Below are 567,393 nucleotides of genomic sequence, written 5' to 3' on the forward strand. Positions count from 1 at the left end.
CTGCCAATCCATCTCTGACCTGTCACTCCCATTGTCCTTGCTGGAGGGGCTGCGGCCAGGCCTTCTTGGGAGGGGGCTGAGGGCACTCGCTGTGTGCCCATCCCTCTGGCCCCAGGGTGTGCACCGAGGTGGGGCTGAGGCTGCATAGGGGCATCCCATGAGTGGCTGCTCGGGGCTTCTCACACCAGGGCCTCCTGGCCTTGCTTCGAGGCTGCCCATCCCCGTGGACCCTGGGCCACTGTTGGCCTCCCTCCACTGTTCTGGGAGAACCGGATGGAGACTCGTGAGGCCTTTGTCCTTCGAGCCACCTGTGCTGGGCCAGACACTGCCCAGCAGCTATCCCATTCAACATGGATTTGCTATGGAGCCTTCTAGCTCAGGGACGGTTTTGTGTTACAGCTGTATCTAAGGACATATTGCTGGGCTGGAGAGAACAATTAACATATACATCCCTCTCTGAGCTCAGTGAGCTCCCTCACTGGCACTCTGTCATGACGTTGCTGTGGCTTTTGTTCCGTCTTCTCTTATGCTTAGTGCCCTGTTGGCAGCTCTGTGAATTTGGGGCTGCAATGACCAACTGAAGCTCAGAGAGGTTAGAGGCTCTGTCCAAGGACACACAGCAAGAGCGTGGCTGAGCCAGAATGGGAACAAGGGGATTCTTCTAGCTTCAGTTTCATCTACACCCCGACTGGCTTCTCTTACATTCCCAGTGGAGGCTATTCGTGCACCATGCGTGCGTGTGTGCATGCATGTGAGTGTAAGGGGTAGCAGTGGGGAGGGATAAAACTGAGAATCAACCAAAAGGAATTCAGTGGGGTTTGGTGAGCTGAATCAGTGCTCAGGCTTGAAACAGAGTTTCTTGAAGATCCAACAGGGAGTTTAGAATTTTCCTGTGTGGCAGGTGCAATGGCAGCCTGTTTGGAACCAGTGGGCATGTCTTGATGGACCATCTGGCACTCGGCTGCATTAGGCACGCATAGTGCTTCCTGGCTTCTCGGCCCACACGGACCAGCAGAGGAGCTGTGTCCACACCACCTCGGAATTTTCTGCATCTTTTCCTTGGCTCTGGCCTCTCTGGCCCTGTGATCTGACCCAAGAAGGCCAGCTCTTTGTTTTAGCCGGTCTATACCTCTCTGCCCTCCAGCTTCTTGGCCCAGCAACACTGGAAGTTTGGTTTTATTCTCTGAGGCTTTTCCAGTGCAAATTCACACAAACAGGTGCTGTGTCGGGCTGGCCCTGCCCTAGGCCTCGGTTTCCCCATCTGCACCAGGTGGGGAGGACCCATGTGCCCTGAGCCCTCTCTGCTCTAAGGTCTCCCTCCCCTCAGTACAACCTGTGCAACCCACGGACGCCCAATGACCGCCCCCCCCCCCCCCCCGCCCCGTGCGTTTCACCACTGCTGCGGCTTCCTGGGGCTGCAGGCTGGGCAGGAAGACGCGGCGGCCGGCACGATTGATCCGGCGGCCCGCGCCTCCTGCTTTGATGTTTCTCGGAAAGATCACACGCTTCCTACGGGCTGGAAACCCAGCGAGAATTTGACTGAGCCGAGAGTGGAGGGGGCTGGGTGGGAGAGGAGGAGGGAGGAGGTGTCCAGAGTCGTGGACAGGTGGGAGTCACTGCTTTCAACTCGGTCTCGACACTTCCCACCCCTGCCACTTGGGTCCACACCCAGGAAGCAGAGGCGCTGGGTGTGCCAGGCCCACAATGGGCACCAGGAAGGACCCTGTTGCTCAGCCTGTCCTGGGCCGGCTCTGGGTCTTCTCAGGCGGTGGGGTCACTACCTGGACGTGTCTGAAACCTAAGCTGGGGAACAGGTGAGGGGTGGGATGGGGGTGGCTCTGGGAACAAACGGCAGATTTGCCTCTCGGTGCCACAGGGGCAGGCTCTGGGATGAAGGCTTGGGGTGGGAGTCTGAAGGGCAGGGGGAGGGGAGAGGGGGTCTGAGCATTCCCTGGTGTCCAGTAGGTCTGCCCCGGGCTGAGCTCTCCCCCTCTTCCACTTTCCACCTCACTAAGGTGCCTTGGGTGCTGGGGGCTGTGGGAGGTGGTGGGGATACACAGAGGCACCATGGATCCCCCTGCCACCCCCGGTGCCTCACAGGGGTGCTGAGGGAGAGCCAAATGACAGTATCAGGCCCAGGAGGTCACAGAAGGACCAGCTGAGAGAAAAGGATCTGGGGCTCAGAGTGGACCCCCACCGCCTGCCACAGAGCTAGCGCCTGAAGTCTGGGCAGGAAGGGGCTGGGTGCCCTGGCCTCAGAGGCCTTGGGATGGGCAGGGTGGTGGCCATGACCCCATCTTTAGAGAAGACCCTCTTCAGGCCAATGTCTCTGGCCAGTGCTGAGAGCCCACACCCCACCCTCTGCCCAAGTCTGGCCTGCTGGAGCTGAAGGCAGTGCCCCCCTGGAGCAGGTGACAAAGCAGCAGCTGGTCGGCGAGGTCGGAGGTCACCTGCCATGGGCTCTTGTGTCGTCTGGCCGCAGGCCTGCTCAGCCCGCCAGCCCAGGCTCCAATGCACAATTGGGCTGGAAAGAGCCCGGGGTGGGGGGTCAGCTTCCAGAGGGCCCCAGCCCCCGGCTCTTGAAGGTCAGTGGAAACTGATTCTGTGTGTCCAGCTCTGGCTGCCCTGAGCACACTCCTGGCCATGCTGCCCTGGACCCCGGCTGACCCAGGTTGGGCCCACCTCCTCCGCTCACTGGCCCTCTGGGGCCACAGGACAGGGCCAGAGACACGAGGTGGGTGCCACTGGGGGCTGCGAATGGTGAAGCAGAGACACCCTTTCAGAACCCCCAACAAGCCACCGGGGTCCAGGGCCCAGAGGGTGGTCTTTGGCTACAAACGGGGCAGGGGGGAAGGCAGGTTTTGGGAGCTGGGAAGGGCCCCCCCAAACCGGGGACTGGCTGCATGCTGGGAAGGGAGGTCTCTGTCCCTGCAGATGACCCAGTAGATCCCCATGGGGTGGACGCTGGCTCGGGGCCGTGTGTCCCAGGAGCCCTGGCCCACGTCTGCCTTTCGCCACCCCCACCTCCCTCTCCAGCTGTCTGCCCTCCCCAGTCAAAATGCCCTCCTACGGGGCACAGGGTGGCAGCCCCCCTCCCCTGAGCATCCATTGGATGGCACCGTCCACTGGCGCCCTGCCCGGGTCTGCAGCCCCGCGGTGTGGTGGCCTCTTCTCAAAACCCTCCTGTTAGCCCTTAATTTAGCTGGCGCTTCCTGGGTACCCGGGGGGCCAGGCCCTGGGCCAGGTGCTGCTGGGATCCAGCCCCCCTTGGGGCCCTAAAGTCCCAGTAGAGACCCCTGCCTGGTGGGGGACCTGCTTGCACAAACAGGCCTGAGCAGGGAGGGGCTGTGCTGACGGGCAGCTGGGGCCAATACGATGCAGGGAGCAGCCGTGAGGAGGAAAGCTGCAGCCGTGGGGGCCCAAGGTGAGAGGTGGCTGCAGCTCGCAGGGCCTCACAGGCTGGGCCTGGGCCGGGCAGTGGGGGGGCCAGAGCTGGCCTGGGTGCAGGACGGTGAGCAGCCAGCTGGGGATGTGGACAGCTGGCGCTGGCTGCAAGGGAGCCTGGGGGGTGAGACTGGACGCAGGAGGGGCCGGGAAGTCTCTCTTGGGGTCACGGGGGCCAGGCAGGGGGTGTAGAGTGAGGAGATAGAGCCCAGAACCTAGGCATCTCCCAGGCTGTCTGGTTGCCTTTATTAAGCACCTACTGTGCGCCAGACCTGGGCCCGGAGTTTGCGTGTATTAGCTCCATCAGCCCCGGCCCGCCCCCACCCCCTCCGCGGGCACTTTCGCTGTTCCTCATTTCACAGATGGGAGGGGGCGGGCGGTGCAGGTCTGCCCTGCCCTTCCTCCCCCGGCCTCTGGCCCAAAGACTGGGAAAACCTCAGGTTGGGCTGACAGTGGCCTCAGAGACTGGCCCCAGTGCCCGCGAGGTGCCATCATCCGCCGGCTCAGACGGGCGCTGACGGGGGCGGGGGACAGGGCAGAGGAGGTGGGTGCCCAAGAAAGCGGGCAGCAGGACTGCCCCCGAGCCGCCCCCACCCTGTGCCCCCAGCAGATGCTCCCAGCACCCATTGGACACCGAGGACCTCAATAAGGGAGCCCAATTTGGAGACAAAGACCGGGCGCTGTGGACAAACACTCACGGACGTTGTCAGCGCGAGCAGCCAGGCAGCCGCGGCGAGGCCACAAAGGGGCCGGGGGAGGGGCGTGAATGGGCCTGGGCTGCACATGCCACCGTTGCCCAGGCGACGGCCCTCTCCCGGAGAGGTCTGCTGGGCCATTGTCCGGGGCACACAGGACGTGTCATACACCAGATGGCCGTGTGCTGTCTAAGTCAGTTATCGGGGGACAGAGTGAAGGAATGCGGCCGGCGAGGCAGGCCGGGGCGCCATCTGTTCCCTCAGACCGCGGGCACCGGGCAGGCATTGAGCGCCCGGCCGGCCAGGCCCAGCCTCCACTGAGGGCTTTAATTAGCTAATTCCATAATTGGGCTTTATTTCAGGTAAATTGCATTTCACACCCGAGAGGGCTGCAACGGCCCATCCAGGAGCGAGGCACCGGGCACTTTGTGCGTGGCCGCGAGCGCGGGGAGCAGAGCAGGCTGGGTGCAGGGGCCGCGCCTGGCCCAGATGGGCGGCCCGCCGAGCGCCGCGGGCTGGGGGCCGGGGCTGGCCCGGCCGGGCCGGGGGCGCCGTGGAGGGCCCTGCTCTCCAGCCAGCCGCTTCCTGGGGTTTCCGCAAATATTTACCCAACAAGGAAACAACAGCTTTTGCCTTTCCAGTAATTGTTGCTCCCGCCCCTCCCCCGGTGGGTGCAGGCCCTGCGAGGCCCCTCCTCCCCTCCCTGCACTGGGGCAGACGCCAAGTCCCCACGGTGGGAGTCAGGGCTGGGCTCCGGGGAGCCCCTGGGAGGCTCAGCAAAGTGGGACCCAGGGCCCTCCCCTCCTACAGGGCCCCAAGCTGCCACGCCGCGTGGAAACCTGGATCCTCTGTCCTGACGCTGGCCCCTGCTGCTTCTGGTGGCCTCGGGACAGCCCCATCCTCAGAAATCTCAAATGCCCTGGCCCTGAGGGCCTGGGAATTTGGGGTGAGCTCCAGAAGGAGGACAGGAGGGGAAGCAGTCCTAGAGGGTAGAGAAACAGTCAAGAAGTAGGTACAGCGGACCCACCCCCCAGCGGACCCGTGTCTATACCTGTGGACTGGAGGGCAGGGGCCATATGGAGAGTGTGGGTGGAGTGAGGGTGCCCATGTGGCAGGGTGAAGGACGAGTGGCCCCCACCTGGCATATACCTCCAGCCTGCTTGGAGCCAGACAGGCCCGAGGAAGCACTGTGTTACTGATGGGGAAATTGATGACTAGAGGGAGGCAGACATGTCTGTGTGAGGGCTCCGGAACCCCGGCCCTTCCCTGCACCCCACCCCAGTCAGGATCCAGTCTGTGTGCCTCGATGTCCCTAGGGATCCTGGAGGGTGGGCCTGGATGGGGCCCACTACCGTGGTGGGGTTCGTGGGTCCTTGGACAAGGGCCAGCTGGGCCTGGGAGGGGCAGAGGGAGAGGCCTGAGTGTGTCCCCTAAGGTGGATGCCCAGGGGGATGGACTGTAGCCCCAGCTCCAACAGCCCCAACCAGGCCAGGCCCTGGACAGAGGGCCGGGCCCCGGAGTGGTACCGGCCTGCCCCAGAGGCTCAGGGTCTGCTGGGAGACAACAGTGACATCTTGACTACACCAGGTGGCCAGGGCCACCCTAGGGGGAAGTCACAGGGCCACCAAAGCCCTGATCAGGAAGGATGCTGAGCTGGGCTGGAGCCTTTGCCTAGCTCCCACAGCCTTTCTGAGCTCTTCAAACCCTGGACCTCTCCTCTGTGGAAAGAATCATGAGTTCTGTTTAGCAGCCACCTGGGCACCCGTCTCCAAGGGGCCTGCAGGGGTCCTGTCCCTGAGTGAGGTCCACGAGGGTTCCAGGCAGGGCCTGTGGGGAAGGGAGCTGGGCCTGGGAGGAGGCGGGGGCTCAGCTGCCCATGGGCAGCAGTGGGAGGTAGGCAGGGGAGGGCAGGGCGCTGTCCTGTCCACAAGGAGCCCTGTGGCCTGGGAAATGAGAGTGGGGCCTGGAGTGCAGCTGGCATGTGGGATGTGGGCACTGAGGACAGGGTCCCTGAGCCCTGTCTCCATTGCTTATCCGGGGTGACGACCCCACCGGCTCACCCCGCCCCCTTGAGGGGTCACAAGGCCTGGAGTGGGCTGCTTCTCATGAGGGGCTATTAGGGAGAGCGTGTTGCAGGAGGGGACTTTGAGCCAGGCTGTAGACCAAGGGAGCGATTTCATCAGATGGAGAGGAGCTGGGAAGAACATTCAGCAAGAGCAAAGGCTGGGGGGCGGGGGGGCGTGTTTCTGGTCTGTCCCAAGGTCCGAGTACATTCTTTCCTTCTGCTCAGTTCACGTGGACAGAGCCTGACCTCGGTGCTGGCTGCGGGGACAGGAATGGCCTGGGCTCAGCTGCCCGGCTCCCTGGGGGACCCTGCTTCCAGAACCCCAGGCCAGTGGGCGGGGGGCTCCTGGGCCTCCTCTCGCCTGGGCAGGTGGGGGTGGTGACTCCACGGGGGAACAGGGTTGTCCCAAAGGTGGGTGGCTCCCTAGGAATCAAGGTGAGAGGAAGTCATCAACCCCGTGACTCTCCATGTTTATTAGGAAAAGCCGGCACAATTAAGAGTCAAAATCACACGGTGAAACTCATTAAAACAGATTCCAAATCACAACAAATTATTCTGATTTCTGTGAGACGTAACGCCCAGCAGCCCCATCCTGTGTAGAGACTGTGACACCCTTAGGCTCCCTCACGGTTTGGCAGCCGGCTCAGGGAGGGGACAGTTCTGTGCATCTGTCTGTCCAGCCGCTCAGACCGGGCAGGGAGCTGAAGGCGGGGGCCGCGCACAGAGTGGGGTTGGGGGGACCCTCCTCTTCTCTCCAGAATGGGTAGGAGAAGCTGCCAGTCCAATGTGGGGGACCTGCCCGCCCCCATTCCACTGGTGGACATTCCACCTCCAGTGAGGCAGTCGGGGGACAGCGGTGGGCCTGCCCCTCCTGCTGGAAGCTGTGGCCTCGGGATCAGCTCCCCTCATAGCGCCCCGTCAATCGAGGCGTCATCTCTGGGGACTGAGGGAGCAGGCCTGGGCCCCCCGAGTGGGGCTTGTGGGCCTGGGTCACGGGCGTCCTTATTCGGCATGGGCTGGGCCTGCCCTGCCCTGCGTGCCTTCTCCCCGGGTCCACCTGCGTCCTGGATGTGAGGTTGGGGGTGGGGCACCCACAGACCCTGTCCAGGCTGTCCCTCTGTCTCCCCTTAGGAAGCCCCCTGGGGCCTACCAGGGTGGGCTTTCGCGCAACTGTGCTGCTTCCTGGTCATACATGGGACGGACCAAGTGCCTGGGATGTCCAGCCCGATGGGGGCCAGCCTGACCCCCTGCTACTGTGTCCCAACCACGCAAGTGATGTGGGGGGCCACAGTGTCAGAGCTGAGAGGGGGCCCCTACCCAGCCAAGTTCTAGTACCCGCTGGCCGGGCAGAGGTGGCCTTGGTGAACCCCAAGCCCAGGCCCGAGGGGCGGCATGGCCCACCAGGTGGCCGGGGCCTGGGAGAGAGGGGCTGCTCTCTCGGGCCTTTGAGGAGGTGGCTGCAGCCCGGTGGGTGCCCCTGCCGAGTGGGAGGTGGGGTGGGCCTCCCCTCTCAGGCCCCGGGCCCCCATCAGGACCCATCGTCAGGGCCCCTGCGGGGCACGGTCAGCTGTTCGTAGGTGGGCAGGGCGTTGCTGGGCAGGAAGAGCTCGGGGTTGATGGAGCCACTGCTGCAGGGCTGGACCACTCGGGCCCCGTCCCCGCTGGGGGGGCGGCCGCCTGGGGGGCTGCCATGGTGCAGGGAGAGCAGCTGCTGCAGCATGTCCGTGATGAGCACCAGCCTCTGGTCCAGCTGTGTCACCTGTGGGGACAAGAACAGAGCTGAGTTGGGTGACGTGGGCAGCCCAGGTGTGCGGCGGCCTCAGGGCCTGGGCGTGGCGAGGAGTGTGGGGGGAGGTGTGTGGCCTGCATGTCCACGTGTCCAAGTGTCCCTGCAAATGCAAGCCGTGCACGGGCCTCGGTCGTGCCTGCGAGTGAGGAATGTGCATGCAGGTATCCGAGTGTGCACATGTGTAGACACGTGGTTGGAAGGAGTCCGCGCTCTGCAGCCCTCACCTGAGACCTGGAGGCCAGAGCAGGTTATTCCTCCTGGGAAGGGCTCATGAGTCCCAGGGCGGGGCCTCCCCCCTGTCCCCCGCACACCAACAGGGCTCGTGCTCCTGTCACCCCACGGGCACCCTTTCCCTAGCTCAGCACGGGCACCACCATCTTCCCAGCAAGCCAGTAAACGAGGACTCTGTCTGCAGCCACCCCCAGGGGTCCAGCCAGGGCCCCAAGGCGCTTGCTCCACCACACGACCCCGCCACGCGGTTACCGAAAGCCTGTCTGGCGCTGAGCACTGGGTTTGCCCATGGTGAACAAGATGGGGCCACTGGGTGAAGCTGGTGGGTAGGTGGAGGCAGGACGGCCCAGGGACAGCAGAGGTTCACAGAGGCCTCTGGGTGGCCAGGAGGGGCAGGGGCTGAAGGCAGTCCAGGGTGGGCGGAGGCCTGCGGAGCCCTCAGAGCCGGGCAGGGGGGAAGCAGAGCTAGGCCAGGGCACGGGAGGGAGCCCAGGTGGGCTGAGGGTCTAGCGCTGTCTGAGGGGCCCCCTCTCCTGGGAGGTTGGCCAGGAGGAAGTGCCGAGCCAGAGAGCGGTGGGCCTGCGGTCCAGCATGAGCCAGGGTCTGCGGGGACCCAGCTCAGACTGCGGCTTGTAGAGTGCTCGGTCAGAGAATAAAGCAGACCCTCCCCCACTGGGTACCTGGAACACCAGAGAGACTGGAAATGGTGGTGGAGGGAGTGGAGGGGGCCAATCGTCGCTTGACGGGCCAAGCCACAAGAATGCAGAGCGGCTTCAGGGGAGAGCGTGGCTTGGGGGCAAGAGTCACAAGGATGACTCTCCCACGTGTCAACTGCTGGGGCTGAGGACAGCAGCAGGCAGAACTGGCTGCCACTGTCCACCCACCTGGACACACACACGTGGGCGTGGTGTCTGTGCCCCTAGGCCCCACCTCCCTGGACCCACCCAGGCCCCACTCCCCGAGGACCAGGCGGAGCTAGGGTGCTGGCCAGGCAGGATGGCCCCGAGGAAGATGCTGTTGCGTGAAGTGGCCACAAACCCTGTGTGGGCTAGAGGCGGGGTAGCCAGGTCCCCAGGCGGGCCCAGGCCTGCTTCAGAAGTGGGTATGGCAGTCACCAACCCTCTCTCCCAGGGACACTGAGCCACAGGGGTGGGGAGATGAGAGGAGGGTCTCTCTTGAGGAGCCAGGGGAGCCTCTTCACCAGAGACCCTGTGGCAGGTGGGGCAGGATGAGGCCGTGCCCTTCCTGGAGGCAGAGACCCAGCTTTGCAGCGTGGAGGCTGGGCGCAGTCTGAGACCCACCTGTCTCAGGTCCCATCACCCAGGCCAGAGGGGCCTTATCTTCAATTTTCCCAGACAAATGCAATGCGGGAGCCCAGGTTATAAGGGGAAGAGGTGAAGGACTTCTCTGGTTCTGGCAGGGTGGGGCCTGGGCCACTCACTCAGCTCCCCATGCCACGGTACCTGCCGGTCACCCCAGTTCTCTGCAGAGCTGTTTGGAGACCACTGAACAAACCCTAAGTCCACCCCACACATGCAGACCCTAAGGCCCCAGGAGGAGAAGGGCCTTGCTCGGGGTCACCTGCTGGTTCCCCTGCAGCCCCCACCTGCGGGTTCCATGCTGAGAAGACACGGCATCAGGAAGGGAGGGGGACCCATCAGGGGCTGAAGCAGGGGTCGGGGCTGAGCTCAGAGGCTGGGTGAACGCTCTCAGTGAGCAAGGTGGGAGGGGATGTGGGGAGGGGGACTTGCTCCCCATCACACCCAAACCCATCCGTTGCTCTGGCCCCTGGGTGTCCCACTGCAGCAGGCCTGACCCCCTCAGTCCCACTGCCCACTCGCACCCCAGGAAGCCTGTGGGGAGTCACCTGGGCTCCCTGGGCCCCCATACTGTAGCCTTGAGCAAGGCTGGTCCAGGCGTGGCTTCATGTTGCTTAACTGTGCAGGCCCCGGCTTGGGCATCCATTGGTTTGGCATCAATTAAAGCATCAAATACGTTACAGAAGAAAATCTGTGGTTTCATAAATTTTCACTTTACGGCACTTGAACATCTGTGGAAGGCCTCAGATGTGCAAGTGGGTATGGAAGCCTTTATAGGGTGTTCTTGGGACAAAAGGAAACGGAAGGGTGGTTGGAGCAGGAAGCGGTGGGGGCTGCTGGGCGTGGCTGGAGAAGGGGCTCAGTCCTGGGCCACCTCCGGTGACAGTGGGCCAGACCTGTGTAGCCCTCCCAGCCCCCGACCCCCTGAGCTAGGCCCCCTCCTGGAGCTGGGTGGCTGGCCTTGGTGCCACACACCGCCCGAGGGCTGCCTGCTGCTCCTCTGCTGGCTCTGGGCTCCGTGCCCAGCCCCCAGGGCCCTGTGGTGGCCTCTGCCCAGCACACGTGGGCCTCTGTCCCCCTCACTGGCTGATGGCATTGCCCCATTGGTGGTGTGGGCTGAGCCGTGGTCAGGTTGACCTGGGAGGCCGAGTCTGCTCCCCAGCGCTGAGGCCTGGCCCCTGCACTCTCCTCTCTGGAAAGCGAGGGAACCTGCTCCTCCCTCAGTGGGTCGTCTTGAGGATGGAGCAAGACAGTACGGGCTGGGTGAGCACGACATGCACGGGACCCTCCTCTCCTCTGGGGCGGGGCACTGGGGTGGTCCCAGGGCTTGGGGGGCTCCTTCACTCAGGCCTATGAGCGGCCCTGCTGGTCCCTCTGCTGGGAGGGCCCTGGGCCGGGACGGCTCCTCCTCAGCCTCAGGGCTCAGCTCCATCGCGTCTCAGAGAGACGGTCCCTGAGCTGCCACACGCCATGTCCTCCCTCCTTGGCCCTGGACATGGAGTGCCTTTATCTCGTGCACACATTTGACCGCTATGCCCGAGGAGCCCCTCGATGGGCCAAGGGAGCAGCCTTGGCCACACCCCATCTGCGGGGTGGGGGTCCTTCCAGGCAGGTGCCCAGGGGAGGCGCCGCCACCCTCAGGGGAAGGCAGTGCCCGCTCCGGCCGGGCGCGTTCCCCAGGAGCCGTGGGGGCAGATCAGTTTGGGGATCTGGAATCTCGTCATTATTTGCAATTTGATAGTGACTGAAAGTACAAGCCAACAAAAGCTGCCTTGTGCCCTGCCTCGATTCACCAAATTCATAACCCTAGGACGGCTTCTGCGGCCCTCGGAAGAGAAAAAAGCAATTAGAATAACAGCTAGTTAGAGCCAGGGCGGCCGGGGAGCGAGGCGACGGGGTTCCTGTTTGATGTGGTTCTGAATTTGTTTTCAAAAGAAAATCTTGAAAAAGAGTCTTTCAAGGGAAATTTTTGCAGAACCTGCTCGGCCTGGATCCCAGCTCTGGACCCGCTGACGGCCCTGGCCGCGGGCGCGCCTCGGCTGTCTCGCCACCCTGGCTGGAGTCGGCTGGAGAGGGGACACAAGGCCTGGGACCCCAGGGGAGGGAGCCCTCGGCCCTGGGGCGCAGCTTGTGGTGTCCTCCGGGGTCCCTGGGGATCAGGATCTAAAGGCGGGTGGGGCCTCCTCTCAGTACAGCCCTGGGCCCTCTGTAGGGTCACAGGGTGAAGGTCACCTGGGCCCTCCTCTTGTTTGCAGACTGTCCTGGACCAATAGTCATGGGGCCATACTCAAAATATTCAATACCAGGCACTAAGCTGGGCTGCAGGGAGTTAGGGGGTCCAGGTGCGGGGCAGGACATGCAGGAGCCCCAGCTAGCTCCACCCTGGCACACGCCGGGGACACGCACACCGGGGACATGCACGGGACACGGCTGTGATTACTCGGCATGTCCCAGCCCTGGCTCTGCACTCCGTCCTCCATTGTGCCGCATGCTGGGCTGCGTGGCTGCCAAGCAGGTTTTGGGTGGTGGTCCTGGGCCCCTGGGGACTACTGGGTTCTCCATCTCAGAATGCCAAGTTCTTGTACCACCCCTCACTCTGCAAGCTGCTGCCTGGTCAGGGAGGGGAGTGGAGGGTGGCAGTGACCTATGACCTTTGCCCCCGTGCCCCCCAGCACATGCAAGTGATACTGAACAGCCACTTCTAGGGCAATGGATGTCATTGAGAGAAACCACCAAGGGGAGAGGCGCTGGCTGCTTCTAGGTATTTGCCAGCCCAGAACCCTTCTCCACTGACCGTGGCAGAGGAGGGCCAGCCTGATGTGACAGCTGTGGTCTGCCATCCTCTGGACCCAGAGGACCTCAGGGTCAGGCCAGGGACACACCCAGGACCTGCATGCTCGACCCTGCTGGGCCTTGGGCCTGAACTCAGACCACAAAACCACGGTTTTCCTGCACCTCCCTTGAGGCCTCTCTCTCTCTGACCACCCTGTTCCTTCCGCAATTTCCCTCATCTCAGAAAAAGGCTCCACATCCCAGCATCACGCTCCACATTCTATACGTCAGCAGACCTGGGAGACCCCTGCCTGCCCCTCCATGGCCCCAGCCTGGGCCAGAAGCCCATCCTCTTTCTGGGACTGGTGCAGTAGGCTGGCAGCTGGCCTTCCCCCACCACATGCTTCCACACGGTGTTTTTTCCAAAACACAAACCAGGTCATGTCACTGCCCTGCCGACACCCTCCCCAGCTCCCATCTCACTTGTAGGAGAAGCCTGAGTCCCTCTGGTGGCCCCTGGACCTGTCCCCTTTGCTCTCTGGCCTCTGCTCCTTCTTCCCTCCTAGTTCGCTCTGCTCCAGGTCTCTCTGCTGGTCCTCAAACATGGCAGCGTGCGCTGGCCTCAGGACCTTTGTCCTGCCGCCTCCACCAGTCACCCTCCACCATTAGGTCTCACCAACGTCACTGATCTGAGGCTACCTCCCTCCCTCTGCTGCTACCCCCCAGTCTCCCTGAGCAGCCCATATTTTCTCTAAGGCAGCTGGTGTGTGATTGTGTCTGCTCGCTCCTTCACTGTTTCTCCCACTAGAATTAGGCTCCACGAGCCGTTCCCTCCGCCTGTCCTGGCCAGCACTGAAGGGGCCCAGTTTTTGGAACTCATGCGGTGGGCACTGCATTGCCCAGCGCCTGGACTCCAGAGCCCCCGGGGACCCTCCAGCGGAGGGGGGAGGGTGGTGCAGGGTCCTGTCTGCCAGGGGCGAGTTGTCCTGGGAGGTCCCTGCCCAGCGGGCAGCCTGGGCCCGGGCTCTGGGCTCTGCCCCTAGTGCCCAGCCTCCTCGACGCCTCGGGGCTTGGGAACGGCCCTCCCCCATGGCGAGGAGGCAGGAATCGCACCCATAAATCACCCTCTCGTTAGGGCCGTGGGCTGGCCGGTCTTTCCGAGCTGGGCATGAGTAGAAATAGATCACAGAGCTTCATAAGGGCGTAATTTATGGCAGGAGACGGTGTAATTGTGTTTATGACTTTCTTTTAGTGCTTCAGCTCTTGGAGAAAAATCAACCGTGTTTCTAGCTGCTGAAGTTTTATGGCCAGTCCCCAGGGCAGCCGCTCTGCGGAGCCCTCTGTCCCGTGGCAAGCTGGCGCGCACCTGGCGACGGGCATGCACGAGGCGTGTGTGTGGGAGGGCAGGGCCCCAGCGGGAGGACACGTCGTGGATGTGCGAGTGGCACACAGTGGGGCTGGGTCTGCGGGGAGGGCTTGGGCACACGGGCAGGCTGCCGGGGTTCACATCCTGCCTCTGCCGCTTCCTGGCTGGGTGACCTTGGGCAAGTCACGTGGCCTCCCGGAACCTCAGTTCCCCGTCTGTGAAATGGGGACGATGGTAGACCCTCCCTCAGTAGAATGTGCAAGGAGCGAATGAATTAATGCACGAAACACCAGAAACAGTGCTTGACACTCAGCAAATGCTGATTAAGTCTCCTGGCGACCGTTATTGTCAGTAATTACTGTGAGTATGTGTACGATTGTGCATGTGTGCACTGTGGCCTGCGGCTGAACGAGGATTCCTATGCAGGGTCGGTTGGCATGTGCGTGTGTACATGTGTGTGCACACGTGTACCTGGGCTATATAAGGGCACGGAGACTGTGTGTGGAATGCAGAAGCTGCCCCTGCCTTGGCTGTGATTTGCACAATTCCCCTCACTTTCTACCAAATTGTTGCCCGAGCTGCCAAAGACTGTGGGGGTCATCTGCCTGGACCTCTAGGCCCCTGGGCCTTTGCATGTGCCAAGGAGGTGAGCACCCCTCTGCCAGTTGGCCATGCTGCTGGGACGGGGCAATTCAGAGGTGAGTGGAGGGAGCCCCACCAAGCACGGGGGTCTGTCGGGTACCAGTTGTCCTCTACTGAGAGGCAGACAGACGCCACCATCTCCAGGACCCGCGGTCACCAACACACCAGCTGTTCCGCCTGTCTCCCGGGGCCCTCTGCCTGCAGAGTCCAAGCTGGGTGAGCCCTGGCCTGGAGACACAGTGACGCGAAGCCACTTATGCCCTGGCCCCAGGACTGGCGTCACGGTGGGGTTGATGAGCGATGTTTTGCCAAGCTGGGCATTTCAGAGGCTGCAGAACAAGGCCCCCGTCCTAGCCACTGTGCCTCAAGTCTCCTGCTGCTCCTGCTGGGTGGCCAGAGGGGGTCATGCTACGGAAGGTGATCTAAGCCACTGCCAAGGTGAGCCACGTCTCAGCTGAGTCCTTGGTACAGCACGGCCAAGCGGCTGAGGGCCTGGTCACTGCCACCCCCAAGACCCTTCTGGGGGCCTGCCGGTGCCTGGCTGGGGTTTGCTGACCGCCCCTCAGGAGCACAGGGTGTTTCCTCTGAGAGGGCACCATGATGGGGAGCAGACCCTTCTACCGGCCCCACAGACACACGCTCGACCAGGGGCAGCCCCATGGATGCCTGGGGCCCACCAGGACCCTTAGCAGCGCCTTGTTCCAGCTGACGGCTGAGGGGGGTCTCGGGATCATCATCACACCAATGCCCACCTCTCCTGAGCTCAGTGGGCCAGCACAACCTCGCCTGCCCCCCACACCTGGCCCTAGACCCCGGACTCTAGGCCCCAGCTCTGGGTTCTCCCTGGGGTCCCAGTACACTGTCTCCGCTGGCCTGCAGGTCTCCCAGCGTCTCAGCGCAGCAGGTCCCAAACACAGCTCGGACCCGCCCCCGGCCTGCCCCCAGCCCCATTCTCCCGTCTCAGAAAGCGGCGCCGACACCCACGCAGTGCACCGACCATCGGAGTCCCCTGGCGCTCACGCCATCCCCCGGCTGGCGGGTCCTGCGGCTCTCTAGAGCAAACACCCTGAATCCGGCCCCCTCTCCCGCCTCCTCCGACACCCCCGGCCCAGGCCTCACCCCTTGCCTGCGCTGTCGCAACTGCCTCTAATCGATGCGCTCGTCTCCCTCCCCTCTGCCCTGGGCAGCAGCGGGGCTGGGCTCAATCTGCTGACCTGAGCTATCTCCCACCGAGGAGCTCCCAGCGCACCTGGAGCGAATCTCACCTCCTCCCGCAGCCCCGAGGCTGTGCGTCCCCCTCCCTCAGTCCTCCCTGACCCCGGCTTTCAGGCCCTGAGCACGTCTCCCTTGATCCCACCCCTGGGCCTCTGTACTTGCCGTTCCCTCCGCCCAGAAAACAGTTGTCCACCACGTTGTGTAACCTCAGCACAAACGCTGAGAGCGGCCTCCTGACCTCATCGCCTCCAGTTCTGTCTGCAGCCCTCACCGCTCCCTGAAATGTCCTGGTGTGTTGATTTACTTGCTGTGGTCCCTTCCGCCAACTGAAGGCCCCTGAGGCTGGGCCTTAGACCATGCCATCACTGCTGCATCACAGAGGGTCTCCCAGAACCCGGCACATAGTAGGTGTGCAGTAAATACACGTGGGATAAGTGGAGTTGATGTTCCACAAATATTTCCTGGATGAATAAATGAGGCCCCCTGACTTTCTCTGAGGCCCCAGTGCTGGGGTGGGAGAGGCAGAGGTCCTCCAAGCCCAGTGCTCACTCCCTCCCTGGAGCAGGTGCTGGGCAGAGAAGCAGGGGCCGGCACTGCTGGCCAGGCCTTTTCCTTGTCATTGATTTGTAAGGGCTCTTTGTATATTAAGGAAATTTGTCTTTTGACAAGTACATGACAAATGTTTTCCCCTCATGTGCTATTTGTCTTGTGACTTGGTTTATGGTAATGATGGATTATTATTTTTTATCTTGCCATACAGAAGTTTTATTTTTATTTTTGTGCATTTTCATGTAGTCAGAGTTATCCATCTTTCCCTTCATGGCTTCTAGATTCTGTGCGTGCTTTGGGGTGGCCTTCTCCATTACAACGTTGAAACATTTTTTTCTAGTTCTTTTTGGATTTGTATTTTGCCCTTAAACCTTTGACTCGCGTGGGACTGATTCTGAGCCACAGATCCGTTTTCAGTGATGACCCTGTTGATACCCCACACTGGACTGAGTGACCTACCTTTCCCCACAGACCTGCAACGTCCTTTTCATACACCAGTTCCTGCTATGTCCTGATCTGCTTTGCAGTCTGCACTAAACCGCAGGGTCCAGCAGAGTGGGTGGTGAGGGGAGTGCAGACCAGCTCCCCTGGATAACCTCAGCAGCCACCGTCCGCGGCCTCGCAGTCTGCAAGATCCCAACCCTCCGCTCGGAATTGGAGAAGACCCCCCTTTCAGCGCTGGGCAAAGATGAAATCCTCACCACGGGCAGCCATGGGACACCGTGTGACCGACCCCCGTCACCCCTCCCCCAGGAGCTGCGGCCATGGGGCCTCCTCTCTGCCCCTGGCCCGCTGGACATCTTTGCTGGCTCTCATGTGTCTCTCGACCTCACCTCGTCCATGTTTCCGCTCAAGTCTCACTTCCCCAGGGGCCTCCAGGGCTGCGCACTGACGACACGACCTGCCACCAGAGCCCTGCCCTCCTTGACCTCCCCTTCCCTCCAAGACTCACGCTGATGTCACTGGCTTCTTTATTATTTTCTGTCTCTTGGTGCCAGCCCCCTGCCCCCACTAGGATGCAGTCCCACGGTGGTCTGTGTGTGCTCACCCATGTGCTCTGTCCACACTCGTAGACATGTAGCCACCTCCTCCCTCCCCTGCACCCGTCGGAGCCGACATTTGAGCCCAGAGTCGTTCACGTTCACAGCCTCACTGTGCCCGCCGAGGCTGCCCTGTGGGGGCTTCCACATGGACCTCCGGGAGGACAAGGCTCACGGGATAAGGCTGCGGAGGGTCAGGGGCAGAGCCAGGGGGCCCTGGGTGGCACAGGAGCCCTTCACGCACCCTCCGCTGGAAGGGGGCCTGGGCGGTGGGGCCAGGAGGCTGCCCACTTGGCGGGCGGGCGAGGGCGACCCTGGCCGAGGATGAGTGGGGCTCGGGCCTCCCCGATGGGCTGGCTGGCTCCTAGCCGGGGCCTCAGGGGGTCCTGCCCAGAGGCCAAGGTGGGGTGCTCCCCCCACCACCCGCGGCGGGCAGCCCCAGGCCGGGCAGGCGAGTGGGAATGTAGGGCAGGCTGGCAAAAGGCGCTGGGAGCCACGAGGCCGTGTTTGTGTTGGCAGCGGGCGGAGACCCCACCTGCATCTGACTCTCCCGCCTCCCCACCCGCTTGTGGCCCCTCTGCGGAGCCCCAAGTCCCGGAAGCCGGGGGGGCGCCGGGCAGAATGCTCTGTACCTGGAGCCAGGAGCAACTGGCCGCTGCAGCCAAACCCCAGCCCAGGTGGGCAGGTGGGCAGGGGTCGCCCAGCGGCTCTGTCAGCATCGTCCATCTGCCACTGGTTGCTTCTAGCCAGGCCCAGGCCTGGCCGCCCCCACACCCCCCAGGGCCCTTGGCCAGGGCATGGGCAGTTCAGGATCCCCAAGCCCACCAGCCCCCAGCACTGCCCCCGAGGCTCGGCTGGCCCTCCTTGCCGCTCTCCACGGCCCACAGACCCCCCCTCTGTCCTCACACCCTGCCCTTGGCCTGCGTGAACCCCCCACAGGACTCCCTACTGCCATTAGGATAAAGACACAGCCCCGCCTTGGCCAGAGTGCCCCTCACGGTCTGGCCCTGTGCTCCAGCTCGGCCACTGTCCCTTCATGCCCCACACTGGATTTTTCCAGCTCCTCGGATGTGCCACAGCCTCCTTGCCTCAGGGCCTTTGCATCAGCTGGCCCCACTTCCTGGAACAATACACCCCTCTCCTGAGCCAGTGAACCCTTCTCATCCTCCAGGCCCCAAGGTGAGGGTCTCTTCCCCAGAAGGCCTCCCTCCTTCTCCTCCCTCCTGGTTTGCCTCCATCACCTCCCTGCTCTCATCCTTCCAGGCACTTCAGTCTGCCCAGGTACCACTTGTATTGTTTGCTTCTTAAACATCTGCCTCCCTGAAAGCAGGGACACTGCCAGGCCATCCATGACCCCTCACTGGCTGGGTGACCCTGCGCTGCCATCACCTCCTAGCAGGGAGGGGACAGTGAGCCTGTCTTGCAGTGTATGGCAGCTGTGGGGGTCCTGTCTGAGAACGGGTCCGTGTGTAGGTGGTTGGGGTCTCCTGGGAGCAAGGCCCAGCTCCCCCGGCCTGTGGGGGCTCAGGGGAAGAAGGAGCCAGTGTGTCCTCCGGTTCCCCAACACCCCACAGCTGCCCCTGACCACGTCCCTGTCCCCCAACATTGGCTGCACCCACAGCCTGCTATGTTTTCTCTCCATGCCTCTCTCAGGACACCCTTAGTTGTCCCAGCTCAGCCCAGGACCATGTCCTCTCTCTGGACACTCGCAACAGCTTCCCAGGCTGCTCCCTGACTGCATGCGCCCCGGGAGCCTCTTCCCTGGATGGCTGGAGCCTGTGGACCCCAACCCATCTGCCTGCACCCTGCTGTCTCCAGGAAACCACCCGCAGTGCCCCCTCCCTGGTCAACACGCCAGGCCAGCTGGAGTTCTTGTTTTTAAATTAGCCTGTTTACAAGGTTTTGCACGATAAAAGTACTCTTTGAAAACATTCTCCCTAAAAAGTAAAAACATTTCAAGGAAACACCCCCTCTGACCCAGCCTGTCTCTCCCTGGGTCCTCTCCTCTCCCAGGTAACCATCCTCACGACCTGGTGTTTATCCTTGCAGCTATTTCAAAACGGGCTGGCGCATGCGGTCCAGTCTCCCTCCGCGGCGGGTTTTAGCATAAATGGTAACATGAGATGCTGTGGCACTCTACCTGCTTGTTTGCACTCAACACAGGTTCCGAGGCTGCCCATGTTGAAACACGTCCACGGAGTTTGCTCCCCGGGGCGGCCGCACAGCGAGCCTTTCCATGGGGCTGGGAAATGTCACGTGGCCAGTGTCCGTCGGGGGACGGGGAGGCTGAGGACTCCGCAGGCAACACCCCTGTGCACCTCCAGGGGACCCAGGGAGGGGACCGCTGCTCCAGGAAGAGGTCTTCTGGGTGCCGGTGGCCAAGGCCGTGCCTGCAGTGGCCCTTCCACATGGCTCTCCAGAGCCCCGTGCCCCCTCCTCCACTCCACTCCCCACCGACCCGGAGGAGAGGAGCCCCAGGCCAAAGGAGACCCCGCCCCGGCCTGTCCTCCTGTCCTGCGGGGCTGTCTGGCTGCCGTGGAAGGCCATGCCCCCCTCCCCCCGCCGAGTGCAGGCAGGCAGCTCAGCCTTCTCCCCTCTCCCCAGATCACCAGCGCGCCCCCCTGCCGGACCGTTCCACCTGTAGACACGCTCACGCTGACTCTCCTGTCCCCAACAAGACAGACAGAACCAGCTCTTGGATTCGCCACCTGTGGCCACTGCCGCCCGCCTCTCCTTGGAGGGGTCGTCCACTGTTCTCTTGGCCCAGGCCAGCAGCACCCTTGTCCAGCGACTGCAGAGACCCCGGATGGCCTCCCCGGGCTGGGGTCTGCGGCCTGGCAGCAGACACTGCCCAGCTGCCTCACTGCTATCTCCGTCAACCACCACCTGTCCTCTCCCTGCTGGTGACAGGGCGCCTCGGGCTCAGCTCTTGGTCCCTCTCTGCTACGCTCCCCTTGGTGACCTCGTCCAGCTTGTAGCCTCATGTTCGGCCACATTCCGATGATCCCGCATGTACATCTCAGACCCAGACCCCAGAATTCTGTCACCCCACCCACTGGCCGCCTCTCCAGGTGTCTGAGGCATCTGGAACCCAGCGCCACCCTCGGGCGCTGGTCTGCTCCCCTCACGGTTTCCCCGCTCAGTTAAGCGGTCAGGCCAGAACCCCTGGGGTCACCCCGACTCCTTTTTTCTCCCACTTCTCATCTGATCCAGCTGCAAAGGCACCAACACGGTCAAGGTGGAGACCTTCAGAGCCCAGCAAATGCACGTGGACTCTGAGGCTCCTCCTGCCCCCGCGGCCGCCGCCCCGGGCCAAGCCACCAGCATCTCCAAGGCTGCAGCAGCCTCCCACTGCTCTGCCACGGCCACTCTTAGGCCCCAGGAGAGGGACGTTAAAACGGGGGTTCCCCATGCCCTCAGAGCCCAGGCCAGATCCTGAGGCCCATCACCATCTGGCCATGTTCTCCCCATGGCCCCCCCTCGCTCCGTTCTAGCCCCACAGGCCTTGGGTCCAGGCCTAGATCTGTGGCAGGGCTTTTGCGTCTGCTGCCTCCGGGAGGTGGGCTCCTCCTCTGGAGCTGTGGGCCGCCTCTGCCCTCCTTGAAGTGTTTGCTCAGATGCCCTCTCAGGCCCGCCCGGCATGCCCACGACTCCTGGCTCCTCGAGGCCGGGGCTACAGCTCTGTCACGTCGCAGCCACTAGCCCGCTGCCTGGCTCAGTCTGTGCTCAGTGAGGATGTGCAGAGTGAGTGGGAGACCGCTACCAGAGGCTGGAGTGTCCAGGTCAGTCTCAGGTCAGGCGACCAGCGGAGAGGCTGAGGGGCTTGGCCTGTGTGTGTGCACAGGTGTGTGTGCACACACACAGGCTTCCATCAGAGCTGTGCTGGGCCCTACGCTGGGAGCGGGTGAGAGCTGGGAGCTGGCCCACGAAACAGAATCCAGGGCTGGTGGCGAGGACTGGGAGGCTGTAAGAGCTGGGGTACAGACTGGCCACCTCCAGTCCCGGGGGGCCCTGCCTGCCCCCCAGGTGCTGGGGTGTCCAGCCTTGCTGCCTCTCCCGGCTTGGTCCTAGCCTGGAGACAGCAGTCCCATGACTCGGCGGCCAGGGCTGGGCTGCAGCTGTGGCTGACCCAGACAGGTAGGCAGCTCCCGGCCCCCGGGCACCCCAGGCTCCTAGGCCTATACCCAGGACAGAGCCACCCCCTACCCCTCCGCTTACGGCTCTGGATTCTAGGACAGGATTCCCTGAATTAGCCACTTAAGGCTAGAACTGGGTTGGAGGCTGGGCCCAGGAGCTCTGGGCTGGGTCCCAAGTGGGGGCTGGGTGGCCAGGCTTAGAATCTGGAATCCAGCCCCTTTCCTGGCACCTGGAAGAGTCTGGTGGGGCAGGAGACACAGGACGTGCCCCCAAGCCAAGGTCGGAGCCTCCTTCTGGAGCCTGCCTTCCTGGGGAAGTCCCAGGGATTTCCCCCACTGCAGGCCCCAGCCCAGCACCCTGCCTGGCACTCGAGGCCCAGCTGGGGGCTTGGGAGCACCTTACCCACCTTGTGGACATGACGACACCTTCCCAAGCCTGTTCCCTCCTGGCTTGTGAGGCCCAGAACCCTGAGCCAGAAGCCCCTCAACTCTACCCTTCCTCCATGCAACACCAGGCTCCCCTCCCACCTCTGCTTGCACAGTCTGTGGGACAGGGAACTCAGTACCTCACCGGGAGCCGTCTCTGTGTTGGGGAGCCAGAGCAGCCCGCCGGGGGCAGATCTCTCCGTGGAGTGGCAGTGCCAGCAGAGCCGGGAGACAGGCCCCCAGAGATGGGCTGGGATGGGAGTGGACAGCAGCTCTTCGAGGCCTTGAAGGCAGGATGAGCTGGCAAGACCTGGCACATCTCTTTCTGGTCCTCCGGCTACTGAGAACAAGGGACCTTCCAGGGTCCCCTGTCCTTTTCGCCCCCGTCGCCCCCTCCGTGGTGCTTTCCCCCACGGCGGCTCTAGCACCACGCTCAGCACCACCCCTCGCGAGTCCCTCACCCCCCACGGCTCAGCTTGGGGTGGCTCCCATATCACCTCCCCACGACCTGCCCCACGTGGATGTGTGGCCCTGGGGGACTGTGCTGTCACCAGCCTTGCTGGGCAGAGCAAGTGCTCAGTGTCATGCGGGGGGACCGAGGCTTCGGGTGCCCAGCCCCTGGCGGCACTGGTGTGGTTAAGTGGGTGCTGCTGCACCCCGACCCCACCCTGCGACCGGCTGTCCGGGAAGGACGTGAGGAGATGGGGGCAGGGTGCGTGGGCAGGAAGTCGCTGGGGCTCCAGGCCAGGCCCCCGAGTGCTCTGGCCCCATCTGGACATATTTGGCAGGGCCTGCACCCCTCCTTCCCAGGCCAGCCTACATTCCCAGCGCTCCCCTGGCTCCTGGGCCCACCTTCCCCTCTGTGGCCTGTGGTCCTGCCCCGGGGCCTTTGCCCTTGCAGTTCACACTCGCCCCCCATCCTGCTGGCGAGCACAGGGGACTGCCTTGTCCCCATCCCAGGCCCAGCCACGTGCAAACACAGGACCTGGTACTCAGTCACCCCCTGAGCCTTCGTTCCTGCCTCTGTGAGACCGTGTCTTGAAGGGACGCTCCAGGAGGTGATGAAGGGTCAGAGCTGCCCACCCTGTGACCCGGCCAGTCCTTTGTCCCCCCTGCACTGCAGCCTCCTCCCATCACAGGGGGTGGGGGGGTGGTTCTCAGTCATTTGCGGCCACTGACAGACTACGGGTGCTGTGACCACGGCAGGCAGGTGCCCAGGGCACACCGGGAGCATGGCAGCCATGGCCAGGTGCCCACCCTGGGGCTCAGACGACCTGCTGATCTAGGTGGCTCTCAGAGAGGTCCTGTGGGATGTGGGGCACCAGTCCCGAGGGATCCAGGTTCCTGGTCATGGCGGTGTCCTGGGGGGGAGGAGCCCAGGGGGCTGGGCCTGTGGGCAGTTGGGGGGACCTCACTCTCAGCTTCTGCCCATGCCCCCTGGCCTGGGTGGAGAATAGGAGGGCTGTAGGTGACAGTGGGGGCCACCTGGACTGAGAGGGACAGTCTCTGGACACAGGGGCCTCCCTCAGCCCAGTTCCCTGGGGCTCCAGGGTCCACCCCAGCCCCTTAGCGCTGGGCACTGCAGGGTGCTGGCCCGGCTTGGTAGCCCTAGGGCCTCTAATCTGCAGGCTTCTCCGGAAGCCCATAGGCCTCCCCGGCATCTGGGGAGGTGAGGAGGGCCGTGTCCTCTGTCCCACTGTGTGGCCTCCTCTGGGGGTTCATGCAGCGGTCTCTGCTGCCTCGGTCCTCCGGGGGACGGCACACACATCCCCCACCCTGCGCTTCCTCCTAACCATGGAGGCGGAGGCTGCCCCACAAGCCTCCTGACTCCTGGATGGTCTTGTCCCCTGGTCTGGCGGGCAGGGAACAGAGGCCTGTGCTCCCCAGGAGCATCTAACCTCCCCAGCAGGAGTGTGCATGGGGATGCTTGGGGCGGGGGAGGGTATAGGCCTTGAAAAGCAAAGAGAGAGGCTCCCCAGCAGGGCGTCTATCCGCCACCCCATCTCCAAACTCACAGGCCCCCAGCCAGGCCACCTGTGGCTCCTGTGCAGGCGATAGCACCGCCCCTCACTGTCCCCACACCACACTCGCATCCCCACACCAGTCCAGCCTCCACACCCAGCCTTGACCCCTAGGCGTGTGGCTCTGTGGCCAGGGCGCTGGAGGCGACTGTCATGAGGTGTCTTTGTGGGGGGTCAGATGACTGAGAGCCACCGAGCAGCAGGGGTTCCCAGGAAGGCCCACAATGCTCGGAAGGTGAGCGGAAAGGTGGGGGGCCTCTACCCGGGAAGAAGGCCCTGGGCTGGCCCGCGGCCTGCCTGGCCTGGGCTGACCTTAGGGCTGATGAGAGATTCAGGCCCTGTCCTGTGGCTCCCAGCCCGCCCTTCCTGCTCCTGGGGCTGGAGGAAGAGCTCCTTGGGACACTAGGCCTGGGTGGGGGCACCCAAGCTGACCAGCCCGGGTATGGTCTGCAGGCCACCCGGAGGACCTGGATGGCTCATTGTCACAGCCTGTAGCATCCCCTTTAGTGCCTGGATCTGGGGCCCTCGGAAATCTTTGGTACCACTGGGGTCACAGGTCCGGGAGGCCCGCCCCGGCAGAAGCCCAGGTCTCTCTGTCAACCTGAGTTAAAGATGCGGAAGGGGGGACCCACCAGTGAACCCTCCTCTCTCACCACAGCCCCGTCCCGCACAGACCCAGTCCCCCCGCCCCGCAGCCGGCTCCTGTCCAGGACCAGCCAGGCTCGAGTCTGCACATGTGGCGCGAAGGGCCCGCCTGTCCCGCGTCCTCGCCCACTCTCCTGCTCTTCCCAAACTGGGGGGCACGCCTCACCTTTCCAGCTCAGAGCCCCTGCTCCTCTGCTGACCATCTCTTCCTCCTCCTCACCACCAGGGCACCGTCAGCCCTCCTTACCCTCCTGCACCTTCGCCGTCTCCCTCCATTCTAGAGTTTTCTCACCACCGGCAAGCACAGCCGCTTGAAGAGCTCCCACAGGGAGCTCTGTATGCTCTGTCCTCTGTTCCTGACCCCAGAGGCAACCCCTCGACACTCCCAGCTGTCTCTTGGCTTCACCTCGCTATTTCTAAACCACAGGCCTATATTGTACTCCTTGCTCTTGCAGCTTTAGACATTATCTAGTGACTGCCTGACACGGAAGATGAGAGGGCAAGATTTCATTTTCACAACCCCTGTCCCCTCCACGCCCCTATCCTCCCAATATAGTTATATTGCAATTCTAGGCTAAATAAATATTTACTGTTTGCATTTTACGTAAGCATTATGCACCTTTATATTACTATGTAAGTGCTGTTTTCAGCTGAGTCACGTGGTCTTCTGTGGTTACAACTTTTTGTTTTCCCTGGGGTTAAGAATTGCCTTTATGTTTTGCTTAGCTTTTAATGCATCTGTCACGAATTCATTCTTGGACTCTCTGCCAGAATTGTAAAACTTTTATTCATCTCATTGAGAACACCAGCAATCTACCAGCTTCATTATTTTTCTTCCTGGAAGTTTCCTCCTGGAGTCCTAGAAGGACTAGCTGTTCTTCAGGCCTGCTGAACAGTTGTAATGCTACAATTTCCTTCCCCCATCATCCTGGGAATTTCCTTGGCCTGTTTTTTGTTTTTTGTTTTTTTTTTTGGTGTTGGATTTCCCTGGTTCGTGGATCCTATGTTTCTCTTTCTTGGTTTTCCCCTAATTTTGCTGGAATATATCCTCAAGTAACTTCCTGAGAAAAGGCATGTCGTAGGTAAAACTTTTAACTGTGCATGTCTGAAAATGTCTTTAATCTACTCCCATACCTAAGAGTTTGACTGGGTATAGAATCTAGATTGAAAATAATTTTTTCCCTTAGAAGTTGGAAGGCATGTCTCCATTATGTGCTAGCTTCCTGCATTGCTGTTGAAACGTCTGATGTAATTTGATCTACTACCCTGTGTGTGTGAACTGGTGTTTTATTTCTGGTGTTCTGAAATCACGATGCTGTGCCCTGACTGGGGCATCTGGGAACTGAGGAGGGAAGGGGTATGGGTCTTACTTTCTAGCATGAAAGCACTCACTGACTCGCTCGTTTTCATCGCGATGCCTCACTCTCCACCCACAGCTGCTCCTAACGTCTCCAAGCTCAGAACTTCTCAGGTTCAGCTTCTCTGGGGACCAAGCCTCCTGTCTTTGGCTAGGCTGGGGGACGGGCAGTACCTGGCTTCCTGGGCTGGGGGATACCTGGGGGCATCTGCTGCTCAGACTGGTCTTTAATAAATACCCTCCCGTCTGCAGTCTTCCTTGTCCCAGCGGCAAGGATACCTGGGGCTCCGTCCTTGGACCTGCCCAGGGTTCTGGGCCGGGAGTGGCCTCCTTCTTGGTGCCTCTCCCTCCTGCAGGGCCCGGGGTCTACATTCCCCGGTCTCCTGTCATCCTTCTGCTTCCCAATTTCCAAACTTGGGTTGACATTCTTTGGTGCCTCTCTTATCTTCTCGCCTGATCACTCTAGCCTTGTTGATCTATACCTTAAATTTTTTTAATGCCTCCACTGTCATTTTAGTGGGATTTGGAGGGAGTAGAAAGAAACACGTGTTAATGTGCCATATTGGACCAGAGGTTGTACATTAACTTTTCAGCCCTCTTCATCTGGGCCTTCAGCCCTAGCACCCACTGCTCTGGTCACCAGTGACTTCCCTGTGGCCACTCCACGCTGCCTTCTGTCCTGACTTCCCGGGTTTTCCTCCAAGGGGGCAGGTCCCGCCCCACTGAAGCCCTCCAGCTCCCAGGACCCACGTTCCCCTGGGTTTCTCTCCTCCAAGTCACCCCCGTGTCCCCTCTTCTCTACTGGCCGTCGTGTGGTGGCCACCCCTGCCCTCACTGCTCTGCAGACAGGCACTCCCTCGGTCGCAGACCTCACCACATCCACCTGCGGGTGGTTCCTGGTTTGGACTCTCAGGGCCAACCGCGCCACAGAGCCCCCGGGCCTTGGCCTCCCCACTTCAGTGCCTCAGAGGCATCTTGAATCCACACGTCCATCCTCCCCATCCTCTTCATCCCCAGAAATGGCTGCTCACAGCTGGGGGCTGCTCCATGGCAGCGTCCTCCTCTTTCCTCGCCTCCAACATCCGGTTTCTACCTGAGTTCTCTCTATCTGGCCTCCAAACAACATGTGGAATTTGCCCTGTGGCAAAGACAGTTAATCGTACCCATAGCCATTCTCTACTTTTTTATCAACAGATCCTGGAATTAAGTGGGGCTTTGGCTGCCTGGAGTAGAAATTTGGTTTCTCAGGTGCCCTTGCAGTGACTCCCAGGACGTGTTACATTGCGGTCAATGGAAAGGAGAAGAACGGACACAAGCAGCCTTTACGCAGGTCTTTTCCCTCTTTCCTGCTGCTGGAATGCAGACGTGATGGCGACTGCAGGAGCAGCTACTGGGGGCTGTGCGACAGAAGCCCTGTGTTGCAGACAGTCAAGTAAAGAGAGAGAGAAGGGGCCTGGGTCCTGTTGCAGTGCTGTACACACTTCAGCTCTTGCTTGGCTGGGACCCTGCGGGTGGCAAAATTCTCTCTTGATTAGGCTACCATCACTGCTATTGTCTCAGCAACAGCTGGGACCAACCCCCCGCCCTGAATCTAGTCCATCATCTCTTTGCCAACTGCTCTCTCTGACCCCCACCCTATTCGACACAGAGCTCAAAAACATGTAAATCAGAGCAAGCCATCTCTGGGCTTAGAGCTTACAACCTTCCTACAGTTTCTGATCAACTAAAAATAAGTCCAAACTTTTTACGGGGGCTGCCAGGCCCCAATCTGGCCCCTGCTGGCACCCCACCCTCACCTTGTCCCGCTCACCCGAGTCCCATAGGCCTGGGTGCCATTGTCCCCTGAACACTGCAGGCTCTCCCACCCAGGACCCCAGGACTGACGCTCCTGGCCCACAGTAGGCACTTAGTAAAGGTTTGTCAAACAACTTAGTGAGCAGGCGAGCGAGTGAGCCAATGTACACTTTAGCACCAGAAAGCACAGGAACCTTCTAAGGCCCAAGGCAGGGGGGCCAGAGCCTGGTCGTCAGCCCCACGAGGCATCAGGAGGGGCCGGGGCAGCTTGGCAGCCCCTCCTCTGCTCCTGGATGTCTGTCCAGCTCACGCCCCCCTCATCGATTTCTGCTCCAATGTCACCGACTTGGAGAGCCCCCGCCACTGACCCCCCTGCTCACTCGCCGCCCGCCCTGCCTTCTCCCTCGTCCTTGCTGCTCTGGAACCTGGCGCTCCGCCCCCGCCCCCAGCAGCAGCTGGCTTCTTGCCTGTCTCCCCCTGGACGGAGCTTCCTGAGGAAGAGGTCACGTGGCCGCCCCAGCACTTGGCACTACTCCTGGCACCCAGTAGGTGCTCGAGTCACTGAGACAACAGATCCGGGGTGGAGGCAGGGCTGGGGCCCCGCGATGCGGGGTGTCCCAGGGAGCCCCAGTGCCCAGCACCCCTCTCTGTTCCCCTGGACCCACTGGGGGAGGGCTAGGTGGGCTAGACAAGCCCCCGCAGGCCCTGGAGCCATTTTCACTCTGTGGGCTCTGGGCTGCAGACCCGCGGGAAAGCAGCAGCAGTGGGGGTGGGGAGGGGACGGGGGGGACTCGGGGGCCGGCCTGGCGCACACCCTCCAACACCGCCGTCCTCCCGAGTTTCCGGGACTGTCTGTGCGGAACCGCACGGCGGTTTCCATCGGCGCTGCCAAGTGGCGGCTGCCGGGCCTGGCCACGGGTTCTGATCCCCGACCAGCCTGCTCCCTGTCAGGCAGCCCCGGGAAGCTGGGAGCACTGGGGGCCCAAAGGGTTAAGCTGCCCTCCACCAGCCTGGGCTCAATTTCTTCATTTCTCAAAGGCCGGGCCCTCACTCCTTCCAAGTCACAGCTGACGTGAAATGCAGCCTTAAAATGCAGCTGACATGACAAACAATAGCACTCCCTCGGAGAGGCTCTGCTGCGGGCGGGACGGCCCCCCGCCCCCCAATAATTACTCAAGACATTGGCATGAGCCGGGCCTGGTTAGGTAACAGGCTGCTTGCTCCGGAGACTTATAACTCACAGGCAGTTACACATGATCTCCGCAGACAACAAAATCGTTTCCAGGATGGCGGGGAGGGCGCGGCCTCGGGGAGAGGGTACAGGGCAGGAGGGGCCGAGACCGGCCGGGTGGGGGCGGGTCCGAAGGAGGGCCTCCCGGGGGCCCCGGGGATGCAGCCTGGGAACTTGGGAGCCAGGAAGCATTTCTGGGAAGTGGTTGTGCTAGCTCCTCTCTGCTCTGACCCCCACCCTCGCCCCGGTCCCTGGAACGTGAGGCCACCCTGGTCTAGTCCGTTACCCAGCAAAGCACAGGAGAAAGTCATTCAGACCGAAGTGTGAATGACTAACCGTGTCAGGCGCTTCCCCCCTTTCTCTGCGGAAGATAATTAATTGTCTGTTTGCTGTCCGTGGCCCCGTTGTACATGACTCCCTCAAGGGCAGGTCCACATACTTTCCCCCGTGTTCCCAGCGCCTAGTACATAGCAGACATTCAGAAAATATTTGTTGAAGAAGATGACATGTAACCAAAAGAAGGAAGCATCAATGTTGTAACTTTAGGCACATAGGCTGGGGCCCCCTGGCAACGAATGCCAAAGGGATGCTGGCAAGTGGACGGCTGTGGACACTCCTGCTCCCCTCAGAGCCTGCTTTCTGACACCCTGGGCCCCTGGAGCCCTCCCACAGGAAACGCCCATTTCCCTGGAAGGACGCTGAGCCGAGGCGGGCCCAGGACTCCGGACATGTGGGGTGGGAGGGCCTTCGCCTCTCTCTCTCAGCCACCCCCGTTGGTCTGGGTCTGCATCCTGGGAGCCCAGCAGCCTGCCCATGCCCAGGGAGCTTGACGTCCGGGGCTGTGGCAGGAGGGAGGGTCCAGTACACGCCTGACCTTGGCCACATCTCGGGGAAGCGGCGCCTCCCACCCTCTCTGGGCCCTTTTTCCTCTCTGACTGCCTCTGGGCACAAAGCTAGCCCTCTCCACTTCCATCTGAACTCAGTCTGGGGCCCCAGGCTGAGGTCAAGCACACTACTCCTCCTTCCCTGTACCCATGAACAGACCAACACACACGCAGCCCGAGGTGTGGATGGCGGAGCTCCCTGGCCGGCCCCTCTGCTGGGCAGAGCCAGCTTCTATAGACACCTGGCTGACCCCACCACAAATGTCCACTTCCTCATCTAGTCATTCAGGCCACAAGAATTTTTGGGCACTTACTGTGAGCTGGCACAGGAGGCCTGGTGACCCAAGCAGTGTGATTCGTGTCCCTGATCAGCACAGTGTCTAGTGGGGTCAGAGTGGACACAGTGGTCGCGCTGAGGCAGACCAAGTATGGAATTCTGTGGCTCTGCTCGGCCGCACCCACTGGGACATCCCAGTCCTCATTTGCTGTCCTCTGGATGGCACAGCTCACCCCTTCTTGAAACCACCTCCCTGAGCTTCTGGGGCGCCCGGGCTCCCGGCTGTCTTCCTGCCCCGGCTGCTGCCCTATGCTGCCTGCCTGCACCAGCTCGTCTCTCCGCAGCCCTCAAGTGGCCGGGCCCAGCTCTCTCTCCTCCCGCTGCAATCTCTCGCCGGGTGACCTCATCCACACCCCTTCCTCAGGTGCCAGCTCCACGCTGACCGCTTTCCACATCTGTTTTCAGCTCTGACCTCCTCTCTGAGCCCCACACCCTAACTGCAGTGGGCACCCTCATACAGACCCCTCAGACACGCCACGTCATCCTCTGCCGTGTCCCCACCTGGGAATCACTGCAGCCTCTCCTCCCTCACTGCGTGGCCAAGCCAGAGCCCGGGGGGGGGGGTGGTCTTTCATGATGACCTCCATCCCTCACCCTCAGATCCCCTCCCCTCGAGTCTGTGGATTTCGCCCCCTAAACATCTCTTGCATTGCCCCTCTTTCCACCCTCTGGTCCTCCCTCTCTCCTCCCTCTGAGGACGTTGGCCGTGGCCCCTTACCCGTGGCCTCTCCCCATCTCTTCTGGCCCCCCACAGTCACCTCACGTTCCAGCCAGAGAGTGGCTTTTGCGGGAAGAATTAATTATGTGCACGGGTGTACTTGTGTGTGGGTGTGTGTGCGCGTGAGTGTGCATGCGTGTGTGAATGTGTGTGTGAGTGTAATCCAAAGGATGTACTCACAGTACAGCTTATAATAAAAAAGAACCCCCCTGGCCTCAGTCCGCACCCCAGTTCCCACTGCTAAGGCTTCCCTTTGGCAGTTCCCTCACGGGCCCTGAGGAGCACGCGGCCACGTCATCTTGATTTATAAGCTTGGACATCTTTAGAGACTTCCTTCTACGGAGGGCGAGGCCTGAGAGCTCTCATACCCCCATGCCTCCCCTCCCTCTGACTTCCCAGGACAGCTTCACCAGTATTTCTGGCCAGCCCACCGTGAGACCCGTGCCCAGAAATTAGTTCCCTTAGAGCCACGGGGTCCAGGTTCTCACCCCGTTTTCCAGCAAGGCCTTCCTCACGGCGATCCTCTGTGGTTTCAGAAGCCCCGTGGTACCAGGTCTGCTTCTGAGCCCGCGCTGTTCATTTTCCTGGAGCCGGCCTGGAGCTGGGCCTCCCCAACTCCTCCCTGTGCTGCATCCACCGTGGCCTGCTTCTGCACTCCCCCTGCCCTCATTCGCTCCCGCCTTCTGCTGGAGCACATTCTCCACAACTTTCTAAGTGAAGGTGCAGAAAGTAACCTTTAGGAACTCTCGAGTGTCTGAAAATGTCTTTCTGGTATCCTCGCTCTCGGTAGACACTTTGGCTGGGTATAGAATTGTACTTTCCTTCAGAATTTTGCAGCCATCTTTGTAAATCCTCTCTGCTGCAGACCAACCCACTCAGAGGCCCACGGTTTGGTAGGTTACGTCTTAGTTCTTTAAGAAGATTCCAGGGTGTTCTGGAAGGACATGAGGACGTGGTGGCTGTTCTTTTTGGTTCCAGGTTCTTGGCAGGTCCTCTCTCTCATTTACATTTCCTCCCCACCGCCGTCTCCCCTCTCCCTTTCTGGAACGTCTAGCAGCTGGATGTTGGATCTCCTTGGATCGAATCTCCATGCTTCTTGGCTGTTCTTAGTTTCCATCTCTCTGTCTTTAGTCTACTTTCTGGGAGATTTACTTCAATCTTTCACTGAGATTTTTTTTTTTTATTCAGCACCATATTTTACATTTCCAAGAGCCTTTTCTTTCTCTAATTGTGTCTTTTCCATACCATCCTGTTCTGGATTAATGATTATCTTATCTTCTTGAATTTCAGAGGGATCTTACAAAAGCAGGTTTTTCATATTGCTCCATTTCCTCCTGCCCTTTGGGGTGCCCCTTGTCCACACTCTCAGAGCCCCCTCCATGGTCTAGCTCTGCTCAGCACTTCACCCTCCCTTACCCTCCTCTCTCCCTTGGCCATCTACTTCCTCTCAGATCCACAAGCCAGGCATGTTCCTTCCTGCCTCAGGGCCTTTGCATGTGCTGCCCCTGTCTGGAAGGCTCTCTCCATCCCTCTCCTTAGTCTAGCTAATTTCTGCTTATGCTGTGTATCCAGATCACAGGGTACTTCCTCGGGCTGCCTTTGCTAACCTCCTAGATGGAGTCACAACCCCGTTATGTGTCCCCTCAGCTCTCTTTACAGCACTCAGCATGACTCTAACTAAACACCTATCCCCACTCCCCACCCCACCTCCTACAGGGTAACCCCCACAAGGGAGGTCTGGTCCATTTTGTCCGCTGCTGCACCCCAGGGCCCAGCACCAAGGGGGGGGTTTGTATCAGTGTTCCGTTGCTGCCACAACAAGCTACCACAACCTTCGTACTGTTTTATAGTGAGAACTTAGTCTCTTATAGTTCGGGAGGTCAGGAGCCTCACGGGGCTATCCTCCAGGTGTCACGGGGCTGGTTCCCTCTGGAGGCTCCAGGGGAGACTATCTCCTGGCCTTTCCAGCTTCTCGAGGCGCCCACATGCTCGGCTCATGGCACCTTCTTCTACCCTCAGAGCCGGCAGTATGGCGTCTTCTCTCCTCCCTGACCTCTGCTCCGTCGTCACATCCCCGCCTCTGACCCTGACCCTCCTGTGTCCCTCTTATAAGGACCCCTGTGATGACCTTGGGCCCACCTGGGTAATCCAGGGTAGTCTCCTCACCACAAGAACCTTAACTTAATCGCATCTGCAAAGTCCCCTTTGCTGTATGAGGTCACCCGTTCACAGGGGCCAGGCAGTAGGACAGGACATCTTTGGGGTCATTGTGTGACCACGGGGCTCATATGTGCTTGCAGAGCAGGGATGTGGTTCCAGTGGAGGTTAATTGGGATTTCCTGGAGAAAGCGCCCTTTAATGGGATGCCTCAAGGACTAGCCAGGTCCCAGGGGGAGAGATTAAGGTGAGCAAGAGGGCTGCCTCCCAGCACCTGCAAGGACTTCCAGGGGACAAGGCCAGGGAGGGTGGCAGGGCCCACCTCAAAGCCCCAGGAGCCACCGTGAATGGTCTAGAACTACAGTAGGGGCTGGGGACACTGGTGGTGAATATGGGGGGGTGGGGGTCAGTGTGATTCTGCCCTCACAGGGCTCTTCCACAGGCCTCTCCTCCTCGGTGTCCCCTGGGCTCTCCACCCACCTCCTTTGCTCTGGCTCAGGCCTGGGGACCTCCCATCCCATCTGAGCCCATCCAGCCAGCCCCCACGGGTCCCCAGACCCCTGTAGCCAGAGCAATGATTCAGAACACACAGCGGCCCTGCACGAAACCTTCCCAGAGCTTCCATTTGGGCTGGCGTGAAGACCCACATTGCAGGATTCTCATCACGCTCCCCAGCCTCACCTGCCAGGCCGTCGGTCACCTTTCTGTCCTCACTCACCACACTCCTGCCCTGCACGGGGCCTTTGCACGTACTTTGTTCTTTGCACCTAGAGTCACACAGCTGAGAAGCAGAGGAAGCACCGAGCTCCAACACTCACCTCGTAACCACTTCCTGAGATACAGGATCTTGCTCCCTGAGACGAAGAGTCACTAGACACTGAGGAGTTGCCCCCACCCCCATGGGACAGGGGTGAGCTCACCACTGAAGAGGCAGCTTTGGGGAGCAAGCCCAATCGGGCTTTAGATTAGATCCAACGTGCTCAGAGAGACGCAAAGAGGAAGAGAGCTCAAAGACCCGACCGATTGCTGTGGAGCCGGGCCAAGGAGCAAGACGAGCCAGTGGAGGGGTGAGAAGAGAGTGGAGGCTGAGCGGAGGGGCTCCCCCACAATACAGCACAGCTGGAGAGTGCAAAGTTAGGATGAAGGACAAGCAAGGGAACTTGGGGGCTGGAGGGACCAGAACCAATGGAGAGGCATTCTAGAAGGAGAGAAGAAAGAGAGAGAGAGAGAGGAGCAGACTCGAACCATGAGCAGAGCCCATCGCACAGATCTGAGGGAAGTATGCGTGTGTGCCCAGACTTGAAGGGCCCAGAGTGCAGAGCAGAAAAAGTCAAACAAAACCAATAAAGCAAGGAATCCACATTATCATTGGTAATTATAGCACCCCTCTCTCAGAAGCTAACACGTCGCAGTGGAAAAACAACCAAACAAACAAACTAAGGATGTAGAAAAGCCGAACAACTCAACTACCAAGATTAAGCCAATTAACAGAAAAGGCTCTGCTGCCTCCACACATACCTGGAAAGGTCACAAAATGACCTTATGAGGCCCCAAAGGAAAAGCCAATACATTTCAAAAAGTCTATAGCTTGAAATAAAATGAGAAATTAGTATCAAAAAGGGAGTGACAAAATTGATACACTTGGAACTGGGACAAATACAGTTCTACATAATTCTTTGATTAAGGAGAAAACAGATGGAAACTAAATTTATTTAGAACAGATTCACGATGAGAGTATAACATGCAAAAATCTGTGGGATGCTGCCAAAAGTGTATTCTGAGGAATATTTATAGCAGTTTTGAAACATCAGAAAAGCTGAACATAAATGGGATAAGCTTTTAACTCAAGAAGCTAGAAAAAGAACACCAAAATAAATACAAAGAAAGAATAAGAAATGACAAAGGACATTAACAAAATGGAAATATTTTTATGAAAATAGAATTGATTAGTAAAACCAAATGCTAATTGTTTGAAGAGCCAATAAAATAGATAAACTTTAAGCAAGTAAAGAAACAAATAAAGAGTTAGGAATGAAAGGAGAGAAATAACTAAAGACGCAGAGTGAATTGAATAAATCTGTTATTAAGATACATAATTTTACGTCCATAAAATTAAAAACTTGATGTGATGGATCATTTTCAAGGAAAAAATGACCCTAAGTGGATTACGAAGTAGAAAATCCTAATAAACAAAAACCCATTGGAGAAATTGATATCATAGTCACTGATCCTCCTCCAGAAGGTTCTAAGCCCAGTTTTTTGAGTGATTTCTACAATATTTTCAAGAAGCAGATAACATTGATCCCACACAAAGTGTCCTGGTGCCCAGGCAAAGATGAGACATAGCCCAACTTATCTTATGAGATGAAACCAGACACCAAAACAAGGTGAGGAAATACAAGAAAACTCTAGGCCAAAGCCAGTTATACACACAGATGCCCAAATCCTAAATTGTATAGTAGAGGTGGAATCCAGCAGCCCAAGAGAGTAAAGATCATTTATAATCTAGGAATGTAAGGACAGTTTGACCTTAGGAAGCCAAGCAATGCTCTAGCTCACATGATCTGGTGTTTGGCCCCTGTTTTAGGTCTGTTTTCAACTTGACTTCTAGTCCCATTTGTGGGCTGATGGTTTCTGGTGTATGTCTCCCATCCCTGAGTTCTAGCCTGCCCAGGTGGAACTCGGTGGGCTCATGCCAGCCTTGCCACCCTCACTTGTACTTTGGTTTGCTCTGTTTTGTCTCCGTCCTCTGACCCCCCAGCCCACAGCCAGGCACATAGTTGGCACTCGGGGAACTGGTCTGATGTTTACTGTAACTCAACACAGCCAGGCGGATCCTTCCTGACCCAACCACGTTTCTTGCACCAATGAGGGGTGATCCTGGGATAGAAGGGATGGAGAGACAGGTGCAGAGCGTGGGCAGAGGGGATGGGAGGCAGCCAGTGGTGATGCCAGAAACCCCAGCCTCCTCTCTCCAGAAGCTAAGGTTGATGGGAGCTGGGGAGCCCCTGGATCTGGAGGCGCAAGGGTTCAAGTGTTTCTGAGCTGAACCAACCCATGGATACAGGTTGATGTTCAGATGAGTCCTTGGGTCTCTCAGTGGACAGAGAACCAGGGCTTTGGCAAAAGAAGGCTGAGGGGCTTCACTGGGAGCCCCTGTCAAGTGTGTTCACTGTGTACTCAGTCCCAAGCATCTGCTGGTCCAACGGGACCTGCACCACTGAGCACCCCTGGGCCATGCACCCCACAGTAGCAGCCCCATGTGGGGCACCCGGCTGGCGCTCAGGAAAGATGAGCAGAGCTGGGCTGGAGAGAAGTGCGTTCTAAAAGGAGCCAGGTGGACAGGGTCTGGGGCCTCTCCGAGAAAGGCCCGGGGCACAGCTCCTTCCCACCCCAGGGCTTTGCACCTTCCATGTCCTCTGCCTCATCTTTGCCGGGCTGGCTCTTTCTTGCCATTTGGGTCTCAGCTCCTCAGAGACGCCCTCCCGGCCCCTTCCAGGCCCTTCTATCACAGTCCCCATGTTCTTTCTTTCACGGGACTTACTATCACTGTGAAATTCACTTGCTTCTCTTTTGTCTCCTTGATTACTGTCTGTCATCCTCAGCAGATCACTGCCCCTTTAGCAGCAGGGCCCTCTGCCCACACAGCTTGTTGAGTGACGGAATGAGAGAACGAATGAGGACCAGCGAGTACACTCCCAGGTCCTGCCGGGCAGAACCTCCCCCAGGGATTCTGGCTGGTCTTTTCAAAGGGTGGGGGAGGCCTGACGCAGTCCAGGCTGGAGCTGGGAGCATAAGGATGTGGAGGTCCTGCAGGGCTTGGGCAGGGGCTGGGCGATTGTGCTGGAGGCTGGGCCGGACCCCTCGTGCCACCCGCCTTCTGTAGTGGCAAGTGGTGCTCTCCCCACCCCCACTGGCACAGCTCTGCCGGGCATCTCCAGCAGTCGTGGGACACCTGTTGGGGGGGGGTGTGGTGGGGGCCGTGCTGGCAGCTGTGAGTGGGGCCTGGCCAGGGGAAGGGCCTGGGTCATCAGACTGGGGCTGGGGGCTGGGGGCTCTGGACAGCTGGCGCGAGGACCCGTGGGCCTGACAGGTGGGCCGGGGTCGGGGGCTCAGCAGCTGGGCTGGCGACAACTGGTGGCAGGGCGGGCCGCATCCTGGGGGCAGATCCGACCCCTGAGCTGTGTGTGCATGTGTATTGCGGGGGCAGAAGGGATCTGGTGCGGGAGAAGGACAATGGGGGCACTTTCTGGGCCCCTCACCCACAGTGGCGACAGCCCCTAGCTTTTGGCTCACACGTGCCACAGGCTTTTCCATCTGAGAAAGGCCTCTCTTTGCTTTTGTGAGGACTCTGGGAGGCCCTGGGATGCACCCACTGAGGGGGTCTTGGGTGGAAAAAGGGGGTCAGGACAGGCTTTCCCTGCTCTGGGGGCCAGGACAGAGTGTGGGACGTGGGGTGGAGAGGGGGTGCCCATGTGTTTTTTGGATAGTCCTGCAGCTTCCCTGCCAAGAAGATGGGTTTAGATGTTAATGCATATTCTGCCAGAGAAAAAGAAAAAAGGTTTTGTAGATAGTAGTAGTTTGGGAACTGCTGGGTTAAACAAAATTAGGTTCTTTTACCGTGGACCTTCTCAGGGCCTTTAATATGCAAACGAGCATCATCTGCACAAAACTAGGGGAGTGGGTGCTGAGTGGGGAAGGGATAGTGTCTGTGGGAGGTTTCTAAAACTTCTGGATCCTGGATTCCTGGTTGGAATTCTGAGCAGCATCCTAAGGACTCGAGGTTTCCTTAAGTCCGATGTTCTGCCTTTGCCCCAGAGGAGAGGGAGTGGGCTCTGAGTGAGAATGGCGCCCTGAGCGTGTCTGTGCCACCTGCCCCTCGGCCCGGGGTGGCTCACACGGGCTTTGTGGAGCTGGGACAGCCCCGTGCTCTGCTCAGTGCCCGCCCTCCGAGCCTTCCTGGCTGTGGACCCCTGGCTGAGCCTTCTTGAAGGCACCAGGAACAGAAATCGGGGAGCTGTGCTTCCACAGGCCGGGCGGATGGAGCACAGGGCGGGCCTGTGGTGATCACCTGAGCCACCTCTGCACCTCCCAGAAGGGGCCCCGCCTGCCAGGGTGGCTGCTGCCATCGGGGTCAACTTCACAAAGCTGGGGGGCCGAGGGAATCGACACGGCCCTTGTCCTGGGGTATGACAGGGGTTCAAGGTAGCGCCCAGAAACTGGCTGAAGCCACGGAAAGAGCCGTCGTGGGTTCTGTCCAACGTAGTTAAAAACATCTGACCGCGACCACAAAAATGCTGGCATCCGGGCCTGCTGCAAAAACATTTTCCTGTGAAATGCAAACGCGCCGGTACCGTGAGGAGCTCGTGTGTTAACCCTTGGGAGGGAGCGTGGCGAGGCCCCGCGGGGGTGAGCCAGGCGCCGTCTCCTGGGCGGGCGCGGGGCCTCCAGGAGCTGCCGGGCTTTGCCAGCCTCGGGCCTCGACGTGCTGGCAGGATGCGGACATCAAGGTTTGGGGGGGACCTCTAGAGGCAAAGGGCAGCCACCTCCCGGGGTGGGACTGTGGCTCCCAGACACACGTTTGCTCATTAAGGACCCTGAGTGGGCACCAGTGGGGTCAGGCACCGGGCACGCGCACCAAGCAGGCCGAGCCATCCTGGCGGCACTCAGGCAGTATCTGGGAGTTGGGGGAGAGACGGGATCAACAAGCAAGAAGTAAGACATGGAGAAGGTTGTCTGGAGATGCGGGCAGGCCTGGAGGGCCATCGTGAGCCGGGGATGGCAGATAGAGGAGCTGGAGGGACACCGGGAGGTGTCCCCCAGAGTCAGTCCAGGGCAGTGGCCCCGCGTGGGAGTGTGCAGCACGTTCCAGGAACAGCAATGATGCTGCTGTCGCTTATTAAACCTCATGGCCACCCTCCCGTCACACGGTTCCCCCACTCCCCTCCCCCTGCCACCAGCATGCTGGCACGTTTCGCAGGATGGTTGTACCGGGCAAGGTTGCCTGTCTCCCTCCATGATGCCAGGGTGAGTTCAGCTTTTTAGCCCTACAAAGTCACTCCAGCGCACAGCCCAGAGGCCTAGCCCAACACCCGGGCCCTGGGGCTGTGGGCAGAGTCTCGGAGGGGGAATCGCTGGCCAAAGGGCGAGCATAACCTCCATTTTGATGGTTGGCCCTTTTTGCAAAAGGCTGGAAATTCTCCCCAGACAGGTAGGAGAGCCCCGTCTCCCCCACTGTCACCAATACTGAGTGTGACTCTCCTTTTTAATTCTTGCCCATCTGCCTTTTGGAGCCTGCCTTCTGCAACCTGAATCTGTGTGCTCTCGGCCCACCGGAGCCTTTGGAGCCGTGGGACTTTTCCATGCCATGTGGGAGCTCTCCCACCCCCACCCCGTGCACCACGGCTGTTAACCCTTTCCCTGCAATACGCATCAGCCCGTTTCCCCAGACCAGGGCGATTCAGCCTTATTCACAGAAGGAGGACATGCTGAGAGGGACCGTGCTGAAGGCCTTTGGCCCAGCTGCCATCCACTGCCTTGAGGGCTTGTCGCTCTCCCCAGCCCAGGCCTCCAGCTGTCTGTGTTCGTCTGGCACGGGCAGCCCTGGCTCAGGGCTGTGTGCATACTTGGGCCCCCAGTGCCCGGGGCCCGCCTGCCAGGGAACGCATCCAGCTGGCCCCCCCGCCCCGACAGGTGTGTGGTGACTCAGCGGTGTTTAATTTTTCGGCAAAGGCAGCTGTTGGAGACAGCCTGGAGACCCCTTGAGCAGCCTGCCTCGGGCTGAGGGGGAGGCCTCAGAGCCGGGAGCTCTGGGGAGTCTGGCAGGAAGGGATGGCGGGCTCCACCCAGTGCCTCTGGGGCCCCCTCTCCCCCCACCCCTGCCTGAGTGGGGGCTCCAGCACCTTCCACCCACCTCTCTGCCTGCACGGCGGGTCTCGGTCCTCCTATGTGTCTGTGCCAGCCTAGGACTGGGGCGGTGACAGTGCTAGTGCCCTATGACTACACCGTCAAGCCAGGGTGTCCTGGGTGTCCCTGTCTGTCTTGGGGTTGTCAAGTGGAACAGGACAGCCTGTCCCCACTCCTACAGGCTCTGGAAGGGGTACCAGGATGGGGATGCTGAGCTGCACCAGGAGTTTGGATCTACAGAGGGAAGAGCTCTAGGACCTCCTCCGACTCCCCAGGGCCAGGAGAGAGGCCCTGAATTCAGAACCACCCGAGGGACCCCAGCACGTCTCTTCAGCACCCAGAGATGCCCCAGAGCCTCCTCCCTGAGCCCACAGTCCACGCGCCCCTACATGGGCCTCCAGAGAAGAATGTGGGTGTAGCTGGATGCTCTGCACACACGCTTTCTCACCAGCTCCCAGGCCAGCTCCAGGGGCAGGGGAGCCAGGCAGGCCAGGAAGCAGAGGGGGAGCACCTTCCCATGAGCAGGGAAGAGTCCTGAAGGGAAGTGGCTCAAGCTCTAGGCCCTGGCAGGATGGCAGAGTGGTCTGCTCAGCGGCCAGAAGCAGATGAGACAGGAAGGGGTGCTGGCCTCAAAGGCTCGGGGCCGTGTGTTCCCCACTGAGGAATCCCCGCTTGAGGTCCTTTATCCACACATCCAAGAGTTCTTTGCTCGCTTGCTGCCTTCCTTCCACCCATCCATTTAACATTCCACCCACCCATCCGCCCATCCAGCCACCCACCCACTCATCCATCCATCCAGCCACCCAGCTACCATTCCATCCCATCCACCCATCCATTCGTCCATCTGTGCATCTATCCATCCTTCCTTCTACCCATCCATCCACCCATCCACCCATCTATCCATCCACCATCCCATCCCATCCATCCATCTATTCGTCCATCTGTGCATCTATCCATCCTTCCTTCTACCCACCCATCCACCCATCCACCCATCTATCCATCCACCATCCCATCCCATCCATCCGTCCATTTGTCCATCTGTCCATCTATCCATCCTTCCTTCTACCCATCCACCCACCCATCTATCCATCCACCATTCCATCCCATCCACCCATCCATTCGTCCATCTGTCCATCTATCCATCCTTCCTTCTACCCATCCATCCACCCATCTATTCATCCACCATTGCATTCCATCCATCCATTCATCCATCTGTCCACCTGTTCAGCCACCCATCCATTCATCGTTCACTCTCTTTTCCTTCTTTTCTTCCTTCCTTTCACCCACCCGTCCAGCCAGCCCTCCCTCCATCTCCTCACACACCCATCTATCCATTCATCTACCGCCCACCCATATTTATTCACAACCTCCGCCCCCTGCCCCCGCCTGTGTGCCTGCCTTCATTCTTTCCACAAGCAGTTAGCAGCTGCCTCCTGTGTATCTTGCGGCAACAACAAGAAGATCAAAAGGCATCGATGACGCAGCCACTGGCCTCTGGAGTGACAGCCTGCCACCAACTAAAAATAGACCAGGATCAAGATGCTGGCCCTCCCTCCATTCCTTCCCTCGTCTCTTGAGTCCCTGCCCCTCTCAACAGGGGACACACTCCATGTGGCCGAGTGGTTCCAGATCAAAGAGGGCTCATGGGGCCAGGCACTGGGGGTGTTGTGAGGGCTTGGTGACCAGGCACGGGGTGACTCGCAGGGTCTTGGCTGACGTGGATGGGGGCCATTTGCTGAGCGCGCGCCCAGGGCAGGCGGGTGTGGGGGAGGAGTGGGGGCACGGGCCTTAGCCCCGGTAAGCGTGGGGAGCCTGGGCGCCCTGAGAGCAGATGCGCAAGGACGCACGGTGTGGGCTGGGCTGGACTCGCGTTCCTGGGACCACACGGCCTTGGGACGGGCCCGGGGCACTTGTGAGGCCATCGAGCTGCCCCGGGGAACTTGGGAGCTGGAACGGACACCCTCTGACTCCCGCCTGCCACCTTGACACGTGCTGAGAGGGAGACGGGGGCTCGGCCTGGCCTGTTCCAGGCCATGGCGCCGGACCTGCCTGCCGTGGAGGAGCCTCCCTCCCCGTGGGGGAGCCAGACCCTAGCACCCCAGCCCAGGTTTAGGGTCACACGTTGATGACGGACTGGGGGTGGGGGGCAGAGACCTGAAGGCAGCGAGGGGAACAGCGTGCCAGGCAGGGGAAGAGCAAGCGCAAGCCGGGTCCCCAGGTGTGGCCGTGCGGGCTGGCCATGGCGCACCCCCAGGGCACCTATCACGCAGGCCCAGAGGCCTTGAGGAGGGAACCCCACAAAGGCCAGGGGGCCGAGCAGGAGCTTCAGGCAGGTGAGGCTGGGAGGTAGGCACCAGGCCGGGGGCCCTGGCCATGGAAAGGCGCCTGGACTACATTCCAGGGAGAAGCGAGGCCGTCGGGGTTTGAGCAGAGAGCGCATGGTCTGGTTTATGTTTGAAACGTCCCTCTGGCCGCTGCATGGAGACAGGAATGCAGGGGGGAGACTGAAACCCAGGCGCCCCTTGGGACGGGGCCGGCCCTCATCTTTGGGAAGGAATATTGCACTTGTACATGCTGTTCCCATCTGCCGGAAATGCCCTTCCGCCCCTGGCAGAGGCTGCAGAGGAGGGAAGCTGTGATTCAAATCCATCTCCCATCGCTTACGACCTGTGCCTGTGAGCACGTGGCTCCCCTTTCTCTCCTCCCCTCAGTTTCCTCAGATGCAAATGACCTTAGTAACACCCACCCCACAGGGCTGTGGGCTGTGGCGAACCTGGCTGGCCTCAGGGCCCACCTCCTCCAGGCAGCCCTCCCTGAGTGCCCATGGCTCAGGTGGCTTCCCCGTCCTGGGAGTCTCTCTGCCCTTTGGACACTACTGGGATTCTGGGCACACAGCAGCCCCTCACCTGCATGGCCAGCGTGCCCACCAGACAAGGAGAAGGAGCTCCTGTGTGGGGGATGGGCCTTGACTCCTGCTGTGTCCCCCAAGGTGCGCTGAGGGCCAGATGCCCGTGGACAGCTCCACATGACGTGCACAGTGGTGAGTCCATCACTGTGGCCCAGGACACAGCCCTCCAGCGCCCCGGCCTCTGTGGTCAGGGACCAGGACTCCTCTGAGTGTGTGTGGGGTCTTAGCTCTGACAGGCTGACCCCATGAGGGAGCAGGGCCTGCTCCTGCTGATAGGATGGTGGTGTGTGCCCCACGGTGGCACCCAGGCAGGCAGGCAATGAGGAGCAGGGCCCTGGTCCTGCTGTCAGGGTGGGCCTGGGAATAGAACCCTCCTCCCTGTTCCAGATCACGGGAAGGAAGGAGGGAGGGAGAGGGTGGAGGAAGGAGGGAGGGAAGGAAGGAGGGAGGGAGTGGATGGAGGAAGGAGGGAGGGAAGGAAGGAAGGGAGGGAGGAAGAGGGAAGGGAGGAAGGAGGGAGAGGAGGCAAGAAGGAGGGAGGGATGGAGGGAGGGGGGAGGGAGGAAGGAGGGAGGGGGGAGGGAAGGAGGGAGGCGGAGGGATGGAGGGAGGGGGGAGGAAGGGAGGAAGGAGGGAGGGAGGGAGGAAGAGGAGGGAGGGAGTCAGTTCACACTGCCTCAGCACAGGTGTCAGCCCGGCGGACGGCTCCCACACCAGCCTCTCGTCCTGTCCTCTGCGCTCTGGCTGTGGGAGGTGGCAGCCTACACCAGAGGCAGGGACGAGGCTAAGAGGGGTTTGGAGACCCTCCAGAGTAAGAGTGCTGGATGGACTACAGGATGCCCAGCTAAATTTGAATTTTAGATAAACAATGAATGTTTTCAGTGTGAATATGTCACATGAAATATTTGGGTACACTTATACTAAAAAAAGTCTTCATCCTAGGCATCCTGTATTTTTATTTGCTAAATCTGGCCACTTTCTGGAGGCCCTGCAGCTTGGAGTGGCTTCCAGACTCCAGAGCCCCGACTCTCCCTGGGATGCGAGGCCTGCTTCTGGGTGGGGCCGTCTCCCAGCCGTGGGAATCATAGGCCCCCAGTCAGAGCAGCCTCAGCATGGCCATCCTGGGGAAGCTGTTCCAGGCGGGGTGAGCCCACATCCCTGCGCTTCCAATAGGCCTCTCCCGCTGCCCTCTGCTGTCCTCAGGCCCCACAGGGCCCAGTGAGTCAGCAGGTTTCACCCCTCGGCCCCTGCCATTGGCCGGCTGAGTGAGCCTTCTGTTCCTCCTCCAGCAGGTGAGGCCTAGGGAGGCATTCTCACTGCGCTCGGGGGTATCATTCCCTCCGCCTAGAAATGACCCACAACCTCGGTCAGAAAGCAGCCCGACTGGAATGGATGGGCCTGCCACCAAAGCTGGTCCATGAGAGTCAGCCAATGGGACTGTGGCTGGAAGTACTGGGAAGCGGAAAGTCGTGACCTGTGGGGATGGAAGTGTGGGGCTGTTGAGAGCTATCTGCCGTCTTGTGGAGAGCACCCAAACCAGAGAGACAGGCTGCTGCTACAGTGGTTTCCACCCCTGGATCTAGCTGTACCTGAAGCTGCTTACCCTCAGACTTTTCAGGTATGAAGTCAACACATTTCCTTCTTTGCTCAGGCAAGTTTCAGGGGAGTTTCTATTCCTTGAAATGGAAAGTAGGCGCTAGCATCAGATTTCTGGGTGCACGGTGGGCAACGTTGGGGGGGGGAGATCAATGCAGGGGCGTGGCTGCCCAAGAGGCTGCCTAAAGGAGGGAATGACTTAGAGGGGCCACAAGGGGCAGGCTGAGGGGCAGCAGGGAAGGCAATGCCGGGGAAGGAGTGTGGGGTGGGTGTGTGGTGCTGGGCGGGGCCCTGGGATGGTTTGCTGGGTATGGGGTTTGCCTGGGTGCTGAGCAGCGAGGGCTTGGAGGGGCCCTGCCCGTGTACCCGTTTATTTCCCAGAACCACCATCAGGAGAGACTCGAGAACCATTCTACCCCCGCTCCACACATAAAGAGACTGAGGCTTAGACAGCTCAGGCCGCCTGAGGTCTCACCAAACGTCAGGACAGGCTGGGCTCCAACCCACGTGTCCTGGAGGCTGAGTGGGGTGACGAGCTCTGAGAGGCGGGAGGAGCAGGGAGCTGGCAGAGTGACCCTGAGCCCCGGGGGGACAGAGGTCAGGGCGCCTCTGCCCTAGTCGTCAGAAGAATGCACCCCGGCCTGCCCACTGGCCCATAGACCCTGACAGGGGGCACTTTCGTGCTGCCTGCCGACCCCCAGCTGACCAGTAGGTGCCCGAGTGACCCTCAGGGTGAGACGTTGATTTGGTGGATGTTTGTTACACAGCCTACCTGACTACATTCACAGAACTTTTATGACCCTCTCTTCCCCCAATTACGGTAAAAATAGGATTAAATTCTCAGTAATGCAGCTTCTCTGCTCTGATGACCCACTGCCTGTCCCCTGCACTGCCCCCTTGCTGGGCAGGGATCCACTTTGTGTGCAGAAAGGCACCCCTGCACCCCTTTAATCCCACTCCACCTGCCAGGGCCGGAGGAAGCAGGGGGCCGTGTGACAGCTGTCAGTCCTGTGGCAGGAAGTTCTGTCATCCATTCTGCTGGCCCCAGAGCAGGCTCATCCAGCATGAGGCAGGAAGCTGGTCCTTGCACCCGGCCCACAGGGAGGGAGGGGACACGAGGTGCCCCTTCTGGTACTCTAAGCAGCTCTGCTGGCCCAGTCAGCAGATGAGAAAACAGACTGAGGGAGGTCACACAGCCGCTGGTGTCCTCTGAATCTGTCTGACTTAAGGTCTCTGATCTGTCCTTACAGTGCGCTGACCAAATGCATGCGGGATGTGGGTGGGTTATCACCCCAGGCCATGTGTGAGCCACAGACCCCCCAGTCACCCGGGGTCTGGAGCTTGGTCCAGGGGAGCTGGAGGTCACCCTGAAGGGAGTCCTGGGGACAGCAGGGAACGTGCCACAGGCTGACTCCCCTTGAGGGGCTGGGAACTTACCACCTGCCTCCCCAGGCACCTTTCTGGCCCTGGTGGCTTGTCCTGCGCTCAGGCAGCTACCACCTCTGCAGGGAGGGGCCTGCAGCCCTTGGAGGGGAGGGCCACGGGGATGGGGGAGGGCAATCGAGCTTGGGTCCCTGCCCCGTCCCACAGAAATCGAGGCCCCAGGTGGGGCCTGAATGTGAGTCCATGCTCTGATCTCTGCTGGGAATGACAGGATTGGCGGAAGACCCCCCCCCACACACCAACACCTTGAGAAACCGTGGAATGGGAATGCACTGCTCGCTGGGGTCCATTTTCTGGACCAGAGCCTGCAGGAAGTGGGGCTCTCTCTGGGCCCCCTCTTTGCTGGCCTCTGCCCCTCCCACCTGGGCTCACTCACGTCCTAGGCTCACCACCATGCCCACCACCACCTGCTCTCCTCCGACAGTGGTCTGCCAACCCCTTGGCACTGCATTTGTCCAGGACACCCCCCACGCCACAACCTCAGCCCAGGAGCAGGATGACCACCCAGTGGGCACATGGCCACCCCTCTGCTCAGCGGGCAGGATCGCCTGGGCATTTCTGCCCACCCTCTCCCCAGATCCCTGCTCACCCCCTGGCTCCACCAGAGGCCATAAACCTCAAAGTAGTGTTCGGAACCGTAGGCGGGGCCTCACGCTTCCCTTTTCCAGGCCTTACGAAAATTGTAGTCATGGCTTGACTAACCCACACACTGGCTCAGGAGAATATTCGGCTGCCTGCATGAAGCAGTGACAAGCGCCAAGGAGCTGTGCTTGGGGACATGCGGAGGGACTCAGATGATTCCCAACCTTGAGAGTGTCTGGCTCAGGGGCTGAAACTGGATGAAATGTGGGAAATCTGGGTTATGCCATAGACAGGGAGCTGGGGCAGCACGACCGGGCAGACGGCTGATTCCACCCGGGGGGCTTCAGGAGGGATGGCTCTGTGCTGGGCTGTGGTAGCCGTGCAGGAGGATGGCTGGCTCTGATGGTGAGAGGGCACCCCCGATGAGGACATGGCACAGTCACAGTGTGCGGCATGGGAGTGGAGATGTGCTGGGGACCATGTCTGCCCTGGTCACCTGGGGCTGTGATGGTGCCGAGGCCAGGCTGCCTGAAGGCCATGCCGAGAAGTTGTCCACAGCATCAAAACGGCAGGTGTGGGCAGAAGGTAAGGCGTGAGGTCCTTGCCCTGTCCTCTGCCACACTAGAGTGTGCTACCTGGTGGACCCCCAGCCGCCAGCCCTGGGACGCTAGGAGAGCTCTCAGATGCATGGGTCCCTCAGTGCTCTGACGTATGGGGTCCCTCAGTGTAATGACATACGGGGCCCCTCAGTGCAATGACTGGCGCCACCTGATCGCTGTCAGCACAACCTGAATGCCAGCAGGGCCATCCATGCTTGGTGCCCAAGCAAACACTTGAAAATGCTTGGGACATGAAAGAGAGAGGCCAGGCTGACCCAACAGAATCAGAACACCAGCAGGTGAGCAGGTCTCAAGACATAAAGACGTATCTGGAATTCCAGGAGCTGTTACACCATCAAGGAAGGGCAGAACGCCACAACAGATGTCAGAGGACAGAAAGCTATGGGACATTAAAAAGAGGGCTGCTCATAAAATTTCATAGAACTTGGAAGAGGTAAAGTCGAGGATATAACCCTATAAATAGAGAAGAGAGAAAAGTTAAGAGACATTGAAGTTTCATTAAAAACATCTTCAATCTAATTAAAAAGAATTCTAGAAAAAGAAAACAGAGGGGCCGGCCCGGTGGCACAGTGGTTAAGTTCACATGCTCTGCTTCGGCAGCCCAGGGTTTGCAGGTTCGGACCCCGGGTGCAGACCGACGCACTGGTTGTCAAGCCATGCTGTGGTGGCATCCCATATAAAGTAGAGGAAGATGGGCATGGATGTTAGCCCAGGGCCAGTCTTCCTCAGCAAAAAGAGGAGGATTGGCAACAGATGTTAGCTCAGGGCTAATCTTCCCCACTAAAGAAAAAAAAAAAAGAAAACAGAGAAGAGAGCGTGAAGGAAATTATCAGAAATAAAGAAAACATCCCAGAGCTCAAGGACTCAAGTCTCCAAAGGGCCCGCCCAGTGCCCAGCACAAGCAATGAGCCAAGTCACCCATGGAGGAACTGCACTGGGCAGTTCAGGCCTGAGGCTAGAATGTAGATGCTGAAAACTTCCAGGAAGGAAACAGAAAAGACCCCCTACTAAGGCATAAGCACAAAGCAAGTGTGAGACTGCTCAACAGCAAGTCTGGATGCTAGAAGACCACGGGATAAGGTCTTCAAAATTCTGAAACAAAATTAGTTCCAACTTGAAATTGTATACCCAGGTGAACTATCAATAGGGCGTAATGGCTGCATAGAGACACTTTCAGATATGTGAGGACTGGAATGTCCACCTTCCACACACTTCTTATTAGGAAGGCACTTGAGGTTTTCCCAGAAAACTGAGGAAATGACAAAGAAGAAGACACGAGATCCAGGGAAGAGTAAATCCAACCTAGGATAGTCATAAAGGTGAGTTCTAGAAGGATGCTAGGCAGGAGGCCTCATAAAACACGCCCAGATTGGAGCAGGAGAGGGGGAGGGCTCCAGGGGGAAGGTGTCCAGGACAAAAGGGGATTTGAGAGACCTGGAAATGTGGGCAGTGGAGGAGATGATGAAGCCAGACAATGTCAACGAGGAAGGTCAGCAGTGAAGCAGGCAAGAACTGTGGGGCCTTCTAGAATCAGTTACTTGAGGAAGAAATCCAACCAATCAGGAGATCAATCAAAACAGAGAACTGAGGACCGAGCAGCTCGGTGAAGGGGTCATGGTGAGCCCGACCCCACCTTAATATGGAAGCAAGATAAGCCAGCAGTGGGAAGTAGGGCCTCAGAACCGCACACACACATCAGAGACCTGACTAACGTGCTGGGGGCTGGGAAGTGGGGGGCAGGACTGCAGCATCATTCACTACCACATAAAGCTGAGAGAAGACCGCGAAACCCACAATGACTCCAACTTCCCACATTTTATAGCATTTTTTATCTTAACCTGAAAGTGACATTTAGAAATTAACTTCCCCTTTGGTGAAGAAACACTTTTCTGCATTCAGTAATTTTTTTCTTTTACTTGGGCTTTTTCTTTTCTTTGTTAATAAAAATTAATAAATCAAAGGTAGCAGTACCATATTCATATAGTTTCTGCTGGCGTGTCTGTTTATTTGTCCATCCATCCACCCATCTGTACACTCACCTATCCATCCATCCCCTAACCACACATCCATCCATCCATCCACATATTCATTCACCCATCCATCCATCCTTCCACCCATCCACCCATCCCCCAACCACACATCCATCCATCCATCCACATATTCATTCATCCATCCATCCATCCATCCATGTATCCATCATCCACCCATCCACCCATCCCCCAACCACACATCCATCCATCCATCCACATATTCATTCATCCATCCATTCATCCATCCACATATTCATTCACCCATCCATCCATCCTTCCACCCATCCACCCATCCCCCAACCACACATCCATCCATCCATCCACATATTCATTCATCCATCCATCCATCCATCCATGTATCCATCATCCACCCATCCACCCATCCCCCAACCACACATCCATCCATCCATCCACATATTCATTCATCCATCCATTCATCCATCCACATATTCATTCACCCATCCATCCATCCTTCCACCCATCCACCCATCCCCCAACCACACATCCATCCATCCATCCACATATTCATTCATCCATCCATCCATCCATCCATGTATCCATCATCCACCCATCCACCCATCCCCCAACCACACATCCATCCATCCACCCATCCACGTATCCATCCATATATCCAGCCACCCATCCATCTATCCCCTAACCACACATCCATCCATCCATCCATCCATCCACATATCCACCCGCCCACCCATACCACAACCACATAGCCATCTGTCTGTTTATCCATTCACCCTTTTCCTATGCAACATGCAGAGCAATGTCCGGGATGTTGCTCCCCTCCCACTAATGATGGGTATTTCTGGGATAACAGGGGGATATCCTTAGGAAGAAGGAGGGAGGTCCTGGAGGTTTTCACTTTTCTTTCTTGACCTTTCTGTACTGTTTGAATTTTCTAGAAGTTCAAATAGAACTAAAATATGTATCAATTTATCTAAACACTTCCATTGAAAAAAATTAATGATAGTCATCGACGGAGAAATTATGTCTTCTTTTTGTTTTCTCCTCTGGACAGCTCTGCCCTGAAGCCCTATTAATAGCAACGCTGAGCGCTATTTTCAGACTCCCCTCCCGTGGCGGTCTTCCCTGACCACCCCGCTGCCCTCCGTCACAGTGCCCTGCTCTGTTCCTGCACGGTAATTATCCAGGTCTGTAATTACGTGGTGTATTTTTGACCGGGGGCAGCTGCATAACGCCAGGAACGCCGTCCCGTCCCTGCAGAACCTCCAGCGCCCGTCCACCATCCAGGACCCGGTAGGGGCGGGGGCTGCGGGGGTGGGTGGATGCTGGGTCAGCCTGGATGCATTGACTTTGAGCTGCGTCCCACCAGGCTCTTGATGCCCCAAGCAGACTGCATCAAATCTCAGTCTGGTGCTTGGCAGCGGGCGGGGAAGACGAACCCACAGCCGTGCCCACAGCGGTGCCCACAAGAGGGGGCGGGAAGCAGGAGCTTCCACCTTGCCACGTGCCGGGCGCCAGGCCAGGTGCTCAACAGACAGGTCTCCGGGTAATCCTGGCCACGGGCCCGGAGTGAGCGTCCCTGTCTCCTTGTGGATGCAGAATCCAAGGCTCAGAGGGGCCACGTGGGGTGGCCTGGGTCACACAGCTGGGAAGTGGGAGGGAAAGGGCTTGAACTCAGCTTTCTCTGCTGTAACCTCAGTACGCCATTGCTAGGAGAGATCACAGGGGCTGCGAGGGGGCTTGTGGGACAAACGAAGAGGGGACTTCTTGCTGGGGACCCAGGGAGGCGCCAGAGGCCCTGTGGCCTGCGGCAGAAGCGAGAGTGGGGAGGTACTGATTTGCCTGTGCTGGAAGAGAGCAGTGGTGGTGGGCAGGCAGAGAGTCAGGGTTGAGGGATTGGGGCAGAGGGACAAAGAGGGGGTGACGAGAGGGCCCAGGGGTGCCATACCAGCTGCCTGCTGCTGCGCGTGGGCCCTGTACTTCTCCTGGCTGCTGGCTCCCCAGGGTTGGCCCGAGGTGGGCAGGGGGCCTGTCTCCGTCCCCCATCCTGGCTGAGAAGGCTCAGGAGCTCTGTTGGTCCCTTCTCCACAGAGCGGGACCCTGTGGCCCTGGGCAGGCCAGGCTGAGCTGCCTTCTGTGCTCTGGACAGCAGGGCAACCCTCCCCCAGGCCTTGGGACAGTAGGGAGTTGCACCGAGACAGCTAGGCAAGGCCATGAGGGGAGCCTGTTCAAAACGCTGAGAGGTTACCATCCTGGTCTGCCCCCACTCCAGGCTGGGTGCTCCCTGAGGACCAAGATCGGGATGGGGGCAAGGGGCAGAGAGAGGTGGCTGAGGCCAGTATGCGGAGGAAGTGAGGGAGGAGAGAGCGGGAAGGTGAGGGGAGTGGGGTGGGGAGGAGGAGGGGAGCAGGGGAGGCCGGGGCGGGAGGGAGGGCGCTTGCCGGCGCTTGCCAGCGCTGTGCCTGCGCTATGCCCGCCGTGTCCGGGTCTGGAGTGGGTCCTGTGCACGCGTGGGGCAGGGAGGCCCAACGAGGTGGCGGCAGGGAGCCCGCGGGAGCGTTCCCAGAAGAGATTTATTAGTGAAACAAAAGCACAGTTTTCAGGCAGGACTGTGTGTGTGTGCGTGTTGCTTCCTGACATCGCCTTGGCCCAGGGCCCGGAGGGGGGGGGGGGGGGGGGCAGGGGGCCGGCCCAGCCTCTCTCCCCTCCCAGCCTTATCTGGTCCCGGACATCAAAGTGGCTCTCTCCTCAGCGCACCCAGCCGGCACACAAACAGCCCAGGACGGGCCAGGGATTGGCCCCACGAGGGCGGGAGGCCCTGCGAGTGCGAAGCCCCTTTCTCGGGAGTCAGCTTGTCAAACTCCATGAAATATTTTGCCCAAAGCTCATTAGAATAATGAACCTGCATTTCTCCCCCCAAGAGGACAATTAGCAGACTTCTAAATGGTTTAAAATGGCAATTTAAAAACTACCCCCTCCATTGTCCCATTTACTGCATTTTGTGACAAGGAAACTGTGGCGCCTACGGAGGGAGCCCAGGCTCCCCTCACGGGCAGCGTGCCAGGGCCGGGGCTGCACAGGGGGCTCGGCTCGCCACCCTCGCCGGGCCACCATGGGCACCGGCCCTCCGCCCCGGGCCTCTCGCTTGTCTCTAAACGGCCGGCTGGTGCCAAGACTGGAGGAGCGGAAGGCCTTGGAGAGGCTGAGCGGCTGGGCCCCGATCGCATTTCCGGGAGGGCGTCAGCCTCCTGGGGCGCAGAAGAGGGAGGGAAAGGTAGGTCCTGCTGCACGCAGACCACCGACCTGGGGAGACTGGGTGTACTCATGACAGTGACCTGACAAGGCCCACGGGGGGAATGGATGGGGGCGTCAGGCAGGGTGAGGAGGAGGGTGAGATTTAAGGTGAGCAAGTCAGGGCGGGAGGAGCCTGGGAGATGCGGGGCGATCTAAGGCCCCCGCCCCACCCCAGCCAGGGCCTTGCAGCCCCCATAGAGAGCCCCAAGTGACCGGATGGCTCCCAGTAAGCAGACACTGCTCACAGCTCAGCAGGCAGAGCAGACAGGTCACCGGATGCCTGGCCACTTGGCCCAGCCGGGGTGAGGGACAGGAGGGTCCCAGGTCTCATGGCGCAGCGTGGAGTCACCCACCCTTCCCAGATGACGCAGCCAGGCTTTGCTGTGCACAGTGGTGGGGTGTGGCCACAGACAGCTTGGGAAGAGCAGAGATTAGTCCATGTGGAGGCTAGGCTGGACGGGTCAGAGTCCTTCTGCAAGGGGAAGCCCCTCAAAGTCTCCTCCCTCCCTCCACATTTATTGTTTATTCTTTCTGATTGTAAAAACAACAACCATCGTGACAGAAAATTTTGGAAACTACAGGGAAATCTCTGCAAAAAGGCATCTCTAAGTCTACCCTCCAGCAACTGACAGCAGCAAGGTTTTGGTGTACTTTCTGCAAGGTGATATTCTGCACGGACACATGCGCCCCAGGCTGGGATGGCACCGTGCCCTGTCCATCTCCGAGTCACCTTGTACACTGGGCATTTTCCTGGGTCACTGAAAACCGCATAATTGTCCCAATGTGCGTGACCAGAACTAGTCATCTCGCAAACGCTGGCTATGGAGCCTGTTCCAGTTTCTCACTGTTATAAATCCGGCTGTGAGGAACACATTCATGCTAACTCTTCGCGTCAACTCTGATTTCTTCTTTAGGGATAGATTCCTGGAGGGAGGCTGACAGGGTCATAGGGAGAGGAACAGGTTTTAACACTCTTGATACATTTCATCAGAGTGCTTTCCGGAAGGGTGAGCTGGTTTACAGACCCATTTCACCTCTGCTTCACCGGCCTGGAATGTCATACATTTACACTTATTTTTGCCAACCTTGCATCTCTCGATTTAAGGTTTTTTTTTTGGTGATGAAGATTAGCCCTGAGCTAACACCCATGCCAATCCTCCTTTTTTTTGCTGAGGAAAACTGGCCCTGAGCTAACATCCATGCACATCTTCCTCTACTTTATCTGGGATGCTGCCACAGCATGGCCTGACAAGTGGTGCGACGGTGCACGCCGGGATCTGAACCCAGGGCCACCAGCAGCAGAGCGCGCGCACTCAACCACCACGCTACGGGGCCAGCCCCTCCATTTAAGTTCTTAGATTGAGGGTCTGCAAACCTTTCTGTTAAGGGGTAGGTGGTAAGTATTTTAAGCGTTGACTGTCACGTGGTCTCTGTTGTAACTCCTGGACTCTGCCAATGCAGTGTGAGAGCAGCCCGAGATACATCATAGGTGAGTGGGTGTGGCTGTGTTCTAATAAAGCTTTATTTATACAAACAGGCCGAGGGCTGGATTAGACCTGCAGGCTGTGATTGACCAGCCCTGTCTTAGAGGACAGGAGTCTTCGGTTCTTCTTTTGTGAACTGTCTTTCTAGATCTTTGCCCACCCCTACTGCTCCTCTCTTAGATTTGAGTCTTTACATATTAAAAACTGTCTCTCTCCATCGTTGGCCGCAGTTTTCTCCCTGGCCTGCTGCCGGGTGGGCAGGCGCGGGCAGGCAGGGAGGGCCCCGTGGGGCCGCAGCCTTTGCTCCTCGCTTCCGTCTCTCAGCCCCGTCTCAGAGCCTGGCTCAGCCTGAGCCCCTGAGGCCAGACGGCTTCTCTGTCTGCTGCCCAAGGACGGCTGGCTACTCACACACTCTTTCCGGCTTTGCTTTGTAAATGGTTTCAATTTGACATCCCTCGCCTTGTCACAGGTTGTGTGCTGGCAGTGACACGCTGCCTTAATTTCTTCCCCGAACAGCTGGTGTCGTCAACATCCTACCTGGTTTGCTATGCTGTTGCCTCTCCCCCATCAGAAGTGTTGTCCCGTGTTCTGGGGGAGCCAGGTGGCCTGGGGACAAACCCATTCCTGCCACACAGCAGCTGCGTGACCGTGGGCCGTGCCTCCGTCTCCTCGAACGTATGATGGGAACAACAGCAGCGCCATTTCCTGGGAGGCCACATGTGCTTAGCTGCTCCGGGCGCCTGGCACAGGGTGAGCCACGTCGGCCTCAGTCTTCGGGGCTGGTCTTTCATGGTCTAAGAGCCGTGGAAATGTCAAAGATAGTGGCTTGTTCTGCAGCATCGGGCAGAGCAACCCCATTCATGAGTTATTTTTTTTTTCCCAGAAATATCATAGCTATTTTCATCTCTTTATTCTTCTGCATGAGCTCTGGAACCATTTTGTCAAGTTAAAAATATCCCTGATGCTTTGGTTAGGGGTTGCCATGAACTAAAAGTGAACCTGAGGGGAGCGGGCGTCTTTCCGATGCCCAGTCCTCGGGTCAGGAGCACGCCCGCTCTGCTTTGGCCTCGCTCATGTCGCCTAGCGCCATTGGTGCAACTGTCCCTTCGCTCTGGGCGGTCGGTGTCCTGGTTAAAGATGGGCTTCACCAGACGGCCTGGGTTCAAACCTCAGCTCCACCACTAATGAGCTGTACAACCCGGCAGCACAGGAGTGCTCTGAGCCTCAGTTTCCCTCCTGTAAGTGACGTCACGGGAGGCTATGTGCTGAGATGAGGGGAACAGGGTATCCTACACCCCTGTATCTTCTAACTGGCGACTGGCTATCGTGGAGAACTGAGTGACCCTATAACGCTTCACATTTAAGATACAGAAGCAGCTCCTGGTTCTTTCCACACCCAATGGTATACATGCCTCCTCAGTGGGCAGGACGCCAGCTTCCTTTGCCCTCCCCTGCACTAGGGGCTACTGCCATGCACTGGCCCGGGGCTCAGTGGGACTGGGACCTGCCAGGTGGCTGGAGCAGGTGACCTGAGGTATCCCTGACCCCCAGGCTGGGCTGAACTCCCTGACCTTGGAGCTGTGGAACGGGCGGCCTGAGCCAGTGGCCAGCATGTGGCACCCTGAGCACCCGGAGAGCGCATGAGTCTGTAGGGGCAGCAGGGCGGGAGCTGTGGGGCCGAGAGTGTAGGAGAGAGGATGGGAGAGGAGCAGTGAGAGTGGCTGAGGACAGGAGAAAGTGTGGGCTCCAGGAGCTCCCTGGGCGAGTTGGGGCACGCGGTAGCCCCGGGCATTTGGGGGGCAGGCTGCGGGCGGGCACCAGCCCCCGAGCCGTGCGGCGGGCAGGCCAGGGCAGGCAGGCAGGAAAGGGGCCGGCGGCAGGGCTGTGGAGGACGCATGCCCAGGCTTGTGTGCCAGGTCCTGGCGGCTGCTCTGAACCCCCCTCCCCAAGCCCAGCACACAGACCCTTCCCCACATTCTCATCCCCTCCTCAGCCCTGCCCAGGATCAGCACTGCCTGCAGGGGTGGAGTGGGGGTACGCCAGCTCCAGTTCCCAGCCATAGCACAAGGGCACGAGAGTTCCTGGGGACGTAGGTGCATTCTTCAGGGTACAGGGACACCGCAACCCCATCTGGCTTGAGAACAGCATTTTATATGTACCGCAAGACCTCTGCAGACAGCCCCCAAACACACAGTGGGCTCCCCTCTCCTGGGCCCACCCTAAGGGCTTCCAGGCCGGGCCCCCAGCCCTGCTCATGCCCACTGTGGCTCAGGCTGACCCTCGGCCAGGGGTGTCCTTCCCTAGCCAAGCTCTGGCCGTGGCGGACACCGTTTATTCCTCTGTGATCGACGCAGGCTGCGTCCCAGGAGCACGCTCAGACAACCCCAGAATCCTCCTGCAAGGCAACACTGGTCCCCAGGTGTGCCTGGGGTGGGGCCCCCACTAGGGTCCAGGGCCACCTGAGCCCCTGCTGGCTGTGTCCCTTCTCAGCCTTTAGGCTCACGGGTGCCACAATGGCAAGCGTTCCTATGCCCAGCTCACACCAGGATTGTGCTGCCCAGCCCACCCTCCAGCCAGGTGCATGGGCAGCCTGGCCCCCATGGGCAATGCCAAGGGTCTGCAGGGAGGGCTGGGACATCCTGGGCCTGCCGCTAGGGGCCTGATGTGGTGGGCTTGGGGTGATGGTGGCTCCCCGGCCTGCAGGGTGAGGGGCTGGGGAGCCAGCAGTGGCTTCACCCCTCCTAGTCCACGGTCCTGAGGAGACGACCCTCCTTCTCCCCTCCCCTGCGATCTCTGACTCTCTGGACCTAAAGCCTCCAATGTGGCCATGGAGGAGGCACCCGGTGCCCCTCTGTACCCCACATGTGCCACCCTGCGGCGTGGTCGGGGGAGTTAGCTTCTGACGGGCCTGTTACCACCTGTGCCTTGGGGTTTGTCCCCACTTCTCGGGGATCCCGGAGACACTGGGCTGGCACTGAGAGGCAGGGTGGCTGGTAAAGCCGCCATCCCCAAAGAGCAGACCTTAATGAGAGGGTGCCACATGGAGGCCCTGAGCCCTGCAGGAGTGGCACAGCCACGGTAGAACGCGACCCCACGGTAGCATGGTCGTTGTCTCTGGCAGGTTTAATGAATAGACCATAGGCAGGCCCATAAAGTGGCCACCTGTGCCCGAAGATGGCACATGCCAGGGCCGGCCCCTCGGGATGACAGTTAATATTGACAAGGTCTGGGAGGCTGTGCTGGCGTCCTCAGCCCCACTGGTCAGGAACAGGGAAAGGGACAGGGCCCGGGGCCAGGGGCTGAGTCCACCATCCTGCTGCCCTCCTCCCCAGCAGACTAGGCAGCCTGGAAGATTCCACACAGCCCTCCCATGGCCAGAGAACAGTTGAGCTGACCTCTTGGGTCCCTGGTCATAGGGCCACTCCCCACCCCCAGCTGAACCTCCCTTGTGGCAATAACGGCAAGAAGCCCCTCCCCTGAGTGACTCATCCTACAGCTGAACATGGACCGTCTCACGGACCCCTGCTCCTTCCTAGTTGGGGTCTCTCCTCGTCCCCCCTGTACAGACGGGAAAACAGAGGCTCAGAGGGGAAACGTGAGCTGCCTATGTCCCAAGGCCAGTGAGTGGGAGACAAAGGGGCCGAGCTGCTCCTGGACCTGTCCAGGGGGTCAGGAGGCCACAGGGAGGAGGAGCTGAGAGCTGCAATCGATCCCCACCCACCAGGTTCCCGGAGTCCGGCAGGCCGCCCCCCAGACTCAGCTCCCCCACTGAGAGGGGCGGAGGTCAGGCCCATGGTGGAGTCCAAAGTAGGACACTGGGCATGTGGCCGTCCGGGGAGGCCTCGCCCACATTCTTCCTTTGCCAGCAAAGCCTGAGCTTCCTCTGTAACGGAAAGGACCCTGGAGGGAGGCGCGGACGACAGGCTTCTCTGGTGGCAGGAGGGCAGCTGGGAGGGTCAGCAGAGCACCTCCAGGCTCTGAGGCAGCGGCTTCCAGGAGGGCAGGCAGCTCTGGCCGGCCGAAGGCCTGGAGCGGGGTGGGCAGGGCCACGCTCACCTTCACGTCCAAGTTGACACAGCCTTCTGGGGGCTGAGGCCAGGCCCCATGTTCAGGCTCTGAGACAGGCTTTGTGTATCCAGCACTTTCCCAGTGGACACCCTGGTCACTGGATGGTCAGCACTCAGACCGCAGGCTCTTGCATGTGGGGTAGCTTGCCCAGGGCCAGCAGCCCTGTTTCTGCGTGCCTACGAGGTCCCAGGCTGGGCAGAGGCCCTCTGTCCCCCTCAGAGCAGCGGGGCTGGGAGACCGTCCGGATTTCCAGTGAAGACAGATGGGCTCAAGGGGGCCAGCCAGGTCCAGGGTCCTGCAGCTGGTGAGCGTCGGGCCTGGGTCTGACGCCTGACCCCCATGGGGCACGGCCCAGGCGGCGGGCTCGGCGACAGTCAGAACACGGGTGTACTCGGGCTGGGAGGGACAGGGCCTCAAGATCTCCAGGTGGCGGGACGACAAGACCAAGATGATAGCACACCATGCCCTGCCCCAAGGCAGTATATTGACAAATTCAAAGACCCCCGTTCCGTACCACTGATGCTAAACGAACACCCAGACCCTGCCGCGGGCTCCCTCCGTGCCCCAGCCTACCCGAGGCTCGGGCCTCCTGAGGTCAGTGTGCTGCCTGGGGAGGCGGCGGAGCCCAGGTGCTGCGTGGACCTGGGTCCCCTCACAGGTGGAGAAGCTGGGCTCCCCTGACTCGGCCAGCTGGTGTGGCCCTGAGGGACAGCATGCTCCCTGGCCCTACCCTGCTGCTTCCTAGCCCTGGTGCCTCACACGGGGCGGAGGGAGAAGAAGGAGCCTGCAGTGACACTGGGCTCCACGCTCGGGTGCCCTGATGGAGGACAGGTGTTATGGACTGAACTGTGTCCCCCAAAATTCATACCTTGAAGCCCTAACTCCCAGTGTGATTGTATTTGGAGATGGAGCCATCAGGGAGGTGACTAAGGCTAAATGATGTCATAAGGGTGGGGCCCCGATCCCACAGGATTAGTGTCCTTGCAAGAAGAGAGAAGACGTCAGAGCTCGCTCTCTCCTCTGCGCACAGAGGAGAGGCCACGAGAAGACATAGGGAGACGGCGGCCATCTGGTTAGAGCCCTTGCCAGAAACCAAACCTGTCGCTGCTGTGATCTCGGACCGCCAGCCTCCAGAACAGTGAGAAAGGAATATCTGTTGTGTAAGCTGCCTCGTCTGTGATATTTTGTTACAGCAGCCTGAGCTGACTGAGACAACAGGCCCGCCAGCAAGAAGGCAGGAGCTGCAGACACGCAGTGCAGAGGGGAGGTGGGCGTGGGGCACCCAGGGGGAGAAGCGGAGTGTACCACCTGAGATGTGAAGGAGCTCATGCCTCCAGAGTGCTGGACGGTGCCCAGACCTGACCTGTTCCAAACTCGCCTCCTGACCTCCAGCTAACTCCGCCCCATCTCTGCCACTGGCGTGGTTGTCGAGCCACCACCTGACACTGTCCCTACCCTTCACCAAACACCATTGTTTCTACCTCTTACCAGCTCTGGCACCACCTGCGCCTTCCCATGGCCAGCACTCACCCTGGGCACCTCGCTGACCCTTGCCTCCCCTGTCCCTTCCAGAACATTCTCCAGAGTGGGCAGCCAGAGTGGGCTCTGCAATTCTGTCCTCCACCCCTTGGGCCTGGTGCTGTGGTCAGAGCCTTGTGAGCACCCGCCAAGGGAAACCTTCCCCTCCCACTCTGGCTCCACTCTGTTCTCTGCTGCCCGCCATGGCTGAATTATCCCATAACTTGCAAAACCATGGTAGCCAAACGTTCCCGGGGGGATGCCATGTGCCAGCTCTGGGCGTGCAACCCGGTGCGTCCCCAACCTTCAAACAGCCCTGCAGATGCCCTCCCACTCTCGTGTCAGGGCTGGGGAAACTGATGCACAGAGAGGCCGTGTAATGCTCCCCAAGTTGCACCGATGCTACGCTGGGTGTCAGCTCCAGAAGTTCTTGCCCTGCTCCCGCCTGTCCCACCCACCTTTCACCAGTGGGCATGTCCCCTCTGGCTGTGGGTCCTGGGGACTCTATCTCAACAGTGTGCCTGACACCAGCCACTTCACACCACTCCCTGGGCCGTGTATGACATCAGAGGGGACAAAGCAGAGAGGGGCCGCTGGGCTGGGAGTGTCCAGGTTCAGGCTGAGGGCAGCGAGGAGGAAAGGGGCTGCATGGGGGGATGTGTGGGGAGTGGGACGCCTGGACCTCAGAATGGAGGGGTGGAAGACACACCCTTCAGCAGCTATACCCCTCCACACAGCCACTGGGACCCTCCACACAGCCTGCCAAGTGGTTGGCTGGCCTCTGCCTGGCCGTGTCCTGTGACAGGGACCTCCTGCTCCGTACAACTCTGACTACTGAGAAATTCTTGTAAATGTTCCTGACATTGACCCAGAAATTCCACTCCTGGAAAATAAAACACAACATGAGGGGAAAACGTATGGGAGGAGGTTTGCCATAACAGGATAGATAATGGTGAAAAACTTCCAACAGCTCAAATTCAGGGCCCTCCATACTGCGTGCACTAGTCCCTCTGAACTTGCCCTTTGGCTGTCTTGGGCACAACACACACACACATCACACTCATTCAACATTTACACACAATGCTCACACGCACACAGACTGGGAGTGACCTTCCAGCCCACAACGGACCACCACCCAGAATCCCAGACCTGCCGCCCTGGTGGTGCGGCCCCCGTCTGCCTCTGAGAGCTCCTCTCCTGCACTGCCCCATTGCTCACTCTGCTGCAGACACACTGGCCTTCTTTCTGTCCCAGACTCATTCCTGCCCCAGGGCCTTTGCTCTTGCTGTTCCCTTTGCCTGGAACCCTCCTCCCAGGAAGGCTTCCTCATCTGCCAGGGAAGCTGACCCTGATCATCATGTCCTGGTCTCACGTCCCTCCTCTATCATCTGTTCCTTCGTGTGGATTCCCTCATCTCCCCCTCCTCTCCTCCTCCCTGCACTGCGCTCGGCTCCTCTGGCCCCTTCCCCCTCCCGCTACCCTGATAATCGACCCAAACCAGCCCCAAATTAGGCAAACGCGCACGCACAAACCAACTCGTCCCCAGCCACGGAGGCGAGAGTTCAAACAACGCGACCAATTTATAAACAATTTTCTCTGTGACGATTAAGTTACATTTTCCCCAATAGCTGCTTAATTTTCTTGTCAAAAATACACAGTTTTCACATTTGTCTCGCTGTAAGGGTAATTAATTTCCAGACCATAAGTAAGAACTTAATTTGATACCTGCAAGGATTATAAACTATTTCAAGCTGTTGTTTACATGAAATCAAGAAAGATTCGTTCTGTTTGCAATTATGTTAATGAGGAAATAGAGCAGGTATTTTTTTTTACGGAACTTGGCATCATTTCGCCGTTACCAATGAATTAGTCTAAAGGGTGGGCCGCTGCTGCAAACCCTCCACACCTACTTTTAAGGTGACCCTGGCTGGTGAGGGGGCCCCGCGGTTCGGCCAAGTATCCCAAGGAAGGCTCTTGTGGGAACGGCTCTGGGGATCAGGGCCGGTGAACTCTGGGGACTGGCGTGTCCCCAGGTTGTCGGCAGTGAGCCGGGCCTGGAGGTAGGACCGAGGAACCTTCTGATGGTGAGATGCAAGACGGAGGGTGATCAGGGCGGCCCTTTTGGAAGGAGGCATCCCAGGAGAGGTGCTCAGCACAGGCAACGGCTCGGGGGCGTGGAAGGTCCCGTGTGCCCGAGAACGGGGCCAGAGCAGAGGAAGTGTGGAGGCGGCGGCGGAGGGAGGGGAGCTGGGCCACGCCGTGATGGCCACGTGTGCCCCACCACACCGAGAAGGCAAGGAGCCTTCAAGACGTACAAGGGGGTGGCCAGACGTGCATGGAGGCAGGACCCTCAGACTCCGGGCTGGCTGTCGCTGGGGAGGTGGGGGCCAGCATGCTTCCCAGCCCTCTCCTTGTCCGCGCAGGGCCTACCCCCGAGCCTGCCTGGAGCGGCCGGCCTGAGGCTGTGGGCAGAGTCCTCGTGAATCCCGGCATGCTGGAGACAGCCCAGGGGAGGCCAGAACAATGTCCCACTGTGGCCCCATGGGGATGGTGTGCCACCACTTGCCACTGGCCCTACGTTGTAAAGTCTCTCCCCATGGATCCAGTTTCGCCCTGCTGGCCCTCGAGGGGTTAGGCCTGGGACAGGCACCGGCTCACTCGACACAGGAACCGTTTACGGTCGGGATAAAGGCCGCTTGTGCTGGCACCGAAAGGCGAGCATTGCCCTGCCTGGTCGTCTGTCACCATTGCATCTGTCAGGTGGTGTGAGCGGGGGCAGCGCAGCAAGGGGGCTTGTGTGGGGACAAGGGCAGGCCCGTCGCAAGGAAGAACAGCCCACAATCTCCAGCTTCCTGGGAAACCTGTGAGGATCTCCCTCTGCCCTGGGCCTCAGTGGGCCCATCATCTGGGGGAGGAGGGCAGCTCTGAGGCAGGGGGACTCACGGGCCCGAGGGGCTGGAGGGGGAGCAGGCACTGCAGGAGGCCCACGACCCAGACACAGGCCCGTCCAGGGGACGTTTCCTTCACGACAGGGAGGGTGTGTGATAGGAAACAGGCCACCGAGAAGGCCGGAAACAGGAACGTTCCTCAGGCCCTGCGCCTGGCCCCGCTGGAGTCGAGGCCTCGCCCAGCTCGGGCGGGAATGCTGGGTGAAGACGGGAGGTGCAGGGAAGACCCGGGAAGGGGAGGAGAGCAGAGGGCGTTTCTGCCACCTCGTCAGCAAAGCTCCGAGTGACCGGCCTGGCCTGTGTTCCCGACGTCAGTGCCCTGTCTCCCGCCGCCTGGGAGCCGTGAGGACAGCTGGGCCGCCCTGGCCTTGGGCGTTAATCTCAAATCGAGCCCTATCAGGACTGTGGCCACCACGGGCAGGGACGCCAGGGGGACACAGGGGCTGTGCTGGCCTCTGGCAGGAGACAGACAATTCCAGGTGGTGTTTAAACAGTCACTTTGTATTTTAACATTTCCGTGAGTGATCACACGTGTGTTAACGTGCGTAGAACAGGGCACATGAGCCCTCACACAGCGGTGTCACAGGGGCATCTCTTAGGGCGAGGCTGCCACAGGGCAAGCACTTAACGTTTACAAAAGTGGGTGGGCATCCAGAGGACCGTTATGTAAAACGCCACGTGGGGAGATGTAGAGGGACCCCGTGAGACCCTGGGCAGGAGAGGGGAGCCGGGCAGCGCTCCCCTCACTCGGGGCCTCACCAGGCGATGACCCTGTGAGGTGGGAGCGGCAGCCACACCTGACCCCGCCTGGAGGCACCTGTCCACGGAAAAGACAGGCTCCTGCCAGGTTTACGGAGCCGCAAAATAAGTGGGTTTTCCTCGTAAAAGGGCAGGGAGGATTCGGCTGGCTCTGTGGCTGGGGGCTTGGTGTCACTGCAGCAATTGCAAGCCTTGGGGGGCGTGGTGTGCACAGTGGCCAGGTTGGAGCAGGGGTCTGCTCGAGCCAGGGAGGAGGCTGGGCTGGGTCGGGAAGCGGCCCTCCTGTGCCCAAGTGTCACCGTCCCTTTTAGCTCTTGCTCTGTCTCTGGGGGTCGGATCTGAAGGTGTTCAGGCTGGTCTTGCTGCAGAGCTCCAATTTTAGGAATAGAGGGAAACGGAGTGGGACAGACAAGCCAGTTCACCTCACCCCTGAGGCCATGTTGGTGGCCTCTCCATAAAGCGGCACAGCCCCTAACCGCAGGCCCAGGAGCTGCAGCTCTGCGAACCCCGTTTCGCCTCTTCCCTCGGCAGGGAGAGGCCCCAGGAAGGAGGTCGAGCGTCCCCATCTGCGCAAGGTGCTTTTGCCTAATCCACGAAGCACCCACGAGGCAGGGAGGAGAGACGGGAAACTGAGGCAGAGAGCAGCAAGGTGACTGGCCCCTCAGCTGGTGTCTGACGGAACTGAGCAGATGGGGGAGCAGGAGGAGAGTGAGAGGACGTGAGCCCCTGGGCACCCGAACACCACGGGCTTAGGACTCTGGGAGTGGTGTCTTGACGAGGCGCCTGCCCTCCCTCCCTCTGCACCTTCGCAGGGCGTGATGACCTGCGCCCTCCCAGGCCTGCTGCCCGCACAGTCATCCCCACAGGCGCCTTCTTGCCTTCCAGGACAGGCATTCGTGGGCTTCACGACCTTCCACCCACTGGGGAGTGAACTCGGGAGGGACAAGGGGGCGGCGGTGCCGTGAGGGGCCCTCTCGTGTCCAGCAGATACAGGGCTCGTAGCCGCCCCCGTCTGCCCTGCCTTTGTCACCTGTCCCTGGGAATGGCCAGTCCCTGGCCTCCTCACCTAGGAAGCCCTCCTGCATGTTGGTGGTGCCGTGCTGCCGCCTCGAATCCACAGACACGATGGCTTCACCCTCTTGTGTCTTTCCGGTCCCACGATCTCAGAGGCCCAGCCGAGCCCAGGGCTGGGGCAGTGCTAGCCCCAGTCAGAGCAAACCCCGTCCCCTCCCCTGCCCAGCCCCCGCTCCAGCCTCCCTCCTGGGCTCTGGTGAGGCCCAGTCTCGACATCTCGACATCTCTCCTCCCGTCTCTGTCACCCCTCCCTCTCTACCGCCATCCTTCATTCTTTTCCCCTCCATTTCTAAGCATTGGGGTTCCAAGTGCCCAGTGAACATGTCCAGGCTTGCCCCGACTTGCCTCACCGTGTATCCCTCCAAGCAAATACCCCATCCAGGTGCTCCCGTCAGAAACCCAGGGTCCATCTGGACATCCTGTCCCCTCAGTCTGCCTGTCCAGTCCAGCGGACTGTGGGCTGTGACCCCACAGGTGTCCACCTGGGTGCAAGGCACCGACATTGGATCCAAATCCCACTGCAGCCCCTCTCTGCTCTTGGGGTACCCACCATCCCCTATCTCTAATCCTCCTCCTCCCCCAAGTTCTTAGGGGGATTTCTAAAGTCCCTAATTCGGCTGGCAGGGCCAGGCCCATGCCTCACTCACCGGCTCTGCCTCGCCTGCTCTCTCAGTCTCAAGATGGCTGTGCCCGCTGGTCCCCCGGGCCTTTGCACAGGCTGCACACGCTGGGGCCTCTTCCACCCCCTGTCGTCCTCTGCCTCATTCACTCCTGGTTGGCTCTAGGCCCCTGGCCCCCGACTAGGGGAGCCCCTGCCTGCCTGCCTGCGTGGTGCCGTCCCCTTTTCACACGGGGAAATAGGTAATTACAGGTCATTCTGTGCATCCCCTCCTCTGCCTGCTGGACTGTGTGTTCCAAGGGGCAGGGACCAGCCCGCCCCACTCACAGTGGCAACCCCTGCATGTGGCTGGTGCCCAGTGGACAGAGGATGGATGCGCGCACGTATGCAGCGTTCCAGGAGTCCTTCCTGGCTTCTTTACTTTCTGCTCCCGTGACCGCCGGTCCCTCTGTCCAGACCAGACGGCATTATTTTTTAGGACACCGTGGGTTCTGGGGAAGGCGCAGGGTTGAGGGGACACTGTCACGGGACCCCACCAGCGCAGTTCCCACTTGGCTATTGGATGTGGCCCCTCTTGTTGAAAGGTGACGTCATAAAGCCTTAACAAGACTCGTGCGTCTGCCAAGTGCACCCAGGTGGCCCCACACGGGTGCTGGGAAGACTAGATTCCATCACCGCTGTGGGGCTCCCACCACCAGACGCGCTCTGCCCGGGACTCACGGGATCCCATCCCAAGCATTTCTCTGGTTCTTGGGGCTGAGAGTGGCCAGGGGACATGGGTCACCCGGGCATTGGCACCTTGGACCAGGGCCTTACACTACCCTGAGGAGCCCCTGCCCAGGGGTGGGTGCTAGTGGTCCAATGGGGTGTCCGCAGGCCCCTCCGGGGAGGAGGTGAGTGGGCCCTGCTGGATAGAGTGTCCCTGTGCGGGCGGCAGGCTGGCCGGCCACCTCACTGCCCACACAGATGGCTCTTTATGTGTGAGACCTGACCTGCGGCTCCCGGCCGGCAGGGAGTAGAGGGGAGCTGTGCACCAACCTGCACCCCAGGGCAGGGGTGGTGGTGGTGGGCAGGGAGCAGGGGGGATGGGAGGGGGCATGCACGGCCCCACAGGTCCCCCTCAAGGCACACTTGCCCTTCTTCAGTCTATTCTCAATGTACCAGAGCAACGTAGCTAAAAACGTGAGTCTCATGGTGGCCCTCCTTGGCCCCAAAGCCCCCACCTCCCTTCAAGTGAAGCCTCAAATCCTTCCAAGGGCTCACAGGGCCAGGTGTCTGCCCACTCTCTTGCCTGTCTGCTCCCACCTCCAGGATTCCCCTCACCCTGTGGCTCCAGCCACATTGCTGTCCTGCTATTGCTCAAAACAAGCCAGGCACGGTCCTACCTCAGGGCCTTTGCACTTGCTGTGCCCTCTGCCTGGAACACTGTCCCCCTAGATAGCCACATGCCTTGCCCCTGCGCCCCCTAGATATCTTTCCTGCAGATTGGCATACCCTCCAGTCTTCTTTTAAAGGGCCCAGATCCTGCCTAGACACAGTTTCTTTTTTTTTTCCTTTTTTTGTTGAGGAAGATTCACCCTGAGCTAACATCTGCGCCAATCTTCCTCTATTTTGTATGTGGGTTGCTGCCATACATGGCCACTGAGGAGTGGTGTAGGTCTGCCCAGGGAAACCAAACGCTGCGGAAGAAGCAGAGTACGCTGAACTTAACCGTTAGGTCAGGAGCCAGCCCCCAGAGGGTTTCTTTTGAGCGAAAGCAGGGTGTAAGGCCTCACCTCTCAGGCTATCCTGGTGCTATTTTGCCTTTCTGAGAGCAGGACCTGTGACAGGGCCTGTGTACAGGGCATTTTCTGGATGCTGGACACACAGGCACGTGCCATACCCTGCTTGTCTGGTCCACACACTGACTCCCATTGCACAGACAAGGATCTGGAGGTCAGAGGTGCCCCCAGTTTGATAAGGGCCCCGGAAGAGTAGGCTTTTCTGGTCAGCCCTCCCTCATCCTACAGCCTCTTCCAAACTTGGGGAGGGGTCCAAGGCGCCCCTGCTCTGGGCCAGCACGGGCACCCCCTCAAGGCCACGGGCGTGAGGGCGGGGGTGGTGGAGCGGAGGCATGAATGGATGCTCCGGTGACGAGGGCGGGAGCAGCGGATGAGGAACGGGGTGGGGAGGGAGCGCGCTGCCAACCCAAACAGCCCGGCGCGCCTCAGCCCCGTGTTTAATCCACAAAAATTTCCATCTGCCTCTGGAGCCCTCGGAACCCGGGCAACGAGAGGCGTGCGCTCTGCAAAACAAACACGCTCGGCCGGTGGCTCCGTGTCCTCGCGGCCCGGCTCCAAGCGCAGCGTCAGCCATTTTGTGGACACGGCGTCCACAGGGGAGCGAAGCCCCACGCCGGTGGATTCGGGGGGCCCCGGGCACGGGGAGGTGGCCCGCCACTTGCTCGATGTGGCTTGCGGCTGGGGACCTGCTAGCGTCCACCTGCCACGCTGCCCCGGGCGCCGAGGGCGCGCTCCGACCCCATCGGGCCCGTGGCCCACTGTGGCAGCCACCCAGTTCCCACCCTTGGATGTCCGGACACTCACACCCTGACCCTGGCCTGGCAGGGTAGACCCTGAGGGGGAGGTGGCCAAACGTGCCAGGCGCGGGCTCCCTGCTGCCTGCCTGCACGGCCTGGGCCACTGCCCCCTTCCGGGCTGGTCCCCTCCCGGGCGGGCGGGACAGCCCTGCGCCTGGGCTGGGACATCTATTTTTGGTAGTGACCAAGCCACTGCTTAATATGCAGGACTGGCTGGGGGCAGGCTGTGCCCTGACCCGCAGGGTGACAAGTTTAAAAAAGGGCCCATTTTGATCAAAATACATGTTTTTCTGAGGTCGGCCAAGGCGGCCGGGCAGGGTTTGCCACAAAGACAAGGATCGGGGCCGCCCTCACGTGGGTCCCCACAAATGGCCGGCCCAGCCCGATGCCCCCAATTGATGCCATTGATTATACGTCACCAAATAGCACGCACGCAGGGCTCTCCGCCACCAGGCTGCATGCCACTGCCGGATACGCATGTCTCTGTCTGCCACCCAACCCCGTCCCCTGCCTTCCTCAGAAGCAGTCAACCCACAGAAGCTGACACAGGCTTGAGTTAAAGTTTTTACAAATGTAAATTTCCTTTCTGGCCAATATTTGAGCCTATAAATAGAGTCATTCAGGAGAGGCTGAGCTGGAGGGGTATCGTTCCGGGCAGACGGGGAGAGAGACACCCAGGAAGAGGAGGGCAGGGCAGAGGGAAAGCCAGATTCTTCGGGGCTGCTGAGGATGTGAAAAGCAGGAGGCCACAGGGGAGCAGGGGAAACTGAGGCTCAGACTCAAGAGGCTTGTCCAGGGCCACCCAGTGGGGTCAGGGCAGAGCTGGAGCTCTCGGATTGGCCCCTGACCCCAGCTCTCCCGCCAGTGGCCAGCCCACCCTCATGCCCATTCTCTCTGAGCTCTGCACTCAGACACCAGGTCTTTCAGCTCTGGAACTTGCCACAGGGCCTTTGCGCATGAGGCTCCCCTAGCCTGGATGTGAATCAGCTCATGACTCCTCCCCACCGTGCTGGGTATAGAGCATTAATGTCATCTTCTCCACTCACAGTAAGGAGACCAAAGCGCTGAGAGCCATTGTGACCTGCCCGGGTCTCATGGCCAGTGAGCAGAGGGGGCAGGGCTTGAACCCGGCCTTTGGCTAGAAAAGTGCAATGGGGGGCTCGAGTTTTGCCCTCTGAGAAGGGGGCGAGGGGATGGCAGGGCCCCTTGGGGCTCACATGCACGCGAGCAGCCTCGTCCCTTTGGCCAGCGGCGAACACGCGGAATCTGAGAACACACTGGCGTGAGAGCCAGGCTGCCCAGGCCCAAATCCTGGCTCTGCCCCCTGGCAGGACCACAGGGAGGGACGGAGGCTCTGGGGTCCGTAAGATGGGCATAGTGATCAGGGTGCCCACCCTGCCCCAAGGGGTAGGTGAAAACAGCTGGCCCTGGATACACCCAGTTCACAGAAGGCTCTGGGCCTCTGGGGCATCGGGCGTGTGGGCAGCAGCCGTAAGGGACCAGGCCACAGTAAGTGCCCTGAGCATGACACTTCTCTCCTCTTTCCTCCAAACTATAGTGACCAAACCAGACTTGTCCTCCCAGACTTGGACAGAGGGGGAAACTGAGGCTCAGAGAGGCCGGTGGGCATTGCCCGGGTCACCCAGGAGGGTATCCCCGGGAGGCACGGGGCACCTCCCTGTGGGCCTCCTCCTCCAGGCCATGCCCTGTCGCAACGGCTCCACTTTCTCGGAGATGGGGACCTCCTGCTGGGGGCCAGTCATCAGGGTCACTGCTTTTCCCTGAATAGGCCCCCCGCCAGGCCCCACCCCAGGATATAAGCAGGCCAGAAACAGGCTTCAAAAGCCAGCACTCACATTCCTTCCTGGAAAGCCAAGCATCTGATGCCAGTAACAGGCGAGGCCACCCACCATGGGGGGATCTGCTCCTGCTGGCCAGGAGGGAGTGGACGGGGGGGCAGTGAGGGGCGAGCCACGAGGCCAGCCTTCCCGCCTCCTGCCTCAACATTGGGAGGCCCCGGACGACAGCCCAGCAGGCACACTGCCCTGAGCGTCAGTCCTGATGCCAGCTCCAGGTTTTAGCTCTGGGCCAGCCTTAGCTCTGACCCCCCTCCCACAGCCATGGCCTTTTGGTGGCAAACCCCTCAGACACCATAGGGGCCTGCGGGCCTCATGCTTGATGGGATGGAAAGGTCTGGAATGCCTGCAGATCCCTCAAAGACCCCCTGACCGATGCCCTCATTTCAATGACAGGGAAACCGAGTCCCTGAAAGGGGAGGGATGTGATTTTTCAGTCTCCTGATTTTTCAGACCCATAGGCGTGATTGGGGCCCCTGATGCCCCCAGCTGTGATGGGTCACCCACTTCTCTGACCTCAGTGAGGGGCTCCCTGCAGATGAGGCTTGGCCCCTCAGACGGAGAATCCTGCTGCGGCCCTGTCACCTGGACCATGGGGACGAGGGTGGAGAAAGGAGGGCTCACGGGGGTACGTACCCCGTGGCTGACCATGGCCCACCTCCACTGTCCCTGTTTGTCCCTTTGGTGCCAGCCCGGCTGCTGCTGACCACTGGGTGCCAGCCCACGCTGGGGGACAGACGGCTAGACAGGAGTGCCTCCCAGGCCTCTCTCCCTGGTGCCTCCTAACCCTGGTGGGGGTTTGACCCACAAAACCAAGCCCAGCATGTGGGCCCCTTGGGTGCCGGGTTGTCCCAGGGGTCTTGCTGGGGGCAGAGGGCTGAACTGCTGGCCATGCTGTCATCCCCCTGAGTGGCTGGCCGCTGACATGGGTCCCTGGAAAGGGCTGTTGAGGTGAGCTGTATGTGGACAAGAACAGGCTGGCAGCAGAGACCACCTTACACTCAGGTGGGCGAGCCCAAGTCCTGGAGTGGCTGCTGCCTCTGGTGGGTGGACAGACGAAGGTCCCTGTCAACGGATGACTCCAGAGGTTCCTGCTCCTCCCATCACATTGCTGGAAAACAGCTGTCCTGCCGGGTCTATGTTCCCCAAATCCTCTGGGTGGGGCCACGTGACTCGCTCTCTCCAATGGGATCAAGCAGACGTGATGTGTGTGTTACTTCTGGGCTGAAGTAGTTAAGAGCTGGGGCCATTCTTCAGGCCTGGGAGGGGCCTGGCCCCAGTGGACATCTTGGCAGGGAGAGGGCCTGAGGGGAAGGAGGCTCAGACCAATGACCAACACCAGACAGCAGGTGCTGAGTGTAGCTGGAGCCCCGGGAGGAGGCTCTCAGGGGAGTGACTCAGGATGGCAAGACTGGGTGACAGTCCTTCAGGTGGGAGAGCAGCCCTGGCTGACAGAGGACCAAGGACCAGAGCAGGAGGCTGGACGGGAATTGGCAGACCTTGTGTCTGATGCACCTCCCATGAAACACCTAGGAATACGCACCCTGACTGTGAAAATCATCTCGACCTCAGACAAGATGAGAACCTAGCGTCTCAGAATAGCGCACAGGCATCTACTGCCAGGACGGCCCCAGCGCCCTGGAGCCAGGCTCTGCTCTCACTGCCCTCCTCAGTGCCATCTCGGGCAGCATGGTTTCATGAAACTGGCATGCCTGTTCCTGGCATCTTAGGTTACTTTCTTAGCCATCATCGGGGTGTCTCTCCAGAGCACCTGACAGACATGGGCTCACCGGCATCGTGCATTAAGGCTGCCTAACCTCCCCCAGCTGGAGGCATCTCGGTTTATCCAGCTCTGCTCTCTCTACAATCAAGCCGCTCCTGGTGTCTCGCTATTACAAACCGGAGTGTGACAAACACCCTCACATGTAAATCCACAGCCCTGGGGCTCCCTCTCCTAGGAGTGGAGATGTTAGCTCACAGGGCATGGGTATTTTTAATGCTAACAGAGGTTGCTAGATTCCTTTCCAGAAGCCCCGTTACTACAGTAACTCACGTCCCCACCAGCAATGTGTAAGAATGCCTGTTTCCCCACGTCCGTGCCAGCATGGGCTATTATTATTTTCTTAAATTTTGACGTCACTGTGCATTCCCCTGGCTGCTGGTGAGGGTGGTCAACTTCCAGCAGAAGACTGCTGGCCAAAGCTGGGCCGTCTATTGAAAGACGCCTCCTGAGCCACACTTTGGGCAAGGCCTGTGGGCGCTGCCCTGGTCAGGATGCCCAGTGCAGCTTCCCAGAGGCCCCAAGCGGCCCAGGCCCAAAGGGCTCTGACCTCGGGCTCCCTCCAGGGGCGCAGCAGCCCCGTCCCAGGGGCCGTCAAGTCTCCCTGGCACTCGCAGGGCACGGGGACTCCCTGGCAAGCCCGCCCACCTCTGCCCAGGAATGGGGGTGGTGGTGCTCAGCGTCAACTGACGCTTTCATTATAGGTTTATCTTTGAAACCCTAGACAAAACAGGGCTTGTGTGGTTTGACTGAAGAGCCAGCACCTCAGGACCTCGCCATCCACTAAGACGGCTCCTCAGGAAAGAAAAAATACACTAACCTTAAAATAACCAGTTCCCAGAATAGCAACTAATGACGGCTTCTGAAGGGAGCCCTTTGATCAGCCAGAGCCCCACGCCTTCGCCTATTTACGGCCATGTCACTCAAGAGCAGCTCACCAGCAAAGGGAGAAGTGTTGGGGGGGCAGGGGAAAGTGGGGGGCTGGGTGGGCAGGGCCCTCGGTGCCCGTTTGAGGCCACCCGACTTTCTGATGCAAGCAGCCCAGGCTGGTGGTGAGGTGCTCCATGGAGTCTCAGGCGGCTTGGTGCGCCAGGGGCAGCCTGGAAAGGCAGCCTCATGCAGTGGACACTGCTCCTGACAGCCCCCTGAGAGCCCAAGTGGTGGAAGCCAAGGCTGGTGGGAGGCAGATGTGGTTATAAGCACCAGAATCCCAGGCAGATTCTGGTGTCCTCAGGGACCTCGGCGAGGCGTGGGTCATGGGCTCTGGGGGCTCAAGGGGGGGAATTCCAGGGAGATTCTGTGGAATGGGAGCCCAGAGGGGTCTGCAAGGATGTGCCCCTGTTGGGAGATGGGGATGCCAGAGTTGTAAGATGCTGCTCTCCCGCCAGCTGCCTCATGTCTGCCCTGTGTCAGGCACCCACTCACCCTATTGGTGTTCACCCAGCACCTCCCTGGCCCTGGCCCGGGTCAGGGGCCAATGGGGGACCACACTCACCCCTGCCAGCAGAGACATGGCAGTCTAAAGCTGCCCTGTCCAAAAGCCCAGTCACCAGGCCTGTTTGGCTACGGAGCACCTGAAATGTGGCTTGTGAAACCGAGGAAGTGAATTTTAATTTGATTTAATTTTAATTCAAATTTAAATGCAGATTCTCAATTCAGTTATTGGAAAATGTTGAAGTATGTTTGGAATGACTGAGGTACGAGAATCTCCTTCAACCGTAAATTTTTTGGAATCTAAATGCAGACCAAGTTGTTCTGATGGAAACGTAACATCTGAACTGGACGTGCTGTGAGAGTAAAACACACACTGGCTTTGAAGAAAGAATGTCGACCATCCCAACAGTTTTTTTCTATTGATTATATATTGAAATGATAATATTTTCATCTATTGGGTTAAATGAATTTAATCTGTTTCTTTTTACTTTTTTAAATGCAGATATTGGAATTTAAAATTATACCTATGGCTTGTACTTTATTTCTGTTGGACAACAGTGGCCTAGATCAAGGATCAGCAAACTTTTCCATAAAGGGCCAGATAGTAAATATCGTAGGCATTGTGGATCACATACAGTCTCTGTCACACATTCTGTTTTTTTTGTTTTAAATGCATGAACAGGTCGGGAGCCCAATTTGGTCCACAGGCCACAGTTGGCCGGCCCCTGGTCCAGAGGCTCCCAGCTGAATCAGGCCAGCTGGCCTCAGTACAACAGCACTCAGTTAGTGGGGGATCCCTTCCTCTCTGAGGTATAGAGGGCCTGGAGAAGAGTGTCCTTCTCAGTCCAGCCTGCTGAGGGCTGGTGGCCCAACTGGACCCCCTGGAGTCCCAGCATGTGACCTACTTATGATTAAGACCCTAGGGACCAGCATGAACCAGACATGTTATACCAACCCATAGCTCCCAGTGTCCTGGGGAGACGAAACACAGCAGGTACCAGTACAGGGAGCTGGGGACATAGCAGCCATGAGACACAGGCTGCCCAGAAAAAAATCCCATCTTCAAAATCCTGATTCTGTCCCTGCAAGTGGACAAGAGCTTGTCTGACCACACGTTGGAGGGACAGACTCACCAGCACTGATGCGCTAACCAGGAAGGAAGGGAGGGTACGAGGAGGAACACGCAGTGAGAGTGGAACCCACAGACGGGAGAGGCGCCTTTGATGAACTGTCACCTGGAGCTTTGGTTCTCATAGTCTCACAGGTGATGGATGGCTGGGTATCCAGGCCCAGGCTTGCTCTAGGTGGGCAGTCTCACAGCAGAGCCTGCCATAAAGCTGGGACCTTCAAAGGGCTCCATGTTCAGTATGCGGGTCAGTGAGAAATAAGCCACTCCCTGAAAAGACTGTCAAGAAGACTGCCTTGCCACTAAGAGCAGTGGAACAATACTTGCCCTGAGAAGTCACAGCCACAAGCTGGTCCACTCTTAGCTTGGAAGCCTAAATGCATACCACCCGGGTGGTCTGGAAAACTTGGAGCCTAGGATTCAAGTCCAGGCTGGTGGTATTCCCACACGTATAGTAAAGGAAGAGGTCACCATGCATCCTCCCTCAGGGCCTCAACTTTGCCCTAGGCTCAAAAATTCCCACAGATAAATTTTAAGATATATGAAATTACTATTTTAAAAAAGAACCCTTAAAGGGAATGAAACATCATGAATGAGAGCCAGCAGAAAAAACAAAACAAAACAAAAAACAAAAAAACCCCAGAGAAACAGACTCACAAAGACTTTAGATACCAGAATTATCGAAAACTAAATATAAAATAGCCATATTTAACCCACTTCAAGAAATGTTTTTAAAGTTTAAATATGCAAGTAAATAGAAAGATACTATAAAAATGATTTATCAAGAATGCATAAAAACCAAATAGAATTTCCATAAATAGAAAAATAATAATTGAAATTTAAAATTCATTGGGCAGGCTTAACAGCAGGTTAGATATAGTTGAAGAAATAATTAGTGAATTGGAAGATGGATCAGAAGACATTATCCAGAATACAGTACAGAAAAACAAAGTGAATAAAAAAAAAAAGAGAGAAGGATTAGGAGACACGGAGGGGAGTGAGATGGTCCACCACACGTCTAATAAAAATTCCGGAAGGAGATAATGAGCTTAAGCAAAATATGAAGAGGTAATGGCTGAGGGTAGTCCAGAACGGATACAAAACACCAAACCACAGATTAAGAAAATTTACTGAATTCCAAGCAGAACAAACAAAAGAAACTCTCTATTGACACATCATAGTGAAAATGCGGAACACTCGAGTCAAAGGAAAGATCTTAAAAGCGGCTAGAGAGAAGAGATACATTGCCTTCCAAAGACCAACAATTCATCCTCATGCTTGTTTTCCACAGTAACAGTGGAAACCAAAGAAGTGTTGGATGATATTTCCAATGTGCAAAAGAACATCATTTTGGTAACCTAGGGCCTAGAATTTTATACCCAGTGGAAATATCTTTTAAAAACAGCAATAAAACATTCATTTTAAAACAAAATCTGAGAGATTTTGATTTTCAGTGAAGGAAATTCTAATGAATATTGTAGCCAGAAAAAAAGTGATCCTAGATGTGAGATCTGAGATGAAAAAGAAACGATGAGTGACCAAAGAGGCAAATAGTTGGGTAAATTTTAACACATAACAATTGTATAAAAATTCTAATTATGAATTGTTGGGTTAAAAAATACACACAATTTAACTAAAATGTATAACCACAAAGCATATAAGTCAGCAGGAGAGTGACTGAAGCTTAAGTGTCCTAAGGTCCTTATGTTATTACAAATACAGGTAAAGATAGCAATTAACTTGCTATATATCCATTTAAAACGTTCTAGGTTAACCTCTACGAGAATGGCAATAGGGGGCTGGCCTGGTGGTGCAGGTGTTAAGTGCACGCCCTCCGCTGTGGTGGCCCAGGGTTTTGCCGGTTTGGATCCCTGGCGTGCACTGATGCACTGCTTGGCAAGCCATGCTGTGGCGCCATCCCATATAAAGTGGAGGAAGATGGGCACGGATGTTAGCCCGGGGCCAGTCTTCCTTGGCAAAAAAAGGGGAGGATTGGCAGATGTTAGCACAGGGCTGATGTCCTCACAAAAAAAAAAAAAAAAAAAAGAAAGAAAAGAAAAAGAATGGCAATAGAATACGTAACTTCAAAACCAGTAGAAGGAAAAATGGAATGAGAAATAATCATCGATCCAACAGGAGGCAAAAACGAGGAGCAAAATAAACACTAAAAAATTTAGTACAAATGGAAAGTACAAAATTCATTGCTAGAAATCAACCCAAATATATTAGAAATTACATTAAGTGTAAATGTATTAAATAATTTTTAAAAACACAGCCATATAGTGTTTACAAAAGACATCTAAAATACGTATATAGGATGAAACAATTTAAAAACTTAACACCAAAATCAGAAAAATAAATCACAAGAAAACTACAGGTCAATATCCTTTAGGAATACAGATCCAAATATTCTTAACAAAATATTAGCAAAGCAACTCCAGCAACATATAAAAGAGATTACATACCATGACTAAGTGGGAAATGCAAAGTTGGTTTGACAGCCCCAAAATCAATTAATGTGTTACACCATATTAAAAGAATAAGGGATAAGAACTATGTAACAGTCTCGAAAGATGCAGAATGGGCATTTGAGAAAATCTAACATCCATTCGTGATAAGAGCTCTGAACACACTAGAAATAGAAAGAAACATCCTTTATCCTGATAAAGAGCATCTACAGAAAACTTACAGCTAACATCACACTTAATAGCAAATGACTGAATGATTTTCCTAGCCACTTCTAGTTAACATTTTACTGGAAGTTCAAGCCAGTATAATTAGGCAAAAAAAAGAAATTAAATGCATCCAGATTGGAAGGAAGAAGTTAAACCGTCCTTATTCACACATGACATGATCTTATATATAGAAAATCCTAAAGAATCAACAACAGTAACAACAAACTTTACTAAAATTAATAACAGTGAAGTCACAGTTTACAAGCTTGATATAAAAAATTAATTGTATCTCTATATACTAATAAGAAACCATTCAAAAATGAAATTAAGAAAAAAATTCCATTGACAACAGCATTGAAAATAATAAAATATTTAGGAGTAAATTTAACAAAAGATGTGTAAGATTTGCACACTGAAAACTAGAAAACATCACTTGAAGAAATTAAAGTAGACCAAATAAATGGCAGGATATACCATGTTCATGAATTAGAAGACTTAATATTGTTAAGATGTCAGTTTTTCCCAAGAGGATGTATAGATTCCACACAATCCCTATCAAAATCCCACCAGGCTCTTTTTTTTTTTTTTTTTTTTTTGGTAGAAATTGACAAGCTGATTCTAAAATTCATACAAAAGGACTTAGGACTTAGAATGGGCAAAATAATTTGAAAAAGAAGAACAAAATTGGAAGATTTACACTACCTGATTTCAAAACTTACTATAAAGGTACAATAATCAAGACAGTGTAACATGGTTTTAAGGAACAACAGAACGGCAATGAGAATCCAGAAACAAACCCATTTATTTATGCTCAACTGATTTTTGACAAAGGTGCCATGACAATTCAGTGGGGGAAAAATAGTCTTTTCAATAAATGGTGCAGAGGCAACTGGCTATCCATAAGCAAAACCAAACCAAAACAAAACTTAACTTAGATTTTACTTCAAACCACACCCCAAAATGAACTCAAAATAAATCACAGACCTAAATATAAGAGTGAAATCTATAAAACTTCTAGAAGAAAAAATAGAAGAAAATGTTCATGACCTTGGAGTAGGCAAAGAGGTCTTAGATACAACATCAAAAGCACAAGCCATACAAGAAAAGATAAATTGGACTTTATTGAAATTTAAAACTTTTGTGTTTTGAAAGACATGATTAAGAAAATGAAAAGAGAGCCACAGAATGGGAGAAAATATTTGCAAGTCATATATCTGACAAAGGACTTGTATCCAGAACATACAAACAATTCTGACAACTCAATAACAGAACAAACTACTTAATTGGAAAATGGGCAAGAGAGTTGAATAAACATTTCACCAAAGAAGACTATGAATGGCTAATAAGCACATGAAAGGTCGCTCAACATCATTAGTGATTAGGGAAATGCAAATCAAACCCACAATGAGATACCATTACACACTCACTCGAATGGCTAAAACAAAAAAGACCAACCATACCATTTATTTGCAAGGATATGGAGAAAGTGGGACCTTTGTGCATTACTGGTGGGAAATCAAAATGGTACAGACCGTTTGGAAAACAACTTAGACGTTTTTCAGAAAGTTAAACAGAAACTCACCATATGACCCACCAATTCCACTCTGAGGAACCTAACCAAGAGAAATGAAAACATATGTCCACACAAAGACTTGTAGATAAAAGTTCACAGCAGCGTTACCCATAATAGCCAAAACTGGAAACAATCCAAGTGTCCGTCAACTGGGAAATGGATAAACACAATGTGGTCTATCCACACAACAGAGAACTATTCACCATGAGAAAGGAAAGAAACGCAGGGTGGAGCGTAGATGAGCCTCAAGAACATTACACTGTGTGAAAAAAGCTAAACACAAAACACCACATATTGTTTGATTCCATTTACATGAAACGTCCAGAAAAGGCAAATGTCTAGCCTTAGAGAAATTTAAGGATACGGAGACAGAAAGCAGATCAGTGACTGACTGGCTGGGGGTAGGAGCTGGCAATGATTGCAAATGAGACTGAGGGAATTTGAGGGGTGTTGAGAATGTTCTAAAACTTAGTTTGGATGATGGTTGCACTTCAAACTAGAAGTTTACTAAAATTTGTCTAGAATTTAGTAAAACTAGAATTTTACTAAAATACATTTATATTGTGTGAATTTTTTTTTTTAAACTTTATTTATTTATTTTTCCCCCCAAAGCCCCAGTAGATAGTTGTATGTCATAGCTGCACATCCTTCTAGTTGCTGTATGTGGGACGCTGCCTCAGCATGGCCTGACAAGTGGTGGCGTAGGTGCGTGCCCGGGATCCGAACCTGGGCCGCCAGCAACAGAGCGCACGCACTTAACCGCTAAGCCACGGGGCCGGCCTATATTGTGTGAATTTTATGGCATATAAATAAAGCTTTGAAAAAAAAGATGTACATGGGCTGGCCCGGTGGCATAGTGGTTAAGTTTGTGCGCTCTGCTTCGGTGGCCCGGGGTTCGCGAGTCTGGATCCCGGGCGTGGACCTACGCACCGTTCATCAAGCCATGCTGTGGCAGCATCCCATGTATAAAATGGAGGAAGATGGGTGTGTATGTTAGCTCAGGGCCAATCTTCCTCACCATGGAAAAAACAAAAGATGTACAAGCAAAATCAAGTTTGCATAGCAATGATAATAGACTTTAAGGGGAAAAGCACTACTTGAGATAAAGAAGGTGCTATGTAATTTATAAAATACTGAAATCCAGCAGTGAATATATAAAAATCTGAATATGATTTGTACCTAATCATAAGATCTAAAAATATATAATGTAAAAATTGACAGAAATATAAGGAAAACTAGACAAATACTCCACAACAGTTGGAATTTCAACACATTTCTCAGTAATGATAGATCAAGTAGATAAAAATATTCCAATGAGGATATAGATCTAAACAAAACAATTAACAAGATTGTTCTAAGGGACATAAAGACAAAACTGCACCAACAGCATCAGAATGCACACAGTATTCAAATACAGAAGGTAAATTTATAAAAATTGACCACAAATCATGCCATAAAACGTATTTCAAAATGTTTCAAAGGATTGATAGCACGCAATTGCTTTCTCTGATAACAGAGCGACAACATTAAAAAGCTCTCACAACGATAAAAATCATATTGCTATATAGCTCCTGAGATAAACGAGAGGTTATAATGGAGACTAGAAAAATATATAAGTGAATGAACATTAAAATTAAATGCTATATATCGAAACTTGGCAGATGCAGTTTGAGTGGTATTTAGAGAAAAAATATATAGCCTTAAAGGCACACCTTAGAAATTGAGCAAGTCTGAAAATTAACAACTATCCAACCTAAGGAGTTAAAGAAAGAACAATATATTAAATCCAAGTAAATAAAAGGAAAAAAATGAAGAGAAGTGAATGAAACAAAACCAAACGTACCATAGAGAGGATCAACCAAGTCAAAAATTTCTTGAAAATGTTAATAAAATTGGCAAATAGCTGGCAAGCTTGACTAATGGAAAAAAAGGGAAGGCACAAATAAACAATATTGGCTGATGATACAGATGTTAAAATATCATAAATGCTGATAGATTTGAAAACTAAGACGGAATGTACAAATTCTTAGAACATGTAACTTATCAAAACTGACACAAGAAGAAATAGAAAACCCACACAGTCTCATAACCAGGAAAGTCATTGAATCGGAATTAAACATCTTCCCACAAAGAAAACACCAAGCCTAGACATCTTTCAGGGCCACTAAACATTCAAGAGAAAAAAAGAATCCTAATCTGATACAAAAGATTCCAGAATATAGAAACAGAGGGAACACTTCTCAATTCATTCTGTGAGGCTCACATAAATTTGATACCAAAACCTGATGAGGACAGTATAAGAAAGGAAAATCGTGTTACGTACGTATCTCACACGTGAACACCAACACAAAAATTCTAAACAAAACAATAGCAAGGGGATTTCAGCAGTGTTTAGGAAATAATATACAATGTGAAGGATTGGGGGTGATGGGGAGGCTGGAGACCACATAGGTGGCTGGAAAAATAAGCTAAGCGCAAGACGATGAAGGCCTGAGTGCTGAACTCAGCACGGAGGGAGAGGGGCTGAGAGCAAGGATGAGCTGCATCCAGGTGGCTCTGGGGTTGAGGGGGCGGGGAGTTTTCCAGGATGACAAGACCCCAGGGTCCCACCTGTAGGCCTGGGTGGATGGAAGATTCCCTCTGGGATGAGGGACAGAGCACCAAGAGCAGGGTCTGGGGCAGATGCCAAGTCCTGGGTAACTGGGCCTTCCTGGTCCAAGGTGTGTGCTCAGCAAAGGGGAGGTGTTGGGGGGTGTCCTGGGCTGGGGGGCATTGCTATCCAGGAGAAAGGTGTGTCTGGCAGGGTTCTGGGACAGGAGGCAGTGGAAGGAGTGTCAGGTGGTAAGGGCCGCTTCCCACCCACACCCTCTGGACTGGGGCCTGGAAACCCAGGACTTCTCTGGGTCCGGCTCGGAGCCATGAATATTTCCGGCCAAAACGGAGAAGAAAGCAACTCTCCCAGCTCACTGTGTGCCTCATATCAGCAAAAGCAGTATGAGCTGAGTTTGCAAAATAAACAGGGCTCAGCGTAAACACTGAGCAGGTCCTGGGCACTGAGCTAAGAATACACATGGGGGAGGGGGGCTGGAGAGCCTCCCCCCGATCGGGGCCTGGAGAGCCACTGGGATGCCTGCCTTCCCAGCAGCCCCGACTCCAGTGGGCCAGAGAAACCCGCGCGGGGGGCTGGGGGCTGGGCAGGGGCCGGTGTCCACAGGACTCCTGTCCCAGGGCCTGACGAGGCCCCTCCACTGTCAGAATCAACCCTGCTCCCCGACCACCACAGCCCCCGGCCCTCACTGCTTGCCCTCCTGCCTGGCCCTCCGTGTTCACGCTGGTGTCCCTTTTGAACAGACCCCTTATGTTTATGAAATCCTTCCTGGTTTCCTCCGTCTCTCTCCACCTCGTCTCCCCCGCCTCCTTGGGGTCTCCGCGGGGACCAGCTCTTCACCTAACTAGCTGTGTGACCTTAGGCAACCACTCAACCTCTCTGGGCCTGTTTCCCCACCTGTAAAAGAATTTATTTGGGCAAACAAAAGTCCTTTCCAGAGTAAGGACAACGTGAAAGAGCATGTGGCAGCTCTGGTGATCTTTGCACGGAAGCAAAGAGCAGTTCACACCTCCCCTTTCACAACCAAAGGGAGGCCAGTGGGGAGCGGGTCCCAGATGTGGGGCCGTTCCAGGTGTCTGCGGGTGAGGCCGGCGGGGCACAGGCTGCAGGTTGGGAATGCTCTTTCTGCTCTCTGCACCCCTGGAGCGAGGAGGGCCTGCACAGCCAGGCCAGGCTGCGGACAGGGGTACGAGGTTCCCCAGGGATGGGGAGGCATCCTGAAGGGCAGGTAGGGGGCTCTCAGTTGGAGTAAAGGCGCGCTGCTGCCAAGCCAGAGTTGCGACAAGGCCACCGGACTCCAGGGAGAAGGAAGTGCCTGGGGTCCTTCTCCGCAACGTGGCCCCCAGCCTGGACATAAGGAGAGGGTGGCTCCCTGCAGGGAAACCGAGACAAGTTGAGCTGGTCTTCCCTGGGAACTCCCTGCAAGTGGACACCCCAGGCCCCTGACCCTCAGAATGATCTGCTCCTGAGAGAGGGGGCCAGTCAGCGCTCATCCCAAAGGCTCCTCTCCCAGCCCCTCCTCTTGCGCGGGGCAAGCTGGCCTGGGATGGGACCCCTGTCACAGCTGAGGGCCTGAGCTGAGATGAGGAAGCAGCTGGGGGCCAGAGCCTCGACTCCCACTGCCAGGGCCAGGCTCCCTTCCGGCCTGAGGCCAGCCTGGCGGGGTTGGGAAGGCCCAGGGGCTCTGGCTGGGGTTGGCGGGCAGTGGCTCTGCCACTGCGTGGGCCTGCCGGGCCTCCAAGGGCTGGGCGGCTGCTCGATTTCCTGCCCCCAACTTCCCGCAGTCAGCAGGATTGCTCTGGGGTTGTTTATGGTCCTGATGGCTGCAGCGATAAGGTGGGGCCCAGGACGTGCCACTGTGCCCAGCGAGGCCCTTTCCCAGGGTCTGTCCCCCAGGGGGGCATCGGTTAGTGGCTGGGGAGGGGCTGGGCAGGCTGCCACTGACTGAGCCGGATGCCGCCCCACGGCAGCCTCTGTTTGGGTCCAGCACATCTCCACCAATGCCTTGACAGACAGCGGGGCGCTGCGATTCAGCGTGGAGCATGGGCCTGCTCGCTATCTCAGAGACCCTACGTGGGGGACTCCAGCTCTCAGACTGAACCGGCTCCCCTGCAGGACAGCGGGGTGAAGACAGCACAGAATCAGCTTCCCTAAGTTCTGTGCGGGCGGAAGCCCCTAGAATCCTCGCAACCCAGAAATGGCCCCTCTCGTGGGTGCAGAGCCTGATGGCCGAGGCCATCAGGGGCTTTGTTCCCAAACCTTGCCCCCAGGGATCAGGGACTCCGGAACCCGCTTCCTTTGTTGTTCAGATCTGAAGAAACGTGGGCACGTAATTGTGCACCCCAAGGCCAGCGCTGGCCCCACCTCAGCCCACCACACTGACCTCGGCCGACTGCCTCCTGGTTCTCGGACCCCCGCAGGCTGCCGGGCGGCTGCTGCCCCAGCCTGGGGAGGGGGCACTGCTCCAGGGAGCCCTGTCTCCTACCCATTGTCACCCCAGAGGACACTGGGCTCCGGTCTGGGCTTAAAGGGGTGGGCTGTCCTGAGAAGCATAAGGAAGGCCTGGTACAGCGGGGTGGGGGATAGAACGGGGCCTGGACGGGGAAGTGAGGGGCCGAGAGCGCATCTGGACGATGGGACAGCGCAGTGGCTCCCAGGGCTGCTGGGGTAGGCATGCTCATGGGCCCAGGGGCTGCCACGATTCCTGCCAGTGGTGGGGGCCAGTCAGCAAAAGCAGCCTTCGCCAAGGATGTTCCAGGGCTGGGCGAGGATGTCAGCATGGGTGCCTGTTTCCATTCCCTGGCTCTACCTCTGTTTCCTTTGAGGCCGGGAAGCCCCCACGCAGGGTGCCCGGCCTGCCGTACTGCCGCGTCTTGAAGGGTGTGCCAGCCCTGAGTCCCTGGTCCCACAGGCGAGAAAGAGCAAAAGCCAAGGACACATCTTGTTCACCAAAGCGGCAGAGTCTAGGGCCCCCGAGCCTCTGATCCTAACCGGCCTGGTGCGCTGACCTCTCCTGGTCTCAGTTCCCATCCTGCCAGGCAGGGACATGTCCTGCGGGGCCATCTACCTGAGAAAAGGCGAGGCATCAGCCCTGCTCAGGCCTTTGCTGGCAGAGGTGGGCCAGGCCCTCCGGCACGGTCAGGGTATTGGTGTCACACTGTCCCAGCAGGTCAGGCCTGAAGTGAGGGCCCCAGTGGGCACCTGGACAGCGACCCTCCCTCCCCCTGCCTGAGCCCACTTACTAGTTTCCTGGACTCCTTCAGCCCAGGCTAGGAGCAGACTGTACAGGAGGGAGGGGGTGATGCTGCAGGCCCCAGGGCCCAGGTGTGGCTGGGCAGGAATGGGGAGCCGTGCCCCTGCCCGGTCTACCCAGCTGCAGCCAAGAAGGAAGTGGGCCAGAGCCAGGCGTTGCCGGGGCAACCGAGCAGCAGACGCCCTCCCTGCCTGACCGAAATTCTCTATTTTTAGCCTCCCAGCTACTTTCAGATAAAGTCCATGTAGATGGAGGAGCTGTGCGGCAAGATAACAGCCAGCTCCAAACCACAGAGACTTCAAAGGGCAGCGCCAGCCATGGGCCTGAGAAAGGCCCTCCCACTCCCCAGAACCTCCCCTGGCTCCCTGGATGCCCTGGGAAGAGGTTCCCGCGCTGAGAGGCTGGGCAATGGGCACAGAGCCTGGCGGGGAGCAGGGGCATCCCAGAGGCCAAGGCTGCACGGGCTGAGGGACCGGCGCCCCGCAGCAGAGGGAGCATGGGCATCGCGGCAGCAGAGGAACCACAGGCCCCGAATTCCACGTGGATGCCCAACAGGGCCTCGGCAGACACTCCACACCCCCAGCGTGGTCAGGACCCTACAGCGGAGGGTCCTGGAGGCCACAGCCCCTCCTGGCCACTTGACACACCCCTGTGCCACTGTCAGCGCCTCTGATGTCCCCAAGCGCACATGGGCTGGGGGCCGAGGAGCCACATGCACTGTGGACGGCACTGCCCACCCTGGCATGCTCTGGAAGGTTCTCAGCTACTCCAGGGAGGGGCCTGCGGGCACTTGGTGCCACTTGCTAGTAAATACGCCACTTGTCAGAGGTCGAGAAACCAGCCTGGCCTCGACTCAGGCCGTCCTCCTCCCATGGGACCAACACCCAGCTGGGTGGGGAGGAGCGGACACAAGCCCTGTCTCAGGGAGACCCTGGCGTCATGTGGGCAACACTGCACTGGGGAAGGAAGGGAGGAAAGAGAGTGGGAAGGAAGGAGGGAAGGAGAGAGACCCACAGTGGCCTAGGTTACCATCCAATTCCCAGTACATGGTGGGACAGAGCCAGGAGAATGAAACGTCACTGTGGGTGGTGCTGTACTGGCCCCAAAGACTACGCCCACCAGGAGCAATGCCACACTGTCCCCCAGCCGACGTGGGCTGGGACCCTGGTGCCTACCTTGTCTTCCACGCGATTCAGGCGGGCGCCGATGCTGTTACTGCCACGGTCCTTGCTCTTTTCTGGGGGCAAAGCACAGAAATCAGGGATGCACGTGTGGGCAGGGGGGAGGGGCAGGGCAGGGCAGGGTTGGAAGGCCTGAACCTCTGAGGACATCTTTTAGAAGTGCATCTGTGGCGAGAACTTCAGGAGATGGTGGGGTGGGCAGGGCACTGGCCGGGCTCCAGCCTTCCTAGCTCCGCCACCTCGGAGAGCCCGTCAGGGGAGGACAGGGACACGTCCTGCCCAGGGGGGCTGCCTGAGGTACAAATCCTACATCCTGCCCTCCGGGGAGGCAGTGGCCTCGCTCAGGCCCGGGAGTGCCTGCTACCCCAGCTGCCCCCCCCCAACCCGGCCCCCACATGAGCTGCAGTGCCCACTTAAACTTGGGCTAGGGCAACCCCAAGGAAGCTGCCTGGCCCCGTCCTCCCCTGGTGCGCCCACAGCCCTGGTCCAGAGGACACGAGGACTCAGAGCTGGAGAATGCACCTGTTGTGCTGCCACCAATGGCCCCTCGAGCTCTGGGCTGGCGACTCATCCCCAATGCCACTCCCCGTCCCTCCCTGCACAGGATCCGGTCATGTCTCCATACCCAGGTCTTCAATGGCCTGGAAGAGTCTGCCATTTAAAGGGACCCACATGGGTCCTTGTACTAGCTGAAATTCGTTTGTAAAACATGTTCTAAGCCACCTTGCTTAGGGTGGGGTCTACCTGCCCCTTCTGTCTGGCTTTTGCTGCATGTCAGGTACTTTGGAGGCCCCAACAGCTGTTCTGATGGTGGGGAGAGGCAGGTGTGGGTGGAGGGTGGGAAAAAGGTCCAACACGGGCCATCATGCCCAGGATGCCTCGATGTGGAAACCCACCTGAGCCGGAGATGAAGAGGGAGGGCTTTCCGATGGACTGGTCCAGCCTGGGAGGGAGGGAGACAGAGACCAGCTTATGCTCGGCCCAGGCACCACATGGACACCCAGCCTGTTGGCGGGCAGATGGGCTGATGCGCCCAGCAAGACAAGCTGCCCACCCCCTCTGGGGGTCACCCACCACTGCCACCCACACACCAGCCAGGTGCCTCCCAGGCCCGTGCTTCTGAGGGGGCTGGGCAGGGGGCTGAGAGATGAGGGCCAGTGGTTGGGCTGCTCCTTAGAATTCCTCCCGGGGCAGGGCGGAGGGCCCAGGATCTCCCAGTGTCCTGTGGCCACTTCATGAATGCCCCAGGCCAGGCGCCTTGGTCACGCTCAGAGAAGCAGGCCTGTGGGTGGGCCCTTCCAGGGCGAGGCCAGGTTGCTGAGCAGGGTGTACTTCACGTCTCATTGGTGGGTCAGTGACGGGGGGCAGCCTGAGCCCCCAGCCGTGGTCAGGATGGGCACATTCCCCTGCCACACTCTGTGACACCCGGAACTAGGTTCCCAGGCTAGCCCACCGAAGAGGTACAGCTGGTCTGGGCCTGCACAGACTCCCAAGAACCACGCCGCTTACATGCAGACAAGCTTCCCAGGCTTCAAGCCAGAAGCCAGGACATGTTGGCTCCCAATGGTTAGGATCCTCAGCTCCAGTGGTGGAGACCCCAGGGGTAGGCTGATGGTGGGGAGGGGCCTTGTGCCAGGCAGGGTCTCCCCTGGTGGTGGGTGTCTCCTGGGCAGGGCCTGGCCCTTGCACGGAGCTGGTGCAGCAGGAGGCGGGTGGGTGGATAGGGCTGCGAAGTGACCTGCAGCTCTCAGAGGCGGGACAATATGGAGTTGGGGGGCAGGGGAGGCGACGTTGTCCTTCCCACCTGCCCGCCACCCCCCACCTGACCTACTTGTCCTCTCAGATGGCCAGCGGTTGCGGCCCCTCCCCGGTGGCCCCTGCCCGGGCCCACCTTCTCTGCAGCTCTTTGATGCGCACCATGAGGTTGAGGTGGCCCTGGGAGTACTGCTCGATGACGTCCCGCACATCGTAGGGCTTCCGCGCTTGCTGCAGCCAGAGAGACACGCGTCAGTCCCCTCCCTGTGCCCGCTGGCTCTGAGTGAAACGCAGACAGCGACAGCGCCTGCCTTGGGGGGTCTTTTGGGGAGCTCGCTTGAGTGGCACGATGGGGCAGGCCTGGCCCAGGGCACACGAAGTAGCTGGGCTCACCCCACTGGCTTGGCCACTCCATGCTTGGCAACTCCATGCTTGGCCACCAGGTTTGGGTGACCCTGGGCTGGTGGCTCAGCCTCTCTGGGCCTCAGCTTCTTGCCACTCTCCCTGTCCAGGCTACCAGTCCCTGTTTTCAAACAGCCTTGGAAGAGTTGGCCCAGCTGAGGGGCCCGGAGGGGCAGCACGGCCGCCGGGAGGCAGCCGGGAGGGCGCAGCTCTGTGCAGCACGGCCTGCCTGGGTCCCAAGCTGACCCTTGACACGCTCGCTGGCATGCACACCCACTGTTCTCAGGGTGGGAAGGTGGCCCACCAGGCACACTTCCCAGGCAGTCCCCAGTACTGGGCCGAGGTGGCCCCAGGTGACAGGCCTCCTGCTGGGGCTACCGGGAAAGAGGGATGCTCCCGCAGCAGGCCTGGGGCCAGGCGGGCAGGGTAGGCGACCCCGGGCACCCAGGCCTGGCGCCAGCTCTGAGCCCTTAAATGCATCCGGGGCTCAAGCGAAATCACCAGAAACCACAACAGAGAGAACAAGGCTTCTCATGACGTCACAAAACCCCAAGCCGCATTTATGGCCTTGTGCCCAGGAGCTGCAGACCAAGGGTCTTGCCCAGGTGGCAGCAGGTCGGCAGAGTGGGGGTTGGATGGCCTGGGAAGCTCCTCGCCCACACGAGCAGGCTGGAGTCACATGGGAAGACAGACCACCACTCTTGTAGGGACCTCAGAGAGACAGGGCTGGTGGGGCCCAGGAGTGTCCTCACCAGCACTGAAGAGCCCACATGAGTGATGAGCGGGGGTTACTGCCTCTTGCTGGGGAGTGCAAAGGGCCTGAGACACATGCCAGACAGCCCGGGGATCGGGGGGGAGGTAGGGCCAGCCCAGGTCAGAGGATGAGGTGGGACAAGGGGCAGATGCCCATTGAGGGTCAGGGCCGGGTCTCAGCCCTGGGGTCCCAGGGGATATGTCCTTCCTGCCCACCTGAGGCCTACTTCTCCTTGGGGTGCCACCCCAGAGACTGGGGCGACCTTAGTCTGAGGGCATGGCCATCTTTGCCTCCCCAGAAAGACTGTATGCCCCCGAGGGCAGGGTCCTGCCTCAGGTCTCTGCATACCCTTCTGACATTCCTGGGGGCTCTGCCATCAACACTGGCAGCTTGGCAAAGTTCTTGTAACTCCCTAACATTGTCCCGGGCCCCAGGAATCCCAAGGCAGGGCAGAGACCTCCTCCCTACCAGGGGATAGGCCCCAGAAGTCTGGGGGTTTCCTGCCCTCCACAAGATCCACCAGGCAGGGCCCTCATGGGTAACACACAGCCCCTCTCTGGGCCCTAAATACAGGACCTTGATTTGGAGGGGCTGGGAAGTAGCCTGCCTTCCCCATACCACAACTGTGCCCCCAACAGAAGAACTTGCTGCTTCTGGGGGCCATGCTGGGCACCAGGACCACCTATGTCACCTTGTGGCCTACATTCCTAGACTGTCATGGTATCATGGAGTGGGAGTCTAGGCAGATCCTCTGGCTCCCCACACACTCAGCTTAATGGCAGTCATAAAATCGGCACTTAGGTTCAGGCCAGTGTTAATATCTCCAGGTCTTAGTTTTTACTTCTGTAAAATGGGGTATACTGAACCCTGCTGCTCCCTTTTGTAAGATGCGGATGCTGAGCCTTGTCCCTCCCTTCTGCAAGATAGGGATGCTAAGCCCTGCTCCCCCCTTCCGTAAGATAGAGATGCTGAGCCTTGTCCCTCCCTTCTGTAAGATGAGGATGCTGAGCCTTGTCCCTCCCTTCCGTAAGATGAGGATGCTGAGCTCTGCTCCTCCCTTCTGTAAGATGGGGATGCTGAGCCCTGTTCCTCCCTTCTGTAAGATGGGGATGCTGAGCCCTGTTCCTCCCTTCTGTAAGATAGAGATGCTAAGCCTTGTCCCTCCCTTCTGCAAGATGAGGATGTTGAGCCCTGTTCCTCCCTTCTGTAAGATGGGGATGCTGAGCCCTGCCCTTCCCTTCTATAAGATGGGGATGCTGAGCCTTGTCCCTCCCTTCTGTAAGACAGGGATGCTGAGCCCTGCTCCTCCCTTCTGTAAAATGAGGATGCTGAGCCTTGTCCCTCCCTTCTGTAAGATGGGGATGCTGAGCCCTGTTCCCCCCTTCTGTAAAATGAGGATGCTGAACCTTGTCCTCTTCTGTAAGATGAGGATGCTGAGCCCTGCTCCTCCCTTCTGTAAGATGGGAATGCTGAGCCCTATTCCTCCCTTCTGTAACATGGGGATGTTGAGCCCTGCCTCACTCTGGCTGACAGGGAGGGAGTGAGGATAAAATAAGATGGTGAGTGAGGAAGGTCAGGGAGTTCTGAGCTGCCTCATGCCAGGAGAGCCAGAACTGGTTGTGCTGGTGGCTGTGGCTGAGCCAGAGTCTGAGCTGTTCCTCAGCACACACTAAAGGCAGCCCTAAGTCGAGGCAGTCAGCCTCCCGCGGACCAAAGGGCTTTGTGAGGCAGGTAGCACCTCCAGGCAGGCTGGTGAGGCCTGGGGCAGGCTGGAGAACTGGCTGGGTTCAGAGGTCTGGCCTAGGGTGGAGTGGGGTCCTTGTGCTGGTCTCCCAGACAGCCTGGGAGGTCATGGGCCACTGTGTGCACCTAAGTGTGTTAGGATCCTCTGCATGCACAAACGTATACAAATGTGACCGTGGGAAGGTGTGAGAGTGTGAGCCACAACTGTGGGTAGGCATGTGAGGGTGACAGTGTGTGTGTGCCTGAGTGTGTGCACGTCTGCAAGAGTGGGGGTGGGGTGACACCCAGGCGCTGTGGCCCAGCGGGGTCCCAAGCCTCTGAGACTTGTCTTGGAGCTGATGGCTCCCCCGGGGTCTGGTCAGTGCTCCCGGGGGCCTCTGTCGAGTGGCCGCCTGGGGCTGGCTGGAGAGATCATCCTGGCTTTCTCTCTAGAGCTAATTTCCTCTGGCGGCAGCAGCAGGAGCCTGAGATGAGCCGAGATAATGCTGGGCTGTCCAGACTGACGGACGGTGGACATGGGAGTTCAAGGCAAACTTGAAGAGCTGAGAGGCTCTGGCTCCTCTGGCTAGACACAGGGGCGGCCAGCCGGGCACTTATCGGCCCGCGGGGCCGGCAGGGGGGCCACCCGCCACGTCCGCGGCCCCTGAGGCCAGACGGGGGTGGGGGTGCAGGCAGGCAGACAGACAGGCTGCTGCGGGGGAAGCAAAGGCATCCACGACAGCTGGGCCCAGGGTGGGGGCCGCCCCTGGAGCCCCACATTGCTCCTCACTCCAGGGGCTCCCTCCACTGCCCCTACTTGGTGGGTGCCTCCTCCTAGGAGGCCTCCTGCTCCCCATCCCTCCATGTGCCGCCAGCAATGAGGGCCAGCTGTGAAGCGGGAGGCAGCATCAGACCCTGGCTTTGCTCGAGAGCCTCTGTCCTCCAGAAGGGCCCCATCCAGTTTATTCAAGGGCCCCCGGGGGTCCTGTGCACAGGGGAGGGCAGAGAGCAGGAGAGGTGGGGGTTGTCCAGGCTGCTTTCCAGACTTGAGGGACACTTGCAGGACCCTGGCCTGTGTCCTGAGGCAGAAATGGGGACCCTCAGCCTGGAAGGGAGTGCAGGGCCCCCACCGATGCCAGCAGCCTGTTTTCTTGCCTGCACTCCACTGACGGGTGCTCACCAGAGCTCAGGCCGGCTCCAGCCGCTGTGGGCGCCCGCCTGCCAAGGACAATCTGTGGTCCTGAGCTGGAAGCTGCGCGTGTCACCCCTGAGCCAGGCCTGCCAGGAGCCCTAAGTTTCCGCCTGCTCTGCTGGGGGCCCCCAGACCTTGGAAGCAGCTCCAGGCAAGCCTGGCATCCACCCTGGCACGGCCCCCCCCACCCCTACTCAAGCAGTGGTTACGAGCTCTGCCCTGAGGGGGCCTGCTCTGGAGCCTCTGTGGCCCAGCTCCTCAGGCTGGGGACTGTCCCCGTCCTGGAGGAGCCCCCACTGCTTCCTTTGCTCCAGCAGGTTGACATATGTGGCTTTAGCTGTCACCACCAGGCTGCTCTCAGCCAAGGTCACACATCCCGGCCCTTGGGGGACCGTCCTGCCCAGACCTGACCTCTGAGAGGGGTTCCTGCAGCCCTCTCCCTGCCTGACTCCAGCCCCTCCTCTCCAGTGCCCCATCAGCTCCCCGCCCTACACACTGCCCCTCTGCGGGGCACCGCCAGTGCCACCGGGGCCCTCTGGGAAGGAGAGGCCAGAGAATCCAGACGCCCTCCATCTGGGGCCATCACATCTCACCCAGGACTTGCCGGGCAGACCTCCCGGTGCCGGCCGAGGACGGCGTTGACCGAGACTCTTTTGTTTCAGCAATGGGAAGGCCCAGGCCCGGGTGGGAGCCTTAGCATAATTTGCCCCAGGTTGGTGGTGAAAGGCCTGCCTCCGGGGTGCGGGCAGACAGACGGACAGGCAGCAGAATGCCACCGAGGGGCTGTGTCTGCAAGCCATCCCGGCCAAGGGGGCCCTACGCTGCTCTTGGTAGCAGGAGAGGCAGGTGGCTGGAGAGGCGCCCCGCTGCCCAGGGGCTGCTCCTGGGCCTGGACCAGCGGTGGTCAGGGTCAGGGTGACTGCTGCCCAAGGGCAGCCATGGGCGAGGCCCATGTGAGACACGTGTGGACGTGGTCCTGTGCCGACCCCTCAGGCTCTTGTTCCCATTACAGACAGGAGAAGAACTGGCCCAGGGCTGCTGGGGGTGGGGGTCTGACCCCGTGGACGGCTGGGTGGGGGCTCTGCTGAGGGGGGTGTACATGAGCCCAGGTCAGTCCTGCAGCCTGGCATGGAAGGTGTGGCCTGGAGAACGATGCAGGGGCACTGATTCCCCACTCTGAGGGGTGTGAACAAGTCGCCCCCACCCCACCCATGTGGTAAAATGAGCCCTAGGGGATCTAGACGCTGCTGCTAGCTCCCGGGGACCCCCAGCCCTGGCTCCATCAGGTGCTCACTTTTTAAAGGGAACCTGGCCAAGCCTTCTGGAAAGAATGACCACCCACCAGAGAATTCCTCTTTCCTAAGTCTACGTGTTCTCAGAGCGAAGGCAGCTCCAGGAGCGCCCCCTCAGACTGTCCCCACAGCAGAGGGAAGGGGGCCGAGCCTGCCACCAACTGGCCTTCTCTGGGGCCTTGGGCTTTGGGGGCTCCAAGCAGCTGCTGTAGGAGACCCAGCCCTGGAACAGTGCCGATGGGTATGGCAGCCATGGGCTCCAGGTCCACTTAGCCAAGGTGCCCCTACCTCTCCCTGTCAAGGCGGGCCACCCCCAGGCACGGAGGAGGGCCAGGTTTCCCCTCTGTTCCCCTGACTCACACGGTGTCGGGGTAGGGGTGACAAGAGCACTGAGGCCACGTGAGACAGGGCTCTGTGGTCTGAGGGACCCCACTTTCCGCCCAAGTGACGCAGGGCAGGCTCTGCACTCTCTCTGAGTCACTGCCACATCACCTGCTGTTGATCAGGGGAGGGGTGCAGAGGAAGAGGAAGGCTGGACGTGTCCTTGGCTCTGGGCTGGGCCTCAGGGCCAGGACCCATCAGGGAAGGGTCCCTGTAGGGGCCTGCTCTCTGGGGGATGGATAACGGAATCATTGCAGGGAGTCTGCCAGGTGACGGGTCAGATCTTCAATGGCCCTGCCTGTGTGGCAGGGGATGGAGACCTTGCGCCTCCACCCGGGCGGGAGAGGGGCTTCTGGAGCAGGCCAAGGGCAGGAGGGCTCAGCGCAGGACTCACCTGGAATTTCTTCTTGGCCACAAAGTACTGCATGCGCCGGATGACCTTGATGGTGGCCCGATGGTGCTCCCGCAACCTGCAGTGGAGAACGGAGAGGAGGCCGTGAGTGGGCACCCTGCGACAGTCATCCTGTGCCCGGTGTCTCCCCAGGTGCCCCCTGCTGCACGTGGGCTGGGCCCTTCCAGAAACAAGGAAAAGTTTCAACCCATGGGACAGAGACCTTCAAGGCCATGTCCTGGTAGAGGGAGGAGGAGAGGCCAGGGCAGAAGGCTTTTAATGGGCGGGGTGTTCCCAGAGGGGCCTTTATTTCGCTTGTCGCTCAGAAGTGGGATGGAAGTCTGGGTCCTGGGTTTGCAATAGCTATTCCCCTAACTCATGGTAGAGTCACAGAAGCTTCTATCTATCCCTGAGCCTTCAGCGTCCTCCTCAGTATAATAGGGAGGGGATACAAACAGATGACCCCTAAGGCCCCTTTCAGCTGGAATGTTCTGTGGCCCCACTCACAGACACACACTTGGAAAATGTAGGGTCTGCAGGACAAGTTAGCTAGAGACAGTTACGACTGAGCCACTCTGTTAAGGGGACTGCATTGTCTCCCCTCTAAAGTTCCTTCTAGCGACATAGATCCTTCTAGAAATATCATCAACAAAGGAAACACAATCGATGAAATATATGTGCATAGAAATAAGACTGGAAGGAAATACATCCAGATGGAAACACCATGGTTTTTGCTTTTGGCTACAAAGCTCGCATCGGACTAAACTTTCTGCCGAGAGCACCCGTAACAACCAGAGGAAGCACCCCCACCCAGCTGTGTGCTGGCTTTGGGGAGCAACGAAGATTTGAAGGCCAAGGGTTCAGAAGAGAGCAAACCGGGGGAGCCCACACATGCAGCTGATCTCCCTCCTTGAACATTTGTATGTCCATTGAGGACTTGAGGGGACAACATCCTGGTGAACAGGGGACCAGAGAGAAGTGAGCCCTTCTTCAGGCAATTTTCCCTTGAAGCATTTGTGCATTAAGCTGTACAGGCATGGGGTGAGATTCTGAGTAACTGAGCAAAAAGTAGCCCCTAGGAGGGCTAGAATCTAAGCAGAGGACTCCACAGACTCACTGGGGAGAGGACAATTGGGGTTCAGAATCTACCAAGGAGGTGGGGCCCCAGTAAACACCCCAAGCTTTCAGTTGAGACCTCTGTGGCCTCAAATTATCTCAACCCCCACCTGGAGCAAGGTGCTCTGCTCTGCACCTTTTGTATGCCAGAGTAGGGAGACAATATCGTCGAGACTCTACTTTTTTTTTATGTAGTCAAAAGACTGAAAACCAAGAGGAAAGATAGACCATAGAAACAGACCTACAGATGTGGTAGATTCAATGCCTTAAGTGCTTATAGCTCCTCCACCAAGAGATAGTTGGTTTTCCCACTACTTGAATTTGGGCTGACCTTGACACTTCCTGTGACAGAAAGAATACTGGGGAAGTCACATTGTGTGTCACTCATATGCTCTTGGAATGTGGCCACACGAACCAGCCAGAGCTGGCCGGCTGGAGAGGCCACATGGAGGAGAATGGAGGCATCCTATCCAACAGCCGGCACCAGGCAGCAGACGTGAGTGAGGCCATCTTCCACCATCCAGCCCTGATCAGCCACCAGGTGAGTGTGGCTGCACGAGTTGCCCCACACAAAGCCAGCACAACAGCCTTCCTGCTGAGCTGAGACCTAATCACTGACCCACAGAATTCTGAGCAAGGAAATGAGTTGTGGTGTGGAGCCACTAAATTTAGGTGTGGTTTGCTATGCAGCAATAGATTACAGACAGAGAAATTAGGACTCAACAGTGGGGTACTGTCAGATCAAAATCCTAAAACACATGGTGCTGGGCTTGGGACCAGGCATTGAACAGTGGCTGGAAAAAGAGGCAGGTCATAAGATATTGAACTTTGAGCATGATGCTGTCTCTAATTGGATGAGACTTTGAGGTGTCTTGGAGAGGTGAGTGAATTTTGCATTGAGGGGAATGTGAAAATTAATAGCAGGTGGGCAGACTGTGGTGGATACAGATGGGTACAAATCCTTTGCAATTTCCCCCATCAAAAGGTAGAGTCTATTGCTACCATGGTGGAAGTGGACTGCATGTTCCGAGCTGTGGCTTCAAGTTTCCTTGTAGCTTCAACTCTCACCCTCTTAGAATGCTGCTGCTGTGTAGACACGGGCTGAGCCGGGCTGCTAGAACAGTCACATGGAGGAGAGCTGAGGCACCGGGGCTGATAGCTCCAGACAGCTCCAGACATGTGAAGCTGGCTGAGACCACCCAGTCACCATGAAGCTGCCACTTGGATGAACCCAAGTGAGATGACCCAGAGGAGCAGCCCCAAATGCTGACCCACAGATTCCTGAGCAGATAGATGATTGTGGTTTGCTTTTGAGTTTTTAGGTGAAGACTTTAACATAACCATATTAAATAGGTTCAAGGAAACAGATGAAAAGATGGAGAATTTCACTAGAGAAATAAAATCTGTTAAAAATAATAAAATGGAAATTCTAGAACAGAAAGGACAATAACGGAAATTAAGAATGCAATAGGTGAATTTAATAGCAGAGGAGACATAGAAGAAAAGAATACTTGTGAACTGGGAAAAAAGAGCCAGTTGGAGTATGGAGAGAAAGTACAATTAAACATAAAGAAAAAAATGTAAGATGCGAGATGGTTAAAGTTCTAATACATGTGAAATCTCAGAATGAGAGGAGACAAAATAGAGAACAAAATAGAGATTAAAAACAACACTCAGTGGCTGAGAATTTTCCAAAAATGATGGAAGACATCAGGTCACAGACTCAAGCAGCTGTTTGGACCCATGTTGGAGAGATACAATGTACACCAGACCCATCAGAAGAACACTGATGAAGACCAAAGGCACAGAGAATGTCACAGAAGCAGTGAAGGAGGGAGGGGATGATGTCACATTAACCTGATGGCTGGCTTATCAACAGAAAGGATGAAAGCCAGATGACATCATCTCAAGGAAAATTACTAACAACTCAGCATTCTATACTCATCAAATACATCCTTAAAAATGGAGGTGAAAGTGAAATAAGCCAGACACAAAAGGACAAATACTGCATGATTCCACTCACATGAAGCACCAGAGTCATCAAATTCAGAGAGACAGAGAGTAGAAGGGTGGGTGCCAGGGGCTGGGGGCAGGGGATGAGGACTCACTATTGTTTAATGGGGACAGAGTCTCAGTTTGAGAAGATGAAAAAGGTCTGGAGATGGAGGGAGGTGACGGTTGCCCAACAATGTGAATGTACCTAATGCCACTGAACTACATACTTAAAAATGATTAAGGTGGTACATGTTATGTTATGTATATTTTACCATAATTAAAAAAAAGGAGGGGCTGGACCCGTGGGGTAGTGGTTGGGTTCAGTGCACTCCACTTTGGCGGCCCAGGTTCACAGCTTCAGAACCCAGGCGTGGACCTACACCACTCATCAGCCATGCTGTGGCAGTGACCCACATATAAAGTGGAGGAGGATTGGCACAGATGTTAGCTCAGGGCTAATCTTCCTCAGCAAAAAAAAAAAAAAAAAAAGAGTGAAACCAAAGCCAAGAGAATTCTCTGCCAGGAGATCTGCATTGAAAGAACAACTCAGGGGCAGAGAGAAATGATCCTAGGAGGACACAGGGAGATACAGGAAGGAATTAAGAACCCAGAAAAGAACAGATATTTGAAAAGTTTGAAACTAGTATTGACTGAAATGATACTGATGATGTTTCATGAGGTTTTAGGTATACCTGTAGCTAAAACGCATGATAAAAATAGCATAAAAGGTGGAGGGCATCAATGGAGTTGCACAGTTATAAGCACCGTGTGTTGTCAGGGAAACGGTGAGGGTGCTAACCTGAGGTGGACTACACCGAGTTAAGGACGTGTGCTGTAATCGCTAGGCAACCACTGACAGAATAATAAAAGAATAGAAATAACATGCTAACACAGGATAAAATTTAATTAGTAACAATATTTGATTAATCCAAGAGAAGCAAGAAAGGAGATGGCGTGCACTGCAAAGGGTCTAAATATTCCAATTAAAAGACCAAGATTGTCAGACAGGATTAAAAAAACAGCTTGATGCTGCTTATAAATCTACTTTAAAATATAACAATATAGGGGGGCTGGCCCAGTGGTGCAAGCAGTTAAGTGCACGCACTCCACTGCGGCAGCCCGGCGTCCTGGGTGTACGTTGATGTACCACTTGTCAAGCCATGCTGTGGCGGCGTCCCATAAAAAGGGGAGGAAGATGGGCATGGATGTTAGCCCAGGGCCAGTCTTCCTCAGCAAAAAGAGGAGGATTGGCAGATGTTAGCTCAGGGCCGATCTTCCTCACACACACACACACAAAAAAATATATATATATATATATAACAATATAGAAAGGCTGACAGTAACTAAGGGATATATCATGATGTAGCCAAAGAAAGCTAGTACAGGTAAACTAATAGCAGACAGAGTAGACTTTAAGTATTACTAGAGATAAAGAGGGATATTTCATAATTTAAAAACTGGTCAAAATTTAGTAGGAAGATATCAATTCCAAATCTGTATGCACCTACAAATATAATCTTAAAACATAAAAAGCAAAAACTGGCAGAACTAAAAGGTAAAAGAGAAAATCCACAATCATGGTGGGAGATTTGAATATACCTCTGTGGGTAACCGATAGAAAAGCTGTCAAAACATCAGTAGAGAGACAAATTTGAACAATATGAGTTGCAACTTGACCTAATCAACATTTATAGAACACTGCTATCAATAACTCTGAATAAGCTTTCCAAGTGCACATGGTACATTTACCAGAAAAGACCATAGGCAGGGCTTTAAAAGCAAGTTCCAACAAATTTCAAAGAAATTAAATCATACACGTATGTTCTCTGACCACAGTGAAATTAAGCAAGAAATCAATAAGAAAAAGATAACTAGAAAACCCCTAAATGTTTTGGAAATTAATCTAAATAGCTCAAGAGTCAAAGAAGAAATATAATAAGAATTGGAAAATATTTTAATTGAATAATAATAATGTCACATATCAAAACTTACAGCTAAGTAAGTGCTTGAGGTACCACGAAACAAGTACTTAGAGCAAAATTTGTGATCTTAAATGTATATATTAGAGAAGAGGAGAGGCTGAAATCTGTCTCAACAAGTTAAAGCAATAGCAGATTAAACCCGAATATAGTAGATGGAAAGAGACGACAAAAGTACAACTCAGTGAAATAAAAACTGAACATTACATTAAGGAAAACCAACAAAGCCAAAATTTGATTCTCTGAAGAGACTAACAAAATTGATAAACTTTTTCGGGTCAGCCCCAGCAGCCTTGTGGTTAAGTTCAGCGGGCTCTGCTTTGGCGGCCTGGGCCCAGTTCCGGGGCGCGGACCTATACCACTCGTCTGTCAGTGGCCATGCTGTGGCAGCAGCTCACATACAAAAAGAGGAAGATTGGCAGCAGATGTCGGCTCAGGGTGAATCTTCCTCACCAAAAAAAAAAAAAAGTAAACATTTAGCAAGCTTGACTAGAGGGGAGGGACACAAATTACCAATGTCAAGAATTAGAAATTGAACATCATTATAGACGTAGAGACATTAAATATTCTATTCAGAGGATACTATGTACAAAAGTAATTTTGATAGTTTAGATAAAATAGATCAATTCTTTAAAAAAACATAATATATAAAAGCAGATACAAGAAGACAAAAAAATCCAAGTTGTCCAAAATTAATTAAATAAATTAAATTTGAAATTTTAACACTCTTCCCACAAAAACCCTTTAACTCTAGATGACTTCCCCAGTAGATTCTTCTAAACATTTAAGGAAGAAATAATATCGACTTTATACAAATCTTTTTAGAGGATTTTTTATGAGTCAACATAACCTTCATAACCTATTTCAAGAAAGAAAATTCACAGGCCAATCTCTCTTAGGAACATAGATGCAAACATCCTACCCACAATACCAACAAACTGAACCCAAAGCCATATATAAAGACATATGATCGAGTGTAGTGTAATCCAGTTACGCAAGGTTAGTTTAACATCTGAAAATCAATCAACATAATTCACCACATCAACAGAAAAAGAAAGAAAAAACATATAATCAACTCAAAAGATGCAGAAAAACATTTGATAAAACTCAAGACCGATTCATAATTAAAAACACAACTCTTAGAGACCTAGAAATAGACGGAAACTCCATTATGCAGGAAACAAACATAAAAATAACAGAAACCAAACTCCAAGCAAACGTCATACTTGAAATATTATACACCTTCCTCCTTAGACAGGTAGCCAGACAAGGATGTCCACCGTCACCATCTCTATTTGACACTGTCCCCAAAGTCTCAGCCTGTGCATTGCGGTAAGAAAAGGGAAGTAAAAGTTAAAGGGATTGGACAGGAAGAGGCAAAACTGTCATTATTTGCAAATGACATAATCATAGATGTAAAAAAAATCCTTACAAGGGGGCCAGCCCAGTGGTGCAGCGGTTAAGCACGCACGGCCCGGGGTTTGCAGGTCGGATCCGGGGCACGCACCGACGCACCGCTCGTCAAGCCACGCTGTGGCAGCATCCCATATAAAAAGTAGAGGAAGATGGGCACGGATATTAGCCCAGGGCCAATCTTCCTCAGCAAAAAAGAGGAGGATTGGCATCAGATGTTAGCTCAGGGCTGATCTTCCTCACAAAAAAAAAAAAATCCTTAAGAACCTCCAGATAAACTATTCTATTGCTAAACGCCTTCAGCAAGAATGCTGGTTTTAAAGATGATATACAAAAATCACTTGTATTTCTATATGCTAGTAACAGCTAGAAAATGATACAAAAAGATACCAATTACAACAGCATCAAAAACCACAAAACACCTCAAAATTAACTTACTGAAGATGAGCAAGACCTTCACACAGAAAAGTACTAAACATTAGTGAGAGACATGAAAGGAGCCCTAAATTAATTGATGTTCATGAATTGGAAGACTCAGCATTTGTAAGACACTAATTTTGAGGTCTGGATTAAATGTGATTCCAATCAGTATCTGAGTGGTTTTACCGTTTTATTTTTGTTTTTGGAAAATTTCAAGCTGATTCAAAATATTTATGAATAAGCAAAGGGCCAAGAAAAGACAAGACAATATTCAAGAACCAAAAAGTTGGAGGACTTACACTACCCGAGTTCAAGAGGCATTGCAAAGCTGCAGTGATGGATACAGTGTATTAGAGAAGTGTAGTATTAGGTTACATTGTTAAGACAGTACAGATACAGTTAATACAGAAACATTGTTAACACAGCAGTATCAGATTAGATAGACGGATAGATCAGTGGGACAGAACAGAGCGTCCGGAAGCATGAAAACACATATGTGGTCACTTGGTTTATCACCAAGGTGCTGTTTCAATCAAGCGGGGGAAGGCCGTTCTTTTCAATAAACAGTACTGGAACAATTTGGATATCCATATGAAAAAATATGAACCACGATCCCTGCTACACATCAGTCACAAAATTAATTCAAGTTATCTCAGAACTCAAATACAAAGGCAGAGATGATCAAACCTGGAGAAGAGAACAGCAGAATATCTTCATGACCTTGGGAGAGGCCAAGATTTAACAGAACACAAACAGTACTAACTATAAGAGGAAAATATTTGACAAATTGGACTTCCTTAAAATTAAGAACTTCTATACAACAAAAGACATCATTAAGAGAATGAATAGACACTCTACAGTCTGGGAAAGGATATTTTCTGGTAAAGGATTTGTATCTGGAATATATCAAGAACTCCTATGTCTATAAGGAAAAGATGAATGATTTTAAAAACCAGACAAAAGATATGAACAGGCGCGTCACCAGGATGTCCAAATAAGCACATGAAAATGGTACTCAACACCATTACTCACTCGAGAAATGCAGATTGAAACCAAAAGGAGGGACCTGTACACACTTACCAAAATGGCCCAAATTAAAAAGACCGACAACATTAAGTGTTGGCAACAGTGTGGAGCGACAGTCTCCTGTGCCCTACTGGTGGGAATGGAGGTTGGTTCAACCACTCTGGAAAGCTGTTTGGCAGTAGCCACGGGCTCACATCATGACCTAGCATTTCTACTTCCAGATACATACGCTGGAGAAATTCACACACGCGTCCACCAAAAGACATCTATCAGAGTGTCTATAGCAGTTTTATTCAAAAGAAATAAAACTCAAAGTGACACACATCTAACTACAGGAGCAGGGATAAGCAGAGAATGGTGTATTCCTACAATGGAACATCATACAGCAATGTAAAAGAACATGCTGTTGAAATCCACACAACAGAATACTATACAGCAACGGGAGAGAACAAACTAACGATCCGTGCAACGATACGGATGAATCTCAAAATTGTTCTGTTGCCTGCAAGAAGCCAGCAACAAAGGTGCACATATGTATGAGTCCACGCAGGCTCAAGAACAGGCAAAACTGATCCATGGCAAGAGAAATCAGAGAAGTGGTTCCCTCTGGGGGGGTGACAGGCTTCCCTGGGGAAGGGTGGGAGGAAACTTCTGGTGTGATGGAAATGTTCTATGTCTTGATCTGGCTGTTTTTATGTAGTATATACGTATGTAAAAATAAGCTGATCTGTTTATTTAAAATTTGTGCACTTTACAATAAATAAATCATACCACAGTTGGTTTTTTTCTTAAAGGCTTTCAAGATGAGCAGCTTTTAAAATTCTCAGAGAGAGGTGGTTTCTCTTTAGCTCGGAGTTGGCCACTTTTGAACACGGAATGTATGAAAGAACAAGATCCACTAAGCCACTGGACGGTGGGGGCCCATCTGCTGAAGGGATTCAGGCCTGTTTCCCCACATCTGCTCCTCAGCACGTCCACTCGCGTGGGCGCCTGGTGCCCTCTGCGTGCAGCACGGGCCTGGTGACACCTGAGCTGTCTGCACAGTGCTTACCCCACACACCTGTGCACGCCTCTGCTCCGACCTGCATGCCCAGGCACTCAACGAAGGCCGTCCGCCCACACTCTGAGCCCAGCAGTGGCCCTCTCCCCAGTGCTCACTCATTCCTGGACCCTGCCAGACACGCAGAACCCCACCCTGGCCACCTGGACTCCTGGGCTGTCCTGTAAGCGCCTGGGGGGTGGATGCCTGGAGATGACCAAGGCACATGTCACTAAGGAAGGACTCTTTGTGCCACCATGGGCTCCAGCTGGGAAAGGAGCCCCAGTAATGTCCAGGCAGTTCTCATGCCCATAGGCAGGAGAGGATACCCAGGTGAGGGCTATGGGGCTCTGAAGTCACGGCTGCCAGGCCCAGCTAGCCCCTAGCTGTCAGCCAGGCCCGCAGATGGCTCCAGTTCTCATATCTAGGGCAATACAGGGCACTAGAAGGCCTCATTCCAACAGGGAGGATGGGGAGACTCACAGATGAGGTTGATGAACCTTCCTGGAGGCACTGGAGAAGGACGGGCCATTTTCCTGGAATAGTTCAGGGCCTATGTGAAGACTGGGGCTGGCTGAGACGCATGCGGGGCCTTCTTCCCTCCTTCTCTTCCACCTCTAATGTCTTCCAACCCCCACAGAGTGCAGGGGCCATGCTCAGGCCCACCCAAAGCATCTAAGTTCAGGCCAGAGGGCTGCAGGGAGCCAGGCTCTCCAGCCGGCAGATGGAGGGAAGGCGGCAGACTGGGCATGTGGGACCAGAGAACAAGGGCACCAGGTCAGTGGGCCGTGTCTCCTCCTCGGTGGTGCTGACAGCACAGCAGAAACAGGATGGGGGCGGGCAGCTCTGTGGGACCCTCAGGACCCGGGCATGCGGCTCTCCTTCCAGAGTGTGGGCAGCCTGGGTGGGGATGGGCGAGGCCAGAGGGAGGTGCTGCCAGCAGTCGGCTACTCCCGGGTACAGTGTGGCCACTGATCTACAGGTGACATTGGCTCTTGTGCGGTCCTGGCCAGAGGCTGGGCTGCGATTCGGCCCAGATACAGACGGCTGGCCTGACACCCCAGCCTTCCCCAGCTCGTAGCCCCAGTCTCTGCCTGAGGCACCGTAGGTGCCCCCAGGACAGCAGGAGTGAGCCCAGGGGCAGGGGGACAGGGAGAGGGGGATGCAGGGCCAGCTCTGGCTTCTGCTTAGATTCTAGTGCCAAGGTGCCAGGTATTAAAAGTACACTTCTACACGGGCGGAGGGTCGTAACTCACACACATCAGGACACACACACGCTCGCACATACAAACTCTCAATGTGCACTCCCCACTCACACACACCAGTACACGCGTACACACACCCACGCTCATAAATACACTCACACAATCCCAGACACACACACAGGCTTGGAGGTGGGGGCTAAGCAGGCTTGGGGAGGCTCCCGAGCCCCCACCCCAGGCCTGAGCCATGGGAGGGGCTATTGCCCTGGCCTCATGTCCCTGATGGTGTGGGAGCAGGCGAAGGGGTGGGGGTTCCACTGGCCTCACCATGAAGGGCCCCTTATGGGCCGTGGCTGAGGCCTGGATGCGGCCCCAGGCCCAGTGAGAATGCTCAGGGCTTCTCAGATGCAGCTTCGCTCAAACCAAGGACCACACCCAGTGACCGCTCCAGCGGCCTCCAGAAGCTGCCGCCGCCCTCATCTCTGCCAGCTCTGCAGAGCAGAATCGTGGCCTTTGCAATCAGGTAGCCCAGGCCAGGCTGACTGAAAGCTCTGCTCAGGCCTGGTGTGGGCTGGCCACTGTGCTGGTGACAGCCCTGCCTGCCTTCCTCCCTGCTGGATGCAAACGACTCCGCGGTCTGCAGGGGAAGGGACCACCACAAATGCTGGAGACGACTTGGCTCTTGCTTGTCTCATGGCATCATGGTCACCCAGGTGCACAAACACACACGTGGGCACACGCACACTCACATGCCTGTCACGGGCCTCCAGGAGGCACAGGCACCCCCTACCCGAGTCTGCTCCCAGAATGTGCCTGGGTGCCCTCCTTGGCTCCCTGAGTGAGGGCAGGCCACTGGGGGGGGCACGTGAAGCTGGCGGGACCTGGCTGGCCAGCCCCAGGTGGCCTTCCTGCTCACCCAGCAGCCAGGCCTGCCCTGGTCAGAGCCTCCTGTGGGCTCACCCAAGGCCCTGGTGCCTGGCAGGCCAGACCCCAGTGACTGTCCACTCCCTGCATGGAAGACAAAAGAACAAGGTGCTTTTGGCAGATCTGGGCATGACTAGGGAGCTGCACATCCCCTGCTCTCAGTGCCCTGAGAAAGGAGAAGCCCCGACCCCTACAAAGAGAAGGACTGGATGGATGCTGGCTTTTGTCCGATGCTTTTCCTGCATCACCTGATAGGACCGTGTGATTCTTCCTCTTTAGCCTGTTGATGTGTTGGATTACGTTAATTGATTTTTGAATATTGAACCAGCCTGGTTTATCTGGAATAAACCTCACTTGGTTGTGGTGCTGAATTTTTTGATACCTTTTTGTATAATTAGTTGTAATTGTTTTTCAATAAGGTAGAGAACCCCCAGGAACCCACTGCTCAATATAAAAGCTGGACCTGGTAGCCCGCACTCGACCACCCAGCCTCCCTGCCGCCGGGTGACCATCCAAGTCCCTGCCCCTCACAGCTTGCTTTCCTATTTATATAATTTTATCGAATCTATATGTATCCCCCAAAAGGCATGTATTTTTTATTTTGGTGATTTAAACTCTATAAAAATGTATCATGCTTTTCCTTGATATCATGATGCCAAGACCTGCCCGCATGGTTGGGTGTTACTCTGGTTCATTTGTTTTAATTGGTGGAAAATGCCCCTTTGTGTAGACATTCCAAGCTCATTCGCTCTCCTCCTGCAATGGGTGCGCGGCTGGTGACCAGGCTTTTGGCTTGTGAAGAGCGCTGTGACATGCACTCCGGGCTACCTTCTCAGATTGGGCATGGATGAGAGTGTTCCCTGGGTGTACACCCAAGAACGCCACTGCTGGGTCATTGGCATGTGAATCTGAACCTTGCAGGTGATCCTGCAGTGTCCTTCAAAGTGGTGGCCCCACTGTGCACTCCCACTGGCAGTGCAGGAGAGACTCTGGGCCCCATATCCGTGTGTGCACCCCCAATGATCAGACTTCATGATTTCTGCCAATGAAATGAGTATAAACGGTGCCTTCTCACACCCACTGGCCACGTGTGCTTCCTCTGCTGCGAAAGGCTGAGGACGTATCTGGGTCATTTTTCTGTTCTCTTATTTGTGTACTTATTGATAAATTGTCTATATAATTTATATCTATCTATCGCTCTATCTCCCTATCTATCTCCCTATCTATCTCCCTATCTATCTATCTATCTATCTAGTTATCATCTACCAATATCTTTGTCAATTCACGTATTGGGAACACCCACTCCTGTGGTAGGCAGGAAAAGGCTCCCTCAAAGATGTCCTAATCCCCAGAACCTGTGAACATGTGACCTCACACAGCAAAAGGGGCTTTGTCAATGTGATTAAGGTTATGCCCCCTGAGATGGGGAGATTATCCTGGACTATCCCAAAGGGCCCAACTAGACGCTAGAGTCCTTAAAAGTGGAGATCCTTTCCCAGCTGCGGTTAGAGCCATGACTGTGGAAAAAAGACCAGAGAGTGGCAATGTGATGGCTTTAAAGATGGAGGAAGGGGCCACAAGCCAAGGGATGCAGGAAAAGGCAAAGCAAGATTCCCTCCTTGGGCCTTTGGAAGGAGCCAGCCCTGCAACACCTTTCAGACCAGTCAGACTGTGTCAGACTTCTAACCTACAGAAACGGAAGATAATAAACATGTGTAGTCTCAAGCCACCAGGTTTGAGGTGATTTGTCATAGCAACGATAGAAAACTAACGCAAATCCCAGTTTGCAAATTTTCTTTCTTTGGGGTGCCTTTTGATGAACAAGAGTTATTATTTTATATAAACAAATTTATCACTATTTTTTCTTTCATAGTCAATGCTTTTGTGTCTTGTATAAGAAATATTTCCCTACACTCAGGTTTGAAAGATACCAACTAACCCATATTTTCTAAGAGTTGTTAGGTTTGTATTTGACATTTAATTCCTAGGCCCACCGGGAGTCAATTTTTGTATATGTATTTTTTTGTGGATAATCACCTATTCCGGTGGTCTGCAACACCATCTCAGTCTCACACCAAAGTCTCACACTTGTGCGGGTCTTTTCTGGGCCTTCTGTTCTACTCCACTGGGCTAATTGCCAATCCCTGCAGCATCCTAATTGCTCTAGCCTCATACCAAGTCCGATATCTGGAAGGAAAGGCCTTTCCTTGACCTTCTTAAGAAGGTTATTCTTGGCTCTTTATTATCCACAGAAGTTTTAGAAGCATCATATTAAGTTTCATGAAAAAAACCCGTTGTAGTTTTTATTGGCATGATACTGAATCTGTGAATCAAGCAGGAAAAAATGAATTGACATCTTTATAATATTAAGTGCCTTATCTATGATATGATATGATATGATATGGTGTATCTTTCCCTTTATGTAAGTCTTTAAAATGTCTAAATAAAGCAAAAATTTGGTTCTTTTAAAAAACAAACAAAATAGACAAAGCTCTGGCAAGACTGATTCAGAAGAGAGAAGATAAAATAAAGATTAAAATATCATATAAGAAAATACTACAAATAGGGATTAAAAAGATAAAAGAATATTCTCAACAACTATATGCCAAAAACTTTGGAAAACCTAGGCAGAAATAGGCATATTCTTAGGAAAAAAAATCTAACTCACTAGAACTGACTCAAAATGGAATAAAATTTTTGAATAAGCCTACAACTATTGAAGGTATCGAAGTCGTGGTTAAAAATCTTTCCACAAGAAAATACCAGGCCCAGATGTCTTTATCCCAAATTCTAACAAACTTTTCAGATCATTCCAATTTTATGCAAACATCTTAAATTGAATGAAAAATCAAAACATAATATATCAAAATTTGAGAGATGCAGCCAAAGCAGTGCTCAGAGGGAAATTTATAGCATTCAGTAATTATATTAAAATAAAAGAAAGGTCTCAAATCAATGACCTAAGTTTCTATCTTAAGAAACCAGAAAAATAAGACCAAATTAAATCCAAAGCAAGCAGAAGGGAAGAAGTAATAATTGAGCAGAAATGACTGAAATAGAGCAGAGCGTTGCCCTTGTCTGAGATGTACCTGAGGCCCAGCTGAAGTCACAGAGGACCAGCCCCTGTGCCAACTTTGTCCCTGAAGGCCCACGCCCAGGAAGCCTCACCAGGATTGCAGGAACATCTCCATTAACCAGCCTTCTGCTCTCCCAGAGCCCTCGCTCTCCTGCCCCTGAAAGTGGCTGACTTTGGGGACTCTCTCTTTTAGGACTCTCTGAAGGAAGGGGTTTAGGCAGGGTGTGCAGAGGCAGCAGGCTGCTGTCACCTTCCCTTCAGAGTCCCAAGGGGTCTGGGAGGTGGGGACCCCTCAGTTCAAGCTCTGAGACCACCTGCCTCATTTATCAGTAATTGTCTGGTGATGTGTGTTCACTGCCCCATGTTGGCTCTGACAGGAAGGCAAGGTGTCCCCTGCTCAGTCCCGGGGAAGTGGAGCCTTGTGCCCCAGCCTCCGGCTGACTGAGGGCAGGACTGCTGTGTGAGCTCTGTCCACGTGACAGCCAGGTCACACTCCTGCCCTGGCTCGGGTTCCCGTCTGTGGAGTGGGCGGGTGCCCAGGCCTCCCCCAGCCCAGGCTGGGCTCTGTGTCCACATCCTGCCTGCCTGGGCTGCCTGAGGGCTCACTGCCCCACAGTCTTCCCCCCACCACCCTTGACCCATCCTCCTGGGCAGCTCTGGCCTCAGCTCTGGGTATGCGAAAGGGAAAGAGTCTGTGGTCGAGTCAGGTGACTTCTTCAGACAGAAATAGCACCCTGCAGGGCAAGGTTTGTGCAATCCTGATCTTTCAAACCTGGCTACCTGCCTGCACAGCCCACCAGCTTCTGGAAAAAGCAGCTCAGGACGGGCTATGAAGTCCCCTGGGCCTGGTCATGCCTGGGCCTGAGAAGCCACTGTACTCCCAGGACAGGTGGAGCAAGGGGCAGCCCTGCCACCGTGCCTGTCTTCTGCTGACCCCGAGCTGTGCCTAGAGTGGCTCCACAGCCCGCCAGCTGTGGCTACCTCCAGGGGCGGGCCAGACCGGAACTGCTGGTGGACAGGGCCCAGTCCAGGCGACATGGGGGCTGGCTGCTGCGGCTCTCTCTGTAGCTTGCCCCCCACCACGGCCTCCGTGTCCACAAACCCCTGCCATGCCAAGGGGCCCCTGAGCAGGCTGCAGTCCTCCCTCACCTCCTTTTCTGGCCAGAGCGCACACCCCATTCACATGCAGCCACATTCCCTCCACGGCCTGGCTTCCCTGCTGTCATGGCACCCTGGAGCAGTGAATGCCGACCATAATCAAATGACTGTCACTCGTAATTCACGGTCAACGCTAGGGCTGAGGCTGTGTGGCCCATGCCATTCCCCATGTCCAGGTGTGGGCTCAGAGGCGGAGCTTGGAGGCTGGAGCAGATGATGACCCTTGGCCCGAGAGCCCCCAGAGCTCCCATGGGCCGGGGTGGGAAGTCTTGAAGTCTCTCCTCCCCTCTCCACGGGTGGAGGAAGCCCCAAGACAGGGCTTGGCCTGAGCTGGGCTGGTGGCCCTTAGAAACTCAAGTCGAATCAGGAATGGGGACCAAAGGCAGTCGGGACCTTCCCCCTCACACATTCCAACCGACTGGAAATTCTAGTTCTGTGCCCAGGAGACGTGAACACCTATGTCCACATACGAACTTGCATATGATTGCTCACAGCAGCTTTGTTTGCAATGGTCTGAAGGTAGAAACAACACAAACGTTCATCAGCCGACGAACAGAGACACAAAATGTGGCACATCCATTCAACAGAATGTTAGTCAGTCATAAAAAGGAATAAAGTACTGATTCACGCCACAGCACGGGGGAAACTTGAAAACATGATGCTCAGTGCAAGAAGCCAGACACAGAAGGCCACGTAGTGTAGGATTCCATTTATGTGAAATGATCTGAAGAGGCAAATCCACAGACAAGGAGAATAGATTAGTGTTTGCCTAGGGCTGGGGTGGGGGGGGTAGGGAGGCAGTGGGGAAGGGGAGTAACTGCTAATGAGTGCAGGGTTGCTTTTGGGGGTAACGGAAAATGTTCTAAAATTAGGTAGTGGTTAGGGTTGTGCAACTCAGTGAATACACTAAAACCACTGAGGTGTGCACTTTTAAAGGCGTGGCTGATCCTCCCAGATCACTCTTGATTTCAGGGGCTGCTGGGGAAGGCTCATGAGGGTGCCAGATGCTTCTCTGGGGAGACAGGGCAGGCTGGGAAGGGGAGGGGACGGAGAGGGGAAAGCAGTTTTTGGGACGCCCCCAGCACTCCCAGCTCTGCCCAGGGCACGTGCTTCTTTGGGGAAGGACCCTTTCCTCAGGGTGGTTCAGCTCCCTGGGCAGCCTGCCTCAGGAGTGCGACGTGGTTGGCCTTCCTCTCTCCTGCCCTCCCTCCCTCCCTGGGCAGGTACGGAAGCCTCCTAACTCCCCCCTTCCAACCCACCCCCACAGTGTGGCTGCCAGAGGGGGCTTTCCAATCCAAGGGACAAATCACAGATCTTGTGATCACCGCTCCCACCTACCCCACCCCCGCCTCAAATCCTGCCAAGTCTCCCTGTTGCCTGCCTGATGACATTGGCCCTTCACGACCCGGTCCAAACAAAATAAAATGGGAGCTTTAGGCGGGTCTTGAGTCGGCGCACCTTCCCTTCCCCCTAAGTGGTCACACACATGGAACACTAAACACGTGAGGTTCTTACAAGATTTGTAAGACTGTTTTCATATCAATGATCCATCAGTCAGAGCAATCCCGTGCTGGTCCCCAAGCCTGGATCAGCCAGACCAGACCTCCCTGGTTGGCAGTGAAATTCTTAGAGGACCTTGGGACAGGTTACCAAAAAGGATTCAGCAAAAATAACGCAATTCAACTCACCAAGTCAACTCAGTTCAGTTTGGTTTGTATCACCTCCATTTAACGCACTCAGCTTGGCACAGACGACCTCAATTAAGTAAACTTAACTCAGGCAACTCAACTGCATTCAATTCAGCACAGTTCAAGTCAACCCAAGTCAACTTCCTGCGGAGCTGAAACCAGCTGGGCAAGAGAGTGACCACGCTAGGGACAACTGACCCAGAACAGCCCTGCCCCCAGGCCTGGTCCAGGCCATCTTTGCCAGACAAGCCATAGGGATGGAAAAGCCAAAATGCAGAGACCCCGAGACAGTTAGGAGTGGCCCAGGCTCCAGAAAACACCACCCCAATCACTAATCCTGGATAGGGTCAGGGAAGACAGTGGTGGGCGAGCTGCTGGTCTGGCCGGCGAGGGGAACACTCACCCATCCCTTCCACTAAGAATCTCCTAATGACAGTTTTGGGGAGCACTGTAAAGGACTACAGGGTATGGGGGACAGTGCCTGTCTGAGGAGCCTGACACCATCTCGGGGAACAGGAAGCCTTCCCCGGGGAAGAGAAGTTAAGTGGAGATGGGAAGGAGGTGGGAGTTGGCGGTCAGCAAGGAGGATGGCACGTGTGAGGCCTGGGGAGGGAAGAAGGAAGAGAAAGAAGGCCAGGGTAGCTGGTGGCCCGAGTGAGGGCAGGAGGGGACAGAGAGGCGGAGGCCAGGGAAGTGGGCAGCACTGTCCACAGTCCCCACCTGAAAAGATCACCACGCAGCTTCAAAAATGACTACAGAAATGACGATGACCGCAACTGCACCCAGCAGCGATTGCGCCGGCCTTGCGGGAAGTCTCCTGAGGGTCATTTCCTCTTCTGGCTCTGCTGCGGGCACTGTGAGAGCTCTGGTCTGCAGGGCAGGCGGCAGGCCCCGGGGGTGTGACCTCTCTCTTGCCCACCTCACCAGATCCGTGCTCCCGCTCACCTACGCAGGGTACAGCACATAGGGACGGATTTTACTTAAAACCTGCTGGTCACCCCGGCTGAGGGTTGCCAGAAGAGCCGCGTTCTCAGTGCAATGGCCTGTGAGGTGTGCAAGGGGCAGAACGAGGGCAGATGGACGCCGGGAAGGGGCTGACCCAGCTGTGACCCTGGAAGACAGTTCCGGAACCTGTGTTCTCAGGCCCTCCCCCACTGCCCCCAAGACAACAGGCGAGACTCAAGTCCTTACATCAGGGATAGGGTTTCTTGGGAGTGGGATGTGCAACTGCTGCCCACTTGGGACATTTGGCTCAATCCTCCCTTTGCCCATGGAGACCCCTGCCCCTTGACCCGGGTTGTCTCCCAAGTGTCGGTGTCTATTTCCTCCTGTGAACCTGGGGGTCGGGGGTGGCCGGAGATAGGGCCTTGGACAAGACCGTGAGAAAACCCCAAACCGATTCCCAAGCTGGGCCTCGGCTGGTTCCAGCAAATTCCTTGGGCTTTGGAGGCCTCAGGAGCGAGAGAGCCCACAAAGGATGGTGCGGATGAGGTCTGAGGTTTCCTCATAACAAGGACGTGGCCTCGGACGGACGCAGAGCCCGGGAGAGCTGCCACAGCTGTGCAGCTCGAGCTTTGGAGATTACGAGCTCTTGAGAAATCACCGTGGCCGGGCTCTGGCCCCTCTGCGGTGTGGGGAGAGTAGCCCTCGAGCTCCCAGGCTGGGGTGCTCCAAATTGGGCGGACGGCCCCCAAGCCTGAGGCTGCCCGGGCAGAGCTACTGACGAGCCAGCAAAGAAACGCATCTTTGTCCCAGCTTTGTCCCCAGGAGGGGCTGGGCGAGCAGACGGAGGGAAAGAGCTGGCGAGGTTGGGATGTGAGCAGGCGGCTGGGGAGGACCCCGTTTAAATCCTGGGGAGATTATGAGGACGTTTGTTGCAGGCTGTCAGCCCTCATTAAGTTAATGGAACTGGCGAGTTGGCCTCCTTCCAGTGCGCCAGAGAAAGAAAACAAGAAAAGTGTTTTCAGCGAAAGAGCCAGGGGGTCCCATTTCGCTCGGAGCCCCGGGAGATTATGAGCCATCAGTAATGGTCTCCCTGAAATGACTTATTGGGAACTTGTTGATTAAAACAAGAGAGCGAAAACCCCTAATGTCCAAGAAGAATTACATGGGCTTCTTATTGATTTTCGTCTAGAAAAGCAATTTGTGAGCATTTCCTTCCAAAAGCCTTGTGAATTACCAACCAACCCAGGTCCCCTGGCAGCACCTCTGCTGCCACTCGGGCAGGAGGGGGAAAGACTTAGAATTAAAACCAGTGCAATTCCACGCAGGCTTGAGTAGGAAGCAGGGATTTGGGGCTGGGTGACCCCTGGGGTCAGGAGCCAGGGATTCTGCCAGGCTCCCTGGGGCACCTTAGGAGGGCTGAGCAGACCCCTGCAGGGGTGGAGGGCCCCACCCTGCCCCCGGGGCCCTTCCTTTCTGCTCTCAGGGACAGAGCTGGCAAGTCATCCCCTGAGGTTGTGTGGGACGTACAAAGGCACTGATGCCCTTCCTCACCGTGACATAAAGCTCATGGGGGGCTCTCACGGGGCACTGATGGTGGGATTCCTGCACCAGCATCTGGGACCCTGTGTTGAGTATCCCACTGTTCCCCACCGCTAACCTGCCAGGACACCCTCAAGCCCAACGGCTGCCCCCCAATCTCCTGTGACCACGGCTCCTGGGCCCAGAGCCCCATCTTCCCCAGAACACATGGCGTGCCTCAACTTCCCCAGAGACCCTGCCTCTGGCTGCTCTCACACCGACCTGGACTCTGGACCCACCAGACCTCGGGCGGGGGCCTGGCCTCACCACTGTTCCCTCCTCTCATTCCACTTGCACAACCAGCCGGGCCTGTGTCTTCACACGCATGTTTTAACTGCTCTGTGATCCCCGCTGCACAGATAAGGAAGCTGAGACCCGGGAGGAGAGCAACCGGCCCCGCTTACACAGCTCGGGGAGGCAGGGCCCCGCCTGCAGACTCCCATCCCGGACCCGGACCCGGGCTGGAAGACACAGAGCTGATTTCTGGGGGCCCCGCCTCCAGGTGCCTCCCATCCTTGTCTTCGCCTGTCCCCGGCTGGGCCCGCTCAAGCTCGTCCTCACTCTCTAGGTCTCTCCTTTCTTGAACCTGGAGCCCCTGGGGCTTCAGGCTGAGTTTCGGGGCAGTTTTGCCATTATAGAGCCAGCAGCCCCCACAAATCGTGGCCTCCACCCATCCTTCCTGCAGGGGTGCTGAGGGAGCAGGCCCCCAAATCAGGGGTGAAGGAGATGAGCTGGAGATCTTGGTGACATCCAGCAGGCACTGAGCCTCCTTCCTCGCAGAACCCCACTCACATCAACTGAGGGGCCATCAGGCTGCTTTTGACCCCAAGAGTGGCAGCAGAGACTTACTCGGCACGGCCCGCACCCCCTCCCCTTGCTCTGGAGGCCTTGCCACCCCTCCCCTCACAAATAGCTCATATCGGACTCAGGCAGCACAGAGGGCTGAGAGCTGGCGCCTCCCCCCACAGTTTAACTCAAGGACAAGGTGACGACTGCAAAGAGGAGAGGTGAGCGCTCCCGGGTGGGTGCCCCCGCACACCCAGCCACCAGACAAGAGGTGGGGACCCTGGCCCACCGGGGCACCGCTCACCTGTTCAGATCACAACCTGCAGCTCACAGCGCAGGTGAGCAAGGCCTCCCATGTCTCCTTCTTTCACATGACAGATGACCCTGAGGCCCAGAGAGGGAGGGACAGCCTGGGTCCCCTGATGACTCAGAAACAGCAGCAGGAGCCAGCCGGGCCCTGTGTGCTGTGCCCGAGCCAGGCCTGGTGTGGGCAGTCAGGGCCCTCAGTGGGCCCTGGGCGGCCTCTGAGGCCTCATCTGCACTCGCTGGGCCTCAGTTTCCCCAGCTACAGCTAGGGGAGGAGGGGTCAGAGACCCACATTCCAGGGTGCCTGGGGGCTCCCATAGCTCTAGTTCGGAGCTGGGCCCGGACCCCTGACTGCCTTTCATTGTCAGGCTGGTCCCACCCGGGACCCAGGCCAGCTCTTAGCCTGGCCCCCAACTCAACTGGAGAGAGGGTCGTGCAGGGCATTCCCTCCAGGATACTGAGGGCCCGCCTGGGGGAGGTGTCTGGGGGGGCCCAAAGCCATGTAGCCCCATGACTGCCTTCAGCTCTGTTCCCCTCCTACTATGTTCCTCCAACACACGCACAACCCCTCTCCCTGGATAAGCCAGGCAGGTATATCCCTGGGATCCACATGGGGAACAGCTGCCTGGGCCCTGCCAGGGTGAGCCGTGGGGTAGGGGCACTTTCTTCTCCTTCTACCCTGATCTGGGGACACGAGGAGACTCTGCCCATCCCCACCTTATTCGGGGAGCTGGGGGTCCGGGTGGGGTGTCTTTCCTGTCTGGGCTGGGCCTCCCGTGGGCCGGGCTGAGGACAACGCTGGGTGTTCAGGAGGGAAGAGCTGGCCTCTCACTCAGCCCCGAGGGCCAAGTGTGCATGTTAATGCAGACTGTGGACCAGATATGTTTTCAGCCCCCAGCCTGAGCCGTCTTCCTGGAGAATCCTCCTGTGGGGGTGGGGAAGCTGCCGACTAAGCTCTGTTTCTGACATGGCTTGCTCCAAGCTGGAGGGACTGTTTGGAAATGCAAACGTTATCACTCCTATCTGCTGAAGTCTGGAAGGCCGCTCCCCAGGCCCGGCTGCCTCCTCTGCCTCCAGCCCAGCCTGCCATGCACACCCTGTTCCTGGGCCTCCAGATCCCCAGCCGGCCCTGGATATTCTGCTCCCTCTGCCCCCCACCCCCACTTCTCCAGGCGTCCTTCTGCCCCTCTTGCCCTCTCGGGCCTCAGGCCCTTCCGTAGGAAGCCCACCCTGCCGTGCCCACACCTCCCCTGAGCCGTGTTCCCTTCTGCTGGGGCACACGCGTGGGGCCACAGCTTGTCTCTGAGGGCCCTGTTTTTCTCACAGCTGCATTCCCAGTGCCTGACACACAGCAAGTGCCCAGCAAACCAACGGGTGCCAGGCTGCTCCAGGCCAGGCCAGCAGGGACAGGGCGCCGGCTGCCTGGGGTGGGGGCCGGGCTGCTGCAGGCTGGGCATGCGAGGTGGAGGGGCAGAGTGCTGAGGAAGGTTCTCCCGAGGCCACCACCCAGCCTCTGCCTCTCCCTCCCCCAAAGGAAAGGAGAGGTTAATAAACCAATTACTTTGGGCAACGAAGCAGAATAAGTCCCATTAAAGTAATTAACGTCCTTTGCACAGCCCCCATTGGAGAAGACTAATAAATTGGGGCTTTGTCACCATCCGGTAATTTCTTTCTAAGGCGTTTCTTCATCCTCATCCAACAGCACAGTTTAAGGCTCTGTTAATACTTTTAAGACGGGCTCAATGCCAGACTAATTAGATTTGCATTTCCACCATGGGCCAGGCTAGGCTCGGATGTGCCCAATGAAAGAGGCCCGAGGACCCTGCAGGGGCCCCGGGGACAGCACCCCCCTTTGAGAAGGGGCCATGTGTGGATTCCCATGTCTGGCCTGACACTCTGTCTGCCTGCCCAGCTTCCCGCCCCCACAACCAGGGGCACAGCTCTGATCTGGGCGGAGGTCAGACCTTATTCTCCAGAGGGTCCCTTCCTGAATCTGCCCACCCTGGGGCTCACAGAGTCGACTGGGTGATCCAGGGCTCCAGAGACAAACCCTGGGGCCTCCAAGGAGACAATATGGAAAGGAGGAGGAGTCGTTGGACAGTGGAGAAACCTGACAGATGCTGCCTGGGCCAGGTGATCAAGGTCAACCTCACGTGATAGGTCATGTTGATAGCGTGTGCCCCTGATGTGACGGATGAGATGGGCACTACACCTCTGTGGTCTTCCTCCCAAGAGCCCACAAGCCCAGTCCAACCATGAGAAAAACAGCAGACAAATCCCAATAGAGGGGCATCCTACAAAATACCCGACAAGTCCTCCTCAAAACTGCCAAGGTCATCAAAAACAAGGAAAGTCTGAGAAACTGTCACAGCCAAGAGGAGCCTAAGGAGACCTGACGACTAACTGTCACGTGGGATCCTGGGACAGTAGGGAAAAACAGGAAATCTGAATGAAATATGGACTCTAGTTAACAATAGTGTACCACTGATGGTTTGTTACTTCTGACAAATGTACCGTCCTAATGTGAGATGTTAACAATAGGGGACGCTGAGCGAGGGGGTATATGGGAGCTCTCCGTATGACCTTCATAATAATTCTGTAATTCTACAACTGTTTTAAAATCTCCCCCAGCCTCCAGCTCCCCCTCTGTGTGATGGGCACCATCACCCAGGCCTGGCTTCTACCACAGGACCATCATGAGCTCAGGGGGCACCCTGACCCGGCAAGGCTTGGAGGAGTAAGCGCCTGGAGAGATGACGAGAACCACCAAGTCAACTTCAGTTATGGAATGCTGAATGTGAGCATGGGGAGCAACGAGCTCAGAGACAAATGAGGTTGGGACCTTGATCAAGTCAGCTGGGTCAGGTTTGGGTGCCACACAAATGAATGCCCTCCAGGTGGGGCATGGTCCAAGGTGGGAGGACTGGGAGGTGACAGGTTGGGGGGCGGGTTAGGTGGGGTGAGAAATGCCAACGACAAGGCTAGACCAGATTGGCGCTTGAGTGCCAGGATGTGGAATTTGAACCAGAGTGTGCACTCACTCAGGTCTGCCACTGTAATTTGAAAGCAGCTGTAGACAGTGAGCAAATGAATGAGAGTGGCTGAGTGCCAATAAAACTTACCTTCTGGATGTTAAAATTTGGATTTTATGTAAGTTTTGTGCATCAGAACTATTATTCTTCTTTTGATTTATTTTCAATCATTTGAAAATTTAAAGACCATTCTTAGCTCATGGGCCATACAAAAATAGGTTGTGGGTCATGGTTTACAACCCTGTGGCAAAGGTTAATAAGGTAGACAGACCACTGCAAGATTGCTTTATAAAAAAGTTGCAATACAGACACCTTTGATGGAGGTGTTTAGATTGACCAAAGATGTCAATGTATGTATTAATAAAGAGATGAAAGATGTAACAGAAATTGCAAAAATAATAAAAATAAAATTATTATGGATGACTATGAGTTAATAAACTTGAAAACCCAGAGGAAATGGATAAATTTCTAGAACTAGATAAAATGTCAAAATCGGTGCTAGAAGAAATAGAGGACTTGAATGTGTATTTACGAAATTAAAAAGTAATCAGAGTCGTCTCCAAAAAACTCATGCCTGAATGGCTTTGTAGGTGACCTCTCCCAAAGTTTTATAAAACACCTAAGATAGCGATTCCTACCTTCTACAAGTTGTTCCAGAAAAAGGAAAAAGAATAACATTTTCCAGTTCTTTTTAACAGGCTAGTAAACTTGACTCTGAATCCATGCAAGGAAAATATAAGAAAATAGAACTATAGGCCCATTTCACTTATGAATATAGATGCAAAAAGTCTTAAACAAAATACTAGCTAACCAAACCCAACACTGTATTAAAAAAAGAAATACAAATCAGGATTTATGCCAGGAATGCAAGGATGGTTCAACACATGAAATCAATCATGTGATTCTTCCCCCAAGGAAAAATTACATGATCATCCTCGTTAGTACAGAAAGCATTTGATAAGGTTCAAACCTTCTTATAGTAAAAAATTAAATCTTTAAAGAATAGGAATAGAAAGGAACTTCTTTAACTTGGCAGTTTATAGACCAAAAACCTAGAACAAACCATCCAATTAATGGAGAAACTTTAAATGCATTTCCATTAAGCCATGGAATAAGACAAAGATGCTCACGACGCCACACTATCTAAGGTAGTCCTAGAGGTCCCACTTAATACAAAAGAAAAGAAAGAAATTGCTGTGAGGATTGGGAGAGAAAAGATAAAACTGTCATTATTTGCAGCTAATAAGATCACCTACTTAGAAAATCAGCAAAGTCAACAGATCAATTATTAGAACTGATTAAAAAAAGTCCAGCACGGTTGCCAGACAGATGATCAACCTGCTCAAATCAATGGCATTTCTTTACTTCAGCAATAAAGTTGTAGGAAAAATAAGCCCCCACACAGCACTAGAGAGGATGTGTTATCTGGGAAAAACTGAAGCAAACCCCCATGGGAGGAGCCCTCCAGGAACACTGTCAGACTCGCATGGAAGACAAAGAAGATAACCCGAGTCGATGCAGAGACGTTCCTTTTTCTTGGGTGGGATGGTATGAGATAGAGATTACAACTTTTCCTAAATTTAATCTGTAAATTCAATGCAATCCCAAGCAAACATCCCATTGAATTTCAGAAACTCAATAAACTCACTCTGAAGCTGACATGAAGGAATAAACGTTCCAAAGAGATAAGTCAAACGTAAAAAGGGGTTAAATGTGGGGAGGAGGGATTAGGCGCTGGGCTGGCATTAGCACCTATTTGCAAACCAGAGAAGCAAGTGTGCAGGGCACTGGCACGTCCTCCAGACGGCAGACCACTGGTGCAGAGAAGGAGCCGGATCGCACCCCTCATACACTTGGGAACGTAGCTGACCACTAAGATGACAACGCCAACCACAAGGGACAGGCTGGAGAGACTGGGGGGTGGAGTGGGAAAACAGTCACTCCACAGAGGAAAATGAAGCTCGATCTCACTCAGCACCCAAAGGTGTACCCAGAAGTGATTAAAGACTTAAATGACAAAAGGCGAATTATAACGCTAATGGGAGAAATTGCAGGAAAATACCTCCTAACAGGGCACTTGATAAAGTCCAAGGTGGATGCAGTTGGTATGTCACAGGTTATGATTTCCGTTCAAGAGGGGACTCTGCCTGGCTGGGCTGTTCATTTCCTCTCTGAGGCCTCATTCTCTCCCGCCATCGGACTGCCAGAACCTCATTTCTCTTTACGGAAGTTCTTTGTTTCTGTCATCTTCCCTGCAAAATCCTAAGTTCCGTGGATGGGGGTTTTGTCTTTTTTGTCCACTTTTGTATCTTTGGGGGCTAGGATGGTGCGTGGCACACAGGGGCTCAGGCAACAGTGGTGACTGAATGAAGCACATACACATGTGTACACACTAGCTCTGGGACAAGGAGCGACCTCAGAGCAGTCTCAACTCTGCCTGGCCTCAGGTTAGGGCGCTGAAACAGGTGTATCTCATACTCCTACAGGTAAGATGCTCGCGGGGACTGGAGTGGGTGAGAAACGCATCCTCCGCTCCCAGAGGCCCAGAAGAAGCTAACGGAACTCAGATACCCCAAGAAACCGCCAGCTGATGAGTGCATTTGGTGCCTGCCCAGCCCAGAACGTTTTCTCTTCTGAGTCCCACACTCCTGTTCACGATGGGGTGTTGCCCCCTGTTCTGGAGGAAACACCAGAGTGGACCAGGGTGTCCTAAGCAGGCAGGATGCAAGCCACAGCTTTTGGCTGAGTCCCCAGTGGCAGCCTGGAAAGGCTCCTTACTGGTTGCATGAAGCGCCATGGAAATGCATGGGTGACGAATCCTTCCCCTACAATTCCTCGAGCAAAGAACCTGGATCTTGGGTCCCCCAGCTTCCCAGTCCTAGTCTCCAACCCCCGCCGCCTCAGGCGCCAGAGAGAAGCCTTTCAGTGGGTGGGGCAAGGGCAAGGCAGATGGATACACCCAACAGTCACAGGCTCCCCTGCAGGCCAGGGAAGGGCTGGGGAAGGTGGTGGCCCCTCGAGGCCCCAGAAGTTCCCACCAAACACCAGCCACACTTCCGGAGCCCCTGCTGGCCCAGGCCCCAGGGCTCACGGTTTAGGGGAGTGAGAGTGTGTTGAGGAGGGACTAATCAGTTGATTTTCAACGCAACGACTGTGGCCAAGAGGCGGCGAAGGTGCAGTGGGGGCCAGCAACAGGGCGGCTGCTGTTCCAAGCCACACAGAGGGCAGGCACTGGGGCTCGGAGCCCAGACTGGGGTCAGGGGATGCCGGCAGGTGAGAACACGCAGGAGCAGGCCCTCAGGCCGGCACCCCCACACCCGCAAGCCCACCAGCACAGGCCTGCGGCTGGTGTCCTGTGAGGACACCTGTGCAATCTCCCTGAAACATCCTGCCCCACCAGAAGGACCGCGCGTGTAACATTCCTTTCCTGAGGCGGTCTGTGGCCTGAACTGCCAGCTGACGCCATTGCCGGGGGGCACCGGCCCATGAGGCCGTGCGCTTGGGCAGTAGGTGGTGGATCATCGGACAGGTGGGTGAAAAAGTGGAAACTGCGAATCTGAGACACAGGCACCTTCGCCACGTTGTCTTAACCTAAAAAGTAGTGCCATGTATCTACTGGCTGACCCTGCAACGCAGGCCCGGGCCCTGTCTGCACCCCACACCCTGAGAGCACCTAGAGGCGCTTGGCTTTTACCCTGTAGGCAGAAAGAGAACTTACAGGTGCTTACGGGCAATCTGAGAACGAAGATCTTGTCGGATCCCTCGCAACACTTTTCCCGGGCTTTTTAGCTATTTGACCCCAACACACCTTAACTGAATCTTCCCGAAGTTGCCAATTAAGTTTTCACAGAAATCTGAAAGTCTGTGCACACTCACCTGGGTACACGAACTTTAACCATTTACGACCACTCACCCACCTGGCTGAACCAGCAGGGTCCCGGGGAGCAGGTGCTCTGACGGGGGACGGGTGGGCTAGAGCAGGGCATCCAAACCACAGACCATACTAATTTTTAAAACTAGTTAAAATAATAATAATAATATTATTATATTACATATTTTATTTATGATACATTTTCTCTATATTAAAAATAAGAATTATTTAATAATCAATAAAATAAGAATAAAATTATTTAGAGCAGAATAGAACCTATTAGAATGGTAAACATGACAGTACGAGTGTGTGCGTACACGCATGTGTACATTGTGTGTGTCTAGGCCACCAGGAAGATGAGCCTTGCATCTGAGTTGTGGTCAGAGCGTGCCAGGCACTTCCTGGAACGCATCAGGGAGAGGGCCTTTGGGTGGACACGGTGGGCAGTGGGATGTCAGTTAGGAGCCCTCCAACTCTGTCCCTCTTGGGCACTGTTGGCAGACGCAGAGCCCTGCGGCCCAGCTGCGTAGACTCAAGGAGTTGGACAAAAGAGGGCCGGGCAGGGCTGTTCTCCTCCAGGGCACACAGCCCAGGCAGGGCCAGAGAGGGGCCCTCCCTGCTCACACTCCTTCTTTGGGAGCCAAGATAAGAGAGTTGGAGGGAGGTCGGGGCAGAATGACAACAAGCCCCGGGCTCTGACATCTCGGGCCCCAAGTGCTGGGCAAGGGCCATGGTTATTTCTAACCCTGAGGTCAGCCCACGAGAGAGGGGTTGGGAGGCCCTTCTCTGAAGCCTGTGCCAGGTCCTGGAGGAAAAGGGGCTTGAATAATGCTTCAAAAGCAGTGAAGAAAGGCACTGTATGGAACCACAGGCCTCCCTCGCTTGAGGAGCATATCATTCTGGGGCTGGGAGACACCCAGAGACAAAAATCAGTCTCCACGTGGCGAGGGAGGCCCAAGGGGACAGTTTTAGTGGAAGTACAGGCTATCGCTTGGGTGCCTGCTCATCCCAGGCACCCTGGGTCACACCGGTTGTCCCCAAGTGACTGTTAAGAATGTCCCCTTCCCTCTCAAACGTCATTACCGGGGTCTCCTGGCTCAAGTTTGCCTGACAGTGACCTGCCTCTGTTTCGATGTTATCGAAGGCTGTGTGGGTCAGCGGTCTTAACAAAGAACTTGCTGAAATTCGAGAACTCCTCCTTGGGGTTTGAGCAAGGAGCTCTCTCCTGGGTCAGAGGGAAGAACAAACCAGCCCTGGAACTCCTAACGGCCGGCCTGCAACAGTGGACCTTCGCATGGCTGCTGTCCAGTCTCGCTGTGTTGCCTCTGCACCCAAACCCAGAGGCCGGGAAGCGCTGGGCTTCCTGCACCCGCTCACTCGGGGCCCCCCGGGCTGTGGGTTTGCTTTGCTTGGCCAGCATTTACTCAGCAGCCGTGCACAGGAGGCCCCCGCTGGCCCCCAGCCCCACTGTCAGCCCGCGGGGGAACTCAGAGCACTTGGGGGAGGGGAGGCCTCCTTCGCTCCGGGCGCTTTTGTTTGCAAAGCTCCTGGAGGACCTGGCAGGACAGAGCCTGGACAAACACGGAACATCCTCAGCCCCCAAAAAGCCACATCAGTAAACACTCGCCGCCACGGCATTTTTGCCTCTCATTGATTCAGCTGCAAAGTGCAAACTGCTCTAAGAAAGGGCGGCGGGGGCCCTGGGCCCCCTGGACCAGCATTCAAACGAATCCTTCATGTGAGGCAGCACAGCTGGGTGGGCAGACGCCCTGCTGGAGAGAGGCCCCTCCGCTGCAGCACTGGGGTGCAGGGGCCAGGTGGCCGGAGGCACCATGACAGGCTGCAAATGGGCATGCCGGGCCCAGCTCCTCAGCTGGGACCGCCAGAGCCCGAGGCCACGGGCCACCTCCCGTGGTATCTGAGCTCCAGGCACCGGGCAGCCCCTGCCCCAGACCATTCTACCCATCTCCTGGGGGTTGATTCCAGCCAGCACAGCCTGGAGTCCAAGCCACCCACTGCTGGGAGGGCAAAGAGGGGACGGCCATTCTGTGCAAAACCTCCTCCAGCCTCAAGAGCAGGCCAGGGCAGGAAAACCTGTTTTGTGTTCAGAAGTTATTTTTCCTCCTTTTAATGTAGAAAAATCTGATGATGTCACAGCACCCAGAAGAATGTCTTGCAACGGTCAGTGCTGACTGACAAACTCGAGGACCAAGAGTTCTGGGAGATGATAAAATGGCCAGGAGCAGCTGGCCCTGGGGCAGGGGTAGGAGAGTCATTGCTGGGGTCCTCTCGGGGTTCCTGCAGGTAGTGACCCACCCTGGCCCTGCCTGGGGAGCCAGAGAGAGGGGCTCAGCTGGGAGAAGGGATGGGCTCTTCTGAGAAGGGCCAAGGGTCTCTGGAAGAGGCCCCCAGCCGCAGCTGTCTAGCTGCCCCTTTGAGGAGCCCAGCATGTTCTACAGCCTGGTGCCTCCAATCAGTGACAGCGTGATAACTGCAGGTAAGTGTCGGCAGACTGTTCTGGAACATTCCATCAGTAACACAGGGGGCTAAAGGGAGGAGGACAGAAACCCAGATGGTGGTTAGGCCTGGGGCCAGAGGAGGGCAAGTTGGGAGTGCCAGGACCTGGCAGAGGGCAGGCCACCCCCACACTCCCCCCAGTTCACAGGGACCTGTCCTGTCTCTGAAACCCACCCTTCCACTCCCTGGTCTGCAGCTGCCCAAGGGACCCTTCAATTCCCATCTGAGGCAGTACAGCCTGAGGTGGCCCGCGAGGGGATGCTGGACGATGCAGGGGACCTGACCCCATAGAAGGCACCATGGTGAGCAGAATAATGGCCCCCAAAGATGTCCATGTCGCGGTCCCTGGAACCCAGGAATATATTCAGTTATGCAGCAAAGGGGCATAAAGGCTGCAGATGGAATGAAGGTTGCTGCGAGGTAACCTTGAGATGGGAGTTCACCGTGGATTATCCGAGTAGGCCCAACTCGATCACAAGGTCCTTATAGGGAGAGAGACAGGAGGGTCAGAATCACAGAAGGAGCTGCGACTGTGCAGAAGGTCAGAGAGATGCCATGTGAGGAGGTTTCCACTGGTCATGGGTACCCTGAAAATGGAGGAAGGGGCCACGAGTCAGGGCACACAGGTGGTTTTCAGAAGCTGGGAGAGGCTAGGGACAGACTCTCCCTGGAGCCCCCAGAAGGAGCCCAGCCTGCCAACACCTTGATTTTAGTCCAGTGAGATTGTTCTGACCTCCAGGACCATAAGATGACAAGTTTGTGTTGTTTCAAGCCACCAAACTTTGGTCATTTGTCATAGCAGCCACAGGAAACTACCATGGGCACCCACTGCGTGGCGTCCAGTCCCCGGGGTACTGCCCACCCAGGTTCAGGGCCTGCTGTGAGGACTTCGAAGTCGGCATGTGCTGTCCCCTGGGCGTGGCCACACCAGGGTCCCTTGCCACATCTGTCACTCACTCTGTATCTGTGAACACCTGTACCATTGTTTGCTTAATGTTTTTCCCTTAAGTAAACTCTGTTTCCTTATCTGAGTATATTTGAAAGCCAGAATAAGTGACCCTAAGTAGACGATAGTTGTCAAAACACATACAATAAAGAGTAAGATTCATTGAATTTGTTCAAGTTCCCCCGCCCCCGTCCAGGCCGATGGGCAGCTGCATGCTTCCACCATGTCCCAACCTCCTTCCTGCCATTCTTGGGGGCTCTCCCAGGCACCCTTCCCAAGAGGCCCTGGCTAGCTCATCTCACAGAAGGGGACAGAAACAAGTCCTGGGGCTTCTCCTGGTTTTAAAACAAATCAGAGTCCTGCCAGCCCCACTGGGCACTTCTCCTGGCCACCCTCCCAGCTGCTTAGACCGAGGCATCAGTGGGCACAGAGTGGCAGGCCCTGGATGCCTGGGTGGCTTCGTGCTGCCTGCCTGGTGTCCCCATGGGGTCCTGGTGCATGCCTGCATACCAGGCCCCTCAGGCTCAGTGGCCAGATCCCACCTCAGGGAGGCCTCTGGTCCCAGCCCAGAGAGGCTGGCCTCCCTCAGGACCCTCCTCCAAGCCACATCCCCAGGAGGGCTCCCAACAGCCCTCCTCTCTCTGTTCCCCTGGACACAATCAACTGGGTCAGCATCAACCCAGCTAAGGCACGATGCTAACGGAGCCAGTGTCCTCGGAGTATCCTCTCCCCAGACCTCTGTGGGACTTGCTGTTCTCAAGGGGCACAAGGGGCTGGGCTGGCAGTGGGCCTAGGAGGAGCAAGATCTTACCAGAAAACTTAGGACTCTTTTCTCTGGTCAGAGATAATGTCCTCAGACTTCCTAGAATGAATGGTGGTATTTAATTAGAGCAAAGTTGTCTTCTAAAATGTCCTTTTTTCTCACAATTAAGAAGTTAGCCACTTTGTGCCATTCCACTTCTTCTTGGGGGTGGCACAGGGGTGGATAATGGATTTTGATGGGGCCTTGAAATCCAAATAGCCCTAAGCCACCAATAGGGCAGAGATAGCCCCCTGTTGGGAGCCAGATTGCCTGGGTTTAAATCCTTGTGTTACCACGTAACCTTGGGTGACCTTGCACTTGCCACCCACCTTCTGGAGCCTCGGCTGGTACACCTGTGGGATGGGCTCCCAGCACCTCACACCATGGGCATTGGGTCAGCCCATCCAGCCTGGGGAGGGGCCCTGCTGCACCCGTGGCCTGTCCCTACACACCAGGCATGCATGATGCCAGCCTGTCATCCCCCCTCACTGTCACCCCAGGAGGCTGGGCCAGTGTCATCCCACTTCACGGGGAGATCGAGGCTGCAGGGATGTCCTCACTGAAGTACACATGGTGGGCAGCAGCAGGGCTCGGACCATCCTCTGCTGCTCCCGGCCTCCGCTCCTCTCAGGGGTCCCCAGCCGCCCCGCCCGGGCTGGTGAGTGACAGCCAGCGCTGTGCCCGCCCACCTGGCTGAGGGCACCCACACTGCACCTGCAACAACAGGGGCGGCCCAGCCTGGCGTCCGATTACAGTCCACTCAGCGGCCTGCTCCGAATTCCTGCGGAAGGCCGGTGTGCAGAGGCCGGGGCGGGGGGGACAATCCCCCCCAGTGTCTCTGCGGCTGGTGCCCAGCACGTGGTCTGCTGAGAGGACAGCCTGGCCTGGCTGGGGGCCCCCAGGAAAATCAAACCCACCCCCCACACCCAGAGGCCACACAAGCCCTTTCCACGCTAAGCCCCACATTCTCCCAGCGACCCGAGGACCCCACTGGGATGGGGAGGACATAGGTTGGCCTCCTCTGGCCTTCAAGGACGCTCAGCTTCAGGTCCAGCCGGAGGGGTGAACATCCACGGCCCTGGCCCATCCCATAGCTGGGCCGGGGTCTCTGCCCGCCCCGGGGAGGTAAGCAGAGGCCAGGGAATGCCCAGGGCAGACACGCTGGGTGTAGCTGGCAGGGCCAGTGTGTTTCCTCACTCTGGCCCTTAGCCTAGAGCAGGGGACTTTTCGTCTCTCTTTTCACGCTCAGTGCAAACGTCGCCTCCTCAGGGAACCCTCCCTGATCACCCTAGCCTCGTGACAATGCTGCTGCCCACCCCCTGGGCCAAGGAGGGGGCCCCCCTCCTTGAAGGCCCCACTCCTCCCCCTCCCCCTGGGGGGGCTCACTCCTGCTGCCCCCTCTTCCTTGCATCTCTTTCCATCCCTACTATCTGAAGCTTTCCTTGTTCACCTTCTTCATTTCGAGGTACATTTCCTGTACTGACTGCAGGCCATGGGTCAAGGTCAGGCTAGGACATTCTGTCCTGCCATTGCAGGGTGACGTGGTTCTCCCCTGACCTCGAGAGGGCCAGCATCCGTTCTCTGCCCCGGAATGTCCCTCCCCTGGGCCCACCCTCCATGCAGCTCCCACGACCACAACGACAGGCTCTACCCATGAAGGCCTGAGATGGGGCTCAGACAGTCCTTGCTCCCCCACATCCTGGGGCTCCCTGACATCCTCTGATGCAGAGCGACAGAGACTTCCCAGTGACCCCGAGTCCCGCAGTGTGGATCCACTAGCCGCGTTTTACGGTCTACAAGGGCTGAGTCCAGATGATGGCTCCCGCATTCTACACAAAGTTTCTTCGCCACGAACGGAGTCAAATGGATTCACATTGGGATCATAAATATAATTAGGAGATTTTTATTTTCAAGTAGCACTTCTGAAATCTATAAAATTAAGCTAATATACCGATTTTTAAAACACAAGAATTTTATTGCTCCATGAGTCAGAGTTTGCCAGCCCACGAGGCTGGGAGTTAACTCCGTCCAGGTCTTAGGCAGCCAGAGGCCCCTGGGGCCACCTTGGTGGGCCTGGGCCTGCTGCCCCACAGCAAGGTGGACATGCCCGGGAGAGCGGTGACAGGGCAGGAATGACTAGCACAGGTGACCAGCCACTCCCCTTCACCCCCACCTCGACTCACACCCTGCACCCCTCCCGGTGACCTGAGAGGCAGGATCCTTCCTTTGCTCCTTTGCTGCCCCCACTGGACTCGCCCTTCCGGCCCCACCACTCCCGGGGGCTCCTGCCTAATCCGAAAGCCCTGGCCCAAACGCCTTCCTGCCAGGATCCTTTCTGGACCCTACTAATGGCATGTGGTACTCTCGGCTCCTCCTCCCGGGTGCTGGCGTCCCAGGGTGTGGCGATCTACCAGGGGACTCAGGAAGCCCTGGGAAGGGCAGGCAGGACAGTGCTTCCTCCCCACCCTCGGCCAGCACCTCAGAGGTGGCCTGAGGTTGAGCTGGGCTCGTCCCTGGCTCCCAACACACGCTGTGGCATCCCTGAGCCTTGAGTGTCTTATGCTGAGTTCCTATCTTACGGCCCCACCGCACCTGGAGCACACAGTGCTGGCCCCAGGAGCCCCCCAGGGCAGCCACACGCAGGTGACAGATGCACAAGCAGTGGGAAGCTGCCCTTCGCTCCTGGCCACGCCTGTGTCAGTCGGCAGGTCCTGCCCCCCGCGTTTGCACTGGCGGGAGATCACAGAGGGACGCCTGGAAGGGGCATAGGTCGGGGTTTGCAGGCTGTGTAGCTGGGGGGCCAGGGACAGCCTGAGAAGCCCACCATGTTGAGGACTTCACACTGACCCCTTCCCTGCAGGATCCAAGCCAAGGCTTCTTCCCCAGGCAACTGGCACCCAGCGCCCCCCACCCTGGAGCCCACCCTGCCCCTGCTCTCCAAGTATGGCAGCCACCTCCTGCGCCTCGCAGCTCCCCAGGCTCCTCACACTCAGGCCCCAGGGCCTCCACAGGCCCCTCAGGCTCCCCAGGCTCCTCACGCTCAGGCCCCTCAGGCTCCCCAGGCCCCTCACACTCAGGCCCCAGGGCCTCCACAGGCCCCTCAGGCTCCCCAGGCTCCTCACGCTCAGGCCCCAGGGCCTCCACAGGCCCCTCAGGCTCCCCAGGCTCCTCACGCTCAGGCCCCTCAGGCTCCCCAGGCCCCTCACGCTCAGGCCCCAGGGCCTCCACAGGCCCCTCAGGCTCCCCAGGCTCCTCACGCTCAGGCCCCTCAGGCTCCCCAGGCCCCTCACGCTCAGGCCCCAGGGCCTCCACAGGCCCCTCAGGCTCCCCAGGCTCCTCACGCTCAGGCCCCTCAGGCTCCCCAGGCCCCTCACGCTCAGGCCCCAGGGCCTCCACAGGCCCCTCAGGCTCCCCAGGCTCCTCACGCTCAGGCCCCTCAGGCTCCCCAGGCCCCTCAGGCTCCCCAGGCTCCTCACGCTCAGGCCCCAGGGCCTCCACAGGCCCCTCAGGCTCCCCAGGCTCCTCACGCTCAGGCCCCAGGGCCTCCACAGGCCCCTCAGGCTCCCCAGGCTCCTCACGCTCAGGCCCCAGGGCCTCCACAGGCCCCTCAGGCTCCCCAGGCTCCTCACGCTCAGGCCCCTCAGGCTCCCCAGGCCCCTCAGGCTCCCCAGGCTCCTCACGCTCAGGCCCCAGGGCCTCCACAGGCCCCTCAGGCTCCCCAGGCTCCTCACGCTCAGGCCCCTCAGGCTCCCCAGGCCCCTCAGGCTCCCCAGGCTCCTCACGCTCAGGCCCCAGGGCCTCCACAGGCCCCTCAGGCTCCCCAGGCTCCTCACGCTCAGGCCCCTCAGGCTCCCCAGGCTCCTCACGCTCAGGCCCCAGGGCCTCCACAGGCCCCTCAGGCTCCCCAGGCTCCTCACGCTCAGGCCCCTCAGGCTCCCCAGGCCCCTCAGGCTCCCCAGGCTCCTCACGCTCAGGCCCCAGGGCCTCCACAGGCCCCTCAGGCTCCCCAGGCTCCTCACGCTCAGGCCCCAGGGCCTCCACAGGCCCCTCAGGCTCCCCAGGCTCCTCACGCTCAGGCCCCAGGGCCTCCACAGGCCCCTCAGGCTCCCCAGGCTCCTCACGCTCAGGCCCCAGGGCCTCCACAGGCCCCTCAGGCTCCCCAGGCTCCTCACACTCAGGCCCCTCAGGCTCCCCAGGCTCCTCACACTCAGGCCCCAGGGCCTCCACAGGCCCCTCAGGCTCCCCAGGCTCCTCACACTCAGGCCCCTCAGGCTCCCCAGGCTCCTCACACTCAGGCCCCTCAGGCTCCCCAGGCTCCTCACACTCAGGCCCCTCAGGCTCCCCAGGCTCCTCACACTCAGGCCCCTCAGGCTCCCCAGGCTCCTCACACTCAGGCCCCAGGGCCTCCACAGGCCCCTCAGGCTCCCCAGGCTCCTCACGCTCAGGCCCCTCAGGCTCCCCAGGCTCCTCACACTCAGGCCCCAGGGCCTCCACAGGCCCCTCAGGCTCCCCAGGCTCCTCACACTCAGGCCCCTCAGGCTCCCCAGGCTCCTCACACTCAGGCCCCTCAGGCTCCCCAGGCTCCTCACACTCAGGCCCCTCAGGCTCCCCAGGCTCCTCACACTCAGGCCCCTCAGGCTCCCCAGGCTCCTCACACTCAGGCCCCAGGGCCTCCACAGGCCCCTCAGGCTCCCCAGGCTCCTCACGCTCAGGCCCCAGGGCCTCCACAGGCCCCTCAGGCTCCCCAGGCTCCTCACGCTCACAGGCCCTGGATCTGGGCTCTCTAGGCTCCAGATGCTCGGGGACTTTGAAACTCAAGGGCCCAGATACTGTCCATGTTCCCAATATTCATGGGCCCCGATACTCCCAGGCCCCTGGTACCTCTCAGACTCACTCACCCTCAATCCCACCTCAGTCCCAAGCCCTAGACTGGAGTCTAGACTGGTCCCCTTCCTGGTGCTCCCCAGGATGGTGGCCAGAGGAGATTTCCTTCAGATGTGGGGGACTGGGGAGCCCTGAGGACAGGCAGGAGGGCTGGGCCCTGCCAGTGAGGTGCTCTTTGGCCCCTCAGGCACCCACAGGACCACCCCCCTCCCTGCCTCACCTCAAGGCAGCTCACAGGGCCTCCTGCACCCACATCCCAAGAAGCCCTCTTACCCTGGGGGCAGAGGTCACCTCCTTGCCTCTGCCCCTCCTCCAGATATGGAGAAATGGGGTGGGCTCATCCCATCCACCCCCATCCTGCCTCAGAGTGTGACTGCGTTTGGAGATGGGGCCTTTAAAGAGGTAATTAAGGTAAAATGAGGTCACTAGGGTGGGCCTGATCCAGTGTGACTGGGTCCTTATAAGAGGTGATCAGGACACAGACATGCACAGAGGGACGACCACGTGAGGACACAGGGAGAAGACAGCCGTCCACATGCCCAGGAGAGAGGCCTCAGGAGGAACTAGCCCTGCCCACAGCTGGATCTCGGTCGTCCAGCCTCAGGACTGGAGACAGCAGACATCCGTGGTTGAGCTGCCCGGGCTGCGGTGTTTGTTCCAGCAGCTCTGGGTGAATGGTACATCCTCTACCTCAGAGAGGCGCCCGACATGCACACACACGTCAATCGGAAGATCTCGAGGGATGGGAGGGCTGGGCCTTGGAACACGGGAGGAGCCGTGACCCCAGCGGACAGGTGGTGTTGGGCCCCCCTGGCCCAAGAGGCAGGGGGTCTGGGGTGGGGGGAGGAGTGAATGAGGCGGGAGGGGCTCTGACCACCTCCCCTGGGCCACACCACTCCTCACTGCTGCCCCAGAGGCCTCCGTGGGGACTTTGCATCTCGGTGGCCCCAGCCCAGGGCGGGGGAAGCCATAGCTTGCCCACGGCCCAGTGGTCCCTCCTCCTGGAGCTCGAGCCCCGACTCTGTTCACACAGGACAGCGTGGGCAGTCCCGGGCAGGGAGCACACTCTCTATTTCACAGTGGGGGAAACTGAGGCTAGAAGAGGCAGGTGGCTTGACCAGAACACACAGTTCATGGCAGAGAAGTGGGGTTCTGGGCCCCAGGTTCTCTTCTCGCCCTGTCTACAGAGTAGCTTCCACAGTCACCAGCTCCTTATGCTTGGCCGAAAATGCCTGGGACCTGGCTGGACTCCTCAGGAAGCCCCCAACTCTGAGGTCTGCTCCTTCTCTCAAGGTCTTTGCCTCGCAGGTGGCACTGCTGTCCCCCCAACCCAGCGAGCGGCCTGGGCAAGCGGCCTGACGTCAGCCTTGATATCTCCACCTCCCCATCACGCCCACTGCCAAGCCCGCCTCCAACCCTTCCCTCACGCACACCCTGCGCCTGGCCCCTTCTCCCTTCACTCAACCAAGTGCACAGCCTGCTGAGGACCCTTGGACTCCAGGCCCACCCTCCACCTCGTCTGCAGTGGCCAGCGGGGCTCCTTAAGCTCACTCGCCTGACCCCTTGCTCCCCAGCCCTCCGAGCTCTGCGCTGTCAGGCCCTTCTCGGCCACCCCCACCCCTATGCCATGGTGCGCCCCCAGTTCCAGCCTGATTCAGCTTCTTTCAGATTCTGAAACCCACCAGCTCTCTTGCCTCCAGGCTACGTGATTTCTCATTCAGTCATTGGTTTGTGCGTTCATTCATTCTTCCAGCATCTATCAGGCACCCTGTAATGCACAGATCCCCAGCCCCTGGTGCCAGAGCAGTGACCTCCCCTGCTGGACCCGCTGTCCAAGCTCTCGGAGAGAGACAAGTGTAAGACAAGCACCGCCCCCCCCCACACACCGACATGTGCCATCAGAGGCCAGGACCTCCATAAGGCAAGGCTAGGTTGGGTGAAGAACCACGAGGGGTCCTGATTTAGAACATGGGCTGGTGCATGGAGGATTCACAGGGGAAGTGGTAGTTGAGGGCTGAAGACTAAACAGGATGTAGCCAGGGAGGAAGAGGGTATGTGCGTGTACATGCATGTGTGCTGGGAGTACCACACAGGGCAGGGCAGAAGGAACAGCATGTGCAAAGGCCCTGATATAGGAAAGAGAGTGGTAGGGCTGGTGGGCAGAGAGGAACAAGGCAGCACAGGGCTGCCTCTGCCCAGTAATGTCCCTTCTCCAATGGTCCTTCCCTTCAAGGTCTCCCCAACTCTCCTTTCCAGATGTGCTGCTGAGAAGCTTGGGGGTACTGCTCTATCCTTTGGGGTCCCAACTGCCTGCCCACAACAGGACGAGTCCCCTGAACTGGGGGTGGCATTCACTGCCACTGGCACATAAGGAGAGGGCATATGGGAGGGTCTAGACCAGCCTGCCAGGTGGGGAAGAGGCTGAGCAAGGAGATAGGGGGGCCATGCGAGAGTGAGGATCGGGGGTCACAGTGGGGAGGGCACCAGGGAAGGCCCATACACTGACTGCAGCCGAGAGCCCCACGTGGGGCTGACCCCACCATTCAGGATGTCCCCGGGGAGGGGGCCAGAAGCCACAGGGGCCCAGGAGCCCTCTGCCTCCTGACACGTAGTGGGATTGAGGAAAAGCAGCCCCAGAACAGCCCGAGGAGCAGAGGCTGGGACGGGGCAGGGGGGCTCGGTGGAAGGGAGTGATCTCCAGCCCCCGGCTGTGGGGCAGGGCTGGGTTGGGTGATGCTTCCTATCTTACGGAGGAGGAAACTGAGGCCGAGGAGGTGAGGACTGGCTCAGGTGTGACGGTCTCCGAGGTCCCTCCTGCCACGTGCCTGTGGCTCAGCAGCTGGCTTGCTGCCTGTGGGTGGTCAGGGGCTCCCAGCGGGAGCACCAGCAGCCGTCCAGCCGGGGGGCCTGGAGCCACCCCGCCTCGGGCATGATGGGGGGCTGGGCCTGCAGGGCAGGGGTCTCCTCCCCAGGCCCCGGTGGGTGGGACAGAGGCCCCCGGGCTCCGGCTGTGAGGCGAGGCCCTTGGTGGCGGCCACAATAAATATGTTTGTTCAAGGGAAGCCAGGCTGGGAGCTGTGCGCGCTGGCCTGGTGAGGAAGAAAAGGCTGCTTGTGCCTTGCACACTGGGGCGATTGTTCGTGCTCACGCAACTGCTGCCCCATGGCCGGAAAGGTCAGACGCCCCTCGGGCCCCGTCGGAAGCAACCGGTGCCTCAGGCCCTTCACTTGCTCCCAGCTGTAATGCTCGTCCGTCCACATCACCTCTGGGCCTTGGCAAAGGGAGAGAAGGTGCCAGGCAAGGTCTGCGAGGCGGCCCCGGCAAGGGCAAGAGGAAAGTGAAGCCAGGAGCTGACCGCCTGGCCAGGGCAGGCATCGCAAGTGAGTGGAGAGCAGGCCCCTAGGCCCCAGCGCCCGAGAGGGAGGAAGCGGGGATTGGGGCAGGGGGCACCTCTGGGCTCAGGGGCTTCACTGCGAGGCGATTGGCTCACTGGTCGAATCGAGTAGTGCTGACTGTGGTGTTGGGCTATCAGGGGATGCCAGCGTGAGGGCTGCGGGGAGACCCGGAGTGTGCGAAGGCCAGCAGGCCACCCCCTTGAAGCAAGACCTCGCCATCACCCCCGCCCCAGTGGCAGAGAGGTGTCAGGGGGCAACTTGCTCACACTGCAGCCCGGCTTTTAGAACAGGCCTGGCACTCTGCAGGCACTCGTCAACACCCGCGGAGCGAGCCCAGCACAGACGGAAGCATTGTCTCAGGTGCTCCCAGCTCTCCCTCATCCCAACACCGTCAAAGGCAGATCCGGAGCCCAAGCCTAGTCTTCTGCTCCCCTGATGGGCAAGGAGGGAGCACCGGAGCCCAGGACGGGCCAAACTCAGAGGGGGTGTCCCTGAGTCCCCCACAATCTGGCCTCCTCTTGGCCCTGGCACTGTCTTGTCTTCTCTCCTGAGGGACAGACGGGGCTGTGCTGGGGATAGTGCCTCAGCCACGGCCTGGAGGAGGGACGGGGGCCTGCTCACCTCCGCACACACACACCCAGGGCAACCAGGATGGCTGAGGAAGGGGACGCCTGAGGGAAGGTGCTGTTGGCTAAGCTCCCAGCTCTGGCGCCCAGGGATCCAGCCGAACTGCAGTCCTGGTAGTGACGTCCGTGAGAGGCTGCTGTGGTCCAGTGACCTACTTTGGCTAAGTGAGTCCCCCCAAAACTGTCTTTCAACTAGAAGACCTGGTACTGAGAGGCAGACAAAGAGGGCCCAAGGGAAGAGCTTCTAGCAGCTTCCAAAGGGATGGTTCCACAGGAGGCCTCCTGGACAGCTGACTGTCAGGGTAGCTGGATGGGAGAGGGTCGGGTGCCCAGGCTTGGGACCAGCCCTGCCCTGACTTGCTCCTGGCACACTCCTTCCCCTGGCTGGCCTCCACCCCTCCCCTGTGCACCGCGGAGGTGGTTCCAGGGTCCTGACCCCCAGGACCGCAGGGTTCCCAGGAAGATGGGCTGTGCGGAGCCACAGTGAGGTCTTATTGGGGACATGAGGCAAAAACCAGAAGAGCTTGCCTGGAGATGAGAAGGGGTCACCAGATGACGGAGGGAGGTCCACTGGCCGGGTGAGCATGGGAAGCCGCACGTCCTGCCTGGGGAGAGCCTCGCTTGATGACCTCGCTCCCCCATGCCCAGTGCTGAGGTGGCCAGGTGGTGGGTGGCCTGCAGCCTTGGCTCCTTGTCCTGGGACTCTCCCACTGACACATGGCTGGAATGTGCCAGACTCACCAGGGCCTGAATTCCCGAGGGGCCCGGCATTCCGACCGTGGGCCGAGGGCATTCCAGTATTGTTCTCTCCACGCAACAATGGGGAGCGTGGGGTGATGCCCTGTAGGACCGATTCAGGCCTTGGGGGGTTCAGCAGCCCTCCAGTTGGGGAGCTGTGGGCTGCCCCTTGGGGAGGCCCCCTCCCGTGCCGAGGTTCCCTTTGGGGAGTCCAGGGACGGTGGGGCGGCTCCTTACCCAGCAGGCCCCGGGACCTGCAGGTTCTGCGTTAGCTGTCAGGCCAGAGGCAGGTGCTTGCTCACAATACAAGGCAACAAGGCCTCTTCCCTTTCGTGTTAGCGAAGCTGAGCTCCCAGAGACACAAGGTGCCTGGGCCAGGGCTCTGGTCCCTGCGGTGTGTCCTGCCAGGACAATCTCTGGTCCATCCAGCCGAGAGCCCAGCCTAGCTCCTATCCACTGCCTCCTGGGCCTGGCCCCAAACAGCCCTGGAACCTGGCCCTGGTCCCCTTTCCCTCTCCACCTCTGCCTGTTTGAGCTGCCCTGGCTGTACCCCCTGCAGCAGCCCCCACTCTAATCTGCCTCCACTGGGACTGAGGCAGGAGCCGGGAGACTCTGTGGCCCCACAACCCTGATGTCAGCACTTGTTGCTGGGGACAAAGTCAACCTCCCTCCTGGGGCCTCCCAGGCCCTGTGTGGTCTGCCCCAGCCAGTGCAACCCATGCTCCTTATAAGGGAAAGAGGGAGGCAGGAGACAGAGAGGAGGAAACAACGGAAGCAAAGGTCGGAGTGCTGCAGGGAAGGGGCTGCAAGCCAAGGATTTGGGTGCCTCCAGAAGCCGGGAAAGGTCGGGAATGGAGTCTCCAGAGGAGCCAGCCCTGCCCACACCCTGATTTTAGCCCAATGAGACCCATTTTGGACTTCTGACCTCCAGAACTATTAGATAATAAATTTGTCTTGTTTAAAGCTACTAAGTTTGTGGGAATTTATTACGGCAGCTAAAGGAAATTAAAACAGTTTCCCTTTCAAATGCCCTGGAATCCGACATTGCCCTCCTCGCTTGCCTCGGCCCTGGTCTCCCAGGTCCGCCCCAGCCCCTCCACTGTCCATCTTTTGCTCTGCAGCTGGAGTGACCCTGTTACCATCTGGGCCGGGTCACACCCCTCTCAGTGTGAAAGCCAGTGTTGTCGTGTGACTCCCAGGGTCCTGGCACATCGGCTTCCTCCCATGCGCCCTTGTCCAGAGCATTCTCCACCCTGATACCACGAAACTCACCTTCCCCAGGGTTTGGTCCAATCATCTTCCCTGTAAGACTTACCCTGACAGGCCCCTTCCTAGCACCAGCCCTGCCTGCCTTGCGTTTTCCTCCCAAGTACTTATCAATAAGTAATGATGAGTTAGGCACATTTCCTTACGCATCTTGTGCCCGTCCATGCTTCCCCCTGTGGAGTTTTAGTTCCTCCAGGTGTGTGTCGATTTTATGTCCATTTGTGTCAATTTTGTATCCATTTGTGTTGATGTGTAACAATTTTGTGTTGATTTTGTGTCAATTTGTGTCAATTTTTTATCTAAATCGTCACTGCTGCCCCCGCGCACCCGGAGCAGGTGTTCTTGTTTGTCATAAACACACGCATGCTCTAAAGACTTTTCTATTTGATCTAATTTAATCTGCCACCAGCCCCACGGGGTGGGGACGTCACTATCCCATTCTACAGGTGTGGCTACTGAGGCATGGGGATTTTTGTCACCCCCAGTATGACTCCACCCCGGGGAGCTCTGGAGGAGGAGCACAAGGGGTGGGCTCAGCACCTTTCTCCACCCGAATCCAGTCTGGGACAGTACTTGTCCCGTGGCACCTGGGGCCCTGTCCCCAGGGAGAGCCGGGCTCCAGGGTTCCTGGCCCGAGTGCCCTTTGTGCCCATCCGGGCCGGCGGGTGGCAGGCGGGGCAGTGGATAAACGGGCTATTGTTCTGGCAAGCACAGTTGCCAGCCCGGCGCTCACAACAGCCCCTGTGTCTGCAGCGGCTCCCAAGACCAATCAACACCTTATCACCGGCATTAATCACCCCGCTATCGGCCCCAAATCAGGCAAACACTTCTGGGGAGTTCAAACCCCTGACTTCACAGAAGTTTCTGTGTAATAATAGATTAAGTTTCTGGCGGTTCAACAGCATCCACAGAGGCCGGCCCTCTGGGGTGGTGAGGGGCTGCCAAGGGTAGGTGGATGCTCTGCCCCTAGCTCTTGGCAGGCCTGTGACCTGCCCCAGCAGGGCCCTCCCGGGATGCTCCTCCCCAGTCCGAACCCTTGGGACCAGACAGACTGTCTCCCCTGAGCCAGGCTCTGCTCGGACCTGGACCCCCTGCTCCCGCTCTCATCCTCCCCGAGGCCCGGCTCTGCCGCCGGGCTGCCTCAGGGTGATTTTAGACTCTCCAGGAGGAAGTGGCCTGGATCCTGGTAAGCCCTGGCCTCAGAGTGCTTCTTTCTGGGGTTGAGGAGACAACATAGCCTGTAGGGCACAGGAAGGGCTGTGAGGAGTCACAGTCAGAGTCCAAGCAGAAGGGAGGAGCAGAGGGGACCAGAGAGGTGAGACCTGCATGGGGAAAGGGCAGGGCCATCGTAAGACCTGGAGGGGGACACAGGCAGAGGCCCTAGGGCAGGAACGAGCTGGAAGAGGGTGAGGGACAGGAGAAGGCTGGAGCGCCTGGGCGCAGTGGAGGGGCGTGGGGAGGCCGGGAGGTGAGCAGGAACTAGCAGCCGCGTGGGCCTGGCGCTGAGTGAGCGGTTTGGATTCTGTGCCGCGAGAAATGGGAACGTAACAGCATGACTACAGCAGGGGTCCCGGGGAACGTGGGGTGCCCTCTGCCTGCACTGCAGAGCCCTGCAGTACCCACAGAGGGAGGAGCGCCACCCACGTCCCCGCCCCTTCGTCGTGTGAATGAGGCATGTGCCGGGCTCGTTTCCCATTGATGTTGTCTTTGAACCCTGGACGCCGTCCAGCCACCCTCCCAGACCACACAGCTCTTTTCCGCCAGCTTGCTCTGCCCCAGGAGGCTGGGCGCTGCAGGTTACGTGCCAGGATCCTGGCCTGGGACTTCCAGTTTGGGTCTGGGTCTCCCTGCTGTGGAGCCTGGGGGCTGGCTGTGACCCCCCATCTTGGGTCCCTGCTCCAGCCCTCAAGGTGAACTGTTCACATGACCTTCCCTCTCCAGGGCTCGGGTACCTCTCCCTTCCCTCCATCCTCCGAGTCCAGGTAGGATCCACTGCAAGGATACTAGCCCTGGATCCCTATGGGAGCCCCAGGGGTTCCAGACACCCCGCCCACATGTGGATCATCCCAAGGTGCCATCTGCTTTCCCTACAGTCCTGCCCCACAAATGCGGCGGCCCTTTAGTATCTCCATTTTACAGAGGAGGAAATGAACCTCGGAGAGGCTGAGCTGCCCCAGGTCTTGGCGAGCCAGCATTTGGATCCGGTGTGTCTGCCCCCAGAGCCCTGCACATCCCCCAAGATGCCTTCTTGCCCCCACATCTGCAGACGCTGAGCTTTTGAGGCCTCTGCTGTTCTAGAACCCCACTGTCCTGGGGGCTGGTCCTTCCCGGAGTCTAGCGTACATAGTCTTACTCCAACTTGGGCAGACATGTTACTGAACCTCAGAAGTTGAAGCAAACTCAACAGAGCAGAAGGCAGGCACAGGCTCTTCTGCCAGGGTGTTTTAAAGACAATGCAGGGTTTTGTCAGGACCCCCTTGGGGATGCGGAGGTGGGAGTGCAGAGCTTGAGTCCCTAACCAAGTGGTTCAAATGTCCTCTGCACCCTGTTGACCTCCACGCCCAGGGCCATCCCTTCACCTGGGGGGCAGAGCTAGGGGAGCCCAGTGAGTGGAGGTAAATGCCTTCCATCTCTCTGTAAGGAGCACGGATGTCTGTTGGGAGCTGCTGCAGAGGGACCTAGGTGTTCTTCCTGAGCCTCTGGAAGGGCAGATCTGGCCCTGGTGCCAGGGGAAGGGGAGGCACCCCTCTGCCCAGCTTGGGCACAGCCGCCCACCGAGTCGGGGGAGAGGCAGATTCCAGGGGAAGGCAGGCACGCCCTCCCGTGCTTTAACATTCCTGCTTCTCCCGTAGTGGAGTCAGCTCCTATTCAGGCCAACACAGAAATAACGTTATTTGGGGAAGAAATATCAAATAATGTTCCTCCCTGCTGGAAATGGGCCTTCCCATCTCTCTGGCCTCAGTCCACCAGCTAGTCACCGCAGTCCCACCCAGAGCCCCTCTGGGCTCCTGGCCGCCACCCTGTCACATGGGCCACAGTGGGGCGGGGGTGGAGAGAGCTGGGACCTGGAGCAGGACACTTCTCTGCCCCAGGCCTCAGTTTCCCCAGCTCTGAGAGTAGTGATCGTCTCCCGCCTTATGTCTGGGCCCTTGGAAAACCTATCGTCAGCCTGGGGCTTGCCTCCAGGAAGACCCCTGTCCCTTGCTCAAACGCACCCCTGCCCTTTATTTGAGGGCACCTGGCAGATCCCACAGGATCTATCCAGGGACCCTGGGGTCCTCAGGTCAGGAGTCTGGGTGGGCAAGCCTCCACACGCACCCCCGCCTGAGCCAGCCACGTCCACACACACGTCACGTGAGCGAGCGCAGCCCTGGCTGAGCCACCGCCTGGGACCCACCCTCGGCCTTGGCTGCTCCAGCCAGCTGGAAGCAATCTCCCCGGAGCGGGCAGGTGGTCCTCCTTAGCCGGCTCCCTCTAGGCCGTCCCCAGCCCCACACCCACGCAGAGGTGGCTCTGCACGCTCGGCCGCCTCGGGCCCCTTCCCTGCCGGAATGAACCAAGCGCTCTGGAATTCGTGAAGAAACCAGGGGTCTTTCGCCTGCTGTTTTTCTTGGCGCGTCCTTATCACGCATTAACGGGGAAGCCCGAGGGTCAGGGTTTCAGTGAGTTCAGCAGAATCTGAGAAGCAGGGAGTTGGCCTCCCGCCTCTCCTTGACCTGCAGGGCCCCAGGGAGCTCTCGGGGCCCAGCATGATTAACTGGGAGGCTGACCTGCACTTCAGGCAGGGGGGAGACAGTGTTTGCATGAGCTGAGGGGTTTCAGCAAGCCTAGCACACCCCTGCCCTCCCAGGGCCCACTCAGCTGGCGTGTAAATAGGGCATCGGAGCCCAGGGCTGGGGACCCTGGGCACTGAAGGCAGGCAGGGCCACCCAGCCTTGTGTGGCGTGTGCGGCCAGGAAGAGATGAAGGCAAGCTGACTGGGGTTCTAAGGGCACGCCCTTTGAACTTGGCGACCTTCAAGCTAAGGGGTGTCTTCAACCACAGGTAAACATGCTGGCTCTATGTCAGTGACTCAGAAGATCAGGGACTTCAGACACAAATGGCAGGGCGTCTCTACCATAAAAGCCGCTCTTCTGATGTAGAAGACGGGCCGAGCTGCCTCTCCCACTCTGAGAGCAGGGCGGCGTGTGTGCTGACAGTCAAACCACCACGTGGCCAAAGCACTTCTCACATGGCTGGCCCTGCAGTGTGTCCCCCATGGCTGATGGTCCCCCAGTCCGCCATGGGTCTGGGAAGGGGAGACCAACTCAGAGCTTCTCCGAGTCTCGCCCCTCTCCGCCATGGACGGCCTTCACCCCAAAACACTTGACTCCTGTCTCCATTTCATGAATTCGTGCCCGCCCTGCCCTGACGCCCTGTGAGCTGAAACAGGGCAGTGAACAGGGCTAGAAACGTGCGCATTTAGGAGACGCGTCTGACGGTTTTCAGCAAATCATATGCTAGACTGTTGGGCTCGCTGGCCAGGTACCCTGGTGACACAATGGATTCCAGTGGATGGTTTCTGATGGACCATCCTTTTCTGAGTACTGGCTGTGCCAGGCACTGCCCTCGGCACCTGGTACAGGTTACTGGATCAGTCATCTACTCCCTGTGAGAGAGACCACTGTGTCCCCACTTTATAGCTGAGAACACTGAGGCTTGGGCCTTTAAATTTATTCAAGATTGCACAGCTGGTAAACAACAGGACAGGATGAAGCCAGCTATGCGCTGAGGCCAAAAGCTTGATCCTAGAGACCCTGCTACACGTGGGGGCAGGTGACCCCTATCCCTATTCTGAGTCCTGGCTCTACCGGCCCCCCTATCTCCTCGGGCAAGTCCCCACGTCCTCATCTGTGAGCCCACGATAATCACAGCATCATCTCAGGGGGTGTGACAAGGGGGGGAATGTAGGCAGGGGGCCAAGCATGAGGCTGGCGCTCAGCTGGAGCCATGCTCAGGGCACCCCCAGACTCCTCCCGCCCTTCTCCTTGAGGGACTAAAAAGGGGGTACCGTGTTCAGGTGGAGAGGGGCTCTTGAGGGGCCCTGCCTAGGTGACAAGGCTCCAGCCCTGCAGGGCGTCCTGACCTCTCTCCTCTTTGCTGTTCTTCATTCTCCGCCGTCCCCCCTCCGAGGGCAGCATCAGCTTCCCAGGGAGACACCGCAGCCCAGTTCCCAGCCCTCGATGCATGCCTGGCAGCTCACAGGTGGGAGGGATGGGGACCCCGGCTGCGGGCCCCATTCCATTTTGCAGAAACCCAATCCAGGCAGGAGGACGGCTGTCGTTTCCGAGGATTTAGGGCTGTCACCTGGTGGAGCGGGAGAGCTCTCCGCCCTGACAGAATAAGTGGCTACATGCCGAAAGGTGACACCGTAAAGCGATACTGAGCCGGCGGGAGGACCGTATATTATCTGAGCCTGCATGTGTGCGTGTTTTTCTTTGTCTTTCCTTCCTGGACTCCTTGTCCATAGCTCCCCGATGATTTTATTGGAGCGTCCAGATCCAGATGTGGTTTTCTATCAGGAGGACGGGGCCCCCGGGTCCTGCCCAGGGGCCGTATGTGGAGGTGTGGGGGGCTGGCGCGTGGATGGAGGGCAGGGCTCTGTGGCAGACACAGAGAGCCGGGTTTAAATTTCTGCTCCGCCTGGTAAAAAGAGTAAATTCTTTCACACCTGTGGCAGATCACGAAGGTGCCAGCCCCTCCCGTGTGTGTCGCATGCTCCTCTGTCCTGTGACTTCATTTTTCCCACCCAGGGGAGGAAGCCCTCTCTTCACCGTCTTGAATCTGGGTTTGGCCATGTGACTCATTCTGTCCACCGGCTCATGAGCACAAGTGGAGGCTGGCAGTACTTGTGCCCTGGTCTGTCGTCTGTTGCCACGAGAACTCTGTGGCCACCACCATGTGAACCAGCCCTATCTAGCCAGTTGGAGGAGAGGCCCCAGCCACCAGCTAAGGGCCTGAGCTATGAGTGAGGCCATTCTAGACCCAGTCCCCACTCACACAAGTCAACCCGCTCAGCCAACCCACAGAAGTGTGAGCAACGAGAAACACTTGCTATTTGGAGCTGCTGGGTCTGGGGACGGCTTGTTTCACAGCAAAGCTAACTGACACACAGCCTCTCTGAGCCCAGTATTGTCTTTAAGTACACGTCTCTGCTTCCAGGCACAACTGCCACATCAGAGACAGAACCGTGAACTGGACCAGGACTGGGGCCATCTCATGGGGCCTCCAGCTGTGCCAGGCATATAGAAAGTGCCCCCTTGTCACACCTATGCCTGTTCCCCGAATTCAGCAAGGAGGGTGTTGTCATATTCCACTTGACAGATGAGGACCCCAAGGCTCAGGGAGGGAGGGACTTGCTGGGGGTCTCGAGGGCCGGAGCTGGGATTGAGCCTGGTCTGGGTGGGCTGACGCACCTCTAGTGTCCCCACTAAGAGGCAAGCATGCCCAGTGTCCCTTGAGAGGCTACTAAGACTCCGTGACCTCTCACTTGTCCCAGCAGTAAGTGGGGACAGCACTGACTGTGCCCTCACCTGGGGCGGTGGGAAGTCCAGTCAGTGGGAGCTCCATGGATGGACACCATGCTCAGTCAGCAGCCACACCCGCCCCTCGCATGACAGGAGGTGTGGTGCACCCAGAGCCTGGGTCTGCCTGTGGTCACTCCCTTGGTCACAGTACTCCAGGGTCCCCATAGCCCACAGGACCCAGACTCAGCCTCTCAGCCCATTCCATCCCTCTCTCAGGGCCCTGTGCCCAACCCAGGCACTGGTACTGCTACAGCCCACACTCACAGCCTCCGAGGTGGCCAGCCTCCCTCAGTCCTGCCCAGCTGTCACCTCCACGGAGAGGCTGACCCCCGGGGTTGAGCAGTCTAGCCTAGCACCCCTAGCCACCTCTCTACCCTCCCCCAGCCTGCTTCTCTTCACCTGTCAATCTGGTGTGATGTCCTGTCACCTGTGAGCTCTGAGGGGCAGGGCATGTCAGCTTTGTGGCTGCCCCGTCCCCACGCCCTGACTTGCCCAGGTCAGCCCACGCTGGGACCTCAGGATCCAGCCCTGCTCCAAGGTCCGTGTGGGGCTTCTTACAACCTGTGCTGCGCAGGACCCCAGAGGATGACTGTGTGTTCTCTGTTCACAGTGGCCCTTCATGCAAGACACCTCGCCACAAAACTCCATGGAGGCTGCGGTGGCCACCAAAAGTGGGACAGGAAGCTCTCCATGCACGTCTCCTGGGAGAGACATGGATGGAACTGGGCCTCTTGGGCTTATAGTGAAGGTGTCCCCAGAGGCCCTGGGCCTGTGCTGGGTACAGGGCAGTATAGCCACGTCTTACGGACCACCCCAAGCCCACCATGGGCCCTCCCTGAGCTGGAGGAGGGGACAAAGTTCTCAGAAGGGGCTGGGGGACAGATGGAGGGATGGATGGATGGATGACTCCGGGCAAGCTCGGGACCTCCTCAGATCCTTGGCCAGTGTCTGGTCAGCGCTGCTGCAGTCCGGGCTGGGGCGGCCGCCCCAGGAGCTGTCGGGGAAACAACTAGCCCAGTAGAAGGACCACCTCACATTGTCACCACATCTCAAGTTGCAGAGTGGTGGAGCCCTCATAAAGGCCCCTGGGGGCAAGGACGGGTGACCCCCCAGGCCAGCCCCTGCCTATCCCAGGCCAACTCTGTAGGGCACCTCCCACCCCTTCACGCAGGAGAAAAGCCTCGAGGAGACTCTTGACCGCCGGAATGTAAATCCCTAGAAATATTTCTTGATGCAATCTGCTAATTCCACTCACACCCTAGAAGGACACTGGGCACAGCCTCGGCTGGCGGGCTGGAGACAGAGATCCGCCAGCGCTCTGAGGCGGGGCCGCCGAGCCGGGACGGGAATCTCGGGCCCTCAAAGCACCCAGCGGGAGTCGGCTTATTAGCGGCCCCGAACAAAGGCTGTGAAGGCTCGGGGTCCCCTTGCGCGCAGACCCCTGCGGGGAGCCTTTCAGCCCCCAAAGCACTGCCTTTTAACTCAGCCTCCACGGCAGGACAAACCGGGGAAGAAATTAGTCGTGGATGCTGCTGGATGTTTTGTAACTTGTCGCATTGTCTCCCTGGAGTTGGTCTGGCCCCGCAGCTTGTCCCCTTGACATTCAGAATGGATAACCTGGAGCAGGGCCCCGCCACTGGCTGCCCCCTTGCCTTTTTAACTCTTTACAAGCTTCAAAAGACAGAACTCCTTTCTTGCATCTGTGCCTGGCCTTGGAAGGGGCCAGGGGCCGTCTGTGGCTCTGAGCCAGAAAGCTGTGCCTGCCATGTCCCTGGGAGGCTGGAGAGGGTGGGGTGGAAGAGGAGCCAGGAGAACCGCCTCATCTCCCTCGGTACCAACCCTGGGGCCCTGGGGTCTACGTCTGTCTCCAACTCCCAGCAATGCCTGCTCCCCAACCTAACCCCACTTACTGAGGAAAACAAGGGGCAATTGCCCAAATGCTCCAAGGGCACACTCCCCACAGGCTGCGAGAGAGAGACGACGCTCTCCCCAGAAGGCAAGGGGCCCTGGGTTCTGGAAGCCAGGCCTGCCAAGGGAGAAAGTGGCTGTGGCTGCTTATGCTTTAGCTGCCATTTTTGGCAGCCGATGAGAAGCCCCTCTTGGGCCCCTGGCACCTAGGGAGAGGTCTCCGACGTAGGACGCTCAGAAAAGGCGCCAGCAGGAGCTCAGAGCTCTGGGCAGGCAGGGGTTAACTCGGACTGCCGGTGCTGGCCAGCCCCGGTCCCACTCCCCTTGCAGAGAGCAGCCAGGTGACCTTCCAGGGGCTGCCTCTGCTTTGGGAGGCTTTCCCAAGGCCAGGGGCCTCCTCCTGGCCTTCAGCTGTCCCCGCACAAGGCCAGCGTGGGCTTGGCCTGAAGGAGGCCTGACCTCAGCCTGGCCCCGGAAGGCAGCCGAGCCAGGGAGTGTATGCCTGCGTGTGCAAATCTGCCGGACGTGGAGAGCTGCCGACACACTCGAGCCTTCGAGATATGCCGATACTTTCTAAAGACAATAAACGACAGGGACGTTTTGTCTTGAGTCTTTAAACTTCACTTATGTGATCAATTTGGGGGCCTCCTGTGCTGTCTAACGTACTTGGAGGGTCTCCTTGCAGGCCTCCAGTGAGGTCGGGATTGAACTCTACTGCTCTCAGCAGGAGCCTCTCATGTCAGCCGCCCCAAACACGGAGGGGAAGGGGGAGTTGGCGAGCCAGTTTTGGGAGATTGTGAGGTTTGGCACATTTGTACCCATGATGCAGCGGATCCACCTCTGCAGGGCGTGTGCGGGGTCAGGCACCAGTGTATCTGGCACGTGATGTGCGTGACCTGGTCATACATCTGTGATAAGAGCTTTTGGTCAGTGTTCATTCCTGTCTTTCCATAACTGAAGGTTATGGAAAATTAGGATGCCCCTAGAGGTCATGGCCAAACTGCGGCTGTTTGTTTCTCTGAAATCACAAAGTGTATGGCCTGAACCTCTGCCCCTGGCCATCCTAGTTGTAGTTGCTACCAACAGGCCTCAGGCCCTGGGGCCACCAGACAAGGTTTGCTCCCCAGCAGGCAGCAGAGTGGCTGAGGGGTAACAAAACGATGAGGGTTTTTAGGCAGAGACAATTCTCCCAACTTCTTATATCCGTCTGCATTCTCCACGCTCTAGGGACCTGTATGCCTCGTGTGACAATGGTGTTAACCACCATTACCTCTTGCAGTGGCTAAATACGTGTATTCATAATCTCCCACTCACGACTGAGATGTGTGGGTGTGCTTATCACCCCTGCTTGACAAACGCAGAAGTCGAGGCTTGGGAGGTCAGCTCTGTATCCAAGAGCACATGGCTCAGAGGTGGTCCAGTGGGGGCTTCAGAGCTCGGCAGCCACAGGGCCTCCTACTCCCAGCGTGCACTCAAGGTGGGGTGCCAGGGCAGACAACACCTACGTGGGGGCTGGGGCTTGGTCAACACCAGGATGGACAGCAACACCTTAATGTGGTCCTAACTGCAACTGCCCTTCCCACGACAAATGCAAGTGGCACTGGCCGGGCCACAAGCCTACGCAAAGCCATGTGAGGGGTCCCGGACAGCCCATGCTGTGCACGTGCTCTAAGAAGCTGTGGCCTGGATGTCCTAGCTTTCCTCGGCAACTTACAGCCGACCTCGCAGCCACCGCAAGCCAACTCCTGGAGCGGATCGACCCCTGCCTTTCTTCTTTCTGCTCAGCCACATCCTAGGAGCTGCACCCCATAAAGCTCGTGGGGGGGGGGGGTGTCGGGAATGGGGAGGCTCCCGTGAGTAAAGGAGAATGACATGGAACCTGAGATGAGGAGGGGGCTTAGCCAGGCAGCAGGGAGGCCCAGCCGGGCTGGGGCTCCGGCACCTGGTGCCCAGCGCGAGGGCTGGGGTGTGAGGGTGTCGGTAGGTGAAGGCAACGCAGAGGAAGGTGGTGGTCTGGAGGGGCTCGGGGGCTGAAGCGCTGTTCTAAGCTCCACCCTGAGGGCTGGGGCAGTCCTCAAGGGTTTTAAACCAGGCCAGGCATGTCCGCCTGTCAACCCAGAGCTCACCTTGAGAAGGATCAACTCCACAGACTTGGAGCTGCTGGGGGCACTGAGGCGACGCCCTTTCAACAAAACAAAACAAGTGCTTCTACAGCACACCGTTCCCAGCCTTCTGGAGCCAAGTTTAGTCCTTTCCCCCGATCCTAGAAGTACCCTGACGCTGAGTTACTAAACTGGGGTACTCAGACCTTGAGGTCCTGGGCCGAGCAGTGCGGGGAGGGGTCCTCCGGCCGTGAGGCTGCAGACAAGCTGTGCCTCCTCTTCCCTCTCCCTTAGAGCAGTTTTCCTGTCTCTTCTCCCATGCCCAAGTCTGAGTCCCTCTGCTTCTGCACTTCAAGAGCTTATGTTTAGAACAAAATAAGAAGCCAGTCAGTACCAGCCAGTCAGTGAGGCCTGAGGAACTTTCCTGAATCTGGGGGACAGAGGGCAGGAGGCAGGGCCTGTGACTTCCTGGAGCCCCACCACCACCGGTGTTCTTCCTAGCCTGGGGCCTGGTGGGGCCTATGGGGCCTCACAGCCGGTGGGGCCCGGTGGGGCCTGGTCGGGGGAGGCCCAGTTAATGGCTCTGGATGAAGGGCAGGAAGAAGGGCAGAAAGTCGGGAAGGAGGGAGGGAGGGAAGCACTCTCCCACAGCCACCTCAAAGTCTCCTTTCTGCTGGCTTTCTAATGTTGAGCTTTTTGGAGAAATTGCGTATACTGCAAATGGAAGGGCAGGCTGCAATTAAATGTGCCTCGTGGGTCCAGCGGTTAATGCTCTCATTTTGGGGTGACCCATGAGCTGACTTCCAACTCCTGCCCTCTCCCCCCACAGCCTTAAATGTTGCTGAGGGGACCCACCCTAGCCCCAGAGTCCAAGTGACACTATGCTGGGAATAGCCCCACTACCTCACCCCCACAGGGGCTGGTGTAACTCTTTGCACCACTGGCTGTGAGAAGGAAGAGAGGGGCAATCTGCCCAGGTACCTCCTCCTCCTCCCAACCCGGTCCATCCTCCCAGACCCCCCCGGGCAGCTTGGTTTCCACCTCATCAGCTATCAGGACTCTTTCTGCACATGGAGGGTAGGGGCTCTGGCTGATCATTAACTCTTCCAGGCCCAGGTGCTGGAGTCTGCAGACCTGCAGGGTACAGAAAGGCCCCACGGAAGGTCTAGCAGGCTTGGCATGTCGATCATAAAATAACCCCCAGACGACTGTGTATTTATTACGTGCTGGGAACCGTGCTCACACTTCATATTCATGAATCTCATTTAAGCTCATACATAACCCTGCAAGGAAAATCTTATGCTCCCTGAGTTGACCCTCGGAAAACTAAACACCAAGCCCCAGAACACATGCCCTGTAGCTGATGGAGGAGGATGTGGACTGAACTCAGGGCGCTCCACGGTCAGCTGCCTGCGAAGGAGACGGGGCCTAGAAACCAGCCACAGTTTCACAGCATCAGCTTGACGGTCAAGGACACAGCCCTTCTAGAAAGCCGGCCTAAGTCCTGACAAGGGGCCTGACAGAGGAGACCTGTGTGTGCTGCTTCCTGATCCCCAAGCTGTGATGTTTTCTCCCACGTGGAGGAGACACCCCAATCTCCTCACCTCATCCTTCCAGGCTCTCTTTTCCCACTGGCACAGTGACCAGGGTTGCTGGCGAGAGCAGCGTGGGTTCCTGTACAGACCCCCGGCTGGCCCGCGCTGGATGAGCAGCACCAGTGCCGATGAAACCTGCGGGGCTGTTTGTTACTCAGCAGGACTTTGGCCATCCCGACCAGCCCAGGGCCCATTGACTGTTCTGAACCTGACATCAAGACCCATGAACTCATTCAGTAGCTATCTGCTGAGTTCCTACTGTGCGCCCAGCCTTAGGCCGGGCGTGATCTCTGTAAATCGCTCACTATTCATGACCCAGTTATCTCAGGCTCCTAGCTGCCCATGGCTCCCTCCAAACGCGGCAACAGAAACATTGCTTGGAGCTAGAACACCAGTGCCCTGCCCCATTCGATGTGGGCCACTGGTGCCACCCTGTCCAGGAGTGCCACACTGCCTGTGCCTTCCACAGCTCCCCTTCTTAGCAGGAGTCCTGCGCCTTGGGCCAGCCAGGGTCTGGCCATTGCTGGGAAGGCCTCAAGATAAGATGTTCTGGGAGGCAGGGAGTGGAAATCCACCAGGCTCCACAGAACTGAGGCTGTTTGTGCTGATGCTACTTGGCAGGCAAACCCTGGACGCTGGGCGGGCAGCCACGTGACCTGGAAACCAGGGGCCACCCCGGAGGCCAAAGAAAAGGCTGTCGATGGAGGAGGGACACCCAGCGATTCCTAGATAGCTACCATGTGCGTGGCACTGCTGAGGCCACGTATCTGACCACCGGCCTGCCCTTTCCCACTATCTCCTGCTGGCCAACCACGTAGCTCCACCACCCAAAACCGTCTCCCCCAGGGGGGACCCCAGATGAGCCATGACATGTCTGAAGAAGCTGAAGGGGCCCTCAGCTTCGCATTTATTTCCTGGCTTCTTTCCCTGGGAAGAGAACCGCCTGAGCCTGGCCCCGAGAGGGTGCACACTGCTTTGGGGTTATTTACAACTACCCCAAATGTGAAAAATTGTAAGTGATACAAATAGCAATTAACGTGGGCCTAGCAACTAAGACAAACGAGGTGGGTGAGAAATAGGGGGACTGACCTCCCCGGGCGGGGTCAGAGCTGTGACAATGAGCTTGTCCCATCAGTCCCAGTGCAGAGAGGTCAAAGGCAGGGCGCGGCCCAAAGGTGGCTTAAACCCTCTGAAATTTGCTTTTACAGGAGGGAATTAATCCAAAGCTGCAGGCCTGAGGTTGTCAGGGAAGCCCTGTTTTATCTCAGGTAGTCAAGTCTGAAATCTGTGCCCCGGGTGGAGGGTGGCTTCTCCTCACCATCCCTCACAGTTGGCCGGCCAGAGGGGTTTTGGTGGAGACTCAGGGGGGGATGGTTTTACAGTTTGCATCAGTGGGGTTTCCCACCTGGCTGCCTCCTGCCCACTCTATCACCGGAACTTGGGCCCACGTGGTGGCTCCCCCACCCCAGGAGGCTGGGTGGCATCCAGGTCAACATGGGGCTCTGGCGGAGCATGGGGCTGCCCCCACCAGTCAGCCCTCACAGGCAGGGCCGGCTGGAATGTGGCCGGAGGGACAGAGTATGATATGGGGTGCCCCAGGGGGGCTCCCCCTACCTCCTGAGCCAGCACCCACTCTCTCCCAAGAGAGGTCTTCCTGGATCTGACTGCCCTGGGTGGGGCATGGGCTCTGAAGGCTGGCAGGGGCCAGGGAGGGATGGGAGTCTCCTCCAAGAGACCTCGGGAGGCATGGGACGGAGGAGGCAGGCTAGGGCCCCGGGTCATTCTCAGGGTGCGGTAGCCCCCATCCAACCCTACAGCGGGAAGCCGAGGCCCCTGGCTGCCCTCCTCTCCCGGGGCCCTCAAACACAGCAGGCACCAGGTCCTGGAGCTCTTGCCTGGCTCCCGCCTCACCCTCCCTCCTTTCCATCCCAGAAGCCCTACCTGGGCCTGGCCACAGCATCTTCTGCCTGGGTGGCTGCAGGCACGTCTTCCCTGGTCTCCCCTCCATCCCCACCTTGGTAACGTGCAAAGCCTGCCCTTCCCCTTCTCTCTTGCTCCCCCAGGATAAGGCCTCTAAGTTGTGGACTCCCCTGAGCTCTCCAGAGAGCAGAGACCCCTGAGAGAGGCACAGGACCAAACCCCGCTGACCACTTTCCAGCTGTGGGGCTCAGGGTGGGTGGGTGAAAGTCTCTGCGTGGGGCTCCTGGTCTGTAAATCGGGCTGGTGCCATTGAATGCCCTTGTTGAGAACTTCCCGGGATATGCATGAGTGCTGGGCCCAGCGGGCTGGCCATTACCTCTTGCCAAGTACCACTCAGCATCATTACTGCTGGCAAACCCACCCTTCTACTCCTCACCTGTACCAACAGCGGGAGCCCTCAGGGTCCACACTCAGGGCTCTGCGTGTACAGCACCTGCCCGGCCCAGCGTCCTCCAGTGTCCAGCCAAGACGCAGACAAGCTGAAGAACACGGGTCGCGAGGGAACCAGAAATCAGGTCCCAAGATCTGGATTCTGGGAGAGGCACAGCCGTCTGCATCACTTCCTTGCTCGAGGAAGGGATGCCACCATTGGAACGATGACGGCGGGACTCCTTGGCTGGCCTTCGAGGCCCTCTGCCATCTGACTCTGCCCAGTCTCAAGATCCTCGTGTCATCCAGTGCCCAGGCATGCTGGCTACGGCTGGCCTCTTTACCCTCCACGCCTTTACCCGTGCTGTGCCCTCTGCCTGATGTGCCTCGTCCTCTGTTGAGAATCCATCTCTGTGAAGTCTTGGCCAACCCTCCAACTTCCACCTGTCTGCCTAACACTTGCCGCCACCTCCAGCTTCTCTGTCCATCCCAAGCGCGCACAGTGTCAGAGCCCTGTGCCCAGGCTGGAGACACAGGGGTGAGTGGGAGAAGCAGAGAGCGGGGCTTTATCCCCACGGATGACAGAATGGCCGTCCGGGGCCCTGACCCTACCCAAAGCTCATTCAGACCTCCCAGCTGGGTGGGGATGGCCTTCCGCCTGACCTTGGGGCTCAGGCTGTGTGAGGGGAGTGGGCTGCAAGGGAGATGAGGCCTAAGCCAACTGGTCAGGTGCAGAATGCTAGAATGCTCCCGCCTGACTTATCCCCGGGGTGGGGGTGGACAAGCAGGACTGCTCCAGCCCCAGGCCTGTGGGACCAGGACCGTGCCCCGCCCCTAACAGGCCCCAATGACAGGAAAGAGGCCTCAGCCCCCAGCTCAGGCCTGGAGACGCTCCAGCACCATGTTGTTCTCTCTGCAGAGACTCCCTCGGGGCCGGGGGCCACAGGCCTGGCGCCCCCACACTCTTGAGGGCAGACGCATGGGAGCCCTGAGTGAGCGGGGACAGAGGGGGACCCAGAGAACAAAGACGTGGTGGTGAACGGCAGGCTGGGCCGTCGCATCTGCAGGGCCGGCTCCGAGTGGGTGTTTGCCCATCTGGAAGCAATATTGCAGTAATGTAAGACGGCCAGAGTACGGGATATTCTCTGAATACGTGAACTCCACAGTGAGGAATATGGATTTAATGGATAATCTCACCAGCAGCCAAGGAACCCAGATTCCTCCCCAGGCCTTCACCCTGCACTTGGCTCCCACTGCAGCCCAGCCCAGCCAGGGGCCAGCAGCGCCTGTGGCCATGGCCTCCAGGAACGGGGCTGACCCAGGATCTGAGCTCACTTTTTTCTCTCATGGGTGGGAGTGGGGGGAACGGAGATCTGCTCCAGGAGCAACAACGGCCTGTCCTTGAGAGCCCCACTTACAGTGAGGAGAACGAAGCTGGAGAAAGTAAAACATGGGGGGGGGTGGCGGGTGGTGATTAATCAAAATCTACAATGGCTACGACTTGTTCTGGAATCTGGGGGAGAAGAAACCATTTCTGTAGTTCTTCCCAACTTAATATAGCTGGAATAATAAAATAAAACAATAAAAACCACAGCGGAAAAGATGACTGGAGCGTTTTTATGGCGAGCAGCAGAGGAAGAGCCCAGAAGGCCCGATGGAGCGCAGCGAACAATGTGATTCAGGGAACGTTTCCAGAAGGCGGGAGGAGGAGTGGAATGCAGGTCCGGCTGGCCCGGGGCGCCTGGAGGAGTAGGGGCTCCCCACACTCAATCCACGGAAGCCGCATCTCAGGCCGGGTCCTGGCTGCTCTCTGGGATCTCGTTTCAGAGGCTCGTTAATCCCTCCCTAACGTAAAATCCCCAAATACCAAATGCTTCGTGAGTGCTTAATAGCACAGGGAGTCTTTTGCCTGCTGCCTCCTGGGTGCCCCTGTGCCAGGGTGGGCCCACACAGCTGGGGTCTCTGGTTCCTCATCTCTACCAGGACTCCCCACCCCTACCCCATTTACGACTGGGGGTCTTCCAGGGAGCTGACCTTGCTCTGACACAGCCTCGCAGGAAGGGAGAGGCAGGACCCCTCTGTTTCTCCCATAGCCTCCTCCCCGGGTCCAGCCAAAGAGTCTCCAGGAGGCAGTGTGCTCGCCCCATGCCGGGAGGCTGTGAGAAAGTCATCAGCAGAAAAGAAAGGCACAGGAGCCCAGCGCTCTGGCTTTCCAGCCGGGCACACAGAAAGCGCTCAATAAGTGCACAGTGCATGGACAAATGAGGGGAGTGAGCAATATTCATGACTTAAATGAGACATGCACACGAAGCCCCTCCCCAGTTTCCCAAAGGACTCGTAAACTATCACCTCCTTGGACTTGGTCCCCTCCCTGGCTTTCTGGGGGGGCAGGGAATATAGGGAGTGTGTCCCCCTTTTACAGATGGGGAGAGAGACCCAGTGCAGCTGGGGCACACCAGCTGGCAGTGATCCAATTTGGTCCAAACGGCTCAGCCCAGCCCTGTCCAAGGGGACAGACACAGGCGAGCAGGTGAGCAGCCCCAGCCACCTGTCACCTGCCACCAGCTCCAGGCAGGCTCGCCATGGGCCGACTCGGCCTCCCCTCAAAGGTACCCTCCTCAGAAGCAGTGCCAGGACCCTCCCCTCCAGGGCTGCAGACTGGATTTGAGCCCCTTGAGTTGAAAGGAAATTTGAAAAATCAAACTCCTTTTGTAAACTGCCAAAGTCCTTTTTCTCTGGCAGCGAGGCCCCAAGATGCCTCACTTGGTATTTAAGGAGTATTTATCAATCATGGGACCCAGGGTAAAACTACCAGCTCAGGAAACAGTTCAGTTATTCCTGCAGACCCTCCCGGGGTTTCCACGTCCTGTGCCCAGTCTTGAGGTGCAGAGGGGCCAAGACGGTAGAGCTGCAGCCTGGGTGTGGCACTCACATTTGGCAGAGGATGACCAAGGCATGTGAAGAGGCCCTACAAGAGGCCTGAGAGCACTGAGATGTGAGGGTAGCTCAGGGAACCTGCCAGGACATGAGGAAGCTCCCAGAGAGGGAAGGAGAGCGTGTGCCCCAGGCAGGGATGCAGGATGTGCAAAGATTGGGCCGGAGCAATAGTCTGTGCACTACAACAAGACAAGACTGCGAAGAAGCATCGGTGGAGCCCAGAGCGAGGGGCCTTAGGGCCTGGAGGCTGGGCAGGACCAGTGGGTGAGACGGTCACTATTATACAAAACTCCACAGGATCAACAAAGAAGTGTAAAAGTTATACTCTGAAAACTATAAGACATTCTTGAAAGAAATGAAAGATCTAAACAAGTGGAAAGCCATCCCATGTTCATGGACTGGAAGACTTAACATTGTTGAGGTGCCAGTATACCCCTAAATTGATCTATAGATTTAATGCAATCTCTCCCAGAATCCCAGCTGGCTTCTTTGCAGAAATTAACAAGCTGATCCTAAAATTCATATGGAAATTCAAGGGACCCGGAACAGCCAAAACAATCTTGAAAAAGAACAAAGTTGTTGGATTCACATTTCCTGATTTCAACTTACTACAAAGCTGCAGTCATCAAGACAGTGTGGGGCTGGTATAAGGAGAGACATACAGATCAGTGGAATAGAATTGAGAGTCTAGAAATAAACCCTCACATTTATGGTCAATTGATTTTGACATTGGTGCCAAGACCATTCAATGGGGAAAGAACAGGCTTTTCAACAAATGGTACTGGGATAACTAAAGATCTATATGTGAAGAATAAAGCTAGACTCCTACCTCACACCATATATAAAAATTAACTAAAATAGATAAAAAACCTAGATGTAAAAGCTAAAACTATAAAACTCTTAGAAGAAAACGCAGGAGTAAATCTTTATGACCCTGGATTTGCACATTGTTATTTAGTTACAAGATTAAAAACACACGTAACAAAAGAAAAACATAAATAAATTGGACTTCATCAAAATTAAAAATTATGTGAGTCAAAGGACACCAACAAGAAAGTGAAAAGACAACCCACAAAGTGGGAGAAAATTTGTCTGATAAGGGACTTGTATCTAGAACATACGAAGAACTCTAATGACTCAACAACAAAAAGATAAATAACCCAATAAAAAATTGGGCAAAGGACCTAAATAGGCATTTCATAAAAGAAGATATACAAATAGCCAATGAATACATAAAAAGATGTTCAACATCATTAGCCAGCAGGGAAATACAAAACCACAATGAGATATTATTTCACACCCACTACAATGGCTAAAAAGAAAACGATAGACAGTAACAAGTGTTGGCGAGGATGTGGAGAAATCAGACCCCTCATAAATCACAGTACCTCACCAGAGCTGGTGGGAATGTAGGATGGTGCAGACACTTTGGAAAACAGTTTGGTAGTTCCTCACCAGGTTAAACATCAAGTTTCCGTATGACCTAGCAATTATATCCTTTGGTGTATACCTAAGATAAATGAAAATATATGTCCATAAAGAAGCACGTACTGAATGTTCATGGCAACGTTACTCATAATAGCCAAAAAGTGGAAACAGCCCAAATGTCCATCAATGGATGAATGGATAAAGAAAATGTGGGCTATCCATACAATGGAATATTATTTGGCCACAAAAAGAAATGAAGCACTGACACAGGCTACAACATGGATGAACCTTGAAAACACGATGCTCAGTGAAAGAAGCCAGTCACAAAAGACCACGTATTGTGTGATTCCATTTATATGAAATGTCCAGAATAGGCAAATCCATGCAGACAGAAAGTAGATGGGTGTCTGCCTGAGGCTGGGAGTGGGAGTGGGATTGGGAGTGGGGAGTGGGGAGCGATGGCTGAAGGAGGCAGGGCTTCTTTCTGCGGTGCTGAAAACATACTGGAACTAGATAGTGGTGATGGCTGCACAACTCTGAACATACGAAAGAGCACTGAATCATACACTTTAAATGGGTGAATTGTATGGTACATGAATGATGTCTGTATAAAGCTGTTACAGAAGCACAAATAAAAACCAAAAAACACAAAGCAAACAACCCCACAGCACCCTAGCAGGCCCCGAGAGCGGCCTCCACCTCCCGGCTGCCCCTGAATGTGGGGGCCCAGGAAGCCCCCAGAGGCCCCGGGGGCCCAGCTCCTACCCACATCTTGCTGTACGGCTCCCAGGTTGGATATTTCTCATGGTGAAGGCCCAGGAACAGAGAGCCAGAAGTCCTCTGCAGCTGGGGTGGGGGGGTGGGGGGGCCTGGAAGCCGTGCAGCAGAGATGGAGGCTCCCACGCTCCAGGGCCAAGCTGACGTGACTAAAGCTAAACAGACCCCACGCCACAACGGGGTTACAGCTAATTCTGTGCAGTGCGCTGAGCCCCTCGCCAGCGATGGCAGCCGTGGGGAGGGGCGGGGGAGCAGGCAGCCCCAAAGGTAATTTGCACACGGAGTTTATAAGGCCCCTCAGCTCTTTTAAACATATGCTTCTCTGATTATAAACAGCTGATGGCTCACAAGATTCAGATTTTCCAGCAAGGCTTCCAAAAAAAGATTACACTCCAAGCAGAGAAAGGTGACCGGGTGCTCTGCTGTGGATGTAGATCCAGCCATGCTCTCCAGCAGCTGAGCCGCCCCTGCTGCCAGGCTCTGAGCACGTCACATCTGTAAAATGTTCGCTGCCATCGACATGTCCCGCGGTGGGGGGGCCTTCAGCCCTGGCCGTGGGCCTGGGGAGGGAAGGGGGTGAAGGAGACCCAGGCCCGCATTTCAGACTGGATCCCCTGCCTCCTCGGAGCTGAGGCTGCGTGGAGCCTTCACCTCTTGCATTTAGATCTGGGCCCAGGGCCCAAGCCCTGGGGCGAGGCTTCAGGCCACTGCCCACCCTGTGCTACCCCAGAGGCCTCCGTACTGACCCCCTTGGGGGGATGCGCCTCTGCCTGTGCCGACTCCATTTTCCACCACCCCACCCTCCTCGAGGATTCGGGGTATACCAAAGGGAAGCTAAAAAGAAAGAAAAGGAGCACGGAGCAAGCTAGAAATGCCAGCAGGACTGAGCGCCCAAATGAGACCCCGATTCATCACCTCTCTTGGTTCTGCTCAGCCGTGCCAGCGGGCGGTGTTTGGGCTGCAGACCCCAGAAAGGAAAGGATTCTGCAGAGAAGAGCGTCCAAGTCTGTTAAGCGGCTGCTGCCGAAGTGAGTTTGGGCCAGGGGAGTCCTCTCTCTACTGAGCAGAGTCTCCGAGGCCTCCCCAACCACGTAAAAAACGACGTCACCGTCAGGTGGCACAATTAATGAGCAGGGGTTCTCGGGGTCCCCAATCTGTCCATCTGTTGTGGGAGTTTTATGGAGCCTGGTACCTCTGGGGGCTCCGCTGCCCACACCACCTCCCCCGCTGGGCACACCTGCTGGCACACACGGTAGCTCCAGGAAGAGGGGGCAGCACACGTGAGTTCAGCGCCTAGGAGGCCAAATGTGGGCGAAGGCACCCCTACCCTTAGGCCCAGTAAGCGCCGTGTCCACGACGGGACTGCCTGACTGGGCCACATGGCTGCTGTGCAAGCAGGGGCCACATCCCTCACACTGAGGCCATGGGGCAAGGAGGGAAGGACAGACAGACAGAGAGAGCCTGGTCCCAGGACACCTGGGTGCAAAGCCCAGCTCCAGCATCCACTACCTGTGTGATGCCTGGCGGCCCCTTGACCTTGCTGTGCCTCTGTTTCCCTACCTCCATGGTGGGCTGTGATAGAATTAAATGAGTGACTGTCTTAAAGCCCTTAGGACTGGACCTGATACAGTGACCTCTAGGAACTGTTGGTTAGGTCAAATAGACCAAGCATCCCCCCTTGGAGGTGCCTCGGCTGCACCCATTCATTGCTCTCCTACTTCCAGGCTGCTCTGACAGCCTCGCAGGGACTTTGAGTTGGACGTGCTGTTGGACAGCCCAGAACACCAGCTGATACGTGAGGCCTTGGAGGCAGGGGCTGCCCAGTGAGGTGGCGGCTCAGCCCCCAGGTGGGGTCTGTGCCCAGTCAGGCACATAATTGGCCTCCGGGGGCCTAAAGGAATCTTGCCAATACACACCACTTCTGCCTTTTGTTTTAGTGGATGCTTACGGAGCAGAAACAATCCCGCCGGAAAGCGCCGGCCTTTCCCAAAGGGGCAGGGAGGGCAGAAAAACGGGAGGGGGCTTTGGTGCCACTTCCCACCCACAAAGGGCATTGTACCATCACCCCAACGTGCCTGCTCCCTTTTCACTGTGGCTGACTGACGTGAGGGCTCATCGATGTTCTTGGGCATAGAAAACACCTTGGGAACAGAGCTGGCTTCAAGGCCCCTTCTCTGGGGCTCTGGTCATGTGAGAACCGTCAGGGTGGGGCAGGCATGAAGGAGTTCAGTGTCCATCCTTGGGCCCACAGGCCGTAGGCCACCACTGAGGAAAAGGAAGTTACACCCTTGGGAAGCAAAAGGACCAACTGCCAGCTTCCCTAGGGCAGGGCGCTGGGAAAGGAGGAGGATGGGAGAGTCGCCACTATAGCATGGGGTTACCTCCATGGTGAGCTGGGGGACAGAGCACTGGGGACCCACTCAGAGACCGATGAGAAGGCACCCTAGCAACCCGGCCCCCTCAATGCCCGGGTACCCTGGATGCTGCCTGGGGAGGTGGGGGTCCCTGGCCACCGGCCTCAAGAAAGGCAGGCCCTACCCTTAGTCCTATCCATATCCTAAAGAACTGGATTTGGATGTTCTCTGGGGAAGAAAAGTCACCTGTTGTAGTTGCCAGATTACACTCCAGCTGTCAGTTTCTCCCAATCATAAGCACATTGTCACAAAGTCACCCCGGTTCAAACCCCAACAGCTCTCTGCTGCCCGCAGACCACCCACTGAGTTGAAATCGCTCATCTCTGGGGATAGGACCTGCACAGCCATGTGGGTCTCATGGGCTCCCCAGGTTAAGAGCCTCTGGCCTGATGTGACTTGCATGCCAGGGGCAGATGCTGCTGTCAGGTCACAGTACCCTTTCTCTCGGTTCCCCAGATGCCATCAACCATTGGAGAAAGCTGAGAGGCAGGCTGAGCTCTTTGCTGCCCCTGTCAAGGGTCAGACTGAACCTGGCAAGGGTGGCTGTATCAGCTAGCTATTGCCAAGTAACAAACTACCCTCCAACTTCACAGCTTGAAGCAATGAACATTTACTATTTCGCATGGTTTCTGAGAGTCTGGAATCCAGGAGCAGCTGGGCGGTTCTGGCTCAGAGTCTTTTATGAGGCTGAAGTCAGCATGCTGGCCAGGATTGCAGTCATCTGATGGCTTGACTGGGGCTGGAGGATCCACTTCCAAGATGGCTCAGTTCCTCACAGTGAGGTCTCAGTTCCTCACCAACTAGACCTCACCACAGGGCTGCTTGAGCATCCTCACAACATGGCAGTCGGCTTCTTCCAGAGTTGGCGGCCCCAGCGAGAGCAAGCAAGGAGGAAGCTGCAGTGCCTTTTATGATCTAGTCTCAGAAGTCACACTTTGTCACTTCCAGCATATTCTACTTGTCAGAAACAAATCTCTAAGTCTAGGCTGAAATCAAGGGGAGGGAATTAAACTCCACCTCTTGAAGGGAGGAGTCTCAAAGACCACGGGGACAGACCTTAAAACCACATGGCCACATGGTACTCAGACTGCTCAGTCAGATTGCTCTTTCTTTCAGTCCTGTCTTTTTCCCCCAAATTACATCCATCCTCTGAGCCAGCGCGGCTCAATTAGAACATTCTCATTCAGTTCTCTGAGGTTCCTCACAACCAATCACTTTGTACCCACTGCTCACCAGAGGCCTGCCATTTCAGTCGCCTCGCCCTCTACAAGCACAGAGCCAAGCGACATACGGGCTCTCTGCAAATATCTGTCCACACCACAAGTATCAATTGAGGGTGCTTCAATGTTTAAAAACAACCTATAACCACCAGAGCGACAGGGATGGGCTTCCTGTTAACACCTTTCCAGGAACTTGAGAGATAATCGGAAACACTTTCCAGGTTGGCCCTGGTAATGCCAATGTCCTCAAAGGTCTGGACCCACCCAACCTGGAGGGCTCGGGAGACTGTGGCTGGCTGAGTGATGGCTGTGGAAACGATGGACCTGGGCAGGAAGTGGGGGGGCACATATGCCTTGGGACAGGACGCATCGTGGGAAGAAATTGCCTCTGGAAAGTAGTGGTAGGAAAGGCTGTTTAGGCGATGGGTCTGGCAGGGTCCAGTCATTTTTCTTTCCCACCCGCCATGCCTGGCACCTAACCAGGCCCCAAGCAGGTGCTCAGGAGACAGCTGCTGAGTTAACCCGCATCGAAGTGGGGGCTCTGGGAGAACTGGGGTTGGCTAATCAAGGCTTGACTGTGCAATGCCCAAACATACACACACACGGCACAGCTGCCCTCTGGATGGGAAGTGGTCCACACCCCGCACTGCCACTCATCGGGACCGCCAGCACTCAAGACCCCCACCCGTCTGGCCTCTCGTTATCGCTGACCCCAAACATAGGAAAGCAAGTCTGCCAGTGACGAAAGGCTAGGACCGACCTAACGCAGCATCATCGTCTAATGGCATTCCCCCATAACTCCCTTCCCACGTTGCTCTTGGAGAGGGGTGCTGTGGGGGTCCAACATTGTCCTGGAATGGGGACCAGCACAGCGGGGCACAGGACCCACTTCTGTCACACTTGGTCACCCTGAGCCTGTGCCCTGTTCCAGGCTCTGGGCAGCTAAGACAGGGAAGGGAACCACAGACAGGCCCGGTTTGTGGAGTGACAATGCTCCAGATCCACGGAGCCATCACCGCAGCTGGGTGGAGGGGTGGGGGCTGACACACATACATGGGTTTCTGAAGACTTGGCTTGTCTGCCTGACTTTTAACCTTCCCTCCAAATCCACCCTAGGGGCTACCCAGAGCTCCTCCTTGCCCTCATCCATGGGGTCCCACCAAAGCTGCCTCCCACAGGAGCCCTGGCCTGGCCATTTCTCAGACCTCCTTGGCCACCACCTTCCTCCAAGCCTCCTGCCTCTCTCACTGGGCAATGGTGAGTCTCCTCACAGGCCTCCTGTGCCCTCTCACCTCCTCTGCCCTCTCTAGCTCTCTCTCCATTCAGCAGCCAGGGTGATCTTTCTAGAATGGAGACCTGATCCTCACCACCACTCTCCCCAAAACCTCCTAGAGAAGCCCCACTGTGCCTCATCCCTACCATGGTCTGCAAGGCCCAGAATGACCCAGAGCCTGCCCATCCTCACTGGGGGTGCCAAGCTCCGAAGTGGGGAACACAAGGCAGGGAGATTTGGGGGACTACAGCTTCGGGTGGGGACATGAGGGTATGCTACCTGCGGGCGCAAGAGAGACATGAATATAAGACAAGGTGAGTACAAACGTGTCAGGGGCCAAGCAAGAGTGGGGAGTCATCAACAGGTCAACATACCTGAAGCCATTGGGACAGAGGGGAGGCCCACGTGGAACGCAGGTAGAGGAGCCCACAGGAGGAGGAAGATTTCGGAATGAGGACATGGGCAGCAGGGTCAGCAGAGACCTGAGACCAGCCAAGCAGCCACTGGACAGACGGTCTTGGGGGTCACAGAGATCTCACCCAGGACAGCCACAGTGGTATGTGTGAGTGCGTGTGCAAAAAGCTGTTGAGGACGGAGTGGCCGCTGGGTGCTGGGGACATGGAGACGGGGGTGTTGACTGCAGGGGCTGACCTGAAGAGTAGGCTTCTTGGCAACTGCCTTGGTCAGGCAGGGGTACCCTGGGGTCCTCATCCCCCTCTGCATTCCTGTGCACTTCAGAGAGCAGCATGGGGCAAGGGCCCTCCCTGGGAAGATGCAGCTGAGGCAGCCATGTGGCCCTGGGCCTCTTGGCTTTGGAGGGAAGCAGCTCTCTGGGAACCTGGCTGAGCCCAAAGCTGGTTCCACCCTTAGACTCTGGGGGGTGGGGGAGCAGTGGGGGGTGAACTGCAGCCCAGAGAACCTCTCAGCCAGGACCTGCCACGTCCCGTCACTCGGGAGAGGGGCTCCCACCCCGTCCTTTCCTCCTGCCTTGCCCCGTGCGGAGGAGGGCTGGTGTTTCCCCCAGGACACGGTGGGGCTCTGGGCCCCATCTGCACTTCTGTGCTGGCAAACGCAGGAGAATTAGCTCAGCAACTTCCTCCCCTAATCCCCCACCCCCATTCTAAATACCTTGGAATCAAGAGAAAAGCCGAGTGGACGTTTTGAGCCTAATTCTCTTCAGCTGTGTGTGCGTGTGTGTGTGCGTGCACTCGGGTGCAGAGGCCTGCTAGGAAACCTTTTGAACCCCGAATATTAGTGCTGGAGGGAGCACAAGGAACGTTAGGTCAGCCCCTATCACGTACAGATGAGATAAACCAGATGCCCTCTGTCACACGGGGAGCCAGGGTAGAGGCCACCAGGTGCCCCACACCAGCCCCCCAGTCCTAAGACCAAGAAGGTGACAAGGGCCAGGCACCACATCCCAGGGCTTCCAGGACCCGAGAACCCCCAGGCTGGCCTGGGCTTGGGAGGGACCCCAGCAAAACCCAGAGAGGAACTGGCCGTGCCTGCACCCCCTCCCCGATTTCTGCTGTTGTGCCCAAGGCCAGCTCCAGGCTCCCCCTCCCAGCCCTCCTGGCAGCCCCCAGTTGGCCCTGGGCTGGCGTGGAGTCCTCCCAGCCCCACATGCTTCTCCAGCCAATTCCCACGTGTCTCTTGTCTCCCGACGAGACAACAATCCCCGTTCAGTCTTGGACTGTTTTCCTGTCTCCCCCAAGGACTAGAGAAGAGGAGGGGCAGAACACAACAGGTGCGCTGGGCTGGCGGGCAGTGCTAGCTGATTGACGGCACCCCATGTGCCATGAGGGGGTGAGGGGTGAGGACTCAGCCTGCATGTGACTCGGAACCATCCTTCTCGACCACTGTGTCAAAATCGACAGCAGCAGGCTCCTTGGCCCGGCTCGAAGCACGGCCCCAAGGAGATGGTCGCACAAGCTGCAAAGATGTGGTGCCCACACGGTTTCACTGTGAGGGAGTCTGTTAGGGGAAAGCCTGAGTGTGTCCAGGATCTCAAGTTCTGAGGTTAGAGGGTTCGGTGGAGCAAGTGCCAGCACACGAACACATGCGCGAACGAATTGGCCACTTGAAAGACGTGCCTCCATCCAGGTACACAATTAGAACCGAAATTTTGTTAAGTATAAGATCAATGCAACTCAATTTTCATGATTTTAAAAATCAGTTTTCAAGATGAAATCCCAATTGACTCCCTTTGCCACTCTTTCCTCAGAAGGTAGTCACCATTTTAAGTGGACTTGCTTTAGATGGCTTTTTATCCCACGCTCAACATCCTTGGATTAAAAACAACACCAAAACCAAAATCAAAAGTTTGGGGAAAAGCTGGTGTTCATGAGTAAGGACTAGAGGGGCCAGCCGTGGTACAGCCATAGGGTGCAGCTAACAAAAGCAACCTAGGCATCTACAGGTTCTGACAAAGAACTTCCAGAACACTTTGAACACTTCTTGTCGGTCTCTCCTACAGGAACGCAAACCCCACAGACGCAGGGATTTTGCTTTGTTGAAATCTGTGAAATTGTTCTGATGACCTGTGGCTCCCACTCCCGATGGCCCTGGGGAGGCGAAAAAGACATGCCTGGAGGGTATCCAGGGAGGGATGCCGGAGGCCACAGGAGGCGGTGGTCTGAGCTGCTCCCACTTGCTCACAGCAGCAAAAACCAGGGCGGTGCCTGAGGCTGCATTCCACCTCATGTTCCAGCACTATCTTCCTGTTCTTGTCTCATCAGCTCCAGGAGGCTGGCAGTGTCATCTCCATCTTCTAGGTAGGGGTCCTGGTGTTGCAGAGCGTGGGCCAGGACTCCAGTCCCTCTCTGCCCTTCTGGGCCAGAGGATCATAGCGGTCGCCTGGTGGGAGTAGGGAGAGGAACCCCCGCCAGGCAGAGGGGGCGGGAGAGTGGGCCGCTAAGAACCTGTCCCCAGGAGGCAGGGAGGTGGTGGGACCACATGCCAGCCGAGGCTCCAAGCCCCTGGAGCACCCGCCATTATCCTGTTCAACTTCACTTACAAAACACAAGTTCATAAATGAAATTGTTAAGAATTCTAAGATGACAGCAGAGTATTAAACCCTGAACGCGGTGCCCCCCTGAGCACAGAACCATGTGATGATACTGGTTACAACTTGCCTCCAGGACAGGCGACGCCAAACAACACCCCGCCAGGTGGGGAGGGCAGGAGGACCCTCTGGATCAAACGCACCAACCCCGGCTGGTCCCCTGGCCTCCCCGTTGATGCCTGACAAGACGACACCACTTTCCCTCCTCCTCAGGCTGAACCAGGAACGACACGCCGCCTGGTCCCCCCCGCAGAGACTCTGGTCTTCTCGCAGACACACATTTCAGGAGGGCTGCTGGCCCTGCTGCTCCGGCCCCGTTCCTCCGTGTCTGAGGTCGGGCCTGGGCGGGCTGGTGACGCCTCCGAGAACGCGCGAGAGGTCCGCGGGCCACAGCCGTCTTGCAACTTTAGGTCCAGGCTGCCCGGACTTGCTGCTGAGACCCCGGGGGGCGAGAGCCCCCAAGGACAAGCGTCCTGACCGCGTCCGCGCCGACGCCAGTGTGGACCGGGGCGGGAGAGGGGAGGCGGCGGGCGCACGCAGAGCTGTCGGTCCGGGCGGGAGGCTGATCCCCTGGTCCCTGCGGGGTGACCGGGCGGTCACGGCCCCTCCCTCAGCGCACAGTCCGCAGGGAGGTGGGAGCGCCACCCCTGAGCCTGTCCAGCCGCGGACAGGGAGGAAAGGGCTCTCCGGTCGCGTGCGGCAAACAGCCCGCGGGGTCACCCTGGGGCGCCGTGCGTCTCGCCGAGGAGAAGGGCGGCCCCCTCAGCGCGGACGCGGACCCGCCCGGGGACCACGGGGACGCCCGGACCGCGGGTGGGGGCGGCGCGCCTCCTGGCCCGCGCGGGAGGGGCGGGGCGCGGCACGTGGTGCTAGACTCGCCGGCCAATCCGAGCCCGGGGGGGCATCGGCGCCGGCCCCTCTCAGCCAATGGCAGAGCGCGGCACGCCACCCTCCGCGCCCAGCCAATCCACGCGGCCGCACGCGGCAAGCCCGCCCTCGCGGGCCCGGCCAATCAGCAGCAGGGCGGCCGCCACCTCAAAAGGGGTCGCAGCAGCTCCGCAGACGGTCTCTGCGCCACGCTTGTACCCAGAGGGTTCTGAGCGTTCCTGACCTCCGTTGCACTCTGCTCAGCCGGCGCTCTGGTCACCGCGGAGATCTCCTCAGCCGGCGCTCCGGTCATCGCGGAGATCTCCTCAGCCGGCGCTCCGGTCACCGCGGAGATCTCCTCGGCCGGCGCTCCGGTCACCGCCGCGCTCTCCTCGGCCGGCGCTCCGGTCACCGCGGAGATCTCCTCGGCCGGCGCTCCGGTCACCGCCGCGCTCTCCTCGGCCGGCGCTCCGGTCACCGCCGCGCTCTCCTCGGCCGGCGCTCCGGTCACCGCGGAGATCTCCTCGGCCGGCGCTCCGGTCACCGCCGCGCTCTCCTCGGCCGGCGCTCCGGTCACCGCCGCGCTCTCCTCGGCCGGCGCTCCGGTCACCGCGGAGATCTCCTCGGCCGGCGCTCCGGTCACCGCCGCGCTCTCCTCGGCCGGCGCTCCGGTCACCGCGGAGATCTCCTCGGCCGGCGCTCCGGTCACCGCCGCGCTCTCCTCGGCCGGCGCTCCGGTCACCGCGGAGATCTCCTCGGCCGGCGCTCCGGTCACCGCCGCGCTCTCCTCGGCCGGCGCTCCGGTCACCGCGGAGATCTCCTCGGCCGGCGCTCCGGTCACCGCCGCGCTCTCCTCGGCCGGCGCTCCGGTCACCGCGGAGATCTCCTCGGCCGGCGCTCCGGTCACCGCCGCGCTCTCCTCGGCCGGCGCTCCGGTCACCGCGGAGATCTCCTCGGCCGGCGCTCCGGTCACCGCCGCGCTCTCCTCGGCCGGCGCTCCGGTCTGCGCAGAGATCTCAGTACGCGCCCCTCACGGCCCCTCAGCGCTCCCGGCGCGGACCGACCGGGCAGCGCGAGACGCGCGATCGCCAACACGCCGAGGTGAGCTCCGCTTCGGGCGGTCGGGTGGTGGGGCCACCGCGGCCAGCGGCTCAGGCCCCCTGGGGCCCGGCCTGGCCATTGCGCTCCGCCCGGCGCCTCGTGGAGAGCCGGGCCGAGGGCCGGGGCCGGGGCCGGGATGGGAGTCCACGTCGTGGTTCCACCCTGGGGATCGCAGTTCGGGTCGCGGGTCCGCCAGGTGGTTCAGAGTCGGCGTCTGGAGTTCCATTCGGGGATCCGAGTCCGCCTCGGGGTTCTGCGCCCGGGATCGGAGGGTCAGGGGTCCGAGGAGGGGATCGGGCGGAGCCCGACTTTTGGTTCTGAGTCGGGGATCGAGCCGGGGATCGGAGTCTGGGCCGTGGGTCCGCCTCGTGGTTCTGCGTCCGGGATCGGAGGATCAGGGGTCCTCATGGGGGGTCGGGTTTCCAAGTGCGGAGTCGGAGGTCCGAGTCAGGGTTCACCGCCTGGTTCTGAGTTAGGGATCGGAGTCAGGGTATGTCCGAATTAAGATCGAATTCAGAGTCGGGGATCCGAGTCCGGGGTCGGAGGTCCGGGTAGGGGTTGGAGTCCGGGATCTGAGCCCGAGTCTTGGTTCTGAGTCGGGGGTCGGAGTTCGGGTCTGGAGTCTGGATTAGAATCCGAATTCTGAGTTGGAGATCGGAGTCGCCTCTGGAGACTGTGTGGACCGGCCTAGTGGTTCTGAGTCAGGGTCCCGGTTGGGGTTCCGAGTTGGAGATGGGACTTGGGTTGAAGGTCCAAGTTGGGGATCAGTCAGGATTCGCAGTTGAGGTTTCTAGATGGTGAGTGAAGGCTGGTCCTCTACAGAGAACACTTCTGTTCTAGACTGAGCATCACAAAGGTCAAAAATGTTGCTAATCATCATGCCCACATTTGAGGCACACTTACCAGCCCCTTCCCTTGCTCCCAGCCACTGCTGGACCAAAAGCTCCCAGGAGGGACTTGTCTGTTTGGTTCTCTGCGGTGCTGGGTAAGAGCCTGATAGGCAGCCTCGCTCAGGCAATACTCCTTGAAGGAAAGCAGGCAGGCAGATTAACCAGATTTCTATGGTGTCTCAAATGATCCATTTCTGCACCTGTTTTCAAGATATTCACTAGGAGAAAAATTTAAGGATTGGGTTGCTTGATTACAGTTCTATTTTAATGTTTCCAAACATGCTGAAGAGAAGAGTGGGCCTGATTCAGGATTTATGCTCCAGCTAGAGGGATCTTTTAAAATTGCGAATCAGAGCATGTCCAAATTCAAATAAGGAGAGCGTAAGAAAATTATGAGCTATTTCCCTTAAGAACATAGATGCAGAAGTCCCATGTACAGCGTTAGCTAACCGAATCCAACAGTATATTAACAATTCTTAAACAAGTGGGATTTCTCCTAGGAATGCAAAGATGATCCAATATCAGAAACTCTATCCGTGTAATTCACCACATTAAGAGACTAGAGGAGAAAAACCATATGGTTCTCTCAATAGAGGCAGGAAAATTATATGATAAAGTTTAATGCCTATGTATGATTTTAGGGAGGGGGGGACACCACTTAGCCAGCCAGGACTAGAAAGGGACTTCCCTAACTTGATACAAGTTGTATACCCAAACTTTCTTTTCAGCAAACAAACAAACCAAAGTGTATCCGTCCCTTTAAGATGAGGAGTAAGCCTAGGATGCGATCCTGGCCATCCTCTAACACAAGAAAAGGAAATGGTATGTAAATGAGAGCTGGAGAGAGAAAGGAAACTGCCGATCACAAGCTTGTCTACATCAGGGTTCTCAAACGTTTTGGTCTCGGGACCCTATTTTCTCTTAAAAGTTATGGAGGTCCCCAAAGAACTTTTGTTAACATGAGTGTATATCTGTTGATAGTTACCTTCTTAGAAGTTAAAACTGAGAAATGTTTAAAACACAGGACTAGAGAAGCACATATTCCAGTGGGGTCATGCTGCCTCTGGAAAACTCTTCAACTTTGTGAGAGTGAAAGCAGAAAAAGCAAATAATGTCTATTATGAAAATGGTTTTGACCTTGAGTGAAAGGGTCTCTGGGGTCCCTGGACCACACTTTGAAAACTGCTAAGCTACATGAAAAAAAAGTTAAACTTTTAGAACTAAAAACAGACTTCAACAAAGTTTTTGGGTATAAGATCAGTATACACCCCCCCAAAAGTATTTCTTTATGCTAGTAATGAGTAACTAAAAAGTATAATAGAAGTTACAGTAGCAATCAGAATAGAAGCAAAATTTATATCAGGTCTAGGAATTAACAAAGAAGACTTTTATGGAGAAATTTTTAAAATTCTATTGAAGGATATAAAAGGAGATCTTTTGATATGGAGAGACATTCTATTCTCTTGGATGGGGCAGTTTAGCATTAGAAAGATGTGAGGTTTTTCCAAATCTGTAAATTCAATACAACTCCACTTGAACTTCTAGTTGGAGCTTTTGAGGAACTTGACAAACATATTCTAAAATGTATGTGAAAGAAAAAGATCTACAGACACCAAATGAACTTTGAAAAAGGAGAACAGAGAAGGCCTTGTACCAGCAGATCCTGGAGAACTGTGGGGGACAGAGGCCCAGAAGAGACTTCAGAGGTAGCCCTGCGTCTAGAGGAAGGTGGCATGAGATAAAGGTGGCACCACATGTCTATGGGGACTACTTAGAAGATGATATTGGGAAAATTAGCCCCAAAAGGAGAAATATGAATGTGGATTCCTACCTGACCCCTAGAAAAAGGAGGCTCCAAGTGGACTAAAGATTTAAAAGTAAAAGTTAAACTTGATGTTTGTTTAGTAGGAGAAAACTATGAAGAATAATTTCATGGCCCAGGGTGGCCTTGAGGTCTTAAACAGGACCCAGAAAGCACAAACTTCAAGACTAAAATTTATGAACTTGAATACATGCAAGTTAACTATTTCTGTTAAATAAATCCATTGTTGCAAAGGTCAAAACTATTTTCACTAAGACATGACTTGCCTTTTTCACTCTCATTCATGTTACTTTGCCCGGCTTACAAATGACGGATTACAAGATATTTGAAACAACTAAAACCAATAAGGGAACAAAAGCTAAAATATACTAAAAAGACCTACAAATCGATGAGGAAAAGAGAGGAAACCCAACAGAGAAGTGGGCAATTGATGTTAACTGGCAGTTTGGAGGAGAGTTACCAAATGTATGAAAAGATGCTGAAGTAATCAGAGTAATCGTTAGTAATCAGAGAAATGCAACTGAAAGGTTCATACGAGAATTAGAAAGTAGGATAACGCCAAGTGTTGGCAGAAACGCAGGAAACAAGCCTCCCTGTGTGCCACAGGTGGGAATGTAGACAGGCACAGGCATTCTGGAGAGCCGTCCAACACTTCTTCCTCAAATAAAATATTTAATACCTGCAACACAGCAGTTTCCCTCCTGGGTAAACAGCTAGAGCAGTTCTCACCAGAACAACGAGGGGCTGTGTGTGTGCACGCTTAGTGCAGCCCTGCTTGTGGGGGTGGGGAGTTGGAACCTGGCACTGTGGTTAGGAGTAAGGACTAGATGTACACTTCACAAAATGGAGACATGTGCAAACAGGGCACTGAGCGACACAAATGCCAAACAGAATGAGGGCCTCAGTACACGACTGTGTATTAAAATTAAAATTACACACCACCCAGACATGCTAGAAGATACTCCATGCATTACCAGGGCACATGCACACAATGATATAAATAAATTACACTGGAGCAGCTGTCTATGGTGGGAGGGGAGCAGGGGTGGAGAATGGGGATTAAATGGAAAAGCACAGAGAGGAACAGAGTGATGCCTCCCACCGTGACCCTTACAGAGTGACCGTGTTTCATGAACTTAGGGCTGTGATTAACCCTATGTGCTATGCAGTAGAGTCCCAAAGGGCAAGAATGAATAAATGAATCCCTGCCACATACCCTCCAGTGGCTTCTATTTCTAGGAAATAAATTTCAAATGCCATCAGGTTTTACAAGATCTGCCATGCTGTCCTTCTCCCTCACAGAGCTCCTGTCACGCTAGCCTTCTGCCTGTTTCTCAAATCAGCCAAGTGCCTCAGGGCCTTTGCACCAGCCACTTCTGCTTGGCTCACCCTTCCCTGTGATCTTTCCATGACAATTCCTTCTCATCCTTCAGGTCTCACCTGAAATGCTACTGGTCAGGGAGATCTCTGACCTGCCATTTCAGTCGGCCCCTTCAGTCACTTGCTAGGTCAGCACTATGTTTCAAGCCTCTAAAAGCACAGGCTATGCCATGGTATTTTCTAGTTCCTTTGGCATCTACTTACTTGTTGCCTGCCTCTCTCCTCCACCGGAAGGGAGGCCCCATGAGAGCGTGTCTGTCTTCTCTACAGGGTCTGCACACAGCGGGTACGTCATGCATGTCTGTTGAATGGTTTCATTGATTTTTTTCAATGAAGGAATGGCCAGGCCAGGAAAGTGTACATCCATTTTCAGAACACAGTGTGAAAATAAGCAGCATGTCAGGATCCTCTCCCCTCAGATCATGTGTTCTCAACTGCCGTACTGGTGACATTTGGGGCCAGACCATTCTTTGTTGTTGGGGCTGTCCTTTGCGTTGTAGGATGTTTAACAGCCTGCCTGGCCTCTACCCAGTAGATACCAGTAGCACCCCCACAGTTGTGATAATCAAAAATGTCTCCAGACATTGCCACATGTCCCCTGGTGAGTATCCCAGATGAAGGGCCACTGCCTGAGACCAGCTCTGGGGTCTGGGATGGTCTCTATTCTGTCCCTTTAAACGAAGCAAGCCCTGGCCTGCATCCTACCACACCTAGCACCTATAGCCTTACCCTCTCAGTGACAGAGACCCAACCCAGGCCTGGCCAATTGGAGCAGCCCCTGCCCCTGCCCCTGCCAGCAGTATAATAAGGTTGGTGGGTGTCTCAAGACCCACAGCCTGGGGGCTGCCACCCAGGGCTTTAGTTGGAACAGTCTTTCAGCTGCAGTCCCTAAGCCTTTTCCGGCATGGGCACGTATGGCTTGTCTGAATTAGAGGTGGCCTAGATAGAGGCCGGGCAGACCCTCTCACCTCCAGTTAGTGCAGACTGATAAGGGAGTGGCTCTAGGTGGACAGCAGATCCATAAGGTTTGCAATACACTCTAGGAGGAGGAGATATCGGAGGGGGCCTCAGAGCAGGTCCGGCTGGGGGGAAGGAATGGGTTCTAATACTGCCCTTCCTTCCCCTGTGCTCTCTTCAACCTTTGCCACGTTCTTCCACGCTGGCCGGCTCCAGCAGGACTGGGTCACTGATAAGAGCCTGGATGACCCAGGGTCTTAATGAGATCAACCAGGAAGGTCCAGAAAGCCCAGCATGCACCCACTCCCCCAACTCCTCCATCTGCGGAACTGAAGCCTTTCTCCGAGAGCCACTGGGTGAGGCCTTGTTTGCAATTTAAATGTGGCCTCATTTATGGAAGAATCCTTGCTCCTCCGAAAAGGCTTGCGCTCAGGCTCACCCTGCCTAGCAGCCTGGCCTGTGCCAGAAGAAACTGATCTAATAGGCCTTTCTCTGGCTAATTGTAGCAATTAGCGTCATAGAATGAGGTCTCCCCGGGGGGCCAGTGCCCAGCACACAAGCCTGTCGCAGGCTTGGGCCCAGGCCCAGCTACTCAGGCTACTGTTTGGGCAAACTGGGCCCCCACCAAAGTTCTGGCTGGGCTTCAAGGTGGCGGTGTGGGTCGGGGAAGAGAGCCAGGTCCTTAGGTGCTCAGGAGAGTTGTGAAAGGTGTGCGCCTGAGCAGTTCAGTCCAGTGGCCACACAGGTGACCCTGGGCTGTTGACATGTGATCCTCCCAGAAGAGGTCCTGATTGGAGCATAAGAGCCAGACCATATCTGCCTGACTGTGTGTCCAGGAGGGCAGAAGAGAGGAACATCCAGTGGTGTGACAGGAAGTAATCATTGGAGCAAATTACTTTTACAGAGTGGAGAGCCATTTCCCAGTGTGATTGAGTAGAATCTTTTCTCTCCCCTCCCTCCACAGGGGAGCTCCTGTTACTTTATTCAGCATGCTTACGGAGGTTCTGGGAGATTGCAGCGAGCGCACACACGCTGCATACCCACTAGTGATACAGACCATGGTAAGCTGACTTGGAGGCTGTGTTCTGCCATCTACACAGCGCTTTTCTAGGCGGTGAATTATGCCTGAGAGGCAGGGCAGTGATCATTGCCCCATTTTACAGATTTGGTCATTGAACAAATCTTTATTGAAAACTCACCAGGCACTAGACAGTTGTGGCCCAGGCAGGAGGGATTTGACAGGGTCATGAACCAAGTGGCCCCTGCCCTTGTGGGACTTGTGGTCCAAAGGGGAGAGAGACTACCCAAGGTGTTAGAGTGTGTTTTACTGCACCCCAAGGAGAGTGCTCTGCAAGCGGGCACACAGAGGACGTCCATAACAGGAACCACCTGGAACAGGGTCTGAACCAGGAATTGGTTTGAGGTTCTAGAAGCTCCTTTGGAGAAGGTGGTGGGAGGCAGGATGAGGGGTGCAGAAAAAAGAGGCCAGGCCTGTGAACTGGGAGAGTGAAGAGGAAGAAGAGAGCTGCAAGCAGAGGCCAGACCAGACAGGCCACACTGCCACTGAGGACTTTGGCCTTGAGAGCACTGAAAGCCACTGAAAGGTCCCACGGAGAGAGTCACCCAGTTGGATCCCCATTCTGAAAGAATCTCCCTCTGCTGAGTAGAGAATGGACTGGAAGGGGATAGAGGCAATGCCCAGAGATGGTGGCCTACCATGGCAGTGGCAAAGGGAATGGAGGGAGGCAGAAAACTTCCAGAGATAGTGAGGGGTGAAGTCAGCATGGCATGGTGATGGGGCAGATGTGGGCAGCTGGGAGTGGGAAGTGTTGGGAATGATTCTGTGGTTTCCAGCTTGCATGGCTGCAAGGGTGGGTGGCAGGGACCTTTGTTGTTGAAGAAGTGTGCTTGGTGGTATGGAGTGTGGAGTGACAGAAGCTATTGAAGGGAGCCGTGGGGCAGGTGACCAAAATGTGGGTCTGGAAGGTGGAGGCCCAGACTGGAGAGACGTTTGGGAGTCGGGGACCCACAGATGATGCCGGAAGCCGCGGGGACTGGGGGAGCAGCTCTGGGAAACAGGTTTGGAGAGAGAAGAGAAACCAGCCCTGGACAGGTCCTGAGGAGCTCTGGTGTTAACAGCCAAGCCAGGAGGGACAGCTTGCAAAGGAGACCGAGGACAAAGCCAGAGAGGTGGCAGGAAAGCTAGGAGACTAGGAAGGAGGGAAAGTCACCTGCCTTAAGGGTCATGGCCCCTGTAGAGGCCAGACTAGAATAGTGTTCCTGGCCCTCTGACTGTTGGCAGTGGACAGCCACCTGCTGAAAATGGCCCTGTTGGGATGTGTCCCCAGCCAGTATGGCTCTCTGCTGGTCACTTTTCCTTGGGACAGACGAGGAGAGGCCCCTTCCACAAATGGTTCTTTCTCCTGTCTCATTTTGCCCTTGGAATTGTGGCAGCAAAGAGGCTCTCCCTGCAGCACGTGCGGGAGGAAGCTGGGTCGACTCCCGCGGGGAGGCCTTGTCCTTGCCGAGCTATTTCATAACCTCGGAAGGGTGGAAAATCCCTCCAATCTTAATGCAAAGCCAGCAAGCTGAAAAACGGCCTTGAATAGGCTGAGATGAGAAAACAAAGAGGCCGTCAACATCAGTCGAGGAGGGGGCAGGGAACTTCAGCAGACCCCACGCAGACAGCAGTTTCTCAGCTTCAATACCCAGAGCCAGAGACCCAGCTCAGGATGGGCGTTCAGGGGGGCGGCTGCAGCCCTCCAGCTCAGCCTTCCTGATTAACAGTTCAAACAGGCTTCAAAGGCTCAAAAGGGGTTAACCGCAGAGCCTCTAACTCCTCCGCTTGCTAATTTTTAAACGCAGCTGAGTTCTGAAAGCCCCTCCCAGAAGGCCCTGAGAGGGACTCTGCACAGCCCCCACTCCTGGTGTTGCCAGGAATCCACGTGCATCTAGAACAAAGGCTCCCCATTTCCTCCCTCATCCAGCTTGTTCTGATGCCTAAGCCAAGAGTTCACCCCAAGTCTCTGCCCCCTATCCAAGTCTGGTGGACTTTAACACATGGCTGTGACTCCCAAATGAACCTTTGAGATTGGCTTAAAGGAGCTGGGATGTAAACCCAGGCGAAACTCTGATGGGAGTAGTGGCTCAAACTCCTGTGCCTGAAAGTCCAGCTCCCAGCAGTGGGAGGGCAGCAGCCTGGGAGCCAGGGCAATGGGCAGAGCACTCCCATAGCCTGAGGTCCATGGTCTCCCTCTGACCCCCCTTGCCAGGCTGCACCCACCTGAGGGCTCTAGGGCACACACCCCATCCTCAACCATTGGGATGGGATGAAAACCACTCAGAAATGCTAACAGCTGGCCCCCTGCACCCACATGCCCTAACGCACACCTACTAACTCATGCACTAAAACACACACCCACGCCCAGCTCGTGCCTTGCTCCCTGACAAGGCCTGGGGTTCTGTCCTCTTTTCATGTCACTTCTTGCCCAACCCCTGGCCCCTGTGGCACCTTCTTTGTGATGGAAGCCGAGACCCCACCAGGTCCTAGGTCCTGGCCTCTGCTCTCACAGTGCCCCACTGGCCCCTGGGACCCCTTCTCAGGGAGGGAGACAGCCCTTTTAGTACAGTCACATGTCACACGCAAAACTGTCACACTAGCAGCAATAGTGCTCCTTAACTGTGCAGTGCCTTAACTTCATCACAATTGACTTTATTTAATCTTCATAATAGCCTTTTAGGGAGGGAGGCACTGCCTGCACACACAGATGCAGCAAAGAGCAGCTTGGCCACATGAAGTGACTTGACTGAAGCCACTGGGCACTGACACAGCAGAATTTAGCCTGGTCTCTGGGGAGACCAGCCCTCCCTGTCCTCGCACAGCTAGGGAGTGCTGCGGGCCTTTATTGGGCCCTGTGTCCTAACCTTGGAAGACAGTCACTGTCATCTTTCAACTCTGCTGGGAGAACCAGGCCGGGAGAGGGGAGCAGAGGCAGAGCCAGCCCAAGGAGGCTCACGTGCCTTCTCAGCCCATGCAAGGGCAAAGGTCTCCCAAACAGCTGAGGCTTGTCACTGTCATTGTCATTGGGGAAGGCAGCCTGGGAGTCCAAGAGGCCTTCCCTGCACATGCAGGGGTGGGTGCCCTGAGGGATGCCCAAGGCCATGGCTGGGCACCTGAGAGGGCCAAGTACCACTCCAATAAGGCATTGGTTCCTTTCCTGAATAGGCTGCTTGGAATCCAGATGTCACCCCCCAGCTTCCTGTAGACAAGTGGGCCTGTGCCTGGCCAAGGTGCAAAGGGCAGCTGCCCCCGCAGCCACTCACCTGGCCCTGGCCTCCTCAGCAGGCTGCTCCCCCCCGTTCCCCCTTCTGCTCCTGCTGCCAGGGCTGCAGGCCACTTGCTGGCTTGTTTTGTTCCAGAAATGTCTGGATGTTTGAGAATCCAGAAGATACCCCTGCTAACAGATTTCCATTTCATTCACTAATTCATCATTCATTCTGTTCCTCCTCTGCAGGCCTAGTGCTGGGACATGGGGGCTATCAGATGGGGGTGCCCCTCTGTGAGCTCCCAGGCAGGCAGACAAGGCAAAGGAGCAAACTGGGGGCTATGAGGTGGAATGTGCAGGGGGCACACTGGCTGCCTGGGGCGAGGCGCCTTCTGGGCCGAGGAGGGAGGGGGGTTCTCCAGACACCTTCCACCCCTTGTTCTCCGAGGAACGCCAGTGCCTGGGGGGAAGCAGAGCAGAGGGCAGGGGTCTCTGGGGGCAGCTGTTCTGGCAGGCAGGGCTGCCCCTCCCCAACCCTCCCCATTTCCCACAGAGGGGGCTTTTTCCATTCCCTCATGCCCCTCCCCAAGGCCACCAAAAAAGGCCTCAAGCTCTAAGAGGGGGCATCCCAAGAGTGATATTGAGTCCCAGGGCTGGGTGGGAGATTATCTGTGCAGAGGCTGATAGGAACGTCCCCCAAGGGCTGACTTCAAAGCTGCTCTGCCTAACCCCCTGCATCAAAGTCAGCAGGCTGGGCTGTTTGAACGTTAAAAGGGGAGGGGTGGGCGGCCTCCCCAGCCACCTGCATCTCCCAACTTCTCTCCTCAGGGTCTCAAAGGCCTTCCTGCGCAGGCAGGTGGGGGCAAGACCACCCTACTCCCAGGCAGATGAGCACTATGGGTGGGGAGGGGGTAGCTGCCCCTCAAAACCCTGCAGAAGGTACCCCTGCATCCCAGGCCTCCAGGGTTCCCATCCTGGGCCCTGCAGTCTCAGCTCTGCTGGTCATCCCTTGCCATTTTCTCAGAGCTCTTCCAGAGAGAGCCCCACAGGTGGGGGTGGGGCAGAGAGCAGAGCCCTATCCCTCAGCTCAGCTCACGACCTTGCTGCGTGATCTTTGGCCTTCCCTCTTGGGGGCTGTACCCAGTGGGCTTTTAGTGGGTGGTGGAATATGTAGGTGTGGTGTGGCAGGACAGCACGGCGGTGCCAAACAGCAGGTCCAGGCTACCCAACGTGGATCCTAGCGCTACCACAGATGATGTATGTGTCGTTGGGCAGGTCACCTAATCTCTCTATGCTTCATTTTCCTCATCTGTGAACCGAAATTAAACCCAGCAGGTACTTCCTAGGGTTATCTGGCTGGTTAAAGGGCCAACTCAGGCCAAGTGTCCAGGAGAGCGCCTGCCTTGTCAGCAGTGTGGAACAGTGGCACTGGGGCCACCAGACCCAGCTATATGACTTCCACCTGGCCGCCTAGAGCCTCGGCTTGCTCATCAGTGAGCTGGAAGCCAAGTGTGGCATCCTTCTGTGAATTGGTGAAGGCACACACACAGGCTGGCGTCCAGTGCCTGCACAGAGGGCCAGCAAACGGCAGCTACTATTGAAACCTCTTGGGAAGTTTCTCAGACACACAATGAAGGCCCCCAGGAGGCTGTGTGAGTGACGCACTTGGGTTGTCTAGAGGCATCAGTTTCTTCATCATGGCCCCTCCCTCCCAGATCAGACAGCCCAGGCTGGAGAGCCCTGCCTGAGTGGACGCACCCTCAGTGGACTCAGATCAGACCATCCCTTCCCCTCCATCATGAGCTCTCTGCTGAGGCTGGGGTTTTTCCACCCAGCCTCCTCCCCACCCTGTTGGGCCCCTGCCTGACCCCAGCATACTCAGGTCCCAGAAGCACAGACTCCTCGTCGCAGCCCAGCGAGCGTGTGTGTGTCCATACCCTGAGGGGTGCTGACTCCTCCCTCACACAGGAGACATCAAAGGGAAGCAGGAAGCAGTGGGGCCGGGCTGACCCCCAGCCAGCAGGAGAAGTGCAGTGTCATAGCTCAGCCTGGGGCCCAACTGCTGGGGATTTTCCATCCCACCAGGATTTCCGCAGGACACCCCAACTCCGGCCTTTGAGGCTCCTCGGGAACCAGGGTTTGGGCTGGATCCCGCTGGGGCAGGGCAGGGGGCTGGGCGGCTCGGGAGTGTGGCCAGGGACACCAGGAGGCCTCGTCCTCAGTCTCCCCACGACTTGCTGGCTCCTGGCCCAGGTACATCAAAATACTGTACCCTGAGCTCTGGGGACCTGGCCTGGGAGGGAAGGCCACAGATTTTTGTAGAGGGTCTGAGAAGAATGGAGAAGGGAACTACCCCTCCCCCGCCAGCCACACCTCCTTGACAGGCGACAAGGGGGCCAGGGCCATTGAGTAGGTTGTGTCAGGGAGAGGGCCACATGGAGATGAACGGTCCCAAGTCCCAGGTTCCCAGGATGGCTCTCCTGAATATGCTGCAGCAGCCCCAGTGCAGGCAGAGATGCAGCATGGACAGCTGGGCCCACGGTTGTGTATCCACCTATGAGAGCCTTCTGTGGAGTGCAACACTGAGGGCAGCTATAGGCAGGCCAGGCTGCCCCAGCCCTCGACCCAAGACCATCAGACCTGGGAATCCAGCACTCTCACAGCCCCTGTGCTTGGTGGACAGGCCCAGTCTCAGACCTCTCCAGTGTAGTTTCTGGGCTAAGAGCTACTTGATATGCCCCACTTAGGGCATCTGTGTCACTCCCTGGGGTCCTGTCCTCCTAGAGCTGAGACTGCCAGGTCTTTGCCCTGAGCTCTTGCTCCCACCTCAGTAAGTCCAGCCTGGCCCTGTCCTTGCCTTTGTTCAGCAGGAGGATGAATCAGGTGTGCCCTAGGTCATGAAGGCCCTCCTGGACCTAGGTTGGCCTCTAGGCCGGTCACTGGGCTGACGCATACCAGGGCCCTCTGGCCAAAGAGAACTGCACCTGCGTGCCTTTGATTGTTCTGTGGGGGTGGGCAGAGGGGTGCTTACTCCAGAGGGGATGTAGTTTTATAGTTGGAAGCCACTGGTCCCTGGCTGAAAACAGGGCTGGGTAGGACATCCCAGCCTTCAACACGGATTTACCATCCAGGCAGGGACCCGTGTTTGGTCCAGCAGCCATGCTCTCCCTGTACAGCCCAGAGCTTGGCCTAACTGCAAACACGCTCATGTGGAAAGTGCTGGCAGCCGGGCTCCCGATCCGGTTACAGCAGCTGTCCTTGCAGGAACAAGCTGCCCAGGGCTGGGAGTTGTTGTTCCAGGGCTGCAGATGAGACTGTACACTGGGGGCGGGTGGGAGTGTCTGTTAGTGGAAATTATTTCAAAACAATCATGGAAACTTGGCAGGCAGGGGCTCTGGGCGTAGGGGTCTGGGTCTCCTGGTCAGGGGTTGGGGTGCCCACACCACACTGATAAGCCTGAGTGAGTGTGTTCCTTCCCTGGCCAGGCATGGCGTGGTGTGGTCTGGGGTCTGGCTTCCTAGGCCAGTGGTGTTTACTGGGGTGGGGATATTTGTTCTGTGCATCACAGGGCCTGAGGGTCACATAGCCAGGCTAGAGCCAGTTGGGGGTGGGCAGGATGGGCAGGCACAGCTGTGTTCTCAGGAAGGCATAGAAAACCCCAGAAGTGAAGGGGTAAGACAAAGCAAAGGCCCACACTTTGCCGTCAACTCAGACCTGCTTGGGTCTGGCCCAGCACCCTTCTCTGCTCCCCCATCCAGATAGATGGGTGGGAGCCAGAGGGGGCTAGAGCAAGCCCTACCCTGACTCTCCTGGGAGTGGACTGACGTCCCGAGTGTGCAGGCCTTGCCGCTGGCACCCAGCAGCTGATGGTAGAGTGGGCCAGGATTCAGGCCAGCCTGTCCACAGAGAACACATGGCCTCTCCTAGCCCAGGCGATGGCCAAGCCCCTGGTGAGTCAGGAGGCAGCCTGGGAAACCACCCCAGCCCACTCTGCCCAGGAGTCCTGTTCCTGGGAAGGGCCGACTGTGCAGGACCTTTTGGACAGACTGAGTCAGAGCACCGGGGGCAGGGGCCTGCCCCCATAAGCCCCAGACCCCAGACTTGAAGGCCCAAAGCCTGCCTAGGGCCTCTGAAATTCCAGTGCCTGAGTGGGAGGCTGTGGGGGCCTGTGGCTTCTAGCGCCTATGTGGGCTTGTCCCCCAGACTTCACATGGGGTGACGCCGACCTGCCTCACAGCCGTGAGCTCTAGTAATCTGTGTGGGTGTTCCCACTGAACAGTGGGGCCAGGGTCCCATGCCTAGGTGTGAGCAACCCACTGGTGTGGCCCGTCAGACAGGAGGCATTACGGGGCGTCTGGGGACCCTGAGGGCTTCCTGTTCAGGGTGCAGTTCCATGTGAAAGGAAACCCTCTGACACCTGTTCAGCACCAGTGATATGGGTGGACCCCCATGTGACGTGGCTGGACCCCTTAAGTGTGAGACACATGGTTATGGGTGTGATGTGTTATAGCATGTATGCTGTGGGGGTTTGGGAAGCATTGGTAAGAGAACTGAAGGTGTGCTGTGGGAGCCATGCTAGCTGCCCCCACACAGGGGAGCATTCTATCTAGATGGGGACCCTCTCCAGGCAGCCCCTTCCCTGTCTGATCGTCTGACTGTCAGACTCTCTGTGCCAATAGGAGCCCCCCCATAATCTGTAATTCCCACAGGTTGTCCCAAGAGGCACAAATTTTAAATCTAGGAAATACGAGTACCCGTGAGGCAGGGATGGGAGAAAGTTGTGAATGAAAAGCAGCATAACTTTAAAAATGGAAGCCATTTTGCTTCTTATTCAGTCATCTGGTACAAAAATAATGTATTGTGTGGATTAGGAACACAAATCTACTTTCTAATATAGAGAAAATCTTTGTAAAACCTAACCTATGTCTCAGGGTGCTCTCCAGAGGAGGCTGGTCATGGGCTTGCCCTGGTAGGGGAGACCCCTAGCCCCTCCCTGTGACTGGAGCAGCCTGTGAAGGGACAGCGGGAGGCAGAACCTTCCCTTACTCTTTCTAGATGCGAAGGTGTAGCTGAGGGGCTCCTCTCAGGTCCCTCAGTCAAAGCAAGTTCTCAGTCGGCCACCAGCTCCCAGCCAGGCCAGTGAGGCTGTTCTCCTAGGAAAGCTTAGCCTCAACTCTGGTGCCATAGACAAGGGACATTCTTCTCTACCGGAAAGTCACTTCAGGGACACTGAGAAAGCAAATCTATTGCTTTTCCAACACCTAACAGTGGAAAAAGAGGAAGAGAAGGGAGGTCAGCTAGAAAGTTCTAGAACATAGTCTGTTTACCAAAGGAGCATGTTTTCAAATGAAAGAAAATGCTGCTGGGAAGCTGAAGGATCAGTGGGGACTGAGCCCACATGGCCCCCTGGAGCTTGTCTTGTGCTGGCAGCAGGCTCCAGGCCCTCATACACATGCCTGGGCCACCTCAGAAGAGAGACCACAGGGGTAGAAATGGGGCAGGTCACTCTGGCCACATCAATTCCCCTTTTGTTCAGTTATTTAATCCAATCAGAGAAGGTACCAGGCACAGTTGTTAACGGACAGCTGCCTGTCTCCTGGCAGAGCCCAACCAAGCCCCCCAGCACTTTTCTTCCTAGGCCCGATGGTGTGCCCCATTCTCCGGGAGAGGTCCTCTCAAGAGCCAGTGTGAAAGGGTTCCCAAGTTGCTGTACCAGTTAATGAGTTCTTTGCTCGTTTAAACAATGTCTTGATAAAGAGGATGGATGAAGTTAGCTGGTGTTGACTAAGGAGAGACAGGTTGCCAAGGAAATGCTTCTCAATGGAAAGCAGCAAAATACTATCATCAGGTTTTGTCTGACTAGGAAAAACGTCGTGGACAGCCTACCTTTGGCCATCTTTTGTGTTTATGATTTGGAAGAGAGAGGCAGCAGTGAGTATGAGGCCAGGGAGAGGAATTTAACAAGGCTGGTGTGCAAGGTGGAGGCCGAGATTTTGGGGCATGGAGCGAGAACAGCAGCCCTGGAGTCCCAGGTCACCTGGGCCGACCTGGAGTTCAAGCCAGGAAGGAGTAAGGAGGGCCCAAGGCCCAGGCCAGGTCCTGGGGCCGTCTAAACTACAAGTACTGAGATGGGAAAGTGAGGGAGGCTCCCAGAAGCCGAGATGAAGGAGCAGGTTGGAGCAAGTAGTGTTTGAACCGAGCTGGCATTTCAGGGAGTGTTCAGAGTCTCAGTCAATGTAAGGGGCTTTTACTCCTTTAAGTCTTGCTCTGTGTTATAAATCACTGCTTCTCCTCAACAGTTCCAATTGTTTACTATGAACTAAGCCCTATGTTTTAACGAGTCATGTTTTAATAGGAAAACCATCTTTGATGGAATCATATGCAATTCCTACTCTTTTCGACCAGCCAGAGCCCCAGGACCAGCCTTTGCAGGACAGTAGTGACAGGCAGAGTGGCCTAGCGCTTGGCACGGAAAACCTGGCTTCGACATGGCTGGTCTTGGAAACTAAAACACTGTTGCCCATACTCAGGCTGCTAGGGTGTGGAGGACCAGGACCCTTGCTCTTTCCCTCACCTCCTGCTCCATCATCCACAGCGCATGAGCCCTCAGTCGGAATCTTTAGTCAGGTGCTGGCCCGTCGCCATGCCTCCCGAGCTGGTGCGATTTATTCTGGGAACAGGAAGATTTAAAGGCCCCTGGTTCTCAGGCTAATGGGAGACTTGCCATTAAGAAGTGGGAGCAGAATTCTTCTCTGGGGAGGAAGAACTAGGGCGACCAGGCAAGGAAGGCATCTGAACATGGCCTAGTGCCAGAGAGACTCCTGGCCTCAGGCACACACAGACCCGACCACCTCCCCAGGTGCCACTGTTTTCTATCTGGGAACATCTGCCACCCCTAAGCCTCGGTTTCTTGATCTACAAAAACTGAAATGGTCCCCACAGACGCGGCTCCTGGAGGATCATCCAAGTCACGGCATTTCTAGAAGGGCAACAGAAGGGAGTGGGCTCCAGGGGGAGAGGTTCTTTGTGATTAGAGACCTTTGGTAGACTCTGGCCTCCAACTGCCATGGCCTGTAGAGTGGGGACATGAGCCCTGGAGGAGGACTGGCGTGAATGAGCTCCAAGGAGAGCTCTGAGGCCTCACTGCCACTCTGAGACCTGCCATGGGCTGCGCGGGTCCCAGCAGGCCCTCGTGGGAGGATGGACCACAGCTGGCGTCCTGCACCTGACTGGCCTGGGCACAAATCCTGGCTCACTTATTCATTCACTTAGTTATTCACAAAACATTCACTGAGCACCCATGATGGGCTCCACACAGATTAAGCACTGAAGATAACAACACTGAACAAAAATGGCCTGCTCTTGCCTTCTCCTGGCCTTGCATGATTGCAGGAGACAGCCACTAAACCCTTCACAAATATAAACACACAGTTGTCCGCTAAGAATGGGAAGGGAGGTACGGGGTTCTCTGTGGCCCAGTTGGAGGCTTAGAAATCTGCAGCTCTGAGGAGGGGACATTTCAGCTAAGACCTGCAGGAAAGTTGGCCCCAGCCTGGGGAAGGGGAGAGGGTGAGGAGTTTGACTTGTTTAAAATGATACCAAGAGAATATCCAAGGACCCGCAGTGACTTCATCAGACCTACTAGCTTTGTGACCCTGGACCCCAGACTTAACCTCTCAAGTCTCAGGTTGATTATATTTAAAACAGGAGCAATAATATTCTTATATCAAAAGCTGCCATGATGTGAGGATTAGTGAGATGATGTTTATAAAGCACTTGGCACAGTGCCTGGCTAAGAGGAAGTACAAATACTATTATTATTTTAAGATTATTGTTTAGTCCAAGCTATGTGCAGGGCTAGGGAGTTTTCTGCTCACCTAAACAGGAGTGCCAGCCCTCCTTCAGAACACCTAGATGCCCAGGGAGCATTGATGATGAGACCAGAACTTCTGAGAGTTCAGGGACTGCCCCTGCCCAGCTCCTCCTGGTCCCCTGGGGCCCGCATAGCGCCTGGTATGCTCACTTATACCTCCTGCATGGAAGAACGGACATACAGGGTGAGGGGCACCCTCTCTTCCACCTGCCTTTAGGGCGCTACATTGAATCTTGTAGGTCCCTTCAGTTCCAGAGCCTGGACCCCACACACACCAGCCCTGGGGAAGCCCATGGGAGTTCTAGGGAGCTGCCCTTTGTCCTTCTTAGTTCGGGGTGCAGATGTGTGTATGTAGGGGATGGGGGCACAGCTAGAAAGCTCCAGAGAAGTAAAAGGCAAGTTCCTTCCAGGCTTCATGGGCTGGCCTAGCATGGACCAAGTAGAGGGCTTTACTAAGCCCCATTTCCCATCAAGGAAGCCTGAGGCCATGAAGGTCAACTGATCCCACACCTCCCCCCAGAGGTCTCATGGGGATCCCCATTCTTTGTCTGCAATCACTCCAGCCCCAAGAGCTGTCCTCTACATGGGGTTGAGCAGGGAGCTTCATGATGACTAGGGGTCACAGAGTCATCTCGGAGAGAGACAAACCTAGGTGGGCTGGTGGGGAGACAGGAAGATACTCGGAGAAAGTGAGGATGTCTTTAGGGGGAGCATTTGAGGCAGGAATGCCCTCCTCCCAGACCCCACAGGATGCTCCCAAGCCCCTCCTGGGGGCTCCCTGAGCCCCTGCATCTATCCCAGAGGGAGCTAAGTTGCTTCCTTCTATCCTACTCTCCATCAAACATACATGATGTAAAAATGACTTTTTTCTGAATTATGTTGGCATTCTGAAATAGAATTGTTGTACAAGAATTTTTTCACAAGAAGGAAATCCTGCCATTTGTGACAACATGGATGAATGTGGAGGACAGTGAAATAAGCCAGACACAGGACAAATACTGTGTGATACCACTTATATGAGGAATCTAAAAGAGTCAAACTCATAGAAGCAGAGAGTTGAATGGTGGTTGCCAGGGGCTGGGGGAGGGGGCAGCAGGGAGGAATTAGTCAAAGGGCACAGAGTTTCAGTTCTGCAGGATGAATGAGTCCTAGAGAGCTACTGTCCCCGCACGGGGCCTGTAGTTAACAATACTTCATTGTATACTTCGAAAGTTGCTAAGAGGGTAGATCTTATGTTAAGTGTTCTTATAAAATAATAATAAAAAATATAAATGATAAAGAGGGTAGGAAAAAACTTTTAGAGGTGATAGATATGTTTATGTCCTAGATTGTTTGTGATGGTCTCATGGGTCTATACTTATCGCCAAACTCATCATGTTGTATACGTTAATTAGGGACAGATTTTGTATGTCAAGCATATCTCAATAAAGTGGTTAAAAAAAATTAAAAACCACAAAAATAACTTTTTCACAGGAGCATGTTTTTTTGAGCAATCTATTTTAAAATAATCACATCCTTAACAAATCTTCCAAAGTCTCTTTATGGAGCAAAAATTCCACTGATGTCCAAATCTGACAAGGCTAGCATAATAAAAGCACATACATCTATTTCATCTATGATAGTGACTGCAAAAAATCCTAAAGAAAATATTAGTGACTAGGGTCCATCAGCTTTAAAAATACAGACCTAAATAGGGTCATACCAAGTATGCAGCGATGCATGTGACAACCTGATGGATCTCCAGGGAATCGTGTCAAGTGAAAAGAGCTGGTTTCAAAAGGTCCCATACTGTATGATTCCACTTACAGAGCATTCTTGTAATGAGAAGATTAAAGAAATGCAGAACAGATTAGTGGTTGCCAGAGGCTAAGGACAGGGGTAGAATGGGTGGGAAGTGAGAGTGTCCCTATAAAAGGGAGACGTGAGGGACCCCTAGGGTGACAGAAGCCCCACTGTATCAGTGTCTGTATCCTGGCCGTGATCTTGTCCTACAGTTTGCAAGATGTTACTGTTGGGGGAAGCTGGGTAAAGGCTACATGGGATCTATTATTTCTTACAACTGCATGTGAATCTACAATTATCTCAAAATAAAAAGTTTAATTAAAATAATCATGCTCCCCAAATTAAAAAAATCAATAGTCCTCCTACCCAGTAATGCATTTAAAAATGTACAATCTATACGAACAAAGGGTATTGAGATATTGAGGGACATTACAACTGATTTGAACACATGGATAAACCTCCCCTATTTGTGGCTAGAAAGACTATTTTTGTAAAAAAGATAATTCTAAGTTAATCTAAATTGATTGCAGCTTCAATAGAAAATACCAACAGAATATGGATGGTTACAGAAACACACACAAAAAATTTTTTCTTAATCAGGCAAGCGGATTCTAAAGTTTATGTGAAAAAAATGAGCACATATGCTTGTCTTGTAAAATTCTGAAAAAGCATCTGGAGTTCTTTGGTGGCAGCCTGGCCCCCTGTGCTCCAGAAAGGCAGCGGATTTTAAAGATTACCCATTATCCTAAATAGTCTTATGAGGGTACACTGCACTTTTTTCTGAAGCTGATTCTACTCATTTAAACTCCTCTCCCCATCGGCCTTGTCAGGTACCTGTGATAAAGACGAGCTGAATGACTCACCATGAGGTATATACGTGCGTTTAACCAACACTGTATAACCTTACCATATGTTGGCACTGTTCTGTGTGCTTCTCATCAGTAATTCATTTAATGCTCCCAGCAACCCTCTGTGGAAGGCACTGTTTCTTATTTTCCCTATTTTACAGATGGAGAAACTGAAACTGAGGTTAAATGACTCACTCAAGGTCTAGCAGGTGGGAGCAGTGCAGTCAGAATTTGAGTTTGGGCTGTGGCTCCAGAATCTGCAGTCACTCTCCACTTTTTGTTTATAAGTCAGTAAAGGAGAGCACTGAGCAGGGGGACAGGGACAGCATTCCTCCGGCCTGGCTTCACATGGACAAGGCTGGAAAAGCCGCATTGGTACAGGTGACCCAGACTAGACAAGGAAACTGAGTCACTGCTGTCCAAGTCGTGACATGAAACCATTTCCACCTGCACTGGTTCTAATAGCATTCCAGGTGTAACACTTGATCATCTGTTTCTCCCTTTTTGGTGGTTGGTGTAGGGGAGGGGCTGGCTACATGTTGTAGATTTTGTTTCTTATTGCAGGTTTCTCCTTGAATTAGGCTTATTTACTCTCTTCTCTACTGAGTTACTGAATTCAGTTTTCCGAAGATGCCCTGAAAGTATGAGATATCACACATGCGTAGGCAGTGGCCCCTGGGTCAGACCCGCAGCCCCTATGCATCCCCTATGCATCCCCTGTCTGGACTCTGAGCGAGCCCCGGAAGAATCAAGTGCTCCTATTCCCTGACATTAGTTGCCGAGATGAGGACTCAGTCCCCAACACTCTGGCTTCCCGTACAACTCAAGAGCTAATCCTGTGCCTACATCCGAAGAGTGTTTTGTTCTGAGGCCATGCCATGGATTCCCTGGTTGACTGCACTGTGTGAACTGCAGCTTCCTCTTCCTGGCTCTTAAGTAGTAGAGATGAGGGAAGCCCTGCCACACTGATAAGTACGTCGTAAAGTCCATAAGTCAAATAACCAAGTCTGGCCTATCACCAGGCCCATCGGCGATCCAGAAGACAGTCTTGAAATGGACGCATTAAATGAGAGTTTGAAATATGATAAAGGTAGCAGTTTAAATCAGTGGAGAGAAATGATGTACTCAATAAATAGTGTGGGGACAACTAGTTAGATATATAGAAAACAAATTGGATTTAGTGACTCCTTATGCCAAAATCCAGATTAAATAACTACTTACATGTAAAAAATGAAATAAAAATGACAGAAGAAAACGTGAGAGAATTTATTAAAACAATCTCAGAATGAGGAAGTGTTTTCAAAATTTAAGTCTAGAACCCCAAACCACAAAAGACTGCCAAAATTGACTATGTCAAAATTTAAAAATCCTTCCAGCAGAAAAATATAGAAGCTAAAAGACCAAAGAAAAATTGAGATAAAATATTTTCAACACATATGATAGAGTTCCTATAAATCAGTAAGAAGAAGTATTAAAAAAATAAGAGTATGGAGAGATGGTTCACAAAAAAGAACAAACAAATGCTTTTAATTATTTGAAAAGATAAAAAACTCATTTATAATAAAAGAAATGTAAATTAAAACTCCAGTATACCATTTCTTGTCCATCAAATTACTGAAGATAAAAACCATGATTACTCACTTGTTGGTGAGGGTGTGGGGAAATGGGCACGTTTGTGTAATTTTCATAGTAGGATAAATGAGCACAGCCTTTATTTGGCAGTATCTATTAAAACATGTACAAATATTTTAACCCTGCTGGAAATGGGGAAAAAATGGACCTCTTGAAGTGAATGCACTTAAAATGGAGACAAAAATTTCATGCAAAACAGATTTGATTGGGAAGTTACCTTGAAAAATAACAAGAATAGTTAGGAAAATAAGATTGTCCTATATATACTAAGTTGTTACAACTGCAGATATCTACTCTTTCAAGAAAAAAATGAATTGAGAGGTTCTGGTGTAACATTTGTATAACATGATATGGTAGCACAGTAGGGCATCTTTTATTTCCTAATGCACTTGGGCAGCACTTTCACAGAGATCATTTTTGTAGAAGGTTAGGGCTTTGTGGCTTTGCCGAGGGTCCACCCTTAATCTTTATTTTTTCATTTGCTCTCCATTGAAATGCTTCTCGAGGCATCAGCCCTGATTCTCTCTTCAATTGCTAACTGCTTTAACTCTGCCTAATCTTCTAATCTCTGTTAAAGAGATTCTTCAATTTCACTTCCCTTAACTTCATGAAATCTCATATCTTGGTAAGATTTTCAATTCTTTATAAGTGATTTACTTTATATTGTCCTTGTTTGATAAGAGACTGCCTAGAAAGAGACTCAGTCAACAGAGATAGAGCAGGGATAGACGGGTGGGGAGAAACAATAGTGTTCAGTGGGGAGGGATGTTTCAGAGGGACTAATTTCATAAATGGGCAGTTCATTAGTGAATATTTGAATGGTTAATGGCTGTCTTTAGCTGCCCTATACATCCATCAATAGGGGACTTGTTCCGTACATTATGGCACAATGGAATGCTCTGCAGCTGTTAATAAAAAGGAGATGCACTAGATGTCTTAATATAGATCCATCTCCAGAACACATAGGCATCTTCCTTTGAACAGTGTATATTGGGGCCGCGTGCTTACCAAGAAATGAGAGGGCTCACTCAGTGAAAGCTGAAAGGTTTCCTTACAGCATGACGCCTGAGAGACAGGTCCCAGCACAGTACACTGGCCAGGGCTCCATTCTCTTCAAATGCCCTGGGGTTGCTTCCTGCCCAGGTCATCATGCCTCCGGGCCACTGTGCATGTAACTGTTGGCCACCTCCTGCCAGATGCAGTCGAGTCAGTGTTGCCCTTGCAACACTGAGAATGCTCAGGACCTTAATCAGGCCGTAATGAACTGCCCATCCCTGCATCGGCTGATGGAAAGCTCACTGATTAACACCCAGCATGACATTCCTTAGCCTTCTTACCACTTCCATGCCTCTTTCAGGTGGCCTCGTGCCCCATGTTCACCAGAAATGGAACCAATGCCAGAAAGACTAGAGCTACCATGAGCACCATCCCATTTGGGGAAAGCCCAGCCCAGTGGGCTGAGAGCAGAGACCATGTTCCGTCAAGTATCCAGTAAGCTCGACCACGAGAAGGCAGCACTTCAGCTACACTGTGCCTTGCTGTCACCTATTCATGCATGCACACACCCATATGGGTGTGCGCACAAAACACTGTAAAATAAAAGTGCCTTTTAGATGTACTGCCCTATAATAAATCAATATTGTCTGGACAGCTCAAAAAGAAGTATGGCATACCTTTATATTAAGTCCCAAAAGGCAAACTACAGATAAATATATACAATATGTTACCACTTGTGTAAAAAGGAGTATATATAAGTATACACACAGACATATTTGTTCATATAAAACATTGGAAAATACAACAGGCAACAGTTAACAGTGGTAACCTTTCAGGAAGGAGATTTCCAAATTAGGGGTTGGGGTGGGGACAGTCTGATTATTCACCATATTCCCTTTTGTACTCTGAATTTGTCTTACCATGTGCGTGTAAAGCCTACTTTATTATTATTTTTTTAGTACAACATTTTAACACATAGAGAACGGTGTGCTGCAGAGCATACAGATGTTCTGCCAGGCTGTGAATGAGCGGCCCTCCGCTGCAGGGCTAGGGCTGCTGGTGAGAGGCAGCTCCCGCCGCATGGTGGTGTGGGCTCTGGTTCATGTCACTCTGAGGAGCAGGGGCTGCTCCGGCACAAAGAGGTTTTTGACGGAGAGGCAGAGCGGGAGTGAGAGCAGGCTCTGGGCAGGCTCCCAGGGATCCCCTCCTCCCAATGAGAAGGGGTGCCCTCCACCCATCTGCAGATCAACAAGGCTCTCCTAGGAAATGAAATGTTACATATGTTTTGTCATTACAGAATTTTGAGATGAGTGATATTTAAAGAAATGAATGTGTACAGCACGTTCTGACTGCTGTGTCTCATTAAATATTTAAGTTTTTATGTAACTTTTTTTTCCATTTTCAGGTAATCTTTGATTTTGATTAATGCAACAATGACAACACTTAATGTATTTTTCAATTGATTTGCCTAATGTCTCTATTAATTTAACTATTTTCTAACGCATATTCACGTTTTAAACTCTTTTTGTAAACTTGACCTTAGAGCCCATTTTACATGCATGCTTTATATTGCCAAAGCTCTGCTCCTGGGAGGGGTGAGTTATCTTCACTTCTGAAACAGCACCGCTTGGGAGCTGGCTGGGCCTGGGTATTCTGGGGAAGTAACACAATGTTGACCTAGGAGGGGACCCTGATCTCTCCCTATTGGAGCACCACCCCCATGGAGCGGGGAATGGAGGGGAAGATGAGGATGGTGACCCACATCCAGCCTCTCCAGGGGCTCTCTGCCCTGGGCATCCCCGTCCTCCACCTGGGCATGGGGAGGCCTGGCCATGCCGCTGGCAGAGAAGCTGGGCGGGAAGAAGCCGGCCGAGCGCCCGCCACTGTAAGAGGAAACGAAGAGAAACAGCTCCAGTCAGCCCCAGAAGCGAGGCCTGGAAAAACTCTGCAGCTGGAGCTAACACAAAGGACTTTTCAGACCCTGCAGCCAAGGTGCCCAGTGAGCGTTTTTTTTTTTTTTTTTTTTTTTTTTTTTTTACAGCTATTAGGGTGACAAGCCTTTCCAAAGGCCAGCAGTTGGCGAGGGTTTCCAGGAAGCTGGTCTGGCACCAGGCTGGGATTGGAGCAACTTTAACGAGTTAACTTCAGAAGGAAGGAATCATCAGGAAAGGTTTAAGGTTCAACAAACTTTTTGAATTATTTTGCAAAAAGTTCTGGCTTTCAAATTCAAAGGCATGTTTTGCCGGGACTGTTTTAAGCCAGAGCCTATTTCAAAGGCAACACAGCCCGCACGTTTCTGATTCATTCACTCCAGGTATTTGTCTTAACTCCTCCGGATGGGCTTTGCAAGTGCCATCCAGTGCCGGGAAACACTGGGGTCACCTTACACGTCTCATCAAACACCCCTCCACCCACGTGCCTCTCTGTCTGCCAGCCCCCGTGGCTATGTGTGCACGCGCACACACACGCGCACACCTTCCTCAAGCAGGAAGCTGCTCTTTGCCAAGAGCGAATGGAATTCAGATTTCCAGAGGGTGTCCTTGGCCTCCAGCTCCACAGCCGCATGCTGAAGAAAGGTCCTAGTGTGTGTCGTGAGGGCCGAGAGAGAGGGGCCTCCATCTCTGCTCACGTCTCTCTGGGCCCCAAGAAAAACCCACAACTGGCTGCGCTCTCCTCAGCCACACCCGGCCTCAGTCACATTCCTTCCCTTCCTGAGCCCACACTGGGTGGCCCCAGCAAACCAGCTTCCATACCTCCCTCCCCACCAGCGGGGAGACCTAGGCCAGGCCCTCATGGGGCAGCCAGCAAGTACAAATGAGGGGGCCACACCCCAGGCCCAAAGCAGCCAGAAACCACTGAGGGGCCCTCAGGGCCCCTGGGCATCCTACCCATGGCCTACCCTCACCTACATGGGAGAAGACAGTATACTCCCCGTTCAGCACACCCTGGGGCTGAGCTCACTACAGGAAGTCCCTCTTCATATCCAATCCTCACTCTCCTTGCTGCAGCACTGGTGGGCCTGTTGCAAAGGCTGACACTACCCTCCCCCACCAGCAGGTCCCCACATACCAGCAAGAAGGATTGCCACCCTCCCACCTCCTCCACCCCAAGTCTTGGCCTTCCTAGCCAAGATCTGCATCCTTGGGAGTTAAACATTTACAGGCAGAGGGGCCAACACCATCCTGGTAGATGAGAAAAGTTCGTGATCAGCCACGCACAGTGGATAGGCTGGTCATGCTTAGCTTCTCTTTGGCTCAAGTCATTGGGTCCTTGTGCCTGTGTGGCCAGGTAGTGACAGGCAGAGAGTGTTCCTTCTGCAAGGCATCAGGTCAATGAGGACTGTGATGAGCAGGAGCATTTATGGCATTTCAGGTGCTCAGTGATCCGGGAGCCCTGGCACCAAGCTAGGATGCATCCGCCGGGGCCCAGGGCCCAGGCAGAGTAGCCACTGCTAAACAAAAGCCAAGCTGTACTCCACTCAGGCAGTTCCCTTTATTTGCTCATGAGACTGTTTATAAAAGCGGTGGCTCCTGGTGGCCTGCATTTCTGCCCAGGGAGAAAGCTGTGGCTTTGCAGCCTGGGCCTGGAGTCTCTAGTTCGCCTTCTGCCCTGCTCAGGGCTACTCTGACCCTCCTGCTTGGGTCGAGATTGGCGGCATCCCTGTCCTGGTATTGTTCACTGGGGTCTCCTGACCGAGTACCTTGAGGTCTTGCTGTGAGGAGAGGCCAACTTCACTGTCCCTCCTGGCTAGTCCAGACACCACATTTCAGTGTTCATGCAATGCCTCAACTCCATCAGCCTTTCCTTCTAGGCATTGCCTGCAAAGGACTCAACTGGGGGACACTGTTATTCCCTGTCCCTGGGGAGAGCCTGCATGTGGGAGAAGCAGCAAGATAAGGAACAGGGTGTGGCCAGGCTCAAGGCCTCGAGGAAGTGGCCTGTGCTGCTCTCCTAGCAGTTAGACAGGGGCATGGTGCTCAGGGAAGTGCCCCAGCCAGCCACCAGGACTGGGGTTACTTGGCCCAGACCTGATGAAAGGGGACTGGCTGGGCCTGGTGTAGGAGGGAGCATTGGCCCTACTAGAGGAGACAGGGCCCACTGAGACAGCAAAAGAGAACACAATTCCGTCAGGAGCCTAAGGGCCTGGCCCTGGCTCTGCCAACAGCTAGCATGTCCTCTGGGTAAGGTCCTCTTGTCTCTGGTCTTGGGGCTCCCATTTCCCAGTCTATCCATCTCCTGACACCAGTGGATATTTTCCCAGCCCAAACCCAGGCCGGGTGGTCTAATGAAGTCCATTTCCTCGTGCAAGAGACAGGCAGGCTCCCAGGCACTGCCATGGACTGTGGGGATCACTGGGGAGAACATCTCAAGTGAGGCCCTTTGAGCCCCTCTGGTCAGTCCCCCACTGTGCACGTGTGCGCACACACATGCACGCGCGCGCGCACACGAGCTTAAGCAAGCTGGAGCCAGTTTTCCTGAGCATTGCCTCACCCAATGGCCGCCCCTATCTCATGACCCCGGCCCCCTGCTCCTGCTGCTGGCCTCGCCCTACAGCCAAGGCCCCCACCAGCTTCCACCTGGATCCCACACACCCGACTGGGGGCTGTATGGGGCAGTTCAAAAAGAAAAGCAGAAAAAAAGCATTCAAGTGTTTCAAACTGGAAGAGATTCAATTTAACAAATTCAGACAGGAACCTAAAGAAAACATCGAAAAACAAGCCCATCTCCAAAAGGCCCAAGAGGGGTGATTAGGTGGGAGAAGAAAGGTCTCCTTGGGGCAGAGGACGGCTGCCCAATCTGGGCCAGGGAGTGGAGGACACTGGTTCCCAGTGCAGACTGGGCTGGGCCAGAGGGACAAGCCTAGAATGAGCTCAAGAACTTTACGCCAAAGGTCCCAAAGTGACCTCACCCTGCACTTTATACCCCAGATAGAGAGACTAGCTGCCTGAGGAATTAAGTGGGGCCCAGCACCTGGCTGCCTGGTGCTGCTCCCTCCTCTCCAGGGGCCTGGCTCTCTGGGGGCAGTAGGCTCAGGCCCATAACCACAAGTGAGGCAGTCGGGAAGGATCCTGAGTGTGTGTGTATGTGTGGCTCCGTGCTCTCTGAACAGCCTTACCGACCACCCCACCTCCCAAATACCCTCTAACTGCCTTGCAAAGTCACCCCACTCTCTGCCTCAGTTTCCCTAGCAAGGCACCAGAGGACACTGTTGTGGCAAGGATTATACTTTGGGTGCAGTATAGTCTGATCTTGTGTGATGGTTCAGTTCCAAGGTCTTAGAGGACAAATCAGGTAGAGTCAAAATTATTTTTGAAAATCCCTTGAATTACCCCAAAAAAGTCCCTTTCTTAGAGCTTTGTGTATACCCCCTGCTAAGTCACTCCTGTGCCACCGGCAAGTAAGAGCCTCTGCACAGGCATCCGGGGTCTCCTGGGAGAGGCACCCCAGGTATCCTTGCCCTCTCCAGGACACTCCCAGTGCCATCTTCACAGTGAGACTCTGGGGCTGCTGCCCACGTGACGATATTATTTTTTGAGAAGATCAAAGCAACAGTGGGGTCGTGGCTAAGGGTGTGGGAGTGACCAGGATGCTAAGGACACCAGACTCTGAGGCCAGACCTGGACTCCTGTCTTCCTCTGCCTCTACCTTTTCTTTGTCTTCTTCCTTCTTCTCTTCCCATCGAGGAGTCCCTTCCAAGACAGTGCCTTGGGCCTGCCGTGGGGTCAACCAGACCTGACAGACTTACAGCCAGACCTCTACACACTAGCCAGTCACTGCCAAAGACATGCACCTAAGGTGTGGCCCCTGCTCAGGACACCTGCATTGTCCCAAAAGGGCCTGCAAATCTAAAGAGTAAACCCCCAGTGGGGGGCTCTGGGGCACCACAAGAAGCCATGAAACTGTGCCTGCCACTCTGCATCCAGGAGGGCAGGTCAGCCTTGCCCAAGTGATCCAGGAGCCCTTTGAGTGGCCTGCAGGCCTGTGAGGTCCCTCACCCTCCTCACATGGCAGTGCCAGGTCTGAGGTGTGTGGAGAGACTGAACACAGAATTCTCACTGGAGAAGGCAGCTGCCAGGAGCCACCTGACCAGTGCACAGACTGTCTCTCCATGGATTATTTTCCTCTGCCCAATGGGCTATAGAAACACCTTAGGCAGCGCAGACCCAAACCAGAGTCCAGGCCCTTTGCCTCTGCTGTCGTCTTGCCTTTCCACTCCCTGCCTGCCAGCCTGACATCTACCTCACAGACTCAGGCTCCCCTAGAGACGGCATGTCTGGGAATGAGCCCTGGCTCTGCGCTACTTCACAGGTGACACTGGGAAGTCCTGGCCCTTCCTGTGAATGGGGGCACTCTCTGAAAGCCCTGCCAAGGATGCAGGCTGTGTGTCTCAGCCAACAGCAGCATCCCCTCCCAAGCCTAGCATAAGACATACATACAGTAGGGGCTCAGTTGATGCTACTGGAACTTCAACCTCTTCTAAGCACCTGAAAGCCATCAAGTCTGTGAATACTGCTGCCACATTTGGGCTGTCTCCCCCTTGGGCACCTGTGAGTCGCCCAGAGACTGAGAGCTACTGTGGTGTCTCCATTCCCTGCGACGTGCAGGGCCAAGAGAAGGCAGAACACATGGCCCACCCTGCTCCTCACTCTGCTGGGAGGCTGGTGCTGTCCTCAGCAGGTGGGCTGCCTGTGATGAGAACAAGCGGCAGGAGCACATCGGGGCACTGTGATTGCTGTGGGGCGAGGCCCTCTGACCCCCACCCTAGTGTGGGTACCAGGTTTCTCTCTGCTTCTCCATAAGAGTCCCTTCCCCAGTGATGGGGATTTCCATCAGATTCCCCCTACCTCCAGCTCATCCTGAGGCTGGGGGCTCTCAGGCCTCTAAGTACATCTTGTTAAGGACAACACCTAATGGTCACACACTGTGATTCTATCTGTTTCAGTGTTTCATTGACCCTCCTTCTAAAGGAAGCTCTGTGATCAAGCTCATCGACACAGATCTCATGCTTACCTGTCTGAAACTCATGGAAGCTTGTGACCCAGCGGTTTCAGAAGCTCTTGGGCCAAGTAAGGGATGTCCCCATGGGGTTTCCCATTACAAAGTGACTTTCTACACTGGCTAACATTTATCAGGCACTTTCTTGAATCAGGTACACGGTCGGACGCCTGACCCCATCTCCTCGAGGCTTCACACCAGCACCACAAGACACATCCCCAATGTCTACAAGAGGACACTGAGGCTCAGAGAAGGGAGGTGACTACCCCAGCATCCCATGGGCAAGACAAAATGACCCAAGCTGGCAAGGGTTCCCTGGCAGAGAGTGTTCCTGGGCTTGGTGAACACATAACAAACATCAGATGACAAGGAATAGATCTCAGACAAGATATGCACGACCACTGCACTGAAATCTACAGGACATGGTAAGAGAAGTGAACCAATACCTAATAAACAAGGGACGCATTAAGGCCACAGTTCCAAAGACTCAATATTGTAAAGATGTCTGCTCTCCCCATACTCAACTAGAGAGCCACCGCACCTCCAGGAGGTGTTCTGTGGAAATTGGCACGTGGATAGAGAGACAGGGGCCACACAAAGACAGCCAAGCCAGTCGTGAGGCAGGAGAACTGGCCGGAGCCTGCATGACCAGCTGTCGTGACCTGGTATCAAACTATAGTGATAACGAACCATGGTCCTGGCAAAAAAGAAAACTAGCATCTGACCAATGGAAGCGAACAGGGTCCACAAACAGAGCCACATGTAGACAGTGAGCTGGTTTTTGACGATGTTGATGTGGCAGGGCAGGGGAGAGAGGATGGTCTTTTCCATAAAGGGTGCTGAGTCAAACTGGATATCCAAGTGGGGGAAAAAGTGTACCTTGACCTCGGCCTCACATTGGACACAAAAATCGATTCCAGATGGACTGCAGATCTGTGTGTGAAAGGTGAACTAATAAACCTTTAGGAAAAAACAGAATATCTTTATGACCTTGGAGTACTCAAAGTTTCTTAACTAGGACACAAACAGCACTAAACAGAAAGGAAATGTTGGATTAACTGGATCCCGTTAAAATTAAGGCCTTCTGTTCATCAAAAGACACCCTCAGGAGAGAAAAAGGGCATTCTGCAGAGAGAGGTGCCATTTACCTGGAATCCACAGATATATATGTATTTCTGACAAATGACTCATATCCAGGATATATAAAGATAGAAAGAAATAACTACCAGTCAATAAGAAAAGACAACCTAAAATAAAACGGGCAGAAGATGTGGGCATTTTACAAAGGACAATATCCAACTAAATAGTAATAACATTGGAGAGAGACTCAACTGCATTAGCTATCAGGTTACTGCAAATTAAAATCACAATTTGATGCCACTAGACATCCACCAGCGTGACTAAAAAGAAACAATGGAAAATGCCAAGTGTCAATGAGGACATGGAGCAGCCAGAACCCCGGATGCTGCTGGTGGGAGTGAAAACATGTATGCCTGCTTTGGAAATTGTTAGGCAGTGTTTACTAAAAGTAAACATGCCCATCCCACAACCCGGCAGCTCCACACCTAGGCATATCCTCACCAGAAATGCAGCCCGTACGTTCACCAAAAAGCCTGTACAGAATATTCTTAGCACTAACGATAACAACCTCACACTGGAAACTGTCCAAGTGGCCACCGACAGTAGAACGAAAACAAAGTGTAGGCCATTCACACGGTGGAGTGCCAGCCAGCAGGGAGAGAGCAGCACTGCTCTCTTCAGCCACACGCGAGTCTCACAGGAAGTCAGACATACGGGTGTGTGCCCTGTGTGAATCCATCTATAGAAAGTCCGAGAATGGGCAAAGCAGAATCCCGCTGCTAGAAGCCAGGACAGTGGTTACCCTCAGGTGTCAATGACAGGAAGTGGGAGCACAGGGGCTTCCTAGGAGGTTCTGCTGCCTCACCTGGGTACTGGTTACATGGGTCCTAGGGGGTGAAAATGCATCAAGCTATACTCTTGAGACCTGTGCACTCGTTTGTATATATTTCATCCTTCAACAGAAAAGTGGAAAACAGGACGCTCTACATACAAGGACAATCCTTTCTAAGCTAAACTTGAGAGATGGACAATCGGGGCCTGGAGAAGGGCTGGGTCTGGCCCCCAGCCCCTCCCTGCCCCCTGCTCAGGGGACATGTGCTTCAGGCCTCCTGACCAGGCTGCCTCGGGGCTCAGTCTCCTATTCTAGGTTTAGGCAGAACACACATGGGAGCTGTGTGGGACCCCCCCCCCAACCGCCGGAACTGTGTCCACAGCAACACCAGTGTAATCTGTGAAGTCATTTTGTCTTCCAGCCACCTCTAGCGTATGGACGTTCTCCTTTCCCTAACATCCTCCAACACTGTCGCCAGGTCCAGGCCAGCCTTGCCGAGGATGTGCGCAGCAGAGAGGGCTGAGCTGGGGCCCGAGAACGTCTGGGCCAGGGGTTACTGAGATGGTTGCTGGGGAAGTAAGAAGCCTGCCAGTTTTCCTCTGGGCCTTCTACCTAGACAGCAGGCCCACTCCCTGGAGCAGTGGCCCTACAAGGCTAGCTGCATCCTCCTCACATGCTCAGATGGAGGAAGTGAGGCTCCCCAAGGTTAGGGGGCCTCAGGGGCTGGTCTGCAGCTGGGCTGGTGTCGGCTGGGAGCCAGATTGAGGGCATCCGATTCCCAGTCCCGTCTCTTTCCCACTGAGCCACTCTGCCTCGCTTTTAATTTAATTAGGAGAACATTTAATCCCCCCGTGCATTTTAGAGACGGGTTTGAGCCTGGCCGGGACTGTGAGGCTCTGACAGGGAGCCTGTGACTCATGCAGCTTCACACAGCCCTCCCGGGCGGCCTCCCATGGGGCTTCCTTGGCACCTCGTGCAGACAGAGGTGGTCTGGAGCTCTGAAGAAGACAGGACAACGGTCTGGAAAGACAAACTGGTCTCATCCGTTCCTGGCAAGCCCCCTCCCTTGTCCCCCTGGACACTGGCCCCAGAATGGCCTCTCCATCCTTTCCCACCAAGGTTTGCAGAGTGAGAAACAAAGTGAGGAGCTCAGGCGCTTGCAGAAGTGCAGTGCCTGGTGCCTCCAGGGTCCATGGGGGCAGGCCGCAGTAGGCCCTGGGTATCTCTGAAATGTCCCTGGCAAAGCTGGATCCATCAAAAGAGCTAGCCCCTGGTCCACGGAGCCAAGTGCGAGGCTGAGCCTTGTGACATTTGCCCCCATTTCCAGAAGGCATGGGGCTGGCCCTGGCCTCGCTGACAAATGCAGAATTCAGGAGACATTAGTAGTGATGTGGATGAAAGCCAGGCCACAGCGGCCTCACTGGAAAAGAGAAGCTTGAACGTTTTGGCGTGAGATTCTGCAGGGTCCAGGAGAAAGTTGAAGACATGGAAATTCTAATTAACGCACACAGGGCTGGTTTTGCTCAAGGATCTACAGGCTGTCATGTCGCAGGAGGCATGTAAGCACATGCTCGCCGGGGAGGTGCTCACAGTCACCTGGTGGAGGCCCCACAGTGCCCCAGCCTCAGCCCTGCCTCCCCATGCCTTCCATCCCTGGAAGGCCCCTGGCCCTCCCCAGGCCCAGGTCAGTGGACAGGGTGCCACCCTACATTCTCCTCCTGCAGAACAGAAGGAGGAGTGGCTAATAAACACGAGCTGAGTCTCGCCCATCCAAGATGTCATGACAAAAGAGATTGTGAAGGCCAGGGACCAACTCTTCTGGAGGGACCCTTCAGGGAAACCACAGTCTGTGCTCATGAGGGGCCTGGCCTCTTGCACCGTCTGTCTTGGACATCCATGTGCAACTGATGGGGCAGACGTGGATTCCAGGCCAGTCCTGGCTGACTCTACAGCTTGGGAGAGGACTTCACGGAAATGGCTGCAATCTCCCAAGGCTGCTGGGAGGAGAGTACCCAGGCCCCTCCTGCTCACAGCCCCGAGCTCAGAACCACGGATCCTCATGGAGAATGGAGACCAGTTCTGACCCTGCTATTCCAGGCCCTGCATGTTAGCACCCATGTCAAGGCCCTTGCTTCATCTCCTCCTTAGGTGGGGCTGGCCAGGCTTTGGCTGGGGCGGAGGTTGGGGGGTGGAGGGGGGGATGGTGTCTGCCTTGGGACAGGAGCAGCAGTCTTAGAGCTAATTTTAGCCTGGGGCTTTGGGGAGGAGGGAGAGGCTGAGAGGAGCCACACACTCCCTGCTCCTCAGGAGCCGAGGGCTGGGCAGGGAGACAGAGACCCGAAAAGGGTCCCAGGCCCCGTATTGAGGGCTCAGGGAGCTGGTACCAAGGGCCTCCAGAGCTGGAGGAGGACGCGGCTTCCTGGCCTGCAGGCATCCTGGCCTCTGAGGCAGGGGTAACTGAGCAGACATTGGAAAGATGAGTAGGAATCTAATGGCTGCGAGTGACAGGGGCATTCCAGATGGGGACACCTGTGCAAGGCACAGGGATGCACACAGGGGTGGGTGGCCCGCCCTTCCCACTGTCCTGCTAGTGACCTTCGGTGGGCAGAAGACAATAGGTGGAGCAGGAGCCCTGGAACTCATCCCAGCTCCTACTGGGGTGCAGGGCTCCCCTCCTCTGGTGGAGCCGAGGAGGGGAGATGCCCAGCCCCCCACACTGTGCCCTAGATGCCCCGTCTCTACCGTACACTTGCCCCTTGGAAGCCCTGCAGCAAGGCTCTGGGTAGGGGAGAGAGGGTATAGGGAGCTTGAGGCAGACAGGGGCTCCCTTCTGGCGCTGTGGGACCTGGAAGACTATCTGCCTGAAAGCTGTGTGTGAGGTGCGTGTGCCAGAGCTGTGTGAGGGCCCCAAAGCTGCATGGGGATGCTGGGATTTGCCTACAGGGCTGGGGTGGCCGAAGCCACTCTGTCTCCCCAGCCTGCTGTGCCCTGGCCCCTGCTTGCTGGCAGCTTCCAGGCTTGCTCACAGACCCCCGGCCCCCCACCCCTCGCTCCACCGATGGCCAACAGGCCCCGGAAAGAGGAGCTTCGCCCAGCCCCAGGGACCTTCCCGTAATCAAGGCTGCAGTGACCTCACCTCCCTGGGGCCCTGCGGGCGGGGAGAGCTTGAGATGGAAACAAAATGTGTCTTTATTTATGCTTTTAATTTGAATTCTGGAACTGGCCCAACGTGGTAATACATTTAACATCAGTAAAATGCTGAAGAAAAATGGATCTGTTTTTCAGTAACTGCCTCCCACCCACTCTGCCCCCTGCGAGACCCCCGCATACATCCCTGTCCCTCGTGCACACACACCAGAGCGTGCGCCTCTCTTCCCCTCTCGGGCTCCACAGAGCTGGGCTGCCCACAGGAGCCGCGTCCCTGAGCAGCTGGAGCCGAGTTTAATTAGGGGCATCAATCACCAGGTTGGCTGTGCGGGAGGCGAAGGAATGCGGCTCCAGCGCAGGCACAAAAGCCTGGCCATCCTGCTCCCCGCCCCGAAGGTCGGTGCAGCCCTGAGTAAACACGGTGCCCACTGGTGCCATCTCCTCCTCTAGCCATGGTGGTGGGGCCTCTGCTCGGCCTGTAGCCCTGGGGACGCCTACGTTCTGAGGACCTAACACCTCTTTCACTGGCCTACATCCCACCCTTCCTACCAGGGCTTCCTCAACGGACAGTACCCCAACTACTGAGGACAAAGGCTCACAGATCCCCTGCCATCTCAGCCTTGACTCTGCCCTGACCAGACCACAATGCCTCGAGGTGGCCCCTCAACTGTAACCTCGGTATCCCTGCTTCCAGCGAAGCAGAAGGACCTCTCCGAAGACCACTGAAGACCTCTCACCCATGCACCACGCCTGGCCTCCTTCCCACCTTCCCAGCTGGCTCACATCCAGCCACTGCCTCTAGAAGGATCTGTGCTGGGAAAGACCTTCTCAGGTTCTAGAGTGGGGACCCAGCCAGGTGAAGAGTGGTGTCTTGGCCTCACCTAGGCCCAGCCAGCGCTGGAGGTGACAGAGGACACCCCCCTCCTACAACCAACCGGCCACATTGTGGGAGTGCCAGCCCGAGAAGGCCCATAGCAGGCTCTCTGGATGGTGATGTACCAGGCCCATAGCAGGCAGAGCTCAGGGTGATTCAGGTCTGACAGCCTCTGTCTCCAAGGACGGAGGACAAGAAATGGCCAAGCGCCCCTGACAATGCAGCTGTACTGGCTTGGGTTGCCTCCTGGGGCTCCTTGGGCAGGTGGGCAGCCTCTGGCTCCAGGAAGCTTGGTGTGTGCCTGCATGGACAGCTCTCACCTCAAAAGGCGTGTCTGCACAAGGCAGCTGTGGGCTTGGCTGTGGGCCACCTCCGTCCCCAGGTTTTCACGACCCTCACCCTGGGCCTCCCTTGCAGGAGCCCTGCAGGGCCCAGGGAGCTGATAAGGCCTGACTGCTTGGCTGGCTGGATGGTGGGTGACAGCCCTGTCCTCTCAGGGTGCGACTCCTTGTGTGTACATTCTGGGGGCCAGGCCACAGCTGAGAGAACAGAGGAAAATGAGCTGCGACAGGAAGAAAGAGACCAGGAAGACAAGACAAGGCTGAGGCCTGGGTGGTGTCCACCTACACGAGGGTTGTGGTTCTCAGTGGGCTCTCAACGGCCCTTGCTCTGAGCAGGCGCTGCAACCTGTGTTGCACACGACACCAGCCACAAAACTCCAACTTTTACGGCTCTGGGGTCTGTACAGTCCTCAGCCAAAATGGCAAGCTGGCGTTCTGCCTTCAGGCACTGACCTGTACCTGCCCAGCCTGCCTGGCTCCGCTGCTGCTCACACCTCCGGCCTTGCCCGTTTACCAAGTGAGTCTGGCAGGTCATCTCCAGGATGGACCCAGAGTTCAGATTCCCATTCCCAAGGGTGACCCAGAAGCCCGCTCTCATGCTGGGTCCGGGAGGACAAGTCACCCCTGCTTCCCAGTGACCCGGCTGGCTCCCACCAAGCCTGTGAACATTTCCTATGCACACTCTGCCAACCACAGGGTGCTGCCAACCTCCCTGTGAGCCTGGGGGACCTGGAAAGATGGCGAGTGGGTCCTATCTGGTCATAGTACCTCCTCAAGACAACCCTATCCTTCTTTCATTCTGCTACCCGACTCTGCCAGTCCTCTGGTCACATGAGCATCCAGGAGGCCCTGTAATTCGGGTCCCAACTTTCTCAGTCACCTATGAAGCAAAGGCTGCACCTGGCTGGCAGCAAAGGCAGCAGGCCTAGGGCTTCACTCTGACATAGGCGCACACGGTTCAGGACGACCTCGAGAGCCCTAGAAAGTCTGGAGAGCTACAACACCCTTTAGGGAACTGTCTGTAGAGAGAAGGAAAGAGTGCCGGCAAGTGCCTCTGGGAAGGGCTGCGAGTGCCGCTTACACATCGAGACACAAAAAGACTTCTCAGGGGAATCCCCAGTGGGGTGGCGGCCAAAATGGGCCCGAGTGCCCCACTGACCCCACCACAGGCTGTCATTGCTGGGTGCCCCGGCAGGGAGCACTGAGTCACACGTCACCGGGGAATCACACCATGGCTGGGCCCCAGGGATTGGCCTAGCGATGCCGTGACGGCGGGGGAGGACGGGCATACGTTCCAGGCCAGCTGTGCCTCGGGGGAAGGCCAACTGGAAGGCGTGGAAAATCGGCCATTTCCTCCACCTGAAGGAGCCCCTGAGGACAGCAGCGGCAACTGGCAGACAGCACTCGGCATCTGCCCCGTGGCTTGGGCCAGGGTTCCACGGGGAAATGCTGAAAAACAAAGTCGTCTCTTTTTTGGGGGGTGGGGGAGGGGGCTAGGGGAGAGAAAAACAATCTTCTCAGATGCTCGAAGCATGAAAACAAGTGGAAAACGATCAGTCTGGTTTTCCATAAGTCAAAACAAGAGGATCATGTTCTCAGACTCAGCGGGAAATGGCCCTGCTCTCCTCCCTGCCTGGTGCCCCGGCACTGGGGCCAGCCTGTGGTGGCTGGTAGCCCCAGGTTGCTGAGGGCAGGCAGTGAATGCTGGGTGAGTAGACCTGAGCCCCAGCATCGTGGAGGCCCCTTTGAGCCCTACGCCCCTCCAGCCCATCATCTGCGGGCAAGCGGGCACTCACTGTGACACGTGGGTGATGGGGGCCAGCAGCGTCTCCCCTTCCAGGTCCAGGTCCTCAGCAAAGCTGTTGGTTCTCATGAAAGGGGCCGGGCTCACTTCAAGCAGCATGGGGCTCTTCTTCACTGCGGGGAAAGGTATAGGGCAGCACGTTAGGCCTCCGTGGAAGGCTTGATGGCAAAGGGGCCTCAAGTCTGGCTAGAGCTGGACTCAGATGCCCACGCCAACCTGCCACTCTGGCTGTGGGACACACCTGTGTACCAAGCCTTCCCACAAATGGACAAGATATCCACTCGCAGGGCCAGGTGAGGAGTGGAGATGGTGCATGAAGCCTCAGCACCGAGGATCTGGGCAGGTTAAGATGGCCCCCACGTGCCTGAGGCCTCAATGGCTGAAGACCAGTTGAGGGCCAGTGATGCCTCCTCTGAGTAAGGACTGTGCTTATGCTGAACTCAAGTGTCCATGCTTCTCCAGGTTCACACCTGACATTCATGAAACAGCTGACAAGCACAGGTCTGGTAAGAGACACTGACTCCCACCACCACAATGTCACGCTCATGTAGACGGAAGGCTTGTGACGCACCAGTGAAGACCTAGGGTGGTAAGACTCCTGCCTACGAGGAGTTACAAGCCCAGGAGGGAAGGACATCCATTGTGGCCCCTCGCTTAGGCCACAGTGCTACATCCATCACCCATACCCCAAGGGAGGCACAGGAACCACCCCAACAACTAGCGTAACATTCAGATTCCTGGGCCCACCCTCAGCGATCTGACACTGGTGCTCAGGGCTGACTAAGAATATGTTTTAGTCCTCTGATTTTCACTCTGAACTTTTTTCATTTAAAATTTTTATTGTAAAAGAATTAAGTACTTGTAAAAAGTGAAACAACTCAAAGATTTATGAAGGCTTTCCTCCCCCAAGGTCACCAGTATTAACCGCCACCTGGATTCCTAGCTCATCCCTCTCTGCTCATCATAGCAGCTGACACCAGGTAGGACTTGCTTTTATGCACATTTGATGGCTCTGTTCCTGTCACTTTGTTCCTGTCACTCTGCAATACGCTCATCTCATTTTTCTACAGGTATGTAGACATGAATCTAAGTCTTATTTTAGTAGTTGTGTAAACGTCCGTGGTTTAGATCTGCCACAATTCACTCAACCATTCCATGTTTGATGGACATTCAGGCTCCATTACCTTCAAGTCACTACTTTAAGACAAGGATGCACCACCCATCTTGATGAAAACCTGACATATTGGGGCAGGTGAGAGAGTGCTTCTTGGTAATTTTAATAGGTGTTGCTGGATTGTTTTCCCAAGAAGTTGCAGCAGTTCAGACTCCACGAGCAGTGTGTGAATGTGCCAGCTTCCACATCCATGACTGCACCGGCTGTTGGCAGCCTTTGCAGGGCCGCCAAACATGGATGAAGACTGGGATGCTGTTTTTCCTTCTTAGCTGAACGCCTTTTGTGGCTCAGAGGCTGTTTGGATTTCCTCCTACGGAATTGTCTGTTCATATCATTTGCTCATTTTTGCTCGTCAATTTGCGGGAATTTTTTAATATATTAGAGATAGTAACCTTGTGTCATATGAGGCCCAGATCTCCTTCCCAGTCTATCTTTGCTGTTTTAACCTTAATTGTATGGTCGTTTCTATCATAGAAAATGTTTTCTGTTTTTAAACTGATATACCTATCTTTTGCATTTTGAAAAAGGAAAGTTTTCCCACCTCAAAGTAATATAACTCTCTCTTAAGTTTATTTGTAATATAAATTTATGAATGTGTGTGTGTATGTGTGTGTGTCTAAGTTTTAATACATTTACCATTTATGCCTAACATTGATCATCAACAATCCGAAAATGAAAACGTAAAAGTTATTGTAAAGTAAAACATAAACTATAAAATTTCTTGAAGAAAACATAGGAGAAAAATCTCTGGACCTTGGATTTGGCAATGAGTTTTGACGTACAACACCAAAAAGCTCAATCTTGAAGGGAAAAAACACCTGAAAAATTGGACTTTATCAAAATTAAAAGCATTTGCTCTGCAAAAGACACTGCTAAGGGAATGAAAAGACAAGGCACCGACTTGGAGAAAATGTTTACACACCACCTCTCTGATCAAGAACTTGTATCCAGAATATATAAAGAACTTTTGCAACTTGACAACAAGAAAGCTAACAACCCAATTTTAAAAATGGATTACAGGGGCTGGCCCAGTGGCTTAGTGGTTGGGTTTACGCTCCACTTCAGCGGCCCTGGGTCCGTGGGTTTGGATCCTGGGCACAGACCTACACACTGCTTATCAAGCCATGCTGTGGTGGCATCCCATATACAAAATAGAGGAAGACTGACACAGATGTTAGCTCAGGGCCTATCTTCCTCAAGCAAAAAGAGGAAGATTGGCAACAGATGTTAGCTCAGGGCCAATCTTCGTCACTAAGAATAATAAATAAATAAAAAAGATCACAAATAAGCACATGAAAAGATGCTCAATTCAGTCAACATCACTAGTTATTCGGGAAATGCTATTTAAATCCACAATGAGCTACCACACCACCCTTACTATAATGGCTAAAATTAAAAAGTGGTGTCAATTTTGGATATTTGGAAAAGAATTAAGTTAGAGCCTTACTTCTCACCTTACATAAAAAAAAAAAAAAAAAAAAAGAAAGTTGAAGCCTGATAATACGAAACACGAGGATGCAGAGCAACTGGAACTCTCACATGTTTGCTGATGGGAATGCAAAATGGTGCAGCCATGTTGGAAAAGAGTTTGGCAATTTCTTATCAAGTTAAACATACACTTACCGTGTGACCCAGTGGTCCCTCTCCCAGATATTTACCCAAGTGAATTGAAAATTTATGTTCACAAAAACCTATACATAAATGTGTATAGCAACTTCACTCAAATTGCCAAGCCCTGAAAACAACAAAGATGTACTTCAATAGGTGAATTGATAAACAAAACAAACTGGTACATCCATACAATGGAATACCATCCAGCAATCAAAAGAAATGAACTAATGATTCATGCAACAACAGGGATGAATCTCAGATGCATTTTGCTAAGCAGTGAAAGAAGCCAGATGTAAAAGGCTACATATTATATGACATTCTGGAAAAGGCAAAACTATAGGGACATAAAACAGGTCAATGTCTGCTGGCGTTTGGGGGAGGAAGAATACTTGACTTCAAAAGGGTTATATGAGGGAACTTCTAGGGCTATGGAACTTCTCTGTATGATGCTGTGATGGCAGATACATGACTCCAGGCATTTGTCAAAACCCATAGAACTGTACATCTCCAAGAATAGATTTTACTGTGTGCAAACTAAAATGAAATCAACTAGCCTGTTGGATCCTAGGGTGGAGAGTAAACTGACGAGTGAATTCTGTGTTATGAATGTATGACGTAGCACTGAAAGGAGAGGGGAAGAAGCTGGCCTACAAAGCCTCAGGTAACAATCTTTTGACTGGACATGGTATGGCTAAAGTCAAAAAACTATCATAGACACAGTATTCTAGTTGGTAAGTTTGTTTCTCATAGGGGTACTACATGTTCACCTGGGTTAAACAAATAAGTAAGTAAATTATAGATATGGGAGCCAGGTTTCTCACTGTTACAGAAAAAAAGTAACAAACCAAGTAGGGGGTGTGAATGAACTCTATGGTCAGAAATATCAGTATGAATTCACAGTTAGCTTAATATAGACACCAAAATAAATATAGATATGTGTGTATACTCAGGTTATGTACCTACACATTATTTCCCAGCTCTGTCCACTGAGAGGCCCTATAGCAGTGACAGGCCTGGAGCAATGAGCACACCCAGTGCCCAGATCCTGGATTCTAAATACCATTCATTTTCCAGTAAAAGGAACCAGGACTCTGGCTGATTGGTGATTTTAGGGGTAGGGCAGAGAAAATACAAGATGAGCCTGAAGTATTATCTAGTGCTAGAGAGGAAGGAAATGCTCGAAAATAAATAAATGAGAAGGATTGGGGCATGTCAAATGGACACAGGAACTTACCCAAAGAGCTCTCAATCCAATGGCCAAAGCTACAAAATAAATAATAGTATTGGATTATAGCTCAAAAAAGAAATATTCCTGAGTCCATACTGATTCAGATTAACAAATAAATAATTGGAGAAGCAGGAAAAATCTTCCTTACAGAAGAATTCCAAACAATAAATGTAGAAAGAATGAGGAAAATAGAAAACCACCATTAGGACCACAATGATATTTGCTGCAGGCAAGATCCACGGATGAATGCTAAAATTAGTAGGTGAAACTTTAAGAGAAAACTTCAAAGTATCTCCCCTCAAATACTTATTCATTGCTGTGGTGGTTTTAACATATGTGTGACAATTCTTTGATAGTCTCTCCTGCAGGAGGTAGAGCGTAACTCTTCTCCGCTTGAATGTGGGCTGGACTCAGTGACTCACTTCTGAACATGACTAGACTGTGGAAAGGAAAAAATAGTAACTCGATGGTGGAGGAACCTGGCTGACATCACCTTACCCAAGTGGGTCAAGGTTAATATCATCAGTGACAAACCATGTTGATGTCATGTATCCTGATACGATGCAGTGAGAAAAGCACCTCACTTCTGTGGCATTCCTCCCCAAACACATAACCCCAGTCTAATCCTGAGTCAGTAGCAGACAAACCCAAACCCAAACCAAGGGACACCAGACTAGTATTCCTCAAAAGTGTCAAGGTCATGAAAAACAAGGGAGGATTGAGAAGCTGTCATAGATCACAGGAGACCTGCTGACTACATGTAATGATGGATTCTGGAAGAGAAAAAGGACATTAGTAGTTAAACTGGGGAAATCCAGATAAATTAACTAAACTGTAGTTTACCTAATACTATTGTTGCAATGTTAATTTCTTTGTTTTGATAACTGTACCATAGTTAAAGATGCTAACATTAGGGGAAACTGGTGAAAGGTATATGGGGAGTCTGTACTATTTTTGCCTCTTCTGTAAATCAAAAAAAATATTTTGAAATAAAAAGTGAAAAAAACCTGTATACAATAGTACAAAAAACTGCTTAGTATGTAACTAAGGAGATACGAGAACTCTAAGGAGAAATTATAAAACCTTAATGAGAGACATTCAAGAGACACAAATAAATGGAGAAATATGCTTTTGTTCCATTGACTAGAAGACTCAGTAGTGAAAAGATTCTCCCCAAATATTAATAAAAATCCCAAGGTTTGTGTATTGGAACCTTGGGCAAGTTGATTCTAAAATTGATCTGGAAGTGCAGAAAGCCAAGAATCAACAATATTCTTGAAGAACAACAAGGTAGGAGAACTCACTCTCCCAGCCATCGGTACTTCTTACGAGGCAGTGGTCGTTAAGACAGTGTGGTGCTGATGCAGAGACACACTTGCCAAAGTAACAGGGTTGAGTGTCCAGAAATAGCCCACACACATACGGACGCTTGCTGTGTATCCGAGGTGGCCTGCATATGGTGGGAAGAGGATGTTTAGGATCATCCTCTATCCACAGGGGAAAAACATTACATTGGACCCTTACCTCACACCATACACCAAAAATTCATTCTTGGCATTCCAGGCAACTGAAGACTAATGAAGAAAAGGAAAACTATAAAGCCTTTATGCCTGAATCTAGAAGACTATATGACCTCAAGGTTTGGAAGGATTTTCTAAAACTTAAGCAATAACCATAAAGGAAAAGACTGATTAATTTGATTACATTAAAATTCAGATCTAATCATCAAATGACACCTTAAAGAGTGAAAAGACAACCACAGAAGAACAGTATCCACAAAATATAAAGAACTCATACAAATCAATAAGAAGAACATAAACAACTTGGTGAAAAGCTGACAACAGACAAAGAAACACATCACAAAAGAGGAATCCAAATGGCCAATGAACATGTGGAAAGGTGTTGTGCCTGACTAGCAATCAGAGAGATGTAAATAAACTCAGGGAGCTTACAGCCCATGGGGGCGAGGGACAGACTTCCAGCAGGAAACCGCACAGACATTACTTAGTCACACCCGGGAGAAGGGCTCTGAGTGAAAGGCTCTCTGCCCGTGATATTCTCAGAGAGTGCAGGAAAGTGGCCGGTAAGCCTTGGAGAATGCAGGCACATTCAAAAGCTCACAGGTCTGGGGGACCTGGCGGGAGCATTTACCGCCCCCATTTTAGAGACTCGGGGCAGAGATTCAAGTACCCTGGGTTATATTATACAGTTGTCAAGTGACAGCTAAAACTTCATCCAGGATTCAAATGTTCTTTCAAAAAAAAAAAAAAAGGAAAGGAAAAAGAACACAAGTACATATTTTTATGTCTGCATCACTTGTATACAGAAGGAACGAATCGTGGAGCGGTGGCTGGAAAGAGGGGCTGCTTTCCAAACACCCGAGATGACAAGTGCCATCTCCAAAGCCCGAGGGCCAAGGGTGAGCCACCTGACCCCTGTGAAAGGCTCAGCCTGGTGTTTTAGGAAATTAAAATGTGCATATCGGTTGGCTGCCCAGAGCGGGTGGGGCCTGCACCTGCCAGAGAAGAATGTGTGCTGTTTGGTTTAATCCTGGGAACGGCACATGGGGCCCCACAGCAAGGGGTAAAGAGAGGGGTTCCACAGGTTTGTTTTTCCAAATTAATAGGAAAGGCTCTGCTCTGCTCTGCCCAGCTTCTGTGTCGGGGGCTGTGGGGTCTGCCTCCCCCACCTTGGGCAGGCAGTGAGCAGGGCTGCAAAGCCCCTCCCTTTACCCACCTGCAGTCACAGCCCGGTTGGGGACCTGCAGGAAGGTGCAGGGAGTGGGGGGTAGGATTCAGATCCTTGGCCAACAGCTGCCCTCTTCAGGCAAGGGCTTGGAGGTAAGTGCTGTGTCCCAAGAGACCCAGCTTGTCACCCCGACATCAAAGGAGCCTGAGGCTGGTGTTTCACAAAGATGTGAAAAAACCAACAGCCCTGGCCTCACAGCTGCAGAGCAGGCTGAGCCCATGGTGGACTCGACAGGGCAGCTCATCTGGACACCGGGCCCTAAGGAGGACAACAGAGCCATGCCAGGTGAACCATCCAGTGTGTCAGACCTTGGGAAAAAGAGAGCACTACATCCTGGCGACAGTGAAGTCACACTTTCATAAGACAGTCCCAGTTTTTGATGCTTTAATTCCTTGGCTGCCTTTGCCTTATCAAGGCCAGAATCTGGGCCTAAGTTTTCAGGGCAGAACAAAACAATTTTGTTTTCTAGGAAAATGGGAGGTCTGGGATGGCGAACGCAGCCTCTGGCGTGGCGACTACCACAGCTGGTGATGCTGTCTGCCAAGTCTCACCCTCTCTCCAGAGAACAGGAACCAAACAGCACAGCATCTTCCTTTCCAGCCAGCGGCCCTGCTCAATAGGGTGATTTTAATTTTCTTTAAAAAGATACGGACACAGAAAAAAGACTAGAAGGAAATAGATCAAAATATTAACTGTGTCTGTCTTTAGGTGAAGAGACTGGGGGTGATTTTCTTTTCTTCCTTTATCGTATCCATGTTTTCTATCTTGGATGATACTTTTCCAAGTCAGGAAACCATTTGTGGAAGTCTCCCATATCTGTGCTATGCCCTCCACCCCACGGCCCTGCACATATTGTCCTGGAGTTACCAGAGTCTGTCAGAGGATCCTTCATCCTTCCACCCAGCCTGCAGCAGTCCACATGGCTGCACAGAGCCCTGTCCTGCCACAAATATCCCCAAGGCCTTCCGTTCCCAGGAGTACCTGGTCTCCCTTTGGTTCCTCATCCAGCCCCTGCCCCCTGCCCATTCTGGTCCCTCTCTCTCACAGCGAGGCCAGCTCATCCCCAATACCAGGACACACTTGGCTGCCCCAAGACACGGGAAGGGAATTCCCATTTCTTCACTTTCTGCTTCAACCGTGACCTCCTTTCATTTTCACAGCAGCCCTATGGGGTGGCAGCTTTGATTCCCATTTCTACATGAGCAAACTGAGTTTCAGAAAGGCTACAAATCATGCCCTGTGTCACAAAGACTAGGCCAGGACTTCAGTACTAAGTCAAACTTGCTGTAAGGCCCCAGCCCACCCTGCCTGCCCTCTGCCCTTTGCCCTCGGGAGAGTCTCTCCGGTTTCTGGGCCCTCCCTGGTAACTTCACCCGACCCTCCCCCTCATAACTGATTAAAATCCTGTCTAATCTCCCAGGTGTAACTCAAGTCCTCCACAAAGCTTTCCAAGGCTCTGGAGACTTCCCCCTCCCCTGGATGGGCGTAGGGCTTATGTGTGTCTGGCCCACAGGTCTGCACCGGTTCCTTAGCACAAGGACCTCGCCTTCCACCTTCCCCATGTCTCTTCAGGGCCTGGCACAGGCGCGTTCCCTGAGGGATAAACAGAATCTTCCCCTGTCCTTCCCAAGTCAAAGCCCCTTCCCTGGCCCCCGCTAAGAAATCCACTCTCTCCTGGCAGATTTGCCAAAGCCCTGCAGATCCTGCACTGTGAACGAGAACCCGCTCCCCAGGGCATCCGGACAGCTGCAGCCAGGCCCTGCGTGACATTGCTGAGTCTCAGCCCCAGGCCTGTGCCAGCTGCCCATGCCCGGCTCATAGTCCCCGAGCCAGCACTGCCGCGCCACCACCTGTGTCTACTCAGAGGCGAGAAGTAAGAGACACGGACAGAAAGTGTAAAAGCCATTCCCACAACAGCTGCCAGGAACAGGGCGAGGAGTGGAGTGAAAATGTATAGTCACAGCTGGCACCCAGTTCCGCTCAGGAAAATACCTTGCTTGAGTGGACACCTGTTGTTTTTGCCTGTCCAGCAGCCAGGATTGGCTTCTGGGAACAGCTTCTCGAATCTTCCTGAGAGGGCTCCTCCTTCCCCACTCCCAGGCTGCAGGGTTCAGGTACCCACTGGCTATCCCCAGAGGGGGCCTGTGGCTCAGGCCTTGGCCTTCAGAGGCAGGTCTGAGGATGGCTTATACCCTGCTTGGGGCCAATGTGAGCCTGGCCCCAGGCTCTGGCAGGAATGATGGGGAGAGAGAAGGCCTCTTTCTGCTGAGTTTGCAGAGCTGACAGCCATCTTGCCCCATTGTAAAGTGGCTACCTGAGGACACAGCCATCCCAGGGGCCAACAGGGAGAGGGAGAGGGGGAGCAGAAGAGAGAATAAGGTGGGTTGGGGGAGAGTGAGAGCAAGCAAGCGAGATCATCCCAGCCCCAGGGTCCTGCTGTGTCTGAAACAGCTGGGTCCAGATGTGTGAACTAAAAAAAAAAGTTCCTTTTATGCTTCAGCTAGTTTGAGTTGGGGTTCCATCATTTGTTACCAAGAGAGTCTTTAGGAATGCGTGTGACAAACTTGGGGGTGAGGCATGAGCCTGAGGGAATGGGTCTGGGGAGTCAAGGTTACACAAGAGCTGAACTACTCAAACTTCCCTCCCTGTGCTTTGGGAAGCACAGGGCAGAGAGGACGGAAGCTGATGGGAAAGAATTATCTCTGCAACAGCCCAGGGAGCTCTCAGAAAGGGGCTCCCTAAAGCTGGTGGCTGGCTTTCTACTGCTGTGATGCCAATCCCCTCTCCACACCTTGGGGTAAGAGGATGTTTGAAGCAAATGGTGGAACAGGCTGGATCTCACAGCCAGTCAATGGCCTGCAGAACAGACTTGACAGAAGCACAAGCAACAGTGATGTGACCGAGTCAAAAGCGGCCTTGGGAATCCTGACCAATCCTGGTGAGGACACTGGGCTTTACACACCCAAGGGCACAGAGGACCCTCACCCCAAGCGCCGCCCCTCTCAATGGGGCTTACAGGGTTCAGAAAACACAAATCTGAGACGGAACGGAAATGGTTCTGTGGGCCCAAGGGTGGGGTCCAAATAGCGGGGGCGCTGAGGAGGACAAGCAGCGACAGCCAGGACAGGGTCAGCCCTGAGCGAGTGCAGGAAATGGAAAGGGAGCAACACAGCCACCCACACAAGTTGGGCGACCCTCTGGGGTCTCCATGCTCCAGGAAGTCACTGTCCAGGTCTCCCAAGACACAGTTCCAGGGGACAGTTCCCGGCAGCAAGAGCAGCCCCAGGAAACGTTAATATACAATGGAATCTGGGTTAAGCACTGTCTTCTCCAAGAGTTGAGCTCACAGGACATTCCCAAGAAACCTCTGGAGAGGTGGGGAGGAAAGTTTCTGGAGGTCTTTGGATGAAGAAAACAAAAAAGTGGCCTTGATTTTCAAGGCAAAATTACAGAGGAAGAAAAAAATGTTTTTAATCTAATTAAGAGCGATCTTTTCACCTTCATCACAACATCGCGGAAATGTGCCAGTTCTTAACTTCACACAATAATCAAAGCAATTAGTGAGGGAGAAGCCTTGGAAAGCAGTGCAGATGTTCTCAGAATGTTTAATGGGGAAATGAGTTGCAGGCCTCGTTCTCAGCATCCGGCTCCAGGCCCTGGCTACCAAATCCAGACATCTGCTTGGGCCCCACCCCCAGGCCCCGAGGGCGCGGGCTTGAGAAACACAGGTCCCTTCCCAGGCCGCCTCCCAGCCAGGCCAGATCCAGGGCCGAGAGGCTCCCCATGTCTCCCCAAGCCAGAGCCTGGACACAGTCAGAGCCACCTCAGAGCTGGGGGGAGGCTTAACATCAAAATTATGTTAACAACTGGTTGTCAAAAATAATCAGCTCAGCCTGGCTCCCCCACCCTGTCCCTGCTGGCTGCAGGAGTGCTGGGAGGCAAGGAGAGGGCAAAGGGCCTGGAGGGGAACTCTCAGCTATGACGCCCCCAGTTTGCACAAACACCACTTCATGAAAAGACATAGTGGCATCTATCCGGCGTGGCCCTGTAGGCCCCGTTCCAATGCTACTGGCCTCTTAATGGGCCCAGGAGTCAAACTGTTCGGACTTGAGGAATTCCCAATAATCAGAGAAACTATGGAGAAAGGAGGATGATGCTACTTAGGAAATGGCCTGTTCCAGAGAGCAGAGGGGAGCATGGATGTGTTAACTGGCTGTGGGAGAGACTGAGACCCTGGGTTGCTCGGCAAAGCTCCTCAGAGGCCCTACTGTATGGCAGGCACGGGGGACACAGAAGTAAAGAACACACTGTTCCTGCTCTCAAGGACACACGGGCAGCACAAGGGCCCCACCCCTGTGCCCTCAGCACTCACGTTCCATACGCACCAAAGGCCTCTTAATGCAAACCTACCAGATGCTTTTGTGAGCACTATCTCTGACCACAGGGGCCTGCTCAGCAGCACACAGGGCAGGCCAGAAGTGACAGAGAGTGAAACCCCTGAGGCGCAGCCTCAGCAATGAGAGATAAATACCCTAGCTCCCTTAGCAGCTGGTGGAACAACTCAGGACTGCCCTATGCAGCTTCACAGCTGCCCGCCATAGAGTTCTTCCTCAATAAGTGACCTGCACAAGGATTCCCGAATTGGGCTCTATCCAGTGAAACTGACCCAAGACAGTGTGACAGGAAGCTGCTGGAGCATTTGAAGTAGGAGAGCAGCAAGGTCCACTTTATATTTAAAGAATTCCCTTGGGCTGCTTTGTGAAGAATGGAGGAAAAGAGGCAGGAGTGGAAAGAGATCAGTGAAGAGGGAAGGGCAACAAGCTAGGCAGAGAAGTGGCAGCAGCTTTGACTAGGGTGGTGGCTGGAGAGAAGGCAAGGAGGGGGCAAAGTCCAGAAGGTTGACAAGACCTGCTGATGGATTAGACAGAGGCACTAAGAAAAAGGCATCATTTTAAAAGACTTTCAGCCAGGTTTAGAGAACAATGGCATGCTGCTCCCCTTCCCCTCTAGTTTCAAATCTCCCTACTTACCTCCCCCAAAGCATAAAACCAACAAGACATGCAAATAAAACAATACACAACCCATGTCTTCAGCAGCACTAGGAAACAATACTGTGGCCTTCAAATTACCTGTGAGTGGAGAAATGAACCAAATTCTAACAGTGTTCTAGCCACCTGCCTACCACTGCAAGGCTCAGAATGCAGAGTCAGGAGATGAGGTTTAAGATGCCCTGTCAAAAAATGTGAGGAAAGTGAGTGACCTCAGCAAAAATGGAGGAGTAGGTAACTCTGAGGACTCTTTCCTTCAGAAACATTGAAAAGTCAAGCAAAACTTTTGAAGCAAATCCAGAATCAACTTTGTCAGAACTCCAGAAAGCAGTCAAAGGTTTACAGCAACCAAGTGAACACCAAACCAAGAAACAGGCAAATTAAAAATAGTAGGAGAGCTCTGTGGCATTTTTATTTTCTTGTAACACTCCCTTCCCCAGCTCAGTGGCAGTCTTGAAGATGACAGCCCACATTCCCAGTGTGGGACCCCACTCCTTGGCTCTGGAGGGAGCAGAGCAGATCTCATTTTCAAGGAATTGTGTCTGTTCTGTATCGTCTGGGGGCTACCTGAAGGACTGACACGTGGTGACTGCCTTTGTTTGTTTTCTCTAACAGAGAACTCACTCAGAGTGAAAAATGGTGGACATTCCTCGAAAACACTGTAAGGGGGTCAAACAAATCATGGCCACCTGGGGAAAAGGTTACAGTTGAGGCATACAATAGAGCATTGAAAGTCTGGGAGGAAAAGCTGGGCAAAGAGCTTCTTTGGGAAATCAGGCCATTCAAAAGCACCTGCATATACTGAGGAATTGAGAAAGCCAAGAGCATGCCCAGGGCAGGATGCATGCTCAGAAAAGTCCTGAGAACACACTAAGCTTTCACCTCTGGCTGATCTCTCTGCCCACCTCAAACAGGAAGTGAAGGCTAGGCAGAGTTGTAGACAGCCTGGCCAAATCTTGAAGGATTGCCCCAGCATGAGCTAACCTGCAAATACTGGGAGAGTTCTGTTACTTTTTTCCTCCCTCTCCCCTTTTCTGATGCCTGGCACTCAAGGAAATCTCTGTCAAAACACTAGCTGAACACAAGCTAGAGGAACAATAACTTCAGAGACCACACATGACAAAGAATACAGATTTCACAAAAATAGCTTAGAAGTCACTAAACAAACAGCTACAACTCATATCCAGAAAGAAAATCCTAAGAAGGGAAAAGAATCAGATGTCTAGGGTTACTACATATAATATCCAAAACATCCAGTTTTCAGCAAAAAATTACAAAACATGTAAAGAAACAAGAAAGTGTGGTGCATTCATAGAAGAAATTAACAGAAACTGTCCCAGAGGAAGCACAGACATTGAACTTACTAGACAGAGACTTTAAATCAACTTTCTTAAATATTCTCAAAGAACTAAAGGAAATCACAGACAAAGAACTAAAGGAAACCAGGAGACCATGTATGAACACATAGAGAATATCAGGAAAGAGGTAGAAATTATAAAAAGGAATTAGACATTCTGGAACTGAAAAGTATAATGACTGAAATGAAAAACTCACTAGAAGGTTTTATTAGCATATTTGAGTGGGCAGAAGAATCAGTGAACTTGAAGATAGATCAATTGAAATTATCCAGTCTCAGGAGCAGAAAGAAAAAAAGGATGAAGGAAAAATGAACAGAACTTGAAGGACCTGTGGGATACCATCGAGCATAACAACATATTCATAATGGGAATCCCAGAAGGAGAGATGAAAGAGAAAGGGACAGGAAGAATATTTGAAGAAATAAAGCCAACAACTTCCCAAATTTGATGAAAGACATGAATCTATATCTTCGAGAAGCTCAATGAACTCCGAGAAACATATCATAAATCAAATTGTTGAAAGACAAAGACAGAATCATGAAAGGAGTGAGAGAAGTGACTCATCACATACAGCGATACTCACTAAGATTAACATCAGATTTCTCGTCAGAAAGCAGGGAGGCCAGAAGGAAGTGGGACTGAATTTTTAAAGTGCTAAAAGAGAAAAAAACACTTGAGTCAAGAATTTTATATCTAGCAAAATTGTCTTTCAACAATGAAGGAGAAATTAAGACATTCCCAGATAAACAAAAGCTGAGGGAGTTTGTTGCCTGTAGACCTGCCCTACAAAAAGCACTAAAGAAAGTCCTTCAGGCTGAAATGATAGGACACAAGAAAGTAACTCAAAGCCATACAAATCAAGGAGAAATTCCAGAAAAAGTAACTATATAGGTATAAAAGCCAGTATTACTGTATTCTTAGTTTGTAACTCCTCTTTATTTCCTATATGACTTAAAAGACAAATGTATAAAACAATAATTATACTTCTATGTTATTGGGAATACAATATATATATATATATATTGGACTATATATATATATATATATAAAGATATAATTTGTAACAATAACAACTTGGAGATGGAGCTGTATAGGAATTGACTTTTGTATGCTATTGAAGCCAAATTGGGATGAGCTCAAACTAGATTTTTACAAATTTAGGATTTTAAATGTAATCCTCATGGTAACCACTAAGAAAATACCTAAAATACATACACAAAAAGAATTGAGAAGAGAGTCAGTATCCTATAGTAAAAAAAAAAAATCGGTTAAACACGAAAGAAGGTAGTAAAGGAGGAAAGAAGGTATAAGACATACAGAAAAAAAATAGCAAAATGGCAGAAGTCCTTCATTATCAGTAATTACTTTAAATGTAAATGGATTAAATTCTTCAATCAAAAGACAGAAATGGGCAGAATGGATAAAAAAAATTACCTAACTTATGCTGTCAGGAAGATACTCATTTTAGATGTAAAGATGCAAATAGATTGAAAGTTGAAAGGAAGGGAAATGATATTCTATACGAAGAGTAACCAACAGAGAGCTAGGTTGCTATACTAATATCAGAAAAAAATACACTTTAAGTAAAAAATTGTTACAGAAGACAAAGAAGGACATTATATATTGAGAAAAGGCTCAATTCATCAAGATGACGTAACAATTATAAATATACAGTCATGCACAACATAACGATGTTTTGGTCAACAACAGACCCCATATATGATAGTGGGCCCATAGCCTAGGTGTGTAGTAGGCTATACCATCTAGGTTTGTGAAAGTATACTCTATGATGTTTGCACAACAATGAAATTACCCAACGACACATTTCTCAGAACGTATCCCTGTTAAGCAACACATGACTGTATATACATCAAACAACAGAACCCCAAAATATATGAAGCAAACATTGACAGAATTGGAGGCAGAAATAGACATTTCTACAGTAATAGTTGGAGACTTTAATACCCTACACTCAATAATGGATAGAACAACCAGACAGAAGATAAATGAGGAAACAGAAGACTTGAACAACACTATAAACCAACTAGACCTGACAAACTCATATAGAACAATCCACCAAACAACGGCTGAATACGCATTCTTCTCCAGGATAGATCACATGTTAGGCCACAAAGCAGTCTCAGTAAATTTTTTAAAATTAAAATCAGACAAAGTGTCTTCTCCAACCAAAATGGAATGAGGGTACAAATCAATAATAGAAGGAAAACTAGAAAATTAACAAATATGTGGAAATTAAACAGCACTCTCTTTAAAAACTAATGGGTCAAAGAAGTCATCACAAGGGAAATTAGAAAATACTTTGAGATGAAAGAAAATAAAAACATAACATTCCAAAACTTATGGGATGCAATGAAAGCAATGCTCAAAGAGAAAATTATAGCTACAAATTTCTACATAAAGAAAGAGGAAAGACCGGGCCAGCCCCAATGGCCTAGTGGTTAAGTTCAGCGCACCCCACTTCAGCAGCCCAGGTTTGGTTCCTGGGCATAGACCTACCCCACTTATCAGTGGCCATGGTGTGGTGGTGGCTCACATACAAAAAGAGGAAGATTGGCAGCAGACCTAAGTTAGCTCAGGGCGAATCTTCCTCACAAAAAAAAAAAAAAAAGAAAGAAAGCTCTCCAATAACCTAACTTTATAGCTTAAGAAACTATAAAAAGAAAAGTGAACTAAACCCAAAGTTAGCAGAATGAAGGAAATAATAAACATGAGAGTGGAAAAATGAATAGAATAGAAAAATAATAGAGAGACTCAACTAAACCAAAAATTGGCTATTTTTGAAAAGATAAACAAAACACAAACCTTTAGCTAGATGGACTAAGAAAAAACTGGAGAAGATGCAAATAAGTAACATCATAAGTGAAAGTGGGGACATTACAATTAACCTTACAGAAATAAAAAGAATTATAAGAGAATATTATGAACAGTTGTACTCTAACAAATTAGACAGCCTTGATGAAATGGACAAATTCTTAGAAACACATGAACTACATAAACTGACTCAAGAAGAAATAGAAATTTTGAATAGACTTATAACAAGTAAAAAGTTTGAATCAGTTACCAAAAAACTAGTGAAGACAAGTCCAGAACCTGATGGCTTCACTGGTGAATTATACCAAACATTTAAAGAAGAATTAACACCAATCCTTCTCAAAGTCTAACAAAAAAACAGAAGAGGAAGGAACACTTTGTCACACATTCTATGAGGTCAGTATTACTCTGATATGAAAGCCAGACAAATACATCACATGAAAAGAAAGCTAGATACCAATATCCCTTATAGATGCAAAAATCCTCAAGAAAATACTAGTAAACCAAATCCAGTAGCATATTAAAAGGATTATACACCATGAGTAAGTGGGTTTTATCTCAGGAATGGAAGGATGGTTCAACATTAAAAAAATTAATCAATGTAATACATCACATTAATAGAATTATCTCAATTGACACAGAAAAAGCATTCGACAAAATCCAATGATCTTCCAGGATAAAAATACGCACAAAATTAGGAAAAGCATGGAACTTCTTCAACGTGATAAAGAGCATTTATGAAAAATCCATAGCTAACATCATACACAACAGTGAAAAGACTAAAAACTTTTTCCCTAAAACCAGGAACAAGACAAGGATGCCCATTTTCACCATTGCTTTTCAACAATGTACTGGAGGTTTTAACCACAGCAATTAGGCAAATAAATAAAAAGCATCCAAATTGGAAAAGAAGTAAAACTATTTTTGTTCACAGATATCATGATCTTACATATAGAAAATCCCAAAGAAGCGACAAAAAATCTAGAGCTAATAAACAAGTTCAGCAATGTTGCAGGGTGCATGGTCAACACACAAAAATAATCTGTGTTTGTATACACCAGCAATGAACAATTTGAGAAGGAAAATTTTTAAAAATTTCACTTACAATAGCATCAAGAAGAATAAAGTACCTAGGAATAAATTTAACCAAGGAGGTGAAAGACTTCTATGCTAAATACTAAAAAACACTGCTGATAGAAATTAAAGACCTAAATAAATATGACGACATGCTTTGTTTATGGATTGGAAGACTTGACATCGTTAAGATGACAATATTATCCAGTGATCCACAGATTGAATGCAATCCCTATCAAAAATTCTAATGGTCTTTTTTGCAGAAATGGAAAAATTGACGCTAAAATGTTTATGGAATTGCAAGGGGCCCCGAATAGCTAAAACAGTACTGAAAAAGAACAAAGTTGAAACACTCACACTTCCCAATTTCAAAACTTACACAGAGCTATAGTAATAAAACAATGTGATACTGGCATAAGGACAGACATATAGACCAATGGAATTAAATAGAGAACCTAGAAATAAACCCTCACATTTATGGTCAGTTGGTTTCCAACAAGGATGCCAAGACCATTCAATGGGAAAAGAATAGTCTCTCAACAAACAGTGCTGGAACAACTGGATAGCCACAGGAAAAAGAATGAAGTTGGACACATACCTCACACCATATACAAAAATTATCTCAAAATGTACCAGCAAGCTACATACAAGAGCTAAAATCATAAATTTCTTAGAAGAAAACATAGGAGTAAATCTTTATGACCTTGATTTGGCAATAAATTGTTAGATGTGCAAGCAACAAACACAACATTGTGAATGCACTAAATGCCACTGAATTGTTTGACTTTAAAATGATTAATTTACGTTATGTGAATTTCACCTCATTAAAAAAAAGCAGGGACATAGAAACTTAAAAGGAGCACAGACAGAATCACTCCCAGAAAAAGAAAGTCCAACATTATGTGTCAAAATGGAGAACACAGATGAGAAATAGGCAGTTCATAGCACCAGCTACAATGAAGGGTCATGAAGTGACTGGGTAGAAGCCTCAGAGAATCACTTCTTGAGGAGGCTCAGATATACAGAGAAGTGGCATAGTAGTGAAGGTAAAGAAGGAAATAAGAGGAGAAAATTAAAGAATCCTGCAGGAATTAAAGAAAAACAAGACATGCCAATTGTCTCACACACCCCCACAACAGCATTATCTAGAAAAGAAACTGCCTAAAAGAGGACAAGCCTGAGAGAGGAGGGAATTCTTGAACTAGGAACTCTGACCACTAACTACAGAATATGAGTAAGCAGACTACATCCATGTGATACTAGTGTAAGAAAAAAAAAATCAGAAAATGAGAATGAAAACTTTTCTGATATGAAAATTCTTCTCCAAAAACCAACCATAAAGCTGAAGGAAACTATAAACAATATTCCAGACTCAATTAAATATCCTCAACCTTTGGGATATGAAAACATATCTTGAATCAGTAATAAAAAGACTTAAAACAGAAACAAACAAAAAAAATGAAAAACAAAGGAAATGACAAGATATAACTGAACTAAAGATAGAAATAGAAGAAAAGCATGAAAACAGCTAAGATAATTAAAATGAGATAAAGACAGAGATAAAAAGAGTCAGTGACCATGGTTGAAATGGAAGCTAGGCAAAGGGGGGTCCAACCTGCATATAACTGAAGTCTCTGAAGAAGAAAATAAAAATGATACAATATAAATAATATTTAAAACCATATATATATAATTTTATATAGATACAATAAATTCTAACTCTTACAGTGAAAGAACCCACATGGTATCAAGGAAATTGATCTGGAAAAATCAACTCTGAGATATTTCCTAGTAAAACTATTAGACTTTAAAGAAGAAATCCTTAGGGCCTCCAAGCAAAAAGATGAAATAACTTACAAAGGCAAGAGAATTATCCTGGCAATAGACTTATCAAAAATAATATACAAAGCAAGACAACAGTGGAGCAGAATTTTCAAGAAACTTAAGGAAGTACAAACCAAGGATTTTATATCCAGTCAAGCTGACCTTCATGTATCAAGGTGATAGAAAAACAGTTTTACATATGTACAAAATAGGGTATATATGAGCCCTTGCTGAGGAACTTATTAGCGAATAAGCTTCATCCAACTATGAGAAGACTGGGAAACTGGAGCAAAAGAACTGATGGTGAATATTTTGTATATTTAATTATAGAACTAGATGGAGACCCGGATAGAATCATGGCTGAATAATAATGTATGAACACAACATGTCCTGACAAAATAGAAAGAATACAAATCTGAGAGGAAAAGGAAGAGAGAATGAGAAAGTATATAGTAAGTATATATTATAGTATATAGAAAGTCTGACTTACATACATAAGAAATAGCATCCACTGACACAATTAAAAGTGGCACACCAATTAGTATAAGGTTAAGTAAGACAAAGGGGGATTAAACCACACCAAAATTAGTAATTCAAAGGAAACCACTAGTAAAAAGAAATATATAAACATTCTTAAATACCAAAATAATTTATAAAAAAGCAAAGCAGACAAATAGAGCAACAAAATCAGTGTGACATAATATAGGCAATAATTGCAATATGTGATAATGTAAAGAAACTGAGATAAACATATCAGTCATATTAATAACTGTGAGTAAAAAACATGCCTCTTAAAAATATATTCAAATTGGCTCATAAAACAAAATCCAACTCTTTTCAGTAAAAAAAAAAAAAAAAACAAAAAAACTCAGACATCTAAAATTCAGTGATTGAAATGATTGAAAAACACAGGAATGGATAAAGATTTACCAAATAAATGTAAACACCAAGAAATCAGGGGTTACAATTCTGATATTTTAAAAAGTATAGTTAATGCTAAAAAAAAAAAAGCATTAAATGAGACAAGGATACTTAATAATGCTAAAAGCCACATTTCATATTGAAGTTATAACAATTATGAATAATTATGCAATGAATACCACAGCAACCACCTATATAAAACAAACGACTGGATATGCAGGGAAGAATATAACCACATTAATAGGAGAGTCTTAACATTCCACTTTCATATGACAGACCAAGTGGACAAAAAAAATAAGCAAGGATATAAAAGATTTGAAGAACATAATCCATAAAGTAGATCTTTTGTATATATAGAACAGTGCACCATGACAACAGAGATTATCCCTTCTTGAGCACATATTTATAGGCCTAAATATACACATCAATAAAAAACATACACAAATTACCAATTCAAAAAGCTAGTAAAAGCACAATAAATCAAAAGAAAGCACAAGGAAGGAAATAACAAAGATAAAAGCAGAAATTAATGAGGCAGAAAAAAGTAAAATAGAAGGCCAAATTAATAAAATCAAAATCCTGGTTATTTGGGGGAAAAAAAACCCAAAATAGACAAACTACTATTTAATTTAATTAAGGAGAAAAGAACAAACACAAATATACAAAAGAAATGACAAGAGAAAGTAACTATTGCTGTGGAGGAAATTTTAAAAATCATAATAGTACACTTCTATGCAAAAAATTTGTAAAAGCCAGATGAAATAGATAATTTCTTTGCAAAATACAGTTTATCTAAAACTGATCTCAGTAGAAATAGAAAGCTTAGAGACACTAATTTCCACAAAGTAAATAGAAGATGTTAACAAGGAACTATCCTAAAAGAAAGCACTATATCCAGTAGGTTTCACAGGGTAATTCTACCAAAATCTTCTAAAAAGAGAGCAGAGAGTCCTAATTTTACATTTATTGTTTCAGGGCACAGAAAATGAATGAAACATTCCAAATACTTTTATAAGCAAGTGTAACATTGATATATAAACCTGATAAAAAATAGAACATAAAAAGAAAAGACCAATATTATTTATGAATGCTGATGCAAAAATCCTAAATATTTCTCCATATTAATAGGTTTAAGAAGAAACATGGTTAACTCCAAGAATTCATCAACTATTCCTAATAAAACTCTTGTGAAAATACAAATGGATGGATACTTCCTTGATATAACTACACAAATATTAGAAGAAAACAGGAGTGAATTCCTCTATAAACTAAGCATAGCAAAAAGGCTTCCTAACTATGACTAAAAATCTAGATGTAATAGGAGAAGATCAGTAAATTTTACTACACATATATTAAAATAAACCTTTCATAGAAAAAAAAATACCTTAAGCAAAATCAAAACACAAATGACAAAATGGAAGGATATCTTTGCAACACATATTACCAAGAGAAGGCTAATGGCTATGATATACACAAAACTTTTTAAAAATTGAGGGAGTAAAGGACCAAAAAAATTATAGAAAAATAGGCAAAAGTATAAACAGGCAGTTCAGGAAATGATATATAAAAATGGCCCATAACCTTATGAAAAGATTGCAATTTCACTCAAAAAGATAAATTCAAGCTAAAGCTAAATTGAGATACCATTTTTCATCTATCAGATCAAAATCAAAATCTTAATAACATACTCCTTTGGTGAGGCTGTGGGAAGAGTCTCACACTGTTGCTGTGAATGCAAAATGGCACTATCCCAATGGAGAGGAATTTGCCAATATTTAACAAAACTAAATGTGTATTTATATTTAAACCTAGCAATCCCACTTCTAGGAATTTACCTTGAGGATACACCTCCAACAATATGGAAAAAATATGCATAAGATTATTCACTGCAGTATTATTTGCAATTACAGAATATTAGAAACTAACCGAAGCACTGGCCACAGAATGGTGAGCACAACCGCCATCCAAAAACTACCTACACACATGAGCATAACAGATTGGTTGAGAAGACTACTACATACACACCAAGGAATACCATGCAACTGTAATAAAGAATGAGAAAGCTCTTTATGAATGAATATTTAATGATTCCTAGAAGGTACTGCTAGGTGAGAAAAGCAAAGTACAAAAGGGCATATAGAAAATACTACATTTTTGTAACAAACAAGGGGAAATGAGAAAATAACCATATATGATTGATAAAGATACACACACAATCACACACGAATAATAAACCAGAAAACACTGCAGTTGGTTACCTATGAGAGGCGGGCAGAATTAGGATGGAAGGGGTATGGGAGGGAGGCATATTTCAGTAGACCTTTCTGTATAATTTTGACTTTGGAAGTATATTAATGTTATACATATACAAAAAGTAAAATTAAATCAGCAAGATGTAGGACACCTTTGAAATGGCGGAATGAGGACCTTGGCAAAACTGCTCCCTAAAAAGCAATGATAAAACTAGACAAAACTGTCAAAAACAACCATTTAGAGCCCCAGAAATTAACCAAAGGCATAAAACTAACTGAAAAGTGTTTATTCAAGAAAAAACTGCTAAACCTTGGTGAGAACAGCAGGGTCTGTGGCAATTTAACTTGGAGATTTAACTGCTCCCATCCCCCACCTAAGCTCAGTGGCACAGAAGCCTTTAGGACCTTCGGTCTCAGTGCCAACAAATTGGGCTAACCTGATTTGGAGCTCCGTGGAAAACCCTATGCACTATGTCAAACCGTAGTGATCTTAGTGGCAAATAATTGGGGAAGGCCCACATCACAGCTACTCAAGGCTGCAATACTGGTTGAGGCAAGAAATAGACCAGCAAAAATTTTTAAAGGGATTCTTGAGATCTGGAAGACTGCACATACTCTCAAGAGAGACCAGAGAGGACTTGTTATCTACTTATCCTTAGCTGACTGTGAGACCCTGTGCAAGCAGAAAGTAAAAGCCAGAAAAGACTTGTAAACTGCTGAACTTTGAATGAATGTCTCAACTCATACACAGATCACCTCAGCAAATGGTAGAAGCCTCATTGGCTCATCATGTTTAAACAAAACTTCTGACCAATCAGCCTGACTGCTAGGCTCTCCTGATCCAAGAGTGACACCAAGGAAGCCAGGCTTAGAAACAAAAATAATAATAAAAAACTGAGCAGAGACATTAGTGGCCATACACTGCAGGAGACAGAAACTGCAGCATCAGTGCAGGCAAGGCATAAACAAATCAACAAACAAAAAACCAGCAACAACAATTACCCCTGGTTAGGGGGAAGAATCAGAATCCAGACTTCCTACATTATACAAAATGATCAGTTTTTAACAAAAAATTTTGAGACATATAGAGAAACACAGAGTGTAACTCTTCAACAGGAATAAAGAGCAATCAATAGAAATGATCTCTGAGGGGGCCCAAATGTTAGCCTTAGTAGGCCAAGACTTCAAAGCAGCTATTATAAATATGTTCAAAACACTAAAAGAAACCATGTTTAAAGAATGAAAGGACAGTATGATGACAATGACTCATCAAATGGAGAATATCAATGAAGAAATATGAATTATAAAATAAACCAAATAGAAATTCTGAAGTTGAAAAGCACAATAACTTAGATGAAAAACTAAAGGGGCTAAACAGCAGATTTGAGCTGGCAGAAGAAAGAAGGAATCAATGAACTTGAAGATAGAACCATAAAGATGATTTATTCTGAAGAACATAAAATAGCAAGAATGAAGAAAAAGGAACAAAGCCTCTGAGACCTGTTGGATACCGTAAGAGTAAGAACCTATGTGTAATTTGAGTCCCTGGAAGGAGAGGAGAGAGAGGAGCAGACAAAAATATTTGAAGAGATAATTTAGTATTAACCTGAAGCAGATTGTTCTCAGTAAAGATGCTTATTGTAATTCTCAGATTATATTACTGAGAAAAATGACTTTAAAAATAGGGAACAGAAACTAACAAAGGAATTAGAATGGCACACTAAAACATATCTATACAACACAACAGAAGGCAGTAAAGGAGGAAGAACAAAAGAGACATGAGACAGAAAATGAATAGCAAATGGCAGATGCAAATCCTACTATATCAATAATTTTATTAACTATAAGTGAATTAAACACAATAAAGAAGCAGAGATTGCCAGACTGCCTAGAACAGGAACCAAGTATATACTGCCTACAATAGATACATTATATATTCCAAGACACAAATGGGTTCAAAGGAAAAAGAGGGAAAAAGATGACATGGAAACATTACACACAAGAAAGCTGGAGAGGGTATACTAAATATCAGACAAAGCAGACTTTAAAACAAACTATTTTACTGGAGACAACAAGGGACATTTATAATAATAATAAAAGGGTTAATTAATCAGGAAGAAATAAAAATTATAAGCAAAAAGTATAAAAATTATATATGCAGCTAACAACAGAGTCCTAGAATACATGAAACAAAACCTCACAGACTGAAGAGAGAAATAGACAATTCAACAGTAAAATAACAGTAATATTCAAGTCTTTTATATCCTTGTTTATTTTATGTCTTATCAATCATTAAGAGTGGCATATTGAGCTATTACCTAACTACTATTGTTGAATGTGGTGGTGGGAGATGAAGTTATGTGGCACTCTGCTTAATGTGTTCTCCTCTGCTGGTGTCAGGAGACCCAATGGGAAGCTGAGCACCTACTCTCCAGGGGGCTACACTGGGGAGCTGGTCTTACACCCACTCAGAAGCAACAAGGCAGTGCAAGTTGGTGCCCTACTTTCACTGGGAAGATATCAGGGGCCCAAAAGGGGAGCTGAACTTCCACTCACCCTTCTACAATGAAGTAGTGTAAGGTAGTGCCCTACGTTTTCTGGAGTGGGGCTCAGGGGGAAGACGACCATGCATGCTCACCTGGCCCTCTAGCTACACCTCACCAGGGGAACTGTCTGCTAAAAAAAAAAGAACCAAATATTAAATAGGATCCAGAGCCTTATAATATAATCTCTAAAATTTCCAGCATATAATTGAAAATCACTTGTCATGCCAAGAATCAGGATAATCACAATATAAATGAAAAAAGATAATCAAGAGATGACAAAACCAAAGTAAATCAAATGTTGGAATTATTTGACAAGGACTTAAAAGAAGTCATCATAAAAATGCTTTAACAAGCAATTCTAATTTTCTTGACAAATGAAAAAATACAAAATCTCAGCAAAGAATTAGAAGTTATTAAAAAGTAGAAATTGCAGAACTGAAAAATACAATAACTGAAAATAAAAAAACTCACCTGATGGACTCAATTGTAGAGTGGGGATGACAGAAGATAAATCAGTGAACTTGAGGACAGATCAACAGAATCGACTCAATCTGAATAACAGAAAATAGACTGAAAATAAACAGTGAAGAGAGTCTCCAGGACCTGTTTGACAATAGCAAAAGAGCTAACATTTGTATCACTGGAGTCCCAAAGGAGAGGAGAGTGAGAAAAAAATTGTATTCAATAAATAATGGCTGAAAACTCCCCAATTATGGTGAAAGATACAATCATACAGATTCAAGAAGCTAAGTGAGAATACAAAGAATAACCCCCCCAAAATCTATATTGAGATAGCCTATAAATTTCTGAAAACTAAAGACAAAAAAAAATTTGAAAGAAGAGAAATGATGCATTACTTATAGAGGAACACTAATTTGAATGACAGTGGATTTCTCATCAAAAACCATGGAAACCAGAAAGAAGTGGCATAACATCTTTCAAATACTTAAAGAAAAGAATTGTCAACTGTGAATTCTATAACCAGCAAAAATATACTTCAGGAATGAAGGAGAAATAGATATTCTCAGATGAAGGGAAACAGAATTTGTTGTTAGCAAACCCACGCTTGAAGAATAGCAAAAGAAAGTTTACTATCTATTGGGGTGCTCAATGGATGAGGAGGAAATACTTAAAGACAATTGTATTTTAAAAGTGGTGAGGATAAAGGGAACTAAATGGAAGTGAGGTTTCAACATTTCACTTGAAGTGAAGCACTGATACCAGTAGATTATGATAAATTACATATTTATATTATAATACCTAGGGTAATTACTAAGGGAATTATACAAAACTGCTTACTCAAAAACACTGCAGACATCAAAAGGATAATAAGGGAATGCTTCAAACAATTCTACACACAAGTTTGACAACTTGGATGAAATGGACCAATTCCTCAAAAACCACAAACTACAACAATGCACCCAAAATGAAATAGGTAATTTTTATAGCCTATAACTAATAAAGAGATTAAATTTGTAATTTGTAATTAAATTAAATTTGTAATTTAAAAATTCCCAAAAAGGAATCTCCAGGTCTAAATGGTTTCACTGGAGATTTCTCTCAAACTTTCAGAGAGAATTAATGGTAAGGCCACATAATCTCTTCCAAAAAAACAGAAGAGGAGGGACTACTTTCCAATTCATTTTATGAAGGTAAAATTCTCCTGATTAACAAAGCAAAAGACAGTATAAAAAGAGAAAACTACAAACCAATACACCTCATGAATATAGATGCAAAAATTATTTTAAAATATTAGCGAGACATCATGCTTCCTGATTTCAAACTATATTACAAAGCTATAGTAATTAAAACAGTATAGTATTGGCAATAAAGACAGACATGTAGGTCAATGGAACAGAACAAGGAACTCAGACTTATATGGTCAATTAATTTATGACAAAGGAGCCAAGAACATACAATGGGGAAAGGACAGTCTCTTCAATAAATGGTGCTGGTAAAACTGGACAGCCACATGCAAAAGAATGAAACTCGACCACCATATCTTACACCATATAAAAAATTAACTCTAAAGACTTGAATGTAAGAGCTGAAACCATAAAACTCCTAAAAGAAAAACATAGGTGATAAGCTCTTTGACATCAGTCTTGGCAATGATTTTTTTAATCTGATGCCAAACTAAACAAACTAAACACCAAACAAAACAAACTACACACCAGACTACATCAAACTAAAAAGCTTCTGCACAGCAAAGGAAACCATCAACAAAATGAAAAGGCAGCCTATGAATGGGAGAAAGTATTTGCAAATCATATATCTGAAAGGGGGCTAATATCCAAAACATATACAGAATTCATACAACTCAATAGCAAAAAACCAATCTGATTTAAAAATGGGAAGAAGATCTGAATAGACATTTTTCCAAAGAAGACATACAGACGGCCAACAGGCACATGAAAAGATGCTCAACATCACTAATCATGAGGGAAATGCAAATCAAAATCACACTGATATCACCTCACACCTGTTAGAATGGCTATCATCAAAAAGACAAGAGATAAATGCTGGCACAGATGTGTAGAAAAGGAACCCTTGTGCACTGTTGGTGAGAATGTAAACTGGCGCAACCACTATGGAAAACAGTCGAGAAGTTCCTCAAGAAATTAAAAATTGAACTACCATATGATCCAGCAATTCCACTTCTGGGTATTCATCCAAAGAAAATGAAAACATTAACTCAAAAAGATATCTGCATTGCCATGTTCACTGCAGCATTATTTATAATAGCCAAGATATGGAAAAAACCTAAGTGTCCATCAATGGCTGAATGGATAAAGAAATTGTGGTATATATATACAATGGAATATTACTCAGCCATAAAAATGAATGAAATCTTGCCATTTGTGACAACGTGGATGGACCTCGAGAGCATTATGCTAAGTGAAATAAGTCCTACAGAGAAAGACAAATACCGTGTGATCTCTCTTATATGTGGAATCTAAAAAACAAGGCAAAACAAAAAAAACAAGCTCATAGATACAGAGAACAGATTGGTGGTTGGTGCTTGTCAGAAATGGGGGGTGGGAAAAATGGGCGAAGGGGGTCAAAAGATAAAAAATAAAATAAAAATAAACAAACCAAAGACAAAGAAATCATCCAGGAGATACATCCAACTGATAGGAATTCTAGAAAGAGAACAGAGAAAATAAAGAGGAGGAATTTAATAAATAAAACTGATTTCTCAGAATAGAGAGATGTGAGTCTTCAGATTAAAAGGGCCCACTCACCAATTGTCTGGCAAAACAGATGGGGGATAAAACACCCCACTCTGGGCTGATCATTGACATTTCAAAACATTAAGCATTAATTTTTTTTAAATGTCAGCTTTTAGAGGTAGGGAAAACAGGCTGCCAACAAAGGAATGAAAATAATATTAGCACCCACACCCCCAAAATAAAATATTATCAAATAGAATTCAGCAATTTATGGAAAGAATTACACACCAGGACCAGTGGGATTTATTGTAGGAATGCAAAATTGTTTCAGTATTCAAAATCATTCAATGTAATGCACCATATCAATAGGTAAATAATAAAAATCAATGATCATATCAATTCATGCACAAAATGCATTTGACAAAATCCAACATCTTTTCATAATAAAAACTCTCAGAAAAAATAGAAATAAAAGGGAACATCCTCAATTTGATAAACACCATCTACCAAAGAAAACCTATACCTAACCTATATTTTATGTTCAGTAAAAGACTGAATGATTTTCCCTTAAGATGGAGAAGAAGACAATGATGTTCACTCATCATTCTTATTCAGTATACTCTTGGAAGTTACAGGCACTGCAATAACATAAGAAAAGTGAATGAAAGGCATACATATTGGAAAATTAAAAATAAAACTGTCACTATTTGAAGAGGACATTATAGTAAAATGCTGAAAGCCAAAGATAAGGAGAAAATCTTGAAAGCAGCAAGAGAAAAAAAAGAACTCCAACAAAATTAACAAGTGTTCGAAGAAAAAATTAATGAAGAATCTTACATTCAGAAAGACTATTTTTCAAAAGGAAGGCAAAATAAACACATTCCAAGATAAACAAAAACAGAGAATTTCTTGTTAGCACGTCCACTGTATAAGTACTGAAGGAAGTTTTTCAGGCAGAAAGCAAGTGATTCACACATAGAAAACAAAAAGCATCCATAAAGGTATTTATGTAATTATACAAGACAATATAAATGCACATTTCTTCTAACTGAATTAGAAAGCAGTTGTATAAAACAACATATATTTAGTTGTATTGTTAGGTCTGTACCATACAGAAATGTAATATATTTGCCAATGCCAACTCGAAGGAAGTTGGTTGTTGCAAAGCTGTACTGAGCTAAGGAAATTCCAGCCGTTGGTAATTTGGATCCAAAGGACCAAAGAAGAGGATCAAAAATGTTAATTAAGGAGGTTAATAAAACCAACACTATAAATATATCTTTGCTTTCCTTTCTATAAAGACATAAAGTTATATAATACTTTGTACAGTGTATTGTTGGGTTTATAACATACATAGATATAATATGTTTAACAATAATACCACAGAAATGGGTAAAACAGAACAAAGCAATATAGGAGTAACTTTTCTTTATCTAACTGGGATTAGGTTAGTATAAATCTGAAGTAGAGTCTGATAAGATGTATATAATAGGGGATGGCCCGGTAGCACAAGCGGTTAAGTGCGTGCGCTCCGCTGCAGTGGCCTGGGGTTCGCCGGTTCGGATCCCGGGCGCACACTGACGCACCACTTGTTAAGCCATGCTGTGGCGGCATCCCATATAAAGTAGAGGAAGATGGGCATAGATGTTAGCCCAGGGCCAGTCTTCCTCAGCAAAAAAAAAAAAAAAGGAGGATTGGCATCAGATGTTAGCTCAGGGCTGGTCTTTCTCACAAAAAAAAAAAAAAAAGATGTATATAATAACTATAAGAACAACCACTAAGGAAATAACTCAAATAGTCAAAATAATTAAAGAGGGGCCGGCCCGGTGGCGCAAGCGGTTAAGTGCGCATGCTCCGCTGCGGCGGCCCGGGGTTCACTGGTTCAGATCCCGGGTGCGCACCGACGCACTGCTTGGTAAGCCATGCTGTGGCGGCGTCCCATATAAAGTGGAGGAAGATAGGCACAGATGTTAGCCCAGGGCCGTCTTCCTCAGGAAAAACAAGAGGAGGATTGGCGGATGTTAGCTCAGGGCTGATCTCCTCACAAAAAAAAAAAATAATTAAAGAAACTTAAAATTTGTATTAGTAAATTTTCACTAAATGTAAAAGAAAGCAGTAAAGGAGAAATAGAGGAACAAAAAATACACGAGACAGAAAACAAAAAGTAAAACTGCAAACATAAATGCAACTATATCCATAACACTAAATGAGAATTGATTAAGCAATCAAAAGGCAGAGCTTCAGACTGGATAAAACAATAAGATCCAACTATATGCTGTCTACAGGAAGCATACTTTAGATTCAAAGATACAAACAGACTGAAAGTAAAAGGATGGAAAAAGATATATCATGCAAACAGCAACCATAAGACACTTGGAGTGCTATGCTAAAATCAGACAAAGTAGACTTTAAATAAAAATGTTACTAGTATTAACGAGGGACATTTTATAATGATAAAAGGTCAATTCATCAGAAGGTATAACAATTATAAAAATATATGCATCTAACAATAGAGCACCAAAACACATGAAGCAAACTCATAGACCTGAACAGAGAAATAGCCAATTCAGTAGTTGCCAATAGTTGGAGACTTTAATACCTCATTTTCGATAATGTATAAAATAGGCAGGTCAGTAAGCAAACAGAAGATATGAACAATACTATCAACCAACTAGACCCAACAGATATTTATAGAACACCGCAAGCAACAATCATAGAATATACAGTCTTTTCAAGTGCACATGGAACATTCTCCAAGAAGGACTATACGCTACATCACAAAACAACCTCAAAAATTTTAAAGGATTCTTATAATTCTCAGTATGTTGTCTGAGCACAATGGAATGAAAGTAGAAATCAATAACAGAGAGAAGTTTGGGGAACATATAAATATGTGGAATTTAAACAACACACTCTTAAATAACCAATGAGTCAAAGAAGAATTCACAAGGAAAATTGGAAAATACTTTGAGATGAATGAAAATGAAGGCACAATACACCAGAACTTATGGGATACAGTTAAAGCAGTGCTAAAAGGGAATTTTATGGCTGCAAATGCCCACATTAAAAAAGAAAATCAACCTCAAATCAATAACCTAACTCTCCACCTTAGGAGGCTGGAAGAAACAACTCAACCTAAAACAAGCAGAAGAAACGAAATACTAAAGACTAGAGTGGAAATTAAGGAAGTAGAGGGTGGAAAAATAATAGAGAAAGTCAACAAAAGCAGAAGTTGGTTATTTGAAAAGATCAACAAATTGGACCAACCTTTAGCTATATTGATGAGAGAGAGAGGGGATTCAAATTGCTAAAATTAGAAATGAGAGAGAGAACGTTACAGCTGACCTTATAGAAATAAAAGGATTATAAAGAATGCTATGAACAATCTTATGCCAATAAATTACACATCTTAGAAAAATTGGACAAATTTATAGAAAGTCAAAACCTACTAAAACTGAGTCAGAAATAAGTAGAAAATTTGAATAGACTTATAACAAATAAAGAGATTTAATTAGTAATGAAAACACTACCCACAAAGAAAAGCCCAGCAGGCCAGATGGTTTTATTGGTGAATTCTACCAAAATTTTAAAAAATTAATACCAGTTCTTTAACAACTCTTCCAAAAAAAATAAATAAATAAATAGAAGAGGAGGAAACACTTCCCAACACATTCTATGAGGCCAGTATTACCTTGCTACTAAAACCAGACAAAGATATAACAAGAAGAGAACCCAGACCAATAACTCTTATGAAAATAAGTGCAAAATGATCAACAAAATACTAGCAAATAAAATCCAGCAATAGACAAAAAGGATTATACATGATGACCAAGTGAAATTTACTCCAGGAATGCAAGGTTGCATTAACATCTGAAAATCGATTCATCTGATGCACCATATCAATGAAATAAAGGACAAAAACTATAAGATTATCAATAGAAGAAAAGACACAGAAAACACATTTGATAAAATCCAACACCATTCCATGATGAAAAAAAGTATTCAATATAGTAGGAATAGAAAGAAACTTTCTCAGCCTGATAAAGAGCATCTATTAAAAAAAACCACAGCTAACATCATACTTAATGGTCAAAGACTGAATGATTTCCTCTTAAGATTAGGAACAAGACAAAGATGTCTCCTCTCACCACTTCTATTTGACATTGTATTGGAGGGTCTATCCAGGACAATTAGGCAAGAAAAAGAAATAAAAGGCATCTAGTTTGGAAAGAAAGAAGTATAACTATCTCTATTCACAGATGACATGATTTTATATATAGAAAATCTTGGGAATCCACTAAAAAACTATAATAACTAATAAACGAGTTCAACAAGTTTGCAGGATATAAGATCAGTATGCAAAAATCAATTGTATTTCTACACACTTTCAATAAACAATCAAAAAATGAAATTAACAATTCCATTAACCATAACATCGAAAAAGAATAAAGCACCACAGTGTGAATGTACTTAATGCCACAGACATGTACGTCTAAAAATGGTTAAAGTGGTAAATTTTATATCTACTGTACCACAATAAAGAGAGAAAAAATACTCAGGAATAAATCTAACAAAAGAAATGCAAAACTTATACTCTGAAAACCACAAAACATCATTGAAAGAAAAGCTCTAAAAAAATGAAAGACATCCCATGTTCATGGATTGGAAGGTGATATTGTTAAGATGGCAGTACTCCCCGAACTGATCTAGAGATTGAATACAATCCTTATCAGAATCCCAGCTGGCTTCTTTATAGAAATTGACAAGCTGATTCTAAAATTCATATGGAAATTAAAAATGATCCAGAATAGTCAAAACAATCTTGAAAAAGAATGAAGTTGGAGGATTCACACTTCCCGATTTCAAAACTTACTACAGACTAACAGTATTCAAGATAGTGTGGTATTGGCAAAAGATAAGACATATAGATCAACGGAATAGGAGGAGAGTCTAAAAAATAAAGCTTTACATCTTCGGTCAATTGATTTTTGACAAGGATGCCAAGAACATTCAATGGGAAAAGAATAGTTTTCTGAACAAATGGTGCTGGAACAACACAAAAAAATAGAGTTGCACCACTCCCTCACACCATATACAAAAATTAACTCAAAATGGATCAAAGACCTAAATATAACAGATAATGCTATATAAAGCTCATAGAAGAAAACATAGGGATAAATCTTCATGACCTTAGATTCGGCAATGCTTTCTAAGATATAACACCAACAGCACAAGCAACAAAGGAAAAAACAGATATATTGTTCTTTATCAAAAGTAAAAGCTTTTGTGCTTCAAAGGACATTGTAAAGAGAGTTAAAAAGACAAACCACAGATGGGAGAAACTATTTGCAAATGATATATCTGATAAAGTACTTGTGGCTAGAATATATGAAGAACTCTTACAACTCAAAAACAAAAAAACAAATATCCCAATTTTTAAAAATGCATGAAGGACTTGAATAGACATTTCTTAAAAAAAGATATACAAGTGGTCAATAAGCACATGGAAAGATGCTTAACATCATTAGTCATAGGAAATCAAAACCACAATGAGATTCCATTTCACACACACTAAGATGGCTATAATAATAATTTTTAAAAGACAGATAATAACAAGTATTGTTGAGGATATGGAGAAATTGTACAGTGCACATCCATTGCTGGTGAGAATATAAATGGCAAACTCACTTTGGAAAAAAAGTTTGTTAGTTTCTCAAAAAATTAAACATAATGTTACCATTCGACTCTTCCTCTGCCAAATATTTACGCAAGAGAAATAAAATCCTATGTCCACACAAAAACTTGTATACATATGTTCATAGAAGCATTCATAATAGTCAAGAGGTGGAAGCAACCTAAATGCCTATTAACTGATGAATGGATAAATAAAACATGGTATATCCATACAAAGGAATATTATTCAGCTATAAAAAGAAATGAAGTACTTTTACATACTACAACGTGGATGAATCTTGTAAACATTATGCTAAGTGAAAGAAGCCAGTCAGTAAGGACCACATATTGTATGATTTCATTTTTATGAAATGTCCAGAATAGGCAAATCCATTGAGACAGAAAGTAGATAAGTGGTTGCCTAGGGCTTAAGGGGATGGAATGGGGGGTTGGGAGGTAATGTTTAAAGGGTACTGGAATGATGAAACTGTTTTAAAACTGATAGTGGTGATGGTTGCACAACTTTGGGAATATACTAAAAACCATTGAATTATACACTTTAAATGGGTGAATTGTATGGTACATGAATTATATCTTAATAAAACTGTTACCAAAAAAACTATGAGAAAATATTCAGGTCCAGGGTTAGGCAAAGAATTCTCAGACCTGACATGAAAAGTGCAATCCATAAAAAGGATAAATTGGATATCACCAAAATTAAAAATATTTGCTCTGTGAAGGAACCTGTTAAGAGGATGAAAAGGAAAGCTACAGAGTGGGTGAAATATTTGCAAAATATCTGACTTAGGACTAGTATCTAGAATATATAAAGACTTCTCAAAACTCAATAGTTAAAAAACAATCCAATTGGAAAATGGGCAAATGATGTGAACATTTCACCAAATAGGATATACAAATGGCAAATAAGCACATGAAACGATGTTCAGTATCACTAGCTATTGGGAAAATGCAAATTAAAACCACAGTGAGATATTGCTACATACCTATGAGAATAGGTAAAATTAAAAATAGTGTCAACACCAGATGCTGGCAAGGACACAGAAACTGGATCGCTTATACATTGCTGGAGGGAACATAAAATAGTACAGCCACTTGGGAAAAGTTCTGCAGTTTCTTAAAAAACTAAACATGCAACTACCATACAACTCAGCAATTACACTCTTGGGCTTTTATCCCAGAGAAAGGAAAAATTATGTTCACACAAAAATCCGTACATTGATGTTCATACCAGCTCTATCTGTATACAGTCATGCGCCAAATAACGCTGTTTCAGTCAACAAGGGACTGCACATACAACAGTGGTCCCATAAGATTAGTACCATAGAGCCTAGGTGTGTAGTCGGCTATAACATATAGGTTTGTGTAAGTACAGTCTATGATGTTCGCACAATGACGAAATCACCTAATGACGCACTTCTCAGAATGTATCTCCATCATGAAGTGAAGTGATGCACGACTGTATTAGTATCCTATTGCTGCTGTTACAAATTACCACAAACTTAGTGGCTTGAAACAACACAAATTTGCTTTTTTATAGTTCTGGAGGCCAGAAGTCCAAAATGAATCTTATGGGACTAAAAATCATTGGCAGGGCTGATTTCTTGTGGTGGCTGTAGGGGAGCATCTGTTTCCTTGCCTTTCCTTCTGGGGGCCACCTGCATTCCTTAGCTCACGACCCATTCCTCACTCACATCAGATTTTCTCCCCCTGCTTCCAATGTCACACCACCTTCTCTTCTACAGTCACATCTCCCTCTGCCTCGTTCTTATAAGGACACTTCTGATGACACTGGGCCCACCTGGATAATCCCGGATCATCTCTCCATCTCAAGATCCTTAATTTAAACACATCTGCAGAGTTTCCTTTGCCATGTAAGGTGACAATCACAGGTTCTAGGAATTAGGGCCTGAATACTTTCGGGGCAATTATCCAGCCTACCACAATCTTTAATAGCCCCAAACTGGAAAGAACCCAGATCTCCTTCAATGGGTGAATGGCTAAACAAACTGTGGCACATCAGTATCATGGAATTCTACACAGCAATAAAAATGAATGAACTACTCATATACAAAACAACTTAAATGAGTCTTAAGATAATTATGCTAAGTCAAAAGAGCCAATCCCAAATGTCATGTGCTGTGTGATTCCATTTATATAACATTCTTGAAATGACAAAATTATAGAATTTGAGAACAGATTAGTGGTTTCAAGGGATTAAGGAAGGATGGAGTGGGAGGAAAGTGGGTGTGGCTATAAAAGAGCCAACACCAGGGATCCTTGTGGAGATGGAAATATTCTGTATCTTGGCTGTCTCGATGTTAATATCCTGGTTGTGATACTGTATAGTTTTAGAAGATGTTACCATAGGCGGAAACTATGTCAAAGGTGCATGGAATCTCTCGGTATTATTTCTTATGCTTGCATGTGAATGTCTGAAAACACAAAGTTTAATTTTTAAAAAATGGGCCAAAGATGTGAATAAATATTGCATCAAGAAGATATATAATTGGCCAATAAGAACATAAAAAATTCTCAGCATCATCAGTCATTAGGGTAATGCAAATCAAAACCAGTATGGCGAAGCCCCTACTAGGATGGCAGTAACAAAGGAGACAGATGATAACAAATATTGGTAAGGATATGGAGAAATAGGAACCCTCACAGATCGCTGGGGGGAATATAAAATGGCAAATTCATTTTGGAAAACAGTGGCGATTCCTCAACAAGTTAAACGTTGAGTTACCATTTGACTCAGCAATTCCACTCCTTAGGTATCTATTCAAGAGAAATGAAAGCATATGTCCACACAAAATCTTGCACATGAATATTCATAGCCGCATTATTTATAATAGCCAAAAGGTGGAAATAATGCAAATATCCCTCAACTGGTAAATGGATAAACAAAGTGTTATAGCCACACAATGGAATACTTTTTTTTTTTTTTTTTTTTTTGTGAGGAGATCAGCCCTGTGCTAACATCCGCCAATCCTCCTCTTTTTTTTTTTTTTTTTTGCTGAGGAAGACGGCCCTGGGCTAACATCTGTGCCCATCTTCCTCCATTTTGTATGGGACGCCGCCACAGCATGGCTTGCCAAGCAGTGCGTCGGTGCGCTCCCGGGATCCGAACCAGCGAACCCCGGGCCGCCGCAGCGGAGCGCGTGCACTTAACAGCTTGCGCCACCGGGCCGGCCCCTGGAATACTTTTTAGCAATAAAAAGGAATGAAATATTTTCATGTGCTACGATTTGGATGAACCTAAAAAATATTCTTAACGAAGCCAGAGAGAAAAGATTAGATTTTATGTGATTCCATTTATATGAATTGTCCAGGGTCGGCAAACCTACGGAGACCACTAGAAAGCAGATTAGCGCTTGCTGGGGGCTGGAAGTGGGGACAGGGATTAACTAGACGGGCATGATGGGTCTATGGTGGGGTAGGGGATGTTCTAAACCTAGACTGTGGTGTCGATTCCACAAGTTAGTAAATTACTAAAATTACACTGAAAATGGATGAATTTTATGGTATGTAAATTATACCTCAATAAAGTGGTGTTTTAAAAAAAAATTAAAAAATGAAATGTACCCAACTAATTTTCAAATGAGTAACATAACCACATTGAAAGGAGAGAGAAAGGGAGAGAAGGAGAAAACCACTAACCCAAGTAATTTGAGACGCTAGTATTTGACTGTATACCCTTCGTCTTGAGTAGGGTGAGGCAGAGAATTACAAACAAATCTTGGACTCTTTTCAGTAGGTTTGATTTTGTAGTGATAAGGGCAAAGCAATTAAGAAAAGTATTTCAGATGCATTGTAGACAGAGCAGTGAGTCTGTGCGCTGATGTGGCTGGGAACCTAGCATCTCACTGTGGACAAAGGGGCTCACAAGTAAGCAAGAACCCAGTGCCGATGGAGTAGAATTAGAGACAGTGGTGTGGACTCAAGATTTCTAGTGTGTATATGTTTCTGTGTATGCATGCCTATGTGTACATGTATATGTATGTAAGCACAATGTGTATTTACGTGTGCATACATATGCATATATTTCCTTAGCTGCATACATAGAAAGGGCCTAGAAGAAAAGATACCTACTAGCAATAAGCAGACCCAGTGCCTAGATTTTGGTTTCTAATAATTTCATTCACCAGTAAGAGGAACCAGGGCTCAGAAAATCAGTTGATTCTAGGGCTGGGGCAGAGTGGGTATAAAAAGAGCCTGAATCTTGTTATTCTAGAACATAAAGAAATACTTAAAAAATAAAAAAGTGAGCACGGCACAAGGACACAGAAGCCAGCTTAAAGGGGCTTTCGCTGGCCAGATCTGGGACAATTTGAATATGAAAGTAATTAAGGACAGTAAAAACTTATAATAAAAATTCATAAGCCCATGCATATAGATAGTAAATCAATAGAAATAAATGAATGGGAGAGAGAGGAGGCTCTCTCTCACAGTAGAATGTTGACATATTTTCTCTTGGAATACCATTCTAGCTGGACAGTAATTTTTTTCAGTACTTTTGTGGAGAGGGTTGGAGTTGGAAAATCATCATTTTGCAACCACTGTAATAAAGTCTAGTTCAAGAAAGCCTCTAAATCTGGGAGACATTTTTTGATAAGGAGCAGGATATTTGCATGGCCTTAAACTATCTCCCCCAGATTGTTTATTGGTTACAAAGCAAAACAAAGTAACTGCTCAGTGGAATGACAGGACAGTGCCTCCACTAGGTGATTAAAGCAACAGCACCAATTAGAGGCAGATGGCATTGTGTGCCTTGAGACATGATACCCTGAGAAGGCCACCACATCACTTATGGAGTGTCCCAGCTGGGAATGCACAACTCGAATCTAACCACAAGGAAACAGCAAACTGCCCCCACCCCCGCCCCAGGAAGTGATGGGACTGTATCCTTCAAAAATGTCAATGTCATCAACAACAGACATTGGCAATGTTCCAGATTAAAGGAAGCTAAAGAGACATGACAACGAAAGGCAATACTGACCCTGGAATGGATGCTCATTGGACGGAAAAAATGCTACAGAGGACTTTGCCACGTCAACTGGCAAAACTGGAATACAGATGGTAGATTAGGTAAATGGACTGGATCAACGTTTAATTGCAGAGGTTAACTGTGCTATAGCTTTAAAAGGGCGTACTTTTATTTCTAGGAAATACACAGCAAAATGTCTAGGGGCACAAGGCTGTAGAGTATGCAATTTACTTTCAAATGGTTCAGAAAATAGTGTTACATGAATATACATATAGAAAAGGGGTGCAAACAATAAAATAAATGGGGCAGAATGTTAATCAGTGAACTGAATCTTAGTAAAGGGTGTATGGGTGTTTTGTATCTCATTCTTGCAATTTTTCTTTACTTCAAAATTATTTCCACATAAACAGCTTTTTAAAAAACCCAAAAAACTCTGAGTTATCACTTCAGCCCAGTGCTTCTCAACCAGGGGCGATTTTGCCCCCAGGGGACATTTAGCAATATCTAGAGACATTTTGATTGTCATAACCCAGGGGATGGTGCTGCTGGTTCCCTGGCAGAGGCCAAGGATGCTGCTAAACATCCTACGATGCACAAAATAGCCCACTCATCAAAGACTGATCTGGCCCCAAATATCAATAGTCCTGCAGTGGAGAAATACTGCCCCACTTGCCTGACAAGGTGGAAAATTGCTCTGCTGATGAGGGCTGGTGGGGATGCCAGGAAGGGAGCCCTGCCTTCCTGGAAGGGAAGGAAAAGGTGGAAAAGCAAGGTTGGACCACTCTGGGAAAAAGCAACCCGGCAACATACATTGAAATTAAAATGCACCTCATACCTGTGTTACAGGCTGAATTGTGATTTCATTTTTATACTTGGACACAAAGAAAATCTTCATTTAAAAAAAAGTGGAGATTTCACAGGCCACATCCTCTTACTGTAAGCTTATTAAATTAGAAATAAATAACAGTGATAAAAAATGTACTGTTTAAAAATGAAGAAAATATTTCTTACAAGAACTCTAGATTAAAGAGAAAATCAAAATACAAAGTAAAATCTATCCAGAAAGCAATGAAAAGGAACACATTTCATTGTAAGATCTATGTGTCACAGCTAACGCTACAATCAGAGGAAAATTTATAACCTTTAAAATGTCTTTTAGAAGAAAGACTTTAAATAAATGAATTAAGTTTTACTCTTAATTAAATTTAAAAAATGAATAAAGTTAACCAGGAAGAGGGAATTAATAGATATAAAAGCCTACGTTGGTGAAATAGAAAACAAAAATAGCAAAAAGGTAGTTTTCTGAAAAGATAATAAAAGTATAATAAATAAAATGAAACAGATAAATCTTTCATCAGCCTGAGGAAAAAAGAGAAAGACTATAAAAGCTCGGCAAGAAAAAAAGAGAAGCAGAGACGGAAGACATAAAACCACTAAAGGAGAAAATTAGTTTCGACCAAGTGGCAACATAAACGAAACCCTTGAGGAATTAAATAGCAATGAATAAATTACCCCCAAAGAGGCAGTAAATTTACTTAGAACAAATTACCATAAAACAGACTAAAAGGAGATTAAAAGTTCTTTAAAACACGTACCAGACCCAGATAGTTTAACCACTTAGTTCTAATATTTAACTTTTAAAGAGAAGATAAATCCAATGTTCTTCAAACCGTTCCAGGACACAGGAAAAGGTAGACAGATCTCCCTTTTGTAAAACGTTGTATTTGCACGCACATCATGGCAGCTTTCCCACTCTTTTGAACCTGAGACACTGTTATTTCTAGGATCAGATATCACGGATGTCTTTCATCAGCACCAAGAGGACAGTTTCACAGTTTTAATGGCTGGTTGAATGGATATATGATACTTTCTTTAAGCAGACCTCCACTGATGGATATGTCCGTGGTTTGCTATCTTTTGCTATTTAACAATTGCAGAAATCAGTATCCTGATAATGGATAATGCAAATGTGCAGCGTCAGTGTAGAATAAGTTTCTGGAAGGGTTGAAGGGTACATGCTTCTTTAGTTTTCATTGAAATTGTCTTATTTGTCTCCATAGAGGTTGTATCAATTTATTCTTCCAACAGCAATCACTGAAGTGGAGGGTTTCCCTGTACACTCTCACCCAGAGTATTATCAAACTCTTTAAAATTTAATAATCAGAGAAATAAAAAAATCCCATTGCTTTAACTTGTGTTTCTGGTATAATCAGGGTTATCAGCATCTTTTTGTTCTTAAAAATCATTGGCATTTCCTTTGCTGAGAACTGTTTTTATATCTTTTATCCTTTTGTCTTTATGCTTTACAAGAGCTTCTTAATATATTGATGAAATTAGCCCTATATCTATGATATGAGTAGCAACAATTTTCCCCAGGTTATGATTTTTAAAAATTATTTCTGGTATTTTTTTTTGCTATGCAAAATATTTTTATTTTAGATATTTTTTTCATCGAGGGGTAACTGACATATAATAAACTGCACCTGTTGAAAGTCTACAATTTGGTAACTTTGGATACATGATGAAACCATCGCCACAATTAAGATAATGAACATAGCCAACACCTCAAAAGTTTCTTGTGCCCTTTTGTCCTCCTCCTCCCAACACTGTCCCCGTGCTCCCCCATCCCATGGTAACCACTGATCTTTTTGTCACTCTGGATTAGTCCTCATTTTCTAGAGTTTTATATAAATAGAATAAGACAGTATGTACTCTTTTTTTTTTGTCTGGTTTCTTTCACTCATCATAATTATTTTGAGATTCATCCAGGCTGTTGTATGTATTAATAGCTATTCCTTTTTTATTTTTGAGTAGTATTCCATTGTATGGATACACTACAACTTTACAAAAATTTATTCAAATGTTGATGGGCATTTGGGTTGTTTCCAGTTTTCATTAAACTGCTATGAATATTCCATATACAAGTGTCAGTATGCGTATCTGCTCTTAATTTTCCTGGACAAATACCTAGGAATAGAATGGCTGGGTAATACGGCAGGTGTATACTTTTTAAGAAACTGCCTGTTTTACCATTTTGCATTCACACCAGGGGTGTATGACAGTTCCATTTCCTCCACATCCTTGCCAGCACTTGGTATGGTTAATCTTCTTAATTTTAGCTAATATAATAATAGTGTAGTAGTATCTCATTGTGGTTTTAATTTGCATTTCTCTAATAACTAATGATATTGAGCATCTTTTTATGTGCTTATCCATATATCCTCTTTGATGAAGTGTCTGTTCAAAGCTTTTGCCCATATTTTATTTGTTGTTTGTCTTCTTCTTATTCAGTCATAAGTGTCCCTCATATATTCTGGGTACAAGTCCTTTATCATACGTATGATTTGAAAACATTTTCTCCCAGTCTCTGGTGTGTCTTGTCCTTCTCTCCTTTTTTTTTTTTTTTTTGGTGAGGAAGATCAGCCCTGAGCTAACATCCGTGCTAATCCTCCTCTTTTTTTCTGCTGAGGAAGACCGGCTCTGAGCTAACATCTATTGCCAATCCTCCTCCTTTTTTCCCCCAAAGCCCCAGTAGATAGTTGTATGTCATAGTTGCACGTCATAGTTGCACATCCTTCTAGTTGCTGTATGTGGGACGCAGCCTCAGCATGGCTGGAGAAGCAGTGCGTCGGTGCACGCCTGGGATCCGAACCCGGGCCGCCAGTAGCGGAGGGTGTGTTCTTAGCCCCTAAGCCACGGTGCCGGCCCCTGTCTTGTCATTCTCTTAATCGTGTCTTTCAAAGAGAAGTTTGTAACATTGATAAGTCCAATCTATTTGTTCTTATGGCCTATGCTTTTAGTGTCATGTCTAAGAAATCTTTAATTCAAAGTCACAGACATTTTCTCCTATGTTTTCTTCTATAAGTTTTAGGCTTTAAATTCAGGTCTATCATAAATTTTGAGTTAATTTTTATATATGATGCAAGATGTAGATCCAAGTTCATTTTTTGGCACACGGATATCCAACTGTTCCACCACTGTTTGTTGAAAAGACTATGCTTTCTCCACCAAATTCTCTTTGCACCTTGGTCAAAAATCAGCTGTCCATGAGTGTGTGGGTCTATCTGGATTCTCTGTTCTGTTCCATTGATCTATTTGCTTATCTTGATGCTAACACCACACTGCTAGTGTTAGTCCTCCAACTTTGTTCATTTTCACAGTTGTCTGGTATTCTAGGTTATTTGCATTTCCATACGAATTTCAGAATCAGCTCGTTAATTTTTACAAAATGCCTGCTGGGATCTTGACTGATATTACGTTGAATTTAGAGATCAACATTGAGTCTTGTGATTCTCAAACATGTACCTCTCCATTTATTTAGATATTCTCTAATTTCTCTCAGCAATGTTTTGTAGTTTCCAAGGTACAGCTCATGTCTTTTGTCAGATTAATCTCTAAGTATCTCATATTTTTAATGCTACTGTAAGTGGTATTTTTAAAATTCCAATTTCAGATTATTTGCTGCTAGAATATAGAAACAGAATTGACTTTTGCATATTGATGTTGTATCTGCCAATTATATTATCAATAATCATTTAAATATTTTGAATATATACTATAGGATCTGATATGGAGTGTTTCTGCTATTATTTTTCTAAATGTTCTCTAATTTTAGATTTTATTTCCTCTTGGACAGAAGAGTTTAAAACCCAGGAACAATATCAACCAAAACAGTAAAATGCTGACTCCAATTCCAACAAAATCAGAAACATGTCCCTACTGTGTTTCCAAATTAGTCCGCAGATTCTTCCTAATGCAGCAAGTCAAGAATACCAAGTCACTGCCATAAATATTAGACTAGACACCATAAAAATCAACTTAAAAAGAACTTCAAATGATATGTGATAACAATCACATAACAAGTGAAAAAGCAGGAACAGCACTGAACGATCCAGGTGGAACCAACCCGGGGGCATATATGCATTAAAACTAAGGGGGGACATATGTCAAAACCCTAACAGGTGCTCCCTCTGGGCAGTAAGACAACAGGTGACTGTTCTTTCTTCATCATTCTCTTCTGGATGTTTCGTGTGCTCTACAAGGAGCATCCACCACTTCCTTAATCAGAAAAAGTGTCTCTTGAAATTTAAGAGCAGACAAATGTTCGTCATGAAGAGATGAGCAGTGGCGGAAAGTCCTTCCACCAAAAGTATCCAGGTGGAAAAGCCTGCCTGTGGGTGGGGACAGGGCATGCTTAATAGGGCAGAGAGGGAAAGATGAGGCAAGACCGGGTTGTCACAAGACTCATGGAGGCTTCTGGACAGTGGCCTGGAAGGGATGGGGAATTCTGGAGGGTTTGAGCAGAGCCACAGCCTGCCTGGACCTCTGTCTGAGGTAAACATGTTTGTTAACCTGTTCACTGGCCACACAGAGCAGACTGGAGGAGGGAGACAGTGAGGAGGATACAGTGATGTCCTCCTCAGTGAAGTCAGCAAAGGCCCGGAAGAGAACCAAAGCCATGGCGGCGGGATGGAGGGGGCACGAGTGAGCAGCTTGGGGGAGGGCCAACAAGAAGGTTCTGATCCACAAGCTCTAGAAACGCCCATGAGCCCGGTCCAGCCTGTCCTCCTGCTCCATCATATCCCCACACCCACACAAGAAGTCCCAGGCCCTCAGCCTGCAGGATCTTGTGGGGGCGACTTCCCTAGGACTCTGAGGCTGGCATGACTGATGTGTGGCACCCAGGATGGTCACCAGAAGTCATAATCAGAAGTCCTCTCCAGAGCTTGGGATAACATCATGCCCTGAGACCAGAGCAGGGGTGCAGATGCCAGGAGAGCGCTGCGGATCCTGCTCTTGTCCTAAACAAGCAAACTTTGACCTAGGTGAGACAGAGATGGGACACAGACCTGGAAGTCACAGAAGCCCTGCTCTGGCTTCCCTGTGACCTGGTGCTGGACCCTCTAGGTCCCCAATGCCAATCCATGGGCCACCTGCTTCAGGGTAACCTGGGGGTCTCGTTACACACACACATTCCCTGGGCCTCCCCAAAGGCACCGTGGCTCAAAATCTCGAAGGGTAGGCCTCTGAGTCTGTGTTAAAAGTACAATTCTCCAGGTAGTTCGAGGGACCCCCAGGAAAGTTCCAACCTGGAGTATCACTGTCTCGCCATCTGCCAATGGGGAGCTCATGGCTTCCCTTGTTGGGGACAGCTCTCCCTGCCACTAAGCTGAGGACTCTGTTTCTGGCAATAAGTAGACCTGATGCCACGAAAAGCCTCTCCCTACAAGTTCCCCAACAGGCTTGCTGAGATGGAGCAAACGTCCTTCTGTGGGCACCACTGAGCTCACCTGGCAGGGAGGGAGTCCCCACGGGCCAAGAATGGAGCAAAGCAGACTGCACGCTGGTCTTGACATACAGGTGGTCCTGGGAGTTTGGCCCCCGAGGAACCACAGTGTGGACTTTATTGGCCCCCAAGAAGAAGAGGCAGGGCCTGGAACCAGCACGAGGCAAGAATCGGTAACTGAGACTCCCCATATAAAACTGGGCCCCTAGAAAGGCTAAACCAATAGTAGCCCCAAATCAAACAAAGCAAACCCATGCATTGGCTATGGGGAAAAAAAAAAAGGAAATTCACTGGTCTTAGCCTAGTGTTTTGGAGATCAGTAAAAAGTTTCCTTTGATATATGTGGCTTAGGCTCGTTCTTACAAGAAGTTGGGTTTGTATTTATAGTACATGGTTGTCCAGAAAATCTATAGCTATAAACCAACACCACACATGCTCTAGATCAGTTCACTGGGTCACCCTCTACAAGCAAAGGGGCAACTTCTCCAGAGAAGCCTGGTCCCCTCAATCAGGGCACACAGGAACCCCACAGATAAAAACCTCCATCACAACCTGAGCTTACAAACCCACAAGAAAACAAGCCACCATGAGCAAGAGTCAGGAGAAGCCACAGTGAACAGAGTTAGACTCGCCAAGAACTGCAGATGATGAAGCTATAGAATAGAGACAATGAAATAAGTAGTTCAAATGACCTAAAAATTCAAAGTTGTAATGTAAAATATGAGGAAGATACAAGATGCTAAGATCAAGCAGATTAACCCTCCACACAAGTACATACAGAAATGAAAAAAATACGTGGTAATTGAAATTAAAATCTCAGTGGATGGAGTAACCAGTGGATTAGACACATCTGAAGAGTTAGTAAAGCAGAAACAAGTTACCAAGGATGCAGCACAGGGAGACAGAGATGGAAAATACTAGCGCCAGCCAAGGAGCGCAGCACGAGATGGTCAAGTCAAAGCTTCTAGGAGAGATTAGAGTGCTTAGGGGAGGCAATATTTTTAATATTCTATGACATGATGGTGCTGATTTTCCACACTTGATGAAAGACACAAACTCTCAGATTCTGGAATCACAACAAATTGCAGGCAAGATAATTAAAAACAATCCACCACCTTGATTCACTGTCGTGAAACTATAGAATACCAAAGTCAAAGAGAAGCTGTTCAGAGTCACCAGATGGGGAAGGATCACCTAGCTACCTGTCAGTTAGCTCGACAATGCACAGAAGCCAGGAGACCGTGGAATATCTCCCGAGTGTTCAGAGAAAATACATATCTCAACCTATAACCTTTTCCCCAACCAAACCATCATCCAAGAGCAAAGGCAAAATCCACACATTTCAGACAAACAAATACTGAGTTGCCCATCAACAGACCTTCACAGAAGGAAGCAAAGGCTTCAGGAAGAAGGAAATTAAATCCAAATTGTGAAAACTGGCAAATCTGTTGGTAAATACAAGCAAGTCTCAACTGTATACAACAACAACAAGAAGTGACTAATTCAGAGGATTGTTGAAAAAGGTGAAACTCAAACACGGGACAGCAACGGGCTGTGAAATGGGAGGGGTGACGGGTTTAGAGTGCACCGGGCCCCCGTGAGGTTCAGGGGCCACGGATCAACTGCAGACGGCAATTGGCGGAGCCTTCAGGAGAGAATCCTGCGGGAGCTACCAAAACCGCAGAATCAGCACGCACAGCCTTGAAAGGCGAAAGCGAAAAGGCAAGGATGGGCGAGTTGGGCTGAACACACAGAGCAAGCTGCAGGAGGCTGCTGCAGGCACTCTGGGAATGGGCTCGTGAGGGCTCGAGTGGGCATTGAGGCTGTTTCACGACATGTCACAAGAGCTCGCACATGTGAGTGGGAGCGACAAACCCCCAGTGCAGACCGGGCCTCCGTGCGTTGGACGCATGTTCCTCTAGCACGTGGGACACGTGGGCTTTCAGCACATCATTCTCTGAATTGCATTATTTCTCTGAAATGTTTTGTGATGAAAGTAAATGGCCTCTCTCTTTACCCAGTGGCCTAACCATCTCAAACCCCACTCTGCCCTCCATTGTTGCACCCGGGTCTCCGAGTCCCCAGATCCCATCTCCCACAGGTTTCTGGTTCCTCTTCCTCTCCTCGGTCCCAGTGTGATAATATCACTTCAGGCTCTGGACTGGCCTGCCACTGTGTCCTGTGTGTGGTCCCTGACCTGGGTCCTGCCTGCTGCCCCGTCTGTCCTCTGCCAGGAGAGCCATGTAGCTGGCCCACGGCCACTCCTGTCTGTAGACTTCTGAGATCTGGCCCGTCCAACACCTGTGGGCTCCTGGTCACTCTCATGCCTGAGGCCTCCAGTCAGGAGCCAGGGTAACCCAAACAGCAACATGTGTGCCAGGAGCCCATGTGGGCCTCTCTGTGAGGCAGGCCAGGTCAGCCCCCACTTTACAGATGAGGCTGCCTGGCCACTATGCAGAGACGTGCAGAGAGCAGCTGTCCCCCTCTGCACCTCTGTCCAAGCCGCTCCGCTGCTCACGCCCTTCCTCTCCCTCCCCAGCAGCTCTACTCAGCCCTAATGTCATCTCCTCCAAGAAGCCTTCCCAGGCCTAACCAGGCCGAGCCAGGTGCACATCCCTCAGAGGCCCACGCTCCTTGCCCCCTTGCTGCCTCACCCATCTTCCTCCTGGGATGGTGAGGAGCCCCCGCCACTCCTTGGGGCCTCACCCAGGCCTGCACAGAGCATACCCTGATGAATAGTCACTGGTGAGCCAGGACAGTGTGAGCAACTGAAGGACCGGGACTTGCAAGAGGATAGAAACTGTGGAGGGGCGGGGACTCCTGCCGCCTATGCCATCTGTTACCATGAGCAAGTCCTCTAGCTGCTAGTTACGACATTTTCCTTGAAGACAGGGATCCACCCAGGAATTACAGTGGCTAACACAGGCTCTGGAACCCGTGAATGAGAGTGGGCAGCTCTACCTCGGACACTGCGCCTGAGGGTCACAAGACAGAAGCCCAGAGACACTGTAAGCCTGAGACACAGAGAGAAATCCCCGAGGCTGGGGAGAGGGGGGCAGTGGGCGTTGTGTATGGGATACATTGTTGTGGGCAGGCGGGTATTTCCATGGGAGGCAGGCAGGCACTGTGGACAGGCACTATGCACTGGGATGGAGATGACTTCTGCCTAATAGGCCCCATTCATGCCCTCAGAAAGTGCACCCAGCGAGGTTCAGGTTCGAGGCCTGGGTCTGGCCTGGCGGTGGAATTCAGCATGGCTGCTCACGCCCCACCACATGGGAACCGGGGCTGCCGTCCTTTCCCAGTGATGGCATCTGCCCTGGGATTAGCACCCTGTCTCCCCACACCAGGGCTCTTGAGAGCCTCTGGGCGAGGAGGACTCAGGAGTATCAGGTAACCCACAGGGCGGGGGCCACTCTGAATCCCAGGGGCCAGGACAACAGCTCAGGCTCCAGAAATCCAGTGGCTCTGGGCTGGGCTGACTTATCGAGTTGGCAGGAAAGAAAAAACTCCTCCGTGCGGGAGCATTCCACAAAAGGCGCCTGACTTTCCCTGCACTTGTACCTCATTAACATTCCGCAGACATCACTAAGTACTTAATAACACCAAACAGGCTGAATGGACGGCATCGTTTGGGGCTGCTCCGTATTCAGCAAACAGCAAATGATGCTTCTCTCCACGCCGACCTGCCCATTAGCATTTGCAGAAAGCCCCCATTTGCATTGCGACAATGGTCTGGCCCTGAATCTGGAGTTGCGGGGGCACCAGGCATTTGTTGGCACAATTGTCCTTTGTGCCCACGCCAGTGGGCAGGCGGGGAGCACGTCTCAGGGGCTCACCAGTGACGTGGCCGGGCCAGAGCCAAACCCAATGCTATGTGATGAGGCCACGGGTAGCCCAGCGCCCAGCAGGGTGAGTGCTTGGGCTCGGTCCTGCCCACCCAACTCCCAAGGAAGATGTCCACTGACAGCCCCAAGGAGCAGGGAGCGGCCGCGACCCCTCTCCAGAACACTTTCCCCCCTTCTGCCAGGGGACAGTGACCAGATGCAGGAGGACATATCGTGGGTCAGCCGCCTACAAACCAAGCACTTTGCGGGCCAGGTGCCAGACGCCCATGAGCACAAAGGGTCAGGAACAATATGAACTTGTCACCCTCTGCCGTGCTTAAGACAGTAACACTATCCTCACAACTACCAATAAGCTGGAATGTTCTGGTGGGTGCTGAAACGTTCTGGTGGCTACCGGGAAGAGATCCAAAAGGGGAGGGATGCACACAGAAACAACAAAAGAGCAAAGGCACAGAGCGTCAAGGAAGGGGACAGCTGTGGGCACACACAGTGCTGGCTCTGGACCCCCTGCCCTACTCCACAGGGAATAGGGGGTCAGCATGTGTGTCTGCCTCCTCTCTACCAGACTCAGGGCACCAGCCACACAGCATGACTGAGGCAGGGCCTGGCTGCCAGCAGCCCAGAGTCCAGAACAGAACAGGAGGGGACCCTCCAGGGTGGGGTCAGGCCTCCTGGAGGGACATGCCATGGGTGGAAGGAGTGGTAGGACTTGGACAGGCAGACGCTAGGTCAGCAGGAGCCAATGCAAGGCCTTGGAACACCTGACATCCATCAGACCATAGCAAGTGGTCTGGAGGAGGAGCGGTGGGCATCCTTGAAACCCCAAAGGCCCTGGCCAGCCCTAGTGGCTTGGAGCTGAGGGTCCAGGCCCTGTCCACACCCCTCATCCTGTGTGAAGGCTTCTCACCAGAATTGTCACAGCTCTCCACCAAGAAATGGTCTGGCCTCCGCTCCTCTGAGACAAGGTCACATGTGATGTGAGGGACGGTGAGTGTCTTCTCTCCGGGACTCACTCCATTGTCCCTGTCCAGTTTGAACTTTTTTTTCTTTACCTAGAAAACCAGACAATAAATTGCCGGTTCCTGGGCATTCTGTGCCAGGCCCTCCGCCAGCCCTAGAACACCCATAGCAGCATTGGCTGGGGCCCTGGTCCAGCACCCTCACACACAGACGGGACGGGCAGTGGCTCGTGGTGCTACCGGGGTTCCCGTGGGGCTCAGCCCAGTTGCTGCGCTGGGAGCTCATGGCCGAGGGGGGCATGTGGTGGGAAACTGGCAAAGAGATAAATATACAAGAACACAGCAGGGCAGGTGGTGACAAAGGCCAGCAGGGGGTTCGAGTGTGTGATGGGGGGGATTAACTGAAGGCCAGCAAAGGCCTCTTTGAGGAGATGACCTGGAGGAGGGGAGGGAGCAGGCCATGTGGGAATCTGGGAGAATATTCCAGCAGAGGGAACAGTGGGTGCAGAGCCCCAGAAGCAGCCGGTAACTGGGAAAGCAGGGTGTCGGGGAGGCCAGGAGGGAGAAGCTGCCAGGCTGACTTCACCCTTCATTCGCTACTCCAGTCAAATCCCGAGACTCTTGCCTAAAGCCTGCCTGAACTACCCCACACTGCGCCCTCAAGACCCTCTTCCTCCAGCCGGGACGCTACCTCTGTCCCCCACCGCCTGCCATACCCAGCACGGACGGCCCGACATCCAGGCCCTCTCAAGAGCCTTCTCTCCGGCAGCTGGCAGGAATCTAGCCCATCCCATTCCTGGGGCACCTCCTCTGGACCTCCTACAGGCCTCAGAGCAGCCAGTCTCACACGCCCCAGAGCCTAGGGACACTGGGGTGGTGGGGGCCCAGCATGGGGTGTACACCCCCAGTGCCCAGAATGGTGCTGACATCCAATGTGGGCTACACTGAGCTGAGATGCCAGAGTCAAGTCTTGGCCAGGAGCTGTGCCCGCCATGGTCTCCCCACCCGCCAACGAGTGGCCCCCATTCTTGTGGCAGGTGGGGGCTGGTTACCATGACAGACTTCTTGGGCTTGGGGCTGGGGGAGAGCAGAACATGGCTCCGGGAGGGCTTCCGCACATAGATCTTCCAGGTGGAGGAGTCGGGGTTCTCAGCCGCGTAGCACCTCCACGCCGTCTGAAACCAGCAGAAGGGAGAGGCTGTCACCCACCGAGCACCCGACGGGGCCTCATACAGAAGCTGCAGCCCGCCTATCCTACCCTGTGCACCCCACTCCTGGCAGGACAGCAGGGCATCCTGTGTGCCAACCCTGCCTCCCGCCAGGTTCAGGGCCTGGTCCCTCACCTCCCAGAGCCTTTTCATCCCCCAGACAGCCTGGCTCAGCCCCTTCCTGTGTCAGGCAGCTCATGGCCTCATGCACTGACTGTTACTCGCAGCTCAGACAGCAGAGGCCTTCCCCTGGGAACTCCAATCCATCAGCCGCCACCTCCACCCACCAGTCCCTCCTGCAGTCCAGCCCCACATCAGGCCCTGGAGATGCCCAGTTGGCTGCCTCTCCTCTGGGCATACACGGCGAGTACAGGGACAGGCGCAGAACCGGACAGTAGGAGTCCATCCAGTGAGGATGCGCTGCAGAACAGAGGTCACCTGGAGCCTGGGGGGGAGGGGGGCCACCAGGCAGAATGTGGAGGAGCAGGGCCCCCGGAGCTGGTGGGAGGTGAGACTGAGTGGCTAGGAAGCAAAGCCCCTCACAGAGACACCAGTGCAGGGCCCAGGGGCCCCAGGGCCATCCTACAGCTGGGGGGAGCCTCCAGACGGCACATGGGTGAAGGTCTTAAGCCTCCATTCAAGAGGTAACCACCACACAGGGGATGACCCGGAGGAGGAGAAGCCATTGGCAGGGGACCTGAGGGGAGGCCGTGCCACGTCTGGGTGGGCAGGGGTGGGACAGAAGGGGGTGCCAGGAGCCTTGTATGAGGACGCATCCTGGGGGTCTTGTCACAGCCTGCTTGCCATGGGAGCCTGAGAGGGAGGAGGTGGGGACTGTTGGCACGCTGGCAGGGTTTCTGGGGGCAGTGACATGATCCCTGTGATGGGAACCCAGGCAGACATGGTGGCTGGTGGGGGGTACACGCAGCCCTCACACCCACCCAGGACAATCAGGGAAAGGCCACAGGTCCGGCCACCACATCCACGACAAGCCACCGCCAGATCCCACCCTCCCAAGCAGCCTGCGCATGTCCTGCCCCCAAACACAACATCATCCAGCTGCCTCGTGCTTCCTGCCTTGGTCCATTGAACGTGCCCTTCCCTGGGCCCCAGCTCCAGTCTTCCTGTGGTGGGCGTGTCTGCACCCCTGAACTCGCCAATAGACCTGCCTTCTAAGGGATGCTCATTCTCGAGGTGTGTGATTCCTGGGAGCAGCACAGGGCTCCGCAAGACAGCCATCCATGCTCCCCTCCTGCAGGCGGCTGCCCATGGCAGGCTGGGCCGGTTTTACGGGCCTGATTTATGGTCTCCCCGAAAGGAGAAACTGTGGGGTCATAAAACCGGGCCTGAGGCTGCCCTCAGCTTTATGGCCGCTTTTATTTCCTTCCCGTCCAGGTATAATGTCCAGGCCCCAGACGGTGGGTTCCGGAAGGGCTTCAGAGGAGCGAGATGGAGACTCTGGCTGAGCCCCGGCTCCTAGGCTGAATAACGGACAGCTGCCTACCCCTCACTGGGGCCCTGCCCGAGGCATAGTGGTCAGGAGGCTGAGGCCCAAGGGCATGACCCGAGACTATCTTTGGGGGGCATTCAGCTCTGGGTGTGCAGAGGGGTCCACACGTGTACTGCAGCTGCCCCACTGGGAGAGGGGCGCACATCCACAGCCCGACACATGACGAAACCCATGCTGCAGACCCCCGTTCCTGGCCACTCAGGCAGGCTCTGGGACCACTCGGCCCCCACAGAGGCCAGTGACCAAGACTCTCAGGGACATCATTTTCAAGTGGGTCTTGGCCCTAAGTCTTTGTTCGCATTAAAAGGGTGGCCCGGTTCTCTGGTGTGTTCTGGGGTCACAGACCAGAGCCAAGTGTCTGGGGGCTTGGGGCCACCTGCCTCCTTGCCCACCTCCAGAATCTTCCTCTCCCCACTGCTCTCAGGATCTGCCGCCTCTGGTCCCCCAGCCTCAGAGCCTCTGGGACAGTGTCCTTACAGCAACTTTGGGCTGAGGGGAGTGAGAAGCCGACCTGCCTGGTTCCATACCAGGCAATGAGGGGCCTTGGGGCAGGCGCAGCCCCTTCCCCACCACTGAAGGCCTGGCACTCTGAGCCACAGGCCCTGTGTGGGGCAGCTGCTGGGCCTCTGAGAGCTAAGCTGGCACTGTGAATGCAGTGCATGGCCTGTGCTGCTGGATCGCTGGTCCTCACCTCCCATCACCCGGGAACACTGAGCTCCATGCATGCTGGGAGCAGCCCAGAAGGCATGGAGGCTGCACAGGCAGGGCCGTGAGCCCTGTGGGGGATGGCCCCCTGGGAACCCCTTACTCCTCCCGTCCAGACTTGCCCGCATGCAGAGCAGGGGTGGCAGAAAGAGGGAGAAGAGGAGGGAGAGGAATGACACCAAGGCCGGCCTCTGTGGCCAGGAAGTGAGGGGCCCACAGAACTGGCCACGTCGAATCCAGGACTGGCCAAGCCACCTCCTTGTCCCCCAGCCCAGCCTGCTGAACGTGACCCTCTGTGGGAGCCGCGGTAGAGGGAGACAAGCTCCCCCAACTCCTGGGCCCACCCTGTCAGCATCACTGGATGGTTCCCAGGAGCAGAAGTTACGACAGGCGAGCACGTCTGTGCTGCAGACGTGGTTCTTCCACGTTCTGGAGGGATCCACAGCCACAGGGTCTCGGGAGCTTCACAGGCCGGTCAACTCAGGGCTGAGAGTGGTTCCCAATTCTCAGAATGGACGCTAGCTTGTATTTACGCAGATGGACATGAGGCTGACACAATGACGACAAGGAGAGGGCAGTGACAAGGCTGCCTCGGTGGGGGCCCTCACCTGAATGAGCGACGCTGCTGCCGGGATCTGCCGGTTGAAGTGCTTCTGCCTCTGCTTCTGCTGCACCTTCAGGGCGAACCCGGAGCCGAGGATCCCCTGGGAAGGGACAGAAACCAGGGCTTGTGTCCACACAGGTGGCCACCAGATGGGCGCAAGCTTGCAGGATGCGGGAGCTGGGGAGACACGGTGGACACGGGGTCGCTAGCTTGGGGAGGCCAGGCCTGCTCAGCCCTGCAGGCCCCACAAATGAGGCTGGCCCCTCTGGCCCAGCCTGCCCAGGCAGAGGGTAACCCCCATCTGAGGAGGACTACTGCTGCCACCCCAGGGTTGCCAACGGGATGGAGAGGACTAGCTCATCAGGGAGGGAGCTCCCTGTCCACAGAGGTGATCAAGTCCTACACTTGCACATGCATGTGCATACACACACACATACTACACTACAGGTATGTGACGTGTGTACACATACACCACACACATATACTGTATACATACAACACATGCACATACACATAGACTCACATGCCACATGTATTATACTGTACACAGAGAACACATGTACCCATACATGATCTATACACACACACATAAGCAAATGCATGCTCTAGTATACCTGTGTGACACATACACATATAAACACATACACACATCCTAACACACATGCACATGCAATGTGTACACATATACACATGTGGTCTATAACACACATGCACATAGTATGCACATGCATACACCACACGTATACACACATAACACACACACCTACCTACACACATAGTGAACTAGAAGATTTTAACCCTCACGGTCTATGATTTCTGGAAAGGACATGGATCGAAGCCCCTCCTAGGCCACAGTGCAGGACTGCTCCCTCCCTCCCAGGCACACGGACTCCACCTCTGTGGTCACATAGCAGCCACACTGGCACCTCACCCTTTCCCCTCAGGGGCCGACTAAGCCGGCCTGCACCCCACTGTCTGCCATTAACGGCCTGGCGATCACCATCAGACCGTCCTAGGCCACCTCGTGCACTCGCTACAAAGGACCCCACTGGGGGTGGGGAACAGGAAGGCAGATGGCTTCCAGGGGCCTGTAGCAGGTGAGCTGGGCTCTGAATGTGCCGCCCCTGTGATGAATCTGCTCACGGGGAGACCCCCAGCCAGGCCCAGAGCCTGGAAGAGGCTGGTGAGCGGCAGAGACGCCCCCCAACGTGGAGCACCTACCGCCGGGAGCGCGAAGAAGGAGATAGCGAAGACGGAGAAGCAGGAGGCAATAGTCTTCCCGACCCATGTCTGGGGCACCTTGTCCCCATAGCCGATGGTGGTGACAGTGACCTGCAAGGAGGGACAGCAGTCAGCAGTCAAGGCCCCAGAAAATCAGGACAAGCATCTGTCCAGCCTGAACCCACTGCCACCCAAGACCTGCCACCTTGTGAATGGAGGCCAGGGAGAGACCTCATCACCAAGATGGCCATGTGGCTCAGCCAAAGGACCAGTGCCAGAGCAGCCAGACGGTTTGGGCCTCCCAAACTTAACACTGTAAAGGAAGCAAGTCCACCGGGGTGTGCACAGGAGCTCAGTGCCGATGGAAGACCAGGGCCTGCCAGCCAGACACGCGGGCCAGGAGGAAGACCAGGCGTGGCCTACCTGCTCCACACACCTGCCCCATCCCTGAGGAGGTCCGCCACCCAGGCCACCAACATCGCTGCGCACTGCCCCCAGAAGGCCGGAAACTCCCACCGAGGCTGGTCCTCAACAAAATGCTAGGATGGGAATGACACGCCACTTCCTGACGACCCCCCGGGCACCAGATGTTTCATTTGTCCTTTTTCCAAGAGAACCAGACGCAGTTCAATCCTTTTTCTCAGTGGGGGGCTGTCCATCCGGGGTGTGTGGTGGGACAAGGAGAGTGAGGGGCTGCTCCTACCCCACTCCCATGCCCACCCCAGGCTTGCCTCCTACTGCCATCTGAGGTTTGCTCTCTGGGGGCTCTGGTGGGAGCCTGACAATGACACTCTGCAGGGACTCGAGAGCCCACCCGACCGTGCCAGCCGCTTGGCCCGGGCCCATGCCTGACCATGCCGCAGAGTCTGGGCTGTGGGGCTGCCTGCTGGGTGTCCAAGGAGCCAGCTCTGAGCCTGGCAAGGGGACCTAGGGTGCCCCCAAGTCACAGCTCGTCCTGTCGGCACACGCACTCATACCCACATGCCCGGGCAGCAGGCATGGTGGCCCAGAGTGTTCCTGTGGCTCCCTACCTGTGGGTAGTCAGCCTGGCTGCCACCTGCCTGCCCCAGGGTCTTGCCAGCCCATCTTCTCCTCTCTGAGGCCTCCAGTCCAGGCCAAGTAAAAATCACCTCCGGCAGGCCTGGGAAGGTTTACATGGAGCCTCCATTCCGTCCCCTGCCCCATGAGGCTGGTGCAGGGAGTTGGGAACGTGAAGACAGGGCCTGGGGAGGCCCATTTAACAGACTGACTAAAGACAAGGCCCAGACAGAAAGCGGTGAGTTCTACAGTGCTGACCACTGGCTCACTCCGCACCCCCCGGACTCTCCACCAGCCACTGAGGAGGGACGGACAGAGTGGAGAGGCCCAGTGGCCACAGCTGGGCAGGGACAGACACACACCACCACTCAGAATTGCTGTAGCCGAGGCGAGAGCCGGCGGGAAACAGGAGCATGAAGGAGCCTGGGCGGCAGAAAGTACTGTAATGCAAGAGACTGAGTTACACCACAGAGCAAGTCAACTCGTGGGAGGTACAGCCACCTAGTTCAGCTTCTGTGACTGAGGACGTTACAGACCAGCCACTGCTGAGCCCGCCCTGCCGGACCGTGTGTCTATTTATGATCCCGGCGCTTCGGAGAGCCATCTCCCACAGCTGCACACACGGAGCATTTCCCTGCCACGTCAGCGTCCCTCAAACACACGTCCCACACACAGAGGCCGAGTGCACTGAGCCTCCTACTGCCGGGTACTTTAAACGGACCACCCGAGCCTGTGCACATGAGTGCACACTCACAAACGTGCCTCACACATGCACGCTAAGACAGGCAACAGCCTGATGTGCTCAGGCAGGAACGTGGTACACACAGTTGCATTCATCACACACACACGGCACAAGGTCACATGAAGGCAGCTGGTACTCTCGTCGAGCCTGACACTCTCTGGGCACACTCAGGCTCAACATCTCACACACACAGACACGCCATGCACACCTGGAACACGGCCCAGGTACCTGCAGGGTGGAGCCAGGGGCCATGGGCAAGGCTGCCAGCTGGCTGGGAGATAAGGGGGGTCTGGGGAGCCTGGAGCCCCCATGTCTGCAGCCCGTGGGGGGCCTGCACCCTACATGTGAGGCCTGGGCCGCAGCAGCATCTGCAGAGTGCCCGGCGCACACAGCAAAGGCAGATGGGGGCCACAAGTGGGGTGGGCTTCCAAGACACTGCACCCAGCCCTCTTTTGGAAAATACAGTTGTTTTTCATAAAATTATTTTATTTATGTAATCATATAATGGGTCTATTATTATTTTAATGAATTAATATAGAAACATTTTTTAAATTTCTTTCTCAGTTTTATTTTCTAATGTGGTATCAATAGTTATAATCCATGTAAACAAAAGCTCTCTGGGGTCTTCAACAATTGCTAAGAGCGTAAAGGGGTCCTGAGACCCACGAGTTTGAGAATGGCCACCATGCAGAGAGCGAGAGGCAGGGTGGCCTCTGAGACAGCGCAACCTGGGAGGCATGTGAGGCACTTACACCTGGGGTAAAGTTTAAGGGGGCGCCCAAAACTCAGGCCTCAAGACAAATAACATGTAATGCAACCTTCTAAATTACCAAAATTAATGCAAAATAAAACCCTGCGATGACTAGGAACCGGATGTAGGTGGGGGAGGGAAGGGGCTCGCCTGGAAGGGCCCCAGGATGGAGTGGAGCCTGAGCCCATCTACCCCAGCAGACAAGAGCCCTGGAGGGTGGCCCCTCGTCCTCTTCCACCTGGCGCCATGCCTGGGCCTGCGCCTGCCCAGAAGATGCTGGGACTCCCTGCTGGGTGGGTGGTGGGCAGAACTGGGGAAGCCCAGAGCCAGGTGTCCCCCACCCCCAACCGTGAAGGGCACAAGCCCAGAGCTGGGGACCTCGGCCTCCCCTCTCAGACCCTGTCACAGACCCTCTTTGTCAAGTTAACGACATCCTTTCAGCTCTTTGAGGAAACGGCCCATCCCCGCAGAGCTGTTTGTTTTTCCTGAATTCACAGACACAAGCAGCTCAGGAATGGGCCGTTTTATAGCCTCTGTGCTCGGAACTTGCCCTCGATGGCGGGCGATCCAGAATGCAGATCTGCACGTCCCCTGGGCCCACAAACTCCGGGAGACACAACCCGGCCGCCGCAGCCCAGGTGGCCCCCACCACGCTGCAGCACACACCGGCTGGCTCACGTGAACCCAAGGACACACCCGTGACAGGACCGTGGAGACGGGTGTGTGGGGGGCCCAAGATGTCTTCATCCTCTCAGGAGCCGGCGCTGGGGCGTGTCCTCCATCATTTGTGTTTCTCCTCTGTGCCTTCACTTACATTTTGAGGGAAAAGAGGCATGAGAGGACCTTCTAGTTCCCCCCTACAGACACGTTCTGTCCTGAGAAGCTGGCACTGGCATCATTTTATTTTCTCTTTTTTAAAGCAGCCTCCTGGACACCAGCCTCCAAGGGAGATGGGAGGTCCAGCCCAGAAACCCTGACTCCACTGGGGAGGCGGTCAGCCTGCAGCCACCTCCACAGGCCCGGCCCATCTGGAGATGTCACGGTCGTCTGTCCAGAGGCAAGGAGCAAGAGGATAATGCCAATGCGGACACTTAGGGGGTCACATCACAGGCAGCACCTCCGTTTGGCAAACTTGAGGTGATGCTGAGTTAGGCACCATCTTACACAGCGGGAAACTGAGGCTGAGAGGAGCAGTCACTGTGCCTGAGGTCTTACCACTGGTAAGTGACCGAGCTGGCACCAAACAATGCCTGCACGACCCCAGGCTCCATGCTGTGACGCTAGGAGGGCTGCAGAACAAACCTGAGGCTAGAGGCTGCTGCCTCGTCATGGGTCCAGGCCTCACCCAGCCTCAGGTTCCTGGGGTCCAGGGGGAGCCGCTCTGTGAGGAAGGTGCTGGAGGTGGGGGGTGGGGGGCAGACAGGGGCAGAGCAGGACCCTTAAGACCAGCAGGGCTAAGGAGTGTGATTGGACCACGGCAGCCATAAACACTTGAGTGTGAATTAGCTTGCTGCCCAGAGGACGCTGAAAAGGACAGAGCCAGGGAAAGGGCAGCCTTGGGGAAGGAGAAGCGTGGACAGAAGGGAAGGCTGGGTGAGAGGCAGGACTGTCTCGCGGTGGTGAAGGGCAGGAGCAGCGGTCCTGGGCTCTTTTTCCCAGGGGACCCCCAGCCCCAGCCGGTTGCAGGCCTGCCCCGAGAGACCCCGGCCTGGCTGGTGGGAGGGGGCGGAGGGAGCAGCCCAGCCAGGCTTGCAAACTATGAGTAAAACAAAAGCAATCACATACCCCAAAATAAACCCACTTCCTTTCAGCAGGAAAAAGTAAATAAATGAACACAGATCCGTGCAGGCCCAGGGTTCTCGTCACATGAGTTTATCTTCTCACTCACGGTGATGTGGAGCTCAGGCCCGGCCGAGTCCGCGTCCTCGCCTCGTGTGGCTCCCGGGCCCCGAGCACCCGCCAGACGGGGATATGGACTACGAGGACGGGTGAGAAGGGGCCTGCGCCTGGGGGCCGCCATTGCAGCACCAAGGGGTGGGGGACAGGACCTCTCTCTTTCCCTCCTCCTGAGCAGTCCCCAGGAGTCCCAGACAGAGGCTGACACGATGCTACAGATAGCCCGGGCACCAGCCAGGCCACGTCTACCCCACAGCATGGCCAGGCTCAAGGCCCCACGTGCAGAAAGCCCAGGTGACTCTGCCTTGAGGGCTCAGTTCAGATGTCACCTCCTCAGGAGGTCCTCTCTGACTCCCAGAGCAGACAGAGGGGGTCCTCCAGGGACCCCACAAATCACTGCGTGCAGACCCCACCATGACTCCAAGAGCACAAGACCAGGGCTGCCCGACCCCTGCTGTACCCCGGGGCCCAAGCAAGCAGGGTTGCAGCGACGTGCCTCACCTCAGATCTGCAAGCCGAGACATGTACCCTCGTGGCAAGAGCTGGCATCGCCAGAGGCCCGCATCGGCCAAGCAAAGTCTTCATGGCAACAGGAACAGTCGCCACCAGGGATCATAGCCAGGGATCCAGGGATCAGGGCCTACTCAGTGAGCCCCACAGCGGCCCTCAGAGGTTGACCCTGTTTTCTCTCCCATTGTACAGATGGGGAAACAGAGGCACAGCACAGCACATGCTCTGGCCCCAGGGCCAGTTTGATGGTGCAGCTGACTTTGCACCCCAGGAAGCTGACTCCATAGTCTGCCCCCCCAACCTCGGCCTCACTGACAGAGGCCCTGTCATTCATCCATGAGCCCCTGTCCTGCTGCAGCCTGGCCTAGGCCCTGGAAATGGGAATCAGAAACACGAGGTCCCTGGGGTCCAGGAGGGGCCGCTCTGCGAGGAAGGTGCTGGAGGTGGCAGGGAGGGAGGGCAGACAGGGGCAGAGCAGGACCCTCAAGACCAGCAGAGCTAAGGAGTGTGATTGGACCACGGCAGCCATAAACACTTGAGTGTGAATTAGCTTGCTGCAGGGCCATCGCCTGGCGTCTGGCTTTGGAGAATGCCAGGAACACCGTGGCTGGAACAGCCTCCTGAAATCTACAACAGCCTTCACTGTGTCCCTGTCCTCTCTGGGCGCCTGGTGCCCAGAGCTTTCTGCGTTCTCACTGACAACTCTCCAACAATCACGGAAGTGGGTACTCACGCCCATTTTACAGATGAGCCCAGAGAGGTTGGGTAACCCGCCCAGGGCCACACAGCTGGTCAGTGGTGGAGCTGGCATACAGCACCAGGTCCGGCTCCACCCCCGAGCTCCTGGTTTCCCTGTTTCCTGATGCTGACCATGTTTCTTGCCCTCAGGATGAAGCTGGAAAGTTCTTACCTTTGCTGACATGAGCTGAACCCCACCCTGGAGGAAATCAATTCTGTACACCACCCTCACTGGGCCTGCCAGGTCCATGTAGGCAATCTCCCCAGGTGTTCGCCAGTGGGCAGTAGTACAGAGAGATGGACCTGCCTTGCGGACTCCTACTCATCCTGCAAAACCCGGCTGAAAAGCCTTTCTCTGGCTGGGCTCCCAGAGCCCAGAGTGAGAACTCCACACACTACAGCCTATAGGCGAGGACCACACCGGGGTGGGGAGCAGCCTGGGCTCCTGCAGACCCTCTGTTCTTGGCTGCGCAGCACTCCCTGGCTTTGCGTGGAGCTCCAGGCAGAGAAAGAGCCCTGGAACGGGTGGGATCTGCGTGCTGGGGGACTGGCTCAGCATCCCCAGGCCCATGCCACCTCAGTTTCCCCAGCTTCAGACAGGGTCCTGACACCGGCCCCACCCACTTGGCGGTGCCAACAGGGCTAGCACGGGAATGTCTGGGAGGCCCTCTCCTCACTCAGGCCCCCACTCAGCTCCCAGACCCCTCTGGCCTCGTCCTGCCAGGATGCAGTACAGCCTGGGAAGCCGGAACCTTCTGGAGCCAACAGCTAAGGAGAGAGTGAACAGGAGTCAGACTATTTTAAATGGTGGCTGAAATGCAGGGACGGGCGTCCAGGCTTTTCCCTCTAACTCTAAATTTAGACGCAGGGGTAAACAGAGCCAGGCAGCCTTCTGATTTGAGAGACCCCCGGGCGCTAAACAGAGGAGCCCGTGTGTGCAAAACTGCCTTTCCCTCCACTCTAACTTTAATATAAACAAACGCATTTTGTTCCAAGGGCAAAGAAAAAAGTCTTAAATTCTCCCGAAACACCTCAGCAGCCAGGCGTGGGGCGCCACACTTGGGGGAGCAGGGAGCTCTCACCCCCGAATCGGGGGTCCCCACCCGGGGTGGGGGACACCAGCCACTGAGCGGGCACCTTTGCTAGACAGTGTGGAACTGGCACTCAGAGAGGGGAGGGACCTTCTCACGAAGTCCACCTGGGACACTCACTATCCTGGGCTGAATAGTGTCCCCCTGAAATTCATGTCTGGCTGGACCCTCAGATATGAGCTGATTTGGAAATAAGGCCTCTGTTGAGGTAATTAAGTTAAGGAACTCGAGTTGAGATCATCCTGGGTAATCCACGTGGGTCCTAAATCCAGTGACAAATGTCCTTATGAGACAGGAGATGCAGCCACAAACCCAGGGATGCCTGGAGCCCCCAGAGGCTGGAAGAGGCGGGAAGGCCCCTCCCCGAGAGCCTCCAGCGGGAACGTGGCCCTGCCACACCTTGACTTCAGACTGTGTCCTCCAGAACTGGGAGAGAATCCATTTTTGTTGTTTTAAGCCCCCCAGTGGGTGGGAGTTCATTGTGGCAGCCCCAGGAGACTCGTACACCCGCTGCCCCAGGTGCCATGCACAGAGCCGCTCTATAGGCACACCAACTCATTCGCTCATTCATACAACAAACACCACCAGCTGAGCCTAGAAGGTGAGGACCACCTCTGCCGCACCTACAGTCCAAGGGGCACGAGAGCGCCTACATGTGGCGGCTCCCCCGCTGGATTCCCCATGGTCTCCAAAGGAAACCCGGTGCACGGCACTTCCCACACGCCAGCCGCCCAGACGCTCTATTTTAGGGTCGATCCCACACATCTCTGAGAAGCTGGGCTGGCTTCTGGCCAGCCCCCAGCCCAGGCCTGTGGGGCGAGGGGGTGCGGAGTGCAGGCAAAGCAGGGTGGACCCAGCGTGGAGATCAGATGAGGCCCGGCCTCCACCCCTCACCCCCGTGAGGTACCCCTGGCAGCACCCCCCATTGAGTAGACCCCCCTCCTCTGTCTGCCCTGAGGGGACCTGTGGGCAGTGCTGCAGGGCAGGAGGCTGGCGCTTGCTCCCATGGGGGTGAAGGAAGCCGGGACAGAGGAGACAGAACAACTGCTGGGGCACAGTTGCAACTGGCAAACTGGCCCAAAGCCCCCGATCGGGGCCGCCCCGGCTTGCCTTTCTTGGGCTCTGTTTGTCCGAGTCGCGCCAGGAACACAGCCCATAACTCAAGCCTCGGGCCGCCCCCACCCGGACAGCTGCAGGGGCAGCCGCTGCTATGAATGGGAGCCGTTTGCCCCCGAGTCCCGGCGGTGGGGGCCCAGGGCGGCCCAGGGGCGCGGGGCCCGGCGGGAACAATGGCCGGGCCAAGGCCCATGGTGGCCGAGGCTGGGGCTGCAGCTGACGGTGCGGCCGGGGCACCCGTGCCAAGCTGGGCACAAAGGGGCCGTTCTCCCGGCCAGCGGGCGGATGTTTGCACAGGTGTGGGAGTGGGAGCGCCGCGCTGTGCGGGCGGCCGGGGGGCAGGGGGGCAGCCCGCGGCCCACAGCCCAGGAGCGGCCGGGGGACAGGGAGGGCAGCGCCAAGGCCGAGCACCGCTTATCAGCCCTGCCACGGGCAATCCTCACGCGCTTCCTGCTGCACCGTATGGTCTCCGGGAATCCTCCTGGCTCTGGGGAGCCTGTCACTACATGGGCCCTGCCTGTCACTAGGATGGGCACCCTCCACCCGCCACGGGCAAGCTCCCTGCCGGGGACTGAGCCTGCCCACCCAAACCTGCTGGGGCCTGCCACACCTGGGCCTGCGGGGGCACAAGCCCGCAGGAGGGCGGGCGGGCAGAGGCTGGAACCAGGGCCTTCCCCAACCCGGAAGCTGGGTCTTTGCCTTCCCTGAGCAGCCTGGCACGTTGGAAGCTTCCAGAAAACACGCTGACTCAGCCAACAAACATCAGGAGCCCCCGCTGCGAGCCTGGCCTCACGGGGGTGGGGATGCAGAAACAGCAGGGGAACAGGCCTGCTGGGGAGCCACAGAGCGGCGTCCCGCCCCGCCGAAACAAGCTAGGATGGGCCTCCCTCCTGGAGGAGGGTGGGGAGCCCCCGGAGAGAGCAAGGCCTGCCCTTTCTGGAAGGAAACACTGGGGACAGACACAGCTGGGGCCTGGCACAGCCGTTGTCCCCACCCAGTGCCCCTTACACCCGCGCTGCCCCCAAGACCTCGGCTCCACCTTATACAGGCTGCGACCCTCTCCCCTCCCTGGCCGGAGCAAGCCTGGACGTCAGCATCCCAGCCCCCAGCTCAAAGGGGCTCCCACTCAGCCTTGTGCAGCTCGTAACCAGGGCTGGCGTCCACCTGCTCTCACCCACTCCACCACTCCAGGCTCAGTTCTAGACCCTACTGGGGCACTAGCTCCTTGCGCCCCGAGAGCATGTTGAAGTAGTGCTGTGTGTGCCCCACGGGAAAGGCGGGGAGTGCCAGGGCCTGGCTGCGGCCCAGAGATGGGCCGCACCCCTGCATTCCCCTACAGCGAGCGCCCACCCCGGGCTGCCTCAGGGCCCTGCACTTGCTGTTCCCTAGGCCAGTTCCCATCCCTGTGGGTGGGTAAGCTGCCGGCCACCCTGCAGTTAAGGGCCCGGGACCTGCCTCCCCACGAGGTCCGAGGTGTGCGTGGAGGGTTTGGTGCCCCGAGAACTTGCTCCCTGGACCCACACACCAGTGAGGCCGGCTTCCCACCGTGAGCAGCACTCATGGAGCATGCGGATCAGACGTCCTGCAGCTGCTGAGGCCCCCGAACCATCCACGGCACATCTAAGTGGTCTTTACCGCCTGTGGGATCATCTGCTTCCCGTCCGCCTCTCCTGCACAATGGCAGCGCGGGCCAGCTGAGAGCCACCCCAGCCTGCGGCCTGGCCACTTCCAAGCAGAAGCTGGGTGCTGGGTGCTGCAGGAGGGGGAGGGAGCACACCTGCTGGGCTCTGCCCCCAGCTCACACAAAGAACCCATCTGCACAGCCAGGGGAGCCTCTGGGCCCCTGGGGCAGAACCCACACTTTTCTGGACAACTCTGCTTCACAGGGCATGCCCGCTGCCCAGGGCCAGCTACTGAATTCGCAGGAGATGAGGTCCACCCACTTGTCATGAGTTCTTTGTTTGCTATGTAACGTCTCGCTCCTCGACACAGGGGTACTTATGGGGCCAGCACAGGCCCTCAAAGACACAGGGCACACACCTGACCCCACCCTCGATGATGCCAGGGCAAAGGGTGGCCAGGGTCTCGGAGCAGGGGTGGAGGCGGGGGGAGAGGCAGTGGAGAACTCGGCCTGGGTGGGGTGGGGCCCGGCGCGGGGACCTAGTGTGAGCTGAGGCTCCAAGCACCCCACGCACACTCCGGCGTCTCGGATTTCCCTTATAAACTCAGAGACAGAACGTCAGGACCCTCAAGACAGGTGACCGCAGGGCATTAAGCACGGAGTGTGGGGCCGTCTGAGTGTGGGGCCCTGCGCTGGCCACCCATCCACCAAGCTGGGCCCGCTGCTGGCTTCAACCACAGATCCGTGGGAAGAGTTCTGAGCATTCAGGCGGGCAAGGAGTCCCCGCCATCGAGGCATGAAATCTTGAGAAACCAGAGCCCCACGGCCCACAGGGCGACGTCCTGCCCCCTCCTCCGTCCCAGAGGGTCTGTGGACACGCGGCCCCCACACAGGACAGCCCTGCCCAAAACCCCAACTTACCACCCCCCACCACAAGGCGTCGGCGTAGCTGCCAAACTCAACGCGGCCCGACTCATTCACGGCATCTTTCTCGGCCAGGTACACGAAGTACGAGGAGAAGATGAGGCCCAGGAAGCCGATGTACAAGGTGGTTATCAGCTCCTGGGAGTCAGAGCAAGCAGAGAAGGCACCAGTCAGCCGGGTGCTCACAGGCACCTCAGGGGCCTCTGCGGATACGCCTGGCCAACATCACAGGCAGCGAGGGGCCCGCCTGGCAGCAAGTTCCAACATTTACCAGAAAGTTCTATGTAAATTCCAGCATGTTTCACATGCAGACATCAGACTTCAAAGTAACCTATTTTTCTCAACCCTTGTAAATGGCTGGTGGTGGGTCTGGCCCTCCAGGAGCAAGGTGGGCCCCCAGCCACCGCCTGGACAGACCATCTGGGCTTGCACAGGCTCCACTGACCGCGGCTCTCTTTCCTGAAGAATCACGGTGATAGGGACGGCTAGGTTCTCACGGAGGGGTGTGGGCAGGCCACCTCCGCCGTCACGGGACTGTTCTTGCTCTGCCCAGTTCTAGATTTCTGAGCCTGTTCGACCTTTTTCCATCTTACATTTCTGTCTCTTGTCCCCAGCTTCAAAGAACAAGAGCACGTCATCAACCCGACTGGCCAGGGATGCTGGCACTCTGCATTGGTTGCAGGACGGCCCACCTGGCTCATACTGGGGCTCGCTTAGACCCCGCACTGCACCCTCTCTCCCCCAACTCCAGGCCTCTGCACCCCACCCAGACCACCCACCTGACGGTGGATGAAGACCACGGAGCCCAGCAGTCTCCAGGTGCCTCCCTGGCGGTCGACATGCAGCATCCTCAGGATCTGGAGGAAGCGGATGCCCCTGCGAAAAAGAATTTCTGTGCCCCTGCCCAGGCCTGCTCCACCCCCGACTCACCCCACTCAGTGCCTCTGAAGCCCCCTCCGGCACAGCCCCTCAAAGCCTGGTTCCAAATCTACCCACTCACCATCGTGCAACCCCCAACACCCTCTTTCTCAAGCACAGGGTCAGGGCTAGGGGCAGACTGCCTTCTGGGGGAGGCCCCGGGATCAGCCCAGTTTACAGATGAGCACACTGAGTCCTGGAAGTGAATTAGTGCTCATGCGGTGTCTGGAACCCGGGCAGCCTAACTCAGCATGGGCCTTGAGCCCACCCCCCGCCCCAGCACACGGCCCCAAAGCTCTCGCCCCCTCCCAGCCCGGAGAGCTTGCAGCCCAGCCGTACCTGATGGCCGAGGTGGCAAATACCTGCCCTTTGGAGCCCACGCAGAGGACGACCATGGAAGCCACAACCACAATGAGGTCTGGGGGAACAGCGTGACACCACCGTCACCAGCCGGGCGGCTGGCTCAGGGCAAGGAGCCTGATGGTCGGGCGGGACAGGGCCCAACAAAGGGGACACAGAGACACCTTGGATGGGGAGACTCGGCCCTCCATCTTAGGCAAGTGCAGAGCCCACCTGACCCCACCTCCCCAGCCCTGGCTTGCAGGCTACTGAGGGCAGCAGACACCCACATGTGCTGAGCACAACCAAGACCCCTGCCCATGAGCAGCATCTGAGGACAGGGGACCTGAGTGCTGAGGCTGGCTCCTGGGCTGGGGGACCTGGGAGGACAGCCTGCTGGCCTTGGGGTCCTACTGCATCACAGGCAGAGGAGCCTGAGGGTCTCTGAGTCCTCAGGGGACTCTGCCTGCTGGTGGCTCGTGATAGGGCCCTGCCCCACAGATCCCCCCTTCCTGGGGAGGGTGCCAGCCCTTGCCGGAAAACCTTGGGGTGAAGCTTCCGTGGAGGCAGGCGTGACTCACCAATGATGGAAATGGGCTTCCGGGCAAAGCGCAGCCGCCCCCAGACGCCCACGTACTTGCTGCGGCAGCCTGCGGACCAGAGGCGGACCGCGTACTCAGTCCCAAAGAACACCACCAGGACGATCTCCTGCGGGGACAGAGGGGCATGATCTCACCATGAGGCCAGGCTCTGCCGCCTGTTCAGATGGGGCTGCACCAATGGGCAGGCCCCCAGTATGGGACCCTCTACTGAGAGACACCCCAAGAGCAGCTGGCCTGGGTCCTGGTCTGCTAGAAGTGGGTGGTGCCCACTGCATCGCCCACCTGGAGAAGCCAACGACCTAAGCCCAGGTCCACCAGTGGTGGACACCGGTGAGGCCTGCTGCTCTTCAGGGGCAGGGGGAGACCAGGCCCAAAGGGAGATCCACACCAGGGCTCAGGAGCGGCTCTGGGTCTTGTGCCCTCATCTGGCCCCAAGAAACACGACGTCCTGGGGCCTACATTCTCCAGCCAGTACTCATTGAAACCACCGAGTCCCCAGAACTCAGCCCATACATCCCAATTTGGGGGTTGGAGAACATATGTCCTCACGAGACAATCCCTCTTTCACCTCACACAGGCACCACGCCACCAGAGGGACAGTAGTCACCATTTGGCAGCCTTCACTGGGGCCCAGGTGCAGGAGTTCCCTGGGGCAGGGAAGCTGGGTCACAGGAGAAAGAGGGGTCTCAGAGGGCATCATTGGTACTTTCCTAAAGGGAAAGGCAGGTACAATGTCCCCTGTGAAACAATGCCCCTTGAGAGGCCCTTCCCATGGTCCAGGCCTCCAGCAAAGACTGTTCCACAGATCAGTCTACAGTCAGGGTACTTTGGGGAGGTGGGGGAAAGCCAGAGAGCCAAGAGCTAACATCTGGGTTACAATGGATGGATGGATAGTGGACATACAGGTGGGTGGAAGGAAAAAAGGATGGGTGGATGGGCAAATGAGGATGGATAGCGTAAAAATCAAATTCAAAAGGGAAGTGCTGTATGTCAACAAATTGGATAACCTAGATGAAACGGACAAATCCTTAGAAACACAAAACCTACCAAGACTAAATCATAAAGAAATAGGCAATCTGAATGGCCCTATAACTAATAAAGAGACTCAGTAATCAAAAATCTCCCAACAAAGAAAAGCCCAAGATCTGATGGCCTCACTGGTGAATTCTATCAAACATTTAAAGAAGAACTAATACCAATCATTCTCAAACCTTTCCAAAAAAATCGAAAAGGAAGGAACGCTTCCTACCTCATTCTAGGAGGCCAGCATTACCCTGATACCAAAGCCAGACAAAGACACTACGAGAAAAGAGAACTACAGACCAGTATCCCTTATGGACACTGATACAAAAATGCTCAACAAAATACTAGCAAACTGAATTCAGCAGCATATTAAAAAATTATACACTATGACCAAGTGGGATTTATGCCGGGAATGCAAAGACAGTTCAACATACGAAAATCAATCAATATAATACATCACATTAACAGAATGAAGGAAGAAAACCACATGATTGCAATCGACGAAGAAAAAGCATTTGACAAAATTCAATACCCTTTCATGATAAAATAAAAAAACAACAGTAAACAAATTAGGAATAGAAGGGAACTACCTCCACATAATAAAAGCCATATATGAAAAACCCAGCAAACATCATATCAATGGTGAAAGACTGAAAGCTTTTCCTGTAAGATCAGGAACAAGGCTTTCACCACTTCTATTCAACACAGTATTGGAAGTTCTAACCAGAGCAATTAGGCAAGAAAGAGAAATAAAAGGCATCCAAATTGGAAATGAAGAAGTAAAATTATCTCTGTTTACAGATACGATCCTATGTGTAGAAAACAAAGATTCCACAAAAAATAACTGTTAGACCTAATAAATGAATTCAGCAAAGCAGGATACAAAGCCAATGTATAACAATAAGTTGCATTTCTATATCAATTGCATTGTTTCTATAAACAATGAACAATCTGAAAAGGAAATTACAAAAACAATTCTATTTACACTAGCAACAAAAAGAATAAAATACTTATAAATCAACTAAGGAGGTGAAAGACTTGTACAATGAAAATGGAAAAATACTGCTTAAAGAAATGAAGACGACAAATAAATGGAAACACATCCCATATTGATGGATTAAAAGATTTAATATTGTTAAGATGTCAATACTACCCAAAGTGATCTACAGATTCAAAGCAATCCCTCTTAAACTCATGATAACGTTTTTTGCAGAAAAAGAAAAAAAGCCGTCTTAAATTCATATGGAACTCAAGGGACTCTGAGTAGCCAAAACAGAATGTGGTCCACCCATTCAGTGGAATATTACTCAGCCTTATAAAGGAAGGCAATGCTGACACAAGCTACACCATGCATGAACCCGGAGGATGTTACACTGAGTGACATAAGTCAGTCAGGCCTGCTTCCAGCTGGCTCCCTGCCCTGTCCTCCCCCAGGAGCCCGGTCCTGGCAGGGGACTTCTGCTTCCACTGGGTGACAGTGGCAGGCCCTGCTCCCACGCCCAACCTCTGCCCTCCAGGGAGCCCACCACAAAGTGGTGGCCGGACACTGCCCGCTGGCTCCCAAGTGTCATTAATTAGGATGAAATAATACTTACACCACCCAGCTTGTGTTTGGGGCAAGCTCCATGGATAACGGGAGAAAACGTGGGAGAGTTTACGCTTTTCCTTTTACAAAAAAGTTCTCGGTTCATAACATGGAATCTTTCGGGCGGCGGGGTGTGTGTGTGGTTGGGAACACGTGGGAGATGGCGGGAGAGCAAGGGGGCGTGGACACCTCAGGCTCTGTGGCCTCGTGGGGGGCAGTGGTACTTATCCTACCTCTGTCCTCAGCTCCAAGTGCAGCGGCCTTGGCTGGGGGTTGGCTGAGCCCACCAGGGCAGAGGCCACATTAATCTTCCCAGCCCCCTTTCCCCAGCCTCAGAACAGTGCCTGCCCTGGTTGGCACTTGATATGGATCTACTGAATGAATGAATGAACAGATCACCAAGAAGGTTGAGAGCTCCCTGGTAGCAAGGACTTTGTCTCGTTCGTCTGTCCCAAGAACCGGGCCCTGACAGTTCCCAGTTGGTGTGACGAGCAGACAAGCACGGAGGTCCCAGCAGTGAATGGAGAAGGGGGGGCAGGGGGGAGGGTCTGGCTTCCAGCGTTTCGCAATCATGAGAAGGGCCACAGAGCCATCAACCTCCGGGTCCCCGAAGTTGAGACATGGTGGTGTCTTCACGGAGAAGGGGTCACCTGACCACTGGTGGCCCCCAAAGGGGGTGAGTAGCAACCCCCAAAGAGCAGGCCCCAGAGCCTCCAGCCCAGCTCTGAAGACCCACACACCATGGGGCTATCAACCACTTAGGGTTTTTCTTACTTGGATGCATTTTTTTATTGAATACCTTCTTCAGCTGTGTCCTAAGCAGATTTGAAGTGTTAGAAGTGTCTTATAACAGACCTGAAAATAAATAACTAGTAGGGATTGCTGTTGATGGCTGCGTGTCCCCCCAAATTACCCTGGCCTCACACTTCGGGAGACCCTGGCTGGGAGCTCAGAGCTACCCCTGCCCTCCTGGCGCTGGCAGTCTGAGACTGCGGGACTCCCTCTCTGGAGGGGTGAAGTGTAGGAATAATTTAAAACAATGCTAATCCCCAAATCCTGTTTGCCTCTGGAATGCAGCGCGAGGCCCGGCTGGCTGCATGGGGCTCTCCCCATGTCTAAGCGAGCCCCAGGCCCGGGCCGGGCTGAGTTCATCAACGTGGCGCTGCAGGCATGCTGGGAAGGGCAAGTAAAAGCCCTTTTACCGTCTCAGGGCCTAAGACAGTGGGAACGAGTGTTGCTCAAAGATAAGATGATCTCTGCACCGTCAGCCTCGAGCGCTGGGCGGGATGGCACTTGAGTCAAGGCCACGGCCGGGACTTCAGGCCTGGGCGCCGCTTGCTGGGACCCCCGGGGGCTCCCTGTGGGCTGGGCACCGCGGGGGCAGATTTCCCGGCCAGCCGGGCCTGTCTCCATCTCTTGGAGCCGTCTGTCCACCGACCTGGGCCCCAGGAGGGCTGGACAGACCAGCCTGAGGCTCTGGACCAGCAGAATTCTTGCACAAGAGGGGCCTTGGCCGCCCGGGCAGGGGCTGCTGTGGGGGCTTTGACTGGGCTTGACCGTCCACTTGTGGCAGTTGGGGGAGGAGTGGGGATAGGGCCTAAGCTATCCGGTGGTGCTACCCCGATTCAGGGGACAACATCCCCAGTACAAAGTGGACTCATGGAATGGCAAGGCTACCTCCTCCTAGCTCCGGGTTAAGAGAGACCAGCCTCCAGCTTCAGTGGTCCAGACCCAGGAAGAGTGACCCCCTGGCCACCCTCCATGCCCTGGGCTTTCTGCCCCTGGCAGGGACAGGCCCGAGGCTCATCTGTCTTTGCAAACCAGGCCCTAAGCACGCCCCGAAGGTGAACTAAAGGGGCGTCAACCCCCACCCCCCCGCCCTCTGCCCAGAGCCTGCCAACATCTGTCACCTCCCCCATGTTCCTGCTCAAGCCACCACCATGGCTCCCCATTGTCCACAGAGTAGGGTCAGGGTCTGAGGCCCCTTCCTGGGGGCTCATCCCAGCCCACCTCGAGAGCTTCCCATTGGCCCAAGGCACCGCATCCCAGTGCTCCACGCCCCCTCTCCCCCAGTCCTCTGCGTCTGGGATGCTCTCCTTCTGGTTCCTCCCCTCTCTCTACCCCCTCCAGGTCCTCAAGCCCGTCTCAGTCCAGCTCAGGCACCCCCACCCCCTCTGTGGGGACCCCCCCACCAAACCTGTGGAAGCCAAGGACCCTCCTTGGCTCCCCCAGTGATAACAGAGCCAGCCCAGGGGGCCCTCTTGGCGAGCCACACGGGGTGCCCGCACCCCCGCTCTGGTATGTGCACAGGTCAAGGATGCAGGCTGGGAAGCTGGATCACCGACGGTGCATGGCCCTGAGCTCTGCCCAGCAGACACGAGAAGAGGGGTCATCAGGGATCTCGTTGAGACCACAGTCAAACCACATGGACAAAGGGACCCCTTCCACCCTGGCTACTGTCCCTCAGACAAATCAAGGTCGCCTCCCGGCTACAGTCAGCTTTGTGAACGAGGGGCCTCTGAGCCAGGCTGGGCACTGAGACTAGGGGACGAGCATTTAGTGCCTGCCAGACGCTGGCCGGACACAGAGAGACAGGGACATCCAGGATCCAAGCCGCCAACGAGCCCCTCCCACCCCAAAGGCCCGAGTCCTTCCACAAGTTTTAGTCCAGGCTGATCCTGGGCTCTTCCTGTGTGTCTTACAAGTGGTGGTTGCTGGGCGTGGCTCTCAGCAGTATTATTTGCATAATTTAGAATTGTTTTTAAAAACAAAGTTCCTAACAAACAACCCAATTAAAAAATGGGTAAAGAACTTGAATAGGCAAAGAAGATATACAAATGGTCAATAAGCACCTGAAAAGATGCTCATCACTGGTCACGAGGGAAATGCACATCAGCCCCAGAGACACCACCTCACACCCCTCAGGATGGTTCCTATCAATAAAAAAAATGACAAATGTTGGCGAGGATGAGGAGAAATTGGACCCTTGTGCACTGTTGTTGGGAAGGAAAAATGGTGCAGCCGCTGTGGAAAACAGTATGGAGGTTCCTCTAAAAATTAAAAATAGAATTGCCATATGCTGCAGCAAAAAAAAGAAGTGAGAGCAGGGTCTCAAAGATTTGTGCACACTCGTGTTCACAGCAGCCTTAGTCACAACAGCCAAGAGGTGTAAGCAACCCAAGTGTCCATCAATAGATGAACACAGTCTATCCATACAGTGGAATACTACGCAGGCTTCAAAAGAAAGGGATCCTGATACCTGCTACAACACGGATGAACCTCGAGGACATTATGCTGAGTGAAAGAAGCCAGACACAAAAGGATCAATATTGTATGATTCCATTTATAATGAGGACCTAGAGGAGTCAAATTCATAGAGACAGAAAGCAGAATGGTGGTTTCCAGGGGCTGGAGGAGGGGGAGTGGAAGTTAGTGTTTAATGGAGACAAAGTTTCAGTTTGGGAAGATGGAAAGTTCCGGAAATGGATGGTGGTGATGCTTGCACAACAATGTGAATGTGCTTAACGCCCCTAAACTGTATAACTAAAAATGGTGAAGATGGTAAATTTTACATTTTGTGTATTTTACCACAATTTTAATAAAGAGAAAGTGGATTAGTGGCTGCTTAGGGGCTGAGGGAGGGAGGAATGGGGAGTGACTGCTAACAGATATGACATTTCCTTTTGGGGTGACGAAAAAGCTCTGGAACTAGACAGAGGTGATGGCTGCACAACAATGTGAATGTACTGATTGCCGCTGAATTGCCCACTTGAAAAAGGTGAATTTTGTGTTACGTGTGTTTTATCTCAATATACACAAGCGCTGGGGGGCATGTGGCAGAAGCGCTGGGGCTCTGCTCTCAGGCCTTTGCCCTGGACCTTCAGGGCCAGCCCACCAGGCAGAAACACGGCCTGAGTCTCTGGGCTGCCCGCCTGTGGCCGGGAAAGTCCCCCCAGCCGGCCTTGAGCCTCTTGTTCCTAATCCTCCCGGACCACTGTCAGCTCAGTATTGAGCAAACTAACCAAGCACAGGCAGCGGCTGCAGGACGCCCACGGGCCTCAGCCTCTGCTCTCCTGGGGGGGACGGTCGGGAAGTGGGGCGCACAGGGCTGCGCGAATTGCTCCCATGTGACAGGGCTGAGGGGTAAAGGCGAGGGCGAGGCTCTAAATCCCCTTCTATCTGGGTCCACGGCCAGGTGGACAGAGGGCACGAGCACTGTGCAGAGCTCAGTGGCCCCTCCACGGAAGGCTGTGGATGCTGACACGGAGACACCATGGCACTGTCACGCTCCATGCTGAAAGCCTGCCATTCAGCAGACGCTAGGACCCTCGAATTGGACCAAGAGAAAGCTCAGAGTGACAAACGAGGGCACTCAGTCCCACAGGCACGGCGCCCCACGCGGGCTCTCGGTGTTTTGGGTTAACGGTGGGGCGACAGCAGATCTGCAAGTCCCAAGAGTCAAGATAAAGGTTTGGAAAAGCAGGTGCTTATCTGGGGATTTTCTCTGCCCCAAGCGCACACAGGGGGAAAGGTCGGCGATTACTCAAGCGTTTCGTAACTCTCCGTGGAAAGAGTGCTCACAGGGAAGGATGAAGGTCGACGAGGCCGTCTTATCTATTGCTGCGCTTTTATCAGCCAGTGAATCCTCATCCTGGGGAGACTGTCTAAAGCCCAATGTGTTTCGAGGCCCCACGCTGCCGGCATCGCATGATTTAGAAGCGCTGGGAAGGTCCCTGCGCGAATTGCTCCCATGTGACAGATAGGAGGATGGCCTGAAGGTTAAACCGGCTCAGATTAGCTGTGCCCACAGCCTGACGTCGGATAGAAGAGGTTTTTTCTTTTTTGCTCAACAACAAACGTAGTCTCATAGATCCTTATCGTTATTATTCTAGTGGTCTCTGATGTTACTGCTCTATTATCTTTATAATAAAAAATTAGTTCTAAAGAGGATGGAAGATTAACTGCAGAGGATTAAGCGCTGAGGTTTGTGGGATGGAGGGGCTGACTGGAGGCGGGAATTGGGGTCAAGGACAAAGGCATGGTGGCCTCCCTGGTGGCCCTGTGGACGCCGGACATGGCCGACTCAGGGACACGGCCTGGGGGATACTTTGTAGGAACTCCTGGTCCCCTCGAAGGCCTCCTGGGCAAGAAGGATGTCCCTGCTTTCCGGGGTGAGTGAGACTTCAGCAGGCGGAGAGGGGGGCCTGGAGAACTGGAGGGGTGGATGTGGGGGCCACACCAGGCCACCCATCAGGGCCAGGGGTGCGGGCGGCCAGGCGGAGGGGCTTGCCCTCTTCCCATAAGCCTGGGAAACCTGTGGGCCCGCCATTCCCTGGGCCAGGAGGCGTCCCCACGGGGGCTATGGTCCTCGCAGCACAGAGCCCAGCCGGAGGGCGCTGGAGCCAGCCGGTCCACCTCCACGTGGGACCCGATAAGCCGCAGCGGGAGCCGGTCTGGGCATTCCTGGGAGGGTCAGCTGGCCAGAGAGCATGAAGCAGGCGTGGGCTGCTCAAAGCGCCCTTTGTTCAGGGGCCTGCCTGTGGCCAGCTGCTCCCAGCCGCGAGCCCATGGTGAGGGCTCATGGGCCTCCTGGTGACATGTGCTGGGCACAGCTGGGGCCCTCAGTGCAGGCTTGTTGCCTGTCCTGCATAAGGCCAGCGCGCACCCCAGCGGAGTTGCCCCAGCCTGGGGCCGACACCACGGAGTAGCCCTGCAGAGGGGCCAGGAGGAGGATAGAGGCAGGGAGCCCTGGGCAGGGGTGGGTCCTGTCTGCCTGGGACCTGCAGGGGAGCTGACCCCCGCCCGCCTCTCCCCGTCCAATGCTACCTCAGCTGTGGGAGCCCCTCTGCTCAGCTGCTTCCCTTTGGCCCCACAGCCCCCCTGAATGTGCAGCCCCACCACCCTCAAAGGGCCTGCTCCCTGCTCCATGCGGCCTGTAGCCCAGGCCCCGCGTCAGGCACTGGGGTACAGGCAAGGGGTGGCCCTGCTGTGTGAGGGGAGCTCCAGGCTGGGACAAAGGGGCAGGCTGGGCCCCCGAGAGCCCCACGCTCCCATAGGACGGTGAGATGCAGGATCACCAAGCCCCCAGGGCAGTGACCAGGGTCGGTCATGTAACCCTTAGCACCTCAGCATCCTTGTCTGTCCAATGGGGGTGCTGGCAGCACCCACCTCCTAGGGCTATGGGGAGGCTGAAATGAGAAGAACCCCCTCAGGCCCGTGGAAAGGCCCAGGGAGGGGTTAGGGGAAGGTGGGACGGGTGGGGTCCCAGCAAAGGGGCGAGGCCTGGAGGACGGTGCCGTGCAGAGGGGTGGGGACCCCCAACCCAGTCTGGGGCCTGCACGTCACCCTCCCACCCCCGCAGGGCCCCAGGTCCCACCCTGCCCAGACCTGTCTCAGAACCCCCACGCCGCCCGCAGGACAGAAGACCCTTCCTGACCCCATATGACACACCGCCACACTGGACCCAAGCTGGGTCTCCCTGGCCTCCCCTCCCTCCTGCAGACGCAGTGGGACTCATCCCAGCTCAGGGGACCCCGCCCCTGCTCCTTGGCTGTCTCCCCAATGCCAGGGTCTGCCTTTTCTGCCTCAGAAGCCCAGCCCAGCACTGCACCCCGGCATGGCAGCCAGCTGGCGCTCAGAGGGCCACATCGGAGACTCCAGGTGGAGGACGCTCCTGCTCCTTGCCCCAGCCCCTAGGGTGGGTGCTGCATTCCAGGGGGCTCAGGGGGCCCAGGGAGACCCACAGTGCCCCCAGGCTGGACACGACTTCCTGCATGGGTCTGGGGTCCATCTGCCTGAAGTCACTGGCGCTTTGGGGTCCCCACCCTGCAGCCTCTCCCCAACAGGCCGGCACCCTGCATTCCCATGAGTCGTCAGACCCTGAGGGAGACAGAAACCCAAGCCTGGAGGTAAGAGCCGGATGGGCCAGCGGCTCTGTGTGCCTGCCCCACTGGTTAAAGGCAGTCACAGGTTTCGGGGCAACTTCGGAGGCACTGGGTCGCTTTCCCCCGAGAACCAGCCCCACTGACCAGCTGTCTGGGGCGGCCATTCTGCAGACTGAGCAGGAGAGGCCATGAGGCTTGCTCTGTCGCCATGGGGACGGACGTTCCCATCCACTCTGCAGCCAGGCCCTGCAAGTGATCACCAGCTGCTGTCTGGTCCCCGGGCCCTGGAGAGGGGCCGCAGCACTGCCCCTCAACTCAGACACACCCCAACAGGCGGCTCAAGGCCCGGTGTCCAGGCTGTCTGGGGAGGCTCTCGAGAGGCTGAGACCACAGGGGCTGGCCATTTCCCCCAACCGGGTTCCACACTCAAGCAGCTGCCTGGGGGTGCCTGGGGTGCGGGGAGGCTCCAGGGGCTCCTTGTTCTTTGATGGGCCTGCATCCACTCCCTGGCTGGGGTAGGGCCCCCTGTGCCACCCCCAGCCTCACGGGAGCTGTGTTCAAACATTTTGTTACAACTCGACAGACTACTGGCAGAGCGGGCACCTATTCTAAGCTCGGCTTCCCAGGAAACTCCTCTGGAGGCACCAAAGGCCTTTTAAGGAGCAAGAAAAACGTAAGGATGCCCCTCGAGCAAACCCTTCCTGCAGCTGGAAGCTCAGGCCATCCCCGCTCTGTGGAGCCTCTCCAGCTCCATTCAGGCCTCCAGCACCCCCACCCCGCCCCCCATCCGCAGTTCTGCAAGTAACTGCCAGCTCTTAACACCTGTCACCCGCCTATCCCCCCAGCACTGCAAATGGGTCTGAGCCCCATGGGAATGTGTTTTTTTTGGGAGGAGGGGATGAGGCCAAGACCAGAGACTTGGACCACACCACCACTCGAGCACATTCTCCAGCCCATTATCATCAAGGCCGAATCCTTCCCAGGATCGCTCAGGCTTCCGGCCCCAGCCTCTGAATAAAGGCTGCCCACCCACGGTGGGGAGGAGAGCAGGGCCCCTAGGTGATTTTAATTTCACATGGACTGCTGGTGCTGTACCAAGGCCGACTAGAGTTACACGAGATTCGGGGTTTAATGAGGTGCCTCCAGCCCTGGGACCCAGCTCACTGCAGCAGACGGCGAGCCAGCGCCTCAGGGATGCCCGAGCGCTGCCCACTTCCTCCCCACCTGGGTGTTCCCAAGGTCAGGAGGCGGACACGGGGCTTGGCAGCCACCGACACCTGGCTGGGGCGGAGGAGGCAGATGCGGCCAGGGAGAGGGCCCACGGCCGACAGCTCCCTCCTAGGATGGGGCTTATCAGCAGATTCTGATGAGGCAAAGACTACACGGCCCCAGACACCCCCAGAGCAGCTGGCAAAGGGTGGGTGCCCAGGAGGCATTTGACAGATATACGCCTGTGTGTGTTTATGCAATAGATAACGTATACATTTTATCTTATTATTCCTTTTTAACAAGTGAATTTCAGCCCATGTGGGCAACAACACTTGCAAACACAAGGAAGCTGCTAGCAAGCAACAAGGTCAATGGTAGGAAAATTACAAGTGTCCAGTCAGGGTGGGGGTAGGGGGCAGGCCCAAAAAGCACCTTCCCACCCTGCAGAGGGGTCTACTTTTCATAACTCGCTACATAGCCTGCACACCCCACACTCATCTCTTCCTGATGGTTATTTAGAAGAGTGATCCTTAATATAGTTAAGCCTTTTTTGTAACCTTGTAACTATTTATTTCCACTTGTTTGAGGTTTTGATCATGGCTAGCTACATCTCAATGTTTTGAAGTGTGTTGGGTTTTTTTTTACAGTCATATAAAACGATTGGTTTTATAAATGTTGCATGGGCACAGGAAATAAAACATCTCTGTTATTAAGATCCTCAGTTACAGTGCTGGTTTTAAAACGTGTCCTGAGGTTCTTTACCACTCCCCTTACTACATTCTGGGTTCTGAGATGCTAGATCAAAAGACAATAGCAAAATGATGCTGCCCAGTCTCCAGGCCTGTCCACTGCCCGTCTCCTGAAACCAGATGTGAGGCGGCCATGCGGTCCTGGAGAGACCCTGGGGAAGAGGACCTCACTACCACATGCGCCCACCATGCTGGAAGTGCAGCCTCAGCCCCAGCGGACACTAGGCAGGGCAGAGATGAACCGCCCCTCCAGGGCCCCGCCCACATTGCAAGTCCGTGAGCTCCTTGTGATGGTTGTTTGGAGGCACCAGATTTGAGAATGCTTGTTACGTGGCTGTAGATAATAGAGAGTTATTTCAGATTACTGTTAGAATCTGACATTGCTCACCATTGCAACATGTAACTATCCGTGTCCTCTTCTAGCTTGTGTCTGCTAGAATTATCCTAATCTGAGAATAAAGATCTCCCGAGATGATTATATTTCACCCATTTTTTTCTTCACTTCCAATAGCTTTCACTTTACGTATTTTGTTATGTTGTTTGACACATAAAAGTTTACATTATGGCTCCTCCAAAAATGGTGACTCGTCCAGGCTTCTCTCAGTGCCAACAGGAAAAAGGCCGTCCTGCTTTTCTTTGTCCTTTTGTCTGTAGTTGCTTTGCATTCTTCGGCTATCCCTTTATTTTTCAACTGTCCATTATCAGTTTGATTGACTGAATTCCTCTGAACAATGTATTTGTTAAAAATAAAAACCCTTCTGACAGTCCTCTACCTTTTAATAGAGGAATTCAGGCCATTCACATTTAGTGTAAAATTGGATATGTTTGATTTGATTCTTTTCCTCTTACTTTGTATTTGCTATTTTACTTGGTTGTTTGTTTCATTTTCCTTATAGTAGCAAAGTTGATTCACATATTATCCATTCCTTTCTTATTCATGAATTTGGAAGTTTCACTGTACTATTCCATTCCATCACTGTGATCCTTCAGATCTTTAAACTTCAGTTCCTTCAAACCTGCTCTGATCTAAAAACAGTTGTCACTGTAGAGTTTCCCCTACAGTTTTCTCCCCAGCAAGACAGGAATTTATGTGTGACTTTATTTCCTCCCTCTCCTTTCATCTCCATCAATGGCTCTGTGGGTGAATAAAGCAATCTCCAACATCGCTTTTACAGACTTCCTGAAACCCTGCGCCTTTTGCAAGAATGCTAACGTCACTTTGCAATCAACTAGCATCCCATGGTGAGACACAGCCGGAGGGGACAGAGCAGGGAGCAGGTGCAGCAGGTGGGTCTTTGGGACAGGACTGATGACAAGAGATGACTTCATTAGGGGATATTTGCATGCCCTGATGGTTCTGCTTGCCCTGCTGCCTGTAACCACAGACACTTTGGTAATTGCACGTCACAATTATGAGAGCTGAGGGATCTGCCAGGCTTCAGAATCTCAAAGACTCTGGAAACTGAAGAAGGCGGAGTTATTTGATTTTGCTTCCACATTTCAAGGGGTAAAACTCTTCGCTCGCCTGCACTTAGGCATTTGGAAATGTCTTTCTCCCGAGCAGACTAAAAAAAAGGAAAAATATCTATCCTTTCTTCCTTCATGTATTCATCCTGGTCCCAGCACAGGGATCCCTCATCCCCTAAAACTGCTGGGCCAGCGTCCAACGCTGGGAACACCAGAGCCCAATCTTTTGTCCACGTAGCTGCACCTACTGTGTGCCAGGCCTACTGCGCGCCAGGCCCTCCTCTGTGGAGTGCACACTTAGCGCTAACTCCCAGGTCTGCCACCAACAGCAGCCAGGACGCAGGCCCACGGCCACCTCTTTGAGCCAGGGACAAAGGGCGTGCCACTCAGCACACACCTGCCAGGAACCTGGACCTCCAGCCTGCCCCCAAGGCCATCCTCCTCCTGAGGACCCTGCGTCACAGGTCCTGCCCTCAGGGAAAGAGCAGACAGGGCCGTAGCAGCCGCTCTGTCCATATCGCCTCCTTTCTGTCCCCAGTGACCACCCCTTTCCTACCTCGGGCCTTCATTTTTGCAGTTCTCCCCCGCCCCTCAGCCCCCTTCTCCCCCCTCGGTGCCAGCTCCAACACCACCCTCACAATGGTCTGCTGGTCCATCCCCGGCCACCAGCTCTCTCCACCACCGAGTTCTCTTTTCTTTGTGGTGTTCATCCATGTGGGAAGCTACCTCTGTTTCCCAGCTCACGGGACCACCGTTGCCACATCCAATGGAATGCAAGGCCTGAGCACAGGGACCTCTCCTGTCTTGCTCCAGCTGAGTCCCTGGCTCTGAGCACAGTGCCAAACCCAGGGCCTGGTCCGGGAGCCGTGAGTATAACGGGTGGCAACAGTCACCAAGGGCCACTCACGTCTCACTACAGAACAGGGCAGATCAGAATGATCCCCACATCCCTTGCTCGACAAGTCCGCCTCACTCCCATGCCTCGGGCACTGTTCAGGGTTGATGTGTGTTGTCCTCCACGCCCCCCACCACCAAATTCATATGTTGAAGTCCTGACCCTCAGCACCTCAGAATGTGGCCTTATTTGGAAACAGGGTCATTGCAGGTGTAAGTAGTTAAGATAAGGTCACTACAGTGGGCCCCTAATCCAATATGACTGGCATCCTTATAAACAGGGGACATTTGGAAGCAGACGCACACCCAGGGAAAACACCATGTGAAGATGAGGCATCGGGGTTGTGCTTCCACAAGCCCAGGAATGCCAGTGATCAACAGAGAACCCCAGAGCTAGGGGAGAGGCCTGGACCAGATGTTCCCTCAGCCCCTAGAGGAATCAACCCTACCTACACCTCCATCTCGGACTTGTGGCCCAAAGGGGCAGCACTGGTGCCAGGGGCCCCAGGTTGTCACCAAGCTCTGGCCAAGGGCTGGACAAGGGTCCCTGGGGATGTCCAGACCACAAGCTACAGGCCTTGAAGCTTTCTCCTCCTGGGAAGGGGTCCCACAGGCCTTGGGGAGATACGGCCCCCCTTTCTTTTTGCAGAGGAACATCAGCCTGCCCCTCCCCCACTCCATGGAAAAATCTGGGCTCTGAAGACAGCACTCAAAATGCTGGAGGTGGGATTCCAGGCTGATAACCAACAGAAGCCAAGGCCCAGGGGTGGGAGAAGGTGGGAGGAGGGGGAGGGGCATCCAGGGCTCTGAACAGTCGAACAGGCAGGTGGCGGCTTTCCAGAAAGCAGGTCCTGACACCCCCTGAGCCCCACCGCGTGGCCTTGGGGCCTCGCGCACACGGGAGTGGTCCAGGCTGGCTGCCCTGCAATTTGCGGTGGAGGAGCGGGAGGCCCAGAGACCGCCCGTGCCCGCTGCAGACCCCAGGATCCGCCCGGCAGCCAGCTTTACACGTATTTAAAGCAAATCCTCCGTCTTCCCCAGGCAGGGCTATTTCCGTCTATAGGCCCATTACAGGGGGTTTATTTTCAGCCCAGGAACCCCACTGCTGAGGGCTGTTAACCCCAAGGAAGTCCCACCCCTATGATTGCCACGGGCTGGGATGGGGAAAGGAGGGCGGAGGGGGGAGATGGTATTTTTACCTGCTGAGAGCCCAAGCTTCTAAAAAAATGTCTTATTTAAGAATTTACTCAGAACGAGAAGTTTACCAAACCAAAGAGACTCGGGGATGAAAACCCCTTCTAATCATCTGGCTGATGCACTGAAAGGCTCTGCCTCGCCGTGGGCTGGAATGGTGTTCACTTCAGCAGAGGCTGAAGGGCTCCGATGGACCCTGGCGATCGGGGCTCCGAGGTGGGGGGGGCGGGCCTGCGTGTGAGTGTGGCCCGCTTCTCTGTGTCCTCACCGCCGGGCACCTCGCTCCGATGCTGCACATCTAGAGATCTTCAAGACAGGCGGTGAATTTCAAGTTTCATTTTGTCTTTCAGGAATGTTTTAAGGGATTTAGGGGGAATTGTGCGCGGATTTTGCTATTTTCAGAGCTAATATGTGGACAGCTTCAGAAGGATGTATGTTGTCTTAGGGCTAAAGTTTACAGAGGAAAAGTGTGGGACAAAAGCAGACGTGCCGTGGACTGGGGGGCCATCTACTTGAATTTCATCCCTCAGAGAAGGGGCTGCCTTCCCCCAAGCCCTGTCCATGTCATGTCACCAGAGCGCTGTGGAGGGGGTGCCAGCTGGACGGCCAGCAGCAGGGGGGACTGGGAGGGGCTTGAGCAGTTCTGGGGCCAAAGGCCGCCAGCCCATGTCCCCCTCTGAGGAGGGTCCCCTGCATTCAGCCGGCTGAGTGCAGACGCTGCAAACCCCTAAACCATCCGGGAACAACATCCCAGCACTGGATGGTCTTGTTTCCACATCTGGGCTGGGGCCGTGGAACAAATACCTTCCACCAAGACACAGACTCGCAAGTTACTTAACAAGGAAGATAACCTGACTAGCCCTAGAGCTATGAAAGAAATTGAATTCCTAATGAAAACCTTTCCCAGAGAGAAGACTCCAGGTTCGATGGCTTCACAGATCATCCTATCAAATACTGAAGGAAGAAATACGGCAATTCTATACCAACTCGTTCTGAACTATAAAGAAGGGACACTTCTCAGCGCATTCTACCTAAGGCCAAAAGCAAAGATGCTGTGAGCAGACAAACCACAGACAACATCCCTTGTGAACAGAGATGCCAAAATTCTATACAAAATTTTAGCAAATCAAACCCAACAATATCTTTTTTAAAAAATGCATCACGACCAAGTCGGCTTTATATTAAGAATGCAGGGTTGGTTTACTATTTGAAAATCAATGCGTATAGTTCACCATATAACAAAGTAAGAAAGAAAAACACACATAACCATCTCAAATGGAGGCAGCAAAGCATCTGACAAAATCCCACAGCCTCGCTCGACACACTCTATTCCCAGCAAGCTAGGAGGAGCAGGAACTACCTCACCCGATAAAGGGCACTCAGAAAATATCAGACTTATTGACGAGACCCCAAATGCTTCCCCCGAGATCAGAAATGAGACAAGGACGAGTGCTTGCTCCTCACTGCTCAGCGTTGGCGTGGAGGTCCCAGCCAGCACGGCGGGCAAGAACCAGAAACCAAAAGCACAGAGATTGAAAAGGAAAAAATAAAACTGACTGTATTCGGGACAACATGATCTTCATCATAGAAAATTCCAAAGAATCTACCAAAAAGAAGCTTCCAGAACTAATGTTAGCAGAGCCACAGGAGACAAGGTCGACATACCAGCAACAAATAATCCAAAAGTGAAAATAAGAAAACTATACCATTTCAGTAGCGTCAAAACCACAAAATACTTAGTAACAAATCTCACAAATTATGTGCTCGGAGAACTACAAAACCCCGCTGAATGAGATTTAAAAATATCCGAACAAGTGCAGAGATACATGGCGTCTGCTGACCAGAAAAATTCAGTATTATTATGACATGCATGATACCTAAATTCACCTACCCATTCACCGCAGTGCTAACCAAAATTCTGGCAGGATTTTTTGGTGGAAATTAACAAACTGATTCTAAGATTTACGTGGAAATGCAAAGGACCTAGGATTGCCAACATACTTTTGAAAATGAACAAAATTGAGGGATTAACACAGCCTGATTTCAAGGCTTACTATAAAAGCCACATTAATCAAGACAGTGTGGTGGTGGCAGAACAGATTACAAAGTCTAGAAACAGACCCACGCACATGGTCAACTGATTTTCATCAAAGGTGTCAAACTAATTCGATGGAAAAAAGGTGCTGGAACAATTGGATAACCACATGCAAAAAAGATTTAACCTCGATCCATACCTGTCACCATATATAAAATTAAACTTGAAATGGATCACAGATCTAAATATAAAATGTAAAACTACGAAATTTCTACAGAAAACATAGAAGGAAAATCTTTGTAACCCTGGATTAGGCAAATATTTCTTAGACAGAACACAAAAAGCATGAACCTTACAGAAAAAAAAAAACACCCTGAAAAATTGGTCTTCATCAAAATTGAAAACTTCTTCTCTTTTGAAAGATACTGTTGAGAAAAAGCAAAGAGAAGCCATAGATTGGGAGAAAATATTTGCAAAACACAAATCTGATCATCGAAATCTAATATCTAGACTTATACCGAGAACATATAAACAACTGTCACAATTCAGTAATAAGAAAATGACCCAATCATTAAGATGGGCAAAAAAGTGAACAGACACTTCGTCAAAGATGTATGAATGGCAAATCAGCACAGGAAAAGATGCTCAACATCATTAGTCACTAGGGAAACGCAATTAAAACTACCGTGAGATACGACCACGTGCCTTTAGAATGGCTAAAATGTACCAATCAGGCAATATTAAGTGCTGATGAGAAAGCAGCACTACTGCAACAGTCCCACAGAGACGGGACGAGCGGAACAGTCCCACAGAGACGGGACGAGTGGAACAGTCCCACAGAGATGGGACGAGCAGAGCGAACCATGGAAAACAGTTTGCAGTTTCTTAGAAAGGTCAACATGCATGGACCACATCATCCAGCCATCCCTCTCCTAGGGACTTACCCAAGAGAAATGAAGACATATGACTACTCAAAAACCTGTATGCAATAATCAGGGCAGCTTTAATCATAACAGCCGAACACTGGAAACAGCTCAAATGTCCATCAGCCTGTGAATAGATAAACAAACTGTGGTACATTTTATCCTTTCCAATTAAAAGGAAACAAAGTACTGAACGCAAGCCACAACATGGATGAAGCTCAAATGCATTCTGCTAAGTGAAAGAAGCCAGACACAAAGGCCACATAGTGCAGGATGCCTTTCGAATGACGTTCTGGAAAAGGCAAAACTACGGGGACAGGAAACATCCGTGATTACCAGGTGCTGGGGGTGCGGGGGCAGGCTGAGCTGCCAAGGGGCACTGAGGACCTTCTGGGGGTGATGGGAATGTTCTAGATCTTGATTGCAGGGGTGATTACACAACTGCAAACATTTGCCAGGACTCACTGAACTGTACTGTACACCTAAAGAGGAGAAATTTCACTGTAACGAAATTTAGACCTCCGTAAATCTAAATTGAAAATAAGAAGACATCAGGAAAATAATGAAACCAACCTACAAGATGGATGAGTAAATTGATCATTTTTTAAAACAAGTTAATATGTTAAAAGGAAAGATAAGCTAAATCAAAGATCTGGTTTTTGGAGATTTTATATAAAAAAAAACCCTAGTCAGAAATCAGCCCCGTCTGCCCAGAGTGGACCAGGGAGCTCGGCACCAGCTCTGCACGGCCTCCCTCTCTCCACTGACTGCAGTCCCCTGCTTCCTGTCTAAAACGCTCCCTGTTGTTGGGGACTTGTGCTGCTGTCCCCCTGCCAACCCCACGAGAGGTGTCCCCACAGGCGTCCTCCTCAGTGTGCCCCCCAGGACTGAGGGCAGCACGCTTGTTGACCACCTCGCCGTTGGTCTCCCTGTCACACCGCGGGGCACACAGGAGACGCTCTGGAAACAGGTGCTGAGGAAGCCCGGGTGAAGTCCAGCTAATGTCTACACCTCACACCTGGGACCCCAACCCTATCTGCAGCCCGGTTCTGGCTGAGCCTGGTGATGCCCACTGCCCACCCTGTAGCCAAGGGAGCCCTCAAGGCCCAGCTCCCCCTTCAAGGCTCCTTTCAGAAGTTCCTGACCGTCCCCTACCCAGAAAGCCATCTCCACCAGCCCTCAGACTCACTGCCCAAGCCCCATCTGCCTCCGGGGGACCTGGGCTCATGTGTTGGCTTGGGTGTCCCCTGGCACTATGACCTCGGGAAGTGTGTCCCCGGCCCCTTGAGTGCCGGGCACTCAGCTCACTTCAGGCGTCCTTCCAGCTCCCCCCACCCCCCGTGCACACTCGGAGCTGCTCAGAAGGGAATTTGCAGAGTTCTGGGCCTTCTGTGACCTTCCGAGTCTGTTGGCTTCTTCTGCCTTCCGCCCACACCATTTAATCCCCAAAGCGGCCTGACGAGGGGGCAGTGGGGTGACAGTGAGGGTACCCCACGTGGAAGGAATCCAACCATGGTATCACAGGCTCTTCTCCTGCAAAGACCCCCAGCACCATGACCGAAAATGTCCCCTCTCTGGATGGTACCCAACTGCCTGCGAGTCAGCGAGGGCCACAGGACGAGGGTGGAGGGCAGGCCTCCCTGGGGACGGGAGACTCCAGCTGCAGCCTGGAGGAAAAGGAGGGCCGCGCGGCGAAGGCTGGATAGCAGGGAGGCCGCGTCCAGGAGGCAGGGCTGGCAGAGCCGAGCAGGGACCCTGCCTTGAGGGGTTTTGTGGGTTACAGGGAGGGGTGTGGGTGTCGCTTCACAGCCGTGGGAAGCTTCTGGAGGGTTCTAAACAAGGCAAGGACCGCATCTGAGTCGCCTTTTGAAGAGGCCCCCCCCCCGGCCGCCATGTGGTGCGTGTCGGTGCGGCCTGGCCGAGGGAGGGGAGCGACCAGCGCGCTCTGGACGAGGGACAGCAGAGCCCAGACTGGGGACAGAGTGAAGCCCACGCCAGACAGCAACGGGGCATGTGTAGGCCCAGGTCCTCATTCAAGCCTGGTGACCCCAGGTCAGAGAGCCGGACCTCTGACCCCTACGCAGCCAAGCCCAGACCTGTGCCCAGGAGGACTCAAGGGGATGCCCTCATTCTGGGGATGCTCAGAGCACAGCCCATTTCATGGTCAAGCAGCGTGAACACTTAGGGAAAATAAAAAGAACCAGAGAAGTCACAACTTCAGGCCACAGAACCACAGTCAGGGCCCACCCTGCCTCTGAGGCAGGGACCTGGACCCAGGGCCCCCGCTTCTGGACGGCTCACAGGGGAGTCAGCTGGCAGCCCAGGCCTGCTCAGCCCAGGGCACCCCTGCATGCCAGGCGAGAACCTGCGATGGGGGTGGCGCGATGGGAGGGCCTGGCGCCCCTTGAGCTGTGTGTGGAGACCCCAGGGGGAACGTGTGGCTCTAGGCCACTCCCCACACCGAGGTCTGAGCCAGGGGCCTCATTTCACCGTGGCTGAAGCCAGTGGCTGCCTGCTTTTGCCAATTCTAGGGACAGTAAAGAGAGCAGTGGGGGGGACGGCGGGGGGGGGCTCTGGGGAAAGGAGGGATGGCTAGAGGGTCCTTCTCTGGGAGGAGCACAGAGGATCTGTAGGGTGGTGAACTACTCTGTATGACACTGTACACGCCATTACACATTTGCCAAAACCCATCGAGTGTACAACCCCTAGAGTGACCCTGCTGCAAACTGTGGACTTGAGTGAATAGTGACGAATCAGACTGGTTCATCGATCATAATGAATGCCCGCACGAATGCAAGAGGTTAATAATGGGGGACACTGAGGAGGAGTGGCAGTATATGGGAACTCTGTACTTTCCGCTCAGTTTTTCTGCAAACCTAAAAATGCTGTAAAAAGTAGTCTATTCATTTTAAAATTCTAATTTAAAAATGAAGTTTTGTTGGCACACACCATGCCCTCTCGCCCTACACTGGTGGAGCTGGGGGCCGTGTGTGGCCTGAGAGCCTGAGATAGTCACCCTCGGGCCCTTGACAGAAATGCTTGCCAACCCCATTCTGTGCCACCGCTGGGACACATGCATTCCAGTTCCGGTCTGTCCCTCCCGGCCCGAGGGCGATGAGCCCTCCACATCCCAACCACAAAGGGGCACCAGGGTCCCCCCCCGACACCCTGTAGAGTGGAGACAGAGGCTTGTGCTGGGTGGCACAGTACGCAGCGGGCCAAGTCCCCCCGATTCCATCGCACAGAAGGGCTAATCGGGCCTGTGGACGGGCCTCCCTGCTGCCCAGAGATGGCCGCGTGCTGCCACTCCTGTCTATTGCCCACCAGGCATCCCCAGAGCAGCCCGTGGGAGCCCGGGCAGCTTGCCTGCTGGAGGAGCAGCCACAGCACACAGACCGCCTCCTTTTCCCATCCTGGGCACTTGGGGGGCAAGAGAACCCAACCTTGCAGCCGGGTGGACAGACGATGGGCCCCCCGGAGCAGTTCCTGGAGAAGCAGACAGCCCAGAGCCCTCCAGAAACAGGACCAGCCACGGCCAGGACACCGGGCGGCACTCGGCCTCCCTCAGGGTCCCCCGCACCCGAGGGCCCTCCTCGAGGGCACAGCACCTGGCCCGGTGTTGCCAGGTGGGGGACAGCCTCTCGCAGCCCCTCGGGAACCACCTGGAATTGGCCACTGAGATGCCCCCTGGCCCCGGGGTGCCAGGGCTCAGGAAATGGGTCGGGACCCGGGAGCCTCACACCAGCATCCGAGCAAACCGGTGAGCGGTGAAGGACTGGGGCACCTGGGGAAGAGGGCGAGGTGTGGGCGGGGAGGGGGTGATGGGACGGGGTGGTGGTGAGAGACCCCGCAGTTGCCAGCCAGTTCAGGCTTCACCTGTTCCTGGGGCTGTCTCGGGCCCGGCCCAGGGGCAGAGGAAGGGCAGAAGGTCCCTGTGCCTGCCATCTTAGGGACTGACCACGACACGCACACGCATGAATGTGCACGCAGAACACACGCTGAACATACAGACACATGTGTGCAAGTGCACGCAGACAAGCACATGCTGGCCTGGGGCGAGCCACCTGCGCTGCAGCAGGACGCCCTCCCCTTGAAGTGGGCCATCACGCCTCTCCTCCCCACACATCAACAAACTCCTCCTCGGAAACGTTTTCCCCGTAGGGATCCGTAAACTCCAGAAATGTCTTAGCAGAATTTAGCCATTTGCAGACATGTCCCCGTGACCCCTGCAGGATGTCAGGGTACCCACCACACCCACAAGGCTGAGAGAGGGCATACGAACTGCTATGGAAAATTCTCAGCTATACAGAGACTTTTCTGCTTGTTCGATATGAAGTCTTTTAAATAGACCTAAGAATACAGCAAATAACACGACAAAAAAGTATGTGTTCCAACCCCAACCCCTGCTTTATTTTTCTCCATTTTGTTGTACTTGGTTCAGATGTTTTGGAGAAATAAAACCTATCAGAATCAGTAAAAGCCTTCTCCGACCCACCTCCCCAGAAGGAACCATTATTTGGGGGTGTAAACGCTTCCTACCCATGTTTCTATGCTTGCAAGATGTGTGCAGTCAAATAGGAACAGGTGTCCATGGCACGTCTGGGTCTGAGCCACCACCCTCCACCATCAGGCTGACAGCCGCAGGTGCCTTGCTGCCGCTGCCCAGCCCTCCTCAGCCTGTCCTCCACCAGTCAGAGGAGAGGTGCTAGCCCTGAGTCCCTCACATCATCGCAGACTAAAAGCCAAGCGTCCAGAGCAGCCCTGAGGCCCTGCCCCAGGCCCTGACCTCACCTGCCCACTCTGCTCTCTGGTTTCCTCTCAACTCCTTCCACGAACGCCAGGCACACGCTTGCTCAGGGTCTTGATGTGTGCTGTCCCCTCTGCCCCTGAAATGTATGCATGACTCAGTCCTTCACCTTCACACAGAGCCCCACAGTCAACTGCTCAATGTGGCCACCTATGACCCCTCTACTGAGGATGCCACCCCCACGCCACATCACTTATTTCTCACCCTCTGAGTATTCAGTTGTTGATCTGGGGTTTGTGCAGCCTGAAACTTATAAAAGAGGAAAATGGAATAAGCTTGTTGTTTGTGCCACAGGAAGCAGGTGGGAGTTAGAGGATATCAATGTGAACCAGCAAGCCAGACAGTGAAGGATCAAGTGAGAAGACAAGGATTACAGAAATTTTAAAAGGTGTAAGTACGAAAGTAACTATTAGAAGGAAAGGACAAGGCTTCCTGAATACCAACATATTTTTAAAGAGCAAAGAATACACATCCTGTAGAGAAAACTCTCACAGCAACGATGACAAATGACACATAATTATAAAAGACCATGAAAGAGTTGAGACCAAGAACATCAGTCACGTTAATAAATGCAAATGAGCTTAAGTTATCCTTCAAGAGAAAAATATTTTAATTTGACTCACAAAATAAGACTCAACTATACGCTCCACACAGAAACACGGTTTAAATATAAAGACACAAATAGGTTAAAAGTAAAACAAATGAAAAAGATACACTATGCTAACACTAATGAAAAGAACCTGGACTGGCTATATTAATATCAGACAAAGCAGATTTCAGAGCAAAGAAATTTATCAGGGATAAACAAGGTCATTTCATAATGATAAATGGCTCAATTCATCCAGAGACCATAACAATCCTAAATACCAATGCACCCAATAACAAAGCTTCAAAATACATTGAGCAAAAACTACTAGAACTGGAAGAACAAAAAGACAGATCCACAATTACAGTTGGAGATTTTGATACTCCTCTCTCAATAATCTACAGAACAAGTAGACAGAAAATCAGTAAGGGTACAAGAGGACACCAACCTCACTCGAGGACTGCCAACCACAGTGACCTAATTGGCATTTACAGAACAATCCTCCCAACCGCAGCAGAATACACACTCTTTTCAAGTGGACAACAGAATATTTACAAAGAGAAACCATATGCTGGGCCATAAAACAAGTGCTAATAAATTTTAAAAGATTTAAATCATGTTAAGTATTTTTTTATGACCACAAATGAAATAAAGTAGAAATCAATAACAGAAAGGTATCTTGAAGATCCCCAAATGTTTAGAAAGTAAGTAATATACTGCTAAATAACTCATGCATCAAAGAAGACATCAAAAAGGAAATTAGAAAATATTTTGAAGGGAACGAAAATAAGAAAAGCACCAAAATCTGCAGGCCTAACCAACATGATCTTTAGAGAGAAAGGTATACCACCAAACACCTATAGTAGAAGAGAAGAGGGGTCTCCAGTCAACGACCTAAGCTTCTACCTTAATAAACTAGAAAAAAGAGAGCAAACTAAAACTAAATAAGCAAAATAAAAGAAATAAAAATCAGAGCAGAAATGAAATAACAAAAAAAGAAAATAAATTCAATGAAATCCAAAATCAAAAGTTGATTTTTTTTGAGATCAATCAAGTCACTAAAACTCTAGCCACATTGATCATATATATATATTTAAAAAACAAAGGGCCAGCCCCCTGGCTTAGTGGTTAAATTTGGCACACTCTGCTTTGGCAGCCCAGGTTTGGTTCCTAGGTACAGATCTACACCACTCATCAGCCATGCTGTGGTGGTGACCCATATACAAAATAGAGGAAGATTGGCACAGATGTTAGCTCAGGGCGAATCTTCCTCAGCAAAAAAAAAAAAAGAAAAGAAAAGAGTCACAAATTACCAATATCAGGAATGAGAGAAGAGACGTTATTACATATTCTACAAATGTTAAAAGAATAACACAATGTTATGAACTCATGCTAATAAATTTAACACGTTAGATAAAATGAAAAAATTTCTTCAAACACGCAAAATAATATCAAAGCTCACTCAAGAAGAAACAGATAACTTAAATATGTCTATTAAATTCATTCAAAATCTGGTTAACACATTTCCTTCTCACAAAGGAAAGTTCAGGCCTAGAGAGTTTTACCGATAAACTCCACCACACGTGTAGGGAAGAAATAAGATTGGGTCTACACAAGCTCTTCTCCCAACTGGAGCGAGAACCCCGCCCAGCTCACTCTGCCACACCAACTGGTTCTGGCTCTGAGACCAGAACCAAAACATAAGAAAAGTACAGACAATATCCATCATGGATAGATGCTAAAGTTCTTAGCAAAATTTTAGCAAATTAAGTCCAGTAATATACAAAAAAGGTAAAACAACATGACCAAGTAGGGTTTACCCAGGAATGCAAGACTAGTTTAACATTTGAACACCAATCAGTATAATTCACCATATCAGGAGACTAAAGAAGAAAAAAGCTATCATCATTTCAAGAGATATAGAAAAAGCATTTGACAAAATTCAACATCCATTCATGTTAAAAAATAAAATAAAATAAAATAAAAAACCTCTCAGCATTAGTATTGGAAGGGAAGTTCCTCAGCCTAATAAAGGACATCTACAGAAACCTACTAACATCACACACCATCACACTCGGTGGTGAAGGACTAACCGTATTTCTCCTAAGATTGAGAACAAGGCAAGGATGTTCACTCTTCCCGTCGATGTTAAACCATGTACCGGCGAGGCAAGCCAGTGCAATCAGGCAAGAAAAAAATAATAGGCATCCAGATTGGAAAGGAAGAGGTAAAACTGCTTTTATTTGCAGACATGATCAATGTAAAAAAAATCAAAGGAATCACCAAAAAAAAGCTACTAGAACTAAGAAGTGCATTAGAAAAGTCTCAAGATACAAGATAAATATATCAAAATTAATCACAGTTTTAAATACTAGCAATGAACAACCAGAAATCAAAATTAATGAAGAAATACCATTGACAATAGCATAAAAAATACGAAATACTTAGGTTTCTGCCCAAAGATGTGTAAGACCTCTACACTGAAAACTACAAAACACCTCTGACAGAAACTAAAGATCTAAATAAATGGAGAGATATACAATGTTCATGGCTCAGAAGATTCAATATTGGTAAGAGATCGACTCCCCCCCAGTTGATCTCTGGGTTTGATGCAGTCCCAAACAAAATCCCACGAGGCTTCTTTGTAAAAACTGACAAGCAGCTTCTAAAATGTATATATAAATGGAAAGGATCTGGAATAATCAAAACAACTTGAAAGAGAAGAACAAAGTTGAAGGATTTACCTTATTTCAAGACTTCTAAAGCTACAGTGATCAAGGCAGTGTGGTATTAGCATATGCCATACTAACAGATCAATGCATCAGAACAAAGCATCCAAAAATACATCCACATTTTTATGATCGAGTTTTTAAAAAGCTGTCAAGGTGATTTGATGGGTAAAAGATACTCTTTTCAACATAGGGCACTGGAATAATTAGACATTCATATAAAAATTATAAACCTCAACCCAAAATTTACATAGTATCCAAAAATTAACTCATGGACCTAAATGTAAGCACTAAAACTAAACTACCAGAAGAAAGTCTTAGTAATTACATGTTTGGTAAAGATTTCTTAAAGATAACATAAAAAGCACGAGAAGCATAAAAAAGGAAAAAGAAATAAATTTGACAATTAAAATTGAGAACTTGTAGTCTTTAAAAGACACTATTAAATAAATGAGAAGGAAAGCCACAGACTAGGGAAAATATTTGTAAAACATGTATCCATGCACCTAGAATATACAAAGAACGTTCACAACCCAGTAATAAGAAGACAAACAGCTCAATCGTTAAATGAGCAAAAGATTTGAAAAGACTTTACCCGAGAAGTTACAAGGAAGCCAATTAAACTGCACGTGAAAAGATCCTCAACATCATTAGTCATCAGGAAATGAAAATTAAAACATAATGAGATACCCCTACCCACTTATTAGATTGGTGAAATGAAAAAGACCAACCGTACCAAGTGTTGGTGAGGATGGAATGCAAAACAGTGCAGTCACTTTGGAAAACAGTTCGTTAGTTTCTTAAATAAACACCTATCATATTCTCCAACCATCGTGGTCCTAGGTATTTGCCCAAGAAAAAAGGAAACACAACTCCATCCAAAGACTTGGACACAAACGTATTTTAAATCACTCATAACTGGAAATGACCCAAATGCCCATAAACACAAGAATGGATAAAGCCACTGTGAGACACCCATACAGTGGAACACAACTCAGGAATAAAAAAGCATGGACTGCTGATACACGCAGCAACCCAGATGAACCTCAGAATAACGACGCTGAGTGAAAGGAGCCAGACAGAAAGAGTACTAGTGGATGAGTCCATCTGTAGAAAATTCTAGAAAATGCAAACCAATCTATACCAACAGAAAGAGACCAGTGGGCACCTCCTGAGTGGGGAGGGCAGGAGGAAGGATCTCAAGGGCACAAGGACACTCTGGGGTGATGGATGTGCTTGCTATCCTAATGGTGGTGACGGTCTCATGGCATCCACACGTGTCAAGGTTTATCAGATCGTGCGCTATAAATACGGCGGTCTATCGCATGTCAACGATACCTCCGTAGAGCTGGTTTGGGTTTAAGTGAGCAGAGGAAATATGCTGGGAGCTACAGCGCCTTGTGTAGATCCAGGCACACGTGCTGCCATGGCAAACATGGGTCGGTCTGTCTGTCTGTCTGTCTGTCTGTCTGTCTGTCCGTCTCTCCCCCTTGGATTTCCGCTCAGGTGCTGCAAACAATCATCTAATCGAGGTCACTGGCTCCCAATTAGGTGCCTTGGTGGGTACGGACGGCCCTCCCATCCACTTCTCCAGCACCACCGACCCTGCCACTCCACACTCGCCAGGAAGAAGGGGGCACTGTCCCCCACTGTCCCTTTGACCCTTTAGGCTGTCGGCTCCGGGCTGAGAACCTCCACACCGTATGTCCCCATCTCACAGCCCGGAGAGGGGCGGGAATGTGTGAGGGCCCACCAGCAGCCTCGGAGGTCCGGACCCCACCACCTCCCTGAGTCTCTAGTGCACACCCAGGCTCCGGGGCCTTGGAGAGCCATGCCCAGCACGGCCCCTCTCTCAGGCCTACCCCAAACCAGAAAGGGGTGCAACCCTGGAGGCCCCAGGCCTGCTGCCTCCCTGCCACTCTTTCTCAAGAGGGGTCCAGAGGCCTCCAGAGGCCCCCTGAGCCCCCTCGGCTGCCCGTTTACATGGGGATCAGCGATGGAACCTTATGACGGGTTCTCTGAACACTGGGGAGGAACTAGAAAGTCTTACAAACTCCCCAGGATGAGAGGGTGTTTTCCCAATGTCCCAGAGCCACTAAGTGGTCTAACAGATGTCTTCATTACAGAGAAAGTCACCTCCAGCCTGAGGTGAAAGCAGAGACCCCGAGCACAAGGCGGGTGTTTGGGGAAAGTTCAGAGGATCTGGACAGCAGGGACTAAGTCTTGCTCACCAGCACCCTGAAAGCAGCGTGATCACGGGCGGTTTGTGGTCAAGGCCAGACTTTCACAGCAATCACCAGGCCCCGGAACCTCGTGGAGTCGCCAACACTGAAAAAAGAGTAGCAAACGGACCCCAGCCCGGCCCCCATCCCCAAGGACGGCGACACCCATCACCACCCTCCCCAGTCAGCTCCACGCACGGTCGGGGAGAAGAGACACAGGCCCAGCTTGAGAAACTGAAAATGAAATAAAGACACTCGCCCTTCCCCCAGGTCTCCCCACCAGACCCTGTTTTGAATGCACAAATTATTCTCAGCTCATCGTGCTCGGAAACTGACCAGATCATCGCCCGCCAGGAAAGGGGGCAGGCTGCGCCTCTCAGCACACACTTGACATTTTGTTCTCGTCCAGGCTTCCCGTGCTGACAGTTTCTGGATTAAATGTGCAAATGGAACGTGGCCCCAAGGGGGTCTCGCTCCTGCCGGCCCGAAGCTCCGGGCTGAGCGTGCTTGTGTGCACGTGTGCATGCAGACATGTGTATGTGCCTGAATGTGCACGCCACGTGAGTGTGTCCACACGTGTGTGCCTCCCTGTGTGCCTGTGCCCGTGTATGTGCCTGTGAGTATCTCTGGTGTGTTTGTGTAACCGCGGGTGCTGTGTCTGTGTGTGCCTCTGCACGCTCGCCTCTCAATGAGGCATCCGGCTGCACCGGGCACGCTTTCCCCAACCTGCTCCTTCAGCTGCCTTGACCTTGACCAAGCTGGGAAAACAGCTTGCAGCCACCCCGGCTTGGCTTTCAGCACAGGGTACTTCTGGCCCAGTGGTGGCTATGTCCACTTGAAAATGCAAATATGGTGCCCGTCACCGTGAGCCTCGGGCTGGGGGGCTCTGCTTGCAGCTGCCCCCCATGGGGAAGTGAAGCTGTGAAGGCCGAGGCCCGCAGTGCGCCTTCCCAGGCCCCAGGTGACCAGCAGGACCGCAGGATCAGCGCCTGCAGTAGAGGCCAGCTCATTTGGGGCGGGGACCACCGCCCCCAATTCCCATGACCCTAAAGATGCTTGAAGGGCTTCTCGGGCCTCTTCTGTGTTTATGAGTGTCATCGAGTTCTCTTGAGCCCCGCTGGGGCCCGCCCAGGGGCCTGGAAGGAGCTGACGGACAGTACTCCGGGCACACTGGGCTGGCCCAGGTCAAGGGCATCTCCCTGGGGGTCACCCACAGCTCCCTTTTCCCCGTTCGCCCCACCCAGTACACCCAGCCATCACCCAGTCTCATAACTGGGAGGTTGAAAGTGCAGTGGAAGGAGCTGCCGCGCCCCAGCCCTGAGGTCGGCTCAGTGAGGCAGGGGGCTGGGGCCTGGCTGCACCGGCCTGGCGGCCCCTCGACCCCACAAGGCTGCACTGAGACCCCTTCTTTCTGCCCTGAAGCCACACAATGACACACTTCAATGGCTGCACAGCCGGGGCCTCTGGTTTCCATTCTGCATGACCTGGGGAGGCAGAGAACGTGATTATAACCCATCTGAATGCAGTATCCTGGGGCGATTATTCTGGCACCTGCACAGCCTCCAGCCCCCGCCCAGCAACCAGCCACTTGGTCAGCCCACTCATCAGGGCGGCGACAGCTGGCGGACCCCACTGCGATGCGCCCCACGGCCACGAGGCCCCACCAGGCTCATCCTATTATCCCTGACGACTTCCCCAGGGCAGCACCCCGGGAGCCCCCACGTGGAGTGCCGTGCCAGGCCCCCGCCCAGCGACACGGCTGCCTGTTCAGCCTGAGCCCCGTTATGTTATGTCAGCTGTCACCCCGTGCTTAAAACAAGGCACTCCAGCTGGCCGGGGTCAGATGTAAAAATGAGGCCCCAACAAAACCCGGCCCTCCAGCGAGCCCGCGCGGGAGACCCCACTGAATGTGGCACTTAATGACGAGCTTCTTTCCAGCCCTCGGGCATAAAGGAAACACCTGTCCCACCGACGGCACATTCTAATCCCACTACATCCAGAACGCAGGAGCCCATGGGGCCCACAGTGGGACCCCCCCACAACGTCTGACTTTTGTCCTGGGCCTCAGGGAGACGCTGACAACGAGTGCTGCCCTGTTTTGGTGGGCGGGGCGGCGAGAAAACCCAGGAGCCGGGCCTGGGAGCGCCAGGAAGCGGAGACCTCCCTCATGGCATGCGCCTGCTAGTCAGACCCACAGCCGCAGAGAGCCAAGCGCCACGTGGGGACTCTTCTCTGGGGCTGGCTGATGGGTGGCCTGGGTGTGTGGGAAGAGCCCCCCGCCTTCCTTGTACAGTTGTCACCTTCTGGAAGGGCAGAGGGAGTCCTGCGCCTGCCCCTGAAGGGCCCTTCCTGCCGACACCAGAGGCTGAGCTGAGCTCCCCCACAGACCAGAGCCGGCGGTGCCCCCTCACGCCCACCAAGCCTGTACCCTGACCCGGGCGGCTGCATCTCCAGTTACCAACCTGGAGCTGACTCATCATGGTTCTGAAAAGAGGAAAAAAAAGGGGGGGGGCAGTGGCAGAGGTGGCGAATGTGACACCAGCCAGACACCTGGGCGTGTCGGGGAGAAAAATCTGGAAACCACACACCTCAGGTGCCAGGAGAGGCCATGGGGCCCGCTGAGCTGGCACCTGGGCGATCCCGGCCCCCGGTTCCTCCTGCCCCCAAGGGAGATGAGGCCGCCCCGTGTTTCTGCCCGGCTCCTTCCAGGGCCTGTGGACAAAGCGGAACAGGCTTCTGGGAAGAGGGTTGAGGAGACACGGGCCTCGGCCCGCAGAGCCCAGGGCAGACAGGGGTGCCGGCCAGGGGGATCTCCCCAGCACTCCTGGCAAAGCCCCCCGTCCGTCCCCTGGCAGTCAAGATCCAGCGTTCACCTTGCATCATGTGGCTTTATAGTTTGAAAACAGGAAATACTATGGAAACAAACAGTCAGGCTCGGCCTCTGGCGGTTCACGGAGCCTAGGGCGGGGCGGTGGGGCCCGGCCGGCCGGGCCCTGGCTGGTCTCAGGGCCCCAGGACCTCCCCTTGACCATCGTGGAGTCTCCCTGGGACCCGAGAGGCCCCACTTCCGGGCACAAGCCAGTGTCACCTCCCTTTTCCTTCAGGAGACACGGCTGAAACCAACGGCCCCCACAGCACCTGGGGAATCTGGAGAGGTGATCTGGTGGAGAAGCGGGGGGAACAGATGTCCCGCTTCCCAGGTGACCCGGGGGCTGCAGGAGGACGGCCCCTTGTGCCCCTCCATGGGCGGGGAGCACTGCCGGCTGAGCATGCCCCCAGGTTCCTCCATCCCAGGGGGGGCCTGTTCTTCCCTCTGCACAGGCCCCAGAGGACAGACATGCCCGGCTGCTGGGAGTACGGACCTCCCAGACCACTGGCCCGGGATCGGGTTCTGTGTTTATTAGGGAAGTTTCCAGCATTTTGCACACTTTCCTCTACCTCCTGCGCAAGCCCCCCGTGCCCTGTTCTGAACAGACTTGATGGATATGACAATCTGGCCTGCAACAGATAACGTGAGGCCCGCTGTGGGCTTCACAGAGGGTGTCTTTGTCACAGAAACGAGTCACCGTAGGACCCCTCCACACACAGGGCCGGCATACCCATGGAAGGTTCCGGTTACAGCTGAGGATTCCTGTTTTCACGGCTCTCGGCTGAGGGCAGACCCCGCATGAAGGAATGTCAGCTGTCCCCCTCAGGAGCAGCTGCCTCCAGGCCAGGAACTCAGCCAGCCCAAACCCTGCAACACCCCTCCTCGAGGATGGGGGACCCGGCGGGGTAAACTATGTCCCCCGTGGTGGGGACGGCCTGAGCCGCCGCCCTGGGCCCCACAAGCCGTGAGCCCTTGGATTCTTCCGGCTCAGACATCCTTGGGGGCCTGGGGACGGTCTCCTACATAAAGTGGGACAATGACGTTTGCCCCTCGAAGCCCAGGAAGGAGACCACGAAGAGAGGGCGGAAGTTACTCTCGATCTAGGAGGCCAGAAACCTTTGACACCATCACCGAAACATGCCACGAACACCGGGAGAAGCGATGAAACATGAACGTTGACTGGGGGTGGACAGAAGGGCCTGTGGGCGTCAGAGGGAGTGAGGAGGGAATGCACTGAGCAGAAGCCCAGGGCCAGGGGCCCCCGGGTTAGAGGGCTTTAGAAGTGGCACAGGCCGGCGTCCACAGAATCACCAAGGAGGGGCAGAGGTCCCCACCCACCTGCATGGGGGCTCTGGCAAGTTGGCTGAGTCCCCTTGAGGCAGCGGTTTCAAATTCTGCCTGGTGGCCCCTAAGACTCTGTTCGCAAACTCATGCAGGGACCCAGACCCAGGAGGAGCTGCGGGGCTGCCTGGGTCTCCCTCCACCACCCCCCCGGCTCAGCATGGATGGCCCCACAGTGGCCTGCCCCCACCAGACACGCACGGTTCAGGTCAGCCCCTTCCTCACCTGCCTGAGCAGCAGCCGTGGCCCCCCACGTCCACCTTCCACCCCTTCCCCGTCCTGGAGGCCGGCATCCCTCCACTCTGTCTCCCTGGGGTCAGCACCAGCACGGCCTCAGGGCGGATGAGCAAGAGATGCCCCCTTGCAGCCTCAGCCGGAGCTACCCTAAGTCCCGCCGAGCAGAGCCGCAGGCCACTCCACACCATCAGGCTGTGCAGTCAGCACCCGGAGCCCACTAGCTTCAGTCAGCACCGCCTGTCCCCTACCTGCCAGAGCCACTTGAAAAGAAATCCTGCCCTTCTCCATTCACCAGCACAGAAACATCCGGAACACGCACTACAGTTGTTTCAGGTGCTTCTTTAACTTTTAGTGTTTCTCCCCGAAACCAGAGAGGCTCTGGTCTGCATGGAAAGTCGGCTACCCAGGGGGGCGGCCGAGATCCCCTGCCATGCAGAGGGACAACCCAGAGCCAGGCAACAGTCCAACTGTGGCCTAGTAGAACACGTGTGTGCACACACACACAGGTGTGCACGCAGAAGGGAGCGTGCGCCCCTGCCTTCCAGCTCCCAGGAATGGGGGGTCAGACCCTCCCCTCACTCAGGCACTGGGCCCCTCTTACACAGGGCCCTGCGGTAAGGGTCCTGGGGGTGCAGACACGAAGCCTGTGTCCTGCCCTGGAGAGCACACACCTATTTGCACACAGGCCCTGGCACGTGGTAGGTGCTTAATAAATATTTACTGGCTGAACAAACATAGGAGAGAACACCCCAACCGGAGTCCACCAGCGGGGTGGACAACATTCTGAGGCAGGACATCAGAGAATGCCCGGGCGGTGGGAAGCAATCCTCACCACACGGCTCCCACATGCCGGGGACAAAGAGGCAGAGGGGCTTAAGGTTCTGCAGCAGGAAGATGAGGTCTTCCCAGAGGACCCTGCAGTCCAGAGGCGGAGGCAGGTGACACTACTGGGTGGGCAAGAAGGCATCCCAGGAGCGACTCTGCAGAAGCGGGCCTCTGTTGGATATGTAGGAGTTCACCAAGCAGAGAGGCGAGGCCTGAGTGAGGCGAGCAGCCCGGGCAGGAGTCGGCCACAGAGAAAATAAGACCTTGGGGTTTGTTAATGGAAAACCTGGGCCCCTGCCGGTGCCCTGACCTCGGGCAGAAGTGACTTATGTCACTCAGCCCCATGTGAGTCTCGGGCCCCTCCTGAGAGAAGCACATTGCAGAGGGCGTGCACACGGCGGGCTCTGGATGGTGGCAGCACCAGCCCGGACATGAACCCGCCGTCTCTACTGGAGTTTCAGGGACATGGGGAGCAGACACCGGAACCGTGTGGGTCTGCAGGGGCCCATGCTGAGTGTGAGTTGGGCAAGGGGACCAGGGACAGAGTCTGCACCTTGTCGCACAGAAATGGGGGACCCACCGAGGGCTTCCAGGGGCCCATAGAGTCCCCGTGGGGCCTCCTTGTGCAGCTGGGAAACTGAGGCCCAGAGAACCGCAGGGTCTCGTCCGCGCTGGGGGGAGATGCAGCTGGCGGGAGAGCCGGGCCAGGCGGTGGGGCTGAGGGAGCCTCGGCTGCGAGGGAGGAAGCCGCAGCGATGACCTCATCCCCCAGGCCTCTGGGCCGCGGCTCCCGGGGTTTTCAACCACAGGCAGGCAGGACAATTCCCTGGTATGCTCGCCACCAGAGGTGCGGAACACCCTGCGTCTGTACTGTGCCGCAAGTGCCTCTCTCTTTGTGTGGGATTTCGGGGGGGGGGGGGGCGGAGAAAAGTCTTCGATTTTAGAGACAAAAGGCAGCCCCTCACCTGGGCTGGGCAGGGTCTCTTACTGCGGAGGGGGGGATTTCTGCCACAGCGGCAGGACAGGGGTGACACAGAGGAGCCACCCAAACCCAGAACTCGCTCCCAGGGTGCGCGCACACACAGAAACGCAGGCACAAAGCCCGGACACAGACACACGGACGCGGACACGCAATTGCACACGCGTGCATGTGGTAATGTGCACCAGCAGACACACAAGCACACGCACACACACGCACACACACACAGGGCTTCCTCTGAATTCAGGAACCATGTCAGGAGCTGTCTTGGCAACCCCAGAAGTGGCCCTTTTCCCCGGGCAGCCACAGACAAGGCTCAGATCTCAGAAGCGCCCCTTAACAGTCCCGGGACAGACCCGCAGCCGAGATGAGATTCCTCCCAAAATGGCTTTTTCAGGCCCACCAAATATCCCTGGTTCAGCAGAAAGCTTAATCCCTCGGAGGCCGCCCTGGGGCTTCCTTACACCGAGCTGAGATAACAGCTTTCTGGCACCATAAAAGCCGAGCTAGGAAAAGAAATGAAGAAATATGGGCTCTCTGGGAAAACACAGCTTTGAATGACTTTTTTCCACCATTTAAACATCGTGCTGCTCTCCGCACCCTCGCGCGGAGCCCACCCTCGCCCCTCCGGGCTCGGCTGTGGTCTGGCTCCCGCGCTCGCTCCGCGCTCTGGGCCCTGGCCAGCGGCACCGCATGGGGCGGACAGCAGCGCCACCTGGTGTTCCGCGGCCCAGCTTCAGGCCGCCCGACTCCAGGGGCTGCAAACTCCTCTGCTTCTGAAGCCCACTCCCCACCCCCGCACCCGGGGCCCCTCTGCCTGGTCAACCCCTCCCACCCCTGCAGACTGAAGCCCCCCCAGGAAGCCCCTGATTTCTGCCTGCGCTCGCCCAGCCCACGCTGGAGGCTGTGAGCTGTGGGAGGGGTCCCTGCCTGTCCTCTCCACCCCCCCCCGCACCCTCCTCCTTCCCCTTCCCCTTCCTACTTCAGGGGGTCCCCTCCTCTGGGAAGCCCTCAGCATCCCTGCAGACACATCCTACCCCAGTCCTTCTTCACCTCGCACCTCCTTAGGGGCCCTACCCTGAACATAATTCACGCCTGCCCTGGAGGCTGGGCCCCACGGTTGCCTCATTCCTGCTGTGACCCCAACGCCCCCTTCCCCCTGTGGCCGTGACTCTCCAGTGGCAGCCCGACACAGCCAGCTCAAACCCATCTTGAAGGATCCGTTGCTACGTGGCCAATGATTTGGAAAGTCCTTGGAAACCCCAGCAAGGCCATCAGAAAGGTAAGTCTGAGGCCGTCCTGCCTACCCCTCCATTTTACAGGTGGGGGAACTGAGGCCCAGGACCACACAGCAACTGGGGGTGTCCCACGGGGGCAGCTCTGGGCACAAGGGCTCATAGGAGGCAGGTCCAAACCCCAGAAACACTCTGCTGGGCATGTGGGGTGAGCGCGGCCACTGGGCCCCCGCCCTCTGGGAGTGTGGAATGGAGCGAGGAGACGGAACCCACCCCCAGTGCCCCCGTCACACCCAGACTGCTGAGAAAAGAGTAGGGTGCGATGGGAGGGAGGGAAAGGGACCCCACAGATGGCAGGTCGGGGAGGGTGCACCAAGGCAGTGACGACCAAGCCGAGGCCTGAAACTGGACAAGAAGCCGGTCCTGTAACATGCCAGAGAAACAGCTGGGCCAAGAACAGAGCACATGCAAAGGCCCTGAGGCAGCAGGAGTGTCCAAGGGTCAGCAAATAGTGTGCTGGAGTGGAGGGAGCAAGAGAGGTGGAAGGAGGTGTGGGGGGCAGGGGTCCCTGAATGTGTGGCACTTTGGGGCTAAGAGAGATGCCAAGTTTATTCTAAATGCTACGGGGAGCCTCTGGAATGATCAGATTTTCGCTTTAGAAAGCCCTCCCAGCCAATGGCTGCTGTGTGGAGAGGGCACCTGGTGGGACATGAGGTGGCAGGGAGGTGGCTGATGTGAGAGAATGGGGGACAAGGGAGGAGGCACAGGGTCTCTGCCCTCAAAGGGGTGGAAAGGGAGATGGGACCCCAGTGGGACTGGGCTCTGCTCAGGGCAGGGGAGCTGCTCACTGGCACACCCATCCTGGGTCCCAGAGGGAGAGGGAAAGGGGTGCAGGACCATCCACCTCTCCCCTCCCCAGCACACACTGAGCTCTGAGCCTCAGCTGGGGGAACTGTGCCCGCAGTTCACAGAATGGCCAGCAGGGGGCAGGCAAACCTCAGAGATGTCAGGACAGCAGGCGGAGGGGGTGCCAAGGAGAAAGGGTGGTGGGCAGGGGGACAGCAAGGATGTGACACAGGCCTTCAGCCACCTCCCCCAGCTCTGGGCCACACTGCACCATGAAACCTGCGACAGCGAGCTCTATCTGAACGTGAGAAGTACTCCTGGCCAGTCCCAGAGGAAAGTGCAGGCCGGACCAGACTAGGTCTGAAGCCCCCATCCCAGGGCTGTCGTGGGGGTAGCCCCTCCACTGGTCTGGTTCCCACCCCCAGCGCAGGACCTGGGATCCCACGGGCACATCAGTGATGATTCCTGGCGGAGATTCACACACGAAGGAGCACATGGCATGTACGTGAGAGTCCCTGTGGGCTGGGCCTATGTGAGTTTGACCCACTCTCTATCCCACCCTCCCAGCTGCACCCAGAGGCGCTGCCTGAGCTGCATAAGGAGATGGTAAGTTCCCACCTGAACTCGGGACCCTTGGTGCTGACAGCTGCCTGGGTACAGGGCCCAGGAGGGGGCACGTGGTGCTCTTCACATCAACCCGGGAACCAGATGCTGTTGGAGCCACTGAAAACCCAAGAGGGAACCTCCTAGCAGTGGAGGAACTGACCCAAGACCCTCGGGGGGCCTTATGTGCTGAACTGTGTCCCCCCCAAAATTCATGTGTTGGATCCCAAACCCCCAGCACCTCAGAAAGTGACTGTACAAAGAGACAGGGCTTTTCAAGAGGGTACTAAGGTAAAAAGAAGTCATTAGGGGGCCTTAATCCAATAGGACTGGTGTCCTTATGAGAAGAGGAGATAGGTACACAGACACACACAGAGGGGTGACCACGTGAGGACACAGGGAGAAGACGGCCGTCTACACGCCAAGGAGAGAGGCCTCAGGAGGAACCAGCCCTGCCCACACCTGGATCTCGGCTGTCTAGCCTCCAGGACTGGGAGACAGTAACGTCTGTTGTTTAAGTTGCCCATCTGTGGAACTTTGTTCCGGCAGCCTGAGCAAACTCATATAGAGGGAGTGAAGCCCACCAAGACCCTGGTCCCGGGCCCCAGTTCTCTCCGTGGCCCCAGGGCCCACCAGCATGTACATGCAGTAGGAGGGCAGTCTTAGAGTCTGGGTCCCGCTCGGCAGGGTCTTCCTGGCCCCTTCCTGCTGCTGCCTCCTGAAGCCTCAGTCTCCAGCTGGATAAGGAGCTCAGGCACTTATCGTGAGGAGAGGACCTGAGGAGCAACCCGCAGAGCAGATGTGCTTTGTGGGGTCCAGGCTGGGGCTCGAATCACCGCATGAAATCCCAAAGCACCAGAGACACCCACCCCACTCCCCACTCTCCTCACCATCCAGCCCCTCCTCTGCGGTCCAGCCGGCGGGAAGGACAGTCCCCACCCTAGGAAGCAGGCGCAGGGCTGGGAGGGCACCTGGGAAGCCCACAACAGACAGAAGCGTGGCTCCTGCCCACCGCTCACCTGCAGGGGAGACGGACCCATCAGGCCTGCCCCAGGGCCCACCCAGAGCAGGGGTTTGGGGACGTTTCTCGCCAGGCCGGTGGCAGCCGACATACCGCCCAAATGCAGGAGTGGCCAGCGTTCCCCAGGGAGCTGCAGCCCCCAGGCCTTGGCATGGACCCTCGGCGGCTTCTGCGGGTTCCCAGGACCAGGGGAGGCGAGGAGGCAGGAGTACTCCATGACCCTAAAAGCTGTCCCTCTTGCTGGGATAGTGGCTGTCCTCCTTTTTGCCATTCATCCTGTCCCTACTCTTCTACGAGAAAGTGTAACCTGACAGGACAGTGAGAAGGATACACCGGGACCCTGGGGGTTACCAGGGAAAGCGAGAGGATCAACATCAGGGCATCCTCAGACATGACCCGCCCCCGGATGCAGGAAAGGCTCCTGACGAGAGTCAACACCGTCACGTTAAAACCGGGCCCTCATGTCGGCCTTGAAGGACACCTCCCAATCTGAACAAACACACGGCACTCCACCGGAGGCCGTCACGCGCCTTCAGGAGGAGCACAGGGAGCTGGCCCGCCCGTCACAGCCAGAGTGACAGACGGAGGCCAGCGCTCCCCGCCCGACCAGCAGTTCGCATCTGTTGGCTGAGTTCCACACCCAGAAAGCCCGAAAGGACCAGAGGAAAGACCACGGCAAACAAATGACAGAAGGTAGTGACGTCACAGGCTATCCTAGGGACAGAAATCCACGGTGTCCACGTATACCAAAAAAAAACCTCCAGAAAACAATGGAAGAGAAGACCCCGTTTGTGACGGCAATGAACAACTCTTATTATTAGGAATAAACTTAACAACAACTGTCTAAAGCTACATTACAAAACCATAAAACCGTCCTGATAAACCAACACACCACGATTGCAGGCAGGAAGACCCCATGCCAGAGGGATGCCAGTCTCGCCAGATTCATTCATCCAATACCATCCAACTTTTCCTGGGAGCCAGACAAGTTGATTGTAAAGGTCATCGGGAAGAACAAACAAACGAGACTTGTCAGGTAACCCTGAACACAAAGGGCCGTGAAGATATTAAATCACACAATAAAACAGATTTAGGACACGTATCATCAAAGCAGCGCGGCCCTGGGAGACGAAAGCAGACAGAGCAGTGCAGCTGAACCGGAAAATCCCACAGCAGATCCACTCACATCTGGACCTCTGGTTTACGATAAAAATGGCCCCTCAAAGAGGGGGGGGGAAGAGACTTCTGAAGAAGTGGCTTTGGGAGGACTGGAGAACAGGGGGACGGAGTGAGAGCAGATCTGTGCCTCATGCCACACGCCAGCACGTTCCCAACTGCCCTCAACAATTTAAAAACACAAGATTAACCCGTATGGGTGCTGGAAGAAATCCCGGATTGATTCCTCTGTAACCTCCGAGGGGGGGAACCTGCCTGTGAACTGAAATCCAGAAGCAGGAAGGAAAGATCAAGTCAATGCAGAGAAATAAAACGGGAGCTGTCGAGGGGTCAGGTCACAAGGCCAGGAGACCCAGCAGAACAGGCCCCTGCCCGGGAAGACACACCAGGCCCAGCGTGAACCCACGTGCGGCCAGCCTGGTGACGCTGGGAGGTGGCTGCAGGTGGGGAGTCACGACCCCTCTGCTTGTGTAGGCGGTGGGGAGGTTGTAGATGAGACAGAAACGCAGTGACAGAAAGACTGCGACGCTGCCCTCCACGGGCCCCACGCCCACCAGCCATCAGCACTCAGGCTGCCTCCTTGGGCCACGACCAGGCCCTGTACGCCGCCTTCTCCGCAGCCTCACAGTCAGGTCCCCTTTGAGGGGTCCCCACTGCCGTAAGGTCACGTGCACCCAGCACCCGGCCCAGCGTAAACCGAGGCTGATTCCTTCTCGGCTGCCGGCTCCCAGCCCTAGCCAGGGCCGCGCTGACCCAAGGCTGTGGGGGACCCGCCCCAGGCCCTGTCCCGGGGGGCTCACGGCGGTTGCCAGGAGGGGAGTCCTCAAACCCCACTCTCAGAGGGGCGGGGCTCAGATGGGCTGGGGGGAGGGGCCAGGGCCTGGCGCTGGAAATTCCTTCTGTCCTCACGCTGCCCCGGAGCACCTCCTCTGGGGCCGCAGACACAGGCAGCAGGGCTGAGAGCCTTGAAGGCCAGTGGAAGGAGCCATCAGTTGGCTGGTGGGGGGACACCCTGGGCAGAGGCGGGGGTGGCGGCTGAGACAGCTGCAGGGTCCGAGTACCAGCCATAATCCCGGTCAGGAGTCACCCAGACTGGGGCCACAGTGCAGGCTTGGGCAGGTCCCTGCTGACCACGGTCCCAGCTCCGCGTGCCTACATCGTCCTGCCCTTGTTTCTCAGCCCAGCCACCCCCTCCTCCAGGAAGCCCTCCCAGACCACCAGCCCCAGGTGTCTCTCATTCCGAGGCCCTCCCAGCCTGATGGTCACATCCTGGCAAGTGTGGGAGCCAGGGTGGGAGGGTCCCCACAACCCAGCCCTCCAGCATCAGAGCAAGCCCGTAGCTGTGGGCCAGCAGGGGCGCTCTGGTACAGGGTCATCGTGCAAGTAGGAGAGGCCAGGAGGCCCTCACTCCACCCACAGCCCCCAATCCAGGGCGGCTGTGACAGCTGTCTGGCCCCTCATGCTGCTACGTACCATCCAGAAGAGGGTCCCTGTAGCCAGGGTGACATACTGCTCGATGGTGGACAGCACACTGAAGATGAGGCAGGCCAGGACGATGAGGAAGCTGCGAGACAGGACGACACAGTGGTCAGCTCTCGTGGTCAGCTCCCATGGCCAGCCTGCCACCCCTCCCCCGCCACAGACACAAGCTCAGGCCCAGGGAGCCGAGGGGCTCAGCCACCACCCCCAGCCCACTTCGCCCAGCGGGACCAAGCCCCTTCCCTCCCCAGACATAGGAACCCAAAGTGCCACCCAAACCCCAGCGTCCGGCAGCCGGTAAGCAGACGTATGAGGTGCGGCCATCTGTCCGGCAGTGCTGGCACGGGCCGTGAAAGGAGGCGGTTCTGAGCACGCTACAGTGGGACGGACTCTCAAACATCGCGCTAAGATTGCAGACACTAAAGACCATGTATCGTGTGATTCCATTTGTCTGAAATGCCCAGAATGGGAAGCCCACAGGGACAGGAAGCGGACTGGTGGTCACCGGGGACCGGAGGGACCGGGGAGCGACAGCCAGTGGGTACAGGGTTTCCTTTTGGGGTGAAGAAAATGTTCTGAACTCAGAAAGTGGTGATGGCTGCACGACTCGGTGAAGGTCCTGAGAACTGCTGAGGGGCACACCTCGCGTGGGGAGCCCTCGTGGGCGCCTACAGCTCAGCACACAATATCGAACAGTATCCCATGTCTGTTTTCACCAGTGCTTCCACAGAGATGTCGAGGACACATGGTCACAGGAGCTCCTGGCCCCGAGCAGGGCGCCTGGTGGTTAGAGCACAGAAGCCAGCCTGCCAGGGAGGGAGGGCCAGCTCCCGCACCTGTTAATGGGGTGTCACCACGGTCCCCCGAGGGGCTGGTGGCTTGGGGCCTGGGCCGCTCTGACTGCTGTCTGAGGTGGCACCCAGGAGCTCAGCAAACGGAAGGCGGGCAGCCCCGCCCTGGGCCCACTCCCAGGCACAGCCCCCCAGTGCCCGTCTGCACACCAACACCACAGACGGCGGCTCTGATCACTCCCAAACCATCAAGATAAGGAGCCCCTGCTTCCTGAAGGGGGACGACCCTCCAGGGCCCCTCCCCATCCCCGGATGTCACGGAGCCAAGCCCCCAGCCCTCCTCCTGCCTGGTGGAGAGGGGACTCTTAAGGGGACTTCCAGGGGGCTTCAGGGTCTCCAGGCACCCTCTTGGCGGGTCCTCAGGGACAGAACAGCAGAGCGGCTGCAGTGCGGCCCCGGGAGACACAGATGTGGAGAAAGCTCCCTGGGCCCACGACACGGACTCCGGCCCAGCACCGGGAGCCCAGGCCCTCTCGCTACCCTGAGACCCTGCTGCTCCCCGGTGGCTCTCAATCCATTCCCCTACCCCCACATGCACACCCCGTGCTGGCCAGGAAGCCCTCGGGATCTCCCCCCACCAGCTCAGCCCCAGCCCACCCTCTTCAGTCATCCTCCTTCCCAGCCCTCCAGAGGCCGAGACCCGAGGGGAGCCTTTTGGGGGGGTGAACAAGACATGGGGCTCCCACCTCAGGAAGCTTTCCATCTCACGGGGACTCGAGCAAACACGGGTCAGGAGAGTGAGCGACATCTGGGGCCCGACTGCCCCTAGCACACAGAGCTCCCCTTCCACTGCACCAGCCAGGGGTCTTGCACGGCGCCACATCGCCCCAGCCCTCGCCCTGGAGCCCCTCAAGTCCTGCTCCCCAAGGGCTTCCTGCCAGCTGGGCCGCGAGGGACCAGAGCAGGTGCCTGCCAGCCCCGCTCCCCAGATCCCGAGTGCAGACAGGGCCTCAGAGGCACCGCCCACCCACTGCCCCTCTGTGGTCACGTGGCCCGGCAGGTCCCTCTGCCTCAATTTCCCCACCGACACAAGCCAGAGCCCACGGACACGTCCTCGCAGGGCTGTGGATGGCAGTGAGCAAGGATTCAGGAGCAGCCTGTGACTTGCCTGAGGCCTGGGCGAGCGTTGCAGGCCCTTTCCCTCCTGAGAAGATGGGCAAAAGCCGCCCGCCACGGCCTGGGAGTCACTCTCTGTCAGGCTACAGAAGCACTCCCAGGACCAACTGCCACCAACCGTGTCCCCTGCCCAGTCGGCACTTTACAGATAGCAACACGAACCCCCACAAGACCTCAGCGCTGGTGTCACACAACAAGTGCTACGAATGGGGAAACCGAGGCTCGGGGGCTCCACGCCTGCTGAGGCCACGTGTGACGAAACCACGGAGGTGACAAGAATGCACGTCCAGGGGAGACGCAGGACTGCGGGGGGGTGCAGGGAGGACAGTGCAGCACAGTCTCATCTCTCCCCAACCTCTGAGGTCACACTCCCCTGCTCTGACCCCCACCTCCCTCTTATGGACATTCGTGACCTCCCTGAGGGCCCACCCAGCTAATCCAGAACGCTCTCCCATATCCAGACCCTGTACTGAGTCACACCTGCAAAGCCCCTTTTACTGTGTAAGGTCACACATGGGTTCAGGGGTCGGACCACGGACATCTCTGGGGCCACCATTCAGCTGACCGATGGTCACCACTTCAACAAAAAAGGCGACACCAGAGTCGTGTGCCCGGTGCCCCACACCACCATCCCCAAGCCTTTCTGTCTCACACGTGAGGAAAGTGAGGCCCCAGGCCTGCCCGGACCCCACGGCCTCCAGGCTCCACGGCCAGGACGTGCTGGAAAAGTTCCACGTTCTCTACGTTTCCTGCCTCCCGATGCAGAGGCGGTCAGGAGAACTGACTCTCCAGGGCATCACGGCGGGCACCTGCTTCCCGCCAGGCCGCCCACGCGGCTGTGCTTTGGGCCCACGGAGGCAGCGCGTCTCTTCTGCAAGACCACAGACCGCAGCGCCCTTTAGACCCCGTGACTGCTGAGGGTCAGTTTTCAGTTCTTTTGCTGTCAGGGAGGCATCCACTTACTGTCGCTGTGTGTGTGACCTCAGCTACAGGACAGAAAGCAGTGGCTGGAGCCTGTTAGAACTGTGTGTCGAGTCAGAGCACAGGGGCCCCAAGCGAGGCCTTGGAAACATAGATCGGCTGCATTCACGGCAGCGCCTGGACCGCACGGCCTGGGCTCTGGCCACCAAGAGGCCTCTTCTACCCAATGCCCTGTGCCGGGCTGTGCTGGGGACACACAGTGAACTCGGGGTGGGCAGGGAGGAGGATCTGGCCAGAGAAGCCCCGCCTCTGGACAGACCTTGGCCGTCCCCCACAGAGGGTACATCAGGATGGGTGTCCTCACCCCGAGGTCCCAGGCAGAGGTGTGCACTGGGAGACCCCCCGGCGCAGACAGAACCACAGCAGAGGCTCTGGGCCACGGGTCCTACCCAAGAAGCTCCCCCCAGGCTGGCTGAGGAAGGTCTTCCCTTGAGGATGAGGGGTGTGGTGTTAATTTATATCTGCCTGTTGTGGCTTTTCAGCCTTGCTGCATTCCGAAGGCTACACAGTTCTGCAAACACTGGAATACACTGTGCTGGCTTCAGAAAGAATCACTTAACCGAGTGTGCTTCTGACTGCTCCCTCCTGTCCTGGGTGGGCGGGGAGCCTGAGAGACGCCGAGACAGGGTCCCTGCCCCTGGGGGCTCGCAGCCTGGGGTGCCTGATGCCCCCTCCTGCCACCATTCTATCCCAGCTCACGTCCCCAGCCTCCAAAATTCAGCAGCCACAGACCCCCAAGAGCTGGGAGACGGAGGCCCAGGAAAAAGGAATCTCCCCAGGGCGTGGGGAGCAGGGCAGGTGGAGAAGAGGGTGGTGGGAGAAAGGACACCGACCCCCACGGAGGCCACCTCAGCCCCCAAGGCTTCCTGACCAGACTTCCCCGGAGAGCGTGTGCATGTCTGCAGGAGGCAGCCGCTGCCAGAGGCGAGGGCAGCTCCATGCCCCAAGGGACAATGCCCTGCTTGTGCCCCTGCGGCTGGTCCACCTCAGGAGCTGTGATCGCAAGTGCCAGCCCTGAGGGACGCCCGGAACTTTATCGGACATCACGCCAGTATCTGTGGCAGCCAGGTGCCCTGCGAACAGGAAAGAATGCGGGAGCCCTGCCAGGGCTGTAGACGGGACCCGAGCAGAGGGTGCTCCGGGTGCAGAGGCAGAATGCCAGTGGCGGGCTCTGGGGGCCACAGAACCCCCTTCCCACGCTCCGGGCCCCCACAGGCACCTGTAACGGGCTGAGTCAGCCAGGCCTGTCCCCCCAGGAGGGGCGGGGGACGTGACTCCACCATGACAGCATCTCCAGCCCACGGGGAAGCATCTTCCAACCCCGGGATGTTTCCCAATGAAGTTTAAAAAGTAAACACACAATCCATGTGCAAAGAAAACAAGGACTGTTCAAGGCGCCCTCAGAACTCCGGCACGAAAGAACTCGGCCATCGGGCTAACGTGGGGGGTGAGCTCAAATCCAGGAGGCCCAGATGCAGCACCCGGAGCACCTCCGAGAACATCCGGGAGCCGTATTCGTACACTTAACTTATCAAATCGATGAAAATTACCTGAGTACTCTGAAAAGTTTTGTCGCTCCAGGGAAAATGTCATGTGTAAAAGGAGGAACCTCATGGACATGATGCTGAGTGGAAAGAAGCCAGACGAGAAAGGACAAAACTGTGACTTCACTCATATGAGGACCCAGAGGAGGAAGATGCACAGAGACAGACAGCAGGACGGTGGGGGCTGGGGCCGGCAGAGGGGCTGGGAGTCAGTGTTTAAGGGGGACAGAGTGTCAGTTTGGGAAGCTGGAAAGTTCTGGAGAGGGATGGTGGTGATGGCTGCACAACAATGTGAACGTGCTTAATGCAACTGAGCTGTTCACTTAGAAATGGTTGGGGTGGTAAATTTCATGTTATGTGTATTTTGCCACAATTAAAACATTTTTTTTTATAAAAGAAAAGGGAGTAAAGATGTGTATAGACCAGCGCTGCACACAGATGGCGTTATCGAGGCTGTAAAGGAGGCGGCGCAAGTTCAAAGACCCCCTGCCCCCACCCCCCCCACGGGACCGGCCGATAAACAGGCAAAGGGCTTGTGAGGCCGCTGAGGGCCCAAGGCCGCGCAGGGCCGGAATGTGTAATTTAGCAGATTAGGCACTGACGTCTAAACCGAGCCACACAGGAGGGCTTCTCTTTGTACAAAAGTCACCCTGCAGGTTCCAAACGCCCCTAACAAATGAAGGACACGTGCCCCACCAGCCCGGGCTGGTGAGCTCCGCGCCCTGGATGTGGGCACCCACGGGACGCCGGACTCCTGGAGGGGGCGGCCTCAGGTCGTGCCAGGGCTGGCCCTGGGTGGGGGGACGCCAAGGCCCCCACATGCCGGCCCAGCCCGTGGCCGAGACTGCTCTGGGTGGGGCTAGGCTGGATGCATCTCAGCTCACACCTTGGGCCCCGGGCCATGCTGGGCACTGCACACGGGTCCCCCTTCTCTGCCCCGTGTGGAAGATGCCACCTCACCTCACGCAAGGAAGTGGGGGCCCAGGGCGAGGCACAGTGGGTCCTGGGTCCCAGACTGGGGGGCTGGCCCTCCAGCCCAGAGCCCCCAGCCCTGAGAGGGCCCTGGAGTGTGGATCAAGAGGCCCAGCCACCAATGGGGACACCAACGCTCTGAGCCAGCAAGGACACGCCAAGGGCCACAGGGATAGTGAACCCAGGTCAGCCGACCCCAGGGCCCCCAACCAGCCTCAGCTGCAAGCAAAGACCATGCCGCTCCTTGGGCACGGGCCCTGCTGCCAGGGACCACGGGCCTCCAAGAGGGAATGCCGCACCGTGCCACATATGAGCATGAACCATGCGGGCATGCTGGGAAGGGAGGGGTCGGGGTGACGGGACCGGATCCTCTTCCAGCTTCTGGGGGCCCCAAGCATTCCTGTGCTCATGGCCACATCTCTCCAGTCTCTGCCTCCATGTCACGTGGACTCCTCCTTTGTGTCTCCCAACCGCTTCTGCGTCTTGTATGAGGATGCTTGTCACTGGATTTAGGGTCCGCCCGGGTACCCTGGGTCATCTCCTCTCAAGATCCTTCCCTTAACCACACTTGCAAAGACTCTTTTTCTCTATAAGTTCACATTCACGGGGTCCAGGGAGCCCGATATCTTTGGGGACCGTTATTCAGCCTACTACAATATATAAAGAGTATTTAATAAACTAACAAATTACGATGATAACTATTAGCGAATGTTCAGTGAATTTTTAAAAAGTCATCATTAGGTATCAGGTAAAAATATATATCAGGGGCCGGCCTGGTGGCACAAGCGGTTAAGTGTGCGAGCACCACTGCGGTGGCCCGGGGTTTGCCGGTTCGGATCCTGGGCGCGCACCGACGCACCGCTTCTCAGGCCATGCTGTGGTGGCGTCCCATATAAAGTAGAGGAAGATGGGCGTGGATATTAGCCCAGGGCCAGTCTTCCTCAGCAAAAAAAGAGAGGAGGACTGGCATCAGATGTTAGCTCAGGGCTAGTCTTCATGACAAAATACATATATATATATATATATCAGTGTCACAATTTTTAAAACAGTTCAAAATACATTCAGAGGCTCCTTTTCATCTTCTCCTTACTTAACTACATCTGCAAAGAGCTTCTTTCCAAATAAAGTCACATTCAGAGGTTCCAGGGGTGAGGATGCAGACACGGCTCTGGGAGGTCACCACGTGGCGCACTGCACCGGCCAAACCACATCACGTCGGGGAGAGAAAGGAGCTGGGGGTGCGGGGCAACCCCGGCCCACTCCCTCCCACCCCAGCCCCCTAAGGACCCCGCCACTCACCAAACAACCCTGACAGCCCCCTGCCCGTCTCCCCACTGCCCCTCTGCCTGCTGCTACACCCCAGCATCCGTTACCACCACACACTGGGCAGGGTCGAGGCTCGACTCACAGACCCTCCTGGGCCTCCTGGGACCAGGGCTCCGGGGCCGCCCCTCTCGCCCAGCCCCTCCCCGAGCCCCCAACACGCTCCGAACCTTGTTCAGCGGCTCTGAGCCTCATTTCATTAAAAGTTCACTCGGGCAACGCGCTCCACAGCCTGGAGACCACACAACAGGCAGCTGGGCGCGGCGGGGGTCCTGTTCCTGGGTCATTGTCTCCCGAAGCCCCCACGTGCACTGATTCCATTAAACAGATTCCAGGCCGCCCGGCAAGGAGCTATTAGGAGATTAAAACCTGCGTCCCTGCCGCCAGATGGAGGCTTTCCTCAGCCTCGCGGGGTTTCAGCTGACACTTTTTCTGAAAGTGATCTGGGCTGGGGGACCCGGAGACACAGGACCCTCACACCCAGTGCTCTGGCCGGCCCTCACGGGGCACCTGTGCACACAGCACCTCCCCAAAGGCTGGGTCTCCACCGCCCAGGGGTCTCACCACCTGGAGGCCACCACGACTGCACCAGAATCTACAGCACGCCCCCACTAGTCCCCCTGCCTCAGTCCTTCAATACCCACTGGGCAGCCGGGGCCATCCCAACAGGCCCTCCCCAACTAAAGACCCTCCAAATGACGTCTGCACTCCAAACCTGCCCTCCCAGGTGTTCCCCCCACCTCATGGGCCTGGGCTTCCCTGCAGGGAAACCTTCTAATGCCCCAGCTGAGCCGTGGCCCCTGCCCACGCCCCATCAAACCAGTGACCACCTGCTGCCTCCCCAGTAGAGCAAGGGCTCCCCAGGCGGGGGCCTGTCTGCCGGTGTCCCTTCTGAAGGCCCAGCCTTGGGCCTGGTACATGAGTGTTGAAGGTTTAGGTTGAAGTCAGGGGCTCGGTGAACAGAATTCTTGGTGCCGCCTCCTCCATGCAGGCGTGTACCAAGGTGTATCAAGAAGTGAGATCCTGGTGCTCCATTCTTTCCCTCCTCACCCTGCCCCTCCCCGCTCTACCCCCACGGGCTCAGCCAGGGCCCTGTAGGGCCTTTGGATGGACCAGGACAGGGCACTGAGGCAGCTCTCCACACCGCCCCCCCCAGGCTGCGTGCCAACAGTGCTGATGGTCAGGGCAGAAGGGAGCCTCCCAGGCTGGGCTCGGACGTGAGCTGGGAGCAGGCATGGCCACCCCAACTGCCGGGCGTGCATGACGACAGCAGCAGAGCGGGCAGGGTGCGCTGGGCAAGGGCTCCGAGGGCCCCAGTCCAGCTGCCCAAAGCAGCCCCTTTCCCATGGGCCATCAGACAACAGGAGCGTCCGCCCTGTGGGAGCTGGACCCACATCCTCTTTCCCTGCAGGCCCCATGGCGGCCCCCTAAGGATCCCCAGTTCTCAGCGGGTCAGAGGCCCCCCGCGTGGCAGGAGGGTGGGAAGAAGCTGTGTAAAAGCCCACCTTCTCCTGCCCACTCCAATCCTCACGAGAAGCAGGCCTGTCTTTCACCCCAGGAGAGAGAGGGAAGCTCAGAGAGGGCAAGGGCCTGCCCAGAGTCACACAGCACCAAACGGTCAGCAGAGAGCTGGACTCCAGGTCTACCCGACTCCAGCTCAGGCCTTCTCCCGCCACCCAGCGCCTCTAGGAAAACAGCAGCTCAGGGCTCAGCCAGGAGCGGTGGGGCCTCCGGGCCTGCCACCGCCCACCCTTGGGGGCTGCGCCTGACCCGGTGGTGCGAGGACGGGCCCCAGGCAGGCTCAGCCAGGAGGCTGTGAGATGTCCCGGCCCTCGGGGTCACGGCCATCACTGCAGCCACACTATGTGCACTTGGCGGGTGCCTGGAGCGCCCAGGACGCAGAGGCGCCGGTGCTGGCCGTGTGAGAGGGGTTCTCCCGGGAGACCCAGGGCCGCCGGCGGAGTGCACGCCCGTCCAGGGCCCGGGGGCCGCCGACGCAGCCTGGCGGCCAGGCCGGCCGGCGATAAGAAACCCTCGCAGGGTATATTTAGAAGGTGCCGGGAGAACGAACTGAAGTGACCCCCGGACAGAGGCCTTATCCGGGATGCAGGACGCACGTCATCTTCCCCGGAAGAGAACCTGTCTGGGCCCTCCTGGCGGGCAGCGGATACACCTGTGCCCCTCGCTGCACCGGGACCGGCCTGTGTCTCAGGGGAGAGCCTTGGCTTGTTGGCCTCACCCGGGCGGGACAAGACGGGCCCTCCTCTGCCTCCCCTCTGGGGCGAGAAGGTGCGACAGGTGGCCTGGCCTGGAGCCGAGGACTCAGAGTGGGTGGTGGGTAGGGCCCGGTGGGCTTCCTCACCCCAGGGCCAGAGTCCCTGCCTCCTTCAAATGGGGCGGCTTTGAAGACTCAAGGCCACAGGCAGGGCTCCCAGGACCCCTCACCCAGGGCCCGAGAAAGGAGTGAGGTGAGGAAGAAGGAAGGAGAGTGACCCTGGACCTGCCTGCGGCCAGGTCAACACAGCCCCACCAGTCCTGAGAGGGCATGGATTCTCGGGCTCATCCCTGCCTGGGAAAGTCCCTCCTCGTGTCTAGCCTAAGTCTTTCTTGCTGTGGTTTGGCCTCTAGCTGAAGGAAACCTCCCACCCCACTGTGCAGGCTTCAGCCCCACTCTGGGGGGCACGAGGGGTCCCTGAAACTGAGCTGCTGTGTGACTTCCCTGAGCCTCAGTTTCCCCACTGGGAAGCAGGAAGGCACCAAGGGTGCCAGACAGCCTGCACACGCTCAGTCGGGCCACCACAGCAGTGACCACCGTCAGATCGGTCTGAGTCATTCCCGGCACTGGCCCCAGCACCAGTGGCAGCCTGGCCGTGGAGCCAGTGGCAGCCCTGGGACCACAGGGCTCAGCAGGATGCTACCCAGCTCTTCAATCAGGTTAAAAACCACCACCAGCGAGAGCCTGCAGGGGAAGAGGGGTCAGCCCTCCCCCAGCCCTCGGTGGCTGCCAGCAATATGGCAGGGACAGGGGACAAGGAGGCCCACCCACCCCCTCACTTCTCCCTCTCCCAAGGAGGGCCAGGCCTGGAAGTGCTGGCGGCTCAAGGTCAGGGAGCTGAGCCGGTGTCCAGGAGTGTCCGCTGCTCCTCCCCCAGCCTCCCAGGTGGTACCGAGGCAGCAGCTGACCCTACAAGGAGCCGTGGGCGCCAGGCACTACCCCAGGGGCCTCCCCGCCCCGGACCGGGAGACTGAGGCCAGAGAGACAGCGCCAGCACCGGGCAAGCGGCTCACACCATGGGGGCCGCTCCCCACATCGATGGGCGAGAGGGTCAGCCAGGCCAGGCCATGGTGCCCAGCTGCTTGGTCAAGCACCAGTCTAGACACTTCTGTGAAGGTGTCTTTAGATGTGAGCAGACCCCTCTCCACGACGTGGTGGGCCTTGTCATCAGGCGAAGGCCCGAGAGCAAAGACTGAGGGTGCTCAAAGGAGAAGGAAGGAATGCTCCTCAAGACCAACAGAGAACCCCCCGCCCCGAGCATCCAGCCTGTCGGCCTCCCCGTTGACTTCAGACTCACAGGACCCACAATCGTGTGAGCCAAACCCTTAAAATGCGTCCATCTCCCTCTCCCTCTAAGCACACTCATGCACGCACACACACACTGGATGTTTCTCTGGAGAACCCTGAGGAATATGACCAGTTAGGTATTAAGACACCCATTTCGCAGGTGGGGAAACTGAGGCTCACAAATGCCAAGAATCCCACTCAAGTCCAGCTCTTTCTGGTCTCGCCCAATTCTAAAAGTCTAGGATTCCCCCGAAGAGGGAGCAAAGCCAGCGCAGGGTGGGTGGTCATGTCGAGACGAGGGCTGTGCCCATGCTGGCCGGGGCCCACCCAGCCTCAGTTCTGTCCTGGGGTGAAAGCGCTCAGCACAGGATTTGGGCGAGGAGCCCACCAGACCTTGCTTTCCACACACGAGGAAACTGAGCCCCCAAGCCGGCCCCCTAGTGCTCCAGCAGAGCCCCTCAGGGGTCCCCCGGACAACCTGTTCTCGGGGCCAAGACCACAGCCTGGACGCAGAGAGGCCGAGACTCCCCCCCTGCCCTGCCCTCCCAGTACCCCAGACCCCCAAGCCCAGACCCAAAGGTCGGAGGCAGAGGCCCCTTCTGAGTGGCCAGAGGCCCACGTTGGTTGTCTTCCACCCAAGGCAGAGCCCAGCCCACCCCAGACTGAGACCTGCCAGAGACAGGACAGAGGCAAATGTCCCCTCCTGGCCAGAGATGGCCAGCTGCAGCCCTGCCCTCCCCCACCAACACTGCCCACCAAGCAGACACGGGACTCCAGCTGGCCTCGGCTCACACGCACAACCCCACCACCAGGAATGCTGCAGGTGTGGCCCCGTGGGGGCTGCAGGGCCCCCAGTGCAGGACCCCTGTGGTCCCTGCTCCCCCTCCCAGAGCCCTGCACCCCTAATCCCGGGGGGTCAGCATCTGGGGGAGGGGGAAGGCAGCATGTCCACATGCCAAGCCCCCCACCAGCCAGGCTTGACACCGTGGAGGGCCTGAGCATTGGCGCAGGGCCCAGGTGAGTGGTGCCCTCAGGAGTCATCCTGTCCTGGGATGCCAAGAAGGAGCTGCCCTCTGTCCCTGTGTCCCACAGTCCAGATTCCTGGGACGAGACACTGGCTTCTCAGGACCCACAGGCAGAGCAGATGGGTCTGGCTTCACGTCTCTCTCCTGGGGCGACCCCCTCTTCAGAACGAGCAAGCCAGGGCATGGGCTCTGGAGCGAGACACCCTCCTCCTCCCGAGGCCCCCGCACCGGGACACAGGGGCCAAGGGCGGGCTGGCGGCCTCCCCAGGGCCAGGGCACCTGTCCCTACCCCACCCACAGAGCAGGAAAGCCCTCTGCTGACAAAACAAGAACTCCATGACGGCACAGCCCGCAGGGAGCGGGCCATGCCAACCCACACAGCCCCAGGCCAGCCTCCTGAATGGAACCCCTCGCCGACGCCTCTGCGGTCAGGTCCGCTTTCCACGGGAAGGTCTAGGGATCGGGGCTGGGGACAGTGCCTCGAGCCGCAGTCCGCGGGGCATCCCAAGGAAGAACAGGCTGGACTGGAGAGAGTGGGCCCAGGCCTCCAGTGGTGCACCCCAGGGACCCCAGCGCAGCCTGGCCTCAGGCCCAAGGCGGCGGCACCCCTGCTCCGGGAGACAAGAGAGGGACCAGTCGGGCAGAGCTGTGCATGAGGTCTCACGATGGAGCATCTGCAGAAGCCTCCACGGGGCACCTCCACTCACACCCACTGACCCCACGTCACAGCCACGTCTGGCTGTAGGGAAGGCTGGCACGCCAGCATTCTAGGTGGCCGTGCACCCTGCTAGACACCAGGGCCATGACAGCCACCAAAGGGGAGACAGGGATCTCCCTGTAGGGGATGAGGCAGGGATGTTGGGAGCCAAATAGACACAATTTCCCTGGCTGCCCATTATGGGGTCACCACTTCTCTGCTGCCGGCCCCCAAATCTAGCCCTCAACCCCCCTGTGCCAGGCTACCAAAACCCCCTGAGGGGCCAGCCAGGCTGCACCTACAGCTGTCACTACCACCTGCCCACACAGCATCTCCGCCCCAGGCCAGGGCGTGGGAGGGATGGTCAGTCCCCAAGGACTGCAGGGTCCCCTGACTGGGGGCCACCGCCCTGAGCCAACCGCCTCCCCGATACGGAAGCCCCAGCCCTGCCCAGCCCAGGCCAGGAGGACAGCCCTCGGGCACAGGCGGGAGGATGGGGGAAGCACAGCCGGGCGGCCCCAGCACTCCAGCCCCTTCGGCTGCCCCCTGATGTGGTGGGCAGCAGGGGTCCCGCGCTCAGCACTGCTGGGGGCGTGTGGGCACCGCAAGGGGAGACGAGCCCCACAGGAGGGCTGAGCACGTGCCGTTCCTGACGTAACTGCCCGCAGCGCAGGCCACCCAGTGGTCGGGGCCTGAGGGCCCAGGGTTTGTGTGGATAGAGTGTGACTGAGGGACAGGCACCTGGCACGTGGCAGGAGCCTCACGCTGGTGCTGCCCATTGTCATCCTGGGACAAAATGCGGACCTTGCCCACTCGAGCCTCGGCTTCTGCAGGGTCTGCCCCTCCAGGAAACGGCCCGTTTCCTCTTTCTCCAGCTGGCCTGAGACAAACACTCCCACTTCCTCTGGACGCCTTCCTCATGGCCTGGACGTGCCCCGCTCTGCTCCGCACCCTCCGCGGGCAAACCACCATGCGGGGCTCTTACCCGCGCGTGAGGAACAGGCCCGGCGGCCGTGGACCCCAGGGTGGGTCGAGGTGCCTCCGTGCCACCAAGCCCCCCCGCCCGAGCCGGGGCTCCCAGGGTGCCGGGGCTCTGCCGGCTGGACTTCCACACGGTGCCGTCGAGAAGCAGGCCCAGCCTTCACCAAAACCGGGAGTGACACGGGCCTGGAGGGAGGAAGTGGCTAATTTTGTGGCAGGAGAGGCCTGGGGCCTTGGTGTTCCTCTCACAGCCGGGAGGCATGGGATTACTCAACGCCGGACGCAATTAGCAGTTTTATTTCAGTCTCAGCATCCTCGGTCCCGCCGGATGGCGGCCCAGCTCTGGCCGCAGAGGGGCAGGTCAGTGCCTCTGCCCAGCACAGCCGGCCAAGCAGGGGCACAAAGACATGCTCCTCTGTCACCTGCCACCCACCAGCCGCTGATCATGGAGGGAGAATTCCCAGGCCTCGGAGTGACCAGGACTCAGCTAAACCAGGTCCTCACCCACACGAGGCTGACCATGAGGGACACCTGGGCCTGGTAGGGCCACTCCGGCCCCAGGGGAGGTTCTAGCAATAGGAACCGTTGCCAGTTGGCATCCCCCAGGAACCCTCCAGTGGCACCCCAGGTGCTCAGAATAAAATGCACACTCCCTGCTCTGCCTGCGGGGTCTCCCTCCCACCCCCATCCCCACCCCTAGATGGAAAGCACCTACTGTGTGCCTGGCACCATGCTAGGCTCCAGAGATGCAGCAATAGACAAGGCAGGCACGGGAAAAGAGATGATAACCCAGAAAACAATGCACAAAATAACAATGGACAGCCACCCCTGGGAAAACAGAAAGGGGGCTGTCACAGTGAGTGACAGGGCTGGGAGGCTGCTCTACGAGGTGACATATAAGCTGAGTTTAGAAAGGGGCTGAGGCTGGATATTCCAGGCAGAGGAAACTGCTGTGCAAAGGCCCTGGGGCAGGGTTTGGCAGGCTTGAGGCCAGGGTGGCCAGAGGAGGGTGAAGGACTGGGAAGCTGCTAGTGATGAGGTCACTGGAAGGCCATTTCCAGGAGCGCCCCGCAGGCAGAGGAGAGGCATCGAGGAGCACCAGGCCTCCTAGGATCAGCGGGCACAGGCTCTGGGCTGGGTTTGCTGTTTACCAATGGAGCGCCTGGCCTGGGCCCCAGAGACCCCAAGTGGAAGGAAGGGTGGGATGCCGTCAGCGATGCTCCCCTTTGGTGCACACCGACACAGAGGCGGGAGAAAAGCTCAAGGAGCCTTTGAACACCAGGGAACCAAACCCAGACGTATCCAAACGGAAAGGAAGCATCGGCTGCGGGTCCATCCCAGCCATCGCTCTCACCTCCACGAGCATCTCCCAAACAGGGCTGCCCCGTGCCATCTCGGCAGCCCACACCTGTGGCCCCCTTGGCAAAGCCAGTGGCCACCAAGGCCCCTCCCCCGAGAGCCTCTGTTTTCTTTGTCAATCCAGGGACTGTCTCCAGGCCTGACCCAGAGCAAAGGAGAGGAAAGGGAGAGCCAGCCCAGGGCACAGCCGGACATGGGGACCGGAGACACCGACACCAGACCCACACCTCCACACGGCCGTCTGGGAGCACGCCCTGCGCTGCCGCCGTCGCCGCCCACGGACCTGGGCCCAAGTCGCGCTTCCTGCCTGCCGCCTAGAATAGTCGGCACATCCTCTGAGCAGCCCGCCCAGAGCCCCCAGCCCCGCAGGCCACCCTGCCTTCCCCCACCTCTGCCCACGACGGAGACTCCCCCTCAGGACACTGAGCACCCCCACACTGCACGGACCAGCCTTCTGGAAGCCGGTCATTCATCAGAGCAAGGAGCCCCTGCAGGCTTTGGATGGGGCACAGGGTGTGCCAGGCACGGGGGTGGGAGCAGAGATGCTGAACTTGAACACGGAGGGGAAGCAATGACTGACACCAAGAGGAAGGCCCTGAGATGCCCTCAGCCCGAGACCCCCTCGTGAATTATTATTACATGATCTCACAGACTGAGAGTCTGTCTCATGAAACAGCGATAAAAACCCTTAGATAGCTGCGGTCGCGCAATCTGTGCCGTGCACTGCACTGCACGTCACACAAATGCAGCCCTTTCCCCAGGGGTCCCCCAAGCTCCCCAATATGGTGTAGGCAGTACACTGATTTGGAAACTTCCATTTCACCCTGAGCAACGCCTCCTCTGGAAGTCTTCCCGGATTGCTCAATCAAGTCCCACCCACACACACTGCATGCGCTTGCCCAGTGCTGCGCACCTCCCTCTGCGGACCTCGCCTCAGCTATAGCTTTGCTTTTATGGTTCATTTGATTTGGGGACCGAAGGTGTTCCCCCTCCGTGCCCGCTAGGGCAGAGCAGGGCTTGCAGCGCTGGCACACGCCAGTGTACATGGGGCACATCAGTGCGGAGAGAGCACGGACTACACGAGTGCCTTCCTCGGCTTTCCGCGTTGGTCACGTTCAAAGCCCGTGTGAGCCCAGAAGAAAACTTAAAAAGCTTAATGTACAGCCCCCGCCCATCCCTCCCATCCGTCTGGTGCGTTTCCATCACAGAAGCCAGGTGGTCACTGCAGCCAGCACAGGTTTCCCAGGCGTCCCCAGGGAGCAGGGGAGGGAGCAAAACTCGGAAGGGCTGTGACACACCATTCACGCTCCGAGAAGTCAACTCCCAGCCTCCTGAGGCCTGTCCCCAGGGCCCTGGCTGTGAGGCGGGCCAGATCACCAACCCCTGGGGGTATTATTACCCCCACCCGACACCCGGGTGGGGTGCTCACGTGGGGACCCACAACCCTCCTGGTGCTTCTGGTGAGGATGTGGCATTAGGATGGTTCTCAGTGGTGCGGCCAGGTCTAAGACCCTCTAGAACCAGCAACACTTTGCTCCCCCTGCACCCCACTGCCTCGGTGCCAGGACTGCCTCCCTCCCAGGCCCCGCCTTCCTCACCCTCAGCCTCTCCCGACGTTGTCATCTGGCCCCGGCCCTCTTCTCCTCTCCATCCCATTCGCTCCTGAGAGACCCGGTCCATCCCTGCTCTCGTGTCGTCTATACACCGACACATGTGTACACCCATACCCGTGACCCCAACCCAGGCTCTCCCTGGAGCTCCCACTGGCTTCACAACATCTCACCTGGCTGCCTGGCAATCCCTCCAACATATCCCTGCCTGACCCCAGCACCACCTCCATCTCAGAATGGAAACTGCGTTCCCCCAGGTGCTGAGGCACACTCCTTAGGGTCATGCTCCCTCCTTCCTCTCCTGTACCTCCCCCGCCCCTGCATCCACTCTACCTGCAAACCCTGCTGTCTTGGCTGCAGGGCTGTAGTGAGGGCCCTACAGCCCTACAGTGAGGGCTGTAGACTCCTCACTTCTCAATGTCATTCCAGCCCCCCTAGAGCAAGCCAGCCCCATCCCACAGCCCCTCCCAGCACCAGCCTCCTGGTCTCCCTGCCCTGTGTCCCCAGCAGACCCGGCGAAAGTGCTGGTGAGTGGGATGGATGTGTAAGGAAGGAGTCCTGGGCAGCCATCAGGAAAGAGACCACCTTAGATCACGCACATGGGTAAACTCCACATGGACGAGGAGTAGAATGTAAAAAATGAAGCCCCAAACTTCTAGAAGAAAACTCGGTGAATTCCCCTTTCACTTCTGTGTAGGGAAAGGCTCTCAGTCATGACTCACAATCCAGAGGCAATAGAAGAAAAGGCTGATAAATTTGATTACATAAACATAGAAATTTCTTTCATAACAAAAATCACCATAAACAAAGTCAAAAGACAAATGACCAACTGGCAGAAAATATTCACAGCATAAACCACAGATGAAGGACTAATACTCCCCAAATATAAATGACTTAAAAATTGAGGGACCAGGGACCAAAAATTCAATAGAAAAATTTGGAAAAGACATAAACAGTGCACAAATACACACAGGTAATCCTCAGACATATGAAAAATGTCCAAACGCATAGTTATAATTCTAGAAATGCAGATTAAAACAAAGCTATCAGGCTGGCAAAAAAACAAGAGTGTGAGAACACACTGTTGGTGAAGCTGCAAAGAAACTGACACACTCATACATCGCTGGGGGGTTGTGCACGGCACACACCCTCTGGAGGGAAATTTAGTCATGCCTAACAAAATGACATTTTTATCCTTCAACCCAGCACTTCCGTTTCTAGGAATCCACCCGAAAGACTCACCTCCAACAATACAAAACTACAAATGCACAAGATTTTCATTGCAACATTGTTTGTAATTGCAAAATATTAGAAACAACCTAAATGCCCATAAATAAACCATAGCGCGTCCACGTGGTGAAGCACCAGGCAGCTGTGAGAAAGAATATGGAAGACCTCAGTGATGTGGAATGATTTCCAGGATATACTGCTAACTGAGAAAGGCAAATACAAAAGAGTATCTATAATCTTTTCAAAAAACGGTGCAAGGAAAACTGGATATCCATGTGCGAAAGAATGAATTGGACCCTTACCTCACGCCATATACAAAAGTTAACTCAAAATGGATTAAAGACCTATACATAAAACTGTAAATCTCTTAGAAGAAGATGGGGAGAATTGTCACGGCATTGGACTAGGCAATGATTTCTTGGCTATGACACCAAAAGTATCGGGAATAAAAGAAAAAATAGATCAATTGGACTGCATGAAAATTAAAAATTTCTGGGCAGCAAAGAACACAATCAACAAAGCGAAAAGGCAACCCACAGAATGGGAGAGAGTATTGACAAACCATGTATCCAGAATATATAAAGAACTCCTACAACCCAACAACAACCCAATTAAAAAACCGGCAAGACCCAATTATATGCTGCCTACAACAGACTCACTTCAGCTTCAAGGACACACATAGGCTCAAAGTAAAGGGATGGACAAAGATATTCCATGCAAAGGGAAACCAAAAGAGAGCAGGGGTAGCTATACTTATATCAGACAAAATAGACCTTAAGCCAAAGACTGTAACAAGAGACAAAGAAGGTCATTATATAATGGTAAGGCGCCAATTCTTCAAGAGGATATAACACTTGTAAATATTTATGCACCCAACATAGGAGCACCTAAGCTATTATATTAAGCACCTAAGCTATTATCTATTAATATATTATATAAATATATATTAATAGCAACTAAGCTATTATATATTAAGCAAATACTAACAGATCTGAAGGGAGAAATAGACAGCAATACAACAACAGCAGGGAATGCAATACCCCACTTTCAACAATGGATAGATCATCCAGACGGAGAATCAATAAGGAAACATTGGACTTAAACTACACATTAGACCAGATGAACCTAACAGACATCTCATAGAACATTCCATCAACGGCAGCAGAGTACACATTCTTCTCGAGTACACATGGAACATTTTTCAGAATAGATCATACATTAGGCCACAAAAAACAAGCCTTAATAAATTTAAGAAGATTGAAACAATACCAAGCATCTTTTCTGACCACAATAGTATGAAACTAGAAATCAGTTACAAGAAGAAAACTGGAAAATTTACAAATATGTGGAGATTAAACAACATGCAACTGAACAACTATGGGTCACTGAAGAAACCAAAAAAGAAATTAAAAAATATCTTGAGACAAATGAAAATGAAAACACAACATATCCAAATTTATGGGATGCAGCAAAAGTAGTTCTAAGATGGAAGTGATAGTGACAAACATCTACATTAAGAAAAAAGAAAAATCTCAAGTAAACAACCTATGTTTACACATCAAGGAACTAAAAAAAGAACAAACTAAGCCCAAAGTTAGCAGAAGGAAGGAAGTAAAGATCAGAGTAGAAATAAATGAAACAGAGACTAAAAGTATAATACAAAAGATCAATGAAACTAAGAGCTGGTCTTTTGAAAAGATAAACAAAATAGACAAACTTTTAGCTAGACTTACCAAGAAAAAAAGAGAGAAGACTCACATAAATATAAAAAAATCAGTTGCATTTCTATACACCAAAAATGAACTATCAGAAAGAGAAGTTAAGAAAACAATCCCATTTATGAAAGAATAAAATACTTAGGAATAAATTTAACCAAGGAAGTGAAAGATCCATACAGTGAAAACTGTAAGAAATTGATGAAAAAAATTAAAGATGACACAAATAAGTGGGAATATATTCCGTGTTCATGCAAACTGCATATCTAATAAGCGATTAATATCTAAAGTATACAAGCAACTCACAGCACTCAACAATTAACACTGTTACAATATCCATACTATCCAAAGCAATGTACACATTCAGTGCCATCTTTATCAAAATTCCAATGGCATTTTTCACAGAAATAGAAAAAAGAATCTTAAAACTTGTATGGAACCACAAAAGACCCCAAATAGCCAAAACAATCTTGAGAAAGCAGAACAAAGCTAGAGGCACTACACTCCCTGATTTCAAACTATATTACAAAGCTATCATAATCAAAACAGTATGTTATTGGCATAAAAACAGACACATAGATCAATGGAATAGAACAGAGAGCACAGAAATAAACCCACACATACACGGTCAATTAATTTACAACAAAGGAGCCAAGAACATACAATGGAGAATGGAAAGTCTCTTCAATAAATGGTGTTGGGAAACTGGACAGACACTTGCAAACGAATGAAACTGGACCACTATCTTACACCACACACACACATTAACTCAACATGGATTAAAGACTTGAAGGTAAGACCTGACACTATAGAGCTCCTAGAAGAAAACATAGGTGGTTAAGTTCCTTGACATTGGTCTTGGCCAGGCCATGATTTTTTGGATTTGACACCAAAAGCAAAGGCAACAAAAGCAAAAACAAACAAGTGGGACTGCATCAAGCTAAAAAGCCTCCGCACAGCAAAGGAAACCACCAACAAAATGAAAAGGCAACCTACAGAATGAAAGAAAATATTTGCAAACCACATATCCGATAAGGGGTAAATATCTAAAGTATACAAGGAACTCATACAAGTCAACAGCAGAAAAAACAAACAATCTGATTAAAAAATGGGCAGAGGACCTGAATAGACATTTCTCCAAAGAAAACATACAGATGGACAACAGGTACATGAAAAGATGCTCAACATCAGTAATCATCAGGGAAACGCAATCAAGACCACAATGAGATCCTGCTTTGCACCCATCAGGAGGGCTACTATCAAAAAACCAACAGAGGGGCCAGCCCCGCGGCCTAACAGTTAAGTTCACGCGCTCTGCTGCAGCGGCCTGGGGTTCACAGCTTCCGATCCCAGACGCGGACTGACACACTGCTAGTCAAGCCATGCTGTGATGGCGTCCCATATAAAGTAGAGGAAGATGGGCACAGGTGTTAGCCCAGGGCCAATCTTCCTCAGCAAAAAGAGGAGGATTGGCAATGGATGTTAGCCCAGGGCTGATCTTCCTCACAAAAAGAAAATAAATAACAAGTGTTGATAAGATTGTGGAGAAACTTGAAACCTGTGCACTGTTGGTGGGAATGTAAAATGAGGCAGCCACTGTGGGAAACAGTATGGCGGTATCTCAAAAAAATAAAAATAGAATTAACACATGATCCAGCAATTAGACTTCTGGTTACATATCCAAAAGAATTGAAAACAGGGCCTTGAAGCGATATTTGTATGTTCATGTTTGCAGCAGCATTATTCACAATAGTCGAGAGTGGCAGCAACCCAAGGGCCCATCGATGGATGAATGGATAAGCAAAATGTGGTCTATCCATACAACAGGGCACTATTCAGCCTTAAGAAGGAAGGAAATTCTGGCACCTGCTACAACAAGGATGAACCTTGAGGACATTATGCTGAGTGAAACAAGCCAGTCACCTGTATGAGTCCACTCATAGGAGGTCCCTAGAGCTGTCAACTTCATAGAGACAGAAAGCAAAATGGTGAGTGCCAGGGGCTGGGAAGGGGTAGTTAGTGTTTAATGGGGACAGAGTTTCAGTTTGGGAAGGTGGAAAGTTCTGGAGACGGATGGAGGTGATGCTTGCATAACAATGTGAATGTGCTTCACGCCACCGAACTGTGCACCTAAAAATGGTTAAGATGGTAAATTTTATGTGATGTATATTTTACCACGATTAAAAATTTTACAAAAGAGTATCTATACCATGCTTCCCTTCATGTAAGAAAGAAAGCGACATAAGAAACTACACGTGCGTTTGCTCATTTGTGCACGAGAACCACAGGAAGGGTAAACCAGAGACTTTATAAAGGGACGGGTGATCTGCAGGGGTGGGTGGGCAAGGAGTGACGGGAGGGCAGTGGGGACGGGCCGGCGGGGACGCGGAGGGAGTGGATCTTCTGAGAACACCTTTTAGTACAGCTCCGACGCTTACAGCCACAGCCGTGGTTAGGTGCCCTTTCCATATCCCCAAATAAACAAGCAATAAAACCACTCAGGACGTGGGAAACTCAACACGGAATGCCAACCTAATAAATGAACTTCACTGTATTCTACACGAATGACATAACCACACGGAAGGAGTGTGGAGGAAAGACATATCCTGAGTACCTGTGAGAAGCGGCGTTTGGACAGAATACTGTAAGCCTAGGACAAAAAGAACTGTGCACGAACACTGTGCTCCTGTCGGTAAGTCCGTCTCCCACGGGAGCGTGGGTCAGCAACACACGAGGGCTGAACAAACGACTAAACAGAGTGAGTCAAGGAAGACGTCACAACAGACACAGAGAAGCTACAATGAGCCCCGTGGGGCTGACCCAGAACTGGAGTATTGGTAGGAACCCAGACTTCTGTTAATACACACACATAGGCAGACAGGGCCAGAAACAGACACAGATGTGCGGGTTGGTTACACCTCTCCCTAGATCTGTCCGCTGAGACAGCCTGCGTAGGAGCGAGGAGCATGGCTAGCGCCCAGGTCTTGGTTTCTAAACACCATTGGCCAAGGAAAGGACCAGGGCTGGTTGGAGAAAGGGTTGAGTTCAGAACTCAACTCAGAAACAAGCAAGCGAAGCCTGGAGCACCTTGGGGGGCCAGAAAGTGACACAGTGCTCCAAAAAAAGATGGGGCATGTTGGAAGGGCACAGAAGCCAACCCGGAAAGAACTCCTGATGGCCAAGGCTGGAACAATTTGAGCAAAAAAATCAGTAATGATAGAACTGGATCACAACCCATAAATAAAATCAATATGCACGAGACCACATGGATCTAAATAAACCACTGAATAAATGAATGGAGGAAAACCGACAGCTCCTCCTACAAAAGAACGCCAATTAATAAACGGAGAAGGAGAGTGGGAACACAAAATCCCCACTGGACAAACATCTCTGGAAGAGCTGTTGCAGGTGATTTCTGCCGATGGATGCTAACATCAGCAGGCAGCAGTTTGAGGAGGAAAGGGATAGCTGCACTGTGTCAGCGCCTCCCTCAAGATCTTTATTCTGACCACGGAGAAAACTGTACCTTTACACCGGAGAAAACCGAAAGACACTCCTCGATCCAACTGATCAAGGTCAAAACAGCCAGTAATGAGACATCTCCACATCATGTGCCTCGAGATGAGGCACGTCTCAGGAGCAACATCGTTCCTGGTGTTCTGATCAGAAGGGCATAGTCTTGACCTAATCGTGAGACATATCAGACACATCCAAATTGAGGAACATTCTAGAACACAGCTGACCAGTACTCATCAGAAATGTCCAGGTCGTGGAAGACAAGGAAGGAGCTGGAGGAGACTAAGGAGACACGACAACTGAAGGCAACATGCAGATGGGGGAACAGAAAAGGACATTAGCGAGAAAACCAGTGGGACTTGAATAAGGTCTGTAGTTAGAGTAGCATACCAATGTCAATTTCCTGGGTTTGATACATGTATCTGGCTGTGTGAGATGTTATACTTTTAGGGGAAGCTGGGGGAGGAGTCTATGGGGGCTCTCTGTACTGTTTTGGAACTTTTCTGTAAGCCTAAATTTATTTCATAATAAAAAGTTAAAAAAAAAAGTAGAGAAGAGAGGACAGACCTCATTACTCCTCACTCAAGCCCCTTGGAGCCCCCTTTTGCTCGCAGAGTCACAGCCCAGGTCTACCCTCGTGACCCGGCCACCTGCCCCAGGGCATTCTGCTCCAGCATCAGCCCCTCACAACTCCTCACACATGCCGAACACATCCCTACCGGAGGGCCTTTGCACATGCTGCCTCCTCTGCTCAGACGCTCTTCCTTCAAAAGTGAGTGCAGCCCATTTCCTTCAGGTCTCGGCTCAAACACCACCCAGTCCAAGAGGCTGTCCCTGATCACCCCACAAACGGGTATTCCATCACTGTCTCTGCCCCTTTCCCTGCTTTATGCCTTTTCAGGCTCTTACCACTGCCTGACACACGACACGTTTGTTCATGGCCCTCTCCACTCTCTGGAATGTAACCTGCTGGAGGACAGAGACCCTGTCTCATTAATTCACGGTCTCCCAAGAATGCAGAGGGCAGCCTCGTGCATCACAGGTGCACAGCAGGCAGCTGAGCGCACGAACGGCTCAAATACAGAGGCGGATAAAGTTATGGAAGCATCCCCTTCACCACAAACAACGAGATGCTATTTTTGCCTCATCAAAATGGCCAAGTGTTTTTACAATAATGCCCAGCTTTAGAGAGGGTGAAAAAGCATGAGGGAGATTAAATTAGGAAAAGCTTCCCGGAAGGCATTTGGCCGAAGGTGTCAGAGCCATAAAAAACGTGGGAACTCTTTGATCCTGTCAGTCTTCTCCTGCAAATGTGACCCAAGGAAATAATCTGGGTTCTGGGCAAAATGAATGTACAAGGATTTGCATCACAATGTTATTTATAAGAGTAAAATAGGAAATAAGCCACATGTCAACAGTAGAAAGACAGTCAAATATGTTACGTTCAATAACACAACGGAAACATGAAGCGGCCATAAAAATCACACGTCGAAGAAGAAGAATGGATGATGTGGAAAGTGTTCACCATGTGTCAAGTCATAAAAAGATACCAAGAGCGGTTTAGCATATCTCAGTCCTACCAAATATTTACGCAGATATACCCGTGCAAATACACATGGAAAAACAGTGGTGCTGAGCGCTTCCTCCGAGTGGCACTAACTTAAGTGTGCTCATTTAATCTTCGAACAGCCATTCAAAGCAAGGACTCTGATTATTCCCACTTCGTAGATGGAGAAGCTGAGGCACAAATAGGTTAACATGGCCACACAGCATGGGGGGCGATCTAGCTGTGGCCACGCTACTCACCACTGACTGCCCCAAGTGTGTCCACACACACCCTAAAAACACACGTGGGCACACGTGCACACGCACACAGAAGGACCTAGAAGGGAATCTGCAGCAGGCGTCTCTGGGTTGTGGTTCAATGAATAAGGTTAATTTTCTTCTTTAAAATTTCCAAATGGTCTGTGCTCAACGTTTCTCAGTTTTACAATCAGAAAAACTTATCTTCTAAAAACATGTTCTTATGTTTGGTGAGGAGATAATCAGAAGCCTTTCCAGCAGCTAGTGAAATAATCATGTGCTTTTGATTAGCATCAGTGATGCAATATATCATATCAGTACATTTCAAAGAGCAAACCCACCCACTCCTGCGGTTACAAGAATAACCCAAAGCAGTTCTGGTCATTTTGTGCAACTCTTTGTGTAGTTTAATTTCAAACTTACAGACCAGTTGCAAGTACAGTACAAGGAACTCCCAAACACCCTTTGCCCAGATTCACCAACGGTCCACACATTACCCCACTTCCTGCTTGATCATCCTCTCTCTCCCCATGCTCCCGCCTCTCCGTTAGGTTTTTCTGAACCATCCAAGAGAAGGTTGGAGACATCGCGCCTGTTTTCTGCTAAATACTTCCCCGTGTATGTCTCAGGAAGAAGGACATTCTCTTCCGCAACCACAGGACAGTTGTCAGAGTCAGGAAACCTAACACTGACATGACACAGTGACCTCATCTGCAGCATATACCCCAATTCTGCCAACCACCCCAACGCTGGTCATTATAGCTCTCCTTTCCCCGTCAGGCTTCCATCCAGAATCACACATTCCGTTTAGCGGTTGTATTTCTTTGTTCTCCTTTAATCTGAACAGTTCTTCAGTCTTTACGTTTTTTGACCTTGACATTTCTGAAGAGTTCACGCCAGTGACTTTGTAGAACGTCCTTCAACTTGGCTTTATCTAGTGTTTCTTCACGATTAGATTCAGATTGTGTGTCATTGGCGTGAATACAGCTAACACGACATCCATTCGGGGGCTGGAAGTCCCCGGGGGCTCTTGAAGTTGGTTTGTCCCTTTCTGGGATGTTAACTTTGATCACTTGGGTAAGGTGGCCATCTGCAGGTTTTGTCCCTGGAAGGTTACAGTTTCCCCTTGTAATTAATCAGTAACGTGGGGGGATGCTCTAAGACTATGTAACTCCCCTATGAGAGGTACAGAGAAACTTTTGCCCACGTGGTCCATACACTGATGACTTCCACCGTTATAGCTGTGGGGAGAGCTATCCCTTCCTCCCACTAATCTACTCATATATACAATTAGGTATGTCAGTACGGGTGCATGGATTCTTTTATTTCATAAGTTATATCCATTTTCATCATTTTGGGTGTGTGGTCATTTTTAACGTGCTTTTGGATGTAGTTTACTGTATTTCGGATTTTCATATCTTTACTTGTACACGTGGTTGGTCTGTAGTTTTCTCTTTGCTAGACGTTCATGTCAGCGCTTTATACAAGTTGAAGTGGGCAGCTTGCCCATGGAGCCACTCACGTGGGCTGGTGCTCTCAATAGCCATGAGCGTCTTACCTGAACGGGGAAGGACCTGTGTGGTGGGTCACCCAGCCAGTGGCTGTCCGGGAGAAAACTCGTCAACGACTTTTTAAAAAGCATTTTCTCTCTCATTGTTTTTATCCTACATTTGGAATTTTTCAAACATACAGAATGAAAACTGTGTGCGGCGAACACCCCATAACCAGCATCTAGATTCCACTGTTACTGCCTTGCTCAGCGTCCTCGTCACACGTTGTCCCTCTGCTCACGTTACTTCCTGGGGCATTCAGAGTGAGTGGCAGACACTTTGATGACTTTTCCAACTTATCCCATACTTACTGAGATTTTCTACTTCTTATTAGTTCAACTTTATCTTAATCTTTTCCCAAATAAGCAACTATTTCACAAAGGTTTTCAAATTTGTTAGAATATAATTTTACAAATCACTGTCAAATTTAAACCTTTCTAAATCTGTTGCTAAAGAGCCTTCTCATGTTTAATTTTTAATTATATACTTGCTGTTTTTCCTTGATTGGAATTATGAAAGATGAGTCTTTTTTCCTCAAAGAACCACGACTCAGTTCCTGAAAAGGGTTATCAATTCAGTTTTTCTGTTTCTTAATCTATTCTTTTCTATACTTATTTCTTCATTTCTGCTTTCCTTATAGTGAACTTTTTAACTTACATGCTAGTTTTTTCTTCTAAGAATGAAAATACACGTAGCTATGAATTTGCCTCAGAGTGTAGCTATGCAGGCATCCCTTTAATTTTTATATCTCTTACACAGATATAGCACTGTTGCTGTTTTTATTTCTAAGTAGGTTTTTCTTCTTTAAATTTGTTATTAATTAAACTTGTAATTCGCTTTAAACTTATGTTGAAATCAGGGAAATCCAACATACTTTGTTAATTTTAGAATGCACTGAGGCTTTTGCAGTCAAGTATGAAGTCAACTTGGGTGACCGTTCCAGGAATATTGTAAAAGGTACATCTTTTACTTATAGGGTACAGAGTTCAGTATATCTATCAATTTAACTATATTAACAATTCAAATTATTTTTCATTTTCTTGATCTATCAAAGACTGGATGAGGTAATTCAAGTTTCTGGCTATTTCTCTTTGCATTTTAAATAACTTTCCTTTTATTGCCCTTCATGAAAGTTACAGCTTCAGAGCTGACTATATCTTTAGCCATTTAAAATTACCCTCTTTGCCCTAATTCTTTGTCTGAGATTAAGGCCACAACCTCTGTTATCTCTTGGTGTGTGCCCTTGAAAACCTCCAGCCATCCTTTTATTTTCATGGTATGATACCTGATTTTGTGATTTTATAGGCAACATGTAGTCGAGTTTATTTGTTGTTAACTCTAAGACGCAGGCTTTTAGTAAAGGGGCTCTCACCACCTTTACATGCATGGAGAAGTCTGGCCCTCCAGGAAGGGAGAGAGAAGCCAGCCCGGGTGGGGTGGGGTACAGAATTGAGGGGTGGGCTGGTTTTGGTTTTGTTCTTGTCTGAGGGACAGAGGGAAGTGTGTGCAATGATGCTAAGAAAGACCCAGTAGAAAGCAGGAGGTGAGTCAGGAAGGATGGGGCGCCCTCCACAGTGTGGGGGCTCCAAGGAGCACCCAGCTCTGCTGGGAGGAGAGGGAAGGAAGGATGCAGGGCTGTGGGAGGGGGTGGATTTTTAAGTTTGGTGGCAAGAAAGAGAGGGGACGTGGAAGGCAAGGCCATCACAGTGGGAGGGAGAAGCTGGGGAAGCGGAGACTCAGCAGCAGGGTGGCTGCTGCCCCATCTCCATGGGAGGAAGGCAAGGGGGGGAGGGAGGAAGGAGGGGGAGGGGGCAGGGAGGGGGAGGGGCAGGGAGGAGGGAGGGGGGGCAGGGAGGAAGGGAGAGGGAGGAAGATGGAGGGTCTCCCGACATCCCTCAGGAGAACAGCTCCTCCCCAGGGTCCAGTTCTGGAAGACACCCTGTTCCTCACTACAGCCTTGGGGGCTACTGTCCATGTTGCTCTTTCTCATCACAGTGTAAAGTGGGGGCTGAGACTCCGCTGCCATTCCAAACAGGGGTATAGGAGCGGGGTTTGATCCCACAGGAATGGGGCACACTCCAGGTGGAGGGAGGAACTTGGTCCCGGGAGAGTCTGGGCACCTAGCACGATGGGGTCGAAGTGGGCGGGGGGGGGGGGGACAGCACAAGGGACTTCATCCGGGAGCCAGAGTGTGGGGGCCGGGGAGGGGCAGGTGGGCGGGGAGCTGACGCGATCCAAAACTGAGACTCGCTGGGGACGACCCCCCAGGTGGAGGCACTGCTCAGAGAGGCCCTGCCAGGGCGTAGGAGGCCCCGGGCAGCGCTGACCGGTGGTCACATGACCTGGCAACCCCACTCTGGGGCGTAGACTCTCAAGAATCAAAAACAGGCGTTCAAACAAAAACTTGTACACACATGTTCACAGCAGCACAACCACAACCCAAAGGTGGAGATGACCCACATGTCCACTGACGGACAAAGGGACACGCAAATGTGGTCTGTCCACAGAGCGGAATATTGTTTGGCTTAAAAAGCAGTGCATTCCTGCCACATCCTACAACATGGATGAAGCTTCAGACATTATGGTAAGAGAGAGAAGTTGGCCATGAAGGACCACACCCTGTATGATTCCACTTCTATCCAACACCCAGAACAGGCAAATCCACAGACAGAGAGCAGATACGCGGTTGCCGGGGCTGGGGGCAGGGGAGTGGGAGTCACTGCTAATGGTGCAGGAGCTCCCCATTCGGGTGATGAACACATTCAGGAATTAGGAAGAGGTGACGGCTGCACAGCCTTGTGAATTTACCCAATACCACTAAACCGTACATTTTAAAACGGTTAAAATGGTAAATTTTGTCATGTTATTTTACCACAATAAAAAAGTACATATTTAAGCATGTGTACACACACACACACACACACACAGAAAGAGGCAATCTCTGAAGCCGAATACCTGGGTTCCCGTCTGGCTCTGTTCCTCACTAGCTAGGGCCCCCCTGCCTCGGTCTCCCCATCTGTAAATGAGGCTAATGGAGGGCTATGGAGAGGTTTTGATGAGTGAGTCCACACAAAGTGCCCGGACTGGTGCCCAGCACACATCCAGAGGCCCCCCACTGTAAGGCTGACCACTACTGTCATGATCTAGAATAATCCATCCCAGCCATGAACACCCACTCTGTCAGCACCCCTTCCTCAAATCTACCCTGAAGCCCGCAGGCTGCACGACGCCGCCCCTGAAGGCTAGGAAAGCAGCAGGTGTGGCCACCCACGCGCTGAGTCCCTCTGGCCCGGGAGCTGGCCCCTCCCTGCAGGCACAGCGGACACCTCCGCGGAGCAGACAGTGAGCCGCAAACGGCCCGACACCTGGTGGCATCCACTACCTGCCAGCCACTTTGGGACCCGTCACCTGGCCACAGAAGCCCAGTGTGCTCAGCTGTAGAGTGGGGTGCTTCCCACAGGCAGGATGGCTGGGAGTGGGCTCCCAATTGGTGGGTGCAGATGCCCACCACACCCAGGCACTGGCCCACCAGGCAAAGGTCTCCTCGCAGCAGCTGCTGCCCAGGCTGGGCACCTGCCCCAGACTGACCCCACCCAACCTTCCTGTCTCTCTCCTGTTGGAGGTGAGCAAAGAAGCTGTGGCCCCAGGGGCCATGGAAGGCACTATTCGTCACGGTCAGGACACTGGAGGACAGCAGAGCAGAGACAGGAGGAACCACGTCCCAAATACAGCATCCCTGAGACACCGACTCCCACCCCCTCCCCAGGGTCTGCCGGCCTCTGGACGTCCAGCTGCCCTAGCAGGGCATCCAGAACAAGTCTCTGTTCCGAAGGCGGGACCAAGAGCCGCTCTGAGCTGAGCGACGCGTGTGAAGAGCACTGGAGGCAGCCACAGCCTGCTACCGCAACAGCGCCACCCGGGCCACCAGCCCCACCTCCCCTGCTCCTGCCATCAGGCTTTTGCTGGTGGGTTTGATGAGGGAGGACGTCCCTTCCAGGAGCCACGATAATGAGGTTTTTCTGGGGCCTCCGGTGGGGTGAGGCCGAGGCCCTCCCCATCGTCACCGCTCCCCAGCATCACCACCCCCATTGTCACCCCCCATCGTCGCCCCTCCCCCATCGTCACCCCTCCCCCATCGTCACCCTCCCATCGTCACCCCCCATCGTTGCCCCTGCCCCATTGTCGCCCCTCCCCCATCGTCACCCCTCCCATCGTCACCCCCCGCGTTGTCACCCCCATCGTTGCCCCACCCCCATCGTCACCCCCCATCGTCGCCCCTCCATCGTCACCCCCCATCGTCGCCCCTCCATCGTCACCTCCCCATCGTCACCCCCCATCGTCGCCCCTCCCCCATCGTCACCACCCCGATCGTCACCACCCCCATCGTCACCCTCCCCAGCATCACCATCCCCATCTGCCGTGGCCAGAGGGCACAGCGGGACTGAGTGCCCAGGTGGTGCCTACTGGGCCACGGTCATCTTGGGCAAGTTGGTCCTTTGGCCCTCCCTCCTCAGAGAGGTGCCTCCCCAGCAGTCAGGGCCTCGGGCCCCTGCAGGCTCCAGACCTGCCCAGACTCTCGACGCGGCCAGCAGAACCACACCAGGCCACGCACGCCTGCTCGTTCCCACCACATGTAATGACCAACCATCTGTTCCACGCCAAGCCCTGTGTCAATGCTGGGGATGCAGTGACAGACCCAGACAGGGAACGGCCCTGCCCTCTCGGGACTCCCACACAGACACCCCCCGCCCCTGCTCCCCAGGGAAGTGCCTGGAACCTTGCCACTCACCCGGCCCCCATCTCCAAGGACCAGATTTCCCGGCCGGGCAGGACTTACAGCATGATGCCCACCCCCACACCCCGGGGTCCTTCCCTACTGTAGCCCCCGGAGCGGAATCCTCGAGGCCGCCCACCCCCTCTGAGTCCCTGACACCCACCCCCAGGCTCCCAATCGAACCAAAGCCACTATTTCCCTCCAAGTTAGTTGGTTTACTGTTGTACCAATACAGGGGCAGCAATAAACGACATCAAAAATATCAGAGTCACCCCAGCTGGCCCCCATCACGTCACCTGCTCTCCCGTCCTATGCCGGTCGCTCCTCAGCCACAGCAGAAACTTCTAGAGGTTTGATCACACAGTGAGTCAACCCTGTGGGTGGGAGCCTCCTGGGGGCAAAACGGGTGGTCGGGGGTTTGAGGGGTGGGACCCTATGCCGCCCTCCACCTGGAAGGTGCTCCCCCCTAGGGGCCAAGAATGGGGGGGTGGGGCACGCAGGAAGCTCTTCACCCAAATGGCACAGATGCCTTCAGGTGTCAGCCTCACCCCAGCTCATGCCCAGCTCCTCCCCAAGAGCCCCTCTCTTCATGCCTAGCTGCGTGTCCCGGGGTTGAGTCTTGGCCCAGAGCTGTGAGCCCCCCCATGGAGCCCCAGGAAGGTCAGGGTGTCCTCCCAGTGCCCCTGAGGACGGTACGGACCTGGCTGCGCCCACAGCGCTATCGCGTGCGCTCCTCAAACAAGTGGGGGTGGCAGGGCAGCCCTCCTGGCCCATCCGCATGAGGACGGGGGCGTGGTAAGGGGCAGGGACCTGGCCAAGTCCCCATGGCAGGCAAGAGCCGGAGTCCCTGAGCAGCACCCCACCTACATGCCCACGTTGCAGGGGACCCAGACTCTCACCATGCCACCCTCCCCTCCTAGCCACCCTGCCTGGCTCCCTCAGGGACAGGGCCAGGACCCCGAGCCCCACCCCCGGCCCGCGACCTTCGCTCTCTGCGTGCAGGCACCTCACCCTAGGTGCATAGACCAGCCTCAGGGGCTCTCCTGTCCCTTCCTGCTCTCCCCGTGTGAGCAAAGGACACACACGCACCAGCACACACTCATACTCGTGTACATGTACACACACAGGAGGCCGAGACGCTGCCATGCTCAAAACCCAGGGCCAGAACCATCGGGTCCACTGGGCGCCCCCAAGACCCGGGGACTCAGGGTGTGTGCAGTGAGATGGGGGTTGTGGGTCCTGCTGGGTCTGCCGACACTTCAACGACCCGCCTGTGGTCTCCAGCAGGTGGACAGGTGGAGTCGAGGCTTGTTAAGGTCACATGCTCCAGAATCAGCAACCAGCCCTGAGGACGCCTGGAGGGCAGGGAGAAACCTTCCAGCAACCTGCGCTTGGGCACTCTGGATCCCATACAAAAGGGAGCCTCCATCACAGCTCACACCTGACACAGAAAGGAACTCAAAATGGACCTAGGCCTAAACGAAAAACTGAAAACTACTCAACTTCTAGAAGAAAACATGGAAAATCTTTGGGCCTCGAGTTAGGCAAAGATTTCTTGACATAGCACCAAAACCACAACCCATAAAAGAATAAATGATAAATCAGACTTCATCAAACTGAAGAACTTTTCTCTCTGAAGGAACAGAGAAGAGAATGAGAAGACACCACAAACCAGGAGAAAATCCTTGAAGAGCGTGTAGATGATAAAGGACTCGCGTCCAGAAGATAAGGAACTGAAATTCATCAGCAAGAAGACAACGCGGTTTTTCCTAACAGACAAAAGATTTGAACAGACACATCACCAAAGAAGAGATATGGATGGCAAATAAGTACAGGAAAAGACGCCCAACATCCTCGGTCACAGGGAAATGCACCTGAAACCATGAGGAGATGCCCCTGCAGACCCACCAGGGCGGCGGAAATGAACAAGACCGCCGGACCCCGTGTGACGAGGCCGAGAGGAGCTGGGAGGCTGGCGCCTGGCTGGCGGGGATGCAGAACGGCACGGCCGCTCAGGAAAGTGTGGCAGCTCCTCAGAAAGTCAGATCCACACGGCCCTGTGCCGCACCTCTGCCCTAGGTCCCTCCGCAGGGGACGCGAAGGCACACGTCCACACAAAGACGCGTCCCCCACTGTGCCCAGTAGCTTTCCCCGTGAGAGCCTCGCACTGGACACAACCAGATGGCCTCCAACTGGGGCAGGATGATGCCCACGAACCAGCTGTGGTCCAGCCGCACAGCGGAGTCCTATACAGCGGTCAAAAGGAGTGAACCACTCACAACACCCTGGGTGGACCTCAGGAGGAGGTCGTGAGTGCAAGAAGCCAGACCAAAGGACTACTCCCTGCATGATTCCACTTACAGAAAATCCTACAAAATGCAAGCCCACCTAAAGAGAGAAAGCAGATCAGTGGTTGCCTGGGGTGGGAACGCGGGGCTGGGAGGAGGGCTTACAAAGGGACACGAGGCCACCTTTGGGGTGATGGACGCGTTCACTCTGGTGATGGGGGTTCCTGAGACTGAACCAACTGTACACTTCAAAGGTGTGCAGTTTACTGAGTGTCGATTCCAGCTCAACAAAGCTGCTCTCTACAAAGTCACTCTGAGAAGGGGTCTGTGGCACATGGAAGGTTAGGCACCCCCGTGGAAGTGACCGTGCACCAGGCGCCTGCTCTGTCCCAGCACAGCCCTGAGGCTGCTTCCCCCACTGCACCCCGAAGTAATCTCAACGGCCCTGGCACTCCGAGTCCGAGGGCCACTTCCTGAGGCCTATCTGCCTTCCTGTGGCTCCTCAGCTGACCTCCCCCTCCCCAGCCACACCATGTCCCGTGTGTGAGCCTCATCAGGCCAGGGGACTGTGCCCCCACCCCATCCCTGCTGATCCAGGGAAGAAGGGGCGGCTGAGGGGTGGGAGGGGGCAGCAGACACTGTCAAAGCCAGCCCTGACCTCTTCTGGGCTCCCACCAGGCAGTGAGGTACCAAGAGGAGCATCCACAGCTCAGCCCAACCCCCAGGAGCCCCAGGGGATAAACCCAGTGTCCCCCACAGAGACACCCACCCCCACCCCCGGGGTAGCCCACAACCCGAGGCCTGCTGCACAGCACTGCCCCGCTCTCCACCACGGCTTGGCCTCTCACCTCCAGCCTCCTCTGGGAGCCCCTCCCTCAGGCTCCTGCCGCCCCTGGGCACCCTGCTGCACGCAAAGGCCCCCGAAGCTGGGGAAGGCCGTGGGCCACCATCTGGTCTTGCTCAGCATCGCGCCCTGGGGCCCAGCCCTGGGAGGGTGTGGGCGGGTGCGCGGGCGTGCTCACGACGAGCAGTGCAGGCATAGCGAGAAGAGCAGAGGCCTGGCCCCACCACCACCAACCCACCCAGAGCAGGTGGGTGTGGACGCTCAGACCGGGGGCCCTGGGAGGTGGCCTCGACCTGCCAGGCTGGCAGCAGAGGCACAGGCAGGCCATGGTGTCCAGGCTGGCACGAATGCAAAGGGCCAGGGCAGGATGGACAGGGCAGCAGGCCGGGTCCATGGGGCCCACGGTTGCCTGCTGGGCGACTCCCCGGCACAGGCCAGTCGCCAAGGCTGAGCAAGGGAGGGATCTGGGGCCCAGGCGGGCGTTGCCGGCTCGAGGCACACACGGAGCACCCAATCCTTCCCCAGGGCTGGCTCACTCGTGGGCCTCAGCGTGCATCCACAGGCCCCATCCTGACTGGCCCATGACCACAGGTGTCACCCCATCAAGTCCCAGGGGTCTGAGCTGGATGTCCCCGAATCCCAAGCTGGACACTGAGCTGGGACCGCACAGCCTGTGATCAGCTGTCCCCATGGGGCCGAGCTCTTCTTTCATCAGCACCAAGGACCTTTCCTGGGTTTGCTCCCCCACTGGATGGCACTGACCCCATGGGGCCATGGGAAGGCAGGGAGCAGAAGGAAGCCAGGGGACAGCAGAGAACCACGGGGAGCCACGGAGAGCCTCGGGGAGCTGGGGGAACAGGCCAGCTGGCTGACTGTGGCCTGGGCCATCCTTCAATCAGATCATCGCCTTCCCCCATCGATGGTACCCGCAGCACCGAGCGGGGCCGTCCACAGTGACAGCCCGGGCCAGCCCCAAGCTTCCACGTGGTCTCGAGGGCTCATGAGCAATCCTCCCGCACTCACTCCAGAGGCAGGGGTCTGAACCCACACTCTGCCCCGGGCAATGTTTGGAGATGCTTCTGTTGTCACGACTCAGGGGCAGGGGCTTGAGGCTGCTGACACCCCACAGTGCACAGGACAGCCGCCCACCACAGAATGATCCTGACCAAAACATCACAAGTGCTGAGGTGGAGGAACCCTGCTCCATAAACCAACAACCATCGTGATCCCCGTTGCCAGACAGGACGGCTGAGGCCTCCAGAGGTTAAGCCACCACCAGGCCAGAGCGCCCTCCCCACGAGGACAGAAAGCTCTCTCCCTCTGCCCACCTGGCAGGAGCCCCCTGGACAACGCTGGCCAGCATTCTTGCAGCCCGGCCATGGGCAGGGGCCTGGAGGCAGCAAGGTCCCCAAAGGGCTTTCTGGCCTCCCAGGGACCCCGTTCCCTTGGGCGAGGCTGACGCCACAGGCCAGAGCCCCCGAGGCCTGGCAGGTGTCGATGATGCTGTCCTGACTCCTGCTCCAGGACCAGCGAGGGGAGCAGGGAGGCTGCAGCCACCACGGCCAGTGATACCGACTAGCCAGGCCCTTGCCCCTCGGAGGACGGTGGTCCTGGGACCAGAAGGGAGGACCCCAGCACCCCGTTTCCTCCATGACTCTCGCTCTGTGAGCCCCAACTCCTCCTGCAGAGTGGGAGATGCACCAGGGAACTGCAGGGCAGGGAGGGCCACGCCTGGGGAGGGGTCATGAGGAGGGGACCCAGGGTCCAGGCAGGCACTCCGAGGTGTCACTTGCCCCTTTAGAGGCCCTGCTCTGCTCCGGACCTCGGATTCCCCAACTATAGGATGGGGCAGCAGGTCCCCAGTGTGTTTGCATCTCTTTAACAAGGGAGGTCACCGTCCAGCCTCGTCGGCGACACGTCCTGGGCAGAGGCCTCAGGAAGAGTCAAATCTGTTCCTGAGTCACCTGGGACAGCCTGGGGACAGCTGGTCTCGGCCCAGGACGGGAGGGAGTAGTGCCCTCATGCCCAGCCCCGGAGCACACCGCCCCCACCCCGGGGAGGCAACCCTGAGGGAGCTCCCAGGGAGGACGGGTCGGGTTACAAGTCAGGCCGGTGCCACCAGGAACCGTCCCAATCCAGCACCACCCGGTAAGGCTCAGCTCCCACCGCAGCCTGCCAGGCTGAGGATGACCTTTCCTGGCTCCCTGGAGGCACTGCCGGTGATCGGCCAGGCCAGACCATCCTCCCCCAAGGTTCTGCCCAGCCCGGGGCCTGAAAGGGCGCTGTCTGGCCCACGTAGTACACATCAGGCCGCAGGGAAGGCCTGTCCGGGGTGCATGTGGGTCTCTGCCCCACAGGGTCTGCCAGGAGGCATGGAGAGCCCAAGGCCACCGCCCCCAAGACCTTCTCCCCACCCCAGACGCCACAGGGAGGTTCCCCCGGAGGAGCACAGAGGTCGGATGCGGAGGACCCAGCCCACCATCCCCGTCCTCCCTAATCCACCGCCCCACCTAGGCAGGGGGCCCAGCTCCCCAATGCCAGGCCGCGGACTTGCCAGAGAGCATCCCTGGCTTGGGCCCAGCCAGCCGGGGATATTCAGGCGGCAGGGAGACGCCTTCCCCCGGCCCCCTGCCCTGGCCACAGCAGGCATAGCAGCCTCGAGCTGCCACCCCAACACCCAGCAGGCCCCCAGCCCAGGGCCCCCCGGTGCTGCTTGTCCAGGGCCCACCGTGCGAGCAGGACCACAGCAGCAGGCCCCCAGCCCACTGTCCCCCCAGTGCTGCTTGTCCAGTGCCCACCATGTGAGCAGGACCAGAGCGAGAGGCCAGCCCGACGTAGGAGTGCTGCTCAGAGCAGGTCAGGAAGTAGTGGACAGTCACATGACAGGGGCCAACACCAGCCCTGCCACCTACCAGCGTGTGGCCTGGGCCAGCGTCTGCTCCTCGGGCTCCCCCGTATTCGATAAGCTGCCTTGGCCCTGGGGGATGGGATTCCCTCCAGCTGAGACCCTGGACAGAGGGCATTCTGTCTGAGAGCTGCCGGCTGCCACCAGGGCCCCGGGCCTCCCTCCTGGACGGGCGACCAGGCCGGTCACGTAGGTGAGGCCACAGCACCAGCTGTGAGCCTGGTGTCAGGTCCCCAGGGACACACTTCCTTCCGCGGGAGGGGGCCTCTGAAGGGAGCGGCCTCCATGGGAACTTCCTCCCTGTCCCCCACACACGGAGCCGGCTCCTTTCATCCCTGGGCAGGACTCCCTCAGACCGGGGGCTGCCCTCCATCCCCGAGCCCACTTGTGAGGGTTCAGCCGGGCGGTGGCCTCCACACCAGCCAGACTGTCCTCCAACCTGGAGCCCCCACAGGTCACCCCAGACCTGGGCTGAGTGGGCCCCCCAACACAAGCCGTGCGATCTTGACCCCGTGACAGAGGCTGGGGTCCCACACACAGCAGCCCTGCCCGCCCCACGCCACTCCCAGCCCGTCTCCCCAAGGACAGGACTCAGGAGCACACGGGTCTCAGTGCCCAGGGGCAGCTGGGCACATGCCCCCAAGTTACCCTCCTGACCCCATACCACACTCAACCCAGTGGGACTCTCAGCCCTGGAAGGACGAGCAAAAAACTCCCCAGGGGCCCAAGACTTTCTCGGGGTCTTCTTGTCACTTATTTTAACAAAAATGTTTTATTATTTTTAAACAACCAATATTTTTAAAGCAGAAAATTCAGATAAGCAAAAGTTTACAAGTTGCAACTCAGAACCCACACCCAGGGTGACCACGAGGAACGCCTCCCCGGCCGGCCCGAGCTGCGTCTCAGCGCCATGAGCGCACGGCCGGCCATCGCAGCCATCAGCGCTGCTTTCCCGCGTCAGTCAGGCCCAGCCCACGTCCTGACCAGCCTGCCCAGACCCTGTCTGTGTCACACTGGCCACAGCGCTGCCCTGCTGTAGAGACACGGCCCATGGTCCCGAGCCCACTTTAATGAACAAAACCCAATGCCCAACCAAGAGCCCCCAGAACAAGTTGCCCTCTGGGTGCTGGCTCCTGCCTGCCCTGTGGTGGGTTTGCTGAGCAATTCTTGGGGAGGTGGCTCCGTGGGGAGGGACCCCTGGAGCAGCTGGGTGCAGCCAGGGGCCCTGTCACCAGCCGCGGGGCTGACCCCCTCCCAGGCAACATTCTGGGGTCTCAGGAAGTGGGGAGGCTGCTGCTCAGAGCCGCGTCCTCCAAACCTGGGTTCAGATCTCAGCCGCAACACCCCGGGAGCTCCCTGACTGAGTGCCCCCGCCGTGCCGGCATGCGGCACCCGGAGCACTCCCGATGACCACCCTACCCCCACCCCGGAAGAGGCTGGAAGGGCCCACGGACACCCTCGGGGCGGCGTGACTTTGAGGTGGCAGGCGGCCCAGCAGAGAGGCCTTGATAAGAGCGCGGAGGCGGGGCCTGCCCCGGGGACGAGGCCAGCCGGGCCGCAGAGCCCCCAGCCCCACCCATCCCCCTGTGCCAAGGGCAGCCAGAACATTCCAGCGCTGCCCGGGAGGTGCCACGCCTCCTCGGAGCTGCACATGGGGACCTTGAGCAGCCGGTGACCTGGAGGGCAGACTGGGCGGGGGGCGGGAGGTGCGCAGAAAGCAGCCTCGGCCTCCAGAGGCTGCGGGGGCCTCTCAGAGCTCCCCATTCCCCCGTCTTCCATTTCCTCCTGGCCCAGCAAGGTAGGGATGGGCCTCTCTGGGGACATAAGGAGGGCAGCTGGTCACCCGAGGGCACACGGCAGCTCAGGGACAAGCCAGGAGCAGAGCGACGTGTGGGGACCCCCCACTCCGATCACAGGCAAACCAGGGCTTCCTGGAACCCACCTGTCCCCACGTCTCCAAAAGGCCACAGCTGCTCTCCCGCCCTCACCCAGCAGCTCGAGAGGCTCAGGCCAGGCCGCGACCTCGCCCTCTGAGAGCCTGCGTGGCTGCATGGCGTGCCCGGAAGGACCTGGACTCCTGGCCAGGCCACGTGGCCGCTGCTGAGTCCGGCCTGTTCCATCACCCCCCATTTGCCCCCGACTTGGCAGCAGGGGGGTCTCCTTCCTGCTCCTCCAGATGGCCACGCCTCCCCACCTCCCGCCTCTGCATCTGTTGTTCTCCACCAGCAATGCCCCCACCCTCAGGCCCAGCCTCCCTGAGCTGTTTGATTCTCGGTGGGGGTGGGATCACCAAGGACCACCCACCCCTCAGAGTGTAAGCACCTTGAGAGCAGGACCAGCCCTGTGACCCTTCCTGCAGCCCCAGGGCACACGGCTCAGGAAGGCAGGCGTCTCATGGGGACAGGGTGGGGCTGTGATGGCTGCCACCCCAATCAGAGCCGATATTGCACACAGTTCCCGCTGTGCTGCCAGAGGCAGCACATTCTGGAAACTGAGGCCTTCGCTGGGAGCCTCCCGGGCAGGTGCAAGACCAGTCAGAGGGAGGAGGTGAGTCAAAACTCAGCACCAGAGACTAAAGCCCTGATAGTGGTCACACCTGATCCGTCCACACCCTGAGACAGAGTTCCAGTGTCGGGCCCACCTACATGTGCAGGGACGGCCTCAGAAAAACGAGGTGACCGCCCAGGGCCACACGCTTTGGGGCTAGGATGCACACTGGGCGTGCCCAGCCCCCAACGGTGTCTTTGCCCATGAGGCGCCCTCGGCCACGCTCGTCTTGGGCTGCCCCGAGTCCTGCCAGCTGCTCACAGCTCAGCACCCGGGGCCTGGTCCCCGCAGAGGCAAGGAGGGCAGATGGCTGGGGGAGGCCCCTGCCACCCCTGAGCCCACCAGGAAGCCCACGGCTGGCAGCAGCACCACAGATAAACGGGGCCCTTCTCTGGCAGTGGGGTCCCCCCTCCAACAGTGCGTCTCCCCCCAGGAAGGGCCTCAGGGCCGTGCCACAGTCAGTGGACAAGTCCGACTCTGAGAGCTCCCTGCAGGTGGATGACGAGGACCCCAAACAAGAAACCAGTACGCCCCACGCCCGGGAGCAAGCATTCCTCTGAGGGGTTAAGAAGGTCGCCCACGGGGCCAGAGAGGTGCCCCCACCGTATGCAGAGGCCAGACCGTCCTGTCCTCCGTCCCGGGTGCCTGTCTCTCCTTCCCACACCGAAGGTCCTGGAACACCCAGTACTGCCCTGACCACAGGCCACCTGGACCAGGGCAGCTCCCATCAGCTCCGCCCGCCCTGCGGGCACAGGGCACAGGGCAACGGGTCAGCCAAACTTCGGGCTCAAGGCCCAGCTACAGCTGAATGGACAGATGGCCCCAGTACCTGAGACACCTCCAAGAACGTGGGGCGTGCCTGGGGTGCTGGCCTTGGAGCCGCGGCAAGCAGAGCGGGTGGTGAGCAAACAAGGGAGGCCAGCCGAGCCCTTGGAGCTGGGGCGCAGGGCTGAGACTCTCCAGACAGGTACCATCTGCCCTCCGTACTGCCCGGGGTCCCGGGACCCACTCCTCCAATGAGCGCACTCCACTGCAGAGCGCTGCTCCCCGCAAAGGCCCAGGGAGGCCGGGCCCTGCATCTGTCCACCAGAGAAGCGCAGGCCAGCGGTGAAGCCCAGCCTGCCCTCAGGGAGCCAGACCACCTGGGGGACTCACCCTGGCCCCGACTCCTGCTCCCAGCTCTGTCACCAGCTCTGCGGGGGACCTGGGCCCATCCGTGGACCCTGAGAGGGTGGAAATCAGACATGAGGCTGGGGATCTTGCTGAGACAGGCAGTAATCCGCAACCCTTCTAGGCTTTAGAGGAGCTCTGAGCTTCAACATAAGCAGTTGGGGGGGCTTGCGGGCTTGGAAAAAAAACATGGCTGTGTACAGCTGTCATTCACGTTCCTTCTTAAATTCGATTTGTCTGAAAGACTGCCGAACCTGCTGTGTGGCTTTAAACAAACCACGAACCTCTTCTGGCCTGCAGGCGCCTATGCATAAGGAAAAAACAAATTCATCAATTCCTGCTAAACCAGTCCTCTGACCAGCCCCAGAGTGAGTTTAAGGAGAAGGGAACCCACGCACTCCAATTCTGTCCTAGACCCCGAATGGTCCACCACTGGGGCAAAGAGTAAGACCCTGCAGTCCTTACAGCAGCTTGCCCACTACAGACAGGAGGGGGACTGAGGTGGCCTTAGGGGGTGCTGACTCGAGGGGGGGCGACACGTGGTCATCCACATGTCCCTGAGGCCACCCTCCACGGGTCACTGTGTGGGATGCTGTAGCCCGCCCTCCTGGAAGGAGCTGAGGACAGGGAGTGACCCCCACCCCACACTGCCCTCAAGACACAAAAGCGTCCTCGAGGACTCCTGCAGCTCCCAGTCACCAGCTGCCTCAATGCCCGGGGGAGAATTCCCACCAGGAGGGAGGGAAGGAAGTCAGTGCCCTGGGGACGGGCTCCCAGAGAGGGTCTCGGCCCGGTTTCTAAATGACCGCTTGTTCCCTCCGTCCCTCGACAGCATCCATCAGAGGCCTGCAGGGTCCAGCTCAGGCCCAGGACTCCCCATGTCCTCATGGGCTCCCTGTCTGTGGGGGAGGCAGCCCTCGAATGTCCTTTACCAACATGATCACTGCACTGCAATAGGTGCCAAGGAGGCAAAAGACGGGAGCGGTGGAAGGTTCCGGAGCAGGTGACACTGGACCTGAAATCTGAAAGGAGAGAAGCTGACGTGGACAGAACAAGAAGAAGAGCATCTCAGGCAGAGAGAACAGGCAGTGCAAAGTCACTGGGGCGAGAAAGAAAGGGGGCTGGGACCAACACGTACAAGCACCAGAGGAGGGACCAGGGTGGGGGCAGATCCACGTGCCGGGCAGCAACACAGGAACTTGCCTCTAAGAGCAGGGCCAGCTTTGGGGAGCTGGTCAGGAATGTGATCCAACCTACACCTTTAAAAGAACATTGCGGGACTCAGTATAGTCCTGTGGAAGGTCATTTGGTGACACCTCTCCAAATGACAAATGCACACACTCAAGCCCAGTGGCTCCAGTCCGAGGAATGGCATCTGGAGAGCTGTGTGCAGTTGTGCTTAGAAGAGCTGAAAGGTTGGAAATGAACCTAAACACCCTTCGACAGGGACTGGTCACACACACTGTGGTACAAGGGAATGCTACGCAGCCATGACAAAGAATGCTGGCCTGTCACACACTCGACAGACGTGTGCTGTGTGTTCATCATGTGCCGAGCGTTGTTCTAGGCACGAGGATCCTGCAGAGAACAAAGGACACAGCCCACCCTGAGGGGCTGATGTCCTAGCATTTTAGCCACTTGTTTGTGATTCCACCCCAAATTTTTCACACATTTACCAATCTGTGAATGTTCACACTGAAAACAGTATAACACAAGCCTCTGTGCACACTGACAGCTATATAGACGCTTTGTGCAACCACATAGGATTCCAGGTATAGAAAAACACCAGTGCTCCTTGCCCTCCAGCCCCGTCTCACGAGAGGCCAGCTCCCCAGTAACCAAGGCGGCACCATGGCAAACTCAGGAGACCACACCCCGTCGTCACAGGCAACGTGAGCTCCAGACGCAGGACCACAGAGCTGAGACGACTCTCGCATCGTCCTGAACTGTAAACCACAGTGAACTCAGCACTGAAAAAAATCCACGGCGCACTGAAGAAAAAAGTCATGAACGCTGTGGAAACAGGTGTGATCCATCTAAAGCGAACACACGTGTGTCTGCCAGAGTCTTGGGAGGACTCTCATCAGAAAACGGCTGCCACCAGAAGAGGAGATGTGGGTCCAAGAGACAGGGCGGGAGAGAGGGAGGTCACCGTGTGCCATCTGGGACCTTCCCAACGTTGTGAGACATTCTGTATCTCACCCCCACCAGGGACGCCCGGCCCTCCTGTCTTACAGCTAAGGGGCCGCAGTCAGTCAGGTGTGAACCCAGGGCTCTGGGGCCCCCTGGGGCTCCTCAAGTCCCCGTCCCAGGGAAGGGCGGGAGCCACTCACAAGAGGATCCCAACAGCCCCAAACCCTCCCGACGTGGCCCAGCCCAGCTTGCGGGCAGAAGGGTCACAAAGATGAGACGATGGCACGGCACAGGCCCTGGCGTGGTGGCAGAGGGCCAGCGACACAAAGACAAAAGGCACAGGTCCCCGGACCAGGTGATTTCAAACAAGATGTTTTCAGTTTGTTTAACCACGACCTAAACAAGGTCACATCCTCATGGGTCCCTAAATGACCACAGACTCTTTCCACGGGAATGTTCCCACTCCCCCACTCTTTTTTTTTTTTTTAATCTCTTGGTCGTTTATTTGTTGAAGAAATCAAGCCTTCTGTCCTGCAGAGGTCCCACCTCTGGCGGATCTGGTGGGCGGCATCCCTGTGCTGTGATCCCTCCGTCCCCGGGGCTTCTGTCGAGCTTGCAGTCAGGCCCAGAGGCTCCGTCGCGTTCACTCGCCTCCAGCCACCCATTCTGGCGAGAAAGCCTCGTGGGCCAGCGGGCTCCCAGGCAGAGGCCCACGGTGCCTGCATCCCTGACGGTCAATGCCGACTCCGAGACCTCAGCAGGAGCCCTCGAGGATGCTTGAGCCCAGTCACCTCCTCCGGCCTCAGCCAGATCCTGAGGAGTCATGACCTCACCTGCCATTTGGTTTCCCAGAGTCACATGGGTTGGGTTCTTTCCCTTTATTTGTGGGGGTTCAAAATAACGAGGTGTTTCCCTCGTAGCCCCCAAGGCAACAGCTGGTCTTGCTCCTTATTATCAGTGAACTCTGGGATTTAACCTCCCCGAGACACGTTCCAATCCACCGCAGCCCTGCTTCTCCTCTGTTGCATCTTCAAGTTGTCCCCACGTCCTGTGATGTGGCCCTGGTGGCCTGTGATGAGGCTCCTGCTTCCTGGCATGACACGATGGTCCAGGCTCAGCTGGCGTGTCCCTGCGCCAGACCTGGACTTGGCCATTTCTCCAGGACCCCTGGTCCCTGTCAGGGGAAATGGAGGCTAGGGTGCCCACAGCTACGGGCTCGGGCCTTCTCTCCAGCCCCTCCCAGTAAACAGAGAAATATCTTTTAAATAAAATCATCATGAACATTACGTCGGCTGTTTTCTCCCGTGCTAAGAGCTCTGCTCCAATGACACCAACAGATCTACTTGTTTGCCTTAACCCATGATTAGGGGTTGCTTTTTTATTTAAAATTATGGAAATTATTTACATGTTCCAAAGTCAAATACATAAAACAAAACATATTCAGAGGTGCTCGGGTTCCATCATGTCCCCCCCTCCCCAGAGGTGATTTTTTTATAAGTTTTGGTTTATCCTTCCACAGCTTTTGGTTTTTGACATAAAGCAAGTGTGTAGATATTATAGCCCTCCCGTTATTAGATGAGCAATAGCCCGTTATATTTTTATCCACTGTTCTTTTTCTACTTAGAAATAGATCCCGGTACTCATTCCATAAAAGCATATAGAGACAACACCAGCCTTTTTCACATCTGCATAATATTCCACACATGGCTGCTTCCACCACTCTCCCATGGGTGGGCACCTGAGTGTTTCCCATCTTTCTTGATTACAAAGAGCACTTTAATGAACAGCTTTGTGCATACGTATGTTCCTGGTTTTTTTGCCAAGATCTTCAAGACAGGTTCCAGGAAGCAAGACTGCTGGGTCAGAGGGGAAAAGCACGCATCATTGTGCCAGATGTTGCCAAAGCCCCCTCCTCACAGATGCCACCACTTCACCGACCTTCTGGCAACACAAGAGCGCCATTTCCCCACAGCCTCACCCACCACTCAAGCATGGCGTTTGCAAACGCCCTCAGATTTCCGCCGGTCTGACGGGATCTCGGTGAAGTTTGCATTTCTCTGACCACAAGTGAGTCAGCACGTTCTTGAATGTTGGAGGACTGGCCACCGGTCCTGCTCACTGTCTGGCCACATCTCTGCTCATCTTCTGTGGGACTGTTGGTTCTCTCTTCTCTATTTTCAGAAACTCTGTCTATAGTAGAGATGTTGACCCTTTCCACCGTGTCACAACCGTCCCCCAGTTTGTCTTTTTACCGTTCAGGTGGTGGTGTCACACAAAGGCTGTTTCTTTCCCACACAAACGTTCGTATCTCTTCCTTAACGCATCTGGTGTCCGAGTCAGAGTCAGAGAAGTCTCCCGGCCTCGGCTGGTGGAGGCCGCCCTGTGCGTGATTCTGGCACCTGAGTGGTTCTCCCACCCATGTGGAATTCACCCTGGGGTGCAGCGTGAGGAGTGGGTCCAGCCTGACCTCCTTCCTCCTGGCTACCCATTTCCCCAGCATCACATTAAAAACTTCATCTTCACCCCATGGGTTAGAGGGGCCGGCCCGGTGGCATAGCAGTTAAGTTCATGTACTCCACTTCGGCGGCTCAGGGTTCACCGGTTCAGATCCTGGGCGTGGACCTATGCAGCTTGTCAAGCCATACTGTGGCAGTGTCCCACATATAAAAAATACAGGGAGATGGGCGTGGCTGTTAGCTCAGGGCCAATCTTTCTCAGGAAAAAGAAGAGGATTGGCAATGGATGTTAGCTCAGGGCTAATCTTCATCACCAAAAAAAAAAAAAAAAACCACAACATCTTCTCCCCACTGGTTCGAGATGTTGCCTACATTTTGGCTAAATTTCCATATGTAATTGAGTGTATACACGGATTTTTTATTCTGTTCCATTACTTACCTGCCTGTCCATATGCCAGAAGCACACTGCTTTAACTAACCGAGCTTTACGTTTTATAATATCTTGAGCCATCCCAGCCAAGAATTCAGACGTGACTTTTACAAGAGACCAGCTGGAGACGTCATGAAACAGAAAGCCAAGCCCACGACCCATCAACATCCAACGTCCAGAGCATGTGGTTCCTGCGGCTGCTCAGGCACTGCCCAAGGCTCCTCCGGGCTCCCCTGGGGATCCCCAGCTGCTCCCCTCCACCAGCTGGGGGGCACCTCTGGGAAGGAAGGGCCTGGCCCTCTGGGTCAGGGGTCCTCTGCTTGCTCCTCGGAGCTGGACGAGGCAGCCCCCGACTCGGGCTGGGCTGGGCTCCCGGGGCGGTGTCCATATGGAGAAGTGTTCCAGGGCTGCAGGGAGTCGGGGGGTGGGGTGGGGTCTCTGTCCAGCTGGCCTGGCTTCGGTTCCTGTTTTCTGACCCGCTGGAGATCTCCGCGTGGTGCTCAGCAGCTAACACAGCAGGAAGACGTGATGCAGCTGCTGTCCTGAGCGTCCCTTCAGTCTGCCCGAGAGTGTGGTCTGGAGAGGGAGCAGAGAAGGGGGCCCGCCCCTGGGAGACACAGAGAGGAAGCCCACAGCCCCTGCTCCTCAATGAGTCGGCACCCTGTGGGTGGGGGCAGCCGGGAAGGCACCCCCTGAGAGGCGGGCAAGAGGCAAGCGTCCGGGGAGGTCGGAAGGGGGTGGCCGTCGGGTGCTTCCTGGAGGCGGCAGAGGGAGCCTCTGCCGATTGGGGGTGAGGGCCAGCGGGGGTGCCCATGGGCGCACACCGGGCACGACGCTGGGAAGGAGGCTTCGTCTTGCTTGAAAACATGAGCATCATAAGAGCTTCTGGGCCAAAGTGGAACAGCTTTCCGGGTGCTGCATGAGCCAAGTAGCTGGGCCTCAGTTTCCCCATCTGCAAGTCACTTTGCAGAAAAGAGGAGCAAAGAGCAGGCCCAGAGTTCCCGAGTGGGCAGGAGCAGGCCCTGGGGTCAGCTGCCCCAGCCTAAGCCCCCAATTCAGGCACAGCAGATGGGCGAGCAGATCGGGGGGCCTCTTCAGAGTCCTGTTCTGATCGACAGAGCCAACATCCCCTCAGAGCAGCCTGGGACCACGGCTGGGTCTCCCTGTGTTCAGAGGCCTCCACGGCAACAGTGGCACTGGGGCCACACGTCAACCTTCAGCGGGGACCATGCTTCCGCACAGGGGCTCAGGCATGTCCTCAGACACACTGCCCTTTGCCCAGGCCCTTCTGGAAGCAGCAGTCCACAAGTGGACAGTGCTGAGGAGGCGTCAGACACCTGGGTCCCACTGTCAAGGGCTGCGTGGCCCTGGCTTGTCACCCCCCAACCCCCTCTCACCCTCCGGCCTCAGGCTTTTCATCTGGGCAATGAGGATCTGCCCCCTACCCCCAGCCGGGGCTGTTGTGAAGACAGAGAAGTTCCTGGGAAAAGGGCTCTTCTCTTAAACAGGAGGGTCCCGGGGCCTCTGCTCACCACTTTCCGAGTCATGCTTCTCCCGAGCTCAGGAATGCCACTGGATAAAAATACCCACAGGCGGCGGATGCCATCAGGTCCGGCCTGTCTGTGGGGCTCAGAGCTGCCGGGCAGCAGGCTGACCGCCACGGCCCAGGCTGGAGGGGGCCGGGAGTGGGGAGAAGGCAAGGAAGGGGCCTGGGCTTCTGAGGCCAGCACCAGGTGACCCCCTCGTGAGTCCTGCTGCATCCCTGCCGGATATCAGGTAAGGATGGAGACAGCTCCCAGGGCCCACTCACTCGGACCCTCTAATGCCCAGGAGCACCGAGACCAGCACACACTAACGCCCTGCACAGCAGCCAGATGGCTGAGCCACCACGGGGGCCCCAAGCACCAGGGCCGGGGGTGGCAAAGAAAGAAGGCATGGCTCTGCCTGTGGCAACGTGGGAAGGCTTCCTGGAGGAGGCGGCCTCCGAGCTGAGCCTCAGCTCATGGTTCTGGGCAGCAGGGCTTTAGGGCAGAGGCCTAAAGCAGCCAGATCAAAGGCCTCTAAATGTTGGTCACCCCACCCGCAGGGTGGGCAGCCCCAGGACGCAGAGGGCCAGTTCATCAGCCACAGCCAGAGCAGAGTGTCCAGGCTGGGGCTGCCTGGGATCTGTGTGCCACTCTCAGGAGGCAGCTTCCTCCTGCCCAGGAGCTCTCTCTCCTCTCCTTCCATGACAAGCAGTGGCTTCTGCTCCTCACATGGCCAAGCCACCCAAGGGTCAACATCATGACCTCTCGGCCAAGGTGGGAGGGTGGGACATGAACTTCATCGAGCCTCCTTGGATTGGAGCCCCGGCCGTCAGAAGGAGCTGCTGGTTTCAGGGTCAGGCAGCCTCAGGCACATCACCTCCCTCCCTGAGCCCCAGGCTCCCAGTGCACACAGCAGCCTCCCACCCCCTCCAGCCTCCGGCAGGGCCTCCAGCGGAGAGCCAGGCTGCCCCTCTGCCCCGGCACCCTTGCCACAGCCAGTGCCCACCCAGGCCAGGCAGCAGAAGACAAATGCCACCACACATTCGGAAAACGGCTCCCGGGGTCCTATCCTGGGGCACTGGCGGAGGACACCCCCACCCTTGTAACCTAACCCTGCCCTGAGAGTTAGGGCTGTTGACAGCACTCAGGGGGGCCTCGGGAGAGAAATGACTGCTCGTGGCCCTCTCTGCCCTCTGGGGTGCCGCCCGGAGGTTCACCCGATGTGCCCGAGGGCACAGAGTGAGCCACCTCTACACTCTGCCCCTTGCTCCAAGGTGCTTTCTTGAGGAGAGGGAAGCGGGAACCACCTGGCCCTCCCCTCTGTAACCAAATCCGTGGGGTCTGAGTTGAAAGGCACTAGATGGTGGGGTTCATCTCTTCACTCTCTCCTCTAGCAGCAGAGGCCAGTCACCAGTACACACGAGCTTCCAGAAGCTTCTCTGTGGTATCTCCCTGGGCCTACATGCTGTGGTCTCCCAGCACGGGTCAGATGCCCATGTCTCACCTTGAGCATGACCCCCTGCCACAGCCCCTCCTGGGCCCGGCACATTCTCCTCACAGACGGGCCTCCCTGGACACTGTCTGCCACCTCACGGGAGCCTGACACGAGACTGTCCCGGCCCCGTCGGTCTCACTGGTGGACAGGGTATTGAATTGCAGCGAGAGATGTCACACGAGCCAAGAGCTGGTTTCCATCGTCAGTCTGAGAAGGGCCGCAGAGCTCACCTGGCACCATCTCCCAGACGAGAGAGCTGGGGGCCGAGGGGGGCAGGCAGGGCCTGACCCAGACCCCCATCAGGAGCGGCCGAGCAGGCACGCAGCACAAGACCCGCGCAGCGGTACCTTGCCCTCCGAGTGTGGTCACAGAGCAGCATCCCCCAGGAGCTGCTGAGAAACGAGGACCCCCCGGGCTGCTGGACCTGCCGGACCACCCCTCCTTCAGCAGCATCTCCAGGGCACGCTGGCCTGCGAAGACCCTGCTCCTGCCGGCGAGGACGTCCCGCACCGGGAGGGTGAACTGGGGAACCGGCTTCTGCTGTAGGAGGATTCCCGGCATGCGACGCCTGCAGAAGCAGCCCTGCTGGAGTCTGGACCCCAGCTGCTCCTGCTCAGCTTGCCGTGACCTGTGTCCAGCTCTGGAGCACGTGTGGTTCATGTGTGGTTCGGGTCGGGAGCCTCTCGTCATTCCCGGGACGGCACATGGCAGGGCTCGCTGCACTTGTACGCCTGACACGCCAGCTCCCGGGCTGCGGTCACCCTGACCTCAGGCAGCTCGGCTCCGCCAGGCAGGGGTGTGTGAGTGTCCTGGGGCTGCCAAGACAAAGCCCCCAGACCGGGGGCCTGAACTGTCTCCCAGTCCCGGAGGCTGGACGTCCGAGATCCAGGTGTCGCAGGGCTGGTTCCTCCTGAGATCTCTCTCCGAGGCGCGTAGATGGCCCTCTCCTCCCTGTGACCTCACATGGTCATCCCTCTGAGTGTGTCTGTGTCCTGATCTCCTCTTCTTATGAGGATACCGGTCACCACCCCAATGACCTCATTTAACCTTAACCACCTCTTTAAAGGGCCCATCTCCCAACACAGTCACATTTGCAGGTACTGGGAGTCAGGACTCCAACAGATCTTTCTGAGGGGCACAATCTGACCCAAACAGAAGGACCTGTGTGAACCCACCATGAGTCCACACTCCAACACCTCCGTCACACAAAACGGCCTGTACCGCTGTCCCCTCAACAGCCAGGGCCTGGCGGCATCCGTGTCTTGGCCCCTCCCGCCCAGAGGCAGGTTGTCCTGTCGGCATGTGGCCACCTGAAACACGCCACACCCACCTTCCCCAGGACAGAGTGCCCCAGCCCCTCCCCCAGCCCCAATCCTGAGACACACCACTGCATGTGAAAGTCCCAGCACATGGGGACCGTGACTGCAAAGGGGCCCCCCCCGTCCCTCCAGCGCCCTTGGCACTCCCCGGGTGCAGGCCAAGGCCATGGGCACTGAGCTCTTGGGGAGCGCCGATTCAGTGCCAGGCACGGGCGAATGTTCTCTCCCACCTGAACAGCCCTGCCGGAAGATGCCAGCGGCCACCGAGCCTGCACAGAGGAGGAGACGCAGACTCGGAGAGCGCAGGGACCTGGCAAGGTGGCCCAGCCAAGGGGCAAAGCTCGGACACGAAGCATCGTCCCTGCCCCATGTCCCCACCCCCTGTACCGCCCACCCAGCCCTGCATCTCGAGCCAGGCGGCCTCCTGGGCCCAGACCTCAGTGCACGCTGGGGGGTTCCTTCCAGCCCCAGACCAGCCCCTCTCCTCTCACCACCTCCCTCATGCCCTCGAGGTCTCCTGGGTCCCCCCCAGCCGGTGGCCCCTGAGTAAGGGATGCCTGTGGTCCCACAACTAATGCCAGGCCATGAGGAGGTGCTTGACACAGGGACAGCAGCGGGTCCAGAAATGTCGGGCTGGGTCTGGGGCAGCAGTGAGGTGTCTCCAGACAGCCAGGGGACCAGGCCCTGCGGAAGGTGACACAGGGAGAGGCAACAGAAGGAATTCCCAGTTTTATCAGGAACTGGGGGCTGACAAACGAGCGGAGGAGTCTCAAAGGGGATGGGGGGAAGAGACCGGACAGCCCATCCTCCTCCAAACTCCAACCCCGCCACGCAGACCGCCACGCGGCCCGCCGCGCCCTCCACCCTCCCTAGCTGGCTTCCCTTCCAGGGTCTGCAGAATCACTGCCTGTTGGGCACTTCAGGACCCTAACACCCGAGCCTGGGGGCAGGCGGGCCCTGGGAGCCACAGAGTTGGGGGACGCAGCCCACACACTGGCCTCCTCTTTTGAAAAGGAGGGCCAGCCAGCCCAACAAACCGCCAGGGCCAGCTTCCAGCGCCATCAATGATTAATGCACCCTGTGAAATGCCGCCAAAGCCACTGGAAAGTTCTTGGGAACCCGGGAAAGGCAGGGTGGCGGGAGGGCGGGGACAGGAGGCATGAAGCCAAGTGTGTGAGCCGGGGCGGGGGGGCTCTCCACTCACTCCCAGGCCCCTCCCTAAACTCAGCTGCACCCGGATCTCTAAGCAGCTTGGCAACCAGAGTAGCTGCTGACCGAGTGGGGTGCTGTGCACCTGCACGGAGAAACTGAGGCACAGGGGAGGCGCTTGCCCAGGGTCAGTCAGCCACAGTGGTGGCCAAGACCCGAGGCCCGGCTGCGTGAGTAGGTGTGGTAAGGAGCAGCTGGGAAAAGACAAGAATCTCCACGTATCGTGTCATCCTGCAGCCCCCAAGAGCTGGGGGGTGGGGGGTAAGGGAGGAAGAGAGAGCAGAGGGGAGGAGGGGCTCCTGGGGCTCCTGGGGCTCCTGTCCTGGAAGCTCCTCGCTATTCAGGAGAGGGATGTGGTCCCCTGGGGGCAGCCTTCATCCTGCCCTCCAGAGGGGGGGCCCCGCCTCATGGCCAGGGCAGGGATGCTCCCTACCCAGATGATCCCGGCCGAGGGCCACCAGCCAGGAGGCCAGGACTCCTCTGTGCCCTCAGCTGGAGTGGGAGCCACGCACGGTGGGGACACGAAGGGGGTCAGAAGAGGCCTGGGGGGCAGTGCTCAGGGCGGCAGCATCCTGCTCCCTGACCCCAGCAGACAGGGCAGGCCAGGCGCGCACAGGAAGGGCTGCTCTCCTCTCAGCCGGAGCAGGGGTTCCCCGATGGGGGGGACAGGATATCCTGGCTTGCTTCCCCAGCTGCGCCTGGGAGAGTGTGCCCAGCCCTGCAGGGCCCGCCAGGACAGCAGCTCCCACACCCACCAGCCCGCCCAGGGCCCTTCAAGGCCAGGCTCGTCCTTCTCGGGCCGGAAACCAAGCCAGGCCCGGGTCGCAACAATAATCCTGCACGTTTCACAATCCACGTCACCAAGGACACAGCTCTTTCTCTGCCACTATCTCGGACACTCCTTAGAGCGACACCAGGGCTGGAGCGGGCCTTGTGCACCCCCCTCACAGGGCCATGGCCACGCTCCAGCCACTGGCCACAAGCTGCAGTCCCAGCTCGAAGGCCAGGTTCCCTCAAGAGACTGGCTGATTCAGAGAGCACCTGGGCTCTGTGAGTTTCCTGGAGACGTAGGGGTGAGGGGGCAACTTCCCAGGCCCCAGACAAGCCACGCACCCTGCCTGGCCAGTGTCCCCCTCCAGCCCCACCCGGCACGGGGGGAATGTGGCGGGTGTTCACTCCCCAGGGCCACAGCACAACTCTTGCAGGACAGGGCCCAGAGCAGGAAAAGACTGACCCAAGGTCACACAGCCACTCTCAGGAGCATCCCTTTCCCAGCTCCCCGAGGGGAAGCCGCCCCTGCCCCGCCAGCTCCTGGGGAGGCTGGGCAAAGGCAGACTCTGCTGAGCAAACTTCCGAGGGCTAAACAATCAGAATCAGGAAGAAAACACAAGTGTAAGCAGAGACTTCCTCTGGGGTGCGGCGAGCCCTCTTCCTCCACAGGGCGACGCGCGCCCACGGCCTGCAAACCCCGGACCCGAACCAGTGGTGTGTCTGGAGGCCCCTCACCCTGGCGGCCCTCCGGGAGTGGGGGGCACTGCAGACCGCCTGGCAATCCTCTGCCCACGCCTCCCCCCCTTTGCCTGGAGCTGGCGTGCAGGGCTCCAGGATGGAGAAACAGCTGGGCAGGGTCTTCCCCAGGACCCTGCTGTGTGGTCCATCCCACCCTGGACATCTCAGGGAGTCTGGGATCCAGCAGGTGAGGGCTAGGAGGCGGGCAGCCCACATGCACAGCAGCGCCACAGCCTGGTGTTGGCTGGGTGTTCACATGGCTGGTGTGGGACTCGGGGGGTTATCCCTTGGGGTCACTGCACAGGAACATTCCCCCAAACCCCAAGACAAGCCAGTGCTGCTGCAGCTGCGGGCAGGGCCCCCGTCTCCCACAGCCACGGTCACAGCTCACGTGCCCTCTCACACTCTGGGAGGCTGGGGTAGAGAAGAGGCTTGAAGATTGTGGTCCACCCATGTTTTCAGGGACATTGACCCCCAGACTTGCCTGCCCCTCAGCAGGGAGGGCAGCAACCCCCATATCACCTGCACTCACAGCGGAGCAAGGTGAGAAGCTGAGGCTGCCCCGCCCCGCCGCCCCTGCCCGAGATGATGCTCCAAGCTGGTTGGAGCCTGGCTTCCGCTGCATCCTGGGGGCCCTGGTGGCAGCTGCCACTGGGAGAAAACGGGACCTGGACGCTCCTCTGCCAGGTCTCCCCTGCCCGAGGCCAGCCAAGGCAGCAGGGATGAGCGCCGGGCACCACCATTAGGAAGCCAGAGGGAGGCCACCCGTGTGGCCCCCGGACGAGCCCCCGCAATCAGCGTGGGGATGGCTGAGTGAAGGCTCACAGGATAGAGGCTGGCACCATACCGAGAGGCCGTGGGCTGGGCAGCCAGGAAGTAGGACCATGGAAGGCAGGGAGGGCTCAAGCAGGCAGCAAGGAGGGCGGCCCCGAGGAGGTAACTTCCTCGTGCCCCTGTCCCTTTGAAACGGAGTGCCCTGCCCTGCCCTGCCTCACGCAGGCGCCACACCATGAATTAGAAGCACCTGGGTAACTGCAGGGGCCAGGTGCTGCCTGGAGGGCCCTGCCCTCTCCCCGTGCACAGCTTCCTCTGATTGAAGCTGGCAACGTGGCCCAACCCCTCCCCTCCGCGTGCCCCCTCCAGGCTCCTCGCTTCAATCCAAGTTTTCATGAGCTTGGTTCCTCAACTGGGGCAGGGGGCACTCCCCACCTCCGTGCTGACCCCTCAGGGAACACCACCGCCAAGAGGCCTGACCTGACTGGGAGGGTCTGTGATGCTGCTGCAGGAGCAGAGGGCCCTCCCCTCTAGGGGTTCCTGTCTTCCCTACAGGGCCACCCTGGGGAATCTTCTCCCCTGCACCCAAGAGCAAGCTCCCCCCGCACATGTCCTTTCCCAGAAGGATTAACACCTGGACCGTCCCTCCAGCGAGGAGTGGAGCCAACTTCTGGGCTCTGGCACCCCTCCCCAGCTGGCTCCCGCCACACACAGGCCCAGGCAGGGCCAGCCGGGAACTGCCCGCCCCCACAGGCTCAGAGCCACACGGCCCTGAACTTCAAGGGACAGGCTCCACGATGTTTCTGTTCTGTCTGTTAACCTCTTCCTTCCCTCCCGGCTGCTCCCAGTCGCAGCTCCGACCGTGGTCCGTGCGGCAGCAGGTGTCACGGGCACAGCGCTACCCCGACACCCCTCCCCAGCCCCGCGGAAAGCCCCTCGGTGCCGGGCCTCGGCCGCCGGCGATACTCACACGGCGAAGTGGTAGACGAAGCACTTCCAGCCCGTGGGGCGCTCGAGGAAGTTGTAGACACGGCCCTGGATGTGCGTGCGCGCGAGCAGCGGGCGGCGCGCGCTGTAGATGGAGACGCGCGGGTCGAGGCTCACAGGCGGCCGCGGGCCAAGGTCGGCGACGGCGGGGGGCGCGGCGGGCGGGGCAGGGGACGCGGGGGACGCGGGCCCCGGGGCGCCGGGCGGCGCGATGGGCGCGTAGAGCGCGCCTCCCGCCGGGCCGCCCTCGGCCAGCTCCAGCGAGAACGGGCACTTCTTGGCCAGGCCCGCGCTGCCCCGCCGGGCGCCCGGCAGGCGGCCCCAGCCCCAGCGCTTCCTCTCGGCCCTGGGCGGGGAGGAGGCCGCGGCCATGGCCAGGCAGGGCCCGCGGGGGCCGGCCGGGCGGCGGCACCGGGAGCTGCAGAGAAGGCGGGCGCCGGGGCGCAGTGCGGGCAGCCGCTGCTGCCAGCCCCGCCGCGGGGGGCCGCTGCCCGCCCCGCCCGGGGGTAGGGGGCGGGGCCGGGAGGGGGCGGTGGCCGCGGGCCAGTCCCTGGGGATGGCGTGCGCCGCCCCGGGCCGGACGCCCCGCCCTTGACCAACCGGCGCGCACGCGGCGCCCAGTCCGCGCTCACCTGCTTGGTCCCATCCGGGTGGGTGCCCACCTGTTCGTCCCGTCCCTTTCGCATTCACCTGCTGGGCCTGCCCGGTTCGGTGCTTGCCTGCTCATCCCCACCTGCACCCACGTGCTCGCCCCCCCACGCCCACCTGCTCTGCGGGCGCGGAGCCTCCAGCGGATCCGGGAAGGAAGGCTCGGGGTTGGCAGGTGCAGCGACCGCGAATCGCGTGGTCTGGGCAGGAGGGCAGGGTAGGGCTCAGGCGCCCGCTTTACCCTCTCTGAGCCTCTTCGAAGAGGAGGTGGAAAGTAAATAGGGAAGGAGGGGCGCCCTGGGGCTCGCGGACTGACCCTCTCGGCGCCAGGAAGACTGCGTGTTAGCCCCGCGAACACTCTGAACTTCCCGTGGGTGCCCGGGGGCGCACGCTGTGGGCAGAGAAGAATGATGTTGAGTCGGTGCCCACTAGGGCGGTCGGACCCAGGAGGCAAGACGGGGCCATCGACAGTCAGGGACGGCCCAGTGGGAACTGTGCATGTGGGGAGGCTGTGGGCGGCACAGCTGGGGCCTGGATGGAGTTTGACTGCGAGGCATGGTGAGTGGGGCTGCCTGAGCAGGTCGGGAGAGAGGCGTTTGGGCAGCCCTAGGAGTGTGAAGACTGGGTGTCCTATCCCTGCCCACCTGATCGGGGCTGCTAGTCGGCCCTGTGGCTTTCCCTGGGTGAGGGTGAGTGTAGAGGTAGGTCATGGGATCAGGTTTGTGCGGGTCCCCTGCGCTGCCTCCAGCCGTGCTGCGCTGGCGTTTGGGTCCCTGTGCATTGACCAGACGCCAGGGTGGAGGATAGGGTGGCAAATAGAAAAAACCGGCTTCTCTGGAGACATTGCCCCAGGCAGAGGTCGGGGTCCATAACTAAGAGACACTTCCCAGGTCTTCCCTGAGCACCCGGGGCTGATTTACTCAATGTACCCCCCACCAGAAAGTCAGCTCTTGACGGTGGGCAGAGTCCAGCTCCGGCCCTTCACCCCTGCCTCCCCACACCTCGGAGACTGCCTGCACACGGCCAGCACAGTTTGTGTTTGCAGAGAGAAGAGGGGAGTGGGTCTCAGCCTGTGCCGGGCGCTGTGGAGACTTGGGCACCACTAAGGCCAGGGCACCTTCCTCAGAAGTGCGTCACTTAGGATCCCAAACAGGCAGAGAGTCCACCTCTGCAGGGCACCAGGGGGACAGGCCAGGGCACACGGCAGGCAGGCAGGCAGTATTTCCGAATGAGCGCATGCACGAGCGAGCAGTGTCTGCACATCCGCATCCCAGCAGCAGGAGGAAGGTGAACTTTAATGGGCGGTGTTGGGACAGCTGGAGAGCCATAGAGAAGGGAAAAAGATAAAGTTGGATCCACATGGCACACAACACAAGGATAAATTTCGAACGGATCAGAGGCTTAAATGTAAAAGTTGAAATGAAGCCATTCAGATGCTATCAGACTTCCTCAACAGTCTGGAAGTAGGGAAAACATTTCCAATGGTGGAGACGAATGACAAGCTGACACAGCTGTTGGCAATTGACCTCACAGGCTGAGGGGCAGTAGCACCGACACGTAAAAACATCTAAAACCGAGAAGACGACGGAAACAACCCGTGGAAAAGGGAGCGAAAGACACGAACGTTTCACGAGAAAAGAGGTTCGCGATCTTTGCACTTAAGAAAAAAGGCTCAACGGCCGCCCTAACAAGAAAAATGCAAATTAAAAGTACACTCTGATACCACTGCTCACCTATCTGATTGGCAAAAACCCAGACATTTGCACACTCCATGGGCAGGGCAGCTGAGAAGCAGGTGGGCAGGGGGCCTGGAGGTTTAGCAAAAGCACATGTGTCCTTTGCCCCAGCAAGTTAGTTCCACTTCTAGGAACTGACCCAAAGACGTGGAAAAAGTGGAAAATGATATCTGCACACTGCTATTGGTGGCAACATGATTTGTATGAGCAAAAGACTGGAAACAGCCAGAACATGCCCAGGGCACTGAACCATGCTAAGGTACAGCCTCACAGTATAGCCCGCTATCAATATTATCTCTAACACTCTGAGGACGAAAGGAACCCAAAGAATCATATTCTTGGTAATAATATTGGTGTTGTTACTTTGGAATTATATATGTGTATAATATATACATAATATCTATATCATGTTAAATTCCTTAGGAGCCAAAAATTTTGGTATAAGAGAAAAGAGATACAGATATAAAATCGAAGTATGAACCAAACCTTCAATTTGAATCGGGAATATTAGCAGAAACTCCTCAGCTATGTTATCTTAAAATTACTTTCTAGCTCTGTCCACTGAAGAGTTTTAGGAAGGGCCAGTCAACAACAGAACAATTTGAGCCTCACAAAGAATTATAGATGAAAACATATCAAATATCTTAAAAACCCATTAAGTCATAATGATACTAAAATATCCTCATTGGCCCTTTGTAGGTTGCTAGGGCTCATTATTCTGAAAACGTTAACAGAGGGAAAAAGTTGAAGGTTTACCCTCCCTCCCCTGTCAGAACCGAACCTCAGGGTGAAAAGAAGCCGCCCGCACTGGTGGCATGGACCGCGGTGTTTCCGGAGAGAATTAGGTGATGTCGGGAAATTGCTCCGAGACAATCAGCGGGGAGGGGCCGCCAGTCGGGTAGAGATGAGAGCTAACGCCTCTGAATTGGTCGTTGGTGAGCCCCGGTGAGCGCAGTCACGATGCTGTGCGCCCTGTGTGTTTCCACATTTAAAATATTATAATAAGTAGCTGCCCAAGAACCTGGGGAGGCTTCTTGAGGGGGCTGCATGCTAGCCCAGGGTCGGCCGGAGGAGCAAGTGAGGGGCTCTCGGGGGGCCCTGAGCTATGAGGGAGCTGCTCTGGGGGGTCCTGGGCCCACCAGCATGGGGACGCTGGGGAGCATGGAAGGCTAGACAGAGGGTGGCCGAGAGCTCCCTGCAAGCTCAGAGGAGGACCCTGGGGGAGCACTGGGAACCCCTGGGCACGCTGAGGGGTGGGAGCTGGAAGGAGGGAGGGATGCCAGGTGCGCAGGTGCGGTGAAGTGGGGCTGGGCTTGAGAAGGGTCGGGTAAGGAAAGGCCCAGGGTGGAGGGCTGGGGGTGGGGCTGGGGGCAGGGTCAGCCGCAGGAGCAAGAAGCACAAGCCAGGCCTGCTCCGCGGTGGGTAGCAGGCCTGACCCAGCCCATTAGCTCACCAGCTGCTCCCAGGATGCCCCTCCACTGAGGACAGCCCCTCCTGGCCACAGCCCCCTCCCCAGGACCTGCCTGAGGGCACCTCGGTCACTCTGGGTACAAGTGTCACGTCCTGGGTATTGGATGCAGAGGCTGATGGATCTACCTGGCCGTGTTTGGATGGAGAGGCAGCCCCTCCCTGCCTCTCAGGCCCACGGGCCATCTCTGGGCCTCAGAACATTCTGGAAACACTGCACTCACCTCCCTTCAGTGGCACTTTGCCAACACCCCTCGGTGCACCATACTCACCCCACGTTCCTTGCATGGGGTCAGAAGCCAAATGTGAGAGGAGCCTAGAGGTCATCAAGCACACATGGGTGACCCGAGGCTGGGGAAGGGAGGGGTGGGTGGCTGCTGCGAGGCCAGTCCGCAGGCCAGGGTGCGCCCCGGAGGCTTCCTGGCTGGCGTCCTCCTCCAGCTCCACTTCTGAGTCAGTCGTTCATCCATTCACTCCCCAGGTGCTCGCTGAGCACCGGCTGCACGCCAGGCTCTGTTCACACCGTGTGCACGAGGCCCTTCCTTCCTGGGGCTAGAGTCAGTGGGGAGCACTGACCGAGATGAAGATGACCGAGGAGGCCGGGGGCGAGCCAGATGGCTGAGGGCCATGCTGGCGGGGGTCTGGGGGGACATGTCCGCAGAGACCCTTCCCAGGGCCCTTCAGCTGATCAGGGAGATATCTGCATGCAGTAGGTGCTCAGTACAGAATGGATGGATGGCTAAGGGGCAGTGGTGGGCAGGGAGAAGGTGGGGGGCGGGTGCCACCACCCCTGTCTTCCTCAAGCTAATGAGTCTCTCCAAAGTGGTTGCTCTGGCTATTGCGTGTCCCTTAGGGAGGTGACAGCAGTGCTGGGAAGCGTGGCTTGGCACTGCCTGTCTCCCCACTTTGCCCCTTTCTCCATCCTGGCCTGCAGGCGGCTCTCGCCTGCAGGATGCACCGCCCTCGCCCCACCTGGGCTCCAAATGCCTGTCCCCCACGAAGACTCCTGCCAGTGCAGCCCTGCCCATTGCCAGCAGGCTGGGACGGCACCACCAAGGCAGTGGGCCTCAGCTAGTGGACACAGAGTCGCCGGGGGGGGGGGGGGTTCTGTAAGCACGTGGTCTCCCTGTGCAGACCCAGGTGCAGCGGGGCTGGGGGGGGTCCAGGAATCTGCATTATAGTGAGCTCCTCTCCCTCCCAGGCAGGGGATGCTGAGGGCCCCTGAGTCTGGGCACCGCTCCAGGACAGAAGCCCAGGGGAGTCCTTCCTCTCTGATGTGACTCCGTCTCCCCCACTCATGGGCCGTCAGACCGTCACTCCACAGAGTTAACTGGCGCCAGCTGTGTGCCCAGCTCGGTGAGCAAGGGGCCTTGCTTTCGTTGGTCTCCTAGCCAGGCAGGACAGTCGGATCTGGACATGCCATCACAGCAGAGGCACCAGCAAGGCAGGAGATCCTTGTGGCATCGCCCTGTCCCCTCCATTTGCCGCCTGAGCACTCCCTGCTCCCAGCTCTTCCGAGGCGCCATGCTGGGAGTGGGTGGGAAGACTGAGGGCATGTGTGTACGCTGTGCACACCTGGGGGTGCAAGTGTGTAGGTGTGTGCACAGTGCACAGAGTGTGCGAGCGTCTGGTGTGTTCATGGGCACACGTGTGTTGCACATCTGTGTGTGTGCATGAGTGTGTGTGCGTGCATATGCACATGAACCCTTTCATGACCACAGGGGGACTGGGGAGACCCGTCCCCACTCCTAAGAAGGGCAGCCTTAGAGCGGTGGGATCTGGCGGGCTGCGGGGGCGGTGCTGGAAGAGAGACCAGCAGAGCCAGAGTTGGGGGGCAGGGAGCCACCCCCTACAGGGCCATGCCTACACCCTAACTGGCTGGCCCATGCAGGTCACTTGGTGACTGGGCCCTCCCCGCAGAATCACACACCCACACTCACCCCTCCCGGCCCAGGACCAGAGTCCTGCCGGCACCTGGTGAGCGGGTGGGGAGCCCCTGCCTGTTTTCCTTGGTCTGAGGTTAGGTCTTCTGACATCACCGCCTCCCACGAGCTGGGCTCCAGAGAGCTCTCAGGGCCCATCCCAGCTGACAGAAAGCCCTTCCGGACACTCTGGGGCTCAATTCCAGTTCTCCAAATCAGGCAAAAGATTGACAAAAGTTTGGGGCTGCTGGCACTGGCTTTGTGCAGGGGGGTTTGGCTTCAGTGAAGGGAGTCCCCTCCAGTGACCCTCCCACTGGCCACTGAGCCTCCCCTCTCCTTCCAAGTGGGGGTCTTGGGGACCAGTCCCGAGACTCCTGTCTCAGCGATGAGGGCCCAGGGCAGCCAGAACCAGGGAGGTTCCCTCGCAGGAGCCATTAGTAGCGGTTTGCTCTGGGCAGAAAGGTCAGGTTTGGAATTCTAGGTCAGCTTCCAGCCAGCAGGGCCACCTTGTGACATCTTTGCTGGGAATTTGCACCGACTACGTGCAAAATCAAGATTTGAATTTCTTTTAGACTGCTGGTCCCGCTGCTGTGAGCACGCGCCGTCTGGCGCCCTCTTTGGGGAAATCACCCCTAACGTGCACACTTAGACACTCGCTCTCATCCTTGGTTCTCCTGTGAGACCTGAGCGCGTGGAGTCAGGGGCGCTCCAAGCCAGCTGGGGCCCTCCAGGGCACCTGTCTGCCCAGCGTGGCCTGGGGAGTGAGGGCCAGGGCCCGACATGCCCCCACGTCTGATCACCAAGACCTGAGACCTCCCCAGCCCTCGAGGGGCAGCCGCCTGAAAGAGCAGCCCACTGCCCCCCCCACACTTTCCCCAGCTGCCCCTGCTGGAGCCACAGGCTGCCGCACATCCCAGGATCCCAGGCAGTGCCCGTTGTGGGGCGTCGGGTAAGCTCTCGGGCCTTTCCTTGCTGGAGAGTCAGGTGGTGGGTGTCCCTGGCCGCTTGGAGAATGGAGGGCGGGAGACCTGGGCTGGGTGGCCTGTCCCTAGTCCTTTGAGGCCGTGGTGGACAGTTTCCCGGCCAAGTTCCTCGTCGACCTTGCTGGTGCTGCCAGCCTGGCGCTTCAGCCAACAGGCCGGCCCTCTGCAGCTGCCCCCGTGGCCCATTGAGGAGCCAGCACCCAGGCCGGGCCTGAGCCGAGATGGACTTGGAGGGGCAGGTGAGTGGGTCAGGCCAAAGGCTGGCAGGGAGGCACGGGTGACAGAGCCAACAGCAAAATGGGGGTGAGCAGAGGAGGAGGAAGTAGGGATGACTCAGCCAGCCTGCTGGTATTTATTTGGCGCCTACTGAGTTCCCAGCCTTGTTTGGCTATGATGTCAGGAAGGCCAGAGGAGTGGAGGGAGAGGCCTTGCCCATGGGGGACAGTCATCTTGTCTGTGAGACACACGGACGGAGGGAGAAACCACATGAGAACCGCACATGCTGTGCGAGTGCTTCGCCCAGCCTCCACCCCGCTCCCCACGGCTACCCAGAGCCTGTGAAAGGGCTGTCCCTGCTCCAGTGGGTGGGCACCCTGAGGGCTGAGACTGAGTGACTCATCTGTGTGAGCCCAGGTGCCCAGGAGAAGTTAACAAATGGTGAGTGGGTGACTGGAGAGAATGGATGCACGCGTGGGTGGACGGATGGAGGGACGGGTGGAGGGATGGGTGGGTGGGTGGATGGATGGATGGATGGATGGATGGATGGATGGATGGATGCAGGGACGGATAGAGGGATAGATGGATGGATGGGTGGATGGATGGAGGGACGGATAGAGGGACAGATGGATGGATGGATGGATGGATGGAGGGACGGATAGAGGGACAGATGGATGGATGGATGGATGGAGGGACGGATAGAGGGACAGATGGATGGATGGATGGAGGGATGGATAGAGGGACAGATGGATGGATGGATGGATGGATGGAGGGACGGATAGAGGGACAGATGGATGGATGGATGGATGGATGGATGGAGGGACGGATAGAGGGATAGATGGATGGATGGGTGGATGGATGGAGGGACGGATAGAGGGACAGATGGATGGATGGATGGAGGGATGGATAGAGGGATGGATGGATGGATGGATGGATGGATGGAGGGATGGATAGAGGGACAGATGGATGGATGGATGGATGGAGGGACGGATAGAGGGACAGATGGATGGATGGATGGAGGGATGGATAGAGGGACAGATGGATGGATGGATGGATGGATGGAGGGACGGATAGAGGGACAGACGGATGGATGGATGGATGGAGGGACGGATAGAGGGACAGATGGATGGATGGATGGAGGGATGGATAGAGGGACAGATGGATGGATGGATGGATGGAGGGACGGATAGAGGGACGGATGGATGGATGGATGGAGGGACAGATAGAGGGACAGATGGATGGATGGATGGATGGAGGGACGGATAGAGGGACAGATGGATGGATGGATGGATGGAGGGACGGATAGAGGGACAGATGGATGGATGGATGGAGGGATGGATAGAGGGACAGATGGATGGATGGATGGATGGATGGAGGGACGGATAGAGGGACAGATGGATGGATGGATGGATGGATGGATGGAGGGACGGATAGAGGGATAGATGGATGGATGGGTGGATGGATGGAGGGACGGATAGAGGGACAGATGGATGGATGGATGGAGGGATGGATAGAGGGATGGATGGATGGATGGATGGATGGATGGAGGGATGGATAGAGGGACAGATGGATGGATGGATGGATGGAGGGACGGATAGAGGGACAGATGGATGGATGGATGGAGGGAGGGACGGATAGAGGGACAGATGGATGGATGGATGGAGGGATGGATAGAGGGACAGATGGATGGATGGATGGATGGAGGGACGGATAGAGGGACGGATGGATGGATGGATGGAGGGACAGATAGAGGGACAGATGGATGGATGGATGGATGGATGGAGGGACGGATAGAGGGACAGATGGATGGATGGACGGAGGGACGGATAGAGGGACAGATGGATGGATGGACGGAGGGACGGATAGAGGGACAGATGGATGGATGGATGGATGGAGGGACGGATAGAGGGACAGATGGATGGAAGGATGGATGGATGGACAGATGGATGTATGGACGTGTGGGTGGATGGATGGGGGTGGGTAGGTGAATGGATGACGGGCAGATGACCGCCTTTCCTTCAGTTATTTGCACAGATGTGACCTTCCCAATAAGGTACTCCTTGACCAGTCCATTTGAAAATAAAATCCCCCCACCACTGGTTCTCTTCTGCTTTATTTTTCTGCACAGCCATTTTAATCGTGTCTTTCCTTTATTTACTTATTTATTTCTTTGTTCATTGTCTGCCTCTCGCCTGACATCTGGCACGGTGTTGGCACAAGGAAGGTGCTCAATAAATCTGTACTGAATGACTGCAGGAGCTGACGGGGGATGGGATGGTGGGGAAGGAGTGAGTGGAGGGACAGCGGGGCCTGAGGCAAGCGAGGGGCACAAGAGGCCTGCAGTGTAACGAACCTCAAACACTTCTTGTCTCCTGCAGACCCCAGGGAAGGGGCAGTCTGTTCCTCAGCCTCCTCGGGGCCAAGAAGAAGGGGACAGAGGGGCAGCCGAGGACTGGCAGGGCTGTGGTCCCCCTGACCTGATGCCCACACCCTGGCGCTCCAGCTGCACCTGCAGGGCAAGAGCCTGTGAATCCACACAGACACACACACAGTGTGTCCACACATACAGACACACGGTGTGTCCACACACACACACAGACAAACAGTGTGTCCCCACAGACATATACACGTGTCCACGCAGACACACACACACACACACACACACAGTGTGTCCCCACAGACATATACACGTGTCCACACAGACACACACACACAGTGTCCACACACACGGACACACAGTGTCTCCACACACACACACAGACACACACACACAGACACACAGTGTGTCCCCACAGACATATACACGTGTCCACACAGACACACACACACAGTGTGTCCACACACACGGACACACAGTGTCTCCACACACACACACACAGACACACAGTGCGTCCACACACACAGACACACAGTGTGTCCCCACAGACATATACACATGTCCACGCAGACACACATACACATAGTGTGTTCACACACACGGACACACACACACGGACACACGGTGTGTCCATACACACACACAGACACACACAGTGTGTCCACACAGACATATACACGTGTTCATGCAGACACATAGACACACAGTGTGTCCCCACAGACATAGACACGTGTCCACGCAGACACACACACACAGAGTGTGTCCACACACACACACACATAGTGTGTCCACACACACGGACACACAGTGCGTCCACACACACACACACATACACACACTGTGTCCCCACAGACATACACATGTCCACGCAGACACACATACACATAGTGTGTTCACACACACACGGACACACGGTTTGTCCATACACACACACAGACACACACAGTGTGTCCACACAGACATATACACGTGTCCACACAGACACACACACATGTAGTGTGTCCACACACACGGACACACAGTGCATCCACACAGAGACACACACACAGTGAGTCCACACAGACAGACACACACAGTGAGTCCACACAGAGACACACATATACTGCGTCCACACAGACAGACACACAGGGTGCGTCCACACAGACAGACACACACACACAGTGTGTCCACACAAACACATACGGTGCATCCACACAGACACACACAGTGCGTCCACACAGACAGACACACACGGTGCGTCCACACACAGCCACACACACATAGTGTGTCCACACAGATACAGTGCATTCACACAGAGACACACACACATAATGTGTCCACACAGACAGGCACACACGGTGCATCCACACAGAGACACATACGCATAGTGTGTCCACACAGACACACACACATAGTGTGTCCACAGACAGACACACATACATAGTGCGTCCACACAGAGACACACACACACACACACACATAGGACACACATAGTGTGTCCACACGGATGGACACACACAGTGCATCCCCACAGAGACATGCACACATAGTGTGTCCACTCAGACGGACACACACAGTGCATCCACACACAGACGCACACACATAGTGTGTCCAGACAGACGGACACACGTAGTGTGTCCACACAGAGACACACACACATAGTGTGTCCACACACAAGGACACACATGATACGTACACACACACACAGACACACACACAGTGTGTCCACACAGACACACACAGTGTGTCCACACAGACGCACACATACAGTGTGTCCACGCACACACACACACACAGTGCATCTAAGCACACACAGACACACTATGTACATACACAAGGTGTGTCGTCATAAACACACAGACATGCATACACATTGTGTACACACTCACACTGTGTACACTCACACACACTGCGTACACTCACACTGTACACTCACACTGTGCACACACTGTGTACATTCACACTGTGTACACTCACACACACTGTGCAAACACTGTGTACACTCACACATATTGCATACACTCACCCACACTCGCACACACATACTTACATTTCACACCCCAGTCCCTCCCTTGGCGGCTCACCAGGAGCCCTGGCCCACAGGCCCCTCCGAGGTGGGGTCACCGTCCTTCCCTCACATGGGGACCTGAACCCGCAGGGGTGAAGGGCATCGTGGAGGGGCACCCGCAGCCCTGCCCCTCACACGGGTGCTCTCGGGGGGTGCATACAGGCTTGTGCGTGGGGCATCCTCCCGGGCCTGGGGCCTGCCCGCCCGCCCAGCCCTCCACAGCCAACACGGCTCTCAATGGCCGGAGTGGACGGGCTGCCCCCACGTGCTGTGGAGGGAGGCTCTCCTCTACTTGTGATTCTGCATTTGACCCCCAAGCCCCCTCCGGGAGGAGCGGGGTGGGGGATGTCTCCTTCCTGGGGCTCCAGAAAGCTCCGGGGCAAGATGCTGGGAGGGAGAGGGAATAAGCCTGGGCCAGGGGCCACGTGTGAGTCCTGCCTTAGCCCCCTCTGGCCTCTGTCCCCGCATCTGTGGCAGGGGTGGACGTGCCTCTCAGTGTTGATGGAAGGCCTGGCCCCAGAAAAAGAGGTGCTGCCCCTGGGGCCGGCGGCCAGAGGCCCTGCTGCCGCCTCTGTTCCTTCTCTTCCCAGTCCCTGGTCCTGGGGGCAGAGGCCACAGACAAGGGTCTACCTGCTGGGTGCGGGACCCTGGGCTGAGAAGATCCTAGTGGTCACTTTAGGGAGAGGACGCTGCCATGGCCACGGGGCACGAGGCACAGCTTCAGAACCCTGGGCGCCCTCGTGTCCCCAGAGTCCCATGGGTGGGGTCGGGAAGACCTGGAGTGCAGGGTCAGCAAGGACGTGTCTGTTTCACGCAGGGGGTGCGAGTCTAGGCTGCTTGGCGTGGGTGACCCTGCAACGGGGTGGCCCCCCAGTCTCTCGGCCTCCACCGGGGGAGCTCGGTCAGCCCAGAGGCTGTGGATGGTGGTCCTGTCCTGCAGAGCCTGCCCTGCACTCTCTAACCAGGAGGGGCCAGAGGTAGCGTCCCAACGAGGGCCAGGAGGGCCTGAGTCTGGACCTCATGTGGACTCGAGGGAGGCGCTGGGTCAGAGGAGGCCCCCACACCGACAGGGAGACTCAGGGCCAGCCGGGCCCACTGTGGGTCATGGCTTCGGTCCTGTGAGACAAAGGAGCAGGGGTGACTCAGAGGGCTGCGAATCTTCCTGCAAATCAAACCCCAGGTGGCACCCAGCACGCAGCGGGGAGGGCTGCCCGTCTGCGGTGGCGTGTGTGTCAGAGCCCACCCTCAGCCCCCTCCCCGCCACTCCCCAGCCTCAGAAGACAGGGGAAAACCTGTGGTCAGCCTGCTCCGGAGCCGGATCTGCCATCCCAGGGACAGAAGTGTGGGGGCTGGGCACGCTCTGCCAGGCGTGGCCTCTCCCCCAAAGGAAGTGTCATGTGAGCTCAATCCTGTCCCGTGTGGCGCGGCCCCAGGGCCAACTGCAGCAAAGGGGATGGAGGCAGCTAAAAATAAAGCAGGAGGGCAGCCCAGCTTGGATGTCCCTTCAGACGGTGTTGGGGCGCAGGTGGCACGTGGGCACCTCCATGCCCTGCAGGGGTGCCCCCAGCCTGACCTGAGCCCGGCCACTCCTGCCCTGCCCTCCCCGGACACTGCAGTCCATTGGTCCCAAAGACACCCCCTCTCTGCCCCGCGGTGGCTCACACATAGACACACACCCGCACCCTCACCCCTTCATTCACTCATTCGTTCATTCGTCCAGTAGCTTGGGGTCTGGGCCCAGGGGGGGCAGCAGAGAACGCTTCCCGAGCAGGAAGCAGACAGATAATAAACAAGTTGATGAAAGGTCGCTCCAGAGGGTCAGGCTCACTGAAAAATAACGCCAGATAATGTGGAAACAGAGATGGAGGGCAGGCCCCCTGCGCTGATGTGGCCGGGGGTGGGGTCGGGGGAGCAGAAGGGACGGCTCCGAGGTGGGGACAAGGGAGCAAAGAGGAGGCCAGATGGCTGGGGAGGGAGGTGGGCGACTGAGTTTTATAGTTGGGTCATAGGGAGGCATAGAGGGTTGTAGGCAGGGGAGGAGCTGGGGAGAGCGTCCTGGAGGCAAAGGTAGAGAGGTGAGACTGACATTGAGGAAGGGAGGGGGCAAGGACTGTGTGCCCCCCGCCCCCACAGGCTCAGAGGTGCTGGGGAGCCCCCTTCACTTTCCCCATACCCCGACACTGGCAGGACCCACAGCAGGACCGGGCCCAGGCCAGCAGGGTGCGTGCGAGCCCAGGCTGCTCTCTGAGCTGGGTATGTGGCCCAGTGGACTTCTCACCTTGCCAGGCCTGGGGTCTGATGCTCCTGCCCAGGGCCCCCAAGATTAGCCTCTCCCCCTTCGGGGCCTGGGGGTTCCCTACCCTGAAGCCCCACTCACCTGGAGCCCAGTATTTCCTAGTCTCAGACACCCCACCTCCCTGGGTGGGTTCCAGGCGAAGCAGTGGGACGTGCCCAGCCCGTGAGGGGAGCCCTCGTTTCGAGGGGCAAAGCTGGCCTCCAATGCCCGGACCACCTCCGCCATCCCCAAGTCTGCCCGTGGTCCTGGGGCGCCCTCTGGGGGCCAACTGGCCAGAATGAAGTGGCCGCTAGAGGTCCCAGAGCACAGAGACTGGACGCCATCCCCCATCCCTCCTGGAGCACAGGGGATGAGGGTCCCCGGGAGGGGGTCCTGGGGGTCTCTTTGGAGACTCAGAACTATCATCAGGCTCTGCTCTCCTCGTGTGTTACCCACAAGCTCCCAGAAGCTGGGCTATTCGGATCCCATTTTTCAGAGAAACTGACGCCCAGAGTGTTAAGGAGCCTGAAGGGTAACCAGGATGTGAGCCCAGGGCTGTGGGACTCCTGAGGGCACTCTCCCCGCCTACCCCCTGTCCTGCCCCTGGATGAGGGGACAGTGTTCATGCAGTGCCCACGTCCGGGAGGACAGCCCATCCCGGGGGCCGATGCCTCTCGGCTTTGCAGGACCCCAGGAGGGAGGGGGCGGTCTCTGCCCATGGGTCCTCTGTGGGACAGCTGGGCCACACACGCTGGCGTCAGCCACTCTCATTTGTTGGACAGAGAAACTGAGGCTCAGTGGGAAACTGAGACAGGTTGGGTGTGATACTGGCTGGACTCAGCCCCCAGCCACAGGCCACCCCCAGGCATAGCCCATGGAGGGAACGACAGCAAGCAAGGTGGCTCGGCACCGCCCCCACGCAGGGACATGGGGCCACTGGACGTGCCTGAGGGGCCACTGGGCAATCACTGCCGGGGGAAGGCTGGCCCTCTGCGCAGGGTCGCTTTGGCCAGAGCAGGCCCGTGGGCCCGGCCGTGCCAAGATCAGGTGGCACTCTGTGTTGGTCACGGTGTTGGCTGCCCAGATGCCAGGCGTGGTGGGCGGGGTGAGGGGGAGGAGGAGGAGCAGGCGAGCTGCTTGCAGGCACCCTGGCCGGTGGGTAGCCTCCACCCTGCTCCTTGGCCGGCAGCCACATGTCAGGGCACCAGGGAGAAAGCCGGCAGGTAGGTGCCCCAAGCCACCTGCTCCCAGGTAGGAGCAGGAGTGGGGTGCCCTCTCCTCTGGGCGGGAAGGGGAGGTGGGATGGGAGAGGAGGGGTCGGGCCACACCCCTGCTTCTCGCCTCGGGGTCTTGTGTGGAGCCTGGGGAGACCGCCGCCTTCTGGGGACTGAAGAGGGGGGCCCTCTGTGGGTGAGGCGGGCGTTTGGGAAGGGGCTGCCCCTCGGCCCCAGGCCCAAAGCCAGTGCTTGGGGTGGGCTGGGCAGGAGGGGTGGGTCCTGGACTTAGGACAGCGTCTGCCTGAGCAGCCGGGATGCTCAGAGCTGGCGCCTATTGGGGTGGGGAGGCTGAGAAGTGAGAGGGGCGGGAGGGCAGGCTGTGCCCCCTCCCCACCGCCTCCCCGATCCACGCCCTCCACGCCCGGCCCGGGGAGACCTGTGCCCTCACTGGGGACAGAGGGGCCGCAGCGCTGACCGCTGGCCTGCTGGGCGTGGTCCGGGCTGGTCTGTGCTTCTCCTAGTTACTGCCGTCTTCCTGAATCTCATGGAGGAGGAGACAGGCCCAGAGAGTCTAAGGGATTTGCCCAAGGTCACACAGCGGAGGAAGGTCTGGGCTGGGACCCTGGGGGCCTGGGGCCATTTCTCTGATGGCCTCCGACCAGCGGGTGGCCGTCTGCCCCCCAAGCAGGAGCTCCCAGTGCCTTCGCTGCTGGGGCTGGAGATTTTGCCTCAGTTCGCCCTCTCGGGAGTTGTGGGATAGGATTCCAGCCGGAGGTGGGTCACGTAGGACCCCCAGGCTGCCCCGCCTCCTCTTCCCCCTCCAGGAACCAGGGGGCATTCAAGACCTGACACCTGCTCATGCAAATCCTGCCCATTTGCATTCTCTTCCTACTTGGTGGCCCCATTTGCCTGGCGCCTGCCTGGCACAGTGCCCAAATGCCCCCTCAGCCCTGGGCGGAGAAGCTTAGGGCCCGGCCCAGGCCTAGTGGGGTGTGGCATGAGGGGTGGTGGTTGTGGCCCCGGGGAAGGCAGGGAGGACCCTCCACACTCCTGCTCAGGACCACCTGTCCCGTCAGCGAGGAGAGAGGCAACGTGGGCCCTAGGTGGAGGGAGCACTTCCAGGGCCTGGGAACCCCACAGGACCCTCTCTGCAGCAGGGCCACTCCCCGCCGTCCCCACCAGCTGCCCCTCGCTGGCCCAGCAAGCCTGAGACTCATGGGGTATGAGCACATCCATGTTGTCCAGGCCCCCGAACTCGAACTCCATACCCGGGGCGGCGGGCACATCCAGCTGTGCGCTCCCTGCTGGCAGGGCACGTGTCCGGACACAGCGAGGGATGACCCTACTGGTGGCTGGGAGCGACAGGGCCCTGGTGGGATGAGGGCTGTCCCCAGACAGCAGCCAGCCCTGAGGCCCGCTCTGCCCCACCCTCCTGACCTGGCACACACTCCCCACCTCGAAGCCTGTGCTTTGGGATTGAAGAATGTCCCCCAAAATTCACATCCACCCGGAACCTCAGAATGTGACATTTGGAAAATAGAGTGTTTGCAGATGTAGTTAGTGAAGATGTAGTGATAGGGGAGTAAGAAGTGAGGGCCCTAACCCGGTGACTGCTGTCCCCATAGAGGAGGGAAATTTGGACAGAGAGACACGGAGGAGAGGCCGTGTGAAGATAGAGACAAGAGCTGGAGTGACATGGCCAGGAAGGACCCTCGCCAGACCCTCTGGAGGGAGCACAGCCCTGCCGCCACCTTGATTTTGGACTTCTGGCCTCCAGAACTAAGAGAATCACTTCCTGTTGTCCTGAGCCACCCAGTCTGTGGGACTCTGTTACAGCTGCCCCAGGACACTCACGCACAGCCCATGTCTTGTCCCCTTCCCCCCACACACCCAGGCCTGTCGCCAGACACCAGCCTCTGACACCATAAACCGGTAATCATCCACTTGGAAAGGCCATATTCAAATGCCCCTCTCTGTGGCCCCTCAGTGGCGCCAAGTTCCTGCCCTGGGAGTGGGAAGCCGGAGGATTTGCATCCCAACCCCCGCAGGGCTGGGCCCGAGACCAGAGGTACCCACCCTGCCTAGACTCGGTGGGCAGGGGGAGCTAGACCTGGCCTGGGGTCTGGAACCAGCCCAGCTCGCCTGTCCGGCTCTGCGGCCCTGTGGGTGAAGAACTGAATGCGTGTCCCAGGGCGGTCATAACAAACGACCACAAATGGGGCATCTTAAAACAACAGGAACTTATTTTCTCTGGGTTCTGGAGGCCAGAGCTCCCAAATCAAGGCGTCGGCAGGGCTGCCTCCCTCGGAAGAGTCCAGCGGAGGGTCCTTCCTGCCTCTTCCAGCTTCTGGGGGTCCAGGCGTTCCTGGCTGTAGCCGTGTTGTTCCCCTCCACCTCCATGCTCACACGGGTCCCTTTTCTTATAAGGACACCAGTCACTGGGTTCGGGCCCACCCTAATGACCTCACCTCAACCTGACCACCTCTGTAGAGAGCTTCTGCCCCACAAGGCCCCGTCCACAGGGTGAGGAGTCAGGACTCGGGCACATCTTCCTGGGGGCCGCAGGGGGAGGGCCGTGAGGATACAGGTCCCTGTCGTGCCTGCGGGCGTCCTGCCCACCTCCTGTGTACACAGGTGGCCCCTCTCTAGGAAACAAAGAGCTGGCCTTAAGAACCACCGTCAGAGAGGGTTTTACAAAAGGATCCATTCTCCTCTCACAAAGGGCCCTGGCTGAAGCCGGGCACTGCCCAGGGCGCCGCCTCGGGGTAGAGGACCGGGTGGGGCTGACTGTGGAGAAGGTGGGAAAATAGCTCAGCGGGAAGGGGGCTGCTGACACCCCCGGCTGGACAGGGTGGCTGTGGAGCCCAGGGCTGCTTCCCGCCCCAGTGGCTGGAGAGACCTCAGGGTGGGTGTCGAGGGGGCAGGACGTCTTGGGTCCTCCAGAACCCTGTGACCCCTGGTTCTGGGGAGCCCTCTGCTCCTCCTGCAGGCCCACTGCCTCCACTGAGTCTGCAGAGAAAACCCTTAGAGCCAGGAAGGCCTTGGGCTGGACTGTGGTGGCCATGGTGGGTGTGATGGGCCATGGCTGGAGCCTGGTGGCTGGGAGACTTGGGGTGGTGGTCAGGAGACGCTGGGGGTGCTTGTGGCCAGGCAGGCTAGTGCGACCTAGCTCCTCGTCGCACAGGCCGGCCCTGGGCCCCCAGCCCTCGGGTCCCTGCTGAGTGGAGTGGGGCTGACGTGCCCGACCTGCTGGGCTGCAGGCGATGATGTGGGCACAGTGCCAGGCACCGAGCCTGGCAGCGGGCTGGGGAGAGGCGGGGACTTGGTGGGAAGAACTCAGGGCCAGTGGGCAAGGGCTGGCCCACCTGGGCAAGGAAGGGTGGTCCCTCCCTTCTCCACCGTCTTCCCCGGACCCCCTCAGCCCCCCTGCACCTGAGCTGCATGCACCGGCCCAACCTTCTCATCAGCCTGCCGCCTCTTCCCCCAGGCACACCCAGGGTGCCCATCCATGTCCTGGGGACCGACGGGGATGTGGGGCAGGTGAGCTTCATATCTGGAAGGGCACGAGACTTCCACTGAGTCTTTCGGGGTTTCTAGGACACCTCCCGCCAAAGCCTCTGCAGAAGCGGCGACGAGAGTGGCCGGTCCGAGGCGCCGGGGGTGGGGTGAGTAGCAGGACCAGGAGCCAGGCAGAGGGGCCAGGAAGCCTCCCCCATCACCACTCGAGAAGGGGGCTCGGGCTGCCTGGGAAGCTCTGGCCACTGAAGCAGGAGCTTGGTGGGGGCAATGTGGGCGTGGGCAGCTGGAGCTGTACCAGTGGACTTTAGGCAGGGCCAGCGGGTGGGAAGGGCACTGGGGCACAAAGGCCCTCTTGGTGGCCCCAAATCTCTGCCAGCACGTAGGCTGGGGAGAGGGGCTTCCCTCGAGGAAGTGAGGCAGGGAGGCAGGGTTAGCTTCTCCTGCCCACAGGGGTCAGCTCTGTCCCTGCAGAGAGGTCCCCATGCAGGACATCCGGGGCGCCTGTCCCGACACACCCAGGGATGCCGGAGACGGGTGGGGGCCAGGCCTGTGCCGGGGTGAGATCGAATTCGGAGGCTCTGGAAAGAAGCGAGGCAAGGTATGCCCCCTCCAATCCCAAGCCCAGGCTTGGCCTCCACGCCCCGGTCACCAACCTCCACGCTCACTGGGACCCCTGAGCCCCCACTTCCTCCCGTGAACACTGAGCACCCCGGTGCCTGCTCACCCTCGGGGCCACTCTCTCAGGGGCCGTGTCCAGCACCCCCATGGCCAGCAGCCCCTGCCCAGCACCCAGCACCCCCATGGCCAGCAGCCCCTGCCCAGCACCCAGCACCCCCATGGCCAGCAGCCCCTGCCTAGCACCCCACAAGCCCAGCACCCCATGCCTAATACCCTCATGCCCAGTACCCTGCAAGCACAGCACCCCAATGCCCAGCACTCCCATAACCAGCACCCCCATGCCCAGCACCCACATGCCCAGCAGCACCCATGCCCAGCACCACATGCCCAGCACTCCCCATGACCAGTACCCGCCTTGCACAGCAACCCCAGGACCAGCACCCCAATTCCCAGTACCCCCATGCCCAACACTCCCATGCCCAGTCCACCCATGACCAGCATTCCCCATGACCAGCACTTGCCATACCCAGCACCCCCATACCCAGTACCCCCTCATACTCAACTCCCCCATGCCCAGCACCCCTGCCCTGAGCCCTGAGGCTGCTGGCTGCCTTGCCCTGCAGTTCGTGAAGGTGCCAAGCGGCGTGGCCCCCTCCATGCTCTTTGACCTCCTGCTGGCTGAGTGGCACCTGCCAGCCCCCAACCTTGTGGTGTCCCTGGCGGGCGAGGAGCGGCCTTTTGCCGTGAAGTCCTGGCTGCGGGACGTGCTGCGCAAAGGGCTGGTGAAGGCAGCTCAGAGCACAGGTGAGACCCCAGGCCCCAGGCCCCCTCCGGTCCCCCAAGCGTGGAGCGCCCCAGCCCACTGACTCCCGTGGCCATCCCTCAGTGATGGTCCCCACAGCCACCTTCCCTCTGCACAGCCTGTAGCAGGAGCAGTTCCTGGGGATGTGGCAGAGGGGTCGAGGGTCCCCCAGAAGAGTGTCGGCCCACCCTGTGGGCAGGGGCCTGGCCCCTTCACTCCGAGGGCCCATAGGCCTCAGCGAGATGCCCCCGAGGGTGGCAACTGTTCCTACACCCTGCTGCCCAAGGGTGGGTCCCCATCACCCCCTCTGCCTCCCTGGGGGGTGGCAATCTGGCCGGCCAGCCGTTAGAGTCAGAACCAAATCACTGGGCTTTATTTTCAGGCCAGCGGGGCCTGCAGAAAATCCAGTACAAGGATGTGGGGTATCCTAGTTCCCTCACCCCAGAAACGACTGTAGCAAAGAAAAGAGATCTACGAACCAGATGTGGGCTGGGGCTTTGCAATTTGGGAAAACCTTCCCACGCTCTGGTCCAGCACAGCCAACTGGACAGAGCCGCGGCCTGCTCTGTCCCAGACGGCACCCGGGAGTCCCAGCAGACGCTGTACAGGCAGGAGGGGTTGCTGTGGCTCCACCAGGCCTGGGGCCTGGGCAGACCAGCAGGCCGGGGAGAACCTGGGGGCCCCCGTGCACAGTGAGAACCCCATGCCTACAGGTGCCTGGATCCTGACCAGCGCGCTCCGTGTGGGCCTCGCCCGGTACGTTGGGCAGGCTGTGCGCGACCACTCGCTGGCCAGCACGTCCAGCAAGGCCCGTGTGGTGGCCATCGGCATGGCCTCGCTGGGCCACGTCCTGCACCGTCAGCTTCTGGACGATGCCCAGGTGAGTGTCCAGCTCGGAGCACCTGGCCGCAGGGCAAGGTGGGCCTGGGAGGCAGTCAGGGACTGCGGCCCCTGAGGATCACTCACCCCAGGTGGGGAGGGAGGCACACTGCGGAGGCCACCAACGCAGTCTCGAAGGCTGACCACATCCCGCCATCCGCTGACCATTCGTTATTTGGCAAACGTCTTCTGAGTCCCTCCATGTGCCGGGCCGGCAGTGGACAGACCAGCCCCTGCCCTCAGGGGCTCACGGGCTTCCTCAGTGGGGGAGTGAGGCAGGTGCTCTGAAGGATTGAGACAGAGAGGTGAAGCTGTTGGAGGACAAGACTCAGTCAAAGGGGAGTGGGGAGGGGAGGAGGGGGAGAGAAGAGGGAGAGGATGAGGATGAGGAGGGCAAGGGAGGACGAGGTGCGACGAGGTGCCGTGTGCCCAGCACTCGACCAGCAGGTGGCAGCATTGCCTCGGGAACAGCGTGGGCGGGGCTGCAGGCTCCCAGCCAGCACCAACCTGGGATGGGGACCGGGGCTCTAAGGCCCCGCACAGGACTGGTGTCCAAAGGGGCCCAGGTCTGGCTTGGCCACTGCCCCGTAAGCCTCAGCGACCCTAGGCGGGTGGCCTCTACTCCCAACCGCGTCTGTCTCAGGCAGGGCCCCAGGAGGGCAGGCCCGGGTGAATGAGGGGAGCTCCCCAGAGCCCTGGGTTCTGCCTCGGGGACCCCTCCCTGCCCATGCCTGCCTCTGAGCCCTGGCACCAGCAGCCCAGCCCTTTATCCACCTGGGGGGTGGGAATGGGCCTGGGCAGAAGCTTTACCCAGCCCTCACAGTGTGCATGGGGCCCAGGAGGACCGCCCCGTCCACTACCCCATGGACGACAGTGGCAGCAGCCAGGGACCCTTCTGCTCCCTGGACAACAACCATTCCCACTTCATCCTGGTGGAGCCGGGTCTCTCTGGGGAGGAGGACGAGCCCATGGAGCTGCGGCTAAGGCTGGAGAAGCACATTTCGGAGCAGAGGACCGGTTACGGGGGTGAGGACCGCCCGCTGCCCAGGGAGGCCGCCAGGGGACATGGCGGCACAGCATGTGGCCAGGGCTGCAAGGGCCACCAGGTGGGCAGGGAAGGGCATTCCAGGCAGAAGGCACTGAGCATGCCTGAGTGTTGAGACCTGGGCCGAAAGGTGGCCTGGGACGGGGAGCGACCAGCGGGGGCACAGCTAGGGGGAGTAGCCCAGCTGGGCAGCGACATTCCCGCCAGATGGCAGAGTAGTGGCAGGTCCGTTTCCAGTGGGGCTCCCCTGGCGGGAGGCTCTGGCTGTGGGCTCAGGGCTTTGGGGAAAAAATGAGATTTGTAAGTTTCAAGAGCCCTATTTCCCTCCACTGGCTGTGAGGTATGCTGCCACCAGGAGGCAGTGTTGCCCGAGGAATGGATGCCGCTGTGGCCAGGGCAAGGTTTGAAAGCTGGATTTACTGGGAAACACCAGTGCGTGACTAATATTTATACACACGATATATAATTGCTTATATTTATAAACAATATGAGATGTTTATCAACTGAGCACTCTTTAAAAATGAAAACACTACCAAAGCCGTGTTTAAACCACTTAGGGGCAATGGGGTGCTCGGGGTTGCGGAAGCCTGGCTGGCCCAGCACCCCGGTGTATCCTCAAGATTCTACCAGGAGGCGTCTGTGGGAGTTAGAGGGGACCCTGCCTGGGAGTTGGGCGATTCCCACCTGCTCAGGGTCCGGAGCCCCCAGGCAGTTTGCTGAAGCTCCTCCCACATAGCAGAGCCGGTGGGTCTCGGCTTCTCTGGGGGCTTCGCATTGGGGAGTCTCATTTCCGGTTTATGTTTGGGGAAGAAACACACCAACATCCCTCTTCACCTCTGGTTTGCTCCGCTGGGCCTCAGATGGTCTGGCGGCGCAGTCAGTTTTCTGCCGTGGTGGGACCAAACAGTGGGCACCTGGAACATGGCTGGTGTGGCCGAGGACTGTGTTCAACTTCGCTCACGTTACTCGATGTTTCAGTAGCCACGAAGCAGCCGTATTGGACAGTGGGGTGTGGGATGGGCATCCCTGTCCCTGGGTGATGGGGCTTGTGCTGAATAGTCCCTGGGATGCAGCCTGGAGCCCATACTTCACCAGAAAAAGCCTCTTGGCTGGCCTTTGCCCAGAAAACGTGGCAGGTGATGGTTTGAGGCCTGAGTGGTCACTCCACGAGGAGGGTCCAGGCTCCCCGCTTGCCCCGGGCACTGGGAGGACCTCACTGGGTCTCTGTCCGTAGGAACCGGCAGCATCGAGATCCCAGTCCTCTGTCTGCTGGTCAATGGTGACCCCAGCACCCTGGAGGTAGGGCGGTGGGTGAGGGCTGGCTGGGGCTCCTGCAGGGCCCTCCCCAGCCCAGGACAGGGAGTTGGGGGAGACAGGGGTACCTCCAACCCACAGGCCCAGGACGGTGCCAGAGCTGATTTGGGGTCCACTCTTCCCTCCCTGCCCGCCGCAGAGGATTTCCAGGGCTGTGGACCATGCTGCCCCGTGGCTGATCCTGGCGGGCTCTGGGGGCATTGCCGACGTGCTCGCCACCCTAATGAACCAGCCCCACCTCCTGGTGCCCCAGGTGGCTGAGAAGCAGTTTAAGGAGAAGTTCCCCAGCGAGCATTTCTCCTGGGAGGACATCGTGCACTGGACTGAGCTGGTATGAGCCGCCCAGAGACTGTAGAGTCAGGAAGGTCACCCCGTCCTCCCTGCTCCGTACCCCTCCTCCTGGGCAAATGCTGTGTGGTCTCTGTGGCCCCTTCCCACCCAGATGGCCCGGCCCCTCTTGCTGCAAAGCCCCCATGCCCACGCACTCCTGCTTCGGGCGGGCCCTCAGGAGTGGGGGCAACCTTGAGGCAAGCCCCCGGGTCTGTGGGTGGTGCTGCGCCCAGCACACAGGGCGAGGGGCTGGCATTCTCACCGGGGAACATGGCCTCACACATCGTGTGCTCAGCTCTGTGCCTCCGTCCACACTGGGCTCGCAGCCTGCCCACTGCCCTGACCCCTTCCCATGGGGCCACTTCAGGGCCTCTCTCCTGGTGTCCCCAGCTGCAGAACATCACCTCCCACCCACACCTGCTCACCGTGCATGACTTCGAGCAGGAGGGCTCTGAGGAACTGGACACTGTCATCCTCAAGGCACTGGTGAAAGGTGAGGGCCTGGCAGGCCGGGTGCCTGCTGGGAGGCCCAGAGAGGGCACTGGACGCAGAGGGTACTGGGCGGAGACAGGATTGCCGACCACTGCCCACCCCCCAGCCCAGGGCTCTGCGCCTGGCATGGGGCTGCTTCCCATACCCTGTCCCACCCTGGGTCTCCACCTCCAGGGTCCTGTCCCTGGGGCAGGGCCACCACCTAGGTGGGATGTCAGTGGCCAGGACACCTGGGACAGCGTCACTCTGCCGTGTGTGTGTGAGTGTGTGCGGGTGTACATGTGTCTGTGGGTTGTGCACGTGTGTGTACGGCTCTGTGCTCACCTAGGCAGCAGATCATATGACACCACTGGAACAATATGGAGATTACTGTGGCCTCTGTGCAAGAATGACACACAAATTCTGTACTTGGCAAGTTTTCTGTTAGATATATTTTCCACCACTTAAAAAAACAATTTAGGGCCAGCCCCGGTGGCCTAGTGGTTAAAGTTCTGCACGCGTCACTCTGGCAGCCTGGGTCTGGTTCCTGGGTTTGAACCACACCGCTCCTCTGTCAGTGGCCATGCTGTGGCAGGAGCTCACATCAAAAAAAAGAGGAAGATTGACAACAGATGTTAGCTCAGGGAGAATCTTCCCCAGCAAAAAAAAAAATCAAGTTTTCAATTCAGCGGTTTTTAGTATATTCACAAGGTCGTGCAAGCATGACTACTATCTAATTCCAGAATTTCCATCACCTCAAAAAGAAATCCGGCACCTGTTAGCCCCTCCCCAGGTCCCCCAGCCCCTGGCAGCCACCAGTCTTTGTCTCTATGGGTTGCCGGTTTGGGGCCTCTCCTGTCAATGGAGACGCGGCCCTGCGCGGCCTTTCTGTCTGGCTGCTCTCACTGAGCGTGAGGTTTTTGAGGCTGTCCACGCGGGAGTGAGTGTCGGGGCTTCGTTCCTCCGTGAGGCTGACTGGTCTACGGAGCAGAAGGACGCGTTTTGTTTCTCCGTTCATCTGTTGGTGGACACTCAGTTTGTCTCCACTTCTTGGCTGTCACTTGATGTGCTTGTGTTTGGAGACAAGCCTATACGGAGGGGCTGGCCGCTGGCAGCCAGACACAGGCCCAGGCAGGGAGGGGCCGTGCTGGGCAGGGGGCGGGACGCCCTTGAGGGAGGGGGGCCCTCCAGACAGGCTGTCCTGCTCCCGCCCTTCCCGCGCCCCCCGTACCACAGTGTCCGCGGCTCCCAGCACTGGCTCCTGCGGGTATCGTGGAGTCTTATGCCTCTTGCCGTTACCCAGAAGGCTTGAACCAGGGCGAGGTTCCAGTTGCTGTGTTTCTAGAAGACCCACCTTGAGGGGCCCTGTGCCCACCAGCTCTGTCGGCCCTGGGTTCTCCTCACCCCCTCTGCCTGCAGCCTGCAAGAGCCACAGCCAGGAGGCGCAGGACTACCTGGACGAGCTGAAGCTGGCTGTGGCCTGGGACCCGCGTGGACATCGCCAAGAGCGAGATCTTCAATGGGGACGTGGAGTGGAAGGTGCCCTGCCCGCCCTGCCCGCTGGTGCATCCTGAGCCCCGCGTCTGGCCAACACAGGGCAGGGACCACGTGGAGGGCCTGGGGACAGGTGGTGTCCTGAGGGCCACTGGCTGGGCCCATTCTGGCCCAGCTGTTGCCGAGGGGGCCACCTCCTGGGTTGACGCCTCACTCATAGGCCCCCAGGCAGGATGGGCTGAACCACCGGTTGTTGTGGGCCTGCCCCGAAGCCCTAGGCACTCCTGACACCCTCAGTGGCCCGGAACCCCGAGCTCTGACCAGCCCAGAGGGACAGGCCCGGGTGCCTGGGAGCTTGGGGTCTGTGCCAAGGGGCGCAGAACCTGGGCCGGCCTGGCCTTGGGCAGAGGGTCCCCCTTCTCCACCAGCGCCCACTCACTCTCCCCGTCTCCGCCCCGGGCATGTCCCTGCTGCCGCCCAGTCCTGTGACCTGGAGGAGGTGATGATGGACGCACTGGTGAGCAACAAGCCTGAGTTTGTGCGTCTCTTCGTGGACAACGGGGCCGACGTGGCCGACTTCCTGACGTACGGGCGGCTGCAGCAGCTCTACCGCTCCGTGCCCCCCAAGAGCCTGCTCTTCGACCTGCTGCAGCGCAAGCACGAGGAGGGCCGGCTGACGCTGGCCGGCCTGGGTGCCCAGCAGGCCCGGGAGCCGCCCACGGGGCCGCCTGCCTTCTCCCTGCACGAGGTCTCCCGCGTGCTCAAGGACTTTCTGCATGACGCCTGCCGCGGGCTCTACCAGGCAGTGAGTGGGGCCGGCGGGGGGGCCGGGCGGGGGCGCGGCTGGAGGCTGACAGTCCCTGTCCTCCAGGAGAGGGGGCCAGCCAGGCGGCCTGCGGGCCAGAAGTGGCTGCTGGACCTGAACCAGAGGAGTGAGAACCCCTGGAGGGACCTGTTCCTGTGGGCTGTGCTGCAGAACCGCCACGAGATGGCCACCTACTTCTGGGCCATGGTGAGTGGTGGCCGTGGCAGCCATGGGCCGTGCTCCACTGAGCATGGGGCTCCCCCAGGGAGGGCGGACGAGGCTGGCCAGCATCCTCAGACCCGTCTCCTAGGGTCAGGAGGGTGTGGCAGCCGCTCTGGCCGCCTGCAAGATCCTCAAAGAGATGTCCCATCTGGAGACGAAGGCAGAGGTGGGCCGCACCATGCGCGAGGCCAAGTATGAGCAGCTGGCCCTGGGTGAGTGACCGGCCTGGCGGTCAGGCTGACCTGCTGGGGGGAGGGGCGCAGGAGGTGGGGTGACCTCAGTAACCCCTCTGGGCCCGTGGGCTCCTCCCGGGGGGGCAGGCGGGCCCTAACACCCTAACAGAGGGACAGATGGGTGCACAGTGATGACAACGCAGCCCCATGCCTTGGGCACACCTGGGCCCTGCAGCGGGGTGGGGACACTCAGGGTGACGGAGGCTCCCATGGTCCTGGCTGGGGAGGGAAGTTGCCCTGGGCAGGCCAGGAGGGGACGGTCAGCATCCACTTGGCGCACAGGCCTGGCTGGCCCCTCCCAGCCCCTGGGAGGTGGGCGCAGGGCAGAGTGGCCCTTCCTACGGGGCCTGGCTCAGGGCAGAGGAGGAGGGAGGGTGGAGGCCGGGCGCCAGGCGTCAGCGTCCACCCCAGCCACGGGTGCCGCGGGCCAGGCCTCTTCTCTGAGTGCTACAGCAACAGCGAGGACCGCGCCTTCGCCCTGCTGGTGCGCCGAAACCGCTGCTGGAGCAGGACCACCTGTCTGCATCTGGCCACCGAGGCCGACACCAAGGCCTTCTTTGCCCACGATGGAGTGCAGGTGAGCGGCTGGCCTCGGGGAGGGCTCCTGGGGGGAGAGGCAGGGGGGCAGACAAGAGGTGGCCTGGCTGACCTCCCTCCCCACCCTCCCCCTGGCTTGCGGCCAGCCCTCTTCACACCTCCTGTCCCGGCCAGCCACGTGGGGTCGGGGCACAGCAGGGAAGTATTCCATTCCTGGAAGGAGCCCGCCTGCTTTCCTCCTCCGCCAGCCACTCTCCCCAGCTGTCCCACGGCCGGCCCTTTCTCCACTTCGGGTCTCAGGGGAAGCGCCACGCCCTCAGCTCGGCCTCCTGGACCCTGAGCCCAGCCTCCCGCCATTGAAGTCTCTTCCTCAGCAGGATGCAGGCTCCAGGAGGCAGGGCTGGAAGGGGCGATGCTTCAGCAGAGCCTTGAAGGGCACACTTGGTGCAGGGCACAGCCTGGGCAAAGGTGTAGGGACGGGAGGCCAGCAGCTGTGCCTTTATTTCAGGCCTTCCTGACCAAGATCTGGTGGGGGGACATGGCCTCGGACACACCCATCCTACGCCTGCTGGGCGCCTTCCTCTGCCCGGCCCTCGTCTACACCAACCTCATCACCTTCAGGTCCGTTGGGGCAGGCATAGCTGGCTTACCAGAGCCGCTGGGGGGCCCTGGGCTTTGCGCCTGTTGGTGGCGGCACGTCCCCAGGTCACCCCGCATCCAGCGTCTGTGTGGGGCCGCTACGCGCAGCTCCTGCCTGTGTTCCTTCTGAGTGTGCCCAGCACTTCCTCCGCTGGCTGGGTGCTCGGGGCCAAGCGGGCCCTCCCCACGGGCCCTGAGGGTCCCCTGTGCTCGCAGTGAGGAGGCCCCGCCGAGGAAGGGCTCAGAGGACCTGCAGGAGCTGGACAGCCTGGACGCAGAGAAGAGCCTGCTCCGCAGGCCGCGCAGCTGGTGAAGGCCCCGAGGAGGGCGGGCGGGTGCAGGCAGCCGACTCCCGCGGTCAGGGGCGCGGCTCCCGAGGGCACCTGGCCACCTGGCTCACCCAGCCGTGGCCTCCTTTGTGGTGCAGGGCGGAGGAGCCGGCTGAGGCACCGAGCACTCGGGGCGACAGAGGCCTGCGTGCGGCCTTCCTGCTCACGCGCTGGCGGAGGTTCTGGGGTGCGCCTGTGACCGTGTTCCTGGGGAATGTGGTCATGTACTTTGCGTTCCTCTTCCTGTTCACCTATGTCCTGCTGGTGGACTTCAGGCCACCTCCCCAGGGGCCATCGGGGCCTGAGGTCACCCTCTACTTCTGGGTCTTTACGCTGGTGCTGGAGGAAATCCGGCAGGTCAGTGGTGGGCCCAGACCAATGAGCCCTGATCCCAGCCCCAGCCTGAGCCCTGATCCCCGCTGACCCTAGCCTGGTCTGGGCGGTGCTGTCTCCAGCGAGGTGGGAGCCCGGTCAGCTGTCAGTGGACTGCTGGCCTCTCCGCCAGGGCTTCTTCACAGACGAGGACACACACCTGGTGAAGAAGTTCACACTCTACGTGGAGGACAACTGGAACAAGTGTGACATGGTGGCCATCTTTCTGTTCGTCCTTGGTGTCACCTGCAGGTCTGAGGGGCCCAGACGCCTTGCAGGGGCAGCCTCAGGTGGGCTGGTTGTAGGGTGGAGCCACTAAGGGCCTCAGCAATCCTGCTTGTCTCTGGCACCTGCGCTGTGTGTCCTGGGGGAAGTCCCTTCCCCTCTCTGGGCACCAGCAGCCCATGCAGCCCCGCATCCTGCCCCAGGATGCTGCCCTCCGTATTTGAGGCCGGCCGCACGGTCCTTGCCATGGACTTCATGGTGTTCACGCTCCGGCTTATCCACATCTTCGCCATCCACAAACAGCTAGGCCCCAAGATCATCATCGTGGGGCGGATGGTGAGCCCCCACCTGGGTCCGCCCTACCCGGGGAGGGTGGGACAACGCCCCCCGGGCCAGCGGGCTGCTAACACTCCCCACCCCCCACCCCCGGAGGTGAAGGACGTCTTTTTCTTCCTCTTCTTCCTGAGCGTGTGGCTCGTGGCCTACGGCGTGACCACGCAGGCGCTGCTGCACCCCCACGACAGCCGCCTGGAGTGGATCTTCCGCCGTGTGCTCTACCGGCCCTACCTGCAGATCTTCGGGCAGATCCCGCTGGACGAGATTGACGGTCAGCACACAGCCTGGGGCGGGGGGCGAGGGCAGCTCCTCTGTTCCAGCTTGAAGTAGGAGCCCCCCAACCCAGGGTGCAGTCGAACTGAGGCCAGTTTACGCAGGTCCCTTTTGTAAGACCCTGGACATGTGGCCCTCGAGAGGGGCCTTTTGGGGTCACGTGAGACCCCGGCCTGGAGGTAGCTAAGAGTGGGGAAGTCCTGAAGGCCAGCCCCCAGGCCCTGCACACCTGTACAGGGCCAGGCCCCCGACCTCAGGCTGGAGACTGAGACATGAGGAGGCCACAAGGGCAAGGGCTGGCCTCCTGCTGGGGGAGGCTGGGGGCAAGCCTGGCTTTGGGGTGGTCTGTGCTAGGTGGAATGATGGGTAGCTGCTGTGGACTCAGAGCAGGGGCCATCTCAGTTGGTCCCTGACCATTACCTGGGGTCTGGGCCCCTCCAGCTGGCCCCACACCCCTGGGCCTCTGCTCTCCTGCTTGGCCCTGCTGGGCAGCAGGTCTCCCTGTCACCCACCCACCACCAGAAGCCCTGCACCCAGCCCTGGCCCACCTGCTGGACAGGGCCCTCTGACGCGAGGCTGTTCCTGTGGCACCCTTGCTTCTTGTGGGGATCCACCCCAAAGTGTGTACCTTACCTACCGTCGCGTGTGTGTGGCCTGTCTGAGGGCATGGGCGTCTCCAAGCTGGCCCCTGTACTGGGCTGGGGGCTGGTGGAGGCTCTGAGAACTTCCAACGACCAGTGGGTACAGTGCAAGAGACAGCGCTGCTCAGCCGTGGGGGCCTGGGTGGTGATGGTGCAGGGGAACCCTGGGGTGGGGGGCATGGACACCTGTGCAGGCCCCAGGATGGCCAGGATTCAGTGAGGGGGTGGGGAGAAGAGGGGACCAGCCTCCTCAAGGCAGGGGCCCAGCGTGAGGGGCTGAGGGCACCAGCCCCGTGGAGTACTCCTGGGGCACCAAGCAGGGGCGGAGGGGTCATTCATTCCGGCTGGCGTCAGACTGGAGCTGCTGGGGCCCATGGGGCAATCCTGGGCACACCGTGTCACTGCGGGCTGAGCCCGACCACTACAGTTAATGAGGCGAGGCCACTCAGTAAATATTTGTCAGAGAGATGAGGGCGTGATTGAAGCAAACAGGCTGCCAGGATGGGAAAGGGGCCTCGCAGTCATGGAAATTGCCTCCTAATTGGGGTGTTCCGGACGCCCATTTCCTTGGGCTGTTTTCTTAGTCCCCTGGGCCCCTCTGTGAATTCTCGGTGTTTGCTCATCCACGGGCATTAGTTTTCCAGGCCATTAGTTAACGAGACCCTGCGGCCCTCCAGCCCTCCCACCCTCACCATATGGCCCCTGCTGGGGGACGGTGCTGTGACCCCCAGCACTGCCCTTCAGGAGGAGGGGAGTGAGGCAGGCGCCACCATGGCTGGGGAGAAGGTCACTGCGACCCTGATCTCCAGCCCGGCCAGCCCCGGCCACACGCTGGCATGGGGGGACACGGGTATTGTGTGGGGCAACCTGTGGGAGGGCAGAGGGAGTGCAGACTTCTCGGAGGCGGTCTAAGCCTGAAGTACCGCTGCGGCCGTGGCAGGCAGAATCCTTAGCAGAAAGTCCGTGACCAGGGCTGGGCCTGGACCAGCTCCTGGATCGTCCTGTGCACGTCCCTGCCCCTCCTGGGGCCTTGGCTCCCGTCCACTCAGGTCTCTCACTGTGAGCCCACCGTGCTCGGGGTGCCGAGTAATTCACTCAAGTATGCCCAGGCTGAGAGGGAAACTGGGGCTCAGGCAGCCCCCAGCCTGTGGGTCCTGGGGCCCAGGGCAGCTGCTCTACCCTCCCTATCTGCACAGGCCAGGCGGCAGCCCCGGGCTGAGCCATGATGGCAGAGCTCCTTCTCTGGGCCCCAGGCCCCAGGGACAATTTAATTTCTAGCCCGGCCTGGTGGTGCCTTGGCAGTCACAGGGGAGGACGGGGTCTCATTATCATGAAGCTGCTTTTATCAGACAGATTTACAGCTTCACAAACGCGCTTTCCAGGCCTGGCCCCGGCCTACCTCTTGGGGCGCCAGGGGGACAGAGTGGCGTCATGACCCAGCTCCGGGTATGCAGGGGCGGTGGATGCGGGAGGGGCAGGGAACTGCAGCCCCCTACACCTAGTAACTCATGTGGACGGCCCCACTGCAGTAACTCACTCAGGAGGATCGAGGCAGGGACTCACCCCAGTGAGGGGGACATGGAGACAGGCCCTGCCAGCCCGTGTGAGCACAGAGGTGGGGACACAGGTACACGTGGGCAGACAGAGAGACAGACTCCTAGTGCAGCCTGGACTCAGTCACTGAACCAAGATTGGGGAGGGCAGTCACAGAAACATAGTCCAACATGCTGGTGTGTGCACACACCCACGTGTACGCATACACTCACACAGACACACACAGCCTGTGGAGGTCGGCAAGGGGGGCCACAAGCCCCTTCCTTGAAGAGGTGCCCGGAACACCAGGGCCACCATGGGCCTGTGCACTCCCCCAGCTTCCATCTGCTCCTTCCTCCTGCCTCCCCGTGGCCTGTGGTCAGGGCTGGCCCTGTGGGGGAGAAGGGGCCTGGGAGATGCTGGCTGGTGAGGGCCTGGAGCTGTGTTCTTTGGGCCCCTCAGGAATGCTGGCCCCCCAGAGCACCCCTGCCCAGGGCACGGGTCCGTGTGCTCACTCCCACCTCCCGGAGAATATTCTTCAGGCTGGAATGGGCCAGAGAGGGTTCTGTCCACAGGGCCTGCAGTAGTCAGCAGGCTGTGAGGGCGTTCTGGCTTGATAGGCTTTGGAAGTGGTGCAGTCTTGTCCCCCAACAAGGATCCCTGTGACAGGCATTAGTGTCATAAAGGCCGTGAGAAGTTCTGCAGGAAAGACACCATCTCCCCTTGCCTAGGCCAGCTCTCCCAAAACTGGGTTTGAGCAGAGCCTTTGGTGGGGGGTAATCCACACGGCAACCAGCAGAAACCAGGGTCCTCTGTCCTTCATCCCCCAAATGGCCTTGGCTCTGCCTCCAGAGCCTGTGGCCCTGGCTGTGACTGCGGCCTGGCAGAGGTGAGGAACTGGGACCAGTGCTGCTAGGCTGACCAGCCATCTGGTTTGCCCGGGACTGGGGTGTCCCATGATGGAGGCTTTCAGTGCTAACACCCAGATAATCCCTGGTAAACCAGGATAGTTGGTCACCTAACTAGTCCCCGCTGTCCCTGAGTTGCCTTGACTCCAGGACGAAGCTCTCGAGGCCTGAGGGTGTTTGCCCCGGTGGGTGCCCTGGCCCAGCAGCCCGCTCAGCCCTCACCCCGCCTGCCGTGCCCGCCTGGTTTCAGAAGCCCGCGTGAACTGTTCCGTGCACCCGCTGCTGCTGGAGGACTCGCCCTCCTGCCCCAACCTCTATGCCAACTGGCTGGTCATCCTCCTGCTGGTCACTTTCCTGCTGGTCACCAATGTACTGCTCATGAACCTGCTCATCGCCATGTTCAGGTGCCCTGCCCCGCCCCCTATGCTCTGTCCACATGTGGGTGCCCCTGGTGACCCCAGTTCCCAGCCTCCTCAGTCCCAGCTGGCCCAGCTGGCTCTGGCCCAGGCCTGCCCGGCCCTCCAGACCTAGGGCCACAGTTGGGGCTGGGGCCTGTGATGGGAGAGGCCTGGATGTGGAGTGTCACCCCAAACCCTGGCTCCCCTTCTGGCTGGGCCTGGAGTGTAGGCAGAGGGAGGGCATGGCACCTAGGAGGTGGAGGAGTGCATGGCAGGTGCAGAATGGGAGGCCTTGCTTTCCCAAGTCCCCTGCCCCAGGGGCCACACCCCACTCCCAGGGAGCGCTTCCTGAGTCTGAAAGCTGGGGCCTGGGTGGTGTGTCCAGAAGCCTGGACTTGTCCAGCAAAGCAGAGGGGGCAGTGGAAGACCCCGGATGAGCCAACCCTACTCTAGACCCACCCCACAGAGAGAAATTATTGTTTTGAGGCAATCACAGTAGAAGGGGCAGGGCCTCTGTTTCTGAAGTCTCCCCAGGGCTCCGGAAACGGCTCTGGGCCGCACACAGGGCGTGGGAGGAGCTGCCAGCCCTGTGTGCCCACCGCCACCCACACCCGTCCCCACAGCTACACGTTCCAGGTCGTGCAGGGCAATGCCGACATGTTCTGGAAGTTCCAGCGCTACCATCTCATCGTGGAGTACCATGAACGTCCTGCCCTGGCGCCGCCCTTTATCCTCCTCAGCCACCTGAGCTTGGTGCTCAAGAGGGCCTTCCAGAAGGATAAGCAGAAGCGGGCACGCCTGGGTGAGGCCATGGGGCTGGACGCGGTGGCCCGGCTGCCCTGACTGTGCTGAGGGGCGAGGAGCAGGGACTGGGCCTGGGGGAGGGGCAACGCGGCCTGGTGGGCAGGCGGGGAGAGGCCTGGGCCCCTCCTCAGCCTCCGGGGACCCTTGGCCTGAGTCTCTCCAAGCCCCAGAGCAGCTAGCATGGGGCTGAGCCTAGAGGTCGCTGAAGCGGGGCCCATCTCTGCCCCTCCGCCTCATGCCCTGGCCGCATCTGCAGTGACCGGCAGGGCTGTGGGACAAGGCTCTCTGGGCTTGCCCCGGGCTCCCCCGCCCCAGCTGAGGCCCAGCTGGCTCTAGCTAAGCCTGAGGCTGCCCGGCCGTTTCAGAGAGAGACCTGCCAGAGGCCCTGGACCAGAAGATGGTCACCTGGGAGGCTGTTCAGAAGGAGAACTTCCTGAGCAAGCTGGAGAAGCAGAGGAAGGACAGCGAGCAGGAGGTGCTGAGGAAAACCGCCCACAGGTGCGCAGGGGCTGGATGGGGGGCCCTCTGCCCCGGCCCCCAGGGCTGCCCGGAATGTAGAAACGGCCCCTCCTTGGAGGCAGACTGCTGAGTACCCCACAGGGTGCCGAGCGGCAGAGGGGGTGAGGCGCCTGCCTTGGAAGGCCCGACCCCGGCTCGGGGGCTGGGGGTTTAAGATCTCCTCTGGGACTCCTACCATTATCACTGTTGGTGTCAGGCTGCCTTAAGGCTGGGGTGTGTCCCTCTCCCGCCAGTCACAGGATGGGGAAACAGGCTGAAGGGGACAGGGACATGGCCAGGTCTGAGGTCCAGCACTTGGTCTCCTGACCCTGGACAGGGCTCTGCTGAAGCCTTGCTTGCCCTGCATTTGGGCAACAGGGGCCAACATGTGTGGCATCCTCCCTGCTCTGAGATCTTCTCATGGTTCTTGCCTGCCTGTGGGGGGCACGGTCCTGCCCTTTGCTCTCCTGTTGCTGGAGGGGACCCAGCCCCCATCACACATGGGGAGGGTGCAGAAGCCCTCTGTACCCAAATCCTAGGGTGAGGAGGCCAGAACACCCCAGACTCAGGCACCCAGAGAGGCTCAGTGACCCTAAACCCACCTGAAGGGCCTGGGTGACAGGGAACGGGGGAGGACGGGAAGGCTCCCCAAATTGGGAGCACCCTGTCGCCATCAGAGACTGCTGCCACCTGCTTCCGCCACAGGGTGGACTTCGTTGCCAAGTACCTCGGGGGGCTGCGAGAGCAAGAGAAGCGGATCAAGTGTCTGGAATCGCAGGTAGGTAGGCAAACCGAGTGTTTGTGCTGATCGGGCCCAGCAGGCAGACAGCAGGCCCTCGCTCACGGTCCCGCACCCACCATCCAAACTCAGGGGCTGCACCAGGCTAGGGCTCAGCAGTCAGGGCAAGGCGGGGGGCGCCCTGGCGGTTTAGGACTTGTACCTGCCCCACCCCCAAGTCACTGGAGAGTCCCTGTGCCCTCCCTGAGGGGGTTCTAGATACAGGGCACCCTCCCCAGGAAGTTCTAGAGACTGGGCACTCTCCAGGGGGCTGTAGACACACTGGGCACCCTTCCCAAGGGGGTTCTAGAGATGGACACCTCTCCAGGAAACTCTAGAGACACTGGACACCCTCTCCAGGAGACTCTAGAGACAATGGACACCCTCTCCATGCGACTCTAGAGACACTGGGCACCCCCTCCAGGCGACTCTAGAGACACTGCGCACCCCCTCCAGACCACTCTAGAGACACTGGGCACCCTCTCCAGGTGACTCTAGAGACACTGGGCACCCTCCTCAGGAGGTTCTAGAGACTGGGTGCCCTCCCTGTAGGGTCCTACGTTTTTAGACTCCTCACCGTTCACTCTCCATATGCCACGCTGGCCCTCCCGCCCCCTCCTTCGACTTGCAGCCACCAGAGGGAAGGTCACAGGGAGCAGGGCTCCGGCAGGAGGGGAGGCGGGTGGCAAGGGTGCCTCTGCGCCCTGCTGTCCTCAGAGCTCCAGGGCTTGGCCCTGGGCCTCCCTCTTGCTCTTGCAGATGAACTACTGCACAGTGCTCCTGTCGTCCATGGCCAACACGCTGGCCCAGGGCAGCACCTCCTGGAGTAAGTGCGTGTCTGGGGAGGGCGGGCAACTCTCCAGCTGGCTGGTCTGGAGGCAGGCGGAAGGCCGTTGGCCTGTGCTGTGTCTGCTGCCTTCCCTTGGGCCTCTGCTTCCCCCCCAGCCTGGGAGGGGACTAGCCCAGGCTGACTCAGCCAGGGTATGAGGGCGTGGCCACTCTGGCTCCAGAAGCTCTGCCAGGTGCCAGCCCTACTGGGCTGCTTTCCCAGCCCTCCTCACCCAGGGCCACCATGCCCCATGCTTGCCTCTTAGTGGGCCACCTCTCCCTCCCCTGGGCCTGCCCAGCAGCTGAGAAAGGGCCTTCCTTCCCCACCAGCCTCTCTGAACTTCGGCAGTGGGAACCAGCAGCCCTCTGCTGACCATGGAAGGGGCCCGGGCAGCAGGGAGCACCCGGAGGCTGGCTGGCCACCCTCAGACACCTGAGCCACTTGGACTGTCCACGCAAGGGGCCCATTCTCCCAGTCTCAGGCCTCAGCGTGGGCAGGCAAGGGCCTGGACCTGAGCTGGTCACCGTGGGCCCTGTGGACGTGCCAACCTTCCCCCAGCTCCGGTGGAGTCTCCCAGTGGGATGTGGCTCTCAAAAGGAACCACTCCTTGCCCTACCTGGCACGTTCTCGGGACCCCCACTGGCCTAGGACTGCAGCGGTGCATCATGAGCCCTCTCGTCGACAGGCAGAGCCCCCGGGTTCCCAGCCGGAACCAAACAGCTGGGCCAGGACAGCAAGCACTCACTGAGCACCTTGTTGGAGACACCTCCTGCCCGGTGGGCGACTGCCCACACTGTCCCCTGCCCAACCTGTGCTGCCTGCTAAGAGACTGATCTTTTCCGAAACCACAGCGGTTAGAATTTCTGTCCTTTAAGACCCGGCGCTGACGTTCACTGTGTGTGTCGGCTCGCACTCTGGTACACTCAAGAGCTTGCACAGTGAGTGCTGGACTCGGTCCAGCCTGGGCAGTGGCCAGGGGATGCTGCCCCAAGAGGACCTGCTTCCACCCCCGAGAGCTGCTTTATCTTAAAGGGAGCCCAGAGAACACACCCACACCTTGGGCTGCAGCCCCAGATCACAGTGGACACGGTGGACGGCTGGAGGCATTCAGGTCACTGAGTCAGTAAAGCACATGGGACGGGGACAGAGGGCTTACCTTCCCGAGGGGCTGGGGTCCGGGCTCCTGGGCGGCCCCCAGCTAGGCCGAGTGGCCAACCAGATTGATCCCTCCTTCCCTTGGGGGCCTGGTGCCCTGGCACAGAGACAGTGAGGGCAGCAAGGGCAGGGCCAGGCCTAGGAACTTAGCAGCATGGCGGCCTGGCCGCCCAAGCCCTGCCACCAGTCCCAGGAGAGCCCTGCCCACTCCTGTCCACCTTCGCTGGCACCCTCGGGGGACCCTGTTCCCCCCGCACGCAGTAGCTCAGCAGTCCTGGCGACGCAGCCCCAGGACACTGGTCATCTTCACACACGGCCTGGGAGGGCAGAGCTGAGGGGCGAGTTTGGCCAGGGTTGGGGAGGGCGCCCGCCCACCCGCCCCCTCTCACACTCTGGCTCCTTGGACCCATTTCATTAACCCCCTTGCCCCCAGCCTTGTGGTGTGCAGACCCACTGGGGGCAGAGGCTGCAGCTGCAAGCCCACTCCCCCGAAGAACCCAGGGTCTCCACCTCTTGCTCTGGACTGAGAAGGGGTCACCCCAGTCCCTTCAAGAACATCTGCTGCCGATGAACACAATCATCGATTTAAAACCTGAGCCCCCTGACACTGCTGGGGAGGCGCAAATGTGGGACCAGGGCGATTGGGTGCACTGGAGAGTATAGAAGGCCCAGCCACACCAGTCCTGGCAGCTGGGGGGTATACACAGACACACGAAGCCTGAGACACACCCAAAACCTTTACTGTCCCCCACTGGCACCGGATGGGCCAGGGCTTCCACCGTCCTCTGGCCCACATCCTCAGCAAGGTCTCTGCTTCAGAAGAGACCAGAGCACCAAGACCCAGCCAGGGCCACTGGCGCCACCTGCAGGCAGCCCGTCAGCTCCCTTCCCAAAGGAGTGGGGACGGGGCCCGCGGCACCTGCCCCTAAAGCCACCCTATGTGGGCAGTGGCCCCCGGCAGCCCCTCCAACACCAGCCCACGGGCAGCCTGGTTGGGGAAGGCTGGCTGGGCAGTCTCTCCTCTCAGACCTCAGCACCCGAGGCCTCGGGGCTGCTGCCCTTGTTCCGGAAGTGGTCTCTACTCCGCTTCCTGCTGCCGTGGAAGCCAACAGTCTCCACCACTGGGGACCCTGCTGCTGACCCGGTGTGGGCGGCCCCCTCTGGCGTGTCCACCTCCTGCAGGACCCCACAGGGGCTGCTCCACTCCTCAGCCTCCGGGCTCCCAGGCCCAGCCAGGTGGGCCAGCTCCACAGGACCCTCACCCCCCACCACTGCTGGGTTCCCAGGGGCACCCCTGCCCCGCTCTCCCGCCTTCCTCAGGACCCTCTTCCTTTCAGGTCTGGCCTCGCCAGCTCGGGCCGGTTTGGTGAAGATGACTCTTCCCTCCCCGCAGCTGGAGGGATCCTGGTTGAAGGAGGGCACGTAGTTGCTGGGGGCAGCCAGGCTCTGGGAGCCCAGGAAGGCCATGGCGGCGGCCCGGTTGCTCTGCTCGCTGGCCTCGGCCACGTCTTCCAGGCTGTACTTGGTCCAACGCTCGGGATGGGCCACGTAGTCAGGGACAGGCCTGCCTAGGCCCTCTGCTGGAGGCTGGCTTGAGGGCAGCCGGGGCCGCTTGAAGCCCCCATTGTCACCCATGCCAGTTTGGGGCACAGAGGGCAGAGCCCGCCTGGCTGCCCCCTCCAGGCAGTCGAAGATGTTGTGGCTGCGCTGAGAGAAGGTGGTGCTCGTGCCTCTCAGGTGGAACGCCTGCACCTCAACTGTGGGGAAGCCCCTGGGGGATGAGGGGGACTCATCGGGGTCTGAATCCCCCTGGGCCTCCCCAGGAAGCCCCTCTGGGGACAGAGCTTCCACATCAGCACCGCTCGGTAGGCTGACGTCGGAGTCTGAGTCGCTAAGGGAGACGGTGTCGGAAGGCAGGGTGTTATACTCTGTCCCCTGCTCGACGTCCAAGCCAAGAGAGGCCTCGCCTGCCTCTGCCTCAGCCATGTGTCCCAAGGCCACGCCACACCTAGACCAAAACAGCCCAGCAAACAGTTTCTGAGAACAGCACGCATTTAGAACAAACTCCTCCTGCAGACCTACTGCACCCAGCAGGCAGCAGGATCAGCAGAAAGAACTGTGTCCTACAAAGGAAGGGACAGTCCCTCTCCACTCCCCAAGAGCCCTCCTCACCTCCCTTGTCTTCTGGGTGCCTGTGCTGACACTGGAGTGCTGGTGGGAGGAGCGCTGCCAAAGGTCCGTGGCGGCAAAGGCGTGGTGGCCTCAGTCCCAGAAGTCCCCCGGCACAGCTCTGTTCAGCTGCGGCTCAACTGTAGGCGGCTGAGACTGGGGAAGGAAAGCCAGCCATCAGACCACAGTGAGCGTGCAGAAGTGGTGCCACAACCCCGGGAGTGGACCCGGGTTTCCGGAGCCCCCATACAGGCCAGGTCCAGGAGCAGGCCCTCTGTCATGTCACCTCATTCAATTCTCTCGAGCTAAGCCTAACTTGACAACTAGGGGCCTGCTGGGGGACGGGGAATTCTAGTAGCAGGCGGCCAGCCAGGGCTTGAACCCCGAGATGAGAGCAGCCTCTGCTTGACACTACCACTCTTGACCAAGGAGGGTCATTCATAAACTGCTCAGCACAGCGCGAGGCACCCAGGAAGTACTCCACCAAGACTGGAGCACTTTGCCCTGTCTGTGGGGAGCAGGTTTGCTCCTGATTGCTGGAGTTGCTCTGAGAGCTCAGAGGGGTCTGCAGCCAGGTCCTGGGCACCTGAGGGTCAAAGCTCTCAGGGAACTGGGTGTCAGTGATCACCTGGAGCAGCCTCGCTGGGCAGAGGCAAGCCCCCGCGGCCCCTAGAGCATTTCTCCTCTAACTCGCTACACACCCCCACCTTCCCCAGCTGAGCAGAGAACTGCTGAGGACACTCGAGTGTCCGAGTGTGACCAGGCACCCGCAGCTTTGTTTCCAGGTTCAGAGGCAGCCCAGCCTCACCCATCCGTCCACCAACTCCCCTTCCCCGGAGAAGCCTCCCTAGCCCAGGGTGACCCATTGCTCCTGCTCCCACTGAAGACCTGGCCAGGCGGAGCAGGAGCGGCCCCGAGAGCCCCGCACCAGGTCAGACACGGGCGAGATCTCCATTCCTCTGCGGCATGACTCCCAAACGAGGGAACGACTAAAAGAGAGAACAAGGAGAGGAGCACACCCCACCGGGGGGTTCCAGAGCAGGCAGGGCCGGGGGGACAGATAATCTGCCCGTCACACAGCACGTCGCACGCACGGCTGGAGTTCCGAGCAGACCCCGGCTCCCCAAATCCGCACTCCCGTCCCCTGCACCGCCGGGGACGCCGCCGCGCCTACGACAAGACGCCTGACCAGCGGGGCGCTCGGGGCAGACGGGAGCCTGTCTCTGGGAGCTCTCTGGGAACTGCGGGAGCTCAGAGAAGGCAGAGCCGAGTCCGGGCTGAGGGGTCGGGGGTCCCCGGGAGCGGGACCACTGGCCTCCTTGCCGGTTCTCTCCCCGTCGGAGGCAGAGCCGTGACTTCCTGCACTCGCGCCCAGCAGGCTCTCGTGCCGAGGCCTGGGTCTTGGGGACCCAGTCGGGCTGGGTGAGGAAGTGTCCGGGCCTCACGAGGCACGGGGGCCCGACGGCCAGGCCGCGAGACATGAGGAACAAAGAGCACGTTGGGGTCTCAGGGCTCGGGGCAGCAGCCTGCGAGACCCAACCGGCCTGCGCCGCCGTCCTACCTCACCACAAACCTACCAGCTCACGGTGGCCCGCCCGGCCATCTCCATCTTGCACCGCCTCCATCCTGCGCCGCGCTCGGATCTCTGGGAAACCGAGTCCTCCGCCGGCCGAGCGCCAAGGCTTCCGCGCCTGAAGAACTACATCTCCCACAAGGCACTGGACCGCTACTCCCGAGGCCTGTCGGGACGTGTAGTCCTTGCGCATGCGCCCTCGCTTCTCTCCCTGACCTCCCCTCCCCGGAAACGTCGGAACTCCTTCCCCAAGAGCCCGGAATTGATTAGGGAGAGGAGGGAAGGGAGGAGAAGGGACTGCGACTCCCAGAATGCTCGAGGGCTAACTGCTGGCGCCGGTTTCCTTGGGCCTCAGCGCCACCTGCCGGAAGGCCCGAGAACAGTAGTCCCTCAGGCCGGAAGTGCATCATCACGCGCAGCGTTGTTCCCGGGCACTTCCGGTCCTGGCCGGAAGCGGCTGATCGCGCTCGTCGTAGGTCCTAGGAGCAGGCCGCGCCTCAGGTAGAGTGCTCGTCGCAGCCGCCGAGGGGGTCATGGTCGGGCTAGCCTGCTTGCCGATGGCTGATGGTCCAGCTGGTCTCTTCCGCCCGGGAGCGGAGGACAGGCCCCGGCTCCCTGGACAGGCGCTTGTCCCTCGTCCCCGGGCCCAGCGGCCGCCACCCGCCCCTTCCCCGCTGGGCCGCGCCGTGCCCGAGTCCAGGCGCCTCGGCTCCCGCCTGCTGGACGGCCGGACCTCGGCCTCTCCCAGGGCTGCATCCCCGGAGTCCAGGGACCCGGAGAGGAAACGGGGCCCGTTCCTGTGCAGCCTCGGGACTCCCCATTTCCCCCCCCCGCACTAATTGTGTAGTGTCACATCGCAGCTTACAGGTGACAGACACCTAAGCCCTGGCCAGGACATCCCCGGGTAAAAAGGGGGCTCTTCGACCATCCCGTCCTTCTGGCCGACCCGACCCGGCAAGCTCGGTGGAGGGGTATGGTGAGAGCGGCAGGCCCGCTGAGACCCTCCCCCCCGACCCCCAGCGCAGGTCTGGGGTTCGTTTCCAAAATCTGCCCCCAGGGAGGCGGCCGGGTGCCCGCGACATGAATCCCAGCCAGGCCTTTGTGGCCTCAAGGGGTCAATTTTAACACACACGCAGGTCCGTGCCTGCCTATAGCTCACAGTGATGTCACCCAGCCTTCCAGACGGGGCAGCAGCCAGATCCAAGAGGCAGCTAGACCTCAGTCCACCGTGGTGGGCCAGGTGGGCTCCCGCAGGCAGTCGTAGAGGCCCTCTGATCCAGCGCCTGCACGATGGGGCTTAAGCCCTGAGCCACCCAGCTCCTCAACAGAACATTTAGAGGCACCTAGACGGGGAGGGACAGGGCCGGGGCCAGGCGTCCAGCCTCCACAGAGCCCTCCGTCAGGAGAGTCTTGCAGGCCCCCCACCTCAAACATCTGCTGCACCGCATTCTCTGGCCGCCCTGTCCCCCCTGCTCCTTCCAGGCAGTGGTGCAGCAGGAGGAGTAGGGGAGAGGTTGGCTGGAGACTGCTGCAGGTGGCACAGGGCCCAAGAAAGGGGGCTGTCCTGGGGGGGGGGGGGTCTGTCTTCACCCACCAACAGAGTTGGCAGCACACCCTGGGCCCAGCAAGGTCCACAGAGCTAAGCCCCATGCGTGCCAGGCTCCCCTTCCCCTCCGGCCACCCCCTGGGTCTTGGACGATGCAGGCACAGGAAGGGGCTGGACAGTTTGTGAGCATGCCTGGTTTTTCTTTCTTTATTGAATGACTTTCAAGATGTAATTACAGTTGAAGGTGACACGTTAGAAAGGAGAGGTGCATTAAAGGCATAAGGCCGCTCGTAGACCCCGCTCTAGAGACAGGTGGCAGGAGAGGAACATGGATTAAAAACGGCCTGAGCCCTGCAGCCTATGGGGACAGGTGGGTGGGAGGATGCAGCTCCACCAGAAGGCCCGCGAGGTCCCCTGGAGAGGGCTGGCTGAGCAGGCAGAGCCCCCAGGCGGCCCCAGGGGCAGAGGGGGCCCCTGCCCTGCAGTCCCCAGGGTCCAGTCACATACCACCTACAGGTGACATCAACCCCAGAAGGTAATGGGGAACTTCAGGACCAAAACAAAACCTCAAAAGTAAAAAGACTAATAAGTGCAGCAGAGTAATAATACCAGAAAAGTTATATACACAGGTGGTGAGAGGCCCTCTGCAGAAGTGTCCGGGTCGCCCTGGGGATGCCGCAGGGGTCCCACCGGCCTGGCCTGCGGCCCGAGTGGCCGGAGCCTCAGTACACGGAGCTGTTCCGGATGCCACAGCAGAGCACCATGCTCAGGATCATCTCGAAGATCTGCGGGGAGGGGGCGGGCAAGCTGGTCAGCACCCACAGACCCGTGGAGGGCTCTGAGCAGACGCCCCACCTGCCCGCTCACCATGATCACTGCCACTACGATGGCGGCAATGCCGATGAGGTACAGCTTCCCCGAGAAGAGCTCATCGATCTTCTTGTGGCAATCTTCCTGTGGGGGATGGCCACAGGCGGTCAGGGGCACTGGTCCGCAGGACCCCCGGACTGCAGCAGCCGGATCATTGTAGAAAGAGCATGGAGGGGCACGGCCCCTGCCCCTCAGAAGAGGTGTGAACAACACCCAGTCTCTCCATTTTAAACCAAATGTGGAACCGAGGGACGGGCTGTGTGCTCCCTGTTCCACTCAGAGATCACTGGGCATTGATGGGCGTTGACCCAGCGGTCAGGGCGCCCTCCATGCCTGCTCGGGTACGGGTAGAGCTAGCGGAGGAGGAGAGCTCCCCCACTGGGAACCCAGGGCACAGTCGCCCCGCTATGGGCCGTCAGTACAAACTCAGCCTTGGCCCAGCCCCACAGGCAGAACAGCCCTGACTCTAGCCACAGTGCCGCTGTGTAGCTGTGGCCCACCCACCACCCAGGACCCACTGAGAGGGGAGGGTGGCAGCGAAGTGGGGGAGCAGGCAGGCCCAGCCCCACCCAGCCCCTGGGAGGTCCCACCCACCACCCACACCTTGAATAAGTTGGGTATAACCTTGCCGCCCGAGGGACACAGGTCGTTCCTGAACCCAGGGGTGGTCGTTGCGAATGGCGTGCTGGAGCCACAGCAGTTGAGCTGCAGAGAGCAAGCATGCCCACGGTCAGTCCTGGGCGCGGGCAAGATGACGCAAGGGGAGATGCACGAGGATAGGCATCCCACAGGCTGCAGGGGCCCCAGCAGCTGCCCCGGCCTGGCATGGTGCTGCGGGGGTGGGATAGTCCCCTCCAGGGGGAGCACCAAACCCAGGCGCCCCCTCCTTCCCTGCCTCTCACTCAGCTGTGCTGCTCAGAGACCCATGAACCCCAGCCGGCCTGAACTGTCTCGTTCCCACCAGGGACCCACAGGTCCCAGAGAAGCCCCCACAGGGCTCGCAGACGGCCCCACAGCCCTCAAGGAGAGGGCTGCCAGGTCTCAAGTGTCCCTTCTGCTCCGGAGGTCTGGGCTGAGGCCTAGCTGGGCCTCAACTGAGGGGACAAACACCTTCATCCACCTGGCCTCCCCTGGTCCCCCTCGACCCCTTCCCCGCCTCCCCCCATCTCCCGCACCGTCTCGTGGAAAGTCTTCACCACAGCCTTGGCCTTGGCCTTGGCGTTGTCGCTGTCGCTGTCGCTTTTGCTGAGTGTCACGGCCTGCTGCAAGGCCTGGTCGTAGAACTGCTTCACGTCCTTGGCGATCTGGGGGAGGGGTGGGGTCACATGCACAGCGGGGACCATCCCCAGAGACAGCGTTCACCTGACTCTCCCAGAAGGTATCACTTCCAGGACAGCCCAGCTGCAACCCAGAAGCTGGGAGTCGGGCAGCCCTGCCTCCATGCCACCGCCTCCAGAAAGCCCTCTGTGGTCTCCCTCCCAGGCCAGTCCCAGAGAGCACCCCGCAACCCGACCCGTCTCCCACAGCCTGAGCAGCAGGTGCTCCCCCCCGCCGCCCCTCCGGGCTGGGACTGGCCCTCCCCTATGGACTCAGGCTCACCTGGTCCTTGTTGACAAAGCCCCAGATGCCGGCAGCCACTTCGCAGGCAAACAGGATCACCAGACAGGTGAAGAACTGGGTCAGGGTAGAGGGGGGGTTCAGAGCAGGCACGGCCAGGGCTTCCTGAGGCCCTGACTGGCGTGGCAGCTTGGGGCTCGCCTTCCACAGGTGACATGCCCGACTGAGCAACAGGTGTGTGTGGGGTGGTTGGCGGTACCCACCCACCCACGTCCTGACCGGGGAAGAGCTGTATGGAGCCTAAGATTTGGCCCCAGCAGCAGGAGGCCAGTGTTCTCATTGTCCCCGCAGGACCAGGGGCGGCTGGAGGAAGAGGACAAGGGTAGGGGCTGGGTGGGTTGGGAAATGCAGGGTGGCACAGCCCCCAAGGAGGCTTGGGCCGCCAGTACCCCTTTCCTTGCCCCATTTCTTCCTCTCCTCTCCCCATGGAAAAGGGGTCGTCGTGGTGTGCCTCAGTTTCCCCCACTGGAGACACTGGCACAGGCTCCCACAGCCCATGCCTCCTGGACCGGCTAGACCCTGGACACCACAGCCAGGCCTCAGCTTCCCACATGCCCTGGGACACCTGAGATTGGCCATGAGACTGGGACTCGCTCCTATTATATCTGTGGGTTTTTCTTTAAAGAAAGAAAGAAAAAAAGCAACTTTGGAACTTAGGAACTAGACATAAGGGCAATCAACCGTGATGCAATTTAAGACCCAAACAGGGAAACCAGGGAGCTGGCATTCTGGGGAAGGTCGTCAGGCTGCCTGTAAACCCTCCTCCAGGGCCAGACAGGCGAGGGGAGGCGCCCGAGCTCCACATCGCAGGCCAGTCTAGGCTGACCACGTGCTGCCTCCCCGGAGCTCCGGGTTCTGCCGTCAGCATCAGCCCTGCAGCCCCCCCACTGCTAGGCGAGCTGGACATAGCACCCCCCTGGCCCAGGACCTCACCGTCCCCAGCAGGCACTGGGACTCCTGGATGGCCCCGTAGCAGCCCAGGAACCCGACGAACATCATCACAGCACCCACGGCGATGAGGATGTAGATGCCTGTGGGGGAGGATGGACAGACACCCTCAGTGCCCCACATCCCAGAGAGGAGGAATGGACATCCTGGTGCCCTGATGTCCTGGGGGCCGCATCCCCGAAAACCCACCACCCTAGACCTCCTCCCCGGCCAAGACCCCTCCACTGCCAGGACTCTGAAGGGTCTCACAGGTGCGGACACCCCACCTTGGGCCGCCCTGCCAGGAAGAGGTCAGATGCCCAATGCCTTGGGGAGGGCACCACGGCCTGGCTGGGCCACGTGAGCACCTCTCCAGGCCTTGGTTCCTCTTCCATAACGTGGGAGGGAGGCGGGCAAAGTCGAGCAGCACTGAATGGTACATGGTTAGTGCCCAGAGGACCTAGCGATTGGGGTTTTACTCGGAACGTCTCTCCCGGGGTGACCCACCCCACCACCCGCACCCACTCTGGTTCCCACAAGCCTCTGGGACTCGGGGGGCGGGGGCCGAGAAGGATCACCCCCGTCTTGGTGCGGAGGGTCCAGCTGTTGGCCTGGGGGTGGGACGGAGGAGGGCAGCCCCGGGATCTGGTGGCAGGGATCCCCTGCTGGCCACATGCGCCTGCTTCAGCTGCCCGCACTCTTAGGCAGCGCTGGGTGGTTCCTCGGGCTGGACGGGTGGGCTCGAATCAGCTTCTGAGGCCCTGACCCTGGGGGCTGGAGCCTGCTGGACGAGGTGCCCTGGCGGCTGGGCCTCGTGGACAGGATGGGGCGTGTGGCGGCAGGGTGGCAGGGGTGGCTCTAGGACAGCACACGGGACAGTTTGCCCTCCTGACCTGCCCAACACCCACTGGGCTGCACACGCATTCCTGGGGAGGCAGGAAAGGCCGCCAAAGGGTGGGGGGCACTGGGGGCCGAGAGGCCTCTGACCCGGCCATGCTGTCCTTCTTGGTGCCCACAGCCCACCCAGACAGGGCCCTGTGCCCCTTGGGAAACGCTGACCACATCTCTCCGGGGACCTCCCACGCCCCTCGTCCTCGCAGCAGACACTGTGGGCAGCCCTAGCCTCTCCAGAGCCAGGACGGTGGCTCCCAGGGAGAAGGAGCCTGGGGGCCGGGACCCGCCGACGGGCTCAGAAAAGGCCCAGGGCCTCCTCCTGGCCAGACGAAGCCTCCAGGCGGCACTGAGGGGACCTGGCTGAGAGGAAACCTCCAGCCACGGCCGCCCCCAGAGGGTTCCCCCAAGCCGGGTCTGTCTCTCTCTCCTCAGGCCCTGACACTCCCATCCGTGAGCTGAGGTGGGACCCTCAGGCTTCCATCTCCCTGAGGTTCAGCAAGATGGTGCAGGGTGCAGGGGAGAGGCGTCTTGATGATCTGGGCTGTGCAGCGTCCTGCAAGGGGCTGGGAGATCAGGGAACAGGTGCCTGACCCACAGCCCCTCCCAGGCCCAGCCCAGATCTCCCCCAGTGCTGGGCTGCTGTCTGTACACGTGGGCCTGGCTCTGGCAAATGAGGTCAGGGACTCACCCGGGCCCTGCAGCTTGCCCGGGGTGCTGAGCGGGCCCGGCTAACCCGCCCTCACTTCCTGGCACCAGACAAAGAGCCCTTGTCAGGGCTCCATCTCCTCTCCCACCTCCCTGGCAGGCCTAGCCCGCATCAGGGCCAGCAAGAGGCTCCAGAAGGCCAGTCCTGGATGGGCAGGGACTCAGCAGCCAGAGGGGCTCCCCAAGGATTGCTGGGCCCTGGAAACCACTGCCAGAGCCACAGGCTCCCAATTCCGGGGAGAAGAGGGACTGCCCCTTTGATGCCCCCTGGAACGCAGCCCTCTCCACGTTATGGCCCAGAGGGACCACAGGCTGGGAAAGGCCCCCGTGTGGCCCCAGGGTGCCCGGGCAGGATGGCGAGGATGCAGGGCCATGTGTATCCCAAGTGTGTGGGGGTCCCGACTGGCAGCTGGGAGGGACTCAGACCCCTCCCGTGCTCCACACAGTACAAAGGACTTGCAGCAGGCTAGGGGGTGGCAGCTGCCCCGCTATGAGCCCTGAACCCTGGAGGCGCACAGCTGCTTCCTGCTCTGCTGCTTGGCCTGTGGGGGTGAGAGGGGCCGCCCAGGGGCCATTCCTTTAAGGGACAGAAATATCTCAACACACAGGCCAGAGCTCCACAAGGGCCAGGCCCCGCCCACCTCCCCTTGGCTGGGGACCAACTGGCAGGAGGGGTGCTGCTCTGCACAGCATGGCGGCCCTCCTCCTCTGTGACCTCTGCCCCTGGGGGTGGGGGCAGCGGCCCACTCCCCCCAGCCTGACAGACGCCCCTGGGGGGCCACAGCTAGTGCCTGGGAGGCAGACGCAGCCTAATAAGGCAGCAAGGTGTGGCTGTGGGGGTGGCCTGAGTCACGCTGGCCCCGGCCCCTGCCCCCCACTCCTGAGGGCCTGAGTCTCCATCCCCTGTGGCTGCAGCTGCCTCAGGCATCCAGCTCCACCCCCTCCCAGGGAGCCTCTCCTGAAATCCCCACCACATGACACAGCTCCCTGCCCCTGCCCAGCTGCTGCCCTTTGGGCCTGGCTCATCTAGTGGGGTCCCAACAAGCCACATGCCCCTCAAAGTTTCAGCTTTCCTGGGAACCTGGCTCCTGCCCCAGGCACCCCCAACCCAGCCAGGCATGGGACCACCTCTGGAGAGGGATCCAGGCCACAACGCCTCACCCAGGCCCTCAAGGCTCCCAGGCTGACCTCGCCCCACCTGTTCTCTGGCTCCTTCTCACCCTGTTGCCCAAAGAGCCCTTCCTGGCTGGTCTCCTTCTGGCCCCAGCATGCAGCAAGCCCCATTGAGCTGGCTCAGGCCCTGCCTCCTCCTGGAAGCCCTCCCTGACCGCCTCTCTGCAGCCTCACTCAGGTCAGGATCAGACACCTTGATCACACACCTCAATGGGCTGTCCCTGCTGGCCCACAGCCTAGAGCCCACCCCACATGCACTCACCTACATAGAAGGTGTTGGGTGCAGGCCTGTCTCCAAGCTCCAGATGGAGGAGGTTGGTGGTCTGTGGGTCATGGCGGAGCCACAGGGCCACACCCAGGATCACACCTCCGGCAAGCTGGGGAAAGAACAGGGCAGTGTCACTTGTGGCCCAAAGCAGTGCAGCAGTGGGTGCAAATCGTCCACACCGAACACCCAGGGAGAGGTGGGTGCCGGACCCTCCCCTCCACTTATCCAGGGAGGGGTCCCCTCTTGGGTGGTGCTCACGGGCACCACTGGGCTCTGGCCCGCCTGCTGGCTCCACATGTCTGCCGAGGTGCCCCAGGAAGGCCTGGGCATCAGGGACCATGAATCTGGTCCTGGACCCTCCGGCCAGCACCACTGTAGTGAGACCCCACAACAGGCTGCCAGACAAGATGCAGGACACCGGTCAAATTTGCATTTCAGGTGAACATGGAATACTTCTTTAGCATGAGTGTGTCCCAGATGCTGCATGAGACATAACCTACACTGAAAAAGCGTTCCTTGTCTATGTGACGCTCAAGTGTAACTGATGTCTTGCATTTTTATTTGCTAAATCTGGCCAGACGCCACACTAGACCCCGAGCACCCCACGGAACGCCGGGCCCTCCTCCAAGGGGGGGATACTGCCCCAACAGTCCGTGGAGGGGACTGGGACTCCCCGTCTTTGCTGCCAGGACAAAGAGAGGAGTGGGGATTTGATGTCCCCGGGTCCCTGGTGGGGCTGGTGGAGGGAATTACTGAAAAGGGGAGGCAGCCGGGGCTGGTGGCATCCAGGAAGCCACAGGGGAGAGGGGCCAGGCGGTTTGTGGGATAAATACCTGCCATCAGCCCTGGGAAGGGAACCTGCTTGAGGAAGGAAGCTCGCTGTGCTCTCCAGATAGGCCAGGGCAGGGGAGGCTGCCCTGAGTAGTTGTAGGAAAGCACGGGGCCTGGGGGCCTGGCATGAGGGACAGGGCTCCTGGCTGAGGCTGAGGGAGACTCGTCCTCCTGCCAGCACGTGGCTCAGTGGCGGGTGGGGTCTGCCCTCGAGGATGAGCCCAGACCAGGCCTGGCCAGGCCTAGGCCTGAGCATCTGACTAACCCATGCAAGCGCCCAGGCCTCCCTCAGCGCCCCAGCCTCCTCCCCGCGCTGCCCTCAGCGCCCCAGCATCCTCCCCAGGCCGCCCTCTGCGCCCTGGCCTCCTCCCCGGGCTCCCCCAGCCCTGAACACCCCACTGAAGTGGAATCTGCTCCCAGAGCCACAAGCGCAGCCAGCCAGCTCCCGCCCTCCTCCGCCTCTCTCCTGTCCACGTGCTGGCAGCTAAGGCCTTCCCACAGCAGCGCTGGGCACCTTGTGTCGCTGACCCCGCACAGACTCACAGCTCCATGTCCAACGGGGAAGAGAAACTGAGAATTGGACCCCCAGAAAACTACCTGGCCAGCCCAGTGCCTAGCCCCACAGCCCTGGCACAGGAGCGGGGCCCCGAGACGACGCTCCGGGGGGACATGCTCAGTCGAGGGTGTGAGACTTGAGGCCCCGGCCCCATGGGCTGCCCCAAGGAAAGCCCTGAGCAGCGCCGGGGACTCCTCAGGCAGGTGGCACTAGAGGGCCGGTGGGAGGTGGGAAGAGCCTTCTACCCTGGGCTTGGCTGACAGCAGGGCAGGCAGCAGCTGGGCTCCCACCCCCAAAGGGATGCCATTGGCGCCTCCCCCAGAGCAGGAGGCTGGCATCTCTCTGTCCGCCACCAGCCTGGGGATGCGGTTTCTCAGCTCTCCTTCTCCCCAAGTTTCAACGTCTGATGGAGGCTGGGGGGACCCCACTCCCCAACCCCAGGCAGGACGGAGGCTCTGAATGCTTCCCTGTCCTCCAGCAAGCACATGGTAGGACCCTCGGGGCCCACTCTGCACCTGCTGCCTGAGTTCCCTCCCATGGGGCTTGGCCCTGCCCTCCCAGCATCCTGTCGCTGCTCTTTGGTGCCTGTCACACCTGTGAGACCCACCGGAGGGCCCGCGGGACATGAGCAGGGGGAGGTGGGGACAGTGGGGGCAGGGCAGGCACCCCAGAGTCCTCGGCTCCTCCCTAGCTGGCTGCCATCTGTGGCTCCAGGGGAGGCGAGGCTGAGGGTTGCTGTGGTCACTCTGGATTGAAAACGTCACTTATTCTGTTTTGAAACTGTAGTCCAGAGACTGCTTTGTGAGAAGTTCCAGGACTCAGCGGGAAGGGGCTGGGAGAGCCCCGTCCTGGGCCTCCATCTGTAGTCGTAGAGACCTGGCCATAAGCCCTGTCTCGGCCTCCGTATCCCCATCACTCGAGGGGAGCCAAGCATGGAGCGGCACCTGGCTCGAATGCTCCTCGGCCCTGTGCCCCCTCGGCTGGGCTGAGACCACCCACATCTTCCCTGTGTAGCCCCCTCACCCCAGGAGCTGGGAGGACAGGCCCATCTCAGGTGCACAGTCCTAAGAGAAATGGAGACAATGCTCTTCTACCCCTCAAACTCTAATGGTGGGATCGCAGACAAAGTCACCAGCTCTCGCTGTTTTGGGAAGGAAAGTGCTTCCATTCAGACTCCAGGGCAAGCAGCGGGGCCGGCGCCTCTGACTCCCCCCCGGCGCTCAGCCCACCCTCCCGAGGGGTCCACAGAGAAGCTGGTCCTGCCTACGGGGCAGGGGAGAGTCTGGCGCTGAAGTGCTCCCTCCTTGCCCTCCCTCAGTCATTCCTGGCCCTGCGCAGACCTGCCAGCGTGGGGCTGGACGAAGGCAATAACCATCCCATTTTCCAGATGAGCAAACTGAGGCGGAGGGAAGTTATTCACGTGAAGTCACCTACAAAGGAGGGGCAAAGGCAGCACTGGGGTCCCCCCCACCCGCCATGGGGAAGAGCAGAGGAGGGGTGCGTCTGAGGGGAAGAGAGGGCTCCCACCCCGGCCCCACAACCGACCAAAGGAGGGCAGGGCTGGGGTCCCTGAAATAGCACAAGGTGGAAAGAAGCCTGCCCTTCAGAAGACAAGCCACTGACTGGGACTTGCAAACAGCTGATAACGGACTTATATCCAAAATTTATAAAGAACTTTTGAAAATCAACGAAAACAACCCAATTTTTAAAAAATGAGCAACAAATTTGGACGCTTCATCAAAGAAAAGACACAGATGACAAATAAGTACAGGAAAAGATGCCCAATATCATCGGTCACAGGAAAACGCACCGGAAACCACGAGGAGATGCCCCTGCAGACCCACCAGGGCAGCGGAAATGAACAAGACCGCCGGACCCCGTGTGACGAGGCCGAGAGGAGCTGGGAGGCTCGCGCCCAGCTGGCGGGGATGCGGAACAGTGCAGCCGCTCAGGAAAGTGTGGCAGCTCCTCAGAAAGTCAGATCCACACAGCTCTGTGCCGCAGCTCTCCCCTAGGTCCCTCCGCAGGGGACGCGAAGGCACACGTCCACACGAAGACGCGTCCCCCACTGTGCCCAGTAGCTTTCCCCGTGAGAGCCTCGCACTGGACACAACCAGATGGCCTCCAACTGGGGCAGGATGATGCCCACGAACCAGCTGTGGTCCAGCCGCACAGCGGAGTCCTATACAGCGGTCAAAAGGAGTGAACCACTCACAACACCCGGGGTGGACCTCAGGAAGAGGATGAGTGCCAAACAAAAAAGAAGGGGGCCAGCCCAGTGGCACAGTGGTTAAGTTCGTGTGCTCTGCTTCAGCGGCCTGGGGTTCGCAGGTTTGGATCCCAGCCACGCACCGACGCATCACTTGTCAAGCCATGCTGTGGCGGCATCCCATATAAAGTAGAGGAAGATGGGCATGGATGTTAGCCCAGGGCCAGTCTTCCTCTGCAAAAAGAAGAGGATTGGCAACAGATGTTAGCTCAGGGCTAATCTTCCTCAAAAAAAAAAAAAGGAGAAAAAAAAAGAAAAAAGAACCACCACTTTCTGATTCCGTTTACATAAAAGTGTGAGAAATGCAAATTATGTACGGTGACAGAAAACAGACAGTGGTTGCCCTGGGGTGGGGGAGGGGCAGGGGGAGGGTCCCAAGGCCCCAAGGACACTTTTTGGGGGTGTGATGGATGCGTCCACCATTTTAAAGAGGCGCAGTTTACTGTCAAATAAAGCGGTTTAAAAAACCCCCTACCCCCAGGTCCCTGACGACTGAACTTCTAAGCAGCAGGGCCCCTGGGGTAAATGTTTCTTCTGTGTCCCACAGGATCCAGGCTGCCGTCTTGGTGACAACCGTGCACTGAGGCAAGGAGCTGGACACTTGGGGCTCTCCAGGCCTCCAGCAGCCAGCAGCAAGCAGCTGGGAACATCAAAGTCCCATCCACAGAGCCAAGGTGTTAGGGTCAATCCAAGAAAGGACTGGGTAGCCAGGGGACACGTATGTATGTCCATTATAAAACAGGCCAGCATGAACGGGAAGCGTGCCGTTCTAGCACTGGGTGGAGGCCGGAGCACTGCAGTCCAGGGTGGCCCCGGGCCCCTGACTGCGGGGCCACCTCAGGGCCATCTCGGGGTTCTGTGCCTCCAATATATCCTTCCTTGTAAAAGCAGGAAATAAAGGTACGTCAGCTAATATATGTAGAGTGCTTAGCATGACGCCGCTGAAGACAGAGGGCGAGGGCGATGAGTATTTGCAGCAGGAGTTCCAGGGCAGGTTTATCAGCAGCAGAATCTGACCTGTCTTCATTAGTCCCTCTCCTGACAGAACCCTCCACAGGGCCACAGACACCTCTCTCCTGCACGCTCGCCTGCTGGAAGCGCCACCGCCACCTGCTCCTGCATCCCAAGATGCTCCTGCTCGGGATCTGGGTGGGGGGCAGCTCCCGGGAAGAGCCGGCCAACTTGCTGGGGTTCCTGGAGCTACCACACCAGGGCACAGCACAGGGTGCTGGTAACCCTAGGAAAGTTCTGTTTCTGTTTCTTTCTTCCTCCTTTCAGGGAATTAACAAACAACAGTGTCACCTAAAAGAAGAAGGGAGCTGCCAAGGGCGCTGGGTTCCTGCCCAGCCTGGCTGCCGTTTCCAAGCTGCTGCTGAAAGGGAGCAAGAGGCACGGGCACTGCCCGGGCAGGCCTGGGGCAGCAGCCTCCCATGCCAGCGCCGGCTGCCCCGCCCTCTGCCAGGCCCCTCCCCCACGCCAGCACGCATGCCCCCACCCCCTCCCCAGGAAGGGACAGCAATCGTCTCCCCATCCCTCCCTCACCCCCAGCCACGGGCCCAAGTGGTCACCCCAGTCCTGCCCACGGGTCCCACGGGCAGCTAGGACGACTAGAGCTTCAACGTGCTCCCTTAAGGAGCAGCTGGTCTGCAGCCCAGACCCTTGGCCCCAATGCTCAGAGCCAGAGGCTCTCAGCAAGGGCAGCTCCACCGTGACCGGGGAGGGCCACCAGGTGGGGGACGCCAAGGGGCCTCGGCTGGGTGCCAGCTCTGCTCCCTAAGCTGCCACAGCAAGGGGTGCACATACTTGCTGGTTAAGTGCCTGCATGGCTTGGCAACCCGGGGATCCTGGGGGCCTGGAGACCCTCCCCAGGAGGGCAGTGAGACCAGGGACAGGGAGTAAGGCAGAAAATGCCCTTGGAGGAGCTGGGATAAGTCAGAGGGAAGAGGTGAGTGAGGACACTTTTAGGATGGGATGTGGAGGGTCAGCAGGGGAGAGGAAGGTTCTGACAGTGGCGGGGGACCTGGGTCCCTACAGGCTGACCCTCGCTTTCCATTCACCAGGAGGGGACAGGGCCAGACTCCTCCCTGGGTGATACAGGGCCTGTCTCTGGCCTTCCCGGGGGGTGGGCAGCTGACCCTAAGACCCTGTTGTGGCCTCTGGGAGCACAGCCGCCGGGTTCAAGGCAGGAAGGAAGTGTGGAGGGAAGAGCAGGGACCCTCACCGTCAGCCAGGAAGCGGAAACCACTCTCGGCCCTTCAACCTCAGGAAGCCGCCTGGCTTCTAAAGATAGGTGGGGGGAGGCAAGGACACTGGGTCTCCTGGGCCCCACTGGCTGAGGGATCAGAAGCCACTTCCTGCCAGGAGGTGAGTGCAGGCCAATGCATGGTGAGGACACCCTGCCACCTCTTGGGGCGCAGTGGAGTGGGCCTGGGGCCCAAGGACCAGGCCGCTTCTAGGGCAAGTCCCTGAGCCTGCCACCCACCCCCTGGGCAGGGAAGCCAGGAAATGGCCTGCTCTCCCACCCCAAACCCACCCCACTGGCTGGAAGGGCACCCCCCCTTGGGAAGCCCCCCTGCCCCCCTGGCCCCTGCAGGGAGGGGCATGTGGACACTGGCGTCCCAGTGACCTGCTAGAGAAAGGCATGCGAGGGGCTGCAGAGGATCGTGTGCATTAGACAAGGAGGATCTAGGTGGGCCGGGCACCCACTGCGGAAGGAGATGGGAGGTGGGTGGGCTCGGTCATGAGACCAGAGAATGGGTGGAGGGGTCCCAGGGCAGGTCAGGGTGTCCCTGGCCAGCAACAGCACTGCGACGCTGCCTAGTATGGCCTCACCAAGAGCCAGAACCTTCTACCCGGGCACTGCCAACCACCCTGGGGGAGCCCACGGTCCTGGAGCCATGCCGGGCTATGAACCACAGCGGTTAAAGAACAGGATCTGGTTTCCAACCCGCCCCCACTACTCCCTCACGTGGTCCCTTGGGAACCTCAGTTTCCTTATCACTTCAGTGGGTCCAATAATAGCTCAGCCCCAGCCGGAGGCAAAGGGGACGGCTCCAGCCTGGGGCCTGCCTGGCACAGGAGAGTGCTGCTCCGTGTGAGCCGGAGCTGTTATCATCTCGGCGACAGAGGGAGAGACTGTCCTTGCAGAGGGTGGGCGGGCCGAGCTGCTGCGGTGGGGAGCAGCGCGGGCCATCGGCCAAGCAGAGCTGCAGCTGTGTCAGGGGTGAGCTCCCCATGAGCCCTGGGCAGGCGTGGCCAGACTGCAGCCAGCGGCTCCCAAACCCGCTGCCCCTGGGAAGCCCCTGAACCCTCGAGACCGAGGGCATCGAGCTCAGGGGCTCAGGCCTCACAGCCCCCAGGACTAGAGACCCGGGAAGGTGGGCAGCCTGGGGTCCTCACTCCTGCTCCCCCAGCCGCACCCGGGCACCTTGCAGCCCTGGGTTCTTGGCCTGAGTCCCCACATTCACCGCCGGGAGCTGGCTGTCAGCTGCAGTGTGGAGCCAACCTCAACGCCCACCCACCGGTGCCGGCACAAGTGAGACAGGTGCCCGGGCGCCGTTAGACATCCCCTGAGGGAGAGCTGTGACCCAGGCCAACCTGGGTGTGGGACAGTAGGTACAGAAGATTCCTGTGTGATGGCACAGGACGCCAGGTGGGTCACCCGCCAGCTCTGCATGGCAGGCCAGCCTGCCTTCCTGTCCTTTGCCTTCACGACGATGATCACGTTACCCCAATAATTGGGGGTGGGGGCAGCACTAATTTTCCAAAGTTAGAAGAAGGGCCATAGCTTCAGAGAAGAGGACAAGGGGACTCCCTGTTCCCCAGGCCTCATGACGCTCAGATCCCCATGCCTGGGCTCTTGGGCCCCCGGCCCAGAGCACCCCCACCAGCGACCCGAGGCACTTACAGGGCCTGACTCCACCAAACCCCAGGCCCAATGTGCCTCCCATCCCTCGAGCCCCGGCCCTCGCCAGCCCTTACACCCGAAGAGGGCGGCTGCCCCGTCTCAGGTGCCCCTGCGGCCACAGCACTGGCAGCTGGCTTAGGAAGGGAGATCCAGCTGCCGGTTGATGACAGGCCAGCCGTTCGAGAGTGGCCCCCTGCCCACCCGCAGGGACTCCCCAGCATCTGGGGGTCCACCTGGAAGGAACTAGCACCTGCTCTGCCATCAAGGAGGGGCTTAGGCCAGGACTGAAAGTACACAGTGTGTGTGGGGGTGCAGGGGGAGAGTCAGAAGTCCAGAGGCTTTTGGAAGCCATCCGTGCTTGGGTCAATTCACATTCTGCTCCACTCAAGAGAAGGGTGCTGAGGGCCAGTTCTGGGCGAGCCTGGTTCTCCGAGGAGTCCTGGCCACTGGGCAGGTGCCACCTCCAGGGCCGAAAATCACCTAGCCTTCGCTGTGTGGCCAGCCTGGGTCCTGGGGGGCCGGGCCCTGGGCTTCTCCCCTACCCCCACCCCCACCCTCGGGCCCTCTCCAGAACGCCAGGTCAGTGCAAAGGTGACCATGTGCCCCTCCCTCGGGTGCCCGGACTCTAAGCTGTATTGATTTTATGACCCAGGTCCTTCCTTGTCACAGGATTTGGGCGCCGAAATGAAGGCATGGGGGTAGCATATTTGGGAGGGGGATGGGGTGGTTTCTTTTCAATTTTTTGTGGGGGGGGGTCCATCTCTGTCCAGACTTTGAAGCAGTATGAGATAGGGACTGGGGGTGAACAGCCCACAGGGAGGGCACCACGTCAGCATGGGAGCAGAGCCGGCCAGGTGCCCCGGCTCCCGGCCCCTCACTCTGGCTCGGCGCCCCTCGCTTCCCCGCCACCCTCACTGGGGCCAGCGCATCCCAGGGACAGACCACAGACTTCCTCTTCTCAGCCGGGTCAGCCCAACGGCCTTTTCCCCAAAGCTCCATAGGGAGATGCCGGGGAGGACCAAGGGAAGTCCCCTGGCCCTGGCTGGAACTGGGCACAGGAAATCCCCATCCCCACCGAGAGCCCGCCTGGGTCACACCCCCTCTCCCGGAAGGAAGGCGACAGCACCGCTAAGTGAGAGACAGTCTTGTGCTGTCTGGAAGCGAGAATTAAATGCCAGTTAGCAAGGCTTCTAATCAGCTCCGTTCCATTCCGGGTCTGGCCGCCCTGCCTCTGGAAGGCAGCCACCGACTGCATCAGGCTGGTGGAGCAGCCCGTCCCAGTCCCAGGCGGGAGACGCTGGGGCAGTGGCACCTCCAGGGCTCCCTGGCCAGCCCCCAAAGAGAGAGCTATTGTCATACCCATTCCACAGATGAGGAAGGCGGGGCTCACAAGGTCAGCTGCCTGCCCAGGTCACCGGCTGCAGTTGAGTAAGCAGGGATGTGAGCCTCTGTTCTTCCTGATCTGCCCCAGGAGCAGGAATCTGAGTGCCCACTGCCGCCGCCAGGAATCTCCTGGTCCCACCCCAGGGGTAGGATCTCCAGGAAGGAGCGTCTGCACTGTCTCCCCCGCCCAGGCCGGGTGGCTGCTCTTGTCTTCCTGTCCTGTCCCCACCTCCCAGCCCGGTGCCTGCCCAGCCAGGGAGCCCCAAAGCAGGCTGTGGGCAGGCAGGCTGACTGCACACTGCACGGGGCCCTGGGGTCTCTGTGCAGAGGGTGGGGGAGCAAGTATGTGTGTGGGCATGCAGGGTGACCGGGTTCCTCTTTGCAGAAGCATGCCAGACTGCCTCTGATGCCTCCTCCCACGCGGGAAGCCTTTTTACTCTCTAATACGGAACTTGAAAAAGTGCCCCTATCCAGATACCTATTATCAACCTCTCCTCCTGGCTCCTGCCCTCAGCACCCCCTTACTGCACTAGGGCCGGGGTGCACGGTGAGGAGTCAGGCTAGGCACCAGGAGCCCTCCTTCAGCCACTGGGCCCTGCAGGAGCCTCCCAGGCACCCAAAGCCCCTTCCCCGAGGCACTGCCTACACCAACAGGCTTGGCTCTCCTTGGCTGTCTTCCCGGCCAGCCACCTTGCCCAACATCCATTTCCTGAGCGTGGCCTCTACTCCCATTAGCTGATCCACCAACAATCCCAGGAGAGAGGAGTCTGAGGACTCCCACTTCAGAGGGGAGGGAGCTGAGGCCCAGGACCCAGAGCACCAGAGCAGTAGAGCAGTGGGGTGGGGACTCCACCCGGCCAAACTCGCCCCTGCACCATGCTCTCAGCCAAGAGATGCCAGGGGGCAGAGAGCAGCTCTGACACGGTGGTGCCCGGCAGCCCCGCCTGGCTCAGCCCAGCATCTCCCCACTGCAGGGGGTGGCCCAGCATGGGTGGGTGGGGCCATGGTGACTATAGATGGCTCCAGTTCTCAATGTTCAGCTGGGCAGGCCCCAGGAAGGGAGAGGAGAGGCCTTGGAAGCATTTCCTTAAGCCTCAATAGAAAGCGGGCCGGAATGCAAGGCCTCCATCCCAGCTGCCTGGGAAACTATCAGATTCAGCCAGGCTGAGCTCCAGGGGTCCCGTCCTGGAGACCTCCCAGGCTGGGCAGGTGGGAGGGACTTGCCACCCGCACTGACACCTAGCCCCGCACTGACATCTAGCCCCAGGCAAGAATCCACTCCTGGAGAAGTTCCCTTCCTCTGCCTCCCCTCCACCTCCCCACCGGGGTCCTCGCCCCAACATCCAGGCTTTGCTTGTAGGGGATGGGCTCAGGGGCCAGCCGAGAGGTGTCTGGACGTTGTTCCCCACTTGCCTGGGCCAAAGGAGGCAAACACCAAATCCACACCGACACCACCCCAGGTAGGATGTGACACCCCATTCCACCCCCAGCTAGAGTTTAGTCCAGTCTCTGTCCTCCCCACCCCAAATACCTCACTGCCCCGAGATCTGCCCTGAGATCACCGGCCGTCCAGATGGCAAGCACATGTCCCCAGTCCCACACACTGGCTCCAGGGGCCATTTAAAAAGTTCACCCTCCCTGCGTCAACTTGAAAAATACGCCACCCCCCAGGCATCACCCTGGTCCTCAGTGGGAAGGGGTGAGCAGCCTGGGGTGGCAAAGCAGCAGTGAGGGGGCCCGGCAGGGGGTCCTGGTCACTGCCCAGGGGAGCACTGAGAGGAGGCAGGGCACGGCCATCGAGCGAGCTCCTGACACCCATCCAGGGGCCTACCAAGCCAAAAAGAGATCTCCACCCCATTCCCCATTCCAACATCGACAGCAAACAGAAACAAAAGCAAAAGCGTCATCAGTCACTGGGCAGAGATTAAGAATAAGGTCAGGAAGACGCAACTCTCAGGCCAGCAGCCTGGGGACCCCGGGGAGACCCTGCCGCACCCAGAGATGACCACCCTGTGGCGCTCCTCTTTCCAAAGTGGATGCCCAAGCCCGGATCTGGGCACCCACCCGGACCCAGGCCCCCAGAGTTCAGAGGCGCTCAGGTCTTCACAGCCCCCTGCCCTGTGCCAGCTCAGAACGCAGGCTCGGACCCCACTCCCCTCAAAGCTCCGGGGGTCGAGGCTGGGATGGAATCTCAGTCTGGGTGAGGAGGGCAAGAGGACCGGACCACACAAACCGGGGCCACTATGGTGCAAGCACCCCAGCACACGGGCCATCAGGGCCCAGGGCGCTTTCTGTCTGAGCTCCGCCCCGGGCCCGGACCCCCAGGACGATCCCCAGGATGGCGACAGCAGACTGGGGGGTGAGCTGGGCTAGGCCAAGAGTGGGGTGGACGTTCCTCAAGACTCGGACGGAGTGTGCGCAACCCCCCCGCCCCCCTCCTCACCCGGCCGACCATCAAGGGGAGGTGGCCTCGATGAGCTCATGGGGGCGGGGCGCCGGGAGCCCCGCCCTCGAGCCCCCTCTCCATCCTCGCAAAACAGGGTGGTCCCAGGAACAGCGCCAGGTGGGCTGAGCGGCGGCGGGGTACGCGGCCCAGAGCCCGCACCCACCGCAACCCCGACTATCACCAATCGGTAACAGACCCGAGGCGCCCAAACGCCCCGGCCCGGCCGCGGGGCTCTGGGCCCGGACGCGCAGAGGCCCCGAAACCCGGCTCGCAGCCCCCCGCCCCACCGTAAAGCGGCGCGGCGGCCCCAGACGGCCCCTAACGTCGCAGCCTACCGGCCCAGGACTCCCCGCCCCGCGCCCGGCGCGCACAGGTGGCCCAGCAACTTGGCGGCCCGGCTGCGCCCCCTCTGCGGGGCCTAGCGGGGCGCGCGGCCTGCGGTGCTCGGGGCGCGCGCCCCGCCCCCCCTTGCCCGGCCGGGGCTCACCCAGAAGACGAAATTGAAGACGAAGAGCAGGTACTTGATGCACTTGGTGCAGCCCTCCACCCCCATGGCGGCGCGGGCCGGTCCTGGGCGAGGGGCGGCGGGGCCGGGGCCTGGCGAGCAGCGGCCGGGGGCCGAGAGGTCGGCTTGAAAGCGACAGCGGGGGCGTAAGAGGCGCGCAGACGAGAGGCACACGGCGCAGGAGGCCTGGCCGGGGCGCGCTCGCTTTCTGGGCGGGCGCGCGCTCCGCTCCACCACTTATCGGGCGCCGCACCCTCCCCCACGCCCGGCAGGCTCCGCCTCCCGGCCCCGCTCATCCCGCTCCGCCCCGCCCCCCGCCTGCCGGGCGCGCAGGGGCTGCAGTCTGGTCCCCAGCCCGGCCTCCGCCGAGGCGGCCCGCAACCCCTCCTCCGTCGTGCCCACGCTAAGAGGACCTCAGTGCCGCAAGCACCACGGGGCTCGGACGCTCTGTTCGGCGCGCGGCAGGCGTCCCAGAGCCGCTGGCGCGCCCCGAGCCTCTACTAGGGGCTGCGCCTGAGGAAAGGCCTGCCGCCAGGGGTGGCCAGGGAAGACCTTCTCCCTCTCTCCTTCTCTCCTCCCTCAGGCTCCTTGGATATCCAAGGAGGCTCCCTGGAGGAGATGATGCGCTGGTGATGGTTATGCCAAGATAGCCGCGAGCTTTGTTTACATTGCTCGCTGGGAACAGGACCTGGGTGAAGCCTGAGTGTCAGGGGGCCTGGCCTGAAAATCCTACAGCGAAATTCTAGGCAGCCAAGCCCTTGTCCCGCGGACAGGGGGAGTTGCTGCCCGCTGTTAGAGGAGTCAGTGTTTGGAAAGGTCGCTGAGAGGGTGTCCCCTAGACCAGTGTTAAGTGTCCAGGAGGCCTAAGACACCTATAGGAGAACCTCCAAATATTGTGTATTTCATGGACACCCTGATGGTGCCAGTAGCCCAGGGAGGCCCACCCACTGCCTCCTGCCCTCACTGCCTGGGCAATGAGGAAGTGGAGAGGTGCCATATCAAGTGAGGGGCGCTTTGTCCCCAGGTGACGTGAAGATGAAGAGCTGGAAACATTGTGTGTCTGCAGGAGCCGTAGCACAAACGACCACTGACCGCTTGAAACACGGCCAGTGCCGCGAGCAAGGAACTGAATTTTTCATCGTCGTTCGTTGTAGTTTAAACGTGAGTGGCCGTGGCGGCCAGTGGCTACCATGTTAGCCAGCAGCCCGATGGTATTCATCTGTACTCTATTAGTTTCGTAGTTTTCTTGGTGGTTAATTTTAAAATTTGTTTTGGCTTCACGCTTTTACGAGAGCCATAAGCACATGTTGATACCCAGTGTTATGTTTGTGCGTGTGGAAGTGACACTAGAATAAAAATAACTTAAGTCTTCACTTGGGCATCTGCCAGGATGTGTTTTGTTGCAAAGGAGGCAGAGCAAGCCTCCGGTGTGAGGAACCCATGTCTACATGTCCTGGGCGCCCTGCTCTGCCATCAGCTCCCTGCTTCCCACAGTGATGAGGACATTCCTGCCAAAAGTGTGAACTGTATCCTCAGAGAAAGGCCTTCCCTGGGCCCTCTGGGGAGGGGGCAGAGGAGGACATTGAGCCCACCCTCAGGGAGCAGGGGCGGGGGCAGACCCATGCACGCTGCGTCCTTGCTCCACCATCCCCAAAGCAGGTCATGCCCCGCCGACTTGTCTTCCTCCTCTTCAGGCGGGCGTCAGATATTTAGTTGTGCCAGCTGTGTGCCAGGCACCATTGCACGCGCTGGCTGTGGGGAGCTGGGCAGCCAAGACCCCTTCCCTCGAAGACAGATGTCACCCCACAATGCTCATGTCAATACTGGGAAGGGAGGGAATTCCCAGGATGCTTGAAAGAGAGTCACAGAATGGGGGGCACTATTCCAGTGTGGGGGCTTGCAGGAGTGAACAATGGATCCAGGCTGTGAAGATTGAGAAGGAGGCAGCCCTGTAGGGCCTGGAGAAGAGCATTCAGGGCAGAGAGGGACAAGGTTGGAGGGACAGAAAGGAAGCCAGTGGGATGGGAGCATAGGGATGGAGAAGAGGCTAGATGCTGAGGTTGGGGGCAGGTGGTGAGGTCAGGGGACAGGTGAAGACCAGAGTGAGGCTGCGTTTGATTCTGACTGCAGTGGGAGCAGCTGGAGGGTTTCTGCAGGAGACCCTCAGGCCTGGCTTCAGACTGAATGGGAACACGGATGGCAGCAGGCTGCCTCCGCTCTCCAGTGGAACCGGCTCCCACGGGCACCTGGGGGCTCACTGGGAAATGGGCTGCAAGGGTGTACAGGGCTGCCTCCAGGTGCCTGGCACATGGGGGCTCTCCCAGGGGACCACTTCTGAAGTGCCCTGTCCAGTGGCCCATTAACTTGACCTTGTGAGGACCACAGGGGACCCACTGGCAGTGTATTAGGGCTCTCCAGAGAAACAGAACCAGGAAGAGATAAAGGAGATTTATTATGAGGCATTAGCTCATGTGATTATGGAGCCTGCGGAGTCCCACGATCTGCTGTCTGCAAGCTGGAGACCCAGGAGAGCTGGTGGTGTGATTCAGTCCCAGTCTGAAGGTCTGAGACCCAGGAGAGCAGATGGTGTAAATCGAAGTCCGAGGGCCAGAAAAGACGAGCTAAGATGTCCCAGCGCAAGGGGTGAGGCAGGAAAAAGAGTGAATTCCTCCTTCCTCTGCCTTTGTTCCATTTGGGCCCTCAGGGGACTGGACGAGGCCCACCCACACTGGGGAGGGCCATCTGCTTTCCTGAGTCCACCAGTTCAAATGCTCATCTCACCTGGAAACACCCTCCCAGACACCCCCAGGTATAATGTTTATCTGGACACCCCGTGGCCAGTCACGTTGAGACGCAACACTAAATGTCACAGGCAGCAATGAAAGGACATGTGCCAGTGTGATCCAGGGGCAGGTGGGCACTGGGGTTGCGTCCTGGGAAAGGCTCCTGTTGTCAGCCAGTCAGACGGTGGATCTTCCATCCCTGCCCCAGGATGCGTGGATGAGCACCCAGATGGGCTGCACAAAGAATGAGGGAGAGAGGGGCCAGGGCGTGCCTGAGATGGGAGACCCCTCCCTGCACTTTAACCTGAGGGTGGGTGGGGCTGATGGTGTGAGGGTCAGGTAGCGAGCAGCAGGGCGGGAAGAGCAGGCCTTTGCTGCCCAGCCGGCTTTGGCTCGGAGTCTGCCCCTCCGTGTGACTTTGGTCTGGTTCCTCAGTTTCCCCGTCTGCGGTAGAGCTACTCCTCGTGTTCTTGGGTGGGTGGAATTCGAGGATATTCGCAAGCCCATGGAGCAGGGCCTGGCCCTGGGAGGCAGGAGGTCACTGCCTCCTTTAAGCTTGTGTGACAGAGAGGCTTGTCCGCCAGGCACAGCTCCAGGGCTGGTGACTCACCGCTCTCTTGGGGGCACACACTCTGTCCTGTCTTGATTCCTGCCCCTCTGCCTTGATTTCCTGTGGAAATAAACGAGGACCACCCAGATGAAGCTGACAGGGGCTGTTTATGCCGAGCTGGCTATATCACGGGGGTCAGCCGCCCTCCCTGCATTTGGCAGAGACTCGAAGGCAGAGCTGGACGGGCACAGCTTTATAGTAATAAAAAGAAAAAAAAGGAAGAGTTTAATATCCAAAAAACAACCAATGTAATGCACCGTATTAATAGAATAAAGGACAGAAATCATGTGATCGTCTCAGTAGATGCAGGAAAAGCATTTAACAAAACCCAACACTCTTTCATGATGGAAACACTCGGAATAGAGTGGAACTTCCTCACCTGATAAGGAGCATTACAAACCCCCCAGCTAACATCATACCTAATGGTGAAGGACTTGAGCCTTCCCTGAAGACTAGGGACAAGACAAGGATGTCCGCTCTCCCTACCTGTATTCAGCATTGTCCTGGAGGTTCTGGCCAGGGCAGTTAGGCAAGAAGAAGAAATAAAAAGCATCCAGATTGGACAGGAAGGCGTAAACTATCTCTATTTGCAGATGACATAATATTGTGTATAGAAAATTCTAAGAAATCAATCTGCAAAAAAAACTATGGAAACCGACAAATGTGTACAGCAATTGGTAGGATACAAGATCAATATACAAAAATCAGTTTTATTTCTATACACTACCAATGAACAATCCAAAAATGGAATTAAGAAGACAATCCCATTTTTTTTTTTATTTTGGTGAGGAAGATCAGCCTTGAGCTAACATCCATGCCAATCCTCCTCTTTTTGCTGAGGAAGACTGGCCCTGGGCTAACATCCATGCCCATCTTCCTCCACTTTGTGTGGGACGCCACCACAGCATGGCTTGACAAGAGGTGCATCGGTGTGCGCCCAGGATCCGAACCTGGGCCGCCAGCAGCGGAGCGCACGCACTTAACCACTACGCCACGGGCCAGCCCTGACAATCCCATTTGTAATAGTGGCAAACAGAACAAAATAGCTTGGAATAAATTTAGCAGGAAAAGCATAAGACTTGCACTCTGAAAACTACCGAACTGTCAAAAGTCATTAAAGAAGACCTAATAAATGGAAAGATATCCGATGTTCACGGATCGGAAGGCTTAATATTGTTCTGATGCCAACAGGCCCCAAATTGACCTACAGCTTCAAAGCAACCCCTATCAAAATCCCAGCTGGCTTCTTACAAGCTCATCCTAAAATCCATGTGGAAATGCAAGAGATCTCGAAAAGCCAAAACAGTCTTGAAAACGAAGAACAAAGTTGTTGGACTCACACTTCCCATTTCAAATTTACTGCAAAGCTACAGTGATCGAGACAGTCTGGTACTGACATAAGAACAGACATACGGATCAGTGGAATAGAATTGAGACTCCAGAAATAAACCCTCACATTCATGGTCAGTTGGTTTCTACAAGGGCGCCAAGAGCATTCAACGCCAGAAAGAACAGTCTTTTCAACAAGTGGTGCCGGGACAAATGGGTATCCACGTGCAAAAAAAGGATGCCGTTGGGCCTCATGCTACCTCTTGCTATACACAAAAATTAACTCAAAATTAACTCACAATGGATCAGAGACCTAAAGTAAGAGCTGAAACTATAAAACTCTTAGAGAAAAACATAAGTGTAAATCTTTGTGACCTCATGTTAGACAGTAGTTTCTTGTACGGCACCAAAACCACAGGCAAAATAAGGAAAAAATAGATAAGTTGGACTTGGTCAAAATTTTAGACTGTTGTGTGTCAAAAGATATCATCAAGGGGGCCGGCCTGGTAGAGTAGTGGTTAAGTTTGCACACTCCGCTTCTGGTGCCCTGAAGTTCGCAGGTTCGGATCCCTGGCACGAACCTATGCACCACTTATCAAGCCACGCTGTGGCAGGTGTCCCACATAAAGTAGAGGAGGATGGGCACGGATGTTAGCCCAGGACCAGTCTTCCTCAGCAAAAAAGAGGAGGATTGGCAACAAGTGTTAGCTCAGGGCTAATCTTCTTCACACACACACACACACACACACACACACACACACAAGATATCATCAAGAAAGTGGAAAGACAACCCATGGGAGAAAATATTTGCAAATCATGTATCTGGTAGGAGACTAGTAGCTAGGACATGTAGGGAACTCTTCACAACAACCAAAGAGCAGACAACCCAACTTAAAAAATGGACAAAGCATCTGGATAAACATTTTTCCAAAAAAGACAAACAGATGGCCGAAAAGCACATGGAGAGATGCTCAACATCACTAACCGTCAGGGACATGCAAATCAGAACCACAATGAGATGGCACCTCCCACCCACTAGGACGGCTATCATAAAAAGGCAGACTGTAACAACAGTGATGAGGACGTGGAGGAGTTGGAGCCCTCATTCATTGCTGGTGGGAATGTAAAATGGTGCAGCTGTTTTGGAAAACTGTCTGGCAGTTCCTCAAAATGCTACACATAAGGTTACCACGTGACCCAGTAAATCGTCTTAAGTATATTCCCAAGAGAAATGAAAACATACGTCCGTCCATACAAAAATGTGTACATGAATGTTGTTGTTCACAGCAGCTCAAGAGCGGAAACAACCCCAGTCTCCATCAGCAGATGACGGATAAGCCAACTGTGCTGTAGCCACACCATGGAATATGATTCAGCCATAGAAAGGAGTGAAGTGCTGACACACGCTACGGTAGGGCTGACCCTTGAGGACATTGTGCTGAGTGAAAGAAGCCAGACACAAAAGGCCACATATTGTAGGATTCCATTATGTGAGATGTCCAGAACAGGCAAATCCATAGACAGAAAGTAGATTCGTGGTTGCCTGGGGCTGGGGTGTGGGAGTGCGGCATGACTGCTAATGGGTATATACAGCGTCTCTTTGGGGGGTGTTGAAATGTTAAATTGGGTAGGGGTGATGGTTGCACAACTCTGTGAATCTGCTAAAAACCATGAACTGTACACTGTAAATGAGTGAATTTTGTGGTATGTGAATTCTCTCTCAATAAAGCTGAAAGAGAAGGGGAGGTTTCAAGTGTGTTCTGATGGGCCTGGGGGAGCTGGAGGCAGCCAACCAGGAGTGGGGCATCCCGTGTGATTGGTTTGGGGGGTATATTTGGCTTTCTCTGGGTGGTCCTGAGTTGGGGGCAAAAATAGGGAAGCTGGCAGTCTTGGCCATGGCAGAGGTTGTGACTTGACTTCCTGGACTTCCTATGTAGGTCAGAATTCTGCTGTCACATATGGACTGTCCTTGTCTGTTCGTATGTCAGGCTCTTGTTCCTCGTGTATAAGGCAGGGATAGTAATGCACCTGCGTCCGAGTATTGAGAGGCATGAGTGAATTAACCCAGGGAGGCTGCAGGGTGCAGTTTGGGGCCGGGGTAGATGCTCAGTCAGCTTCTCCAGCAGGGGTCTCCTTTGCCAGCGCTGCCTTCGCCTGGGGTGGGGGGGACCTGACCTTGCGGAGCTCCCACTTTGTAAATTAGAGAACTTGGGTTAGTGACAGGAGCTAGAGAGGGACCAGGAGGAGATGGGGACCTAGCACGCTGGGAGGGACGGTCCTCTGAGGGCTTTGCCCGATACTTGCGGGGTGGGGGGACTTCTGGCCCAGGGAATAGCAGAGACTTGGGGGCTGCTACCTGCTGGGGGGCCACCTCCAGTCTCCTCTAAAGCAGTGGGTTAGGACCCCATTCCCTGAGGAAGGGCTTAGCTGGGCGACGTGGATGAGGGTCTGTCGTGCTGTGACCTGAATTGGCTGAGATGCCCTGGGGCTCCTGGCCCTTTGGAGCAATGACTTTGGGAGGCCCCAGTGTCCCTCTGACCTCCCCTTACTCCAACCACAGGGTTTGGAGGGGCTGGGTTGGGGCGGCATGGATGATGGAGCTCCTGCTTCTCAGAATTACTCCGCCCACCCAGGCCTTTTTGACCACTGTCAACCTGCTCTGACCCGACTCCAACCCTGCCTGTCCCCACACCCCCACCCCTGTCATCAGCATCCCCTCTGAGGAGGGGACCTTGGGGCTCTCCCTCTGCCTCCAGGCACTATTCCAGTCCCAGGGGCACCTCCTGGACTCTGGAGGACCCAGAGGTCCCGGAAGGTCCTCATGGAAGGGGCTGCCCGGCTGAGACCTGAAGGAGAAGTGGGCAGTGCGCAGAAGAAGAAGGGATTCACAATACAGCCGGGGGCCAAGTCGAGTCTGCTGAGAATGGGGAGTTTGGTTGAAGGCGGGTCTTTCAAAACTGGGAAGCTTGTTTGGGAAATGCCCAGGCTGGGACAGTCAGGATTGGGACTGGGAAAGCCCAGGTACAGGGGTCCCGAGCAGGGGGAGGGGTCGGGGGCTTAACTGTCAATGCTTCTCCTTGAAGAGTTGATGGGTCTCTCAATGAGCCCGAGGCTCCGTGCTGATGGAGACAGCAGGCTGTGAAGTAGGGGCGGGGGTCCTCAGTATCTGAACCATGGTGGTGGGGGGTGGTATATGAATGGCGATCAGTTCTGCCTACCATCACAACTTCACCGAAGACCTCAGCTCCAGTTTCCAAATGAGTACTAAATAATCGCGAGAGAAAATTTAAAAGCAAGACCGGCGAGTGGGAGGTGGGAGAGCCTTGGCGGATGAGGGGGCAGGGGCAGGGGTGCAGGGACAGGCCCTGGGGTCGCGAAGGCCCCACTAAGAAGCTGGGATTTGACCGTGGGCAGTGCAGCTCCGGGTCTGGCTTCTGCAGAGGGCGTGATGCTTGCCAGGAATTTGGGCGCCTTTGGCGGCCAATCCTTGAAGATGGATTCAAGGGGGGGAAGGGGGCGGTCGTCCAGGGGACCAGGTGAGTGAGAGAGAGGCCAGATGGAGCCACAGTGTGACGACAGGGCTATTTGGGGGACAGCCCAGGTGATGGGTGCGGGGGAAGAGAGCGCGGAGGGAGGCTCCCAGGCTCGGCTGTGTGGGGGTGGAGAGGCCATTTCCTGAGGTGGGGGCGCTGCTGCAGGAGAGGGTGGAGAGGGGAATCCAGGGAGAGGGGCTGAGTCTGTGGTATGGGGGTAGGAAGGGGCCTCAGCAGGGAGGAGGCCAAGGCTCCACCTCCCCTCTGCTGTCCCCCTCCCCAAGCATGCAGGGGGCTCTGGGAAGGCTTGCTGTGTCCTCATCATTCAGGCCTCGTTCTCCGCCAACGCCCACCAGTGGAGGCAAAGGGCGGGGGGCAGGAGACTTGGGGGATCCAGCATGGGCATTTCTCGCTGAGTGCCCAACCTGAGGGCTCTGAACCTGGGCTGAATCCTGAATCTGGGTGCAGCCAAGCAACCTTTGACCTCAAACATCAGGCTCAGGTGGCCAGGCCTGCCTGCAGGGCACAGGAGGATGGGCCAGCGGGCCAGGCCAGGTCTGGGGGATGGGGGCAGAGCATGCACAGGGTCCAGGATGAGTCCTGGCTCTGGCCTGCGTCCTTCCCAGAGTCCTGGGGTGGGCGAGCCAGGCTTCCGGGAGGGGTGGGGTCTGCGCTGGAGGCCCCCCAGCTGACCTTGGGCCTTGTCAGGCGCGTGGGTCTGGCTTTATTGGCTGCAGGGCAGCAGGCCCATAGCCCTCTCCTTTAGGACTCCCTGGGGGCAGGTCCTGTCACCCACTGGGGCCGGGTGCTGCTATACGTCCCCGTGGAGCCGAGGAGCTTAGCAGAGCCCCGGCCTCTTCTTAAGAGCAGCCCCCGCACTCCTGTTGGCTGGGAGTGTGCTGGGGAGCCGTGGGCCCTGTGCAAGCTGAGCCCAGGGCACCGGGCCAGCCTCCAGCCAGCCTTCCCGTGGGGACTTGGAGCTTGTACCCTGGGCAGGCAAAGCAGGGATCCCAGCTGGCCCAGAGCTCCGGTGTGTGGGTGGTGGGGAAGGGGTCCCAACCCCTTTGGGCCCTGGAGTCTTCTCTATCTCAGTCTCTAACTCCAGACTCGGGCGTTTCCTCTACCCCCAACCTTTGTCCTGTGAAGTGTGCAGGTGTGTGTGGGGTGGAGAGGGCCCCATGGGGCCAGAGGAGAGCCACGGACCTGCAGGTCTCTGCAGGCATCCACCTGTCTGTCCTGACCAGAGCCCCTTGGTTCCTGCCTCCCTGTCATGAAGCCCCTCCCAACCCCAGGCTCTGCCAGCCCCTCAGCGTCCCCTCCCAGGGGAGGCAGGCTTGCCCCTGCCCCTCCCTCTGCCCTGCACAGGCTCTGGGGCAACATGGAGCCTTATGTGGAGTTTACTTCCTCCCCCGTGATGCCCGGGAAGCACCCCTGCCCCCTGGGGGGCCCTGACTCCTCCTGCCTCTTTGGTTTAATATCTCCGAAATGTTTTCTGCATACCAGCAGGGAACCTGATCTTGGTGGTGAGGGAGTGGTGAGGACTTCGTGGTTACAGGGGCAGACCTCCACTCACGGGCACAGGGCAGGGAGCACACAGTGCCCAGGATGCTGGAACGCCCAGCCCAGCCTCCCTGGGACACAAGAAGCCCAGGATGTGGCTGCCCTCCCCCCTGCTTGCTGGGGAAGCACAGCCCTCTGCCACAGGCGTCCATGCGGGCGTGGCGCCCACCTTAATGTGTCTCCGATTCTTTTGCTGCTAACTGTCGAACTTTCCCCACACTTCCTGCTCAGATTCCAGAGACACGGCATCCAAAGGCCATCAGTCATGATTGCTTTCACGCTCGCCTGTGTCAGGCTGCTGGCTGGACCCTGATCCTCTGCTGGGACTCAGGGTCCAAGGTCACGAGAGACAGAACATGGACATCTACGCATAAGGAAGGGCGTTGGCCCCACTCCGCCAGGGGCTGTGGATGGATCCCCTGACCAGGGCCTATGGGTGGGAGGCCTGTACCTGGATGGCTGACGGAGCACCTGTAGTTCTTCACGTTGCTGGTCTTCCCAGAGCCAACAACTCAAGCCCTTGGGTGTCTGCCCACTTCACCCTCCAGCCAAACCCCCTGGATCGCTCCTGCTGGTCTGATTCCATGGTGGGAGGGATGATGTTATGGGTTGAACTGTGTCTCCCCAAAATTCACAGGTTGAAGTCCTAACCCCTACTACCTCAGAATGTGACCATGTTTGGAAATAGGGTCGTTGCAGATGTAATAGATGTCAGTATGAGGTCACCCTGCATTCAGAGTGGACCCTAAATCCAGTGACAAGTGTTCTTATAAGAGAAAGGCAGGGGCCGGCCCGGTGGCGCAAGCGGTTAAGTGTGCATGCTCCGCTACAGCGGCCCAGGGTTCGCCGGTTCGGATCCCGGGCGCACACCGATGCACTGCTTGGCAAGCCATGCTGTGGTAGCGTCCCATATAAAGTGGAGGAAGGTGGGCAGAGATGTTAGCCCAGGGCCAGTCTTCCTCACCGAAAAAAAAAAAAGAGGAGGATTGGCAGATGTTAGCTCAGGGCTGATCTCCTCACAAAAATAAAAACAAAAACAAAAACAAAAAAATAAGAGAAAGGCAGAGGGAGATTAGACAGAGACACAAGGAGAACGTCACATGAAGATGGAGGCAGAGGTCAGGTTGATGCCTCTACAAGCCAGGGAACCCCAAAGATTGCCTGGACCAGATTCTCCATCACAGCCCCAGGAAGAGCCCACCCTGCCGACACCTTATCTTGGACATCCAGCCTCCAGGACTGTGAGAAATAAATTCTGTTGCCTACACCCTGTCTGTGGTGCTTTGTTACGGCCGCCCGAGTAGACTCACACTGGTGAGATTAGAAGTGTTTAACAGGGGACACTGCATGGTGTTGGCCCATCAGAAGGGCCTGGCCACAGTGCAGAGGGTCCTTCCAGAAGTCCTCTGTGGTGCCATGGTTGGATCCTGGGAGAGGAGCTGGGGTGGCCTCATGTGGACACCTGGCGGCTCGAGGCAGGGGCCACTTATGAACCAGTATGGCAGTAGTTTAGTATTTTAACAGCCAGTGTGGGTGTGCCAGTGCACACCATGAAACACTAGGCCTGTGGGACGAGAGATACGCTCAGGTCCCGGGATGGGGAGATGTCAGCCGAGCTAGAGGCCTGGACACGTCCTTAGGACTCATTGTTCAGGAGATATCTGAGGTGGGGTTCCCTGAGAAAGACACTCTGAGACAGAGAGGTCCAGGCCAGAGGTTTTGTGGGGAGGACTCGGAACAAGTGCACGAGAGCCCAGGGAGCAGGACCGGCGGAGGGAGGCGTTGAGCTGCAATGGGCTGGCGACGAAAGCCTCACATGGTGCCTCAGGGCATGTTTGGAGCTGAGATGGCCCTGAGAGCTGTCCTGAATTGAGGCAGAGGAACTGGCCTTTTTGCTCCCTCCACTGGCCATTTGTTGGGTGCAGGCTGCCGGCAGGGAGGGGGCGAAACCTCAGGTTGGGCAGCTCCCCTTGGCCTGGCATTTCTGGGCCAGGGGAGGGACATCCTGTGAGCGTCGGCCACTGCAGGCATGAGCTCCTGGCCAGCATTCCTTTCTCAGGCCATGGCTGCTGCACTGGTCCACTCTCCAATAAAACGGGCAGGGAGGGGCTGGCCTGGTGGCCTAGCGGTTGAGTTTGCCTGTTCCTCTTTGGTGGCCTGCGGTTCGCCAATTCAGATCCTGGGCGTGGGCCTCCTCACTGCTCATCAAGCCATGCTGTGGCAGCATCCCAGATAGAAAAACTACAACTCTACAACTATGATACACAACTATGCACTGGGGCTTGGGGGAGGGGAAAAAAACAAGAAAAAAAGAGAAAGATTGGCAACAGATGTTAGCGCAGGGCCAATATTCCTTGTCTAAAAGAAAACAGGCAGGGAGATACCAAGAGACCCCGGTGGGCCATCTGGGCCCCTTTGTGTGTCAGCAGTCCTTCCTCATGGTCACAGTCAGTCCCCCTGCCAGTCTGGGGACTCCTTGTCTTACCTGTGGGTCTCTGGAGTCAAAGAACCCAAAGTGACAAGGAAGCAGCTGTGGCCTAAAGGTCAGTGGGAAGTCTGCCATGTCCACTGGTGGAATGGTCCTCCTCTGACCCACACAGCCTCGCGGAAGTGTAGCAAGTGCAAGTCCCACGTGGGTCACTGGGAGTGAAGCCCGGTACCTGAGGCTTACTGTAAATATTCGGTAAGATTACCTTTTGACCTTGTTATGAAAAGAAGTTAATCTTGTCAATTTGCTGTTTTCTTGTTTAACCTGAGGGGTGACTCAAGAGTCACAAGGATTTATGAGCTTCTTTTTTTTTGGTGAAGAAGATTGTCCCTGAGCTAACATCTGTGCCAATCTTCCTCTATTTTGTATGTGGGACGCCACCACAGCAGGGCTTGACAAGTGGTGTGTAGGTCCACACCCAAAATCCAAACTGCAAAACCCAGGCCTCCGAAGAGGAGTGTGCAAACTTAAGCACTACACCACAGGGCCAGCCCCCTAGGAACTTCTTTTATAGAAGAAAAAGAATGTCTTCAAGGAAGTTACAATTGCTAGATAACCAGCCCCCAGCTGCCGTAGACACCCAGAAGTCAGATTGCCCAAGGGCTTACCTGGAGTGAAAGAAACACGGATTACCCTTTTGTTTCTCTGAAACTCCTCCTGCCAAGCCCCTTAGCTCTGTAAAACCCCCTGCTCTCTTCTCTTGTTAAGGTGGATTTGAGAGAACCTATCCTCCCGCCTTCTTGCTTTGGCCAGTTTGAATAAACCTTTCTCCATCTCCAAGCACTGATGGCTCAGGGATTGGCTCACTGTGCATGGCACACGACCTTGAGATTAAGAGGTTCAGTATCAGGAGTGATGGTGAGCAAGGCCACTGCTGCTCTGTCCCTCCTTCCCAGACTTGATGGTGGTGTCTGTTGGTTTAGGGTGAACACTGCCTCCTGCAACGTGACGCCCTGTTCTCGAATGGTGTCAGCCAAGCGGGGGTCTCAACTGAGCTTTCCAAAGGTGGCTCCAGTGCTCTCAGGGGCTGGTGACCTCTGAATGGTATGGTCTCTGCTAGGATCGTGTGGCCACAGGCCCACTGCCACACCTCCTGCCGAGTTGTAAAGCGGGTCTTTTGGTCCAGGGTGATGCTGTGCAGGTCTTGGGTTGATGGGTCAAACGCTTTGTAAGTCCTCATTGAGTGGGGTGGGCTGAGATCCTGTGGTCAGGGACCACCAGCCTGGCGTGTGTGTCAGTTCTACTGACGATGCAAGGCTGCTCCTTGCAGGGGGATGTCCCCAAAGCAACTAGCTTGCCTCCAGGGGGCTGTACGGCCTCCTCACGGTGGTGCCATAGCAGGCACTCAACAGCAGCCTGTGGCCAGCGGGTTGGACGTTGAGCAGCAGCTGTAGCTGGACCAGCCTTGGTGGGTGAGGCCATGCTGTTGGCCCCATGGACAGGCTCCACATCTGTCCCCAAGGCTACCCCATTCATGGGCCCAGTGGGCCAGCGTTTGTGAGGCCAAGGTCGGAGGCCGTTCTGCTGGTCGTGGTGGACAAACACGTGGTGATAGCCAGATCGTCACCTCTCACGGCCAGTCCCATAGGTTCACTCACGTGCCTCCTCCCCAGGGACGGGGGGCAGGATAATGGCCCCCAGAGATGTCCAGGGCTCCTTCTTAATGGGCGTGGAATAGAACTCATCTGCGAGATTGGTGGCCACGTACCGCGCACCCGATGCCGTGTCACTCTCCTCTAGCGAAGATGACATAGCTGGCCCAGCAGCTGCAATGGGTGGCTACTCAGTTGAGTTTTGTGTTGGTCAGGGTTCTCCAGAGGAACATAGCCAATAGGATAAATCTACGTGAAGGAATTTATTATAAGGAATTGGCTCATGTGATAACGGAGGCCGAGAAGTCCCAAGAGCAGCAGTCTGAAGGCCTGAGAACCAGGAGAGCTGATGATGTAAGGCCCAGTCCATGTCTGAAGGCGGGAGAAGACCCTCGTCCTGGCTCAAAGGCCATTAGGCAGAAAGAGCAAATTTGCCTCCCCCGCCTTAGTTCTATTCAGGCCTTCCAAGACAGGAGGCCCGCCCACTCTACAGAGGGCCATCTTTACTCCTCTACCCTTTCAAATGTTAATCTCAATCAGACACACGCCCAGAATAACTTTTGACCAAACATCTGGGCAAGTTCAAGTTCGCGGAAGTCTGCTGGCATCCTCTGGGGTTCCCCTCGGTCTGAGTGGCCGGGCTGGTGAACTAACTGGGGGAGGTGGTGGTCTTAAGGAGTGGCGCCAGTCTCCGCTCCTCCCCCCGCGTGTGTGTTATTTTTGTTTTACTGTCTTGGCTATGGTGCAGAGGAAGCTTCAGAGGTTTCGCTATGATAGTTTTTACCCCTGCCCCTGGGACCAAGAACCTACAGGGGGTTTCTGCCAGTCACCGAGATTGTCCGGGTGTACATCCAGGGTCTGGGGGAATAAGCAGTGGTCCAGGGACCCAGTGGCCAGGCTCGGTGTGAGCCACCAAGCGTCCGGGGCCTCCATACGCCCTCCTCTGACAGAACCACGCTGATGCCCCAACCCCCGGTTGTCGGTGTCAGCTTGGTGCCTGGGTTCAGCAGCCTTGAAGAATCTGGGTGTTCCCCTTTCCTCGGCATATGGTTACTGAAGTACGTCTCCAGTAGTGATGACGGCTTTTGGGGTGGGGAAGGCCTGGGGGCATCTACCACACGCACACGCCCTGGCATGGTGGTGTCCTTCCTCTGGGGACCTGACTGCTCCTTCAGTCGAGGGTTTGTGGGTCTGAAAACAGTCTTAGGCCCAGAAGCTGGACAGGGGACCATGCCTGTGTATTGGGACATGTATCAGTCAGTTTGGGTCACTGTGACAAAAACTACATAATTGGGTGGATTATACTGGAGAAATTGTCTCCCAGTCCTGGAAGCTGGAAGTCCAAAATTAAGGCGTCAGCAGGGCTGGATCCCTCCCCAGGCCTCTCTCCTTGGTGTGTAGATGGCCGTCTTCTCCCTGTGTCCTCACACGGTCATCCCTCTGTGTGTGTCTGTGTCCTGATCTCCTCTTCTTATAAGGACCCCAGTCACACTGGATTAGGACCCACCCTAGTGATTTCATTTTAACTTAAGCACCTCTGTAAAGACCCCAGCTCCAAATACAGTCACATTCTGAGGTGCTGGAGAGCAGGACTTCAGCATATGAATTTAGGCGACACAATTCAGCCTGTAATAGTGTGGTTGTTCTCAGCTTTGTGAGTAGCCATCCTTGATTACTTTTTTTTTTTTTTTGTAAGGAAGATCAGCCCTGAGCTAACATCCGATGCCAGTCCTCCTCTTTTTGCTGAGGAAGATTGGCCCTGGGCTCACATCCGTGCCCATCTTCCACTACTTTATATGGGACGCCGCCACAGCGTGGCTGGACAAGTGGCACGTCAGTGCGCGCCTGGGATCCGAACCTGCGAACCCTGGGCCGCTGAAGTGGAGTGTGTGTACTTAACTGCTGCGCCACCAGGCCGGCCCCTAAATTTTGTTTGTTTTTAATCTTTTCTTTTTCTTTTCTTTTTTTTTTTTTGGTGAGGATGATTGGCTCTAAGCTAACATCTGTTGCCAATCTTCCTCTTTCTGCTGAGGAAGATTGTCCCTGAGCTAACATCTGGGCCAATCTTCCTCTATTTTGTATGCAGGATGCTGCCACAGCATGGCTTGATGAGCAGCGTATAGGTCCACGCCCGGGATCTGAACCTGCAGACCCCAGGGTGCCAAAGCAGACTGTGCGAACTTCACCACTATGCCACTGGGCCAGCCTCCTTGATTACTTTTGGTCATATGGATGGGGCAATGTCCATGCTGGCTGCCCATTGGTCTTGCCTGGGAATGCCATCTTTTACTGACCATCTCATGGCTCTGAGACCAGCCTGCCGGTCCTCTGATAACACACCACCCTTGCTTCTGGTGGTGGGTGCTGCTCCTGGCCTCTGCTGTTTCGGATCCCATCATCCTGGTTGCTCTGGTAGTCCAGTTCTGAAAGAGCATCCCTGCCATCAGCCTGGCCTGCAGCGGTTGGCCTCCACTCACCTTCCTGATGATGCTGGTGCCCCTTCACCAACATGGTCCTGTTAAATTGGTAAATGGGGTGTCCTTCAGGGCCTCCCATGGAACGCAACCAGCTGATGGGTTTTCTGGCTGTGGTCGGCTAAAATAACGACTCCCAGAGATATCCAGGTCCTAGTCCCTGGAACCTGCAAGTGTCACCAAAAGGGACTCTGCACATGTGATTAAGTTAAGAGTTTTGAAATGGGGAGATTTAGCCTGGATTATCCAGGTGGGCCCAGTGTCATCACCAGGGCCCATAGGGAGGCAGAGGGAGATTTGGCAGAAGCAGCTAATGTGAGGTTGGAAGCAGAGAGAGAGATTGGAAGATGCGATGCTGCTGGCTTTGAAGATGGAGGAACGGGCCATGAGCCAAGGAAGGTGGTTCTGGAAGCTGGAACAGACCAAGAAAAGGACCCTCCCTTAGAATTTTCAGAGGAAACATGGCCCCGTGGCATCTTGATTTCAGTTTCGGTTTCTGGCCTCCAGACTGCGAGAAACCACAAAACTGTTGTTCTAAGCGGCCAAGTTTGTGGTGATTTGTACATTACAGCAGTGTTGGGAAACTAATGCACGGGCCTTACGAGGTCATATCCAATCTGGCATTCCCACTTTTCTGAGTTCTGGCGTTTTTACCTCCTTTAGTGTTATGGACTGAATTGTCCCCCCAAAATTCGTATGTTGAAGCCCTAGCCCCCAGTGTGACTGTATTCGGAGACAGGGTCTTGTGTTGGGGGCCCCGTAGCTGGTGTAGTGAATTAAGAATATGCAGATGATGACTTGCTGAACGCGGGGGCACGAGCCACTCACACGGGGTCGGCAGGTAGCTCCCTTGGCGTCCGAGCCCCAACTCTACGGAGGTGAAAACCCCAGGGTCATTTTGACTGAAGGCACAGTTTCAGTACGTTCACACAAAGGGGTTTATTACCTACAGATCCCAGAAGCGAGGGGGCAGTGAGTGGGGGAAGTGTCCTCCGTCCCAGGTCGTGAGCCAGCAGGAGGTGGAGAGCAGGTTGGCAGGCCCCGGTTACCCGTAAGGTGGTTGGGGCAAAGGTCACTCACTGTTCTCGGGCTCAACTCTGAGTGGTCATGTTAAAAGGTGCCTCAGGAGAAGCAGAGGGGAACTCGAGGCGGGTGTCCCAAGCTTGGGGCCTCTCTGGACATCCACACTCATGTGAGCAGGGCTGTGGTGCTGTGAAGGGCCTGGGCAGCGACTCACAATGGCTGTTTCCTCATCCCAGGCCTTTAGGGAGGTGATTAAGGTAGAGTGAGGTCACTAGGGGGCCCTAATCCAGTGTGACCAATGTCCTTATGAGAAGAGGCGATCGGGACACAGACACACACAGAGGGACGACCATGTGAGGCCACAGGGAGGAGACGGCCGTCTACACACCAGGGAGAGAGGCCTCAGGAGGAACCAGCCCTGCCCACACCTGGATCTCGGACGTCCAGCCTCCAGGGCTGGAGCCAATAATTCCTGTTATTTAAGCCGCCGCGTCTGTGGGACTTTGTTCCGGCAGCCTGAGCAGCTCTTTTTGTCCCCAAGCATCCAAGAGCCAATCTGGCGATGATCTAGTGCCATCCTCCGGGAAACTTGCAGGGAGTTAAATCCTCTATCCCAGGAGGGCACTCCAATATCGACACACTCACGCGACTTTACACCCTTTCCTACGAGGCAGCATGCTCAGGACCCAACTCCCACGGACTCTCCCAGCTCCCAGCAAGGCCTGCAGCTTCCTCTGGGTCTAGTCCTCATCATTTCTGAACCAGCCCAGAGCCAGTGGCAGCCTGGGAACTGAGCACTTTGGTCCTGAAGGTGCAGATGGGGTGGAACACCACAGCACAGCAGGACAGGAGCCATGTGCGAGGGTTCATTGTGTGTCAACCTGACTGGGCCATGGGGGGCCCAGACATTTGGTCAAACATGATTCTGGGTGTGTCTGGGAGGGTGTTTCTGGAGGAGATTAGCATTTGAATGGGTGGACTGAGGAAAGCAGATTGCCCTCCCTAATGTGGGTGGGCATCATCCAACCTGTTGAAGATCTGAACGGAACAAAAGGCCGAGTAAGAGGGAACCCCTCCTGCCTGATTGTGAGCCGGGATGTTGGACTCATCCTGCCTTCAGAGGACTGAAATGTTAGCCCCTCTTGGGTCTCGAGCCTGCGGGCTTTGGGACTGAAACTCATACCTTCGGCTCTCCTGGGTCTTAGCCCTTCCTAATCAGGCTGGAGCTACACCATCCGCTTCCCTGGGTCTCCAGCTTGCAGACTGCAGATCTTGGGACTTCTCGGCCTCCACAGTCGCATGAGCCAATTCCTTATAACAAATCTCTTTCTATGTATATACACATCCCATTGGTTCTGTTTCTCGGGAGAACCCCGACTATCACACTGTGTCCTTGGAATTGTTCCAAGAGTCTGACGTCAGCCTGGGAGCTGGTTCCAAGGGACTGCATCTACGTCCTCGGAGCTGGGTGTGCAGGAGCTGGATGAGGCTAGCTCAGGGTCATCTTCTCCAGCCCAATCCCTGTATCCATGCCAGGTGGGACAGCCCACCCAACACCACCTGACCTCCCATCTCCAGCGACCTTCACCTCTACTCCCGTGAGGGAGCCCATGCCACCTCTTGGATCTCGTTGACTCTGAGACTGCCTTACCTCTGAGGTTGAAAATCCCAGCCTCCCAGCACTTCCAATCCTTCCAGCTTGCCCTGTGTGTATTTCACTCAACCCCTTATTTGTCAGAACGGACATCATTCTCCCTAGAGGGCTTGTTAGAACACAATCGATGGCCCCACCCCAGCACTTCTGAGTCAGGAGGTCTGGGGCGGGGCCTAAGAATTTGCATTTCTTCCGCATTCAGGTGACTCAGCTGGTCCAGGCACCACACTTCAAAACTAGACCATGTTGTGGTAACACATACACCCTGAGATCTCAGGTTTTATACTTTTCACTTGGGTGCGGTCTAACATGGGTTGAGTAGCTCTTCTATATCTTCCAACTGTCTTTGGGGACATGTGGCCTCCAAGGTCACGTTAAAAGGGGAAGACCATGCAGGAAGTGGATTATATCACTTCCCCTCTCATTCCATTGGCCAGAACTAAGTCATGTGACCCCTGTGTGACCACACTGACCAGGGGAAGGCTGGGAACTGCAATCTTTCTGTTGGCCCAGGAAGAGGACATGGTGTGGTGGACATGTGGTATTGTCTCTTCCATCAGCACCCCTCTGCTCACCAGACAACTTACTCTTCTTATCTCACATGGAGCACATTCTCTACCTTCTCAAAGCTTGTCTGGTCACAGTGTCCATGTCCAGGTCCAGAATCTCCAGGTGATGAGTGCTTTGGGTTGGCACATGCCTTCCCTTGGTCCAGCAGCCTTGACTTTAATGTTGAGTTATGTATCCCCTGCTGACAGATCATGTTGGTGTCCCCAGGCCTTACCACTACCCGTGTTCAGGCTTTTGCTCTGTAATTTTGTGGCACCCTCCTACTGGGGGTGGGGAGTTTGCCCCTCAAATCTGGTCTCAGTCATGTGACTTGCTTTGCTCTTGTCAGGACAACACGCCCAGGCCAGCCTGTTGGAGGATGAGAGACACATGGAGCAGAGCTGAGTCTTCCAAAGATGAGACAGGATCTGCTGACAGCAGCCAACACGCTGACATGGGAATGAGCCCAGCCGTGACCAGTCGAGCTGAGCCCAGTCACATGAGCTGCACAGCTTACTGTCACATGCCATGGAGATTTTGTGGATGTGGTATTTGTTAATTTAGATTTCTTGTTATGGTAGCAACCCACTTCAAAGAGCCTATTTCTATATGAGTCCAGATAGACCAGATTATGTTGTGGTAACAAATAAACCCCAAACCTAAATGCTGTGGCATTGGCTTCACAGGCAGGTTGCTGGCAGTGACAGCTGATAGCAGAGGCTGGAACGATGGTGATCCATGCGATCCTGGGGCTGGACATTTGGTAAGAAACACTCGTGGTCACTTGGCAGTTGGACTATGAGTGGACTGAGTCAGCAGCCAAGGGCAGAAGTTGGAAAAGAGAAGGCTGTCGTGCGTGTTGGAAGCCTGGGGCTTCGTGAGGTCCCGCAGTACCAGAGAGAGATGAACTGGAGAAGAAATGCCCAGTTTGCAGGTGGAATCAAAAATGATGATGGAGACAGATCCAGACGTTCAGAACTTTGCAGGGTTGGACAGCCAATTGCTTCCAGAGTGGGGATTTTAAAAGGTTTGTGAGACAAAGGCCCAGAACAATGCCTGAATTGGGGTGAGCAAGGCCTGACAGCCCCAGCAGCTACCACTGAGGGGGAGGGGAGGGAGATTGAGTGACCCCTGAAATGTCACTTTGCTGGGCTAAGCCCCTCGTGGCACAGTCGACGTGGGCTGGGCAGCCTCCTCCATTGGGAGCTACGCCGGTGGGGACATGTGGCCTCATGTGGCAGTGCAAGGGGAAGAGTGGGTAGGGGCTGGGCAGGGGGTTTGGAAGGGCTGGGCCTGGAAGTGGTGTGTGTCACTTTTGCCCATGTGCCACTGGCCAGGATGAGGTCATGTGCCCAGGAAGAGATGGTGGGGCCGTGCACATCGGCATTGCCTGGTCCCCTTTCCCTTCTGCCACCGCCTTGCAGCTCCCCCAGCCTGATCCTTCCCACCTTCCCCTCTACATTCCTGAACCTGTGACAACAGTGATGTGCCACACCCAGCCTTTGTTGCTCCTGACACAGTGGGCCCCTCATCTCCAAGTATTTGGACATTTGGTTTCCTTTGCTTGGAATGTCCCCCCTGCTCAACACATACATGTACACGGACACACACTCATGCACATACCCATGCACACACACATGCCCATGTACACAGACCCGTATGGAACACATCCATGTGCACACACATGCACACATACACGCATGCACACCCATATGAACACACATGTGCAGACACCCATTTACACACACACATGCACAATGCCCATGTGCACACACATCCATGTACACACACTTGTGTGCACACACATGTACACAGACACGCACAGTCCGTGCGCACACATCCATATGAACACACATGCACACGCGCGTGCACAGCCGCCTCATTCCCCTTGCCTTTCAGGTCTCAGCTGGAAGCTTGCCCATCAGCTGGGCCGGGCCCCCAGGCCCTCCTCCACGATGGCGCCGCCTGCTGCCGTCTTCCGTCCTCTCTAGGGCTGGCTGCCCTGCGTGGTGATTGCCCATTAGCTGTTCTTCCTCCCTCACCGCTGTGCTGCTGGCTCCGAGCTGTCCCTCCAGAGCCTGGGGCACGACTCGGTGCATTTTTGTCTGATGATGGGGCAGATGAGGGCACAGCTGAGTAAACAGGGTAAAGGACTTTCTGTGGCCTCTAGTACTGGACCCCTGGCTGCAGCTCGTGTGTGGGATCAGGCCTAACCCCGGGGAAACATGGGGCACCCCTCAATGGGAGAGTTCGGGGGATCCACCATGTAGGAGGCTGTGGAGGGGCCCCCCAGGCTGGGCTGCAGGAGCAGGACCTGACAGTGAGCTTGGCAGGCAGGGAGGGCGAGGCTCCCCTCCTGGAGCTCAGAGGCTGCCATCACTCGGACACCGGGCAGCCCTAGGGTCCGCGGGGGGGACCCCAGCAGCAGCCTTGCTGGATCCTCCAGCTCCAGGACTGAGGCTGGGACAGAGGCGGCAGCTGGCAGACCCCGGGTTCTGTTTCCGGTCGGCCCAGTAGCTGAGCCTTGGCTGCCTCCCGGAGTCTCCCAGCCCCGCCCGGCACTTCTGGGCCCCTTCCAGGCTCTCCTTTGGCATTTTCGAATTTGGATGCTTGCAGCCTGGAAGTGAACTAGCCCTGGGTGGGGGCGCCCTGGAGCTGCCGATGGGAGACATGGGGCTCCCTGACTGGCTGCTTGCTTTGGGGGCAGGAGGGGCCTGAACAGCTCCCTCAAGCTCTGGGGGGCTCCTAGGACCCTGCCAACCAAGTCCCTTGACTTCCTGGACATGTGTCCTCATGGGACAGAGGGGCCCCGACAGTCCCAGTCTTTGCCGTTCCCAGAGCTGCCTGGAACTGTCCAGGGGCGAGGGGCCCGACCACCAACACGGGGAGGATAAGGGCTTGCTTTCTTTCCCTGGGGGTCTCCCAGCTCCCTGCCAAGGTGAGGCAGGCACCACTGGCCATGCTGGACAGATGGGGACAGGAGCCCATCTATATGTCTGGGGCCTAGTGTGCAGCGGCTTGTGCATGACCTCTGCCCCCGAGGCCTGGCAGGGCCTGCGACCCAGGCCTGGGGCCTGGGGGGCCTCCTTTGTTGCATTTGTCCCCTAGGTTTGGGGCTTTCTGGTCCTTTGGGCCAGGGGAACAGAAACCACCGTTGCCCACCCCTCGCCCTCCCATGTGCCTGAGGACTTGAAATCCCTGTCTGGTCTGAGAGCTGAAGTGTTTGTTCTCACGGGTCACCCAGATCCGTCTGGAGAGACGCCCAGAAAGCTGTCTGCTGCTACGTGCAGGCAGGAAGGAGGGCTGTTGTCCGTGGGCACAGGGCCAGGACCTGAGAGCCCTCAGTGGGGACATTTGAGAGATTGCCCAGGCCCCTTCTTGATGTCCGCCAGGACCACACTGCTGTGCCCCTCACGGTGGACGTCGCCTCCTTTCCTTCTCCTGCTGCCCCGTTCCGGCTCTGGAGCGAGTGCTGTAGATGGGGAGGGAGAGGCGGCCAGGGGGTCCTCTTCTCGACTGCTGTTTCCTCTGTGTCCCGTGATGGGACAGCACCAGGGCCTCCTGGGGTGCAGAGGGAGTCAGCGCCCGCAGGGTTGTGGACCAGCGCTCCAGTGGAGAGGCTGCTCCGGGACCGCAGAGTCCCTCCTGTCCCAGGAGCCAGAGACGGAGACAGGGAGCTTGGAGCACCGCAGGCCACCAGGTGGTGGGCATCGCCAGCCCTCTGCTGTTATTTCCTACGTTTGCGACATTGTGAGATCTTTACATGCATACGGAATTGTATATCAACGTGCAGGTGAGGGAACAAGGATAGACAGACACCTGCGGGCCTCCCCCCCACCAGGTCAAGCAGTGGGACACGGCCAGGACAGTGCATGTCCATCCGCGAGGGGACCCGAGGGGTTTGTTGTTCAGAGCTGGAAACCCGAGTGGCCGGCACACCCCCAGCTTGTGAAGGAAGAGGCCCGGCTGCCACTCGATGTCTCCCTGGGGGACAGAGGCCAAGCAGAGCCTCAGGGTAAGGTCTGGCCACAGCTTCTGGAGAATTTGCAAGAACCCCTTCTGGGGAGGCGGGGGGAAGTCACCAGGAGGTCCTGGGAGGCCTACGACCACCCCAGCCAGGGCGTTGGAAGGGCAGCAGAGGGACCAGATGAGGGAGAGCTGGCAGGAACGTGGCCAGGGGCCTGGGCTGCTTCTCATGGCACCTGCTGTTGGGGGGAGTGTCCCTGGCTGACCCCAGTGGGGAGGGGGCGCTCAGTGTCACGAGGTCAAGACAGGCCAAGGATGGAGGAGAGCCAGGCCGGGCTCGCCGGGGCATTCTGAGGACAGTGGACGTGGGATCTGGGCACTGCCGTCCTCCAGCAGGGTGCCCCCGGAGCCCCGTTCCTCCACACCTAGCTGCAAGACAGTCTCAGGGACGGTGGAAGACTCAGCATCACATGGCCTGTCCCTCCTGCCAACCACAGCAGGTCAGATGTTGATAATAAGACAACTTAAGACGTTGACTCTAAACAACTAAAGGGCTAAAGAAGAAATCGTCCTGGAAATTTAAAAATACCTAGAAGTGAATGATATTGAAAAAGCTACATTAAAAACTCGTGGGGTACAGCAAAATGGAGCTTGGGAGGAATGTGGTCTTGGTGCTTACGTGAGACGGACGGCTGGAAGTGATGCAGCCGAGCATCCAGCTGTAGAAGCGAGAAGCACAACAAAACCAACCCAAATAATGTGGAAGGAAGGAAACAATAAAGGGCAGAAATGAACGAAGTGGGGGGACTGTAGAGGGGGCCAACTGAGATGAATAAAATTAATAGTCTGGCAGATTGGATCAGGAAAAAACAAAAACCAAGAAAAACATGTTAGGAAAGTAAAAAGGGGCATCACTACAGATTCAGCAGGAGATTAAAATGCTAGAGAATGTTTTCTTAGGTTGGCGGTTTCTTATAAAATTAAACTCGCACTACCACCTGCCCTAGTAGTGAACTCTTAGGCATTTATCCAAAAGAAATGAAAACGTATGTCCACTCAAAAACCTGGACACGGATGTCCACAGCAGCTGTATTTATAATAGTCCCTCGGCGGTGTTTTCCAAGACCAGCGCCCAATTCTCTGATTCTCTGGACACCAGCTGGGGGGCCAGCCATTCAAGTCAATTCTGACACCATCGACCTGGAGTTAGTATCAGACCCCACAGGTTAAGGGCTCAGCCCCACAAGACTGCCCCCACTTCAGACGCCAGTCACAAGTCCAGGGCCACCAGTACTGCTGACTGACCGGCTGTGAATTGGAACTCCCATGAACCCCTCCTCAGGTTTGATAATTTGCTAGAATGCAATTCTCACAGAACTCAGGAAAGCACTTTACTATGACTGGTTTATTATAAAGGCCACAACTCAGGAACAGCCAGACGGAAGAGCTGCACACGGTAAGGTGTGGGGGCAGGGCGCGCCCACCTCCGGGCACCTCCGTGTTGACCAACGAACCTTGTCCGTTCAGGGTTTTTATGGAGGTTCCATCGTATGGGCAGGATTGATTAAATCATTGGCCATTGGTGATTAACTCAATCTCCAGCCCCTCTCCCTTCCCCAGAGGTCAAGGGTTGGAGCTGAAAGTTCTAACCCTCTGATCACACATGGTCTTTCTGGAGACCAGCCCCCATCCTGAAGCCACCTAGGGGCCCCAGCCACCAGTCACCTCATTAGCCTATAGAAGACCCCCTTATCACTCCAGAGATGCCAACGGTTTTAGGAGCTGTGTCCCAGGAACCAGAGCAAAGACCAAATATTTACTTTTTTATTATGTCACAGGCCGCCCTCTGGTCTTTGACCGGATCCCTTATAGCAAAACAATTGTAAAAGTCAAAAGCTACCGGCACGTTACTAGAATTAGCGCAGTCCATCATGATACTGTGTGAGCACGTCTCCCGGGGTGAGGCCGCTAAGGTTTGCAGGCTTCCATTCGATCTGGTCAGGTTCCAAAAGCAAAGAGTGGTCTCGCAAGATATGGTCTCTCCCTTTCAGGCGTCTGGTACAAGGGGGCTAAGAGCCAGTAACATCTCTTGCTCTGAGCCTCTTTAGAGGTGTTAACGTCACACTGAATTTCCCTCGTTACATAACCCATTTATTCCTTCTTCACCCTCAGCCACAATACAGTACCAGGTTTTGCAATACTAGGTCGGGGCAGTGTTCCCCAGTAGGACGTAGTATCCATTCCCATAAAACACTCAGGTAAGGGAGACGCAGCCTCTTGACATAAAGCCTGTCGAAACACTGCAACTGGGGCCAGCCCCACGGAGTAGCGGTTAAGTGAGTGTGCTAAGCTGCTGGCGGCCCGGGTTCGGATCCCAGCCGCGCACCAACGTACCGCTTGTCAGGCCGTGCTGTGGCGGCATCCCACATAAAGTGGAGGAAGATGGGCACGGATGTTAGCCCAGGGCCAGTCTTCCTCAGCAAAATGAGGAGGATTGGCAGATGTTAGCTCAGGGCTGATCTTCCTCACAAAAAAAAAAAAAAAGAAAGAAAGAAACACTCCAACTTTCATAACCCTGTTGTCTCACGTTTCTGTAGGCTCTCAATCTAACTGTGCCCACGTGAGGGCCTCACCCACAGGTTTTGGTGCCACAGCATGTGGGGCTCTGTCTCAAGGAGTCTTGGGAATGGCTCTTCTCTACCTCCTGACTGTTTGACCCGCTCTAAGCAAAAGGCTTTGCGTCCCAGCAGGGGATTGAGCCAAGGGACCCTGGCCTTTGTCAATCTGTATGGTCATTAAGCTGCTTGATTATTGCCCCAGGCTATTCTGAGTCTGATTTCTCATTGGAATCTCCCCCTCCCTGCTTTTTGCATTCCTCCAAACTGGGGTAAATAGACCAGACTTGTTTGGGCCCTTTCATGTTGGGGGACCAGCAGGGAGTCACTTTGGCCCACCAACCCTTGACAGTGCTGTATTAAGACCTTCTTTTAGCCCCCAGCAATGTCCGTTTTATTCACCCAATTTCTTCTTTTTTTAAAAAAATTATTATTGTTATTTTTTGCTGAGGAAGATTTGCCCTGAGCTAACATCCGTGCCAATGTTCCTCTATTTTTTAGTATGTGGCCTGCCGATACAGCATGGCTGCTAACAGAGTGGTGTAGGCCCACGCCCAGGAACTGAACCAGGGCCACCAAAGCAGAGCATGCTGAACTTAACCACTAGGTCACTGGGGCTGGCTCCCACCCAATTTCTTAATAACCATCTAAAGATTTCCACCCAGCTGGGATGAGTCCCTGTGACTCTGCCCTGTGCCTTCCCCATTTTCCTGTTAATTAGTTTTATGTTTTTATTAGCATCTGTCAGAGCCATGAGGGGAAGCTGAGAGAGCAGATTCTTCTGTAAGGCTTTCTGGAGAAGGGGAGAACGGTGCATGGGACCTCTGTGTACAATTGTTTGGAACACTCTGTGAATCTAGAATTATTTCAAAATAGAGTGCTAAAAAAAAAGTTGCAGGCCATGAAATTTGAAAACTTTGTTGTAATGAAAACACTGGTAGAAAATTATAAACGGACAAAACTGACTCAAGAAGAAATAAAATTAAGAATCTCTGAAGTTCCCAAGGAATCTTGGTTGATAAGGGAAAGCTTGCCTTCCCAAAGAAGGGCCATCTAAGGAACACAGAAAGAATGGCAAAATCAGCATATTAGCTATCTATGGCTGGGTAACAAATTAGCCCAAAACTTAGTAGTTTAAAACAACCACCATTTATTATCTCACAGTTTCTGCAGGTCAGGAGCCCGTGCATGGCTTAGTCCTGAGTTCTCTGGCTCAGGGTCTCTCACAAGGATAAGTCCCAGGACCTATCACATGGTGTCTCACAAATCTTCCCTCGATGGCTGGGCTACAGTCTCATCTGAAGGCACAACCGGCGAGGGTCCACTTCCAAGCTCACTTAGTGGTTGTGGGCAGAATTCAGTTCCTCACTGGCTGTTGGCTGGAGGCCACCCTCGGTTCCTTGCCAAGTGGGCCTCTCTATAGGGCAGCTCTCAATATGGCAGCTGGCTCCCAGCAGAGTGAGCAAGAGAGGATGAGAAGGTGGAATCTGGGTCATTTTGTAGCCTAATCTCAGACCTGACACCCCATCACTTTTACCTTATTCAATTGTTGGAAGTGAATCATGAGATCCAGCCCACACTCTAGAGGAGAGGGTTGCACACGAGCCTGAAGATCAGGAGGCAGGGGTCTTTGGGGCTATTGTAGATGCTGCCTACCACAGTCAGAAACTTGCCACTTTGCAACACCTAGTGAGATGATTGATTCAGGCAAGGACTATTGACAGACACTGCAACCAGGAGGAGGAGGTGGGCTTGCTGCAGAAGTGGCTGTCACCATGACATCCACAGATTGTTTGCTAGTTGAAAAGAAGTGGAAATATCAGTGTCACCCAGTGATCAAACTTAGCCTCACTAATGTGAGACCAGCAGACACCATGTTCCCTGGATTGCATATCGCCTTGAACGAACCAGCAACAGAAGCCATTGGGATCTGGGGAAAAATGAATATGGATTGTGTTTTCAATGCTCTTAGGGAATTATTGTTAACTTGGCTAGATGTGATAATGGGGTTGTGGTTTTGTTGGAGAATATCTTCCATTTTTGGAGATGAATGCTGGACCTGCTGAACTATTTATCTATTTATGGCTGAAGTGTCATGATGTCTGTAATTTACTTTAAGAAACTTACATATATACATATATATATTTCTTAAAGTAAATATATATATGTGTATATATATATAGACAGAGAGAATTATTTTTAAGGAATTAGCTCATGCAATTGTGGGGGCTGGCAAATCTGAAATCCATAGGGCAGGTTGGCAGACAGGAAACTCAGGCAGGGTCTCTATGCTGCAGTCTTGAGGTTGAATTCCTTCTTCTCCAGGAAACCTCAGTCTTTGCTCTTAAGGCCTTCAACTGATTGGATGAGGCCCACCCACACAGTAGAGGGTGATCTGCTTTACTCAAAGTCCACTGATTTCAGTGTTAATCACATCTACAAAACACCTTCATGGAAACATCTAGACTGGTGTTTGACCAAATGGCTGGACACCACTGCCTGGCCAAGATGACACATCAAATTAGCCATCATAGTGGATATATGCATGTTCATTGTGTTATTCTTTCTACTTCTTTTCTGCATCAAAATTTTCATTAAAAGGTAAAAAACAAACCAAGAACATTCGTTCACCAGAAATCACTATAAAGAAAGTGAAAGTCAAGCCACAAATTAGGAGATAATATCCACCATACATATAAGCAACAAGTGATTTCTACCAGGTAATACATAGAAACTTCCCCACACATCAGCAAGGCATAGGACCCTATATAAAAATGGGCAAAAGACGTGAACAGGCACGTCACAGAGTAGGAAACAGAAATGGCCAATAAACATGTGAAAACCTGGTTTACGATCCGGGAAATGGAAATTAAAGCCATAATGGCATGCCATTTAACACTTGCCAGAATGACAAACACTTCCCCCCCCCCCCCCAAAGCCCCAGTAGATGGTTGTATGTCGTAGCTACACATCCTTCTAGTTGCTGTATGTGGGACGCGGCCTCAGCATGGCCGGAGAAGCAGTGCGTCGATGCGCGCCGGGATCCGAACCTGGGCCGCCAGCAGCAGAGCGCGTGCACTTAACCGCTAAGCCATGGGGCCGGCCCTTGACAAACACTTTGAATCTGTGGGCTAGGACACGTAGCAGCCAGAACACCCATGCGCTGCTGGCCTGGTGCGTGCATGGTTTGAAACAAGCATCTGAAAAAATGTGGCGCTCTCCAGGAAGGGTGAGCGTGGACGGACGCAGCCATTCGGCAGTCCCCCCTCTAGCTGTTCCCCTGGGTCAACTTTCCAGCCTGTGAGCTGTGCACCGTTAGGGGAGATCTGGAAATCGAGTGTGTGTGTGTGTGTGTGTGTGTGTGTGTGTGTGTGAGAGAGAGAGACATAACAGCAGCCATAGTTCCAGATATTCTTAATTGGAGCAAATCAATACAGGCAATCACACCTGGCAAGCAGCTCCATAGCCAGTGAACCCTGGGGACATGAACACTCCGGCTCTCAGCCATAAGTGAGTCTGCAGGGACCCTGCCCCCTCGTCCATGCCCGGGACACTGTGCTGATGGCATCTGGGGAGGAGGATGCGGGAGGTTGCTCTGGTAAAAACGATGCGTGGCGGAGAGTGGGAAGCAGTGTGGGAACCCTGTGAAAAGACAGGCTGGTGCTCTCTCAGCGAGGTTCCCTCTGGGGTACAGTGCGCTCAGGCGTGTCCTCTCCATGGTGAAGGATAAGGGCACAAGACTTTTTGGAGGAAGCATAGGCCACATTTGGTGTCCGCCTCTCTGCTTCTACCTACAGCCAGGTGGCCCAAGGGGATGGCAGCTGTGAGTGGATGCAGAGCAAGTGAAGGTGACCAGGCGGTCCTGGCTTTGCTGCAGGCAGGCCACACCACTTGGTCGTTGTGACCTGGGGACCCCACAGTCCTGGCTGTCTTGGCAGATTGGGTGCCCACGGATCCCTGGGAAGCCGTGGTGGAGCCCTGAGCATGGGGCACGGCCATGCCCTCTCTGGCCAGGACCTCTTCTGCCTTCGGGACTCAGCATTCAGCTTCCCTCGGGTCCAGGTAGGGACTGACCCTTGTCCATGGGGCATCAAGGTGACCGAACTGTCCATCCTGCAGTCATTTGTCTGCTGGGTCATGTACCTGGCCAAGCCTGGCAGCTCCCCATCCCCTGGTGAGATTGGGTGTCTGGACTCTTGTAAGGTTCTTAGAACCCTGTGGCAGACAGGAAGCTTCTTGCCCGACCATCCCCATGCTGCCTGGTGGCCTCCTGTGCAACGCAGACATGGTGGGTAGGAAGGGGAGCCGCCCGCGGGCCCAGCTGCCGAGGCTCACCGGTTACCACTCCGGCCCAGAGCCTGGTTGCAAGTTCATTGACTTTGGACCCCATGTTAGTCAGTGTTCTCCAGAGAAACAGAACCAGTAGGATGTATATCTCTATATCTATTTATATACGTATCCATCCATCTATCCATCCATCCATCTGTTTGTCTATCATCTATCATTTACCTACCTACCTATCTATCTATAAAAGGAGATTTGTTATGAGGAATTGGCTCATGTGATTATGAGCCACATGGGAGCCTGCGGAGTCCCACGATCTGCTGTCTGCAGGCTGGAGACCCAGGAGAGCCGGTGGTGTGATTCAGTCCCAGTCCGAAGGTCTGAGAACCAGGGGAGCAGGTGGCGTAAATCGCAGTCTGAGGGCCAGAGAAGACGAGCCGTCATGTTGCAGCACAAGGGGTGAGGCAGGAAAAGGAGTGAATTCCTCCTTCCTCTGCCTTTGTTCTGTCCGGGCCCTCAGGGGACTGGATGAGGCCCACTCATACTGGGGAGGGCCGTCTGCTTTCCTGAATCCACCAGTTCAAATGCTCATCTCCCCCGGAAACATGCTCCCAGACACCCCCAGTCACGCCGACACACAGCACTAACCACTGCCGTCCCCTTCCTTCACGGAGAGGGTAGGATTTCTCCCAGCGCACTGCACCCTTAGTCTGGATTGGGTTTGCTTCCCTGCCTGTCATACTTGTGCCAGCACAGCACTTTCTTAGACAAAGCCTGATTTACTGTGTGGTTCCCCATCGTTTCGGGCCGAGATGCCCGTGGGATTCACGAGGGTTACCACCTCTCCTGTTACTCAGAAGGAGGCAGCCCTGTGCGGTGGTGGACTGGCCTTCTTAGGCATCATTAGGACCACAGCTAGGGGACAACGCTGCGAGACTGTAGCGGTGTCCCACAGGATATGGCACCAGCAGCTGGTCAGCGGGGCCATTTCCCCCAAATCAGGGCGCACAGGGGTGGACGTGGGGCCACAAGTCTTGTGATTAGAGGCAACGAGCCGTTCACAAAAACTTGCCTCTTGGCCCCGCTGGTCCTTACTCTCCTGGTTTGGAGAATTTAGTAACCAACAAAGGAATTCTTTGCCCGGAGAACAAAATAATGGTGACCTTGAGCTGGGAGCTGTGGGCACCACCTGGCCCATTTGGGCCTCCTCTGCCACTGGGTTAAGGGCCATAAAGGGGACCATGGTGATGGCTGGGGTGATCCTCTCAGGAGGAAATGGGGTGCTCTACTCAAAGTGGGACGGGCAGGTTAGGAGTCCCTAAGGTCTTCCTCATCCTGCCACATCTGGTGATGACAGTTGGTGGAAGACCATGGCCAGAAGAATGAAGATCTTCATCCCTCTGTTCCCTCCGAAACGAAGAGTGGGGTCACCCTGCCAGGAAAAGCCTCGGGCCACCTGGGCGCAGACAGGATGGTTGTGGAGGAGGCCAGCTGTGACCACAGTCATGGCCTGGTGGTCAGCTGCAGAAAAGAGCAGTCTACAGCTTCCGGCAAAGTTTCTTTTCTTGCTGTGTCATATAAAGTTTTATTAAATCTCCTTTTCCTTCCTCTCTCTTGCTGCCATTGTTGTGCATAGGACATATTGCTGGTTCTTTGTTTGAAATTTATTTCATACGTTGTAGAATAGTGAGATGACAAGAACAGACCCAGAGGAGGAACGCATGTCACCGGAGACCCTGGACTGTTCCCGAATGCAGGAGCCATGGGACGCTGGGGTATCTTCCTTTGGGGACAAGGATTTCAGTGGGAGGAGTGCTATTTGCTCAAAATTAGGTGGGAACATCCTGGTTTTGGGAAGCACGAGTGTGGGGAGAAGTTTGTGTGTGATTGAAAACACAGGGCTGGCTTGTAGTGGGTTTGTCACTTTGTGACTTTTTTGGCTGTCTGTCACAGAATGGGTCTTCTTATTTTGGAGGACACCCCCTCTGTTGGTCTTGGTAGGGGCAGGCCCGGCCTCCCCCTGTGAAAATAAAAGGGCCCTGACATTCCCTTCTCCTTTGTCAGCTCTGTTGGGGCCCTGGCCTCCGCTGGACCAATTTGGTGTTCCACCCAGGACTTTTGATTTTGAGCAAAGCATGCAAACCCTCGGAGACAGTTAGAAAGAATTCATTGGAGAGGTGGTTTCGATGTCCAGTGGGAGTGGCTGTGGCAGGCAGAATTTCTAACATGCCCCTCCCCCCAATGTCCTGCCTTAGTGCCTTGATCTTGTGAACACAGGATCACTGGGAATGTGGCAGGATTTCCCCGTAAGATGGGGAGTCACCTGGGTGGACCTCATCTAGCCACACGAGCCTTTGAAAGCAGAGCGCTTTCTCTAGCCTGGAGGAGAGGGGAAGTCAAAGAAATTCCCAGCACAAGAGAGAAGGACTCGACAAGCCACTGCTGACTTAAAGACGGAGGAAGTGAATTCTGCTGACAGCCTGACGGATCCTGGAATTGGATCCTTCCCAGAGGCTGCAGGGGGAGCCCAGCCTGGCCCACCCTGCATCTGACCTTGTGAGACCGTAAGCAGAGAGTCCAGTCAGGCCTGCCCTCTGGCTTCTCTATTCTGACTCACTTCCCAGCCTGTCCCACGGCATCTGTGAGTGACCCCTGATCCCTCCGTCTGCTTAAACAGGGCCTGCTTATCGGGTCTTTTCCTCCTTCCCCATCCCACCACGGTGTGGAGGAAACAGCTCACATCCTCCTCACAGGAACCACATGGGCCCAGGCCAGAGTGTCTTCATCTCTGTGGGCAGACGGGTGACAGGATGGCAACTGAAACAGTGTCAGTTGTCCTGGAGCAGCCGGGGGCTGTCTGAGGGTCCGTGTGGGCCCAGATGGCCATCAAGAGCATCTGCTTCAGGCGGGTGTTGAAGTGCAGGCCCCCACCGGGAGCATCTGATGAAGCCGGGCCCCTGGGACTGGCAGCCGTGGGCTCTGAGAAGCAGAGGATACAGTGAGGCTGTTCTAGAATGCGGAGGGGCTAGCAGGATGCCTGGGCAGGGAGGGGTCCAGATGGCCAGGGCAGAAGGACTGGGTGGGGCGAGTAGAGGAGATGGCAGGTGGGAACGTCTGCAAGCGCCCAGGGGCAGGAGGGGCCTCTTGGCTGCTGGGTCTGGGTCTTCCCTGCTCCCTGTGCATGGGAAGCCCTGGGGTTCCCCAAGATCAGAGGTCCTGGCTTGGGGCTGTAGTTTAGGGGCCCCAGAAGCATCCGTCTCTCGGCATTAGCGGAGATGGCACTTGTGAGGCCAGGCCTTGGCAGGGATTGGGGGTGAGCAGAGGGGGTCCCTGTGCAGGCTGTAGAACGGAGTGCATGCTGGCCTGGCAACTTTCCAACTGCCCCCCTCCCTCAGTGGCCAGCCACCCACAAAGCGCCTCTCCTGGAGTATCAGCCTCGGCCCTTGGTCCAGGGGTCCCATAAGGCCGGGCGGAGACAATGACATCTCGGGAGTGGGAAGTGGCAGCCGCTCTCTGGCCGGGGAGTCAGCTTGAGTGCCGGCCCCCCTCCATCTGCAGGGCTGTGGGACCCCCTCGGGGAGGTGGTAGAGGGGCGGGCGGGGGCCTACCGTGGGTTCAGGGTGTATCTGCCTTTGTGGTCCAAGCTGCGGCCAGAGCGGATGGCGAACCAGAGAAAGGAGCTGAGCAGCATCGCGTACACCTGGGAGGGAGGCACTGTCTGCACCTGCACCAGTAGCTCCGGGCCGGCCAGGGCTCACGGCCTCCCCAGGAAGTTATGGGCTCTGCAGTGTTCCCTGCTCTAGGGAAGGGCGTGAGGCAGCAGCCTGCTCCTCCCTGGCCCCCGCATGGGGAGCCCTGGTGCTCCCCAAGACCAGAGTTCTGGCTTGGGGCTGCCCACCCCTTTCGTCTGGGGTGGGGACAGGCAGGTGAAGGGGCAAGGAGGTGGGGAAGGGGCAGTGAGGGAGGGCGAGTGGGTACCATGGAGGCGAGGCCGACGCTGGTCAGGGTGAAGATGATGTTTCGGTGAGTGCTCAGGAAGCGCCCGATGCCCTGCAGGCAGTCCTGGAAAGAGGGCAACGCACATGGCATCACCCTGACCGCCCTCCCTGCCCAGGGCGAGGGGCCTCTGCCGAGGCACGGAGCTGCAGCACCCGCCTAGGCCAAATGCTAGGGCAATAGGAAGTCGGGGTGCAGCACAACCCAGGGACAACCACCCCAGAGCTCTGGGAGAGGCGTCGCAAACAGGCGAAAACAAGCAGGATGGAGCTGGCCCCTGTGGGACCGAGGGGACGCTGCCGAGGGGCCCAGCGGTGCCTTCCTCTGGGCGTCCCTGAGCTGCCTGTGTCGGGTCAAGCATCTGGCTCTGCGGGCAGGCAGAGTCTTAGTCACTCAGGGGCCCCAGCACCCAGCCCAGAGCTGCGCCCAGCGCCTGGGTGAGGGGAGGGTGCTGGTTAATGGGGATGTCAGAGGACCAGCAGTGGAGGGGCCGGGGTTCCGGGCTGTCCCAGGGTCCTGGCTCCATCCCGGGCTTCCAATGCCTCGCCAGGGCATGGCGTCCCCAGAGCCTCTCTCTTCAGAAAAAGAGAGGTGACAGTGCCTCTCTGAACCACCCAGATGGTGGCATTTGGTTTTGGGGAAGGACCTTGGCATTTTGGGGCACGCTGGGGGAAAGAAGCACTGCAGGACCTGTGGGGTATGGTTCTGAAGGCCAGGATGGGGACAGAGAGGAGGCTGGAGTGGTGTCTGTCTGTCCATCTGTCCACAAGTTCACTTGACAGAGTCTCGGCCCTCCGGCCTCCCCACGGGACCTCTAACCCTGGCTGGAGTCCAGCCCCTGCTCACACCAAGATGGGGACCAACTTCGGCGGCCCTGGAGGTTGGGACCGCTGGCTCCTGGGGCAGCTGGCACTCAGCCTTGTCCCAGCTAGGAAACAGCCCCAAACGGCCCCAGGAGCCCTGGGCACACCCCTGCAGCCTGGCCTGGGTGCCCCGTGGGAAAATGGACCATAATCAGCCCCTACTTCCCCACCCCGCTGCCACGTGGTCACACTTCCTCTTGGAAGGCAGCCTGAGGGCAGACCACCACCCAGGGCACCATCCCTGCCCCTCCCATCCCATCCCCCAGGCGGCTCCACAGACCGCCCACCCACCTGTGCTGGCCCTTGTGTCCCCACCCAGGAGGCCTTTACAGTCGGTCCCCATGTTCCCACCATTCCGGAGGGTGCACGAAGCAGGCCCTCATCCTCACTCTACAGATCAGATGGGAGACTTCAGGCTTCTCCCTGGGTGGCATAAACAGGCCTCCTCGACTCGCAGCCCCATTCCCAGGCATGCTGGGCCCTCCTTTGCCCTCCCCCTCCCCAGCACCGCCCCTCTGGGCTGAGTTGGCTCCATCCCTCACTGGGCTGAGGGCCATTTGCATCCTCCTGTCTGTTTCTTGGAGGGCAGCCAGGAGCCTCTTGCCCGGAGATAGGGGTGGGTTTGTTTCCCGGACAGTGGGGGAGGGGAGCTGGGGAGACGGGTGGGGGAGGGGGGAAGCAGGAGGGAGGGGGCCCGGCCCTCTCCAGGCCTCAGGGAGGAAGGGGCTTCCCTGCCTTGTCTCTGTCACTGAAGCCCGGGGAGGCCAGACTTGGGCTCAGGGTGACGCTCCCTCTGTGGAATGCCCTTCTGGCTCCTTCAGGGGCCCTCGGGACGCCTGCCTCCCCGCGGGAACAGCTGACTACCCCTGCTCTCTGGGCCCTTGGCATTGCTCATCCCCGTTTATCTCCCACCCACCCCCTGTGCTTCTGGAGGCTTCCGAGGGTGGGAACTCAGTGCCTGGCACTGCGTCTGGCCTTGGGGAGCCCCCAGGCTGGGAGCAGTGTGAAGGAGTGAGGGAGTGAATGGAGAGTGGGGCCCGCGTCCAGCCTGGAGAAGGACCCGGGCCTGTGGCTCACCCAGCCCAGCCCAGCCCCTCTCACCGTGGCCGCCAATCCCCGAGCCCTGAGTGGGCAGGTCCCCGGGGTCTGGGGGAGGCCAAGGGGTGGGAGACGTCCCTGGTCTGGGGCTGAGCCCCTGGTTGCGGCTGCCCCTCCCACTCACCTGTCTCGCAGCCTCCGCTCCCCGACACAGGTCAGCCTCCGAGCTCCCCAGGAGACTGAAAGGAGAGCCCTTTCCACAGCACAGGAACTGCAAGGACAGAAGGGAAGGAGGCGGTTTGCTCTCAGAGCCCCAGGGGCCCTGTCAGACAGAGGGGGAAACTGAGGCACAAAGAGGCCAAATGACTAGGCAGGGTCCAGCAGAGCTCGGGCCCCCCGGGAGGCCAGGACTGGGGCTCAGGGTGATGTGGCTGCCTCTGTGAGGGCACCAGGCGCTGGGCGATACCCTCACCCGCAGGTCCTCGCCAAAGCCGCCTGCCTGCCTGGCCGATTGCTCACCTGCCAGGGCCAGGGCCAGCCTCATGGGTGCGACCCTTGCAGTCACAGGGGCCCTGCTTACTGCTGTGCCATCACCGTCTTATGATTTTGAGTCATTTTTGGACAAGGGTCCCTTCATTTTGCTCTGGGCCCCGCAATTTTGGTAGCCGGCCCTGTCCAGGGCAGAGGGAGGCGGGCAGGAGCTCCTTGTGCCCCCCCGACACTCCACCTCGGGGGCATCCACATACTAAGACCCCTGCTCAGCCCCTGGCCCAGGCCGCCTGACTCTGCAGGGCCGCCCTGTGCCCATTTTCTGGCTCTCAGTCCACAGAGGGAGGCTGACCAGCTCAGAGCCGCCCAGTGAGGGGGAGGCCTCCCCCATCACACTCACCATGTCCTGGATGGCCACCAGCTCCTGCCGCCAGACGCCGGACGAGCTCTTCACCGCATGGTCATACACCAGATCGTAGGTGTCCAGCACGGCATCCTCCACCTGCACCCAGAGCATCGTGGGAAGCTCCCTCCCCCTGACAGAGCTGCCTGAAGGAAGGGCCTGGCCCCTGTGTGCTGGGTGATGTGCAAATGGCCTCCTCCACCTCCCTGAGGGCAGAGCCTAAGTCCCCTGGGTGGGTGAGTCACAGGAGTTCCCCAGACTCCAACTGTGGGAACCTCCCCCCCCAAAATGGCCATTAATGTCACATTCCTGCTCCCGAGGGGTCCTGTGGGATAAGTCGGAGACCTGAGCTCTGATGCCCACCCCAGCTATGGTCTTGTGGATGTGGGGGTCCAGCCGAAGGAAGTGTCCTCCCCGCTCCTGTTGATCTGGAAACTGGCAGAGGGGTAGGGAAAGACCACAGCTGGGCCTGGGCGAAGGCTGGGAGAGGCGTCATGCCAGTTCAGTTCCCCAGTGATGCTCCAGTCTTTCCCCAGAACCACCCAAGTATGTTCCAGAACCCCCAGGCAGCTGGGCTCCAGGCAAGGATTTTGGCCAGGGAAGTGGGGGGCATCCAGGGCCAGCTCTGAGCGAACAAGGCCCCTTGGGGGCAGACAATGGAGAAGGAGGGTAGCAACAGGGGCCTGGCTGGGCTCTGCCTTCCCTCCACACCCCCACATCACCCAGACCTCGTTGCCACTCCCCTCCTCAGCACCCCTTTCTGTGCCTTTGTTCATGCTGCCACCCCCCCGAAGCCGAAATGGCCTCCGCTTCCCAAGTTATCCCTTCAAAGACAAACTGGATTCTTGCCTCTTCCAGGAAGGCTTCCCTGACTGCTCTGGGGCCTCTGGTCTACTGGCACAGGCAAGGCCTCTTTGAGCTCCCCTGCCCTCTGATGCCTCCTTTCCCTCCTCAGAGACCCTGAGCTCTCCCTCCCCTCCCTTCCCTCTCCCATACTATGCTGATATGTGGGACATGCTGACAGGTGCTCAGGGGGGCCTCAAAGGTCTGAGGGTCAACAGCTTGGAGGACCTGGGCGCAGGCGGTTGGCGGGCAGTGGGGGCACTCCCAGCCAGCCCTGTCCAAAGCCCCTGCGCCCCAATAGGAAGCAGATGGACTTGTGTCCAAACACGGCTCCTGGCACTGAATGACCCTCCCCGTGGAGACACTGCTTTGCAAGTCATCCCCAACTCAGCCAGCTGGCTTCCTCCCCACCGTTGGGAGGCAGGCAGTGCCTTGGGCCAGGGGCAGGCACCAGGCTAGCCACCACTGCTGCAGGGCCTGGCTAGGGGCCCTCTCTCTGCCTCAGTTTCCTCAAGTGAAATAGGGGTAGAGACCTGCCAGGCCACTGTGTCTTCATGGGAGGAGGTCCTGGTGAGGGCTGGGGGCCTGGTGGAGCTGGCCTGGGGTCAGGGGGGCAGATGGCTGTGACAAGGAGCCCAGCTTGGACCACCCCTCCTGGTTCCATCCCTTGACCATTTCAACTCCTCCCCTCCCCACTATGGCCGAGGGAGGACCCGGGTGCCTCCACGGCAAGCTGTCATTATTGTAATATTGGCAGGAGAAACAACACCTGCTGGTGGCAGAGCGGCGAGCATCTCTCCCCATGAGCCCCTCCTTCAGATGAAGAAGCAGACCCGGCAAAGCCACGTCCCCTGTCCGAGACCCCCAGGCCTGGTGGTGGGGGCCAGGCTGGACTTGCCCGGCAGGCCTGGGTGTCTAGGTGGTGTGCCACCGTCCACCTCTCATTGCCGGCTTCAGGGGGCGCTGGAGGAGCCGGAGAAAATGGGGGTCTCAGATGCCACCGGGCACTGACATTGGGGTGCTCCCTGCCAGGGTGCCTTATTCCTTAAGCCCCATCGTCAGAGCTCCAGGGGTGCCCTGTCAGGACAGGGGTTTCTGGGCTGCTGAACACTCGCTCCCCAGACAGCACATCTCAGATACCCACACGAACCAGGTGCCCGGGGAGTCCCCACCACACCAGCCCCCCACAACCGGCGCCCCCCCTCCCCCGCCTCCCACCATCTGCCTGGGCTTGGTGACTCTCTGGGCTGTGCCCCAACTCCTGCAGTCTGCTAAACCTGCCCGGGTGGGGATGCTCCCAGGGTGGCCTCTGGGGAGCTGCAGGTGGTCTGCAGACTGGCCCCATGGGCCAGAGGCTGGGTCTGGCCTGAGCCCACACGGTGGCCAGACAATCAGGGAGGAGAGTGGCCTCAGGCGGGGGGGCCCTGACCGCGGGGAGCTGTGAGGACGCCTTTTGACGCCTCTCCTTGCACTGCTGTACTTAATCCGCACATGAATTATTAAGTGGAGCAGGCAATTCATTTCTGTGTGCAGGCCCTTCTGGGGACAGGGGGCGTTGTGCAGAGTCCCTCTCAGGCTGCGGCGGGAGCGTAATTAATAGCCCTTGTGCTCTGTATTCATCGCACGGCCACTCGTCCCCACATCGCCGGCCTTGCCAGCTTCGGGGCGCCTGCCAGGGAGCCAGCGTCCCAGAGGAGCGGCTGTTGGAAAACCCCGTGAGTGGCGGGGGCAGTAAGGGGGGGCACTCACCCCACCAGGGTCTGTGGCTTGGCTTCTGAGCCACGGAAGAGGTGGCCGGTCCCTGTCCTCCTCCACCCTCAGCTTCCCATCTGTGGGGTCCCCCAGACAAGCCGTCTTGACCTTGTGTTTCAGGTTATCTTAGGGGTTCCCTCGGGGGAGGTGCAGGAGGGGGAACAGGGTGAACGGGCCTGGCTGGGCACCAGGCTCCAGACGCCCTGGAGCAAACAGCTTGGCCCTTTGGCCTTCTCTGCTCACTGGGCCGCAGCAGGGCCTTGTGTGTCAACGGTGCCGGGGCTGGGACCTGTTTGGCCTGGGTTCCAGGGTTGGGGGCACAGGCTGGGCGGCTCGGCCTGCCCCTGCTGCTCGGTGCCCTGGCCCTGGCACCAAATACCGCCTCGTGCAAGGTTCCACACTAGTCCCACGCCCTGGAGGACTGATGGGCTCAGGATGTGTTGGGTCCCACTAGGCCCTTCACACGCACTGGTTCCCTCCTGCCATGAGCAGCCCCCTCGGCGGGGTCTCCATGCTCCTCTTACAGATGAAGAAAGAGGCCCAGGAGAGTTAGCTGATTACCCAAGGGTGCTGGGCCGAGAGGCTGACCCTACTTTGAAGCCAGAGCTCCTTCTGCAGGCCGCTCCCATGCCCACGTGGGCCTGGACACGCACACGGACAACACAGGAGGGTGGATGGAGCCCACCTGACTGCGGGCCTGGGAGGAAGCCCCAGCCCCCACCTGGGATCAGGCAGGGCCCGGAGAACTGACCCCCAGGGGCCAGCTGGAGTGAGGACCAGACCAGGACGATTTCTGTGGGGGATGTGGTTGGGGTTGGGACAGAGAAGAGGCCCAGCTGGGAGCCATCTGGCTTTTCGCCCCCACGCTTTCCCAGAGCAGGAGTCCCAGCTGGATGGTGACCTGTGGCCCCTGCACGGCCCCTCCCCTCCAGAACCTTGGATCCTGGGCTCAGAGCTGTAAACACAGTGTCAGAGAAGAGAGGATGGGCTGCAGCTACCCCCAGGAGAGCTGGACGGGGCCCCAGGGCACCCTGGCAGCTGTCTTGACTGGGACCACCCATGCTGTGACCCAGGCCTCGAATGGGCCAATGGATGGGTAATGTGAGGCCGAATTGCCAGCCTAGCCTGGCTTTCCCTGGGCCAGACTGCTGCCAGACCCACCGAGTGGAAGCCACCTTTCAGGGGCTCCGACCCTATCCAAGAGCCAGAGGAAATGTCCTTTTTCTGATCCCGTCACAGGTGGGTGACCCCAAATGATGCTAGGGTGGTGGTGGGTGGTTTGGGGTCACCCTTGGGCAGGGAAGGGAAAAGAAGAATTGACTCAGGACAAAGAACCCTGGATGGTGAGCTGGACCCCTCCTGCCCCGGCTCTGCCTCGTGTCCCCCCACCCCCTTGGGCCTGGCTTCCATCCATAGACTAGGGGTAAGGAAGGCAGGGACCAGAGGGGGTGATCACACACCTAAAAGCACACAGCATGAGCTTGGCCTGGGGGAACCAGGCCCAGCCTCCTGACTCAGCCGCTCTCTGCGAGCCTCTGCACCTTACATGACCATCTTGGGGGGCCCAGGCAACATGGAGTCTGAAGCCACTGGGACTCCTGATACACAGGCAAGAAATCATCTCTTGTCATGTGCTGCTTGCATGGGGTTTTGCCCAGAAACCCAATACGCTCCAGCCAGAGCCACCTTGGTTTCCCTGGGCTGGTCTTTATAGAGCATATGGAGAAACTGAGGCCCAGTAAGAGGAGAAGGGATTGCTCATGGTCACAGAAAGCCAGGACAGACAGGGCTTGTGGAGTGGGCTCTCCTGTCCGTCTCTGCAGCGCCCCCTACTGGCCCCTGCCTTGGGGGTCTTGCTTGGAGCTGGGCTGTCATAGGTGAAAGCTGGGCCCGAGTTCGGCCGCCAGGGTCTTGTCATTGCTAGGGACCAGGGGTGGCCTGCCCCTTGCCCCTTCTCCCAGCTGTGGCCTCTCCGCCAGCCAGCAGCTGGACTGCAGGGCTGGGTGGCGCGGCTGGGAGTGGGCCTGAGGCCTGGGACAAGCGCTGGGAAGCAGACATGCTCCCCCGGGGGCCAAGAGCCCCTTTGGGAAGGGCACCCTGCATCCTGGTGGTGTGTCCACGGCCGCCCCACCCGCTTGGGGACTGCCCTGTAGCCTCACAGCTCAGCGAGGGAGAGAAGCCTAACCTGGTGGTGAGGCGGGGGTGCCCTCTGGGCAGAGGGGCTGAGGGAGGGTGTTGGTGCTGGCTAGCAGTGGTGACTATAGCCACCATCGTCCCCTCCTCTGCCACCCGTGAACCTTCCTGGCCCCCGCCAACCCCCAGCCCCAGCCTGGGCTGCTCTACTCCGAACAAAGGGTCCAGACTGGCCTGGGGCTGGGGGCTGGCCCCCACACGTGAGCCCCTCAGGACCCACTGCCCCTCTCTCTGAGCCTCTTGGGCATCCAGTTCCTCTGCCTGGATGGAGTGGCCTGGCCTTGACCCCCATCCATGGTCTGGGAAGAGGTCGGCTCCACACATGCACTTGCCAGCCCCATTTCCCACGAGGCTCTCAGCTTCGTCCCTGAGTCCAGACAGAATCTCTGGAGGGCCACCTCCCCGCAAGCTCTGGTCCTGCCCTGCTCCTTGGGGGCAGTGCCCTTCATAGACCCATGGCCTGCAGGCTTCGACCCTGCTCACGTGTGCTCTCTGGGGGCTGCGGCCGATGTGACCCCAATATCCTGGAGCTGAGGCCCCCCTCCCTCCCTTAGAGACAGGACAGGAGCCCTCTCCTAGCCCCGAGCCTCCTGGGATGCCCTGCTGAAACAGCAGACACCCACAGAAGGCTAGCCGAATGGTGGATGGATGGACAGAGGGAGGAACAAACGAGCCACCTCCTGTGGGGACCCACCCCAACATTACCCTGGGCATCATCACCCTGGTCACCACCACCACGGAGTCCCTGGGGAAGAGCCCACATTGAAGACGGAGCTAGCAGGTAATCTTGCCACCTCTTCCCACCTGGGTCACCTGGGCTGCCCCAAGCTGCGGGCAGGTCAGTGTCCAGGACTGAAGGACCACTGTCATCCTGTGAATGAATCTTGGACGCCCTGTCCACTTTGTCCTGCAGCCAACCCTCACCCGCACAACGCGTCTCTCCCTGCCCCTCCGGCCCCCATCAGGACAGCAGACCCCTTAGCGCATTTTCTGGAACATGGACCCCTGCTAATCAATCCCTCACTAGTGGGGGGCCCTCTCTGCTCCTGCTCCTCGGCCCCCTTCCCCAGCTCCCTGGGCGTCACATTCAGGCCCAGGGCGGGAGGGGTTGAGGGGCCTTAGTGAGAGGGGTCTGAGGCCTGTGCTTGCCTCCCCTCTTTCCTCGGGGAGCTGCTGCCCCCAGGCCAGGAGAGGAGCAGCCCTGTGGTCCCTGTGCCCCCACCCCACCCCCAGGCAGAGGATGTCCCCACAGTGTTCCCCCGCACCTGCCATGTCTCTCCCCTAGTGAGGCGGGCAGGCGGGAGGGAGCATGGAACCTTAGCTCTGCTGAGGGGTGGGGACGGGGCTGGGAGCTCACCTGGGCAGGATTTCGGAGTCTCCAGAAGGCCACCTGCACCAGGGCGCAGAACACCAGAGCAAAGCACAGGAAGCCCTGGGCAGAGGAGGGACGGGTCACTCCATGCGGCTGTGCATGGCCTGGCGGGGTCCCTCTGGGCAAGGGGGCTCACTGAGGGGCATGTCTGAGCCCAGCTCCTCACTGCCCAAAGGGGAGGCCTTGGGCACTGGGGAGACCTTGGGCGGTGGGCATACTGGTTCCCATCCCTTCTTCTGGCTCTTTTGGGGAATTCTTCCCCTACTGCTGGTTTTGTCTCCCGAGGGCCTGTCCATGGCAGTGCCACATCCCCTGCCCCAGGGGGAGGCAATCCTGGGATGATGGAGACCCCTGTCCACTGTGGCTGCTTCTGGGAGGGGCACTGACCCCGGAAAGACCCGGCAGAGCCTTTCCTGAGCTGGAGACTCGGACCTGGGAGAAGAAAGTGCCCTTTTTAGGTGGTCCGGGCAGGGGGAATGGCTTAGGGGCTGTGGCGGCCCTCGTGCGGGGAAGGCCATCTGCAGGTTCCAGCAGGGACAGCTGGTTTGGGGCCAGGTGGAACACCTGGTGTGACACCAGGTGGTGTGACTCCCCCAGGGAAGCTCCCTGCTCAGTCCTGTGGTCCATCCAACCCCTGCCCCTCACTCTTACTACCCCCTGGACCCCAGAGTTGGAGGAGACGGGAGTTCTCTGGAGGGAACGTCTTCCATCCCTGGCACCCCACTGGGGTGTCCTTCTCTCAGTCAGGGGGTCTGAACTGCTGAGGTCCTCCGGCAGAAGCTGATGAACATCGTGGGCCCCTCGGCTGGGAACTGCACACACGCCCCAGTGCTCTTTTGACAGCACTCTCAGAGGGTCACCCCAGCCTAAGAACCCTGGGGATGTCACCCCTGCCCATAGTTCCACTCGCCACCTTCGTGCTGGTGACCCTCGGATCTGGGTCTCTGGCCAAGGCTCCTCCTGGAGCTCTGGACCGTCAATCTGGCCGCTGACCACCCAACCCAGGTGTCCGGAGGCCTGATGTAACTGTCTGCACCACCCCCTCCCCACCGCTGCCCCATGCTGGGTGGGGCTGGCATGGCCGACATGTCACCCCCGCCCCTAGACTGTCTGCACCCTGGGGCAGGCGGTGGCTGGGCTATCCAAACCCAGTGCCTTGTTCAGGGTGACACCCAAGAGAGCTGATGACCAATGGAATGGAGAGATGCAGACAGACACACAGACACTGGCCTGGCTAGGCAGGGACGAAGAAACGGTCCACACCAGGGGTGGCCCACTGGCCTCCAGGAAAGAGCGGGTCACCCCCACCAGCCCCCAAGCTCAGGTGCGGGCACAGGGGCCTCTGGCTGTGCTGGGGCTGGCAGCCCTCCAGGCTTCTCCTCGTGGTGTTCCCTCCTGCCTGCCTGGGAGTCCCCAAGGCCTGTCTAGGGATGACCTTAGCGATGCCTCTTCCTCCCTCTCCCTCCTTTCTACTTCCTCTCCCTCCTCCTCCTTCTCCCTCCTCCTCCTCCCTGGCTGGCTGCAGGCCGTCTTCCCCATCTGGAAGCCATCGCTCAACTCTGCCTCCCAGGCTGGAGGCCTTGAGCCAGCTCAAGGGACCAGCATTTTCCAGAAACCATTTCGTGCCTTAGGAGAGAGCATCAACTCCCTGTCTCCCATCCCGCTACCGGGCCCACCCCGAAGAGAGGGCCTCTGGCAGCGGATGGGTCCCTCAGTCCCTCTATGCCTCCACAGTGCCGAGGCTGCTGGGTTTCTTGCTCCTCATTCTAAATTCAAATACGTAAGTAAACCGAAACGGCTTCCCTCTGCCACCACCGCCAGCTCTGTTCTCTGTTCTCAGCCCTGCAAGGCAAGCTCGTTGGTTCATTTCCTGTGCGAGAGGCCGGTTTGGGGAGAGGCCGGAGGAGGTGGGGGCAGGAAGGGGGGAGCAGCCAGGCGCCTGTCATGTTGGGAAAGGTCTCCTTGCTCCCTGGCTCCTTCACGTGTGCTCATACACGCAGACACACATGCAGACACAGGATGCAACACGCACACGTGCACACACACACAGCTCAAGGGAGCAGCATCTCCAGAGCAGGTCTCCAAGCACCCCTCGGGGGCCACGCTGGGCTCACCATCAAGGCTGGGGGCTGAGGGCAGGGTTGGGGTGCAGCAGGCATCCAGCCACAGGGCTCCTAGGCCCTTCTCACAGCCTGCCCTGCATAACAGGCCTCCTGGCCCTGGAGTCGGCTGGGGAAGCAGAATTGAGACCCCAGGTGCCCCCTGCCCCCTGCCCACAGCTCAGAGCTGGAGAAGGCCCTGGTGACCGGCTGGGCCAAGAAGAACTGGACGGAGCTGGGGGGACAGAGCGTGGGAGCCTTGGGAACAGGAGCCTGTGGCTGAGGCATCTCCCCGCCGTAAGCCAAGCTCCATGGCGCCCCCTGGCGGCCAACCCCACAGCCCCACACTGGCCTCTCCAAGCCACCCTCGCCTGGCCCCCCAGGCCTGGCCCTGTCAGCACCTTGTCCTCCAGCCATGCACCACTCTAGCAAGGCCCACGCCTTAGGGCTCCCCTCTCGGGACAGTCCACCTGCCTGGTCAGCTCCTGCTGGGGCCTCCCCTCCTTCCCCTCCCCGGCCCCATGGGTACCCAGCTGCAGCCAGATTGCACAGGGTGGAGCCGTGACCTCCAACAACGCCAGCACTGCCCTGCCCACGTGCCTGTGGGTCCTGCTTAGGGCTGGAGCCACCTGATCCCGCTGTGCTCCCCGAGCCCGCCCAGGGCTGGCCGGCCCAGGGCTGCAGCTCCAGGAGGTGACTCTGTCCCTGCCCTTGGAGACATTTACAAACCAGGAGTCGCTCAACAAACGTTTGCTGACACAGGCTGGTCCTCAGATAGCCAGGGTGATCGGCCTCTGGGCCACTCGGAGAAGCAGAGCCCCAGCGTGAGCTCACAGGAGTCGCTGGCCCACGAACCACTCACAGGGCAGGGGTGGGGTTTGCAGGGGCAGAGGGCTGGAGGCACGACAGTGGGGTCCTCCTGGCTGGAAGGGAGGGAGGGAGGCCGGAGGGACCCATGGAGCTCCAGGGAGGCTGGACTGCGTCCCGAACACTGCAGGCAGTCCGCGAAGGCTCCGGGCAGGGAGGGCACATGCCAGGAGGAGGCTGGGGTGCCTGTGAGAGGCCAGTTCAGGTCAGAGAGGGGGGGCTCGAGCCCAGAGGGGCAGGCGGGGCTGGCAGGTAGGGACCAAGATGGGGCCCGGGAAGAGCAGGTACGGGGGCAACAGAGGCCCCGCTGTGGGGTGAGGTGGGACCTGTGGGGCCTGTGGGACCTTGGGGGGCGGTGGAGACACCGCCCCCCTGGTAGCTGCGAAAGCGGATGTGGAGCTCAGGAGGAGCCCGGGCTGCAGGCCACCTTGGGGTCAGCTGCGCAGGCCCAGACCTACAGGGGATGGGGCCGGCAGAGGGGCTTTCTCTGCCTCCCCAGGTCTCTTGGTAACAGGAAATGGAATTCACCCGAACCCTGTTCAGAGCCTCCAGTATAACAGAACCAGACCCTCTCTGGGCCTTTGGGAATGGCTCCCAGGCCTGGGAGGGCTAGCTCTGATGGGGTGAAGTAGGGCTTGGTGGGGTGTCCTGGCTGGCCTGGGTGGAGGGGTCCTGACTAGCCCCAGATGGAGGGGTCCTGGCCGGCCCGGGTGGAGGGGTCCAGGCTGGCCCACATCGCTTGGGCCTCTGTTTCTTTTGGGACATTGCAGGGGAAGGCAGGCTCCCTGGTCTCACAGCCCTGCCAGCTCTCGGTCCCATCCTGGGGAGCTGTGGGGGCTGGGGCACAGAGAACTCACCCCAGCCATGAGGCCCCCGGCCTCCCTCACAGTGGCTACGGCGGTCAGCACGGCGCCCAGGGTCAGGAGCCCAGCCAGGCTGATGCCCACGTAGAAGGCTAGGCAGGGAGAGTGAGGAGGAGGGTTAGGGTGCCCAGGACAGGGGTCCCAAATGCACAGAGCCTGGGACTGAAATGCAACTGGAGGGTCACCAAGGGTGGGGGCTGGACTTCTGGGAGCTCTGAATGGGCCACATTTCCCCCAACAGGCAAGGATGTGGCACTCACCACCCACCCCCTCCTCCCGATGTTCAGAAGGACGAGAGGGAAGGAAGAAGCCTGGGAGGCCCTGTCCCCCTCTTCCTGCCCTCCCTGCCCTCCTCCTGGTGCTATCTTTGAAGCCACATCCCCACCCCCATGCCCTAGTGACAGGTGGCCATGGGGGGCCTGTAATCTTATCAGTCCAGGCCCAGGCCCCAGGCTTCCTGCTCCAGGGAAGCAGGGATCCAGGGTTCAGGGTGAAAACGTGAGGCCTAAGGGTTGGGATGCCTGGGGCCTGGGACCCAGGCCTCGACGCTGTGGGCCTCACTTTCCCCCACATCTGACCTCCTTGGCCTCCTTGCTTGAGGGCAAGCCCCCATCCCGGCTGGGCCCCTCTCTCTGGGAGCACCCCTCCAGGACGTGGACCCGGTCGGGTTCGGATGCTATCCGACACGCCCGCGCTATTCCCAGGATCCCAGGGGGGTGGGGGTCCAGGCAAGAGCACGGCCATCTCCCAGACACCAGGCTCTGCCTAGTGGAGCCGGGGTCCCCCAGGGGACGTCTCTGCTCCTGACCCTGTCGCCTGCCCTGACCCCGCTCCTCCCCAGCCACATTTGCCCCTGAAGCCCCCTCCCCAACAGCGGCCACCTGGGACCTCACTCACCCCAGCGGTGCCTGGCCTCGTAGGAGGTCCTCTCTGATGATGTGCGGCCGATGACCACAAAGTGGGCCCCGAAGTAGGTGAGAGCCGCCATGGTGGCCACGGCAAGGCCCAGCAGCTGGGGGTGGGGCAGACAGAGCATGGTGGGCAGGGCCAGACCCAGACCGAGGCCCCAGAGGGCAGGGTCTCGGGGTCCTGGGTCTCCCTGACCAGCCTCCCTCCAGCTTCCCGGTCTCACATGAGACAGGCTGTGGGGCTTCCGGATATGTCTGTGGGGTGCTCTCAGGGGGCAACGCACACACACTCCCCCACCCACACACACTCATTGTCCAGCTTATCCAAGGACCCGGAACCTCGGATCTTTCCGTCTGCAGAGTGGGGAGTGGGCCCATCCCAGCCCCTCGAAGGCCCCTCCCCACTCCTGTGAGGGCACCCTCCAGGGCAGGAAGCCAGCGCCACCCCCACCCCTGGGCATCACTCCTTCCGAGCCCGGTTCTCCAGCTGCCCAAGGTCCTCAGGCCTCCTCCAGGCCCCTCGCTGCCTGGTGGGAGGATGGACACTGCCCACAGGAGCATCCTGTTCAAACGGTCAGCCCGCCGGGAGTCCACCCCCAGGGACCCCAGGGGCATGTTCCCTGGGGCAGGATGGGGACAGGGCTGGGGGATGTGTGTGTGTGGAGGGGGAAACCACAGAGCTGGGGGTCCAGTCACACAGCACCTCCCCCACTCCCTCCTGCTCCACCTGCCTGTTACCAGGACAAAGAGGCTGGTGACCAGCATCTGGCATTTGGCCACGCTGACTCGACTCCACGGCCCCATGGTGGTCTCCTCTCTTCTCTTCTCCCCTCCTCTCTTCTCTCCCCTCCCTTCCCTCCCCTCCCGCTGTGGTTTCCAGCTGGGCGGGGGCCTCAGAACACAGCTGCTCGCCCAGGAGGTAGGCTGCGTCCGCCCATCTGTCTGTCAACACGCCCAGAGGACTGAGCTGCTGGGTGCCCCGGAAGAAGGGCGGGCAGGAAGGGGAGGAGACATCAAGGCCAGCTCCTGCCGCCCCTGCTCCCCCAGCCCTGGCCCAAGACTCCAGGACATTTGCAGACATCTGTGGGGTCTCCTGCAAGGGCTAGACCTTGTTCTTGGTGTGGCCTCAGTGGACACCCTGGGAGGAGGTAGGAGGAGGTGAGTGAGTAGGAGAGGATACATTGGTAGGGGGTGAGCTTCCTGTCTCAGGAGTGTGCAAGCAGAGGCTAGACCTCTCGTGAGTCCTGCCTGAGGCCGTAATCCTTGGAGGAATTGGGAGACAGGGTCTAATCAGAACATCATTATTGAAGCATTGTTTTATGAAACGCCATTTGAAATGTCCCGTGATAACAACATTTTGAAAAGGTAATTCGATTTTTGATGCCTCAGTGGCACAAATGAGTAATTTGGAGCAGAGCAGTCTCGAGGGTACAGGGCAGGGCTGGGGCTCTCACTCATACCCACGTTGGGCCTCCAAGGGAGGCTTTTTCAAAACTGGAATCTGTAATTAAACTGAATGTGGTAAATCCGAGGATGGGGCTGGGCCGCAACTCAAACACACATGGGCGTGCTGTCTAAGTGGCCGCTGGGGCCAGTGTGGGCCTGGAGGGGACAGGTGGTGAGACCACTGTTTGGGTCCAGTCTGGGCCAGTTTGAATGGCAGGGACCGCTGCTGTGGTCCTCCGGGGTGACGGGGCTGACCGGGCCAGGACCACCTGAGCACAGCTCAGTCTCCTGCTAGAACTGCTTCCCTCTGACGTCTTGTAATGTGGGGTCTTCCTGGACACTCGGGGACCTCAGCAGGGGAGGAGGTGTGCCCCAGACAGCTTTGAGCATGGTGACCTCTTGGCCTTCTAGAAACCAGCAGAATGGGGCTCTATGGCTGGCCAGCAGCTCCAGCCACCTCCTCCCTCCCTCTGACAAGAGTTGGGGGGAGCCAGGACCCCTCGTCCATCCCAGCCCCCCCAGGCGGCCACCCTGACCTCCAGGAATCCCTGTCCTGGGTCTCCAGGGGCACAAGGGGTTTCCCGACGCCACGGGCCTGTGGTGTTGCTCCAGGTGGAGCCCAGGTGTGGCCCAGGCTGGGGCCCATGTGTCACTCGAGGGGGCAGCAAGATGGAAAGTATGTGTGCCAGAGTGTGGGCCACGGGGCTGGCCGTCTCGACCTTCTCTGTACCAAGATGAGCCGCTCGCCACCGTGTCTGCCTCACTTCGGGAATGTCTTTCTCCAACTTTGGTGAGAAAAGCGGCCCCTGGCGACCTCTCGGGGATGGGGGGGTGACACCGCATGTCGCTGCTCCCCAGGTGCCTCTGCGTCAAGTTTGGAGTGAAACTTTCAGAGCAGGGGCCAGGCGTGGGTTCTTGACCTACTGAGTGCCGAGCACTCTGCACAGATGACCTCGCTGTGTCTTCCTAAAGCACCACCAAACCCCTTGGAGGGCAGGTAATGAGGCTCCTTCAGCGACAGGCCACGTGGGGACTGACCCTAGGCCAGCCCTTCTAAAGACGGGGCCTCTGACCACGGCCCCCTTTCCCCGTGCCCACTGGCTGGGGCAGGGAGCCTGGCATTCACATTTGCCCCATGAACCCACCACCCCGTTGGCTGAGCCACACCCCTGGGCTCCAACACCCCCTGTGCAAGAGGAACCAGCATCTGGAGGGGAAGCCGCTGCCCTGCCCAGCTGCCCAGCTCCCCAGCCCTCGGCTGCTCACCCATCTCCTCTGGGCACCTGAGGTGGCCTCCACTCCCGAGGGCAGCCCGTGGGAGCCAGGAGGGTGTCCTGAAGCAGCAGCTTCAGTCCCGAGGGGCTGGTCCAGGGGTACAGAGTCCCCTGCCCCACAGACCCTGTCCTGAGGTTCAGGCCCCACGGGAGCCAGCCTCGCCCGCCTCTGGTCTTCATTTCCATGGGAGATGCTGGGCTTCTAAGTGTGTGCTCATGCTCATGCGTGTAATATATTTGCCAGCCAGCCACCTCCTTTTCCCTCCATCTTCCTCTCCCACATCTAATAATTACTTGGCTAATTGAAAACTGTTTTGTCACAGGAACCAACTGAAAGAGCTCCCAGTGGCCAAAGTGGGAAGAACTTGAGCAACAAAATCGATAATGTCATCTTGGCCGATGACCCACAGTATTCGAAAAATATCCGTGCATCCATGCTGGGCTAGGTAAAAGAGTGAATAAGCAAAGGAACGGTGGAGAAGAGATGAGTGGCCTGCACACAAGAATTCCAAATATGCGTGGGTACGCCCTCCTCAGGGAGGGAGACTCAGCTCCCAGCCCCTGGTGGTGGCTGCGCACAGCGACCTTCTTCCCTGCAGGAGGGCGCAGGATGGAAGGGGGATCCTGACACACACCCCAGCCAGGCGGTCAAGGTCAGCCTTACAGGGTACGTCATGTCGAGAGCATGTGTCCTGATGTGACGGAGGAGAAGGAGAAGGAGACCCCCACTGCGGTCTTCCTCCCCAGACCCACAGCCCAGTGTACTCGTGGCAGAAACATCAGACAAATCCCAAGAGAGGGGCATCTTACAAAACACCTGATGGTTCTCAAAACTGGCAAGGTCGCCAGAAACGAGGGAAGCCTGAGAGACTCTCAAGGCCCAGAGGAGTCTAAGGAGACAAGAAGACTGAACGTCACATGGTGTCCTGGATGGGATCCTGGGACAGAAAAAGGACATTGGGTAAAGGCTAAAGAAACCTGAATAAAGCACGGACTTGAAGTGACAATAATGGATCAATATCAATTGACAGGTTGAGACAAGTGCCCCACACCCACGTGAGATGACGATAATAGGGGGAGCTGGCTGTGGGGCACATGTGAATTCTCTGTACCATCTTTGCAACTTTTCTGTGAATCTAAAACTGTTCTAAAATAAATGTTACCTGGTTTTGTCCACCACTCCAGGCTCACGGCACAGAAGGGAGCAGTGTCCTGGAGCTGGCTCTGCCCGTCCATTCACTGGGTCGTGAGCGCTTGGCCCGTGCTAGCCGGTCCCCACTCCATTAACTGCTCGTCCACCCGGATGTCCGCTATTCGGGGATGTCACCTGATCGCTTGCTCATCCAGCCATCCGCCCTCCACTCACTTGCCTCCACGCAGCTGTTCATTCATTCAGCTCTTCACTTGCTCCTGCCTGCTGCCTCAGTTTACCTGGGCAGCTGCCTCTGGGAATCCAAGCTGGGGGAGGTGGCACTGAGGCAGGCCCCTCCTTCTTTCTGTGAGGCTACTTCCCCTGGGCCAGGAGGTGACAGCCTCCACCCTCCGTCCAGGGGGAGGCCTGAGAGAGGTCCCCCTTCTCCCCCATCGGAGATCAGCTGGGGCCCTGAGGCCTGGAGCCAGAGGCCTGGAGCCAGAGGCCCCTGTACCTGAGCCTGCACCGGGTCCCTGCATGCCTAGTGGGGTGGTGACATGACCCTCCCCACCCAGGGGCACCAGCAGGTTGTCCCCTTGGTGGACCAGGGACTCCCATCTGCTCACTGCCTTCCTGCAGCCCTGTGGGGGTGCTGAGAGAGGGGAGACCTGTCAGGGCCACGCGGGGACTTGAATTCGGCCTCTGGCCTTCCCTCTGCCCTTTGCCTTGATTCTGAAGTTGTCCCCAGCAGCCCGGACAAGTCACAACCCAACCTGGGGCAGCTTCTCCTGAGCCTTCTCCTGGGAGGGTTGGGGACATTCTCCTTCCTGGTCACCTAATGCCTGGGTCAGCTGTGTGTGCCTTGACAGGCCTCCGGATGGACCCCCACAGCCTGGGGAGCCCCAATTCCCCCAGAAACATCCACCCGGGCTTGCAGGGCGCACCCGGGCCTGTCCTCTGAGCACCTGAGCCAGACCCAGGAAGATTCTGGGGCAGAGCTTGTCAGGGCCCCTTCCCCATAGCAGGCCATGAACTGCTTCCTTCCTCTCCCTGGCCCCCAGGGGCATGGATCCCATGCCCTGCCCCTCCTCCTGGAGCCGGGGCCCCACCCCCCATGGTGGGGGTGGGGGTGGAGTGGGGGCTGGGGAGGGCTGTGCCCCTGCTCCATCCCTGTGTGTTGCCCCATTAGCATGGGGGGTTCAGGGGCCATGGAGCCCCTGCCCTGCCCAGACTGACTCACTGCTTGTCCGGCCATGCTGAGGCTGCGTCCCACATACAGCAACTAGCAGGATGTGCAACTATGACATGCAACTATCTACTGGAGCTTTGGGGAGAAAAAGGGAAAAAACAAAAAAAAAAAAAAAAGGAAGGGGATTGGCAATAGATGTTAGCTCAGAGCCGGTCTTACACAGCAAAAAGAGGAAGATTAGCATAGATGTTAGCTCAGGGCTGATCTTCCTCACAAAAAAATTAATTAATTAATTAAAAATAATAAAAAATGGATTTTACTTTTTAAGCAGTTTTAGGGTTACAGATAAATTGAACAGAGTTCAGAGAGTTCCCATATGCCCCTCTCCCCACACACCATGTCCTCTATTATTAACATCTTGCATTAGTGTGGTACATTGTTACAATCAATGAGCCAGTATTGATACATTATTGTTAACTAAAGTCCATAGTTGATATCAGGGTTCACTCTTGGTGTTGTATATTCTGTGGGTTTGGACACGTGTCATGACATGTATACACCGTTACAGTATCATACAGAGTAGTTTTACTGCCCTAAAAGTCGTCTGTGCTCCTCTTCAACCCTCCCTCCCCCTGAGCCCCTGGGAACCACTGATCTTTACTATCTATATCGTTTTGCCTTTTCCAGAATCTCACGTAATTGGAATCATACACCACGTATCCTGTTCAGACTGGCTTCTTTCACTTAGCAATAAACATTTAAGTTTCCTCCACTTCTTCTCAGGGCTTGACAGCTCATTTCTCTTTATCGTGGAATAATACTTTGTTGTCTGGATGGACCACAGTTTGCTTACCCATCTACCTATTGAAAGGCATCTTGGGCGCCTCCACATTTTGGCAATTATGAATAAAGCTGCTAGAAACCTCCCGGTGCAGGTTTTTGTGTGAACAAAGGTTTTCAACTCCTTTGGGTAAGTACCAAGGACTGTGACTTCTGGATTGTATGGTGATTTTGTTTGTTTAGTTTTGTAAGGAACCGCCAAACTGTCTTCCACAGCGTCTGCACCGTTTTGCATTCCCGCCAGCAAGGATGAGCGTTCCTGTGCCTCCACGTCCTTGCAGCATCTGGTGGCGTCAGTGTTCTGGGACATGGACACTCTGATGGCTGTGTGCTGGTGCCTCACTGTTGTTTTAATTTGCACTTCCTTGATGACACAGGATGTGGAGCGCCTTCTCCCGCACATGTTTGCTGTCTGTACGTCTTCTCTGATGAGCTGTCTCTTCAGGTCTTTTGCCCGTTTTTTAATTGGGTTGTTTTCTTATTGTCGAGTTTTAAAAGTTCTTTGTACATTTTGCACACAAGTCCCTTATCAGATGTGTGTTTCGCAAATATTTTCTCCCAGTCTGAGGCTTGTCTTCTCCTTCTCTTAACAGTCTCTTTCGCAGAGCAGAGGTTTCTAATTTAGCAACTTAGCAGCCACGGTTCTGGTGAGGCATACGACCCCCTCCATCGCTCTTAGGAAAGACCACCAGAAGTTGGCCCAAGGTGGGCCAACAGCCCACCTTGACCGTCCTGGCTCAGGGTACACCCGCTCTGTCACAGTCTCGTCCTCGGGGCCGTTGATCAGCTTTCCCCTCTGCAAGCTGTCATATGGGCCCGTTACCTTGATGGCATCATGCTGATTGGGCCTGGCGAGCAGGAAATAGCGATTACTCAGAGACACCTTGGTAACACGGTGGGTGCCGAGAGTGGGAAATAAATCCCACAGAAATGCGGGGGCCTGCCACGTTTCAAGGGGTCCGGCGGTCTGGGGCGTGTCGAGATCCACGTCTGGCCCTTTCTACTACTTCAGAAGAAATGCGATGCCAAGCGAGCCTCTTTGGATTCTGGGGGTAGCACACGCTTGAAACTCGACCCATCTTTCGAATGACCTGGAAAGTGGTCAGTTCGAGGGAGGATCAGAGTGAGAGGAGCCTCTGCAACAGGTCAGGCTGCCGAGCAAGCCACCGCACCTCTTGGGCCTTATACGACTAGCAGATCCGGGCACGTTTGAGGTCTGTAGCGGAGAAGGATGCTGTGTGGAGCCTTTGGCAGGCCCGGTCGTAGGTCACAGCCCAGCACCGTTAGCATTTGGAGCAAAGCTTGTTTCCTCTGTGGCGTGCCTCTCCTTTGCAGAACCAGATTCTGGCTTTTACTTCTGGGCCTTAGTGGAGACTACGTGTAACCATCGCCACCGAGTTACCATGTGACCTGAATTGTCCATCAAGAATGGGTGTTGTCTGACCCACCAAGCATACCATTTCATACCGTACAGTTGGCCATACTCAGTTGTCATCATCAAATGGAAGGGGCATGTACGAGACTGGGCTCAAAGCAGGTTCTGAAGGCATAGGTAAGTCACGTGGAGTAGTGGCTCAAAGCCTACTGCACCCACCCCTGCTCCGTCCCCATCCATCTCTCAGCCGGCTCCTCTGGCTTCATGGCGTGTTCTCTGTGACCTGAAAAGTGAGGAGGGAAAAGTCTGGGGCTGGCTTACAGATGGCTCTGCACCACATGTAGGCACCACCGAGAGTGGACGGATCCTGACCTCTGGCCCCACTGAGGGACAGTGGTGCAGGGAAACGCCCCGGAGGCAGGCAGAAATTCCAGCAGGGCCTCTGGTCGCTTCATTTTGCCAGGAAGGAGTGGTCAGAGCTACACATCTTCCCCAATTCATGATCAGTGCTAATGGTTTGGGTAGATGGTCAGGGATTTGGGGAACAATTGGAACCTCGGTGACTAGAGGCCTGTGAAACAGGGGCACAGAATGTGAAGATATTGTGACCTGCATGGATGCTTGCCAAAGAGCTGCCATCTCGGCCGAGGAGAATCTCAGTGACCTGGTAGACAAGATGAACCTTCTGTGGACATCAGGCAGCTGCCTTCCCCAGCCAGCCCTGTCGTCGCCCAAAGGGCCAATGGGTGAAGGGACCAGGGTGCCAGCTGGAGGTGGTACACAAGCTTAGCCCGTGGGCTGCCACTCACCAGGGCCGATCTGCTAAGCGCCCCACCTGGAAACAGCAGAGACTGACACTGACACCCCCACATTGTCCAGGGGACCCACCAGAGCTCCCCAGTGGCACTGCTTCCATCGGAAAGGGCACCGCTTTGGCCTCGCTAGAACAGACACTCTGGACGTGGATTCCCTTTCCCTCTCCGCAATGCTTCTGCCAAAACACCACTGGTAGACTTACGGAACGCCTTCTCCACCATCCTGGTATCTCACGCAACTTTTCTTCTGAGGAAGGAACTCATTTCCCAGCCGGTGGAGAGGGACACTGGGCAATGGGCTCTGGACACTGTGTTCACGGTCCCACCAGGTTCCCCATCACCCTGAAGCAGCTGGCCTGATAGGACAGTGGAATGGCCTTTTGCAGACTCAGCCATGGCACCTGTTGAGTGGCCACACACTGCAGGGCTGGGACAATGTCCTCTAGGGTGCAGTCAATACTCAGAAGTAGCGTTTTCTCTTATCCCGGAGACTCGTGGTTCTGGGAATCACCAGGGGGAAATGGCAATGATTTCTATTATCCTAATGAAATGCCACGAGTGAAGTCTTTGCTTCCTGTCCCCACAGCTCTCGGATGTCTTTGTCTAGAAGCCCAAGTTCCCTAGGGAGGAGGGCTGCTGCCAGAGGACGTGCAACAAGCCCATTAAAGTGCAAGTTGAGACTGTCACTGGCCACTTGGGGATCCTCGCGCCAGAGAATCACTAGGTAAAGAGGGGTTACCGTACGGGCGGAGGAAGTGATATTACCGAGGGGACATCAGTGGTTATTACACAAGGGATGGGAGGAGTATGTCTGGAACGCAGGAGATCCCCTGGAGCGCTTCTTGATGTTCCCCTGCCCTGCGATTAAAATCAATGGAAAACTACAATTACCGGCCCAGACCCTGCAGGAAGGAAGGCTTGGGTCATTCCACACGGCGAAGAGCCACGAGCAGCTGTGGTGCTTGTCGAGGTGAAGAGAGGACGGGCTGGGCAGTGGAAGCAGGTGATTAGAGATACTGGCCAGCCGGCGTGCGCAGCCGTAGACATGGGGCTCGTGATCACTGTCAGTGTTCCTGCCTTATCTTGACTGGAACATGTGGATGTGGCTCGAGTCAGCAATTTCCTCCTCCTCCACGTAATCTGCGTTCGCAGTGGCTCACTCTGTCCCAGTATGTAAAGCACAGGACATCGGAGGGGGAAAGTGACCCAGCTGGAAGAGGAATGGACACCCCAAGGCGGATAAGAGGCCCCCTCCTCTTGGGGGGGCGCTTGGTTGTGCGGGCTGGGCTGCGTCTCGCTGGGGGAGCACGCCTCCACTTCGTCTTTGGTGGGAGTTGAGCACAGTTGAAGAGGTGCAGGGGATACTGTATGCCCCCATTTGCATGAAGCATCCAAAACAGGCAAATCCACAGAGACATAAAGTGGGTTAGCAGTTGGCAGGGGCTGGGGAGTGAGGGCTTCTAGGTCGGGGGTTTCCTTTTGGGGAGGATGACAACGTTCTAAGATTAGATGGTGGTGGTGGTTGAGTGACTCTATGAGTAGACTAAACCCCACTGAACTGTACTCTTTAAAAGAGTAAATTTCGCGGTACGTGAATTATATCTCAATGAAGCTGTATATCTGTAAGAAAAGGAGGTGCCTGTGGACGCCGTGAGGAGGAGGGTGGGCCGTGGTGGATCCGCGTGGTGTCGCCGTAACTGAACTAGAAGTGTGTTTCCCAGAATTACCCGCCCTGCTGCTCAGGGTTGACATGGTGTGTGACTGGTGTGAGCTTCAGAAGGTGGGAGTGAAGCGGTGGCTGCCTTCTTTCTAGGCTCAGAGGGTTGCTCAGCGAACCGCGGTGCCATGGGGATCTGCTGGCTCACCTAGGGGTGCGGGGTGGCACCGGGACTCCTCTGTCAGCTTCTCTGGCCCCAGACCAGGCCGCCTGCCCGCTGACTGAGGCCCAGCACTGGAGGGATGCAGAGGCGAGAGCCAGACGTCCCTGTGTAACCACATCCATGGCAGAGGAAGCCGCATCCCGGAGTCCGAGCAGTGCCCTGGTGTCCTGTTGGTGGCTGGAAGGCCAGCTGCTGCTCTGGAGACCCTCCCAGCTCCTCACCTCCCATCCAGTCGGGATCCTGCTGTCTGGCCGCTGTCCACCAGGGACCTCCATGCTCCCAAATCCAGTAGGCACTCTCTGCCCTCACCTTTGCCTCTCCACGAGCCTTCAGCACTGGAGACCCTGGGGTCCTCCTGTCTCTCGGTGTCAACGACCCCACTCTCTCCTGGTTTCCGTGTCACCGACTTCGGCGCCGTTTCTCGGTTTCCTGCTGTCTCCTCCCACTCTCCCAGTTGTGGAAATATTAGGGTTCCTCAGGGCTGGATCCTGGGCCCCTTTCTCTTCCCGCTCTGGCTGCTTAGGCGGTTTCGTCAGTTTCTGTTGTTTTAAATGTCGCTCAACGCAGACGACTCTCCTGCCCCATCCACTCCTTGAGTCCCACATGGGAATTTCAACTGCCTGTCTCCCGTTTCTATGTGGATATTTCCCAGATACTCCAAACTCCATGTGTCCAGAAGGGAACCCTCACCTTCCCCTCAGTCCTTGCCCCGGGCCAGCCTCCTGTCCCACCTCAGGCAGACACCCTGAAGTCAGATGAGATCCTACTCCCCTCGCCCTCAGTCCATGATCAACATGTGCTGGTGGCTTCTTCAGAATGCTTCTTTCTTTGTAGGATTGTGAAACAATACACATAACATAAAATTTATCATTTTAACCATTTTTAGGTGCATAGTTCAGTGGCATCAAGTACATTCATAATGTGGAACCATCACCTCCATCCGTCGCCAGAACTTCTCTATCTTCCTAAACTGAAACTCTGTCCCCATTAAACACTGACTCCCCATCCCCACCCCCTCCCCCAGCTCCCACCACTCTCTCTCTTTTTTTTTTTGGTGAGGAAGATCAGCCCTGAGCTAACATCTGCCAATCCTCCTCTTTTTTGCTGAAGAAGACTGGCCCCGGGCTAACATCCATGCCCATCTTCCTCCACTTTATACGGGACGTCGCCACAGCATGGCTTGCCAAGCGGTGCGTTGGTGAGTGCCTGGGATCCGAACCGGCGAACCCCGGGCTGCCGCAGCGGAGCGCGCACACTTAACCGCTTGTGCCACCGGGCCAGCCCCGCCACCACTCTCTTTCTGTCTCTATGAATTTGACGACTCCAGGGACCTTATCTAAGTGGAATCATACAGGATTTGTCTTTTTGTGTCTGACTGCTTTCACTCAGCACAATGTCCAGAATGTTTCTTGCATCTGCGTTTTTCACCTCGACTGCCTTGAGCCTATCATTCTCACTTATCTGACCTCACTCAGCTGGACTCACTGGTCCTGCCTGCCCCATCCACCTTCTCCTCCACAAAAGAGGCAGAGTGACCATCCTCAAACTGGAATTTGCTGCTAGATGGTGACGCCAAAAATCAACCCTGGAGAAACTCTAGCACCTAGAGGGAGGAACAGATCTGAGGAAAGATCAGCAGGTATAATAAACTTCTAGGAACACTAGAGGCTGTGGTGAACTGGTGTGTGTGTGTGTGTGTGTGTGTGTGTGTGTGTGTGATGGTGGCTGCTCACTCTCTCTGTCTCTGTCTCCCTTTCTCCAGGGATCTGCCTGCAAATCCTACTTGCCTCAACTTCCCTGAACTCTCAGCTGGAGAATCACTGGGCTCACCTGGTTTGTTTGCCTTCTTCCACAGATCGCTCACTACCTATGATCCACGTTTGAAAACTGTTGTGCCACGTGTGTCCTGTTTTCTAGGTGCTTAAAGTGGAAGGTAAATGCTGTCCTAGTTATTCTGTTATGGACAAAAGAGGAAGACTTGGTGATATTAACTTGAATACTTGCTTCACGTTGTAACCGGTAGGTTCCTCCAATGTAAAGTTAATATTTTGCCTTTTGTAATTTATATTTTGTAGGGAGGAACTTCGAAACTGTGTAACCCTCCTATTACTCCTCAAACTTTTACTCATTTGTTTTAGCGTCAACTGGTGATTTGCACCCAGATAAATCACTACTGTGATTGTTGCCAAATGACGGATTTTCTAATTTCCTTTCTTCCACATTTATTAGTTGGCATTCTACTGCAAAAAAGAGCTTTTTCTTCTCCTCCATGAATGAATGAGTCCATGAATTTCAGTATGGATTTATGAATTTCTATTATATTTAATGGGTTGTGATCTGTTACTATCATTATTTATTTTGATGCTAAAATTGTCCCAGATATGGCTAGTAGGAGCCCCTTCAGGCTGGCTCCTGTGTCATTTTGACAAATCCTCATCATTTTTTGAGCAGCTTGCTTAATTTCTGATTCCACAAGATGTTCCATGTTCATCTTATAATTTCCCTTCCCCAGTCCTGGAACTAGCCGTAGCTCCAAGGAGCTCTGGTTTCTTTTAGCGGAAAACGGTATTTAGAAGCCAAGATCTGGCACTAGGTACACTCAGTGCTATTTGGGCATCTGCTCTTCTAGGTCCTTCAGGTGAGAACTTTGTTCTTTGTTTATCAAGCTCTCTATATTAAAAATCATAACCTCACAGCAATTCCTCTGATTCCAACCCAAAATCACAGGATATATTCTAGACTTCACCGTTCCATATCTGTCACTTCTTTCTCTGACCATGAGACACCTGGCTTCCATTGTCCTCCCTCCGTACACTTAGTTGTTCCTTCTTTCTTGATGTAACCAGTCTCCTCACTCTGCTGGTGCATCCTCATCCCTGATCCCTTCGTTGGGCCTGGCAGCTGCCTCCTTGGCCTTGACGCCCTGCCCCTACTTCTGGCCTCCTGTCCCCCACCCCATCCTCCAGCCTCCTTCTCTTAAGGCCCTGACTATCTCAAAGGAAGGGAACTCACACATATGTTTTAAGTAAATAAAAGAAAATGGACAGGAAGACAGCCCCCCACCTAGCCTTCTTCAACTGGCTAGGATGACCCAGACAACGCCAGCCTTGGTTCTCCCCATGGTCAGTACCCGACAGAGTCTACTTTTTACAGAAAATCAGCTTTTTTTGATACTAAAATGGCCACTTTAGCTTTCTTTCTTCTTTTTCCCCAGCTTTCTTGAGATATAATTGACATATAACATTGTGATTTGATATATTGTGAAATGATCACGAGGATAAGGTTAGTTAACATCTCCATCACCTCACATAGTTACCTTTCTTTTGTGGTGAGAACATTTAAGATCTATTCTCTTAGCATCCTTCAAGTATATAATACAGTATTGTTAACAATAGTCACCATGCTGTATATTAGATCCCTAGAACTTGTTCATCTTATAACCGGAAGTTGGTACCCTTTGACCAACATCTCCCCATTTCCCCCTCGCCCCGGCCCCTGGCGCCACCATTCTGTTCCTGTTTCTATGAGTTTGTTTTTTTTTAGATTCCACAAATAAGTGAGATCACACAGTATTTATCTTTCTCTGACTTATTTCATTTAGCATAATGCTTTCAAGTTTTATCTGTGTTGTTGTAAACGGCAGGATTTCCTTCCTTTTCATGGCTGAATAATATTCTATTGTATATATAACCACATTTTCTTTATCCATTCATCCATCAATTGATGCTAGGTTGTTTCCATGTCTTGGTTGTTATAAATGATGCTGCAATGATCATGAGGTGCAGATATCTCTTTGAGATAGTGATTTCATTTCCTTTGGCTATATACCCAGAAGTGGGATTGCGGGGTCATATGGTAATTTTATTTTTAATTTTTTAGGAACCTCCATACTGTTTTACATACTGGCTGTACCAATTTACATTCCTACTGACAGTGTACAAGAGTTCCCTTTTCTCCACATCCTCACCAACACTTGTTATTTCCTGTCTTTTTGATGATATCTATCCCAACAGGTGTGAGGTGATATCTCATTGAGGTTTCGATTTGCATGTCCCTGATGATTAATGATGTTGAGCCTTTTCACGTACCCATTGTCCTTCTGTATGTCTTTGGAAAAATGCCTAGTCAGGTCCTCTGCCCATTTTTAAATTGGATTATTTGTTTTTTTGCTATTGAGTTGTATGAGTTTGTTATATATTTTGGATATTAATCTCTTATCAGACAGATGGTTTGCAAATATTTTCTCCCATTCTATAGGTTACCTTTTCATTTTGTTGGTGGTTTCCTCTGCTGTGCAGAAGCTTTTTAATTTAATATAGTCTTACTTGTTTATTTTTGTTTTTGTTGTGTATGCTTTTGGTGTCAAATCCAAAAAATCACTGCCAAGACCAATGTCCAGGAGATATTCCCCTATGTTTTATTCTAGGAGTTTTATGGTTTCAGGTCTTACATTTGAGTCTTTAATCCATTTTGAGTTAAATTGGGGAGTGATGTAAGACAGGGGTTCAGTTTCATTCTTTCCCATGTGACTATCCAGTTTTCCCAACACCATTTATTGAAGAGACTATCTTTTCTCTATTGAATATTCTTGACTCCCTTGTCAAATATTAGGTAACCATATATGCATGGGTTTATTTTGGGCTCTCAATTCTGTTCCTTTGGTCTATGTATCTGTTTTTATGCCAGTACCATGCTGTTTTGATTACTATAGCTTTGCAGTATAGTTTGAAATCAGGAAGTGTGATGCCTTTAGCTTTGTTCTTCTTTCTCAAGATTGCTGGCTATTTGGGGCCTTTTGTGGTTCAATATGAATTTTAGGATTGGTTTTCCTATTTCCATAAAAAAAGTCACTGGAATTTTGATAGGGGTTGCATTGAATCTATAGATGGCTTTGGATAGTATGGATATTTTAACAACATTAATTCTTCTGATCCATGAACTTGGGCTATCTTTCCGTTTGTTAGTGTCTTCTTCAATTTCTTTCATCAATGTCTTATAGTTTTCAGTGTACAGATCTTTTTATCTCTTTGATTAAACTTATTCCTAATTATTTTGTTGTTTTTGATGCTATTGTGAATGGGATTATTTTCTTTATTTCTTTTTCAGACAGTTCATTGTTAGTGTAAACAAATGCAACTGAATTTTGCATGTTGATTTTCTATCCTGCAACTTTACTGAATTTGTTTATTAGTTCTAACAGTTTTTTGGTGGAGTCTTTAGGGTTTTCTATATATACAATCATGTCATCTTCAAAAAAGAGACAATTTTATTTCTTCCTGTCTGATTTGGATGTCTTTATTTCTTTTTCTTGCCTGATTGCTTTGGCTAGGAATTCTAGTACTATGTTGAATAGGAGTGGTAAGATTGGGCACACTTGTCTTGCTCCTGATCTTAGAGAAAAAGCTTTCAGCGTTTCACCATTGAGTATGATGTTAGCTATGGGCTTGTCATATATGGTCTTTATTATGTTGAGGTATGTTCCTTCTTTACTCACTTTGTTGAGAGTTTTTATCATGAAAGGATGTTAAATTTTTTCAAATTCTTTTTCTGCATCTATTGAGATGATCATACATTTTTATCTTTCATTCTATTAATGTAATATATCATATTTATTTATTTGCATATGTTGAACAACCCTTGCATCCCAGGGGTGAATCCCACTTGATCATGGTGTGTGATCCTTTTAATGTGCTGTTAAATTCTGTTTGCAAGTATTTTGTTGAGAATTTTTGCCACTATATCAGCAGTGATATCAGCCTGTAGTCTTTTTTTCTTGTGGTGTCCTTTTCTGGCTTTGGTAGCAGGGTAATCCCAGCCTCATAAAATGAGTTTAGGAGTGCTCCTTCCTCTTCAAGTTTTTGGAAGAGTTTGAGAAGGATTGACATTAATTTTTCTTTAAATGGTTGGTAGAATTCCCCAATGAAACCATCTGGTCCTGGGCTTTTCTTTGTTGGGAGTTTTTTGATTACTGATTCAATCTCCTTAATCATTATTGGTCTGTTCAGATTTTCTATTTCTTCATGATTCTTGGTAGGTTGTATGTTTCTAGGAATTTATCCATTTCTTTTAGGTTATCAAATTTGTGGGGCATATAATTGTTCATAGTGGTCTCTTATGATCCTTTGTATTTCTGTGGTATCAGTTGTAATGTTTCTTCTTTCATTTATAATTTTATTTATTTGAGTCCTGTCTCTTTTTTTCTTGGTTAGTCTAGCTAAAGATTTGTCAATTTTTTTATCTTAAAAAAAAACAGCTCTTAGTTTTATTAATCTTCTCTATTGTTTTCCTCTTCTCTATTCCATATTATTTCTTTCTTTCTGCTAACTTTGGGCTTCATTTGTTCTTCTTTTTCTAGTTCCTTAAGGTATGATGCTAGATTGTGTATTTGAGATCTTTATTTTCTCTTGATGTATGTGACTCCAGGTCTCTTTTGATTAGTTTTGACACAGAATATCTTTTGTAACCTGTACTAATTATTTATTGCTGTATAACAAATACACCAAAACGTAATGGCTTAAAACAATAAATATTTCTTATCTTGGTTTCGTGAGGGCCAGGAAACTGGGCACAGGTTAGCTGGGTGCCTCTGGATCAAGAATTCCTAAAGGGCTGATTTTTTCTTTTTGCCTCAGGCCCCAATAGGGTTTGGCACTGCATGGTACTGTCACTAATCCTGTCTTTGTTTAAAACTTTGATATTTTGGTCTTCATAGAATTTTTTTTTTGTACGAACTTGTATTTTAACGCAAAATATTGCCTTAAGATATTATTTATCTTGATTGCTGAGTTTGTTTGGTGCTTCCTTCAATTTCATGACTGAGGCAAGTGTCTCACTCACCTCACTCTGGTCCCAGCCACAGGCATAACTACCAGAATAATGGGGCCTCTTTAGCCGCTGCCTACCACAGCATCAGCTTACTTTTAACATATTTGTGTCTTTATATTTGAAGTGTGTTTCTTGAAGGCAGCATAGAGTTAGATCTTGCTTTTTTACCCCAGCTGATGTCATCTGTCTTTTAATTGGGTTATTTAGACTGTTTACATTTAATGTGGTTATTCATTTGATTAGGTCTCTCATCTTGTTATATGTTTTCTATTTGTCCCATCTGTTCTTTTCTCCTTTATTTCTCTTTTTCTGTTTTCTTTTGTTTTTTAATTAACTGAATAGTTGTTTAATGATTCTATTAGTTCCTTCATTGGCTTATTAACTATAACTCATTGTTTTCTTATTTTAGTAGTTGCTTAGAGTTTGTAGTTTAACTACAAACTTATCACAGTCTAAGTCTAAGTCTAACTTATCACAGACTAAGATAAGCTAATGTCATAGTCTACCTTCAAGTGGTGTACAAGTTCACAAGTAGTATAACAACTTCACAATAGTCCTCCCTCCAGGCCTTTGTGCTATTGTGGGCATGCAGTTCACTCGCACATATGCTGTCAACTCCACACTAAGTAGTTATTATTGTTTAAATGGTCACTTATGTTTATAAATATTTAAATAATAACAAAAACTTTTATATATTTACTCATATACTTACCATTTCTGGCGCTCTTCATTCCTTTGTGTACATCTATAATTCCACCTCACATAATTTTCTTTCTGGCTGATAGGTGTTTTAAAATATTTTTGAAGGCAGATCTGCTGGTGAAGAATTCTTTCAGCTTTTGAATATCTGGAAAAAACGTCTTTATTTCACCTGAACTTTGCAAGATATTTTCACTGGGTATAGAATCCTAGGTTGACAGATTTTTTTTTTCCAGTACTTTAGAGATGCTGCTCCACTGTCTTGCACTGTTTCCAGTGAGAAATCTGTATTATCCTTATTTTTATTCCTTTGTACAGACCTCATCCCTCTGTATGTATGTGATGTAGCTTTTTTCTCTGGCTGCTTTTAAGATAGTTTTTTCTTTACTACTAGTTTTGAACCATTTGATTAAGCCATGTCTTGGTGTGGTTTTCCTCATGTTCCTTCTTCTTGGGGTTTGTTGAGCTTCTTGGATCTGTGGGTTTATAATTTTCATCAAATTTGGAAAAATTTCAGCCATTTTTTCTTCAAATACTTTTTCTGTCTCCTCTTTTCTCTCCTTTCATTCAGGAAATCCAGTTACATGTATATTACACCACGCGAAGTTGTCTGATGCTCCCTGAGGCTCTTTTCACTCCTAAACAATTCTCTTTTCTCTCTGTGCTTAACTTTAGATATCATCTATTGCAACATCTTCAAGTTCATGACTTTTTCCTTTTGCAGCATCTAATTTGTCATTAATCCAACCCAGTGCATGTTTCATCTCAGAGATGGTATAAGTTCAGTTTGGATTTTTTTTTTATACCTTCCCTGTCTCTACATACTTTTTCAACTTACAAAATACAATCACAATAACTGTTTTAATATCCTGGTCTGTTAACTTCCTTGTCCTTGTTAACATCTTTGTCAGTTCTGGGTATTTATTTATTTATCTATTTCCTCATGGTGTGTCAGATGTTCCTGCTCTTTTCATGCTTGGCATTTGTGATCAGATATCAGACCCTGTAACTTTTACCTTTTTAGGTGCTGGAGAGTCATGTTTTCCTATCTCTTAGCTTTGTTCTGGGATATAGTTGAGTTCCTCAGGAACACTTAGATTCCTCTGGGTCAGGCAGGACTGGAGCAGTGCTCAGTCTAGGGAAAATTGCCCCCCTCTAGTGAGGCAAGAGCCTACCATGGACACTGCCCCATGCCTCATGAGTTATGAGTTTCTCACGCTAGCTGGTGGGGCAGCCTTATTCCCATCCGAGGGAGAGTGGGGCACTGTTCTCTAATGCTCCAGGGCAATTCTTTCCCCACTTCTGGTATTTTCCTCACCTGTGCACCCTGATCAGTCCTCTGCTGAGGACACGAGGGGGACCTTCTGCACATTCTGGGGGTCTCCCTCTGTGCAGCTCTGACCTCTCCAGAATCTGTTTTGAGAGCTCTGGCTTCCCGAGCCTCCTGGGGTCCAAGCTCTGCCTCCACAACGAAAACTCCACTGGGCTCTGCCTGGGTACCTCCTCCTGCGCCACGGCCTGGAAACCGTCTCATGGCAGTAGCAGGGCAGCTGCAGGTCCCCCTGCCATATCTGTCCTGTTTCTTGACAGCCCCTGTGCTCTGCTGCCTGCTGTCCAGTGTCTTGAAAACCATTGTTTCCTGAATTTGGTCCTTTTTTTTTTTTTTTTATGGGGGAGGGTGAGGGTAAAACCAGTTCTTATCTCTCCATCTCAGTCAGAAATGGAAATCTTTTTTTAACTTTTAAACTTTTCAATATTTGTACTTATGACACCTTTCAAATTTCTGTTATTTTTTTATTTTTTATTTTTTGTGAGGAAGATTAGCCGTGAGCTAACATCTGTTGCCAATCCTCCTCTTTTTGCTGAGGAAGATTGGCCCTGGGCTAACATCTGCGCCCATTTCCCTCTACTTTATATGGGACGCCACCACAGCATGGCTTGACAAGTGGTGGATTGGTGTGCACCCAGGATTCGAACCCAGGCCGCCGCGGCCTAGAGTGCGCACTTCACCACTACGCCACTGGGCTGGCCCCCCAAATTTCTGTTATTTTTAAAAGTGTATCTTCTCTTCCTTCCTGATTAGATTGGCCTATTTTGTTGGTCTTGTAAAAAACTCAGTTTTTCATTTTATTGACTATTTTCTTCCTGTTGATTTCTTCTCTCATCACCATTAATTAGCCCTTATTACCTCTTTTATATTTATTTTAGATTTTCTTTTCCCAATGTTCTTGAGTTGAATGCTTTGCTCAGTCTCTCTTGTTTTCTAAGAAATCCATTGAAAGTCATAAAATTTTGGGGGGGTGAAAGGTTTTTTATAGGAATTGTTCTCATGGCTGTTTGTTTTCAAAAAGCCTGTACTTGTTGTTTTGATTCTTGTTTATCCTGAGAATTGTTTAGAGGACCGCTCTTTCCTCTTCGCAGGTGCCCAGCTAGTGACTGAACGCGTGATGTTTTCTTTCTGGTTTTATTCCCTTGTGATTAGAAAGTGCGGCCTGGAGGAGCTGTCCTGGCTTGAATGCACTGCGCTTTCTTCATGGTCTAACACCCGCCCACTTTCTGTTCATGGGGCACAAGATGGACTTGGTGGAGGGCCAGCCTCTCCCCTGCCAGTGGGCTGGGGTGGCTGCTTTCCAAGTGGGCCTGACCAGCCCTCAGGTCACAGCCGTGGGAGCCCATCTCAGCTGCCAGGCTCCTGAGGGGCCCAGGATGGAGGGATGTTAAGGAGGCAGAATCAATGGAACTCCGTTACAGGCTGGCTGATTCTCTCCCCTCACTTGCTGGCCAGGCTTCAGCAAGTCACTTCCTCTCTCCAGACTCAGTTTACCTGTCTGTCACCTGAGGCAACGGGTGTTTTAAAATGTAGGTTTTATTGTTATTCAGCTATGGCCAGACCAACCCATCAGGAGACGGCTGCCATTGAAAAGATGGTTTCTCACTCACCATTCCCAAGAGAGGGGGCAGATGATGCCAAGCAGGCCACATGAGGAAGCACCGGGGGCATCAGAAGGCAGAGGGAGTGAGGGGGAAATGTGGGCAACAGCCTTTATTGTGGTTTCCATGGGAAGGAATGGATGAGGAGGGGGAAGCAGGCTTAGGGTTGGCTAGTTTGAATAATTTCAGTGAATTTGGGGACTGGGGGCTGTCCCTAGTTGTCTGGTAGCTGGCCACAGGATGATCAGGGCAGGGGATAGTGGTCCTGAGCGTGAGACCTTGATAGAGGAGGCGGTGGGGATGTGGGCTCTGGGTTGGTTGGCTCCCCTATGAAAGGTGAGCCTGCAGGCCAGGCTTTCGTGACCTCTAGGAGTTGGCTAGCCCTGGAAAGGGCAGTCTCTCCAGGTCAGCAAAGCCCCAAGCTGTCAATGCATCAAACACAGACTAGAAAATGTAGTATTGCAATGGGGCTCACGCTCCCTCAGTCCAGACCTGTGTCATCCGCTACGGCAGCCACCAGCCGCATGTGGCTATTCAGCACTGGAAATGCGGCCAGTCCGAACTGAGATGCACCATAAGTACAAAAAATACACACCCGGTTTCGAAAACTTAGTATGAAAAGAAAATGTGAACTATCTCGTTAATAACTTTTATTCTGGTTACATGTTGAAACGCATTCACTTTGAATATATTATTAAACTTCATTTTCACTCTTCCTCTTTAGTTTGTTTTCTTTATGTGGCTATTAGATAATGTAAAGCTGCGTATGAGGTTCACATTGTGCTTCTCCCAGTCGGTGCTGCTCCAGGCAGGCGGGGGTCTTCCCACACATGCTTCCTGGCAGACCTTGCGCTCCTGGAGGTGGAAAGGGCCTGGCACCCCTGCTGTGATGAGTGACATGCTGTGTGACACACAGGGGGCGGAGAAGTCAAGGCAGGCTTCCAGGTGATGTGACATTAAAACTGAAGAGGAGGCCAGTGGGGCGGGGGTGGAGGGTGGTGGCAGCGTGCAAAGGAGCTCAGACTTGATCCTGAGGCATGATCCAACTCGCCTCGTAAGGTCCCTCCCGCTTCCAGGCGGCAGACAGACGGGAGGAGGCAAAGCCAGAACCCAGGAGACCAGGAGACCAGGGTGGAGGCAGAAGCTGCATCTAAGGGCAAGATGGTGACACAGCTGTCGAAGGGACACATGTGGATGAAGGGGATGGCGGGAGCAGTGGCTGGGTGGGGTGACCTCCTCTGAGGAGGGCCTAGGCGGAGCAGTCTGCTTAGAGAAAAGGAGGACGGTTCAGCGTGTGGGGTGTTGAACTTGAGGAGCCTGTGGGCTGACCATGGTGCGGTCCAGGTGTCACGTGGTCATGCTGTCATCTAGAGCAGGGGTCAGCAAACCATGGCCAAATGCGGCCCACTGCCTGTTTCTGTATTGCCTGTAAGCGGAGAATGGTTGTCACATTTTTAGGTGGTTAAAAAAAATTAAAATTCACACCCATTAGCTAGTATCAAAAAAACTATTATAAAAAAATACCAGAAAATGACAAATGTTGGTGAGGGTGTGGAGAAATTGGAACGCTTGTGCATTGCTGGGATGTAAAATGGTGCAGCTGCTGTGGAAAACAGTAAGGAAGTTCCTCAAAAATTTAAACATAGAATTATCCTATGACCCAGCAATCCCACTCCTGGGTATACCCCCAAAAGAAGTGAAAGTGGGGACTCGCAGATACTTGTGCATCCATATTCATGGCAGCATTATTCCTAATAGCCAAAAGGTGGAAGCAACCCAAGTGTCCACTGATGGATGAATGAATAAACAAAATGTGGTACACTCATGCATCGCTTAACGACGGGGATGTGTTCTGAGAAATGCATCGTTAGGCAATTTTATTGTCATGTGAACATCACAGAGTGTTCTTTTTTTGTGTGTGTGTGAGGAAGATCAGCCCTGAGCTAACATCCGATGCCGATCCCCCTCTTTTTCTGCCGAGGAAGATTGGCCCCAAGCTAACATCTGTGCCCATCTTCCTCTACTTTATATGGGACGCCGCCACAGCATGGCGTGACAAGCGGTGCGTCGGTGCGCGCCCGTTACCTGAACCCGAGAACCCCGGGCCGCCGAAGCGGAGCACGCACACTTAACCGCTTGAGCCACCGGACCGGCCCCTGTTCTTACACAAACTTAGATGGTATAGCCTCCTACATACCTAGGCTATATGATCCTAATCTTATGGGACCACCGTCGTATATGCGGTCTGTCACTGGCCGAAACGTAATTATGCGGTACATGACTGTATGTATGTACAATGGAGTATTCAGCCTTAACAAAGAAGGGACTTCTGACACACGCCACAACGTAGATAAACTTTGAGGACATTGTGCCGAGTGAAATAAGCCAGCTGGGAAGAAGAGCAGGACAAGGACCACACGGAGAGCGAGACCCAGCTCCCCAGCCGGCTTGCCGTCCTCCTAGTGGAATGCAGCTACAGGAGTGAGCCAGGCCAACCCAGCAGAGGCACCACGCACCAACCCACAGAATCCTGAGAAATAAGACCCATTGTTAAAGCCACTAGAACCAGGGTAGTCTATTCTGTGGCAATAGATAACTGAGGGTCTCCAGGCCCCAGAGGCTGAGCAGAAGTCCAGGCAAGGATTGTCAAAGCCCCTTTGCAGGACTCTGGGATTTTTCCTGGCACCCTTGACATGGGCAGGGGAGGGAGGACAGGCAGCTCCATGTCTGGCTGGGGTTTGCCAAGTGACTGTCAGGGAAGGGGGGCTCAGCCTCTGACCAGGGCGAGCATGCAGAGGTGAGCCAGGGCTTCTGTCCCGGCCTGGGAAGAAGGTCAGCCCACCCGGATTCAGCTAGGGCCCTGATTTCTATCTGGATCGCTCCCCTGGCCAGAGGTGTGACTGTGGACACATTCCAGGTACTCTGAGTCAGCTTCCTCTTAAGACACATGGGGCCCCACACCCACCTGGCTCCAGGCAGGTACTAGCCTCCAGGTCACTCCCCAGAGCGGGAAGGCCAAGCCGACTTGCCAGGAGAATCCTGCGGGTAAGGAGAGCTAGTGGGCACCACAAGGCAGGCACTAAATACGCTCTGTCTGCCCTGCGGGCTCCCTGGAAAGGGGCCCTGGTCCTCCCCGCAGCCAGAACAGCAGGCGGCTCCAGGCAGCCCGGCTACCGCACCATCCATTCCCAGAGGTCCTGGCCCAGGAGGGTCTGGTCACTTTTGGGAAAAACCTGCCAGGCTATGGCTTCCTGAGGACATGGCCACTTGGCTGATGTTCCTGTCCTTGGGGCAGGACAAAACTCTCCCATTAACGGTGCATTCTGCACACTTCCGCAGCTCCTGCTCCCTCAGACCCTGAAATTTCCATCGGTCAGGGAGAAACTCGAAGTCCCACCTCCCCTGGAGCCCCGGCCTGCGCTGGCACAAGGCTGCTGCCCCAGCGACCTTCCCCCACCGGCCCAATCTCCAGGGGTGGGCGGGAGAGCGAGGCCCTAGCTGAGGATGGGTAGCTGAGGCCAGAGGCATGGCACTGAGGAAGGAGCCAGGGCCATGAGAGCGGGTAGGCACAGACAGGTGAGCGGCCAGAGAGAACGGGACCAGGAAGGTAGGAAGATTTGAAGGGGATATGGTAAACGGAGGCAGCTGCGGGGACGGCAGAAGAAGGCTGACCGCCCCTGGTCCGAAGGGATCGGTGCAAACCTCCAGGCCCTCGACTTCAAGGCTCCCCAAGGCCCAGGGCGCACGGAAACCACAGGCAGACGGTGAGCGTTGGGAATGGGGGGAAGGCGCCCCAGGAACCTGATCTCCCCCATCCCCCTCGCCCTGTCTCGACCACTGCTGAAGTCCCGCCCTGCCCGAAGGGCTGCGTCGCCCTCTCCCATTCCTGGTGGAGGAATATACAAGTGGGCGCCGGCCCAAAGAACAGGTGTACGTGGAGTGCGCGCCCACCTGGTCTGGGAGAGGGGCTGGACGTGGCCACGCAGGAGCCCAGCTTTGTTACCGACGCACCCGAGAGCCACGCGCCGGGCGCACGCTCTTCCTCCCAGGGGCCGGGAGTGGGGCCGCGCCCGCCGCGATTGGCCGAACGGGCGGCCCGAGATTGGCTGAGACCCCGGCCCCCGCCCCTCGGCCGCAGCGGGGCGGGGCGCGGGTGCGGACGGCGAGGCGCGTGCTGCCCCCGGGGGTCTCGCGCGCCTATCGGACACCTGCGCTGTCGCCGCGGCCACGCCCTTCCCCCAGGGCGCGCGCTGCGCGTGCGACCGATTGGTGGCACGGGGGACTTGCGGGCTGCGCACGGGGGTAGGGTCGGGGTACCGACGGTTGCGCCCGGGACCTGTGGACTGCGCTCGGGCGACGGGGGTCGCACCGGGGACCTGCTGACAGCGCCGGGAGGTTGGGGGGTTGGGTCATGCACCGGGGACCTTGGGACAGCAGCCTGAGGTGGAGGGCGCACACGGGACCTGTGTACTGCGTCTTGGGGGGGCGCACTGAGCACCTGCTGGAAGCGGGGGGGCGCACCGGTCACCTGCGGACTGTGCCCGGGGGACGGAGTGGGGGGCGCGCTCACAGCTTGGTCTTTGCAGGTTGTGTGCACAAGGGGGAGGGCGAAGTGTGGCGGGAGGGCGAGGCAAGGGAAGGAGGGCGTGAGAAAGGAGGCGGCGGCGGCGCGGAGGAGGGTTATCTATACATTTAAAAACGAGCCGCCTGCGCCGCGCCGGGAAGACCTGGGGAGCGTCCGACCGCACGCGCGGGACACGAGCGCCCCACGCTCCCCGGAGCGCACGGCCCGCGACCTCTCGGCCTCCTGCGTCTTGCTGTCCCAGGGCCCCAGACGACCTGGGACGCATACCCTGGGGAACCGCTCAGCGGCGCAGTACCAGAGGCTCCCTTGGGGCACGACCGTTTCCCACCAATCCCTGTTCCTCTGCCCGCATCTTCCGGCGGGGAGCCGGGCCTCAGAGGAATTGGCGAGCGAGTGAATGCGGGCGCGATGGACAACGGCGCGCTGCCCCGGCCCGCGCCCCCTGCGCCTGGCGTCTCGGGCGGCTGCGCTGCTCGGCGGCGGTCCGCGTCCCCAGAGCTGCTGCGCTGTAGCCGGCGGCGGCGGCCGGGCGCGGCGGAGACCGGCGGTGGCGCTGCGGCCGTGGCACGGCGCAACGAGCGCGAGCGCAACCGCGTGAAGCTGGTGAACTTGGGGTTCCAGGCTCTGCGGCAGCACGTGCCGCACGGCGGCGCCAGCAAGAAGCTGAGCAAGGTGGAGACGCTGCGCTCGGCCGTGGAATACATCCGCGCGCTGCAGCGCCTGCTGGCCGAGCACGATGCGGTGCGAGCCGCGCTGGCTGGGGGGCTGCTCGCGCCAGCCGCGCGGCCCCCCGCACCCCGAGGGCCGCGCGGGACCCCAGCCGCCGCCGCCTCGCCCTCCTGCGCCTCGTCGTCCCCGGGCCGCGGGGGCAGCTCGGAGCCCGGCTCCCCGCGCTCTGCCTACTCGTCGGACGACAGCGGCTGTGAGGGTGCGCTGAGCCCGGAGGAGCGCGAGCTGCTCGACTTCTCCAGCTGGTTGGGGGGCTACTGAGCGCCCGCCTCACGAGGTAACCGCTGGGCGGCGAAGAGGGAGGATCGGAGGCAAGGGCGGCCGGGCGGGGTGAAGTGGACAGGCCCCACGGCTCGCGCCCCCGCGAGCCAGCGGAGCCGAGCGCCAGGGCCAGGCTGTGGCTTCGATTTCGCTCACTCTTCATTTTCCCCAAACTTTTTCAAGCCTGTGCAAGACCAGCGTGTGTTTGTCCGGATTGCAAAACTTCCTCTCGCTGCCCCGCCGCCAAAGGGCGAGCGGGGATGGCGGGGGGAGGCGGGGGGTGCCCTCCGGCGGGTGAGGCCCCAAGTGCTTGCGGATCCCGGGGCAGATCAGGGTGCTTGGAGGCGGGGTGACTTTGCATTGCAAATCGCGCGCCCGGCCTGGGTGGCAGAAATGAGTCGGCGGGTGCGGAGCCCTGACTCACCGCGGCTCGGGGCGCTCGCCCCGCCCCCCGCCCCGGCTCGGGCCGCAGACCGAATCCGGGGCACCCACGGACTCGAGCTCCAAAGTCAACCAAGCAAACGAAACTGCCGACTTCGCTTGTGGGAGGTGGGGGCAGGGCCGGATCCCGCACTAACGCGCGTTCCTTTCCCCCTTCTCTCCCTGCAGCCGCGCCCACCACCTGGGAGCCAGCACGGTGGACCCGCCCGTGCCTTCGTCCCCGGTGTCCCGGCGGGCCAAGCCACCGCCGAGCCAGGGACCCCGCCGACGCCCCCCCGCCGTCCAGGCTGACCAAGCGCCAGTGTGGAAACGGGTCCCGGCCTGACCTCACCGGGTTCTGACCACCCCGCCCCCAGGGGCTTTCCACGTGCAAGGGGGCTGGGCACCAACACTTGGAGGATTTTCTGACAGGGAGAGGATTTTGTGAGGACATGGAGAATCTGTTTTTTACACATTAACTTGAACTGCCCAGGAACACTGGCAATATGAAGACTTATTTTTGTACAAAGAATCTTTAGACTTGGAACACAATAAAGATTATCTACCCCCGCCCCACCCCCACTACCTGGAATTGTCTAACCTGGCCAAGATCTGGACCCCACAGCCCTAGAGGAGCAGGATCCCTGGTGGGCGTCCCCTCGGGGTGCTGGGTTGATGCAGGGCAGTGCTCCGCTGGGGAGAAACAATGTCTGGAAACCTGTTTTGGGAAGGTGGACTTTATAAGTAAATCGGTACTGTGTATCTGTGGTGTTGGGGTGCCCTCTCGGTACCCTCAGGCTCCCCATTTCCTGAGCAGGAGCAGGGGCAGGGCATGGATGGGAGGGTGCCCCCAAGACTCTGAAGCCTGCAGGCCTGGCCCCCTGTGGTCACTTCTCCCTGGACTCAGCCCTCTAGTCTGTAGGGTGGGCAGGGAGGGGTGAAGTCTGGGAGGCCAGCCTGGTGGCCATTGTGCCAAAGCAGTTCATAGGCACCTTGTGGGGCAGGGGACTTCCGGCAGATGGTGGCAGGTTAGTGGGTGTGGTCCAGGCAGGGCTACTTCACAGCTGGGAAGCTGTGGTCCAGAGGCTGCTGACGGGCATGGGGGTCTGGGGCAGGTGCCCGGGGTGGGGTTGGACCCGGGGCAGTCTGATCTGTGGACACCAGCCCACTGCCTGTCTCGAGGTCCAGGCTGCCAGGCTGTTTAGATCTCCACTGCCCGCTACCAGCTGGCTGACCCTGGCAAGTCGCTCAACCTGCAAATGGGCGTGACAGCAGAGCCACCCTACAGAGTTGTGGGAGTTCTTAGGAGAGGTCTGGAGCCCTGTACCAGGCCCTCAGCCACTGTGCCTGTGGCCCCAAGCCCACCTATGCCATGCATGCCTCTGTGTCGCGCGCTGTGAGAACCGCCCTTGAGAGGAACGAGGAAGCACCCCCAGACTCCCCCAGCCCAGAGGGCCGCCTCGGGGAGATCACTCAGCTCTACCTTTGACCCTGGCCTCGGCAGCTTTGAAGTCTCGCTGTGCCCCAAGTGCTCTTTTATCGCAGGGGTGGGGTGGGGCTGGCGGGGATCCCCCAGGCTGCTTTAGGGTGCTGAAGGCACCCCTTTCTTCAACAGGGAGTGGTTGGGTCAAAGCCGTTGGAACCCTGGGAGGTGGAGCAGCCAGTGTTGGCGCAGAGCAGATGTCTCCTGGGTAACCATGGCGACAGGGTCGGTGGGTCTGATGAAGCTCAGCCTGGGGTCAGCAGAGCAACTGCAGCTTGAGGCTGCAGGGCTGAGTGAACCGGCCTTGTCCAAGCGACAGGAGGGGGCGTGTTATATGGCCACCCAGCAGGGGCCACCCCACAGCCTTCTCCCAGGGACCCGCACTCCGATCAGTGACCTCACTGGGTCACTGGACCTGGGCTGTCCCGTGACTCCTCACCTTGACCCCAGGGAGAGGCCTGCAACCACGCGGACACAGGCGGTGGTGGGCAGGGCGGGACTGTGATGGGTTTGGGGGAGGAAGGCACAGGAGAATGGGGCTGAGAGGGAAGGACGGCCCTCCCTGCCATGGGAGCTGGGGCCTTCGTGCAGTGGATGAAACTCTGCAAAGCGTAAGCGCTGCCATCTTGGTTTTCCCATTTTTTATTATGGAACATTCCAAACATGCAAAAGTTCCAAAACCTTGACTGGATACCTCTTCTGTGCCAGGAACTGTCAAGCACTTAGGATGCATCGGTGTGCCTAGGGGAATCCCTGCCCCCGTGGAGCCAGTTCTAGTGGGACACGGATCTCACCCACCAGCAGCGTCTGGATGAGTCCGTCATAAGGCTGGACGATGATGGACACACTGGGCCCTGAGAAACCTCCGAGAAGCCCCCATCACCAGCGTCCACGACTGTTGACACTTGGCCACCCCCGCCACCCCCAAAGGGTTTTTAAAAAAATTTTTCTTTATTTTTATTTTATTTTTTTTGAGGAAGATCAGCCCTGAGCTAACTAGCTAATTAGCATTCATGCTAATCCTTCTCTTTTTGCTGAGGAAGACCGGCTCTGAGCTAACATCTATTGCCAATCCTCCTCCTTTTTTCTCCCCCCCCCAAAGCCCCAGCAGATAGTTGTATGTCATAGTTGCACATCCTTCTAGTTGCTGTATGTGGGACGCGGCCTCAGCATGGCGGGAGAAGCGGTGCATCGGTGTGCGCCCGGGATGCGAACCCGGGCCGCCAGTAGCGGGCAGGGACTGAGAGAGCCCAGTAGCGGGTTAAGCGTGCGCACTTAACCGCTAAGCCACAGGGCCAGCCCCCTCAAAGGGTTTTGAAGCAAATCCCAGACATCATATTGTTTGACCCATAAATTCTCTGTGCCCCTAAAGGACAGCCCAATCCCACCATCCCCCAAACGAACAACAGCTCCTTTCATCAAATACCCAGCCCTCTGATGGTCTCACAGTACTTTTTATAGTTGGTTTTATAAAATTAGTATCCAGCCCAGGTCGACGCATCGAATTTGTTAGTCGGTCTCTTACGCCTCCTGTAAGGCTTTATCTGAGCAATGGGTCGTGTGTTCTGCAGCGTTTCCCACATCTGGGCGTTGCTGGTGGCGCCATGCTGGGTGTTATTTCTCGAATGTCTGTCCCTGTATTTCCCGTAGATCGGGGTGGGGCTCAGAGGTAGAAGTGGGATCAGGTTCCGGCTTAGCTTTTGGTTCCTGCAACTGCATCCCCTCAGGAGACACCGTGCCGTGACAGGATCACTGATTGTCCAAGTGGGGACATTTTTGAGAGGGGCAAGGGCTGTGGTTGGTGATCCACCAGGACAGCAGGTGTGTCACCTGGGCACGCTGGCCCACCCACTCACCTAGTTGGGATTCCCCCCAGGCTGTCACTTACTGAGCCCCAGTCACTGCCCCACTTTACAGGTCTGGAAGTGGCGGCTCTGAAAGTTCAGTGCCCGAAGCCACAGAGCTTGAAGATGATGGGAATCAGGATTCAAACCTGGACGGCTTCATTCCTGAGTCCTTGCAATACTTCCCTCCCGGGAGGGCGGGGCCCTGCCTGGGGGCTGTCCTGAGGAGCACACCTTAGCAATTTAGTGTTCCAGATCAGCACACCTGGACCCACGCCCACCTGGCCCAGGTGCCCAGCCGGCCCCAGGTGCTGCCATGGGGCAGCAGGACTGTGCCGGGAGCCCCTGGCCCAGGCCTTGCTCCCACCTGGAGGATGAAGCCGATTCCATACGGAGGGTGACCGGGGGCCGGAGGGTGGGATTAGGTTGGGGACCCCAATCTATGGGATGGAAGGAAAGGTGCTTTTGGCCTTAGGGTAGGACTGGGGCCGGGAAATCTTTACTAAAATGACTCCACAGAGTCAGAATCGGCAGACGCTGTGTGGGCAGGGCTGGGGTGGTAGGAGAGAGGGGCACAGTCTGGGTGACCAGAACCCCAGGGAACGCTCTGAGGACCCTTTGCCTCTTCGGGTCAGTACATTGTTCTCATCTTCTCCTGATAGCCAGCGCCCCAGAAACCCTACTGTGTTGTCCTGGGTGTGTCTCTGTGGCTGAAACTCACCCAACCCCTTTGTCCTGAACATGTCAGAAAACGGATGTATCCCTTGAGGCCGTCCACCTGCGGGGCTCTGCTGACACAGGACCGGCCCCGACAGAGGCTGAAGACGAGCACAGACGTCCACGCATCCAGGTTTGCCTTATCTGGCCCGCCGGCTCCCATGCCCATTCATTCTTCACTGGACACCTCTGTACTGGGAACTCAGGGTGTGTCTGTGTGCCAAAGGAAACCCTGCCCCCACGGGGCCTGCGTGCTAGCGGGGGACAAGGGATCTCACCGAGAGTAGTGGCGATGAGTCAATCGTACGGTCCCGCCATTGATGGACACACTGGATCCCCGGGGGAAACAGCAAGGGTCCTGGGTCGTGGTCCGTGGGGTCACTTAGCCTCTCTGAGCTGTGTCCCTAAAGCAGAAACTGCAGTGCTGACCTCGTAGGGCTGCTGCCTGTCCCATGTGCTGGAACTGGAGCGATGCTGGGTGCTGAGCGGGGCAGACGAGGCCCTCCGTCAAAGCCGTGTTGTGAGTGGTTGTTCTCGCCCGTCCCGGGGCAGCCCCACAGTCTCCCCGAAGGCACGCCCCTGGCCCCCATTTGGAGGATATCTTGGACTGCTCATTCTGGCCTTAATTTTGGATTAGAGGAGGGGGCCCTTGCAGCCTACCCGTCAATCTGCCTCTGAAGCCTTGAGGGTCTCTGGGCACCTGGGGAAATGGATCAACCCACAGGCCAGCCCTTCCCCACCCTCCATCCTGCACGCAGGCTAGCTGCAGAATTTTCGAGGCCCTGGGGCAAAATGAAAATGCAGCACCCTTGTTCAAAAATTGGGGAAAAGCCTGAAAAGAATATAAAGCTTTTTGCTTTTTTCTGGCCTATGTCTTGACTTAAGATGTTTTAAACTTGCTGTTTAATGCCATTCTGAGTAAAGGAAAATGAACCATTTAAATGATCAGCATGAATTTTACCGTCCAGCTTTATGCCAGTCTTACATGCAAATACGAGAGTGTTGAACTTCAATGCAGAATCGCGGAAACGGCACATTCGTCTTTTGTCCTCGCCCTTGCACGCGTATTTGGTTGTTACCAGGACACACAGCCAGCGCAGCCGTTTTTATTTCTCTCCTTGATACGCACGTCCTACCACACTCTCCCCTCAGCTTACGGCTGGGGAAGGACTGAAGGGCAGAAACCGTGGGCTCTTTCTCCCTTTCCTTCTAGGTCTTTATTTTTCACAAGGTGGTTGGCTCCTGCAGGAAAGTCACACGAGGAGGAAGGATGGTGGGTTCCGTGCACGTTCGTGTTTGTGACATCTTTCTGCATTTCGGGCAAGATCTGGTTGGAGTGCAAACGTGCCCCTGGGGGCTGCCAGCGCCCCACTTGCTGGGCTGAGGAGGTGACACACTGACCTTTTCTTGCTCTGGGCCTGGCTGGACCACCACATCGTGGATCCACAGGAACTCTGTTCCTGGGCATCACGAATGCTCTCTGTGAATGGGGTGGACTCGCGTATGGCCTGCGTGCTCCCTGTCTCGCTGACCTTCACCTGCAAACACACGTTCAAAGGTGAAAGTATTATGGATTTCAAGATGGCACCCGCAGAGCATAAACCTGGCGGGGCCCTGCTCAGCATGGGGCTGTGTCTGCAGGTCCCATGCCCGTGAGGCCAGCCCTGGTGCTGCCCCAGAACTGGGGGCAGCGGGAGACACGTGGAGAGGCAGCCAGCACGAGCGTGTCTCCTGATCCCTGCTCCCCCAGAGGCACGTGGAGTAGACAGAAAGAAATCCCCGAACGAAAGTGAGCATGCCCCACTCACCACGGAAGGGACACATGAGTGTTGCTATGAGCAGGGCCCTGGGGTCAATGTACTCACCTTTGCTCCTTGAGGAGACTGTGGGCAGCCCAGGTGTGTCCAAAGGCAGATTTGTCCACCAGAGTGAGCCCTTTGGCCAGAGTGGGACCCGGGGACCTGCCTCTAACCCCGGCTGTGTTTGCCCCAGAGGGAGGGGGTGTCCAGGCCAGGAGTGGGGCCACGAAGACCCCTCCTCAGTGACATCAACCCTTGTTTCCTCCCCATGACGTGGGGGAGTGGCTCACATGGCCTAGAGAGCTGGGGAGGGAGGACATAGGACACACGGGCGGATGGCTCCTGCGGAGCTGGCACATGATAGGCACTCAGTAAAGAACCGGGATGTGTCTGCTCCTGCCTTCCTTCCTGCCCTGGATCCCGATGGGGTGGGACCCTGGGGAGGCGGGAAGCCACGTGTGCTAAGAGGGAGCAGGGAAGGCCGGGAGGGGACCCTGCACGGAGCGTCCCAGGGCTCTGAGGCCACGAGACTGTGAGGGGACCCTTCATGAAGGAGGAGGTGGGACCTCAAAAGCATCCTGGAGGGACTGATGGTTCTTTTGGGTGGGGAGGGGGAGGGGAGTAAATCCCAGGTGGGGGCCACACGTGAGCTATGGGTTAAAGGGAGCTCCTGGCTGTTGGGTGGGGGCGGGGAGCCCTTTTGGGGGTCTGAGGGAGGGAGAGTAGGAGGAGACTGGAGTCCACACTGGGGGAGGAGAGAAGGTTCCCAGCCACAGCAATAGTGTTGGGGGGTGCTGGTCATGGTGGGCGGCCTGAGAGACTGCAGGGGGGCAGAGCCAGACTACTGGTGGGGGTGAGGGACAGGGGGTCCGACAGGGCTCCTGACCCTTTCTCCAGCAGTAAAGGCTGGGGGGGCTCTCTGGGGGGTTGCAGAGGGCACGTGGGCAATGCACATGGCCACCCCCTCAGGCTTTGCTCCCTGGAAGCGGGGAGTGGATTGGTTGGCTGCTCAGTGCCTGCCCAGTGCCTTTCTGAGCCTGTGGGCTGTGAGCTGGCCTCGCGCTCTTGGGGGAATGATGGGGGGCGGGCAGGTCCCCTGGGAGTCCACAGTCCAGGAGACGGGAAACTCAGTGTTCCCGGATGCACTCCTCATCCTCCCAGCCTCTTCCGAGCGGTCACGTCCCCACTCCCAGGCCCAGGGAGCCTCAGTGACCGGCCCGAGGCCCACAGCTACGCAGAGGTGTTTGGGGTTCAGAGCCGAGAGTGCTGGGCTGAGGGCCCCGTCACACCTCCCTTGTGCCCCCCACACCAACCTGGAGGGGAAACCATTATTGCTGTTTTTCTGCTGGGGACGCTGAAATGGAGCAATCAGTGACCGAGGGAGGGGCCAGGACGCCAGTTCTGGCCTCCAGACACCCAGGCCCTCCAAATGGGTGGGGCCTGGGCTTCTCCCTGGCCAGGGCTGGAGGGGAAGGAGGAGGAAGGAGAGAGACCGTCGGAAGAGCCTCTGTGAGCCGAGTCCTGGCCCCCGCCTGCCTCCCAGGGCCCCAGTGGGCTCTTGCCCAGTACCCCCTCCAGCCCTGCCCGCCCCAGCTGCTGGCTGTGATTTATGGGGCAAATCAATCAGCTGGTGGGGGGGGTTGAATGCCACAGGCTTCTCCCATCAGCCCACCAGCCTTGTCTCCCGCAGTGCCCCCCGCAAAGGCTGCAACCCAGCCCCCCTTACATATTGAAATAGGCCTTTGTCACCAGAGCTCTGAACCTCCAGCTTCCCAGAGGCAGGGAGGGGCCTGCTGGGGGGTCACCCTGTCAGCACCCCCACAGCAGCCCCTGCCCAAGGCCACACAGCAAGCGGAGGGAGAAACGGGCACGTGCCTGCTCTGACAAGGTCAGAGGGACAGCGAGGGCCCCAGCCCGGTCCTGTCTGCCCGCCTGCCCTCGGCACAGCCCTTTCTCCATGGTAGGTGAGTGAGCAGGGAAGCCAGGCCCAGGGTTAACGCCACCGAGGGTGGGCTTGGCAGAACCACGGCAAGAACCAGGGTCCCGACAGCCAGACAGCAGTGCATCAGTCAGCCAGGGCTGCTTAGCAAACCCCACGATGGGGCGGCTCAAACAACAGGGTTTATTGTCTCCAGTGTGGAGCTGACGTCCGAGATCCAGGCGTGGGCAGGGCTGGCTCCTCCTGAGCCCACTCCCCTGGCGTGTAGACGGCCGCCTTCTCCCTGTGTCCTCATGTGGTCGTCCCTCTGTGTGTCTGTGTCCCGATCTCTTCTCATAAGAACACCAGTCACGTTGGATTAGGGCCCACTCTAGTGACCTCACTGCAACTTGATCTCCTCTGTAAAGACTGCCTTTCCACATTCTGAGGTACTGGGGGTTAGGACTCCGCCATATGAATTTTTTTGGCGGGGGGGACACATGTCAGCCCATAACAGGCAGAAACAATGGGACCTTCCAGTAATACAGCCCCTGAGGGCCACTGCCCGCTCCCTGCCCACAGGACCCCTTCACCTTCTCAGCAGTGACAACCTTCTCCCTTGGGTTAAGCATCACCCTCTCTGAGCCCCTCTTGTAGGGTGAGCCGGCTCAGCGTGAGGCCATAGGCTGCTCGGGAGGGTGGGCACTGCAGAGGACAGAGAGACTGGGCTCCCCGAATGGGCTTGGACGAGATGCGAGCCCACAGAATGGTGGGACGGCTCCAGGCTTTCCCGGGGAGGGTCCCTGTGCGTCCACCAACTGTGACATCACGTGACAACCCAAGAGGGCACGGCTGTCTCCTTGGTGGGGTCTTGGGAGCGAGTGTCACAGGGAGGTTGGCATCATCAGAGCCCTGTTTGCAGGACCAACTTTCTTCTCCCTGCTTGCCCCACCCGGGGTTCTGTGTGGGGTCCGGGCCAGGCTTGTCTCCGTGTCCTGCGGCATGGCCCAGGCCCCACGTGGTGGCCTCCCTCCAGCTTAGGTTTCCCTAACCTGTTATTAGTGAGGAGGTGCTGGCTGCCACCCAGGGCTCCCGGATCCTTCCCCCCACCACCCGCCTGGCATTTGCCTACAGGTCTTGGGGTTCTGTCCAGGCCGGCCCCCAGTGGCTGGCCGCTGCCCGCATTGATAAGCATGCAAATCTCTAAACGAAATCCAATTAGTACCCAAATGAGGGCCTGGGAGCCGCTCGGGCAGCCTGCAGAGGCTGGGCTGGGCTTTCTCTGCAGCCTCACATATTTGTCTCTCATTTGAATGCCTTTTGTGGGCAGGCAGGCAGGGATTGAAAAGGGGCCCAGGGTTCCCGAGACAAAGCCAGCTCTTGCACGCACGCACGCACGCTATGTTTGAGATCTGAGCTGTACTGTGCTCACCCTCCTCCACCCAGCCCGGGACCCCCCCAGGCCCCACGGCCCCTCCCTGAGCATCCCTTCCCAAACCTCATCCCCCACGGGCCTCTCACACAGCTGGCCTCTGTGCCACCCAGCGCTCCTGCAGGGCCCAGGGGAGGGCTGGGGGTCTGGGGTCCTTCTGCCCCTGGCCAGAGCCCGGGTTCTGCGGGAGGGGCGAGCAGCTGGCAGGTTGGGGGGCACTTCTGGGTCGGCACTGGGGTTGAGAGGCATGGGAGCTTGGGTACGAGGGATCTGTCTCCGCCAGCGGGGGTGGGTGTGGAGCAACCCCTCGGCGGAGGGCGTGCAATTTCTCAGGAGTAGGTGAGAGCATATGGCAGAGTGTGTAACACGCCTGGATGTGTGTGTGGTAGTGTTGTTGGCATGTCCCCCTACCTCTTCAGCCCTGACTAACTCACCTGCGCTGTGTTGTCACGGTGGTGCGGGGCCCTGGCATTGCCTTAGTTCATCCTGGTGTGTTGTGCCCGTTTTACAGGCGTGGAAACTGAGACTCGGGGTCGTCAGATGAGCTTCCAAGGCTGGTTGGGGGCAGAGCAGGACTCCCAGGCAGGGCTGTCTGGCTCCAGAGCTCTTCCCAGGGAGAGGCACACATGGGCAGCTCTGCCCAGGGGGAGCGGGCTGGCTGGGGTGGGTTGCCCTTGCCACGGCTGGCCGCCCATGGCAGTCATTCCCTTTCCCCCTACTGACCCTCAGCCCTGACATGACCTCTCTAGTCGGCCTGTAGCGAATGGGCTGAGCCTTTAGGACTGGGCCAGGAAAACCGTGTAGCATGTGCTTGGTGGGGGCCATGGGCTTCCTGCAGCCAGGAGGGGTGGGCTGGGGACAGGTGAGCCGTCCAGGGCTGCCTGACAGGGTTCCTGACACCCACTACTCCATCTGCAGGGAGAGATGAATGTCCGCTCCAAAGCCCCTCTGCCACAGCTGCCCTTGTGCCAACATAAGCTTCCGGTGACCTCGCCAGGGCCCTCTCCTCCCAGACACTCGCTCTCCACCAGGAAGCCTTCCAGGGCTGCCCCACCCTGGTTCATCGGGCAGGGCCAGCAAGGCCTCCTCCCAGCTCCCTTAGGGGAGACACGGGGAGAGAGGATGGGCCAGGGTGGGGAACAGGTGGTCAGGCAGCAGGAAGCCCAGTCGGCCCCCACTCACCTCTGGGTCTTGCGTGTTCTCCCGGCCCCATGGCGATGCTTGAACATCCCCTGGGGGTTCGGGAGCACTGGGGACACAGCAGGAGCCCTTGGAGGGAGAGGGTGGTCTTTGGTAGCCAGTGGGGGGATTTCAGAGGAGGGAAGGGCAGAGGGCGTCCTGTGCCTTAAGGCTCAGAGTTATGACCTTGCTTTTTGGATCTTTTGAGAAAAAGGATTCTGCTCCCAAACTGGCTGCCCTTCAGGGGCTCAGGTTGGGCCACCTCACCCAGGAAACATGGAGAGACAGCGCCAATGGGCACGTGGGGACCCAGGCGGAAGGGAGTTGAGAGGCTGGCTGTCAAAAGCCTGCAGACAGATGGGGCGGAGTGTGGGTCCAGCAGAGAGAGCAGGATGGACAGGATGGACGAGCCCCCCGCCCCGCGGGAATGCAGAGGGGCAGGTCACGGGCCTGTGTCAAGTGACCTGACCCCTCTGCTTCTCCCATCCCGGCTGGGCTGCCCTGGGGTTGTGGTAGCCCAGCACCGCCTGCCTCCGTGGAGCACAGCCTGCATTTCCTGTCCGTCTCTGTGGCCAGAAGGAAGAGATGGGGTTGGGAGGGATGTGCAGCCTGGAACTGGGCCCCGGGATGGAGGGACAAGCCTTTGGGACTTGCCTTGGAGCCCTGGACCTAGGACGCCCTGACCCCCCAGGCTCCCAGGCGCTCCACCGAGGGACTGTCTGGGGGGCTGGGCTGCCCAGATCCTGTGGGCCATCCTGTGCCCAGGGTCCCCTGGGTCCCCTCTCTTCCTGGGCCTTCTGGGGCACCGATGGAGGGCCTGTGGGTCTGGGGGGCACTGGGTGAGCAGTGCTGTCATCTTCTAATTGGGGTGTAATTTACCTAAAACACACGGATCTGGAGTGTGTGCTGACAAATTTTACACGTGTGTACACTTGTGTAACCTCCCCCCAGGTCACCATGTGGAATGTTCCTGGCCAAGCAGGCGTCTCCGAGACCCCCCACCCTCCACCCCTGCTCTGACCTCTGTCACCGCACACCGGGTTTGTTCTGGAGCTTCACATCAGCCTGACCACACAGCACGGGCTCTCTGTGTCCGGCTTGGTCCGTGTTCCTTTCCGCTGCGGTCGGTCTGCTCGTACTTCGTGCCCCTGTGTCTTGGTGCACGTAAGCTCTTGTGTCCTGTGTCCGTGCCTGGAGGGGAAAGGCCAGGCCTGACTGTCACCTTGCCTTTGCATCAAGTGTGGCCGCCCAGGGCCCTCGTGAGCTGAGCTGTCGGGGAGACACTGTGGAGCTGGGGGCCGGCAGTGAGTGTGCGTGTGTTTTGGGGGGATGCTGGACACCCTCCAGTTGCTTCCCTTCATGCCCCTTGGCGCTGGCATTCTCATCTCTGTGGTGCAGAAGTGGACTTGGATGTTCAGAGAGGTCCCATTTCTGCTCCCTGGCCTCAGCTTCCTTTCGGAATGAGGCAGAGTATCATTAAAATTAATAAATGCACCAATTTTAAACAAAAAAGAAAAAGAAACCAGACCATTTCCTGGAGATCAGACAGCTAGGAGGCGCAGTTGGGAGGGGCACACAGGCCCGTCTGATCCCCCTGCTGGCGCTAGGCCAGGGCCTGCTTGGGGTGGGGGCTGCGGGGGAGGTGAGGACCCTCCCTCCCCAGTCAGGCCCACCCCCTGGTCCTCAGTCGGTAGCTGTGGGAAGGTTGAAGGATGCGGGTGGCTGAGGGTCTCGGGGACCCTTCTTCTTGGATACCTGGATTCCTAGCCTCCCCGAAGCCCTTGTGAGTGCTGAGTGGTGACCTGACATGAGGGTCAAAGCTCAGCCAAAGGGGCAGCCCAGAGCCTGTGGGCTGGGTGGACTGGGTAGGCAGGGAGGGCTGCCTGGAGGTGAGGGCATGGAAAACCTTTAGGCAGATGGCCCACCCAGAGGGGGCTCAGATGTGATGCGGGACCCCGGGGGGAGGGGACCCAGCACAGCTCTGGGCAGACGCAGCAGAACCACAGCTCCTGGGCTCAGCCAGGCCTGGCTCCCCACCCCCCACCCTTCCCCTGGCCCTGGCTCCCCCTCCTCGCCACCCCCACCCCCGCCAGGGCAGCCGGGCAGTGCTCTTCAGGTCCAACCTGTTCTGGGCAGGGCCGGCGCCCGCTGCCGCTGGGGCTGGATTCCAGCGTTCTCTTTCTGCCCGACTTCATCTGAGGGCGGGCACCCACCGCCTCCACCCAGCCTCTGCCCTCCCTGCTCCTCTGCCTCTGCCGCGGGGCCTGTGCCGGGAAGATATCAGGCCGCCAGAGCCCTCCCTCCCTCCTACACACACACACACACACACACACACACACGCACTTGGACACAGAGACACACATATACATACATTCACAGACACACAGCCACACTCACAGACACACGCAGACACAGACACGTACGTATACATTTTCACACAGACACGCACACTGCAGCAGGCTTGGGCTTGCGACATCAGGCCGTGCTGACCGGCCCAGGTCGCCCAGGGCTGGGTGAAGAAGCCTGGTGCCATGAGGCCGCCTCCGCCATCTCTGCGCCCCGGTGGCCCCCACCCTTTGCCTTCCTAGCCCCTCCACCCACAGGCTCCTGTGCAAAGAGCCCGAGACACCCAGGAGCACAGAGCCCTACCCCAGCACACAACCGGGCTGCACCCCGTGCCTCCCCTCGCAGGGTCCCACCTGCTCCGCACCTTCACCAGTGGGGGGTAGTGTTCCTTCTGTGTGTTTGTTTTCTGTTGTTTTGTCTTAATTTTAGCCACCTCATTGTGGCTTTAATTTGCATTTCCGTAATGACCCATGGTGTTGAGCCTCTTTTCATGTGCTTATTTGCCATCTGTGTATCTTCACTGCTTATTTTTTAATTCGGTTCTTTGTTTTCTTCTTGTTGAGTTTTGAGAACTCTTTGCATATTCTGGATACAGCTTCTGTATCTGATTTGTGATTCGCAAATATTTTCTCCCAGTCTGTGGTTTGTCTTTTCAATGTCTTAACATTGCCTTTTACACAGGAAAGTTTTAAATTTAACAAAGTCTGATGTATCAATTTTTTTTCTTTGTGGGTCATGTTTTGGTGTCACATCTAAGAACTCTTTACCAAACCCAGTGGTTCTCAACGAACAACCATTCTGCCCCCAGGGGGATATTTGGCAATGTCTGGAGACATTTTTGGTTGTCACAATTGGAGGGTACATTTGCTAAGCATCTGACTGCACAGGACAGCCCCCACAACAAAGAATTATCTGGCCCCAAATGTCAGTAGTGCTGAGATTGGACACCCTGGCTATCCTAAGGTCACGAAGATTTTCTCCCATGTTTTCTTCTAGATGTTTTCTGGTTTTATATTTTACATTAAGGTATATGATTTATTTTGAGTTAATTTTTGTGTAAAGTGTGAGATATGTGTGCCAAGGTTCATTTTTTGCATATGGATGTCCAACACTATTTGTTGAAAAGACTATCCTTTCTTCACTGAATTGCCTTTGCATTTTTGTCAAAACTCAATTGACTGTATTTGTGTAGGTCTCTTGCTGGGCTTTCCGTTCTGTCCCTTTGAAGTTTGAGTCTATCCTGTCACCAATATCACACTGTCTTGGTTACCATAGCTTTGAGTAAAATCAGGTAGTAAATAGTAAATATACAGTAAAATAAAGTGAAATCAGGTCGTGTGAGTCCTCCAGCATTATTCTTCATTTTCTAAATTGTTTTGACTATTCTAGTTTATTTGCATTTCCATACGAATTTTAGAATCAACTTGTCGACATCTACCAAAAAAAATCTGCTGGGGAAATGATTGCATGCGGGAATCTTTAGATCAATTTGGGGAAAACTGACATCTTAACAATATTCAGTCATGCAATCCATGGGCATAGTATATCTTTCCATGTATTTAGGTCTTGGATTTCTTTCATCAGTGTTTTATAGGTTTCAGCATACAGAATCTACACATTTTTTGTTATGTTTATACCCAAGTATTTCATTGTTTGGGTGCTTTGTAAGTGGAGCTGGTTTTGAAATTTTAGAATTTAGATTGTTTGTTGCTAGGCTACAGAAATATAATTAGTTTTTGTATACTGACTTTATACTGAGATCTTGCTAAAGTCTCTTATTAGTTCTGGGAGTTTTCTGTCATTTTGGGGAGGATGTTCTACTTAAACATTCATGTCATTGTGAATAGAGGTGGTTCTATTTCTTCCTTTCCAATCTGTATGTCATTTATTTCTTTTTCTTGCCTTATTATACTGGCTAGGTCTTCAAGTAAAACCTTTAATTGCAGTGGTGAGAGAGGATAGCCATGCCTTCTGCCCAATCTTAAAGGGAAGGCATTCAGTCCTTCACCATTTAGTATGTCAGATGTTTTTTCAGGTGCCTTTTATTACGTTAAGGAAGTTCTCTTACATTCCCAATTTGCTGAGTGTTTTTTTTTTTTTTTAAATCGTGAATGAATGTTGAATTTTGTTTGATCAGTTTTTGCTTTCTGTATTTTGAACCTCTGTTGTTGGGTGTCTGCACATTTAGGACTATTTTCTCTTCTTGGAAAATTGACCCCTGTATCATTATGCGCTATCCCTCCTATGTCTTGTGATATTTCTTATTCTGAAGTCTATTCTACCTGAGATGAATATAGCTACTCCAGCTTTATTTTGACAAGTGTTTGTATGGCATATTTTTTCCAACCTTTTCCTTTAAACCCATGTATGTCTTTGTCTGTGAAGTGGGTTTCTTACAGACAGCATCTAGGCAGGTTTTCTTTTTTTATGAGGAAGATCAGCCCTGAGCTAACATCTATTGCCAATCCTCCTCCTTTTCTTTTTCCCTTTTTCTCCCCAAAGCCCCAGTAGATAGTTGTATATCATAGTTGCACATCCTTCTAGTTGCTGTATGTGGGTCGCAGCCTCAGCATGGCCAGAGAAGCGGTGCGTTGGTGCATGCCCGGGATCCGAACCCGGGCCACCAGTAGCGGAGCGCGTGCACCTAACTGCTAAGCCACGGAGCCAGCCCCTTGTTTTGTTTTTTTAATTTGACAACCTCTTTCTTTTGATTGGTGTATTGAGATTTTAAAATTTAATGTGATTATTTATATGTTTGGATTAAATTTTACAATTTTGCAAGCTCTTTTCTATTCGTTCCATCTGCTATTTGTGTTTCCCCTTTTCTGCCTTCTTTTGGATTAACTGACAATTTTTAATTATTCCATTTTGTCTCCACTCTTGCCTTATTATTTAAATCTCTTTTTAGACAAATTAGTGGTTGTCCTAGGTTTTATGACATATCTCTCTAATTAACAAGGTCTACCAAATAACATCACATTCCTTCATGTGTCATGTAAGGAATTCACAGCTGTATATTCTCCATTCCTTCCTTATTTGTGCTATTGTTGTCATAGATGATACTTTACATTATGCTGTAAATATACAATACTTTACCACTGTTTTTTCTTCAGATGGTCATTATCTTTTAGAGCAATTAAAAATAAGGAAGAAATGAATTTTATTTTTACCTTCATTTGTTCTATTTCTTTGTGTAGATCCATGGTTCTGTCTGGTATTTTGCTTCTCTTGCCTGAAGAACTTCCTTTAACATTTCTTACAATGAGGGTCTTTCAGCAATACATCATCCAGGTTTTGTTTGTCTGATAAAGACTTTATTTCTCCTCCTTTTTTGAAAGATATTTGCACTGGGTACAGAATTCTGAGTTGACAGTTTTTTTTTTTTCCTTTTAGCCCTGGCTCACTTGGTTTCTGACAAGAAGTGTGCTGTTATTTTTATCTTTTTCCTCTAAATGGAATGTACCATTATTCTCTGGCTACTTTCAAGATTTCTCTTTTGTCTTGGGTTTTAAGCAGTTTGAATATGATAGACCTAGGGTTCTTTTTTATGGTAATTATCTTCCCTGGTGTTCTCTGAGCTTCTTGGATGTGTGGTTTATTGTTTTGTCAATACTTCTGTAACATCCTTATCCATTGTTTCTTCAAATATTTCTTCTGCACCACCCTTTCTATCTTCTCTCTCTGAGATTCCACCTGTGCCTACATTGTACCATTCAATATTACCCCACAAATTTTGGATGCTCTGAAATGTTTTTTTTTCCCCTCCCTTTCTCATTATTTTTTCCTCCTTGCATTTCAGTTTGGACATTTGCTATTGACCTAGCTTCATGCTCGCTGAGTCTTTCCTTGGCTGTGTCAAGTTTATCGATGAGCCCCTCAAAGGCGTTCTTCTCATCTCTGTTATGGCGTTTTTGGTTCTAGTGTTTCCATTTGATATTTTTTTCTGGTTTCCATCTCTTTGCTGAAATTACCTATTTGATCTTGCACATTGCCCTCTTTTCCATTAGAATCTTTAACATATTTATCACAGTTATTTAAAATTTCCTGTCTGACAGTTCCAACATCTGTATCATATCAAAGTCTGGTTGTTTTGATTGCTTTGTCTTGACAATGTGCTGTGCTGTTCTTTCTTTTCTTTTCTTTTTTTTTAGTAGTCCTCACCTCATAATTTGAAATCCAGACATCTTGTGGAGGACAGTAGAGACTGAGGTAAATAGTGTTATGCCTGGAAATGAGTATGTCCTTCTTTTTGCTGTTGTTTTAGTGTGGGGTTGCAGTCAACCTAGTCAGGAATCGAGCTGGGTTTGGGTTTGTCATTGCCATGGTTCCCCTCAGAACGCACAGACATCAGATTTCTCTGGTGTCTCCTGGTGTTTAGTGAGGAGAGAGTTTTTCCCAATGTCAGATACACCTTGGATCTGAATGCTTGAAGCATTACCTTTGTGCTGTGCCTCAGCAAGTCTGTCTTTCCACACCCTCGGAACTTTCCCCGTGATGTTCCAACATCACCCATCACTTGTCAGCCTGGTGGCAGGGTTGGGACTGTTCTGTTTTTCTGATTAACTCTACGTCCTTGGGTCTTGTGTGTATAGTTGTCTCAGGGCTCCTGCCCCACCCACAGCTGTAATCTGGGGGATTACAGCTGTGTAATCAGTATCCCTCCCTGAGTGTATAGGGTTCTTAGGATCCTTCTCCCAGCTGAAATGGGTTTTCACCGGTGCCCTAAGTTTGACGGAGGTTTTTGTCCTTGTCCTAACAGTTGAAGGCTGATGCTCCATAGGGAAGACAGGCGAGGCAATCTGGGTGGGGTTTGTGCCTTTGGTGACCTTGCACTCCACCAGGCCTACCCTACAAGGGATGCATTCTTAGGAATCTTGCCAGCCTTTTTGAATCTTGCCCAATGAGGTCCCTGGAGACCTGCAAGTGGGTGTGAATTTCTCTTATATCCACAGCCCCCAGGGTTTCTATAGTCTCTTGTTAGTCCCCACTCAGCTTTCACCAATTCATTGAAAATTTCAGTTGAATTCTTCTTGTTGGTGTCGGGCGTCCTCTGCCCCAGGTAAGCAAGTGCTCACCGTCCATCTCTCCTTCCAGGTGCACTTGCAGGAGCCCTGTGACCTCAGCTCTCTGGGGGTTTCAAGGAAAGTTGTGAATTTTCAGGTTGGTTGGTGCCTTTTGCTGTTATTGTTGTTGAAGGGTGGGGACAGTGCTCCTTCCAGCTTTCTGCATCCCAAGCAGAAAGTACATCCTACTGTTGCTTTCCGAGGAGTTTCACAAGCACCTGCACACTGGGTGCTTGCTCTGTCCTATCTAACCCATCAGTGGATCAAGCCAGGCCTTTCCTCCTCCATCACCTGATCAGTGGGCACCTCCCCCGAAGCCCAGAGGTACAACGTGAAGAAAAGGTACCAGTGCAACATTGGTTCATGACACGGGGTTTGGGCTTCTTGTTTATGTAGCTTTCCTGTGCCCTCTGCTCCCTCCCAGTCCTAGATGTAGCTCTCCCATTTTCTGATGGATTGCTTGACCTTATGGCTTGGTGAGTCTGACAGAACTCCGCTCCTGCTGAGCGTTTATAACCAAGTGGTCACTGACGTCCACGGTCAGGCACTCTGTCTCCACCATGGTCCTGCAGCATGCCAGGAGCCTCTTTCTAGATGGTAAAGTTCTCTGCATGGACTTGCTCCAGAACCCTAGGGTCTATGCCATTACTCTCCTATGGGGTTTGCTGGGGGCTCTGTGTGGATCATGTTTTTCTGCATTGCAGATACCACTGGTACTATAGATCGTGCCAGAGTTTGTGGCAAAAATTTCACAATGTTATTAGATCCCTAAACCTTTGTAGAATGTATCTCCCATCTGTAGGGTTCATATGTCTTACTTGGGGCTTCCAGAGTACCAGCCCCTTCCTGCTCGTTGTACCCAGTTAACAGAATGTTGTCAATATAGTAAACTAAAGTGATGATTGGAATGTGGAGGTCCTTTTCCCTTTGGGCTATTTTGTGATGGAGAGCAGGAGAATTAACACATTCCTGGGGCAAGATCGTGAATGCATCCTGTTGCCCAGCCCATGTGAATGCAAACTGCTTCTGAGATTCCTTCCTGATGAGGATTGAGAAGAATTCCCTTATCACATCAATATCTACATACCACACACCAGAGCTCTGTTAATCTACCCTAGCTGGGGTACCACATCTGGCCCAGCAGCTGCACTTGGAGCTGCTGCTGACTCACTTGGCTAAATCTGAGGTCGTCTACAGACATGCATTATGATTCAGCCAGGCTGCGGAGAGGCCAGAGGGATGAAATAAGTAGAGATATGACGGAGATTGCTACCCTGGCATTCTTTGTCTTTGAAGGTGGCATTAATCCCCGCCATTTCCTCTGGGAAATTACAATTTTTTAGCTTTTTTTGTGTGTGATTGACATATCATAGGCTGCACATATTTAAATGGTACAGTTTGGTAAGTTTTGACATGTGTGCAACTGTGAAAACAACATCTTCACAATCAACAGAGTGAACATACTCATCCCCCTAAGAGTTTCTTGATGTCCTTTTCTCTCACCCATCTCCCTGACCTAGGTAACCACTGATCCGCTTTCTGTAGATTAGTTTTCATTTTTTAGAGTTTTACGGAAATGGGATCAGGCTGTACGTACTCTCTCGTCTGACTTCTTTCACTCTGCATGCTTGTTTTGAGATTCAGCAGTATTGATGTGTGTATCAATAGTTCATTCCCTTTTATTGATGAATTATATGGATGGTTGTATTTGTTTATATAGTCGCTTATTAAAGGTCATTGGATTGTTTTGGTTTGGGCTACAAGCCAATGCTGTAAATGTTCATGGACAAGTCTCTATGTGGATATATTCTTTCATTTCTCTCGAGTAAACACCGGAGTGGAATGCCTGCATCATGTGACAGGTGTATGTTTAACTTTTTAAGAAACTGCCAAACTGTTTTCTAAAGTGGTTGTACCATTCCCACCAGTAGCGCATGAGAATCTAGTTTCTCATATTCTTGCCAAAACTTGTTGCGTTCAGTTTTTTAAAATTTTAGCCATTCAAACTAGGTTGCGTAGTGGCATCTCATTATCATTTTAATTTGCGTTTTTCTAATGACTAGTGATGTAAAGCATGTTTTCATGGGATTATTTACTGTCTTTTTTGGTCAAGTGTTTGTTTCAATTCTTTTCCCATTTTTCCTGGTTGTTTGTTTTCTTATGACTGATTTTTGAGAGTTCTTTGTATATTCTGGATACAAGTCCTTTGTCAGAATATGATTTGCAAATATTTTCTCTTGATCTGTGGTTTGTATTTTAATTCTGTTAACACTGCCTCAAAGAAAAGAAGTTTTGAATTTTGATGAAGTCCAATTTATCCATTTTTTTCTTTTATGATGTGTGCTCTTGGGGTCCAACACCAAAATATAATATTTTGGTGCCAAACCCCAGGTCACAAAGATTTTCTCCTTTGTTTTCTTCTAAAAGCTTCATAGATTTAGGTTTTATATTGGGTCTCTAATTCATCTTGAGTTAATTTTTGTAGGTGGTGTGAGGTTTGTGTCAAAGTTCCTTCTTTCTTTTTTGAACTTCTGCATGTGGATATCCAATTGCTTCAGCACTATTTTTTGGAAAGACCGTGCTTTCTCTGTTGAATTGCCTTTGCACTTTTTTTCAAAACCAGTTGCCCTCACATGTGTGAGTCTTCTTGTTGACTCTCAGATCTGCTCCACTGATTTATTCCTCTGTCCTTATGCCAATACCACACTGTCTTGATTATTGTAGCTTTTATAATGTCTTGAAATCAGATAGAGTTAACCTTCCAAATGTGTTGTTCTTTTTCAAAGATGTTTTTGTTCTTGTAGGTCCTTCGAATTTCCATATGAATTTAAAAGACAGTTTGTCAGTTTCTACAAAAGGTTGCTGGGGTGCCAGTTGAAATTACACTGAATCTGAGAGTTTTCATTGGAAATGGACATTGGATATTATTAAATACTTTTTTCAGCATATGTAGAGATGATAACGTGCTTTTTCTTTTTTAATGTGTTAATACGGAAAGTTACATTAATTGATTTTCAAATGTTAAGTCAATTTTGCATTCCTGAGCTCCATTTGGTCATGATATATCATCCTTTTTATATGTTGTACCAGGGTAATACTGGTCTTGTAGAAAGAGTTGGGAAGTATTCCCTCTTCTTTGATTTTCAGGAGGAGTTTGTGTAGAATCAGTATCATTTCTTCTTTAAATGTTTGGTAGAATTCACCAGTGAAACCATCTGTGCCTAGAATTTTCTTCTTGAATAGAATGTTTATTACAAACGGAATTTAAAAAATATACAGGGACATTCAGGTTATCTATTTTTTATTCTATAGGCTTTGGTAGTTTGTGTCTTTCAAGGAATTTCTCCCATTTCTTCTAAGCTTCCAAATTTATTGGGATAAAGTTGTTCATTTTATCCCAATGATAAAAAGTCATTGGGATTTTTTATCAATGATAAATAATCGTTAATCATTTTCAATGATAAATAATCATTTTATCAATGAAAAATAATAAGGGGGAGACCCTTATTATTTTTTTCATATCTATAGAATCTGTAATCATGTCATCTCTCTTCTTTCCTAATATCAACAATTTTATCTTCCCTCTTTCTTTCCCTAATTAATTTGAGTAGAAGTTTATCAATTTTGTTGACTTTTCTTGATTTCCTCTGATTTTTTATTATTTCTCTCTTTCTACTACTTTGGATTTAATTTGATTTCTACTTTAATTTCATTGTGGTCAGAGAACATACTTTGTATGGCTTGAATCCTTCTGAATTTATCGAGACTCATTTTATGGCCTATCTTGGTAAATGGTCTATCTTGGTAGATGCTCCCTGTGCACTTGAAAAGAATGCATATTCTGCTGTTGTCAGGTAGAGTGTTCTGTTAATGTCAATCAAGTCAAGTTAGTTAATTGTTTTGTTCCAGTCTCTCACATCCTCACCAATTTTCCATATACTTGTCCTGTCTACTATTGAAAGAGGAATATTGAATCTCCTACTATAATATAGATTCACCTCTCTCTCCTTGTAATTTGATCATTTTTTACTTTATTTGTTTTGAAGCTCTGTTATTTGGTGCATAAACATTTAGGATTGTTATATCCTCTTGAAGAATTGATCCTTTTATTATTACGAAATTCCCTTCTTTATCCCTGATAATATCCTTTATTCTTAAGTTCACTTCTCTAACATTAGTATAGCCATTCCATTTTTTTTTTTGATTGGTGTTAGTTTGGTTTATATTTTTTTATCCCTTCACTTTTAACCTATTAGTGTCTTGATATTTAAAGTGCATTTTTGGTAGGCAGCACATAGATGGGTCTTGCTTTTTTATCCAATCTGACCATGTCTACCTGTTTGTGTGGGTGTTTAGACCACTTGTATTTAATGTGATTTTTGATATGCTTGGATTTAAATTCATCATTTTACAATTTGTTTTTTATTTGTTACATCTGTTCTTCCTTTGGGTTGAGTATTTTTTGTGGTATTATTTTATTTCGTTTGTTGGCTTATTATCTATAGCCATTTGTTTTGTTATTTTTGTGGTTGCTTCAGCATTCCTAGTATACATATTTATCTTATTACAGTCTGTCTTCAAGTGATATTAGACCATATCACATATAGTATAAGAACCTTATAATAGTATATTTCCATTTCTCTCCTCCTCATCTTTATGCTTCTGTCGTCATAGATTTTACTTTTACATACTGTAAACCCCACACTATGTAGTTATTAATTTTGTTTGACTAGTAAAATTTTAAATAAACTTTTAATTTTACAATAGTTTTAGATTTTCAGAAAAATTTCAGTTAGTACAGAGTTTCCGTACACTCCATGCTCAGTTTCTCCTGTTGTTAATATCTTGCATTATTATGGTACATGCATCACAACTACAATTATATTTTAAAGATATTTAAATAATAAGAAAAAATACATATTTACCCATGTAGTTACCCATTTTGTGTTCTTTGTTACTTTGAGTAAATCCATATTTTTATTTGGTATCATTTTCCTTCTGTCTAAAGAATTTCCTTTAACATTTCTTGCAGTGCAGTCTGCTAGAGAGTAATGCTTGTAGCTTTTGTATATCTGAAAATGTCTTTATTCCACCTTCATTATGGAAAGATATTTCCACTGGATATGGGATTCTAGGATGGCAGTGTCTTTTCTTTCAATACTTTAACAATGCTGTTTCACTGTCTTATCCCTTGCATTGTTGCTGATAAGAAATTTGCTGTCACTATTACATTTTTTTGCCTCTACACAAAATATGTCTTTTTTTCCTCGAGCAGATTTTGAGATTTCTCTTTAACACTAATTTTGAGAAATTTTATTGGTATCTGCCTCAGTGTAGTTTTCCTAGTCATTCTTGTGCTGGGGTTCATTAAGATTCTTAGATCTGTGGGTTTATAAGTTTCCTCTAATTCAGAAAATTTTTGACCACTATTATTGTTTTAACAAACTTGTAAGTTTTAGAACAGTTTAGATTTACAGAGTTATTGAAAACAGGGAGTTCAGAGAGTTCCCATATATCTGGTTTCCCCTATTATTAGCTTCTTACATTTGGTGTGGTACATTTGTCACAGTTAATGAGCTGATCTTGATACAGTATTATTAATTAAAGTCCATACTACTCTTTTTTTTTTTTCCCCAGATTTCCTCAGTTTTTCCCTAATGTCCTTTTGCTGTCCAGGGTCTCACCCGGGACACCATATCACCTTCATCGTCGCGTCTCCTCAGGCTCCTCTTGGTGGTGATGGCGTCTCAGACTTCGCTTTCTTTTGACGACTTTGACAGTTCTGAGGAGTACTGCTCAGGTATTTTGTAGAATGTTCCTCAATTCGGGTTTTGTCTGATGGTTTTCTCATGATTGGACTGAAGCTATGGGTTTTGGGGGAGGAAGACCAGAGAGTGCAGTGCCCTTCTTGTCACGTCCTATCAGGGCTGTGTAGTATCAACAGGACTTACCACTGCTGATGTTGACCTGGTCACCCGGCAGAGGTGTGTGTGTCAGGCTTCTCCACTTTGGAGTTACTATTTTTTTCCTCCATTTCAATATTCTTTGGAAGGGAGTCACGATATGCAACCCACACTTAAGGTGTGAGGGCTATGCTCCACCTTCTTAAAGAGGGAGTAGCTATGTAAATTATTTGAAATTCTTCTGCAAGGGAAATTAGTCTATATCCCCTGTTTGTTTATTCAATCATTTATTTGTGTCTGTTTGGACTAATGGATGTTTATTTTATAATTTGGGTTATAATCCCATATTACTTTGTATGTTTTCTTGCTAAAACAGTTCCAGCATTGGCCATTGGGGGCTCTTTCAGCCGGCTCCTGTGCCCCTCTGACATACCCCATCAATGTTGGATTTCTTCTTTTGAGCACTGTCTTACTTTCTGGCACTACAGGATGCCCCAGGGTCATATTATGTATTTCCTGGACCCGTCCTAGAATCAGTCATTTCTCTAGGGTTCCTTTTATTGGAGAATGGTGTTAGAAACCACAATCTGGGTGCCGGGTATGCTCGTTGCTACTGGAGTATTATTGCTTCTAGGCCTTCTCAGCTGACAGAGCAAGGAGATATATGTGTGTGTACTAATGGTGTATCCACACATATCTATAAATATTTCTGTATGTAACCATCTATATCTATGTTAAGCTAAATATGAATTCATGGCGATTTCTCCAACTCTGTTACCACAGGGGTTATCCTAGCCTCCTCTCCTTAATTATCTGTAACCTGTCTCTTCCACAAGGAGAAACGTGGCTCCCACCATTCACCATTCGCTTACTTGTTGTTTGATTCCACTGCCCATGCATAGCAGTCTCAGAATTGTGAACCTGTGCCCCCATGGGAAACAACTTTATCCAACTAGACTCCAGTGTTTAAAAACAGTTCCAATGCCTTAGCCTTACAAATTCCACTTGTTTCCAAAATTACTGAGGTTGGCACCTTATTCCGCAATCCCCTTCAGTGAGGTGCTTTCGTACATTTGTAGTAAACTTAGATTATTTTGTCACAACCTACCTTCCATTCTGGGATCTCCCAACCTCGTAAATTACTTATTTCAGATTTGCATATGTTAAGGTTTACTCTTTGTGCTGTAAAGTTTTAGGAGTTTTGATAAATGCTTAATGTCCTGTATTCACTATTGCTATGTCATTAATAATAGTTCCACTGCCCTAAAAATCCTCTGTGCACCAGCTTTTCATCCCTCCCTCCCCACGAGCCTCTGGCACCCACTGACATTTTCACTGTCTGCGTAATTTTGCCTTCCCCAGAATGTCACATAGCTGGAATCATACACTATGTGGCCTTTTCAGATTGGCTCCTTTCACTTAGCCATATGCATGTCTTTTTATGGCTTGACAGATCAACTCTTTTTATCATTGAATAATAATGCATGGTATGAATGAACCTCAGTTTGTTTATCCATCCACCTATTGAAGGACTTTTTAGATGCTTCCAGTTTTTGGTGACTATGACTAAAGCTACTATAAATATTTGTGTGCAGGTTTTTGTGTGGAGGTATGTTTCCAAATCAGTTGGGTAAATATCTAGAAGCATCATCACTGGATCATATGGTAAGACTATGTTTAGTTTTGTGAGAAAGCACCAAACTGTCTTCCCGAGTGGTTGTACCATTTTGAATTTCCACTAGCAATTAATGAGAGTTCCTGTTGCCCCACATCCTCACCAGCAGACAGTATTGTCAGTTTTTTGGGATAAGTGTGTAGTGGTATCTCGTTTTTGTTCTAGTTTTCTATTCATTAATAACAAATGATATTGAGCATCTTTTCACTTGTGCTTACTTGTCACTTTCATTGTATTTTTCATTGTACTTGTTTGTCATCTGTATAACTTCTTTGGTAAAGAGTGAGAAATGGTGTTTATCTATTTTTCTTGTTTTTTAATTGGATTTTTTTTTTAGTGCTGTTGATTTCTTGAGAGTTCCTTTGTATACTTTGGGTGCAAGTCCTTTACCAGATATGAAAATATTTTCTCCCAGTATGGCTTGGCTTTTCATTCTCTTGACAGTGTTTTTCACAGAGCAGAAGTTTTTAATTTTAATGAAGTCCAACATCAATTTTTTCTTTCATAGATCATCCTACTGGTGTTGTGTTTAAAAAGTCTTCACCAAACCTAAGGTCGTGTAGGTTTTCTCATATGTTTTCTTCAAGAAATTTTATAGTTTTGCATTTTACATGTAGATCTATAATCTGTTTGGAGTTAATTTTTTTTAAGGAATGAGGTCTGTGTCTAGATTCATTGTTTTGCGTATGGACGTCCCAATATTTCAGCACCATTTGTTGAAAAGACTATTGTTTCTCCGTGAGTTACCTTTGACCCCTTGGAAAAGATCGTTTGCTGTGTATGTGTGAGTCTATTTCTGGTCTTGCTCTTCTGTCTCATTGATTTATGTTTCTATTCTTTCACCCATACTATGCTGTCTTGATTACTATAGTCTTATAGGAAGTTTTGAAACCAAGTAGTGCGAATTCTCCAACTTTGTTCTTCAGTGTTGTGTTGGCTATTCTTGGTCATTTGCTTCTCCATATAAACTTTAGAATCAGTTTGTTGATACTTACTAAAGAGCTTGCTGAGATTTTGGTTGGGAGCGTATTCAATCTATGTATCAAGTGGGGAGGAATTGATACCTCAATATTGAGTCTTCAGACCTATGAACATTGAATCTATGAATATTTCTCTGTTTATTTAGCCCTTAAAAATTCTTTTAAACCAGTGTTTTGTAGTGTTCTCTATGTAGGTCCTGTGTATTTGTTAGATTTATACCTAAGTATTTCATTTTGGGGTGTGCTATTGTAAACAGTATTGGTTTTTCAATTTCAAATTCCAGTTGTTCATTACTGCTATATAGGAAAGCCATTGCCTTTGTGTATTAAGGTTGTATTCTATGATCCTGTTATACTTGTTTATTAGTTCCAGGATTTTTTTGTCAATTCTTCCAGATTTTCTTCATAGATAATCACGTCATCAGCAAAGAAAGAGTGTTTTGTTTCTTTCTTTGCAATCCGTATACATTTTATTTCATTTTCTTCTCTTATTGCCACAGCAAGGAGTTATAGGATGATGACGAATTAGAGCGGCAAGACCAGACATCTCTGCCTTGTTCCCAATCTCAGATGGAAAGCCTCTGGTTTCTCACCACTAAGTATGATGTCAGCTGTAGGTTTCTGCACATGTTCTTTATCAAATTGTGGAAGTTCCTCTCTATTCCTAATTTGTTGTGGGTTTTTATCATGAACGGGTATTGGATTTTGTCAAAGGCGTAGCTTCCATGTCCCCGTTTGGCTCTTTGCTCGTGTGGAATGCAGTCACACGACTGTTTTGATGTCCCTGCTAATTCCAGCAGCCATGTCCGTTGTGATTGCTTGGCTTGTCTCCCCATTGTGGGTTGTCTTTTCCTGCTTCCTCGCATGCCTCACACTTTTTTCTCAAGGCAGACATCGTGAATTTTGCCTTGTTGTGTGCTAGACGTCTCTGCATTCCTATGAATACCGTAGGGTTTGTTCTGGGACGCAGTTCGGTTATCTTAGGGCACTTTGTCCCTTTCGGATGTTGCTTTTACAATTTGTTGCTCCCTTGAAGTCCAGAACGTTGCTCCCTCAAGGACTAATTATTCCCCAGTAGGGAGGCCAGACCCTTTTATTCTGCCTGATGCCCCATGAATCATGAGGCTTTCTGGTCGGCTGGTGGGAACTGGTACTGTGTCCAGCTGTGTGGGCAGCAGATCCTGCTGCCCCTGATCCTCTGGGGTTCTTTCCCCCCGCCTTGGGCCATTTCCTCCCAGGGATGTGCTGATCAGTTTTCTGCTGCATATTTGAGGGGCCCCTCTGCAGATCTCTGGGGTTCTCTCTCGTGCAGCTCTCCTTTCTCTGCCCTGCAAACTCTAGCCATTTTGGTCTCCCCAGAGCCTCGGTTTCTTCTCCCCAACTCAGGGACTCGCCTGGTCCCCTCCCTGTGCTGTGGCCTGGAAGCTCTCTCAAAGCGGGGGATCACTGTGCTCATTGCCTGGTGTCCAGGGCCTTGAAAACCATTGTTTCATAGCTTTTGTCTGATTTTTTTGTTTATTTTTTCAGGTGGGAGAAAAATCTAGTTCTGTTTCTCCATCTTTGCCAAAGGTGGATGATGGCCCTTGGGAGTGTCACCGCCTTTGACATCCTCGCTGGCCTTTGGGGCAGGGGTGGGCGGGGGCAGTGTCGGGGACTCCACCTGGTATTGCTGCTGTGATAAGTCTTACTACACAGGTCAGGAAGGCCACGTGAGGGCCTGCCTGCGCTGCGCAGGCCCCTTGTGATGATTCATCGGGAACTGGAGAAGTGACCGCTGGCTGGGCCCATGGACACAGGGCACCCGTGTGAGACACAGCTGACCAGGACGTCCTTTGTTACCTGACCCCCATGTGCTGCTTCTCCAGTGGGGCCCTTTGTATCAGTGTGGACACAGACCCCACGTGTAGCAGCCCTGTAAAGATCTGGGGGTTCCTCAGCCCCCAGTTGTGATGATCTGACTCAGTGGCTCTGGGTCCTTTGGCGGGGACCGAGGTGCACACCACTGTATGCACTTATTGGGTTGCAGGGTCCTTCCTCATAGGCACCCAGCGTCTCCTTCCGTCGATGGGTCTGGGTCTGAGGACTGGCTCAGGTCTGGAAACTGGTTCAGGGATCATGACTTTGCACAGGGTAACATGACCTCCACCTCGGGTCACGCCATCTTTCTCTCTTGTTTGTATGTATTAAGTGAGCACTGGCGCTGTCCACCCGTCTCCCCTGGAAGCACCACGCTCCACCAGCCTTCTTATAGGTCCTGTGGGTCAGCCCCCGGGGCCATTTCCATTCTGCTGCCTGTGTAGTCAGCTAGGGCCATTCACAAAGTCCCCCAGACGGAGTGACTTAAACCACAGACATTTACTGTCTCCCAGTCCTGGAGGCTGGACGTCCGAGATCAACGCATGGACAGGGCTGGTTCCTCCTGAGGGCTCTCTCCTTGGCGTGTGGACGGCCGCCTTCTCCCTGTGTCCTCACATGGTCGTCCTTCTGTGCGTGTCTGTGTCCTGATCTCCTCCTCTTTTGAGGACACCGGTCACACTGGATTAGGGCCACTTTAGTGACCTCATCTTACCTTAACCACCTCTTTAGAGGCCCAGTCTCCAAATAGTCCCATTCTGTGGCGCTGGGGGTCAGGAATCCAATATGTGATTTTTTAGGGGGACACAGCTCAGCCCGTAACACTGCCCGTTACATAATCACACCCACCTTCCTGCTGGCAGATATGCGTTGCTCCTGCCCTGCACTGTTCCAGGATTCTCTCTGCCTCATCGCTGCCGGGGAGCCCAGGTCTGTAACACCCCTCCCACACTCCTCCCACTGTCACCAGCCCCGGCCTCTGGAGGGCACCACTGGGGCCCCTCACCATGCTGGGGCCCCTCACCAGCCCCTCCTAGCGCCTCGGTGAACCGAGCATGCCAGGCCTCCCTGAGGCATGGCTGGTGGTTTCCTGGGCTTATGCACAGACCCTTCTTCCTTCCTCCACGGTCTGACATGCAGCTCTGGTCTCGGGACTTTCTTTGCTGGGAGCCCTTGCTCCTCTGGTGTTTCTGAGGGCCTTCATGGCAGTGAAAGAGAACCGTCCCCAGGGTCCCTGCCAAGGGGTTAGGTCCCATGTCCCAGGAGATGGGCTTCGTGTAAGCAAGCTCTCCCTTCTCCAGTTTAACACCGCTGCTTTAACCCAGCGCCCTCCGACCCTCCCCCAGGCCTTGGCGGTCCCCGCCAGCCAGGCCTGCAGCTCTTTGGGTATATAAGCCCCTCCTCACTGTCATCAAGGCCAGCCCTTCCCGGCTGCGGGTCTAGGGGCCAGGTGGGGAGGTGGGGCAGACTGCAAGGAGGGTGGGCATTGCCTTGTAAGCCACCCGCCTCATTTAGGTCTTTGAGCATGGTGTGGCCTCCATCTTACAAAGGGGGGCTTTTCTGTAGCCTGGGGGGGGGGGTCGGAGAGTTGGGGGTTCAAAGGTGTCAAGTGCGACGGTCTCCAGGCATCTTCCTTCCTCATCGAGGCACTTGCTCAGATTCTCCGGGGCTCCCACAACCCGGTCCTGGGCCTGGCGTGGCCCTGCCGCCTCTGCCTCTCTCGGTGCAGCTGGGAGGCCCTGGGACTCTCACGCTGGACTTTACATTGAGGATTCAGAGATCCGAGCCGGCCACCCCATTCCTGCCCCTCGGTTCAGGTTTCCCTGTGGTTCTTATGTGCTGTAGACGTGGCCGGGCCGGGGGCTCCAGCCAGCTGGGGGCAGGGTGGCGTCCAGCAGATGCACTAGTCTGCCCCCAGCCGCCACCCGACTGGCCCCTCCTAGCGTTGGGGACCTCCCGCAGAGCCCCACTCTTGCAGTCTGCTTCCCAGCGCCTCTCTGGCCTGTCCCCAGAGGCAGAGCCCTCGATTCTCACTCAGGGTTGTGAGAGGGGTGCCCTCAGGAGAAGGGGAGGGAAAGAGAAAATGGTAAGCAAGTAGGGGGTCTCCCCGGGTAGCCCTGGGGCTGTAGATCGCACCACAGAGTGGTCTCCTCGAGGTAAGGGGCCGGCCTCCTCTACCCCTAGGGGGTCCCTCCCTGGCCAGGTTGCCCTGGGGGTGGGCATGGCCTCCCGTTTGCCTGAGAACAGTTCATGGATGGGGCAGATGTGAGCAGTTAGCAGCCACCTCAGTAGCTGGGCTGGGTGCAGGGGCTGGTAATAGGGATCAGCTCAGCCGGGTGCCCCTGCACAAAGGGTTTCCAAGTCTCAGAGGTAAGGTCCCAGGGTGAGCCTGCAGGAGGGCTGGGCGGTTGGGAAGCTGCTCTGGACCCCCTGGAGGCCCTGCGTGGAGCTCTCGGTGTGTGAGGTGGAGCCAGGCCCAGCCCCGGCGGGCGGGCAGGGCTCGTGCGTCTGCACGTCGTGGGGCTCCCTGTCCCGGCAGGCCGGACTCCAGGCACACCTGCCGCCTGGGGCTTTGAAGTGCGCGGTGTCTGTCTGAACCTGCCGGCCTGGGTGGACGCGGCTGAGGACGTGTGCCTGGGCGTCTGTGTGGTTGTCGCTGCCGGCAGGCGGCCGAGGCAGGAGGGTTGGGTCCCTGTGGGTGTGACACGCTGTGGGTGTGGGTGTGGGTGTGTGTGCCCCTGCCATGGCTGGGCACGTGCCTCTGCGTGCTGTGTGTGCCTGTGGTGCCTGGGGGTGCCTGGTGCCCCACTGGGGGAATGGGTGCAGGGAGCCTGGCTAGTGCCCGTCTCTGCCTCTCCATGGGTCACGCTGCTTGTTAGGGGCTGGGGACCGAAGGGGAGGGAGAGGGGAGGGGAGAGGGGAGGAAGGGAGGAAAGGAGGGGCAGCTCAAAATCCACGCCCCCGCCCCCACTCCCAGGAGACTCCACAGCGGTGCTGACGGCCTGAGCGCTCCTCCCTCAGAGCTTTCTGGACACAGTCCACCACTGGGGCCTGAGTGGCCAGGCGGGGTCGGGTGGGGCCATGGAGGCTCAGACAGATGCCTGGTTTGAGCCCCAGCTGGTCTCACCTCACCCCCGGGAGGCTCTGCTCCTTCCCAGGCCTGGTGTTCAGTGTCTCAGCTGTGAATGGGGAGCAACGGTGGCTGCCACCCTAACGTGTTCCATGCGGGGCAGCTCCTTCCCCAGCCCCCTCCAGGGGCGTCCAGAGAGCCACTGAGTCCAACCACACCCGGCCAGCCACCTGACATTAATGGAGCACCTGCTGTCTGCACTGGATCCAGTGGTGGATCAGAGACGAGAGCTCGTGGCCCAAGGGGCAGACGGACGTGGGGAAAGCAGCCCAGGAGACAGGCGGAAGGATCCTCTTTAGTGCCTACCTCTCGGGGTGGATGGGCCCGGCTCGGCTCAGGCCGCTCCTCTCCAGCATCCGTGCCCGCCCCAGGCGAGCACATCCCATCTTGAGGCTTTAGGGCCCCTCTGCAGGCAGCAGTGCCCGCGGTTACATCTCCTGCAGCCGGGCCCACACCCACGGCTGCTCGGCACGTCCCCCTGATGGTCAACAGGCTTCTCGAAGCCCACCTGTCTGGAACTTGCCCCTGGTGCCCTCCCCACAGATAAGGGCCCTCAGGGTCTTCCCACCACGCACGTTGCTCCTTATTCTACTTTTCCATAGAATTTAGCTCCATGAACATGCCACGTTTTACCTACTTGTCCACTCTCTGCTTCCTCTGCACCAGGACAGAGGCCCCACTGCCACCAGGACTTGGTCTGTTTTGTCCCTGCTGTCCTCCAGTGCCCGAACAGTGTCTGGGATATGTGTGAAGGGGACCATGGGGCATGTGGCCTGGCTGGGGTGGCTGGGGCAGCTTCCAAGGGGTGGCGCTCAAGGGGGGTTCACTTGGGCAGGGGAGCAGCATGTGCAAAGGCCCTGTGGCTGATCAGTCGTGGCCCTGCAGAGAACAGAGAAGGGCAGGGGTGGGCATGTGCTGTGCAATCAGCCTGGGGAGGCGCAAAGGCCCTGTGCCGGTTCTGTCTGCATCGAAGGCTGATGGGAAGCCCTGGGGGCCTCTAAGCACAGGGAGGTGCATGTCCACGTGCACGTTTGCAAAGGTCACTCCGACCTTCTGAAGGAGGAGGAGCAAGAGGGCAGGAGGGCGAGGGGAGACCACGGCACACGGCCGTCGCTCCCCTGACGATGGGCTTGGGCCGCAGTCCGGCAAAACCCCACAGGAGCAGCCGATGGACAGAATGGGGAGAGAAAGGGGCAGCTGCCAGCGGGGCAGTCGGTAAGCTGGGGGTTGCTGGTGTCCAGATGGAATCGCAAAGGAGGACCAGGTCGTGGGGAGCCCCGGGGCCCGGGCCGGGGAGGCTGGGCCTGCCTTGCCACCTGTCCCAGGAGAACAGCAGTCAGAGGGCAGCTGGCTCTGGGCTGGAGTCCAGGGCATAGGCAGGAGTGGCCTGGACAAGACATGGACAGAGACGGCGACGGGAGGGCCAGGAGATGTGGCCCCGGGGGCTCTGCCGGCTGGGCCAGGGGGAAGAGTCTGGGGAGGGGTCTGGAGAGGGGCAGCCAGAGGAGAAGGAGAAACCCCGAGGGTCGGCCAGGGAGGGCAGTGAGCGGCCATGGGGTGGAGACAGAGCATGCCGTTGTGCTAAAACAGTCATCACTGGGCCCCCCGTGGGCCATTCTGGTGGCCTGAGGGCATAGCGAGGTGACAGGAGGAGATGGAGAGGGCGCGTCTTCGCTCTTGCGAGACTTAGGGTGAAGGAAAGGGATTGGTGGGAGTTATTGGGTCCAAGAGGGGTCTTTCTTTCTGATGTGAGAGAGCTGAGCATGTTTAAAGCCCGTGACAGAAAAGAGCAGTCTGTTCACAAAAGGACGTGGAGGAAACTTAAATGCAGGTGGCTAAGTGAAAGAGGCCAATTTGAAAAGGTCACAAACTGTGTTTCCAGCTATGTGACATTCCCGAAAAGGCACAACTATGCCGACGGTAAATGGATCAATGGTTGCTGGGGTTGGGGGGAGGGAAGGATGAACAGGCGTAGCACAGAGGAGTTTTAGGGCAGTGAAGACACTCCATATGAGGCTGTGATGGTGGACACCTGTCCTCATACATCTGTCCAAACCCACAGGATGTACAACACCAGGAGTGAACCCTCATGTAAACGGTGGACTTTAGTTAATAATTTATCAGTGTGGATAAACAAAATGTGGCCCATCCATATGGTGGAATATTACTCAGCCTTAAAAAGGAAGGAAATCCTGACGTGAGCTACAACATGGATGAACCTCGAGGATGTTATGCTCAGTGGAATAAGTCAGTCACAAAGGACAAATCCTGCGTGATTCCGCTCACAGGTGGTCCTCGCAGTCGTCAAATTCACAGAGACAGAAAGTAGGATGGTGGGTGCCAGGGCCTGGGGATGGGGGAGTCAGTGTTTACTGGGGACAGATGGAACGTTCTGGAGATGGATGGTGGTGATGGTTGCACAACAATGTGAATGTGCTTAATGCCCCTGAACTGAAAAGTAGTTAAGATGGTAAATTTTATGTTATGTATATTTTACTACAATAAAACATTTAAAAAAAATGTATCACTGTTGGTTCATCAGTTATGACAAATGTACCACACGGATTCAAGATGTTCACAATAGAGGAAACTGTGTTTGGGGGATCGGGGGGGATACGAGAACTCTGCACTTTCTGCCCAATTTTCCATAAACCTAAAACTGCTCTAAAAAATAAAAACTATTAGTGAAAAAAGAAATCCCATAGACTTGAGTCCAGTTGAGAGGGATTTGAGTAGTCAGGACGGGGGTGGGGTCCTGTTGAGGGGAGCTGCGGGGCAGGGGGAGGCCGCCGAGGGGCAGAGGCCTGTAGGTCTGAGGGGAGACAGGAGAGGAGGGTGTGTGTGCAGGGGCATGAGCAGGCCGCGGAGCCTCTGGGGCTGACCCTGACCCCAGTGATGGCCTTCGAGGGCTGGGGCTGTCCAGGTAGGGGGTTCGGCTGGAGGAGAATGGGAGGTGAGGACACAGGTGGGAGAGCAATGGAGGTGATGGAGGGACAGAGGGAAGTGAAGAAAAGAGAAGGGAGGGGGTTGATGCTGGTAGGATCTGAGAAGGTGCAGGAAGAAGCCTGTGGGGAGACATTGACCAGCAAGCCAGAAGAGAGGGGTTGACCAGCAAACCAGATGACAGGGTTGACCAGCAAGCCAGAAGACCGGGTTGACCAGCAAGTCCAGAGGGAGGCCTTGAGCAGGGACCCTGAGGGAGGTGCAGTTGTGAAAGGGCCGGGGGAGGGGAGGCTGCAGGGAATGATGAGGGAACCTGGAGCCATGTGTCCCCAGGGGACGGGTCACCGAGTGGAGGGACACTGCAGGTGGTTCCTCTGTAGAACAAGATGAACAAACCCATCCTGGGGCCTCTGTGTGGTGTCGTGGGCAGCCTGGGGAGTCCTGACCCAGGACTTTGAGGCTGCGATGACCTCAGACAAGCATCTCTGTTCCCGCTGGTAGTGAGGTTAGCAGGAGGCAAGGCTCTGGGACAACAGCAGATGACTTTCTACCCTCCCCATTTCATGGAGGAAAATACCGAGGGTCAGAGTGGGGCAAGGGCAGCCTGCTGCCTCTTGGGCCGCCCACGCCCCAGCACCCAGCCAAGGCCTGCAGGTCGGTTGGTTGGTTGGTGGGTCGGGAGCCTAGGAGGGAGAGTGGAGCAGGGGCTGGCTCCTGGGTACGTGGCAGCTCTGCCCTCAGAGGGCAGTGCCCAAGGATTCACCACATTGTCCTCATTCCCTGCCTTCACTCCCCTTTCCGGGCGGCAGGGGTTCAGTTACCCAGGGTTCACCTGTCTCCCCTAGAGTTGTGCGCTCCGTGCCGGCAGGAACCGGATCTGCCTACTCACTCCTGGGTCCCAGGAACCAGCTGGCGCTGGCGCATAGTAGGTCTTCATGGAATTGTGGGAAAGGACGAGGGAGCAGGAGAAAAGGAGCCCAGTGGGAGCGTGAGTGTGGCCACAGGGAGCCATCCAGGGAGGCTAACGTGGCGGGCTCCCCGTCCCCACCCAACGGCTGACTCATTCTCCCAACAGTCCAGGGAGGCCCTGCTCCACGGCCAGGGAGACCCAGGCCCAGGGAGGCCCAGACACCTGCCCAGGGTCACAGCCAATAACGAGCAGAGCTGGGGCTCGTGCCAGGCCGCCCCCCTCGGGATCTGTGTCTCCCCCGCAGCCAAGCCTCTGTGGGTTTCCCACGCTCCAGGACCCACTGTCTGTGGGTCTCTCTCTCTCAGTGGGTTTTTTTTTTTAAATTGAGGTGAAATTCACGTAACATAAAATTAGCCATTTTGAAGTGCACAATTCAGCTGCATTTAGTGCATTCACAATACTGTGCAACCACCACCTCTAGCTAGTTCCCGAACATTTCCATCACCCAAAGGAAACTCTGCACCCACCAGCACTCACTCCCCTTTCCCTCCTCTTCCCACCCCCTGAAACCACCAGTCTGCCTTCTACCTAGATTTGTCTATTCTGGATGTTTCACATAAATGGAATCACACAGTATGTGGTCTTTCGTGTCCGGCTACCTTCACTTGGCCTCGTGTTTTCACAGTTCGTCCGTGTTGTAGCGTGTGTCTGTGCTGCATTCTATTGTCTGGCTGTATAGTATTCCATCGTGTGGCCGGACCATCTTTTGTGTATCCATTTATCCATCAACGGACACTTGGCTCGTTTCCACCTATCGACTGTTGTGAATAATGCTTCTCTGAACATGAGTGTGCAAGTACATCTTTGAGACCCTGCTTTCGACTCTCTTGGGTCTGTGCCTAGGAGCAGAATGGGTGGGTCATATGGTGACCCAATTTTATAATCCCACCTTCAGTGGATGACCGTGGCTCATGTGTCCCCTTCTGTTCCCTGGGCCTGGGAGTACACAGCGAGTGGCTGGGTCCTCCTGCCCCACTGTGGGGTATGTGGTGCTGTCCTGCTGGTGGCTCTATCAACATCCCCTGGGCTGGTTCCAGAACAGGGGAGAACCACGTGCTCTTTGCCTGCCGGGGCCAGTGCAGCATGGCAGCGCCCTGGTGGGATGGGGGTGCTGGTGTGCCCAGGCCATGCCTGGCGACTCCCCGCCCCGGCCTAGGGCAGGGCTGTCCCTCTCCCCTCGGTTTACCCATTAACAAGCCTGCTGGCGGTGGGGCTGGAGACAATGCTGTGCTTGTTCCCTGCAGCCAGGGAGGCCTGCACGGGCCCTGGCGCAGTCATCAAAGTTCCGTGATTAAGTCTATTAGGGAAGGGATTTGTGCAAACAAAGAGACAGGTGCAGGGGCCAGGCAGCTGCCAGGGCTGGGGGCTCCACAAGGTGACCGTAAACTTCCCTGGGGCTGGCCGGCCGGCTTTCCCTGCCAGCAGCCCGCCGGCCTAGGTCTGCCGTCCGCCCAGTGTGGGTCCTGCGATCCCCACCCCCGACTCACCCCGGAGGCTGTTCTGGAGGCTGTTCTGGAGCCCGCCGGCTGGCGGTGGACAGGCCCTCGGGGCGGGCCTGGCTTTCCGCCTGTGTTCCAGCAAGAGCTGAGAGCATTTCATCTCTTTATGGGGCCCCTCCGAGCAGGTCCTTTTTAAAATGAGGAATCCTCTGGTGAAGCAAATCATTTCTCCATCCGGCCTCTGTGTGCTGGGGCCCTGTGCCTGAGTGGGCGTCCTCTCAGGGGGCTGCCTAGGCCCTTATCCTGGCCTCCGGACCCCTAGGCTCATCGGCCTCGCCCCCATCCTGAGCCACAGCTGAGCTCTGGACCTGTGCCGCGGGGCCCTGCCTACGCGGTCGGGGGAGCAGTGGTCTCGGTCACAGCTCAGCTGTGGCTGGGGATCTGTGAGCTTTGGAGGGGTTACTGTTGGCATGCTCTGCCAAAAGCCAGTGCTGGGGCAGTGGGCCTGTGGGTGGGGCTGCCCTGGGGTCTGAGGGGCACCCAGACACTTGGCTGGCCACCACCTCCCTGGCTGCTTCCCGGAGTGTCCGTGCTGACCCGACGGCAGACAGCCCTGTTCTGACGTGCATGGAGCCGCTTGGAGCCACAAAGAGACTAGGCACGTGCCAGCTCCTTTGTCTTCAAGGAAACTAGGTGTGGACCCACTGTCCTCCAGGGGCCACTGCAGGGATACGCAGGGACAAGCCTGGACAGACAGAGCCTGGCCCTCGCTGCCCAGCCGAGCCCTCGTGGGCAGGGCCAGAGAGAGGGTCTGGGGGCCAAGCTGTGAACTGAAAGGGGGCCCGGGGTGGGGGTCCCCCGCCCCTCGGACAAGCACGTGGTGGACGGCAGCTGTGTCCAGGGAGCTCTGCCAGCCCGTGGGCCCTCTCACGCCCACTGCCATCACTCCTGCCATCCTGGGCCCACGTGTCCTCAGCCTGTGACCTCCCCCAGACATAACCCCCACTCCCCAGCCCAGGGCACCCTCATCCAGGCCCAGGCAGTCAGCAGGCTCCCGCACCCCGACCCCCACCCCTTCTCTGGGGTCATATCTCAGCATTTGCATAAGGGACCCGGCTGCCTGGCCTGGTGACCCCCCACTGGCCCCCTCCCTAGGAAGCAGGTGGAGACCTCTCACCAGAGGAGGGTCCTTGCTGGGTCGGCCAGGAGCCCTCTGGGATCACGTCCCACCTAGAGCACTGTTCCTTCTCCCCTCCCACCTGGGCCTTCTGGGGACCCCCTCCTCCGGGAAGCCTTCCCTGACCCCCCAGGTCCAGTGGGGACTCTCTCCCAAACTCGTCCAGAGTGGACGGTCGAGCAAACCACGAGTCCTGACTCTGCCAGCAGCCTGGGTCAGCATTATGGGGCCGGAGGGCAGGTGCACACAGTAGTAATGGGGCTGAGAACAGCCCGCCCAGGGTTGACCAGTCACCTCCTCTCTGAGCCAGCCTCCTTGTCATAAAACGGGCTGAATCCAGACTTCTGTGCCACCAGGGCTTTCCTGGGAGATTGCAGCTATCGAGGGTCCCACTCAGCCGAGACCCCCGGGTATGGGCTGTCTCTGTTCCCTGATGGCTCGGGCCTTCCTTACATGAACCTCCCACCCCCACACACACCGTGGGCTGCTGGCTGCACACAGCAGTTCCTCGCCTCGAGGGCCTCTCTTGCCAGCCCCCAGTGTGGCTTCCCTCGGGGAGAGCAAGGGAGCGAGGGAGCTGGGGGCCTGAGACAGGGCTGCAGCCCTTTTGTGAGCTAATCTTGGAAGTGATGTCATCACTTCTGCCGCATCCTATTGGTTAGAAGTGAGTAAGTCCCACCCACATCTATGGGTGTGAATCACTCTGAGATGGGAACGCAGGATGCGGGTCAGTGGGGTCCTTAGGCTGTGACCACAGCAAGTAGGATCAGTCTGGGATGGTCCATGGTGTCACCAAGGTGCCGGGCAGAGACCTTGGGGGGCGCGGGCACCTGTGTGAGCAGAAGGCTGGGTGTGGGGAAGAGTACAGTCCCGTTGCGATGCTGCAGAAGCCAGAGCATGGCCACTTTTCTCCCTCAGCAGGCGCCGGGCCAGGGTCCTTGCTGCAGGAGAATTGGTTTGAGGGGCTAGGCCCAGGCGCCCCCTCAGGCCTGCCCGAGACGCTCACGCCTCTGCTCCCGGGAAACCTCCTCCAGGTGCAGCAAGCCCCTGATTGCAAACTCTGGACCCTCCCCACCTGTGGTCTTGGAGACGGGACAGAGAGGGGAAGTCATTAGGCTGGACAGAGCTGGTCAGACGGAGAGAGGCAACCCTGTACTTGCATCTCCACAGGGCTGTCCTTGCCACGCTGGGGACGCTGGGAGGATGTCACAGACTTGGGCTCTGTCTGTAGGACTTTCCCAGTTAGGGTGGCCTCTGCAGGTAGTGAGTGCCTGGTCCCTGGGAGTATGCAAGCACAGAGGCTGGAGCCCGCCCGCTGAGGAGGACAGGACTTGATTGCCACCGTCTCTCTCTGGTGAGAGGAGCAGTGGATGGGGAGGGGAGGGAGGAAGGCAGCAGGTGGGGGGCAGGTCCAGGCCTGTAGGCCAGCAGGGGTGGGGAGGGGAGGCGGGCAGGGGGATCACAGAGAGGGCCGAGTGCGGCCCCTACCCTTCCTCACCCTCGGCCACCTGGCCATGCTTATTCTAGGCCCGGTCAGGCCTCAGTCCCTGCCCCGGCTGGGAAGGATGTCCCGCCCGGCTGTGGGGTGAGGGACTGCCATTCCTGGGAGCCAGAGGAGCCTCCACCTCTCCCTCCAGCTCCCCCAGCCCCTCCTCTCCTCTTAATCTCCTGAGTGGGGCCCTCCCTCCCCTCCCCATCCACTGCTCCTTAGGGAGGCTCCTTGACGGGGTGGGCTGCCCCTGCCCCTCCCTCTGACAGCCTGAGTCACGTCGCCCCCACCTGCCTGCCCCGAGCTGGCAGCAGCTCCCGTGGCTGGCCCATCTGCCTCTCTCTCTGGCTCTGGGCCTCTCTCCACTCGGGACTGTCTGGGTCTGACCTGCTGCCCTCTGGGTGCTGGCGTGCCCTGTCCCTCGGGGGTCCATGTTCCGTCCTGCTCTCTCCACCTCACAGATGCTCCTTGTTCTCTCCCCGGCCCCTCCCAGGCCTGCCTATGTCTTGGTCACCTTTCCAGAGCTTTCTGGGCTCTGCTGTCCTCTCTGTTCCCTGCCGGCTGCTTCTGCCTCCCCTGCCCCAGGCCTTCTGGACATGCCCCCTCCCGCGCCCTGGCCCCCACCTCAAGCTGCCTGCCCGCCTGTCCCTCCCTCTTGCTGTCTCGCTGCCCCTCTACTGCCCGTGGGGTGGGCTGCTGACCTCCATCCTGGGAAGAGAAGGGGCCAGGCTGTGCCAGGCCAGGAGTGGGCACAGCCTGACGCCACTGCAGACAGACAGGCTGAGACAGGCTGAGACATGCAGTGGCCTGGCCTCCACACTGCTGAGCGGGGCAGCCCCAGGATGGGGTATTTCTGGAATGCGGGGCCAGCCAGGTTGGGCCTGAGGTGTGGGCAGCCGCCAGCTTCTCCCAGGACTGCTCGAGGCCCCCGTTTTCTGCTTGGCAACCAGTTTGCCATGTAGCTCACCACGGGCCTCCCGGCAGAGGCTGCAGAGGCCACCTGGCCGCAGAGCTGGTGAAAGGTGTCCCAGCAAGCTCCCCCCGGGTCCCCTCCCCTGACCTCCCAAACCCTCCCACCCTGGGGGAACGGTTCCCCGTTTCCTGGTCTCCCAGGCTTCAGGCTCATGGGGTGTGCCATCTCGGGGTGCTCCAGGGGCAGTCACAGAAACATCCCCAGGCCTGGCCACAGCCCCTCCAGTTAAGAGTGAAGACTCTGCGAGCAGGTCTGAGAGCCACTGACCTGGGGTCCTGGAGCCCGGATGTGGCTCCTGCATGCCTTTCATACCCACGGGGGCCGTGCGTGTGGCCGTCCTCATGGGTCTCCCCTCTGTGGTCTGGCTATGATCCCCCTGACTACTCTCCCACCCCTCTCCCCCACTCACTCGCCCCCACCAGCCGCACTTCCTGCTGTTCCTTAAACACGGCACACGCGCTCCTGCCTCAGGGTCTTGGCACGTGCTGTTCTCTCTGCAGGGAGACGACTCATGCTGATACTCATCCCCACAGCTTCTTTTGAAGAGAGACCTCCTGAGAGCATCTTACCTGAACTGCAATGCCTCAGCCCGCTCCCAGCCCTCTGTTCCCACTGCCCAGACGGGTTTTTCTCCGGTGCCAGCATTCGACACCTCTGCGTGGTACTTCTTTATCGTTGTCTGGTTTCCTCCACCAGGAGGTGACTGTATGAGGGCTGGTCTTGGGCTCCCTGCGGTGCGCTCACACCGACAGCAGGTGCTCAGAACAGGCTGGACGGATGCCCGGTTCTCTTGGGAGGCTTGCTCGCCCTGGGGCCTAGCTGCCATACTGGGAGGAAGCCCAGGCCACGTGGGGCCTCCCACAGATGTGCCGGCTGACAGCCCGCCGAGGCCCCAGCACAGCCAGCATCGACCGCCAGACCTGCGGGCGAGGAAGGCTCTGAGGGGAGCGCACCTCCGCCGCCATCAGACTGCACTCAGACCCCGCGAGAACCCCCTGCTGAGCCCGTCCACCTGCAGCCGTGAGCGCTGACAACTCCGCTACGGCTCTTGTTTGAGGTCACCAGGGTCGGACAGCAGTGAGAGTCTGATGGGACATTCTGATGCGGGGCCGCCTGCCTGCTCATGTGACAGAGGAAGACCCGGATCCCACCCCAGCTCTGCCACCCACCAGCTCCCTGACCCCAGGGAAGCCACAGCCCTGCCCAGCCTCAGTCTTCTCGTCTGGAGAATGGGGATGACGGCGGAGCCCACGTGACAGCAGTTGTGAGAAGGAAATGAAGTAGCACGTGACGTGTTCACAGGTGGGGACTCGGCACTGCGCTGCATCAAACCCCAGGTCAAGTTGCCCCACGATTTTGTCATCAATTTGAGAGAAAAGAAGGGGAAATTAAGCTGTGAGATGGTGCTTTCCTGTTGTTCGGAGTTCGTTTCACGCTTGTCGAAATTCTCTGCCAGACAGATTAAGTCACTTCACACACGGAAGAGAAAATACAAGCAAAATAAGTTGGTGGCCGTCTCTACCTCGAAGTCCACCTCTGCGGTTTCCCTCTGGCCTTGGGCTGTCGACGCCAGGCCCGTCCACACGCAGGCCTCCTCTGGGCCACGCTGCCCAATGCCGCCCTCCCAGAGCAGGGGCCTCGCTGTTGACCTGGCTTCTTGCCTGCTCTGCTGGTTTCTGGATCTTGCCAGGAAGTGCCAGCAAACAATCTCCTCGGAGGGGTCACCCACCAGGTGGCACAGCCACGCTGCTAAGTGGGGAGCAGTGGCCACCGTGCCATGACTGTCACCTGGCCAACAGCAGTGTTCACACGAAGCCTGATTTCAGGGCCAATTAATGTGGAAAGGAGCATTGGAATCAGTGAACGTGCCCTGTGTAGGTCCCTTCCCCCGGTGACTCCCCTCAGTCTCTCCCACACACGACACTCGGCCTGGCCCTTTGTCCTCAGATGTCCCTGAGGTGGAACCTGACCCCTGCTGCCCCAGGAAGACTCTGGAGACTTCCAGTGAAGCCCGGCCAGTTTCTGCCTCAGTCTTCTCTGCTGTGAAAGGGGCTGACGCCCACGGTCGCTGAGACCCCTCTTGCTTGTTCTTCCCACGATGTTGGCCCTGGAGTCTGTCTTGCCTGACTGGCCTTTCCTGTGGGCATGACCCGCCCAGCCCTGACCCCCGGGGCGGGGAGTGGGTCACGGAGCATGTCTGTCTGTGGAGACCAGTGCCAGCTGTGGGGAGAGGCGGGAGCTGTGAGGCTGAGTGGCTGGCAGGGCGTGGGCTTCGCAGTGAGTCACTCGCCCCCAAGGACAGCCCAGGTCAAGGGCAGCACCACCCCAGACGCCAATTAGCGACTTCTCACCCCTGCCTGGAACACCAGACTGCCAGGGCCATCCTGCCCCCGGCTCTGGCGTCCTGTGGAGGTGGGGAGACCTCTGCATACACACCTGCCCAGGAAAGTTCCTCAGTGGGATCCCTGCCCCTCTGACACAACCTGCTTTGCCCTGGAATTCTCTAGAATCCCCAGAGCTGCAGACCCCCACCCCCACCCGGAATTCCATCAGACATCCTAGGGGTGGAGTAGGGAAGGCTCGCAGGCCTCCTGCGCCCTGTGTGTGGCAGCAGGGACAGGGTAGGTGTTGGGGTTGCACCCAGAGGCCCTCTCCTGTGACCCTGAGAACGTGCCACATTCTGGTCCCCCGGCCCCAGTGGGTCCAAGGAGAGGACCCCGCTCCGAGGGCCATTGAGAGGAGTGAACGGGATAACGGTGTTGGACCGCGTCCTGACCCTGCTGCTGCCAGGGTGGTGGGAGGGGAAGACCGGGGCCATGGGCTGAGGGGCTCTCAGTCGCAGGCCAGCAGGGGCAGAGGGAGGCCTGCAGCGTCCACAGCTGAGCCCCACACCCAGCCGGGCCGGGTAAGGCTGACCTTCCAAGGCTTCCCGACCTGCCGTCGGTCCTCCACCCCGCCAGATGCTGCCTCCCCCGGGCAGTGGTGAAGGCAGAGAGACGCTCTCAGCGTCTCTCCATCTGTGCTGCCCTTTCTCCTCCCAATTGAGAAGCCCAGGAGGTGGGGTGGGGGCCCCAATGGGTTGAAAGGGGACAGGAAGCCTCTGTCTGGAGTGCAGGCCCAGCCAACTGACAGCCCTGGGGAGAGGCTGGGAAGAGGGGGAGGGCTGCCCTGTCCCTGGCACCATCAACCCCAGGGCTCTGGGCTCCCCTAGTGTCCAGAAGCTCCTCCAACTTGTTCGAAACTGGGCCACCATGTGGTGGCGTGGGGTTGTATCCCAGCCCCCATGAGGCCGCCCACCACCCCCTCCACCATTGCTTCAGGTGCCACCAGTTGGGAGAAGGCCCCGGCCAGAAGGGGTGCGCACCCACCCCAACGGCGCTTCCAAGAGGCTCCAGAAGCAGAACCTCAGGGGTGGGGCAGGGGTGCCCTCAGGTCGCAGTGGGGGGCCTCCTGCTGGACCCAGGGTGGGGCTGGGCCGCCCCAGCCGCTCCCTCTGAAGAGGGAGTCCTGGGCAGCTCTGTGCTTGCCCCACCGCCCGCCGCTCCTCCAGCCGGCCCTTTGATGTCCCCAGACTGGCAGGGGTGAGGCCCAAAGGCTTCCTCCGGCCCCTTTGAAGCCAGTCACTGCCCTGTGGCCCCCATACAGCAGAACCCAGGCAGCACTGAGTCCACCCAGGTCCCCGGGGAGGCGTTCGCCCCCAGCTCTGACTCAGAGGTCTGCTCATCTTGGGGGTCTCTGGGGGCTTCAGCGGAGGCCAAGTCTCGGCCAAGTCTGTACTCAGCCCTCCTGATGGAGGAGGCCCTGAAGGTGGTGCCTGCCCCTGGGCCTCGTGGCGACCCCAGGCAGGAGGAACCAGCTAGGCGAGGATCCAGGCCCCCCTGCCACAGCCCACAGCCCGTGCGGGAGGGGGCTGGGACCAGCCTTATCAGAGCGGCCGCCTGCCACCCCACCTGCTGCTGACAGAGAGATGGGGAGCCCAGCCATAAACCTGTTTGTTCCCCCGAACGAGAGAGGGAATAAAAACTGAAGCTCATAAAACTCAGCCAGAATCAAAGCTGACTTATCTCTTCATTTTGCTATAAAATCACAGAATCAGAAAGGCAGGCCGTCTCTTTACGGTTAGGGTTATAGTGATTTCCGGGTCAGAGCGGCCAGGCGGGGGCCACTGCTGCCCACGCGGGTGCCCGGGCCGTGGCAGGAGGGCTTGTGTGGAGCCCTAGCCTCTGGCCGAGGGAGCCTGGAGAAGGCCTTCCCCAGGCCACTCCTTGGGTGGATGGGAGTCTGGATTCCCTCCTTGGCCTCCTGTGGCTACCAGGAGGGTCTGAACGGGTCCCCACGGGCCCTCCAAGACACCAGGGGGCTGACCACTGGCCTGGGTGGCTACCCTGAGCTGATAGCACTGGGTGTGGCCGGCAGGGTGATGGCCCTGCCCACTCTGGGCTGGTGTCTGGTGGGGTCTCCTGGCCTGGGGACTGTGCCCTCTGGTGTGTACAGAAGAGACCCCCCCTTCCTGGGACTTGACCCCTCCTAGAGGGAGACTTGCTGGCAGGGCAGGGCCTCTGCAGGGGGAGGGGCTGCGCTGGGGCCCCTGGGGATGCCAGACACACCTGCCCTCAAGTGGGCACCACGAAACTCCATGAGGAGGCCGCAAGAGTGGCCTGGGTACCCTCTCCCCCAGGTAGAGCCTCCCCGCAGGTCCCTGGGTCTTTCCTCGTCCGCTGGGGGAGCACCAGTGGGTGGTGGACCGGCTGGGACCCCGGAACCTCGGGCAGCCTGGCAGTTGCTCTGCAGGCCTGGGGTCTCTGTGTGCACAGTGGCACAGTGAAGGAGCATGCACACACGTGTGCACTGGCCTACTGGCAGGCATAGTACACAGCTGGGCGCTGTGAATGTGCATGTGCATCCACGTGCACACCACGGACCTCCCAAGTGCTCACGTGCTTGAACACATGCAGGCCCATGTGCACACTCGCACATGGGCCCGCTGTCTGCACACTTCCTGCACGCTTCACCTCTCTCCTAACCAACGCCTGAGCCCTCGGCCTCCCCAAGAATCTGGCGGCCCTTCCCTTCCAAACAGGACCAACGAGTTATGACGCCAGGATTGCAACCTCCCCGAGGGTGTGGGGGGGGAGGCAGGGGCGAGAACCTCTGGGGCAGGGGCTGAGATGAGCCGGCCGCCCCCACTGCAGGATGTCCTGGGCCCCAGAGGCTGGACCCCCTGGCCCCTTATCCCTTCACCCCTGCCGGGTGCGGGGCACTCTGGGTGAGTGTGGGCCTGTGTGCAGGGGCCCAGGTGGAGGAGCCTTTCCCAGGAGGTCCTTGCAGGCATGGGCCAGGGTGAGGCAGGCTCAGCGCCCTACCATCTTCACTGCACCCAGGGTGACACTCTCCACCTCTCTCTGAGCCCTGCCACAGGCTGGGTCGGGAGGGCGGGGTCTGGTGGGACGCCTTTGTTCAGGTTGTCAGGTGGATGCAGGTGTGGGGGATCTGGCCTCAGCCTCTCACTGCCCAGGCATGGCATTTGCAGACCCTGCTCCCTGATCAGGGCGAGCCTGGTCGGTGCCCAGGACAGACCAGGTGCTAGAGAATGGCGTGGTCCAGGACTCAAGGGGCTCTCAGTGACCCCCATGGGGGAGGGGACCGGGGAGCTCCTCTGGTTCAGAGCAGGCTTCCTGGAGGGGGGGCCTCTCAGCTGGGCCCAGAAGACGAGAGGGGCATGGACAAGCAGACAGCTCCTCACATTCTCCGGGGGGGTCTCGAGATTCCCTTCAGTGTTCGTGGTGCGAGTGTGTGCCTCTGCCTGTCCGTGATCCTATCTGTCCCTTCAACCTTAACTCGGCGTGTGGAAGCTCAGCGGAGGCCTCGGGAGGTCACGAGGGTCAGCTGTGCAGCCTCCCCACCGTGGCTGTGGAGACCCAGGTGACTAGGGATTGGGGGTATGTTGACTACCCACCAGGTTTGACATTGGAAAGGGTTCGGGTTTTAGCAAATTGGAGGCCTGTTAGGCTTGTTTGCAGGAGGATTGACCCAAGAATATCTTGGAGCAGACAGGAAGTTGGAGCTGGACCCCTAAATCAGGAAGGTAGATTTAGAGGACATTTTGAATACAGCAAAGGTCTGTCTTCTATTTCTCCATCCACCCACCATCCATCCATCCATCCCTCCATCCTTTCATTCATCCCTCCATCACTCTATTCATCCAGCATCTCTCCATCTACCGATCCACCATCCATCATCCATCCGTCCACTATCCATCCATCATCCACCCATCGATCCACCATCCATCATCCATCCATCCATCCATCATTCATCCATCCATCCACCGTCTCACCATCCATCCAACCATCATTCATCCATCCATCCACCATCTCAACATCCATCCAACCATCATTCATCCATCCATCCACCGTCTCACCATCCTTCCACCCCTCTCCCTCTCTCCTGCTCTCCCTCCCTCTTTTCATCCATTTATCTATCTATGCATTTATTTCTCTCTTCATCCATCTATGCATTAAATCTCACCACTTTTACTGAGCAAATGGGCATGAATTAAAACATAACTTATTTCTTATTAGATTATGAACGTTTGAGGGCCAGAGTCCACGTGTCTCTATAAGCCCATAAGAAGTACAGTACAGAGTAGGCTCCCAGGAAATCCTTGTGGAATGAATGAAAGCATTCAAACGCAGTTGAACTCCTGTATTAATCCGGTTGCTTCGATCTGGTTTTCACCCTCCCAGAGGACTGGATAATTTGGGGTTGTTGCTCATCTGTGATGCCACGTTTATTTGCACGTGGGTGGTCCTTGTCCACCGTGGGTGCTGCTCCTGCCTGAGTGAATGGGTGAGGACAGGCACCGGGCACACGCTGGCGGGTGGTCAGATGTGCTGGGGAGGGTGGGAGGAAGAGGGTGTGTGAACAGGGTCTCAGGAGGCAGGATGGGTGCAGGGGACAGGTATGGGCTTTGAGCTCTGACCAGGATAGGCCCAGGGCAGGCATTCCCCAGGCAGGCGCTAGGGCCGGTCATGGGTGGGCGGGGGGCTGCCTCAGGGGCGGGAGATGTGAGGTCTCAGAGGAGCCAGCTCCCACTAGCTCTGGAGCATCAAGCGACCGGGAAGAGTGGGAACCCTGCACAGAGCTGGGGGCTCTGGGCCTTGGGGTGGGCAGGACTGGAGTCGCACCCAGCTGGCCAGCTGGCCCAGGAGTGGTTGGAGGATTGGACAGCTCACCCCCAGCTGGACACTGTATGGCACTGCCCATGTGCATCTGATCCCCTCCCACCCTGGTGGCCCCACAGCACTGGGAGCTGGCCTGGGCAGGAATGGCCCAGTGGCATGGTGGCCCCCTGGCTAGAGGTCCTGTCCCATGGCCCATTTCAGCCCCGAGGCAGCAGCCTCACCTGTGGGGGCCTCTTAGGGGCCTGCTGATACCCAGGGGTCCAGGTGGGCCAGTCTCCTCACCAGAGGTCGTGATCGGCCCCCGCTGGCCAGAGGCTCCACCCAGAGGGTTCCTGTTTTAAGAAGGCCCAGGCTGAGGAGGGAAGGGAGGCCCTGACATTGGCGATTCCGAACGCGGAGTGCAGGGAGCCCCGAGGCATCCACCATGCCTTCATTGGCACGTCCTTCAACAGAGCCCCGTGGCCTCCCCTCATACAGGGTGGACGTGGGGAAGGGAATGTGTGGGGCAGGAGTGCCGTCAGCGAGGCCCCAGTGGGGATGGAGGGCCGGCCTGCCCGAAAGGACCAGGGGTTCAGGGCAGGTGGGCATGAAGAGCCCTCTGGGGTCTGCCCAGGCCACCTCCCTGCTCTGGGCTCTGCCCACCGCCCTGCCCCTCCTGCCACCTTCTCCAGGCTCCCCACGGGCTCGCGTGGGAAACAGAGACCTGCACTCCTGTGAGTTGTGCCCTCACTCCCCTGGTGTTGGGCTGTGTCCAATCCTTCCAGCCCTGGGTGCCACCTGCCTGCAGGCGCTGGCTATGCTGGGCCCCCTGAGGGCCATGCCTTGGCCAGATGCTGTGGCCACTTGTGCCGTCAGCCCTCCAGGCCACCTGTCTGTGGCGGTCAGGCTGCCCGAGGCAAACAGGCCGGGCTGAGCTGGCCAGGTCCTGCGTCCAGCTGCGGCCAGGGTCCCGGGCTGGGACAGTTCTGGGCCGACCTTGGACACCCAAGAGGGGGACCCTGCAGGTACAGGCGACCTTGGGTCTGGGCGTGCTGCGTGGACGGCAGGTTCTGGTCATCTGTCTGGCGCCAACAATTCCAGCCAGTGGCTGGTCCCAGAGCCGGATGCAGGAGGGATGCTGGCCCTGGGGAGGCAAGAGGCTTGCAACCAGGATGGCTTCGGCTTCTGTCCACCCAGGGCTGGACGGCGTAGGGCTGCGCTGAGAGCAGTTACATGAAGCAGAGGTCATGACTCCCTCCCCACAGGGCTGTTGTAAAGAGGGGCGTACCTTCTTTCTGGGGAGCAGCCTCTGAAGAGGGACTGCCCTTGTTCTCAGGTGAGGATGGGCCCACCCTCCTGGCCCCAGGGTGTCCCCGGGAATTGCCACCTGCCAATCCTCTGGGTGCCCCGTCAGCACCTCAGGCTGGAGGCCACCTTGGTGGACATCGTGTGCCATTTACACAGATACACACGCTGGGCCCAGGGGCGGGAAGCAACTGCAGGGGGTCTAGGGAGTCCCTGCTGTCCCCTGAACTTGGCTTTGCCCTGGGAGAAAGGAGAGGTGTGGGGTGGGCCTGAGTGGGGCTGAGGGTGAGGTGTGGTGATGGGGACATCATGCAGGGCAGGGATGGGTGGGGGGCATGAGGGTGGCTGGGCCACGTCAATCCTCCAAAACAGCACTGCCGTCGTGGCAAGAATGAAACCCACAGAGTGGCCCCAGGGGAGCCAGCCCACACGCCTGCAATGCCCCATTTTTGGTGCGGGTAAGGGCGCTGGGGGGCACTGGGCATGGGCCCCTCCCTTGCAGGTGGGCCCTGGGGGCCGCCTGTCTGGGCGGGGCCCTCAGTCCTCCCCTCCATGTGAATGAGGTGTGCGTTCATGGGCACCTGTGTGTGCGTGTGTGTGTTGGGGACCCCCATGTTGTCAGGCCTGGGCCCCGTCAGCCCAGGACGCCCCCAGCCCCAGCCCCATGGTCGCGATGGAGAAACCAGAGCTGTGAGGTGGGCCTGGGAGGAGTTTTGGGGACCTCCACCCCCACAGTGGGAATTCTGGTGGGGGCTTCCAGGTCCCGTGCACCATGCCTGCTCCTGGGCTCGTGAGTGACTCTTCTGCCTGCAGGTGTTGGCCCGTGGCTGGTCCTGCAGACCCAGGGAGGGCCTCTGGGTACCACTGCCTTGACTGGCCTGCTGACTGCCCCCTTCCTCCACTGGGCCCCACACGCCTTGACCCCCCACAGTCTAGTCCAGCAGAAGGGGGCTGTTGCCCCCCAACAGAAAGGGGATGCGCCTTTCTGTGGTCCTGTCCCTCCCTCCCCAGTCCTGAGGGAGCTTGGGGTCCCCAAGAGCAGCTTGATGGAGCATCCCCACCGGGTCCCCCTCCCCCTCCCTGGCACCCGTTGACCTCTGACCCCTCTCATCCTTCTCATCACCTGGGGACTCCAGCACCTCTCCTGCCCCAGTGCTCTGGGCCACACTGGCTCCAAAAATGGGGCGAGGGCCCCACTGTGTGGCCACCTGGTCACACTGCAGGGGGGATTCTGCAGTCCTGTCTGCAGCCCTCATCATCTTCCTCCCTGTGAGAGTGACAGAGAGACAGACAGAGAGATGGAGACAGAGAGTCAGAGAAAGAGACAGAGACAAAGAGACAGGGAGACAGAGACAGACAGACAGACACAGAGAGATTGCCGAGGCCAACATCTGCACTCCTGCTGCCCTAGGAGCCCCCACTGCAGATAGAGAGCATCGTGTCCAGAGTGAGGTGTCCTCTGCCACCCCCACAGGTTTCAGGGGGGGACACTGGTGGTGGTTGGACTCCAAAGCCGGCTGGGCTGTAGCAACAGGACACAGACGGCCTACCCTCTGCCAGACCAGACTCAGGCCCCCGACACCGAGATCCCAGACCAGCACCAGGCCCGACCCAGCACCTGCCCCACGTGGGCCAGGTTGGCACATGCCCTCTGTGGCATTGCCCACCCGGATGTGGTGTCCTGACTCACAGCCAAGGATGGACAGCACCCCTCCATCAAGGGAGGACAGCCCCTCCCACTGGCCCCCTCCCCAAGGTGGCAGACGCAACCTGGCCCAGTGGGGTCTTCCCCACTTGCTGCCTCTCTGGGCCCCCGTTTTCTTACCTGTCAAGTGGAGTGATGACAACAGAGCCCCAGTGGGCTGTGGTACCCACAAATGTACCCTGTGAAGCTGCCCGAGGGGGTGGTCTTTCTCACAGCTGGGTTTGAACCCAGAGTCTGGATCACGGTCGCGTGGCCTCCCAGGCCTGCCTTTGGCCGGAAGCCGTGAATGGCCGCTGCTCGGCTGAGGCGACTGCGGGTGATCTGGGCAGACCCTGGAGGGAGTGAGGGGCCCCAGGTGAGAGCAGGCGGGGCTCCCCAGGCCACCACACGTCCGGCCTCCCAGCTCGGAGACCTCCGGGTGGTCCCTCCCTCCTTCCTGGGCATTTGGGGCTGATATGGACACCTTTGACATCCTGACCTGTGCTGCTGACCCCATCCTGGAAAACACCACCCACTGACTGCCGATGTCGGGGGCTTCAGCGACCCCAGAAGGACTGTAAACCCCGCCTCCAGCCCTGGGATCTGGGAAATGGGAACCTGTGGGCTCTACCTGCAGTTCAGCCCAACGCCACCTGCCCTGAGCCCCCTGAGGAGCCCAGACGTCCCCCCACAGACTGCCCTGCAGGGTCCACCCGACCCCAAGACCCTGTTGGACCCCTCGGTGGGGGGGCTGCCTCCTCTTTCCTGCCCAGAGCCCCCAGAACAGGCGGGCTGGGAGGGAGGTGATGCCGCAGATGGCCACGTGGGGGCGCCAGCCCACAGAAAATGCCTGAGGGGCCCAGGACTCCGTGGCTGAGCAGAGATGACCCATAGGAAGCAGAGAGGGAGGCCGCTGCAGAGAAGGATGGGCGTGTGAGGGGCATGGCTGGGGCAGAGGCTGGAAGTGTGGGCAGCACAGTCCACTCAGGGCCCACGGGTTGTGCGTTTGGCCAGAGCCCGGGCGTTAGGGGTGAACGGAGCAGGTGGGTGCAGGGTGGGCAGTGGGGGTCCCTGGGGTCCACTGGACCGAGCTCCTGGTGCATGTGTTACTAATTTCACCTCACTCGGGTGAGACCCAACCCACATTCAGAGGAGCTCCAAGGAGGGGCCCACGGTGGGCCTCGTACCCACAATACGTCCCTTCCCCGGAGGGTTCTTTTCTGTTCGATGTCGCGGATTTGAAACGAAACCGAAGCTGAGCGGTCAGCGGCACAAGCTTTTATTCAATGGCCAAAGAACGGAGAAGAGGGAACTAGGTTCACAAATCAACTTCTCTGCTCCTGGTGTTTCAACAGCTGTTATAAGGGGTCCAGGTAATGAAAGGGAGGAATATTTATAGTATTTGGGGCAGCTTTTTTGGGGAACAAGGGTGCCACCTCTTTTCTTTCCTTATTTGGTTCTATCCTGCCGTTGCCATGGCGATTGTAAACTGTCATGGCGCTGGTGGGTGTGTGATGCAGCCTGGTAATGTATTACAACCAGCTATCACGAGCTGCGGGGTCCATGTGGTCAAGCCAGACTGCCATGTTGCCTTCAACTTGTGTTAACTGGTTGCCCCTGTATGTCTCAGTGCCTCCTCCCTCCTCTCGTTGTGGTTTCCGGTCAGCTAAAGAGAACGTGTCAGGCTCGTCTGAGCAGGGCTGCGGTTACTGGCTTATGGGGCCAGGGGCTGGGCTAACACATGGAGCTGGGGGAGCTGGGAGGGCCCCCCACCCCATCCACGCCCCGTCCTCGCTGTGTGTGTGGGCACACACACACACCTACGTGCTCCCCGAGGAAACACGCCCACCCCGGCTCACCCCTACAGACACGTGCACACACCCTCTCACCCCCACAGGGACACACACCCCAACAGAATCCCCCCAAAACACCCCACATCCCAACATACACCCTCCATGCAGACACACTCCACCACTGGAGGGAGAGCCTCATGCCCAGAGAGGGCTCGAAACCTGCTCGAGGTCACGGATGGATAGTCTGCCCCCTCCCCGTCCATGGCGGTGTTTCTGGTCATGTTGATGACGACGGCCGTGGGTGGATCCCAGATCCAGCCGCGTCGTTAGGACCAGGAACGGGTGCCCCCACCTCGGCCGTCCTTTCCCCTTCCCAGGGTGGACTCCATCCCCTTTGCAGCCAGTATCACCACTCTTGACAGACGCACACACACAAACACACGTGCATACTCACACTTGTGTGCACACACGAACACACAGCCCACAAATAGCAGTTGTGCCACTGTCGTCTGACAGGGCCCTGGGCGCAGAGTCCAGGCTCTCAGTGAGCCTGGTTCGGGTCTACTGTTTGGCCAGGGGAAGAGCTCTGGGTTGAGTCCAGAGGGTCCTGGCCGTGTGACCTGGGGCAGGGCACGTCCCCTCTGTCTCAGCCGGGCTCAGGCGCGGACAGCGTCAGATGGAGTCCTCATGGGTGAGCTCTGTCGGACTCAGGGTACTTTCACCTGGAGTGGAGACCTACAGTGAATTGGGGCCTCTCCGGCCTGGAGCTTGGCATCTGCAAGAAGGGGGGTGGGCTCGGCGCCTCTGCCTTGCGCCCCCTGCACCCCCCGCAGCTCCTCCGTTCCTGCGCTGGCCCAGCCCATACCCCTCCTGCTCTCCCTGCTGCCCCCCGGCTCTCCCGGCTCCTGGAGACCCCACCCGCACCCCTGTCCTGAGTCAGCCCCGGCTATCCTTCCTCCCAGCTCCGCGGCTCCCCTCGCCTGCCTGATTCCTGGTGGAGGAGCGGGTGTCACCTGTCAGGGTGACACAAACCAGGGCTACTGCAGTGGGGAGGCTGGAGGAGCAGAGCAGCTCCGACGTGCCCTCGGGCAGCGTCAGGACTCTCATCTGGGAAAGAGCGCCCTGTGCCCGCCGTGCAGGACAGCCTGGGGTGGGCATGCGGGGCCCTGCCAGCGGCTGAGGCTGCCGTCAGTGACCACCGCCGCCCCATCACCCCGCCAACGCCCACCACAACCCTCAGGGTTGATGTCAGGCCCCCTATATGGGTGGGGACAGCGAGCGCCACCAGCGAGCGGCCAAGCGGGGCCTCCTCTCCCGTAGCATGGGGGCTAACCCCGTCACTGCCTGGGGGAGGCCCATGGGCCTGGGGATGGGTGCTCCTGGTGTCTTCCGTCTGTTGCTGGGCAGCGTCGGACCCCAGACTCCGTGCCAGCAGCAGGCGGGCTCAGGACGGCCTTCCCGAGCCCCCAGCCTGCCCTCGGTGGGCAGGGGCTGTGGCTACCATCACTCTTGGGAGGGGGTGCCGGCCGCCCCTGCTGGAAGTGGAGAGAGAGGGCAGGGAGGGGAGTTCCCACCTGTGATCTGCCCGCATGCGCCCCCCCTTGCAGAATCCTCTCAGCTCAGAGGCCCCAGGGCTCTGCTGTCTGGGGTCTGGAGGCTGCTCCCCTGAAACAAACTGCTCGGGTCCCAGGGAGCTTGGCAGGACGTCCCCCACCGCCACTTCCCTCTTTCCAGCAGGGGTGCATTTGCGAGGGCCTGACCCTTCTCGTTCAAGCAGGGAGAGGCCCTGACAGAGGGGGAGCTGTCAGCAGAGGTGACCCAGGCCTCCTGGGCAGGGGACTCTCACCCCACATGGGCCTTAACCAGGAGCAGGCTGGGTGGCCCATCATATGGGGTTCCCTGCTCACGCACGTCCATGCGGTCGGGCAGCTGCTCTGCTGACCGCCAGACCAGGAGTGCCTGGGGCTTCAGCCACTGCCCCTCTCCTCCCCGAGACGGAAACCACCTCCTCTGGTGTGGACTATGGGGACCCAGATCATGGGAGCCCTGGCCTGGGGCTGGGGCCTCTTGCTGCCCGGGCAGAACGGGGAGAACGGGGCTGGGTCCCAGCCTAGATGGGGTGCCTGGGGAAGCGGGTCCGATTTGCACTGAGAAATCATGCCGCGCCCAACAAGCACCCCTCAGTGGGGTGGGAGTGTGTTAATCCTCTCCCAGTCACAGAGACGGTCATAACACCAGCAACCTCCGCCCGCCCAGCCGTCCACCCGGGACGTGTCGTGGCCAGGTTTCCTCCTGCCTTAAAGAAGAGAAACACAAGAAGAGCTGAGGCCCCATACGGGTCCTCTTTGCCCCCCTGCCCCCTCCCTAGACACAGCTGCCACCTTGAACTGGGGTCTCTCGTGTCACGAAGGGCTTCCTGCCCTGGTCACACACGTGGCATCTGTGTGGAGACCCCCCGGTTTATCGAGGCCACCGAGGGGTTGTTAGGTGTTTCCTAGGGGCCTTTACACAGTGTGTTTGTTTGTTTAGAGGTGCTACAGGTTACTGTGATTTTCTCCTTTATGCGTCTCTGTACCTTTTCAGTTTTAGTAATGAGCGTGGGTTACTTTTATAATTAGGAAAAACCATATACATATTTTTCAGTTAAAACTGTGATTCTTCAATAACAAAGATTAACCAACAAACTTAATTAAGCCCTCACCCACCTGACTCCAAAAAGATATCGTGTGCCTGAGGAACACGTCAACAGGACAAAGGGGCACGGGAAAAATTCAGGTCCTCTTTTGCTGTGGCCCCCAGACCAGAGACAGCCGGCATCCAGGTTCTGGTGAGTTCTAGAGGCCACTGTGCACACACAGGCGGGTCCCTCCTCCTCCTCCCTCCTCTCCCCCCTCAAATCTCAGCCCCCTGTGCACCCAGCTGCGTCCCACCCAGGCCTCCCTGTCCCGGCTGTGGGTGGCCGGGCAGGGCTCCGGGCTTCCTCAGCACCTGGGGGGCACATCTGGCCTCCGGGGGCGTCTAGATTTCCATGTTCCTGCAATTACCCTCCGAGTGCGTGCAGAAGTCAGCGTGCCGGGCTCCGCATGGCCCCGGTGTCGAATGTGGACAGATAAAAGAAGAAATGATGGCCTGCTTTGACGATTAACATGCAGCTGTGTCCGTAGATACGGGAGGACGTGTGATGAGACCAGAGCGAGCGCTCTCCAAACCTCCTTAAATGGCAGCTCTGGTGATATCGGCGCCTCACCTTCTGTTCAGCCGCCACCGAGGGCCCCTGCTCCTCCTCTTTGCCTTTAGCGCTGGATTGAATCCACAGCGTGGACCACCGATTCGAATGCACAGTTGGACGAAAGCGGGACTCGACCTTGTGTGGACCCTGCCGTTATGATTAAGCTAGAACGTCCAGAGGAGGAAGATGCTCAGAGACGCCCGTGTGCAGGGAGCCCAGATCAACAGGGCGGCTATGTGGCAGCTCATCCCTCACCCCTATTTTGTCTAATTTTGTTCACTTTGCAGTATAATGGAAGATAACACGTCATTACTAAAAAATCAATAAATGGTCCCGGTGCTTTTAATGGAGGGGAAATAAATAGAAACTGAGCCTGGTCGTCCGGAGGGACGGCGCTTTCTGCCCGGCCTGCTGTACCCCCAGGCTGTGCCTGCCTTGTGCGGGGTTTGAAGCTGTAATCAGATCAGATGGTGCCCGGAGACTGGGTGGCTGATTTGCCCTCTGTGTGGGCAGCCAGCCTCCCTGAACCGGAAAGGGTCCATCCTTCCCTCCCTGCCTCCCTCTGTGCCCCCTAACGGTGTCCCCAAGGAGTGCTCCGTCACCTTGTCCCTGGGAAGATGGGCTGGGAGTGTGTCATTGGGGCCCCCTACCCTGGGCCCCCATTCACTTCACTGTCCGGGAGGGAGGGTCTGGGGGGACCGAGATGGGGCATTTCCCTGGGCCGAGGGAGGTCGGGCTCCCCAGGGGCTGTGTCCTGGCTCTGCACCCCCAGTGTCCACAGCCACCTGGGCCTCCAGGGAGGGAGGAGGGGCCTCTCGGGCACATGTCACTGTGGGCCCAGCAGCTGCGTGGCCCTCCCCAGGCCAGCCTGTGTGTCCAGTGCCCACCCGGCCTCCCGGGGAGGGGTGTCTTGCTCTGCTGGGTGTGGCCGAGAGGCGATCAGACTTGACCTCAACTCAGCCCACTCGCTGCCCTCCAGCCGGCCCTCTGGGCACGCTGACTGGATGAGAAAGCTCTAAATCTGCAAAGGACAGTAAGATGGAAGGCAGCCCCTCGCTCTGCAAAGAGCTCACCCTGGGGCCTCTTTCAAGCTTTCCTTTCTCTCTTCATGTTTGAATAGGATTTCCACGCACAAGTCCACAAAACCCAGAACAAGGCTCCCAGAGGACGGGGGCCCCCACCCCCCGGACAACACCTTTGCGAGGCCCTCCCCCCACAGTCTGTGCGGAAGGACACTCAGGCGTGTGAGTGTGTGTGCACACGTGTGTGTGCGTGTGCAAGCATCAAGATTAATCTTTTTAGGAGCCGATCACAAAGAGCAGCCTGGCCCCACGCTCTCCTCCAGCGGTTGGCTTGCACACAGCTCCCCGCAGCCCCGCACAGCCCTCCCTTCTTTCCACAGCCTCGAATGTGACCTCTTGCTTGAGCAGCCCCTCCAGGGGGATTTGGGTGGACTGGAATCGCTTGCCTTTCCAGCTGAAGTTACAGTGACTTCTCCTGGAGGACAAATTTGGGTGGAATTGCTGGGTCATTTATGATTTGGAGAAATAATAGTCAAAAGTGCTCACCCTCTAGGCGGTACCCACGGACGCCCCCAGCCGAGGTGTCTGAGAAGACCTTTTTGCTGGTGTCGATTACAAAACAAGCTGATGAGGTCATGCTGTCACTGAAGGGCACTGGGAGCCATGGAAGTGCTTGAGGGAGAGAGTGACCCAGGAAACGTACTTTGGTGAAACCACTGAAGCACCAGTGTCAGAGACATTGGCCAGGAAGAGAGAAAGGGTGGGGCGGCTGGGGGGAGCCGAGAGGCCTCCAGACACATCTCCGGGGTCCTGGTCCACCAAGGGGGTCTCATGGATCTGCAGTATGTGCTGCACAGACCTTGGTGTTTGTAACCCCACGTGCTGGTGGGGACCTGGAGAAGGGAAGAGACCCTGAGGCGAAGGGGCCAATGCGTGGACCGGGGGGCAAGGTGGCAGACTGAGTGGGGGGGCATGAGCCCCAGCCATAGGGATCCCCACTGGGCTCGAGGTGGAGCCAGGAACGTCACCATCTGGGCACAGAGGAAGAGCAGACCCAGGCTGTGGGGAGACAGGCCCCCCAAGGCCTGGCTGACAGTGGGGCAGGTGTGGGTGGTCCAGCCCTCTGGGGACCAGGAGGCCAGAGGCCCAAGGGGCTGAAGCTGAAGGAAAGAGTTCCTTTCAGACGAGGTCGTCGGAGCTCCCGTCCCCCCACCCCCGAACCCCCGGCTCCATCCCTAATCCTCCACTTCCCCGCATGATTGAAAAGGGAGATTGAGTTTCCACAGCCTGTTCTCTGGGACAGACACGGCGCGGGCTCTGATGTCGTCGGGGAAGCAGTAATTACTTGGCCTTGAGTCCAGGCCCCCCAGACCAGCCCCCAGACAGTCTGAGGTCTGAGAGGCCCCAGTCCTGCTAGGCTGCCTGGGCAGAGTCAGGCTTCTCAGGTTACCGGGGGCGGGAAGGGCTGCCCCCCACAGAGAGTGGGGCACAAGTCCCCCCCTCCACCTTTGGGGCGCACCTGGTGTATCTCAACTTGTCACCCTGATGGTGTTTCTCTGCCTTTTGTGACCCCTGACCCTTCTGATAAACATCAAAACCTCAGCATCTGCCCCAGGAGGTCATGCCCCCAGGGCGCCCCCACTCACTGATGCGTTCACCCCAATCCAGAGATCCTGCCAGGCCTCGCTGATGGCAGTTTGTAAAAGAAAAACTGTGTTCTTGTGCAAATGCATAATTGCATTGTCACGGTGCATACGGGGAACAGGCAGGCTTCGGGGAACACAGGCCCCCAGTGTTGCCAGGGAGGGGCTGCGTTTCCCTCTTGGGTGGTAATCGGCTCCGTTCAGGTTGGGGTCCCCAGACGAGACCAGACTGCAAGGACCGTGAAGGGAAAGGTTGACCCACCGGGCTCCACCGGGGTCACATCTAAGCCAAACCCCTCCTAAGACGAGAGGCCCCGTCAACACGGTCACAGCCAGACCGGGTGCCGGGGAAGGTGGTTCTTGCTAGAAAGGATGTGTGTCCAGAATGTATGAAGAACTCTCCCATCTTATCACAGAAAGTACAAACGCCCGAAGAGGAAAATGAGGGGAAAAGGGAAAGGGACCATTTTCAGAAGAAGTAGAAATAGCCAGGAAGCACGAGAAAGATGGCGCCTGGGACACCATGGCTCACGGACTGAAACACAGGGAGGCTCCGTCTTATGCCCATTGTTTGAGCAGAAGTACAAAGCTTTGATTGTGTCCAGCGTTGTTGAAGACTTGGAAAGCAGACTCTCTGGGGTGATGGGGGCAGAGAGTCTCCTGGAGCAGCGACTTTGGAAGGCACCGGGGCATTCCCACCCAAAACCTGACAGATGGGCACCTGAGATTTCACCTCTCCCAGAGGCCCACCCTCCAGTCGCGGGGAGTGGGAGGGCCAGGCCCAGAGGAGACCTTTTGTTTCTGTGTGTGCACGCATGTGTGCGTATGTGTGTGTGTGTGTGCACGTGCGTGTGTGTGTGTTTAAAGGAGAATCTGTTGCTTGTATAATTAAAATTAAAAGCCATAATATGGATGTGGAGAAATCTGAATCTTGTGCCCTGTTGGTGGGCATGTAAAATGGTGAGCCTTGTGGAGAGCAGGATGGCCGTTCCTCAAAAAGTCAAACATAGAATTACCAAGCGGTCCAGCAATCCCCCTTCTGGGTACGTAGCCCAGAGAAGTGAAAGCAGGGCCTTGCACAGATCTGTGCACACTCATGTTCATAGCAGCTTTATTCACAACAACCCAAGTGTCCATCGACTGATGAATGTGGTCTATCCACACAGTGGAGTATTACTCAGCTGTAAAAAGGAAGGCAATCCTGACACCTGCTACCACATGGATGAACCTTGAGGACATTATTGCTCAGCGAAATAAGCCAGTCACAAAAGGATAAATATTATGTGATTCCACTCATATGAGGTCCCTAGAGGAGTGAAATTCATAGAGACAGAAAGTAGAATGGTGGGGACCAGGGGCTGGGGGAGGGGGAGGGGGAGTTAGTGTTCAATGGGGACAGAGCTTCAGTTTGGGAAGATGGAAAAGTTCCAGAGATGGATGGTGGTGACGGTTGCACAACACTGTGAATGTGCTTAATGCCATTAGACTATACACTTACAACTGGTTAAGACGGCAAATTCTGTTATGTATAGTTTAACCATGATTTTAAAAAATAAGTCATTGTCTTTTAAAAACCAATAGTACAGAGAGTGGTTGGGGTGGAGGATGGTTGGGAGTGGGGGAGGCAGCGCTGGGGCCCCAGCAGCCCTCCTGAGGGCGTGAGGAGCCCCCGCCCTGGCGGGTGGAGGTGGGCGAGTTGAGAAGGGAGAATGGGCTGCCGCAGGTCGGGGGCCTGCAGGACAGCCGCTGGGGCCGTGCCGGAGGACCCCAGAGCATGAGTTCAGGGGCTGGCACAGTTCATCCGGCTGTGGTGGGGACCCCAGCACCCCATCCTACCACCTTGAGCCTGCTTGCCCCGGACTTCTTTCTTTGTTCCCTCATTTAACAGAGGCATGGGGTGCGCTGTGCAGGTGTTCAGGAGACAGAGGGGCCCAGGGAAGCAGCTGGACAGAGAGAAGACAGGCCCAGAGGAAACCCCCACAGGGCTTCCCAAGGTTCTGAAATCCAGGGAACTTTCAAGAATATGGAACCCTTTCCAAGAAACCTTGGGGCGAGGGAAGGTTCACCCGAAGTGCTGCCCTTCTCTCTCCCTGTTCCCCCACACCCCGCTGACCAGCGGGCTGACCCCTGGCCAATCTCCCTCCCCCTCCCTCCAGGCCATGCTGGGGTGGGGCAGGCCCTGCAGTGTCTCCCAGTGGATTCAGAGCAGCCTGGGGCTAGTCTGGCAGCCTCCCTGTGGGGCCGGAGACCCTGGAAGGCTCTCATCTGTGTTGTGAGGGCCCTCCATGGGTCTCCCCCCAACCGACTATGAGACCCTCAAGGGGTGAGACCCTGTCGTTTTCAAAGAACACCCCAGGAAATGCTTGCTGACTGAATGAATAAAGAGAATGAATAAATGAATGAAAGAATGAATAAACGAAAGAATGTGCAGGTGAATGAAATCAGCCGGCCTTTCCTGACCCCCACTGAGCCCTTTCTTGGGGGGCCGGGCAGGGAGCTGGATCTGCAGCCTCGGCTTTCGGTGGCTCCGTGGGACCAGGCCCTGGTGTAGAAACCGAGGCCCCACGCATCCTCCAGAAAACCTGGGCTTAGTTCTCCATCTGGCCCAGGTGGGAAGCGCTGGCCATGGCTGGAGGGAGCCGGCTTAGCCGGACGAGTTTATTAAAAACAAGCTTGGGATCAAGGCGGCCAGCCTGCTGTCAGCCAAGCTCATCCCGGCCCCAAAGTCATCAAAAAGAAGTAACCGCAAATAAGCCGTGTCTAAATATCACCGCGAGCCGGGTCAGCCATGCGCAGCCTGGAAATGTCAGGGGGGCGGGGCTCCTCCGGGCCCAGATTAGCGGACGGCACCTGAAAGGATCGTGCCGCCATCCCCCGCCTGCCCAAGACCTGGCCCGGGCACCTGGGCAGAGGCTCGGGTGGGGGCCGGGGGCTCTTCTTTTAGCCCCGCTGGCCCCCGGGGAAGGAGGCAGCTGCTGGGGAGGCTGCGCGGGAGGAGGCGGAGCTCGGCCCGAGGGGGGCACACACGTCTGGGTCCAGACCAGGAGCTGGGGTAGAGGGGTGGCAGGCAGCCCCAGGGAAAAAGCTGCCCACCGAAGACCCCAGCTGGGGGAGGCGGCACGGGCTAGGGGAACAGCAAGGCTCCCGGTGGCCTCCGATCCCCCTCCTCTCTCATGGTGTGATTACAGCTCAGGTTTCTCTCTGAGCCTCAGTTTCCCCAATTTTACACAAAGACCCTGCCCTGCCCGGAGTGTGATGCTGCTAGTCCTGAGAACCTGGAGCCACCTGAGTCGGGACGTCGAGAGCCAGGCCGGCCGCCGGCAGCTCACCCCTCCGCGCCCGTTTCTCCACTGGAGGTTCGCACTCCGATCCTGGCGCCCTGGTCTCCAGCTCGGGGCTTGCAGAGCCAGCAGAGCAAACTGTGCCCCCGGAGGACAGATGCAGGGAAATGAAGATGTTTGCCCACCACGCTGTGTCTGGTAGTGTTACCGACTCTCCTGAAGGATCAGAGCGCTTCCTGGGACCCCTTGTCCCAGCAGTGGTGGGAATTGCCACCGCCATCTTGTCCCCAAAATGTCAGTGTGGGGACCAAGGTGGGACCTCAGAGCAGCTCCCCGGGTCTCACTGAAACGAGAGCACCTCCCTACCCCAGGGGAAAGGCGGGAGGCCATGTGGGACGGAAGAACAGCATCGGAGTCAGCACAGAGGGGACCTCAGTCCCAGGCTGCTCCCCAATCCAAGTTGGGCTGTGCGCAGAGGGGGCAGGAAGCACTGTGGGCCCAGGGCGTGGGTGGACAGGTCCTGCCTGGTGCTTCCAGTGAGTGGGCAGGGCCCAGGAGGGCCAGGAAGGCGCTGGACTCCTGGAACAGCCAGGTGAAGCAGAGCTGGGGGCCTCGAGGAACCCACCCTGGCTGCCCAGATGTTCAGCTGGCATGGTCTGGCCCACATCCAGCAGAGCAGGGCTGTCCCCTCCTGTGTTTTAGCCACTATACCTCTGCTAATGCAGCCCAGGGCCATGTAGTCCCACTGTAAGGAGGATGGGCAGGTGCTGGAAGCCAAGCTTCCCCGTAGGAAGGGAAGGGAGTCATGGGGCAGTTGAGATAAGGGACAAGGCAGCCCGTCACCACCAGGAGCCCCGCACGCCCAGAGCGGTGGGACCACAGCCGCTCCTGTCCATGGGGGCAGGTGACTGCGATGCAGGCCCCAGGCACCAGGGCTGGGGAGGGGCACTGGTCTTGCAATTAGACCTGACTGCTGTCAAAACACAGCTGCCATCGCCTGCCCGTGAGTGACTAATGAGAACTGAATGTCGTTCTTATTGCTTTTCACCTGGCTAATTTGTCAGAGACAGAAAGAGCCAGTGGGAGGGGGCTGCGGGTGGAGGCCAGCGGTCAGGCTGAGTCACTGGTGTGGGGGCGAGGTGAGGGGGTCTGCAGAGGGACCCCAAGGAACCAAGAGCCCCTGGCAGGAACCCGGGGCCTTGGCCATGATGGTGTGTGAGGGGCTGGAGGGACACGGAGACAGGGGTCCCCGTATGTTCCCTACCGTGGTTGGTCAGGCCTTTTGAGCCCCTACTGCATACATACCACTACATGCATGAGCATGCACAAATACGGGCGCACAGGACACACATACACTCGCACCAGCACACACGTGCATGCACTCACACACATAGACCCACAAAGCTGCAGGCTGAGCTCCCAAACCCGGCTGCATGCATAGCCAGGGCTGCTCTTGGCAATTTTAGCATCTCCGCACCCCTGATCCTCATGGCTGGGTTGCGGGCCTCCAGGTGATGTGGGGGGGCCGGGTGTGGGTGGAGCTGTTCCATCCCTGAGCCTCGGCTCCCCCAGCCTGATGTGAGGTTGGCATCCTGCTCCTTGAAGGATGTGAGCAGTAAAGCGGAGGCTGCAAGGTTCGGGGTGCTTGGTGGGTCAGGGGGCGTCTGCGACCTCCCTGCTGTGTCCATCCTTCCACGTGAATGGCTGGTCATCAGGGGCTATGGAGACCTCGCGCTGGCCAGGGCCGTCTGACTCAGGACTCTGTAACCTGCCCTCCAGCCCCATCCTGTGCCTCTCCCCACCCCAACCCCTCCCTGCCTTGGTCCCACAGGGCCCTCTGACCACCTGGTCTCCCTCACGTGGAAGGAACAGTCCCCTTGGCCTTTGTGAATCCCACAGACACGCCCTCCCTCATGGGTGGACTCTGGACCACACGGCCTTGGGTCCCGCCCTCCCTTTCATCTTGCATAGCGGTGCCCATGTCCAGCACTGGACAGCCCCGGCTGAAAGGACCTGAGGATGGGCACCCCTGGGCAAGGTGCAGAGAGCTTTCTCGGAGGCCTGAGAGTGCCAATCCCCAGTGCCAATGGAACCTGGTGCCCCCACTGTGCTGATGGCAAAACTGAGTCTGGGGCACAAGGGGCTACGCCAGGACCCCCCTCCCCGCCCTGCAAAGGTGGGTCTCCGGCTCTGAGCCAGGAGCCCAGTCTCTTGCCAAGGGCTGGCCCCAGCCATAAGGGGATGGTGCTGGAGGGAAGGGAGCTCAGAGGAGAGGCAAGAGGGGGTCTACCCGGAGGAGGAGGGGTGGTCACCGGGCCTGAGGGCCTGGCAGGATTTGGTCCGGGGGAGGGAGCAAAGAGGCCCCAGGTGGGGTGGGGGCGGGCGCCCTCCGAGTGGGCAGGGGGACGTGGCCTGCTCCGCCCACCCGCAAGCGACTCTCTTCTGCAGGTCTGACTTCTAAAGGCCCAATTATCCCTAAGTGCATCCCATTGATCGACCGGTGGGGCTGCGGCTCTGGGTTCGGCTCTCGCCCTCGTCAATACTCTCCGCCCGCCTTCTCGCCCCCTGCTCGGCGCTCCATCCGATGGCCTCGTTAGGGCTAATTGCTCTGACATTTCAGCTCTGACAGGCTGGTGTGTCAGGGCATCTTGGAGGAAGGTGGGCGACTCTTTCTCTGTCTCTCCTCAAACACCGGGCCTGCAGACAGCCCTGAAGCCCCAGCTGGGTGAGGCTGTAGTTGGGGCCCCGGCAGGCCCTGTGCCCGTGATCCAGCAGTCCTGTGCTCCCTGCAGGGCCCTACGTAGCCACCCCAGGCGGGAGGGGTGGGATGCAGGCCTCACTGTCCCCAGCAGACCGTGGGGACCACAGGGCCCAGGGATGGCCCAGGGCCACATGATATCCTGAGTGCCCCCTGAGTCCTCGCAGGTATGTCTGTCCTCATCCCTGCAGGCTTGTCTCCCTGGGAGCAGGGACACTAGTCCTGGGCTCCAGGCTCTGGAGGAGGCTTCTCAGGAGATGGGGTGCCCTGGGCCCAGGGGCTGTGCAGCTCATCTCTGGACCCCTCCCGTGGGCCTGGGTTTTGGGGTGGGAGGAAGGGCAGGGGCCCCCGGGGCCTCAGAACGGGGTCTGTGACTAGTTGAATGCCCTTGCCCTGCCCCTGGACCTCGCCACGTGCCGCCCCGATGCCAGGGAGCGGGCACGCTGTAATTATGGGCTATTAAGTCCTCTGGGGGCCTCCGAGGGAGATTGTAGAGCAAGAAAAGGCTCCGGCTCAGCGCCTCCTAATTGCGGGCAGGCGGCTGTAATCACTCAGTGTGACTGTGAGGGGAGGGGGCCGCGCAGGGGACTGCTGCGGCAGAGAGGGCCAGAGGGCACCGTGCAGGGAGGCGGGGCTGGCCAAGGCCGGTCACTGCCCAGAGCAGGTGAGGGGACAGCGGGGGCTGTTGGAGCCCTGGCCACGTGCCCCGGCCCTCACCATCTTGCCTCTGTGCCTGGCCCTCCTCTCAGTACCCCCCCAAAGCCCACCCGCCTTGTGCTTGGCTCAGCCTGTCTCCCTCCAGTGGATTGATTCCGTGGCCTCACGGCTCTGGGCAGCAGGGACCCCACGCCCTCTCTTGGGGCCTGATCTTCCTCCAGAGAGCCCCTTCCAGCCCCACCCTCCCTCTTTGGGTCTCTGCCTGCCCATTAGATTTCTCCCGTTTCGGCCTGGGGCCTTGGGCCACCCCCAGCCCCTGGGGACGGACGCCCCAGGGTCCTTGAAGGAGCAATGTCTCATGAGTTGGGAAAGCCGGGCTCAAGACTGGCTGCAGGAGCAGAGAAATCACGCCCCATGGGGCCTCAGTCTTCCCATCTGCAGAACGGGTCCATAAATGCCCCAGCTGTCTGAAGGCAGATACTGCAGACCACCCCCTGAGGGCTCGACCTGGGGGCCCAGGAAGGAAGGGGGCCTTGGCGGGAAGGAGGAGATGGGGCTGGCGAACCAGGAAAGAGGACGCTGGCTGGGGTGGACTTGGGGGTCCTCCTTGGGTCCCCTCTCCACCTGGGGTGGAGGAGGGGTGCAGCACAGAGTGGGGGGCATGGCTCGAGGAGCAGAGAGCACTTCTGTACTCACAGGGGGTCCCAGAACCTGGGCCCAGAGTAGTCAGCCAGCCCGAGAGGGGCAGAGGTGTGGGAAAGGCTTCCCAGGATGGACACATGGACGGATGGACACCTGGTCAGGTGTGAAGGTGGAGGCCAGAGGGGGCAGCGCCCACCTCCAAAGGGTGTCCACTGGCTTCCCGCCCTCAGCACTGGCCTGGGTTCCAGCTTGGGGGTCGCCGGGTCCCAGGGAAGAACCGAGAAAGCTTAGCTCCCCCACGGCGTCTGCGCTGGCACGCGCCAGCTCAGGTAAGGAGGGAATTAAAGAACAATATTTGTACCAGTGGAGACATTTCCAAAAGGTTAAATCCACACCCGGGGAGGCCCGCGCTCTCCCGCGTGGTATTCAGCAGCTGTGCTACCTCCCTGCCCCGCGCCCCCTCAGAGCAAGTTGGGGCCTGGAGGCACGTCACTAAGGGGTCCCCAGCAGCCAACCCTGGCAGAGGCGAAGGAAAGCCCTGGGGTCCTCCAGGGCAGTGGGGAGCCTGTCCCGAGCTTCAGCAGGCCTGGGTGCAAGGCGTGGAGGCCGGGCCACCCTCGGGCACCTCGGAAGCTCAGGTGGGTGGGTGCAGCCTGGGCAGTGGGAGCCCACTGGGGTAGAGCCAGCCCCTGCCCACACCGCTGGTCTTTGAACAAGTCCTTTCAGTGCCATTTGGGGCCACATCCCTGTGGAAGTCCTCCTTTGGGCCAGGCCTGGAGCGGAGACCACTGAGACATGTTCTCTGGGAGCCCAGCGTCTAGGAGATGAGGGCCTCGCACAGGGTATCAGGGCACAGCAGTGGGCCAAGTCGGTGGGTTTTCTGCCCTCAGGGAGTTTGCAGAGGAGGAGGAATAAGCCAGGAGGAGAGCAGAGGAAGGAGGTTAATATCAGGAGAAAGAAAGTGTACACACCACAGAGTGAATGCTGGCTGAACTGGCTTTTGTGGGATACATAGGAGCTCACCAGGAGAAGAAGGGGGTGAGGAATGGTATTTCAAACTGGGTATCATGGAGCCCCAAACCCTCCTAGAGCAGGAAGTGGGGATAGTCGGGAGGGAGAAGGGTTGGAGGGAGGGAGGTGCTTTGCTTTGCATTGACTGAGCACTCAGGCTTCTTCTGGAGGCAATGGGGAGCCATAGAGGGTAGTGGAGTGAGGGAATGACATGGTCAGACGACTTTCGGGGAAAGTCAGGAGGAGAGGGGTGTGGCAGCCACTGAGATGAAGAGTGGGTGGTTCCTAGGGGGTCTGAGACATGCCAGGGGTGGACCTGGGGAGGTGGGGAAGGGGCAGTCCAGGGCTTCTGGCTCCTGCTGTGTCCAGTATGTCACTCTGGGCTGCCGGATACCAGAAAGCTGGCCTCCAGTGGCTGCCACAGCAGGCACACTTCCCTCTGGAAGGACTTGGCCGGGCCGCGGGCCTCCCTCCTTCCACACCACCATCCCCTGGGTGGGCTCTGGCCTAGGCTGTCCCAGCTGCCCCCACAGTGCCCAGGGGCACAGGGAGGTGCCCCTTCCAAGAGCATCCTTTTTTGAGAAAGGAAACCTTTCTCCAAAGGGCCCAGGAGCTGCCAGTGGTCTCACCACAGAGCATCCGCACACCTTTGCCCAAACCGTCACTGGTGAGGCAGTGGGTTAGACGTGGGGGGCTCACGCCTGCCGGCCAGCCAGGAAGAGTCCCCTCCCATCCTCTGGCCTCCTGGGGGGGGGCTGGCACCAGAGTGAACATCCTGTTCTCAGCTTACCCGGGAGCCCGACGTCCCAGGGGCCAACTGAAGCAGGGCGTGGGGGCCAACGGCAGCTTTGTGAGGGGGGGGGCGCTCAGGGAGAAGGATGAGTGGCCAGAGGACCATAGGGGGACTGGGGACTAGTGGTGGGCCACGAGGGGGTGGGAGGGAGCACCCACGTGGTGGGTTGCAGTCCAAGGGAGCCAGCCACGTGGAAATGAGTGAGACAATTGTTAGGGGCTTCCCTCTCCTTGGCATCCTGGTCTCCTCCACATTGGACAGGTGGGCCCTTCTGGAACATTCCAGGTTCCGCTGGACGTGCCTAGGGATCTGAGCACAGAGGGCTGGGGCAGGGGGCAGATAGCAGTCCTGCCGAAGGCATCTGATGG

The 567,393-nt window shown here is 55.6% G+C and overlaps 6 protein-coding genes across 11 annotated transcripts; 2 read left to right on the forward strand and 4 right to left on the reverse strand.

Annotated features, from left to right (window-relative positions):
- Positions 1–6,665: 6,665 nt before the first annotated feature.
- KCNQ1 (potassium voltage-gated channel subfamily Q member 1) lies at positions 6,666–365,066 on the reverse strand. Of its 2 annotated transcripts, XM_058526147.1 has the most exons (16): positions 364,656–365,066; positions 310,466–310,556; positions 269,533–269,659; positions 268,952–269,030; positions 268,474–268,570; positions 267,692–267,832; positions 257,268–257,378; positions 256,051–256,146; positions 253,072–253,194; positions 251,968–252,112; positions 202,452–202,572; positions 92,615–92,690; positions 86,614–86,708; positions 85,619–85,665; positions 84,717–84,778; positions 6,666–7,963 (listed from the first exon to the last, which is right to left on the reverse strand). In XM_058526147.1, the coding sequence occupies exons 1-16, from the start codon at positions 365,042–365,044 to the stop codon at positions 7,733–7,735; spliced, it is 2,031 nt and encodes a 676-aa protein (XP_058382130.1). In that variant the 5' UTR covers positions 365,045–365,066; the 3' UTR covers positions 6,666–7,732. The 2 variants fall into 2 exon arrangements, with proteins under 2 accessions (XP_058382130.1, XP_058382131.1); XM_058526148.1 differs by lacking the exons at positions 267,692–267,832; positions 268,474–268,570; positions 268,952–269,030; positions 269,533–269,659.
- An 18,494-nt stretch (positions 365,067–383,560) lies between these two features.
- On the forward strand, positions 383,561–400,960 carry TRPM5 (transient receptor potential cation channel subfamily M member 5). Its single transcript, XM_058526149.1, is given in 24 exon segments — positions 383,561–383,677; positions 384,321–384,501; positions 385,213–385,379; positions 386,218–386,404; positions 387,658–387,722; positions 387,877–388,068; positions 388,458–388,560; positions 389,958–390,025; positions 390,027–390,077; positions 390,514–391,044; positions 391,148–391,271; positions 391,724–391,869; positions 392,338–392,450; positions 392,685–392,777; positions 392,896–393,154; positions 393,303–393,421; positions 393,598–393,730; positions 393,827–394,001; positions 397,336–397,489; positions 398,107–398,285; positions 398,653–398,785; positions 399,491–399,563; positions 400,323–400,389; positions 400,722–400,960. Coding segments are annotated over 24 exon segments (3,537 nt in total). The 3' UTR covers positions 400,829–400,960.
- Positions 400,961–402,264: 1,304 nt separating this feature from the next.
- On the reverse strand, positions 402,265–405,419 carry TSSC4 (tumor suppressing subtransferable candidate 4). 4 transcript variants are annotated; one of them, XM_058526150.1, is made up of 3 exons: positions 405,294–405,419; positions 403,720–403,872; positions 402,265–403,555 (listed from the first exon to the last, which is right to left on the reverse strand). In XM_058526150.1, exon 3 carries the CDS (start codon positions 403,531–403,533, stop codon positions 402,571–402,573), a length of 963 nt encoding a protein of 320 aa, XP_058382133.1. In that variant the 5' UTR covers positions 403,534–403,555; positions 403,720–403,872; positions 405,294–405,419; the 3' UTR covers positions 402,265–402,570. The 4 variants fall into 4 exon arrangements, with proteins under 4 accessions (XP_058382133.1, XP_058382136.1, XP_058382134.1 ...); XM_058526153.1 differs by lacking the exon at positions 405,294–405,419 and adding an exon at positions 404,645–405,240; XM_058526151.1 differs by lacking the exon at positions 405,294–405,419 and adding an exon at positions 404,605–405,240.
- A 1,569-nt stretch (positions 405,420–406,988) lies between these two features.
- Positions 406,989–425,367, reverse strand: CD81 (CD81 molecule). The gene is made up of 8 exons (XM_058526154.1): positions 425,169–425,367; positions 413,284–413,398; positions 410,256–410,353; positions 409,305–409,379; positions 408,881–409,009; positions 408,309–408,410; positions 407,703–407,789; positions 406,989–407,620 (listed from the first exon to the last, which is right to left on the reverse strand). Exons 1-8 carry the CDS (start codon positions 425,232–425,234, stop codon positions 407,558–407,560), a joined length of 735 nt encoding a protein of 244 aa, XP_058382137.1. The 5' UTR covers positions 425,235–425,367; the 3' UTR covers positions 406,989–407,557.
- Positions 425,368–457,747: 32,380 nt separating this feature from the next.
- On the reverse strand, positions 457,748–474,266 carry TSPAN32 (tetraspanin 32). Of its 2 annotated transcripts, XM_058526156.1 has the most exons (9): positions 474,071–474,266; positions 473,322–473,436; positions 472,419–472,516; positions 468,581–468,655; positions 462,433–462,534; positions 461,728–461,814; positions 459,625–459,708; positions 459,255–459,346; positions 457,748–458,625 (listed from the first exon to the last, which is right to left on the reverse strand). In XM_058526156.1, the coding sequence occupies exons 1-9, from the start codon at positions 474,134–474,136 to the stop codon at positions 458,475–458,477; spliced, it is 870 nt and encodes a 289-aa protein (XP_058382139.1). In that variant the 5' UTR covers positions 474,137–474,266; the 3' UTR covers positions 457,748–458,474. The 2 variants fall into 2 exon arrangements, with proteins under 2 accessions (XP_058382139.1, XP_058382138.1); XM_058526155.1 differs by lacking the exon at positions 468,581–468,655 and having other exon boundaries at positions 474,071–474,212.
- Positions 474,267–498,434: 24,168 nt separating this feature from the next.
- On the forward strand, positions 498,435–500,496 carry ASCL2 (achaete-scute family bHLH transcription factor 2). The gene is made up of 2 exons (XM_058527339.1): positions 498,435–499,329; positions 499,923–500,496. Exon 1 carries the CDS (start codon positions 498,732–498,734, stop codon positions 499,311–499,313), a length of 582 nt encoding a protein of 193 aa, XP_058383322.1. The 5' UTR covers positions 498,435–498,731; the 3' UTR covers positions 499,314–499,329; positions 499,923–500,496.
- The last annotated feature ends 66,897 nt before the right edge of the window (positions 500,497–567,393 follow it).

This window comes from Diceros bicornis, chromosome 31 (genome assembly GCF_020826845.1).
Source record: "Diceros bicornis minor isolate mBicDic1 chromosome 31, mDicBic1.mat.cur, whole genome shotgun sequence".
NCBI classification, from domain to species: Eukaryota; Metazoa; Chordata; class Mammalia; order Perissodactyla; family Rhinocerotidae; genus Diceros; species Diceros bicornis.

Excerpts from the sequence above, each read along its gene's own strand:
- ASCL2 (XM_058527339.1), top strand. The coding sequence starts at position 498,732 with ATGGACAACGGCGCGCTGCCCCGGCCCGCGCCCCCTGCGCCTGGCGTC.
- TSPAN32 (XM_058526156.1), bottom strand. The coding sequence starts at position 474,136 with ATGGGGCCGTGGAGTCGAGTCAGCGTGGCCAAATGCCAGATGCTGGTC. Across the intron at positions 473,437-474,070 it reads TCACCAGCCTCTTTGTCCTG|CTGCTGGGCCTTGCCGTGGC; the intron begins GTAACAGGCAGG and ends CCCCACCCCCAG. Across the intron at positions 472,517-473,321 it reads CGAGGCCAGGCACCGCTGGG|CCTTCTACGTGGGCATCAGC; the intron begins GTGAGTGAGGTC and ends CTCCCTGCCTAG.
- CD81 (XM_058526154.1), bottom strand. The coding sequence starts at position 425,234 with ATGGGGGTGGAGGGCTGCACCAAGTGCATCAAGTACCTGCTCTTCGTC. Across the intron at positions 409,010-409,304 it reads GCTTTGTCAACAAGGACCAG|ATCGCCAAGGACGTGAAGCA; the intron begins GTGAGCCTGAGT and ends CCCCTCCCCCAG. Across the intron at positions 408,411-408,880 it reads TGAAGACTTTCCACGAGACG|CTCAACTGCTGTGGCTCCAG; the intron begins GTGCGGGAGATG and ends TGCTCTCTGCAG.
- TSSC4 (XM_058526150.1), bottom strand. The coding sequence starts at position 403,533 with ATGGCTGAGGCAGAGGCAGGCGAGGCCTCTCTTGGCTTGGACGTCGAG.
- KCNQ1 (XM_058526147.1), bottom strand. The coding sequence starts at position 365,044 with ATGGCCGCGGCCTCCTCCCCGCCCAGGGCCGAGAGGAAGCGCTGGGGC. Across the intron at positions 267,833-268,473 it reads TGGTCTTCATCCACCGTCAG|GAGCTGATAACCACCTTGTA; the intron begins GTGGGTGGTCTG and ends TCTGACTCCCAG. Across the intron at positions 85,666-86,613 it reads ATCAAAGAGCTGCAGAGAAG|GCTGGACCAGTCCATCGGAA; the intron begins GTGGGCCCGGGC and ends CCTCCCTCCCAG.